The sequence below is a fragment of the Haliotis asinina genome, chromosome 1 (assembly GCF_037392515.1).
Source record: "Haliotis asinina isolate JCU_RB_2024 chromosome 1, JCU_Hal_asi_v2, whole genome shotgun sequence".
NCBI classification, from domain to species: domain Eukaryota; kingdom Metazoa; phylum Mollusca; class Gastropoda; order Lepetellida; family Haliotidae; genus Haliotis; species Haliotis asinina.
The window spans coordinates 79,056,244-79,628,291 of record NC_090280.1 but is presented as its reverse complement, the minus strand read 5'-3'; the positions used below and the strand labels follow the sequence as shown (position 1 = coordinate 79,628,291).

General features: G+C 39.0%; 17 protein-coding genes, 1 non-coding gene and 1 pseudogene across 27 annotated transcripts; 7 read left to right on the top strand and 12 right to left on the bottom strand.

Moving 5' to 3' along the window:
• Window positions 1–20,391: 20,391 nt before the first annotated feature.
• On the bottom strand, window positions 20,392–45,955 carry LOC137272937 (BRCA1-associated protein-like). Its single transcript, XM_067805401.1, has 16 exons — window positions 45,840–45,955; window positions 44,561–44,690; window positions 42,490–42,687; window positions 40,860–41,154; window positions 40,135–40,245; window positions 39,668–39,752; window positions 39,247–39,360; window positions 38,686–38,751; window positions 37,881–37,963; window positions 36,297–36,372; window positions 35,211–35,278; window positions 34,467–34,647; window positions 33,668–33,757; window positions 33,185–33,298; window positions 28,424–28,570; window positions 20,392–27,841 (listed from the first exon to the last, which is right to left on the bottom strand). Exons 2-16 carry the CDS (start codon window positions 44,637–44,639, stop codon window positions 27,662–27,664), a joined length of 1,887 nt encoding a protein of 628 aa, XP_067661502.1. The 5' UTR covers window positions 44,640–44,690; window positions 45,840–45,955; the 3' UTR covers window positions 20,392–27,661.
• A 4,647-nt stretch (window positions 45,956–50,602) lies between these two features.
• LOC137273639 (protein pelota-like) lies at window positions 50,603–65,977 on the bottom strand. The gene is made up of 12 exons (XM_067806447.1): window positions 65,810–65,977; window positions 61,989–62,081; window positions 60,782–60,932; window positions 60,349–60,439; window positions 59,710–59,873; window positions 58,957–59,017; window positions 58,722–58,762; window positions 57,908–58,028; window positions 57,218–57,338; window positions 55,486–55,557; window positions 54,873–54,979; window positions 50,603–54,109 (listed from the first exon to the last, which is right to left on the bottom strand). The coding sequence occupies exons 1-12, from the start codon at window positions 65,848–65,850 to the stop codon at window positions 54,030–54,032; spliced, it is 1,143 nt and encodes a 380-aa protein (XP_067662548.1). The 5' UTR covers window positions 65,851–65,977; the 3' UTR covers window positions 50,603–54,029.
• Window positions 65,978–70,242: 4,265 nt separating this feature from the next.
• Window positions 70,243–85,131, bottom strand: LOC137273790 (histone-lysine N-methyltransferase PRDM9-like). Its single transcript, XM_067806687.1, has 9 exons — window positions 84,981–85,131; window positions 80,024–80,055; window positions 79,170–79,350; window positions 77,953–78,111; window positions 74,213–74,304; window positions 73,339–73,441; window positions 71,694–72,165; window positions 71,254–71,538; window positions 70,243–71,175 (listed from the first exon to the last, which is right to left on the bottom strand). The coding sequence occupies exons 2-8, from the start codon at window positions 80,036–80,038 to the stop codon at window positions 71,523–71,525; spliced, it is 1,038 nt and encodes a 345-aa protein (XP_067662788.1). The 5' UTR covers window positions 80,039–80,055; window positions 84,981–85,131; the 3' UTR covers window positions 70,243–71,175; window positions 71,254–71,522.
• LOC137275841 (zinc finger protein 239-like) lies at window positions 70,367–71,322 on the bottom strand. Its single transcript, XM_067808194.1, has 2 exons — window positions 71,304–71,322; window positions 70,367–71,151 (listed from the first exon to the last, which is right to left on the bottom strand). Exons 1-2 carry the CDS (start codon window positions 71,320–71,322, stop codon window positions 70,367–70,369), a joined length of 804 nt encoding a protein of 267 aa, XP_067664295.1.
• A 2,797-nt stretch (window positions 85,132–87,928) lies between the features above and the next one.
• On the top strand, window positions 87,929–108,091 carry LOC137274084 (protein phosphatase PTC7 homolog). Its single transcript, XM_067807116.1, has 6 exons — window positions 87,929–88,287; window positions 98,220–98,399; window positions 100,140–100,338; window positions 101,239–101,362; window positions 105,033–105,162; window positions 106,560–108,091. The coding sequence occupies exons 1-6, from the start codon at window positions 88,065–88,067 to the stop codon at window positions 106,619–106,621; spliced, it is 918 nt and encodes a 305-aa protein (XP_067663217.1). The 5' UTR covers window positions 87,929–88,064; the 3' UTR covers window positions 106,622–108,091.
• Window positions 108,092–117,445: 9,354 nt separating this feature from the next.
• On the bottom strand, window positions 117,446–133,164 carry LOC137297901 (cell cycle checkpoint control protein RAD9A-like). Its single transcript, XM_067829887.1, has 13 exons — window positions 132,969–133,164; window positions 130,586–130,656; window positions 129,595–129,744; window positions 128,416–128,530; window positions 125,870–125,969; window positions 125,485–125,591; window positions 124,510–124,616; window positions 123,711–123,775; window positions 122,275–122,412; window positions 121,252–121,359; window positions 119,619–119,838; window positions 118,766–118,870; window positions 117,446–117,689 (listed from the first exon to the last, which is right to left on the bottom strand). The coding sequence occupies exons 1-13, from the start codon at window positions 133,000–133,002 to the stop codon at window positions 117,591–117,593; spliced, it is 1,419 nt and encodes a 472-aa protein (XP_067685988.1). The 5' UTR covers window positions 133,003–133,164; the 3' UTR covers window positions 117,446–117,590.
• A 16-nt stretch (window positions 133,165–133,180) lies between these two features.
• Window positions 133,181–141,887, top strand: LOC137297894 (vacuolar protein sorting-associated protein 29). Its single transcript, XM_067829873.1, has 4 exons — window positions 133,181–133,281; window positions 134,880–135,071; window positions 137,378–137,613; window positions 139,448–141,887. Exons 1-4 carry the CDS (start codon window positions 133,279–133,281, stop codon window positions 139,563–139,565), a joined length of 549 nt encoding a protein of 182 aa, XP_067685974.1. The 5' UTR covers window positions 133,181–133,278; the 3' UTR covers window positions 139,566–141,887.
• Window positions 141,888–155,208: 13,321 nt separating this feature from the next.
• LOC137275825 (vacuolar protein sorting-associated protein 29-like) lies at window positions 155,209–168,100 on the top strand (annotated as a pseudogene).
• A 2,755-nt stretch (window positions 168,101–170,855) lies between these two features.
• On the bottom strand, window positions 170,856–215,920 carry LOC137297879 (dentin sialophosphoprotein-like). 2 transcript variants are annotated; one of them, XM_067829854.1, is made up of 11 exons: window positions 207,026–207,104; window positions 206,746–206,888; window positions 188,077–188,185; window positions 186,879–186,914; window positions 183,276–183,322; window positions 182,541–182,569; window positions 181,722–181,850; window positions 179,176–179,439; window positions 177,751–177,955; window positions 176,221–176,744; window positions 173,517–175,208 (listed from the first exon to the last, which is right to left on the bottom strand). In XM_067829854.1, exons 2-11 carry the CDS (start codon window positions 206,853–206,855, stop codon window positions 174,364–174,366), a joined length of 2,298 nt encoding a protein of 765 aa, XP_067685955.1. In that variant the 5' UTR covers window positions 206,856–206,888; window positions 207,026–207,104; the 3' UTR covers window positions 173,517–174,363. The 2 variants fall into 2 exon arrangements, with proteins under 2 accessions (XP_067685963.1, XP_067685955.1); XM_067829862.1 differs by lacking the exons at window positions 186,879–186,914; window positions 207,026–207,104 and adding an exon at window positions 215,857–215,920 and having other exon boundaries at window positions 170,856–175,208.
• A 19,860-nt stretch (window positions 215,921–235,780) lies between these two features.
• Window positions 235,781–347,917, top strand: LOC137297848 (sodium-dependent dopamine transporter-like). 5 transcript variants are annotated; one of them, XM_067829813.1, is made up of 16 exons: window positions 235,781–235,947; window positions 297,346–297,395; window positions 298,761–298,810; window positions 311,976–312,182; window positions 312,899–313,033; window positions 318,972–319,296; window positions 332,926–333,064; window positions 333,332–333,466; window positions 334,137–334,240; window positions 337,040–337,164; window positions 337,985–338,097; window positions 341,319–341,447; window positions 342,356–342,455; window positions 342,885–342,985; window positions 343,758–343,925; window positions 344,847–347,917. In XM_067829813.1, the coding sequence occupies exons 3-16, from the start codon at window positions 298,777–298,779 to the stop codon at window positions 344,949–344,951; spliced, it is 1,920 nt and encodes a 639-aa protein (XP_067685914.1). In that variant the 5' UTR covers window positions 235,781–235,947; window positions 297,346–297,395; window positions 298,761–298,776; the 3' UTR covers window positions 344,952–347,917. The 5 variants fall into 5 exon arrangements, with proteins under 5 accessions (XP_067685914.1, XP_067685935.1, XP_067685928.1 ...); XM_067829820.1 differs by lacking the exon at window positions 235,781–235,947 and adding an exon at window positions 280,135–280,220 and having other exon boundaries at window positions 344,847–347,905; XM_067829834.1 differs by lacking the exon at window positions 298,761–298,810 and having other exon boundaries at window positions 235,867–235,947; window positions 344,847–347,905.
• Window positions 347,918–351,162: 3,245 nt separating this feature from the next.
• LOC137297832 (prolyl 4-hydroxylase subunit alpha-2-like) lies at window positions 351,163–368,747 on the bottom strand. The gene is made up of 14 exons (XM_067829794.1): window positions 368,496–368,747; window positions 365,886–365,945; window positions 362,409–362,560; window positions 361,358–361,683; window positions 360,799–360,850; window positions 359,791–359,930; window positions 359,027–359,188; window positions 358,725–358,765; window positions 356,317–356,434; window positions 355,545–355,598; window positions 355,334–355,387; window positions 354,703–354,771; window positions 354,104–354,200; window positions 351,163–352,007 (listed from the first exon to the last, which is right to left on the bottom strand). Exons 1-14 carry the CDS (start codon window positions 368,705–368,707, stop codon window positions 351,886–351,888), a joined length of 1,659 nt encoding a protein of 552 aa, XP_067685895.1. The 5' UTR covers window positions 368,708–368,747; the 3' UTR covers window positions 351,163–351,885.
• A 674-nt stretch (window positions 368,748–369,421) lies between these two features.
• Window positions 369,422–439,060, top strand: LOC137297823 (ubiquitin carboxyl-terminal hydrolase 32-like). Its single transcript, XM_067829783.1, has 34 exons — window positions 369,422–369,586; window positions 391,739–391,866; window positions 394,690–394,795; window positions 395,471–395,589; window positions 396,525–396,684; window positions 398,082–398,213; window positions 398,836–398,943; window positions 399,474–399,589; window positions 401,771–401,845; window positions 403,370–403,453; window positions 404,421–404,482; window positions 405,028–405,133; window positions 405,935–406,312; window positions 406,576–406,716; window positions 407,118–407,262; window positions 407,362–407,519; window positions 407,941–408,022; window positions 408,410–408,484; window positions 409,731–409,869; window positions 411,318–411,423; window positions 412,241–412,344; window positions 412,939–413,008; window positions 413,742–413,916; window positions 415,313–415,464; window positions 428,254–428,452; window positions 429,019–429,233; window positions 430,156–430,346; window positions 431,309–431,395; window positions 431,851–431,971; window positions 433,537–433,728; window positions 434,216–434,447; window positions 435,016–435,149; window positions 435,812–435,904; window positions 436,504–439,060. Exons 1-34 carry the CDS (start codon window positions 369,529–369,531, stop codon window positions 436,672–436,674), a joined length of 4,614 nt encoding a protein of 1,537 aa, XP_067685884.1. The 5' UTR covers window positions 369,422–369,528; the 3' UTR covers window positions 436,675–439,060.
• LOC137297839 (cholecystokinin receptor type A-like) lies at window positions 420,235–424,187 on the bottom strand. Its single transcript, XM_067829803.1, has 3 exons — window positions 424,104–424,187; window positions 423,843–423,929; window positions 420,235–422,221 (listed from the first exon to the last, which is right to left on the bottom strand). Exon 3 carries the CDS (start codon window positions 422,097–422,099, stop codon window positions 420,780–420,782), a length of 1,320 nt encoding a protein of 439 aa, XP_067685904.1. The 5' UTR covers window positions 422,100–422,221; window positions 423,843–423,929; window positions 424,104–424,187; the 3' UTR covers window positions 420,235–420,779.
• A 14,268-nt stretch (window positions 439,061–453,328) lies between the features above and the next one.
• On the bottom strand, window positions 453,329–457,919 carry LOC137271544 (uncharacterized). Its single transcript, XM_067804035.1, has 3 exons — window positions 457,757–457,919; window positions 454,978–455,997; window positions 453,329–453,930 (listed from the first exon to the last, which is right to left on the bottom strand). The coding sequence occupies exons 1-3, from the start codon at window positions 457,793–457,795 to the stop codon at window positions 453,388–453,390; spliced, it is 1,602 nt and encodes a 533-aa protein (XP_067660136.1). The 5' UTR covers window positions 457,796–457,919; the 3' UTR covers window positions 453,329–453,387.
• Window positions 457,920–461,439: 3,520 nt separating this feature from the next.
• LOC137297808 (leucine-rich repeat-containing protein 14-like) lies at window positions 461,440–484,894 on the top strand. 2 transcript variants are annotated; one of them, XM_067829772.1, is made up of 7 exons: window positions 461,440–461,503; window positions 475,457–475,644; window positions 477,147–477,490; window positions 478,232–478,333; window positions 480,704–480,796; window positions 481,678–481,847; window positions 483,177–484,894. In XM_067829772.1, exons 2-7 carry the CDS (start codon window positions 475,460–475,462, stop codon window positions 483,912–483,914), a joined length of 1,632 nt encoding a protein of 543 aa, XP_067685873.1. In that variant the 5' UTR covers window positions 461,440–461,503; window positions 475,457–475,459; the 3' UTR covers window positions 483,915–484,894. The 2 variants fall into 2 exon arrangements, with proteins under 2 accessions (XP_067685873.1, XP_067685865.1); XM_067829764.1 differs by lacking the exon at window positions 461,440–461,503 and having other exon boundaries at window positions 475,448–475,644.
• LOC137275809 (hyaluronan mediated motility receptor-like) lies at window positions 462,283–463,162 on the bottom strand. The gene is made up of 2 exons (XM_067808192.1): window positions 463,013–463,162; window positions 462,283–462,768 (listed from the first exon to the last, which is right to left on the bottom strand). Exons 1-2 carry the CDS (start codon window positions 463,160–463,162, stop codon window positions 462,283–462,285), a joined length of 636 nt encoding a protein of 211 aa, XP_067664293.1.
• Window positions 484,895–489,953: 5,059 nt separating the features above from the next.
• Window positions 489,954–490,026, bottom strand: Trnar-ucu (transfer RNA arginine (anticodon UCU)). The gene has a single exon. It is a non-coding gene; the product is annotated as a tRNA-Arg (tRNA).
• A 4,428-nt stretch (window positions 490,027–494,454) lies between these two features.
• Window positions 494,455–516,598, bottom strand: LOC137297802 (A-kinase anchor protein 1, mitochondrial-like). The gene is made up of 9 exons (XM_067829755.1): window positions 516,421–516,598; window positions 512,967–514,210; window positions 511,323–511,548; window positions 510,538–510,674; window positions 507,587–507,767; window positions 506,907–507,054; window positions 506,535–506,602; window positions 505,344–505,480; window positions 494,455–505,145 (listed from the first exon to the last, which is right to left on the bottom strand). The coding sequence occupies exons 2-9, from the start codon at window positions 514,182–514,184 to the stop codon at window positions 505,080–505,082; spliced, it is 2,181 nt and encodes a 726-aa protein (XP_067685856.1). The 5' UTR covers window positions 514,185–514,210; window positions 516,421–516,598; the 3' UTR covers window positions 494,455–505,079.
• Window positions 516,599–516,842: 244 nt separating this feature from the next.
• Window positions 516,843–563,232, top strand: LOC137297776 (serine/threonine-protein kinase unc-51-like). Of its 4 annotated transcripts, none has more exons than XM_067829737.1 (28): window positions 516,843–517,264; window positions 521,536–521,628; window positions 529,647–529,697; window positions 540,520–540,552; window positions 541,025–541,061; window positions 541,346–541,396; window positions 541,892–542,017; window positions 542,255–542,328; window positions 542,870–543,030; window positions 543,201–543,283; window positions 543,473–543,529; window positions 544,146–544,264; window positions 544,790–544,900; window positions 545,347–545,380; window positions 545,609–545,663; window positions 546,377–546,620; window positions 548,149–548,242; window positions 550,806–550,868; window positions 552,230–552,427; window positions 553,337–553,462; window positions 554,672–554,913; window positions 555,324–555,449; window positions 556,414–556,463; window positions 557,026–557,144; window positions 557,514–557,665; window positions 557,895–557,939; window positions 558,276–558,366; window positions 559,502–563,232. In XM_067829737.1, the coding sequence occupies exons 1-28, from the start codon at window positions 517,175–517,177 to the stop codon at window positions 559,576–559,578; spliced, it is 2,802 nt and encodes a 933-aa protein (XP_067685838.1). In that variant the 5' UTR covers window positions 516,843–517,174; the 3' UTR covers window positions 559,579–563,232. The 4 variants fall into 4 exon arrangements, with proteins under 4 accessions (XP_067685838.1, XP_067685830.1, XP_067685823.1 ...); XM_067829729.1 differs by having other exon boundaries at window positions 550,806–550,922; window positions 554,675–554,913; XM_067829722.1 differs by having other exon boundaries at window positions 550,806–550,922.
• The last annotated feature ends 8,816 nt before the right edge of the window (window positions 563,233–572,048 follow it).

Below are 572,048 nucleotides of genomic sequence, written 5' to 3'. Positions count from 1 at the left end.
CTGGAAAGTTTCCGAACTCACAGCAACTGGAAACGGATCCATAGAATGTAAATGTTAAAAATCTAACGTCATTCTGAACTAATCACAAACAAGCGGATGCCTGCCCTGTGGTCGAGATGATCTTGCACCACCCTGAACACGATGACAATCAGCGACTGTCTAAATACCCCAATAGGCTGTAAACTGTAACGCTTCATTCCTGCTATAAATCACTTGTGGTTTGTAATAACTGGAACTGTAGCGTGTATGCTTGATCGGGCTGTGTACTGACAAATAAACTTCACTTCAGTATAATGCGATCCACCTATCAATTTGGCAATACGTACAGCAATATATTGGGAATTTAAGTGGTCGGATTCTGTTTTGTCACTGGAAGCTTGGGGTTATGCTTGATTGTGATCCATCATATAACATAGCCCCTACTTTTAAAACAAAAATGCAGCAAACAACAATCTGAACAAACAAAACCAGGTTTACTGACAAAATAACAACCAAATGGAAAAAAATAACAGGTGTTGTTTGTGACTAAATTGCCACAACTATCCCACAAAATGTCACTTTAAAGGTCGTTTTTGTTGGAGGTGAAGACTCTCTTAACCAGACGAATGAAACGGGACAGCAAGGCCCTCAGGAAGGACTGGGGTGAGAGGGGTAGTGTGTCTGCCTCAGTTCCGAGATCTATCTCCACAAAGTCAGTGTCAGGCACAATAACTTGGCCGGTGATGTTGACAGAAACAGAGGCGGGAACTGGGTCGGGGACAGAGATGTGGGTGGTGGGAAGGTTGGACAGGGGTTCAGGGTGGAACACACAAGGACGCTGGTGGGGAGGGAAGTGGAATGAGAGAAATAATCAGACATGGCTGACACGAAGGTTGTGTTGCATACTGGGACTGATCTAACACCTTATGGAACATGAACACTTGAACACAGGGCATATTTGTGTGAAAACAAATGCTGAGTAACTTACATGTTAGATCCCGACAGGAGCTGATACAACTTTCTCTTTCATTATGTTACTTTTACACTGTTTGTTTCTAAAACCCAAGAAAACCTACTCGACGTTGGACGGGAGTGACAGCAGGGGTGAGCGACAGGTGAAACATGGTGTCTGTGCAGTAGAGATGTGATGAGAATTCTTGAAATAAAAAAACACACTGTTTACCATAGTTATGTATAAGTAGGCATTGGAGACGTACTATTATGTATTTGTATCAATGTTTGTTTGATGCAATAGAATCTCCTGCATTTAGGCGATGAACGAATGTTAGTTACACATCAGCCCCTGATCAGGATTCGACATCATAAGTAAACCTCTAAACTCAGATGTTATAAACATTAGGAACACGTTTACTGTATCAAAGAAGACGTTTAAGTATATTGATCAACGTAGTACTGTCACGGGTCTTTCCAAACATGAACAACAAAAATGCTAACATCGTTAGTAAAGATACCACATCGGCTGGGCGCCAGATTTAACAAGACACTGAAACAAACTCATTAAAGTGTGATTCATTTGGTACCTTGAACGTAACTGCTGGACAGTATGGAGAAAAGCTCAAGTGATCGTCAAACTACAAGGTAGAAACTGACCAACAATGGCGTGATATGGCAGAGATGTACAAGCAACAACAATGGCGTCGTTTTGCAGGGATCGGTAGCTACGCGACGACCGGCACAATCGGAAGGGAGATAACTCTCAGTTTCCTTGGGTTTCTTGTACCACTAGTGATCGGTTCAACTGGTGTCACTGGTGTAGCGCTACCGCTATTTGGTCAATAGACTTGTAAGAAAAAGGGTGAAATGTATATTACATGTGGTTGAGGGGGCGTATCGCTGACAACGAGTGTAAATAATCATTTCTTCAACAGCCCAAATTTACCAGGCATTGGTGCTGATGAAATTGTACAAGATAGCATTGTGCGGACACGGAATGAAATTATTCTTGTTTCGAAACGTTTTCAAACAAATATGGATTGAGTGGAGTGGGGATGGGGGTTGTTATATCTTAACAGTCCTTTTATTTCAAACCCCAAACTCCTTGATTTCGGGGATGATTTACACCTTAACTCCAATAGAAAATCAAAGTTTAGAGGTATTAAAGATTCGTAAAAAATTCTGAGAGTCAAAGTTGCATTTTCTCTAGTGTAAGAGATGAAACAAATCTTAAGGTCGGGTCGACTGTGTGGGTCGGCCTGTAATTAGAAACAAGACTAGTTTTACATGTGGCCTAACTGACATTCAGTGGTCGGGGAGAGGCCTATGGTCCCAGTTTAGAGAGTATTATGTGTCCGATGTTCGTCCATGACAAGTTCTATCCCAATATCCGGACTTTCGATATAAACTGGACTGTTAACCAACGGCGTTTAATGGTAACATGCTTTTCCAGAAATCAAAATACAAACTTCACTCTATGCATGTGCGTACATGCTTGCTGATATGTGTGTGGTCTGACCAATAAAGCAGAAATGTGTTTCCTTCTACCCCGTGGTGCCATGATCAAGCTGACAGCTGCTTAAAATCATAAAATGGAGGCGTACTGTGCTGGGCAGTCTTCTTATATCACTCTTCATTCTCCTGTCATCCCAGTATTACAACGAAACACAGTGTACAGAATGTTGGAAAACAGCAATTTGTCCTTTTATTCGAAGAGACCAAGGAATTACTTCTTTCACAGAAAATGCATGTTTCGAAGACACAATCGGACACGTGTCTTGCCTTGACAAATGTGCTTCACATCATATCACTAGCACAATCTACTGCAATGGCTGACCCTTAAATGAACGTTTAAATGGTTCGAAAAAATATCCAGAATTGAATGACACTCTGTGTATATTGTTATGGAACAGCCAAAGACTGGTCGAAAATTACAAGGAAGCAAAAATCGAACAAAATAAAGGGATACTGCCACCGGTCACAGAATGTCGATGGTGTTACTTTACATGAACAACTTCAAATATTTAATCTCAAAATATCAAATATCAAGTCAATGTCTGCCTTGGCCATAAAGTATTGAGTGTTTCTCATAAGTTTACATATGGGATTCCTGGGGTGAGGGTAAACCAGAAATCAATCAGAACTACACTAAATGCCAAAAGAAACTTTCCCCTCTTTATTCAATGACAAAGGTACCTATCTTCCGCTGGCGTTGCGATGCGTGGACGTCCACCTTTTAGTCTGCCTACGGCGACCACAACATAACACGGACCTTACAAATAACGAATGTCCAAACAAACGAAATACAGAAGGATCACACAAAGAGATAAGTTCAATAACGAGTTTATTAATCATTCTCTGAAACAAACAGAAAAATAAATCAATAACACATCGTGTACAGGATCTCGACATTGGAGACGCGATACCGGCTGTCAACTGTGCTGAATACGTCAGTCGCTGGATATTGTCCGTCACACTGTGGATTTAGAACATGGTATGTATCTGCATCTCTCCCTCCAATGATATTTCTGTACTGTAAACAAATAAACTGGACATTAAACTTTGAAACTGGAAAGTTTCCGAACTCACAGCAACTGGAAACGGATCCATAGAATGTAAATGTTAAAAATCTAACGTCATTCTGAACTAATCACAAACAAGCGGATGCCTGCCCTGTGGTCGAGATGATCTTGCACCACCCTGAACACGATGACAATCAGCGACTGTCTAAATACCCCAATAGGCTGTAAACTGTAACGCTTCATTCCTGCTATAAATCACTTGTGGTTTGTAATAACTGGAACTGTAGCGTGTATGCTTGATCGGGCTGTGTACTGACAAATAAACTTCACTTCAGTATAATGCGATCCACCTATCAATTTGGCAATACGTACAGCAATATATTGGGAATTTAAGTGGTCGGATTCTGTTTTGTCACTGGAAGCTTGGGGTTATGCTTGATTGTGATCCATCATATAACATAGCCCCTACTTTTAAAACAAAAATGCAGCAAACAACAATCTGAACAAACAAAACCAGGTTTACTGACAAAATAACAACCAAATGGAAAAAAATAACAGGTGTTGTTTGTGACTAAATTGCCACAACTATCCCACAAAATGTCACTTTAAAGGTCGTTTTTGTTGGAGGTGAAGACTCTCTTAACCAGACGAATGAAACGGGACAGCAAGGCCCTCAGGAAGGACTGGGGTGAGAGGGGTAGTGTGTCTGCCTCAGTTCCGAGATCTATCTCCACAAAGTCAGTGTCAGGCACAATAACATGGCCGGTGATGTTGACAGAAACAGAGGCGGGAACTGGGTCGGGGACAGAGATGTGGGTGGTAGGAAGGTTGGACAGGGGTTCAGGGTGGAACACACAAGGACGCTGGTGGGGAGGGAAGTGGAATGAGAGAAATAATCAGACATGGCTGACACGAAGGTTGTGTTGCATACTGGGACTGATCTAACACCTTATGGAACATGAACACTTGAACACAGGGCATATTTGTGTGAAAAATGCTGAGTAACTTACATGTTAGATCCCGACAGGAGCTGATACAACTTTCTCTTTCATGATTTTACTTTTACACTGTTTGTTTCTAAAACCCAAGAAAACCTACTCGACGTTGGACGGGAGTGACAGCAGGGGTGAGCGACAGGTGAAACATGGTGTCTGTGCAGTAGAGATGTGATGAGAATTCTTGAAATAAAAAAACACACTGTTTACCATAGTTATGTATAAGTAGGCATTGGAGACGTACTATTATGTATTTGTATCCATGTTTGTTTGATGCAATAGAATCTCCTGCATTTAGGCGATGAACGAATGTTAGTTACACATCAGCCCCTGATCAGGATTCGACATCATAAGTAAACCTCTAAACTCAGATGTTATAAACATTAGGAACACGTTTACTGTATCAAAGAAGACGTTTAAGTATATTGATCAACGTAGTACTGTCACGGGTCTTTCCAAACATGAACAACAAAAATGCTAACATCGTTAGTAAAGATACCACATCGGCTGGGCGCCAAATTTAACAAGACACTGAAACAAACTCATTAAAGTGTGATTCATTTGGTACCTTGAACGTAACTGCTGGACAGTATGGAGAAAAGCTCAAGTGATCGTCAAACTACAAGGTAGAAACTGACCAACAATGGCGTGATATGGCAGAGATGTACAAGCAACAACAATGGCGTCGTTTTGCAGAGATCGGTAGCTATGCGACGACCGGCACAATCGGAAGGGAGATAACTCTCAGTTTCCTTGGGTTTCTTGTACCACTAGTGATCGGTTCAACTGGTGTCACTGGTGTAGCGCTACCGCTATTTGGTCAATAGACTTGTAAGAAAAAGGGTGAAATGTATATTACATGTGGTTGAGGGGGCGTATCGCTGACAACGAGTGTAAATAATCATTTCTTCAACAGCCCAAATTTACCAGGCATTGGTGCTGATGAAATTGTACAAGATAGCATTGTGCGGACACGAAATGAAATTATTCTTGTTTCGAAACGTTTTCAAACAAATATGGATTGAGCGGGGTGGGGATGGGGGTTGTTATATCTTAACAGTCCTTTTATTTCAAACCCCAAACTCCTTGATTTCGGGGATGATTTACACCTTAACTCCAATAGAAAATCAAAGTTTAGAGGTATTAAAGATTCGTAAAAAATTCTGAGAGTCAAAGATGCATTTTCTCTAGTGTAAGAGATGAAACAAATCTTAAGGTCGGGTCGACTGTGTGGGTCGGCCTGTAATTAGAAACAAGACTAGTTTTACATGTGGCCTAACTGACATTCAGTGGTCGGGGAGAGGCCTATGGTCCCAGTTTAGAGAGTATTATGTGTCCGATGTTCGTCCATGACAAGTTCTATCCCAATATCCGGACTTTCGATATAAACTGGACTGTTAACCAACGGCGTGTAACGGTAACATGCTTTTCCAGAAATCAAAATACAAACTTCACTCTATGCATGTGCGTACATGCTTGCTGATATGTGTGTGGTCTGACCAATAAAGCAGAAATGTGTTTCCTTCTACCCCGTGGTGCCATGATCAAGCTGACAGCTGCTTAAAATCATAAAATAGAGGCGTACTGTGCTGGGCAGTCTTCTTATATCACTCTTCATTCTCCTGTCATCCCAGTATTACAACGAAACACAGTGTACAGAATGTTGGAAAACAGCAATTTGTCCTTTTATTCGAAGAGACCAAGGAATTACTTCTTTCACAGAAAATGCATGTTTCGAAGACACAATCGGACACGTGTCTTGCCTTGACAAATGTGCTTCACATCATATCACTAGCACAATCTACTGCAATGGCTGACCCTTAAATGAACGTTTAAATGGTTCGAAAAAATATCCAGAATTGAATGACACTCTGTGTATATTGTTATGGAACAGCCAAAGACTGGTCGAAAATTGCAAGGAAGCAAAAATCGAACAAAATAAAGGGATACTGCCACCGGTCACAGAATGTCGATGGTGTTACTTTACATGAACAACTTCAAATATTTAATCTCAAAATATCAAATATCAAGTCAATGTCTGCCTTGGCCATAAAGTATTGAGTGTTTCTCATAAGTTTACATATGGGATTCCTGGGGTGAGGGTAAACCAGAAATGAATCAGAACTACACTAAATGCCAAAAGAAACTTTCCCCTCTTTATTCAATGACAAAGGTACCTATCTTCCGCTGGCGTTGCGATGCGTGGACGTCCACCTTTTAGTCTGCCTACGGCGACCACAATATAACACGGACCTTACAAATAACGAATGTCCAAACAAACGAAATACAGAAGGATCACACAAAGAGATAAGTTCAATAACGAGTTTATTAATCATTCTCTGAAACAAACAGAAAAATAAATCAATAACACATCGTGTACAGGATCTCGACATTGGAGACGCGATACCGGCTGTCAACTGTGCTGAATACGTCAGTCGCTGGATATTGTCCGTCACACTGTGGATTTAGAACATGGTATGTATCTGCATCTCTCCCTCCAATGATATTTCTGTACTGTAAACAAATAAACTGGACATTAAACTTTGAAACTGGAAAGTTTCCGAACTCACAGCAACTGGAAACGGATCCATAGAATGTAAATGTTAAAAATCTAACGTCATTCTGAACTAATCACAAACAAGCGGATGCCTGCCCTGTGGTCGAGATGATCTTGCACCACCCTGAACACGATGACAATCAGCGACTGTCTAAATACCCCAATAGGCTGTAAACTGTAACGCTTCATTCCTGCTATAAATCACTTGTGGTTTGTAATAACTGGAACTGTAGCGTGTATGCTTGATCGGGCTGTGTACTGACAAATAAACTTCACTTCAGTATAATGCGATCCACCTATCAATTTGGCAATACGTACAGCAATATATTGGGAATTTAAGTGGTCGGATTCTGTTTTGTCACTGGAAGCTTGGGGTTATGCTTGATTGTGATCCATCATATAACATAGCGCCTACTTTTAAAACAAAAATGCAGCAAACAACAATCTGAACAAACAAAACCAGGTTTACTGACAAAATAACAACCAAATGGAAAAAAATAACAGGTGTTGTTTGTGACTAAATTGCCACAACTATCCCACAAAATGTCACTTTAAAGGTCGTTTTTGTTGGAGGTGAAGACTCTCTTAACCAGACGAATGAAACGGGACAGCAAGGCCCTCAGGAAGGACTGGGGTGAGAGGGGTAGTGTGTCTGCCTCAGTTCCGAGATCTATCTCCACAAAGTCAGTGTCAGGCACAATAACTTGGCCGGTGATGTTGACAGAAACAGAGGCGGGAACTGGGTCGGGGACAGAGATGTGGGTGGTAGGAAGGTTGGACAGGGGTTCAGGGTGGAACACACAAGGACGCTGGTGGGGAGGGAAGTGGAATGAGAGAAATAATCAGACATGGCTGACACGAAGGTTGTGTTGCATACTGGGACTGATCTAACACCTTATGGAACATGAACACTTGAACACAGGGCATATTTGTGTGAAAAATGCTGAGTAACTTACATGTTAGATCCCGACAGGAGCTGATACAACTTTCTCTTTCATGATTTTACTTTTACACTGTTTGTTTCTAAAACCCAAGAAAACCTACTCGACGTTGGACGGGAGTGACAGCAGGGGTGAGCGACAGGTGAAACATGGTGTCTGTGCAGTAGAGATGTGATGAGAATTCTTGAAATAAAAAAACACACTGTTTACCATAGTTATGTATAAGTAGGCATTGGAGACGTACTATTATGTATTTGTATCCATGTTTGTTTGATGCAATAGAATCTCCTGCATTTAGGCGATGAACGAATGTTAGTTACACATCAGCCCCTGATCAGGATTCGACATCATAAGTAAACCTCTAAACTCAGATGTTATAAACATTAGGAACACGTTTACTGTATCAAAGAAGACGTTTAAGTATATTGATCAACGTAGTACTGTCACGGGTCTTTCCAAACATGAACAACAAAAATGCTAACATCGTTAGTAAAGATACCACATCGGCTGGGCGCCAGATTTAACAAGACACTGAAACAAACTCATTAAAGTGTGATTCATTTGGTACCTTGAACGTAACTGCTGGACAGTATGGAGAAAAGCTCAAGTGATCGTCAAACTACAAGGTAGAAACTGACCAACAATGGCGTGATATGGCAGAGATGTACAAGCAACAACAATGGCGTCGTTTTGCAGAGATCGGTAGCTACGCGACGACCGGCACAATCGGAAGGGAGATAACTCTCAGTTTCCTTGGGTTTCTTGTACCACTAGTGATCGGTTCAACTGGTGTCACTGGTGTAGCGCTACCGCTATTTGGTCAATAGACTTGTAAGAAAAAGGGTGAAATGTATATTACATGTGGTTGAGGGGGCGTATCGCTGACAACGAGTGTAAATAATCATTTCTTCAACAGCCCAAATTTACCAGGCATTGGTGCTGATGAAATTGTACAAGATAGCATTGTGCGGACACGGAATGAAATTATTCTTGTTTCGAAACGTTTTCAAACAAATATGGATTGAGCGGGGTGGGGGTGGGGGTTGTTATATCTTAACAGTCCTTTTATTTCAAACCCCAAACTCCTTGATTTCGGGGATGATTTACACCTTAACTCCAATAGAAAATCAAAGTTTAGAGGTATTAAAGATTCGTAAAAAATTCTGAGAGTCAAAGTTGCATTTTCTCTAGTGTAAGAGATGAAACAAATCTTAAGGTCGGGTCGACTGTGTGGGTCGGCCTGTAATTAGAAACAAGACTAGTTTTACATGTGGCCTAACTGACATTCAGTGGTCGGGGAGAGGCCTATGGTCCCAGTTTAGAGAGTGTTATGTGTCCGATGTTCGTCCATGACAAGTTCTATCCCAATATCCGGACTTTCGATATAAACTGGACTGTTAACCAACGGCGTGTAACGGTAACATGCTTTTCCAGAAATCAAAATACAAACTTCACTCTATGCATGTGCGTACATGCTTGCTGATATGTGTGTGGTCTGACCAATAAAGCAGAAATGTGTTTCCTTCTACCCCGTGGTGCCATGATCAAGCTGACAGCTGCTTAAAATCATAAAATGGAGGCGTACTGTGCTGGGCAGTCTTCTTATATCACTCTTCATTCTCCTGTCATCCCAGTATTACAACGAAACACAGTGTACAGAATGTTGGAAAACAGCAATTTGTCCTTTTATTCGAAGAGACCAAGGAATTACTTCTTTCACAGAAAATGCATGTTTCGAAGACACAATCGGACACGTGTCTTGCCTTGACAAATGTGCTTCACATCATATCACTAGCACAATCTACTGCAATGGCTGACCCTTAAATGAACGTTTAAATGGTTCGAAAAAATATCCAGAATTGAATGACACTCTGTGTATATTGTTATGGAACAGCCAAAGACTGGTCGAAAATTGCAAGGAAGCAAAAATCGAACAAAATAAAGGGATACTGCCACCGGTCACAGAATGTCGATGGTGTTACTTTACATGAACAACTTCAAATATTTAATCTCAAAATATCAAATATCAAGTCAATGTCTGCCTTGGCCATAAAGTATTGAGCGTTTCTCATAAGTGTACATATGGGATTCCTGGGGTGAGGGTAAACCAGAAATCAATCAGAACTACACTTAACGCCAAAAGAAACTTTCCCCTCTTTATTCAATGACAAAGGTACCTATCTTCCGCTGGCGTTGCGATGCGTGGACGTCCACCTTTTAGTCTGCCTACGGCGACCACAATATAACACGGACCTTACAAATAACGAATGTCCAAACAAACGAAATACAGAAGGATCACACAAAGAGATAAGTTCAATAACGAGTTTATTAATCATTCTCTGAAACAAACAGAAAAATAAATCAATAACACATCGTGTACAGGATCTCGACATTGGAGACGCGATACCGGCTGTCAACTGTGCTGAATACGTCAGTCGCTGGATATTGTCCGTCACACTGTGGATTTAGAACATGGTATGTATCTGCATCTCTCCCTCCAATGATATTTCTGTACTGTAAACAAATAAACTGGACATTAAACTTTGAAACTGGAAAGTTTCCGAACTCACAGCAACTGGAAACGGATCCATAGAATGTAAATGTTAAAAATCTAACGTCATTCTGAACTAATCACAAACAAGCGGATGCCTGCCCTGTGGTCGAGATGATCTTGCACCACCCTGAACACGATGACAATCAGCGACTGTCTAAATACCCCAATAGGCTGTAAACTGTAACGCTTCATTCCTGCTATAAATCACTTGTGGTTTGTAATAACTGGAACTGTAGCGTGTATGCTTGATCGGGCTGTGTACTGACAAATAAACTTCACTTCAGTATAATGCGATCCACCTATCAATTTGGCAATACGTACAGCAATATATTGGGAATTTAAGTGGTCGGATTCTGTTTTGTCACTGGAAGCTTGGGGTTATGCTTGATTGTGATCCATCATATAACATAGCCCCTACTTTTAAAACAAAAATGCAGCAAACAACAATCTGAACAAACAAAACCAGGTTTACTGACAAAATAACAACCAAATGGAAAAAAATAACAGGTGTTGTTTGTGACTAAATTGCCACAACTATCCCACAAAATGTCACTTTAAAGGTCGTTTTTGTTGGAGGTGAAGACTCTCTTAACCAGACGAATGAAACGGGACAGCAAGGCCCTCAGGAAGGACTGGGGTGAGAGGGGTAGTGTGTCTGCCTCAGTTCCGAGATCTATCTCCACAAAGTCAGTGTCAGGCACAATAACATGGCCGGTGATGTTGACAGAAACAGAGGCGGGAACTGGGTCGGGGACAGAGATGTGGGTGGTAGGAAGGTTGGACAGGGGTTCAGGGTGGAACACACAAGGACGCTGGTGGGGAGGGAAGTGGAATGAGAGAAATAATCAGACATGGCTGACACGAAGGTTGTGTTGCATACTGGGACTGATCTAACACCTTATGGAACATGAACACTTGAACACAGGGCATATTTGTGTGAAAAATGCTGAGTAACTTACATGTTAGATCCCGACAGGAGCTGATACAACTTTCTCTTTCATTATTTTACTTTTACACTGTTTGTTTCTAAAACCCAAGAAAACCTACTCGACGTTGGACGGGAGTGACAGCAGGGGTGAGCGACAGGTGAAACATGGTGTCTGTGCAGTAGAGATGTGATGAGAATTCTTGAAATAAAAAAACACACTGTTTACCATAGTTATGTATAAGTAGGCATTGGAGACGTACTATTATGTATTTGTATCCATGTTTGTTTGATGCAATAGAATCTCCTGCATTTAGGCGATGAACGAATGTTAGTTACACATCAGCCCCTGATCAGGATTCGACATCATAAGTAAACCTCTAAACTCAGATGTTATAAACATTAGGAACACGTTTACTGTATCAAAGAAGACGTTTAAGTATATTGATCAACGTAGTACTGTCACGGGTCTTTCCAAACATGAACAACAAAAATGCTAACATCGTTAGTAAAGATACCACATCGGCTGGGCGCCAGATTTAACAAGACACTGAAACAAACTCATTAAAGTGTGATTCATTTGGTACCTTGAACGTAACTGCTGGACAGTATGGAGAAAAGCTCAAGTGATCGTCAAACTACAAGGTAGAAACTGACCAACAATGGCGTGATATGGCAGAGATGTACAAGCAACAACAATGGCGTCGTTTTGCAGAGATCGGTAGCTATGCGACGACCGGCACAATCGGAAGGGAGATAACTCTCAGTTTCCTTGGGTTTCTTGTACCACTAGTGATCGGTTCAACTGGTGTCACTGGTGTAGCGCTACCGCTATTTGGTCAATAGACTTGTAAGAAAAAGGGTGAAATGTATATTACATGTGGTTGAGGGGGCGTATCGCTGACAACGAGTGTAAATAATCATTTCTTCAACAGCCCAAATTTACCAGGCATTGGTGCTGATGAAATTGTACAAGATAGCATTGTGCGGACACGAAATGAAATTATTCTTGTTTCGAAACGTTTTCAAACAAATATGGATTTAGCGGGGTGGGGATGGGGGTTGTTATATCTTAACAGTCCTTTTATTTCAAACCCCAAACTCCTTGATTTCGGGGATGATTTACACCTTAACTCCAATAGAAAATCAAAGTTTAGAGGTATTAAAGATTCGTAAAAAATTCTGAGAGTCAAAGATGCATTTTCTCTAGTGTAAGAGATGAAACAAATCTTAAGGTCGGGTCGACTGTGTGGGTCGGCCTGTAATTAGAAACAAGACTAGTTTTACATGTGGCCTAACTGACATTCAGTGGTCGGGGAGAGGCCTATGGTCCCAGTTTAGAGAGTATTATGTGTCCGATGTTCGTCCATGACAAGTTCTATCCCAATATCCGGACTTTCGATATAAACTGGACTGTTAACCAACGGCGTGTAACGGTAACATGCTTTTCCAGAAATCAAAATACAAACTTCACTCTATGCATGTGCGTACATGCTTGCTGATATGTGTGTGGTCTGACCAATAAAGCAGAAATGTGTTTCCTTCTACCCCGTGGTGCCATGATCAAGCTGACAGCTGCTTAAAATCATAAAATAGAGGCGTACTGTGCTGGGCAGTCTTCTTATATCACTCTTCATTCTCCTGTCATCCCAGTATTACAACGAAACACAGTGTACAGAATGTTGGAAAACAGCAATTTGTCCTTTTATTCGAAGAGACCAAGGAATTACTTCTTTCACAGAAAATGCATGTTTCGAAGACACAATCGGACACGTGTCTTGCCTTGACAAATGTGCTTCACATCATATCACTAGCACAATCTACTGCAATGGCTGACCCTTAAATGAACGTTTAAATGGTTCGAAAAAATATCCAGAATTGAATGACACTCTGTGTATATTGTTATGGAACAGCCAAAGACTGGTCGAAAATTGCAAGGAAGCAAAAATCGAACAAAATAAAGGGATACTGCCACCGGTCACAGAATGTCGATGGTGTTACTTTACATGAACAACTTCAAATATTTAATCTCAAAATATCAAATATCAAGTCAATGTCTGCCTTGGCCATAAAGTATTGAGTGTTTCTCATAAGTTTACATATGGGATTCCTGGGGTGAGGGTAAACCAGAAATGAATCAGAACTACACTAAATGCCAAAAGAAACTTTCCCCTCTTTATTCAATGACAAAGGTACCTATCTTCCGCTGGCGTTGCGATGCGTGGACGTCCACTTTTTAGTCTGCCTACGGCGACCACAATATAACACGGACCTTACAAATAACGAATGTCCAAACAAACGAAATACAGAAGGATCACACAAAGAGATAAGTTCAATAACGAGTTTATTAATCATTCTCTGAAACAAACAGAAAAATAAATCAATAACACATCGTGTACAGGATCTCGACATTGGAGACGCGATACCGGCTGTCAACTGTGCTGAATACGTCAGTCGCTGGATATTGTCCGTCACACTGTGGATTTAGAACATGGTATGTATCTGCATCTCTCCCTCCAATGATATTTCTGTACTGTAAACAAATAAACTGGACATTAAACTTTGAAACTGGAAAGTTTCCGAACTCACAGCAACTGGAAACGGATCCATAGAATGTAAATGTTAAAAATCTAACGTCATTCTGAACTAATCACAAACAAGCGGATGCCTGCCCTGTGGTCGAGATGATCTTGCACCACCCTGAACACGATGACAATCAGCGACTGTCTAAATACCCCAATAGGCTGTAAACTGTAACGCTTCATTCCTGCTATAAATCACTTGTGGTTTGTAATAACTGGAACTGTAGCGTGTATGCTTGATCGGGCTGTGTACTGACAAATAAACTTCACTTCAGTATAATGCGATCCACCTATCAATTTGGCAATACGTACAGCAATATATTGGGAATTTAAGTGGTCGGATTCTGTTTTGTCACTGGAAGCTTGGGGTTATGCTTGATTGTGATCCATCATATAACATAGCGCCTACTTTTAAAACAAAAATGCAGCAAACAACAATCTGAACAAACAAAACCAGGTTTACTGACAAAATAACAACCAAATGGAAAAAAATAACAGGTGTTGTTTGTGACTAAATTGCCACAACTATCCCACAAAATGTCACTTTAAAGGTCGTTTTTGTTGGAGGTGAAGACTCTCTTAACCAGACGAATGAAACGGGACAGCAAGGCCCTCAGGAAGGACTGGGGTGAGAGGGGTAGTGTGTCTGCCTCAGTTCCGAGATCTATCTCCACAAAGTCAGTGTCAGGCACAATAACTTGGCCGGTGATGTTGACAGAAACAGAGGCGGGAACTGGGTCGGGGACAGAGATGTGGGTGGTAGGAAGGTTGGACAGGGGTTCAGGGTGGAACACACAAGGACGCTGGTGGGGAGGGAAGTGGAATGAGAGAAATAATCAGACATGGCTGACACGAAGGTTGTGTTGCATACTGGGACTGATCTAACACCTTATGGAACATGAACACTTGAACACAGGGCATATTTGTGTGAAAAATGCTGAGTAACTTACATGTTAGATCCCGACAGGAGCTGATACAACTTTCTCTTTCATGATTTTACTTTTACACTGTTTGTTTCTAAAACCCAAGAAAACCTACTCGACGTTGGACGGGAGTGACAGCAGGGGTGAGCGACAGGTGAAACATGGTGTCTGTGCAGTAGAGATGTGATGAGAATTCTTGAAATAAAAAAACACACTGTTTACCATAGTTATGTATAAGTAGGCATTGGAGACGTACTATTATGTATTTGTATCCATGTTTGTTTGATGCAATAGAATCTCCTGCATTTAGGCGATGAACGAATGTTAGTTACACATCAGCCCCTGATCAGGATTCGACATCATAAGTAAACCTCTAAACTCAGATGTTATAAACATTAGGAACACGTTTACTGTATCAAAGAAGACGTTTAAGTATATTGATCAACGTAGTACTGTCACGGGTCTTTCCAAACATGAACAACAAAAATGCTAACATCGTTAGTAAAGATACCACATCGGCTGGGCGCCAGATTTAACAAGACACTGAAACAAACTCATTAAAGTGTGATTCATTTGGTACCTTGAACGTAACTGCTGGACAGTATGGAGAAAAGCTCAAGTGATCGTCAAACTACAAGGTAGAAACTGACCAACAATGGCGTGATATGGCAGAGATGTACAAGCAACAACAATGGCGTCGTTTTGCAGAGATCGGTAGCTATGCGACGACCGGCACAATCGGAAGGGAGATAACTCTCAGTTTCCTTGGGTTTCTTGTACCACTAGTGATCGGTTCAACTGGTGTCACTGGTGTAGCGCTACCGCTATTTGGTCAATAGACTTGTAAGAAAAAGGGTGAAATGTATATTACATGTGGTTGAGGGGGCGTATCGCTGACAACGAGTGTAAATAATCATTTCTTCAACAGCCCAAATTTACCAGGCATTGGTGCTGATGAAATTGTACAAGATAGCATTGTGCGGACACGGAATGAAATTATTCTTGTTTCGAAACGTTTTCAAACAAATATGGATTGAGCGGGGTGGGGGTGGGGGTTGTTATATCTTAACAGTCCTTTTATTTCAAACCCCAAACTCCTTGATTTCGGGGATGATTTACACCTTAACTCCAATAGAAAATCAAAGTTTAGAGGTATTAAAGATTCGTAAAAAATTCTGAGAGTCAAAGTTGCATTTTCTCTAGTGTAAGAGATGAAACAAATCTTAAGGTCGGGTCGACTGTGTGGGTCGGCCTGTAATTAGAAACAAGACTAGTTTTACATGTGGCCTAACTGACATTCAGTGGTCGGGGAGAGGCCTATGGTCCCAGTTTAGAGAGTATTATGTGTCCGATGTTCGTCCATGACAAGTTCTATCCCAATATCCGGACTTTCGATATAAACTGGACTGTTAACCAACGGCGTGTAACGGTAACATGCTTTTCCAGAAATCAAAATACAAACTTCACTCTATGCATGTGCGTACATGCTTGCTGATATGTGTGTGGTCTGACCAATAAAGCAGAAATGTGTTTCCTTCTACCCCGTGGTGCCATGATCAAGCTGACAGCTGCTTAAAATCATAAAATGGAGGCGTACTGTGCTGGGCAGTCTTCTTATATCACTCTTCATTCTCCTGTCATCCCAGTATTACAACGAAACACAGTGTACAGAATGTTGGAAAACAGCAATTTGTCCTTTTATTCGAAGAGACCAAGGAATTACTTCTTTCACAGAAAATGCATGTTTCGAAGACACAATCGGACACGTGTCTTGCCTTGACAAATGTGCTTCACATCATATCACTAGCACAATCTACTGCAATGGCTGACCCTTAAATGAACGTTTAAATGGTTCGAAAAAATATCCAGAATTGAATGACACTCTGTGTATATTGTTATGGAACAGCCAAAGACTGGTCGAAAATTGCAAGGAAGCAAAAATCGAACAAAATAAAGGGATACTGCCACCGGTCACAGAATGTCGATGGTGTTACTTTACATGAACAACTTCAAATATTTAATCTCAAAATATCAAATATCAAGTCAATGTCTGCCTTGGCCATAAAGTATTGAGCGTTTCTCATAAGTGTACATATGGGATTCCTGGGGTGAGGGTAAACCAGAAATCAATCAGAACTACACTTAACGCCAAAAGAAACTTTCCCCTCTTTATTCAATGACAAAGGTACCTATCTTCCGCTGGCGTTGCGATGCGTGGACGTCCACTTTTTAGTCTGCCTACGGCGACCACAATATAACACGGACCTTACAAATAACGAATGTCCAAACAAACGAAATACAGAAGGATCACACAAGGAGATAAGTTCAATAACGAGTTTATTAATCATTCTCTGAAACAAACAGAAAAATAAATCAATAACACATCGTGTACAGGATCTCGACATTGGAGACGCGATACCGGCTGTCAACTGTGCTGAATACGTCAGTCGCTGGATATTGTCCGTCACACTGTGGATTTAGAACATGGTATGTATCTGCATCTCTCCCTCCAATGATATTTCTGTACTGTAAACAAATAAACTGGGCATTAAACTTTGAAACTGGAAAGTTTCCGAACTCACAGCAACTGGAAACGGATCCATAGAATGTAAATGTTAAAAATCTAACGTCATTCTGAGCTTATCACAAACAAGCGGATGCCTGCCCTGTGGTCGAGATGATCTTGCACCACCCTGAACACGATGACAATCAGCGACTGTCTAAATACCCCAATAGGCTGTAAACTGTAACGCTTCATTCCTGCTATAAATCACTTGTGGTTTGTAATAACTGGAACTGTAGCGTGTATGCTTGATCGGGCTGTGTACTGACAAATAAACTTCACTTCAGTATAATGCGATCCACCTATCAATTTGGCAATACGTACAGCAATATATTGGGAATTTAAGTGGTCGGATTCTGTTTTGTCACTGGAAGCTTGGGGTTATGCTTGATTGTGATCCATCATATAACATAGCCCCTACTTTTAAAACAAAAATGCAGCAAACAACAATCTGAACAAACAAAACCAGGTTTACTGACAAAATAACAACCAAATGGAAAAAAATAACAGGTGTTGTTTGTGACTAAATTGCCACAACTATCCCACAAAATGTCACTTTAAAGGTCGTTTTTGTTGGAGGTGAAGACTCTCTTCACCAGACGAATGAAACGGGACAGCAAGGCCCTCAGGAAGGACTGGGGTGTGAGGGGTAGTGTGTCTGCCTCAGTTCCGAGATCTATCTCCACAAAGTCAGTGTCAGGCACAATAACTTGGCCGGTGATGTTGACAGAAACAGAGGCGGGAACTGGGTCGGGGACAGAGATGTGGGTGGTGGGAAGGTTGGACAGGGGTTCAGGGTGGAACACACAAGGACGCTGGTGGGGAGGGAAGTGGAATGAGAGAAATAATCAGACATGGCTGACACGAAGGTTGTGTTGCATACTGGGACTGATCTAACACCTTATGGAACATGAACACTTGAACACAGGGCATATTTGTGTGAAAACAAATGCTGAGTAACTTACATGTTAGATCCCGACAGGAGCTGATACAACTTTCTCTTTCATTATTTTACTTTTACACTGTTTGTTTCTAAAACCCAAGAAAACCTACTCGACGTTGGACGGGAGTGACAGCAGGGGTGAGCGACAGGTGAAACATGGTGTCTGTGCAGTAGAGATGTGATGAGAATTCTTGAAATAAAAAAACACACTGTTTACCATAGTTATGTATAAGTAGGCATTGGAGACGTACTATTATGTATTTGTATCCATGTTTGTTTGATGCAATAGAATCTCCTGCATTTAGGCGATGAACGAATGTTAGTTACACATCAGCCCCTGATCAGGATTCGACATCATAAGTAAACCTCTAAACTCAGATGTTATAAACATTAGGAACACGTTTACTGTATCAAAGAAGACGTTTAAGTATATTGATCAACGTAGTACTGTCACGGGTCTTTCCAAACATGAACAACAAAAATGCTAACATCGTTAGTAAAGATACCACATCGGCTGGGCGCCAGATTTAACAAGACACTGAAACAAACTCATTAAAGTGTGATTCATTTGGTACCTTGAACGTAACTGCTGGACAGTATGGAGAAAAGCTCAAGTGATCGTCAAACTACAAGGTAGAAACTGACCAACAATGGCGTGATATGGCAGAGATGTACAAGCAACAACAATGGCGTCGTTTTGCAGAGATCGGTAGCTACGCGACGACCGGCACAATCGGAAGGGAGATAACTCTCAGTTTCCTTGGGTTTTTTGTACACCACAACTGACCGGGTTAACTGGCGTCACTTGTGCGGTGGGCAATAGGGAGGACTAGTAAGGTTGAGCGGGATATCAAAATATAGTCGACCTCACCGGGGCATAATATAAATACACTTACAAGTGTAAGCTTGCAATATATTGCAAACATTTCCAGAAACAACCCAAACCTTTGGCTGTGGATTGTGACCTGGACCCAATTTCTCGAAACAAACTGAGTCTAAGTTTTGACTTAAGTTGGAGTTTTTACTCAAATTTGAGAAAATACATTTCCCTGAATGTACTGAAATTGATACTAACCTCAAAATAGTAGACAGTTCGATTTTTGTGAATTTATTGCTCAAGGTGTTTGAGCATTAAGTATTTTAAAAATGCATTTGAGTTACAAATAAATCAGTTTCAAATTGTCAAACTCATTTTGAAATTTGAGTAAAAACTTAAGTTTGTTTCCAGAAATTGGGACCTGAATTCATCCAAAACCATTCTGAACATATTTTATCTGATATTATCTGAGGACATACCATTATCCAAGAGGTACCAAATGACATATCATTTTCATTTTCTGCAATTATTTTACAAATATTATAACCTGAAAGGATTTTGACGATCTCGTGAACCATATTACCTACCCACAGATGTGAAAGTTTGGACATGGCCTTGGTTATGATCCCTCCAGAATAAAATGGAAACTTTACAAACACTGGACATTGAGAATATAGTTAGACTCACTACTTTTTGTTTTCTCCTCGTATACCGCAACTGTTATTTAGTCAATAGTCTTGTAGCCAAAGAGGGTGAAATGTACACTACATGTGGTTGCGAAACGCTTCACTAGTATTCATAATATCGAGTGTAAATGATATTTTGAAATCCTGTCACTCATTCACACTCCCAGTCACCAACAATTACATGTGACACAGTGAAATGATATTTTGAAATCCTGTCACTCATTCACACTCCCAGTCACCAACAATTACATGTGACACAGTGAAATGATATTTTGAAATCCTGTCACTCATTCACACTCCCAGTCACCAACAATTACATGTGACACAGTGAAATGATATTTTGAAATCCTGTCACTCATTCACACTCCCAGTCACCAACAATTACATGTGACACAGTGAAATGATATTTTGACATACTGTCTTCAGAACAAGTAAAAAGCAACACAGAAGTAATGTTTTCTCATAATTTATTGAGAAATGTACACAACAAACAACAAAATTGATCCACAAGATACATCTGGCTATGTGTATATACATTCATATATAAAATATCTCACTGAGAAACAAATATACACTGAAAATGTGCAACAGTGAGCATAACTTACTATTGGTGGACTCTATGTCTGACTCAGGTGGACATACAGAAAAAGCAGGGTTTAGGTCTGCTCTCCACAAACATCCACCCAAGACTAACACAGGAGACACTTAAAACAATTTGTCAGTTGTTAATGTCACAATCTACATGACAGTCTGAACCTGATAATCAAGTGACTGATTTTATCGACATTGTTGACTAATAACCAACCAAATCACAGTGTCGAATCATCCAGTGCAGTAAATCGCAACAAGCATGGGTTGCAGGGTACCTGTTTCAATTTAGAATCCAAGAAATTAACTGTATCTGCACATACAACTCAAAAAAGAGTTAAGCACCATCCGATTCTACCATATTACGAAAAGTTTACATGGATCACATTTGTGAAGTCCATATTCACAGTATGACAAACCAAATTTCATTATCAGTTCCAAATCCAGCAGATCCTGGTACAGTTAAGGAAGGTAATAACCTAATGTGGTAGTGAGTAATGGTGTTGTTTTATTGTATATCACACACAAAAAAATAGGCACCATGAATATTTCAGAGGATAAATTTTAAAAGTGAAAACAACACAATTTAATAAAATAAAACATTCCTAAACACAATCATGGCCCATCACTTTTTTTACTTCAGTATATCTTAATTTTGTTCTGTATACCCACTGTCAAGTTTTGTTTAAGGCATCTTTGAAATCTAATTCTTAAGCTGACATTTACAAACAAGTGAATGTGTATTTCTTTTGGTACAGGTCAACATCACATAATAATCATCATAAAAGACTAACAATAACCACAAAAACACTGAGAATGTTGAAGATATATTTCAACATGTAATACTGATTGCACGATGCAGTACAGATTATGCTACAGGTTACAATAAATGGCATGATCTTGGATAACTATTTTATTGTGCTACTAACTCGTGTTGTGCCTCTCTGTGACCTATAGGGATTGTTTAATTTCCAGTCTGGGAAATATTAACATTTGAAACCTCTAGATTAGATACTGGCTAATAACATACAGTAGTTCTGCTCATGCCATTGTTGTCTCCAGGCCCTGAATTGTTTCAGTTTACTTATAAGATAAGGCATATAATAACCTCTTTCACTCCTATATTCTTTCAATATACTTTCTTTTCTGGGTTACATTCATATTTGAAACCTCTGACTGAGAGCTCCCTTTGTACAGTATTGGTACTCATTCTTCCTGTCTCATTCTAACATTATTTTAGTATACTTCTTGTCTGGGCCATATTCATATTTGACACCCTTTGATGATACTTCCAATTGTGCAGTACTAGTACTACTTCTTGCTGTCTCATTCTAGGTCCTTCATTGTTTCAGTGCACTTTCTGTCTGAACAGTATTAACATTTGACAACTCTGGTTCATGGCTCCAGCTTTCTAAATGAAATCTCCTATTGTACTTGCCAGTACTCATTCTTCCTGTCTCATACATATTGTCTTTGGTATATTATCATTTGATACCTCTGGCCTAGCCAAATACTCTGCTTCATCTTACATCAGATAATGAAGACAATAGAGTCAAGCTAACAGCCAAGAGATAAACACATTGGATAACAGGTAGATAACACAGCGATAACAGTACATCATAAACCAAAAACAAAACTACATCTACATTCCTGTGTACAAAATCAGATTTCAATTTTTTTTAACTATGTTCAAACATATTACAAACTATCCTGTTGTAAAAACAATACCCAAACAGTACATGCTTACAAAAAAAAAGCTTGTTTACTAAAATAAAAAAAAGAATATCTTGATAAAAGTAAAATAAGCCTAGTTTCAAAGTAAACCACACTATGTTTTTTGTGACTGTAGAAAATAAGAGCAAATAAACGTTTGAAATACAGATTCCAGTCCTCACTGAAGACAAAGTGTTACCCTGCTCCCAGCATTGCTTCAGCTAAATGATGACAGGGCACACCTACTGCAATGAAGTGGGGGAATCACATCCAATAATTCATGGATTTGATGTGTTGAATCAAACTTGAACCACTGGGCTACTGCACTGGCCCATAAGTATTAGGACAAAAACAAATTCTGACCTTCCACCTCTAACATGTACTAACATGATTGAACACTACATCACAGGACAATGTCATCATTTATCTTTCTTTGGAATGTTGATTGTTTACAAATTTATTGGAAGTATTACAAACAATTGTGCAGAAAAGATTGGAAACACAAAGAAAATATACATCATTTGAGGATTATTGGTAAAGCAACGTGGTGACGGCAGACCTCCTTCTTCTCTGTTCAAAATATGGCAATCTACACAGATAAACCAGCACTGGTCATGTTGCTTACACAATGATTTCTAGATTTCCTGTCTTAAAACTGTTTTTGAATTTTAAAAAAACTGATAATTTCACACACTGTGGTAGATTTCTGGTGGGTTTGTATGATTGTGTATTGGATTTGGCCTCACAATAATAATTTACTAGAGTACAGAGTAAAGACACGGAAACAAAATTGTTGCATATTTGGTGAGCAAGGCATTCACACCATGCTCCCCCAAACAAAAAACATTGTTTGTACATCCCTGTTTTTCATCTGTGTATCTGTAACATAATATTGTTTATTTGTTTGTTGCCTATTCCAGCAATGTCAGCAGCCTGTAATTATGGAGTCTCGATCAGACCGACCAGGGGTTGATATAATGAGCAACAATCCACACAATCAGTGAATTAGTCATGTGACCATCCAATCTGTGAAGATCTGGGTTAGCACTGGTCTGCAGTAAAACATGATTGTCGTAAGTGGCAACAAACAGCTTTAGATAGTCAGACTGGCTGACTTGCTTCACATATCATCGTATCTCAGTCGCGTAGATTGATGATCATGCTGTTGATCCCTGGGTTGTTTGGTGCAGACTCAAGTATTTACAGAACACCACCATATAGCTGGAATAACACTATGTGGCAATAAAGACTGACCAAACAAAACCTATCAACCACCTAATCTTTTCTAACAGCAAGCACAGGTACCTGGGGACTAATTTTAAACCCGACTCACAACTGAGAAAAATAGAAAAACACATGATGAAAAACTAATAACAAAAAACAACAGTAAAATATGTCCTGCTATAACATGCACCCTGTGGTGAGTGAGTGAGTGAGGGAACGAGGGAGTTTAGTTTTACACTGCTCTAAGCAATATTCCAGCTATATGGTGGCAGTCTGTAAATAATCGAGTCTGGACCAGACAATCCAGTGATCAACAACATGAGCATCAATCTGCGCAATTGGGAACCGATGACATGTGTCAACCAAGTCAGTGAAAAAAAGCCTCTGAAATTTAGGTACTTGAAAGTTCATTTTTACCAATGTTTATATACTAAACTTCACACATAACTCATGTATGACTATAACTACAACAGTATGTTATATGCAGGGGTTGCGGGGTGTACACTCTTGACAAGAGGAGGGTGATCATTCCATTTCATGAGAGTTTCAAAGAGTCACTTAATAAACTTAAAGGAATAAGTACACCTTAGTCTTGTCTCACAGTCCCTGAACAAAATGGCATGCATGGAATTTGTCGTTGTTTAATGCTGCGCTCAGCAATATTCAAGCTATATGGATCAGTCTGTAAATAATCGAGTGATCAACAACATGAGCATCGATCTGCGCAATTGGGAACCGATGGCACATATCAACCAAGTCAGCGACCCTGACCACCCGATCCCGTTAGTCGCCTCTTACGACGATGTATCCTGTGGTACATTTGAGATCCTTAACTAACATACTGACACATATTTGAGTAGTGATGAAAATTGTGATACTAATTTGTACTGTGATTTGCATGAAATGACAAGATTGACACTGTTCGAACAAATTTAATTATTTGCCTCGCTTACGCAAACTTGTAAGCATTGTGTTTTGTTGAGTTCAGTTTCTGCTTGAATAATTACCAGTCCAGGTTATAGCAGAATATAGCGAATACCATCTTTTGAAAACAAATCATACATTCTAACACACTGTATACTGATACATCTGTGAATCTTGAAGTCCGTGTGTGCTATAAGTGAACAGTATTAGAGTCATAACAGTTCCACAATCCATCCCACAAGTAACAACAGACCGCAGATGACAATATTTGAAGCGTTTGTATACATTACATTCCTCCATCAATGTGGCTGGTTGGTTCCACCTATATGGCAGCAGTCTGTAAATGATGAAGTCTGGACCATAAGTGCGTTTCACAAAGCCTAAGAACTCGTAACTTTTCTCCTAGCATTTGCACCTCCTAGTCCTATCTTACAGTATACTAGGTACAAATGCTACAAGAAAAGTCACGAGATCTAAGGCTTTGTGAAACAGGCCCCAGGCAATCAAGTGATCAACAGCATGAGCGTCACTGTACACAATTGCGATACAATGATGTGTTAGCGATACTGAACACCTGATCTTATAAGCTGACAAGCATGTTTTGCTGAAGACCAATTCTAAACCATATCATCATCAGGTACCCATTACTGTGAATACAACCTGTTAATGTGTTGCATGAACATATCTAGTTTTAGTCAGCCAGTACGATGAGGCATCACAAAGGTCAAATGAACTAGAACTTGTGAAGGGTTAGAAATGGTCGTCAGCAACACATGCTTGTCATAAGACGGCACTTACAGGATCTGGTGTTCAAGCTCTCTGACTTGATTGACAGATGTCATTGTATACTAATCAATTAGATTGCAATTTGCAAGAAACATCAGGGGATACCAAAAATGGGCTTCACCCACTGTACCTATATGGGGAATCGAAACTGGTTTTTCACTGTGACTATAGGATACTTTAATCACTAGGCTACTTGACAGCCACTCTAGAGTTCAGGGTTAAATGGGTTCCCAGATGTAAAAACATAACAGTGAGAGGGTGAATGATTCCTGTTTATCACTGTTTCAGCAATCTTGCAGCAATTCATTGCATGTGTGATGTGATGAAACCAGAGTATTCTTAACACAGATTACAAGGTGGATTCAATGTTCCAAGGCTGAATGCCCAAGCCATGGCTTCATCAGTTGGTGATAAATAGTAACCACACCTCAGAGCAGCCAATGTATTTCTGGGTGAAGGCAAAACAAAGATACACAAACCCATCAAATATAAACAAAACATGATTTCCTTCTCTGGTCCAATATCTGCATGACCATGAATATAGATCAATTCCATAAAACATATCACAGAAACAACACGCTACCATGTCTAAATCCTCTTAACATCAACATTACGTAAGGGACATCACCTAAACAACAGAACCACTTGTTACTTTCTCCCCACTGAGTTAAAGTCAAGGGTTTTCCATAAAGAACAGATCCACATGTGGTCTAGTTCATGCTCCCCCAATGAAGTGGATAATGACCATGGATAAAGTCTGATCAACAGCCATTACTTCCAAAAGGTTTTATCTGTGATTTTAATGCCCATATATTAACCCTTAGGACTTAATACAAAAAAACAAAAAACAAATTATTTTCTGGTTCCAATCTGGGCATTTTTGCTGATATTGTATGTAGAACTGGGCATGTATATGCTCAGTCAATCCAAGTTCATGATAGAAACATGATCTGATGTAACAATGACTGACATTCTGACTAGAACCTCTCACCCTGTGAATCCATGATACTTCTCTCTTCTTTCCTATGATCAGTCTCTTTGAGATATCAGTGTTTATCTCATTCTGTTGCTCTGACATTTTGGCTGGAATACAGTTGTCTTGCCAGCCACAGCGAATTGTTCTGAAATATTAGTGACAAGCCTTTGCTGTCACTATGCATCACATCACATAAACACTGAAAGTTGATTCATTACACTTCAAGAATGATGTCTTTACCATGTTTCAGTCTATCATTTATCACATGCATTTATGGAAGTACAGAAAGAAGCCGATCTATTTGCTCATTTAAGATGCTCTGATGTTGTTCCTGCAAAGTTTCACTCATAACACTGACGTGCCATTTGAGCTAGGTGGTGAGTTTGAGGTTGGTTGTGCACAATCAAATCAGATGAGGGTGAAAGGGTAATGGTAGATTACCCCTGTTTGCATTACAACAGATTCACATGTAAGCCTAGCATGTGTACACATGTAATGAAGAGAGAAGTGTTCAGCTGGAAAATCCTCAACTGAGGGCCTTTATTACAGGACACAACAGCACCATGCTTCCTCCATGCTTCAATATTTGGCGAGTTGAATAATGAATATCACAGACTTTGAAACTGCTCTTAGCAGCAGATATCTGCAAGACACATACAATGTTGATAACATATTCTTGGACACACATCTGTCCCACAGCAGATTCTGTAGACACACATCCATGCTACAGGATTCTGTAGACACACATCTGTCCCACAGCAGATTCTGTAGACACACATCTGTCCCACAGCAGATTCTGTAGACACACATCTGTCCCACAGCAGATTCTGTAGACACACATCTGTCTACAGCAGATTCTGTAGACACACATCTGTCCCACAGCAGATTCTGTAGACACACATCTGTCCCACAGCAGATTCTGTAGACACACATCTGTCCCACAGCAGATTCTGTAGACACACATCTGTCCCACAGCAGATTCTGTAGACACACATCTGTCTACAGCAGATTCTGTAGACACACATCTGTCCCACAGCAGATTCTGAAGACACACATCTGTCTACAGAAGATTCTGTAGACACACATCTGTCCCACAGCAGATTCTGTAGACACACATCTGTCTACAGAAGATTCTGCAGACACACATCTGTCCCATAGCAGATTCTGTAGACACACATCTGTCCTACAGCAGGTTCTAAAGACACACATCTGTCACACAACAAATTTGGAAAAGATCTATCTGTCCTCCAGAAGATTCTGAAGACACACATCTGTGCTAGAAGCTGTTGATGAAGACACACATCTGCCCAAAAACACATTGTAAACACACATCTGGAAGCAGATTCTGAAGACACACGTGTGCTACAAAAGATTTTGGTTGAGATGCACCTTTTCTTTAATGCACAATATTCCCAAGACACAAGTGCCACCACTAGTGCACCAGCAGTAGGACATGACACACATCTAGAAGCAGCATCAGCGTCTTCTGTTTGGTGGTGATCTCTTCTGTTACCTCTGCTTCTTCCGTGATCTCTTCCCTGTGGGCGAGGCCTGCGCTGCTGCAGCCCCCACTATGACCTGCCCCTCCTGGATCTCCTCCTGGGAGACCTCAGTGTTGTTGGACAGCTTCTGTTGGGCCTCAAGGTAAAACATGATATCTCTCAGCTGATCCTGAAGGTCCCGCACCTCCTGCAAAAAGAACACACAATGGTCATTTTGGGAAAGTCATTTTACACCTAGTCTGAAAATACTGGTTGTCTTACACATCAGTCTGTGAGTGAAAAGTGGTTTACATCCAATTTATCTGTGAGTGAATAATGTGTTTTAACTTTCACTAGTCTTTCAGCATATGCCATTTTATACCCCAGTGTGTGAAAGTATGCTCTTTTACATCCCAGTCAAATAGAGTATTCTTTTTAAACCCTAAGTCTGTGGGTGAGTGCATATTTGTTAAATCCTTAGTCTGTGAGCATACTCTAGTCAGAGAGAGTGTACTTGTTAAACCCTATGCTGTGAGTGCATGCTATTTAACACCCTTGTCTTTGATTTTTTCCTTGTAAAATCCTTAGTATATGTGTGGACACTGGTTAAACACCCAGCCTATGAGCATATGCTTTTAAAACCCAGTGAGTGTATGTTCGTTACGCTCACTGGGCTTCTCTGTTGTGTATGTTCATTATACCCTCGTAACTATGGACCAATTTCAGACAGTCCACCCACTAAGCATGACATAAGGTGTTTACTGAGGGTCAGACGGCAATTGTGTCATACCTTGTCCTTGATCGCCATACTCTCCTTGAGTTTGTTCTCCAGGGCAGTGACCTTGTTCTGCCACAGCTGCTGGTTCTCCCGCAGACACGTGTTCATTTGCTGTTCCTCCTGCAGCTGGGACAATGACTTGGACAGTCGTTCATGGTACTGCCAATAGATTAACAAATTTCATCCATCCTTTCAGATGAGTTCATTCTGACCTTGCTGAATTGTCAGCCAAGGAATATGAACAAAATTTATTCAATTTTTAAATGAATTATGGCAAAAATGGCAATAACTGCAATACCAGTTGAGGGTAATACTGTAAATAACAAATTTTGTGCGTCAAAATATTTTTGCGACTTGCCTAATTCTCAAAACATAGTTTTATTTGACAGTTTCAAACCTAACTTGTATCTGAAAGTTTTAACTGAAGTAAATCCTATCACATACATATTAAAATTTGCTGCTAATCTTGAACTCAGTTCAGTGGAGTACATCTGTGTGCCTGCAATCAGTGATGTTTTCCTAAAAACAACACACGCTGCAAAGGCCAGATAAGCTTAAAACCGTTCAAAGACAATGTCATCACAAGAGCTGTTGATCTCCGAGTAAGTGTCAAACTTATCCATGCCCACTGCATGGTCTCGGCCTTTCAAACAGTCTCTAAGGACAAAGAATGTGTGTTGTGTGGTTGGCGCCTGTCTGGACTATCAGACATACTGAGTGACTTTTGTTCAAGCATCCATTGTTTGACATGTGACATGTGAGTATGAGTAATGCTAGTAATTATTCTTTCTTCATGTTGTTGTCATTGGTTAGTTTATGTATTGTCTACATCTGTTATTAATTATAAGAACTGGTGAGTAATAAAGCGATGATAGAGCAAGTTGTTTGTTGATTATTTGTTATGTTCTACCAGCAAATTGTGTCAGGATATTTTTGCGAGCTCAAGTCATTTGCAAAAACATCATGCTTGCAAAAATGTCATCATTTACAGTATTCTTACTGACTGAATGTGTATACCACAGTAGGGGTGGGTTTTGTAGAAAATGTTCATACTGCGATGTATATTGCAAGCTTATCATGCTTATCTCCTATATCTATGCGAAGACACTTGAAATCCCTTAAAATTCCCTTCTTTTGAAGCGTACAATACACTCACCCACAGGAAGCTTCCCTGTTTCCTGCTACATTGGTCACATGGCCAGCCCTATTTGTCACTCTCTCCGTAATTTCATAAGCCCAACACGAGAATTACTGGTAGTTCAGTGTGCCTGATAAGGGCGTTTAGAATGCTTGATGTCATGAGTCAAGACAAGTAAAAAATATCTATTTTATTCAGAAATTTACATGTTTTTCCTTATTCTGACTCATGTTTATTATGTTTACAGAATCCAAAGGAAATGGCGGTCGGTCAGGCCACACTGGATTCTGCTGATCGCCAGTACGTCCAGTATTTCTCCCCTTTCAGACACGAGAATGCAAGCCGCATTCTGCGCAGGATGTTGTCCTTTGAAGACCAATCAGATTCCAGATGTGATGTCACCGGTGTTGCAGCCAAATGATCATCGTGAAATCTTGAGATTCCCTCTCTAGTGTTCGGGCTTGTCTCAAAGGTACTTGAGTGAGCACATGAATAAATGACTGACTAGAAGTGCGCAAAACCTTCCGCCTCGTAATACTGACACAGGTATGTTATTTTGCAGTATGACACTTCAGTTACTACTGTGATTGCATCACCAGTGAGGTCAAATGGCGGCATTACACGCACATTGCTAAATTCAGTCATTTTCCAGATTTGTCACTGAACAAAGTTGCTATTTACCCTTTTTCGGCTTCCTTGTGAGTTTGAAATCCTCGTCACCAATGTTATTTTGCAATATGACAATTCAGTTACTACTGCCAGCTTGAAACTTACCACACAACAGTTTTCATTGTTCTGCCACATGCTCCATCTATTACATCCGGGCATTCTTACAAAACATCTACTTGGATACATTCTGCATCTCACAATACACGACACGACAAGGTAGACTGTCTTCACGGTCGTTGTGTTGGTGTTCTTCACCTGAAGATTATACCATCATATTTAAGAGATAAACGCCGTCAGTTCCAAATGCATTCCCGTGCTTCAAGTACTCAATAACACCCAGAAATTGGCCAACATATGATGTTTATCGACATTGTAAACAAAAGAAGTAAACCAAGGGGTTTTACTGTCTGCACTCGTTTACATCGAGTATGAATACAGCCGTGAAGTGTCATCAGCTGGCCATTTCAGCTGGTTCCCATGGTAGCATCTGAAGATGCTCATTTGTGATGTCATTCTGACTTTACGTCATGGTATGATTTGAATGACAATGATGACGACTCGTATCTCAAGCCATAGTGTCCAGATGAAGCATGCAGCAAACTCTTCCTGCTGAAATGCTGAGGGGGAGTTGAGCGCAGTCGCAGAGTTGGTTGTAGAGTAAATCTCCGAGGATGTGCTGATGCTGATACTTTGTCACAGTACGGAAAGTAAGATGTCCTGTATCATAGATATCAGCATAATCGGTGGGCAGGTCAAGATGTCGAGTGATCATAGATCATCTTGTAAGTGAGGGCACTGGACTCCTTCGATGGTGAAGTGAGGTCTAGCCCAGTTGTAATCCAAGATGTAATCGCTGCGTCTGAGAAGATGACTTCTTTTCCCTCTGATGTAAGAAGCCGATTGTGCGATAAGACATCTCTATTATTCTGCGAATGCATTCACAAGTGGTTGGAGAGGGTTCGTTGAACATCATCCCTGCGCCACACATTGTAGTGATGTTCAATCCCTGGCATGGTCTTCATTCCGTGAATGCTTCCACGCAGGCCTGCATGTGGAGACCAGATCCGATGAAGATGACAAACAGTGACGACATCTGTGACAATCAGGGGATGCAGTCAGTGAATCCCTGGAGTGGTCTTCATTCCGTGAATGCTTCCAAGCAGGTCTGCATGAGGAGACCACATCCAATGAAGATGCCAAACGATGGCGACATCTGTGACGATTGGGGGATGCAGTCGGTGAGTCCTTTCAGCTTTCAGATCCTCATGAACGGGAGTGTTAACATGTATCTTCTCCATCTGAGAGAACTGTTGAGGCTGTCGAATCGTTATGCAGGGTGACTGTAGTAGTTGTTGATGACTGACGATGTCCAAATGCTGCAGTGGTTGTAGATTCACAGAAGCATCTGACATGTTGAGTGTAAACATTGTCAATGTCTGCGTTGAAAGTAGACTCAAGGTTGCATCGTAAAAGCAGTAGATGAAAGTCTGATACTGCATGTTGCATTGATTCCCTGAAGCTATGTACCTCAGGCAGTAGGCGTTGAGATTCATTGTAGATGTCTTGTTCGTTGGGAAGGTTGCTATCAATGCTGGAGGATGTAGATGACTTTAGCTTCTTTAGTTGAGATGACACCGGTTCTGACGACGACCTCTTCTGGAACTGGGACCTGTCTCCATGCTATCCTGACAGCGCCACCAGGGTACCTCTGGCAATTGACTACAAACCTGAATATCATCAGTAGTTAGCTCATGGCTATCAGACACAATAAGAATTATATTGCCAGATATGACTTGAGAGAGCCTACATACATTTTTTTTTGCATATATTTGAATAGTAAACAAATGCAAACAAAATTCCTTCACAGTTCACAGTGAACAATGGAACGACAAACAGCCGTGCAAGTAGGACATAATACCACGGAACAGTCGCAGACAGCTGTAACCTACACCAGGAGCACAATTTCATCAGTGAAAACGTATGCTCACCTAATGAATACATGTTCAACAACAAAAAAATCTGGGTATTTACCAACAAATTCACATCGTAATGATGATTACTACAGACAAAGCCGTATAAAGCAAAATTTTGTGTAATGGACCAAACAATAAAAGGATATCAAACACTGAATAGGGACTCAAGGACTCCAACTGTCTCGTGGGCTGGTCATGTGACCAGTGGCGGGAAACGAGGAGGCTTCATGTGGGTGAGTGTACTGTACGTCTGCTTCAAAAGTAGGGAACTTCAAGGGATGTCAATCTCAGTAAACCATTATATTGCGCGGCCCTACCCATCAGTAGATTTTGATGTGAGCTGAAAGGATAGCTTCAGAGTGAGTGAGTGAGTGAGTGAGTGAGTGAGTGAGTGAGTGAGTGAGTGAGTGAGTGAGTGAGTGAGTGAGTGAGAGAGAGTGAATATGCTGCATCAGCAATTTTGCAGCTATTCGTCACTGGTGGTGGCCAGGACATTTGTGTTTGTAATGCAAACTGAAACATGTTCTTCAACTTGAAATGCAGGCTTTGCAAACATCAAAAGTCAAAACCTCCAACAAATGATAAGACGTAATAATACAATAACACAAATCGGTGTTACAAAATTATGGTAAATTAAAAATTAAAGCACAGTGAGGTTTGATGCTTTTGTGTTTGATACCAGGGACCTCAATTATTTCTCCACAAAGAACAGAAGAGCTCTTTATGAAAAGAACACTTTCACCTTCTAGCTTAATTATGACCACAGACAAAGCTAAATGTCTGACAAGCATTCTAGAAATTGGTGATGGACAGCAACTTCTCGTTTATTGCATAGAGCGACATTTCAGTGTCGATTCTTGCACTGTTTTCAAGCTAAAGTGTGTTAAGAAAGCTTAAATGTGTTTAGCTTTATAATTATGTAAGGGTCTACATATTGTCCATACAGTCGCACATTTCATTATTGACAATAAAGCCAACTGTCCCTTAACTCACATGAGAACACTTCTTGTCAAGACTCTGTTTTTCCTTGTTGACATCTGTTAGTTGTCTAGCCAGCATTTCACGCTCAAAGTTCACCTTCTTCCATCTGTCCTTGGCTTCCAGGACCTGGAACATACAACAACCAGTGGGTGTTCGGCTTCTTCACCTTCACACAATCCGTGAGAATTTTGATAGAAACAAACTATTTCCAAAAATACTCATGATGGACCAGAGTGAGTGAGTGAGTTTTGTTTTTTAGCTGCACTCAGCAATATTCCGGCAGTGTGTAAATAATCAAGTCTGGACCAGACATCAAGTGATTAACAGCATCAGCATCAGTCTACACTATGGGGATGCAATGACATGCATGGGTTTCTGAAGATTTATTCCACACCAGATCTCCACGGGTGCTATGACCCAGAAGTATGACAGTGTTGGTAAGTGTTAGTGTAAGAAAATTAAGCAGTCTCTTGAAAATACATGCTGAACACTCACCCTCTCCTCAGCTTCTTTGATTGTCTCCTCCATCTTCTCCTCAAAGTATTGTCTCTGCGATTCCAGTTGGGTTGTCAAAAGGTATGTGTACTGAAATCATGAATACAACATAAGTACCAGACCAGCATTGTGTCTAGCTAGTGTGGCATGTTCGATGAAAGAAAAGTGAAGGATCTTTCCTATGAGTGGTAGAGAACTGCAGTCAGATGAAATTACTACTGTCAAATGTGGACAGATGTTCCATCCATAATTCACCTTGACTATGCAGAGTGCAACAGCATCAAGATCACCTAAATATTGGGTTGACTATCATGGGCATAAAGAGTTTCCTGGATTTCACCTTCTTTAATTCGGATCCAACGTTACCCAACAACAAAAGAAAATAAAATCAAGAAAATTCTTTATGTTCATCAAGTACAATCTTCGAAAATGCCAACCAAGCATCTAAGTATTATGGGTTTTCTTTTCGCTTAATCTTGCCCACACAATTACTACAGCTATATGATTACAGTCTGTAAATACTTGGGTCAAGGTCAGAAATCAGGTGATTTGCTTGATAATGGTGTTAGCATATACACTAACACGACTTATATATTGTTATAAAAAGGTTGTATATCCATAGAACTATTACTTGTTCATCACAGCAACTTCTCAATGCCACTCAAAGAACTAATCCAGTGACTGACAGCCTACGCAACAATTCGTTTGTAGTCAGAATGGTTTGTAAGATGAAAGAAACCAGAGTTCTGGTCAGCTTTAACTGTGCCTTATGTGAACTGACATTCCATTCAAAATTTACCTCCAGTGTAAGGGAATCGAGTTTCTCGTCCTGGACTACGTTTCCACCTTCATCAACTTCCACCAGTTTCCCATCAGACTTGTTCTGTACGAGACGGTGGACATAGTTGTCGCCAGCGTAGTCCCACACACGGTTATTACCAAGCTGCATGGCATAGGTGTGGTTAGTGTCCTGGAAATGTCTGTAGGAAAACAGCTATGTGTCAAAATAGAACTTCTGCTGGATCTTTGGAAAACATAACAGAAACTATCAAAAATCATTCCAACATATAAAACTGTCTCTCAATCATCAAAGTGTTTGTAGTGATACAATATTCCTAAGCCTGTGATTAACTATTGAGTTACGACAGGTCATGAAGTTAAAAACACTTTTAGGATCGGGACCCTGGACCTCTTTATGATTAATGTGCATAGACATGCACCTCTAAATATATGGATAATTCCTCATGAAATTTTTATTATTCCTGTTTTCAAATGTATGTTGTTTTGCATTCAGCAATGCTCTCCCATGTGACAGCAGCCTATAAATAATAAAGTGTGGACCAGACAATCCAGTAACTGACAATGTATACATCGATCAACACCTTCAGTACATGATGACGCTCTATCGACCCAGTCACCAACTCTGATCACCTGATCCATCAATCACCTCTTGCTACAAGCATGGTGTGCTTGGTAACAAACCCTGAATCTCCACAGGCCTTTCCAAACATAAAAGAGACTGACTGACTGCGAGGATTGTTACCTGTAGGCATGAAGTCCGACGTATCTCCCACATCCAACATGGCCACAGATGAGACAGATCCACAGGCTCTGTGGGAAAACAAGAGTGAGTGAACAATTGGGTTGGGTTTTAACACACTTTCAGCAATATTCAATTATCAATATCATGACACCAGAAACTGTACTCATCTAGTGAAATAAACCAAGTTTGGAGGCATGAGTAAATACTTCAAGTACTAGGCTACCTCACCGTTCACCATCCAAGGAAAATTAAGTTAGGAAAGATGTTGGATCCACCACTAGTCAGTGTGTCCATTCTTTTAGTAAGGAGAATATTTTAAGAGGCTTTTCGCAGATTTAAACCATACACACAACACGCAGACTTAATATTTTACCATAACAGGGGAAGTAACTCTGGTGGGTGTTTTAACTTGACTCATGACAAAACAATACTGCAGTTTAACGATATTGCGGTGAAGGAAACAGACAAGCCATTTACAAATGCAACTTAATCACAGGTACATTCACTGTACAGAATGACAGACTGAATAAATCACAAATATCTTTGTTCATAAGGGAACTAGCTTAGTGAATAAAGCTTTTGTTCGTCATGCCTGAAGACCTGGGTTCTATTCCCCACAAAGGTACAATGGTGAAGCCCATTTCTGGGGTCTCCTACCGTGACATTGTTGGAATATTGTTAAAAGAAGCATAAAACTAAACACTAATTCTGACACTCCCAGTACGTAAACAGATACCTATCAGCTTTGTTAATTTCACATCATTTCTTTCATGTTCCCATCACAGGAGACCTTATTTGTTAGCCTTCAATGCAAAGTTAAAATTTTAATTCAAAAGACCCTGGTAAACATCTACATGGAACTTTTAACCGCAAGGTGTTTATTTGGGTGTATACCAATTCAAGTATTTGTTTCCTGACCACAGACACAGTAGCCATGTTTTCTGGAATCCTTAGAATACCCTTTAAGTTGCTAAACAACATCCATACTGTAATACAATTAATACATAATATCATGACACATTCAACTGCATTAACACAGGGATCACCCAAGTATATTCCTGCCAACTGTTCAAGTCAGTGCCTCACCTCGTTTGAACCACACTTCATGCAATGGTTGTCTGCCACCTCCTCTGGGGTCTGACTGTACCGACACACTGGGCAGCTGTAATAAAATTAACACAATTAACACACTGAACAGTTGTAACACAACTAGCAAGGACTGGGATAGCCAACTTTGGTCATGGGCCATTTTCAAGACTATTAGCCATTTTCTGAATTTAGAATATGCCACTGCCCTTGTTTCAACAGCAAACTTCAACACTTTATTGGGCCATTTTTCATTTTAATGGTGCATGGCACCTGCTTTTCCCAATCCCTGTAACTAATGTTTCCCCCGAGGCATTTTTAACAGGGTGCAGCGCCCTGCCCTGTGATGTTTGGTTCCCCCCTTTCATTTTGCACCCTGCACTTTCTCTTTCTAAGTCATCCTATCCTTCTAGTAAAGTTGTTGTCCACAATGAATGTGAGAATCTTTCAGTGTGTTCTTCAAAAGGTTTCTGTACAAAGAATACAATAACTGATATCAAACCATGGATGATACAACCACAGCTGACACATAGGACAGCTGAAATACAATAACACAACAGATGTGCTGAGCAGTTGCAACACAATAACACCTAACTGTAACAGCATGCATGGCAGCTGTAACAAAAAACAGAACTGACTGAAACAACATACTTGGTAACTCCTACACAAGAACACGACTGACTGTACCAACATATTAGTATGATGTAACGCAATAATGTGATTGATTGTACCAACATATTAGGCTAATGAAACACAATAACACAACTGACTGTACCAACATACTAGGCAGGTGTAACAAAATAACACAAATGACTTTGCTAACATACTAGGCAGGTGTAACACAATAACACAACTGACTTTACTAACATACTTGGCAGGTGTAACGCAATAACACAACTGACTTTACTAACATACTAGGCAGTTGTAACACAATAACACAACTGACTTTACTAACATACTAGGCAGGTGTAACGCAAAAACACAACTGACTTTACTAACATACTAGGCAGGTGTAACGCAATAACACAACTGACTTTACTGACATACTAGGCAGATGTAACACAATCACACAACTGACTTTACTAAAACATTAGGCTGATGTAACACAACTAACTGTACCAACATATAAGGCGGATGTAACACAATAACACAACTGACTGTACCAACATATCAGGCGGATGTAACACAATAACACAATTGACTGTACCAACATATCAGGTGGATGTAACACAACAACACAATTGACTGTACCAACATATTAGGTGGATGTAACACAATAACACAACTGACTGTACCAACATATTGGGCTGATGCAACACAATACATGACTGACTGTACCAACTTATTAGGCGGATGTAGCATAATAACACAAGTGGCTGCACTGACAACCTAGGTGGCTGATTGGCTCATCATTCTGTCAGTCTGGGACGTAACACTATACTCAGATATAAGCCAATTCAAACTTCCATAGATATGTCCACAGACTGTAACCAGATAACCTGAAAAGATTTATCGTATCTGACTAAAACTGATTAACAAAGACAGAGTTGTAATGTAGGTTGTTATCATGGTATGACAGCCTACCTTGTGTCTCCCCACTTGGCCAGACATGAGGTGTGGAAGGAGTGGTTACACAGGACAGTCAGCACCCCGTCCACAGATTCATCCTGAGACAAAGGATCAAAGATATAATACACACTACAATCATGTAATGGCATTTACTGGCAAAAAAGGATAACTTGGAACACTGACCCGACCAATGACCCGCATTAAAATGCATGAGTGCTGCCCATTGCTGCTTGCCACTGTGAGCAAAGTAGCCCCTGGTTGTTCGCAAACACCTACATGCAGATTCAATTTCATTTCCATGCACTGCACGTGCACTAGCCTCCATCTCCTCTACCTTTCAAAAACCAAATGGGTTTGCTCACTGCTGTGCACTGCCTACTTTTCGTAAACATGTTTTCTGTGCAATTCAATCTTATCCTTGTTTGCCAGTAGTGACGTCTAAAATCAAGTGAAATGTAACCATGTAGCACGATCTTCAAAACACCAAAATATTGCTTAGTATGAAAAAGATTGTTCATGTGTATTTCATAATCAATGATCTTGACCTTTTTGTCAACACTTATTTACTATTATTTGCTGCTATTATTGTTCTGATCAACCTAGAAATATAGCAAGAAACCCAGCGTAGCAAATCTGCACACTGAACTGTAGTGCCCTTCACAAGTGGGGCCACCTGTGCCCACATTACACATGATGTAAGTTTCAAATCTGGGAACAAAAAGTGGCAGCAAACTACTGGCCATATTCACAAATGTTCAGCAAACAAAAGTCTCCTACAAACAACAACTGCAAAGTGATCTGTGCTCGCCAGGTGACTCACCATTCTCTCCAGACAGACGGGACAGGTGGGCAGTTCCAGCAAACCTGGCACAGGAAGTGTGGCACCCTGAAACATCAAGCTACTCTCTGTACAACTCTCTATATATTTGAACACATCGTCCTGTCTAGACGTGAGTCACTTCTTTGAGTGTCATTTAGAAGTTGGTGTGATGAAAAAAGGGAATAGTATTATGGCCCGTCAACTTCTTTATTACAATATACCCCGGTATGTAACTTTTTGGGATAAATGCTAACACTGTGATCAAGCAAGAACTTGACACTGATAGTAACTGCAGATTCAATGTACAAGATATTATGAAGTTAATATTTCAGTCACCACCATTTTCTATTATGTCCATCTCAGCCATTTTATCCATGAATTTCAAAGGAAAACATCGTTTTTGAATGAATTTTGGTGTAGAAGAATATAATGACACAGAATACAATTGAGCATATTTTTACCAAAATTACAAAAATAGAAGAATGTTGCAATACGCATGAGTTGAAGAGCATATTGCAGTATATGGATAAACCAAGAACACTGTACAGCTCTACAGGTTACCTCAGATTCCTTCATAATCTCCACCTTGGCTACATAAACAAGATGGCAGATGTCGGGCTCAATGGAGTTGAACGGACGGTTGTTGAAGTGGGTGTAAAACTCATCAGCTGATTTCTGTCAACACAGCATGACAAATATGAATAAAGACTATAATTTATCCCACAGTTAGTAATATTGCATGTGAAACAATCCAGTCTGGATCAGGAAAGGCAACGGTGAACAACATTTGCAATAATACATGCACCTGGCTGACTTTATTATATATTTGAATGCCATTTAGAGCTCACGCTGAATGTAAGATAGGGAGTGAATGATTCAGAACACCTGCTGAATGTAAGTTACGGAGAGACTGATTTAGAACACCTGCTGAATGTAAGATAGGGAGAGACTGATTTAGAACACCTGATGAATGTTTCCTCACCTGATCAGTAAACTTGAGCAAGACCATGTACTGGTTTGGGATGGAACACCGAATGATCCTCATGTATTCTATCGTTGATGATGAGCTGAAAATATACATCCTCGTGTACATTTGTAATAATGCATGACTAGCTTCTGCTTAACAAGAACCTCTGCTAGAAAGGTCATATCAGGCTAATTGTTTCCACAGAAAAAACACTGAAATCATAAACCTATAAGTATAATTATGTCAGCAATAAAAGGCACCACTTAGACTAGCTAGAAGTCGTTATGTGAGTTAACATACTATTTTTGAAATAGCAACTACCAGCATGAAATGAATAAATGGTTCCCAATTCATGTTAGTTTTCATAAAAAGTTGACAAACAGTGATTCGCATCACATAATATTTCAGTATAATTCAGGTACATGTTGAGCATTATTCCATGATTTCCAGAACTTGTTCCTGGTGTGTTTGGCATCACTAACCTCATGGGAGCAGCAAACATGAGCAGGTCATGGATGGTGTGCGTTGCCGGGACTCCCAGTATGCATATCATCTCACTCCTAGCAACACCCTCATCAAGGGAGGTACGCTCACTGAAATATCAAAATAGCTGAACAATCTCCAGAGAAAACCGGCATTAATATCTCATTCAGAGATGTATGTATAGAGATATACATGCTCTGCTCATTCAAAGGCCCTTGATTGATTGACAACTTGCCACTTCATATCTCCATCATTACCCAGTGAGTGAGTGAGTGAGTGAGTGAGTGAGTGAAATTCGTTTTTTGCTGCTTATAACAATTTTCTGGCAATATCATGGTGTGGAACAGCAGAAATTGGCTTCACACACTGTACCCATGTGGGGAATCAAACCCAGGTCCTTGGTGTGGCAAATGAACAGTTTAACCATCTGGCTCCCCCACCGCCTCCATCATCCAATGATGATGACAATGTTGATGGGCCATGTCACAAAGAAACATTTAACATCACAAGTATGCAAGGGGAAGGGAAGTGGTGAAGATTAAATGAATGGATCTCTGAAAATTGGTGACAACAGAAGGAGTTTGCAAAAAGTCATGTCCAAGTTAAATTTCAGACAGAGCCTAAACACAAAAATTAAATTGTGTAAAACAAAATATTAGAGAAAGGAAGCCTTACAAAAGCAGGAGAAATTTGACAACAGCACCCTGATAACACAGAGACTTACCTGTCCTTGTATATATGCAGGATGCCCTTAGTGACCTCCACACATGGGTTGCCGCTAAAGAAGTGAATGGCAGAGGGCATGTGTGAGGTCGGACTGTGACTCTTGGGTCTGGCACTTCCTGCCCTCTCAAACACTGCCTTGGTATCACATGAGGGTACAGGTTTATATGGAATCTCGGTGCTGTCATTCAGACATTTGGAAGGTCCAGGACTTGGTTCTGTGTCGGGAGTCTTCTCCTTTTCTTTAGCAGATTTTTGTTTGATGACCTCCATGTCTGCCGCAGCTAACAGTATGTCTGAATTAAAGTAATGGTACATGTGGAAGAGTTTCATCATTATCATTAATATCAATATTAGTGAGTGAATGAAAGTGATCCTTCCTTTGATCAGAGATTGGTTGATTTCTGTTTTTAAATATTTAAATGTAGAAATTTCAAATGAATGTCCGGTCTTCAGCACCACAACCATAACACTGTTACAAGTTCTTATTTTCAGTTTCCCCACATTCTAATTATAAAGCATCAAACAAGGACTAAACGACTCCTTTATTTTCTGACATTGCTTTGCTATACAATCAGGATATCTATACAGTGAAACCTATGTAAACCAGCACCCCATGGGACCAAAACAAAATGGATGTTTCGACAGGGAATGGACTAGACAGTGATGATCCTTTTTCCAATATGGCTGCCATTTAAACTCGTCAATCTCTTTATCTCTAAAACTGATGCCTATTTATTTACTCTCTGACACATAACTCACTCGAGAACAGTTCATGCATTCTGTCAATGTTTATAAAGCATACCCACAGTAATCCTACAAGCATTTGAATCACGGTCACTACGTATCTAGCATCCAAAGAAGAGAGCATTGCATTATGGGTCCTTGATTGGATTGGTCATTTGCTTCACCCTGCAATCACTACTTCCTGCCAAGAGGATTATTTAGTGTATTGGATTACGGGTCCCTGATTGGAGTTCTCAGACCCATGCTGGTTTAGACAGTGTTAATTACAGTTAAATGGTTTGTTCAGAGTGGAAAGTTGTTGAAGACAATGCTTTGGTAATAATATGTGAATAATGATAATAATTTCATTCCAAATTGGCAGAACCAAAATTTTATGCTGGTTTTGACAGTGTGATAGATTAGACAGGTGTTGGTGTTGGTAGGTTTCCCTGTATAGCCTTTTTTCATAGATTTTGGGATGCTCACCCAAAACTGTTCATGTTTTCTTACTAAAAAAAAAAGCAACTATAAAACCTGTCATTTGCCTATCAAATACAATTTCCTTTTACAAACAATCAATCATCAAAGTGTATGCAACGTATGTGTGGCACAACCCTCATTATAGCATGAGAAATTGTTATAATCATGGCAGCGCAAAAAAGTGTGATGCACCAAAACAAAAAACATGCATCATTCAAAAATATAAACAAAACTCAAATATATGTTGAAAAAGTAATTTGATTGACAAGTGCATATAGATTCACAGAAAATAAAGTTGACAATAACATAAACCATAAATGTCTGAAAATGACAATAGACAAGATAGATAAGCATGACATATATAAGGCTTGAACATGTGTTGCTTAATAAGAAAGGCAACATAGATACTGTGTTCAACAGTTCACCTTTGAATTCCAAACTCTCGAGTGTTATATCATCCAGGACCCTGAGACCACGATGTTCTGCCACCTGGGCCTGGATTGGTTCTGTTGTTTTGAACTTGGGGGATTCTTCCTGGGAAGATGTTACAGTAGCTGGGGACAGGACTGAGGCATAGCTCAGCTTGGTCTCTGCTATGTCCTGTCTCTCCTTGTAGCCTGGGGCTGCAACAGTGAGTGAGAGTGAGTCAGTCAGTGTGTGGGTGAGTGAGAGAGTGAGTCAGTCAGTGTGTGGGTGAGTGAGAGAGTGAGTCAGTGTGTGGGTGAGTGAGAGTGTGCGTGTGCGTGAGTTTAGTTTTATGCCGCACTCAGCAATATTCCAGCAATATGGTGGCGAGTCTGGACCAGGCAATCCAGTGATCAACAGCTTGATTCTTCTTAAAAACACAGTTTACTCTACGAGGAAAATCAACCCATAGTTTCTGGTAGCTAGCTGGTTATTCTCTGACCCTTAAAGACTGATTACTGAAACAAAGAATCAGGGGTGACTAAGGAACTATTGTGATATCTGTAGACTAATGCATGTTACTATTGTGATGTTGACACTAATGACAGACTACAGCAAGCTACTATTGTGACAACTATTGCAATAGTTCAGTCAAAATTCAAATTTTAGATGAACTGCCATTTTCTGAAACTTCATTTAAAAATTAAACTACTCAAACCATAATGATAAAATGTGTTCAGTAGTTTATTTGTTTAACTTTCAGGTCAGTACCAGAGATGCCAACCCTGAATCAAATGAAAGCGGAGTTATGTCTTGGCCAAAGCAATTCTGGAGCCCTGAAGGTGCGAGTTGGGGGTGAGCGTGAGAGGGGGATTGGGACCCTTTTGACCTGTCATCAGACCCGTGAAGGTCCCGGGGTAGAATAGGCCATCAGCAACCCATGCTTGCCATAAAAGGCGACTCAGCTTGTCGTAAGAGGTGACTAACGGGATCAGGTGGTCAGGCTCGCTGACTTGGTTGACACATGGCATCGGTTCCCAATTGCGCAGATCGATGCTCATGTTGTTGATCACTGGATTGTCTGGTCCAGACTTGATTATTTACAGACCCCTGCCACCATATAGCTGGAATATTGCTGAGTGCAGTGAAAAACTAAACTCACTCACTCAACTCACTCACCTGTCATCAAATAACTCGGTAACTCAAGTTGAAAAGTAAAACATAATTGGCATATGGCAATATTTCTCATTATGATGAAGTGTGATAAAGGCAGGTAATGATTTTTTAATCATGGTTTCCAAATTCCAACTGTCAACTTCTTCGTTAGAAACAAAAATCTGTCCACATGTGCAGATTTAAGAGTAGCACACTGTTGCAATGATGTCTCTGGAAAAGACTCTCTCAGAAGGCATGAGGCAAGGCTGAATCTGACAATGTGTAACATGGTTTCAAAACACTCAACATGTTCCTAAACCAATCATTTTGGCCAACATTGGATGGTTGCAAATCTTCCACACGTCCAAGAACGGCTGTCAAAATGGCTCTTGTTTGTTTTGACAACCAAAGTAGAGTAGAGTTGTCATTTAGCACAGAGAGTGTTGTTTGTCGTTGGTTGAGTCTAGCGCATTATGACTGCCTCCTATGCACATGATCAGGCACATTTCAACAATACTTCAATATCATCTTACACTTCCAACATGCAACTCGCATCTTGTACACTATATCTGTTTTTACCCGAAGTGTTCCCTTACAGCTGCCATATTATATACTACTTCAAATTTTGCAAAATCCCCACTATCTGTTGCCATTATGGTAAGAGGGGTAACTAGACACCCAATTACATCAACGCACAATGCTGTACCTCACTGCAAATAGAGATTAATCTAAATCGAAGGTTGGACAGAACATGGTTTCAAGTTACCTTTATTTAAAAAACAAATTAAAGCAATAGTATAGAGTGTTGATGTATTGGATCATCAATTCATACACTTAGCAATGAAGTACTATCGGAGGCTCACCTGAGTCACAATCATGATCAATCAATAGTTTGATGCATTGTTACACCCCTACAAACAATGATACATAACTCACCACAGTAGTGTTGAAAGGCCTTGGGAAATTCACAGTCGTCTGAGATCTCCAGACGAAACACAACCATGTAGATTAGCATTGGAATGGAGAGAGAGACACTAGGCCACTTGTCCTTAACAGCATGCTACGGCTGAAACCAAGGAAGAGAACCTAAAAATACCATTCTATACAAAGGGAGAACTCATCAATCATTTACAAATTACACTACCTATTTATCGTGCCTAAACATTCTACAGAGTCTTAATTTACTAACTAAGATTCATTGTTGTCTTTTGCTTAAGGGCACATGTCCACTCAACATTTCTGTAAATGATCAGTGGTGGTAAATGATCAGCCTTGTTGTTAAAGCCTTCACTAATTAGGCCGAAGGTGTCCCTTACCATGATATTGCTGGAATATCAAGAAGATATAATGGAGGATAGGTGGTGTCATATTATTTAGTGAATAACACTTTGACTATTCCTGAGAGATCCTAAGTGAAAGAAAAGAACTTCTTAGCCAAAGACGACATATTTTCATCAGTCACTGACATGTATGCTCTTTCTGCTATGCATATTTCATATTCATAGAAAGATTCCTGACTTGACATGAGAATGATTGACTGACTGAATATATGATCCTGATTTTGCTGGATGTATATGATGTATATGGATATACTTAGACTAAAACTATCAATTCAACTATGTATTCATCATCTAGTTTTCCCATTCTGCTTGTTCACTTAACCAAAAGTACATCTATTAGAGTCTGGAGTCATCGTCTCTAAGACAGTTAACAAGTTGTTAAATACAGCAACCAACTGCAGACTTGCATTGTCATGAGTGTGTGTGTGTGTGTGTGTGAGAGAGAGAGAGAGGGGGGGGGGGGGAGAGAAGTAGGGAGAGAGAGAGAAGCAGTTAGAGAAAGAGAGAGACCACACTTCATAGCACCTCGAACAATGGCTACAGCAATCGGACAAGTTCACTGGCAATAACGCCAACGCAGTAGTTCTTTTGCCTCATTCATCACCCCTATTCACCGGCAATTATTTCCCACGAAACATGCCTCACATCGACTTTGATCATGTTAGTTGTACATTAGTAGATTTAGGTACTATGATTCAGCTGTTTCCTTCGGACGTAGGAGAAGATAGCTGATCACAAACGCCACTATTAAAATATTGTTTCACGTTTCCTCACTCAAATCATAGTCTCGTCACATTATCTTCCTTCCGCATATTTACTGTAAATATAAAGTCCTGTGCCCATCATGACATTATAACACCCGATAATGTACTCACCCACTCCTAAATAACCTCACTTGATAATGATTTACAAATCAAAACATAATTATTCTTCTACGTCTCACGGAACCGGAAGCTGTTCTGAGCGAATTAGGTGAATATAAATGTAGGAACTACAGTCACGAAATAGGAACGGCTTAATTTATACGACCTCAAGAATAGACTACATGGTTACAAATAATTTTTACCAGTAGTAAAAACATATAGTATTAAAAAAATCCAAAATGAACTTTTTTTCAACTGCCAGTGACAAATATTGCGTTTATACAAAGACTATACAGTTTCTTTGAATGACATTTGGTACTTAGTGTTTTAAGAACTTGCTTGACCAACCCAGTTCATGAAAATTCTGTCGCTGCTTTTTCATGAAATAAACATGTTTAAACCACAACGACGAGAAGCTTCACTGAAACGTGAATTATATAACTTCATTCTGTTAAAGAATGAAAATATGATTCACTTGAATAATGGAGTTTGTCTTCATTTTGTGTCCATACAATCGTAGAAACATCGTCTAAAATAACCATGGGAACAATAGGCACCAGTCTTCATTAGCCTGGCATCTGTGCATAGATTCATTCATATTTTATGAGTTTTGCACCTGAATCTTAATTCTTTTTAAACTGCACTATTTTAAACTTCTTACAATGAAAACACAACAAGTATTACAAATATATAATAATATGATAATCAGATTCTGATTAGAGCGTCCAGTGAGCAACTGGTCAGATGGATACTGGGCGCTATATAAGTGAATTATTATCATATATATGAATCCAGAGTGTTACAAGATGCCACTTCACCGCTTGTCCAATTAGCATACAATAAGTGAGTGAGTATAGTCTTATGTCACCTTTAGCACTACCACGGCGTGGGACAACAGAAATGACTTTATCATGTTGTACCCATGAGGGGAATCATACCTTCAACTACACGACTACACCACCGCCCCATATATTTGAATGCAAAGCATCACAAAGAAATATTTAAGAGCTCATGAGTCATGCTCTTGAAGTAAACTGCTCGGCGCATGTTTGATCTATAAACAATTACATTTGATATTTCTTGAATTGCGTTCGCAAAACTAAACACCAGGAACGGCAACCGCGTTAACGACCACTGATTTGAAATTTATAGTGTCTGAAATGGCAAAAATAATTTTTCTTTAGTTAAAGGGAACGATACCAGAGAATGTTTTTATTTTACCTTATGCAGATTTGCCAAACTATTGTTGAATTGGTTCGAACTATTAGTATCGTTCTCTTTCAGAGTTTGGACACTGGTTACCACTAAATCTGCACTGACTACCACTAAAGATGTACTAAATACCACTAAAGCTTTGGGCAAAGGCGTGTTATGAATGAAACATTCAGCAAGAATTTGATAAACTATACACAAGGAGAAAGGAATCGCAACTACCCATATTTTTCATAGCATCAATATTTTACCGTTAACCACAACAAGGGAACCCATACAACCACAATTATATCTCACCATCTGGATAAACTGACACTCAAGGAATAACTAAATGGCGATGAAGACTTGTGACAATGAGAAGGGCTGTATTCTCCCTTGGAGTTGTCACTCGTGGTGGATTCAGGCTAAAACGTCACCACAGCAAAACGGCACATGGTGAAAACGGCACCATTTGGACATAATGGACACCTTGGCGAAAACGCCTACAACTTTTCTGGCGAAAACGGCACCATATAACATTTGACGTGACTTAGTGTTTCGTGAAATAAAAAATATATATTAGGTGAAATAAAAAAATATATTAGGTAAGTATGCCCAACATTCAACTAAGCCGTGTCGCCGTGACAGAACACTCACCACCCGCTAAAGATTATTATTATTATACTGCAAGCGGCTTGCAGTATGTTTAGATAATAAATGCGTCTACTCTGCCGACAGTGATTGGAAAGTGCATCCCATAGCCAAGTGGCTAGCAGTATGTTTAGATAATAAACTCGTGGTGGTCTGTTAAGGAGAGATATACTTTCCTATCAACAACGAAATCAATTATTTTTGTAAATATCGAGGTGTAAGAACAGTTTACTGAACATTCGCTTAATGGCGGGTACACGTATTGCACGTGATATTCACTTTTGAAGGCACCACGTGTTTATCTAAAACATGGGTCAAATTGATATTACAGATAAAACGTCTAGTCAAGATATGGACACAAATGGCTATATGAGTGTTAAAAATGACAGGTGCTGAGATAAATCCCCCTCCCCTCTATACAATTTGCATGCATGTGTGGCAACCCACTGTCCCAGACGATTCAGTGAGATCTGGTCCAGACGATTCAGTGAGATCTGGTCCAGACGATTCAGTAAGATCTGGCCCAGACGATTCAGTGAGATTTGGCCCTAACGATTCAGTGATATCTGGTCCTAACGATTCAGTTTGGTTTACACATTATTTATTCCAAAATAAGGCAATACTCCAGAAAGATGCCAAAGGCCGAACAAAAAGGATTGCAAACAGGCCGAACTATGCCTACATTAATGCATCGCTCGAGAGGAAACAACTTCAACAAATTAAACAAAAGTAAGAGAGTGCAAACAGGATATATATTATTCATTGAAACACATTTCTAAATTAACAAAATGAGTTATCAGTATTGGATAATTTATCTTTGCCATACAATATTTCGTCAACGGTGCGGTAGAAGTACTGGTTATGTCTGACCAGGGAGCCTATATATAGGTGTTGTAGATTATCCCTGGTCTGATATGGGACAGAAGCACGCGCTAAAGTAAAATCCTTTTTGTGTGATTAGTAGGATATAATTTAAATTTAGACGATGATTCTACCGATGTAAAAGATTCCTCGGGATTATTCCAGGCTTGTACGACTAAAGAGAAGAGAAAATGTTTAAAGTGTTGTTCTGGACTTTTTTTTGTCCGAATACTCGTACTTGGCAAAACGAAGGGAGTAGTGAGATCTGTGGCTCATGTTATGTGGAGCTTATCGTGTTAAGTACGTTGGTGTTAAGCCAAGTATCATCTGATGAAATATACACAGCTTATATTTCTCCCCATTTCAAAGAGTGTTATCCTCGTTTCTACGCATACTGTTTATGACTGGTACCCCTGGCGGTATCTCACCCATAGTACGAAGAGCATCAAGGTGTACCTTTTTCTGTAACTAATCAATGCTCTTGGGTGCATTTTATCCCAAATGAAGTCATTGGAGTTAAAGATAGGAAGGATGAATAATTTATACAGTATTTCTATGCAGTTTCTGTTTAGTTTATATTTAAGACTCTGTCAGCAGTTTATCATAGGACTAGGTTTTTCAACAGGATATTTTATTTGCGTATTCCATTCACCATTGCTTCGAAACCATTGCCCTAAATGTTTGACGCTTCAGTATGTTCTGATTTAGATGACCAGAATGTCCTGGAGCAGACGATTCTGTGTTCTGGTTCAGATGATTCGGTATGTTCTGGTGCAGGCAATTCAGTATGTTCTGGTGCAGGCGATTCAGTATGTTCTGGTGCAGACGATTCTGTGTTCTGGTTCAGATGTTAGGTATGTTCTGGAGCAGGCGATTCAGTATGTTCTGGTGCAGACGATTCTGTGTTCTGGTTTAGATGTTCGGTATGTTCTGGGGCAGGCGATGCAGTATGTTCTGAAGCAGGCGATTCAGTGTGTTCTGGTTCAGATGTTCGGTATGGTCTGGTGCAGGTGATGCAGTATGTTCTGGAGCAGGCGATTCAGTGCGTTTTGGAGCAGGCGATTAAGTTTGTTCTGGTACAGGCGATTGTGTGGTCTGGTTCAGATGATTCGTTATGTTCTGGTGCAGACGATTCAGGTTGTTCTGGTGCAGGCGATTCAGTATGTTCTGGTCCAGATGATTCGGTATGTTCTGTTGGAGGCAATTCTGTATGTTCTGATGCCGCCGATTCAGTATGTTCTGGTGCAGACGATTCTGTGTTCTGGTTCAGATGATGTGGTATGTTCTGGAGGAGCTGATTCAGTATGTTCTGGTGCAGACAATTCTGTATGTTCTGGTGCAGACGATTCTGTGTTCTGGTTCAGATGTTCGGTATGTTCTGGTGCAGGCGATTCAGTATGTTGTAGAGCAGTCGATGCAGTATGTTCTGGTGCAGGCGATTCTGTGTTCTGGTTCAGATGATTCGGTATCTTCTGGAGCAGTCGATTAAGTTTGTTCTGGTGCAGGCGATTCAGTATGTTCTGGTGCAGGAGGACTAGTGTATTCTGGAGCAAGCCATTCTGTGTGTTCTTTCGAAGGAGAACAAGCGTGTTCTGGTGCAGACGATTCAGTATGTTCTGGTTCAGACGATTCCTTATGTTCTGGCACTGATGATTAAGTATGTTCCAGTACAGATGAGTCTTTATTTTCTGGTACAGGCGATTCAGTGTGTTCTGCTACAGGCAGGTTCGATTCCCTGCATGGGTTGTATGTGTGATGTTCATCACAGTTATATTGCTGTAATGTCCTGGTTGTTGATGAGGCCAAAAGACAGCAAAGGTTTTCCTCACAACTATTGCTGCTTGTTTCAGACCATGTGACCAGCCATGTAACCGTGCCATGTAAACATCGACCCAATGGTTTCCCTCAGTACTGCCTGTTGTTTCAAACAACATATGTACATGAAACCAGCAATGCCATAATAAAATCTCACCCACAGAGTTCATTTTGTTTCACTATGGGTTACCAGAAGTCTCTGGTATATATTTTTCTAATGGTTTTCCATAAGCATAAACAAATAGCACACTATGAAATATTCTTGTGTTTTTTTAATGATTCTGTTATATAGAACTGATAACAAAGGAAAGATCGCATGTGAAGAAACAATTGTAAGAACAGAAAATTAGTACATCTGAAACGATGAACAATCTTAAATCATGATGTAAATTCAAAGTAAGTGTATAACATTTGCTGCATCTCAAAAATTTATTTAAATGGTCTTCAAGGTCCTGGATGGGACATTATTGTCAACATACCCAAATAACTGTATATCAACATCAGCATAATGTCTGCAATTGTACTGAGAAACATTTCTGGAAGATCAAGCTAATAGACAAGGAACAAATAAGGACCGGATTCTCCTACCAGAAATACTGAGAACATATGTTTATAACAAATCATACAACCGGGTAAGAATCTGTTTTGCCATTGCAGCTTGCTACTTCGCAAGTGCATACATTGACTTGTTATGTCAAAAGTACTCAAGTTTTCAAAAACAATTTCCTACTTATTTCCATCATTTAACCCTTACAATCCTCATCACTCTGTATTCCTGACTTACTGTATGACAGCATCAGTGTGACCTGTCAGCACATGTGAAGGGGATACTGATGTACTACATGTATGATAATAGTAACCCACCCCACATGATGATGAAAATGTGTTCTACAGTATGAGCCCCTAATTCTTGGTCATTGTTTCATGCTATAGTCAGCAATATTCCAGCTACCCAGGAATATATTAATGGAACATATGCCAGACAAACTAGTGGTTGATATTCCATGGTAACATGACACACAATGAACCAATCACAGAGCCAGATACTAAAAACCAAATCAGTCACCTCTTATAAGTGGTGCCCAGGACCAGACTGCTGAAACAAGGGCCCCTGCACTGGGGACCTTCCTCTGGCAGAGGTCCTCTATTCAGGGCAGAATAGTTCACATATTCCAAGTTTAGGCATAATACATTTCTGGGCAATCCAAATTGTGATAATCAGAGGCATGGTGATAACAAACAGAAATAACAAAATCTTTTCACTTAATGAAAAGTGAACTAAACATCTGTAACCCTTCACAGCACGTAACAATTCATGTGTTTTGTAACAATAACATCATCTGTAGTAAAGACACCTTGCCATGGTTCATACAATGTAAATATATGACATCAGCAATAGGCTAGTGGGGAACAAAATATCATCATGACAGTCAGTTTGGGTAAAAAATATATGTTTCCATTTACAGCCAAACCAGACTAAGGTTATTTTCTCTCTCCCTTGGCATTTGAATTCTCTGAAAAACATATTTCCAGCCAGGACTTACAGAGCAGTTTGGGGTCTTTTTTGTGCAAAAAGAGATACTGATTGGTTTATCACTGTACTATGGTCAGAGGAGATATATGAAAGCCACATAATGTTATAGAGGCCTCTCCTGTTTACAGTCAATAGCTGTCTTGAACACAGCAAGTCCATTTTGCACAATGCTAAACCTGTGTTCTGTTATTGCTCACTTCAGTTCAGTGGTGCTGTTAATGACTACCATCGATTACTGATCAATTGTTGAGCTTCGATCATTGATCTCCATATTGTGAGGAATAACTAGTTTGGGGCTTCACTTTAAGGGCTCCAGAATAAGGTCTGTCAAGAACTGGAAACACATACTTTTTATTGGCTAAATGACCTTCACGGCTTATTACTCTAAAAGACTTGTGTGAATTTCTGTCCATCCGATAACAAGCACCGGGCTCTGAGCCATAAAGTGCATGTATAAGTATTTAAAAAGTAGCAACAAGTTATTTTCAGTTGACATGCATGCTCTTGACATCGAAAGAACCAGGAACAAACATAACTTTAAGGTCACCCTTGGTTAACATGTAATAAGGGGATGTAATCCATACCATTCCTTAAACTGTTTTCCCAACCACTCATATTCATCACACACTATAAATTGTCTGGAGGTAAAACACACTCGTTCAGTCACTCAATGGCAATAACTTATAAGCATTCACAAACTCACTAAAGACAGACTTCCAGGCTGGGCTCACCACTCAGTGTCAACATTCAGAGACAGCATTACTTCAAGTCCTGAACACCAACATTTTGGACATCCCCCACCACTGTGATTTGTTTCCAGTGTTTCTTAACACACATCCTTGACATCTCCAGGGTATACATCCTGATAAATCTCCTCTATACCTTGGATGTCACTACAGCTCTATTTATAACCTTCCTTGGCTGGCATTTTATCCAAATGGGTGTCTACACTGGGAAGTTGAATGCTTCTTAGATTATCTGACCAATTAAACTTCTTCTTCGTTCCTATATCTTTTTAAAAGTTGCAGACCTGCCATTTTCCTTTAATGATTTTCCTCATAAATCTGAGTCGCACTCTGAACAAACCTTCCAGCTGTGACTGTTATCTTTGTGGACACTGGCAAGCTAGGTTGCAACGGCGGCTTAACTGATTGGCTACTGTGAGAATGTCAAGCAAATGGAGGTGATAAAATTATCATGCCAAAACATACCAGTAGATGCATCGAGGGTACAGTGGACATTTATTGGAACACATATCCTGGAGATATCAAGAAGACTTAATACAGTAACCTACTTTTATAACACACTGAAAGGTACCACTGATTTGAGTCTTTTGATTACACTGTTGATCATATGCATTTTGACTAAAATATATAGACAGTTTGCTGTCCTTTCAATGTATTATACTGTGGCATGGAGGGGATATGATGATTTAATGTGATCTTTAAGTGGAAATAAAAGTATGATTTCACTATGCCCACTTCAGCTGCTTGTTAGTTTCTAGACAAACAGATTAGGAGCTGTAGAAATCTGCAAGTCTCCTTACCTATAAAAATTAAAGTCTATCGCAAAAACCACATCAACTAAACTGATTTGAAAATGGTTCATAAAAGAAAAAAAGAGAATGAATAGTCAGACAGTTACGTCACGCAACAGAAAAAAGTCTTGACGATTTGTGTAAGACACATGCACTAAAACGTACAAGTGCAGATGGTGTTGATTATACACAAAAGATCCTGAAGTCTCAAAACTGCACCTAGTTTTCCTGTGCTATACCTGATGCAAGTTACATATCCCTTTTAAAGAACACTTAGCTCTGATAGGCATTAAGGACTCTGTTAGTAAACATGTGTCAATGTGTCAGTCTCAACGGCCACTTGGACAATCCAGTCTAGCAGCATCCTGATTCACACTGGCTACAGCCTGAGCCGAACTAGCAGAATCATTAGCCACCCTGAAAACGGCATTGACCACCTTAACAGGATCAAGGGCCTCTGACAACCCCACTGGCCACCCTGACAATGTCAAGAGACTCTCAGACACCACTTGGACAACGCAGGCAGAACCAGGACCTGAGAGCCCAGATGATCCACCCTGGAGAGACATGTCCTCATCACAGATCAGCTTGTATTCACATTCATAACATAAGGTTAGTCCTCCTCAGAATCGTCTTCGTCATCAGGCATGGGGTAGCGCAAGATTGCACACACACCGGACAGCTGGCCAAGCTCTGATGGAGGAAAATGATTAGAAAACTGTTAAAAGAAGTAGGTAAGCTAGTTAGTACGTTTAATGCCACACTCGTTTAATGCCGCAATATTCCAGCTATATGGTGGAGGCCTGTAAATAATTGAGTCTGGACCAGACAATCCAGTCATCAACAGCATGAGCATCAATTGATGCAACTGGGATATGATTACATGTGTCAATCAAGTCAGCAAGACTACCCTTAGTCTCCTCTTATGACAAGCATGTGTTAATGAAAGTCAGTTAAGAAGTATATATAAGATATTAAGATATATTTTCTCTTCTGATTTCAGAATAAGCAGGTTTGTTTTCAAATGAGAAACGTCTGGTCATAGACTCAGGCCTTATAAACAAAGTTAATAGGAATATCAAACATAATTCAATATTTCCTTGCTGAAGTAATAATCGGAGCAAGAACAGAGAATCTCAATACTGGTTAATGTCAAAGTAACCAATATTCAAGCAACAAGGTGTAAGTAGACAAGAGAAAGCAAGGCAAACCAATGCCTTAGATCAGCAATGATCCACGCTGGGCCCCATTTCAGAAAGTTCCTGCAACCCACAACTGTCCTAAGTCAATGTTACAGTATAGGAGGTTCAACACTCGTAGTGCTACAGTAGCTCCTGATGGGGACAACCTGTTCTTCACCTAGTCCCCTCACTTGGGATCACTGAAGACAGAGAGAACAGGAAATATTTGCCTTGGGTGCCCTACAGAATAATAGACAACAAATGCATATACTTACGCTCTCCAGACACATGCAAGCTGGAGAATATCCTGACATCTCCCCCATTGTCACGCACTTTGTCCACCAGATTCACATAGCGTCTCCGCTGTTGTATGTCATTGGACCTGTGGACAAGAAGTTATATGTGGGAATTTGGTTATATAATGGTCAGGATGGGGATCGGGAACCTAATATGTGGGATAGAGGATGACTTGTAGAGTGCTATTTCTTAAGACACAATTTTTGCTGATTACAATGGTCTACCCAAAACACTAGTTTTTTAACCAAAGACCTGGTAACATGAAACAACTGTTTCACTCGTTTCATTGAGATTTGTTAGGTTGTTTCCCTGGTCATGGTCTCATCTACAATATTAGCTGCTACCAACAACATATCTTAGTGAGTGTGAGAGGGAGTGTTTTTTTGTGAATCCTTGGAGAGAAATTCAGCACTGGAGACAGTGGGGTCGCTTAGTGGTTAAAAGTGTTCACTCATCACACCGACGACTCGGCTTGATTCACCACATGGAACAATGCAATGTGTGAAGACCATTTCTGGCTTCTGATAACTTATTGCTGAAATGCAGGTAAAAGCAGTGTAAAACTAAACTCATTTGCTTACTCAATCTTACCTAAAGAGCTCGTCAGACACCATCAACATCTCGATGGCCTGTAAATCTGCAGCCTTCTCCACATGCTTCACTCTAGAATTCAAACAGACAAAAGAGGGCTGTCATTTTTGGTCTTCAGCAACCATGCACGTTGTAAAAGGTGATTAAAGGAATTGGGTGGACAGGCTTACTAACATGATACTAACATGTCATATTTCAGTTGTGTAGATCGAAGCTCATGTTGTTGGTCACTGGATTATCTGGTCCAGACTCAAATTATTTACAGAACACTGCCATTACGGCTGTAATATTGCTGAGGGTGACATAACACAACAAAACACCAACAAAGGGTTATTTAAAATCAAGTGGCACATAAGCAAAATATTGCAACTGCCCTCATCCGTTTACATTCATTACAGGATATTATAGCAAGGTAAAATCCCTCACTGTTTAAGAAGCCACAACTGAATCATTCTGATTCAATACAGGCTGAGTAAGGCAGAGCTTCCAATCCCCACACAGAAAAAAGCTTGAGATGCTGTCCTCTTCGACCTGGTCCTGAGGCCCAGCCCCCACCCCCGAAGGCAACACTTTTTTGCAACTTCCCTCCTCAGAAAAGTACATGAAAACGATAATTTCACATCTATTTGTGTGATTTTTAACAGACTTGTATTTTCAGTTTTAATATGAACACAGTTTGCTGTGGGATTTATCTGTTTTGTTGTAAAAGACGGTAAGAATAATAAATGTGTGAGTCTCAAGCAAAAGGTGTGAGAGTTGCCATGTATTGGTTGAAATGTGTTTACCACTGTTTTGAACCACATCATGTATTTTGGTTCCATCGCAGAGTGGAAGCTTAAAATGACAGATAAACCATGACGAATGTATTAAAGTTGTATATCTTGGGGTGGTGTGACAATGCAGCACTGTAATGGAGCCACAGACTCCAGTAATTTCAGTCCCACTCAAACCCCTTTTTAGTGTTTTGGGGTTCTTAACAGCCAATATTGATCAGTGACTTGGTCGATATCTCGCATCGTACACCAACACAAAGACTTGACGTCACAAGCGGTCTTACCTCTAAGACTGTACCCATTACTCTCACTCTGACTAAGATTGCTTTGTGCAACAACCCATGAGTGGCCAGCCTCGAAGACTTGGTTGATTACTCGCATCTTACACCAACATACAGACTTGTAATTCTATTACTCTAACATAGACAAAAGATGGCCATAGCGCTAAGATCGTTTTGTCAGAGTTGGCGACTTGGCTGACAACTAGCCTACATACAGACACAACATCTAGTCAAGACTTGATTATCTACCTGCTGCTACCATATAATAGCTGGAATATTCCTACGTCAATGAACAAACAAACTAAGCAAGGGGCAAGCAGTTGATGATGTTACTCTCCATCCTATGAGACCTACCCAGAGTACGTTCTGTTGGGATCAGACTGCAGCATCTGATAGAAGGAGACCTACCCATAGTATGCTCTGTTGGGATCAGACTGCAGCATCTGATAGAAGGAGACCTACCCATAGTACACTCTGTTGGGATCAGACTGCAGCATCTGATAGAAGGAGACCTACCCAGAGTACGTTCTGTTGGGATCAGACTGCAGCATCTGATAGAAGGAGACCTACCCATAGTACACTCTGTTGGGATCAGACTGCAGCATCTGATAGAAGGAGACCTACCCAGAGTACGTTCTGTTGGGATCAGACTGCAGCATCTGATAGAAGGAGACCTACCCATAGTATGCTCTGTTGGGATCAGACTGCAGCATTTGATAGAAGTCCTCCAGTGCCTTCACTTCCCCTGCGGCCTTAGTGTCAGCAAGCTTGGAGGTCACTGTTGAGTCTGACAACACCTCTGAAAGAAGCAGAACTAGGTGAATTAAAGAGAAAATTCAGATAAGAATAACTCACTTGACATTCAATTGGAAAAGTCTGTACACAAAACAAAAGGTTCTTGTATACATTTTCTGTACATAATTTGATGAAACTAATATCTGGTAATATTCACTGAGAATAATCGTTTCATATTTTAATAGAAACATCTGAAATATCATAAATCAACAATTATATTAACTTACAATAATCATATTGCATGTCTATAGCAAGGAAGTTAACAGTAGTCCATATTGACCAGTCAATAAGTTGTTAAAGGTGTTACAGGACTTTCAACTGCAACATGGCAAATCCTATATTGCTATTCATAATTCATTATCATGTGATGGGTCATGAGATTGAACAAGCACCTGTTCTGAAACTGAGTTTAAATGAACCTAAAATCCCTTGTGAGAACTCCTTTCCCTTTCTAATAGTAAGCTTTGTCCTTTAAGTTATGAACAATGAAGAATGTGAATAATGAATTTGAATTAAGAGCAACTTTTGATACTTATTTGTCAAGCAAGTAAACAAGTAAAGATTCCTGCTTACCTTTCAGCGAATGTTTGAATCCCGATGATGAGTGTACAAGGACAAACTTGGACTTATTGTCAATCAGCACCTTGTAGTCATTCTTTACAGCTGTAGCTGTCATGTACTCATAGAACTGATCCTGAAGCAAACAAATGAATACATGAATCTCGTGTGTCAATGTTCTTTCAACTTCACAGTAAGCAATATCTGATCTGTATCTCTACAGCATGCGTAACAGCCAAGAATATCAGCAGTATTCCACCTAAATCACCGCAGTGTATACAACCAGTGACGGACAACAACAGTACCAATCAACCTATACTACAATAGTAACATAGCAACTGAAAACAACAGCAATAATTCACTTATGACACAGAAATAAATAGCAACAAGAAGACATGTATATCAATATCCACGTCAAATTGTTTTATTCCTATCTGGTTACTGTTTTTATAACGCCACCACAACATTCATGTCCTGAATACATATCACATTTGGTTTCCCCATCTATCATGGTTACTGAGAGACTCTGTTCAATATGGGGATAATGTGCATGAAGTCAAGTAGCGTATGACAAGGGCCATAACTCTGTAAAGAAAAGAAACAGTTTCTGTTTTTGAACTTCATCAAGGCATTTGTGTTTTGAAAACACATAGCAAATTTGGTTTCCTTATCCATAAAAATTTTCGAGAAAAAATCTGTCCCTCTCATCTCGGACAGACTGAATTCAAACTCATACTCAGTAATGGACTGGACCTACTCCGTAATGGAGTGTCCATTTATCTGTACATGTACTTCATAAGATTTTATGATTTATCTTGTTGACACCAACCTTAACGAAACCAGGACTGGCTATGAGCACACATTTCACAACTGAAAGACAAGAACAAAATCAGTTACTAGAATGTTAATTCAAAAACGTTGCTTATTTCATATTAATTATTTCTTGAGTTTGGGTCCAGGAACAAAAGTTGAAGTCAGAATTCTTTATTATTTGTTAAAAAAAACTCTCAAAAGGTTCTCTCATCATCAGATAACAAATAATATACAAAATGTTTATCACTTACTGTCAAAATTGACGTGTCTCAATATTGCTTGAACAATCTGGTCATAAAACCTGTTAAGACCCTAGAAAAAATATTAAAATAAAAATTATTTCAAGCAAACAATATTTGTTCATCAAATTCTGCAGAATCATGAATAACTTCATTAAAAACATCTGTAATCAAAGTACAGTTGAAGCTGAATTAAGACAAACATAGTCAAGGCCTTTTCTCACTGAAAAGTGCATTATCAGTTTCATAAATGGCTGCATCTGCTCAACAAATAATGGTAAAATAAGACATGAAATGTCCAAAGTGAACCCTTACCAACAGCACGATACATACAAACCTATATCGCAAAACATGATGATCTAAAATACTATTCTGGCTTGCTTAAATATGCACCGTTTTTAAATGTGAGCATGTGTTATCAATATTGTCAATATCCCAAAGGAAAACACAAAGCCTGGACATGCTTGTACCCATTACTTCAACTGTAACCAGATTGCCCAACCGAAAGATGTGAGTTAGTTTTATGCTGCTCTCAGCAATATTACAGTTATATGCAGGTGGTCTGTAAATAATCGAGTCTGACCAGACAATCCAGTGATCAACAGCATGAGCAATGATATACATAATTGTGATACGATGAAATGTGTCAACAAAGTCAGCTAGCCTCATCACCAATCCTGTTAGTCTCCTCTTACTAAAGGTCATGGGTTACTGAAGACCAATTTTAACCCAGATCTTCATGGGTTACACTGAAAGCTGTATTACCTTAGTATGTTGGTCACACATCCCTTTCCTCTTCCTGGGGATGTTGACTTCAATCTTTGCCCTGACCAGTGTCATACTGGATGTAACCAGACACACATGAGCGAGTCCCTCCTGCATCACCACGGCTGCCAGGTCAGCATGCTGAGTCGGGTCACAGGCATTCTCTGTTACAGAGTCGTCAAGATAACACACTGGCAACATCCTATGTTTGTGATAGGTGAATGGTATTTTACATGTTACCGAACTTCATGAAGCTATTACCTTCTGCCACCAATGTTTGTCCCAAGAGGCCACTCATGGGGTGAATTGGTGGGGCTCATGGATTTGGACGGTGGGAGTCATGGTATTCCAATCACGTAGATTGACACTCATGATGTCAGTCACTAGACTGTTTGATCCAGACTTTTACTGACAGATTGCTATGAATGGCTTCAATTTTCTTGAGTGTGACATTAAAAGTCAAAGAAAAATTATAACACAATGGCTTCTCAATAACTGATAGCTGACAACATGTGCATTATTTATTAAAAAATGAAATATATTTGTAACAAACATGTGACATTAAATCTGTCAAAAATGGCATGTAAAATGTATGTCAGTGGGTTATAGAGAAGCATAGTGATCGTGAAGATAAGTTACCTATTCTCTCTATACTGACGCTGTCCCACTCATGTTTGCCCAGAGTAAACTGTCGGTTCTGCTCCAGGTCCAGGGTGTGGTAGGCTCCCATCTGAAAGGAAATCCATAGTTGACAAATGATGTGGAACAGGTTATTTAGTTTCACTGGAGGTTGTTCAATGAATCCATAGTTGACAAATGATATGGAACAGGTTATTTAGTTTCACTGGAGGTTGTTCAATGTTGCATTCAGCATAATTCTGGCTCTTCAACACCAACCTTTATATAATTTGGTCTAGACTAAACAATACAGTGATTCATTCAGCAAAGATGTGTCTAGCTTTTCACAAAACAGCTGCCCACAGTTTGCCAATTTATCAAATGAATTAAACAGCAAAATTACTGCTTAGAATGACATACTTTTCCACACATTTGTTCCTGCCACTACACTCACCCTGACGTACTGGTTCTCAGAGATGTTCCTGCCCTTGACCCGCAACACACAAGCCTGTGTGTCAAAGTCAATAGCCTCCACCTGGATAGTGAGAGTTGTCCGCACCTTGTTGACGCTCACACTTCCAGTTGCAGACTCATTCTGGACTTTCCTAAAACAGTGGAAGGGTATAAGTGTACTGTTCCTTGATATTGATTCAAAGCATCATTTTGACAGGGACTTTAACATCTCAATCTACCTTACCACTAACTTGTCAAAGGTGTAACTGGATTTGACAGCTGTCTTTAGAGTTTGGTAATACAATCATTAGTCTGAATTTTTTTTGCAAATGTGTCTAAGGTATATTTATCCAAATAGCATAGATCAATGTTTATGATGCTAGTGTTCATGATGGTGTTTCAAAGTAACAGGACACCATTGGGTCCTGTAAGTTTCAAATGTCTGTCTGACCCACTGAAATCCAGACGACCCACTGAATAAAGTTAAACAAACATTTCAGATTGGACATTTCTTATAATTGGCATTGAAATTATAAACATTATATGATAACAAACATATGATTTCTAAACAGCAAACACAAGTGTCACATGCCGCAAATAACAACTTCACACAAAGACATTGTGAAATATTCAGTCAGACTCTGGGGCTGGCGGCTTGGTGATTTCTATCTGACCACTGGTACACGTTATGTCTCGGACTGGTGAATCTGCCAGATTTGTCAGAGGGTCAGATGCTATTTGGGAACACTGTGATGCTGGTCACTGGATTGTACGACCAGACTTCATTATTTACAGACTGTGCCATTTAGCTGGAATATTGCTGAGTGTGGTTATAAACAAACAGAGTGAGTGAGTGAGTGAGTTTAGTTTTACGTCGCACTTAGCAATATTCCAGCTATACGGCGACGGTCTGTAAATAATCGAGTCTGGACCAGACAATCCAGTGATCAACAACATGAGCATCGATCTGCGCAATTGGGAACCGATGACATGTGTCAACCAAGTCAGCTAGTCTGACCACCCGATCCCGTTAGTCGCCTCTTACGACAAGCATAGTCACCTTTTATGGCAAGCATGGGTTGCTGAAGGCCTATTCTACCCCGGGACCTTCACGGGTCTATAAACAGACAAATCCAAGGTATACATTATTACTTTCATAAGAGACGGCAATTAGAAACTGCATTTAATGTTAACGAACTATAGATCACCTGATGGTGGTTGCACGCAGTGAGTCAGACACCTGAACCAGGTTATAAGCATGCCACATGTCTTCAGCCTCCTCTGGCATCAGGGTTACAGACCTAAAGGGAAATAACAACAGTAAAGTGTTAACATGCTAGCCACTAATGCTGGTTATTGCTCACAATATGTTGATCATTCAATAATAATTTAGGGGTAAAAAATCCCATTGCCCGGTGCCCAGGACAAGTCAGTTTCTATTTTGTGCAATCAAATTATGGTATGTAACTTGTACATGGGCTACTACATAATTTCCGCTTACGGTTTCAAACTGCAAATAAACTTAGATTTCTTTTCATATCTGCACAAAATGTAGCTATTAAATTTTGCAATGGTAATAACATACAGTTATCTTTCTTCGCTATTTATCACTTCTCGATAAATAGTCCAGTACACATTAACATCAAACATCATGTTGATTTTTACTTTGATAATTAAATCAACATGATCATGTCCTAAAAAACAGGACACTTTACTATCTTAAAGTCACTTGCCCTGAACACTGAACTCCTGTAAGTTGTAATCACAAACCCGGTCACAAAACTTATGAGGCAGTAACACTAACAGTGAGCGAGTGAGTGAGTTTAGATTTACGCCACACTCGGCAATATTCCAGCTATATGGCGCCGGTCTGTAAATAATCGAGTCTGGACCAGACAATCCAGTGATCAAGAACATGAGCATCGATCTGCGCAATTGGGAACCGATGACATTTGCCAACCAAGTCAGCAAGCCTGACCACCTGATCCTGTTAGTCGCCTCTTACAACAAGCATAGTCGCCTTTTATGGCAAGCATGGGTTGCTGAAGGAATATTCTACCCAGGGACCTTCATGGGTAGAGGGCAGTAATAAGACACAATAACAACACTGTACAAACACAGACACACAGATATTGGTCCCACCTTTGGTTTATTAATTTTGTTTTTGTTTAACATTTGTTTTTGTTTAAAATGTTCGTGACCATTTAATTTTCGCGATTTTCGCGTCAGACTTCATGATGCGAGAATAAAAACATGCGATAATATAGATATATCATTCACTTTAATGAGATAAGTCAACAACATAAAAACAATACAAGTGTAAACTGCTCATTCACGTGTCACCACTGGGCTAATCTGGATTAACACGTTTCACTTACTGATACTTTTACTAATAGTTGTCACAAGAGATTAGTCTTTCGCCAACCCCTTATATACAGTTTAACATTTCACTTGGTTTTTTGTCAACATTTAATAAGTAACTAGTTTCTGTAACTTCTGAACCCTTTGATGTTTGAAAAAGACAAACAACATTTACTGTTTTTGGAGATTCATGTTTTCACAATTTACGTAAGCTATCACAACACATGAGAGGGGACAATTATATTTTCATTGCTCTAACACCCGGTCAGGAAGAATTAGGTTTTTAGATCACTACGCAAATCTGTTTATTTTATAACAACTCAATCATCATGCACCTGGGTGTTGTGTTGAAAACATTCAGAGACGCCCTCTGTAACAAATTCACATGCTTGTCACGTGCCCGGTCTTTTTCAAGGCTGAATAAAAGATTTATCGATCAATATTCTGCTTGAAATCCGTAGTCATGTAAAGTACCTATTAGGCCTACATCTCAGGTATTTATACTGTATTGCATTTGTCAATACATTTGTCAACCAACACCTCGCGAAAAAAAGAAGGTGCGAAAAGGTTTAGTGAGCACCACTCGCGAAAATTTAAAGGCGTGGAAATAAGACAGTTTACAGTATTTCTTTTGTAGCTTCTGCTGTGGATATAATAATTTCAAAAATATCTCTTCTAGAATACTGGACACAAGCTCTATTTTTACAACTAAAGCAAATGCTGCCTTAATGGCTTTTAAATATATTCAAAGACACACTAAAGATAAATAGTACATAATCTTTTCTGATTCTCTTTTGTGCATACTGGCTATTAAAATCTTTCTTGTAAACATCCACTATTAATTGAAATTATTGAATTGCATCATGACATTACTACTGGTCAGTGCAACATCATCTTTTGTTGGCTACCCAGCCATCGTGGCATATCTGAGAAAGAAATGGCCGCTCTTGCCACCAAAGCAGCACTCAACAAATCTGTGACACCACATCTCATTCCGCACTCTGATTACAAAGCTGCTATTAGATCCTACATCCATGATTTGAGGCAGAACATGAGACATGCCAGTAGGTACCAATAATTTAAATGAAATAAAACTATGTTGGTTACATGTCTTTGGGCATTAAGTCCAGATTTAAAGACGTCATAATATGACAATGTTGTATTGGCCACGCAATATCTACTTGTGATTAGTTTGCGTGATTACTTATTAATGGGTAAGGATCCTCCATTTTGTATCCCTTGTGATGAAAAAATATGGTTAAGCATGTCAGGCTTGACTGTGTTGAATATTCCATCACAAGTAATAAACTATTTCAAATCATGAACTATGAAGGATCTTTTTTGCTAATATAAGTTCTCATTTAATTAATGCATTTTAACAAGATTTTGATTTGTTAACTGATTTGTAAACAGATAAAAATTTTATAATTGGAAGTTCGTTAGTGGCTGTACCCTCCAGAGGGTTGAAGTATTGTAAAATTATTGTTCTCCTGAGAGAGTACAATAATCCCAACATCAACAACAAGTCAATTTAAACTTAGCAAGACACTTAAAAGTGGTATTTGTTAAATTTTGGCCAATATTTCTTGCAACTGCCAGCAGCTGGAGGGATGGTGTAAATCCAACTAGGGTCCACACTGGTAGCAAAGGTACATTAAGTCCCCATGGTACCTAGATTCGTTGTCTACTTCCTTGTTGGCAATGTATAGCCTGTTTTCATATTGTAATATCCAAATGGTACTATTACTTTTAACTTTCCAGGTTAGCTTTAATTCTCATTGAGAAATGCTAGCTGTCCTTCAAGAAAAGTTTATATACTATCCACATGTTCCAGTTTTAATGTCAAATATGTTCTCGTCACAATATGGCTGAAATATTGCTGATGTGACGTTAAATATTCAACTCACTCACTATGATGTCAAATAGAAAAACATAATGTCTTTCTATGTCTTACATAAGTTTGTAAATATAATCATACACCAATAATCTGGTAAGTATAAGGAGATAATTTTGTAAATGGTGCCTGGAGTGGTTATTACTGCTCTATTATTTTGTTCTGAATGAAGATTTTTTTACTCTAATACTGTAGTTGAAATTTGAAATACATCTGTTACATAATAATTAAATATGGATTATATCCTTGTATTATGGGTTTATGAATGGTGAAGAAACAATCGTCATGAATAACAACTTTGTCTAAACACAAACCATCAACATGCAAGAACTTTCATCTGTGTGACTGAAAAAAATTGGATATTGTGGAAATAAACATTGTCCACAATATCATTTGACAAACCATATTTGATCCATATTTAAGACTATTTAGTAACTTCACTCTTTTGTTTGTGACGCCATCCTAGATTGTATTGAATTGGCAGTGTCTACTGATTCTGTCTGACTTCTATGGCTTCAAATATTAGTTCTGGGAATGAACTCTGCAAATGTTCATTTCTATATTAAAACACACTAGAATATGTAACACTAATTATAAATGAGAAATATAGATATTTTATCGAATTTCAAATTCATTTTGAGGGGACATAAACCATAAACACAAGCATTTCAAATACACGTCTTGCAATGATAAGAGGTAACACAATTACAAGAGACATGAGACAGCAGTTGACACAAGTGACGGTTTTTGTATGTTCATCAGTTTTTAACTCACCCCTCGCCGTTTTTCTCAATATCTCTGTGTATCAGCTTCATGTTGTTACTTTTGTCACACAGTTATTATATTTTCAAATGTTCTACTGAAGGACAGAAGAGCATATATGTAAAATAGCAAAGACTGCGAAATTGCACATTTTGGCGTAAGACCGAATCTGACACGTTCGCTATAAAAGAACCGATTTCATTGGTCAAAAGATATTTTTATCCAATCGAATCAAGCCTAACATTGGTGTTTTCGTCTGCTATATCAAGAAAAGATAACTCTTACAAACACAGTTTATTTAAAAAATGGGACTCACATTCGAACACCGGTGGCCATATATGTTAACACCAAAGTATACACAAAAATGACAGTTCACCGCTTTTGCTTTACGTGGCTATCAGATACTGACCGCAAAGTGAACCGAATTGATGGTTAACGCAACGGTAAATGACAAAATGGTCTGTTCTCTGTAGGGACAGCTGAAAATTATTGATAGGTCACTGCTGATCTGTGCAGCTTTCCCGAGTTTTGTTGAGGGTGCATGCTAATTACATATTGACTGGAGACTGGGGTCTCATCGGATTCTGTTATTTGGAAATCGACTATTTAATGTAAAGATCCCTGTGTATGTTGCGTCGATGAAAAAAGATGACGCACATGGATTCGGATCAGAGGACTGTTTTTCAAAGCCTGACATTTACACCAACGTGTCATTTTATATATATATATTAACCACAGATGTTTCACTTATTTCAGACAATAAAATTAAATCTTCATCACTTTCCGCGCTTACATTTACATTCATCAATCAGGAATGCTTTTGGAGGATTTCTAAATGTTAATAATTATGTGGTCAAATGGGTCTTCTGTGAAATGTGGTCGCGAGTGTGGTGTATTTCAAATGTGAATATGAGCAAGGCTCCCCCACCGGGTTCAGAATCAGGAAGCAGCAAGGTGGGTGCTATTATGGTATTAGTTCAACATCTTTTAGTAGGCTACGTTTTCCATCCAAACGACAAGACCATTAACTATAGGCATTAACCTGTTGTGATGAATGTATAGCGCATCCGAACATTTCCAGAAAGAATATATAAATCAAAACTCTATAATTTAACACATTCCTCTTTTCACTTTATAGTGAGGACATTGATATTGTAATTCAACTCTGAATAAATTATTAGTTAGCGATATAAAGAACTTCGAACTGAGAGTTAGTAATCCATTGGTTTCTTCAAATCTAACTTGAGACAGCGGTGCATGATCTCCCTGGTCTTGGGCAACACAGGACACAAATGAAATGCCATATTACTGCTATATTTGAATTAAAAAACTGATTCTACGATGCTTCTTTCTCTCTTTCCCTATTACATTATCATACTGAGGGAGAACGTATTTGTTCCGTTTTCGAATTCCCCTTTTCGTTACTTGATTCTTAGACGTCCAGCAGAATGTTGCCTAAAGTGCTCTTCAGAAGCCATAAAGGCCCTTTAGCCTTGTCAACGCCATCATCAAACATACGCACGCACCCACGATCGCACGCACTCATACACGTTATGTATGGTTCATCAAGTGAGTGAGTTTGGTTTTACGCCGCACTCGGCAATATTCCAGCTATATGGCGGCGGTCTAAATAATCGAGTCTGGACCAGACAATCCAGTGATTAACAAGATGAGCATTGATCTGCGCAATGAGGAACCGATGACGTGTCAACCAAGTCAGCGAGCCTGGCCACCTGATCTCGTTAGTCGCCTTTTATGGCAAGCATGAGTTGCTGAAGGCCTATTCTACCCCGGACCTACACGGGTGTCCATCAAGTAATATTTCCTTTTTGGACTATAGTTACCAATTGTTGGTAAACAACCCAGCTTGAATATATAGTCGAAGGGATAATCTACAGCACATCTTCTATTCTCCCTGATAGTCCGACGCACGCTTGTGGGCATCACTCCGATTTAACAAGTGCCTCTCTTCCGATTGTGCCGGTCGTCGCGTAGCTACAGATCTCAGCAAAACGACGCCCTTGTGGTTGTTTGTATACAACTGCTGTATCTCGCCATTGTTGGTCAATATCTATCTTCGAATTTGACGATCGTTTGCGTTTTTCAGCATACCGTCCAGCAGTTACGTTCAAGGTACCAACAGATCTCAGTATTGTGACTTTGTTTGGCATATGTTTACTAGATCTAACGATGTTAGCACTTCTGTTCTTCACATTTGAAAAGACCCGTGACAGTGTTTCGTTGATCAAATCAAACCAAACATTTTCTTGGATACAGTAAACGCGTTCCTTCTGTTGAAAACATCATTCTGATTTTAGAGGTTTACTTTAAAAGGCGAATCCTGATATGTGTAACAAACATTCTGTTTTCCCCCGAAATGCACGATATTCTTAACTACATCAAACAAACATTGGAATAAATGCACAACAATATGCCTCCAGTACCTATACAGGGAATTCTTGTACATAACCATTACTTACAGCGTATTCTTTATTTCAAGTATTCTCATCACTTCTATACTGCACAGAGACCATGTTTCACCTGCCACTCCCGTCCCACGTCAAGTAGGCGTCACGGGTTTTAGAAACAAACGGAATAAAACTAAATTATTGAAACTGAAAGTTGTGTCAGCTCCTGTCGGGAAATAAAATCTAAGTTAATCAGTATTTGTTTTGGCCTTTATGGCCAGTGCTTCCAGTATTACACCAGACATCTACCTACCTACCATATTTGATTAGGCCCGTAACCCTAGCCTAAACTAAACCCTGTTAATAATCCTAATAAATATATTGAACGAAGCCTCCTAAATGCCTGACTTGTTCGGAGTAATGCATTCTTACCCTCTTTCCTTTCGCAGTATGCAACACACCCATCATATCACCATTGTCTCGTTATTTCTGTGTTCACTCTTCTCTCTCTATTAGCGTCCTTGTGTGTTCCACCCTGAACCCCTGGCCAACCTTCCCACTACCTACGTCTGTCCCCGACCCAGTTCCCGCCTGTTTCCGTCAACATCACCTGCCAAGTTATTGTGCCTGACACTGACTTTGTGGAGATAGATCTCGGAACTGAGGCAGACACACTACCCCTCTCACCCCTGTCCTTCCCGAGGGCCTTGCTATCCCATTTCATCCGTCTGGTGAGGTCTTCACCTCCAACAAAAACGATCTTTAAAGTGACATTTTGTGGGATAGTTGTGGCAAATTAGTCACAAACAACACCTGTTATAATTTTTATGTGTTTGTTAGTTTATTAGTAAACTTGTTTGTTCAAATTGTTCGCAGCTTTCATTCGTTATTACAATATGTGCCTTGTTTTATATGGATCAAACTCTAGCATACGGTACCCCAAAGCTTCCAGTGACATTACATAATCCTGCAGTCTCATGTTGCCAAGTCAGTGTGTCTAGATCTTCTAGTGGGACAGCTTCGGAACTAAAACTTGTATCTGGTAGCTACACGTGTTTTTTGACTTATCATGAAGAAAGGCATCAGGAAGTTTGTTGTGCTTCATCAATTACCAGCCATTATTAGTTATCAGCTACCCTTTCAGTCATTATAAAGCACACACCTTCATGGATAACGACTCACTGTTCATTGTACAGTTAAGTTTTGGTGTTAATTCTTACACTGTAATCAAGCTAAGGTTATCCAGTCTCATGCTTCATTGTTAACTAACTTGTATTATGCAGAAATAAAGATTGTAATACCTTGGCCTCATTTAGTCTTTTGAGTGAAGTTTCATGCTTTGGTTAATCGAGCCATATCTCTTCATAACGAAGTTCATTGAAATTGAATATTTACAAGTTTGTTTTGAAAGAATGTTTTGTTCTTGAACTCATGGCTAATTAAAGTGAGGTATGCAAAATAGAACATGTACTTATAAAGTTATGCAGTAATATCACTTGTGCCAGTTTGCCAAGGCCCCTCAACCAAAGTGCAATATAATGAGTGACCGAATTTAGTTTTACACCGCTTTTAGCAATATTCTAGCAATATTAATTATTATAAAATTGTTATATCTGAGCATTATCTTCACATTTTCTTCAGCTGCAAGAAATGTCAATGAAATTATCCCCCTCAACAACAAAGTTGCAGGGATATAGAAAGGAGTCCATACGTCCACCAGACTTAATCCGAAGTATATCTCCTAAACTCTCCATGATAGCTTAACCAAACTTGGTACACACGTCATGCATGATCCCTAAAATAAATGGGCCTCTTAGGCGTCAGACCCAGATGTGGAGACATTACTTTGGCTGCGACTTTGAGGATGTCCCAAAACTTCAGCTTCATCAACCTTGGTAGGCATGTTTGCCATGTTCACCATGATCCCTATATATGCCTTTGGGGGTTACACCACTGTGTGAATTTTATGTTCTGCGGTGTCCATGACTTAGAGTATAGTTCTAACTTGAAGCAAAACAAACTAGGCTCACGTCATTCGCAATTTTCGCAAAAATATCAAAAATTTAATGATTTACATCAACATGGGAATGTTCATGATTGTACAATCACAAAAAAACTTAATTTAACAAGTTAACTGTATAAATGAATAATTTATTTAGTTTTAGCAAGGATGAATCTGCAGTGTGTGTTGTTGCAGGTGATCTGCCCTTACAAATGTCTTCCCACACGTACTGCACACATAGGGTTTGATGCCGCTGTGACTCCTTACGTGTCTCATCAGACTACCTGATTGCGTAAATCTTTTGTCACACTGCTTACACTTATATTTTTTGGTTCCATTGTGACGTGCCATATGAGTCTGCAGGTCACATGACTGAGCAAATCTTCTGTTGCACACTCTGCACACAAAAGGCTTGTCACCACTGTGACACCTCATGTGTATAGTGAGAGCCATTGACTGGGAGAATGTTATCCCGCATACGCTGCACAGATGAGGCTTGATGCCGCTATGACCCCGAAGGTGTCTTTGCAGAGAGCCAGATTCCGTGAATGGTCTACCGCACTGGCTACATTTGTAAGGTTTTATTCCACTATGAATTCTTGTGTGGATAATAAGAGAATTTGATCGTGTAAAGGTTTTCCCACACTGTTTACACACATGCCTCTTTGTCTTGTGTTGCTTGGGTTTGCTAGTTACTATGGATCCGCCATCACTTTCTGTATCCTCTTCAACATTATTAATTTCATTCTCCTTGTCTTTCTCGAGACTGTAAGTTACTTGGGATCCTACTCCACATTTTGTATCCTTTGAGGCATTAGCACTTTTACTCTTTTTGTGTTTGTCAGTTGATACAGATTCTCTACATTCTGTGTCGTCTAAAGCTGTATCACTTTTACTGCTTTTGTGTTTCTTGGGATTGCTAGTTACTACAGCCCCTTTGCATTCTGTATCACCCAAAGCCGTATCACCTTTATTCCTTTTGTGTTTCTTGGGATTGCAAGTTACTACAGACCCTTTGCATTCTGTATCACCCAAAGCCGTATCACTTTTACTCCTTTTGTGTTTGTGCTTCTTGGGCTTACTAGTTACTACAGACCCTTTGCATTCTGTATCATCCAAAGCCGTATCACTTTTATTCCTTTTGTGTTTCTTTGGATTGCTAGTTACTACAGACCCTTTGTATTCTGTATCACCCAAAGCCGTATCACTTTTATTCCTTTTGTGTTTCTTGGGATTGCTAGTTACTACAGACCCTTTGTATTCTGTATCACCCAAAGCCGTATCACTTTTATTCCTTTTGTGTTTCTTGGGATTGCTAGTTACTACAGACCCTTTGTATTCTGTATCACCCAAAGCCGTATCACTTTTATTCCTTTTGTGTTTCTTTGGATTGCTAGTTACTACAGACCCTTTGTATTCTGTATCACCCAAAGCCGTATCACTTTTATTCCTTTTGCGTTTCTTGGGATTGCTAGTTACTACAGACCCTTTGCATTTTGTATCATCCAAAGCCGTATCACTTTTATTCCTTTTGTGTTTGTGCTTCTTGGGCTTACTAGCTACTACATATTCCCCACATCCTGGACCTTCCACACCTGTTTCACTTTTACTCTTTTTGTTTTTGTGTTTCTTGGGATTGCTTGCTACTACAGATACTCCACATTCTGCACCATCAAATACAATATCACTTTTAGTCTTTTTGTGTTTGTGTTTGTGTTTCTTGGGATTGTTAGTTACTATATATCCTCTGTCACATTTCTTATCCTTTGAAACAGTATAGCTATTATTCTGTGCCTTGCTTTTAGTTTTCTTAGCAAAAGCATGGAAGTCAAGCTTCTCATTGTCTGCACTTATCCAAGGTTTCAGGTTTTCACCTCCACGTATTCCCTTCAGATTTATCCTTGACAACACAACAGAGGTCGCTGGACTCAGGTCACGGCTGTCATTTGGGTACCTGGCTGGAAAGAAATTTGAAAAATGTCGAAAATCAGTGTTTGATTTAAAAAAGTATGATCAAAATATGATATTACCGACTTAAAAAAATGTTATGTTCGTGACAATTGTGCCACAATCACTCATTTATTTTCATATAAAAAACAGCGTAACTGTTGTTTTTGACTACTGATTGCAAGGAAACGGTCTTAGGACAATGCAAAATATATTGAGCTTTTTCAATCAGGTTCCTCTGGCTTATAAATTAGGAAGAGGTGTCACAACACGTTACTTCGTTTCATTACAACCGCAGCGAAATTATGACTAATTTACATAACAATGACAGTGAAACTGTCACGTGCTCGCATACCCGTGAAGAAAGTGTTTGTATTAAAGGGAGTTATTGCATCAGCACCACTTTAAAGCTATATATAAAGCTATATGATGAGACAGATGAACTTGGTTGTTCTTTATCACCGCACTCGGCAAGGTTCAAGCTATATGGCGGCAGTCTGTAAATAATCAAGTCTGGGAGAGACAATCCAGTGATTGACATCAAAAACATCAATCTATACAACTGTAATCCGATGACATGCATCAAGCAAGTCAGTGACCACCGCATGCCGTTAGTCGCCTCTAAAAACAACCATGGGGTGCCCAAATTCTTACTGGGATCATCAGGTCACAGATGTGAGTTTAGTTTTACGCTGCACTCAGCAATATTCCAGCTATATGGCGGCGGTCTGTAAATTATCACGTCTGTAAATAAACGGGTCTGGACCAGACAATCCAGTGATCAACAGCATGGGCATCGATCTGTGCAAATGGGAACCGATGACATGTGTCAACCAAGTCAGCGAACCTGACCACCCGATCTGTTACTCGCCTCTTATGACAAACATAGTCGCCTTTTACGGAGAGCATGGGTTGCTGAAGGCCTATTCTACCCCAGACCTTCATGGTTGGTCATAGATGTACTTAGCATAACAAAGGGGAGTCCAGACAGGACCTTCATATTGCCAGTAGGGGCCCTTAAAACTGATACTTTGGGGTTCCCAGGACCACATGTTTGTGAGCTGAAGTAAAATCCTGTCCTGTTTTCTCTTTCAGGCTGCGATATGGTATGGCTTGTGTGGCAGCACCAATTGGACAGACGACCAGTCATATAGGTATCTAATGTCTCTTATTCACAAACTTACTATAACAATCACCTGCCAGCACACCAGTGTCTTTGTCTTTAGCCTGGGGTCGCTTACATCTCATCAGAAAAAGATTTTCTTCACATGAGTCTGTTTCAGTCACCTGAAAATGATTCACACAAGCAGCTATCTACTCAAATACACTATATATATTTGATCATACACAACGAATCTCAACTGAACACTTCAGGAATACACTGGATTAGTTCGTTGGCCATTTGTAAATAATCAAGTCTGAACCAAACAATACAGAGATCAACAGCATCAGCATCCACACAATGACCTGTGTCAAGTCTGTGAACCTCGTCACCCAATTGCAATAGTAACTGAAGACCATTTCTAACCCCTAACTACCTGGGTCTATTTGATTAGAAAGGTCATATAAGATTGAAAAAATAAAGCTGTTTACACAAGGAAAGTGTGTGTTACATAAAAACATTAATCAAATCAGCTGTTACATTTCCCCCCTTAATCATGGAGTCTCAGGCAGATTTGCTACGGGTCAAAATAGTCATCATAAGTTTGGTTTCTTAGCAAAATTTCAGTTGTATATACAGGTCTTTCAGTTGAGACTCGCAGATTCAGTCGATAATCCTAGTGAGTGAGTTTAGTTTAGTTTTACGCTGCACTCAGCAGTATTCCAATCTGTAAATAATCGGACCTGACAATCCAGTGGTCAAAGCATGAGCATCAATCTGCACAAATGGGAACCGATGACATGACCACCCGATCCCCGTTAGCCGCCTCTTATGACAAGCATGGGTTGCTGAAGGCCTATTCAATCTCGGAACTTCACCGGTGGATAAGCCTATAATAAAAGGATTCATTTCAAGATACTTCCATAATCATGATACTCAGTTATGTTGGATGTTACCTTGGATACTGAGTGCATTTCATTCTTCTTCAGTCTCAGTCTGGTTGTACAGTTTGATGTTGATGCTTCATATGACTCAGGCGGCTTCGATGCTGAAATACAGCAAACGATTGTGAGTGCATGAGGGAGTGTAGGTTTATGCCGTATCTAGCAATATTCCAGCAATTTTACGGCGGGAGAGACCAGAAATGGCCGTCACACATTGTAGCCATGAGGGGAATCGAACCCGGGTATTCAGCGGGACGAGTGATCGGTTTAACCGTTAAGCTACTCTACCGAGCAGGGATTATGAGTATCACCATTACCACGAGAATACTGTTCACATCAGAACACAGAGTAAGTGAGTGAGTTTAGCTTTAAGCCGCACATAGCAATATTCCAGCTAAAAGGCGGCGGTCGATTTAAACGTGTGTATGAAATAAGGCCCGTCCGACCGTCCGCGAGAGTTCTCACGAATGGTCTAAATTTACAGCTGGCCAGTCCGTTGGTCTGGTAACTGTTTTGGATGTTTAGATGGGTAAATTCACCAGATCTGGTCTGGATAGCACCTTTTTGGACTTTTAACATTTTGAGTTTACTAGCCCTGATGTCTTGCCGGGTTTGGGGCTTCCTTCATACACTGCAGAAACACAGAGTAAGTCGTGTTGTGCTTCCAGAAAGTCATACACTCAGGTTGTTACTGCGGATGGCAGATTCCATGCATCAAGGGAGATTGTATCCATATCCAAGTCAAGATATTCCTTTGATAGCTGATTTGCTTGATTGACGGTTGCGACAGTCAGCATGTCGACTGGTGGTAAAAGAGGTCTTTGTCTGCACAGGTGCTGCATATATGTTCTTCAGGTTTGTTTCTGTGGAGTTACAATACAGAAACCTACCTGGTAACGGAAACGACAGACAATCCATATTCTGCCACCCCAAAACCGCATCCGTATCAACTGATTACATGTAAATGGAAATTTGTCTTTTCTATGGATAGTCAACTTCTTCAAAGCACTGACAGCAACGTTTCAAAAGTGCAAAATTGTATACTTTGGTTCATCTCCCTCGAAACGAAGCAGTCGCGATACCGAACCCAGTCAGAGCCGGTGGGTGTGCATGTGTAACGACGCTTTGTCATTGGCCATTGGTTTATTTGCCGATACGCTGTTTCGCGCTCTCAGAACCTATTCACTGCGCATGCGTCACGAGCGCAGCGCAGTATAGCTGTTGAAACCACTTTTTCCCCAAGCGCTGGGGGAAACTTACTGAATCGTTTGTACTCCAATTTCGCGGGCTTTTTTATCGCGTTTTTATCAATGTCATAGGTTGAACTGGCATTTTGATGATTTGTTTCGTAAGTGCATACCGAAAGGTATCAGAATCTGCATAGTTGGGTTTTACGTTGCACGTGACCTTTAAAGAGGTTGACTATCCATAGAACTTGGTTTTCCTTCTAATATGCCTCTCAAAAAAGTTGAAGTAGTTCCAGTCTCTTTCAATATCTGACAAGAATCTTGAAAACCCAGATCAAGTAAATGCATGAACACAAAGAAGCGGCAAGTCTGCATCCGAACATCCAGTATTTTGCACTGCAGTTTCTGCCCTTTTGACTTTTCCAGGTCTGGTCTGTTCCCTTTATTACAAATTCGGTATCAGCAATTACCATAACGGGTATCTGGGTAGAAATGTGGAATTGTGCCACGTCTCTGTAATCTGATTTTGTCCGGGATACGTTTCTGTTCATACGCACGGCCCTTCAGTCTAAATACAACACATTTTTTTTATACAAAACATTTCCCAAAACAGCGTAAAATAAACAAAACATCAATTCATAATAAATACAAGCATTGTCATTAAAGTGACATAATCCCCAGGTGCAAATTATCAAACTTAAAAAGTAATGAAACTGAAGGTTGTAGTTTAAGATTATGTAAGATTAATGTCAACAAAAACATAATCAGTCAACATGCACCTTCCCAGGATGACGTTTTGGGTCAAATATGAATAAAATACTGTGAATCGTTTGTGAGCATCTCGCTGACAAGGTGAACTTGTAGGCTAACAAACTGAAATATCAATGTGTCGTTGTGACCTTGAACAATAGGTGATAGTCACCAATATCAATTGGGCCCTGTCTCAAATACGAGCAAAAAATCCAGTGAATGGTTCTCGAGATATCTCGCTGACAAGCTTAACATCAAGGTTTACATGCTGAAATCTTCAAAGTGTCATGACCTTTGGAAATAACGTGAAACTGGGCCCTGTGCCTTCCCTAGATGAAACTTCAAGAAACTTAATTGGCCTTGTTTATGAAGAAAATCCAGCGGTGAACGCTTCTTGAGATAGCTCGCTGCCAAGCTTAACATAGGGTTTACATGCTGATATCTTCAAAGTGTCTCCATTACTTGATAACAACGTGAAGGTCACAAAAATATACTTGTCTACTCATACTAAACACATGTCAGTTTTCTAGCCGTATATCACCGTCCTTCGAATTGCTCCGTGTACATAGTGACAGTGTGTGTTTCAGGATTTACTTGATTAGCTCCCCTGGTCCAAACCATGATCTGTAGTTGGGGGTATATGTAAAATGTGAAATTATGAATAATGATCTATCTACTCACTGACACACTCATAAAATATTAATCATAAAAACACCAATATCCCTATCTTATTTGTCCAGTATACATGATCTTGACACTCGATGACCACACGGTTAAATGGCTGGTCGTCCAATAAGACTGCACGCCAAGTTCTATCTTCCATTTGTCATGATGAGAGTAGATGCTACGGCGCTTGATTATATTGTTAGCAATATTCTTTAACTGTCTTTAACTGTTGTCCGTTTTTATAACTGTACATGTTATCACAGGTAACATGTTTCATCGGTCTTGGATGCCATAACCCTACAAGGCTGATGACAAATCTGCTAAATTTTGGTTGTTCTCTCATCGTAGTGAAGACACTGGATTGAAAGAGAGAGTGAGTTGAGTTGAGTTTTACGCTGCACTCAGCAATATTCCAGCTATAAGGCGGAGGTCTGCAAATAAGCGGGTCTGGACCAAACAATCCAGTGATCAACAACATGAGCATCGATCTGCGCAAGTGGGATCCGATGACACGTGTCAATGTCAGCGAGCCTGACCACCCCATCCCGTAGTTCGCCTCTTACGACAAGCATAGTCAGTCGCCTTTTATGGCAAGCATAGGTTGCTGAAAGCCCATTCTACCCCGGACCTTCACGGGTCCTGGATTGAAAGAAATTGTCAAAATTAACTCACTGCTGTTTAAGTTCAGTCATATTCCTCTCTTCTTCTTTTTTTAGGGGGGGGGGGGGGGAGTGTTAAAAAATGTATTTTCAGTGTTTCTAGGTCTGAAATATTTCAATGAATGTGAATAAATATGTTTTGGAAAAACAAGTCAGTTCATATGGATTTTGATGTTATGCTAGTCATGAATGGTCCATGTCAACCGTTGCAACCATGGAAACATAATATTCCGTCCCTCCTATACAAGTCATGTTGCTAAAATAGACACGTACTGAAGCGTTTTGACATTCAGGTAGCATCTCGTCCTTTGAACGGCACGAGTTAAATTCCCTTTGTGACCTTGAAATGAACGTCAAGGTTACCAAATCTGACTGGAACCTCTCACACTATGATGAACCTTGGTACCAAACATGAAAAGAATCAGGTCAACGGTTCCACTTCATACGTCAGGGCGGGAGATAATAAATTGGAAACTCGTCCCTTTCTTACCTCGAACACTCCTTCTAACAGTAGCACGATGTTCCGACACCTCGTCAGCATGAATGGAAACGGAACTAAAATCGTCGTCTTTCATCACTGGCTTCAACGTTTTCCTTTTCTTTTCCACCTTAGGAGTCTTCATGAAATCTGGCTTCATTACTGGCATTCCTTCAAAGAGGAAACATGGCTTATTTCACTCAGTGTCTTAGTTTCCCGGGTATTTAAATATTAGCAGTTGGGTACGCATTTATTAACAAAGGGAGATAACTTTAAAAACATTAAGAACACTTGCAGCCCCCTTGAAAGTAATGTCACTACACCAACTGTCGGGATTTCACTTAATTTGTTCTCTTAACTCTTGAAGATTTTAAGTTTATTCGAATATATTACTGGATACAATGACATGTTCCAGTGAACTGAAGGATACACTGACAATATAATTAGCAGATGTGTGACGATACAGACATTTCATGATATCACGATATGCTGTATATAGTTATTTTCTTTCGGAAAAGCAGTATTTTGATGGATGGTAACTGTAAATCTTTACACAACCGCCAGTTTCTATTGAAAAAAAAGAAGAAAATCAACGAAACATACCGAGATATAAAAAAGTAAACATATATTTATCATCAGATAAAGTATCGCCATTATCTACACGCCACAGCTCTATGAATTCGTCCACAAGGCTTAAACTGGGCTCACTTACACAGTGCGACCGCAACTCGAAAACGACCCTGACTCATTTTCAACATTGACTTTCGATGTTCACTGGTATTACTACTTTAAGAATTGACGCCCATGAACTTACAACTTCCCTAATTATTATTATTACACTAACATTTGCATGTAACGCTCATATATAGTTTTACTGCTCAAAGGGTCTTTTTTTTTCCCTCGATCATTCGATGTCCATCTCAACGGCACATCGTATTTCACTGGGGATCATGCAACTCTTGCAGCCTACTACACGCACCGAGTTCATATGGCTTTGACACCTTTACAATATACTCATTCACAGCTGGGTGTACTGGGACTCAAAGTACTTTGTCCATGCCTACTGCACGTTGGTGTAACCGGAACTAGGTGTATGCACGTATTCAGGTGGCCACCATCTGGTCATCTATCAACCGATTCGTGGGTTCTTTTAAGCGCACAGGGTTGTGTACTGTACACTAGGGGTTGTGACAAATCTGTGACAAATCTGTACCAACTCCGCGACTTACCTAGAAGGGCCATCATTTCGTAGTTCTTTCTCATGTTTCTCAACCTCAGCTTCTCATACTCAGACAATGATGCCATTTCAGGTTTAGTGAAGAACTTGTCAATGTCTCCGCACACTCTGTTTTCCATTTCTCTGAAACTAGCCACCAGCTCACAAGACCCGACATTCAAAGTGGGTTTTTTCTGAAAAGTATAAGAGCCGTATACAATAACAACGTAACTAGCTGTAAGGTTTTTAGTGTTGTCCTTTTTATATTTAGCTTGACTACAAAGCTAGAGGCATAAAATACTGACGTTTTCTCTATAGGTTACAATCTTGCCTGATGTAACGTACATTCAGAGAAAATGCTTAAACATTTTTTTAAATAATCAAATACATGTAGGGCCTGGACAGGTAGACATGCCACCGTCACTCATCAAGATCGAGTACCTGTGTTCAATTCCCCACGTGGGTACAATGTGTGAAGCTGATTTCTGGTGTCATCCGCCGTAATATTGCTGGAATATTGCTAACAGTGTCATAAACCTAAACTCACTCACAAAGCTCCAGGCCTTTTAGACCTAACAGCAAAACTTTACACGATGCTATCATGCAATGAAAAAACCCAAAACATTGATATGGTGGTGCATTTGCCTGGTCACCTTGTCGTGTACACGGAGAGGACAGAAACTAACTAAACTATAACAAAATACGCACGCAGGCAGACACTACTGACTATTCCCACACCACCAAGACTGACACAATAATTTGAGTAATAACCGTGACATTCATTTAAAGTTTCATTGAATCCCTCACTATTACATGCGTGATCGGTTGCCGTAACCCCAACAACATTAGGAAAATCTTACTACTTACTGGAGTAGCAGCCATCGTGGTTCGGGCCAGTTCTGAAACAAAAACAAAAACAAAAAGAAATAGGTAAGAAGTACAAAAGTGATAATTATATAGATGTCTTGAACTGTTTCATCAACAATCTAACCCACTCAGCCACTTGAGGAGCTTCCGAGAAAATGTCAGATGGGACAACCACCACCTTGTGTACTCCTCTGGCAAGCGCAAGGGGCGGTGGGGTAGCCTCATGGTTAAAGCGTCCGCTCGTGACGTCGAAGGCCCGCGTTCGAATACTCGTATGGGTACAATGTGTGAATCCCATTTCCGATGTCCTTGGTTGTGATATTGCTAGAATGTTGCTAAAGCGGCGTAAAACTAAACTCACCCTGACGAGTTAAATCGGCATGGCTCACTGGCTCCCATTGTGGCTGAGTGGGTTAGATGGCTGACTTTGTGTGGTGTCGACTGGGGGGCCACGCTCTGGGAACCTGGGTTCAGCATAGGACTCAAACCCAGAAAGTACTAGAACTTATGTTCTGAGCATGTTATCGCACATAATTTTGAAACTATAAAGAAGGCATTGATTTTTCAAGCGTAGATGCATGCTTTTGGCAGTCACAGAACTATTCATTTCCGCAGAAGTCCATCGTTTGCAGATCGTTTTCACGTATACTACCCATCAAAAGTTTAGACGCCCTAGTGTAAATGAAACCGCAGTTCTAAGCTAGATTTTGTAAACTGTTCCATACTTTTTAAGTGTAATGTTTACATATGAACTGATGTATAAGTTGATTGTATAAGTATTGAATCATCACACAAAATTGAAATCGTCCTTGCTGGACAATATTTCCATCTTCATTTGTATGTCTACAGTTCTGATGGGTGGTATAGATGCAATATTGCTAAATGTGGCATTTAAAAAAATAAGCAATTAGAGAGAAGCAGCGCTTTTATTCAGATATGGTTGAGCTTGTACTTATGTTCTTTCCACATGCAGCTCATAATTAATTGGCGATTTAGTTTGTGGTCTTTACGCAAATACGCAGCTTATCTCCAGCGGTTTGTGTTTTTATACTTTACAGAATTCTTAACTGAAATACTCTGTTTCAATAACACATTAACGTGGATTTACAGCTCGCAAATTCCTGAGTCCTATTCGTATAAAAACTGGCATTAATTAAGGCTCTTTCTTTTCATTACATCACAGCACACTATAAATTTAAGGTATTACTTTTCTTCACGTCAGACATAACAGCATTGGTGAGAAGCTTATATTTCCTAGATTTAGGAGTTAACGTAGGAAGCCTATTATGCAATGCTCAAGTAGACGTACATTACCCTGTGACCCAATGACCCGTATATCATACAAGGTTTGACCCCCTACCAAGCCTGATCGGTGCTTGTCCCTGCGGGTGGTTCTCAGCTTTCGCTAGACTAACATATTTATAAACTAAACTAAGCATAACGAGGGCTACAGGCCTATTGAACAACGCGCTTCAAAGGCCATCACACTACATACATTGCAGGAGAGACAAGGTGTATAGATACTGGACAAAATAAGTTAGGTATATATTGTTATTTTGACGACTTACATTTTATCAATATGTCAATGAAAAAATACATTTTTCATAATTTCAAAATTTACAAATATCCCTAACTATTTTTGTCCTGTATATAAATGTGTTTTACTTTTTACGTTATACTCATTCTCTTGGTAAAGAGGTTACTCGTGTCAACTCTTCCCACAACTTGAGTCAGCTATGTGCTTGTAGTCATGGTACAAAGTCAGCAGGACTGCACGGTATTACCGGTATATCGATATATCGCAACACGCCTTCCACACAATACGTATTGCACGTTTATTTCTTCGGAGAATAGGCATGCAGGGTGACAATAATATATGAAGTTTTGTGATTAAATCTATTGTTTAAGTTAATATCTACACAGATTTCCATTGTAATTAATTGACGAACAGCTTACTTCACACGGAATCTCTCAAAGTCACATATAAATTTGGGATTTCTTTTACCGCAGTCATAACATTTATTTGTAAGGGTCTCTTAAGAATAGGTTCTGCACAAGCAATCAATGTCACTCACTGTCCAGCATTGATGTTCCCAGTATATCGCAGTAGGTATATATATCCTTTTATTCCTCCGCAGGAGATTACAGGAGCGACAAGGAGAACAATTAAACTAGGTTATGGACAGTTTGTTCCTCGCGTGATTTAAGAGTCCTTAAATTGGCAGAGACTGTAAAGCCCCTCGATTAGTGCACACTGGTTAAGCGCACCTTTAAGCCAAGACCTCAAAGACAAACAACCCGTTAAGGTCCCGGGGTAGAAAAGGCCTTCAGCAACCCATGCTTGTCATAAAAGGTGACTATGCTCGTCGTAAGCGGCGACCAACGGGACGTGGTTGACATGTCATCGGTTCCCAAATGCATTTTCCCAATATGGGGGATATTTAACTTGATCGAGCATCCACTAAAACAAGGCAAGTCGTTGATCACAGTGCCCATATTCTTGCAAAGTACAGGATGCATTGGTTGCTGGGGAACGATTCTTACCTGAAATCCCTACACAACATAATGGACCAAATTAAAGAGAACAAAGTACTCCCTTCTGCTATGTTCGTACAGGCATGTCATTGTCAAATCTTCATAAATACAGATCCATACTCCAGCGTGCGTTTGTCACTGAGAGTGAGTGAGTGAGTGAATTTTACGCCGCTTCAGCAATATTCCAGCAACATCACGGCGGGGGACAGTGGTCGGCAGCAATTGGTTCGCACATTATACCCATGTGGGAACAGTCATTGACTGATTTTTCGCCAGTAATCGATGTTCCATTATTATGATACTTCATCATGATCTCGTGCCTGTTACAGAATCCCTCGTAATCGATAGTAATCAGTTAGACAAGCATGGGTCCCTAACTGTCATCACTTAACAAGCTCACATCCCATGAGTGAGTGAATTTAATTTTACGCCTCTTTTTAGCAATATTCCAGCAATATCACGGAGAAGATGGGCTTCACACATTGTAGCCATGTGGGGAAGCGAACCCGGGTCTTCGGCGTGACGAGCGAACGCTTTAACCTAGGATACTCTACAACAGGGATAGGTTACTCGCTTGCTTTATCATTTGTACTAATTAACGTGTGCCTCGTCATGCTCCAGCGCACACAGTGACTCGGCTCCTTCCTAGTGCAACTTCAGTTGTGTTTAACCAGGGAGACTATATAGAGTATATACGTTGTAGATTATCCCAGGTTTAACAGAACTTCAGCCAGTTTAATGTATCAGTCGGAATTTTACAATGAATGAATGAATGAATGAATGAATTATAGTAAGAATTAAGAGCAAGAACTATGTGAATGAATGAAGTAAAGAAAAAGAATAAAAGAAGTACGTATGTGAATGAATGAAAGAATAAATGATACACCGCGGCCTTCCCTCCCAAAACATGTTAAAGAACAACGCAAAAGTATCGCGAGAACACGTGTTAACATCAGCTGTCCTTTCAAAAAATCTACTTCGAAACATTTTTGTTTACATTAATAATTAATTCAGATATCTTATTGCATGTGGGGAATGGAATGGACATTAACAAAATGTTAACTGACATTGTCACACTGCCCTCAAAAATAAAGTGTAAAACTCCCACAAAGTGTTCTAAACACCTTTCCATCTAAACACCTTTCCATCTAAACACCTTTCCATCTAAACACCTTTCCAGTTTTATCAAATAATAAGATCAACAAGAAAGAAAGAAGTTATGGGACTATAACCCTTAAGCATCAATGGCGAATCAGATCAGATCGGCAACATGTCATTTTTCACACACCTCAAATACACCCTAATTTTTTCTTTTAGATTATGGAACTATCACTATTACTTGCAAACACATTTCACCTGATAGTATATTCCCCTCATATGAATTAAAGGTGTATGGAAAAGATGTTTTTGAGGAAGTAAATAGGAATACTAAAACAACGGCGTATAGTATTTCAGTGGCGAAATGTCATATTTTTCACACACCTCAATTACACCCTAACAATTTTTTAAGTCATAAAACTGTCACTATTACTTGTAAATACCTTTCAACTAAAGGTATGTTCTCCTTCTAAAAACTAAACGAATGTGTGAAAGAAGTTTTTTATCTGCACAATTTAGTCTATCTTTGCGTTGAATCGAGAATAGAAGCCAGTGAGCTATAACATACTTTACTACAAATCTACTGTCCTAATACGGACACAATACCAATTATTTGACTTAAACTGAAGTGACAAAATAGTTAACCTATCTTCTACATGTTGGATTTCAGTTGTTACAACACTCAGCGAACTTAATCAACTGTTGAAAATAAACCGGGCTCAATCTTAAATACTACGCTGCCACCATACTGGCTACACTGGTTACATAACGACCCGAGACATACGTTCAGCGGCTTTTCGAGGAGTTTCTTCTCCCGTTCTGTATAGGCTCCCTGCTTTAACCACTAGGCTACCCCACCGTCCTCACATCCCATGACGCCCTGATGAGGGAAAGACTTTAGCCCGTATCCCTACTTAAATTTGATGCTAATCAAATCATATCAACTGAATATATATTCCTCACCTGATAAGGATATTTTAACATATTTCCCTACTTTTATCTGAACACAACTAAAGATATGTCCAACTTTTTAAACTGCCACGCAAAGATACTGTTTCCATCGTTAAAATTTAGGTGGGATACGGGAGCAAGTGTTACCATATTCCTAAATTAATAAATACTGGAATTATTAACAAAACGTAACACAGCACAACAATCACTAGAGGACTCACAAAAATAACTAAAACCCCAAAAATTAAGGACAATATCGGGTCGAACTACATAGAGTTACCTGCAGATGATCTGCGGAGGAAAGAAAACGGAAGGGGGAAACGGAAGGAACTCTTTCCTCAGAAGGCTATGTTAAAAGTCAGAAACATTTTACCTTGCCTATATGCCCTGTGTTCTGTAGTTGCTACGGCATCAAAGAAACGTGAGATAGGGTAGATCTACATAATGCCGATTATCTGTGAAACCTGCATGGTGTCGAATTAATTCAAGACTGACAGTTGCGGATCCCAAGAACACCAGCAAGTGATCACGCACGTGGAGTTCATGAAAATCGTGAAAAACACAGAAAACAGACGACACACTTTATGTGACTGTGATGGATGTGCTCCGTGGTGTATTTCGCACTGAGATGAGTGCTCTGAAATGAGCATATTTTACAGAAAAAGACTGCTCTTAAATAGTAGTAATACAATACAATACAATAAAATGAATCCCAGAGATGTTTTAAACTGAGGTAAATCTGCACGTGCCATATATTCTAGACTTGCACGGGCTATGTTGGGTATATTTGTTTCTTTGGCTTGGTTGATTGGGTTGTTGTTTGACGCCGCGCTCTTTTTCCTCTGTTCCAGTACCCATCTCATGTTTAGGTCAGACTGTTTGTTGTTTGACGCCGCACTCAGCTATATTTTGCTGTTTGGCGGCGGTCTGGACCAGACAGTCCAGTGTTTAACATCATGAGCATCGCTTTAACGCCGTTGGGATGAGATAACATTAGCCAAACAAGTCAGCGAGTCTGACATTGCCGAGTGCGGCGTAAAACTAAACTCACTCGCTCACTACAAGAGTCCCGTACTATAAACCTTAGGTTTCTGTTTTGTGCTCATCTCAATAGTGCAGAGATCTCTCAATCGCTCACCAACATACTCTACTGTTTACGAGGGGTGCGTCGATATCCTAGCCAGCATACCTAATATTCCCCTGGTTCGAAACGGGATGGCGTCGGTGGAACCCCTACGGGTCTGCAGAGCAACACTCAACCCTATAGTGAGTGAGATTATATTTTTAAGCTGCTTATGCAATATTCCAGCAATATGAAGGCGGGTTGCTCAAGAAACGGGCCTCACACACTAACGCCATGTGGGGAATCGAACCTGGGTCTTCAGCAGGACAAGCGTACGCTTTAACCATTGAGCTACAGCTGTCAGCTCGAGGTTAAAGGTCACGTACATTGATGTAATAGATGCTACAGTTGGCTTTGTAACTTTTGAATGCTCCAGATTCGTCATCGTTTGTCGCCACGGTGCTCGTGGTCGTCAGTGGTGTAAGTCCTTATCCCGCCATCGCTCCGGGCTTTCCTCCGAGTAGGATTTATGTGTGAAGTAGATCCACGATATTATTCTCCGGCCAGGAGAACTCATGTCTACACGTCATTTGACGTCACTGGCGAGCTGTAATACGCCCCCAGGCGTGTCATGTCCCGGCAATTATGCACAACACATACAGGTTTATTTACATGCATGAGAGACATAAATAATGCTTCAAAATATTATTCAAAACTGGCGTATTAGCATATTTTGCACGAAGATGTATGGTTAGTTTGCTTACTCAACCGTGACAACATCCGATCATTCTTGTGGACGCATTATGCCTGGGTTGAAATTTCATGTAGTATTGTTCGGTTTGTTTTCTTTCAGAGCATCTAAGGTTATTAGTTCAACGCATTGGTTGTTAACATATCGTTATTAGCCGCTAAACTGCAGCTCGACAAAGGTCTGTTCCCCTTACAAAGCCGACACTTATTGCGTGGCTATTGAATGGCGGATTGTTAACAACGGAACAGTGTGTCATGGCCATATTGTCACCTATTTGCTGAATCCTTTTATGTACGACACTGAACCTCTTTGAGATATCCGTGTGAGCAATCAGCAAACAAGTACCTTGTGGTGCTAAGAAGGGTTGTTAAAAACGTATAATGAGTAAATGAGGTTTTAAGTCGCTTTTAGCAATATTGTGGGGGGGGGACGCCAGAAATGGCCTTCACCTTGTACCCACATAGAGAATCGAACTTTGACCTTCAGCATGACAGGAACGTGATCATCATATGGCCCAGTGGTTACGAGTCCGTTCGTCACACCTAAGACCCGCGTTCGGTTATCCATATGGGTACAGTGTGTGAAACCCATTTGTGGTGTCCCCAGCCGTCATATCGCTGGAATATTGCTAAGAGGTTGAAAAGCGGCGTAAAACTAAACTCACACAGTGTACCTACAGTACATATGTTGGCAATCGAACCCAGCCGCTTCAATAGGTGTGTATGGTATGATCAGAGACCATATAATAGATCTGATATATGGTCTCTGGTATAATATATAGCTAAAATATATTAGTATGGTCTAATAAAACTACTAAATATCGCCCACCAGTGATCGTTCGTGTTTTCCCTGCATAATGTAACCTTGTGGAATGAAGAGTATGTTACACTGACATGTGTTTTTCAGTGTTTCAAAGTTTTGAATCAATTAAATAATATTTTTTCATTATATGTGTGGGGGTTTTCAGTTTTCATGCCATCTGTGTGTGGAAATATTATCAATTTGACTAGAATACTGAGTATATCGATTTTACATTTGTATTTACTGAGTTGTGTACATGCATAAGTAACAAATATGTGATCAAGCATTAGCAAAACTGTCAACACGCTGTTCATCTATGTCTTTTTAAGCGACTACATTCGTTTGAACATAGCTGAATATAAGCAAGAAAACAAGCATGACGTAACACGTGATGGTATAAAAATATCGGTTCCATCACTCATGCTTTCTCCTACGAACATATAAACTTTATTTAGTCTCTTACAAAGGAAAATAGAAAATATCATAATTGTTGCCTTTCCTGTGACTGAATATTCAAAGATAACGACGATATGTATGGGCAAATGACAGCTTGTCCTGTGTGATGTATGACATCGTGGAGGTACAAACTATTTTATTTAGGTGTAATCAAACCTTATTCTTTATTTTAAAGCACCCAAATAGAGTAATCAACCGTAGGAAAGTCTACTTGGCACTATTTACCTCCCTTTGGATCCAAAGGTCATGTGACGTCACGAAGGAGACAAAGATGGCGGCGACCAGCTGAGATAGGACATATACGCATGCGGTTAGATACAGAGATAATCTTGTCTAAGGAGGATGTGACAGACGAACTTTTCAAAGTGATGTGAAGACAGCTTGTCATGCACTCAGTAGCGCTGTATGGCAGGCTTCTAGCCCGAGCGATTGCAACAGGAATTCACAGTGAACTTCAGATTCAGAGAGAAAGAGCAAGGGAACCTCTACAATTGGTAACTGGATCCTCGGGATTTTCGAAGACAATAACCAAATCCACGAACACTAGGAAATGGGCATTCGGGGATGATGCTTATTTCATTTCAAAGAACAAAACAGTGGATGTCATAGGTAGGTTCTGAACATCTCGCACAGCCGGCTCTTTGTTCGCGTCATTATTGATAGACGTCAACTTGTTTATTTCTTGTCCCACGTGCTCTTTGTTTTGGTTTGCAAGCTTTTGCAACGTATATATTTCATTACACAGGCTTGTCATTCACTTGCGTAATAGTGATTTTAAGCATCCTGGCACGTCGTCAGTTACATTTGGGTAAGAGAAACAATGGTGTAGTAGGTGGTTTGTTACCAATGTGTTGTTACGCATAAAAGTTAAAGCAGCATTTCTTTAAAAGAAGCCTAAACGTGTCTTATGTTACCATAATGACAGTTTTGTGCTTGTTGTACATGAATCAATGGCAAAATCTACCTTGATCAAAATCCCACCCCACCCCCCACCCCCACTCCAAATTGCAACCTAGAACAAAATCCACCTGGACAAAATCCACCCCTAATAAATTCCACCTAAAGAATAAATACAACAATGCTTGTAAAAAACATATTGATCAAAGATCAGGACACACTAAAACTTTTAACTACAGCAGTTTGGTAAGAGTGGATTTTTGTCTGTTTTTCTGTGAAGAAGAGGTGGATGTTTTCCAGGGTGGCAATCCTCTATGTGTAAGGTATGCTTCAGTCTCTTTTACCAGTGATTCAGTTACTTACCTTCAGTCTGTTCGGAAGTAGTGTCATCAGAATCTGACCAGTGACTGTTGGCATCTTTAGGGTGGTAATCTGATCAATGTGACATGAGTTAACATATTGACTGTGGAGTTTGATTAAACTGACATGGCAAATTCTAATGAGTTTAAGATTTATAACACACTACTTATGGCTGAAAACACAATCATAATTATGTTGGTGATGGTTGAATGCCAAATATCATGAATATCAAAAAGAAAGATAAGTAAAGAAAAAAATATCATGGTTATGCTACAGTGATTAAACCATTCTCTAAATATGTAAATATGTTGGTAGCTTGTATGCAGTTGCCATTCTTGTAAAAGCAGCTGGTCAATGAACATGATGAAGGTGATGTCAGAATGTTATTTATGATGTCAGAAAGTTTAACGTACAGAATTAACAGGGAATAACATTTTCAATATTGTACGAGTTGTGAATAAATCCTGGTAAGTTTGTTGTGTTTATTTAAAATATTTTAAAAGTCAATCAGCGATAATATGCTACTTTTGTTTCAAGCTGTTGTGTTTGAGAATATTCTTCTCAAGCATTTTCAAGAAACAACCTGAATATGCTGAACAAGCTTATGACCTTGTTTTCTTTCAAAGGATTGTGAAAATCATGTTTAGAGTTACTCTCCCTTGTCAGTCATAATGAATTGGAGTGATTAGGTAGAATGAAGTTACTTTTTTATTTTTGAATAAACATTATTCCTATAAATTAACTAAGACAATGATCTGATGAGAATTTAAACAGTGAAAGGATTGTAATGATCTGTTTAGCCTGTATTTCTGTAGGTCTGTGCCATGTTCAAGAGGCTGTCTCTTATCATGTTCGTGGAGGCTATGTCCTCAGTTCACCCAAGGGCGGTGGGATAAGGAAGGGTAATACATGTACTTGAGCTCGTGCATTTCACCAAAGTTGTAAACATCTAGGACCTGCCTCACCTTGGGCGTTCTTCCAGCATTCAGCTGATAACATGATATGAATGGAATTCTGTTAAGAGCAGAAATTTGCCTAAACTCACCTATTTTCTATATTTTTTGTATCAGTGTTATAAAATGGTAAGTCTTTGTTCATTGAATTTTGTGATCTCCAGAGATAACTGGGATAATTACTAAATTAGCTGTTGATTTTGTATCTAATCACTAATGTCAATACCAAGGCCCTGTACTCAGATTAAGTGAAGATTAAGTTGGTTCTGAAGAATGAGAAATATAATAGTACTATCTGTTTCATAGGAGCACATCTTGCATTTATCATGTATATTCTCTACAGTTTGATTGACTTCAGATCCCACAAGTGGTTGTCAGTCCCTTATGTGTTTATGTGTGCAGTGTTGGATATTGTCCATGGAAAAAGGGATTTCTTTGGCATTTTGGGTTTTATTTGGGAATTTGCATCTGTTTTGTTAATATATATTCCCTAAATCAAGAACTTTGAATATTCCAACATGGATACCTTGACTTTCAGTGCATTTCATAACAAAGTGTGTAGTATTTGGGGTTACACATTCTCAGACAATGGGAAATTGGCATGGACTCAATGGCCGAAGCTATGAATACACAAATCCTTTCAGAAAGTGGTCCAATACACACAAATGGCTACACAAAGAACATGATCCAGACAACCAGTTATCAAACTTCCATCTTGTTGAAGCTGTGGTGGCTTAGTGGGTTAGATCCAGTGCTTTGTGTGCTGGTAACTAGGTGAGTTATCCAGAAAGTGGGTTTGAATCCTGTATCGGACTCAACCACCAAACGTACTAGGATCAGTATTTGCTAAGTGTAATCCCTGTTATGAAGTGTTGCATGATAAGATTTGTTGGGTCAATACAATGTTGTAACCTTACTGCCCCGACAATGTTGACAATGACATTGCTTAAACAAAAAGCCTGATCAGGAGGGGTATCTGAGTGAACACACAATGTAAGTGCAGAAGACACACTCTACATCTGCATGTCAGCATATGAATATACAAACAGATCCTCACTGACTAGTAATTGACATGAGCTTTACCTTGCTCACATTCTGTCAGGTTACCACACACAAGTCACTGAGTCTATTAGACCTGTCCACTTGGTATCATTGTGCAACAGGCACTGGCTGCAGGAGACTCTTCAGGCAGTGGGGTAGCCTTATGAGTAGATCAACTGCGTGCCACGCTGAAGGACCTGTGAGTGTGAAGATCTGGCTTACAGTTACAGTTGGTTTTCAGTGACCCATGCTTGGTGTAAGAGGCACCTAGCAGGATTGGGTGGCTAGTCAAGATGTATCCCAGTTAGGTAGATCAGTGCTTATGCTGTTCTGTTGATCACTGGATTGTCTAAAACTAGACTCACTCACTCCTGCTCATAATGAAGGTTCTGTTCCCAACACTGGTACAATGTGTGAAGTGTGTTTCTGGTGTCTCTTGGAATATTGCTAAATTATTGGTAAAGGCGGTGTTAAACTATACTTACTCACTGAAGACCATAGGTAACACAACAGGAGCCCCAACAGGATCGTAGAGTGAGTGAGTGTGATGGTTTAATGCTGACCTAGGCAGTTCCAGACTAATCAATGTCACCTATAAGTCAGCAGTGATAAGCTTTTGGAAGGTTATACTTCAACTATACCACTAAGTGTTTGGATGGACTCGCACACTTTTGAATTTACATGTGGTATATACTGTTTTTCATTCTAGGTATCATCCAGTTATACCAAATGTAATTATGATGATTAGTAGCAAAAATCATTATTGTGATCAAGAACTCTGTCAGCACTGACAGCACTGGTCATTTGCTTGAAACGATGAACTATAATTAGAAAAATAATCTGGTAACCATGGTTGCATACATGTAATTACAAAGTTGATATAGTGGAAGTTCTGTTAAGGCATATTTATTTTTATTGTCCATTTGTTGAGGCTATGAAAACCATGGATGATATTTATGTAATGAATGTTTTTGATGGTGAAATTATATAGCCAAGGATATAAATATTAGGACTGTATATTGGCAAGAAATGTATTACAATGTATTGGCACCGGTATGGCAACAAATATTGCGATCTGTTTTCTAATTTCTGCATGTATACTAAGGGCCTAACAAATATTATGGTTCCGAGAACAGTAAATAAATGATGATTTAGGTTAGGTAGTTAATGATTCCCATCTCCTTTTTCATACGCTTTGTAGTGTGTAAAATATGCTGTTTTTTTATTATAAAACTACAAATTACACAATATACCACTACCAGTTCTAAAAAATATTGCAGAACTTATTGTTTGAAACACGTATAATGGTATATCAATATACTCATAGTACCGTCCAATCTAAATACTAGTAGATATGATATTGATAATGTACCTAATTGTTTTGATCAGACTCACAGAGATATCACACAGTCTGGTTGGTTAACAATTATACATCGGTCACTTTTCATTTAAGTTACAAGTGCATCAAATCTTGAATCTTGTAAACGTTTATTCTAATGTATTTATTTCAGTAGAATGGCCCATTTTTCATTAAATTTGTCCTGTATGGGTTGAAATTGATCCCAAGCATCCTATGTTTTTCACGAGAGGCAAGGATTGGAAGGTCAGACTCACTTATTTGGTCATCATATTCCACTTGTATAGATCGATGCTCATATTGTCAGTCACTGGATTGTGTGATCTAGATTCTTTCATACACAGACCGCCATCTTATCTGTACAGATAAACAACAAACAAACATGGGTCAGGATATGACCCCACTTCAGATCTAAGCCCTCCAAGTGTTGGTGGGGTAGCCCAGTGGTTAAAGCATTTGCTAGAACCTGGCTGCAGGCCCACGTTCGATTCCCTCATTGGTACATTATGTGAATCCCGTTTGTACTGCCTTCCTCCATGATCCAATGTTGGTAATGGCACTCACTCATTTCCTCCCTCCCTCCCTCCCTCACTCACTCACTCACTGTGCCCCACATGGTGTAAGTGAAAATGAACAAAACGTGGCTGAAACAAGGAAGAAACAACTGAAACCAGACCAGATCACACAGTTGTAACCACATGTAAGGTCAGTATAGTGATACACATAAGGATTAGGAAGAGAGTTTTATGGATGTCAGCATCATTATTATATGGTTTAATTCCCCTCACGGGATCGATGAGTGAAGCCCATTTCTGGTGTCCCCAGCTGTGATATTGCTGAAATGCTGCCAAAAGATAAAGGTGTAAAACCATACTCACCCACTCAGTCACACATACTGTTTCTCTGCCTTATAATACCACTAACAGACGTACACAAGTAAGATTTAAGAAATAATGATAAAAGTAATCGTCTCAAGAAGGCTTGTTTTCTGTATTTTTCACTTCTCCAGACTTGCCTATTATTAAGGAGAAATCTTTTTTGCACATTTATTTACTTTTCATTCAGTACAGGGTGGAGAAAGGTGAAGGTCATATGTGGATACTGTTATTTTAGATGATTTAAGGTTTTTGTATCAGTATAGGATGTCTGCTCAGAAGTATCATAGTATGTTTGATGATAACATGAACTGATTTGTATGTGTATTGATTACAGTGACCCCTATAACCAGCAGGTGCAGTGGTATCAAGTGTTCACAAACTGCTAGCACCACATGCAGGCTCATTCAGTTGTCGTCTTTGCATGTTTTGATCTATATTTAAGAAGTAGGTTATTGTACATTTGGATGAGGAAGTTTCTCTTTCAAGGCATGATCATTAAGTATGTGTCATGGTCAGTGAGTTTAGAAATCATTACGGAAATGAAATTGAGTTCGTAATACTAGTTACTTTTTTGGTAATATGAGACCACTCTTGCCTATTTAGTGTTCAATATGGGCTAGACTGATCCTTTAGATATTTTAACTTGAATTTTCTTCATTCGTATCTTCCAAGGTGATTACTATGATGATCACGATAAGTATTTGGCACTGGATTGTTAAATAAGTATCAATTATAATAAATTTTATATTACCTTCATATAAATAGTCTAATGTCAATGTTGCTGTAACAAGTTCAGTGGATGGCAACTGGAAAAAATATTACGCTGGTGTTGGTAGCTGCCATTAGTGCCAAACTTTCAGCCGAGAAGCTGTACAGCTTACAATCATATGACATAATACTCAGAGTAAGACACACGCAGTGCATGGAATTTGAAAACTGTTTGATTAGCTGTTTCTGTGTACATATTTATTCACTGCTTTATTTAATCTGAACTATTTTCTGCATTGAATCCTTTGCACACTCAACATAATTCACCATTTTTATTAGCAGTTTTAGGTTTTTCAGAATATCTTTCAGAGATTTTAAAAATCCAGTCGAGAGGCAGAAGTCATTTACGTGTCATATTCTTGGTAGCAAGCTAATTGATCTGCAAAATAAACTAAAATGATATTTTGAACATTTGACATGGTGGTGAGATAACGTTGTAAACTTCTCCCACGGCTAATACGGTCTGATGTATGCCTTTTTGTAACAGTGTCACCCAGGCTCGGTATGCTTCAAAGAAGCGTACAGCTGGCAGTATTGATTTAGTATCAACATCACACATTTACTCACATATGAATATTCAGTGACATCACTGTTTTTATGTGAGGAAATGACTTTGTAATTACATTTGCTGGATTATGTTCACAATAAGCTGTATATTTATTTGCATCTAATCTGGAAGAAAAGTCGCCATTAATCAATAACTTTTATGTTGATTGTCAAATACCCTCAAGAAAGAATGGTTGGATGGTTGTTTAATACCAGACTGAGCGGTATTACAGCCATATGGTCTATAAGTAACCAAGTCTGGACTGGACAATCCAGTGATCAACAGCATGAGCATCAATCTATGCTTTTGGGATACAATGACATGTGTCAATCAAGTTAGCAAGCCTGACCACCCTATCCTCTATGTCACCTCTTACAAGCATGGGTTGCCAAAGATCAATTCACAGCTGGATCTTCATTGGTGCTCCAGTAATGAATCTTTTTCAAAAATATACTCACCAAAAGATTTTTGGGATTGTACCTTGTTATCATGATGAGTATATATGCAAAGTCTCTAATATATAAGGAGCAGTGTTCATATCTATAACACTCAAAAGTGAAGGCCCATTGGTAAAATAAGGACAATATGTTGTGCCATAATATTTTTCGTGAGTTGTGTATCATTAGGTTATGTTAACACGCCATAACATTCTTGTGATTAGGTTTATTGATTGCAAAGGGTTGATCGTCAAGGTCTGCTAACTAGGCTAACATTATTTATTTATTTCATATGTAAGTAAACAAGTTGAAAAAGAAAAAGCAATTATTTCCATTAAACATGTGATTTTATTCAGGCTATTGATAACACAGATCATGGAGACTATGAATATTTAAATACCTTCCGATAAATTAATGAAATATTTTAAAAGTATGTTGGTGCCAAAATTGAAAAAAGTGAAAAAATTCAACATAATTCCTGTCGCTGGTATTGGTAAGTGGTGAAAGATTAATATATGGATAAAGTTTAGAAGCAAGATAATGAATAACAAGATACCTTTATTTATTTTGTGTACAAACTTTATTTTGTTACTGAGCTGAGTTCAAACGACACAATTTTCGCATTGATATTCAATATGATACTGAGGGAAACAAAAAAGGGAACACCACCTCATGGCAGTTGTAATTTGTTTATTCTGAGATTTCCGCCAACAGCACGATGCAAAGCTGGTAATGAAAACAAAAAATATTAAAGGAATGCTTGAATTTTCTTGTGTTCCTTTATTTGTTTCTTTCAGTATATTTCTTTCCATCAATGACAGCATCAATTATCTTTATAGCCAGCCATATCTTTTATCAAATTGAATGAAATTGTTCATCAAAGTAACATCACCTGCTACATCAAAATTACGCCATGTTTGTCGAAGGCTAAGTGTAATTAACAAGTTATCTGACAGTTATTTAAACACACGTCAGTGATCAATACAAATAAAACTGACGAGTCATTGTGATATTGACGCTGTAACTGATTAGCTATCTCATCATATCAACCCGCCTAGTGTGACATTAACATCATTATAGAATGGATAGTGAAAACCACAAGTAATTCACTTCAGATCAGCATCTTTACTCTTATCAGTTTGTATCTGATCAGAGTGGCGTCAGACATAATGAAGCCAAAAGTGCTTATAGCTAACACAATACTTGACTTGTAATGATATTTTTAACTGAGCCATCTACGGGTATTACATTTTATGTGTGCATACTTTTCTGAGTACTGAACCTGTTTCACAAAGGTATCGTAATATGACAAGCGCTTCTACTGACATCATACCACTATACTGTAACATAGACAGTCGTAGGGCAAGGATAACATTGTGAAACTAGGCTAAGGAAGCTGAACTGACCAACCCTAGGTCCGCACAAAATGTCAGTCTCTTGAAAATGTCAGTGGTCACATTCAGTAATCATATTAAAAAAAAGACAGCAGTGAATATTTAAAAATATGTTCAGTTTAGTTACTGAATGGATGTACATTTAAAACGCTCCAGTTTTGCACAAAATCACCAGTCACAGCTGTCAGGTGATTAAATCTGCACTGAAGAATCCCTGCAAAAAGGGCTTACAGAATCTGATTTGATGTTGTACAACCTATAACATGTTTAGTGGTGCTACAGGCATGCAACATTTTATTGCTTGATGTAGCTCTAAAAATGAAAAATGTGGACTATGTATGAGGAGACTCACATTTGGTGTGAGACATATAGTTGACTTTTGTAAGAAAACGTATCCTCAAAATGAAAATATAAATGCAAATGGGGCCCAGGAAAATACCCTGCTTCAAAGACTGAGGAAATCATGGCTTGCCATTAATCTAGACATAGTTGGATTCTGTGTTTATTTACTGTAAATTTTGAAACTGATACATCTTCAAAGCAATCCAAGTGCTGGCCCTTAGTCTAAAGTGTCACTCAAAGTGAATGTGTCTTCACTCTAGCCATACGGTTATAAGTGATTCTGTGAACATTTAATTTACTCTAACATTCATTTCAGCATTTACAGTATTTTCTGTGACACAGACAAGAGTTGGAACTACTTTGATTTCTAGACGTACGAAACAGTATTTAGGTGGACAAAAACCTTTGAATTTCTGTTTAATATGTGCATTATTCCAGCAGCATGTCTGCCAGTAAATAAGTATTAATATTTACCTGGGCCTCCTTTCACAAAGCTTTAAGGTGATCAATCGTAAGTCACTAAGGTAAACTTAGTGCGAGGCTAGTAAGTGGGTTAACCTTAGTAATGATTGCTTTGTGAAACGAGCCCAACACTAGCTATTCTTGAATAACCCTACAAATTAATTTAGCTCATTCTTAGGTAAGTTAAGAATTATTCGAAAACAACCTTAGTGCTAAGACTGCCATAAGCCTATATTATGCTATGGAAATTAGTGCTAAGATTTCTTTGAACAATGGCACCCTGATATAATCGTCTCTTTTAACCAAGTTCCTGGGGCCTAATTCTATCCTGGATCATTACAAAAACAATTGGAACATACAAACTTAAATGAACTGTCTGCTAATTTAGCAGCTTGTCCAAACCTTTTATGCTAGGTTATAACAGCCCATATTACAGTAACATGTACTGAAAATTGTGAGTGAGTGAGTGAGTTGGGTTTCTGCTGACCTCCTTCTGAAAATATACCTTAACGTACTGGTCCTCAGTACGACAGTTTTTTTTAGTGTTATGGAGGTGGTAGGATAGCCTAGTTTTTAAAGCGTTTGCTCATCATGTCAAAGATCCTGGTTGGATTCCCTACATGGGTACAATGTGTGAAGAACATCGAATACTGCTAAAAGGGGGGTAAAACCGATCTCTCTCTCTTTCTTTCTCACTCACTCACTCACTCACACTCACTCACTCACTCGCTCAGTTGTTGATGTTATAAGTGTATCCACTATATGTGTAGTGCAAAGGTTAACATGGCATTTTTTCAGTACAGGTGATACATGGAAGTTTCTGAATGCTTGTTGTTTATTGTTGAAATGCTTCCCTGCCTGACATATGTTGCTGTGGTAATTGAATTGCACTATGTGAAAGCAGGCAGTTATGGTTTGGTTCTGAAATTATCCAATCAAGTGGAAATATATATGGCATATTGGCCTCCTAAGTGAAGATCTTGATGTTGGATCCTAATATACTTAATAAGCGTAATTCATTATAAAACATCCCTTTGGAGATGATGGTTCAGATGCAGACTTTATTAGCACATCAAGTGATGCGTATTGCTCTTTCTGTCCCTAGGGGTAGCCGATGGTGTTGGTGGGTGGCGAAGTTATGGCATCGATCCCTCAGCATTCCCGCGCATCCTCATGGCAACATGCGAACGTATGGTCCAGGAGGGTTGCTTCCGTCCACAGGCTCCAGCCACAGTCATCGCTGCCAGCTACCAGGAACTCATGGAGCAGAAAGTACCACTTATAGGTGGGTTGTCAGCTCAACTGGGTTTTATAATACGAGCTGTTCATGGGACAGATAGTAAATGTTATTAGTGGATTGTTAACTGGTTCTCATCCTGGAATACATGGAACAGAAAGTATCTACTATAGAAAGGTTATTAGCTCGGTTGGTTTTGAACCAGGTACAGAACTGATGGTATAGAGGTGACCACTAAAATGCTTCAACTGAGGGTTAGTTTATATTAATTAATTAAATAATACAGGGATGTCAAAATGGCAGGGGAATACAATTTTAATTAACTTTGCAAGGGAAGACATTTCAAATTAGTGACTTCTGATTGCAAAATGTTGAAGGATTTCAGTGTGGGAGTTAAGTGCAACACAATAGTTCTTTTGGAATTTTTTTTGACTGAATTAGTGAATGTGTCTCAAGGACCTCAGTTCAGTTGTTATCTGTTATCCTGTATGTTGACTGATAACTAAGATAACAGTTCAGCACAGTCCTTCCTGTGGAAAGTAACACCTTCATTCAGTGTATGAAATAAACCAAAAACCCAGCCCGACATCAGGGCAGGTAACCAGACCAGACAATCCAAAGAAAGTAACTAAAGTTTTCAGTTACTATGAATAGTAATGAATGCAGTGAGTTTGCAGAAATCTGCGAATCATTAGGTGTCACTGTTAAAGATAATGTATATTTGAAAGTCCAAACTATTATTGTCAAGTCTAAACGTAATGCTTAATTTGAAAAAATATTTTTTTTTGTAAGATATGGTGAATTTACTCAGATGTATGGAACATGTTACATTGCACTCTAATACAGACATGCTTGGGACCAAGTTAAAACTAATATCAAAAAGTCTGAAGTAGACAGCAGCCCGAGTTACATAGAAAATGCTTACACTGATGCCTGATCAGCTGAATTGTATGATCATCTCAATTACAGTTTACAAATTAGTGTTAATCGCATCAAAAATTCACTGCATTCACTGCATTCACTGCTAGGCAAAATGCACAAACCAATCAGTGGTTGTATGTTCAAGGTTTTTCGGCCATGCAGACTTACTGCTCAGTAAATAAGACAAAATACCCAAACCAATCCACGGTTGTTTAAGGTTTATTTGCCAAGCACACTTCCTGCTCAGTCTAGATAATTAAGCAGTGTTTTTTCCTTTTCGAGTTGACACTGGTCCAAAATCCGAAATAGTGATAATAGTCCACTTATAAGGCGCCCTTCCATGCAAAATGCCTGATCAAAAAAGTAATGAGAGTCTGTGATACAGAGCTTTTTCATGATGACAACAAAGAAGAATTATGTTGGGACTGTAAGTTACATCAGGTGTATACAGCAATCTGAGAAAGACAGAGTGCGCTGTATCTAAATTTTTTACCAGACCATCAAGGCTGGCCAGCTGTAAGTTAAGACCGTCCATCAAAGATTTAGCCAGTTTTGGGAGGTTGGATGGGCCTTATTTCATACCCTGTTTCATTGTGTACTGCAATGATAACAGTGGTTGATTCCTATGGCCAAGTTGTACCAATGTGAAATCATGACACTACTTGTTGCCTTGCCTGGTGTAGGGCATTAGAGGGATGGAACGAGGACCGCTTTGCTTAGAGTCTGTATGATGTAACTTTATGTTGGATACCCAAATGCAAGCTCATGACTATATCAGAGAAATAAACACAGTGACAACCCAATTTCCCCTGATTGTTGTTGATAAGTATCTAAGTTGTCATTAGAAACATTTTTTGCTTGATGCAGGTAGTAGTACTGCATGTCTGGTTGCACTCCATCGAGAGGAGAGGACGATATACTCTGCCAACCTTGGGGACAGCGGCTTCCTTGTCATCCGTGAAGGCGAGGTTGTGCATCGGTCTCAGGAGCAACAGCACTACTTCAACACCCCCTTCCAGCTCGCTGTTGCCCCACCTAACCAGCAAGGACTTGTACTCAGTGATAGGTAGGTATGAGATGGAAGAAGCTGCAGCGATTCTATATTTTTTCAACAAACTGGGAGTGAAAGTTGCTTGGGAAAATCTTCAATGGATAAAAAGATAACTATCTAAGTAAAGTATACTGAACAGAAACGTAAATTTAAAAAAAGTGAAATCTCATAAAAGTAAGCTTTCATGTTTATGTCTTCTTTTTAAATTGATGTCGCCATAGAAAGAACTAACATCTTGCTCTTTAAACAGAACAAACATCCATTGTTTATCTTTATTAACTGGTCAAACCACTTAGAGCTAAATAAATAATAGCTTAGCGGTACTAGTGTGTTTTCAGTTTGTTTTATGTTTACCTAACCTTAACATCACTCATGTAAAGATCAAACACTGACAAAAATTATCTCGACAGTCAATCAAAAATTAGTTTTTAACAGCAGTGACAAATGCTTTAATGTTTGAAAGCTGCTTGGGAAAATCTTTGATGGAAATGAAAGATAACTATCTAAATAAAGTAGTTAGTCAAAGTAGCATATATTTTCTCTTTTCACACTGCAAACCTCTTCCTTATGGAATAAGCTTTGTCAGGGTTCAAAAAGTGAATATGAATGTGGCCACAGAAAGAATTAATGTTTTGCACTTAAAACAGAATACACATCCATTGCTTTTCTTTATTGACTGGCCATCCACTTTGAATTGAATAAATAATAGATTACCTGCACTAAGCGTTTCCAATTTCTTTTATGTTCATCTAACCTTAAACTTGACCCATCATGTATGTAAAGGTGAAGCTTTGACTAATGTTATCTCAGAATTGTTGATTAACATCCAGTACTTAAAAAGTGCAAACTTCTGTTTCTTGGCTGCTTTTTTGTAAATTCATTTATTGTAAGTGAAGAAAGTGTTTCCTGTTTCAGCCCTGAGGTTGCAGAGAGTACGTCATTCGGAGTTGAAGAAGGAGACATAATCTTGTTAGGAACAGATGGTCTTTTCGACAACATGCAGGAGGACATGTTGCTGGAATATATCTCCAAAGTCAAGGTGAGTGAGTGAGTGAGTGATTTAGTTACGATGCTTTCAGCAGTATTCCAGCAATATCAAGGCGAGGTGAGTTTTTAAGATGTCTCTCTCACTGATGACACATTACAGTTGTAATTTGATCTCCAAGGTGAAGGTAGAAGTCATAGATCAGTTATCTCCCTTGTGACATTTTGTCAGTGTATCTCTCAAATGTCCAGGGGAGATGAAAGGATGGGGATCACAGCGATGACCTGTTACAGGAAGGGGGATACTTCCACGGTTAAGGTAACTGGCCAGACATGACATCCAAAGAATAGAGAAGCTTAAATCCATAAAATATCTTGGACATCTATAACAACTTCTAAAAGACATCAGACGCGTAAGTGAAGATCATCACCGGGTTCGTGGTGAATTCAAGATCTCAAAAATGACATGTAACAAGAGGGATTAGATCTGTAAGGTCAAGGGTGAGGTCAGAGGCCTGTGATCTCACTTTTGATATGTTAATGGGGGACATCACCGTGGTCAGGGTGAGATCAAAGGCTGGGATCTTAATACTGAGTTTTATATACATTTTGGTGAAGTGAAAGGTCTGTGATCTTACTGTGGTCTCTGATTTTGGTCATTAACAAGAAATACGAGGCTTTGATGCTGATTGGCAGATCCAAGAGTTCATCTCACATGACCCTCCAATGGAGATCCTCAGATCCTAAAGTAGGATACAAAAATTATAGATCAAATATGGTTGAGACTGGAGTAATCTTTGATTACTTGAATGATATGCCCATAGAATATGAGTTTATAAAGGAACAGTGAGGATTTATATTTATCTGAATGAATGCCACGGGCCCTTCAGGATCACAAGTGTTATTAAGTTACTTGTGTGTCATCAGTTCATATGCTTGTGCTATCATCCACCAGTTTGATTGTTAATGATTATGATGGTTCTATTTGGTTGTTTAGTTTTTGACTCATCAGTCAGTGGTTGATTGAGTTGGGTTGTATCTCAGACAGGGACACCAGAAATGGGCTTCACACATTGTACTCATGTGAGAATCAAACCCAAGATTTTGGGGTGATGAGCAAAAGCTTCAACTGCAAAACTTCCTCACTGCCCTGATGCTTGGCAGTATTCCAACTGTGATAGTTGCCTCAAAAGTTATGATGTCTTGACCAGACTATCAAGTGATTGATACTCTGGGCATTGCACATCCAAATCAAGTCTGACCAGCCTATATATTACTTGACTTATGAACAGCACTGGTTGCTGAGAATCTATTGAGACCAAATGTCCCAGTGTGGAACTGTACCTTTGCTATTTCCTACACTTTACTGTTAATGAACAACTGAACCCAACACTTTCTCTGTTATTTAAGAGATTACTATGTGCACAGTTGGAAATGCTATTAATCAAAGTTGGTATTTTGCCAAGAAGTTTTTCAAAGTTCTTTTGCACATAAATTGAATGGCAATGCCAAAATGAGATATTTGAAACTGCAGCTGTGATTGGCAACAACATGTTCAAGTGACTCATGCATGTTACACTGTGATGTTAGATAGTCGTGTTCTGAACAGCTTTGACTGTTAATGCCTTAATGTCATTGTTCTGCTCTTTCTTCTGCTCATAATACACTGTAATGCCAGACTGATTCCATCATGCATAGCTGTTGGCTTATGTGACAAGGCACAGGAAATAAACTGAGTAATTAATGTTCCGAACTCAGACACCAGCATTGAAGTTACAGTCTGTAACTTAGTGTAAGTTCTGCTGTGAGTGAATGGTGTTTTGATAATAGATGATGCAAGGCAATGTCTGAATGATTCGCTATGCAGATCTATTAGTTTATGTGGCAAGGCACTGGAAATACTGTGTGTAATTAATCTAATCTGAACCAGACAATCCAGTGATCAACATCAAGAGCATTATTCTAAGCAGTCGGGATACAATGACATCTGTCAACCGAGTCAGCAAGTCTGACCACTTGATCCCTTTCATCACCTCTTGTGATGTGCATGGGTTACTGAAGATCAGTTCCATCCCAGATCTTCACAGGTAAGTGTAAGTAGTAATGAGATGATTGTGTGTAAAGCATTTGCTTGTCAAACAGTTTGATTCGCCACATGGGTACACATACTGCCCCTTCCTGATGTCCCTGCCTGTGATAAGGTTGGATTAACATTAAGAGTTATTTGAGAACACACTGACTGTCTTGTTAACATACTGCAGATATCATACATGTTTTAGTGGGCTAGGAATGGCTAGATAACCAACCCACATGGTGGACTGTGAAGCTTTCTACACTATGTTTAAAGTACACAGTGTTAGTAACAGCTCTTCATGTTGGTATCTACACTACCTTGTAACAAGGATGTCAGGAGCGATGTTGATATTTGTAGTAGATCCACCTACTAAATGTGTACCCTTCAAGCTGATATCAGGCTAAGAAATATTACATCAGCACTCTTTCTGTATGTGCCGATGATATGTCAAGCCAGAAGTGTTGAATCAGCATATTTAAAAACTTGAGTGGCTCTTGAAATCTAAACATTTTCAAGGTTGTGTTACATGTTGTTTTTATCTTATGTCACTTGTCTGTCACTTAGTATATCAGTAGTCTTAGACCTAGTACATTAGATGTTAAAGAATGTGTGAGATCCATTATTACCCTTTAGATACATTTGTCGAATTCTGATTGGTTTGGGTGCTTAAAAAAAATTAAATGTTTCTCACTCACATGTTTTTCAAGAGTGACCAAGGCAGTAGGACTTTTTAAAATACAAATTTGATAGAAAAAGAGACAAAGGATTAACACATTTTTCATTTTTTTTCTCAGAAAATACAGCTTGGAAAGTTTAGCTCGTGTTAATGAGTTGTAGATTCAGTCACACTTGTACTTACGGACACTCATTCCTATAGTGGACGGATGATGGATGATGGGGATGTGGCAAAATCAAAATTATTTTTTTAATTGGCTATAAAAAATTGTTATGCACACAAATAAAAGTGACTCATCAATGACGAAGGAACATTTCATTATGCACCCCGTCAAATTTGTCATGTGACACACTACACATGTTGTACAAATGACTTTTACCTTAGGAAAATCACATTGTTCCTGTTAAAATTTCTGTGCTGTAAACACCAGTTCAACCTTGGCTCTTTTTGTTCAGGTTTCATGATTGGTTATGGAATTCCTTGACTTTTCTGCCAACCCATTTCATGCAGTTCATTGTCTCCTTACAGACAGCCACAATTCTTCTGTCATTCATATCCAGCCTTAAGTTTTCCAAACTCCTTCGTTTGCTGTTAGAAACAAGAATACCAATCTGCCTCATTTTTCTTAGCCTTCCTGCACCTCCCTGGTGCTCAATGCCATGTCCATTTGCAGTATTTTTGTCAAAACAAGATAATTAGTGGACAAAGGGATGTATGTTCTCCTTGAAATCACTCTAGCTAATCTAATGTCCAAGTTATAATACTCTAAAATAAAAGCTGACTCTGTGTCCTTCACTCTGTCAGGCACTGGTTTCGGCTCAGACTTGAGCAACTGCATCATGGCATTACTTGAATATCGCAAACAGCAGCATAAAACAAAAAAAAAAAGAATGAGAAGAACTGAAAGTGTTATTTTTTCTAGCCGTTGCTTTTAATATGACAACTGAATTATCTCCCGTGTATGTATTTTTCCAGGATCACAAGGAAGAAACGGTACAGACCACTGCCAGTAATATCGCCGAGAAGGCTTACCAGCTGTCCTTCGACCCTGAGTACATGTCACCGTTTGCTATGTCAGCGATGGATGCTGGGATAGATTTCAGAGGTATTTCTTTTGTTCCAACTCCTGGTTCAGTTTCCAAATGCCTCAATGCACGGGCATGTCCATTAAAGGGTTCCATTCCTTTAAGGGTAAGGCAAGTTTGCAACCATCAAGGCTATGCTTGGTGAGACTAGTAGGTAAGATATGTTCATACTAACTAAAGTAAGATGTTTTAGATATTGGATTAAGCTGCTGCAAACAAATCTAAACCGTTATCCATATCAATGTTATTTATTTATAACTCACATTATTTGATACACTACTGTAAGCTGAAAGCAGTTGTGGAGCCTGAATGCTATGTTTTACAACTGAATGATAAGTCTCTTCTAACAGTAATTTGTAAAATTAGAATATCCCTACATAACTTTAGTATTGTTAAATGCAGGAGAAATAGAGAAAAGTGTATAACTAGCTGTATATTATAATGGAGAGTGTTCTCGATGCAATAAACCCATCTAATAAACTTGGTATCCAAATCTAATAAATATGCAAATTAAAAAATGAGAAAATACAATTTTTGTCGCTAATAATATGATATTAATGATACAGAAACACACTCGGTCAATAATTTCTATGTATCTGTTTAAACTGTAATTCTTGAGTGAATATTTTTATGCAGTGTACATAATACAATGAAATTCAGCACAAGTATTTGCCACAGTTAAATGCCATGCCTCAATGTGACCAAACCATAATAAATGTATTACGGTATAAAGATCCAAATGTTATTACATCAGTTGCTCTATTTCTTGAACACCTGTTAGAACATTATATATGAAATTATCATCTGTCATTGTAAAACATCATATCTGTCAGTTGTATATTATTGGCAGTTAGGCCCACAATACTGAATAAATCTGTCTGTCTGTCTGTCTGTCTGTCTGTCTGTCTGTCTGTCTGTCTGTCTGTCTGTCCTTTCCACAGAGCAATCTTAGCTCTAGGGTAGTCATGTACTATAACACGGATTTCAGTTGTCAATGTGCTGACATCTCATCATCAAATGAGGTCTGAATGCACAGTGCTATTTAGAATGTGGTCAAATGTAACATGTTACATATTTGGAATTACACTTTTTCAGTCGAGTGCAGATTCTAGTTCTTTTTTCTGTTGAGCGCATTCAGGCTTCATTGAGCTGCTTACTTGGCTATTAGGTTGTAGAAAAAACTGATTATGGGTTAAAAAGTATCAGTAAAAAGTCCTGATTTGTTTGACAAAATTGATAAAAACAAGACACAAAAAAGAAATCTCATATAATGACAGATTAAATTTTTAAATTGTTGTTTGATCTTTTCAACAACATCGAAATAAACATGATATGCTCACAGAATAGAATAAATATCTGAAGAAACCTTTTTATTATTAGGTTATTAGTATATTGACAATGTTTTTTATTTTTTCAGGGGGAAAACCCGACGATATCACAGTGATAGTAGCGAGGGTGACAAGTCTTGGCGAAACCTAGCCGAGAGCTCCTTACACTATCAGTTACATCAGGAGTTTGTGTGGTGTGTGTTTGTAGTTGAGAGATAGAGCAGAGTGAGCCAATAGCATTCCATGTAACAATATAGCATGTATACCCTGATTGGCTACTATAGATCTGACCGTGACCTTTTTGGGTCATGACCTGTTTACCTTCAGTTTCCCAAGGTTGAGATTCTGTGCCAAAAACAAAGTGAAAATACCAAGCAAGTACAAGATAGGCTTGACTAATGTTGAAATGTTTGAAATATGGTCCTTTTGATTTCATATCACCATATTGGAGTAAATGCACAAATAAACAGCACAGCAGCATTTTGTACTTAATGGTAATCAGTTGTTTCATGTGTGTGTGTTTTTGTTTAGTTCCCTCTCAGTATTCAGGATGTTGCTTCAGTTTCACAATCACAGTTACCAGATTTAATGTATTAAATCTTGTCCATGGAACATTAATCGTTTATAAGGGGAGTTGCTAAATATTGCCATTATATCTGTAAAATTTTCAGTGTACCACTCACTGTTTGACAGGGAAATTCTGCATATCATGTTACAGAAGCAGCTGATATGTAATACCTTTTTCTTTATTTCTTTAGTATTAATTAATGTTAAGGATTGCTTGACAGAGTAATATGAAAGAATCATCCACATTTCAAAGCAAGTAAACATTTCCTGGCAACTTAACTTAATGATTAGTTTGATTTTCCTGTTCCTGGACAAAATGGTCATTGTTACATGAAAATGTCCAGGTCTAACCTTAGTAAACATCAGCTGAATATTCATATTTTGAGGTGACCTTGCAGGCGATGAGTAAATGCATTGAATACAGTAATATTGTGAGGGTGCATTCATAATTTAGGACCCAGGGTTGTGATGATTTTTACTGAGAAACATGTAACATGTGAATTGTTCCCCCGTGCATGTTATGTACAAAATCAGTGAACTCCTTCCCTTAATTTTTAAGTATATCTGTTCAATTAGCTAATATACAAAATTGCTACCCAGGTCCCCAGTACGTATACAAACAAAATTGATGACCCTGCTACTTCCAAAACAAAATGGGTGACCCCACCCTCCCCGAAAATCAAGATCACAACAAAACCCAGCCCCATCCCTCATACCCCCCATACATTATGAACAGTCACTTATTTTGCTCCATATGATTTACAGCTGTACAAGACAAGCATATCAGTTCCCTACATCTTTCTGAGTTTTTTAAAAATTTAGTTTGAAATTGGCAATTATATGAAAAATGTTTATGTCAAGTGGCCCAGGTATGAGTGCTGCTGTCTGAAGTCTGGGTTTGATTCCCCATAAGGAGAACAGTAGTGAATGTTAGGTGCTACTAGTTATTCCCAAAGGAGATTACATGTTTGAAATTCATGGATAAATATGCAATTCATTGAGATCTCTGCATAATCTTATATCTGGTTTCAAAGGTAAAATATATGATTTCGTATTTTCTGTGTTTAGGGGATTTATTAATGTTGAACTGAGGTTATATAAAATCAACACCCAAGTTCTAAAACAAAATTTCTACCTGCATGCGATGTTGATGGTTTTTTAAAGTTATTTCCATAGATTACTTTTGCATCAGTTGTTAATATTATGTGAAAGTTATTTCCTATGATTAAATATTCATAAAACATAAAAGTTAATGTTAATATATATTGTATATTTTGCTTAACTCATATGAAAAACTGCCATTACGGTTGAAGCTGTCTAAACCGGCACTCATTGGGAGTGAAAAAATAATCCAGTTTAGACATTGTATGGGATTGTAGAGCTGATGATAAATGTACAAGTCACAGACTCGACTGAGATTTTATGCTGGAGTTGACAACTTGCCACGTTGGACAGATGCCGGTTTTGACAGCTTCCACTGGATATTGTTTGAATTGTGCTGAGTCAGCATAAGATATATATAACTTATAAGCATGAATTTAATCCTTGTACACAGTTCTTAATTTTCTGGAGTAATCACGTGAAACATGGTAAAGGGATTAGTTTTTTAACATTTTAATGCTTGTGTCGATATTTTCAGAACAATCACTAGCACTTATCAAGAGTTATGTATCAAGATTACTTGAATATATATAACTTTGTTTCACATTGTAAATATTATTTAAAACTTTCTAAAATAAATGAAAGAATTTGCACAGTATCACGTCTAAGCAAGGACTACATAACCTTTGATATTATACACATACTATCACAACATAATGCTATCTCCACATATTCGTGACATTCATTCATCATTTTTATTTTGCTCAAAATGCTCAGACATGCTTGGAGATATGTCTTACCACAATGTAACTTGTCAATATTTTTAAGAATTTCAAGTAGAGCTTTATTATGCATGGACCTGCTTCACAAAACCATTTAGCAGAAAGACCCCCTTTTTATGGGTGAATAATTTGGAAATATGGTGCTCAGAGGCAACTAATGAGAACTTACAATAGATTTAAGAAATATGTAACCTTGCATAATCAATATTCATGCATCTACCACATTTTGGCACAGAATGCAGAATTAGCAAAGCACATGAAAATCAACAATTCTTGCAAACCTTCATTGATATAAAATGTTTATAAAAAAATAAGTTTCAACCTTTGCCTCATTGCTATTGTAGCGAGATGAAGCCATCATTCACACAACTATATCAAGGTCAGTTGCACGTAACATCATCAATGTTCATGATAGCTAAAATCTGGACTAATAGTATGGGTGAACAGTTTATGTCAACAGCTGATAACAATGTAATATTGAAGTCTCGCAATGCAAAGAAGGTTTTTGTCAGGAAACGGTCAGAATTTGCCTACTTTATTCTTTTCATAAAAAAATGACGCAGTTAAACAAGTAAAAGTTCCAATAATCTAGTATGAAAGTTTAAGAAATATCCTACACCACATTGGAGAATTTTACTGAATACACACAAGCATATTTTAGTTATTCATTAATCAAAACTATTTGATTTGATCATACAAAGTCATTATAATGGCCTTTACTTACTTTTTCTTCAAAATATGTTGTAAAGTTATGTGGATTATGTCTGAAATGGGCTTCCACATTTATTTTTCCTGGACAACACCATTTGGCGTTACCATTTACTAATGCAGACAACCGGTAAATCGGTGCTGTCATGAATGAAAACAATTTTTCGGCTCAGTTTCATCTCGATGTTTTTCAGCATTAGTGCAAAAGCTGAAAAATATATTTGCTAGAAGTATATATATAAAAAATATTTTTTCCTTTGAAGATGATGATTTCCAAATCGTGACCACATGTGTAGCAGCCGTTTAAAGTGTTAGGTGGGTTAAAACAGATGACTGTGAATTTACATTACGCCAGGATATTATGTTTCCACTTAAGTGAGTTAACATTTAACAGCACATCAGCTATATTGCAGCCATATTGTAACGGTCTTTCCACTTGAAGATGCCATGATAGAGCGGAAGTATTGTTGAAGACAGAATTAAACCCACTCTCACCCACTTTGTACTCTCGGTTCTTAGCATATGTTTAGACATTTATATTTGTTGCTCGAAGATGATTTTGAGGAACTGGCTGTGAATACTAGAACTTGGATTAGACCTTGGTTAAGATACTTTTCTCAGTCTTGCCTGGTAAATTTTGGCAGTAAGATGATCCGTAGTCTTTTCTGATTGTTTTTAGCTCTGTTCCACTTTGAATGCACGGCATCAGTTATGGCCATACACTGTGTCATGCGTCATGAACATATGTCATGTTATCTTTATGTGTCATGGGTCATGTCCACATGTCAAAGGTCATACCAACAGGTCAAGGATGATGTTCTGGGTCACCCCTATGCCTGCATGTGTCATTCAGTGGCTACTTCATCTGTCAGTTACGTTGATGTCTGCACACATTGTAACTAATTATGACTTCTCACTATGCCATTTTGTTTTAAAAAAATATATTCTGTGCAAAGATAAACTCTAGTTTTATTTTTCAAGATACTTTTCAACTGGCAGGAATCAACCAGTTAATTTTCTGTTATAATTATTCATTCACTTTTCAAAGAGAATCTCATTGCACAGTTTTAGTCTAATTCAGAAAAATGGAAGTTGTAACAGGTGTCTGTCTGATCCCCAGTTTCCATGGTTACATATTGAAAACACCTGATAGGAATGCAGTAATTAGTGTATCTCATTACCCCATATACAGGATACTCTTCTTAAAAAATCATGCGCACCTGATGTGACAGATCAGGAAAGTAAGTATTCGGACGAAATGCTGTGAAGTGCTCTACTAATGTTTTGCACCGACAAGGTTTGAATTTAGTGTTTGTCCATAGTGAGGCCATAACATCAGCAACCAGAGAAATATTATCTGTAATTTTTTGTCTTGACAAATTGGTCGATTATGCCTCAATCTTGAGGTGACCCATGTTCCCTTTATTTTAGTGAATCCCTGACCAATGCCATGTGCTTGTGGGTTCAAATCCCAGACTTTCCCTGGTAAAACTGTTAAGTTTGTTAGCAACACATCTGTGTACAAGGGTTTCACCAAATGTTACACATCTAATCCTGCAACATTTCCAGCCAAAATGAGGTGGGACAGAGCACTGTGAAACCAAACTCTTATAATTTCTACCTTGTGACTCCTTGAAATGTATCCATACTTTTGTTTATCAGGAAAACTATGTTGTGTCTGTTTATGTTGTTAAAGGCAGCAGTGACGTCTCGAGACTCGGGAACGACATGCACAACATGACCTCAGCACGTGATCACCATGTGCACTTGGTTCTGGAGTTGTCATGTTAGCACAAGGGGTGAAATGATACATCAAGGGCATGGGGTGTTACCTATTGTGATATGCAAGTTTACAACAAATAGTGTCGAAATACCTTGAAAATACACACATCTGAGGAGGTTTCAGTGGAAAAGCTAGTCGCAGATTCTTGTTTGTACTCACTGGTAGGAAATTTGGTTACATTGAGAATGGAGTCTTTTGGATTTTTGTGACGTCACAATCTTTGTGATTTTAGTATCAGCAAGGGAGTGTGAGTGAGTGAGTGAGTGAATTTAGTTTTACGTCGCACTTAGCAATATTCCAGCTATATGGCGACGGTCTGTAAATAATCGAGTCTGGACCAGACAATCCAGTGATCAACAACATGAGCATCGATCTGCGCAATGGGGAACTGATGACATGTGTCAACCAAGTCAGCTAGTCTGACCACCCGATCCCGTTAGTCGCCTCTTACGACAAGCATAGTCACCTTTTATGGCAAGCATGGGTTGCTGAAGGCCTATTCTACCCCGGGACCTTCACGGGTCATCAGCAAGGGAAGGGTAAGGTAATATTTGGCTTGCACAGCATAAATCCAGAAAATCCATATTACAAGTGAGCTGAAATGAAATTTACTTACATTAGGTCCAAATCTGATTCATTGACCAGATTGGACGAATCATACCCCGTCAGCTGTATTTTGGGATTGAGGATTATCTGTGACAATGAATGAATTTTCCATTACATCAATTTTGTAATCACAAAGTTTTGTGGCATGTGACCAATTCTTGGAAATTGATACGTATGGTTCTTTTCACAGATAAGACAACACATGCTTTATAATGAAAAAGGATGAACCCTCACTGGAACACTTTGTATTATTTTTACACTTTTTATGGGATCAATTGTCACAATAAACAACTATTTATCACAGACTCTGACATATTGCAAAGTTCCTGTAACAAAAACCACAAAGTCGCCACTCTCACTCTAACCAAGTTCCCTACCAATGATAGTGGGTATTTTTTAGTTGTGAACTTGAAATGCTGATAGTGACATCTGAACAAAATAGAGAAAAGATAAACATAATGATGTGAGCTTATGGATTTAACAAAGGCGACTATGCTTGTCGTAAGAGGCGACTAACGGGATCGGGTGGTCAGGCTCGCTGACTTGGTTGACACATGTCATCGGTTCCCAATTGCGCAGATCGATGCTCATGTTGTTGATCACTGGATTGTCTGGTCCAGACTCGATTATTTACAGACCGCCGCCATATAGCTGTAATATTGCTGAGTGCGGCGTAAAACTAAACTCACTCACTCACTATGGATTTAACCTTCTTCATTATGAGGAAAACAATGTTTTGGAGTATATTCTTACTCTTTCATCATTCACAAGAATATCCTGTGGAATGTCATGTTCCTAAACATTTAGACATTGACATCTGTAAATTCTTGCTCTTCAGTAGGATTCGTTTCCATATTTGACTTACAAAATTGCAGGGTGGTCTTGAGAGAGTAGCAATTAACATATTTTATATTTTTTATTGACTTGTATCAGTACCGAAAGTAGGTCGGTGGGGTAGCTAAGTGGTTCTTTAAAGCATTTGCTTGTCAAGCTTAAGACCTGGGTTCGACTCCCCACATGGGTACAGTGTGTGAAGCCCATTTTTGGAGTTCCCTGCCATGATATTTCTGGAATATTGCTAAAAGCGGCATATGTCACTCACTCGGTGCAGAAAGTTTGTGTATTGCTTCATGGGAATATTCAGGGTGCACGGTTGTATTATTTCACCCCTAATTAGCATTCTATTTTCACACCTCATATACAGTCATACATAGACAAGTTCATTTCAGATACATGCGTTTAATTGTGTAGTGTGTCATGTATATCGTTGTCTTTCAAAATGTTTATTTTCGTTACTGATGTAGCCAGGACACCATCCTCTAGAGCAATCTTAGCGTTATGTCTGTTGCACTGCGATTGCTTTGTAGGCCATGTTTCTTTATTGTTAGCATGTTTGTAGTCATTACAATATTCACAGATTCTTATTCGCTGAAGTACCAATGTGCATGTGGAAATTCTGTTATATTTGGAAAGGAGAATGAGGTGAAATAATGGCCCTTCATTGCAAACTATTAATTTCAAATTATAAAATTACTGATGGTTTTGTAATCTTAGACAAAGATATGATATAATGGCCAACAAAAAGTACTTGCAATATTTGCCATAATCAACACAGAGGTCCTGTAATTGTCCCAAGGCAAACTTCTAAATGTTTGAGTCTTTTTAGTAAGCAATACCGATGCCTGCCGTAAGAGGCTACAAATGAGATGAGGTGATCAGGATCGCTGATGTGGTTGACTCAACATCATATCAAAATTGTCAATGCTTATTATGGCCATTAAACAATATGAGTACTATCTAGTAAGACTTTTGAAAATTTACATCACAGTCTATGGACATGTTTGACTTGTTTGTGGCATGCTAGAATTTGCTGGTGTAGAGATGAGACAGCTTTGTGGATGATCAAGTTCTTTATTTTAACAATTGGACATATTTACAGAAACTTAACCGTTGAAATCTGTTTCATACAAACAACAAATAACGTTTTAAACAACTTCTAAAGGATTTGTAAAGTTGTGAAATTATGCAGATTGTGGGCCCTTAATAAACCATGTCCTTACCCATGTCAAAGAGTATTTTTAGTGACCAATCAGTACTCTTAAGGTTTGTGTATCGTGAGAAAGCTTTTGTTAGTGTGATTGATGTTTAGTATACATTTTGTATTTACTCTCATGTGATATTTGTTTTTCAGTCAAAAAGATTGATAGTGCTTACTTATTTTTCCAATAAACTTGATCAATCTGTTTCCTTTAAACATGCATTCAACATGCATATGGTCCCTAAAGGCAAATGTTTTGTTAGTTTCCTATTTCAATGAAATTAGGGAAAAACCCATTAGTTCTGTCTCATTTCAGTTCAGTATTTCAAAGTATATCCTGACCAACATTTTTGTATAATTATGAAACCACCATGGGCTAAAGTTAAAAAGAGATACGCTTCATTTAAACATGAATTTCTACTAAAATTTATCAAATTTATATTTGAAGAGGCATTCTTAGGAATGAACCTCTGCTTAACCCAACCATTTTTATAAGATTGTTTGATATCTGGCACACTGACTAGAACAGTCCTTTATAAATGTTAGTGAATAATTCAGTAAGTATATTGTCAGAAATATTTTCAGATAGTTTGAAAGACTTGGATGAATCAGATTCTGAATGCATGTCTCTTTTTCTATGCAGTCCAATGCAATTAAGATGTCTGATAATCCTGTTGTTGAGGATTGAGTGTCGTGTTGTACACATGTATTGCTGTAGTAAAGCTCATCAGTGGATGTGTTATCATAGAAACTGTTGAGTTACCATAGAAACTGATGTCATCATGACATGTTCCAGTTTCACTATCCAGGATGAGAGGATGTAAACATTGAAGTGTAAATTTAAATTCTGATGTTAAGGAAAAACAGGGATGGCAACAGGTTGAAGTGATTTCAGCTGAAAATCATCTGGGGATCGCAACAATGTACCTGAAGAAGTAACTGTGAAATTCTAACATTTGACAGCCAAAGAGGCACAGATGTGGATACTTAACGTTGATAAGCAAGACCACACCCCCTAAATATTTTCTCCCCAAATTTAGATGTATCTCAAGATCAACTGATTTGCATTTAAATCTGCGGATTTTTTGAAAATTGCCATACCTGAAAGGAGTCCTTATTTCTGTATTTGAGAATCAAAAGTTTGAAACCTTGGCCCTGGTCTACAAAACAATCTTAGTGCTAAGATTATTACTTTAACATAGGCAAGGGGTAGTTGTACTGAGGTCACTTTTGTGTTATGGAGCCAGGAGCCCAGTTTCATGAAGCAGGTCTAAGCACAAGGGCATGAAGATTGCTTAGTGCTTTCTGTTGAGGAAAATGTTCACTATCTGCCTCTTGCATCAAGGTGCAGAAGGGCCATTCTTGTAAACAGAATATCTGCAAATCATTAAAATAGTTTTTCTATTTTGACCAAACTGTTATGACAGGCTGTATGGTCTGTGAAAATCTGCAAACCATATTTTAGAAATGTGTAGCCTAAGTCACTGCCCCAGTCATGTCGATGCCATGTTATTATCCTTGACGATTCCATCCTTTCAAATAGTGAATATTTGTGATTTGGAGCAACAGGTGTGAGAACCAATAAGCATGGCTACATTCACAGAACAAGTCGAGCATTTCAGCCTGTAAATAGCAATGGACATGAATGTATTCATCATCTTGTGACCTATCATGCCTTGTGTAAATATGCGAGATACATTTTTGTGTTCATGAATTCATTATGAGTCACAGACCGAGTGGGTTAGCTGAACTTGGACTGTCAGTATCTTTTTGAGACTTTGTGAATACTACCCTGTACTTTATTTACATCAGTTTGGTGTGCTTGGATTGTTTAGGTGAATGTTGATATCAAATAAACCAGATTTTTCAATCATGGATATCATTGTCATTGTTTTTAAATGCTGGAGTCAGTGAATGAGTGGTTTTATGCTGCTTTTAGCAATATAACAGGATCATCACAGCGGCAACACCAGAGATAGGCTTCACACTAGTACCCATGTGGGGAATCGCACCTGTGCTTTAAATGCTGAACTATCAGGAATTATGCCTATGCAGGGCACTATGTAAAAGAGTTTTATATCAGTACTCTGTTTGGTCCAGATTTGATTATTTATAGACTGCTGCCACGTAGTTGGAATATTCCTGAAAGCGGCACTACACAAAATGTTTCAGTTAAAGTAATATAAATATAGTCTGCTCTCCTTCAGTCGAAGCAGGTGTGAAATCTGCCATCTTCACAGGTCTGTCAAGTGTTCCCTCTTCTGTCGTCCAGACAAACAGGTGCTGCGGAGTCAGTAGTGTTTGCTAATGAATCAAGTAAAAGCCTTGTGGCGGTTACTGGGATGTAGTAACTAAGCTCAAATCACACAAACGGACAGGTTTTCAGCTTAAATATGTGTGCTGCATGTAGTACAACCTTGTGACTGGTCAGGCTAAACATCGCTTGAGTACCAGATAGTGGAAGGTTTTACCTGAAGCCAGAGATGTCGTCGCCAAATTGGTGCAGATAGGAATGTGAGCTCCCTAAGATAGAAAAATTTTGGAATTTTCCCAAATTACGGATCACTATTTATTGCGGCTCTCAAGGAACGAATGCCATTACACATAGCGATCCTTATACAACAGTTTTACAACCTTATACAGCGGTTTGCAGTACTCACCAGCAGCTTTTGTGAATGTTAAGTGAATAAAATGAACAGTGCATGGAATGAGTGAGTGAGTGAGTGAGTGAGTGAGTTAAGTTTTAGTCCGCACTCACCAATACTCCAGCTGTATGGTGGTGGTCTGTACATAATCAAGTCGGGGCCAGACAATCCAGCGATCAACAGCATGAGCACTGATCTGTGACATTAGGAACCGATGAAGTGTAAACCAAGTCAGCGACCCTGACCACCGATCCTGATAGTCACCTTTCGTAACAAGCATAGTCACCTTTTATGGTGAGCATGGGTTGCTGAAGGCCTGTTCTACCCCAGACCTTCATGGGTCTCAGTGCATGGAATTTATCAAGCAGACAACTCAACCTCTGGAATACTTTCTTGTGTAAACATTTTGAGGACTTCTGTACATATAGTCTTATATTTATCTAATTATCATTTTTTATAGTTAAAAATGATCCCATCCCTCCAGTAAGTAAGAATATCTACAACTTTGTTAGACTTTGGAAAAAAAAAAAATCAGAATGAATTTGGCTTTGTTGGAATGGCAGGGTCGACATTTATTTTTCGTGATGATTCCAATAAACTTGTTATGGTTGGCATCTCTGTAAACCTCCAAGATCCATACCAACAGGTTACAATGAAACATGATTTAGTCATCTAAACATTGCCCTAGGCTGCCATGACAACTGGCATGGACAAAGGTGATCGTACTGTCTAATTAAAACCATACTTTGTTGTTTGACATGGTTTAATGAATCTGTACAACATGACATTGATATATTAACAGTGACTTTGTACAATATGTACAAATGGTAAAACTGTCATTAATTTCATGTATGATAACAAGTCTGGGGTAAAAACTGTTGCCGGACATTCTAATCCTCTTCATCTGTGTCTGCTGCCAGAACGTTGGTGGGCTGAGCTTGACTCTGTGTGGTCTGGGATTGAGATAGGCCAAAGAACAGTGAGCGGAACTGAGGAAATAAGGTGGACTGTTAAACCAGGGAACACCTGTACAAATGTAACAGTTAAACAAATATGGACAAACACACACAGCATTGCTCCAACGTTAGTGAGTGAGTGAGTGGGTGACTTTAGTTACTAGTATATGCTGCTGTTAGTATTATTCCAGCACTATCACAGGAGGACACCAGAAATAAGCTTCACACATTGTACCTATCCCGAGAACCAAGGTCTTCAGTTTGAAGAGCGAACCAGACTACTGAAGGTAGGCTGCAAGTTAGGGCTGGCTACATTGGTTGATAATTAGAAACATTGTCGATAGGAAAAGATATAAAAGATACATAAATAAAGCCTCAATTTACTCACACAATACACAAAGTTCTTTATTCATGAGCTGCTTCTAAATTATTTTCGGGATGCTGTTTTGTTTCTAACCTATGAATTAACATTTCACTGCTCACCAGCTAGGGCTGGGACTGGTAGGAGAAAATGGAATTGAGTACCAGCATCTACTTATCCAAATTGGAATCAAGTATCCAGAAAAACAGTGTTTCAGCCAATCACAGCTTGACAGAGATATATCATAGAAAACTTGAAAAGGTCGCAATCAGGCTATTTAATTTACATCTGTTTAACTAATATAGAGTAAAACCAATATTTACATTTCTTGTTAAAACACTTTTGGTGCCTGCTGTTGCTGTAACTTGACTACTCACATCTCATGTGCAGATAAATTACAGCCGTGAATAATGACTTCCATTAATCAGACAATACCAATGATATAAATGTATGTTACCTCAATACTGAAAAAGATAAATTATTATCAGCCCTTGTCCTTACAGAGCTCTCTCCCTTTCCAGGCTAATCGATTCATAGAAACAAGACTCAATTATAGCTGTACACGACTCAGGATTCAAGTACTGGAGTACCTGCCCCAGCCCTATCACCAGCAATGTGAACGTTTTATGGCATTTCTGCTCCAGGTTATCAATAACTGATTGATAGTCAGTTAACAGTTATTGATCTCTGTGATCTATATTGATAAATAGCCCTACCTAAAGTCAGATATTTCAGAACCACTGCCTACCTTTTTGCTTGGTGGAGTACCAGGAACCAGCTCCTCATCATCATCCTCGTCTTCTTCCTCCTCCACATTTTGAAGTACTGATTCTTCTGCTGGGACCCTTGCATCCTGCAACAACATCATCATCTTGCAATGGAAGATGTCATAACGAAGTTTTTGAAGAATAACAATGACTGAAACAAGTAACATAAAGTACCTAGGTGGTAAAACATTTGATAACTCACATGATCTGTGAGTGAGTTTAGTTTTACTCCACACTCAGCAATATTCTAGCTATATGGTTTGTAAATAATCGAGTCTGGACCAGACAATCCAGTGATCAACAACATGAGCATTGATCTGTGCAATTGGGAACTGATGACATGCGTCAACCAAGTCAGCGCGCCTGACCACCCGATCCCACTAGTCGCCTTTTATGGCAAGCATGTTTTGCTAGAGGCCTAATTCTACCCCGGGACTTTCATGGGTCTCACATGATCTGTCTTTGAGGGAGGAAAAACTGCACAGATCTTTAATAAGTCAAAATCCTATACCTGTGTTGTTAAATTTTGAAGTCATAACATGGACTGAAATATTAATTTTCAATGCTGCTTTCAGTAATATTACAGGAGAGGACTTCAGAAATCGGCTTCACACATTATGCCCATGTGGGGAATAGAACCTTGATCTTCAGTCAACCCTTTAACCAATGCTCAACCTCACCGCCCCACATGTGGAAAGTCTTTTTATGCAGTCATTCTATCCTGGGTAATATCTTTCAAGAATTGATGTAGATATTTTTGAAAACAACAGGGATGCATACTAACTGAAATCTTACAATTCAAATGAGTCAAGGACAGAAAGGGCAATAACTCACTGCTGGCCTTTCGCTCTGCACTGGAATTACAGGACTAGGGTCACTCACAGTTGACCCTGATGGTTTAGGTGACCTTGACCCCAGCTGCTGACCATCTGTGATTGGTTGTTCTGTCTCCATGGCATTGGTATGATGGATAGTTGCTTCATTAATTTCTACCTCAGCATCCATTGTATTGTCAAAGTCAGCTTCTGCTTGTCTGTCTGAGCTGGTGTTTGGTCTGAATATGAGAGAAGTTTTACACGACTTCCAGTGATATATCACAGTCGGGGGAAACACTCTTTACACATTATCAGTGTCCAAAATAGTTCCCAACTTTTGCAAGCCAGCCAGGCTAGCTATGCTTGAAAGTTACCATTCTCTTCCCACAGAGGTTACTTGTCATATCTTCCTATGAACCTCTGTTCTAATACGGCCATATATCGCAGTTCTCATAAAATCCCCTAGTGGCAAAAAATGGCAGCAGATTTATCTTTTTTCTGTACAATCAGAACATGTGTTACATCAACCTAGATTCAACTTGACAAATGCAAGCAATGTGGAGAAACAAATATGACATGACTGAGTTCTGTCTAGAAGAAACATTTGAGTATCGCGCTTGGGAAGTGGTTCTAGTTTTCGTGTTGAATCCAGAAATTACCGAGATCTTGCGTACAATCACTTTTGAAAGAAGGTCGCTGATTGCACTACTAAATCTGATTGCCTCCAATCACGAGTCTTGAACACTCGCACCATGAAAAGGTCTTATTAGAAAAGAGGTTACGTAGGAAGGTATGACAAGTAACCACTGTGGGAAGAGAATGAAAAGCTACTAGTTCACAAAATAATTCACTAGATTAAAATGTGAATGTAGATATGGGTTTCATCATTAAACTGCTAATATAATAAACATTTTTATCATGACTGGATCATTTATAAGTGTATTAAAACTTAACAAGTCAGAGAGAGTCATATATTTAAAAAATGACCCCCTGAAAATTCACAAGCCAGTCGGGCCAGTTGCTCTGGAGATTTGGATTATTGTATACTTGGCATAATTTTCACAAGTATCAAACTTGACCATAAAAATGATAACACACCCTATCTGAGATGTGACATGAAATTGGTCAGCCTGGAGCATCAAACTTGACCGTCAGTATCACAACACATCCTACCTGAGAATTGGTCAGCCTGGAGTATCAATCTTGACCATCAGTGTAACAATACAACCTACCTGTGATGTGGCACACCATTGGTCAGCCTGGAGTATCAAACTTGACCATCAGTATGACAACACATCCTACCTGAGATGTGACATGCCATTGGTCAGCCTGGAGTATCAAACTTGACCGTCAATATGACAACACATCCTACCTGAGATGTGACATGCCATTGGTCAGCCAGGAGTATCAAACTTGACCGTCAATATGACAACACATCCTACCTGAGATGTGACATGCCATTGGTCAGCCTGGAGTATCAAACTTGACCATCAGTATGACAACACATCCTACCTGTGATGTGACATGCCATTTGGCAGCCTGGAGTATCAAACTTGACCGTCAATATGACAACACAGCCTCCCTGTGATGTGACATGCCATTTGGCAGCCTGGAGTATCAATCTTGACCATCAATGTGACAACACAACATACCTGTGATGTGGCATGCCATTGGTCAGTCTGGACACAGACGAGGTACTCTGTGTCAGCCTGCTCCGACTTCCTCTCTGGGTTTGACTCTGGCTGGCATATGACCTTTTGCTACAACGAGAAAAATCAAAGTTTAAATTTCTTGCTCCCATGTCCTCACACATGTGAAATATGTTCAGTGATTCTCGAAATTACAAACATGTGGACTGTCTCTGTTTCACACAGGTTTTAAGCTGTAAGAAAGTAAGATACTTTGTCAATATTCTAGCCTGGAGTGGGTTCACAATTATTCAAGCATTACCCTCAAAAATGGCATACAAACCTAGCAAAAAATTCTTTAATATCTCATAATTTCACAGGCAGTTTTATTTATTTAACATAAAAATCTCTGGGTGTGGCTTAATTCTTTCAAAATTGGTAACTACGTGTTATGTATTAACAAATCACAATACTGCTCTATTTTTTATCGATTTTAAGAATTTGCCAAAGCGTTTTGGACTCAAGGACACTGGTATTCAGTCCCAGGACTATCTCGTTCAGTCTAAAGCACGCTATAGTCTCTCAATCAACAACTTCCTACAGCCTTGTCACACAAATCAGCTGCAGTCTGATGCACTGAACATAATATTTAGATATCCTGATAGTAGAATTTTCAACTTTGGGGAGTAAATACCCTAACATTCAGTAACAGGATTTCAACCGGTCACGGTCTTGTCTGCAGAGTACGATATCCAGAGTTACCTCCCCTTCTCTGTGTCCTGATGGTATCACTTGCAGTCATGAAACATTTTGAAACATCTTGCCACAATCTAGTCAGTGCATGCAAGTCACAGCTTGCATTCATCATCTAAAAAATAAATGACTAATAATAGTTGTGCCAACGTTATCAAATGGGTTTGAATTTTTGAATATTTTGACGCCAAAAATGGACTACACACATTGCACCCTTGAGGGGAATTGAAAACATGTCTTCTGTCTGATGTGGCTACTCTGTTGACCTTATTGTGAAGAACTCTGTGTTCCCACCTGTTATTCTGTTTCGTCTGCTTCTTCCCACGCACATGAGATGGCTGCTGTGATGCTCCGAGTTCTGATTCTGCTAACGTCGCCAGTACAAAGCTGGCCTCGAATGTCTGATCACTGTCGACTGTGAACACTACTGGTCTGTGAAGTAGCATGAAGAAATAGGTCAGAGATTATCAGAGATTAAGTTTTTGAGTGTGTGAGTGATTTCATGTCTGCCTTCCATCTATGTCGGAGGCCATATTTGAATGCCACAAGCCAACTGAAGCTTCAAGCAGCAGCAATACTGCTCAAAATTGACTGTATTATTAAAACAACAAAAAGAACCCCTTGATGCTGCCTTACTGATTAGAATTTTGATAGACATCATGTGTAGATAGGTTATTAGATATGTGACTTCAACAGATCTCAGAGAGTTCAGTCTAAGATCTTACTGCACTGTGATTGAAGTGTCCTGTGAACTATCTTACATAGAACTGTATCGTGAACTTTCTCCATTCAACCATTGAAATTAGATATTTAACCCTTTTCTTGGTATTTCAAATAATTACAGGAAAATTTGTCCAGTACAATGATGATCAGACATACAACAGACATAGTGTCAGTATTGCTGTGAGCTGGTGGACACTGGATCAAACCCACAGGTCACATTATCAAAGTGATACATTCAAAATGGAATATATCCAAGCATGGCAGAATTACACATATTCTTACACCAGTATACTTAATTTGACATTGATATATTTCTGAGGTAAACTAACACTGTCATCAGGGTAAAAACATGTCAAATATTAAATATCATAAACATTAGAACTGCTGCTGACTTGTTATTGCATTCAATTCCTAAAGTACTGTAGGAAACAGGAAATAATCTTTGTTTGGTCATGCCACCTGTATACTTTGAGACATTTAATACGATGTGTTTCTATGGATATCAGGTACTATACTCTTTTACACATATTAACATAAATTTCATGAAAGAAAGATACGTATGATGTTGATAAAAAGATGAGACATATTCACCACACATGAAAAAGCACAAAATATCTTTGAAATGATCCCTTGTGCCAGTAGGCTGCGCCTTTATTTCATGCCAGGTGAGTCAACCTGGCTGAGCGACCTAACTGCCATTTATAGGCAGATGTATTGTTTTCAACAGCTGTTGGCACTTTTTTAAAGTTTACCAAATTCTACAAGTAAACATGATTTTCTGGATATCCTCTTATGCATCCCACTGAATGTTCAGTTGGACCGAAGTGAGTTACCTTGACATATTCTATATGGAGTTGTGTAAATTTGAGGGATACAGAGGAACAGCCTGAAAACAAGTTTTTTTGGGTTTTTTTCTGACAGTAGTTTTATAATCATATTCCTTATGCAATACTTGTGATTTGTGTTATATTTGTTTCAAAGAGGATTTTTGACATGTATGCACCTACCTCCCTGGCGTCTCAAAATGGATGTTTAAAGGTAAGTTTGTCACCTCTGTAAATGCCAGGATTGCCTGGGAAGAAAAGGGAATATCAATTAAAATATGACACTTTTCTTTTTATGCAAACCCAAGAAAGAACAAACTTGAAGAAACAATGAGATGATAATTGCTAAAATTTATGCCCATCCTCATGATAAAATATTTAACCACCTGCTTGATTGTGTCTCATCAAATGCATTGCTGCTCATGATATCAGCCACAGGTTTGAATATTTATTTGAGTATTACTGCCTGGCATATATTTCTGAACATTTCACTTCAAGAAATGTTGGTTTGTGTCTGCAATATTCAAACTCTGTGACGTCGGTCTCTAAATAAAGTCCTGTAAGTCGCCATTTACAACAATCATGGATTACCAAAGACAAATTCTGACAAGGATTTGCTTCACTTCCCAAATACACAATGTCCTTTCAGAAAGTGGTCAAAAGTATTGTATATAATGTTTTGGATAACATTTTCTCAGAAAATAACTCTGAAAACTTGAAGTTAACACATCAGTCTCTAATCCTCTTGTTTCTTGTTGATAGTACATTTGATATACTTTGAGGCTGAGTTCCATCGAGGATTCAAAACCACCCCTTCAAGGTCAGAAAGCTACAGAGTGCTAACCTTGCGTGGTGGTAGTTAGGTACCTGACAGAAAGTGTCCAGTTAGGACTTTACAAGAGAACATAATACTGGTTCTGCTCCAGGGAGAAAGCATAATCCCAAATTTAAGATAGGGTTAAATTGACTTCGCCCAACTCACCCGGAGTTCCTTGAGGCAAAATGTGATCTCCGTATCCACTCCAACCTGACAGTTGTCAAATTCCTCTGGGGTCAAGGTCAGCTCTGTGTGTACGACCTTGGTCTGGTCTAAGGACAGATGTACCAGTGTAAGGGAGGTTACAGTTACGAGACAGTACAAGCTTAAGTTTATTCCATTCCATTCCAGTTGAACAAAAGTGACTAAACTACAATGGCCAGTATGAAGTCTTGTATTATATCTTTCCAATGAAGTCACTTGATAATAAAATAATAGCCAGTACAAACTGTAGCTTCACTTCCAAAGAAACGGAAGATGACATACATATATTTTGGGAATGCAACAAAGTTAGCTCCATATGGCGAGACAAAATATATGTCGCATGAAATGCATTGCCCATGTTATTGTATGCAGCTGTGAAATAACAACATAAATCCAATATGATTAAGTAAGCATGTTGGTAAAGATTGTTTCATTGCACTATACCATTGAGATTTCGCCTGAATTCCTATATGATATTTAATATCGGTAACTAAGAAAGCCAACAACCTGTTCAGCATAACTACTATTAACCATTCTGTTCTAAGTTATAATGACTTCATGTAGTCTGAATGTTTTACAACAATTAGGAACACAGGAACCTAAAGGAATGCCAGCTTAATGAAGGAGGAAAGTACACCATAGTGACTGTCTAAAGCATTTCCTCATATGGTACAAGCATGATGAAGACAACCTAAAACAATTTGGAATCAGGGTGAATCAGGACACAGGTTCCAGTTCAAGGGAGAAAACTCTATACAGCCATCAGAAAAGATATTTTGAGGACATGTAGTCAGACCATTTCACAAGAATCAGACCATTACATAGATTTTCAAAGCTCTATAAGCACTAAGACAGTCGTGCCATACATCAACATTAACTTAGGACTATCTTAACGCTGAGACAGCTTCGAAAATCTAGGCCTGAACTGTAACATACCATGTTCATCATCAGTGTAATTCTTTAAAGCTACTTTGTTTGGATTCACAATCAGAGTTATCTCCTCCTGATTGTGTTGAAAATTCACAACCACATCACAAAGTAATCTGAAAAGAAACATTAATATTTGAAACAAAGCACGTAAAACTGCAAAAATTCAGTAAAATCTGTTATTAAACATCTCTTGGTCTGTTTACAGCAACCAAAGCTTGAAATCAGTGAATTTTACATGCATATATTTACACGATAATTTTCTACGTTACAAAACTTCAAAATTATGGGCTGACTGAAACATAGGAGGCACTCAGAAAGTTCCTTACAATTTGTATAAAAATGATTATATCTAATGATTCCATGTAAATAACACATAACAAAAGTTGCTTACTTTGAAGGAGCTGTAAGCCTGTTTGGACACAGGTCTTTAGAGAACACGGCTTGCAACTGCTCACATTCTATGAAAGCTAAATTATGAGTCTTTACAATTCCTGAAATGAAACCAAATCAAGTATCAAGAGTTTTATATCTCTCTAACTAAGACCCACCATGTCAACAGTCCAACTAAGACCCACCCTGTCGACATTTCAACTAAGACCCATCATGTTGATAGTTCAACTAAGATCCACCGTGTCGACAGTTCAACTAAGACCCACCATGTTGACAGTCCAACTAAGATCCACCATGTCGACAGTTCAACTAAGATCCACTGTGTCGACAGTTCAACTAAGACCCACCATGCTGACAGTCCAACTAAGATCCACAATGTCGACAGTTCAACTAAGATCCACCATGTCAACAGTCCTACTAAGATCCACAATGCTGACAGTTCAACTATGATCCATCGTGTTGACAGTTCAACTGAGACCCACTCAGTTTGTTGACAGTTCAGTTAAGACCCACTGTGTTGACAGTTCAACTAAGACCCAGTCAGTTTGTTGACAGTTCAACTAAGACCCACTGTGTTGACAGTTCAACTAAGACTCAAGGTGTCAACAGTTCCACTAAGACCCATCATGTCGACAGTTCAACTAAGACCCATGATGTTGACAGTTCAACTAAGACCCACTCAGTTTGTTGACAGTTCAACTGAGACCCACTGTGTTGATAGTTCAACTAAGACCCACCGTGTTGACAGTTCCACTAAGACCCATTGTGTTGACAGTTCCACTAAGACCCTCTGTGTTGACAGTTCCACTAAGACCCACCGTGTTGACAGTTCCACTAAGACCCACTGTGTTGACAGTTCAACTAAGACCCACCGTGTTGACAGTTCATGTTGACTTTGAAGGAGCTGTAAGCCTGTTTGGACACAGGTCTTTAGAGAACACGGCTTGCAACTGCTCACATTCTATGAAAGCTAAATTATGAGTCTTTACAATTCCTGAAATGAAACCAAATCAAGTATCAAGAGTTTTATATCTCTCTAACTAAGACCCACCATGTCAACAGTCCAACTAAGACCCACCCTGTCGACATTTCAACTAAGACCCATCATGTTGATAGTTCAACTAAGATCCACCGTGTCGACAGTTCAACTAAGACCCACCATGTTGACAGTCCAACTAAGATCCACCATGTCGACAGTTCAACTAAGATCCACTGTGTCGACAGTTCAACTAAGACCCACCATGCTGACAGTCCAACTAAGATCCACAATGTCGACAGTTCAACTAAGATCCACCATGTCAACAGTCCTACTAAGATCCACAATGCTGACAGTTCAACTATGATCCATCGTGTTGACAGTTCAACTGAGACCCACTCAGTTTGTTGACAGTTCAGTTAAGACCCACTGTGTTGACAGTTCAACTAAGACCCAGTCAGTTTGTTGACAGTTCAACTAAGACCCACTGTGTTGACAGTTCAACTAAGACTCAAGGTGTCAACAGTTCCACTAAGACCCATCATGTCGACAGTTCAACTAAGACCCATGATGTTGACAGTTCAACTAAGACCCACTCAGTTTGTTGACAGTTCAACTGAGACCCACTGTGTTGATAGTTCAACTAAGACCCACCGTGTTGACAGTTCCACTAAGACCCATTGTGTTGACAGTTCCACTAAGACCCTCTGTGTTGACAGTTCCACTAAGACCCACCGTGTTGACAGTTCCACTAAGACCCACTGTGTTGACAGTTCAACTAAGACCCACCGTGTTGACAGTTCATCTAAGACGCACCGTGTTGACAGTTCAACTAAGACCCACCATGTTGACAGTTCAACTAAGACCTACTGTGTTGACAGTTCCACTAAGACCCACTCAGTTTGTTGGCAGTTCAACTAAGACCCACTATGTCGACAGTTCCACTAAGACCCACCATGTTGACAGTTCAGCTAACACCCATGGTGTCAACAGTTCAACTAAGACCCACTCAGTTTGTTGACAGTTCAATTAAGACCCACTCAGTTTGTTGGCAGTTCAACTAAGACCCACTATGTCAACCGTTCCACTAAGACCCACCATGTTGACAGTTCAACTAACACTCATGGTGTCAACAGTTCAACTAACACCCACTCAGTTTGTTGACAGTTCAATTAACACCCACTCATTTTGTTTACAGTTCAACTAAGACCCACCATGTTGACAGTTCAGCTAAGACCCACCATACTGACATTTCAAATGAGCTCCACCATATTGACAGTTGATCTAAGATCCACTGTGTTGACAGTTCAACTATGACCCACTCACTTTGTTGACAGTCCAACTGAGACCCACTCACTTTGTTAATGGTTCAACTAAGACTCACTGTGTTGACAGTTCAATTTAGAATCAATAAGCCAAACTACATCAACAGTTCAATTAAGGCCCACCACACTGACAGTTCACCTAAGACCCACCACATCAACAATTTGGCTAAGACCCATTCAAATAACATTCGCCGTGTCGACAGTTCAACTAAGACCCACCATATTGACAGCTTAAGTAACACTCACCGTGTCGACAGTGCAGCTGAAACACCAGACGTGACTCATCACTGTCCAGATGGATCTTACACCTCTCAACCGTCTTCTCTATTGTATAGAGGGAACGGAACACTGTCAGTATAGACTGGAATATCAGAAAGGAAGCAATGACGGAAATACATTGAACTGTTTAGATTGATTATGGTTATTTTCACCTTAGAGCACAATTCTTTCATGAGTAGATACAAGACACTAGGTGCTGCCCATTATTTAAAAGCCAACAGATCTTGTGTTTCTTACAAGGTCATGTAAAATTTACATTTTAAACATATCTATACATTTTAGTCAAATTGCTAAACCAAAGTGATAAATAAGATGGGTATTACAGAAAGTAGAGTAATGAATTTACCAGAATTGAGTGGGTATGGTTTTTATGACAGTTTTAGCAATTGACCACCAGTTTGACAGTAGGGTCACCAGAAATAGACCTTAACAGTTAAGAAAGGATTCAACCTGGATATCTGGTTTCTGTATTAACTTCAGGGTCTATATGACAGACAAGTGGGACACATGCAAATAACAGTAAACTCCTGGTAGTGTCAGAAATGGGGGGGTGTTTTACCATGCCTCTGTCATTATAAATAAGTGTGCCTTCTACATTTTCATTGAGAAAATCAACATCCGACTTAATTTCTTAATCCTGAAATATATCTTATGAAACATCAGATTTGCATGAATGTCTGAACATGAATAACGTTTGCAACAGAAAATTTATCACTGATTTCATGTAATGCAATTGAGCAAGAAATAGAAAGTGTCCTTTTTCAGGCCCTATTGAGTATATGATAACTGTGACTTTATGATTTTAAGCATTGGCACTAAATTACTAGCAATGTTGAAACCTTCAGGACTGGTTTGTCTGTTCTTTAATATGGCACCCTGCAATAGTCAAGCTTTATGGCAGCAGTCTGTACATATTTGAGTCTGGACAAGACAATTCCGAGATCAACAGTAAAAGCATTGATTATCGCAATTGGTATACGACGTGTCAACCAAATCAGAAAGCCTGACCACCTGATCCCATTAGTCACCTCCTACAACAAGCATGGATTGCTGAAGACCAGTTCTAACCTGGATGGAAAATACTAGTAAAGCTAAGGTTAGATCTACATCCTGTGTGAAGAGTATTCTGTAGATGTTTGTACACACCTTCATGCCCAGCTTACAGCGGAATCCATCCTCATCACTGTCCTCCGAGCTGGAGAGGCCAGAGCCATCATCATAATGCTGAAAGAAGCTGGGTGAAAACAGGAAACATGCATATGCTGACCGTGAGGAGTTGACTGTGCGGAGAGCCAGCTAAAACAGAATGAACATTCAACGTTCGTACACATTGTAGGATGTGTGAATTAAAGCCAAAACTGACTCCTTGAAAGATTTCACATCATATCTATGTTAATTATCATATATTCATTATAATGTACTTATCTTTTATCACACTTAAACATTACTTTGGCACACAGAATAGCAATCTGGATTTATAACTTTTTTATTACTGATATGCAATATACAAATAAAATGTGATTAATAAAATGATTGATGTTCAGAACAAATGATGGAAGAGGAGTGACAAAGTATTGTAATACTAAAATCGAACCTGGAGACAATATTACTTTGAAACAAAGTGTTCCTGGAATTGGATCAAATATAGATCTTATTTTCTAAAGAATGTAACTTCTTCTTGCTTCTTCTCATGAATGGGCAATTTCATGTACATGTCTCAGAATGGTTCCATCAAAGCCACAATTTTCCTTCAAATGGTTAAAAACATCATGCTAATCCCAGGTGCCTTACCATTAACCTGGTTTAAAGACAAAGATTGGGATGGGTAGGCTACTAGCAAGAATGACTGCCAGTTGAGCATGTAGAACAATGCACACTAGACTCATCCGCTATTTGATGGCATACATAAACAACTTTGGGCCAGACAATCTTGTGATCAGGATGACAATACCAGTCAATATGGTCAATACAGTAATACCACAGGTACAAACAAGAATGAACACTGTGACAAGAAACAAAAGAAGTGACTGACAAACTTGACAGTCAACTGTATCCCTCCAGAAGTTATTTACTGATGGATAACTGTATAAGTCCATTTCACAACAAACCACTTTATAATTTTATTCATAAAACCTACTCCTTCTTCCATGGGTTCAATGTACAGTTCATCTCCAATCTTGGACAAGGAGTGGATAGCTCTTCCAAATACTGTGGAAAAGGAAAACATCATATATATTGCGAATTGACAACTTTGAATGCTCACATGAATATATATACTGAATTAATTTTCTACAGATAATAGACTTTCAAATCCACAAAGACTAATACCAAATGAAAAAGAAATCTTTCAAGGCAGTTTAGAAGTGCAATGCATTAGAAAGGCAAGATTTATGGATGTCAACACTTCTATTGTGAAAACAGTTCTCATCAGATTCAGACTGGTTTTACTATTATATTGGTCTTGCTTTTTTATGTAACTTGCAACAAATACCATGAAATGTATGTGTGTCATTCAGGCAGACCTTATTTTAACCATGCCATTACCATTTAAACTATGCCATCAAACCCTATATTCATTTTCGAATACACCCAAACCAGCCCCTGGATAAATAACTCAAACCGGTCCCTGGATATTTAACCCAAACCCCGAACAGGCCCCTTGGTAACAGTAACGATGGTTATGGTAATTATCTTTAATGGATATAGATTACAATATATTTCCCTTTGTTTAAAAAAACCCCGAATCAACTGACAACACAGACATATAAAGATTTCAATTTATTTTTCACATACAAAACATATACGTTTGAGAGGGGGGATTAAACAATATTTATTTTCCTTTGATGGCAGATCTATATAATTTTACAAAGGACAAGGTTTTGGAAGATTGGAAAACAGGCAAAACTGCCTATATTAAAGCCTCTCCCCACATAATATTGAACACACACACACTCTGACGTCCCACCTTAATTATGGAATACGGAACCCATCCAGATTGATGATGATGGCTACCAAGTGAAGTTTTTGGACTTAGACTGATAATAATAGTACAGTCTTAATAAGGTTGTTAAATGGCCACAAGAGCAGGAGGGGTTTTCAGCGAAAACATAGACATAATTGTCAATTCAGACAGATAAAGATTTCAATTAATTTATTATATATATACACAGTCATAAAGATTTCAATTAATTCATTATATACCTTATATTTCAATTAATTCATTGTATATGTAAGGAGAAAAAGATTTAAAATAATTTATGTCTTTTCTAAGAATATACGCAAGGTACAGTTGACAATGAGTGAACACAATCAGTGTCAAGTAAGAGCATATGCTTAAGACAACATTAATTCGCTCATGATAATCCATTCAAAGAAATATAGTATAAAATCAACACATTCACTTTCAATGCTCAGCAAGATGTGCGTAAAAGAACTGTTTAATTTTGGAGCTGAAGAATGTTTTACTTTTCATAACGTTAGCATAATTCATGCTGTGATTAAGGTGTGTTGAAGATATAGACAAATGTTCCACACATGGAAACATGAGAAAATATGAAGGACGACATAATCTGTGAATTTGTTCCTGGAAACTTTGGCAGAACAAAGGTGAAACGTGAATTCATGATGTGGGAATTATGTACTATTCTTATATTGCATAAATATGTAAATTCTGTGGATACGATACAACTAAGTGTAAGTACATGTGTTCTTAGAGTTTAACATAGTATCCTTTTGCAGTCAATCGTTTAGATTCTTGCAAGGATTACATAAAATGTACTCTACCACGCCATCTCTGTGATCAGTGGCACTTCCATTTTCACTCCCCTCTCACTGACACTAATAATCGCAAACATATTTTCAAACATCGATATGATGTGTAAAGACATATGAATAATATATATTTCAATATTTATCTTAAAGGAACTTTAATTTATATGTCAGTGTAGAAGTATTTACTTCTTGGGGGCAGTTCGAGTTAAGTATCAGGGGCCGGTTCAGTTTGGGGATGGTTGGGGGGTAACCATATATTCAATTTGGGCAACGTGGGGTACGAGTTCCGCTATCAATAAAAACACAGCCCTTGCCAGCTCCAGTGTTTGAATGAATCAAGTTGGAGAATGACAAATAACTCAAATGACAAATGGAGGTTCTTTGTTGTGTATTCTTCCCTGCAACAAGTATCAAGAACTCGACTCTGTGTGAAACGGAAGAAATCGACGCGAACTTGCAGGGAAGTGAGTTCTTATCTGCACCCTCCTTTCGGACATGATACTTATCGTTATTTCACGACAGTGGACATTTGTCTCGTATAAACATTCTTCCTAGCAGTATCTGTTAAGTAATATACAGGCCCCAATATATCAGATACTCCTAAATTCTGACTCGCGGGAGAAGTGTTGTTTCAGTAAGGTAGTTAGTATCACTTCATCATTCTTATGTTGGATTTAGCAAGTTCGCGTAAAACATACGTCAACAATATCCACTAACAATTAAAACTCTCGAGAAATCATAGCTGTTACCTTTTAAGTTTAGTCCAGGTATCACACATTTCATGCTGCAGCGTTTTTTGTTTAGTTAAGTAAATAATAAATTGAAAGTGAACCAGTTAGTGATTTTATAAATTTGCAAATTCCCGCAAAAACCATTTTGTCCTCCATGTTGATTGTACGGACTGCATTTGTTACGGGTCATTCTATTGGCTAGTCAACACCAATCAACAGTAGGTTTACAGAAAGAGCACTTGTCACATGAGAGGGAAGTTGTGTTTCTGTGTAGCCAGAAGGAGATAACCGGTGTGAAAACGATCGAAAGACATATTCACATAGCAAAATGGTAACGTATGCTTATTTTGAAAACGATTGCTTGAACAACACAGCCAGGTAAATGTTATAATTATCATGGGCATGCCTCTGTCAAGTCATCTGTGCAGCAAAGAGGGTAGGTTAGATATTGTCTGAAAATTAAAGGGGGGAGTGTCCTGTTGTTAACAATTGACGAGCAGTTTTGTGTTGCGATGTTATCATAACATTACATGTTATGATATCATAGCATTTATCATTGTTTTATAGCTAGAGGGTATATATCTATTATTAAAACCCCTGCATGCTATCAGAAATGACCAGCCAGTGTAACTTCACAATGGCCCCAACATAGCCTGATGAGGTACCAGTAGCCTGTTGCCTGTGTTGTCAGGTGATGTCATAAGGGTGAGCTCAGCTTTTGATGTTCATTCATCCATGACCCCATGTTCCACTTTACCAACACCTTGACTTCTCCAAAGGCTCTTTGAACTTAGGTTCAATATTGGCAATTTTGTGCAATGATAAAATTTGCAATTCATCGGTCTGTTTCTGACTCAAACGGACTGTAGCAGTAAATCATACTAAATGCTTACAAACTGATGCCAATGTTAGTTTTTATGTCAGAGCTACAGATAAGCTGCATGTCTGCATAAAGTATGCAAATATTTATGTGAAAATGAAATTCCTATGAAGTTATTGCTTTCAAGTATGCTTGAATTTTTGTGAATTCAGAAAATTGTGTCTTACATGTGTACACACAAAAATAAATAAAATAACAGAGGTATATATATTGACAGGTTATATTTCAGCACATAAACTTGGCAACTCTCAGTCATCTTTATCATTTCTCATGTTACAGATCAAACATAAATAAGAAACAAGCCAACATTGTAACTGCATTACAGTAAATAGAAAATGGGAAAATACCCAAATGGGTGCAAGTTATTTGGTTACTCAAAGGAAAATTAGGTTACCCAATTGAGATGAACACAACTGAGTACATAACTCATGGACTCCAATAGTTATCTGTAGCCCTGTATCTTGTTAAAAATTACAACCATTTTAGCTGAAATAGTCTGTTTTTCAGAGCATTATCATTTGCATAAGCCTGAGGTCTTTCATTATCTGCCCGATGAAGGAATGACAAAGTTTAAAAAGGCTTCGGGCTTCTGCAAATGATACTGCCCTGAAAAATAGCATTGCTTTTACATCAGCTGTTAACAGATCAGTGTAGTGGGTAGCGATGCAGTTTAACTGACACAGCTTGCAGCAGTGACAATTTATTGGTTCAGACAGCTGACAGCGAACCCAGCTTCACATACTTCTCATATCTCTCAATCCATGCAATTAATTGTATAGTGAGGGTTAGCTCAAACTCTTAGCCAATGAGTAAGGGTACACCTTTCCAGTCGAACAGTCCTGTAGACATGATCCTCAGCATGCTCAGGGTAGAAAATGTGCAGCCAAGTTTCAGCCTTGCAACATGAGTTTGATCCTCCAGACTGTATTGCAATCCAGAAACGTGTGTCTAGGACAGTGCACTGCTTCCGTCATGGTAATAAGTGTATTCCAAGGTGATTTGCTGTCGAGCATCATCACAATCACATGATATTTTTTCTCTTGTTTCAGTTGGTTCTTGTGTTAGGTGACCTACACATTCCTCACAGATGTAACAATCTGCCTGCTCGTTTCAAGAAACTTCTTGTGCCAGGAAAGATACAGCACATCTTATGTACAGGGAATCTCTGCACTAAGGAATCTTTTGATTACTTGAAGACGCTAGCCAGTGATGTGCATGTTGTCAAAGGAGATTTTGATGAGGTGAATATGTCCTTTAAAATATTAAATTAAAGACAAAGTTAGATGAAAGATTTATGTCTACAGTGTATATTGCAGGAATAGTTTTCATTAAAACACCAATACTGTAACAGCCGCTGTGGCTGTTGGAACTGATCTCATGTTGAAGCCATAGATTGCAACACATTTTATGATGTACAATGGGTGTATTACAGAGACCTGTCATCGTTGGCAGTGTTTATCTCATTGCAAGGATTCATGTTGAACATCGTACATCGTACATCAAACTGAATCACAATCACAACTGTAATTATACATGATGGCACCGCATCACATCTTTCACATGAGCTTTTATTCTTCTGATCAAGGGACATAACTCATTCTCACATGCCACTAATGATCAAATACACATTGTGATATAGCAACACTATAACGCAAAACAGTCATTAATTCTACCAACATTACATATATCTTGTTAACATGTATGAAAGTGTCTCTTGTGTTCTTTGGATGTGTCTGTGTAGCAAAAACTGAAAACAGAGAGATAATCCACAGATGCTAAGTGAATTCATATAGATAAATAGATCGCAAATATTTAACAATTACTGACAATAAAAAACAAGTTGCAATATTTGAAGTGTCAATAGACAAGTACTGACAATACATAACAAGTTGCAATATCTGAAGTGTTAATGGACATTAAGACACTCTCAGAACTAACAGTCTGTTTCAGGAACAGTCATCATCATCATCATCGTCATCATCATCATCACTGATCCATTGATGTCAGTCAGTTGATACAGGCACAAAGTCCCACCAACCATCATCTATTCATCAGTAGAAATGTGGAATATCAACAATGACCATACATGCCATCTTCCTTAGAGTTAACCCACAAAACACCACTGACATGAAGGTTAAACATTGTACATAAAGCTGAATCACAATCACAATCACAATTGCATAATGGCACCATATCACATCTTTCACATGCTTTTTTCTTCTGATCAAGGGACATAACTCGTCCCTGCTCACCACTAACTCATCATCATTGATCCATCTAAATCCATCCGTCTATCATTGATCCATCCAATGATGTCAGGTGCTGCTATAGTAGCATGTCACAGAGGCTTGAATTCCCACCCACCATCTATTCATGACCATTATTATTTTAGGTTATTTATATAGCTCACATATGCAACTAGTGCATGCTCAGTGCGCTGGTATTTGTTTCCCTTGATCATTAGATGTCCATCTTAACTCCCTGGGGATAATACAACTCTTGCTGCCACTAGGTGCTACAAGTTGATTGTGGCTCTCTTATCCTAATGAGGAACCCAGTTCACAGCCGTGTCACTCACAACACTATTGACATAGAGGTTGACATCTCATGTCATCACTGCAAGATAGGTCAGGGAGATTGTCTTTGGTACACTGCTCATTCATTTTGTGATCTCACCAACAAAATACATACATGTGTATTAACTCATCAAATACATCATCCATGAGGTCAACATGTATATCCCATTTAAAAAAGAAATGAATGAATAGATAAAACCTGGCAAGAACTGAAAGAATTTGGACATCTTTGACAACACGTCTTCAAAAGTTTTACCTTCTATCATCCCCTTGTCAAGTGTGAACTTGACAACCAGTGAATGTATGTTTAGTGTATGTCTAAGTGCGATATATTCTTCATGTAACCTAAATGTTGCGAGTGCATTGTTTTTTTATTCAGGAGGTAGTTTTTGTTCTTTGTCATTTTAAAGACAAAATTCTACAAAGCAAGTGCAAATTTGAATTTGATTTAACAGGCCCTTAGGAGGACCAATAGCAGTGAGGACCAGTGATTTTTAATAGTTCCTGATCCTGTGGTTTTGTTCGGGAAGTGAATGTTAAGCCCTGCTTTTCTTGTTACCAGAGATCTTTTGACCTAAGTATGTCATGTCCCATAAAGAAATTGCACGCAGGCATTATGTTTAAGTGTAACGTTACAAAGTGAACATGTTTAATGTTACGTTTGTTGTCTAACACCTTGAAAAGCAATATTCCAGCTACTTGATGGTGGTTTATAAATAATTGAGACTGGACCAGACAATCCAGTGATCAGCATCATGAGCAATTGGGATACAACATGTGAATTCAGCGAAACAATCACCTGATGCTGTTAGTCACCTCTCCCGACAAGCATGGGTTGCTGAAGGCCAGTTCTAACCGGGATCTTCACAGGACTGATGTTAAGTAGATATGCGGAACATGCTGATATTGAATCCATTATGCATTCTGTTATATGGTGATCTGAAAGTTTCTATTTCGCTTTTTTTTTTCAGAATTTGAATTATCCTGAGCAAAAAGTTGTAACAGTTGGGCAGTTCCGAATAGGTTTGTGCCATGGGCACCAGGTGGTGCCATGGGGTGACATCGAAGCACTGGCAATGGTCCAGCGACAACTGGATGTTGACATCCTCATCTCAGGTCATACACACAAGTTTGAGGCATTTGAACACGAGGGAAAGTTCTACATTAACCCAGGATCAGCTACAGGGGCTTACTGTCCACTAGACAGGTGAGTGTTGCAAGACCCATAGAGGTATATATGTACCTCCACAATAATAATAATTGGCCACTTACTTAGCGCTGAATTCTATGTAGCAGGGACATACTCTATGTGCATACAACATGATGGACATCATTACCTCAGATAACCCAAGCTGTCTGTGAGGTGCCCTGCGTTTCTGGACCGGGATAGAGCATTACCCCAGATAACCCAAGCTGTCTGTGAGGTGCCCTGCGTTTCTGGACTGGGACAGAGCATTACCCCAGATAACCCAAGCTGTCTGTGAGGTGCCCTGCGTTTCTGGACTGGGACAGTGCATTACCCCAGATAACCCAAGCTGTCTGTGAGGTGCCCTGCGTTTCTGGACTGGGACAGTGCATTACCCCAGATAACCCAAGCTGTCTGTGAGGTGCCCTGCGTTTCTGGACTGGGACAGTGCATTACCCCAGATAACCCAAGCTGTCTGTGAGGTGCCCTGCGTTTCTGGACTGGGACAGTGCATTACCCCAGATAACCCAAGCTGTCTGTGAGGTGCCCTGCGTTTCTGGACTGGGACAGTGCATTACCCCAGATAACCCAAGCTGTCTGTGAGGTGCCCTGCGTTTCTGGACTGGGACAGAGCATTACCCCAGATAACCCAAGCTGTCTGTGAGGTGCCCTGCGTTTCTGGACTGGGACAGAGCATTACCCCAGATAACCCAAGCTGTCTGTGAGGTGCCCTGCGTTTCTGGACTGGGACAGTGCATTACCCCAGATAACCCAAGCTGTCTGTGAGGTGCCCTGCGTTTCTGGACCGGGATAGAGCATTTTCAATCCATTCCCATAGATTTCCATTGGAAAATGATCCTGTTATCGAGATGGACACATCTGTGCACATGTGCATGTGTATGTGTCACGTCAGTACTCTTTCCTTGTGACTAAGAGTATTCATTATTACTTGATTAATTACAAATCAAAACACATGTCTCTTCAGTGAGTGAGCGTTTAGTTTTACGCCACACTCAGCAATATTACAGCGGTCTGTAAATAATCGAGTCTGGACCAGACAATCCAGTGATCAACAACATGAGCATCGATCTGCACAATTGGGAACCGATGACATGTGTCCACCAAGTCAGCGAGTCTGAGCACCCGATCCCGTTAGTCGCCTCTCCAACAAGCATAATTGCCTTTTATGGCAAGCATGGGTTGCTGAAGGCCTAGTCTACCCCAGGACCTTCACGGGTCCATAGGTTGCTGAAGGCCTAGTCTACCCCGGGACCTTCACGGGTAGTCTCTTCAGTAACGAAAACACATATAAAGTAGGATTATGGTTATCTACATTGTAATTGTGCAGTATATAACACTCATAAATCAGCCCCTACTATCGTCATCATGCAAGTTAAAAATAGCCTGCCACGTGATCTTGACTGGAAGTTTACTTTCAACAGACATCATAACTTCAACGCGATGTCAGATGTTTTCAAGGCAGGAAATGCAGCTTTAAAATTGAAAAAGAATATGCATTTGGCAAAACAGTGACTTTTTATTGTGGATTTACATTTTTTTATTTACTGTACGACCTGAAGCTTCACACACCATATGATTGTACCTCCGAGACAACCTGACAACTTGTAACCTGCGTTCCACCTTCCATGTATTGTCGTCATTGATGTAGATACATGAATAAATTTTTGGTATTTGCTTTCACTTAATTTTCACGTTTTGCTTGTTTGATCCAGTTAACCGGATGTCTCACTATCCGAACAATTTCCAAGTATAACCAAAACATGTAAAAAACGTATAAATGGGTTTTGACTGTATATAGCCACCGTCATATATGTAATGTAATTGTGTTTTTCAGTGAAGTAATTCCATCTTTCGTTATCCTGGACATCCAACAGTCTAATGTGGTGGCGTACGTCTACAAACTCATAAACGACGATGTCAAGGTGGAGAGGATAGAGTACAAGAAGTCATAAAAAGACATTAGTAACAGCATATTATGTTTTGCGTCTTTGATATTTCAAAATATAAAACCTGGAAGTGGTGCCCCTGAGGTCAGGCTGATTGTCAGATGTAAATAAAAACTTTTCCACAGTTGCTGTTGTGGTAGTATGTTTGGACAAATTCATCGTTGTAAATTATGGATACTCTTCTTTAACAGATAATGTATAATGTCCACAGTAGTTTTACCGCTGAAACTTGTATGTTTTGTTGCAGCACTTGATATCCACTAGACTAGCAACAAATCACCCATACCACGATTCAATTTGATTATTATTTTTTTTTCAATTTTTTTTACGAATAAAATCACAAGATTATGAGTCCCACTTTTGGCTTTTTAGCATGAAATCCATCATTAATTTGGCAATGCCCACTAACAACAAGTCTCACTGCATAATTAGCACGGCATTAACCAATATCTTTTTGATGTTGGATTTGAATGCTAAGAGAAGCTTTGATCTTCTTGTGCTGATTGTACGTAAATCTCTTAAGCTGAATAGCCTAGCACTTAAAAGGTATAGTTCCCTTTTTGTCATACCTCTTAACATAGACTTAAGACAGTCACACCAGAATGAATGGCTGACCTTTCACTCATGAATTTTATTCTAGCTTATTTTGGTAACAGTGTAGCTTAAGGCCCTTGATGCCTTGTAACTTCAGAGTTTGGTTTTCCATGGAAGTAGGAATGTTTTTTAAAGCATTGTTTTGTAAGCTGAAGATGATGGCATGTATGAGATGTAAGTAAAACCTTATGTCTGATAACTGAGTGCTACAGCAGTAGTTGATGGTTTAATTTACATTAAAATTCAAGGAATAAGGAACTGTACTGTTTTCCTTTGAACACACCAGTGTCAGTCCTTGAGTTTCCAGTGTAATAAGGGCAATGGGGTAGCCTAGTGGTTAATGTGTATGTTTTTATAATGCTTTTAGCAATATTCCAGGAGTTTCACTGAAGGGGACCCCAGAAAGAAATTTCACACACTGTAGAATGGGGAGCATCTTCAGACTTAATTTCTAAACACACCTTTGAATCCTCATTCTAAACTGTTTTCAGTAAAAATTATTTTTCACAGTTTTCTTTTCCTTCTTTTCTACATAAATCAAGGTCCTCTGAGGTTGCACTTTTACATGTGCATGATCTTGTTGATTTTAAGCTATTGAGCTAGCTGCAGTTTTAATGTGGATATGTGCTGCACGATTTTTTTATATTTTTAAGCAGTTAAGAGAGTGAATTCTAGTGCTTTGTAACAAATGGAGGAAGTGATTTTGCAAATCAAAATAAAGAATCACAGGTGGCTCTGTTAACTGAGACTGCAGTTTGCTGTGTGAAGTTACTGCCCTTCAGCACAGCAGGAACCAAAATCATGGGTTCCCTCCATTTGTGTCAGTAAGTTGTATTGTCAGCACAGTGCAATACTTCTTGGTTCCACGACAGTGGTAAATGTCTGTGACCTGCATCACCTTGTGAATTGTAGTACCACGCTGTAGTATAACATACTGAGGGGAAAAAATAAGGGATCACATGAAAGTGTTCTATTATTTTTTTTCAGGTTTCTTTATATACTATACGATACACTGCATGTGAAGAAACCCAGGAAAAAAATTAACACTTTGCTTTCATGTAATCCCTTATTTTTTCCCACAGCATATATATATTATGTATCAAGTGGCATTAAACCAAGTCCACTCATTCACTACCAAGAGGTAGCCATGGTGGGTAAGTCTTTGGTAACAGAATGGAGATAATATGGATAATCAAGGATATGAGTCCACTCATTTGTGCACACAATTGTTAATTAATTTTTTTGTAATGTTTGTGCTACATATTCATACTGTTTTACCAATTCATACTGTCACGTGTTGTAAGTATCAGCTCATCAATGGTTGTTTGTGTTTGGCAAGTCTTGAACAAAGGTGTACATACTTTTCTGGCAATTCAAAGAGCGTGGCAGAGTTGCATCCCTAAGGAACAACAGGATGAGATCCTTGACAGAACCATATGTGTGGGTTTCACCAAGACTTGTATCACTTGCATTTCTGAATATCAAGCCGACAAGACGTATAACTGTAATACAGACCAAAGTAAGGGTTAAACACAGCTCATTCTTTTTTCAAGAGGTCTCTGCTGGTAAAACTCAGTTTTATGTGGTGAACTGTTTCGACCTGAACCTTTTACTAAATGGCGAGCCTAAGGTCCATCTGTTGAATACATGTTGTGTACATTTGGAATGTAAAGTATTGTGATTATTCTTTGTTGTTATATCAGCTGAGTCAGTAAAAATATATAAGAACTTAAACACTTGTTATTGTTTTTTCATCATGAAAGTGATAACTGATTTTTATCACCCATAGAGGCGAAGAGATCCCGTGTAATATCTCTTTGATATTTGCAGTGTGTGGATTCTTGGTGCTGATTGGTCAGCGATGTAGAGAAGAAACTTGCTTGGTTGACAAAACTAGTTTCCATGAATCAAGTTCATGGACAACTTTTTTTTGTTTCATTGATAATTAGGAAGTGCTTTACTCATTCATTCTGAGACATTCTTCTAACCAGAGTTCCATGTGGGGAGCCAGCATACTTATGCCAAGTCATTGCTGCGCTGGAGTGTGATTCTGAGATTATATAAGAAAATATAAAGGTTGAAGAATGTGAATACTCTTTTTATCAGGCATTATTTTGCAATAAAATTGTGGTCTAATTACAAATAGCGGTCTTTTTAAAATAAATAACCTCACCGAAAAATGAAAAAAAATGAGAACCTTTTCCATGTTGTTTGTAAGCAATTATGGCCACCATTTGGCTAACCTCGATCCCAATCTGCCCACTCATCCTCTGCCTTGAGTCACAGGCAAACTGTAGCGCAAATACGGTTGCGCAGCGAAGAGAATATGACAAGTCTTGTTATATGCGAGCGAAGAGAGAAGACTGGTCATTTTCTCTATGCTGCGCAACCCATTTGCGCCACATTTTGCCTGTGCTTGAGCAGACTGCCACCAGACGTCACAGTCTTTGTTGCAAGCCGTAAATCTTTATTCCGTAGGTACAATATTCTCAGGTCCAATATATGGTGGTGTATTCCACTTCAGCATCTCGAATGACTCTTCTATCAGTCGACCTCCTGCTCCAAAGAGCGTATTCTTCCCAGTGGAAGACTAGAGTTATCCTTCTTGGAATGAGGTGACTGTAAAATGCTTACCACAGAGCGAAATGTTTAATCTTCTTACTCACTGAGTGTCTTGATAGCACACTTTTTCAAGATGTATTCGTGGGATGGTTGTCTTGTAACTTTCCCAACATTTAACCGTTGACTCTGCCCAAAACTGACAGGCTCTTGCCAAAGTGTGTTTCAACACCGCTGTCACGCGTCACTAGACACACGCCAGTCGTGAATGAATGGACTGTTTTAGTTGTTATTAAGTTAAATGATATTGCATTTAAAAGATGTTAACATTTTAAAGCTATTATACGAGGTACTATTTGCCATAGCGTAGTTATGTTTTTACCGCTGAAGACGTTAGGTTTAATACGCGCAGAATCAGCTGTTTGAGGTCTTAAGTCGTGTTTCCGGGTGGTTTTAATTTTGTGGTTTTTCATTTTAAATTACAATATGAGTAATAACTAGAATACCAACTCGGTACGAGTGATTACAGGAAATATGCCCTCGTTAATATATCGCCAAGGCTCGGCTCTTTGAACATTATTAAATTTCAACTCTACATATTTCCCATAATCACTCGTACCTCGTTGGTTATTCTCTTAATATCACTTGCATCATTGTTTCTGATTGGTAACTGGCAATACTGTATGGGCATTTTCTTTCTTTGTTCCCAGCTACACATCCTCTTCATCTCCTTTGGAATTGACCATGGCCCTCGGATCCATTCTTCTCAAACTACCCGAAATTGATTTGAATTTGCTTATCTGATTGGCTTTGTTGCTAGGTCTAACATATCAATCAGAAAGAATTCCAATCAGTGTTGGGTTGGTACTGTGAACAACATGGCATCAATCTCAAGGAAAACATGGGAATAGATGCAGGGTTTAATAAAAAGGAGGCCGGGAGTTTTACAGAATGACTGCTATGGGATAAGGTACAGTTATAATCATAGTTCTCATTGGGTGAGTGAGTATGATTTTATGCCGCATTTGGTAGTATGTCAGCAATATGGGATCCACACAATGTACCCATATGGGGAATCGAACCCAGGTTTACGTCGTGACAAGCGAATGTTTTAACCACTAGGCTACCCCATCGCTGGTATTCTGACTGAGAAAAGTGAATACAGAAATGCCAGTATGTTGTGTTACTTTGCTGCCGGTCTCTGTAACCAAACACACCCTCCGGGGTTTTGCTAAATGGCACTCTACAGTGGCACAAGGGCGCTGCACAGAGCCATTTTCATATTGTTATGAGTATGTAGTGAGAATAGCTTATATATGTTATACTATACATATATCTGTAAATATGTTTATAAAATTTGAAGTTAATCTAAAATACTTTAACTACCTGTTCACCATGAAGCTAAGAAGCTCTGCTTACCACTGACCACTTTCCATTGTATGTAAGTAAGCTGGGGTAAGGAAAAGACAATAGGATTATATAACTACAGCTTGGGTTTGACTTGGTTAAGCAGGGTAACACAAAGAGAGGTGATCAGTTCCCAGGTCGGGAGTGAAGACGTTGGCCAGGTCGGCGGTCTTCATTTTGTCAAGTTGAGAGTGCCATGTCGGCATAGTTTATGACAATTATTTGGATTTATGTGATCATATTCAGTGGAAGGAGATGGAACAAAAATAATTGGAACTGTTATGTGCTTAACAAAGTAAGACTTTTAACCATTCACTGTGATACTTGTTTTGCCAGCATTAAAACTATTATTAAAATTGATGTGTGATCTCTCCACTCGTAACAATATGCGATACAAGGTCAAGGTCATTCATTATGCAGACTCGTCGCATCCTGTTTAGTTTGCTACAGAAAAAAGGACACATAGAGTGAAGTAAGCATCATCAAGGGCTTCCATGCAGAAAATGATTATTGTTTGGAATTTAGTTTGGAGTTCACAGACAGTAGATAATTAAGCAGGAAATCTTTATAACATTGTTCAGACTACTCGGTCTTTTCAAAACCCCGTAGTTTACATTTACATCGCGAGTGCACTGCTCTGTAGCACGGCTTTTTATTTCCAAGTTGCACTTGATTGGCAATGTGTTTTCCCAGACTGGATTTTAAGCCAGAGTGAGTGAATGTGGTGTTATGCTGATTTTAGCAACATTTCTGCAATATCACAACGGGGACCCCAGAAATGGACTTCAAACATTGTGCCCATGGAGGGAATCGAACCTGTATTTTCAGCATTACAGGCAAACACTTTAACCACTCGTCTTTTTCAAACCAGGCCCCGATTTCTCGAAACAGTCTGAGGTTTGACTTAAGTTTGAGTTTTTACTCAAATATGAGAAAACGAGTAACACAGAACGAACTGAAATTGGTAACTCAAACTATAGCGAACAGTTTGCGCCTGGAGGACAGGTATTGCTTATGTTGTTTGGGTTTTTATATTTAAAACACAGTTGAGTTAAAAAATCAGCTGTATAGAATTGTGAAACTCAGTTTGCGATTTGAGTAAAAACTTAAGTTTGTTTCGAGAAATCGGGGCCTGAAGTGTCAATGTTGTTGGGGTGGAAAAATGCTAACATGTGAAATCCTGATAAAAACGGTGTGACAAGCGAACACTTGAACCACTAGACTACCCCACCGCCCCTTTTTAAACCCGGCATGTTAACGTCGTTGTTGAGGTAGGACAATACTTATGTGAAGATCTGTCCTTCAGCAACCAGTGATTTGTCATAAGAGGCGACTAACAGAATTGTTTCATCAGGCTCACTGTCTTTGTTGATGTATATCAATGCATCTAAAATATATTGATCAATACCGATCACTGGATTGTCTGGTCCAGACCCGAACATATATAGACCACTGTCATATAGCTGAAAAAAATGTTGGGTGTGGCGTTTAACAAACAAAATCCCCAAACAACAAAAAACCAACAAAAAACCGAACCAACCAAAGAAAGAAAGTAAAGTAAAAACACCTTTGCTTTCAGATACAAGGGAAATGTTCATGTCTTGAAAAAATATTTACTACCAGAAACAGACTGCAACTCACTTTGGGATTAGCTATCAAACCTTACTCAAAATACAAACGTCAATGCAATACATATGAATAACTGATCCACGTAAGTTTGAAGACGGACTAATTAAGCCCCGTTCACAAGCACAACACTTGCTGATGTGTAAATTTACATTTGTATGTGCTCCAGGCCAAATGCCAATTGCCTCTTGTGTAAATGTACACATTTAAGTACAAACTGCAATAGCATGACATGTATGCACATAAAGGACCAACTGAATTCGGTATTCCAAACGAGTAACATAGAACATGTTCAACCAATCAGAAAACGGCATTTCTGTGTGAGGTATTTATTAATGGAGCTTTAGCCCATACAAGATCAGTTAGATCAAGGCACCATCTGCTCTAGTTTTGGGCTGGTCTTTTTATGTAAACCTGTTACAGTTTAAATACCTTGAGATTTATGTGTGTCATTCAGGCAGTTAGAACGTACTTTAGCCATGCCATTAACCATTTAAACTACAAGTGTGTCGTCAAACCCTGTATTCAATTTGGGCAACATGGGGTACGAGTTCGCAATTAATAAAATCACAGCCCTTGCCAACCCCGGTGTTTAAATCGTCAAGTTCAATTACAAATGGGACTTCTCCCACGAAACACTGCCTAGTCGAACCCACCAAGAACGTTCCGGAAAATATGGAGGCTCCCCAACACTGCAGCCTTCTGCATTACCCAGATTGTCAGAAGGGCTGTGCTCCCAGTGGAGAACCCGAGCACTCTCCTGATCTGCGCCAAGAGATCAGGAGGTACCAAACCAAGGGCTCCGAGAACAATGGGGAGCCTGACGACAGTGTACTTGGGATGCAAACGAGACATTTCAGAGGCGAGGTCCGCATATTTATCATGCTTTTCCTGAACCTTGCCAATCACACTACAGTCAAAAGGGACAGAAAATTCAATGATATAAATAATTTCATTGGTTTTATCAAAAAGGACAAGATCAGGTGTGTTGACTGGTATTCGTCTCAGGCTGTATATTGGCCTATTCCAAAGAAGTTTAAAAGCATCATTTTCCAGGAAGCCCTGCACATGTTCAGGGTCGTTCCACGGATGGATCTCGGGGTCAAAGCCACAGGCATGTTGGAGACGATAGTAAAAACAACGAGCCATGCCATCATGTCTTTTAAGGTATGCTGTTTGTGCCAAGGAAGGGCATCCACTGGCAAGGTCAGTCTAAGTAAACTTAGTCTCAGTGTATTTCGTTACACTCCACCACTGAGTCTAACAAAACCTAGTAGAGGGTCGCGTCAGGTAACCTTTGAGCTACTTATAACCGTCCAATCAAACGCGAGACGGTTAAATAAATTGAACCAATCAAACAACGGCTACTGTTTAGGGATCGGTGGGACTTTCAAAATATTCAGGTTACCGACACAGATCTCCCCACAAACAAAAATCTGTATATAACCCAGTTATTTGACCAGCTGTATATACGCTTTGGGGGTTCTGTTGACATGGTTACCATTAGCCAATATTTCCGCAAGATGACATCCTTGAATATTGCCAAAAACACTATTTTCAGGGACTGTTTACTCACCGTTGTCATGGTTGTAACGTGCGCCGTGTGCATCACCCGGAAGGGATCGTACACTAAATAGCATTCGGAATCGTTCGGGTACGAACCTTTTCGAGATAAAAAGTTCAAAAGGTACGTGCGAATGTCCACTTTCGCGATTTGGTAAGCTGTGTTCTCATTGGTCAATCTCAAAGGTTACCTGACGCGACCTCCCATAAGGTTTTGTTAAACTCAGTGGTGGAGTGTAACGAAAAGTACTGAGGATAAGTTTACTTAGACTGCTGGCAAGGTGTTGGACAGTCTCTGTAAATTCATTGCAAAGATCACATTTCATGTTAACATTTTGATTAAGAAGCTCATTCTGGCGATTGCGAGCGGGAAGTGACTGGTCCTGAGCAGCAAAAGGAAGCCTTCAGTTTCACATTTGAGACCAGCCGACTTCATCCAAGCGAAGGAGTCAGTTGGATTGCTGTTCTGTTCCACACACTGCATGTACACACGATGCAATGGCTTCTCAGACAGTTTCTCTACAAAGGACCGACTCTGGGCAGATTTGGTAAATGACTTCACCTGGTTTACTCCCATCGCTGTACCGTCCAGCAGTACATCGCCATGGAGAAAATCAACTTCAAATTTCAGATTGTGTCCAACAACCTTGGCACGCTTAAAGTAGCTGTGGAATCCCTTGCTTTCATCGTGAGTCTTCACATGGATCATCAGAGGATCATCCGATAAATAAATATGTGCAAAAGTGCACAGTAAAATTCTATCATGAAGAGCCTCCACATTAATCAAACCGCGAACTCCAGAATTGATTGGCATGTATAAACGATTAAGAGACGAAAGAGGGTGGTGTGCTCTGTTATCACACAAAGTCATGATCCTTCTGGTCAGGCGGTCAAGACTCTGGATGTCTTGTTTTGTCCAATCAACTACTCCAAAGGAATAGGAGAGGACTGGCACAGCAAAAGTATTGGTGGCTTTGACCTTGTTTCGAGCATTTAGCTCGGAGCTCCAGATTTTCTTTAAACGAGATATATACTCGGCCCGAAGTTTATCTTGAATCTGGGCATTCCGCATCCTCGATATCTCCAGGGCATACTTTCCGATAAGTCTTCACTATACCCTGGATGCATCTACAGCTAAGCCCGATAAATTTAGTACCTCCCTTGGCTGGCTTTTTATCCAATCAGGTGTATACGCTGGGAAATTAAGCGAACCAATCAAAACCCACTTCGCTTAAAATTATCTTACCGATTAAACTTTTCAACACGAACCATGCACAGGTTCTCTGAAAGAGGCAGAAGGATTTCTTGCACATATATTTTTTTCAAATTGTCGGACCTATCAATGTGTCTGTATGGTTTCCCTCAAATCTGAGTTGCACTGCGAACAAACCTTCGCAGCTGCGACCGCTATCATTGTTGACACTGGCAAATTCAGTTGTAACGGCGGCTTAGCCGATTGGCTACTGTGAGAATGCGAAGCCAGCCGTAGATGCATCCAGGGTATAGTGGAGATTCATCGGAACGTATACGCTGGAGATATCGAGGATGGGCATTCCGGAGCTTGTCTCGAACTTGCATTCCAAGATTGGTGTAGGCCTGATTCTATTTTACAGGTTAGGATATTCAGCAGAGAGGGCTCGGGTGATTATTCTTTCCTGCAACAAGTACCAAGAGCTCGACTGAGCGTGGAGTGAGTTCTTACCTGCGTCTTCCTTTATGGCATGATCGTTATGTTATGACAATCGACATTTGTCTGACATAAGCACTCTTTCTCGCAGTATTTGTTATGTAATATATCGGCTCCAGTGTATCAGATACTCCCTAATCCTGACTGGCGGAAGAAGTGTTGTTTCAGGAGGTTCATATCATTCCATCATTCTTATGTTGGGTTTAGCCAGTTCACGTACATACGTCAACAATGTTCCAAAGCCAGTCTAAGTAAACTTAGCCCCAGTGTTAATTAGGAGATAAACATCATGTGTTGGCCATTTTCCGGATGTTATTGAGTATTTGAAGCACGGGAATGCATTTGGAACCGACGGTGTCAAAATGGCCAACACATGATGTTTATCGACATTGTAAAACACAAAAGTAAACCAAAGGGTTTTACTGTCTGCACTCGTTTACATCGAGTATGGGTTCAGGAGTGAAGTGTTATCAGCTGGCCGTTCCAGCTGGTTACCATGGTAGCATCTGTAGTTGCTCATTTGTGACGTCATTCGACTTTACGTCACAATATGATTTGAATTACGTCACCACTGTTGACACAACAAAACAATTGTTAGCGATGTTTCTACGTGTTAATACGCAGTGAATAGTCTTGCAGTTTCCGGGAATCTAATACCATTTGATCATGTTTTTCAACCAATCAGATTACAGAACACAGTGACTTTTGGTTTACAATCGTTATTATTGAGGATACTGAACGACCTTCCGTGTAATACCATTTTTATAAAGGAATTAATGGTTTTATACTAAATCTATAACGAATTAAATAAAAATGGTATTTCAAGGAAGCGAGTTTAGTATTCTGCTTATTGCTAGCCAACATAAATTGACGGAAACTGCGGCGAAATTGCCTACAGTGTGAGGCAAGCAATATGCGTCAGTGACGTCACAACTTTGAAACATTTTGACGTCATACGTCAAGCGGTATTACCCTAGTGCAATATTTCCGCAAAAATATTACACTGCAGTATCTTCAACGGGCGAATAAATATACTCCTACACTGGGTCTAACAAAACCTAGTAGGAGGTTACGTCAGGTAAGTTTGGAGCGACCTATGACCGCCTAATCAATGCGAGACGGCAAAACGGATTTAACCAGACAATTGGCTCTGTGTGGGGTTGAGTGGGACTTACAGAATACACCGGTCGCTGACTATGATCTCTCAACAAACAGAACTCCGCATATAACACTGATTTTTGCGTTTCTGCTTTTCGGTTTCTGTTGACAAGGTTTCCACTAACTAACATTTCCGCAAGGTGACATCCTTGAATATTGCTACAAAAGGGAAAAACAAACCGTTATTTTCAGCGATTGTTTATTTATTGTGGCATGCTCCATGTGCATCACCGGAAGTGATCGTAGGGAAAATATCATTCTGAATCGTTCGGTTAAAACCTTAGCATGGGTAAAAGTTCAAAATGTATGTGCGAATGTCCACTTTCGCGATTTGGTAAGCGGTGCCCTGACTGGTCAATTTAAAAACTAGGTTTTGTTAGACCCAGTGTAGGAGTGTAACGTATAACACTGGGGCTAAGTTTATTTGACTGACCCCAAGAGCGAGCTGAATTTCATGGCAGTCTTCTGGCACTCCAAGCCTGGATCCTCCATGATGGAAAACTGACAAAATTTTTGAAGAAGTCGGCGTCGTCTGCAGACCAGGTTGACATCTTTGTTGCTTGGCGATTGTACAAAGAGACAGCTCAGCCCAGCTGCGCTTTGACAATGTGTTCCAGAGGCTTAGCCCCAAGTGTTTTGGAATGAAAATCCTGAACGTGTGTAAATTATGAACGAAGAAACGTTCAGCCAGTTTATTGTATCAGTCGGAATTTTACAGTGAATGAATGAATTATAGTAAGAATTAAGAGCAAGAATTATGTGAATGAATGAACGAAATAAAGAAAAAGAATAAAATAAAGAAGTACGTATGTGAATGAATGAAAGAATAAATGATACACCGCTGTCTTCCCTCCCAAAACATTTTAAAGAACGCAAAAGTATCGCGAGAACACGTGTTAACATGAGCTGTCGTTTTAAAGAATCTACTTTGAAACATTTTTGTTTAAATTAATACTTAATTCAGATATCTTATTGCATGTGGGGAATGGAATGGACATAAACAAAATGTTTACTGACACTGTCACACTGCCCTAAAAAATATCGTGTAAAACTCTCACAAAGCGTTCTAAACACCTTTCTAGTTTTGTCAAATAATAAGATCCACAAGAAAGAAAGAAGTTATGGAACTATAACCCTCAAGCATCAATGGTGAAGCAGATCAGATCGGAAATATGTCATATTTTTCACACACCTCAAATACACCCTAACATTATGTTTTGGATTATGGAACTATCACTATTACTTGCAAACACATTTCACCTGATAGTATATTCCCCTCATAAGAATTAAAGGTGTATGTGAAAGATGTTTTGACGTAATAATTGGAAACACTCAAACAAAAGCATATAGTATTTCAATGGCGGATCAGAGCAGATCGGCGATATGTCACATTTTTCACACACCTCAAATACACCCTAACATTCTTTTTTAGATTTTGAAACTATCACTGTTACTTGCAAACACATCTCACCTGATAGTATATTCCCCTCATATGAATTAAAGGTGTATGCGAAAGGTGTTTTTGAGGAACTAGCTAGGAATACTCAAACAACGGCGTATAGCATTTCAATGGCGAAATGTCATATTTTTCACACACCTCAATTACACCCTAACAATTTTTAAGTCATAAAACTGTCACTATTACTTGTAAATACCTTTCAACTAAAGGTATGTTCACCTTCTAAAAATTAAACGAATGTGTGAAAGAAGTTTTTATCGCCACAGTCTATCTTCTCTGTGAATAGAATAGAAGCCAGTGAGCTATAACTTACCGACCTGAAACTTTACTACAAACATACTGGCCTAATACGGACACTACTACCAATTATTTGACTTAAACTGCAATGACGACATGGTTAACCTATCCTCTACATTTAGGATTTCAGTTGTTACAACACTCAGCGAACTTAATCAGCTGTTGGAAATAAACCGGGTTCAATCTTAAATACTACGTTGCCACCATATTGGCTACACTGGTTACGTAACGACCCGGGACATACGTTCAGCGGCTTTTCGAGGAGTTTCTTCTCCCTTTCTGTATAGGCTCCCTGGTCTAATGTCACAGAGACTTTGTGATTTCGAAACTGATGCAACGGAAAATTCATTCATTGTCACAGATAGTTCCAAATCCCAAAATATAGCTGACGGGGTATGATTCGTCCAATCTGGCCAGTGAATCTGATTTAGACCTAATGTTAGTAAATTCTAATTCAGTTCTCTAGTAATATTGATTTTCTAGGTATACAGGCCAATTATTACCATACCCTTCCCTTGCTGATGCTAAAACCAAGAAGATCTTGTGACATATCGCAAAGTTTCTGTTGCAAAAATCACAAAGACTCCACTCTCACTGTAACCAAGTTCCCAGTGTGCCAGTGTGTCTGGAGTCGAAATTTGGGGATTCGAAAGAAGGTCAACAATTGAACAATTCCATGTTAAGTTCTGTAAAGTTTTGACTTTGCACTTCTCGGCCCTTTTCAAGGCTTTTGTCCATCGGCCCTTTTGACTACTTCCCACATCAGTCCCTTGTTTACGTTTTGGAAACCAGCAGGATGTATCGAATCTTCCTCAGGATTATCCAGCAGAAATATTAATCTTAAACTCTGGAATGTTTTGGAATCTGTCTTACCCCTATCCATGAAATACCTGCTATAATATTTACGTGAACCTTCCCACTCGATCTGAACTAGGTCGTCTGCATCTTATTGTTGCCATATATGGGAGCGGAAGTTTCGTCATGAGATTTATTATATATCTCTCGGTGAACACCAAAAGTTGTAATTAAATTAAGAACATAAGCAGTAAAAATAATCCTAGTGACACTAAAAACGATTTTGCACTCTCTAACAAAATAGAAATTTAGAAAGGATTCAATTTTACTGTTGTACGCATAATTCTTCATTCTTATTATGACATTATTTCAAATGGTTAAAATGTCTAAAATATAAAATATCAAACAATATTAAAAAATGGTGACAAAAATCATGATGAAAATGGTATATTTTTGAAGTTTAATTTGCTTATATCCTTAAATAAAAATTCATAATGGATACAGTTTTTTGCACCTTGGATTACAAAAAAATATCTCAACTGATTTCACAGTGCGGTGAGTTGACGGAACTTTATGCAACTTCGACTTGCAATCCAAGAATTAGTGGTTACCGTGATACGATGGAGCTCGGCGGTCCTTTGGTAAATATTTACTGGCATTGTTTTTGTTTAATGTCCTTCGCTGAAACACTATCAAAGTTTACATATTTTTTTCACAAATGTGTTGACTAAATGTCATGTTAATCGGATGTCACTATAAAGTGAGCCTCATAAGTTTACAATTATATTTACGATTATTGACGTGTCAAGCCCCATGATACAAAAAGGTCGCAGGCTACCCGAGATAGTTTAGTTATAATACCATTTAAGATGCAAAATCAGTTGCCTGTACAACAAAAACAGCGAGCAAAATTCAGCAAGACCAGTCGTCTGCTAGTGATAGGCAAAATATAAAAAAATAGGAAGCCACGTGATCATAACACTCTCTTGCAGTGCTTGAGGGATAAGTATGACGCATTGTCAAAAACACGTTCAAAATACCCGGATGTTGCAAGCAGCTCTACAGTTTCGCAGGTACGATGTCATCGACGCTGTTTTTGTAGGAAACACTTGATATGTTTGTGTGAAATAGATTAATATATCCTTTATCATTCAAGGTTAATTATGAAGATAAAAACTTTAAATGATATTAAAGATAAATATTACGTTTTGTGTTACATCGTCGAAAATCCCAAACATCGGGATACCCACGATTAAAACTCTCTGGAAGCGACAAGCAGTTAAAGGGGCACTGACGAGGAGCGAATAATGTTTCTCACCAACGGTCTAATTATGAAACCAAGCAGCAAATTGGTCAGCACTCGCTCCCTCGACCGTGACGGACAAAGGGACTGGGCTCCTGTCCACATTAGCAGAATTTCATCACCCTAAAATGTGAGGAGGCCGGATGCCCATCACAATCACATGAAGTTATTTAAAAATATCCATGGTATTCCTTATCTGATTGTAACAAAATATCCCAGCAGTGCAGTATTTTTCTGATGCTTGGATGGTATAGTGATTGATCTGATTTTATCCTGTTTCTGTCTTTTTTACCACAATATTTAATCATGTCATGTGAAAATATGATGTCTACATACACGTAGCAAGCCATTTGTTTCATATAAGTCCGAAAGATTGGAAAGCTTTATATTTAGATAGTTTTGTGGATTTGCCCAGCTGTCATAGCAAACATCATGAGTAAAGATTGGTACCTACGACCCTGGTTTATTTTCTATGATAATAAAAAACACACAATTGATTTATCTGAAATCGTAAATTAATAACAATGACTTTGCCATTGGTAGAGAAATTTGTAAATATTGGTTCGTGAAAAAAAAGGATTATACCTATTTACCCAAGTACACAGCAAATATCTATGTGCATTTCTCATGTAACAAAGAAGTTCTGTTGGGATCCTCAAAACAGTTTCAGCCCATAAGTGTTTTCAGGCTGCATTCGACACAGATATTACATCTTCCTTGCTGTAACTCGCGTTTGATGGTATAAACCTACACGTGTTATTTGTCATCATTCACTTGATGGTCAATTTATGAATTTATAACAGGTATAATTAGTGGTAACACCACAATAATTACTCGACATAGGTTCCCATTTGCCATTTCTCCTGTCTGGAGTAAATACTCAACATTATAAATTAAGGTCTGTAGTGGCAAATGTATTGCATGTTATGTAATGTGTGCGTGTAAGTGATGCAAGAGGGTTAATCAGCTGAGTTACAAAAACAAACATCGATCAAAGGATTAACCGATAACACACTGATTGATTAATTACTTCCACAGCGGATTTGTCAAAAAGGCAGTGTTTATGAGTGTAGGTTTATGTAATCTATACTGAATACACCCTGTCGTAAAGTATGAGTGTAAAAACAACACCCTTCCTTCAAAGAATTAACCACCACTACTTTGATTGATTGATTGATTGTTGCTCATTATTGGATAACTAATGGCGGACATCATTCTATTGGCCAATACCAGTAATCACCAATCAACAGTAGGTTTACAGAATGAGCACTTGTCACATAAGAAATTGAACTGTTTCTGTGTAGCCTGAAGGAGATAATAGTGTGAAAATGATCAAAAGAAATAGTCACATAGAAAAATGGTAATGTATGCTTATTTTGAAAACGATTGCTTGAACAACACAGCCAGGTAAATGTTATAATTATCATGGGCATGCCTCTGTCAAGTCATCTGTGCAGCAAAGAGGGTAGGTTAGATATTGTCTGAAAATTAAAGGGGGGAGTGTCCTGTTGTTAACAACTGACGTGCAGCTTTGTGTTATGATGCTATCATAACATCACATGTATATGATATCACTGCATTTATCATTGTTTTAAGACTAAAATGGATAGATCTATTATTAACCCCCCACACACACACATGTTATCAGAAATGACCAGCCAGTGTAACTTCATAATGCTCACAACATAGCTTGACAGGGACTATTTACCTGTTGCTAGGTGATGTCATGTCATAAGGAGCTCAGCTTTTGATGTTCAGTCACCCATGACAACATGTAACAACTTCACCATTACCATTGCATGCCCTAAGGCTCTTTGAACTTGGGTTCAGTGCTGACGATATTTCAGATTCGCAATCGTCACATTTACCCTGGCACCATTTAGGCGCCATTTAAGTTCTGGTAGTATGGGCAAATACCAAGGTAGAATGTTGTCATGCTGAATAGTGATGTCATCTGTTTTGTTCTGTGACATTTCCATATTTATGAAAAGTAGGACAGTGACCTCCATTGTTAATCAATTTAGCAGTAAATGCCTAAAAACCGGATTTGTTTTTTATCTTGTTAAAAAATGTCCATCCATTTTAGCTATAATAATAGTAGCACTAGTTTTCAGATCATTATCATATGCAGAAGCTCAAGGTCTTTCATTAGCTGCCTGACGCTGAGCTTCAGCCTCGCAACATGAGATTGATATTCCAAACTGCATGACAAGTTCAGAAAAGTGTGTTTAGAAAAGTACACTTCTCCATCATGCCCTTGAGGTACTTAATGCATTCCAAGATGATTCGTTGCCAAGCATCATTGCAATCAAATGATATCTTTTCTCTTTTTCAGTTGGTTCTTGTATTAGGAGACCTATACATTCCTGAAAGATGTACCGATCTGCCTGCTCGTTTCAAGAAACTAGTTGAGCCAGGAAAGATACAGCACATCTTATGTACAGGGAATCTCTGCACTAAGAATTCTTTTCATTACCTCAAGTCACTAGCCAGTGATGTGCATGTTGTCAAAGGGGATTGTGATAAGGTGAATATGTCCTTTAAAATATCAAATTAAAGGCAATGTAGGTAGATGAAAGATTTGTTTACAGTTTATATTGCAGGAATAGTTTTCATTAAAGCACCAATACTGTAACAGCCTCTGTGGCTGTTGGAACTGATCCAATGTTGACGCTGTGGATTGCAACACATTTTATGATGTACAATGAATTGTATTGAGGAGACCTGTCATTGTTGGTCTCATAAAAGCATTGCAGGCATTCATGTTAAACATTGCACATTGTACATTGTACACCAATTGCAGCTGCACATGATGGCACTATTTCACATCTTTCACATGTTTTTTCTTCTGATCAAGGGACATAACACGTCCCTGCTTACCGCTAATGATAAAATGCTCACTGTGATACATTAACACTAAAACATAAATTGGCCATTATTTCTACCAACAGTGACAAATATCAACAAATCCATTTATGAAAGTGTCTCTTGTGTGTTAGACTATGAAAGTGTCTGTATAAAATAAATGAAAACAGGGAGATAACTCAAAGATACCATGTGAATTCATATGGATTAGATAGATGCCGAATATTTAACAATTACTGACTATGAAACAGTTTCAACATTTGAAGTTTCAAAAGACATTAAGACTGACCCTCAGAACTAACACTGTCAGGAGTGTCTGTTGCATCTGGAATAGATTTCGTCGCCATCATCATCATCATCATCATCATCATCATCATCAATCCATCTATATCCATCTATATCATCTATATCCATCCATCTATCAATTCACCATCCAATGATGTCGGGTAATGCTATGCTAGCAGCTTGAATAATGAATTCCCACCAACCATCATCTATTCATGACCATTATTATTTTAGGTTATTTATATAGCTCACATATGCAACTAGTGCATGCTCAGTGCACTGGTATTTGTTTCCCTTGATCATTAGATGTCCATCTCAACTCCCTGAGGATGATACAACTCTTGCTGCCACTAGGTGCTACAAGTTTATTGTGGCTCTCTTATCCTAATGAGGTACCCAGTTCACAACCAACCTTATAGTTAACTCATAGGACATGTCACTCACAACACTATTGACGTAGAGGTTGACATCTAATGTCATCATTGCAAGATAGGTAAGGGAGAACGTCTTTGGTACACTGCTCATTCATGTTGTGATCTCGCCAACAAAATACATACATGTGTATTAACTCATCAAATACATCATCCATGAGGTCGACATGTAACCATGTTTCCCATATATATATACCATGTTTGCCATATATATACCATGTTTGCCATATATATACCATGTTTCCCATATATATATACCATGTTTGCCATATATATACCATGTTTGCTATATATATACCATGTTTGCCATATTTATACCATTTTTGCCATGTATATATGCCATGTTTCCCATATATATACCATGTTTCCCATAACCTGGCAAGAACTGAAAGAATTTGGACATCCTTGACAACACCTCTTCAAAAGTTTTACCTTCTATCATCCCCTTAATGCTCTCTAGTATCATGACCAGAACAGTACAGTCTAGTGCTAGTGTTGTTAAGAAAAGTTTCTGGAATCAACCCACCTTTTTAGGGCTTGACATTCAGGCTATCCCCCAGGTCCAGTTCTAGTAAAATGTTCACAGGACCAGTGCAACTTTCACAAGTGCCATCCCAATGGTTAGGTAGATATTTAAGGCTGTCAGTATAACTGTACAGGTTTTGAGCTTTCAAAAAAAGGTCCAGGATAGAATAGGCTGTCAGCAACTCATGCTTGCCATATAAGGCGACTGTTTTTGTTGTAAGAGGCAACTAAAGGGATTGGATGGTCAGGCTGACTGACTTGGTTGGCACATGTCATCGGTTCCCACTTGCACAGATCGATGCTGCAGATCTTTGGATTGTCTGGTCCAGACATGATTATTTACAGACTGCTGTCATATAAGCTGGAATATTGCTGAGTGCGGCATAAAACTAAACTCACTCACTCACTCACTCACTCACTCACTCACTCACTCACTCACTCACTCACTCACTCACTCACTCACTCACTCACTCACTCACTCACTCACTTCAGGCTATCCCCCTGGCCTGGGTCTAACAAAATGTTGACAGGACCAGTGCAACTTTCACAAGTTCCATCCCAACAGTCTAGTAGATATGTAAGGCTGTCAGTATAATTGTACAGGTTTTATGATTTCCAAAAAATAAAACAAAGGAAGGAATGAGTAAAAAGAAAGTGTAAAAGCGACAACCTGTGAATGTACATTTAGTGTATGTCTAAATATGTTCTGAATGTTAATCTTTGAAGGGCATTTGGAAGCGGAATGTGAAAGAAAAGTGGGATTTATGGATGTCAACTTCTTTATTGTGAATAACAACGTTTCGGAACATGTGCTTGTTGTTTACACCGAAGCAGTTGATATCTGTTAATCTTGTTTTTCTTGTCCAGAGTATGCCAAAAATGTTCAGAGTGCTTCGGTTTTAAAATGCATCGTTTCTTGATTCTGATTGAACAAAGTCTTGTTAAGAGGGAGTTTTAGCCCTTAGTCATTTTTAAGATTAAATGGTACAAAGCAAGTGCAAATTTGAATTTGACATTAAGAGTCCCTTAGCAGGACCAGGAAGAATCTGCAAGGACCATTGATTTTTAATAGTTCCAGGTCCTGTGGCTTTGTTTGGGGATTTAAGGAGTGTTAGGCCCTGCCTGTTACCAGAGATGTAACCTCTGTTGACCCAAGTATCTCAAAGCCAAATATGAAATGTTGCAAACAGGCCTTATGTTTTAGTGTAATGTTACAGACTGAACATGTTTAATGTTAAGTTTGTTGTTCAACATCACACACAGCAATATTCCAGCCACATGGCGGTGGTTTATGGATAATCAAATCTGGACAATACAATACAGTGATCAAGATCTTGAGCATCGATGAATGCAATTGGTATACAATAACATGCCAAATCAGCAGGACTGATCACCTGATGCTGTTAGTCACCTCTTGTGACAAACTAACCGGGATCTTCACAGGGCTGATGATAAGTAGATATGCTAAACATGCTGATATTGAATCCATTATGCAATCTGTCATATGGTGATCTGAAATTTTCTCTCTTTTTTTTTGCCAGAATTTGAATTTCCCAGAGCAAAAAGTTGTCACAGTTGGGCAGTTCCGAATTGGTTTGTACCATGGGCACCAAGTGGTCCCGGCAAATGACATCGAAGCACTGGCAAAGGTCCGGCGGCAACTGGATGTTGACATCCTCATTTGGTCATACACACAAGTTTGAAGCATTTCAATATGGGAGAAAGTTCTACCTTAACCCAGGATCAGCTACAGGGGCTTATGGTCCACAACACAGGTGAGTGTTGCTAGACCCATAGAGAAATATATGGACCTCCACAATAATAATAATTGGCCACTTACTTAGCGCTGAATTCTATGTAGCAGGGACATACTCTATGTGCATACAACATGATGGACATCATTACCCCAGATAACCCAAGCTGTCTGTGAGGTGCCCTGCGTTTCTGGACTGGGACAGAGCATTACCCCAGATAACCCAAGCTGTCTGTGAGGTGCCCTGCGTTTCTGGACTGGGATAGAGCATTACCCCAGATAACCCAAGCTGTCTGTGAGGTGCCCTGCGTTTCTGGACTGGGATAGAGCATTACCCCAGATAACCCAAGCTGTCTGTGAGGTGCCCTGCGTTTCTGGACTGGGACAGAGCATTACCCCAGATAACCCAAGCTGTCTGTGAGGTGCCCTGCGTTTCTGGACTGGGATAGAGCATTACCTCAGATAACCCAAGCTGTCTGTGAGGTGCCCTGCGTTTCTGGACTGGGACAGAGCATTACCCCAGATAACCCAAGCTGTCTGTGAGGTGCCCTGCGTTTCTGGACTGGGATAGAGCATTACCCCAGATAACCCAAGCTGTCTGTGAGGTGCCCTGCGTTTCTGGACCGGGATAGAGCATTACCCCAGATAACCCAAGCTGTCTGTGAGGTGCTAGAAGGTTAAGTGTCATATCACTTATCCCACTGGGTACCCAATTTCAACTTGGTGAACAGAGACAGTTTTGAACAAAGTCACTTGCCTAAGGTGTGGGGCAGGACTGGAATCCTTGAATCTCCAACGAGTCAAGCTGTGAAACGTATTTACCCATCCATGGATTCTCCATTAACAATGTTGCTTAACTCAAACTTATTTATGATCTCTGTAGACAAGACCTCACACCCATACAACAGAGGCTTCGTCAGCAGCCTCGGTCATCACAGCAGACAGCTCTACGCAGCCGTTCAACGCAGGTGCCCATGCACTTGATGAGCTTGATTGAGCGGTGTTTTGAAGAAGAACAAAGACTGCAATCTTCAACTACGTTGACTGCTGCGCTGAGTGAGCTCTCCCACCAGAGGATGAAGAGGAGGTGTATGCATGCACCCACTCGAAAAGATCGTCACCGTTGTCCTTGTCATCCCATCGCAGTCCGGAGAGAGATCCACCCACGTCGAGTATGTGCACCCACACAGGTGAGTGCGCTCACATGAGTGACTACGCTTGCATGAGTGAGGACGCTTGCTTGGGTGAGTGCACTCACAGATCTTCATCAGTCTCCCCAGCTCGTCGAAGGCGCCATTAGCACTCACCATCCCCTTCAGACCTGGACTCACATAAGAGGGATCATCTGCATACATCGAATGCGACGCACTCACGTAAGGATGAAGACAGATACTACCAATCATCATCTGTGGAGGAAGCCCTCTTCTCGGACCCTGAAGTCACATTGTGGATCACGAATGGTCTTGACTTAGTATCGCCGTCCAAGGACTCCAACGAAGCCAACACTTGTAGGATGAAGAATGAGGACATCAACACATTAACGTTTGTGCCGATAGCTCCGATATCTACAATCCTTGAGACGGTATCTATGGCATTCAAGTCAGCAGCCAAGTTTCAACAACAACATATTCCACCGTTCAACGCTCGTCGTTTCCTTTTTCACCATATGGAGATCTTCATCAGAGCACCAAATGTTGATGAAGCATAGACAACAAGCGATAGAACAATAGATAGACAACAAGTGGCTTGCTCGGTTGGACACCACTACAAGATGCACTTTCTTTGGACTAGCTCGATCTAGAGCTATCAACGAGAGTCTCATCTCAAAGTTCAGCAATTCTGCCAACGACGAAGAGAGAACGATCCTGTCATCACTTGTCACACAGAACAAGGATCAGCAGTTTATGTCTGAACACCTCGCCTCAACTACTGAATTTACTTCGTTGACCGGGTCTCTTGTCCTCATCATCATGAAGTGAGAATTTTACAAGGCCCATATGTCAAGGTAGCAAGGACAAGGTGGAGGACGGTTGCCCAAGACTCCAGAGAAGTCATGATGATCAAGTCCATCGACACCTTCACAACGGTGCTCAAGCATACACCTCTGGATGTGACAAGACAAAGATGCCTACAACTACCTCTATGACAGCGGTTTCACCAGGAGCTCGCAACATCATGGCAGACGCTTTATCTTGGCCTCACCAATAGAGTGGATGCTTCATCGGGAGGCGTTACAACTATTCAGCCAGACAGATTTATTTGCAACAAGGTTTAACAAACAGACAACAACCTTCGTGTCACCGGTACCAGATTCATTAGTTTGGGCAACAGACGCTCTCAGAATCCTGTGGGATTAAAGGCTTTTGCATTTCCCCCTCCAGTGCTGCTACTGAAGGTCATTGAGAAAATCAATCAGACGAAGCTGTTACAACTGATTTTGGTCGCGCCTTACTGGCCAATGAGATACTGGTTCCCAATACTTACAGAAGAATTGGGACAGCCAGCGCTACAACTACCAGATTGGAAGAATCTTCTGGTCCATCCGCACACCAGATAAGTGCACGGCAATCCATCGGCGTTCCGACTTCACCTAGAGGTCTGATAGGCTCGATATCATGTTCATACTTAGCTGCCCTCAGCTTGGTTATCACCATGAAAACCGGGATCAAGCTGACTAAAGTATCTGAGCTACTTGCTTATTATGCTCCTTAATTCAAGTTGGAAGATCAACAACGCAAGTTTAGAGTTCCAGCTTGGGATCTAAACATCATACTCCAACATCTCACAAGTGATGTGTACTGGCTGCTCGACTGGACCTCATTTGAACTATTAACTCAGAAGACGCTGGTTTTACTTGCCTTGGCTACAGCGTCACGAATGTCAGAAATGTCAAGCGGATAGACAATTCACGTACCGGCATTATCTTCAACCCTAGGACCTCATGATACTCAAGACCTATCATTATGTCCAGTCAGAGCACTGAAGATGTTTCTCACATGTACCAAGTCTAGAAGACAATGTTTCAAACGCCTATTTATCCCTATATCTACTGAGACAACTACAGAAGTATCCTGCAACGCTATCTCAGAGTGGATCAGAGCGGTTATATTGAGAGCCTATAAAGCAGCAGGATTGGAACCTCCGCAAGCCTCCAACCCACATGAAGTCAGAGCCTTGGCCTCTACACTAGCTCCACACGGAAATTGATCGCTATCAACTATAATGGATGTGTTTGCCAATCATTATCTACGAGACATAGCCACGGAGGATGTCACTAGCATTCATCCGTTTAAGCTTCTTGTCGTTGCACAGCAACTAATGGTTCCTCGAAGGCACTGAGTTTACTCACCCATTTATCACGTGGAGGCCAGACACTATGCGGAGTATAATGGTTGAAAGTCTATGTGTACGTCTTGAACAGACTAGCATGAGTAATTATTACCCTGTACTCGTAATGAAGATGCTTGTACATGAAGAAAGGTCGCAACTAGTCTTGATTCGAATATCTTGACATTCAGTTGCATCAGATTCTAACAGGATGCAAGTTATTTTGGATATGTTCACGTTCCAGTCAACGAAGCCTTCTTCAGAAGACAAGTTCGACTGGATGTGATTCCCCCGGAATTTACAGATGAATATTGGAAGAACATGACCAAATTATAGCTGTTACAAGTTCCCGTTACAGGGGAAATATTGGATGTAATTTTGACAGCCATCAGAATCCTGCATGGCCTGACCCAACACCGTCGGATTCTGTAAGCAATTAAGCATGAGTCATGATAAGGAAAATTATGTAATTTTCTGAATAAAAATATTATTATTATGAATATTTTATACTTATCCTGACTCATGACAAAAACACTCCCAATTGCCCCTCACAGGCACGCTGAATTCCAAAATTCCCATGTCGGGCGATTTTATAAGGAGAGAGTGACAAGCATGGTTAGTCATGTGACCAGTTTGGAGGGAAAAGGGAGGCTACTGGTGGGTGAGTGTATTTACCTCTGCTTCTTTTAGAAGGGAACTTCAAGGGATTTCAGGTGTTCCACTACCTTCGCCAGGGAGGAGGAGCTAAGCAATTAAGCATGAGTCAAGATAAGGATAAAATATCAATTTTATGTAGAAAATTACATTTATCACATGCTTAATATGTACACTTGCCAAACACCATCAAAATGTTTCTGTAATTCCAAGATAATTGCAAAGAGAAGATGTTTGTTCACAGTTACCTCCCTTGTGCATATGTGCTTTCCTATGAAGTGGTTTAGTTCTATTTTAGAACAAAATGTTTGCAATCATCAATGAAGGATTATGGTTGCCATTATTATCAACAGATTCCTAGTTAGTCCTATTTATGAACTTCATCTCTTGCAATCATGATCCTGAATTCAAAATTTGGAATTATTCAATATATTATGATACAGCCTTGTATATGACAATATGTATCCACTGCCATATACAGTATGGTTCAAAATTATTGAGAATAGCTAAAGCATTTCATATTATTAAACGAGAACAAATCAGATAAAATTGAATGTATTGTGAAAGTGAACTGACCTTTTCATGTTGTGTAGGTAACAATTTAATATTTTATCAAGTCTCCTTGAGCTTCACGGCACAGTCTAAGACGGGTAGGCATACTTCCTATCAGAGAGGTTAGTGTCTCGTGAGTTATGCTGTCCCAGTATCGGACCACTTCTCTCTTCATGTCTTCAATTTTTGTCAACCCCTTTTGATTCACACATTCCTTCATCATCCCCCAAATGTTCTCAATGGGATTTAAGTCAGGACTATATGCAGGAAATGGTAATGCAGTCACATTTTTCTCCTGAAACCACTGCTTGGCATGTTTTGCGGTGTGTTTAGGATCATTATCTTGCTGCAAAATCCAGTCATTTCCATAAAACACATGTGCACTTGGAAGCAGAAAATTATCTAATATGTTAGTGTAGCGTTGACTTGTCAGATTTCCCTCAAACACACACAGCGGGGTCGTTCCTAGTAAGGATATCCCTCCCCATACATGAAACTTTGGGCTGTATTTAGGTCGTCGATACAACGGTGCTGACGCAGACTTTGTCAATATTTTCACATTATTGGGATATACCCATATTGAGCTTTCATCAGTAAAAATCACATTTTCCCAGTCAAAGTTTTCATGTGCCAAACACCACTCAACACGCCTGTCTTTATGTTCTTGTTTCATGAGAGGAGAAAGAATTCCAGTCTTTTTCTCCCATCCAAGATCAATCAAATTTCTTCTAACTGTAGATTTTGATACAACTGTTGATCCCCTTTCTATCATTTCATACCTGATGTTGGAGATGCTTGCCCTTTGCTTTTTAGACGCTAAAATTCCCAGCCGGACGCGATCTGAGAAGTCCAATTTTCTGGGTCTCCCTGCTCCTTTCTGATGCCCAAAATCCTTTCCCTCTTTAAAATTCTTCCTAATCCTATACACAGTAGAAAGAGGAGTTCCTGTTCTCTCTGCCAGTGTATTTACATCATCAATTCCTTGATTACACAACTCAAAAATCAACCTTCTTTTATCTTCATTGTTGACAGTGCTGAGGAAAATGACGTCTGCTACAAATTCAGGGGAGGTAACTCTAATTGTACTATACTCAGTAGGCCAAGATGAGTTACCTCCCTTATACCATTACTTAGTTTTAAGTATCAGTGAATCAGTTGAGGTGTTAGGATAGCTCAAAGTAAGAAGAAAAATTCTCAATAATTATGAACCAGACTATATATGATGTAATTGTGTTTTTCAGTGAAGTAATTCCTTCGTTTGTTATCCTGGACATCCAACAGTCTAATGTGGTGGCATACATCTACAAACTTGTAAACAACGATGTCAAGGTGGAGAGGATTGAGTACAGGAAGTCATAAAAAGACATGTTAGTGAAAATAGTGTCTTAAGACAGTCACACCATATCAAATGCTTAACCTCCTAACATTATTACTAAGACTTCAGACAGTCACTCCACAATGAAGTCTAACCTCCTAACACAGACTTCAGTCACACCACAATGAATGCCTAACATCCTAACACAGACGTAAGACAGTCACAACACTATGAATGTCTAACCTCCTAACACAGACTTCAGACAGTCACACCACAATGAGTGTCTAACCTCCTAACACAGACTTCACATAGTCACACCACAATGAATGTCTAACCTCCTAACAGACTGAAGACAGTCACACCACAATGAATATCTAACCTCCTAACAGACTGAAGACAGTCACACCACATTGAATATCTAGCCTCCTAACAGACTTAAGACAGTCGCACCACAATGAATATCTAACCTCCTAACAAAGGCAGTTGCAGCAGCATTTATTCCAGCTATTTTGAAGTAAGTGTAGATGGAGGCCCTCAATGCCATGTAAATTTTTGTTTTCCATAGAAGTGGGAATGTTTTTTAGGTATTGTTTTGTAAGCAGAAGATGAAATGTACAAGATGTAGAGAGAACATTATGTCTAACCCGATAACTGACTGCTACAGCAGTAGCTGGTGGGTTAATTTACATTAAAATTCAGGGAGCAAAGATCAGTACTGTTTTTCTTTGAACATACTATTGTCACATCCTTGAATTTCCAGTGTAATAAGGGCGATGGGGTAGCTTAGTGGTTAAAGTGTATGTTTTTATAATGCTTTTAGCAATATTCCAGGAGTTTCACAGCAAGGGACCCCAGAGATAGGTTTCACACATGGTAGAATTGGGAACATCTTCAGACTTGATTTCTAAACACACCCTGTTTGAATCCTCATGCCAAACTTTTTTCAGGAAAAGATTCTTTTTAACTGTTTTCATTCTCTTCTTTTTTTATACAAATCAGGGTCTTTGGAGGTTGTGGTTTTAAATGTGCACTATCTTATTGATTTTTCAGTGAATTGAGTGAACTGCAATTTTAATGTGGATATGTGCTAGTGAGTGAAATCCAGTGACAAATGGAGGTAGTGGTGTCAAACTGATAAGAAAAATGGTGGCCCAGTTATCTGAGACTGCAACTTGCTGAATGGAGTTGCCTCCCTTTGGCACGTGAGGAACCAATGGTCATGGGTTCACTCCATTTTTGTGTTTATAGTCACACCATACCAATACTTGTTAGTCCCATGAAGTTGTTAAATGTCTTAGACCTCGATCACTTCCGGCTCTTCTGGTTTGTAAAGGTGACGCTCTATGGTTTAGCTTAGATATGTATGAAGTGGCATTAAACAAGATTCACTCATTCACTACCGGTGGGAAATAATTTTGAAGAATTTGTGGGGAAAATCTGGTAACAGGAGAGAGATAAGATGGATAATCAAGGATGTGACCCCACTTGTTTGTGCTATGTATTCACAAGTTTTTACCATTTCATTACCCTTACATTTGTTGCAAATATCACCTGAAGCTGACACGCTGTAGTATAATATACTGAGGGAAAAAAATAAGGGATCACATGAAAGTGTTCTATTATTTTTTTCCATGTTTCTTTGTATACTACACAAGAAACTGCTTGTGAAGAAACCGGGGAAAAAATAAACGCTTGTGCTTTCAGGTAATCTGGTATTTTTTCCCACAGCATATATATATATATATATATATAATGTATCAAGTGGTATTAAACCAAGTCCACTCATTCACTACCAAGAGGTAGCCATGGTGGGTAAGTCTTTGGTAACAGAATGGAGATAATATGGATAATCAAGGATATGAGTCTACTCATTTGTGCACACAATTGTGAATTAATTCTTTTTTAATGTTTGTGCTACATATTCATACTGTTTTACCATTTCATTACTCTCACGTGTTGTAAGTATCAGCCCATCAATGGTTGGTTGTGTTTGGCAAGTCTTGAACAAATGTATACATACTTTTCTGGCAATTCAAAGTGCTTGGCAAAGTTATATCCCTTAGGAGCGGCAGGAACAGATCCTTGTCAGAATCATATGTGTGGGTTTCACCAAGCTGGTAAAGACTTGTATTACTGAATATCAAGCTGACAAGATGCGGTAATACTATCCAAAGTGTTAGACACAGCTCACTCATGTTTCAAGAGGTCTCCACTGGTGAAACTCAGTTTTGCACAAGTCTAAATCTGAACTCTTTTGACATGAACCTTTAACTCAATGGCGAGAGTAAAGTCCATCTGTTGAAAACATGTTATGCACATGTAAAGTACAAGTATTGTTATTCTTCTTTGTTGCTATAGCAGCTGAGTAAATAAATATATATAAGAACCTAAAGACTTGCTATTGTTTGTTCGTTGTGAAAGTGATAACTGATTTATATTACCTTGCATCTTTGTTTCTGACTGGTTACTGACAGCGGGCGTTTTCTTTCTTTGTTCACATCTGAACATCCTCTTTACCTCTCTGGACAAGTTTTTAATCTTGTCCTGCCATTGACCCTTGGATCCATTCCTCTGGTTCATCAGACTCAAACTAGCCACCCTTAATTTGGCAATTTAATTGGCTGTGCTGCTAAGTCTAACATCAGTCAGAAATCAACACTTGGTTGGCACTCAACAACAGTTAGTGTTAGGTACTTTCAAGAACATGGCATCAATCTCAAGAAACACATGGAATGGGTGCATGGGTCCTATAGGTTAATCCAAAATGGAGGCCAGGATTTTACAGAATGCCTTCTGATGGATTGTGTACAAATATTACATTCTCACGGGGTGAGTCAGTATTGTTTTACGTCAGTCTTAGCAATATTCCAGCAGTATCACTGCGGGGGACGCCAGAAATGGGCTTCACACATTGTACCCATGTGAGAAATTGAATCTGGGTCCACAGCTTGACGACCCAAAGCTTTAGCTACTTGTTCCTCACCACCCCATTTCTCACTGAGAAAAGCAAGCGTACATTGATTTCAATATATATCGAGGATACTAAACAACCTGTGTGATACTGTTTCTGCTGAACAAGGAAATGATTAGGTATCAAACGCACAAAAGCAAGATGTCAATATATATAGAGGATACTAAACGACCTGTGTAATACTGTTTCTGCTGAATGAGGAAATGCTCTGGTATCAAACGCACAAAAGCAAGATGTCAATAGATACAGAGGATACTAAACGACCTGTGTAATAATGTTTCTGCTGAACGAGGAAATGATTTGGTATCAAACGTACAAAAGCAAGTTTAAAAAAAATGGTATTTCACATAATCAAGTTTGCTATTCTGTTATTACTCCAGAAAAAAAATTGATAGAAACTATGTCAAAATTGCAGTAAGAGAACGGTGCCATTGCAACAGCGACATTAGCATTGTGATGTCAAAACTCTGAACCAGTATGACGTCATATGCCCAGCGGTATCACACTAGTGTAATATTGCCATAAAAATATTATACTGCAGGATCTTCCACGGGTGAGTAATAATATCTTAGTACTTTGCTACCAATCTGTGTGACCAAACTCTCCCTCAAGGTTCATGCTTGCTTAGTGGCACTTCACAGTGGCACAAGGGAGCTTCCCTTCTTCTGTAGCCATAGGGGCATTCGCTATCCCCCACAACTTGTTTTGTGTGTGGGGTATTATATGAGTCATACTATGTTTACGACAAGTATGCCTTAACGTAGGTATTTCCCGGGTGAGTGCGAGGGATATACCAATATTCAAGCACAAGTGTAATAATTTTTGTTGTTGCATTTCCTTGGCAATAAATTTGACTTCTACTGAAATTGGTGGTAATGCACTTTCCCAGAGGAGAACTTAAAAACCATTTAACATTTCTTCACCAAACATGGCACAATACTCTCCTTCCAACTTGTTATATTCACACCAAAACATTTGACATAATTATAACTAGTAGACATATTCATGAAGAGCATATTTCCACTGTAGGAGATATTTATGACCTTGTCTTCTTTACAGATGATTGTGGATCAACATCATCCAGTATGTTACAAAGTCGTATCTTGTTTACAAGAGACCAAAGGTCATACAGAGTAAACTTATTAAAGCATCTCAAAGGGCTTCCATGCGGAATATCTTTATCACTGGAATATTTATGAGTTAGAGTAAGGTTAGTTTTACACCAAATTCGACATTATTCCAGCTATATGTTGTGGGTAAATATTCAAGGATTGACCAGACAATGCAATGATCAACATTCTGAGCATGGATCTATGCAAATGGGATACAGTGACATGTCAATCCAGTCAGTCTGACCGCCCCTCAGTCACCTACGACAAGCATGGGATAATGAAGTTCTAACCCACATCTTCACGAGTGGAATGTTAATGAGTTGATGGCACAGACTGTAGGTAATTAAACAGGAAATCATTATAACTATGTTCAGATGCTTCCATGGTTTTATCATTAAAGCTGTGAGAGCATTGCTCCATTATAAGGCTTTCCTGTTTACACGTTGTACTGTATTGGTCATGTTTTCCCTGACTGGAAGTGATTTTTTTTCTTAAACCAGAGTGAGTGAGTGAGTGAGTGACTCAGTATGATTTTATGTGGATTATAGCAATATTTCAGCATTACCCCAGCAGGGGAACACCAGAAATTGGCATCAAAATTACTGAGTGTGGCATCTGACTAAAAAACCCAACCAATTAGACAAAGAAAGGAAAATACAAACATCTTTGCTTTCAATTACAAGAGAAATTTCCATGTATTGAAAAAATATTTATTATCAAAGTGCATTTTCTGAGACGGACTGGATCCCCCTTTGGGTCTAGCTATTAAGCCGTATTCAAAATACAAACATCACTGTAATACGTAAGAATAACTGATCCAAGTAAACTATTGAGACAAACTAAAGCCCCATTTACAAGCACAACATATTTGCTTGTGTGTAAATTTACATGTGCATCTGCTCAAGACCACATGGAAATATACACATTTTAGTTATAACTGCGTTCATAAGACATGTATAGAACATGAAGTACCAGATGAGTTCAGCATTCCAAGCAAGAAACCGAAAATGTTACATGCTTGTAAGTGGGGCACATTGAAAATAACAAAAGAGCACTCAACCAATCAGAAAATAGCATTTATGAGTGTTGTAAGATTACTGCTTGTTAATGGAGCTTAGACCTGCACAAATTAAGGGACACAACTCTTCACAGCATCTGCAGATCCTACCTCAAGGGGCACAACTCTCCACAGCATCTGCTTTAGTAAAATATAAGCTGATCTAAGAACATATTCTAAAACAGGGCTGCATGACTACCTTGAGAAATATATTTTATAAGTTTTTTTTGTGCAGCTGAACACTGAAAACAACTAAACAATTTAGACCCAAAAGAGTCTCTAATACCCCCCAATAAAGAAACACACAAAACACAATATTAATTCTATCCTATATTGTTCCAAATGTATTAGAAACCATTTTAATTTGATAGTTTGAAGTCTATTGATTAATGAAGTTATTTGTTTAATTACAGGAGTTGTTAAAGAGGCCAACACACAGGTGCACATTTATAGTCAATATCATATGTACATTGTAAACTTTATATACAATTTATCACAGTCAAAGTCATAAGTCAACATGCATAGAAAACAGGTCAAATAACAACAGGTCAGTATGAGACATGACATCTTGAAAAACAATATAAATGTACATGCAATAACAATGACATTATTACGCTGATCATTTTATCATATGTTCAGCTGTATTTGCTACATGTATTCATTTTGGTTTGTTTAAAGTATTGTAACATGTTTCTAAAAATTTCTTACATTAATCAAACATAATTCTAAGCTTGCTAGACTCGTCAGGAGTTGAATAGGCCTTCAGCAAACCCAAGCATGTAATAAAGCCGACTCTGCATGTCATAAGATGCAACTAAAGGGATCAGGTGGTCAGGCTCACTGACTTGGTTGACACAACATTGGTTCCCAGTTGCGCAGATCTATGCTCATGCTGTTGGTCACTGGTTTGTCTGGTCCAGACTCAATTTATAGACCCCACCCTAGCTGGAATATTGCTGAGTGCGGCGTAAAATTTAACTTACTCGCTCACTCTTAGTTTGAAAACACAGCAGTCAGCAATATTACAGCTACATGGTAGTGGTTTGTACATAATCAAGTCTGGACCGAACAATCCAGTGATCAACATCATAAGCAATGATCTACAGCATTGGAATACAATAATGTGTTAATCAAGCCAGAGCCTGACCACCCGATACCCTTAGTCCCCTCTTATGTGAAACATGGCTTGCTGAAGACCAATTGTAACTGAGAGGTGTCATATGTATTGATGATATGTTCAAGGAACATAAGAAAGTGGTTCCTCTCCTGTAATCTCTTGTCCCATATTAGTGAGTGAGTTGGGTTTTATCCCCAGTTCCAGTTATATATTAGCATGTGTGAGAATACTGAGACATGGTTATGCCACTTGAACCATGTGAACCCAAAGAACTACATGATTCTGCTGAAAAAACTATCATGATCACCCAGTCTAAGTGAACTTAGTCTCGGTATTATTCATTACACTCGTATACTGAATCTAACAAACCCTAATAGGAGGTCATGTCAGGTAACCTTTGAGCGACCTATGACCATCCAATCAAACGCGAGATGGCCCTATGGATTTCTCCAATCAGACAATGGCTACTGTTCAGGGTTTGGCCGGACTTAATTCCCCAGTCACTGACACTCATCTCTCACAAACAAAAATCCACATAAAACAGAGATATTTGACCTGCAGTATATACGATTAGGGCTTTCTGATGACATAGTTACCATTAGCTAATATTTTGCAGGCTGTCATCCTTCAATATTAACAAAAACGCTATTTTCAGCAACTATTTACTCACTGTCCACAGTGTTGCGGTGTGCTCCATGTGCATCACCCAGAAATGATTCTAAAGAAAATAGCATTTGGAGTCTGTCAGGTACAATCCTTTTCGAGGTAAAAGTTCAAAAGGTACTTGTGAATGTCCATTTTAACAATTTGTTAAGCTGTGTTCTGTAGGCAAAATAATGTGGTTCTGGAACTGTGAGACATACTAACAAAGAAAACATTGGGACTGTCACAACTCCAGATCCTACCCCAAGGGACTCAACCCTCCACAGCATCTGCCGATCCTATCTCAAGGGACACAACTCTCCACAGCATCTGCCGATCCTACCCCAAGGGACACAACCCTCCACAGCATCTGCCGATCCTATCTCATGGGACACAACTCTCCACAGCATCTGCCGATCCTATCTCAAGGGACACAACTCTCCACAGCGTCTGCCGATCCTATCTCAAGGGACACAACTCTCCACAGCGTCTGCCGATCCTATCTCAAGGGACACAACTCTCCACAGCGTCTGCCGATCCTATCTCAAGGGACACAACTCTCCACAGCGTCTGCCGATCCTATCTCAAGGGACACAACTCTCCACAGCGTCTGCCGATCCTATCTCAAGGGACACAACTCTCCACACCGTCTGCCGATCCTATCTCAAGGGACACAACTCTCCACAGCGTCTGCCGATCCTATCTCAAGGGACACAACTCTCCACAGCGTCTGCCGATCCTATCTCAAGTGACACAACTCTCCACAGCATCTGCCGATCCTATCTCAAGGGACACAACTCTCCACAGCGTCTACATAACTAATTGTTTAGATAACACTAACTATTTCATGAATGTAATCAGCTGGGCATTAATTCTCCTGCTGTACCTCTCATACCACATTCATTTTGTGTACAAAGGATTTTGAACCATCAAGTTGAGATGATGTTTGGAAGCAACAAAATTTTAATACCTGACATACCATTTGGTTTAGAAGACTGTCATGTATACAGTCATGTCATGTATAGGCTCAGAACATATGCATGCAGGAATATATATGTACAGAATTGAACAAATATACTACTCAACACTCTGTAGAACATTCTGAGTTGCTGTCAATATTCTGATTACATGTACTTCTCATATACATATTCATGAGCTTCTTTTCAACATCAGGTCACATTACCCAAAAGATGTTGAAGTACACCCATCTATGACTATGAAAAATATCACATTCCCATGTTTTGAGTAGTATATTATATTAAACATTTGTATAACACTGATATCCAGTTTGCCGATATCCAGTTCAACAGCTCAAAGTTGCACATCATATTTTCAATCTCAATTCATTGGGATCATTCAACTGCTGCAGCCTCCTACGTGCACGTAGTTAATGGGACTTTCCCATCTTTATACATGCAGAATTACAGCATCAAACTGACTTGATGTTAGCGAAGTTTAAAGGTAAAGATATTTCCAGGCATTTCACTGTTTCCAAAAGAGTCAGAACATTTAATCAAAGTAAATGAAATACGTTTTTCCCCTACTGCACCATCTTTGAGGGAAATTAAAAACTAAACAGATGCAACTAGAATGATATCATTCATAATAACATGCACGAATCATAAATTCCAGTTATTTTAATACTCATAATTTTCTGTGCTGACCTGCCTGTGCTGTGCAGCACATTTAGAAACCTGTCCTGGTACTTTCTAGGATATTCATAGATCACAAACAGAGTCATTATCATTCATCAGTATTCAATTTTATCCCAGTCTTTTACTCGTCCTTCTCGATCCATATCAATGGAGTCTTTTCTTTCTCGTTGGTAAGGTTTGTCTTCATGTGGAGATGCTTCTCCTGTATCTTTATCCTGTCCTGTTGGGTCATTTGAACTGCTGTGGATTTCCTCTTTGGACTTGACCTCTGACCTTTCTTCCTTGACCTCTGGTGACTTTTCACTTTTCATCTGGTCAACACTTTGACTTTTGGATGTAGATTCAGTGAAATCATCAGAGTATGAGCCATCCCTGACCTTGGAGTCATCCTGACTGACCTTGACCTTTGGAACTGATGTAGATGTTGAAGTGTTATCTGATGTGGCTGTGGGTGTGTCTGAAGGTGTCTTTGTCTGTTGGTTGGTTGGTTTAACTGAAGAGCTTGTGTCTGTTGATGACTGGCCTTCAGATTCAGACACAGGGGCAGGTTTTACTTGGTTTTTCTCAGATGTCTTTTCACTAGTGTCACTGGTTGAACTATCCGACTTTCTTTTGTTGTCATCTGATTTATTAGCATGGGACAGACTCACACTCTTGGAAGTTTCAGAGAAGTCTTCTGAATATGAGGCATCATGGTCACCATCCTTCGGGGAAGAATCTTCTGTCTTGGTGGTTTCTGACCTTGGTGGAGAACCTGTCACCACCTCAGGTTTGACTGAGCCAGTTTTCTGGGAAGAATTTGATGTCTTTGATGGTTCCGATCTTGTTTGAGACTCAGTTGGTTCTGATTTTGATAAAGACTTGCTGGTGTCAGCTCCGGACTCATCACTGCTGCTGCTGTCACTCTCGCTGTCAGAGCTGTAGTCATCGTCACTGTTGTCTGTGGGAAAACATATCAATGGTTAATCTTGAATACTGATGTCCCAGTCCTGAACAAAATAGTATGGTTCATGAGGTGACATGGCATTTCAAGTCCTGTTCAAGATTATGAACAAAATAGTGAGTGACGTAGACCTGTTGGTGTTTATTGTGACACTACATAAATATAGATTATTACACATGCCAGTGTGTCATACAAGCATGCTGTAAAGGGTGACTAACAGGATCAGGTGGTCAGGCTTGCCTACTTGGTTGACACATGTCATCATATCTCACTGACATGGATCGATGCTCATGCTGTTGATCATGGGATTGTCTGGTCCAGAGTCAATTATTTACAGACCACAGCAACATTGCTGGAACATTGCTGAGTGTGGTGTAAAACTCACTCCATGACCCAAGTAGCTGTATGCATTCCCTTTCTTCTTCAGTATCACTTTGTATAACTAATGGAATTGATTGAAGCATCCCTAAAATCTTCTACCGCATACTTTTAGATACTACAGCTCCTCCTTGTAATTGTATATGTATATCTGTACTTGAGAATCCTAGTTAAAGAATTGTCACATTCTTTGCCAAGCAAAAATGTTCTTTGCAGAATTCTTGAACAATTAAAACTGTGTGATCAGTAACTAAATTTTACCGCTTCAATAAATACATACATCTAACTCTCATTACAAATCTGGTACTTCCTGTATTTGGCATTGTGCATTTTTCAACTGAAGGCAAGAACTAAACTATAGATAGTCACACATACTATCAATGATCAACAGTTTTTCATGTCTACAATCGATCAAAATAAAGCTATCAGAGTCTCAACAGCTGCAATCCATCGATAGTTTGATGCACTGTTACAGCCCTACATGTTACTCTTTGGCACCTTAAGTCATTTATTAGAATTTCTTTTTCACAATAACTGACCCAAACATGCATAACCTGAACTAGGAATGTTGTTTTTAGACTAACGCTCAATAATCTGAAAGTCATGAAACAAAATAAGGAATCAAACCTACCCTTAGCACGTGGACGTTCACCAAGTCGAGATTTAGGCCTGTCTACACCCTCTTTACGGCTGTTCCCTTTGTTTTGGGATGCCATTCGATCCTCAGTATCTTCAGTGTCCTTGACCTTGTCTTCCTCACCTCTGACCTGAGCCTCCTCATCATCTGGCTCCTCATCCTGTTGTTCTTCTACCTGGACAATGGTTACCTTCTGGTCAGTATTTTCTGTTTCCTCCATTTTGGAATTGTCGCGATCGGAAGAATTTGTTGTAGACTTCTCTGGTGTGGATTTGTTTTTCTGGGTTTCATCTGAAGATATTTTGCCATTATCTGTGGGTTTATCATCTGATGCTTTTGATGGCTTGGTGCCTGAAGACTTTTTGCTTGTGGGAGTGGCCCCATCATTTGCCTGTTTAGATGACTTGGCACCAGATTTGGACTTTGCTGCTGCTGGAGTTTCCCTTGCTTTCTTGTGGGATTTATTTGAAGCAAGTGATGCCCTTGACATCGGGCGTGAGGTCGATCTAGATTTTGATCTGTAAAATCAATTTAGAGAACATATTTTTATGTATTTTTAAAAAATATTGTACTAATAAGCATCACAAATAAACCAAGTTCCTACTTCTATATATTGGCAATGTGAACATCAAAGAACATTCTTCAAGATAACCCTACAGGCTGGCAATGACTGCCTGCAACCTATGCAAGCTGGAAGAGGTTACCAAACATATTGGGCATTCAGGCTCTTTCATTTGGCTCTTTGAAAGTCATTGTACCCAGAAGGCATGGACTGATGGTCATAAAATCATTGAATTGTGTGGCTTGATCTTTTACAGGCTGCCCTTTCTATAGATGCCAACATTTCACACATACACACGATAGCTTCCAGAATATCACTTCATACATTGTGGCGTGATGGGGTTTGGCAGATTAGAGCCTTGGCTCATCATGCCAAAGATCCAGGTTCAATTCCTCACATGGGTACAATGTGTGAAACCAATATCTGATGTCTCCTGCCATGATAATGCTGGAATATTGCTGAAAGCACTGTAAAACTAAACTCACTCATACACTGAGTCAATGTACATGCAAGATAGAGGCAAGTGGCACATTAGAATCAAATTTAAGTTGTAGTTTTGTAGCCTACTAAAACAGAATTGAGCTCTGACTTATGGAGAAACTATAGAGTGAGCATGGTTTTATGGTACTTTTAGCAATATTTCAGCAATATTATGACAGGGGACACCAAAAATCAGCTTCACACAATGTTCACACCTACGTGGGAAATTGAACCTAAGTGTTTAGTGTGAGGATACAGACATTAGCAGACTTTTGAGCAGAATTTGTTGACTACATTATATAGGCATCATAGCTGGGATCATATTCACCATTTTCAGTTTTAGGAAACTCAATAAGAAAAACAACATGTTGCTAGATGACTTGACTTCAATGTAAGGAACCGAAATATGACCACCCATTATAATGATAGACATGAAAGATTAATCAGCCCTTACACACTTTTCTTTCTGTGCCTAGACTTACTTTGAGGATGCTGGTCTTGGCTGTGCATGTTCTGATGGTGTCGTGGCATTGGGTGATGATTCTCTTTTGTATGTCTGTGAGTCCCGGTTTGTTGGTGCAGAGCGGATACGTCGTCGTTGGTACGTGTCACATGTACCCTGCTGAGTCTTCCTCTGGCTGCTCAGGTACTTCAGGTAGCGTCTGTACTCCTCATCTGAATACCCGCCTGCAACATAGACAGTGGGTGAGTGAGTGAGTGAGTGCATGAGGAAATGAGTGAGTGATTGCGTGAGGAAATGAGTGAGTAAGTGCGTGAGGAAATGTGTGAGTGATTGCGTGAGGAAATGAGTGAGTGAGTGCGTGAGGAAATGTGAGGAAGTGAGTGCGTGTGTGAGGAAATGTGTGAGTGAGGAAGTGAGTGAGTGCGTGAGGAAATGAGTGAGGAAGTGAGTGAGTGAGTGAGTGCGTGCGTGAGGAAATGTGTGAGTGAGAGTGCGTGTGTGAGGAAATGTGTGAGTGAGGAAGTGAGTGAGTGCGTGAGGAAATGAGTGAGGAAGTGAGTGAGTCAGTGCGTGCGTGAGGAAATGTGTGAGTGAGAGTGCGTGCGTGAGGAAATGTGAGTGCGTGAGGAAATGAGTGAGTGAGTGAGAAAGTGAGTGAATGAGTGAGTGAGTGGAGTTAGTGGTATTTTATGCTGCATGTAGCAAAATCAAAACATGGCACTTGATATCTGCTTCACTCTTGGAATGGAAGTGGCCACTAGACTGTTGCAAAAGTGTTGCATTCATTAATGACGGGTGCCTGGCAGGAACCAGCAAGTACCATATTTTAAGGTCTTTTGGTATGATGAGGCCGGAGATTGAACAAGCGACCTTCTGATCTTTGTGAACTGACACTCTTACCACTATACCAAGGAGGTGGTTGTCTCGAGAGGGGTTCTGAGGTAAACTCCAGTGGGAAGATAAAGGTTGTAATTACTGTTTGTTTTTGTTGTTCTTTTTAAGGCTTTACTCATTTTAAAATCAGGTGCATGCTCTGACTGAGTTGGGTTGGACACCACTTTTAGCAATATTCCAGTAATATCATTGCAAGGGATGCACATGTGGGGAACTGAACACAGGCTTTAGGCATGACAAGCAAAAACTTTAAACACTGGGCTATCCTACTGCACCAATGGAAGGGTAAGATTGGGTTTATGGAAGTCTGACTACAAAATATATATCTCCAGGAAATCTGTCACAACGAAGGGAAGATATGATAATTGAGGTAACTGTGTAAATGACTAGTGGACATCTCACGACAGGACACAAATCTCCAGGAAACCAGTGGAAATATGACATGGGGACATGAGTGAGTAAATGACCAGTGGACGTCTGACTACAGACATAAATATCCATGATAGCAGTGAAGATATGATGAGGGGAGATAACTGTGTAAACGACTGACCTCTCTGGCCTTCTTTCAGCAGGAGCTGACAGTACTGGTTCTGTTTGAGTCTTCGCATACTGTCGACACTGTACACCTTGGCAATACTGTACAGGTACAGTCGCTCCCCTGGGTTGAGATCATCCAGCAAGGGGTTCTTGCACTTCTGGGACTCCCGGATAATGGAGGCGGTGTAGGATCGGCGGGGTCGCTGCCAGTTCATTACACGCAAATCATCTGATGTCATACACGCTGTGTGTCGCTTGTAGTTGACACTAGAGCCATCTGAAATGATTTTATGAGTGAGTGAGTGAGTTTAATTTTACACCACATTTAGCAATATCCCAGCAATATTATGGGACAATAACAATGGGCTTCACACAGAGTACCCATTTGGGGAATCAAACTGTACGTGCATTAATATTCTGTCTATATGGCAATGCATTTTGGGTTGTTTAGTGCACTTTTGGCGCTACAACTTACCTGGTATTGTTTTGAAAGAATGTGGACAGCAACTGTGTGTCATATTTCAGAAGATGTTACAATGGTCAGTTAGTTCAACTGTAATACCCACCCTCTGGAAACCTTCTAATATCATACCTGGTCTGAAAATCAATAATCCCTCTATAAATAATGACTATTGCCCAGCTGATTTGACGATGAAGTGTTTAGAACAGATCATCAAAAAATTGTCATGGATAATGTAAGTCATGTGCGAGATCCTGTACAGTTTCCCCCTTACTCTTCATTCCATACACCAATGACTGTTACTTGTCATAAAAGGATGTGTTTACTGTGACATTCTCAGAAGATGTTGCTGTTACTGGCTTAATTTCTGATTCTGAACATGCTTATTGTCAAGAAATTTTGCTACATTTCAGCTCTATCAAGTTTTATTTGTTGTTACTGCTGAATCCGCAGTAATGTTCTTTAATTTTGTTGTTTTATGCACTGTACTCAGCATAGCAATACTCAAACAACAGTTCTATAGCTAAATATTCTAGCTGTATATAGGTAGCAATACTCCGTAAATGTTCCATGTCAACATTCTGTAATATTCTAGCTGTATAGCACTGCCCAAAAATGTTTTGTTTGTTGTTTAGCTATATGACAGCAGCTTTCAGCAGGACCAAACTGCAGGATCAGTATGATCATACGTTCCATGGACTCACTCATTTTAACAAGCATAGGCCCCTAGTGACCAACTGGATGCCAAGATACACTTAATTGGCATGCTCGATGCCATGAATTAAAGAGAATTTATGAAAACCCATTTACTGTTAGCTGAAATGAATTATGAGAGGAGAATAACTTCAAGGGAGGTAACTCATGCCCCTAAACTTCCACACCCTGATAAGACATAACAACTCCATCTATATTTCATTCCAAAAACAAAAATGTTTCACTGTCTCCATACGAGATAATACTTTGTCACTAAATTTGCTTAAGAAAGAAGTCGGTTTAGACGTTAATCTTGTCAGGTCACAAACGGTCAAACAGCATTGTGTCAAACTCTTCCGGACCAAGGGAAAAGTTTGACTTCAGCATAGAAATGACTAAGTACCAACAAAACCAGAGTTCTTAAAACATTTTTATCTACAGTAGTTTATACGTATGAACAATACATCTTTGCAATAAATGTTTACTGCAGTGATTGTTGAACCCATTAATCTTCACTATTGATCGTTTGGCAGCAAGTTAATGAGCATGACTTTTGATTGCAAGAATGAAGTTTTTAGTTGTAAGAACCATCTTTTGACAGTGAGGGACAAAAGGATAAATTTGTACTTAATAGGGCTTTTGAGAGACCTTAAAATGGGTTCGACACAACTGGAAATTCGACACATCTAGTTTGAGACATCAGGGTAAATAGAGTTGAAGTGTCGAAATTGGCACTCACTGGAACTGGATAAATAATCCAGTTTAGACAATGCGCCGGATTATAAAGCTGATGATAAATGTGCAAGCAGCGGACAGGACTGAGATTTTGTGGCGGTGTTGACAACTTGTCAGATTGGACAGATGCCGGTTTTTCCACTTTATAATGATAAATATACTACCCCTCAAAAGTTTAGCCTCACTTAAAGCACTCACTAATGCAATGTGTATATATGGTTATATAGAAAATAAATTTCTCCACTAGCTTTGGGAAACTAACTGCAAACCTCAGTAGGCAGATGAATTGCATGAGGATCATGCATCAGACTGGTAAAAAGCATGTGCAAATATCATGTACGTGAACAGCTGTGTTTTGAAGTAAAGTTTTGTTAAGAATTTGCCAATTTTCACTGAATTTCATCATTTACTGAACACATGACAATAATCTTTTCAACGTTATGAATTTGTTTCACAATACATCAGTTCATGTGTAAAGAGTACCTTTAAACGGAATGGAGCTAGAGCTTTTGACTGAAGTAAGTGGCTACATTTACATTAGTGAGTCTAAACTTTTGATTCATAGTATATAAGAAAATTGTCAGGAACTGAAATAAATGAGAATTCGTCTAAACTGAGTTCGCGACATTAGGGTTCGACTGTATATGTTTAAAAATTGTTATAAAACTGACCATCAAATTTGAGTGGTGGTCTCTGTGTCTTGTTGGCCCACTTGAGGCCGGTCTTCACCTCTGGCTGGAAAACGGGCGTCGCGGAAGTCAGACAATCCACGTGACTCTTGCGATTCACATATGGGGAATCTGAAGAGAACAGTACATTGCTCAGTGACTCATTCTGTTGAGGATGACATTCTCATATCAACACTTAGTAAATCTCCACAGTCACTGGTCAGACTGGCTAGTGAATTTTCATGGGGTGTCCAAGGTTGGTGGGTGGTAGTTATCATTAGTATAACACTAGTCTTTGTTTGTTTGTTTGTTTGTTTGTTTGTTTGTTTGTTGTTTAACGTTGGCTGACTGTGAATGATCAACTCATGAACTGTAAACATTGCCTCTTTCAGTAAGTGGGTGAGTGAGTGAGTTTTGTTTTACATCGCACTTAGCAATATTCAAGCTATATGGCAGCAGTCCGACTTTGCATCAGACTATCCAGTAATCAACAGCATGAGTATTGATCTTTGCAAATGGGATACGATTACATGTGCCATCCAAGTCTGACAACCTGATCCCATTATTCGCCTCTCACAACAAGTAGTCATATGTTGGTGAAGAACCGTAACCAGTTCTAACCTGGATCTTCATGGGTACATGGTCATGGACATAGAACACCAGTACAACCCACTGACCGACCAACCGACCCACCCACCCACCGACCAACCCACCAATTGATCGATCCATCAAAGAACCAACCGACCGACCAACCAACCAACCAAACAACCAACCAAACAACCAATAAGTTAGATAGGACTAATTACTCTTTTATTTTATTACCTCCAGAGTGTCTGGATGGGTCTGGAGCTCTGAAAATAAAAGAAAAATGAAAGTATGAGCACTGTATTGTGAAAAGGTTAGACCTGAATTCAAAATCAAAAGATAAACAATTGCAAAATTTCATCATCAGTATTTACAGAAGCAAATCGTATCAGGAATACAGAAACTGGATTAAAAGGAGAACTTTTTTGTATTCTTTTGCCAACTGATACTTACAGCTTGAGGCTACACTATATTAGGTAGTTGCAGTGCATGAAATAATGCCTATCTGACTAGATTTGAGGTATGGTCTAAATATGCAGCCCAATGGTCTGATAACATGTTTCATACAAATACTGACTAAATTCAACAATCATAAAATCTATTTTTCAAATTACTGTTTGAATATTGAACTACTGTATCTCAAGCTCAAAGCACTGCATTGACATATATACTGTTGAAAAAAATCAAGGGGTCACATGAAAGCACAAGTGTTCACTTATTTTTTCCCATTTTTTCACAAAATATGCGATACAAAGCTTATGTAGAAACCTGGAAAAAACAAAGGAACACTTGTCCTTTCATGTGATCCCTTATTTTTTCCCTCAGTATATTATCAGTGAAACAGTGACACCTATTGGTGCACAGAGTGGTCAAGAATTCTAATGGGATTGATCAGTTTATTTACAAATAGTTTGTTTTAGTAGACAAAGGTTCCATTCTGTTTGTGGTTGTCTGCTGTGGGTAGTGACATACCTTATATCTCCATCATTCAACGTCTGTCCCCTCAGTCGGCATCCCTTCTGCATCAGAAACATGATGGTAATATTATACATCTGTTTCAATATATCTGAATACAGTCATTAGCTCATGGATTGAAACACCTATTTCACAAGGACTTCACTTTTCATTTGCCCCAAGGTTATGTCACAGGGGGTAAATGCTGTCTATGCTCAACCAAAGTTGGCCGTCTTCAACTACCATTTACCCAAAAGAGAGGAGAGGAGAGTGAGTCCAAAACTTTTTGAACTTTTTATATTTTCAAATGTTTTAAAACTGACTTGTCTGATAAGCTGAATGGTCATGAAGGATAACCCCTATGTCATTTGCTCAAGCCACGTTATATTTTATTGACATCTGAAGCATTACTTGACATGTCTGTTGGCACAAATCAGAAAAGCTGAGAAATCGGCCACTTTTGACATATATACACCAATATCAATTGAAATCCTTTCACATACTGTGCTTTTTTAGGCTAAATGAGGATATGTAGCCATTGTGTCAAGATAATTAGCTTCTTTCAATACAAACTGAGATATTCGCAAAAAAATATAGCTGTACAGGTTGTTGGTTTCTTCTCATACAAAACTGTCTTGGTAGGTGCAGCTATTGAATTTTTATTCATTCCCGTTTCCTCTATTGTAGGTCGCTACTACATATATTACAACCAGGGGATATACTGCGCTGATTTGTTCTGTTGCTGCCAGTCATGGATACACGTTTTCATTGTTATTTAACTGCGCAGAAAAAAATCAGACTTCTGGACCATTATTAAACATTTGTGTAAGCACCATCCACAGAATGTCATTTACCCCCTGTGGGAACCTGTATACTAAGCTGAGAGATGTTTGTTTGTTGTAAATGGCTGGGGACTTTAAATAATCAAGTCAGGACCAGGCAATCCAATGATCAACAGCATGAACACTGATCTACAAGATACAAGGACATGTACATCCACCAATTCACTGACTATTAGAAGCATGTGTTACTGAAGACAACTTGGGCTTAGCTTTTTTAAGCTCTCTTAGCGCTAAGATAGTCATAACATTAACACTACCCCGACTATCTTAGCACCAAGAGATCTTTGAAAATCCAGGCCCTGGATCACAATGGGGTGCTGCTGACAATAGTACTTTAAACATGTCAAAAGAGAACAGATCCATTTAACACACAACATTTTTACCGTCTTGTGGTATGCTTCTATATTCAGGATGAAAGGAAAGATCGTACCCATGTCTAGGTCACATCTACAGGAATATTAATCATAAGGTTGTTATAGGGGTCAATGCTATTGGCGAGTCAGTAGTACTGAAAGGTGATCTGGACAGAAAATGACAGTCGTAAGTCTACGTTAAAGTATGGAAGTCACGATCATAGCACTACGATCACTTTGAGGGTTGGGGTCCTGATACTTTGTAAATTATTTATTCAAGCTAAAATACACTGGTACAATATGACTATGTGCCCATCAGTTTTCAAGTAATGTTGTCAATGATAACATTTCTTAGAATTCCACCTCTAACATTTGAAATTTGTTTCTGATCCACAAGTTCAACTTCAATAAATACTTTTAGAAACCATTGTCTTTTTTCATAGTGGTCTTCCCAAGCACTAAACAATGGGGTTATCTCCCCCTGATGTGCGAGTAAATGGAACCTCTGTGATTCCAAAGGAAAAATAGGCTGGCCTCTACCCCAAATGTAGAAATTAGTATTCGAAGAATCATTATCAACGTTGACAATACCACAGAATTCTTTTGAATATGTCATTCTAACAACAGATTGCTCAATCTTACATAAGTTTGATTGATCCAAACTACCTTGCACTAGATTATGAAGACAATCACTGAGCTCATGTTTACTGATACAACAAACAGACCTGTATTTGGTTGTTGTGTTAACACACAAGAACGTCTCTGCAATCTGTATCTTTTATGGACTATGATGTAATTTCTGGTTAGTGGTTCCTCTAATGGTGTCACTGATTTTGAGCACTTATGATGACGTCAGTTAACAGCACATCTGATGACATCATATGAAGTTAACAACTCGTCAACTCAATAAAGGCGAGTCATATTCATGACTGGATATAAACCTGATTTAAATGTAGCAATAAAGAAACATCATTATACATGGATGGATATTAGGCCTCAAGAACTGTTCAAATATGACTCTGTGTTCATTACTCTTCTCGAAAGTCTGTGAGGCATTTTAATGGAGGTTTCCTGAGGTGATTCTGTTGCAGTAGCAACTTCATACACATTGTTGTTTTGGAAAAAAAATACAAATGGATGGACAGATGCTCATTACCAACACACAATGACAAGTTTCAATTAAACAGTCCAAGACCATGCATCAAACACATTACTATACATAATGCAACAGCACATAGCTGTGAGTGAAGACGGGAATGAGTGAGTGTGTTTTATGCTAACTTCAGCAATATTTAAGCAGGGTCACTAAATTTGTACCCATTTAAGGAATCAAACCTGGTCTTTGGTATGATGAGTGAACACTTTAACCACTAGGCTACCCCAACACTATTTAAATGTTAGCCTAAATTCACACAAAGACACAAATCTGAAGATTTATGATCTGTTAGAGATTATAAAAACAGATACACTGACACAAATATATAATATAAACAAAATGTTATGTGAGAATTGTGGAAACAATGACAGCAAACCTATTGTGAGGTTATGGGAAGGTTGTGGAAACTATGACAGCAAACCTATTGTGAGGTTATGGGAAGGTTGTGGAAACAATGACAGCAAATCTATCGTGAGGTTATGGGAAGGTCGTGGAAACAATGACAGCAAACCTATTGTGAGGTTATGGGAAGGTTGTGGAAACAATGACAGCAAACCTATAGTGAAGTTATGGGAAGGTTGTGGAAACAATGACAGCAAACATACTGCTATAGAATAACTGTAGAATCACAATAAAGTAACAAAAGGCAGAACAAGTTATTCCAATGTTTTCATATTAATAATATTTCAGTATTCACAGGATTTTCTAAAATACCTTGACTACTAAAGGCCAAACTGTTCCGACTATTGAGATATCCTGACATCCTGATTTATCATTTTCAGGAAAAAACACAATTTATTTGTTTAATGACACACTCAGGAATATTACAACTATATGGCAGTAGTCAGTGAATAATCAAGTCTGGACCAGATACTCCAGTGATCAACAGCATGAACATCACAACTGGGATACGACAACACATGTCACCCAAGTCAGTGAGCACGACCACTTAATCCTGTTGGTTGCCTCTTACGACAAACATGTTAGTAAAGATAATTCTAAACCAGATCTTCACAGGTGACAACACACAGACTCAAACACATGACGACTGTATTCTGGACTTTGATGAACACATGAATTTATAGAGAAATGAAAGGTACATTTCACACAAATATATTTAATTATTATTACATTTTGTAAACAAAGATTCATGTGCATAAGCATTTGAAGAAAGTGCATTGTAAGTGTGTGCTATCACACGTATGGTTACATCTAAAAAAACTTCACACAAGACAACGAAGAAGTATTTCTTCTAAGTATATATCCCTACCACATAAACATGATTGCCTGCCCTTTGACCACTCTTCTGAAAATACAGTTTGAAGGTGACGTACAGATGACAGAGGTAAAAAAAACCAGTTTGTTTACATGCATGCACAAAGAATGACAGTTATTTGTGAAATGATAAATACAGAGATTGAGCTATGCCCAAAGCCATTTTTAACTGTAGTCTAGTTATATCATGGCTTGTCAGCTCAATATTTCAGTTATATCACGGTCTGTCAGCTCAATATTTCAGTCATAACATGAGTTGTAAGATCAAAGCCTGAAGTGATACAGGTCCCTGATGTTGCCTACTTTTGTGCTGACAGCCTAGACACCATTCTCTTCCCACAGAGGTTAATCCTGTCATATCTTCTTACGTAACCTCTGTTCTAATACGGCTATATTTCCCGGTCATCAAGAAATTCCCTTGCGGCAAATAGTCGCAACAAGAATTATCTCCCTTATTTTTTCCAATCAGAACATGCGTTAAATAGACTTAGCTCCAATATGGCTGTCCCCATTGGTTGGTTGGTTCATCAACGTGCGAAGGAAAGATTCGGTATTTCATGTTTAACTGAAAATCAGAAACTGGCAATAGAGAGTGCAGGGATCAATCGTCATGATGTGTTTGTAGAAACAAAAACTGGCAGTGGCAAGTTTTCCCAATCAGCATTCGGAAATTACCGAGATCTTGTGAATGATCACACTTGAAACAACGTCTCTGATAGCACAACTAAATCTGAACGCCTCCAATCGCGAGCCTTGAACACTTGCACCATGAAAGGGCCATATTAGAACAGAGGTTACGTAGGAAGATATGACAGGGGTAACCTCTGTGGGAAGAGAATGCCTAGACACCTAATCAAGGTGAATTGTCAAGGTGAACTGGGATTCAAACCATGATGAAAGATTCCTGGTGTACCAAAGGGAGGCAACTCTAAACAGCAAATAGTGGAACACCTTGTGTATCCAGATTCTCAAAATTGAGTGAGTGAGGGATTGAGAAAGCTGTTTAACATCAGTTCAAACAGTATTTTGATTATACACTTGACATGAAAGAACACCCAAAGGTCTTAGACATCTTGGCACTAACAACCTTGGTAACAGACACAGCTGAAGTGAATCTGCATCTTGGGACAGCCAATGAAGACAACTCCTCAGTTAAGTAGAGTACATTTACATCTATTATTATTGTATCTCACCTTGGAATATTTGTTATTGAGAAGGATCATCTTGGTGCTTGAGTTGCGGACATCGTACACGCGGGATACAGGGCTCTGCTTGGGCCAGGGGATGCCATTGAATGGAACCCTGCAATGAAAAGTCAATGCACATTTCAGAGCAGTGAACAATCATTGTGTCAGTGCCTTAAACTTGGAAAATACTGCAGTGACAGGTCAATCAAATGTTTGACTGAAAAAACGTTATGTTACCTTCATGTAAAATACTTTTACTTCTTTGGTCAATAACGCTTTAACAAGTTTCTATGTCACCCCTCCCAGTAGGGTGACAACTGGAAAAAATATTATCCCTGCGACAGTAACCACCAAATTCTCTGCTGAGAAGCTGTATCACTAACAACTGTATCACATCATAACTTGACACATGCAGTGTAAGCATGCAGAGTTGGAAAACCGTTCAATTAGCTGTTTTTGAGATCACTTTGAAGACATTTATTTCACCAACTTTCACCACTTTATTGAAAGTATTTCATACATTGCATCATTCGCAATTAAATAGATTTACGCAGTTTTAAGCTTGGTAAAATATGTTTCACTGATTTAAAAAATCCTGTCAAGAGGCAGACGCTATTTTGTCAGTCTAAGTAAACTTACAAAATACACCAGTCACTGACAATGATCTCTCAACAAATGAAAATCAGCATATAACACTTATATTTGACCTGCAGTATATACCCTTTTAGGTTTCTGTTGACATGGTTACCATTAGATAATATTTCCGCAAGCCGACATAACTGAATATTGCCCAAAACACTATTTTCAGCGACTGTTTATTCACTGTTGTGGTGTGCTCCATGTGCATCACCTGGAAGCAATCGTAAGGAAAATAGCATTCAGAATCGTTCGGGCACACACCTTTGTGTGGATAAAAGTTCAAAAGGAATGTGTGAATGTTCACTTTTGTGATTTGGTAAGCTGTGCTCTGATTGGTCAATTTCAAAGGTTACCTGACCCATCCTCCTTTACCCAGTGTAGGAGTGTAACGAATAACACTGGGGCTAATTTTACTTAGACTGCCATTTTGTTTACATGTCATCATGCAGTTTGTAGTGACATTATTGATCTTCAAAATAAAGCCAAATTACAGCTTTTGTACCTTTAACATGGTGGAAAGATAAATACACTGTATACTTCTCTCGAGGGTAATACAGTCTGACTGACTCCTTTTTGTACCAGTGTTATCCCCCACCTACTGTCTCAGGTAACACTGCTACAAAAGGTGACTTCAGACTATATCATTTGGTGTGAAACTGGGTTTGATGTGTTCCACTTCCTGTGCTTGGAAATTTAGCCATCAAGTTGTAGTTTATAGGCCTGACTGTACTCTTGTGTTCATAGAATACGTGTTGATAGCCTGGATATATTTTTTAACATATAAGATTACTGTAGAAGTCTACGGGAAAGCTTTTGGTGCTGTGTAACTTCAGATGAGAAGTACCGTTCTGGATAACAGATCTACACCCCCAACATGTTTGGAAGTATCAACTTCACTTCATGTCCAAGAAGATCAAACAATACCATATGGGTGATTATTTCCCAATCATGTTTATCCTGCCAATTTATTGAACAAAACTACTTTAATTTTCTAAGATATAATAAAAACAAACAAGCAAAAATTTAAAAAAACATCTTTCCAATTGACTGAATTTTTTCTCCAATAAAACACTTCCGAAAGGTTGTGTGAACATGTTTCCCCACTCAGTGGTCCGATGCCTCTGAAGATGCACCATGAACACTGGTTCATAGCTTTCCTCAATGAGTGCATGTATATTTCACATTGATCCATGTAACACTGCTTACATCAATAGGCTGATTGATTGTTGATCTCATCAAACACTCTCACTAATGTGTCCTGACAACTTATGTCAATCGATACCAAAAATCAATGTCACGAGTCGAAAGTCACCGAAATGAAACAAAATCCTTCAGATGAAAATGTCATTCAATCAATTTTGGGTTTTCAAAGGAAAGAAAATATTGTTGGGATGCGGTGTGTTTATACTTGAAGAACTTTCATGAGGTTGTTTCCTCATTATTATGGATAAATTATGGATTACACCATTACACTTCGCTCGTTCATTCTTTCATTCGTTCGTTCATTCTATGCCAATTTTAGCAATATTCCTGCAATATCATGGCCAGATAATATTTGTTCGTTCGTTCATTTTATGCCAATTTTAGCAATATTCCTGCAATATCATGGCCAGATCATCATGGCACCCATGTGGGGAATCAAAATCAGACCTCAGGCTTGATGAGGGAACACTTTGACCACTAGGCCACCCCACCATCTCATGACCAACTTTAAGTATTTCCTTGTATACAAGACACCTCTTTACCATATTAATACACTATATTGTACATCCAATGAATGTCATGGTGAGTGAGTTCAGTTTTATGCCACTTTTAGTAATATTCCAGCAATAACACGTCAGTAATATCACAGGCTTTAGTTCCCCGATGAAAAATTGCAACGGGCAAGTTAACACTGGAAATAGTGAAAGAAAAGTAAAACAATAGCACCATGGAATCAGTTTTGCCATGGTCTCAATTATCTGGCACAACTGATTCCATCCACTGTGAGGGCAACTAGCAGTGAAAACTAACTTATTCAACTCACTTGTAGCTAATTCCTAGTTACTTTTAGAATAAAATTGTTCATTCAATGCATAGCTTTTTATTAGTTGGTTTTACACCTATATTTTTTCCGATTCCTGGACAGTTAGGAAAGAACAGGTAACATTACCATAATTCTATTAAGACTGAAAATCCCACTTATTAACTGGAAAAGGAAATGTTTTAGTTTCTTCTATGCCTGAACTAAGTTTATTTTCTTCTGCGTAATCTCTCATGTCACCTATGTGTTTCAAAAAGCACCATTATCTACCTCCTAAGTGACCAGGGCATTCAGTACATTTGATAGGGTACTCACTGAGCAGTTCTGTCTTAAATAAAAAAATATATATTGCGATAAAACTAAAGAAAGATGGCAAAATAATCAATGATAACATTTTGTACATAAACATAAATTACTTGGGTAATCAATAGGTTTTGTTGACACCTCTGTCAAACATGGCTGTATATCTATTACTGCACTGCCAGCAATAATCATGTCATGTCTTAACAATCAAATCTTGGCTAAGGTACTGTTGTACACAGAGATCTGAGTCTCTCTCACAATGTTTGTCCAAAATTCTCTCAGAGTCTGTCTCAGAAGCCAGAGCCTTGTTCCTCAGTGATCATAGTGCTACAACTATCGTAAGTCTAAGTCAGCGTATGGAAGTTATGATCATCTTAGGGTTACGATCACTGTGACATGAAGCCGCAACCAGGGGATATTATCCATGTTACAGTTTCCAGGAAAAAATGTGTCATACTGGACCAAGCTCCATGTACAGCACAAAGATCTGTGAATGTACCGTGGATTTATATCTAGAAGCATTTTCTCTTGAGTCTACCTTGACAATAACTGCCTGTTTGTTTGTTAGGTTTGACAGTTTTGATAATGAATCAATAGCGTATAACAACAAACAAAATATAGGTCAGGTGGAATATTGTCCTAAAATGAACAAACACGAGAAGAGCAATCACTATCTTTCCCATCATAAAGATGTTTGTTTTGTGCTTGTCCATCAAATGATCAATGTTTCCACAGCATTGCAAACTGAGGCAGATGGTCTGTTATTGAAGTTGCCACGACAACCATCCTATGATTCGTAAATCTAAACCTCTACACTTAACCATTCTTCTACAGTGTGAGTTTATCCTGACTTTCAATTTGTTTTAGATGAATTTTAGCAAATTATAGAATAATCCAACATCATTTACCAGACAGCCTACAACAATGAATACAACAATGAATACAGTGCTGTCAACCTCCTTTCATTTATGACAGAAAAACCAACACCGACATTATGTTAGATCATCATTTGGGTATTGACTCCAAGCTGGAAACAACAAGGAACATTCTTTCTTGCATGGGGCGATTAGGTAGCCTAGTGGTTAAAGTGTTTGCTTGCTAGGCTGGGGACCCAGGTTCGATTCCCCAAGTGGGTACTAAGTGTGAAGCCCATTCCTGGTGTCCACTGCCACGATATTGCTTGAATATTGCCAAAACAGTGTTAAACTAAACATACTTACTCTTTAGATAATAAAGATATATCTAATTGATAGACTCCTTTAATCTTTTACTGTTCACTCTTGAGTCTCATGAAGGTCCGGGTAGAATAGGCGTACAGCAACCCATCCTTGCCACAAAAGGCGACTTTGCTTGTCGTAAGAAGCGAATATTGGGATCGGGTAGTCAGTCTCACTGACTTGGTTGACACATGTCATCGGTTCCCAACTGTGCAGATTGATGCTCTCGATCACTGGATTGTCTGGTCCAAACTCAATTATTTACAGACCACAACCATATAACTGGAATATTGCTGAGTGCAGTGTAAACCTACTCACTTGAGTATCATGACAATCTTCAACAAAAACTTGGTCTAGATGTATTTTGATACATATATATATATATATATATCATTAAATTTGCATATACACATGATAAATTTCATATTAACACAATATCTTGAACTTAGATTTGAGTATCTTGTGAGTAAAATTCTATATTCTGTATTATCTTGGACCAAAATTAAAATATGAAATGTTTCCAGTGGATGCACTTTACCAAAACTCACTTAAACACTACACCAAGAGCAATTATTGAAGTATCTCAAAGACATGTTCTAGTTCAACCATTTTCAGAAGCCTTCTGTAACAATGATATCATTTTCAAATACATGTATTTCAGCTAAATTATTTTAATGAATTATCAGTTAATTATTACCAAATAAAGCTACCTGAATCAATACCAAATGCCAAAACTTTCACTAACATGTCATTAGAGTGTTTATTTTACTTATCAAAGACACATGAAATATACAAAACCCTAATAGATATGAAAAAATAGGTGCAAAAGTTTTTTTGCTTTTTTTAATACCCGTGCTTGAAATGTAATCTTTTTCTAAAATATTTGTTTTATTTACACTCTCATGGAAACCAAAGTCTTCTATAATAGCGGTCATTACAAAATGACATATACACATACATGAACATAATCAGAAATCCAACATACCATGATGTGCATAGCATTGTACCAGATATAGCATATTGTATATGGGATCATATCCCACATGTTATATATAGCGGAACGTCCGAAATAGGTGTAAAAGTTGTTTTGATATCAGCTAAAACATTATGGATTTCCTTTCATTATATTTCTGGCATTACATGCTGATGATATCACCAGATTGAGGGAAAAACATTAAAATCCGTTATGGTATGAATTATGTTCAATCCCTCCACAAAAATATATTAGAAAATAAAATTGACTGAAGTAAAAAAGATGTGACATAAGGACTAAGCTAATTAGAAAATATTTGTTTCTTTTTCCAACATGTGTGGTTCATGAATTGAGAGTTGTGCACAACATGTTAGGGATATATAATTTGTAATGCAGATCTGTAGCGCTGAAGACATACTGTAAACAATTACAGTATTAGAGGAATTTTGTAACTTTGACTACTTAGGACTGAGGGGGACACTACTTACCAACATATATATTACCTTAATGTGGCATGAGAGCATTTACTCTTATGAACACTATTGAAGCATCAGCTGTGAAGCCAACCTTATGTTATCTTTTTTGAAGAAGAAATGTACCTACTTTTCTGAATATACTTTCATCACTGATTGTGAAGCCAACATGTATAACCTTACCAGGTAGCCATAAAATATCTCTTTGTTTAATGAATATACCTATTTATGTGCAATACAACTCACACTATGGAATAAGCTGCCATATCTTCACAAGACGTGTAACCTGTTCTATCACTCTTTAAATGAATGTACCTACTCTTGTGAATAAAAGATATGAAAAAAAAATACTTTGCAGCCTTGAACTATGTAATTACTGAAATCTTTTACCTGTATGGTGATAATCTTTTGGATCGTCTGTTCTCCATTTCCTATACTGGTACGTCCATTTCACAAAGCATGACTCGTATATTGCTTGTCAAAACATTATTGATTGATTTACGAAGACTTCCTTGCCTGACTGATTGCATTATCCATCATCTAAATGATTGGAAACTGGGATGGAATTGGTAGTGTACTCCCTGGAAATAGGTAACCAGGGGAAGGGTCCATTCAGAGTTCAGGGGTATCAGTATGGCATCTCGAAATGCACTGGTATATAATTTTGATAGAAACAAACAACTTCAAATTGAAAATGAGCCTCAGTGAGATTGAATGATTGATTGATGAAGCACTCGGCAGTATTCCAGCTATATAGATGCCAATAAATAATTGAATCTGGACCAGATAATCCAGTGATCAGTATGATTAAATGTCGACATATGAAGTCAACCTGGCAACCACATTAAACAAGCCTGGTGCTCAGATAAAACAAGACTGGTAGTCCGCATGCTGTGCCTCCATTGGATATTGAGTGAGTTTGGTTTTACACCATTCTCAGCAGTATTCCAGCTACATTATGGGAATCTATTGACCAGACAATCTAGTGTTTAAAAGATGAGAATTGGTCTACGCAACTGGGATATGATGACATGTATCAGCCCAGTCAGCGACCCTACCATTTAAGTCTCCTCTTATGACAAGCATAGGTTGCTGAGGACCAATTCTAACCCAGTTTCACATGCTCCTATCAATTAACACACACATCCAACACTACAGCCAACAGTCATCAAACAGAATCTTTCCCTCCTGATCAGGGCCAGATATTGATGAGGATGGACGGAGCTTGCAATAGTCAACATTGACCATATTTGTAGATATGAACTTCCTGGCTAGTTCGTGAGAAACTATCAGAACAGGAGAGTACAGGGACGCATTGATCTGCATGTTCAGTGATCGCCAAGATACTCCACATCTATATCATCGCACTTAATCCATTAATCCATTCAGAGATCCTATCCCATTAGCAGATTTTTTACTCTGATGTGAAACCTCCCAGCAGTGAAGACCTGGGACCAGTTCCATTGCAGGCTGTGTCAGCTGAACTAAATTCTAAGTCTATTATCCATTATTTAAACTTAAAAATACCTAAATTCTACAAACAAGCAAGTTTTGCATTCAGGCAAACATGGCCAATTTCTAGGAATCAAAACTGAATATTATCAGCAAGTTTGGAATGAAACAAAAAATAAATGTATAAGAGTAATGAGATTTTTGTGGATATTTTATACATTCCCCAGGTGAAGGTTTACACCATGTTCACTATTTCAGAGGGTTTGCTCAGATCATCACACAGAGAATGAGCAAAATTGATAAGGCATCTTTCAGCATATTTAGGAATGAGTGAATGATTGAGTATAGTTTTAGTTGCTTTTAGCAATAATCCAAATATATCATGGTGGGAGACACAAAAATGGGCTTCACACATTGCACTACCCATGTGGGGAATCAAACCCAGGTCTTCAGTGTGATTTATCAACCAGCTTTAAAAACGTACTGAGCAGCTACTAATACCACACAGTAATCAATGGAGGCTGCGAATGCCTATTTGAGGAAACATTTGGGGAAACATTTTTAATATCAATGGAAATATTTTGGGACACAATGATAAGCAAAAAACATTTTGCAAGTAAGTACCATTATTTTTTAAATGTTCCTGTGTTAATAAGTGTGCCACAAGGATGGGGAAAAAATGGATTGTTGTGCAAGAAGAATCAATTTAAGACTGTGATCACAGCACATGACAAGGACCTATGTAATTCTTCCAACTCTTCAGTTCCAGTTCTATTTTGTATGAACATTTCTAAAGACTTTACAATTTCTGTAGTTTTTCTCACTTCTCAAATTACGTAGATCCCGCAAAACAGACCATTATCTCATGTTATTTCATGGAAGGATAAGCAGGTATCTTAACATTGAGAATAACTCATAAACACATACTCCAAGGTCAAGGCCTGTGTACCAGTCGTTTTCAGAACTAGTAAATTGTTTAAAGTTCAAACGTCATCATTTTCCGTCTGCCTATTCATTTCACTCCCAGTTCATACAAAATCAAACACATCAGTCCTCATGTCCTTTTGTAGGACGTCCTACACCCCAAGCTCTATCAAAGCAACTGTACATAGATCATGCAATAGTAAATAGCTTCAATGACATACAGTTGTATACATAGCTAAGACTTCTTGACATTTTATTTGTTGAGAATACAGCTTTAGAACTGCTCTGAACAGACTGTCTGTACAGGGCTCTCCAAATGTTGCTTACACCGTCATGAAATAACTATCAAGTTTAATCGATTGTATAAACATTCAGGATGTGTCTTGGATCTTTTCAAAGTGGAACCCTATGGACATAAGGATCATGTTACTTCCAAAACTTAATAGAAAGCTCCAGAACATGGCATGAAACCTGCAATTATCATCGCCATGGTAACAAGAATTGTTTTGATAATTGATAATCATTTGTACGTCACTTGAAATAATTCCGGTAACTTGCCTTTCCATCGATCAGATTGGACATGGAAGTTGTCTAGAGATTTGCCACCATTAATGGATGGGAATAGATTATTGGTTTATTTATCAGTGTGCTTGTTTTTGCAGAATTTAAGTGGCTTGTCTCCTTATTCTATCAACTTACAGTCTCCAAAGTTGCTTCTTGGACAAACATGAACTGAAAAAGTGTTTACTGATAGATATAAAGAATACAAAAATAATCAAAAGAAACACTGGAATATGAAATTGATTCTAGTTTCAGCACATTCAGGAAAATTGAAAAAAAATGGTTTGAATCAGTTTATTGTTTTTGTGTTTAACTAAATATCTGATTCTTAAATTCTCATGGTGAGAAAGTGAAGATGGTTTTACCAGGATTTGTCACTGATGCACATGCTGATCGAATGTGGGGAATCAAAATTGGATCTGACATTACTGCACAGTACATTAACCATTGAACTACCCTTCTTCTCAACATATGCAAACAACATAAAGAGAGAGCTACATGTGAGTTCATATGAATTGTCAGAGAAATGATTATAAAACAGGGGCTATTACAAGCTATCATAAGTATATCATAGGTGTATGAACACTTTGTGGACGAGGCCCCAGGTTGTCAAAACATGTAGAGACCATAACCATACTGAGGGAGTTGACTGTAACACGAACACTTCAACATGAAGCTATGTATTCTACGTAGACATAATAATCTTCCATAACTCATAACACCAAACTGTTATTCATGACCATTCACTTTTTGATAAGTTTAAAGTTTTTATTATGAAGCAGAAGTCAACAATTATCCACCTATATGATGGTAGTCTGTAAATAATCGAGTCTGTGACTAAAAAGGAGTTTAAAACAAGAAAATATCATTCATGATTGACTGTAGCAGCACAGAGCAAGAGAGTATGGCTTTGTACACCAGAAATGGGCTTCAAGCTTTGTGCCCTAGTGGGGAATCAAACCTGGGTCTTTGGCGTGATGATTGAACACTCTAACGTCTCAGCTAACCCACTGCCCTCACATATCCTGTGTATTGATGGATGTTTCACAACATAATAAACAAGAAAGTTCTTAGAAAAAATTAAACTCTCTCCAAAGATATTACTACCCAAGTGCAAATATTTGCCATGAGATACGAGATCAGTTTATAATTCATGCTCAGGGCAGAAGCTCTTAACTCCTGTCAATACTGTAATGAATACACACACAGTCATCGACAGCCTTTTGAAAAGTGAAATCTAGCATGGTACTGGTCATCGCCATGGGAACTATCAACCAGCACCAGCACACTAGGTAGGGAGTTGATTTAGAAGTACCTTAATATACACAGTGACATTACTATATCACAAAAATCCTTATTGACTTTTAAACTGTCAGCAGAGAGGCCTGGACTAAGTCTGATTAGAACAAACAAAAAATGCCCTGTGACCTCAGCAGTTGGTAGTAAATAGAAGGACAAAAACAAAATCTGTACTTACCTATTAAACTGCCTTGCTGCAAAGCTGCACTGAATGCTAAACCCATGGATGTAGAGTGAGTGAGTGAGTGAGTGTGTGCGTGCCTGCGTGAGTGAGTGAGTGAGTGAGTGGGTGAGTGAGTGCATGAGTGAGTGAGTTTAGTCTTTTGCCACTTTTAGCAATATTCCTGCAATATCACAGCAGGGGACACCAGAAATGGACTTCGCAGATTGTACCCATGTTTGGAATCAAACCTAACTCTGCTGGGTGACAAGCTATAACCACTAAGCTACCCAGCCATCCCTGTCTTCAATACACACAACTAACAGGATTGTTCAGCAATGACTTAGAACGTTATTTACAACTTTTGTCGTTACAGTCTGCCAGTTCAATACACCATCTAAATAGCGGCTGCTCTAAGATAACTGACAAAGTGGGTTGCTTATTCAAACCATACACAAGTTAAATTTGACTTTGGAGATCAAGCAGACGTAACAAAACTTAGTTCAAACATCTATGAAACTCACAAAGTCACAGTAGTTACTGAACAACAATATGCCATTGTCAGGCATCATTTATGAAGATTGTTTGAAGGCAGAAATCATTTTGTATGAACTAAATTGTGAAGTCACAAGAGCACATAAGATCAATGATTGATCAACACATTATATAAACATGGAGCTTTGAGGTTTACCATCAAAAAGTTACTACAATGGAGCAAGTAAGTCTGCAGAAAGTAACATGCGCCAAACTGCACTCAGAAATAGCTGGACTTTTTAATTCTTGTTTACCTTAAAACAGTGAGTGACTACATAGTTTTATGTTTTAGCAACATTCCAGCAAGATCATGGCAGGAGACACCAGAAGTGGGCTTCATACATGAAACTCATTTGGGTAATCAAACTTCTGTCTTGGGTGTGACAATCGGACGCCATTCAATGCAAGGAATCCTTCGAATTCTACCTCTTTCAGTATCTCTGCATCATTTGTGTTGCTAAGTTTAATCTGTTAGATAATTTGAAAAGGGAAAGTGAGTTGTGATTGATATGAGTGTATAAAAAGCCAACCCTTTCTTTGGTGTGACAACCGGACACTTATGTGCTGGTTTATTCCAGTGCATTTTCCTAAAACAGGCCTGTGATCCAGTTCTTTAATTCAAAACTGCATTGAAAGGTGGCAAGAATTCTTGTTTTCAGAGAGAGATTCCTGCTGTTCTCGACAACATGCAATAAAAGGGATATCATCCTCCTCTTTTTTTACACACATTCAAGAAACTGTCTTGTCTTATGAGGTGACTAACGTGATCACGTGGTCAGAAATGTTGACTTAGTAACACGCCATTGTATCCCAACTGTGTAGAACGATGTTCATGATGTTGATCACTGCATTCTCTGGTCCAGACTTGATTATTCACAGACCGCTGCCATATAGTTGGAATACTGCGAGACTTCTGCTGAGTGTGGCATAAAACTAAATTCACTCATTCCTGCACTGCTCTTCTAGAAACCGTCACATTGTGGACGATCCAATCAGGTGGGTAAACAACCTGGACCCCAATTTAACATAGGCTTACAATCATTGTAGAATCATTGAAAATTTTGTGGAAAGAATTGTAAGTCTGTTTACATCACACTTCTGTTGCTGTGTGATCTCAGTACAAAGTGATCTCAGCCCTAAGGTCACTGCATACTTTACAAGGACTTATGATCCTAGATGCTAAGATGTTTTTGCACCAGTTGCCACTTAACACATTTGACATTTGACTTCCTGTCTAATCATTTGCTGTCAGACAATCACTACAAACATACTCAAGCAATCACCACTGACACATGTTATCAGCATTGAGTAATGCTTGATTAAATATGAAGATTAATCTTTTGTTAAACCTCCGAGTTGGTGGATAACACTCCAGATAATGCTTCAATCATTAAGTATTATCACGTTAGCATTACATCCACTGCTGGTAGTATAAAAATATCGAACAATCCCTGTTTATAAAGCAAAGATGAAACATCACAAAAAAAACCTATTTCCACGCCATTTAACATCCAAGAAGAATATGTGCGTGAGGGTTTGTGTCAGTGACAAAAAAATGCAAAAGAAAAAAATCATGGGTGGATCTAGATGGCGGGTGCTCCCCTCCGTCCTCATTTTGCCCTGAAGGTTTTATGCTGCTTTTAGCAACATTCCCACAATATCAAGCTGGGGGAAACCAGAAATGGGCTTCACACATTGTACTTATGTGGGGAATCAAATCCTGGTCTTTGGTGCTATGAGCAAATGCTTGCATCACTATGCTACCCCATTGCCCTAATTTACTAGTGCTGTTGAACGATGCATTGAAATATCAATGGATTGCAATTGCTGTGTTTCGAAAAGCAATTAATCAAAGGTAGAAATGAAAACATATTGATGCATCGGTCGTATGTGTGACCATTGATAGTTCAGTAATTGACTTCCTTTCGTAAATTTGCAGAGCAAAATACTTGAAGTACCAGATTTGTTCACTTTGATTTAGTGTTATCTGCCTCTGTTTTCTCCTAACAAACATAAAGGCGCACACGACATGCGACACAGAGTCTGAAATTTTGAATAACAATAGTTTTATGTTTTTGATCTGAGTTTCAAGTTTCTTGTCAATCAAGAAAAGAGATAAACTACTTCAACTTGTTTTTCTTTCATATAAACTATACATTCTTTAGGGAAATTACGTCAAATGAGACAATTCATGGAGAAAAAAAACTATCGCTACCGAAATAGCTGTTTCCCCTGCAATAGTTACCTTAGTCATTACACACTCTGATATGTTACACTTTGGTGAGTCATAAAGTGTCTTCTAGCACATTGTTTTGTGTTGTTTGTTTGTTTGTTGTATACTGCCCCATCTGCAATAATCCAGCTATACCACTGTGGTCTGCAAATAAGCAAGTCTAGATCAAACAATCTAGTGATCAACAGCATGAACATCGACCTACACAATGACGTGTGAAAAAGTCTGACCACTCAATTGCTGAGGACTAACTCTACCCTGGATCTTCAGAGGTTGCATATAATGTAACCAAACAACTTTAGATTTAGTTTACAAGTTTTACATAGATGCGCTAATTATCTAGAGCTCCAAGCCCTAGCATGAATGAAAACTGATTATGTCAATGAATGTAAGTTTGTGATCACTAAGCCACCTTGAACAATATTGGTCAGAGCAACACCTCAATCATAGACAGAACTTTTATGATCTTTTAATTTTCTATAAATAAGTTCACAATAATCACAAATAAATGCTCAATACCTTTCAACATTATATCCTTTCTCTGTTTATTACTAAGATTACAAATTATATCAAATTTCAAAGATCATATAGAATTATCATGAAATTGTCAATGAACAAAACAGACTAACAAATATTGACCATTTGCTAAAGGATCCCTTACAGCATTGTAAAAAACTCGAAACTTAATGTACAGATGATCGCTGATATGCTTCAAGTTAAAGTGTCTTTAAACAAGTACAGCTACCCACACCATGATCAATCATTGTGAAGTGATTGATATCGACAAGGTGAAATTGACGCTAGGAAATTGGAAGTGATGGCATATTTTGCTGGCAAATAATTTTCTACTATTTTCCCACCAAGGCTGATTGATTGTATAATTGCATGAAATCGAACAGGGGCAATAACTTTGTTTGACATGGATATCGATCAATTTGCCAGAGAAATTACACAGTGACCATAATTATCGACAGATTCCTTCGTTTCCGCAATCAAACCAATTCTCCCGCTACCAATCCCTTTGTTGAGTACTTGACTGCCAGCAGAATAACCTGGTTCACTTTTCATTGTTTTTGAGCACAAAAAGCATAAATGGCAATCTATTGATAGAGTCCATTCCAGTGTTTTATTAATTGAAACACTACGCCGCCTCAATTTGACTATTAACAAAAAATAATTTCCTGTGGATTGTATTCATTTACTCATGCATCCCTTGGGCTCATACTCTTAACTAAGTTTTACTTCAAAGAATGAATTTACCTGATATCTTTATCAACTCTGTTCAATAGCTGGCCAATAAATGAAATCAGAAGCAAAAGTGGAAAAGATTTGTTCCAACAGTTTTTTGATCAATTCAGTGAATGAATTAACCCATTTTTTATAAACTGTATTCAATAGCTGATTAATACATTAAATCAGATGCAAACAGTGTACGTGTAAATGATTTGTCCTAATGGTTGTGAATTCCATGAATGAATTAATGTGATTTTATTTGCTTTTCCAGTTAGGTCAAAAGGATGGATTTTTCCAAATAGTTTCCATTCAATGAATGAATGAACCATGACATTTTAAACAACTAAATACAAAGTTGGATGAACGAATGAAATGTGATACCAACCAGTTTTAATTCAACTCACAATTCATCGTGAATCTGATAATTCTGCCAACAAAGTAAACTGATTTCACGGACTCCATTAATGTTTAATAGTGAATGGAATAAGATTAGATGAAAACATTGTCTGATCCAAATTGTCTAACAGTTCAGTATCTTCTGATCAAAGTTTTTTAGTTCAACAATATCCCAGAAGAATTTATGTACCCAAGTAACCATTACATTTATAACTGCTCATCAAAAGAAACCTGTATTCAGTAAAAACACCTGACTTGTTTTTATCATGCAATTTTAAGCTAAAATTTGATTCACTTTCTATTTTGAAGACAAACTTGGTGGAAAGAACCCCATATTTGGAAAAAGGTGTCATTTTTGGAAAATATCATTTTTTATTACACACAAGGGCAAAAATATTGACATTCATAGTTTTTATACGATGCCCAAGGGCAATATATCACCTTCTCATGGTGACAATATGTCGATCATGAACAATGCTATGACATCACTTTTCTTTCATGACGTCATGTTTTTCAGCAATTGTAGGTAGCCAGTCTATATTTTAAAGTAGATTTCGGTATATTTTTGTCAATTGGATGATTGTGGTAATAATGACCCCTTGCAAACTGTGACTTCCCCTTTAGCACAGCTTGAGTTATCTTGGGAAGCCATTTACAGCCAGTTTAATGAGTCCTCTTATCAAATATCACACATTCCGACAACCCTGTTTATTGATTGGAATGTGATAATCGTGTAGAGATTAGCCTTGTTAATCCAGAGGTCACCCAACCATGTCGCTGGACTGGATACCATTTGAGTCAGTTCCAACAACCATCATGGTGTACTCCAGCAAGCAGCTAGGTGTACTGAACACCATCTCAGTCTACTTGTACAACCAGCTAGGTGTACTGAACACCACCTCAGTTTACTTGTACAACCAGCAAAGTGTACTGAACACCACCTTAGTCTACTTGTACAACCAGCAAGATGTACTGAACACCACCTTAGTCTGCTCCTACAACAAGCTAGGTGTACTGAACACCACCCTAGTCTGCTCCTACAACCAGCTAGGTGTACTGAACACCACCTTAGTCTGCTCCTACAACCACCTAGGTGTACTGAACACCACCTCAGTCTACTTGTACAACCAGCAAAGTGTACTGAACACCACCTCAGTCTACTTGTACAACCAGCAAGGTGTACTGAACACCACCTCAGTCTCCTTGTACAACCAACAAGGTGTACTGAACACCATCTCAGTCTCCTTGTACAACCAACAAGGTGTTCTGAACACCAACTCAGTCTACTTACACAACCAACAAGGTGTCCTGAACACCAGTTCAGTCTACTTGTACAACCAACAAGGTGTCCTGAACACCATCTCAGTCTGCTAGACAACCAGCAAGGTGTACTGAACACCATCTCAGTCTGCTAGACAACCAGCAAGGTGTACTGAACACCATCTCAGTCTGCTAGACAACCAGCAAGGTGTACTGAACACCATCTCAGTCTGCTAGACAACCAGCAAGGTGTACTGAACACCATCTCTGTCTGCTAGACAACCAGCAAGGTGTACTGAACACCATATCAGTCTGCTAGACAACCAGCAAGGTGTACTGAACACCATCTCTGTCTGCTAGACAACCAGCAAGGTGTACTGAACACCATCTCTGTCTGCTAGACAACCAGCAAGGTGTACTGAACACCATCTCAGTCTGCTAGACAACCAGCAAGGTGTACTGAACACCATCTCAGTCTGCTAGACTAGCCTCCACATGACATGATGTGGAGTATTGTGCAGATTTATCTGACAAAATCGTCACTGTTCAAACTACAATTTTCACCATGGGATAAACAAAACACAGACTAAGTATTTGGGTTCTGAGGTCACTGAAGTATTTTGTGGCAATTCATTTAAATGTAAGGACCACCATGTTGGTTTTGACTATCACAACATCTTCCTGTTACCTTCCAAAAGGCAAAAGACATTAGGGCAGTAGAGGAGGTTAAAGCGTTTACTCATCATGGTGATGACCCAGGTTCGATTCCCCCAAATCACTTACTCATTCCTAACTCCAGTCATGAGAAGACTTCCTTCAAATACTGGATTCATGTAAGTCTATTTCAAACATTGTATGTAGGTTATCTGAGTTCCCAGACCATTCACCAAACGAACATTTACATTACCTAATCTATCAACTTTGAATGTTTCTAGGGGGAGAGCCAGCTGACACAATAGAGGTCGTGGTGGGGATAAGTGCCCTCCTACGTTGTTGGGTACAGCAGAGCCATGAGTACTATGCTACCAAGGAGACGGATTAGAATATATACCAAGTACTCTGCTGATTGTCGTACGAGACAAAAACTTGTTGTATTGGCATCATTACTTAGCTGACACTGTTGCATCGTAATCGGTCAGCACAAGCAGCTATTTGTAATAAACCAGTGGATTGTCTGATCAGACTCGGTGACTTATAGGTTGCCATGATATGTAGGAATATTGACAAAAAATCCTAAATGACAATGTACCTACATGGGTAACCCATAGCTTCAGGCCTGTGAAGATCCCTTGATAGAATTGGTCTTCAAGCAACTCATCTTAAGAGGCAACTAAAGGAATCAGTTGACCTGGTTGGCACATGTCACTGTATCCTAATTGCATAGATTGATGTTCATGATGTTGATCACTGGATTGTCTGGTCCAGGCTCAATTATTTAAAGACTGCAGCCATATAATTGAATGTTGCTGAGTACTGCATTTTAATGCAACCAATCTTGTAGCTTCTCATCACAATATTGCTGCAATATTGCTCACTCATTCTCTTGTAGCCAAGATAAACCATAATATTATACAATCATTGACTGGTAATGAGGTCAATACCTGTTTTTATGTACCCCTGAAAAGCAATATTTGTTCTCAGTCACAATATTATGTAAGCATATTTTTCCGGCTACCTATTGGACCTGGGTTGGAGTCAATAATAGCTCTTCTGTTGACGGTCACATGACCGCCTCTAGACCAATCAGGTAGCCAGAAAAATATGCCTACATCACAATGTGTGTTGTTATGCAAGTTAATCTTTACCCATTTTAAAATATGAACACACAATGCTGCTTAGAAACTGGTCAGATGTAATATGTTTTTTGGGGGGGATTACACTTTCCCAGTAAAGTACAGATATTAGTCCTTTTAGGTTTAGTCCCATCCATGATTCGAACCCATGCTAACAAGCACCTAATCCCTAGCACATAGAACACACAAGCATATGTTACCTCTTAAAATATACATCACAGTGTATTAGCATAATTAACCAACTGCCAGTAGATCCTCATCAAACCAAGGGAAGCAACTCATCTCAGTAAATTGTCACTCAAACGAAGGACTGTGAGTTCTCAGTATGACTAGACATCCATGTTGCAGACAAGCTCATCAATCACATCAGTTTATAGATAAAATCATACAAGATAAAAAAAATAAAATTCTTGCTCCCGTTACCCATGTCACACTGAAAGAAATGAAATATGACTCATCATGTTTCTGTTTAATTTGATACTATTAAACCTAAATATTTGACAGGACAGACATGCACTATGTAAAGTCAATAATACCGAAAGAAGCACTAAGTTCAGTGAATGGAAGTGACAGTCACATACCAATATTCAAGGCATACATTATTAACGACCAACCTGTGTCTAACATTTATCTATAGGGAAGGAAAAAACTCCAAAATGCCAAGTGAATATCATGGAAACCATTATCAAGTAAGGCATTCTCACACAAAACACCACATATTTTATCAAAATGGCAGAAAGTTATCTGGGATAATGTATTTCAGTCATAATGATGTATGTTGTACATAAATATATTTTTATATAATGATGGTTCACAGTATATTTCACTGTTAGTAATGCAACTCTCCATCTTGGGGATGGAGTACTTTGGGGATAGTTTTTTCTTCATCAATAGCTACATGATATCCTTTATGAGGAAGGTTTTTTAATTGGTTTTTCCTGTGTCAATGGTCACAGTAATATCCCTCAATCTGAACTAAAAATCATCAAAACTAGTTTTAGTGTTTATTATTCGTACTCAATTTGACATTTTTTGAAACATGTACTGTCATAAAAAAAATACACTACTGACAATAATTCAAGCCTACCTTTTATCGCTGTATCTTGTATTCTGTACAAGAAAGTCCTGCAATATCTGTTTTAAGAAGAAAATGATTATAAGGAGTTAAGTCATATTTTTGCAAAGTATAAGATATTTCCTACCGGGTAAAGCGCTTGTCTATATCTGAGGGGGTGGAGGTACGTGAGCTGGGGGTGGAGTACTGGTTGAGCCCCGGGGTGGTGAACAACGGGCCTGGGCACAGACTGGTCATCTTGGTGGTCACGGGTCACAGCATGTATGGCAACTGTAAACAAAAGAGACATCGTGAGACACTGTATTTTTGTAACATGAGACATGGCTGATTCTCCTGGAATATCAGTTTCTTAGAGAGTGAACATGGTTTTACACAGCTTTCAGCAACATTCCAGCGATAGAAATTACCAGAAATGGGCTTCACACATTGCACCCCTGTGATGAATCGAACCCAGGGCTTTGAGTCGTGACCAGCGAATGATTTAGCCACTAGGCTACCAGACACCCCTTCGGTAAATAAAATCCAAACATCCATGCTGCACTTGATTCACATCTGTCAGTATTTACACAGATGCCAAGAACAGTTTCTTTTGAAACATTAATCCCTGTCACTCAGCTGTCACACAGAGCATGTGACACAGGACGCATGATTTGCATGACGAAACAATAATTCCAGTGTACCAGTGATTGAACCAGGATAACATGACACCCACATTACAATCCATTATTCTGTGTGATTGTCATGATGTCGCGTCGGGAGACAAGGTATAGTTACAGTGCAGGAACTACAGAAGTCACGCTAGACTTGTCCTGTCTAGGTCACTGACTTCATCAATAAACATGGAGGACGATGAGAGCTTTGTTTTCTGTGTCACCGGGGCATGCCGAGCAGATCCTGATCATGTACTGTTTACATCACAAGGTCAGATCACATGGCTATATATACGATACAATGACAAGATTCCTGACATGGCACCACAAGACACACAGCATCAAAAGACACATCTAACACTGCACCAAAGGACACAGCTACTTTGTGGAGGTCTGTAAATAACTGAGTCACAACCAGAGAATCCAGTGAAGCTTGCAGGTTTCATACCCGGCCGCATCATACCAAAAGAGGTTAAAATATGGTACTAAGTGTTGGTCCTTGACAGGCACATGGCATTAATGGGTACAACAAGGACTGGTCGACTGTGAGTCAGCATAATGTGTGTGAGTGGGGTATTCATGCTTAACTGTGGCATGGTATCTCTGGCACTATAAAACCAGATGAAGTCTGGACTAGAACCAACAGCTACACACACACCCACATGCACGTCATCATATGTGCAAAATATTATTAAGTGCGACGCTAAACCCCACTTCACCTCACTTCAAGTTACTCAAGATGCATGTCAAATACCAACACAACTTCCTAAGAAGCTGGCATGAACAAGAACACTTATTATGGATAAACAATTTCCTTCTTGCAGTGAAAGTAACATTTCGGTGGAGATCTATTCAGTGTTAGGATCTACACTGAAACGCTGCATCTACTGAAAGGAAGAAGTTGCACATCCATAAAAAGAGTTATTCTTCACCAACACATTTCACCTCTGGAGAAACACCATAAGGCGGGATACATGACATCCAAATTCATCACTGATGCAGCGTGATGTCATATGATCACACGGATCCATTCTCAAGACATGCACAAGGCAGACAGCCAACAAGACGTTGGTGACAGTTTCACATTTGCTACAAAGGTAGACTCAAAACATACCTTTCTAATGGCGACAATAAACAATTTCTAGTACATTTTGGAGTCTATTTAGCTATTGGATAAAACGATAAAAACATATTTATCTTATTAATCATCAACAGAATACTTTCATGACATTTTGTATCTTCCATCGTCCTTTACAAATGTTTCATTTATAAATGCTTGACATAAGATAATGCTTTTAAACTCTGAATGTTTCAGAAGACAACTTCATATACGGTATCAAATAGAACAACATTCTAACAAGGTTTAAAATAAACCAGCAGATTTCCCATTTTGAATGACCTTTCATAAATTTAATATTTATTTCTACAACATAAATTGCTCAGGGGAGGAGGGTACTAGTATGATGTTTAAGCATGATGATGTGTTTGCTTTTGAATAAGGAATGAATGTGTTTATATGGATAAGTATTTCTTATTACTTTATATATCCTAATCTCTATCACTTTATACTTTGTGATCAGAAATCATTGGGGGTGTCATTTGTACAGCATCCCTCACACACTTGTTGAAGTTCTTTTTTTCTGTGAGATGAAAATAAATTCTACTGCATTGCATTGCATTAAATATTTGAAGTACTTGGTGTTTTCATGTGTGCAGTTGCATTATTGTGAGTGAATGAGGGTGTGTATGTGTTCAGTTATACACAAAAACATTTACCTTTCTGCTCACTTAAACATACTTGATACTCCAAGTTCTTCACTCTTCTGAGTGTGGTTCCATTCTTTTTACAGTGTTTCAGGAAAATGATGTATCAATTAAAAAAATATTGAACAAAAAACGTAACAAGTAAACACTCAATTCTTTCTAATCATATGTTACAGAATTTTACAATTGATGATTGTTTTCACTAAAAATATCATCAACTCTGTATATGGTGTAACTGCAAGCTGATATGAATATGTTGACAATCAATTATGCATTGGACACAATGTGCATTTAATAACTGGCAGCAGGAAGCAATTTTCAGTTGACAAAACAATCACACCATGCAATCAATGACGAAGTCAATCTGCAACTGACTTGAGAATTAACGATGATAAGGGTCAGTCATAGTGGATGACAATTTATGACCTGATCTTAATTAAAGGACAGACCTGATTAATCAAAATACACAATTTTAATGACTGTCACAGTTCTCAAATTAGGTCAGACCAATTTTATTTCTTGTTTCATGGACCCTCTAGAAATTTCAATAATAAGATGAACTATGAGAACTAATTTTCCCTCCTCAACAAATAATATCCAGTTGGTTATTGGCCAAGAAATGTTAAAGGTCACATGCAACGTAAAACACAACTTTGCAGATTCTGGTACCTTTAGGTATGCACTTACCGAAACAAATCATAAAAAATGCCAATTCAACCTATAAAGTTGGAAAAAACGTGATGAAAAAATAGCCCGCGAAATCGGAGTTCAAACGTTTCACTAAATTCCCCCCAGCGCTGGGGGGAAAACTGGTTTCAACAGCTGTGCTGCGCTGCGTCCATGACGCATGCGCAGTGAATAGGTTCGCGGAGCTTGAAACAGTATGCATGCCCAGCGTCTGTGGTCGTGAGCAGTAGTCTAATCTTGGTTGTGTACACAAAGAAGTAAATAATCTACTCGTTACGCAAAACAACTTGTTGATTGTAGTAAGCAGTTTCTGTCACAGAGAAAGCTGAGTGTCTGGTTTATTCACACCCATATGTCAACATGCAATACACAGCTTCAATCATTGACCACGTGCAATTTGAACTTAACACCTATCAGACTATACGACGTAAAGAAAATAAGTTGATTTATGACTCGTGCACCCGAGTCCCATGTCTGCCACATTATGTAATTAGGCACGTGTGATACATACGACATGTTTTTATGTCTGTGGGTTGCAAACAAACTACACTCATTTTTTTCGGATGACTGAATCTGACAGAAACTGGTGCAAACTCTTGTCACATTCAAGTCCTGCTTTGTTAACTTGGACAGATGACAGATTCCAGTCACGCAGTAGTTTACTATCTCTACTGACATGATTTTTTATTGGATCGAGTGCAAATTCAGAGGACATGTATTTTCCAAACCCAGCATCTCTATATACATTCTTCATGGATAATGACTTCTTTTAGTGTATATGATTTTGTTTGACAACAGTCTATGAATCCATACTGAAACGACGCATCAAATACACAAAAAGAAGTTGTTATCCATAAAGAATCTTACTTTCTTGTGACTGGCTATACTTCTAAAATGCCCACCAAACAGATCATCTGTCTGTACACACAATGAACCCTCAGCATATCAGCAAATGAAACAGCCAATCAGAAGCCGTCGTTACACTTGTGTGCACATCCACCCGCTATGACTGGGTTCGGTCTCCCGAGCGCTTCGTTTCAGGGTAAGTAAGCCCAAGTACAAAATATTGCTCTTTTGAATCGCGATTGTACGCTTAGAATTTTGTTTATTTGTTTATTTAAAAGCATCAATGTATATTATATGTCATGAATAAGTGATAAATGTGTTTTAATTATGTTTGATTTTTTGGTTGCATGTGACCTTTAACTTACATCAAAACTGTTTTTTGCCCTGTATACACTTTACAAACTGCCAAAAGTAAAATACTGTCAGTATTTAAAAGGAATATTACTCTGGTGATTTTTTTCATATCTTTTTCCTTCCTGTGTTTGGTTTTCTAAAGACAAAAATCTGTAAAACAAGAAATAAAATTGGTCTGGCTCTAAGGAAAGATGGAATGGAAGAAAAAATTATAAAGAATGTTAGTCTTGTAAAAACTTCTCAAGAATTCAGTAACACTGACAATGCCCATCCCTCATGAGACAACAACGTTAATAACCGACTGTCATTGAGAAATTCAATGTCTGACAAACTGGTTATAGGAAAGCATCAGCTGAAAGAGACCAGATCGATGGCAGATTCAATCTCAAGTCACAGAGATGACAAACAATCAAGGTAATTTTTATAGATGAGTGTAAGAAACTGCCCAGCAACCACAACAGAAATATTGAACACAGCCATTTACTGACACGCATCCATTCAGTCACAAGAAATGTAGAAGCATACACAGAATCAATAACACAAACAAAAGTGACTGACAAAGAAGACACACGGACAACCACAATGCAATGGCTGTGAATCGGCAGTCTGATATAGAGTTGAGGCCACGCTGTGTATTTCATGGTTTCCGTTTAATGAGTGAGAATGGTTTTATGCCACTTTCAGCAATATTCTAGCAACATCTCAACAGAGGACATCAGAAATGGGCTTCACACATGGTGCACATGTGTGGAATCAAACATGGGTGCTCAACATGATGAGCCATCACCTTAACCACTATGCTACTCCACAGCCTCCATAGTTTATAGATACACGCTAGTTACACTAACTTTAGTACTATGAAGGAATCTTGGATCTTCTTGAAGGTCACATGCAACCAAAGAGACAAACATAATTAAAAAACAATTATCACTTATTCATGACACATAATACACATTGCCGACTGTGAAAAAACAAATAAACAAAATTATTAGCATACAATATCAAATTAAAATTGCAATATTTTGTACTTGGGTTTACTTCCCTTGGAACAAGGCACCCAGAAGACAGTGAACCCAGTCAGAGTGGGTGGGAGTTCAAGAAGTGTAGTGAAGACTTTTCATTGACTGGTTCATTTGCCGATAGACAAAACGCTCATTGTGTGTGTGTATGGAGATGATCTGTTTAATTGTCGTTTCGAAAGTATGGTGAGTAATAAGAAAGTAAGATTTTTTATGGATACCAACTTCTTTTATTGTATATGATGCGACACTTTGATATGGATTCATATACCGTTGTCAAGCAAGAGTGATAGCAGTAAAAGAACCGATACAGAAATGTTGTATCATATACAATAGAAGAAGTTGTTATCCATAAAAAATGTATATAGGGATGTTGGGTTTTGAAAATACATGCTCTCTGCTCTCTGAGATGTTGAACTACTGCATGGCTGGAAACCGTTGTTCATCCAAGTACAAAGCAGACAATGTGAGCTGGCACCAGTTTCCGTCTGATCTAGTCATCCAGGAATATTGGATGCAGTTTGTTTGCAACCCACATGTCATGTGTACAAGTATCACACCTACCTGTCTGTGAAATTACATAATGTCACAGAGACAGAACCCAGGTGTACGGGCCATAAATCAATGTATTCTGTTTATGGTGTACAGCTTGTTCATAAGTTCAACTTGCAGGTGGTCAATGAATGAAGTTGTGTATTGCATATTGTCATGAACAGACAGGCAGGCATACACATCCGTGACAATAAAACAGACATTGAGTTTTTTCAGTGACAGAGACAGCTTGTGACAATCAACATATGTTTCTATGCTTCCACAGACATGTATTAAAACATTTCATTTTTCTAGCTGACGTGCAGCACAGCATATCTGTTGAAACCACTTTTTCCTCCAACGCTGGGGGAAAATTAGTGAATCATTTGAACTGCGATTTCGCAGGCTCTTTTTCATTGCATTATTTTTCAACTTTATAAGCTGAATTTGCATTTTTGGTAATTAGTTTCTGTAAGTCCATACCGAAAGTATCAGAATCTGCAAAGTTGTGTTTTGTGCATTGCATGTGACCTTTAACTTCTTTGTGTAATAAACTAATACATTGCTTGTGTTGTATTATTGTGTTGAGTGAGTCAGTGAAGTTTAGAATTTTGAGAAGTTTAGAAGTTAGAATTGTCAGCTAGGTTGACACATGTCGTATTCTAATTATCTAGATACATGTTCATGCTGTTGGTAACTGGACTGTTTGGTCTAGACTCCATTATTTACAGACTGTCCCCAAACACAGATGGGATACTGTTAAGAGTGGCATAAAACTAAAGTCATTCACTTAACTGAAGGTAGTAAAATTAAATATGTATAAAACATAGACTTCCCTTCTGAAATGTAAAGTTCTAACATTTTAACATGCATTTCCTCACAAATGTCTGGTTTCACACCTTTTAGCAACATTCCAGCAATATCATAGCAGGATTGGAGGGAAACTGCTGAGGCTTCTTCACCTATGTGGAGAATCAAACCAAGACCTTTGTCATGACAGGCAATCGCTTTAACTGCTAGACTATCCCAACAGTCTGGGACTATGTGAATGGATAGTTATGTACATAGGTGGCAGTAACTATGATATTTTTTAACTGTGTCAGAATATATTTCAACTTACAAGATAATTACAGGAAATTGAAAGTAAATAAGAACATAAAATGGGGTACAAAACAACATCTACCTGCACTTCAGGACAAGCTGGGTTGCAGACAATTGCAAGATATTAAAATAATTTGATTCAAACTGAACAGTATATCAGTAATTTGTTCATACACTACTCAACTAACGTTTGGACAATATTTGCTATTGAAACATGTTTAGCAAACCATCAAGTTGTAAACCTAATAATATTATAGAAATTTCATCCTATCAATAGCTATTTCATAGTTCTCTCCTGAGAAAACTATAATTCTTACCAAACTGTCTAGGAATATGCTAACAATGGAATTATCTACAAGATCGATATTTCTTTCACTTTTAAAAATCATTTGTTCTGAATAAGATAATCTTCCATGATGATGCGTTGCCTAGGAACCATTATGCTGTACACGGATAATGTCAATAGATGGGCAATAAAAGCTATTACAACATCACCTACCGCCATACCACGGCGACTGGTGTTTAGCTGATAGAGCCTGATGATTGTTCAGTTTATTAATAATGCACCAAGCTTGGTGGGGCTTCTTTACAAAACTGTACGCATTCTGAAAGTGTGAATATTAAATTGCAATTTAATTAAATTGAATAGAGTTTGATTACACATTTCACTGCAACCACGTGAGATCACCAAGAGCTGGTGAGGTTCAGTCACTGCCAGTTGCAATATTGCCATCATTATTAGATTTTATTACACGTTTAACTGCAACCACGTGAGATCACCAAGAGCTGGTGAGGTTCAGTCACTGCCAGTTGCAATATTGCCATCATTATTGGATTTTATTACACGTTTAACTGCAACCACGAGCGACTGCAGTTGCTGCTTGTTGCAATGTCATTAAGACCATGATAGGGTTTCACTACACATTTTATTGCAACCAGTGAGCTGGTTCAGTTGTTTGCTGTTGCAATATTGTCTGAATAAGACATGACAGGATATGATTACAAGTTTTGATGCAACCACAAGAGACTGCAGAGAGGTTGTGAGGTTCAATTACTGCTGTTTAAAATGTTTTATTCACAAAGAAAAGGACTGGGAACAAGTTCTACAACACAGAACCTTAAGAGGTAATATTCTAGCAATATGGTTGCAGTCTGTAAATGAGTCTAGACCAGACAACCCAGTGATTAACAGCATGAGCATCAATACGCGCAATTGGGAACCACTGACATGTGTCAACCAAGTCAGCAAGCCTGACCACCTGATCCCATTAGTCGCCTCTTACACCCGATCCCATTAGTCGCCTTTTATAGAAAGCATGGGTTGCTGAAGACCCATTCTACCCTTTGCAAACTGGTGTGAGTATGTGTGAGTGAGTGAGTGAGTGAGTGAGTGAGTGAGAATAGTTTAATGAAGCCTCTAGCAATATTCATACAATATCATGGCAGAGGACACAAGAAATGGGCTTCAAACTCTGTAATCATGAACGCTTTAACCACTTGGCTACCCACCACCCTGCAGTAGTTAAGAGGATGGGTTAGATGGCTACCCTTTACAAAATTTAGAAAACTGTATCAAAATCTTACAGGTGCTAGTAACAGTTTGCTACAGTTTGCTAACCAGTTTGAAAAAGGTTTGGGTCTTGCAGCAACATGATACAAATTAGTGGAGATCGAGTCTGTACACCCATACTGGTAACTACTGAATATTTCTGCTAATAGCCCTCCAGCAACAGGAAAACAACAAACTAACAACCAAAACAACAACAACAACGGATCATTCATTGTAAGAAAAACTATTGATTGTTGCCACTTAATAATACAACAGTTTAGGAACATGGTAAAATATTTTGTATATTGACAAACTATTTATACCATTTAAACGACCTATTTGTTCAGAATACTTATCAGCAGTGAAACGATTCATGACACTGAACTTGACTGTACCCGAGCCAATGCATTTTTTCTTTTACAAAACCCAGTATATGGCTGTCATTCGTGTGAATAAATAAAAACCAACGAGCACATGAGAAATATTAATTATCACGATACTGGTGAGGTTAGTTGATGATTTAGCAAACCTCTTAGACCTAATCGAGGAAACACGTACCTTCTTCATGACCTGAACGTTGAATGCTTGATTGGTCATGTCGGTAAGACAATAAACACAGAAACTCACTAAACGTTCTATCGATTGCTATAGCAACAAAACGACTACTTCGTTTATACTTGTGAAGACATTACATACACAGTGTACGCCAGCGTCAAATATACAACACATACACTCACCTGTATCGACGGCGCTGATCACTTTTAAACTTTGCCGATTGCCACAGGTATCACAAACCGGTGTAAGGTGAATTAGTTCCCCGGGACATTCGTTTCTTCTATAACGAAAGTGGAATGCTCAGAATTGAATTTATTACCACGTTTTCCAATTATTTCGATCAACAGTTAGCTAATAGTTAATTTCTTGTCTCACACAATATCGTTATTGCAATTTTATAGTTTAAGTTTCTATATCGCATGCGTGGAAGGGCCGATACTTCAGAACGAATTGTGTTAGACAACATCCATGCATATGTACTTAGCCAGAAGGATTTGCAGTTTTATCCATATTGTATTTGCGCGTTGGATTGTAAAGAGCAAGAACAAGAGATCGATACACTGAGCATCCATGCATAATGTCAGGATGCCGTGACACGTCATTGCCTAAGCCACTCACTGCCCTTTTACCACCAGTATGGGTTGTTCATAATTGTAACCATAAATGAATATCCGGCTAATAAATACATTACTATATTTCATTAAGCATGCTCCTGTTTAACGTTATGAAGTATTGTGAACATGTATAATTAACAGATATATCCAAAGATAGATGATAAGGTGTATCAGGGGCAACGCATCTCGGCTCTAATATTAATACAGGCTTATTACTGATATCTCAGTCTAAGCATAGCCAACGTTTGTAAAGTGCGGTTTGGTAGTTATATTTCACAGGGAGGTACATGACCCTACACCGGCATACCCCTCACCATGGCAGCAAACCTCGCGTCAAGTCGAAATCCCTTAGACACCTGCCAGGTTGAAAAGTCAGCGCCGCGGTGCGAGTCGGCTGAGCAATATCATATATTATTTAACTCACTCTGCACATTTAACTAGGCGTTTTGGAGAATGATTCACGACCTAAGTTCCATTAATAATACAGGTGTCTGTGGCCAATCTCCCTAACAACTCGTAACTTAGCAAAGCCGATAAGATAAAAGTTGAGCGTTAAAAATATACAAAGACTTCCATAATGTGTTTTTTGGTTTGTTTGTTTACTGTTGCCAACCCTGTAGATATTACTTACAGTCACAACAAGATTGGGTATTTCTGATTAAAATTAGTCCCATTCCTACCTTTTTAATTAATTAATTGCAGTCTTTACAAAACCTCACTAATTGCGCATGTGACCGTTGTTGATGGCAACGCGCATCAATGCCGACGATTTTCCAGTGGGATTTAATGTCGTCCGTGATTGTATTGGACGACTGTAATATGACAAATATATATTTTCTTGTATATTGAAGCCTTTACAGAGACTACAAGCGACGCCTATGGCACAGTGTTTCATTGATTGTAATCTGACTGTGGAATGTGTATCACAAAGGTTTATAGGTGGTAATTGTCTTTTTGTATAATCTTCATGTATTTCTTACACGTCAATGAAATAAGGCATTTGGAAATAAAGAATCAAATATATTAATTCTACAGTCTTTAATGCGTAATCAGTTTTAATAGATAGTTGATTGTTGAATGACGTCACGATTACGTCATGGACAAAACGAAAGCAGAGTTGGGTGGATATTTGTGTGGTTTTGTCAAAGAAATGTAAATAACCTGAACACGTGATCATATTTATACTCTTCGAAAAAGTAGGGAAGTGTAAACGTTAACAAACGTTTCAAGGACAGGCATCTTACGAACGCACCACCAAATTTCCCTCTATTACCATCCCTAAACACAACGCAACACAAACATGCAAATTACATGCCATACGCCAATCATCTTTCAAAATCGACTACATTCCAAATAACTATGGTTGTAAGGAAGTGCAAATGGTGATGCACTCTCAAAACGTTCAATAATATCAAATCAACATTGATTGACTCCGATAAATTTCTTAAATATTTTTAATCGTAAATAAAAAAAAATGAAGATCCCCTACTTTTTTGAAGAGCATATATCAGATGCATGATAAAGTACTCAGTACATGCTACTTCGAAAGAGGGGTGGCGGGGTAAGCTTAGTGGTTTGACGGTCGCATGTCAGGCCAAAGACACAAGTTCAAATCCCCACATGGGTACTGTGTGCGAAGCCCGTTTCTGGTGTCCCAAGCCGTGATATTGCAGGAATATCGCTAAAACGGCGTAAAACTAACCTCACTCACTATTTCGAAAAGTACTCTTTATGTCTCTCTGTTGCGTAAGCCCTTCATCAAAGATAGCGGTCGCAGCAGCGAAGGTTTATCCGCTGGATATCGGTAGGATCATTCGTAACTACTCGTCTCTTTGTGTGACCTACAGGCTTGCAGGACTGACATGAGTGGCAGTCTGTCGTACAGACCCTGAAGTATATATATCCAAGAAAGCCCACGCAAGTCTAGAAAATGTGGCAAGTCTAGATTTCCTTAGCTTCAGAGCTTCTGAAAATGAAGAAAGTCTCAGGGCTCCATTTCATTATATTATTTTTTTTCACTAAGAACGTTTTTTCAGTAAAATGTGTTTATTTCAGAGACTAGCTGTTAGTCTAACACGAGTAGTTACGAGTCGTACACTCGTGTCACCACAAGGGAGATCAATCTCAACACTTCATCCACTTGATCACTGCTTGGCACTAGTGGTTTCCTTCGTGCATGTGACTGCGAATTTAAAATAAAAAAACCCCAGTGAATCATATTTGATTTCTGCTTGTTTCGTCTGTCAGTAAATGTTAAAGCTTGCCCCCAAATCATCCACGTTCACTCATTCGCAAAGAATTGATCGGCCACATGAGATGGTTGCCTGAAGTTATCTCCCTGCCCAATGGCCTGTGACGACTCAGTACACAGACATGAACTGAATGGCGTTGCTCGGAATCGTATGGGTATGTGAACGAGAAGTTACAGTTAGTGAATCCATAAATCAATGGAGACTATATATATAGATAGACGCATCGCTTGTGGTATGGATCGCTTGATTGAGACACAGTGACAAGCGAGTACATTACCATGGTTAATGGTTTGTCTTGAGAACTGAACTTCCGGCGACGCGAATCGACTACAGTGACCATGGTGATTGCGTGAATGTTGTTTCGTGAAATGGTCAGCAATCATCCAGCAATACATCAGCGGCCTGTATGTAATCGATCGTCGTGACCGACAATCCAGTGATTGACATTATGAGCAACAAGACAAAGTGTTGGGGTAGATGGCACGCATATATCTACACCGTATGGTTGTTTGTTGTATAACGCCGCACCCAGCAAACATTCTAGATATATTGCGGTGGTCTGTAAACGACGAAGTCTGGACCAGACAATCCAGTGATCATCATGACTATCGATCTATTGGGGTACGAGGACACGCATGAACCAAGTCAGCGAGTCTGGTTAGCGAGCCTGACCACCCGATTCCGTTAGTCGCCTTATACGACAAGCATGGTTTGCTGAAGGCCAGCTCTAACCCAGATATTCACAGGTATTACACATCGAGTGGAAGGTTGACCAAACACAGCTAACTACGTAAAACTCCACGCAGAATTTGAAATTCAGAGTTTCCATGTTTACGAAAAGAACACCAAACGACCTATCCCATTGTATCCTGTTGGAGAAATTCTATTCAAAAATTTAAAAGTTAATTTAAAGTTTACCCCGCTCACGCAAGCAATTTGAACCCGATGAACTTTACCGTGAAATGGGCAGGTCTCACGCGATCACAACAGGAGAAGGGTATATTATAAGCATATATTACCCACGCATTTCACTACGTGCTGACATAAGCTGGAGACTAATGGCTCTGACTCACACCACGCGTGGCTCCGTTGTCCCCAACAGTCTTTAATTACAACACTTAGAACCTGGTCTTTAAAAATACCCACTAAAACAAACAAAACACCCAAGAAACACACACACACACTTCAAACAAAAAAAATACCCTGTAAGTTGAAAATTCAGGATTATTGAAACGTTCAAATGATAATGATGGGCGTTCGTTGTTGTTATGTTTATAGCGAATAGTTTTAAGCACGCTGGATGATTGCCGTTGAATAAATCATTTAAAAACTGTATGTCAGTAGTAGGTCCCGTCTGCACGGGAATCTCGCTCGACGATTGGTTTCAGTGTAGAAATCTCGCTCGATGGACGAGCGCCGAAAACACACCCTATAATGTTAATTCGGCTATCTGTTACTGCTACCAGTTGGTTACGTCTATACATTTGAAATATTTATTCCAGAAAGGTAGTACTCTTTATTTTGTCGTCCTTATTTACGGTGCTTCCTGAAACGAATTGAATTCATTGTATCGAAGAGTCGCAAATCCGTCGAATTTAAGTGGTAACCGATAAACGATCTTAATTCCGAAAGGGATTAAGATTGAGTGAGTGAGTAGTGTTTTACACATCTTTTAGCAATATCCCAGCTATTTCAGGAGACACCATATTGTGACGAACGAACACTTTTAACCACTAGCCTACCTCTCTGACTCGGAGCGGATTACAGATGTTTTAGTGTGGACGCATAAAATGTTAATTACTGGAAATAGATTATCGATCATTTACTTAGAAACGATAATTAACGAAAATGTTCTGTTACTGGATGAACGATAACTGATTGAAGATGCTGTACCAGACTGATTCGTCACAAGTGTGTGTAGTCATACATTTTAACACTGGGGGTGGGTGGTTGGTGGTAGTGTGGGGAGGGGTATTATTCGTTGGTATTGCAGTGTAACGAATTCAAGTCGCTCGGCGCCACTCAGATTTCCTACATATCTGAATATAAATTTACTTAATATGGCACTTCAAAGTGGTTTGGGGTGCACTTATAAAGACCACATTTTCAACTAACGTTAAGTGTTGAATTGACTTTAGAACAATAGCATGCAGCATGAATTTCTCTAGGACAAGGGTTTTTGAACATTCAGTGTGTCTTGTTAGATCATGGAAAACCTGTTGACATGTCACAATATAAATTCAGTATGTGACCCAGCTTATAGTATTATTTGATAATCATGTCATACTGGCAAAACGTCAAAAGATTGAATACTAAATGAAACTTTGAAAAAACTGTATCAGGTAATTTGAATTTTGGAACTTGTGTTGAACTGACTCATCCAGGCGGACACAGAAAGAACAATGCATCAGGTTTTCATCTTGTTTTATGAATTAAACTCATATGGATAAACTTGTGGTTTTTCTTCTCTTTTCAGAGCTTCTTTTAGTATCAGCTTGTTTTAGATAGTAGAAACTGTATTTAACGTAAACGGACCACTGCCGGGAAACTATACAAGGCAGCCGTCACGGCTGTGTACTGGGCCATATACTTCGTTGCCTGTACTGGACCAATTCAACGCCAGTGTGCAAAACAGTACAGGCCAAGTTCCTAAATGCCTTAAATGGGCCTGATTTTCTGACTTTACTGGGCCAGTACTGGCCCAGTACTGGCCCAGTTAGTTTCATGATGTTAGCTGGGTCCCTCATCTCCGATTGGGCAGTTTAAGCTGTCTGTTTTCTTCTTCTTCTTAATTTGTTTACCATGTGCAATGGCATGAGAAAGGCACCTCACTCACTCACCTCGGGTGTCGGATTTATGCTATTTTTCGTCTACAACTTCAATCTGTTCAAGATGGGACTTGCTGTTTGAGCATTGTCTACGATGCAGTATCACTTGAGTACCATATATTTGGATGAAATTTTTTTTACATATTTTGTGCAAATATACTTGTGACGTACGTCACCGTTCACCGGATCAGTGTTGGTGAATCAAGCAAATGAGTCTGTGAAAAAAATACATAAATACAAGACCGCGGCCGTCAATCCTGCCTAAACTGACCACATGGACACAATGTGTGAAGCCCATCTCTGAAATTCACACACTGGTGTAACTCCTAGTCTGTCGTACAGACCCTGAAGTATATATATCCAAGAAAGCCTGCGCAAGTCTAAAAAATGTGGCAAGTCTAGATTTCCTTAGCTTCAGGAAAAAAGTCTCAGGGCTCCATTTCATTGTATTATTTTTTTTCACTATGAACGTTTTTCAGTAAAATATGTTTATTTCAGGGACTAGCTGTTAGTCTAGTGTAACTCCCAAAAGGCACATCTAGGGATCATGGGAAACATGGCAAATATGTGCACCAAGTTTGATAAAATTAAAGTTTGAGAGATCTAATCCGGACAAGATGACATCCGCATCATCAGTCATAGTCACAGCCTAACTCATGTTTCCATGGAAACCGCAAAAAATAATGAAAAAATATAAATAAATGAAATAAAATAAAATAAAAAATAAAAAATAAAAAATAAAAATAAAATTAATATCTGGGTCTAACCCCAAAAGGCATATCTAGGGACATGTCACGCTTGACATGTGTACCAAGTCAGGTTAAACTATCATGAATAATTTAGGAAATATACTTCGGACAAAGTATGTAATAATGATATAGTTTATATAGTAGAAAACTCCACACCGGGTATGCTCATAGCGCTAACGATGAATAGCACAGCACATTATTACCCAGGATAACCCTTCTATCCGAGGTCTAAACCCCCTCTCACTGAAAACAATGGTGCAAATACATGTAGCATTTTCGAATATCACTCATATCTTTGAGACAGACACGACCACACGTTCCATTTACAGCATACTCTGCGCTAGGATTTCTGTTATATTGAATCTGGTGTCTTGCAGAGTGTGAGTAAGTGAGTGTTAGTTTTACGCCGCACTCAGCAATATTCCAGCTATATGGCGCCGGTCTGTAAATAATCGAGCCTGGACCAGACAATCCAGTGATCGACAACATGATCGAACTCACTCACTCACCCACCTATAACACATGTTATGATGGACATAATGTGGTATAAGAGTGAGTCAGTATTTGATATGGCACTGGCAATTCAGCAGTCTGTCATTGTGTATTTGCTAACTAAATGCAGCCATTGCAAGCAATATTCATTTGCCATGTTGTCACAGGCTTATGTGGAGCCACGAAACAGAATGCACAAGTGTCAGGTAATTGACTGTATGTGTTATGTTGGTAATCACATGTACGATTAACGAGTATCACATATATTCTTAACTGTTGTGAGGACGAAACACTCCTACATACTCGGTCGGTTTTACGATGTTCTCATAAAAATATTTAAGATCTATTGATTCTAAGCATTGCTCAGAGAGCAGATATATCTCTATTGATTGATATATCTTGTGATATATTTGTTTGTCGTTGAAAACCGCAAAATTGCAGCTATATAATTCATGTTGAGTCTTGATTCAGTCAAACTAATGATCAACATCATGAGCATCCAGATATTGGTACGATGACATGTTTCCACCAAGGCAAGAGAGCCCGATTCCGTAAAACATGGGTTGCTACAGGCCACGACGTTCACGCGTCGCTACTGATATACCAATCGGTTTTTAACATGCACTGCCATTCTGGATGTATAGTTTGCTACGATATGCAACAGTTCCAAACAATATATATTCGCCAGATATACTAGATATACAGACGGACCAATAAATCAAACTTCAGTTACGCTTGAGTTTGATCCATGTGCTTGATCCATATTATATGAAAACTGGAAGGAAGAAACCAACAATCTGAACCAAAGACAAACTTTACTAACGAACGAACAACTGGTTTCCCATTTAAATCCCATTCTTTAACATTGCGCTAAGGTTACCTTAGTGACTTACGGTCACCTTAATGCTTTGTGAAAAGAGGCCCGATCGGCAACGAGCGACACTAACGGAAGGGAGATAACTCTCAGTTTCCTACTACTTCCTTACTCGTTAGTAATGTGTTAACTGGGTCAGCTGGCTCCTTAAGCAGCGAGACTCGATTATCGACAGACCGCCGCCATACAGCTGGCATATTGCTGATTGGGACCTTAACAAGTAGAACCCCAAACAAAATAGTCATCGAATGATAGCGTTTAATAATTCTTCGATATTTGCACATTTGCATTGTAGCATTTCTAAGTGATGGTTAGTCAACTGAAGATATGAGTGTTCCAGCAATATGACATGATATCCATCCTATGAAGATGCGTATTAGCATTGTTCTTCATTCAGCAGGCCACGCCTGTCGTAACCAGGGCCCCTATTCTCGAAACGCACGTAGCGCTCAGAATTCGTAACTTTGATCGTAACCAGTGTGTTAAGAATGGGCTTAAGAGGTTCGTAGGGCTACGTTTCGAGAATAGCTAGCCAGATCGGGTGGTCACGTTCTCAGACTTGATTGATGCATGTCATCGTATTTCAATTCATAGATTCACTGATGTTCATGATGTCAGTCACTGGATTGTATGACGCTATTTACAGACATCCCCATATCGCTGGATAATTCAAGTAACTGGTTTGGGTGGCGATACAATACTAAGAAATTGTGGGATATACATATGCATGACGTCACAAACGTTTCATTACATGTCTTTGTACGAGACGTATGTAATGACGTAAGTCTGGCTTCAGTGACGCTTCCCTGTAGGGTTGTTTCGTACATTTTCTTTCTGTTCCATCTTTAGTGTCAGACAATGTTCAGAATAACCCAAAGGAAATTCGGGGCGATGCGAGTAGCCTAGTGGTTAAGGCGTTCGCTCGTCACGCTGAAGACCAGGGTTCGATTCCCCACATACGTGAAGCCCATTTATGGTGTCCCCAGCCGTGATACTATTGTAATATTGCTAAAAGCGGAGTAAAACTCAGCTTACTCACTGGAAATTCCCAACTACTGCTTGTCCCACGTTAAAGGCTCGATACTTATGTCACGTGTTCGCTCTGGAAAATAATCCGTAATTCCCCCAAGCTTGACATACTCTAATCTCGGGCTTGTAGCATTCACACATACCAGTTCATTCCTTACTAGGATCACGTATCGAACGCTGGGTGATTTATGTATAGTTAAATGTAGGTATCGGGCTATTTATAGTGTCATATCCAGAAACGCCTTCAGTTATCGATACTGTTTGTTCACCGCATGGGACTTCCTGCACCAAGCGTTCGTCAGTTTTTGCAGATTATATCTCGTGCTTGTGTTGACTTTCCGAAGCGATAATATAGAAATATTCGTTGTCAAATAACATGACGAACATTTACACTATGTACACGTGCTGGTAAATGTGAGATGTGAGATTAGTAAAAGAACGACATTTTTTTTGTTTTGTTGATATGTACACGAGTATTTCTTGTGTTCTGTTAAGTGAACAGCACAGTAATACCCAGTATACCAGGACCAAATATATCCGGAAACCTCACCTTCCGGTCACTTTTCATAAAAACCCATTTTTCATTATAACGGATATACGGTTTCAGTTTCTGTACGGTATACTTTACTTTACAACCGGTATGACCCCAGGGTGTTCAGATTAATTATACAATGTGCAATTTGAGACTAACATCGCCTTTTAGCTTCTGGGCTGGGCTGGGCTGGGCTGGGCTGGGCTGGATAATGGGTGAGTGAGTGAGTTTTAGTTTTACGCCGCACTCAGCAATATTACAGCTATATGGCGGCGGTCTGTAAATAATCGAGTTTGGACCAGACAATCCAGTGATCAACAACAAGAGCATCGATCTGCGTAATTGGGAACCGATGACGTGGGTCAACCAAGTCAGCGAGCCTGACCACCCGATCCCGTTAGTCGCCTCTTACAACAAGCTGAGTCGCCTTTTATGGCAAGCATGGGTTGCTGAAGGCCTATTCTACCCCGGGACCTTCACGGGATGGCTGGATAATGGCGCTATACAAAAAACATATACAAGAAAGAGAAAAGAGATTTTTTTATTTAGGTGTCACATGTTATAAATATATACAATATAGATACATAATTTAAAACACTGATAAAATATAACATCCGGCCATATGACCTACGAGACACAAGACTCAAGACACTACAGAACGTATAGTAGTGCATGAACTGAATAATCTATCACAGTAAAACACCTGTGGGAGAAAAAAAAACATATTAAATAAAAATTAACACAAAACTGACTCGCTTATACGCACGAACGTTTGATCGCCCGCTGACCGAGTGGAGTGAAGCACGAGAGTCCCACATGAATTGAAACACGACAAGACCTGCTAATACGGATGGGTCTGGATAACCGGGATTTGACTTCGTATGGAAGAAGTTTATCAGAGTTCGGGCCAAAGACACCATGAATCCACGTTTGATGTTGGCTACAATGGTGCAACGACATGTAGTTTTGGGAAGGTAACAGATATCATAGCCCGACCTCAAGCTTGCAGTCGGTGACTATTTACAACCTTGTAATGTTTTGGTAACGTTTCTAATTTCTACTCAAATCTAAGATACAAAACGAGATCATTACCCTCAATGAGAAAAAGATCACTTACCTGGCGTGTCCATTAGTATCGAAGTTTTGGAGAAACTAAAAACTTATGGAGAACCATATTCGGATTGCAGTTTGAATGTAGATTTGTTCAAACCTATTCTGTCAATTCAATCATCATGTGATGTTTCAGGGACTGAAAACTGTTACTCTACAGACTTTATCTGCAGGATGTATTAATTGTGAAGCTCTTACGGGAAAGACTGGCAATAAAATTTCACCAGCTTCACGAAAAAGATATTTCTGAACCCATATGTTTATCAAGCTTAGAACCTAAGCGGAAAATATAGAAAATGACATTACTTTTCAATACAGAACATGCTTTATAGATAGCAACTTCTATTGGTGAGTGCGACGTGTCGATACAGGTTTTGGTACCGATGTCAAGCTGACTGCTTGAAGTTGTTATCCATTAAGCTTGTTCTGTATTGAACGAGTGTGACTTACTCTACAACTCGTTAACACGCGCTAAACTTCCCAAGCTGTATTTGTGAAAGAAAAAAAATGAAAATGTGTTCCTCCCTCGTCACATTGTTTCCAATCAAAATTTAAAAATAAAGTCTTACCCCACTATTGGAAAAAATTATAAATTACGTTCCCGAGAAACATTTAATTTTTTCATGCAGTCTAACCTGTAAAGATTCTATTATGTACGGGATAGTCCGTTAGCTTAGTGGTTAAAGCGTTCACTCGTCTCGCCGGAGACCCAGGTTCGATTCCCTACATGGATGCAAAGTGTATATCTGGTTTTCCGTGATATTACTGGAATGTTGCTACAGGCGGCTTAAAAACTAAAACCACTCACTCGCTTGTTTGCAGACTCCAAAAACGACGCTGAGTCCTTAGTGCAACAACAAAAGCAGAAAATGTTAACAACATAAAATCAAACATATCGCGTATTGTCTATTTTCGAACACCTCCTGGGTATCATGCCGTTCCACAGTCCTGCAGCCCTTAAGGATAGCCGAATAGGCCATGTTATTTTGCTCATTCTATCTGTAACACTATCATATTACATATCAACTGGATAGTACACAAACATTAGCCCCAGCTGGGGATCTACCCTGATTAGCTATTAAATATAAATTATAAAGCTTGAGAAACCCAAGGCCGTAACATGGGGATCCCAGGCTGGAGGCACGTTGCATGCTCCACTTGATATGCAAGGTCTCCTGTCATACCACTACACAGAAGGTTTAACCGTTATATGTGCCAATGTTAAACTGTTACCCTGGGTTTGCGTGTATTTCTTACACTACAAGATATGACATGCAACCTACAATTTTACAAGAATTAATGATTCAAACAGCCAACATTTTTGCGTCTCACGGGATTCACTATGTAAATTATTCAAGTCAGAAATGGATTAGGTTTAGTGTATAAAATGCTTCCTCCCACGAAACCCGGAGTCGGCTGCACGGCTATCTACAGTACAAGTAGATCTGAGTAAGAATTGGTTTTATGTAACCAATGCATCGGGTGGTAAGGCTCGCCGATCTGTTTCACACGTTTATGCGTATACTGCTTTTATCACGCAAACGCCTATGGCGTCAAGATGAGGGAGACAGTTGAAGTTCATGTCTCGTCCCAGACAAGTATCTTATTTTTTAAAATTCTCTACAGGGGTATTTCAACGTTTAAAACAGACAAATCTGAAACAAATAGGCTGTAGGTTGCCTGGTTGGTAAATTGTTCACTCGTCACGTGCAGACCAAGGCTTGGTTTACGACATCAGAAAGATGTGAATCCCACTACTGGTCTCACCTGCTAACGCCTACTGTGGCGTTAAATCTCACCACAGGCAAACTGTAGCGCAAATGGAGTTGCGCAGCATAGAGAATATGACCAGTCTTCTTATATGCTTCGCGCGCATATACGAAGACTGGTCATTTTCTCTACGCTGTGCAACCCCATTTGCGCTACAGTTTGCCTGTGATCTCAGACACTGCAGTTTAAGTAGACTTAGTCTCAGAGTATTTCGTTACACTCCACCACTCAGTAGTGGAGTGTAACGAAAAGTACTGAGACTACGTTTACTTGACTGCAGACACTGAAAACAGTGTTGCTAAACAATTTTACCACTTACAAGTATCATACTGACCATGGCTGTTACGACGAGGACACACTCTTACACACTTAAGTACGTTTTACGAGGTACTCAGTTAAGGGTTTCAGATCTGTTGATTTTAAACATTTGAATAAAAAGGAATGATGTAATGCATATATTTGCTGATGTATTTGTTTATTTGAAGTTTGATGCTGCGTCAAAGTCTCTCAGATGCATTTTGATCTCGTTTCCCAAGGAAACGCGAAACACGTGTTTGTTAAAAACAATAAGGTTTCATAATCTTATACGATGCTACTTAAAGTTCTTGTCAGACAGGCGCAAGTTCCTCATTGAGACTTATTGCTGGGTAAACATCACCACCCATTATGGACGCTACAAAACAATGACAATGCAATGCATTTGTAGTCGCTGTTTCATCAATGTTAAGCCGCTTCCCACATAGTACAATGCAAATAAAAAAGCTTGTAGCATTTTTCAAGAGTATCTAGTTTATTTCGAGGAGTAAATGCAACGTAAGCGGCGACGAATTGTTGTTATTGTTGCCAAATGTCCAGCTCGTCCCGATGTAGACAATCTGAAGACTATCAGACTTGTGGTTTGCCTCCGAACACAACATCTAAGATTCAGCCGATGGGCAAAGTTATCATTAACAACTTAAAGGTCCACTACAGAAAGCTGAATACAGTATTTGATGACATGCAATATCTACCACAGGCTTGGGACTGCTTCCAAACCCGGACAATCAACAAGTACTACTGACATGCAGGCTTAAAGATCTAGGACCAGACTAACACCCAAGACGAGGATGACAGTGGCCCTGAAGATGATGTGCCCCTTGCCACCCTAGTTGTGAAACAACATCACTCAGCTGCCCTGCCAGTCTTACACCAGCCAGCTGCCCTGCCAGTGAAGAAGACATAGTCCAGAACATTATTGATTCCAGGACCAGGACCCAGCTGCACAAGAAACCCAGTGTTCAACAGCATGAGCATTGACCCACGGAATACGATGATGTGTGTCAAGCAAGTCAGCGAGTCTGACAGCCCGATCTGTTAGCTGTCTCTCACAACAAGCTTGGGTTGCTGAAGACCAATTGTAACTGGTTTCAGTGTACCGGTATTTAACCTCCACTGCCAAAGATTCAGCTGCCATTCTCAAACAAACTAACAAACAAACATAGTGCAGACCACATTTAGTCGTCAGACGTAAGTAGATCTACAGGTGGGACGGTAAACCCATGAATCAGACTTTAGGTGGTGGTTCAGTTTGATCCCTATGTAACGAGGCACGGGCATTTATTGAAAACAAACAATACTTCGAACAAAGCCAAAATTTACTTTTGAAAAATGTACAATCAAATGGAAATCTTAAAAAGGTAATTTTGTAGATTAGGTTTCTATAATGTTCCAACAAATAAGAAATGCGGCGGTGTGTCACTTCAAAGGTCGTTTTTGTTGGAGGTGAAGACTCTGTCTTGAAACGGGATAGCAAGGCCCTCAGGAAGGACAGGGGTGGGAGGGGTAGTGTGTCTGCCTCAGTTCCGAGATCTATCTCCACAAAGTCAGTGTCAGGCACAATATCTTGGCCGGCGATGTTGAAAGAAACAGAGGTGGGAACTGGGTCGGGGACAGAGATGTAGGTGTTGGGAAGGTTGGATAGGGGTTCAGGGTGCAACACACAAGGATGCAAATAGGGAGAGAAGAGTGAACACAGAAATAATGAGACATGGTTCATATGAAGGGCGTGTTGTATACAGGATTGGGAAAGAATGGTTATACAGGATATTGGTAATAAGGAATACCAAGTCACCGTGACAAATAACCATGACAAAGATATGTAAAAACGAAAGTGTAGTTGAAATGAAAAAATAAATTGCTGAGTGAAAATTCATGCTAAATTTGAGTGGTCAGTTTAAAAATTTGGTATTCTTTTCATACAGGGGATTATAGAATGTAAACGCTGGATATATAAAATTTGGTATTCTTTTCATACAGTGGGTTATGGAATATCAATGCTGAGACTCAGGTAAACACATTTAGTTTTCTTTTGTTTTGGTTTCGTGGGACAGGGGTGACAACAGGGGTGAGCGACTGGTGAAACTGGTCTCTGTGTGGGAGAAAACATACAAACTCTGAAATAAGATGTTCTATGTAGAACAAAAAAGATGTGTATTATATCAAAGGACTCAGAGAAACAAAGTCATCATGAAAAGGTGGTACCTTGAACACAACTGCTTGACTATATATATATATGAACAAATCACTCGATGGTCAAATTCGTCGGTAGATGTCGACAAACAATGGCGAGATACAACAACAACAATGGCGTCTTTTTGCTGAGATCGGTAACTACGCAACAGCCGGCACTAACGGAAGGGAGATAACTCTCAGCAGTATATTTCTTAACCCTGGATGAAGTGTCAACCGGTTCCATTGTTGGTATGCGTAGCAAGTGTTTAGCCATCACCCGGTGGCAAAAATTCAGCTTTAAAATCATGTGTATCCTGCATAGTTGACGTAGCTTGGTAACTACGCAACAACCGGCACTAACGGAAGGGAGATAACTCTCAGCAGTATTTATGGTTGACGTAGATCTAAACATGGCTTAGCTGAAGATACAGCATGGTAATTAACATTCAGTCGAAAAGAGACAACGTGACTAACACGAATAACATCATGAGGGATGTTGTATCCTGTGAAAAATACTGACAGTGTTAAGTTTCTGAACCTCAGCGTCATTTCCAGCCATAGGGCTTGGCTGCAAAATAGTTTCCCAGTTTCGCTATGCCCACAAAACGTTACTAGCCCACAATGCAATTCGCTAGCCCAACATTTGAATGTAGAAACTAAGCAACATATTTAAAATTTAGATGTTGCTAAGATATTTTTCGGCATGAGATGGGTTTCATCATTAACTTGATGAACATGTTTATCAGGTCATAATCTTGCATGATTTAAAAGCGTATTAACTTAACAAGTGAGAGAGAGTGATGTATTCACAGAAATGACCCTATGAAAATTCACTAGCCAGTGGAGATTTACTGGCCCGATTGGATTTTTACTAGCCAGGGGCTAGCGGGCCAGTGGCTACTAAGCACAACGGCCTGGTCTTTTCACTACCTTGGACGTTTAGCCATGTACGTCGGTTGGGGAGGTCAGGAGGTCAGGGATCGTTGATTTGCTTGATGCAGGTGTTATTTCTGTATACTGAGTCTCGGGAGTTCCAGACTAATGGGTGACGTCATCGGGTGTTTTGTTGTGAACAAGAGTTAAAGTCAGCACTGCTTTGTTATCATACTCATAAAGACAGAATGAAAGTGCGAAGTGCATTTTAACCATTTCCATTGGTGACGCCACAACAGTGTAGACCGATATACATGACGTCAGCCACACTGGTCTGGTGTATTTTACTGACTTGTGCATATAGCTGCCGATTCATATTTTATAAGTTTAAATCGCCGAGTATAGTTGTCGTTTAAACATACCAACACGTTACCAACACACCCCGACGCAAATACGCATACATCACGTGTGCATTTTGAAATATTTTACGAGCACTTCGTTGAACTTTACACCAGATGCTCAGTTTTAGAAGTTAAGAAATAATCCACTTATGTAACCTGTAAGTAGTTATCATAAGTCCAGTGATTGATATACTGAGCAACGGCTCATTCCTTCGGGATACGATCACACGCTATCAACCAACCAAATAGCTAGAGGTCCATTTAGTCCTATCTTACTACCAGAAGGGTTGCTGCGAAACAACTTTAATCCGTATTTCTAGAGTCTCCTGTCGTTTTGAGGGAGAATACATCCACGCGCGTACTGTGGCGACTCTTTTACTAATGGCGTCATTCCTCTAAACACGTTCCAAATTAAACCAGTTGACAGAGCGTTTGTCCAGGGAAGGTTGGTGGTTGGATCTTCTGGGCGCGGACCACGACACGGCGCTCTGATGAAACAAAACCGATAAGCCCAGGAAGTCTACAGAATGTGGCAAGTCTAGATTCCCTTAGCTTTAGGCTGAAAATGAAGGAAGTCTCAGGGCTCCATTTCATTATAGTATATTTTTTTTCACTATGAACTTTTTTCATTAAAATATGTTCATTTCATAGACTAGATGTAAGACTCCGCATGATATGAATCAGTAAGGTAATGGGCGAGTTTAGCTTTACGTCGCGTTTAGCTTTATTATAGTGGTGTGTAAATAATCTAATCAACAAGCATGGGTTGCTGAAGACAAGGACTTCTAGTCCTGATCTTCACGTGTCTCGGCTGGGTGTGGTATAGTAGTTCGGCAGCACAAAATACTGCATTGTCCGGACTGGTTCAGGCTCAGTCGCGCGCGCAAGCACGTTCACATACATAAGTTGGCAGTTTAAGTAGAATGTCTCACAGTCCCTGAACAACATTTCCCCTCTGCCCAATCCTTCAATGCCAAAGCCCTAAACGTATCAAGTCTAGATTTCCTCAGGTTCTCAATCTCAGGACCAGTATGGCTAACATTCATTAGATTGCCACGACGTGATGTGTTTGTAACTCTAATTCTAAATGAAGCATTGTAAAATGATTTCAGTTCGATTGTCCCCTTTCATTTTAAATGTTTTGAGACAAAAATTATATACTTTCAGAGATTAAGTGTCTAAGATTGAAGTAAATCGGTCTGCACGTACTGTATGTCCGTGAACCATTAAACGAGCCTTGAGTTGTGTTTTTTACCAAACGCTTGATCTTCAGTAACCTATATCTGTCGTGAAAGGCGATTAACAGGACCGGGTAGTCAGGTTCGCTGACTTGGTTGACACGTCATCGCATTCCAGGTGCGTAGATCAACAACAACAAAATGAAAGACTGTGTAACGTCATACAGAGATGCATTGACTGCTGACAATACGATTGATGCTCCTCACACGTCATCAGTAGTTACTGAGGTAGGTAGGTAAGGTTTTAGGGCGACCTTGGGCCTTAAAAGGCCTACATGCGCCCAACACTTAACAAACAGTTATATTCTTGTCCAGTTAAATTACGTCGTACTTATCCGTTTTGACGAGGAAATCTAATACAGCTCTCTGTATGCAACCATACATTAAATTATCGCCAAGAATTGAGCGTAAAATTAGTTTTGGTTTTATTAAGCGCAATGTCTCCAGTAGTCACTGATATTCCTAAAAGAGTTACCCCCCTTTACACGTTTTCACATCAGCTCTACTTTCCCGTCTGGTGTTTTATATTGCTCTTAACTCTCGTATAGGAAAATTCTGCCCCCGTCCCTGGAAATTGGGCGGCACCAACGTTAGGTTTATACATTAAAAGATATTTTGTTCAGGTCAAGGCTAATTCTTAAACATAAGCATTATGCTAAGATATTAATTCTACGCAGACACGTAAATATGGACTAAATATTTTACCTTACCAGGTTTATAAAGTTTCACAAAAGTAAGTCATCGATGTGTTAATGGAATTAATGGCGATTACGTCTGGGTTTCTCCCGTACGCAATTTTGGAAAGAATAAAAACAACCATCATCATCATCATTCTAAGTAAACGCATCGTTGAAAATATTTCTTGACGCATTCATCTAATTCTTTCACGTTTTGACGTTGATGCACACCCTTTGATCAGGTTGCCAGCTTCACCTGATGCTGCTGGCGTTGATGCCTTTGCCTGATGTTGATACAACCGTCGGCAGTTACACCCCTCTTTCCAGGGGTGACGTAAATGTACGCGTCTACATCTACAACGAGGTGTTACCGGCAACTGAATTCTTCCCAAAGGACCTAAAACCTCATCAGTGTAAAATGTTGCAAGTTGCCCGTGAGATACACCGCGAGAAACACAGGCTTAAATCAACAGTGGCACAGAAACCGACATACTCCCCAGTGTGTATCGTATATCCCCTGCGTATATCACATATGTATCCCCTCCAGCCCCGTGGCAGTCGGTGCAGTATTCGGTGAACTGGTTTCATGGTGTACTGTGTCCTGTGTATTACTTAATGAGAGAAGTCAAGCTGTTCGAAAGAATTAATACATCGGTCTTGATTGATCGGCAGCGATGTGAATTATTAGGCATGAAATTAGGGTTAGTATCTTGGCAGTTTTCGTATACCGTGGAATCCAGGACTGGCAGGATGTTTCCTCCGTGGCTTCGGGAATTACACAGAATATGATCAGTTATTATTGTTGCAGACCGACTGTACAATCTAGACCTTGACGGTCCTTTCAGTGAGTAAACACTACATGCATTCAACAAGCTGGAGGCAAATACTCTACCCTTTATGTATCTCTAAACAATCTAACACGTCCACCTTTATGATCCAGCATGTCCACCTGTATGATCTGACATGTTCACCTGTATCTGACACGCACACTTGTACGATCAGACACGCCCACCTGTATGGTCAGACACGCCCACCTGCATGAGTTGACACTTCCAACTATATGATCTGACATGTCCACCTGTATGATCTGACACGCCCACCTGTATGATCTGACATGTCCACCTGTATGATCTGACACGTGCACCTGTATGATCTGGCAAGGTCGCCTGTATGATCTGACACGTGCCCCTGTATGGCCTGACAGTTTGATTTAAATTTATTCACAGACGTGAAAGAGATTGAGGACAACATGCATTTTCAGTGATATACATCTTATGAAGGAGTAGAGAGAATGTATAGCAAAGTTAAAGAGAGAAAGAGTCTACCTGACAAGTCCACCTGTATAATTTGAGTGGGACACCTATATGATCTGAGTGGGACACTTATATGATCTACGCCTACTTTCAGTCTCGCTACCACCACAACAACCATAGCTGCTGCTGCTGCTCCTACTACTACTACTACTACAGCAACAACTACTAGTACTGCTACTACTCCTACCACCACAGCTACCAAACAACTAATACTACAACTACTGCTGCTAATATTACTGCCACTGCTACTACTACAGCAACTACTACTGCTGCTGCTGCTGCTGCTACTACTACTACAGCAACAACTACTACTACTACCACCACAGCTACCAAACAACTAATACTACAACTACTGCTGCTAATATTACTGCCACTGCTACTACTACAGCAACTACTGCTGCTGCTGCTGCTACTACTACTACTACTACTCCTACTACCAGTCTCGGTACCACCATCACTACTACTGCTGCTGCTGCTGCTGCTGCTACTACTACTACTACTACAGCAACAACTACTACTACTGCTACTACTACTACCACCACAGCTACCAAACAACTAATACTACAACTACTTCTGCTAATATCACTGCTACTTCTACAGCAACTACTAACACTGCTGCTACTACTGCTACTTCTACAGCAACTACTAACACTGCTACTACTACTGCTACTGATGCTACTGCTACTACTACTACTACTACTTCTACTACTACTACTACTACTACTACTACTACTACAACTAGGCCTACTTTCAGTCCCGCAACCATCACCACATCAGTTTTTTCGCCCCGAGAAGACACGTCTCCAGCAGTTGGTACAGTATATAGACTGCCGTCACCGTGAGGTCGGGCGGTAACAGAGCTGTACATACCGTCGGCTTACACTCACACCTCACATAATCCTCGGGGGTGTCTGCGGGAGACGCGCCCTTAAGTCACAGTTCATGGAATGCACCCCAAGAGAAACACGGAACTTATTCCTGATTAAAGATTCTTGGACATCATACTATGTTTCCACGGACAAGACGGCACAGTAAGTTTTTAAAGTTTTCGTATCAATTGAGCTTACTGTTATGTCATGCATCAATAGACACTCACACACGTGTGTTTAATTTATGCCATGTTTCTATCTGCCGATACTGCTGCCTAAAGTCATTAACAATTACCTCTGCGTTAGACATGCCGTGATCAGGCAAGCCTCGTTCAGGATGGTCCAGTGTTTGAGTTTGTCTGATTGGCTATCAGATTTGTCTGATTGATGGTACGACAAAGCTTTATAGATGATCAGCTTCTTTACATTCACAATAGCGGTAATGTGTGTGTGCGTGTGTGTGTGCGCGTGCGTACGTGCGTACGTGCGTGTGTGTATGGGTGCGTGCGTGCGAGCTTGCTTGCGTGTGTGTATTCTCCTTGAATGATTCAATTCTATCTAAGAGAAGTATATTCTTCAAGAGAATTCTTTCGTTTGCATTTGCGTGTGTGTCTATCGGTGTGTTTGTCTGAAACAAATAGAATGTACAAGGTTGCACATACAAGCTAAAATAATCTGTTCTTTAAGAATAACTATTCGGAGTCCCTCCTGAAGAAAGATATAATTCAATTATGCCGTAATTTCTAGCAGCACGTTAACAAACTCCTAATGCTTAATTCATCTGTTACGCACCGCGCAATGCACGTGACCCATGAATAACAGCGCTCGTGCGAAGCTAGTCTATTACGCGAACACGAGGCTCTCTGTGTGCACGTGGAATCCTAGACTAGTTTCAGTGTTTTGGTGATCTCGTTGAGTTTTATGACGTATGTAAAACGTCTGGACCAGCAATTCCAGTGAATAAAAATACCGAATGACGATCACAAGTCCTGACGAATATACGACGCTGTGCTGTCAACAAAGCCACTGTGTTGCCAGGTAACAAACGCACAGGTTGCTAGGAGTCTATATTTCAGAATCCCTCTCGATTCATGACTTTGGTTCAGGAGAGGCTAGGTGTTACATGGCAGGTATATCATGGACAGTTTAGCAATAGTTCAGCAATATCACGGTGGGGTACATTAGAAATGGGCTTCTCACATTGTACCCATGTGAAGAATCGAACCCAGGTCTTAGGCATGACGAGCGAACGCTTTCACCACTAGGCTAACTGCTTTGTTGTTTTGCGCTGCGTCAGCTCAACAAGAGTTGATAAAATTACAAACATCCGAGGCTTACCGGGGCTTTTACCTTTATCAACGAGTGTTGATATAATTGGTATCAGTAGACACCAGGGTGAGATTCTGTTTATCATCAAAAATCATTCTTCATCAATTTTCAATGAGAAGTGTACATCTCTCAACACTGTACTGCTAATAAACGTGTCATAGCATTGTGACGTCATCAAGATCACGACGTCATAGCATTGTCAGGTCATTGTACAAAACGATACACCAAGCAGATACTGTAATATCGTATCATTTAATAATATCGTGTAAAAAAGAAAATCGTTTGTACATAGTAATATAGTAATATCGCATAATATAGCAATAGTGTATGTCTTGAACAGTAATATGGAAGTTTGCTCAATTTCATGCTGAATCGAACACATAGATGATAACTCACACCTTCATATAAGAACCGGTGACGATCCGAGTTAGAACCTGTCTCCAACAACTCAGGATCGGGTTGTATGGCTTGCTGACGTGATTGACATCCGTCATCGTATCCCCATTGCGTAGACAGATATTTGTGCCGTTGATCACTAGATTGTGTGGTCCAGACTGGATTATTTCCAGACCGCGCTTAATGTTAACCATGGAGCTGGAGTGTTTCTGAGTGTAGCGTTGAACAAGCAAACAAACAAAGAGAAAACAAACATTCAAATAAGACGCAACATATGTCTATATCTCCTAATTAGCAAATATTGAAACTTCATCCCGAAAAACTGCTTTTACATGGTAACGCAGGTGTGCCTTCCTTACCCCAGCCAGGATTACACGTTAAGACGAAATGTTGCCCTTATTATACAATTATTCCTTCTTTGTCAGAACTAAAGGTATGTTTGTTGTTCTCACGTGGCGAATATCTATCACCTAGGTACCTTTGAGACCTCGTTCACAGTTAGCCCTGAAATAACTGACAAAATGTGGTATAACTAACAAAAACTATTCATTAAAAAAACATTGTGAGTGAAAACCTCGTTTATGCATACGTCCATCGTGGTTTAATGGGTGGTGATGTTTACCCAGCAACAAGTCTTAATGAGGGACTCGCGCCTGTCGGTCTGAAAGGAACTGTAACCAACATCGCGGAAAATTATGATCGCCTATTTTTGTTTTTACAAACATAACGTGTTTCGCGTTTCCTTAGGAAACACGAGCTCTGTAAAATGCATATGGATGACTTTAATTAGGAAGAGCCAGATACAAGTTTATATTTGTCAGCATTTTGAATGGCGCCAGCAGGACTGGCAAGGATCATGGGCTGAAACTGCATTAACACTTGTTTGAAACGTGTCTTTTTCAATATTATTAAAGGCACACTCTCACGTCACCCTTCTCCAAAAATCAACAGTGCATGTCCCTCATAAATACTAACATTCGGCACCCGGAGAAGGTACCATATAATTTATTCCGAAGAAAATTACGTGTTAAAATTACAATGTGAAATTAAACAGTTTGAATGAATTGATGCAACGTTGCATTAAATCGACTCTCGCGCCCTCCACCGACCGAAGTTTATTTCAAGCAAACATCATAGACTTATGTCCCTTGGAACGCTCTTTACGAATATCCTATAACGCAGTTTGTTATTGAGCCCAGTCAGGCAAACATCGACAAAACTGCATTTTCGATGTACTGATCAAGTGTTTACATTCCACATATCGCAAGTGTTCTCTGTTTGGAAGCTGTTCGCCTCAAAGTTTCAATTATCGATTTCAGTCACGACGAAAGGGATAATAAGTCTTTTATTGTATCAAAAGGAAGCTAATGTGAGTCCTATGCTCCAGTGTATATATTATAGACAAAACTGTTGTCGAAAAAGTGTGACATTGTGCCGTTAAAAATGTTAACCGTGGAAATCAACTCACGTGAAAATCAACTCATCTGGTATAAAGTAACCCACGCTACAACCCAGGACCAAGGTAACTAGACATCATTAGTCAGCCAGAATGATTTATACAATCAGTCAATAGGGGAAATATACCAGCGCCTTGAGCATGCACTAGTGCGTGGATATATGCCCTATATAAATATCCTATATCTATCTAAATATTGACAATCAATTATAAGAGCATGGTTACAGAAGTACCTACCCTATATATACAGATACATAGATTCATTGCACAAGACAGATAGTACATAAGTCACTATACATATCCCAAGGTGTGCAGCGTTATGCAACAGTTTACATATGGTTGAATATTGTATAGTGAAACGTTTGAGTTTGAAACTAGTCTAGGTAGTTGTTAAAGTTGGAGGTATATGTCAATATTTACGAGACTGTCGTCGTGATCAAGCTTCCCTAGATATTTATTTACGAAGTGATTCTATCCCCACACATTAATCCTCGCACGCTCATTCTATTTGCAGAACATACACACTCACATTCGTACGCAGGACCGATTGAATGCCGAAACTATATTTTTTTAGTGAAGAAAAACAAACATTTGTTTTCGAGTCGTATCGTTTTGTGAGTTGACATGCCATGGTGTAACTGAAATATGGTTCAAAGCGTACAACCCAGTCTGCTCGCTCCTCCCTAACATTTGTCGTGATGTAGTGGTCAGAGCGTCTGTCCGGAGAGCAGAAGGTCTCGGGTTCGATCCCAGGCCGCTTCATACCAAGGACGTAAATATATGATACTTGTAGGTCCTAACCTGACGCTCGACATTAATGGGTACAACATTTACTGGTCGGCTCGGAGTCAGTATAGCGTATTCATGTGGTATTCATGCTTAACTGCGGCATGGTGTTTTAGTGAGTGAGTTTTTACGCCATACTCAACAATATTCCAGTTATATGGCAGCGGTCTGTAAATAATCGATACTGGACCAGACAATTCAATGATCAACAGAATGACCTTCGATCTGCGCAATTGGGAACCGGTGACGTGTCAACCAAGTCAGCGAGCCTGACCCTCCGATCCCGTAAGTCGCCTCTTACGACAAGTATAGTCACCTTTTATGGCAGGCATGGGTTGCTGAAGGCCTATTCTACCTCTAGCTCTAGTGAGCTAGCGCTAAAGATTCAGCTTAAGTCTGGGCTAGTACAAGCAGACGCACGTACACACGCATGCATGTCTTCGATTGGGCGAAATATTCTCAAGTACGACCTTATACTCCTTTTCACCTCTCGTAACGCTTGTCCATCTGACACCCGTCAAGGTCCAGGATGGAAGAGGCCTTTAGAAATCCATTCTTGCCATAGAAGGCGACTATACTTGCCCTGAGGCGACTAACGGGGTCTGGTGGTCAAGCTCACTGACATAGTTGACACATGTCATTGGTTCACTGGATTGTCTCATGGACTGGTAATAGTATTTTGTTTGTTTCCTGCCAAATCTTCCAGCTACATGTTGGCGGTGCCAATTGCGCAGATCGATGCTCATGTTGTTGATCACTGGATTGTCTCATCCAGACTCGATTATTTACAGACCGCCGCCATATAGGTGGAATATTGCTGAGTGCGGTGTAAAACTAAACTCACTCACTTGTCCATCTGACTTTATGTGTAATCGCAACAAGCATCAATATTGTCAACATAATGTGCACCAATCTCTTCACTTGTATAAACTCAAATATCATTTATGTAATTACTCTCCTTGTGCATAATGTTGTGTATCACGTGCTTGATAACAGTGTTAACATCTACACCGAAAAGTTTCGTCCATTGCAATCAAAAGTCTATCTATCCATAAACGTGTTCTTCTTAATCACACCAGCTTCTACATGTCACTAGAAGAAGCGATTCTGCTCACTCTGTTCAAAAACGTTTGATATACTGACTAAATGTCACGTCTGACAAACAAAAACTATAGATGAGGGAATTACTTGGCCGCAGATATACACAGTAGAAAAAGTAGTGCCTGCTTGAAACATAATACCATTCCTCGAAATAAGGTATTATCACACCTCGGTGAATGTTCAGCTGTTGGAAGTCTAATTTAAAAAAAAGAAAGCTGACAGCACCCAACTCTTAACTCAGTCCAACAGGAGTGCAGATATTTCACAACTTATTAATATTATTATTCCCAACTTATTGCTGGAATAAAACCGCGTCAATCCATACTCACACAGTCACTCGTGACTTAGAGACCCTTGGAGATCCGGAATTAGAACAGGTTTTCAACTTCAGTAACCCATGCTTGTCGTAAGAGGAGGCGAACGAGATCGGGCGTTCAGACTCGCTGACGTCATGGACTTGGTCGACACGTCATCGTATGCCGCGTGCGTAGAGCGAAGATCCTGCTGTTGATCACTGAATTATCTGGTCCAGTATCGATTATCTACAGACCAGTGTCATTAAGCTGGAATATGGCTGGAGTGCGGCGTAAAACTAAACTCACTCACTCACACAGGACTTATCCATTTAGACTTTCTAATTTCCTCTAGATTTATGCTGGACTCCAAATTTATTCATTCGCGAAGTTCTAGGAGACTGACTTGTCTTTAATAATATTTAAGTTGGATTCGTCTTAAACGTGAGCGTGACTTTGACTGCTAGTCTTACAGCTGACAAGGCATTTAACACCTAGACTCATTTCGGAGTGAGTAAGTGAGTTTAGTTTTACGTCGCACTCAGCAATATTCCAGCTCTACAGCGGCGGTCTGTAAATAATCGAGTCTGGACCAGACAATCCAGTGATCAACAACATGGGCATCGGTTTATGCCGTCGGGAACCAATGACATGTGTCAACCAAGTCAGCGAGTCTGACCACCCGATCCCCTTGGTCGCCTCGTACGACAAGCATAGTCGCCTTTTATGGCAAGCGTGGGTTGCTGAAGGCATATTCTACCCCGGGACCTTCACGGGTCAGACTCATTTTGGAAGACATGCACGTCAATAAACGTGTAAGTAAACAAACTTCACCAGCCATACGTCTCAAGTCACGCACCACAAGCCATGTGACCGGGACGAGAATGAATGAATATATATAGAAGCCTATAGGTTCAGTGCTCAAAGGTTAGCTGGTTCCACTGATGGTAGGAGTAGTTCGGTATGTAAAGAATTTAGCGGTGTGTCATAGACGGGATCCCAGTCTAGTGATTAGATGATTTCCTTCAGAGACTATATGAATGAGCGACCGAACGGGTTTAGGTTTAGCCGCACTCACCAATATTCCAGCTATATGGCGGCGGTCTGTAAATAATCAAGTCCGGAACAGACAACCCAGTGATCAACATCATGAGAATTCATCTATGCAGCTGGGATACGATGACATGTGTCAACCAAGCGAGCGAGCCTGACCACCATATCCTGTTAGTCGCTTCTTACCATAAGCATGGGTTACTGAAGATCAATTCTATCCTCGGATCTTCACGGATAGAAAATGAATGAGCGAATGATTAGAGATGAGTTTCAGGGTGGGCAGCGTGCTGAAAATGTTGGCCATTGTAGTAGGTAGCAATTGTCCCGATTCAATTGTGTAAATGGCAACTGAAGTAGGTGGCAATTGTTCTGATGGCAGTTGTTGTAAATGGCAACTGAAATTGGTAGCAATTGTCCCGATTTAATTGTGTAAATGGCAACTGAAGTAGGTGGTAATTGTTCAGATGGCAGGTGTCGTAAATGGAAACTGAAGTAGGTGGCAATTGTTCTGATGGCAGTTGTCGTAAATGGAAACTGAAGTAGATGGCAATTGTTCTAATGGCAGTTGTCGTAAATGGCAACTGAAGTAGGTGGCAATTGTTCTGATGGCAGTTGTCGTAAATGGCAACTGAAGAAGGTGGCAATTGTTCAGATGACAGTTGTCGTAAATGGAAACTGAAGTAGACGGCAATTGTTCAGATGACAGTTGTCGTAAATGGCAACTGAAGTAGGTGGCAATTGTTCAGATGGCAGTTGTCGTAAATGGCAACTGAAGTAGGTGGCAATTGTTCAGATGACAGTTGTCGTAAATGGAAACTGAAGTATGTAGCAATTGTTCAGATGGCAGGTGTCGTAAATGGAAACTGAAGTAGGTGGCAATTGTTCTGATGGCAGTTGTTGTAAATGGCAACTGAAGTTGGTCGCAATTGTTCTGATGGCAGTTGTCGTAAATGGAAACTGAAGTAGGTGGCAATTGTTCTGATGACAGTTGTTGTAAATGGCAACTGAAGAAGGTGGCAATTGTTCAGATGACAGTTGTCGTAAATGGCAACTGAAGTAGGTGGCAATTGTTCTAATGGCAGTTGTCGTAAATGGAAACTGAAGTAGGTGGCAATTGTTCTAATGGCAGTTGTCGTAAATGGCAACTGAAGTAGGTGGCAATTGTTCTGATGGCAGTTGTCGTAAATGGCAACTGAAGAAGGTGGCAATTGTTCAGATGACAGTTGTCGTAAATGGAAACTGAAGTAGACGGCAATTGTTCAGATGACAGTTGTCGTAAATGGCAACTGAAGTAGGTGGCAATTGTTCAGATGGCAGTTGTCGTAAATGGAAACTGAAGTAGGTGGCAATTGTTCAGATGACAGTTGTCGTAAATGGAAACTGAAGTATGTAGCAATTGTTCAGATGGCAGGTGTCGTAAATGGAAACTGAAGTAGGTGGCAATTGTTCTGATGGCAGTTGTTGTAAATGGCAACTGAAGTTGGTCGCAATTGTTCTGATGACAGTTGTGGTAAATGGCAACTGAAGTAGGTGGCAATTGTTCAGATGACAGTTGTTGTAAATGGCAACTGAAGTAGGTGGCAATTGTTCAGATGACAGTTGTGGTAAATGGCAATTGTAGTGGGTGGCAATTGCCTGGATGAAGTTTGTCGTAAAAGGTAACTGTAGCAGGTGACAAATGTAGATGACAACTGATGCAATTGTAAGAGGCAATTGTAGTGGATGACAATTGTAGTAGGTGGCACTTGTCTGGGTGGCTGCTGAACGCTGGGGGTTGCCTGGGTGGCAGTTATCGTACGTGGGAGATAATAGACCGTTGGGAAATATGAGTAACAAGTGTGATAACTGAGAATGAAGATTTTTATGGATATCAACTTCTTTATATGAGAACACAACGTTTCGGAGTTAACGCTTACTCCTTCATCAGGTGAGGAGTAAGCATTAACTCCGAAACGTTGTGTTCTCATATAAAGAAATTGATATCCATAAAAATCTTCATTCTTATGTATTTCACTTCTAACTGTCCTTCAAAGAAGTGTGATAACTGGTTGGAAAGAAAATAAACTACCCTGTTACTAAACTAAACTGCTCTGTTACCAAACTGAACTGCCCTGTTACCGAACGATACAACTCCGGGTTCCAGCCCCTCATGAGTACAACGTGTGAAGCCCATTTCTGATGTCCGCCGACGTGATGTTTCTGGAATATTGCTAAAAGCGGCGAAAAACTCCCTCCATCACTCACTCAGTCCTAAGTTTTAAGGCTGTAAATAAGAAAATATAAAAGCAAGTTTATAAAAAACGAGAAGCATCGTTCGTCTTCAGCCTAGTAACGTTTTGACAGCGTTCACAGGTAAAATATAATGTTTAAATTACGATTTTCACTTTTTAATTAGAAGCAAGAGACTTATTGGAGAGATGTCTTTGGCTGCAGAGCCTAATGTTTTCACAGTCGTACTTCCTATGATAAAATATTATAAATAAAAGACTATTAACAAGCGCCCTGTTACTGCCACTTAATAGTTGAACAAACAAATATGATAGAAGGAGAGTCTGTTTGTAAATTGCCAGTCAAAGATCTATTTGTGGGTTTGTACAAGAGATAGACCTATTGATTTCATTCTCGTACGGGTGTTTATTTTCTGTAGCATCTGAACCTATGATGTTGTAGGACGGCCGTGGGAGCCGTGCCCTGTGTTTATTGATGCTGACTCGACAGAACTATGTTTTGTTTGACGAGAATAGATTATATTCTCACCTGGATATATTACCGTGAAAGATGATCTTGTTAAAGCAATGGGTGAGGGAATTCTCGGTTTCAACGGCGCTATATTCGTATTTGTGTTATTTATTTAAGAGCACCTGTATAATAGATTTTGTTTGCTGAATGATGTTCCGAAATGGAAGAAAAAAGGTAAGGTATTAGTACACCTTCGTCCTTGTCCGAAACAGATAAATGAATGTAAATCCTTTTAATTAAACCGTGTCAGTATAATAATAATAGTTTGATTTCCAAAATATGTCAGCATTCCGTTTTGATCTAAAGCAAGACTTTCAGCTATCAAAAGTTCACTTAGACATTGATGCCATTCTTTACAGCAACCTTGCTCTGTCAAATAGTATTAATGAAAATATCTTAAGTCATGTGCATAAATACAATGTCCGAAGCGCTTTGATTAATCAATAATATGTATTAATATTATATCCATTCATTATTGAGTGAGTGAGTGAGTGAGTTTAGTTTTACGCTGCTTTTAGCAATATTCCAGCAATATCACGGCGGGAGACATCAGACATGGGCTTCATCATTCATTATTGTCCATGTTTCAGAGGGGAGCAGGGGGTAATAAGTTACACAACTTGTGCCCAATTCCTTTCAACATTGAACAAAATATGATCAAACAAGCAATATGAGTTTGATCAAAGAGTAAAGACGTCAAAACGATAACCGACTGAACACAGTCGTCCCCAAAGTATGGTTTTACATAGTTTTTAGCGTGGCGGGGGACACCCGTGTAGATCCGGGTTACCATTGATCTTCAACAAACCATGCTTGTATATGAGGCGACTAAAGGGATCGGGCTGTCAGACCTGCTGACATTGTGGACATAAATCGTATCCCAATTGCATAGATTGATTCTCATGCTGTTGACCCGGGTCCGGGGTAGAATAGGCCTTCAGCAACCCATGCTTGCCATAAAAGGTGACTCCTCTTCTCGTAAAAGGCGACTAACGGAATCGGGCGGTCAGACTCGCTGACTTGGTTGACACATGTCATCTGTTCGCAGTTGCGCACATCGATGCTCATGCTGCTCATCTCTGGATTGTCTGGTCCAGATTCGATCGTGCTGTCTTATAGCTGGAATAGAGTTGAGTGCCGTGTTAAACAACAAACGAAAACACAAATCAGTAAAGAAATCATATGCCTGGTATCGTCTTCCATGTTGCCGCCCGTAACCGTCAAAGGCCTATTCAGCTTATTAACTGATACACTATTATTAATGGCTGGGGACACCAAAACAAGGCTTCACACGCTGTACCAATGTGGGGAATGGAACCCAGATTTTCGGCGTAACCAGCGGATACTTGGCTATCGTGCCACAAAAATTGGTTGACACGTCATCGGTTCCCAATTGCGCAAATCGATGCTCATGCTGTTGATCATTGGATTGTCTCATCCAGACTCGATTATTTACAGACCACCGCCTTATAGCTGGAATATAGCTGAGAGTGGCGTAAAACAAATTCACACACTCACTCACTTACTTTGCTATTGACCGCTTTGTGATTTCGAATGGGCATACTCCCCAGTGACCCGAGAATGAAAATAGAGTGTACATGTATTTAATGATAAAATGTAGATATAATACCCCGGACACTCGATGGCGGAATTTCAGGAATATTTTCATCAGGGTAAGTGAGTTAGTTTTACGCCGCTTTTCGCAATATTGCAGCAATCTCTCATCAGGGGACACCAGAAAGGGGAATCGAACCCGGGTTCTCGGCGTGACGACCGAACGCTTTTACGACATGAGTGGCCCACCGCTCATCTGCATCAGAAACCCCGAATAAGTCTCCTCACAAATGCATCTTGTACTGCATGCACTCCTCACATTGACGTTAACACATGCATGCATCACTCATATTGAATGATTCATAAATATGATAAAAATTATTATTATTGACAGAAATGGTAAAAACCGTTACAAATATCTGCCTTTGCTGTCAACGCGAGATAAAAAAGAGCCATAATTTCTTCACATACTGATTTTATGTCGTTTAATGAAAATTTATATCTCTTCCGTATAGTTATCATCAGAAACGTCAATACAGTTCTGTGCGAATTTACCATTATCAAACTATTCCTCGTAATCATGGAAACCAGAAACAGGAAAGAAATCAAAGAATGCCTTATTTCCAATGACAGACGCACAGACGTTATCTGATTTTTATCGTTTCCGAAGGATAAAAATTAACAATGCAAAATACTCATTTAGAAAGGATATTGATCAAAACGTGTTAGTTATTTGGAATTGTCGTGTATTGTGACTTTATCGCGTGGAATGACAGTGAGACACGCAAAGACAGAGGCGACGAGGGAATAACAGGAACACGAGCTGCACGTGGGAACACGAGCTGCACGTGGAAGTAGCGGTTCGATCAACGTTCGGGGTGCTGCAGCTGTTTGGGGAATATGCAACGGTAAGTCTAGTTCAGGGGTGGTCTGGTAGCTCAGGTACTACATTCTCATCGGTCCTATTTTTTACTGATTTTTTAAACGGTTATTTATTTTCATGATTGTATCGCTATGTAATTATCTCTGTCGCAATGCTCCGTTTGAAATTACAAAGGTATTGACATTTAACGATCGACGAGGGGAATTCCTGGCTTTGTTTAGGAAAATAGGTTTCTGAATTTGGCTCAAGGTAGTTACAAGTAGATATTTCAGAATTAATTCGCGATTCCCAATCAGATTTAATTTGTCTTTGGGTTCGATTCTCCCACAAAGGATACGATGCCTACCCATATCCACCCGCTCCAGGCTAGAGCTTTTAACATTATCTTTTGATACCTGTCACGTTTTGATACAGGTGTCGATAGTAAGGAATCGATGCTTAACAGCTCGGCGGGGCGGTTGGATAGCCTAATGGTTAAAGCGTTCGTTCGTCACGCCGAATACCTGTGTTCGATTCCCCACGTGGGTAGAATATGTGAAGCCCATTCGTGGTCTTCCCCACCGTCATATTACTTGACAGCGCGGCGCTTTTCTCTTGGCCAGAACTGTTCCAGTGTCAACGGATAGTGTTATATATATATATATATATATATATATATATATATATATATATATATATATATATATATATATATATATATTTTCCATTTAGCCATCTCATTTAGTGCATATGAGAAAACGTAATATATATCCATACAGATAAAACATTTCCAAAGGATTGGAATACATAGTCACAAATTTACCTACATCATCTGTTTCTTTCTTAGCTTTATCAGTTTTTTAAATCCAGTGTGGACTACGTTTTATTTAATATGATAACATTAATGTTATTGTCCCGCAAGGGGAATTTGTCTTGATTTCAAAGAGCCAATACAAAGCATATTGTATAAAGAATATATACGCACAATGTCAAGCTACTCAGAATGTAGTGATGAATCGTAACATAATGAAAATACATGATATAATAATCACTCGTGCCTCATCATAGATTTCTCTAATACAGTTTTGAAGGAAGATCATGAAGCTTTAAGCTGAGTGGAACAGATGATTTTGAAGTTCTATTAGTTTTGTAACACATGGTTCGGAAACGGCTGCAAGAAGGTAGAACTTCATAACATCCATTTAAAAAGTGTTATGGATTCGACTGAAAGACCAGAGCTTAACGTTTGAGACCCCTGAAGGTCCCGGGGTAGAACAGGTCTTCAGCAACCCATGCTTGCCATAAAAGGTGACAATGCTTATCGTAAGAGGCGACTAACGGGATCGGGAGGTCAGGCTCTGTGGTCAGGCTCTGTCATTGGTTCCCAATTGCGGTGGTCGATGCTCATACTGTTGGTCACTGGATTGTCTGGTCCAGACTCGATTATTTGCATACTTCGCCATATAGCTGGAATTTTGCTGAGTGCGGCGTAAAACTAAACTCACTCACTGACTCTTAACTTTTGACTTATACTGAAAAGGTAGAGGTTCGAAACTAAGCCGCAAATTTTACTGGATATGTTCACAGTTTTGTCAAGTTTGTTTTTCTGTGTAAGAGGAAGATTTCCATACCAGACATGAAAGCAGATATGTAAGAATATTATTAATAAATGTTTGGTAGACTTTTTAAGATGATCAGTGTCTACATTAAATGATCGCCTCTGTTGTGTACACGATGTGAATTTGATTTCCATGATTTCAATGATAGTACCCAGGTATTTATGCTCTTCTACTGTTTGAACTTACTGTCCCTCAATACAAACAGGTTCCGATTTGGTTTTGCAGCTTCGGAAGTCAGTTATTTCCTTTTTTTTGTCTATGTTCAGGGAGAGGAAATTTTCTTTGCACCGTGAAGTAAACGCATCAATATTTTTCCTATATTCTAATTCCGACTGACGAATAAACCCAACCAAAATGGTATCATCATTCGAAATTCAAACAGGTGGATGGCTGAATGTAAATATTTCGACTTATCCCATGTTCGACACAAACGAAAATCATTAGTGTATAAGAAAATACGCTGACCAAGTCTTTAATTCGAGATCGCCACAAGTCGACACATTGGATATCAGTAGAAATAATTTAGCCAATGTTCCGATTGTGTTTCCAGGATTGTTAGCAAGATAACTGTGAGTTTCAATTTTCAATCGAGTTTCGACCAGACAATCCGATGATTAACATCACGAGTATTGTTCTACGAAATGTGAATACGATGAAATGTATGAACCAAGTCACCATTGGTTGCTCCTGTCCTCTATTAAACAAAAATCGTGCTGTTCGCCCAACGTGCTTCCGATGGAAGGGGGTCGTACCCTAAAGACAATTCCTTTACGGTTATTCCCCAGCTGTTTGAGTAGGAAACTTAGAATTAGAACATACAACATTTTAAAGGGTCTCAACGCCACAGTCAACAGAGCCGAAAGAGCCAAGATTCGACACCTTGCGCACCCGTGAAGACCCGGGTTAGAACTGATCTTCAAGAACCCATGCTTGTCGAAGGGGGCGAGTAACTGGGTCGGGTGGTCAGCCTTGCTGAGTTGGCTGTCAAGTGTTATCGTGCCCCGAGTGTGTAGACGAATGCTCATGATGTCAATCACTTGATTATCTGGTATGTAGCTGGAAAACTGCTGAGAGACGTTAACAACTAACAGACGTCACTCGTTATTTTCCTCATATGAAGAGCAAACGCGGCCTCGTCAATGAACACTTGTGGCGTAAAACCAAACATGAACTCACTCACTCAGAACCAGTGCATACTTAAATCATGTACAACCTCATATCATGTATCTGTGCGATCCATCAATCTCAGCACAGACACATCCAAACCTCAACCCCAGTCCAGAGACTCTCATTCTGAAGTTCCTTTCCTTCCCTTATAAATCAGCCGGTATATAGTCTATCGCTGTCGCTCTTAACGCAACGAATACAAAAGAAACATTTCAACATATTTCACAAACATTGCCCTTAAAGCCGCATTTCGCTACTTTCCGTTGCTGTAGGTGACGTCCTATAACTCTCCCACACCCTTTTAGTCCTTGTTTCCTAAGGACTGATGTGGTCGTATCTCTTCTGATGTAACGAATACACCTTCGCCATATATCTTAAGAGTGATCCTTGCGGACAACACAGAAGGTACAGATTGCTTCCACTAATAAACACCGCGTCTTTTATAATGTCATTAAAAGAAATCAATCCAACCCGAGCTTTCAAACGACGCAAGAAAGCCATATATTACACAAAAACCTTAACGGTATCGAAGCCTGGTTTCAAAGACGGACATGTCTGGTTGTGTTGGAACCAGCGTCTATCCAACCAGGAAAAGATTCCCGTGAAAGACTCGACTGAAGGTAACGGCCTGGTAAAACGAATATCGTGTTTTGTTGCCGGTGTGTTGTCTAACGACTAATTAGCGATAAATTGAGCTTTCCACTTGAGCGGACCAGATCGACATCGGAACCAGTGCCGCCCTATGATGGTAATCAATTTTTCTACTTGTCACCAGTTATCGTCCACTTATCGACAGTCGCTTAGCGGCAGCTCGGCTGGGTATTGAACGTTGGGTAATGCATTTCCTCTGGGGTAGGCTACACATGAATAATGCTTGTCTTGGTTGGAAAAGTTGACTCACATTGTGTTGGGGTAACGCTCGGACAGTGTTTGCATTTCGTGACCATTCGTGTCGTTCCGGATAAAGTTGAAGAACGCTCCAGACGTGCGAACGATGACGCTTATCCCCGGATCTCATGGTCTGGTCGTTCCGATTGTATTCGGATACTTCCCTTCTCTCCGTTTTTGCCTTTCGGAACATGTCGTGTCTTTTCGAGTTAAGTCGAATGGCTGTTGCAGTTAAAACGAAGAGACCAGCGGTTATGTTTCAACTATTTCAGTTGTGTTGTCCATCTTGTCCTGTTTGAATATATATACGACAAAGCAGTGAGTGAATGACTTTGGTTTAAGTCCAGTTTAAGAGTGAATGAGTAATAGCATAGGTTTACAACGCTTTTTAGAAATATTCAAGGAATGTCATGTCATGTACCCATGTCGGGAATCGAACACGGGTCTTTGGCTTGACGAGCGGACGCTTTAACCACTGGACTACCCCACCGCCCCGCTATTTCCGGAACAGTATTTCATTTAGATTACGCCGTGTCAGCTTAAATGCCAAAGTAAGACTTAATCAGAGATAACCAAGATCCGAACCCATATGCTTTAATTCCAATCTCATTCCGTTAGAACTGTGAAACAATACCTAAACTGAACGTTGATATCGTCAGAAAGACATCACTGTAAAGTCAGTGGGTGTGTCCATGTTAGCAGGACCCTCACTAATGAGGGTTCATGTAATTTTCCCTTCAGAGGTGATTGCCCGATGTAATCAAATTGAATAACTGAGTGTCATGTCGTGTTGCTTGATTGACTAAGTGGGTTCGAATCCTGTATTGTGGATTCATTTACGTGAAATTGCCAGCTATTATAGCCTATGACTATCTCGTGTTTCCGAACAGTGGACAACATTTACCGCCGATCTCACACTTCCTCTGCTAAAGGGTGTAGATTGGTGGGCAGATAGTGGTACTGTTGTTCTGTTGTCGTAACTGACATCGTCCTTTATGATTTGGCGAAGATCCAAATGAATATTACTTTTAAAATTGAAAAAAATATATTAGAAAATATACGAGTGCGAGTAAGCACGTCCTACTGTATCAGCACAACAGTATGTTACTATTACATATTACTGGACATCAGTGATGGGATCGGGTGGTACCAGCACAACGGTACATTACTATTATATATTACTGGACATCAGTGATGGCACCAGGTGGTACCAGCACAACGGTACATTACTATTACATATTACTGGACATCAGTGGTGGGATCAGGTGGTACCAGCACAACGGTACATTACTATTACATATTACTGGACATCAGTGATGGGATCAGGTGGTACCAGCACAACGGTACATTACTATTATATATTACTGGACATCAGTGATGGGATCAGGTGGTACCAGCACAACGGTACATTACTATTATATATTACTGGACACCAGGTGCTCGCGAAACGGGTAAGCGTGTCCTATCGTACAGCACAACGGTGTATTACTATTATATATTACTCTTAAAAATACAAAAGAACACAACAAAAAAAACCCCCAAAAGTCTGAAAGACAATTCCAGAAAATAATCAGCACGGATAGTCTGAGACGTAGCCCATTGGATGTAAAATATTTGTCAATGGATTCCTGATGACACCAGGCGAGCAGAATAATTACTATACTTCTATACTATTATTATCAATCCTTAAATCCTTAAATCCTGAAGGTATATCAGTGGGTGCAGTATGCACGATAAGCCTACACTGAAAATATGTGGATAGAAACAAGGTGGGTCGTCAAAACATAAGTGGTGAGTGTATTCGACGTTTAAGGGCATGCAGCGTGTGCAGCAGGGGGTATTCTTGTCGAATCCTACGAGGGGATGTTAAAATGTAGAGAGCCTAACTATATTCTCGATGCCCAATGGTTGTAAAGTTGGGTATTGTGGTTCACGAGATATGAGTCATCACAACACTCTTGGGATGTAATATTTGTAAAATAATTGCAGAAAATGAGAACAATATAGCATTTGGTACCTCTTGGGTAATGATAGATCTGTGTCCTCAAAGAGTATAACGAAAAATATTTGCAGAATGGTCTTGGATGAATTTCACGTCATAATTCAAAGTCAAAGGTTTGGATTACTTGAGTTGGATTTAGACAGTTGCATTTTTCTAAGGACACACCTATTTTGATCTGTTAAAAACATTGTATCCCGATATTCAAGCTGGCACTGTTTACAATATATTGGGTGCTGACACTTGTGTGACCATTCACTATTTAGCCCAAACCCTAGGCATTATGTATGAACAGTGAAAACAGAATCAATCATGTCCTTGTGATTACGTCAACTGGAAGGTAGTGTCTCCAAAACAATTTCTTACAGTAAACATGAAGTAGAGAGTCACTTTCACAAGCGATTGTAGTTTCATATTGCTTTTGCATGCAATTTAATACTTAAGTTTGATTCCAGAGAACGTCTACCAATCGAAAACACACAAAACGTTTTTTGCATGTTTTGTTTCCGGAAGTTTTGTTTTTTGGGGGGTACCAAGATAAAAAATGTCAAAGAACATGAGAATCGTGAGGCTGGAACATAACAAGAGAGTTTCACAGATAATATGTAGAAAATTAAACTTCAAAAATACAGCTGCTCCTTGATATCTCCTGTACATGGTGGTAGGACCTATATATCTCCCCTTGCTTGCGCCAACTTGCAATATGCGATACGGGGCCCAGTCTACTTCCGGTACCAGATTTCCGACGACAGGCCACTCTCCTACCTAGAGTTGACAATAATAGCTGGCTTATTTGGGGATGGTTATGATTAAAACGGCATTCTGTTATTCCTGCAAGTATTTTCGGTCAACTGACAACTACAGCTGACTACCATGAGACCAGTCGGAAATGTATGAAACGTTGTTTGACACTGGACACCAGTGAGATGGGATAACCTGAAAAGGAGAAAATCTATACTTGCTTCATTTAGGGCTTTATCATCCCAGGAAGAACTTGGTAGGGGGGGGGGGATAGTTAGTTTCATTGGCTGTGAGACAGGCAAGGGTCAGGGTAATGTTCTGTAAAAGGATGACCTCCAAATAGTTGTTCAATACACCACCAGCAGTACAGTCTTGGACGTCCAAGAGTTACTTCCATAGCGCAGCACAGTTGCACGGACTGCAACACCTTCGGGACTGTTTCCCATCAGCTACCGCTACAGTCGCACTTTTACTCGTTGCTGGAACTATATTTAAATGTTTATTTTTCAAGTAACTGGAAAATTAATTAGCTTAATCAAAAGGAAACGTTAACGTGTAATTGGAAGCAGCTGGGAAACTGTTTATCATATCGTGTGGTAATCTTGATAGAACAGTTCGATAACTTAGTATCAGGATCCGATAAACATGCAAATGAGATAACGTTTATATAAGCTGCATATATCGATATAATGTATACTCCCTCATAAGCTATTTCCTAACGACCCCATTAACTTCATATGGGTGTGGTTGGGTGTGAGGATGTTTCTAAACACTAACGTGGCTCCAAATCATCAATATGATAATTAAGGCTGTTCACACACTGAATGTGAATTAATTTGTAGTTTCTAAATTTATTTCAGGAAGTGAAGCAGCATCTTGAATATCCACTTTCTGAAGAATGGCGTCATACGATAAAGAGATTATTAGTCTTACGCGTAGTAATGTCGTACACAAGGACGAAAAATTATATGCTACTCGGGTTAGCCCAGTGGTTAAAGCGGTCGCTCGTGGCGCCAAATGCCCGGATTCGATTCCCTACATAGTTGCAATGCGTGAAGCCCATTTCTTGTGCCCTTGGTGTGATGTTACTTGAATTTTTCTATAAGTGGCGTAAAACTCACTCATTCTGTATACTCGCATAATACAGATTCATTCCTAATATATGATCCTCATTCGGGTGATAATTTTTATGAATGAAAATGTGTTTATCAAAGTTTTTTAATGGCTGAGCAAATATATTTAGATTTCAAACGGGAGGACGTATGCATTGTCTCAAGTATACATTGTGGGAAGGCCATGGTTACAATGGCGTCCCAATAGAATTTTTCAAGTATGCTCCTATGCAGTGTTTGGACATGTTAAGAGTACTTTATAATATAATTTTGTGAACTGGTGTTTATACTTCTCAGTGGACACTTGGTGTCTTCATCCCTAACCACAAAAGGATCCGAGTAATAATCCAGCAAATTTTAGGCCTATCACTTATGCTTGATGTTTCAGTTAAAAACTTTTCTAAAATTTTATGCAACAAACTTTTGAAATTGTTTGATAGTCACAATTTTATTATTCCTGAACAGGCAGGTTTAAGGAAAGACTTTCAAACGGTTGATAATATTTTTTTTTTTGTAATTGACACCCTCATTAATAAGTGAGTAGAGTTTACTGCGCTTTCATTGACCTGAAAGCAGCTTTTGATTCTATTCACAGACCGTCCCTACTTTACAAACTCTGGGTTGGTAAAGTAAAGGGGAAAATGTTTAGACTTATCAAGAATATGTATGAAAATATGAAATCGTGTGTTGGTTAACAATAGTTGTAGCCCATTCTTTGACTGCCTCTGTGGTGTACGTCAAGGATGACAATTGTCACTTTCTTATTTGTCTTACTTTGTAAATGATATAGCAGATTTTTCTGAGTGTAGATAAGCAATATTGTGTTAATTTAGACTAGATGGATCTGTTCATACTCTGTTCAATATGATCTCTACAAAATGGTATATAAATCTCCAAAGATTGTGCTTCAACAAGCTTGGAAGGTAATATTTTTGCTTCAGTCAAATGTGTATAATTCTCATAAACTCACTTAGAAAATGTTACTTCTTATCTTTGATGTTAAAGTACTGCCTATACTATATGGCTCAGAAATATACGGATTCCATCCTTTTGGAGATATTTTGAATGTTCAGGATAAATTCTGTAAACGCATGTTAAGATCTGTCAAAGCCAGAGCTGAACTGGGAAGATGCTCAATAAAAGTAAACCGACATTTGAAAATGATTTTAAGTATCGGTTACGTTTATTATCCCAGAATGAAAACAGTATATTACACTACACATCTGTATATAGGTACAACCGTGCTGAAAAGGGTCTGGGTTGTTATGCACTTAGACTTAGAAATGTATGTTCCTATGAATTTTGGGAAATTTGGAACCGGCAGTCTCTTTTCTGCATTCAATCATATGTATCAACTTTGAGAGCCCAGTGTACTGATATTGATAATCAGTTTCTCCTTGAATAGATTGACAAATTATTTTCACTGTATTTTTATAAAACAATTAAACAAAATAAATATGAAAACCACTCAAATGTTGTTAATACACACCCATTTAGGGTTACCTTTCTCAGTTCCGTACATCCAGCAGTGATATTGTGATATCACGGACTAGTAAAATATGCATGCCTAAAAGTGAAAGACTTTTCCAATTTAGTATCATCCTAAATGTACAAACAGAATGCCACATCTGACTAGTGTATCTATTCTATAATGACTTTGGAAGAAGTTTCCTGCCAAGTTATTATTACAGGTTTCCATCAGAGTGTAAATGTAAAGCTTTTTCACCACCAGAAATACGTTTATGATTAATAATCTTGCCATGTTTACCTTTTTTGCTCTTAACATGAGGAGCAAGCAAGTGTCCATTACATAACCTACACATTATATATTCACATGTGTATTGTATCACACACAACTTGTGTTTACACATTGCTACATGTACAGTTTGTTAATACATCGTGAGCATGGTTTTTCGTCGCTTTTAGCAATATTCAAGCAATATCACATCACTTATCAACGATAAACGGACACACCATTTAAAGAATATTCCAGTTAAAAAACAAACGTTTAACCATTTGTTTTTAGGTACCATATAATAAATAAATAAATAATTAATTAAATGTGCCAATCCGACCTTACATGGTCACTCCATAAAAAGAGGGCACATTCCGATCCGTCGAGGAAGCGAAAGCGAGACCCCGCGAGATCATGACGTAACCGACAGATTTCAGGGCACACCAAAATGGAAGTTAAACGCCATTTGCAAATACGTCGTAGCTAATGTAATGGGGACACCGTTTATGAAGGATACCTTGACGGTAAATTATGGGGTACGACGCCTTGTGATTAGTTTATTAAGTTCACCAGAAATATTTTTTCTTGTTTTACGTTTCATTATGTGGATAAAGAAGTTAATATTGAATGAAAATACTATTTATTCCCTGTGCGTTTATTTTTTAAGGAAGTTAATTAGAGAATCAATGTATACCCATTTCGTCATCCCGTGACATCCCACAATGTTCTAAACATTTTTCTTAACCATGAAATTGCATTCATTACATAAATGAACAAGCCTACAGTGAACAGCATATACACTGTACCACAATTATTCTGTGGAGTGATAATATTTTGTTTGTTTCCTGTCAAATCGTCCAGCTATATGTTGACTGTCCTAACTGCGCAGATCGATGCTTATGCTGTTGATCACTGGATTGTCTGGTCCAGGGTCGATTATATACAGACCGCCGCCATATAGATGGAATATTGCTGATAGCGACGTAAAACTAAGCTCACTCAGTCCATGTCAGTTATACACACATATGTCAGTTATACACACGTCTCTGCCAAGTTAAAATGGGTCTGAAAGAGTTTAATATTTCCACGACTGCCAAACACATCACCATTTTGCACGATGTTAGTTACAATTCGTTTCACAGAATCAGACCCACTTTCCTCCTTGAGCCTTGCTGCTGGGCGAATAGTATCACCCATTATTCGAATTCGCACACGTGCAGCAATGGTATTTTCGAATGTAAGAGCGAGCGAGTCCAGTTTTACGCCACACTCAGCAATATTCCCGCTATATGGCGGCGGTCGAATGTGAGAAGGCCTCCTCAGGTAATAATCGCACCTAGGAGTTAACGTGGTGGTGGGTAGATCTTAAGGGTAAAATAGTTTCAGGGAGTATCTTACATCTCGTGCATTATACAAGACCCGTGAAGGTCCCGGGGTAGAATAGGCCTTCAGCAACCCATGCTTGCCATAAAAGGTGACTATGCTTGTCGTAAGAGGCTACTAACGGGATCGGGAGGTCAGGCTCGCTGACTTAGTTGACATATGTCATCAGTTCCCAATTGCGGTGGTCGATGCTCATGTTGTTGGTCACTGGATTGTCTGGTCCAGACTCGATTATTCACAGACCATATAGCTGGAATATTGCTGAGTGCGACGTAAAACTAAACTCACTCATTATACAAATATGTTTTTCCCATTTTTAATTTACATGGTAAGAACGAGATGGGTTCTGAGTTTTGTTTATGACTGCCACAGAATTAAATGTATATTTTTTGAACATTGGTTTATTAAGTGAAATAACTTAATATTTGCTCACAGCTCCTAATGTCCCCGACATACTAAGTTAGTGCATTAATAGATATGATAGATAATAATAATCATAATCATAAGAACAGTAATGGATATTCATATAACGCCTGTTTCCAGGCACATGTGCGTGCTCCAACACATTATTGCCCCGGATAACCCCGGTTCCTGTGAGGTGTTAGAAGGTTAACAGACATAAAGCTTATAATACCGAGTATACGGTATAATACCATTTTCTACTGGTGAATAACACTGACCATTTAAACGAACAATGATATTTATTAACTGACTTTATAAACACCAACGCTTCGAAAGAATTTATTCAACGTTTGTACACACTAACAACCGCAAAATCGAAGTGTTTTTCTTACAGAAATTAAAAAAAAATGTTACCGTAAAAGTAACGCGTCACCTTCTCAACATCTATTTTCTACGATCTTTCATGTCAGTGGGTAGTACTCCAAGGTCCAGATCGATCCTAATTGGTATCTGCTGATCAATAGCCAATAAGATAATTGTACACCTGACGCATGAGCATAAACCGGCACTGGACGCCAATATCAATATATTTATCAGCTAACTGATTACATAATGATCACGTGGTATGGCGAGCGTTATGATTGACATCTATGTACACCGTCACCTGATTCTAAGGTTGATTACCGTGGGAATATTTTCTTTTCGTCGTTGCCTGGCCAGGGTGCTGTTTCATATACTGGTGTACGACTGTGGGTCATTAACTCGTCCGTGGCGTTATTGACCCGGGGACTCGGTGTTTCGGATATCAATAATATACTGGAATATTATGAATACTGTAAATATTTGGCGTACATGTATTTGCGTAAAAGAGATATATGTGTATTTGGATTCTGGGAGAAAATATGATTTCACGTTATTAAAGCAGTTTTGATTACTTCCTTTTGTTAGGTCGCTATATTTTTTTAACTTTCATTTTGTTTTTGATTTTTGTAATGGCTATCTATGTGCGCCTCAGTCCGCCATAATTATATCGGTTTGTACCCGTTATGTGCATTTTGTCCGTTATGTGCATTTTGTTTGCTCCAGAGAAGAAAAACTATTACAAGAAATTAACAACGCGCCGAACGGCATTTTGGGGTTATAATGGTGTGGGCACTGGTAGCTTAGTGGTTAAAGAGTTCCTTCGTCACATCGGAGACCCAGGTTCGATGCCCAACATCGGTACAATGTGTGAGGCCTATTTCTAGTGTTCCCCGCCGTGTTTTTGCTGGAATATTACCGTTTGTCAGTTTATTTGTGAGTGAGTGAGTTGAGGTGAACGCTACTGTAAACAAAGTATAGCATAGTGCTAAAGCGGTCGTAAAGTCGACCTCTCACTCACTCACTCACTCACTCAGTATATTTGGGGAGGTGGAGTAGCCCAGTGGTTAAAGTGGTCGCTCGTCACGCCGAATAGACGCGTTTGCTTCCCCACGTGGTGCAGTTCGTGAGGCCCATTTCTGGAATATTGCTAAAAGCGGCGTAAACCTCAGTCAGTCAGTTAGTCAGTCTGTGTTCTGGTACCCTTAAAGTGCAGCCTGACGCTCGTGATATAGATCTTCAAGTTTCTGATGTAATAGAAGGTACTGCTGAACAATCGCATGCTTCTGTAGAAAATGTTCAGTTATAATAAAACTGTTCCTTTGAAGACATCATGAACTTTAAAGGCTTTGTTGACATAATGGGCTCCTGACCCAGATCTCTGAGAATAAAGCTGACGACGAGCAGACGACACTGCTGCGCAGACGACAGCATGCAATGGCGGTATAACCAGTTAATACCAACCTTGTAGGGGTGCAGACTGCGTCTTTGTCAGTTTTAATCGACTGAAACTCGATCCTCTGAGAACTACTTTTTCAAAGTCACGTGATCCTGAGTCAATTCCTGTACATTGCCTACCCGCCGTACCGCCACTCCTGAGAGATCGATCCCTGTCGGTCTAGAGTGCGGTCTTCTAAAGAATGGATTAAGTACCCGGAAAGGGTGACGACTGGCCACAGAAAGCCGCAAAGTCGCCGTTAAATGAAATGATTAATTACCCTAGAAGAGCGGAAATAAAGCATGAAGGCAAATTCCATTAGTGAAATACGCATTTGAGGGGCCTTCGCTTGCTAAGTGTTTAGGCGCCGTGCTCAAGGTACACGTTGGTTTTGTGTAGTAGTAGCGGTGTCGCCGTCGGCCCCGGCGTAGCCGAAGGACAATGGGTGGACGAGGGGCTGACCTTCGCATCTGCCTGATCGTAGACGCTCTCCATCAACTTCCAGTCTCGACTAACTCGACGATTTATTTAGAACGGCAAAAGTGACGACTTGGAACTATTTAGGTGTCTGAGAAGATTCAGTTTACCCATGTCGCAGACATATTGTACGCATGCTCAATACGTGTGTTTCACTTAGTGGATCTATATATGAAGTAACAATCGAAATATCAAATGTTTTTCTTGGCTTACCTGTTTTGTGAAATATGTCAATGTAATGTCAATTAGTTCACATTGTTTATTTGTTTATCCATACACATATATCATCAAATGACATTTAAAGTGTCAGCCAAAAATCACTTCCTTCGTTTTATGTGAACCCCTAGTTGTCTCTATAGCTGCTGATGCCATCCATTGACTTGTTACCAAAAGAGTGTCTACCCTTATGGCAACAAGTCTTACGGTAACAAGTCAATGTGGTGCGTTTTTCAATCGCGATATATTTAAGTGAGTGACTTTGGTTTTACGATGTTATTTAGAAATATTCCAGTAATATCATGAGGGGCGTTGGAGTGATACCAGACATGGGCTTTACTCGTGGGGAATCGAACCCGGGTCTTCAGCATGAGGAGCGAATGCTTGAACTGCTGAGCTACCCAAGACGATAAGTCCTTTAGTTATAGATGTAAGTGCCGACTACAACGATATGTTGAATTCTCTGTGGGACCAGCTGATTGTCCTTTATCGTTCACGATAGTGTTCATGCTATTATCCTCTGGATTGATCCAGCCAATCAAGGACTCGCATTGTCTGACAACCCGATCCTGAGATAGATCTGTCTGTCGAAATTAATTGCCTATCCCACAGATTGGATAAGATGTGGACTTCATGTTCTGGGCTTCTCGATGACATTTTAACTCAAGTATTCCAGAATAGTAAATAGCTTTGTCAAACCTGATGGCCTAATGTGGACTTCATATTGGCCAATCAAGTGTGTCGATGGTATTCCAAAATAGTGAGTGACCTGTGAGTTCTTGCTTTATTATCCACGAAGTCAGGACCAACGACCAGGAAGCCATGCTGATCTTGGTACTTTTTGATGAATATGAACTGTAATGTAGTTATGTATGCAATTCAATAAAGCACATCCCTATAACATAGCCAGTGCCCTGCCACACTGATGGACCATCTTGAATGTTGTATCCAACCAAGACTGCATTTGCACTTGGTTGCACACGACACGTGTAGAACCGCCTACTGCAGGCCACAGAAACAGACTTTCATGAGGAAATGGATATGGCGCACCATGCAGGTTAGATCAAACCAAACAAGCCGCCGCATGGGCATACATTACCAAGGGACGTTTAATTGGTCTGTCAGGTCTATATCCAGCTGTTTTCAGACGATGTCTGATGATTCTTGTTGAAATGGCTCTACCTGGTAACCACTGTGACCTTAGAACTGCGTTCATGGCTACTGAAGGTCGTCAAGAGGCCAAGGTTGTGATGTATCTTCTCTCCTGGATGTCTCGCGAGACTTGGGCAAAGCGTGCCCGTGACTTCGATCGTAGTTCGGCATTTCATCATGGTGACCAGTTGATGTCCAGTTTCCTTCTGATACATTCCTCATTTTTCATTTTAATAATCAACGTCATCTTGACGTCCCCGGCAGTAACGAACATGTTACCTGGTTCTCTGCATGCCGTCTTCAACAATTACATGGAACATTTTTTGGTCCAGGTCACGTGGTGAAGAGACTATAATTTTAAAAGCGTGTAACAGACCACGGTTAAACGAACTGAACGAACACAAGTGGCCCCTTTAGTTCGTCATAGCTGTATTTATTTCTGTTATTTCTAACACCCGGTGTCCTACTCATGCCTTCTGTAAAAACTAAGTCAGGCTCAAACATCATCAATAGCCATCAGAGGGGTGTCTTGTGAAATAACTTTTGCGACCAACTATTGCAATATCTTTTTCTCCTTCAAGTGACTCAGTTGAAGTGAATGTAAAGTTTATGTGAAATAAAAACAAGTTGAAGTAGTTTCAGTCTCGCAAACTAACTGACAAGAAACTTGAAACTCAGATCAAGTAAACAGCTAAAACAATAATATCAAACTCCAAGTCGCAGTTTGCCGTCATGTCTGTTTATGGGGTACCGCTGCCGTATATAACGAATCTGGTACTTCCTGTATTTTGCGCTGCGCACTTATCACCTGTACTCAATTACTAAACTATCGATTCATCGATTGTGTGTCGTTTCCACCATCGATTATTGGCTATAGGGTACTCAGCAGGTGCAATCCATCGATAGTTCGATGCATCGAATACAGGAATACAGGACCAATCAAGCGTTCATCGACAGCGCCGACAGCTAACTGATGAAAACAATGGATTCTAATGCTGTACGATATCATCAATATCACTTGCAGTGTACAAAGATATTTTGGGGCTATTGCACTTCTTCTACATGTGTTCAACATCAGACACGATGACTGTGTAATTGGACATGGATTAGAAAGGTTTAAATTCAATTTATGGACTTTTTCTTCTGAAAAACTAATCATTTTGTGTCAGTTTCATCTTAAGTGATTTCCAAGTACATACATGTCTTCCATCTAAACTTCAAAACTTCATCTACGTGCTCAAAGAATGCTTCGACTTGTTAACACTGTCACAGCACCAGGTCTCTGGTTATGCAGATTAGCTGAAGCAGACGATTTCTAATCGTCTGGCCGGTTATGTCAAATCCGGTAACCTGGCGCACGTGAACAGCGATTTGATTGATTGTCAACGCTCGAATCAAAAAGCGCCTGTTTTTTAAATGTTCGATCCTGGCCGTTTATTAACATTTCGTATTGGCAGAAAGCTGTTCCAAAGTCTGCAAATCACAAACTGAGGCACCTAGAAAATACTGACTAGTTCTACCTGGGCTCTACCTGCTGAAACTAGCTAACTTTCCTAGGTGATCATCGTGTTGCTCACGACACATTTCCAGTCTGATTACGACCACTACATAAAGTAGTAGAGAGCTAACCCGTAAATGTGGACACTGGAAAACCAAACAGAGCGATTTGATGACTTGCCACTGAAGTATCAAAACTTGAAGAATGAGCCCCAACCGTCACCATCACCAGCACATCACCAAGACCAACGCCAACAGCAATACCACCTCCCCTCTTTTGGACGTGCACGGGTGAAATGCTGGGCCCATGTGCAATGTTCCGGGTGATTGGCAGGCTTAGTAGTTCTTTCCGAGATCGATCTATGTCTGACAGCCGCCTTTCAAAGTTGGTCTTTCTTCTGAAGACCAGTCATGACCTATATATTTGATAAAGATTTTGGGAGAATTTATGTACATAAAACAAACATTACATTTAGGCTATTTATTTGCCCTTTTCCAACTACTCAATATATGACAGCTGCAGGTTATTTTTTTGGTGGATTTCCTGTTAACCGATTTCTGATCGATTATTGGTTTCCAGATTGGTTTCAGTCATATATGCCACTGGGCCTAGATTTTCAAGGCTGTCTAAGCGCTAAGCGAGTGAGTTTAGTTTTACGCCGGTCAATAGCAAAGTAAGTGAGTGAGTGTGTGAATTTGTTTTACGCCACACTCAGCAATATTCCATCTATCTGGCGGCGGTCTGTAAATAATCGAGTCTGGACCAGACAAGCCAGTGACCAACAACATGAGCATCGATCTGCGCAATTGGGAACCGATGACATGTGTCAACCAAGTCAGCGAGCCTGACCACCTGATCCTGTTAGTCACCTCTTACGACAAGCATAGTCACCTTTTATGGCAAGCCTGGGTTGCTGAAGGCCTGTTCTACTCCGGGACCTTCACGGGTCCTAAGCGCTAGGACAGTCACATTAACTTACGACTATCTTAGCGCTAAGAGAGAATTGAAATTCTAGGCCCTGGTCAATGTTTCCGAAAAGTACATTCCAGATATTTTTCGTCTATGTATGCACCTTCTCACGAAAACCCATTCTGAAACAACCCAATCGCATTATTGATGTGCTCCCGAACAATACAATTTCTATACTAATGTATGGACGATGACTTAGATGAAAACAGTGCCGGTTTTACGTTTTCTATTACACCATGAGATTGTATTTATGAATCACTTAATTATTGTGATGATGTCCGGTGACATCGTGGTGCCGACATCGTGCCAAGATCATGCTTACTGGTGTCACTCCTACAAACATGTGAAGATGCTAGTCGACTGTTTACCCAGATAAACATATCGTTCAAGTAAATAAGAACGGAATCTCACCCGACATGTCATTTTCGTCACTAATGCCTCAAACCATATCAGTTTCGACCACGAGTCAAAAGACACTCTTTGAAGACTTTGCAGAAAGTGCATGATTCCTTCAAAATAAGAACAATGCAGATACCCTGAAAGAGCTGCATGAATAATGGTCGTCACAAAGGGGCGGTATGGTAGCCCCGAAGACCCGAGTTTGATTACCGACAACGTGTGAAGCCGACGTCTGGTATGATATTGACAGAATAATGAACAGATACTGATGAAAGTGGCATAAATCGTCACTGACTCGCATGACACAAAGTTTAGGTTAACCAATTGTCACATGAGACAACAAAGGGTATCGGTTGGTCAGACTCGGTGTCGTGTGTGTCATTACTACTGCACTGATGGCTGTTCTATTATCAGCCGCTGTTTTGCAAGTATATGCAGGTCATTGCTCTTAATCCTACATGTTGCTGATGTCGCATTATGACATATATATTCACTCAGACGTTCATCTTAAAACATGACGGGTGGTGTGGTAGCCTAGTGGTAAAAACGTTCGTTCGTCACCCCGAAGGTCCGGGTTCGATTCCCCACATGGGTACAATGTGTGAAGCCCATTTCTGATGTCCCCCGCGGTGATGCTGCTTGAATATTGCTAAAAGCGGCGTAAAACCAAACTCGCTCACTCATTACACGTGTAATTCTTGAAGTTGTGGACGATATCTAAACTTGCATCGTGCCAGGGACTAAATGTAATACACAGCGTTTCATTTAGGAACAAGGAGCGTTTCAGACTCTAACTTGGTAATAAATCTGTTTTTGTTTGGTAGCTGTTTTGACGCTGCGATACTCCAGGCAAAGTTCTGTAAATAATCGAGACTGGATCAGACAATCCTGTGATTATCGATGAGCATCGATCTACGCATGACTGCATCGCTGACCGTGATTACCCGATCCCGTTTGTCGCCCCTTACGACAAGCATGGGTTGCTGAAGACAAATTTGCCACGGATGGTTATCAATTTGAATTCATTGAATCATCGAGACTGGGTATTCTCTTTTGTTCTTAGTTAAGACACAAAATACCAGCAACTGGAAATCAGAACAAATTCAATTTCAATACGCATCCCAGTCCAATCTGCATTACTGAAAGCTATTTTTAGCCACAGGAAACGTTTCCAATGTTAATCCGCCTGACTATCCCTGAACCATATGTTTTCCCCTCGCTCAAGCCTTTCTGGGAAGCAAAATAGATAAATGAAGTAAGTCTATATTCCCACCCACCACCACCACCATCACCACCACACAATGGATTGTTTTAAATTTAAATCGAAAACTTTGATTCCATCAAAATTATATATTTTTATTGACTACGGTCGAGTCTATTCAAAGCACTGCAGTAGGACATGATCGCGGAAGCCGACATCTAACACTCACAGAACCCGTTGCTTTTCCGATGAACTTGAAGATTATTTTGAGGACATGGCCTATGATCCATTAATCCAATTTTCCAGTCCGCAGCGTAATCCAAAAGACCGTTTAAGCTAAATCTCAGAAAATCGAACAGCAACCTTTATACAATAATTAGTATTATTTAGCTTGACTTTGAACGTATGGTGACATTGGAGACAGTACGGCGAAGGCAGCAGAAAATGTTCCACTTTGTATAGCACATTGAAAAGGTCCATCTTAATTTCCGGCAATATTTCAATAAACACTGCCACATGGTGAATTGCGATCCGTCAAGGGGAAAATCTGATGTCGGGGTTGGAATATCATCGGCCCGTGAAGTGAGAAGGAATGACTTATACATTTAAGTCGATCATTGCCCTTCAGGGGGTCTTAAAGACCACCAATTCACGGGCGATGGGGAGATTATTGGCTTTGGGTGCTGGAGAACTATTTTATGGATCATTATTTTTAGAGTTTTTTTCTTTGAGGCCTACTGAGGACTACGGCAGCTACTACGGTAATTGTGTCTCACACGTATACCTTTCCCAGGAAGCGGGTCTAACTTTGGTCACTAGTGCTAAAGCTGAGTTTTAATTTCTTCGAAATAATATTCTGAGAAAGTAACATTTTTCTTATTGAGCTGGTTTGTCTTAAACCTAAACTTAACAGGCTGTTTTACTGTTCTTTGTCGACAGACATTTAACTGTTTTAAACGTGTTCTCATGGTTGTAGCCCATTAGTCCTAATTAATGGGGCCATCGTTCTCATCGCGATATGGCTGTGATATTGCCTATGCGATGTAAACTTTTAACTCACACATGTCTTTAATTGAGAGATTTCAGATGGTCTTTTTAAGAAAAAAAGACCAGTCTGGATTATCCAACGAAACAGGCTCCATGATGACAGTTTCTAAAAGAGAAATAATTAAAACGGAAAAAATATGTCGCTGTGATGACACCAGGTGCTCTGAAATGTGGAAGCATGTGTTTCCCTCTTAGTAGAAGCTGATTTCGTGGTTGTCGTTTTCGAACGTAAATGGTGTCTTATATCAGAGTCAGCTGTCGAAGCACTCTTAAATGCTTTAGAGAAGGTTATTGTCCAATACGAGATCACGAGATCAATATGGAGATTATTACTTAGGAGTCAACCTACTGTAGATAATACGCTAGAACGAAAAATGCTTTATATTCCCGTAATATTATCAGTTACATCTTTTTTATGAAACCGAAATAATGAAACACAAAGATGAAGCGCGAACTATTTAATTTAGATATTCTTTGAGGAAATGTTTGACGTGAAGATCAAGGTTCGTGAATCGCCTAATTCGCAAGCAGTTTAAAAATGCATGGTATGTATTTTCGACACGCGCATTTTAGAACCTTATAGCCTTGTTTGTGAGCCAGATAATGAAGAGTTATAAATAAATTGCCTTACTTATATTGACATCAACCTTGCTGCTTTGCTAGGTCTTTCTTGTCAACACAGGTTGCAGAGGATTGCCCTACATCCACATCAGAATTTACTGATTTACGTACATAATTTCGGTAATGTCCCCAAATCACCTAAAACCGGTTTGGAGTTATGTTTCATATTTCTTTGGAGTTGGGCGCTCCAGGAATGGAGTCTGGGATTCGGGTCCATGAATCCTCTTAGACTGTTCCTTGGAAAACCGCACACAACCCTACTGTACTTCAAGTCGCCACATTGCTATATAACAGGAAATCAGACTTCGTGACAGACGTTTTCTGCATCAGAAAGTGTAATACTAAATATGAATGTGTTACATTTGACAACTTTATAATTGGCACCGCATAATCACTGCTTACGGCCGTGGAGTACACGAAGTCCGTGGTCATGACTACTAGTTGCCCGATTTCCATCTTTTGTGGAAGCCAGGATGGCTAAGGCAGACACTGTGTGTGTGGCTGTGAGAGTGCGGGTTCGAATTCTGTATGTTACTCGTAGGGGATCCAAAGAAGGATCCCTTCCTCCCTTGTCCTGTACATTAATTAACTGACCGCTGAAACTTTCGTGAAAGTGAAGTGCACACCTCCTCTTTCTGAAGAATGTGCACGTCCCTTACACACACACACACACTCTCTCTCTCTCTCTCTCTCTCTCTCTCTCTCTCTCTCTCTCTCTCTCTCTCTCTCTCTCTCTCTCTCTCTCTCTCTCTCTCTCTCTCTCTCTCTCTCTCTCTCTCTCACACACACACACACACACCATAGCAAGAGTACTTTGGTAAAAATCATCGTGTCCCAATACTGTAATTCGATCATGTTGATCACTGGGTTGTGTGATTCTGACTCGATAACGTACAGAGTGAAGCCACATAGCTGTAACAGTGCGGCGCTAAAGAACAAACAAAACACAAAATATTCCCGGTTTGGCGTTACTGCAAGACAGGACGTACATAACAAGGATACCGTCTGTGATAATGAAAGTAATTATTAGGGGTTAGTACTGTCGTTGTTGGGGTGTACACTTCGGGAGTCACTTCTATCTCAACTTGTTGTATTTCCAGTATCATGCGTGAAGACATATTTCTTTCTTTAATGGTTTGGTGATGTGATTAACTCAATAGACGCTAAAATCAAATTATCATTTACAAATACCACTTGGAGGAAACATATTAACCTTATTTGAACGCCATTCAACGCCATATTGTGATCTTGCTGTTGCTAAAAGCGGGGTAAAATCATACTCACTCACTCCCTTGCTCAAATGTACTCAAAATAAACCTGCACACTGTAAGCAAGAATCCTTGAAATGAATCCATGAATGAAATTAATATGTATATAAACATAGTGAGTGCGTATGGTTTTACGCTGGTTTTAGCAATGTTTCGGCAATATCAAGAAAGGGGAATCCGGAATTGAGCATTGCATCAACTTAGGGAATCGAACCCGAATCTTCGGTGCTGCGAGCGATAAACATACATCGACTGAGAATGAGGAATTAATACAATATGCTCTAACGATATCAACAGGTCAACATAGTACCGAAAACATTCACCAGCTTCAATTGACACAACATTAGTTCCACTAGCACCTGGGCTAGCATCAACTAGAGAAGGTGACAATTCTTAATTTCTTATCATGATAATGATTTGGAGTACATTACAGCTTGTCATAGTTTGACACACTACATGTCATAAACAGCAGATTCACCTACATCACCTATTTGTTGCGTTTATGTTTAGCACAAAAGTACAGATGCATAGCCTCGCAAGATCAAAATGCCCAAATTAAAAGTCGGGGGCCAACGTAAAGTTGCTACCGCCACATCACGTTAGACATCACCAGCATCACGAGCATCACCGGTAATGTGACCTTCCAAGGTCATCCGTGAAACCTGGCTTTCCGTTCAATGGATGGTCGTTGAAATGTGGAACAACAACCCAGTCTAGGATTCCAGCGACGTATCGCTGTTCAGTGCTAGTCACTCTAATCGTCGCAAGGTCAAATTTACGATAATGTGAGGGGCGGCTCTAAACAGTCAATCGCTAAACGGTACTTGCTTCTAAATATTCCTTTGTGCACGTACAGGGTCTGCGGTGACAAGCACCAGCTCGACCACCGGTCATTAACGAAAGAAATCGACTTTTGTCCTTTAAGCGGAGCCTTCTCCATGATCTCAAATTCCCTCAAATTCCACCTCTAGGGACAACAACGGCTGTCTGTTAAGTCGTTTATAAAATCCAATCACATCCCAAATCCAAATCCCATGTCCTTTGCAGAATAAAAAATAATTCAAATAAATTAAATATAATTAAATAAAAATATAGATCAACATCTCCAATATGTAACGCCTTTCTGTGCGTGCTGTAACATAATGTCTTATCCACCACCGACTTCGCTTTGTGAGAAGATGCTAGATGTCCCCCGTATCTCTCCGTACATAAACCACTGCTTCTGTTATTGGACACTAACATTCTGCTGCTCGTCACATTACCGCACTCACAATTACCAAAGTCCCCATCATGTTCCCTTGGCGTCTTGAACCTAGTTGCATTAAGCTGATATGATTCTTGGAATGTCCCTAACACTTTTCCATAGAGTGACGTTCCCTCTTATTGATCCTGGGACATCAAAGGCAGCGCTGTGTACATTGGGAGCCATTAGAAAGTAACCATATACCTGGTCCTGAGACGACTCAACTCGCTTCTATCATAGTTCCTGCCCGAGACGAGAATATCCACCTGGATATGCTTGTGTTTTGTTCATTATCTAATTGTCCACATTTGTTTTGATGTTCGTTTATTCTATTTTTTTGTAGGTGATATTTTTGTGTTAGTTAGTTAGTTAGTTAGTTAGTTAGTTAGTTAGTTAGTTAACAATTTCTTTTTGTTTTATTTTGTGGGGTTTTTTGTTTTGTTTTGTTTTTGGGTTTTTTTTCTGTTTGTTTTAATTTTTGTGGGGTGGGGTGGGGGTGGATGTGGTGGCGATGGTACTACTGGCGGTGTACCCACAGGCACTGTGCATTTGAATTATAAGCTGGACAGGACTGAACTCCAATATCACCTTGCATACCGTGTGGATTAGGGGCTCCTTTCACTAAGCAACATTTTCTAAGGTTAACCTTAACTCCCATTCTTTAACATTGCACTAAGGTTACCTTAGGGACTTACGATCACCTTTGTGCTTTGAGAAAGGCGGTCTTGGTGGTCAGACTCTGTGACTCAACAGATTATGTGTCGTCGTTCCCCGTGTCGTTGTTCATGCTTCAGTCACTGGCTTGTCTGATCTCACCTTTGTTTGTCTCATACACAGAACTGAATGTCCAGGTCCGATCTCGTATTCGTGTCATTATGTCAAATTCAGCGTCGTTGCTCTTGCGTTCAATCATGGGTTTGTGTCATCCTGATTGCATACAGGATACGGTACACAGGATTACAACACTTACAAAACCATGTTCTCTCTATGCAGATTATTTGGTTCTCTGACTTTACTGTCATCGTGTCATACCCTCATATTAGCCTGGTGGCTACTGTGTGAAGCCCAGGTTTGAGTGTCCCAGATGTGATATTGCTGGAATATTGCTAAAGGCAAACTCGCTTAAAAACTCACTCTATCTGTTTTGCAACCGTATGTTCCTGCCTATGTAATGTATCCTTTGCATTTATGCCTGTATGTATCTTCCCAGGTTAATAAACTCCATGCAGAAACATAATGTCTATTAAGTGTGACCTACAGCTGAAGATAAAAACGTAAATACATTTATTTTATTGAGCGCCTTTTACGGAACAGCTTACCTTTCTTCTCCCGCTGAAACACAGAAGTACTTCCAGGAAAAGGTCTTGTCTAGTTTTACAAATCCTTCACAGCAATTAAAACAAAAGACACCTTCCTAAGGATTTCAATAGTCTCTCCAGTACAAGGCATGTTACAACACATAGGCCATTTGATGTGAGTCACGGCACTTCGACGTTTAAGCAGGGTATATCTATCACCAGATATATGGCTGGAAACCTACTTATATTAAATCCTATAAAAGCGTTGAGTAGCTTCACCGTTGTTTATGTGTTTGCTAGTCACTGTCGAGGATGCTGGCTAATAGACAGAGAAAGGTTGCAAGCTTATCAGTTGCTGGGATGATTGTGACTTTCACAGCAGGGTGTTTCTTGATTGAGTTGGGGGACAGGCGAGGGTTCACCTGAGGTGCGGAAAGACGGGATGAGCCATAGACAAACTCGCCGACTTAGATGTATTACTTTCATTTGGTCTGGGAAAATAAGCCAAAATATTATTGTTCGCCGGGAATGCAGGACGTCTGGAATTTTCATGAATTGTTTTGTTTTTGTTTGTTTCTTTGTTTGTTTGTGTTTCTGTTCTTGTGGTGTTGTTGTGATTCTTCTTTCTTTCTTTGTCGCATTGTCTTTGATTTGCTTTTGTTGTTGCTTCTCGTTACTTATTTTTTGTTGTTTAATGCTTCGTTCTGGATTTTTTTTTCTTATTCCTTTTTTTTTGTTTTTGGTGGGCTTTGGGGTTGTTGGGGTATTTTGTGTGTGTGTGATGTGTGTTTTGGTAGGGGTGGGAAGAGAGGGGGTGTAGGGGAGGTTCCAGATCAACAAAAATTGTTCGGCTTTTTCGGAATAAAGAACTGTGTCTCGAAAACATTATTCATATTGTGTTATATGATATTGTGTAAAACCATACTCACTCACTAACTCGCTCTAGAGTTTATTCAGGGCGTTTCTGCAACGTGAATTTTCATGTTCATACAGTATACGACTGTGCAAAAACCAGATCGCATGTAAGACGAACACATTACTGACAAGATACATTTGCGTTTTCTATATGAACCGTTACCTTTGTAAAGCAATTGCATGTCAATAGATGATCCGAGGATATCACAGCAAGGCTCAGCTAAAGGTACACAACGGTACTTTGTGCAGGGCATGACCTGAACTTAATAGCTTTACGATGTCCGTGCTCATCAGTCGGGCTATATTCCCCACTGCCCCAGTAGCTCTCCACTGTTTGTGTTAACCTTCGGCATGCTCCATAGATACTTAGTTCGCAGATTAAACAAACTCCGCGTTCTGATATTTTAATAACCTGGTGGAACATACCTAATTTTACCTGCTAGTATTGATCGGAGCGTTTATAGTTCTCCTTAATGGGAAATCGGTGACCAGTGATGGCTGGCTGCTTAAATCTTATTTATTCGTTTACGCCCTGTTTGGGGATTACACGTCTACTTAAACTTTATCAGATTTCATTTGGACCGTGGCTTCAAATGGTAGCCGATATAATATGGAGTTTGTGTAAAACAATGTTACAGACGGTATTGTCCTGGAAGATGGGAATTTAGTAATTGAGTGAAGTTAAATGTGGTTTGTAGTTGCTGTCAGGATCGCGTACCGTGTATCCATGTGTGTGTGCGTGCGTGCGTGTGCGGGTCTACTATTTAGGACCAATGCTTGTTTTTGTTAACGCCAGTCAGTACCTTCGTTAAACGTCGTTTGATATGACAAGACTGGGACAACTGATAACCCACTTTCCGTACAGTACGGAATAAAAATGGTTTTGTAAATATCTTGTTTTGTCCGAAAATATTTTATGGTTTATTTATGCTTCTTCCTGTCAAATTATCATTTTCCTTAAAGAAAGAAGGCGATATCAAGGCGTGTGACACTACTTGAAATGGACGTCACACATCAAGTCGATGTAGGGAGTCGAACCCAGCGAACGCTTTAACCACTAGGTTACCCCACCGTCGGAATATGCATAGAAAAACTGGAACATCATTTCTCTTAATCGGTGATATATTAAAGCTCTTTTGTGAGATTCTAACCCCCCAAAATGTTGAGCCTTCAGCGCCGTATTAAATAAGCCGATATACAAATTTTCAAATGATTGATTACTTGATTAATCAGTGTGCACACTCAGTGTGTTCGAAGTAACTGCCCGCCCGCTAGCAAAATGCTAGTTGACCTTTGCTCAGGCCTCTCAAAGTTACTGAAGCTGTTCCGCCTGGCTAGTGATAATTTAGGAGCTGATCATGTTTCCTGAATCCTGACTTGCTAATTTTAACGGCAGCATCATCCCAAAAAACATTAAACAAATAGGCAAATGCACAAAAACTATCTAAATAGTAAGCAATAGCATCAACAGTCACTTCTGAGGGGCATGAGTATTAGCCGAGTGATTCACCGCTGGCTGAAAGCAAAACCCAGACGGCTAAAGAAGGTTCTCCAACCCCAAGAATCGGGGGAAGTAAGACATGATGAGCAGATAGATTTACATGAACATGAGGCAGAGGGTGGTGAAGCTCAACAGTTGAAGATTCTGATTGTGACAGCTGCTATGACAGTGATGGCAGCATCTCTGATGCAGTCTCTGCCAAGTTAAAATGGGTCTGGAAGAGTTTAATATTCCCAAGACTGCCAAACGCATCACCATTTTGCACGATGTTAGTTACTGTTCTTTTCACAGAATCAGGTCCACCTTCCTCCTTGAGCCTTGCTGCTGGGCGAATAGAATCACCCATTATTCGAATGGTATTTTCGAATGTTAGAGTGAGTGAGTTTAGCTTTACACAGCACTCAGCACTATTCCAGCTCTATGGCCGCGGTCTGTAAATAATCGAGTCTGGATCAGACAATCAAGTGATCAACAAGATGAGCATCGATCTGCGCAATTGGGAACCGATGACATGTGTCAACCAAGTCAGCGAACCTGACCACCCGATCCCGTTAGTCACCTCTTACGACAAGCATGGTCGCCTTTTATGGCAAGCATGGGTTGCTGAAGGCCTATTCTACCCCGGGACCTTCACGGGTCCAGACAATTATGATGTGGAGGATTCTTACAGTGATTATGGCTGAAGTCCTTAAGATAACATAATTTAATATGAAGATAATTTGAAAAGGTATGGGTATTCTTAGAGTGTGTCCCATCAATGTCGGAGACTTAGAGCTAATAGTCTGAAACAATTAATTTGTGAAATGATATTTTCTCATATGCGTTGTTTTATTGTCTATAAATTATCATGAATTATACTTACCAGTAAAGTGTCTGAAGGGCCAGTGAAATTTCTGGGTAATTAGCCCCACGAGCTAGTGACAGTGTGTCGGAATCTATTTGTAACGCTGTGCCGCCTTTGTCTGTGAGTGAGTATGATTTTTAGTCAGTGTGAGCAATATTCCAGCAATTTCACGGCTGGAAACTCCAGAAATGAACCTCATACACTGTATGATTTGGGGAATCGAATCCATGTCCTCGGTGAGACAGGCGAACACCTTAACCACTACCCCACTATCTCCATAATTTCACAAATCTAGGCGAATCCAATGAGCGACGTCGACTTATCATACGTATGTGCAACAGATTATGTTTGCAATGAACACGGTTATAACGAGCTAACGGATAAAAAAACTATATTAGTTTAGCCCTCGTGTACATTTTAGTCAAAATGCGTAAAACGAACAACCGTTATAAACGAACTAACGGATACAAAACTCTGTTTAGCCCTCGCATTGTAAATTTTCGTCGAAACGCGTTTAACGAACTCCGGTTATAATCAGCTAACGGATACAAGAGATTGTGTTTAGTCCTCGTATAGTACATTTTAGTCGAAATTCATATAACGAACACTGGTTATAACGAACTGAAATTAGTGTTCCTTTTAGTTCGTTATAAGCGTGGTCTACTGTAGATACGATTCACCATCAAGTAGTGATGATGGCAAGTGTTCTCGAAAAAATATCGATGCTCGCATCCATTTGACAGTTGGAAAGCTGCAGCTGGAGTCATCCTTCGCCGCCATATTGCAGAAATATTGCTGAGTGCGGCGTAAAAGAAAACTCGACACACGGTTGGCGGGTTCGATTCCCCACGTGGATACGGTATGAAGCCCATTTCTGGTGTCCCCCGGCGTCATGTTGCTGGAATATTGCTATAGGCGACTAAATCACTCACTCATTCACTGAATCATATGCAGGAATCAAATAATTTGGTCTTATAAATAGCTCCGGGTCAGACAGCGTATGCGGTTATGGATAAAAATCAACGCTCATCATATTATGGGATGTTAGTGTGACATTTGGAATAGTAGATAGCTTCGAGAAATTCAGATGGATGCTGTATGATATGAGCATACACAGACATCATATGGCCCCAAAATAGCTTTGACAAATTCGGATGGATGTCGTATACCATGAACACATATAGGCACCTTATGGCCCTACAAACAGCTTCGAGAAATTCAGCTGGATGTCGTATGATATGACCATATATACAGGCAACTTATGGTCCAATAAATAGTTTCGAGGAATTCAGATGGATGAAGGGTGATAAGACCATATGTACAGGCACTTTGTGGCGCAATTGAAAGCCATAACAATTCCAGATTTGTGTTGTGTAATACGAACATATACAGACACCTTACGGCCCAGTAAATCAGAGAGGAGGGACGTCTTGTGATGGGAATACGTATAGGCACTGCTTGACTTATAATCGAGGCCGTCAGAGGATTATTATGTAATATAAGAACAAGCACTAATGATCAGTAACGATTACTTTACTCCTTTGATGTAAGCAAGGATTACAATTTTCTCTCAGACATGAATATATTTTTGCGGAAAGGATGGCTCCTAAATTCTCCCTATATAACATAATAAAAAGGCGCCCAAAGATTTTCTTCATTTTCAGAACTGCTTTAATCTAGACATGGCACATATTCTACACCTACATGGCGTATACTGGGTATATTTGTTACAGGGTCTGTTTGGCAGACTAATGTAAGCCTGGAATTTGACATTAATGATCTTCGTGTATCAGTTGAGTTTTTTCTTTTGCACTAATTCGAAGAAGTGTGTTTAATGTTGATTTTATACTTACTATTTATCCTCAATGTATTTTAATGTCACTTACAGAGCGATTGGATCAATAAACTTTACCTCAATCAAACCACACTGGTCTGTTTCTCGACCCTGAACGTGGACGAACTACACAATAGCGAACTAAGCACTGTTTATGCTCGAGTGGAGTCGATAGGTTTGATTCATACGGCTTGGTGGAAGATAACAGCTGTTCTAAGTCGGTGGTATTTCCTTTCCCTCTTTATCTTGTTACTATTATTTGAAATCAGAACGAATGTACGTAAGCTGTTGTTGACAGCTGGTGATTTTATATTACTTCGTCAAAATAGTGAATCAGTTCTTACACTGGATACGTGTTTTTCGGTTACGGCAAGGTTTGGTTTGACGACACATTCAGCAGTATTACGACAAGGTAGAGATGTGAGTTACATCGCGTGATGAGTGATTTGGTTCTTTTTCTTTTTTTTTTTCTTGCACTCAGCAATGTTCCATCTGTAAATAATCAAGTCTGGACCAGACAACCCAGTGATCGACATAATGAGCATCGATTTACTCATGTGGGATACGATGACATGAGTCAACCAACACAGCGAGTCCGACCACTCGATCCCTTTAGTCGCCTCTTACACCATGCATGGGTTACTGAAGATCAATTCTAACATGGATTTTCATGGGGTTGTCATGACAATCATAAATATGGCATAAAGGTTAGACATATATATCATGTCACTTTTTTCCGTTTTTCACCTTCTTTGTATTTAGGGGGAGGTTTTTGGTTTTTTGGTGTGTGTTTTTCAGTTTTTGTTGCAATAAGCAAATCATAGCTGTTCAGCAATAGACAGCCAAAGGTCGTTGAAGACCAACTAAAACCCGGCGGGATACAAGATTACGTTGCTGAACACCAATCCTATTTCGGATACTCCTTCAGAGAGACAGCTACGGGTTGCCAGAGATCAATTCTAACTCGGATCTTCACGGTGGGAGACAAGCATGGGTTGACCAATTCTAATGCGGATCCTCACGGCAGAAGCCAGCCATGGGGGTGGTGAAGACTAGGTCTATCTCGGACCTTCATGGCGGGAGATAAGCGTGGGTTGCTGAAGGTCAATCATAAAACCTGGATCTTCACAAGAGATAAGCATGGGTTGCTGAAGACCAGACCAATTCTTACTGAGATCTTCATGACGAGAGAGAAGCATGGGTTGCTGAAGGTCAGTTATAACCCAGATCATCACGGAAGGAGATGGAGTGCTGAAGGCCAATTCTAACCCTGATCTTCACAGTGGGAGACAAGCACGGGTTGCTGAAGAATAATTCTTTTTTTGATCTTCAAGGGGATCACTATGGGAGGGTAATAACAGACAGCATTAGAAAGGGCAGCTATATCAGTAAGACTACTGTTGTTTGAAGGCCGTGGTTCTACCATTTGTAATCATGCCACACATTACCAGTCGTATCTTTCTGAGGAACGATAGAAAATGTGTCGATTTCCTGATCCCATGTTTCAGTCATGTTGTCAGTAAAATGTAGTCAGTGGTGGTAGTAGCAGCAGCAGAGGTCATCAGCATGACGAGCGAACGCTTTAACCACTAGACTCCCTCGCCGTCCTTATAGCAATGGGTGAGTGAGTGAGCTATTGTCACATCGGCAGTATTTCATCCATATGTTGGCGTTAGCATTTAATTGTAGCAACTAATGGTAAATCATAGAAACCCGTGAACGAAGGACGGTAAAATAACTCAATTATTTCCCTTGTAGTAAGCAGTAGTAGTAGTAGTAGTTGTTGTTGTTGTTGTTGTTGTAGAAGCAGTAGTAACAGCAGTGAATGAGTATGTTTTTACGCCGTTTTTAGTGTGGCATTAAGTTGTAGTAGTAGTAGCAGTAGAGACAGCAGCAGTAGAGGCAGTAGTAGTAGTCGCAATAGGTAGCAGCAGCAGCAGTAGTAGTAGTAGTAGTAGTAGTAGTAGTAGACGAAGAAGAAGAAGCAACAGTAACCACGTAGTATTAAATGTGCGACTACTACTACTACTACGACCAATGCGACTGCAGATAGAAATAGTGGAAGAGGCGAGATGTTTCCGATACATACAGACACACTCCAGCTGTTTACAGGTATAGACAGCATGGCCATGTTAAATATAGTCTGTAGGTCTTCAGTTTTGTAACCAAACTCCCTGGTTCAAATTGTTTGCCGACTGAAAAAAATCCGACTAAACGTCTCGGGATCCGTTACTGTTTAAAGTAGATTGATACCACTGCGATCCTCGTGTTTTCGCAATAAACACTCATCGTTTACCAAACCCTTCATTCAAGGAGAGCTATTCTCGACCCAATGAGCTAGTCATACTTTGCCTGACATCAGATGTCTGTCTTTCTGTACAGCTGGGAACTACAATGAACGTTGGTGCTCCTTTACGGCGGGTGTTCAGACTTAAATACAGGTGGCCGAGCGGCGGCTTTGAATGCTATGGAATTTGTCCGCGTTACCAATTTCACTCGCAGTGACAGTGACCGTCCACATTACTATACCGTTATCCATAATCGATTGCTCTCGTTTGCTCCAATCTCAAGTCAAACTTCTGGTCATATTTATGAACGCTGGAGGGTCAGTGGTTTGTGGACATTATATCATAACATCCCCAGTGGCCGAGTTCGACCCCCAGGAGGTCACTGGCGTCAGCAGCAGTCGACCAGTCTCCAATCATAAACCGTCTCTAAGTTCGATCACTGATCAGTCTGCGAATCAACGCGGAGACGAGAAGGGTGGGATTTCCTGATACCTGGGAGACCAATATCGTGCCTGACTTTCCATGAAACGTGATCAGAGCCAGATTCGCGGCAGTAAAGCTAATATTTGATCGTGTATTGTGGTGACAGGGTTATGCTGAGGAGGAATACAGCACTAAGTTGAGAAAGCTAGACTTCGGAGTTTGAAGTCGTTCGTTCTACAAGTTGAGAGTTTTACCTCTGGGGTTTCCCGCCTCTAAGTAACAGGCTCTGGCGAAGCCACGTGACTTGCCTCTCGCAGCAGACGTCGCCCAAGTGAGGCAGACGACAATTCCTAGAGGGACGTGAGTGCTTGAAGAAGGTCGGCTCAGGCTTACTTGGATGGGCTTTCAAAGAAAAAGTAGCCGGGCCAAAATCTTTCTTCAAAAAGTTATGAAGTGTGTGGTCTCAAAGTTTCTGGATGTTTAATTGAGGACGTCTGGACAATTGTAGCGGCACAAATAGGATTAAAGGTGAGTTTAGCTCTAAAACTTGGTGCTTTGTGATTAGGACCTGTACCTTTGAAGACTTGCAGAAACAGGGTGCATGGGATTCGAGCCGTCTCATTCTTGATTCTGTGTCAACAAAAATGATTACACAACCCTTTTCATTTACCCAAGTAGGTCAGACACGCAATTGGAGTCATTTGTTGCGATCATACGAAACAGAACCATCACAAGCAGACGACGCGCAGAAAGGCGCACACCGCTTCATTCGCCGTTTCCTTTATGTAAAAATAGTTTGGATCACGGGAACAGAACTCTCCAAATCAGGTATGTTAAAGTTCTGTATAATATCAAAATAAGAAATATTGCGTACCTTTGTAGTGCATTTAGGTCACTGATAATGTCCCTAAAAGAGTTTTACACTAGTACTTGGCGGCACCGCTAATTTGGGGGTCCATTCATATTTTTTTTCCTTTCTAATTTTGTCTTCCACACCAAATGGAATCTGTTCCAGAAAATAAGAACAATTCTTTGGTGTTAATTTTTTTTTTGTGGGGCGATTCTGTAACTTTGGGAAAGGATCAATGCATAAAACCTAAAGTAAGTATCCTGTATAGTACTAGCGTTCTCTCATAGCGTTTTCGTTGTCGTCGACGTCACCGCTGTGGCCGTCGTTACTTAAAGTTTCTGTCCCCTGTTTACCCTGGCGGTAAAATGAATTACTTTCAAATACTTTGTGCAGGTCGAATCAGTTCACTGTTCCATTAAGCGTATTTGTAATACATTAAGCTAATTGCAAGCGCTGCAATGTGACCGGCATCGATGCAGGTGTTACCTTTATGTTTCATGACGACTGTTTCAGCGTCGATTAAGACGTGATGGCGAAGTTCATAGCTCTTGTTTTACTGTTCATAGAATATCATGCATTACTCGAGTAATCAACAACTGGAAGTAGGAGGCAGTTTGTAAAGATGAAACCGAAATTTAGAGTTAGTCAAAGTTATTTTCATTTTTGAACATGATTATTTAACTAGAAAATTTACGATTACGTAAAAATCATAATTATGCATCTATGTTAGAAAGGATTTTTACTTATCGTTTCATATAAAATTTAGCTGCAGAAATAATAATTATAAATACGTCTGTGCCCTGTGTCAGGAGTACTACGATTCTCTTGCCTGTATCAATCGTAATCGTATGATGATGTGACGACACGATTTGCAGTGAAAAGAACCCTTAATCTGCTTGTCGCCGATCCCTTTAAAATGGAGTAGTCGGCGTTCTAATTGCGCTATTGATTGTCCAATCCCTACCACAAACATTCAAAACATTTCTGAATAAGATGAAAAATCGACTTCTACTCTTCTCACGAACACGTTTCTAAAGTGTTAACATATTCGCTGTTTCGGTTGTAACAGACTGGTAACAGCGAGTATCAGCCTGCAGCCATGTTTATTAGTAAACAATATCCATTTATTTGCGCAATGGGACGTGATAAAATCACGTTTGGAATCAACTGTTATGATTTATTCTTCAGTGCTGAATAATGAAGAGCAACAATTTAGAAAACGAAGTCATTTCATTTTTCGCCTAATGATACGGCACGAAATAGGGTATAATACAGTGTAAATATTGGTGAAGCTGCTCCCCAAATTACTAGTGTTCTGGCTTGCCGATACAAGCACGCAATAATACTATGACCCCTTTTAGACAAAGGATGCTTTGCCAGTTGTGGTAGATTTACTCGATGGCGAATGCAAAGTAGAGTCACACGAAACATTATTGAGAATCGTTAAATTACTCATCCAAAAAGTTGGTTCAATTAATCACGGAGGGAGGTTCATTGTAACATGCGTCGTGAAGGAGAGACAATATCAGTTGATTTAGTTTGATGTTGCCATCGCCATGTTTTTGGGGTTTTTTTCAGTGAAAACTAGAGTAGCTTGTCTCGATGATTTGGTATGGTTTTGATGGGTTGTATTTGATTTCTAATTTGATTACCGTGTATTACTAATGCACGAACCTGCATCTTTGGTCGTTGTCCGAAGACCTAGATTTGGGTCATTGTACGATGGACGACATCAAAGAGAGATTTAAACTCTCGCTCAATAGTTACATAAATCCACTTCCGGTTTGACTGGGGTTTGTTTCGTGGAGTAAAGTGTCCGTGCGCTCGACAAGCATACACCTTATGAGATAATCTTGGATGAATGGATTGAATGAACAACTTCAAAGGGACTATATTCACACCATGTGGTCTGTTTTTAAGGGAACTAAGTAGCGGTGTTTTTGGAACAAGAATCACGTAAAACATTTCCAAATTTGATTCAAATTTGACAATAATTAGGTCAGATGCCATTAACCATTCTCACTTTTTATAAATGATGGTTCGACGAGCATAGTAAAATTTAGGTTCTTTAAGTTCGATTGTTTTTTAGTGATCAAATGACTTGGCTTTGAGTGTATTTGTGACAGATGCCACCAGGGGCAGGATACTTTTATGTTTTCGTGACCTCTAGCATCACGTGATCCAGTCGGAATCGTACAGCCAGCTCCTCTTCAGGAATGTGTTTTTGTCAATTCTATTTACTTCGATACAAACTTTCATATGAGATCTGACAAAGCCCTCCACGGGTGACCTCGTCTTTCGAACACTCCAATCAACCAATCAGCGTCGAGTCTTCAACATTCCAGTCAACCAGCATTCACCATTTTGGGTACTAATGATCTAGTAAAAGCATATTTGAAAAACGTTTCCATAGAAGGTGCTATTTGTATTCTGAAGACAGTTTTTCTTTGGATTATTTGGTTTGTTTACAGAACGACGTCTTGTTTCGTGACGTCAGACACGTTTTATGCAAATTAGGTATGTGACAATCAACGAATGTATGCAGGTCCTTCATCCATATTTCGCCCAATAGAAGTTCGTGATCTGGACATATTTCTTCCGCTACCAGTTTTCCATTCACGCTCAAATGCTTTGGTATATCAAGCACCGGACGCTTTACACCTACACACTCTCGTTTCTGAGAGCTATGGTCTTACCATCACACAGAGATTAGTATCGAGGACCTATATATTACCTGTAGAGTGTCTCGCCTTAAAGTCGAGATCTCTGAGGACATTGCAGTTGACGCTGAAAACTGTCATCAAAGGACGGAGCCACGAAGGAGCACTGATACATTCCTGGATTTTTATGAATTATTCAAACTGTGAATGTTTCTTTAGCAGTATTTGAATTAAACTGGACACTTTTTAAAACTATTTGAATCAACGCGATCCGTTATAGCACGCATTTGAATTAAACGGGTCACTTTTTGGAAGTATTTGAATCGAAACGGCTCTTCATAGCAAGTATTTGAATTACATCTGTCACTTTTAAAAAGTTTTATTTAAAGATTTTGTTTGAATAAAAAAGGGCACTTTTATGCAACACTTGAATCAAGACAGTCTGCAGGCCAGAAGCACTATCACTCAGAATGTGGATGTCGACGCTTTGTTGAAACCAAGGCTCCGTCACGCTCATTGCAAAACGATGGATTACACAGGGCCTCACAGTTAGTGAGGCGACAATCCTGGAGGTATATGTAAACTCACTACTGTGTGGTTTGATATATTCATAGTAACGTTGATCTGTATTGAAACAAGTGACCGTGAAATATGGATGAGGAAAAACGTATTTTCATTGACAAATGTTTAAATGCTTATTCATCGCAGTGCACGTCCTGCTTGTCCTCTTTGACCGGCCCCATTAACTTGAGTACTTTGATCAAAGGGATAGTCCTGTGCAGAATAGTCCACGTGTGACAAGGGTGGGTATAATACCGGATCCTCGTCATTGGAGACTAAAGAGAATCGGGTGGTCAAAATGTTCTATTTGTCTGATCGTATAACAGTTCCTGGCATTCATAACTGTTTTTCATCCAACAATGAATGCGAGAAAGGGTATGGTTTTAGCAATATTCCAGCAATATCACGGCGGATGTCACCAGAAATGGGCTTCACACATTATATCCATGTCGGAATCAAACTCGGCGTTTCGGCGTGAAGAGCGAACGCTTTAACTACTAGCCTTCCCCACCGCCCCTTCATTCAGCAATCATGCACGACCATATTAACATGTACAGGTCGCTGTGATGATACTGAAATATACAAATAACCCAACTGTGTTCGAGGATAGTAAACTTTTATCCTTTGCTTGACTTGTTACTCTTTCAGTCGAGCAAAACCACCAAAACCATATTTATCGGCACCAAAGCCCTTCCCGATCGTGAAATGACTTCATTCAATCGACTGAAGTTATTTAAATACAGCACATTGTGTCTATGCTACACTTGTAAGACCAACGAACACCTGATTGCTAAGCCCTGAGCAACCCGTGCTTGAGTATCATTGGCTGTTTTATTGACATGGCGCTCAGAAACAACAGGAGCTGCTCTCATGAACCGGCAATATTGATCGTCAACGATATTCCCATTTCCCCAATTTTCATTGTCCTAGGGCACTACCGTTTGGAGTTAAAGTAGATATGGCACCTACGGCAATGTAACAGGGATAGTAAGCTCTGGCAATCCTGCTCCGTAACAGGCCATTGACGTCCGTACGTACAGGTTAATTGTTGTACGATACAGACCAACCCACCGACGTACAGTATCAATGAAACTTTTCACTTTTATTGAGAACGACAATCAACATTGATTTGGCTTTACTGGTCGAAAAGCGTCATTGTGATTGTTCTCGTGGATTTGTCGCCACCTTCTCGCAGGGAACACAGATATTTTCAGTTCATATCAATAGTTGGTACAGTTTTCTCTGACTGTGCATTATCTATTGTTGCCGTCTTGTCACGTGATGTATTGATGTGTAATGATCAGTCAAGGGTATCAAGGCAAACTAAAGCACTCATAAAGCATATTTACAAATAAAGATTTAAAGAACTTAAATTTTACTATGTTGGTCAAACCACCATCTGTTCCTTTATCAGTGTAAAAAGTAACCTGTGGCAAGGTAATTATCAATTGTAATATTAAATCAAGTCTATAGAGTATGAGTATGAAATTAATTTGACACCATCCTACCATGTTAGAAATATGGATTTATGTTGATAATACAAAATGAGTTTGAATGATACATATTGTGTATTTTGTGGCACATTTAAAAAAAAATCACATATTTAAGAAGAATTGAAACGACTGAAACTGTCGGGGTTTGTTTTAAATACTGCAAAAGATACACTCATATTTGGATTAATTTGAAACATGTGGAAATGCTTAAATTCTTCAGAGTTTCAATAATAGCTGTTAATAGTTGTGTATTTAGCGATTTGGGGTACTTTAGTGAAACTTATATTATTTAAAATGAGCGATTTAAGAACGATTGGAACGATCGTTTTCTTTCAATACTGCTAAAGAGACATGTTTTCATTAATTTGAAAACTACATGTTAAATGCCGTTTCGTGGCCCGTCATTTTTAACCTCCCCATTTGGTAATTTCGATTATTACGAAAGAAACCGTACAGTGAGTATGTATTTCCTCCTTAATAAACTTTTTGGGTTGGTAATGTCTTAGTTCTCTGAAACGACATGTGCTTGTTCGGTTTATATGTTAGTTTCTCTTACTCCCGAAATCTTACTTGAAATCAGACATTATAAAATAAACTAAGCTGCCCATTTGGTCTTCGTTTGCGTGATTCAGTTAAATAGTAATAGAATTAGTATTAATAGTCTCTATACTGTCCATATTTACGTCATATATAACGAACTGAGAAGCTATCATTTGTTGGAAAGTTGACCACAACTTTTGTGTTGACAACTGTTGCTTTGATATACACCTTCCTGGGAAAAGAACGTGTGTTGCTGAAGGACAACAAGTTAGATATTTATCATTATTATTTTTATTAAAAATCCAGGTCACGAATAACTATGTAATTTATAACAAACATATTACAAAACTGTTAATCTATAAAGTAGAGTTTACTTGTGAATATATGTCTCTCAACAATTCAGTTGAAATATCGTGATAAGAACATATTTGTGTCCTCTAATAAAGTATATATCTGATATCGTCTACGTCCATTGCTACCATGAAACCACTGCCGTTAATGTCACGTCAGCTGAACGATTCACACGTTATGATCCGCCATTTTGAAAATGGCGTTACGTTGAGCAGTGTTAGCCTTGGAATACTGTCACTCGTTTTCAGAAACACATTTACGTTCAACAACAACTCCACGTGAGTACATCCACATATGATGATCACTTTTAGTCCTGATACTTTTGTGTTGTTTCGACAGTTATTCACGCCTTAACTCAGAGTAGACATATATTACAATATTACAGAGATGACAACAGCATTAGTGGAACGCAGACGGAACCAGAAATAGAAATCACAGTGAAATGTAGATTAATGTTTCATGAGAATATTTGTGTCCAGATTATGTGAGTGATTTGTCACGTCACAGCTTCTTGTCGGCTTAAAGTGAAAGGAAGGCAATTTGTGCTCAGGTCGAGGACACTGTTAACTTACGATATCGGGTAACTGTGCCTGAATGTAATATTATAGACTGGTATGTGACAACACTGACAGAGTACCGTTTTATTACGGAGCCACATATAACAAGAGACATAAGCCTATTTGCCTTATACATGTACGTGTTTGTGTGTGTGTGTGTGTGTGTGTGTGTGTGTGTGTGTGTGTGTGTGTGTGTGTGTGTGTGTGTGCGTGTGTGTATGGAGAGTATGATGGTATGTCTTTGGGCGTGTGTGTGTATGTGCGTATGTGGGGATACTGCGTATGGACGATGTGGATGTATAATGTCGTGGGGGTATGTGAAATGATGTGTGAAATTGTGTGTGATGGTGTCTGTGTGTATGGGTGTGATAGCTAATTTGTATTTGTGTATTGGCGTTTGTATGTTTGATGATTTGTGTGTGACTGTTTTGCGTGTAATGGTGCGTTTGTGACAGTAAGTGTACTGTGTGTTTTTAGATGAAACAGATTATGTTGGAAATATGTGTGTGATTGTATGTGTGGGTAATGGTGTGTGTGTGTGTGTGTGTGTGTGTGTGTAATGGTGTATGTAATTGTATGTGTGTGTAAGTGTGTGTGTCCGTGCGTGTGTGTGTAATGGTGTGTGTGATTGTACGTGTGTTATCTGTAAGTAAATTTTATGATGACCTGCATAATAACCTTTGCCTTTACTTTTACAATGCACAGGAGCCTACAGGTCTTTTATCAACTTGTTAACTGAAAATAACCGAACAGATATGTAAAGTATTTGTACTGTAGTTAGAACCGTGTATTATAGGCGTCAGTTATATCTGTGATTTTATGATAGTGTCACATAAGCCGATAATTTGAGATATTTTACTTTAACCATAATTTTACTTTGGATTCTTAACTGTCTGTCTGTCTGTCTGTCTGTCTGTCTGTGATGGCGCACATACGAGATGGTGTCTATGTAAATTATGTCTGTGTCTCCATGTTTGTGTGTATCCAGCTATGTTACGTCTACCTGTAGACGATCCATTCTAGACCAGGCAATGTAGTGATTGATGTTAGGAGCATCACTCCATTACTGGCTGAGTAAATTGACACCCATTAACCAAGACATAGAGTCCGACCACAACAACCTCAGGTTACCCAGAGTCTTTCTGGTATTATCTCATGTAATTATATCAGTTTTTCCTCTAATGGTCCTCTTTCATACTTGGGTTGTACATACATTTTAAGAGCCGTGAAGATCTAGAACTGGTCTTCAGCAACCCATGCTTGTCGTAACGGGATCAGATTGTCAAGATCGCTGACATGGTTGACACATATCCCAATTGCGAAGATCGATGTTCACGCTGTTGAACGATCCCACTTGTAACTAATAATATTGTTTTTAGTAACTAAGAGTGTAATTTACGTAATTTCTATATTTTGAAACCCATCATCAATAGTCAATCTATCACTGGATTGTCTGGATCCAGAGGCCTCTACATTCTCGATACGAATGGCCGAAGCATTATGAATTATTATTTGAATTTTTATCGCAAAAACGACAATAATCGATGAGTTCCACATGGAAATTATAATGGCCGTGCGATGCAAATGTTATAGAAAGATCTTGTAATTATTTAATTCGCGTGTTGTTTTTAAGCCACTGTTGTATGAGAAGAGTACGACTTTGCAGCGTCAGGCAACAAACACTCTTGTTTACAAATTGTGTGAATGGTGTATGGTTGCGGGTACATCTCGACATAGTTTAAGTTACAAAGTTACAATTGTAAGTTACAATATCCACGTCCTATGCAATGGAGAAGACGCTTTACGTAAATATTGTCTGGTAGACGAGGTTAGTCAGAGATCCGAAGTATGTAAAACGCGTGCAAATAATGGCCATCGATAAATCAGATCACAATTATACTTAGTGTGTGAGACTGATTAGACGGCGCTTTTAGCAATATTCCAGTAATATTACTGGGGACACCAGAAATGGGCTTCACAAATTATACTCACGTGGGAGGCGAATCCGAACCTTCGGCGTGACGAGCGAACGCTTTAACCACTAGGCTACCCCACCGCCTCACTTAGTGTGTAGTTAAGCGCATGACTTACTGACTTTCGATGAACACCTGTTGTCAGCATAGATGTTCTGTGATCCATTCAAATAGTTTTTACTACCATTTTACCTCTCAGTAAGATCTGTTTCGGCGGTGGAGTCTCTTAGTGGTTTAAGAGTAAGCTCATCAGGCCGAAAACCTGGGTTCGATTCCCCACATAGGTGCAATGTGTGAAGCCCATTTCTGGTGTCCCGCGCTGTGATATTCCTGGAATATTGCTAAAGGCGGCGTAAAACTACATTCACTCACTCAGTTTTTAGGGGATAATCGAGAATGATACACTCTCTGGCGATGACATTTTATAAAGTAACTACATGCACGATCCATCGAGGGTACAAATCTCACAGGACATACGTCTTAGTGCAATCACGCTTGTCTGGGCAGCATATGATCCCTAAAAGCAGAATAAATTTTTTTACAAAGACTAAATTTGCAATTTAAATGTAATATTGACTTTATGAAAGGAACCTTCACACGAAATCCAACGCATATAAATATTCTATGAATGTAAATATGACAATAAGAAAAAAATGACTTTAAATATTGCTATTGATTGTTAAAGGTTCCGTACCAATTTCCATTGGGAGGCTTAATAGTCAAATATGAACAACAATCCCATCGTGGTAAAGGGTTCAAACAGTGCCTAGTGGACATAGTTTGACAATTATCTCCAATTATTAAGCACAACAGATTGTTCGATTTATTTTCAAGCACCAAGGGCGCCGTGTGCTTGGGCCAATATATCGACATGCTGTATGCGTTGATCGTGCAAACGGTACAGCATCTGGAACGACGGTTCTGTGTAACAACTGTGACTGTAGGTACGATCGAGATCAATAAAAATCAGGTAATGCATGTTGTGAAATTTGACAACTTGGTTGCCATGGTAACGTCATGACTAGTGGCATCTATGGAAACAACAGAACATGTCAGATGAAGATACGGATCCAGTGGCAGTTTTCTGGAATCTGGCGCCAGAGAATTTGGTCGGATGCATTTGTAAATGAACTGAGCTCTTTGGAATCTAAATTTACATTCTTCTGTTGTGTCACCGTTTCAAGACAAATAATGCATGTGTACCTATGGATTATGGCTTGAGTTTTGTAGTCATATGATATCAATAATCCTTTGTGTGGTAGATGAACATTTAATCCTTCTACTATGGAGGGAGTGACCAGAAACGTCATGGGCTATTTGAATTGAGATTCATATCAAATATTAGTTCAAATATTGTTTAGCGTCAGACAAATCCACAATATTCTGTTTGAATGCATAACAATCGATATTGTTTTATGTCATTTACATGAGAATTAGTCAACGTAATACAATTATCGATACATCGATTACTATACGTTATATTGCATATTAATGATACATTGCGCGTTTTGAGAGATTTTGTCGATAAACGTTTGAGGTCTAACTCATGATTGAAAGATACTTGGCGTTTCTGCGCATAAATATTCGATAAAAAAGCACTGATTAATCTGAAATGTTCGTACATTCGACTGACGGTTCCATTCGAGGAAAAAGAGGAAAAGAAATCGTTTCCGAAAACAATATTGTGTTATTACAAAAAGAAAAATTTAGCTCAGAACAAAGTGAAATATCAACAGAAGAATCTTCTAAGAGTACACCCTTGCAGTACAAAATAGGGAATCATAATACTAATCAGTCCTACAGTCCTGTTTTAACGATTTCAGTGCCTCAAAATGCCGTGTGCGTCGATTTAACGTGATTGTCCTAGCGGGATGCCTGTCTCACTAGCTCTTTTGGTTCCGTTTGTCTCGAACTACAAACAATTCAGCATCAAAGCTATTATTGAACAATCGCAAAGAAATTGTTCACTCCAATTCCCAACACTATCAGAAATAATCTGTAGTTTAAAAATGAGTTCGGTTATTTTTTGTCCCAAAATACCGTGTATGACTGTGAATTAACCTGATGATCCCAGCAGGACGTATATCTTGATGGCTGTTTTGGTTCCTTTTGTCTCGAACTGAAGACAATTCAATATCAGCACTATACACCTATTTACGGAATAATCGGTGTTGGAGTCTTGTAGATTTCTCACGGTTAAAACAGATTATCTGTAGTTTAAAATGAAGAGGTCGAATGATCCTTAACTCCTTTTGAGTAGTATATTTTCGATGTTCTTTGGGACATCGACCAGGCATCGGGAAAGTGAGGGGCCATTGTGCACATTTGAATAAAAATAGTCCATTACAATTTTGACGTTTACTGTTGATACAAGGGCAGTGGCCCATTCTGAATTGAGAAAAACGGCTAATAATCCTGAAAAAGACCCATTGTCAAAGTTCTCTGTCCCAATCCCTGATCGCCATGACGTTGTTGTGTACCATGGTTTATGTACCGTTATGAAAGATTTCACATTTTCACATGGCAGCGTTGAAGGGCACATTAACACTTCCCCATGTGGTCTAACTGATCAGCATGCTCGCACGGTCTTAAGACATCAGCACATTTGCTTTTATCCTTACAAACCCTTCGAAGTGGATGGTTATCTTTGCTTGAAATGACATTAACGATGACTCGGTAGGTGATCGACTTCAAAGGATTTGATCACCCGACCAACATTGACAGAACCATGGAATCATAGGATATCTCAAAATGTCACATGTGCGCCGAATTTGAATGCAAAGGAGCGAGTGAGTATGCTTTCACGCCGGCTTGTGAAACCTATTCCTGGTGTTCCCCACGGTGGTATTGCTGGAATATTACCCAAAGCGGCGTAAAACCTCACTCACCCGTCACTTTGCAATTTGGGGATGTTCTAATTTGCCTCTTCACTAAAGGTACCCTCGAAGACCAGAATTGGTGTCCAGCATGCTTGAAGGATTTGACAAACGGGATCGGCTGAGATTTCACATTTCATCGTATTCCACTTGTGTTGTTGATCTTTTGATTGTTTGGTCCGGTGACGATTATTTGCACACAGCCGCCATGCAGCTTGAACATCGCTGATTGTGGCTTTAAACAAGCAAACGTACTTGACAACGGGGGATGTAAGGTATGGCCCTGTTTGGGAAATTTTCTGTTCAAAAGAGCAAACTTGAAAATTACCAAACAAGTTCATATTGATAAGAAGTCTCCTCTACTTTACTTTGCCAGTTCTGGAACTTAAGCGTGGCTCGACATCAATATATGCTTTACGGAAGTAAACAGGGACCTGACACAAAATAAATGTCTCAACACTGGGCGAAAACCTGCTTGAAAAACTGAAGTAGAAGGCTCTAGGAAATCTTCCAAAATATTCTGTTTTCTAAAATAGCACACATTGCGTTAGTGCCTATTTGTTCAGTGCTGCTCTTTGACCTGAATCTGAAAAGGAAAATCTTTGGTTCTCGTTTGTTTATAGAAAACATTTGGTAAGTTTCATAATGATTTCTAAAAGTTTTGTTCTATTCTAAAAGTATGCTCAGCCTGTGAACGAAAAAGGTTCCCTATCCAACCTTGTCCTTTGAACGCTTTTAATGCAATTCCAATTGCATATTGATTACATATTGGAAATAGCGATCAATGGTGATTCATAAAAACCTGCTTCTAATATAGCCTGAGTCGTACAATCGACTCTATTGTTAGCAGATATCATTTGTGATTATGGAAATGTCTGGTGTCGCTTTTCTCTACGTTTGTTTTCTAATTACAGCATCGGCAGTTGAGCGAAAGGTTTGTTTACTATTACAACCTCTTCATCTGAATCAAATGGCTACCTGATGTTTACTGTTACAGAATATCACTATCAGTAGTACATGTTTTTTGTTAATCTGAATCAGAGCGTTACTTTTACAGAATAGCCATCTCAAAGTTATGTTTGTTTACTATTGCGGAATAGCCATCTAAACGTTACGCGTGTTTGCTGTAACATAATAGCCATTGCTTGTTTAGCATTGTAGAATGTCCATCTGATCGTTACGTTTGTTTGCTAATCTAGAATGTCCATTTCAAAGTCATGCTTGTTTACTATCACACTATATCCATCTCAACGTTACATCTGTTAACTGTTACAGAATAGCCATCTGAGTGTTACCGTGTCTACTATTCTAGAATAGTAATCTCAGCGTTACACTTGTTTACTGTTACAGCATAGCCATCTCAGTGTTACCGTGTCTACTGTTCTAGAATAGTAATCTCAGCGTTACACTTGTTTACTGTTACAGCATAGCTATCTCAGTGTTACCGTGTCTACTGTTCTAGAATAGTAATCTCAGCGTTACACTTGTTTACTGTTACAGAATAGCCATCTCAGTGTTACCGTGTCTACTATTCTAGAATAGTAATCTCAGCGTTACACTTGTTTACTGTTACAGAATAGCCATCTCAGTGTTACCGTGTCTACTATTCTAGAATAGTAATCTCAGCGTTACACTTGTTTACTGTTACAGAATAGCCATCTCAGTGTTACCGTGTCTACTGTTCTAGAATAGTAATCTCAGCGTTACACTTGTTTACTGTTACAGCATAGCCATCTCAGTGTTACCGTGTCTACCGTTCTAGAATAGTAATCTCAGCGTTACACTTGTTTACTGTTACAGAATAGTCATGTCAGTGTTACCGTGTCTACTATTCTAGAATAGTAATCTCAGCGTTACACTTGTTTACTGTTACAGAATAGCCATCTCAGTGTTACCGTGTCTACTATTCTAGAATAGTAATCTCAGCGTTACACTTGTTTACTGTTACAGCATAGCTATCTCAGTGTTACCGTGTCTACTGTTCTAGAATAGTAATCTCAACGTTACACTTGTTTACTGTTACAGAATAGCCATCTCAGTGTTACCGTGTCTACTATTCTAGAATAGTAATCTCAGCGTTACACTTGTTTACTGTTACAGAATAGTCATCTCAGTGTTACCGTGTCTACTATTCTAGAATAGTAATCTCAGCGTTACACTTGTTTACTGTTACAGAATAGTCATCTCAGTGTTACCGTGTCTACTATTCTAGAATAGTAATCTCAGCGTTACACTTGTTTACTGTTACAGAATAGCCATCTCAGTGTTACCGTGTCTACTATTCTAGAATAGTAATCTCAGCGTTACACTTGTTTACTGATACAGAATAGCCATGTCAACGTTACACTAGTTTCCTAATTACAGAATAGTAATTTCAACATGATTACATGATTACATTGCCACTATTCTTTTGTCCTTTCATTCCCAGTGTAGTCTGTTTCGACAGAAACTGAAAACCGGGTTTGAGTGTGAGCATGTGTTAAGACAGTAAAACAGATGGCTCAACACACAGAGTATTGTAGCATTTACCTATATGGTGATGGGTATATGGTATGACGAACGTTGGGTGTAAGACGCTCCCGCAGGTGTGCCTCTCGCGACCCAAATTGTGACAATGGTAATTCTAATATAGCATCTCATCAGCTGAGCTTCCTTAGTATCCATGAAGTCACGTATCGTGGGACATCTGAATTGCATTTTACGTCAGTGCAAAGAAAAACCCTGTCTTAACTGTCCTTAGAAACAAATCTCCCTTGGTATTAAAGGGGAAAATATCTTTGAAAATGACAGGAATGGGTCACTGATAGTCGGCAAGGACTCTGGGTATTCGCGACGTCATACGTTTAACCAAACTATAGGTCTCATGCAATACCATGGACCTTTGTACATAACACATATATAATGCTGCGTTTGTGAGGAGAGTCGGTTTACAGATAAATTTCTTGATATCATCAATGATTTGAAGGGGTTTCAATCTCAGTCGCTGTTTTAGCAGCTGTTTTTAAAGTCCAATGGAATTGACTTTTCCTCTGTATCTGACATGCAGCATATGTCTGAACAACAATAGAGTTCATACAGAGCAATATTCCTAAAACTCCAGCCTTGGTGTTTATATTTCACAACCTTTGATTACAATCAAGCGTGCTCCTTTTATCAGAATGGCACTTATGCTCAGAAGTTGTTTGATCAGGGTTACAACGTTTAAGGTCTCAGTAAAGTTTTCAAAGGGTTTTTATGCAGACATCTGGAGGAAATTTCCAAATTTGAGTGAAAAATGATATCTGATGCCATTCCCTTTTTTGACTCATACCAGAGGGGTTTTTGTTTAAAAAAATATGTTGGAAATTATAAGGTAACATCAGTGATCCTTTTCTAGTTAGTGGTCCAGAAATTACTTACTTCACTTTATTCAATTTTCTGGTAGTTGATCCTAAACACGAAGGGTTGCACTGCCCGACAGAATCAAGAAGAGATAAAATCTGTTTATGGTGAAGATAGCCATTCTTATGATACTTTTGGGACATGGAAAAGGAATTTTCAAACCGATCGTATTATGTCCCTGACAGGGGAGCCAAGATTTGAACTCCATTTCGACGGTACCACTCGGGCAATGGAAGAGGTTGAGGGTTCGTTTTCAATGAAATTAGGGGTCTGTTTAATCCGCCTGCAGAAGGTCAAGAAATGTTGGGAGAAATATGTCACTCTGGATGGTGGCTATGTAAACAAGTCTTAAGGACAAGAAATAAATAAAGCTTCTACACAGAAAAGACATCCATCCCAAACACACGCAAGGGAAGATGAAGTGTAGTACAGATATACACGAAAAGATGTGGTTCAAGTAAAATTGAGTATTGTATCGGATATTTTGATCACTGGTTATAATAAAACCATTTGAAAGTTTTACTGAGGCCTTGATTAAAGTCTGCATGTTTGTGGTAGACTGCGTGTCGTGCGTTAAACTGGTTTTGTCGGCCTGAAACGCTAGTGCAAACCTCCTACAGATTGCATGATAAAATGAGAGTATTGACTGTCATTTTCGAGAATGTGGTATCATACACATCTTCACTTGACAAACACAATTTATCCACAGGACCAGAATATTTCGATTCGATTTCGATATTTTGATTAGAGATTTTGATTGGATGTTAACGATCTCATTTACTTCCAATATGAGTGGGTTTGCCTCAGAGACTCTCAAAATCCCATCTTCGAATGGTACATGAGACAGTCATTATGTTGAATGTCTATTTTGGTCGTATCTAAAAATATCTATGTACAGTTTCATGAAACTGACCCCGTCTCCATTAAAACAATTTAATATGACGTCATATGACGTTGCGTAACCAAGAACGGTGGATATTACGGTGTAGCAATGATTGGCCGCAAGATGCATAGTAAAATATACCATCATCTTATGCGATTGCAAATAAGAATATAACAAACCATAACGCCTAATTCTCAACTTTCACGCTACTTACAATTAATGTTGTATGTATTTGTCTGTCTGTGTAAAATATTTTAATTGTTTACAAAAGACGTACAATTTGGTGATTGCCACTGTGAATGAAGAGATTGTTCTGTCTTTCCGACCCGTGAAGATCAGGGTTAGAATTGATGCTCATGCTGTCGATCACTGAATTGGATGGTCTCGATTATTTACAGACCGCCGCCATGACTGAGATATTGTTAACTGCCGCGTAAAAGGTTTAGCTCAAAACCATCCACACAGTTGTAAGATGATCTTACACTTGTTCCAGAAGACAAATAAACATCTACTGAAACCATCGTCTACGTGAACAAATAGCGCATTGTATTAGGCTCTGTCACCGTCATTCGCTCCCACCAACAAGAATGCTCCACCAGCTGCTAAACTATGATAGTAAGTCTATGCTGTATTCTAGTGGCAGACACATGCAAAAGATCGCACGATACCCGGAATTCATGATAGTATCGATGTGAACATGTAAAGTTTAACACAAACAAACAAAGTGCATAAGTTATGCTAATGGTTACGATGTTTTATCATTCTTATCATGAGTATTAATATTAGTATTCTCTTTAGATATATTACAGAGTATCCTATGAACAATCATTAACGCTTCAAGCATCATTTTCGACGTGTTTGTACATATTTAATGGAAAACGCATAAGCTTGATTACAAAAGTTAAGAGCTTATTAATATTAATTTGTTCATGGGATAATATCATCTAGACACAAAGGCTAACTAAGGACAAGTTGATGTATATAGCTTTTATGTGGTATGTAGCCTTCAGCATAACTTACCATTCCCCACATGTGTACAAAGTGGGGAGCCGATTTCTCGTGTCCCCGCCGTGATATTGCTGGAATGTTGCTAAAAGCGGCGTAAAACTAAACCCACTCAGTATAACGAAGAAACACCCAGTTCAAATTACCACCAAACAAAACAATAGTTGACTCGCCTTCGCGTGTGTTTATGACGTAAGCCGCTGGTTAGGGCCTCAGCTTTTCGTGAACACCTGATATGATCATTATGAAATTATGATCCATAAACTCATGCTCACGACTCAGTTGGAATCGTATTAGCAATGTTTGGGCAAATGAACATTACCCCATGTAATCTGGAGGTAGTTGTAATATTCAACACGGAGCTGTCTTAGTCTAATGGTGCCACTAAGGAAACCAGCGTATTGTTTTAACAGGAACTGATCTCTAACTCAATTATTTGTTTATGTCCACCTTCAGAAGGCCTTTTCGTTACTTTCTCGAAATATTTTTTTCTACCACACAAACGTATTTTGAACTGAGGAAAAAATGTTTGAAATTGTGAGAAAATATATGAAATAATTTTCGGGAAACTCGAATGTTAGTGACTATACCTGAAATAAAGAGAGGAAAAATGAAAGTAAAGAATAATATTTCGAGCTTTCCAGATAATGTTGACATACTGAGAGAGATAGGGTTAAATTACGAATATATATTTGAAGTAAATGAGAAAAAAACTCGAAAAAAATTCGAAATAGATGAAAGAAGATAACTTTCGATTTGAAAACGGTATAGCACAAATGTGCCACAACTCACAACACCAGTAACTGGACTGTTGGTGTTTCAGGTGAATGAGGTGAAGGATGGGCAGCTTGGGAGAAGATATACCACAGCAGGGTAAGTAGCACCGCTGTGAGTGAGTGAGTGAGTTTGGCATAAGCCGCTTTTAGCAATATTCCATCATTATCACGGGTTCGGACATTAGAAATGGGCCTCGCACATTGTACCCAGATAAGGAATCGAACCCTATCTTCGGCGAGACAAGCGAATATTACAACCACTAGGCTACACCTACTCATCGTAACATGTCTAGTTGGTCCACGCCGGGATAGGCCGTGTTTATGACGGTCGTGGTGTGTTGTTTCTTGGTGTGCGTGCGTGTGTGTGTGTGTGTGTGTGTGTGTGTGTGTGTGTGTGTGTGTGTGCATTGTGCAGCATAGTTGTGTGTATACTAAACGCCAAAAGAAACGTTACCATCCTGCCCCCTCTCTCTGTCTCAGTCTCCCTCTCTCTCTCTCTCTCTCTCTCTCCCTCTCTCTCTCTCCCTCTCTCTCTCTCTCCCTTCACGTCAAATGGATGCAAATACTGCTTGTATGTTACTACGTTTTGGCGATTGATATTCCAATGTGTAAGCAGAAAATGGAAAGATGCAAGCAAAAATATTAACAAAGATAATTTTCCATGTTCATAAACACTTTTAAACAATATCGAAGACACGTTTTACTTCACTGATGCAAATCAGAAGAAAATGGTGTGAAAAACTGAAATCATAGAAATGATTGTTTTTACAATTTCACACACTCTCCAACAGATTTTCTTGTTTAAAAGTTGTTAGTAAATGGTGACTTTAAATGGTTTGCTTTTGTCTCAAAACAGAATTTATTTCAACCTTTCTTTTTGGTCATCTAAGTGACTGTTATTTTTTTATTTCATCATGGCCGAAATAGGACAATTTAACTCTTCAGAAAAAGATGCATTTCTTCTAAATATGAATGCAATGAGAAATGTGTTTCGTGATTTACACAGAGCTGAGTTGTACAGCTTCTTGTTAACTAAGGTCTTCCAAGATATCTTTTAGAGTTTTTAGTTATTCATAAAGATGCGATGGTAACGTTTCTTTTAAAGAAAGTGTTCGTGTGTATAGTATGTTTGCTCCGTGTGTGTGTGTGTGTGTGCGTGCGTATGCGTGTGCGCGGGTGTTGTTTTCGTGTGGCATGTTTGTGTGAGTGTGCGTGCGTGCTTACTGTTGTGTTTGTGGTGTGTTTAGCGTCTATGGTGTGTGTGAATGTTGTGCAAGTGTTGTTTCTGAACCTATTTATGTTCTGTGTGATGTGATGAAGTAAGGTGCCAGAAGATGAACTTGACTGAAGCTTTGTTCAATAACATAGGAGATACGTTTCGATATCACTGTGGTCTGCGACAGATGTGTCACCATTAGGTTTTCGTAACACAACACCAGTAACTGGACTGTTGGTGTTTCAGGTGAATGAGGTGAAGGATGGGCAGCTTGGGAGAAGACATACCCCTCCAGGGTGAGTAACACATCCAGCTGATCCACTTTGGGGTAGGAGATTTGTGTTTATGGTGGCCTCTAGTGTGTGCGGGTGTGTGTGCGTGTGCGTGTGCGTGTGCGTGTTTTCATGCGTGCGTGCGTGCGTTTGTGTGTGACCAGTAAACGTAAAATATGTTTCACAAAACAGTTTATGGGTCATTCTACCGCGCTTTGCGTGGTTGAAAACACCAAGCTAGCTGTCTAACTTTAATCATTATGTATTGTATACAAACCGTTAAGAAATGGTAGTTCTCTTTACATGTAATCTTCGTTACAAAGAACACTGGGCAGTCCCTTCGTGTTCGTGCGTGGAGTGTGTACTATCTGTGTGTATAGTTTATGTAGTAGCGGTGTATTGTTGCGTGTGTATCATGTGTTGTGTGTTAAGAAATTGTATGTGTGTGTGTTTGTGGTATGTGATCTGTGTGTCCGATTCGTAGGGTCTATGCAGTCTGTGCATTGGGTTTTGTGTATTTCGTGCTGTATGTGGTGAAGATTGCTGCAGTATTGGTGTGCTGTGGTGTTATCTTTTTGTGCGGTCTGTTTTGGTGTGTGTGTCTGTGTGTTTTGTTTTGTTTTTGTGTGCGTTTCTTTGTTTTTGGTTTGTATTTATTGTGTGTGTTTTTGTTTTGTTTGTGTGTTTACGAGAGATGTATGAAAGCGTGTGTGTGTGTGAGTGGGTGTATGTGTGTGTGTGTGTTTGTTTGTTGTAATAGTGGTATTCAAGATTATACTATTTGTGTGTAGAGTGTGTCGGTGATTAGATCAGTTTATTGCTCACACACTATGGCAGTCTGTGCATTATAACGTCACAGACTGTGCACATGTCAAGACAAATCAGTGTAGCTAAATATCATTTGCTGCATATTTCGGTGTTCAAGATGGTAACATTTTTGTTCCCCATTAATTGTAAAAACGAATTTCACTGAACTATATTGTTCATATTTGATTAGATTCAAACTAAATTTTGAATAGCAGAAAATCTTCAGATGCATGTAAAAAAAAGTGTTCAGTTCATTTCACGCTTCTGAAACCCTTCAATATGATGAGGGGCGGTTGGGTAGCTTAGTGGTTAAAGCGTTCGCTCGTCACGCCGAAGACCCTAGTTCAGTTCCCTAAATGAAGCCCATCCCTGGTGTCGCCCGCCGTGATGTCGCTGCAATATTGAAAAAAACCCAAATTCTCTCACTCACTTCAATATTACTATACTGTGTGGTTGGGTATGTTTTGACCTTAGTGTCGATACCTTTGCAAACAGATCCTCAGAACCCTATACCTTGTGATGTTATGTGGCTGCGCGCCAAAACGACCCACAGGCCCTGTCATGCCTCATTATATCAACCACTGGTTTGGTTGGTGCTGGCTCGAACTTCTACAGACCATCATGATGCAGTCGGAACATTCCGCGTAACGCAACACCAATATGCTCACCTAACACCTGAAATGTGGCACGATTGATGTATCCATACTTTGTGTTCATTGTATGTATTCCTTATATCCACTGGAGCAGGATAAGCTGATCTTGCGGGAACACCGCGCTACAATACAGTTTGAATGTGGTTCGTTGTAACAAGCTCATGATATGATGGCCTCTGTTATTTACAATCTGATAATGGTTGGGGTTTTCTCTGATATTTAAGGGTGACGATAAGGTAGGCTATACCCGAATTCCCGGGTTCGATTCCCTGCATGGTTTCAATGTGTGAAGAGGATTAATGGTGCCCCCCACCCCCACCCCCAACTTACCTCCGTTTTATTACTAGAATGATGCTAAATGCAGTAAAAAGCGTAAAAAATTCACTCGCTCGCTCATACTTTATTTTCTGAACTATGTCACAAAATATATGCTTCCCGTCTGTGTATGCTTAAAGCGCATAAAAGTTGTATACCAATATCAAGCAATTCAATAAGTTTTAAACTTTAGAAAAAAACATTTTCGTTGCATGGTTTTGTATTGATACATTTCCGAATCTGTCATAACGACGTGTTTATGAATCACAATCAAACCACACTGTTTCGTTAACTAGAGAATGTGTTAGTCTAACATACAGCGAGAGTAGGAAGACTTGTGTATAGAAATAAACTGGCTGGCAAAATACAGAAGTTATCAAAACAGTCGCCGAAATACTGATGACTGATCAACGGAAGCACGACTGTGAAACATGTATGGTTTGACTGGTTTCTTTCTGTCGCCGCACTCAGTCTGTATATAATCGAATCTGGACCGAACAATGCAGTGATCAGCATCATGGAAATCGTTCAGTGCAATTGGTTACGAAGACGTGTCAACCAAGTCAGCGACCCTGACCACCTGACACTGTTGGTCACCTCTTCCGACAAGCATGCATTACTGAAGACCACCCAGATCTTCACGGGTGGCATACCGTTATGATGTACACTACCAGCCATTGTTTCTGTATGTAACACCATCAGTCAAATGGTATACTTTCTTTTGCCCAGTAGTGTAGTAACAGATCATTTCAACACATTACGTTTTACAACCCTAGTTCTTGCTGCTGGCGATTGCTGACGACTGACGACGAAAATAGATATGAAAACAGCATAAGAATTACAATATAATACAAAATGAAAAGGTCCAATATACTCTGAATGATACCATCACTGTATGACTGGACTGGGGTCAAGGACGCTAATCATGAACTTGTAGCCTTAAAAGGGCAGCGCCTATGTTACGATGATCGATATGCTTGTGGTGTCAAGCAGTGGAGTTAATTTTGCAATTGAAAGTTGTCTACATTTGCCTGTTTCAAATCAATAGAACCAACATCGAAGTTATTCTTTGCAGACAGTGGTTTATTTTCTAAACACAAAGGACGTATTCAGGCCTCTATGAAAGGTCAAGGTCACGTTAATCCCGATGTGAATCTAAAAATGACATGATTATAGAACTGCACTTCGTGGTTGTAGTGAATTTTGCATTGTGGAGAATATTCTATATATTGATTCAGTAAAGCTGATTACAAACGAAGAAATCGATGTTTTTAACTGCCGCATTCACGTTAAATCGGTTTGCAGAGGTCACAGATTTCATTCTGAAAATAAAATTGCAAGAGTTTTAAAACAAAACTATATTTCTAAGGGTTAAACATTTCTCGTAACTTTAGCAAAAGCATAGATGTTGAGGAAATATTTGAAAAGCCTGACCCGTGTAGGTCCCGAACTAGAACACGCCTTCATGAACCCATGCTTGCCATAAAAGGTGACTACGTTTGTCGTAAGAAGCGACTAACGGGATCGGGTGGTCAGGCTCGCTGACTTGGTTGACACATGTCATCGGTTCCCAATTGTGCAAATCGATGCTCATGTTGTTGATCACTGGATTATCTGGACCAGACTCGATTATTTACAGACCGCCGCCATATAGTTGGAATATACTCACTCACTCATTTGAAAAACTTGCCTCTGATAGATTGCAGTGGTTACAAGATAAGTCATTTCGTTAAATATGAAAGACAGAAACGTTTCAATGTACGGTAAACTACATTTATACTGACGCTCGTAACAATTACTGTCTGTGTAGCCGATCTAAGAATGCATATAAAATATTAAAATACGAAGCACACATGCGGTGTCTTCTTTGACAAGGGAGTAAATGGGTACCTGGTGGGATGCGTCACATGGGTATCATCCTTCTACAGCCTCTCAGGTACCCGGGATAATAGCAAGCATCACTTCCTTATTATTTCTATAAAATATCATAACTAAACAAATGTGCATCATTTTAAGTGTCTAAATTTAAATAAATAGTTATCGAATGAATTCATGTTTATAAATTGATTTTTCATCATTTTTAAGGCTACCCCATATCAGTTAATTATAAAGTAACATAGTCCAATATCAATTTGCAAATAATATTTCCTCACTAGACTGAGTTCATATGGCTGATTTAGAAGGAATTAAGTTTAATTGCTTTTTCACGAATGTATTTTGAAATTCTCATTTAAATTATTTTAGGAATTTTGAAATAAACTCAGAATCGTGTAACATGTAATTTAATTCAGATTGTGTCTGGTACAATTTGATTTTGAGGAAACCAAATCCCTCAAATGCTGCCAGACCCGAGCGTTTTCCTGAAGGCATCGGCGAAAGCAAACAGCTAAATCTCCAAGTAGCATGTTCCACTTTTCTCTGTTTACCAAACTACCCAACTGAGCGACGTCTAACGCCTTGAGAAAGCAGGGGGTGAAATAACGGCACAGGGCATCGCAGGGATCTTTATATGTGAATACACCGGCTCAATCGCATTTTTCTTCGATCTCTTTATTTCTGGCCATTGGACATTGATCCATCGAATAGCAGATTGGCAAACCATGTTCGTCGTTTCTGGTTGCCTGTATACATCTAGTTAATAGCACTCAGTGCCAATATAATGGATTATCGTCAAACACAATTAATAAGCTAGAAAAGCATCGTTAAGTCATTACGTGCCGTGGTTATAGACGGCTTGATCCCTTTCATCAAGCGATAGCCTTTTCTTTAGCTTCAGTGATTGCTGGCTTCAAGGAGTAGTTCGTCTCCTTTTGTGCCGAAGGCCAGCGTGATAAAGCATTATCGTGCTCTGATGTCTGCTTTGCTACTGTGTTCTGCTTATGTTGTGGCTATATAAAATTTAATTTAATGTCTTGAAACATTTGTTGGCAGTGATTAAAATTCTGGAAATATACTGAACAGCAAAAGAAACGCACATGTTCATGTTTAGGTCTTCTAATCAACCTCGACAAAAGGCCAGAGTTGCGTTTCTTCTACTGTTCAGTGTATGTACCAATCCAAGTTATGTTTATATTCCGGGAAGAGGGTATCTGCTTTCCTTGGGTATAATCTGCTTATGTTATGGCGAAAAATATTTACTTTAATGTTTTGATGTATGTGTTTACCTTTACCGAAAATGTACCAATCTATACCAATCCAGTGTGCAGTTATGTCTTTATTCCAGGAAAAGGATATTTGCTTTGTTTAGAAATCTTCAGTTTATGTTATAGTAATACAATGCTTGCTTTGATGAATGTATTACCAAGGATCGAAACAACTGGAAATATGTACCAGTCCACCTTACACAGAACATGCTTGTGTTGCTTTGCTTTGCTTTGCTTTGCTTTGCTTTGCTTTGCTTTGCTTTGCTTTGGGTAATACAACGATTGCTTTCATGTCTGAATTAAAGCTGAATTAAACATCTGGAAAGTATCATTCCGTTTTCCAATGAAGAGTTATATTTCATTCCGTGGCTATGGTATCTGCTTAGCTTAGTTTAGGTATTCTCTACTCATATTTTAATTAAAAGGGCACATTTGCATTAATAGCTTATGGAAGTAAAAAGTACTGAAGAACAGGAAACGACATGAAGCATTTATCAGGCAATGTCAGTATCATATTTGCCATGTGTGATGGTGTTTTTCCTAGTCTGCTGAAAATGTAAATTAAATTTGTAATTCAACTGACGGCACATTTCATATCGCCATCAATAAGTGCATTTTTAGATATACATGTAAATACATGATGTGACCTCACATACAGATAGGTTGTGAAGTCTTTTAAAAAGTTGTTCGTTAAAACTTGACTTGTGTTTGCACGTGTTTGTGACCAGTATCTCATCCGTGGGGCAGGACACGATCACCTTTCGACGAACACCTCGTGCCATTTGATAGTGACTCAGGCATGTGACAGTGTTGTTATTCTACAACAGATTCTATATGTATCTATCTGGAGTGTAGTGAAAAGTTTCCTCTCTTTTTCAAGTTGTTCCTCCAGAGTTCAGAGAGGAAGTAAGTGTATTTTCAGGTAGCGTAAAGCGATATTCCAGGGGGATCTCTGGCGTTAAAGTTTGTTTTCTATAAATCACTATCAAAAAGCGACGGTGTCATGTGTTTGTAAACAACGGAGCCCACCTGTGGTACTCGGTGTTTAAACCGTCGCTCAATTTGTCATTCAGTTATTCATAACCGCCTCTTCGCAACATTTTATTACATAGTACTGAACGAGTATAGTGTTACGCCGCTTTTATCAATGATCCAGCAATATCACGACGGAGTCACCTGAAATGAGCTTCACACATTGAACCCATGTGGGAATCGTACCCGGACCTTCGACGTCATCAACGAACGCTTTAACCACTAGGCTACCCCACCGCTCCTGTTACATAATAGCTTCTCTCTACTACATGTACATGCAAACCTTATTCTGCGAGTCCAATTATATCATGAAAGCCGTAATAAGTGCAATTTACATAGTCAAGAAGACAAATAATACTAACGTGTTGAGAGACTGACCATGGCCATGCAGGTGTGTTGACAGGTGCGTGTGCATGTTCAAACGTATGATTTCCTGTTCTTAGCATGTGATGTGCAATCGTATTTTTATTGTCCATACACTTGTACAGTCATGCCGAATTTGTTTAGTCCCATATGTGTTTTAATGGCTGCGTGAGTGAACTGGATTTGAACAGTATCCCATGTGTATATGTATATATATATTTAGCACGCGTTGGCAAATCCACTAGATGGGGAGGATCATGAGGGGGTTCGATCCCCAAGCACAGCGCCACCCACCCACAACTTTTGAAAATAACAACAATGAAGATAAAAAGATAATGTTTTACATTAGAGGAGCCCAACCCCAACCCCCTTTGATAATTCCTGGATCCGCCCATGGTGTGTCATCTTAAGTCTGGGAGCGAAAAGTAAAGTGATGCGGCTGCTAAATATAGACACAAAGTCAGATCAGTTTGAGGCCTGATCTTGAGCCTGCCCATTCTTGTCGGTCGTTTAATAGGACTGGGCGAGGTGACATCGTATCTTAATATCTAAACTGCGTAAATCGATGTTAACCGATCACTGATATCAGTCACTGGATTGTTCGGTCCATGCTCCATTATTTACATATCGTAGTCATGTAATTGTGCTGCTGTTGCATCCTACCTCAAAGAGGAAACAAACAAAAACACCCGTGTAACCAAGTTGAGAATAGTAGTAACCAAACACTAACAATTTTTGAATTAACTCTGGCCCAGACAAGTGATCAGCATCATGAGCATTGCTCTATGCACTGATCTGGGATACGATGACTTGTGTCAACCAGTTCACTGCTCCTGATCACCCGATCCCGTTAGTCGCCTCTTACAACAATCATGGGTTACTGAAGATCAATTCTAACCCTGATCTTCACCGGTACTCAATTCCAATATAAAATATATAAGATACGAGAGTTTAATCTACGTTAGTCGCGAGAGTTTAATCTACGTTAGTCGCCTATTACGACATTCATGGGTTACTGAAGATCAATTCTAACCCTGATCTTCACCGGTACTCAATTCCAATATAAAATATATAAGATACGAGAGTTTAATCTACGTTAGTCGCGAGAGTTTAATCTACGTTAGTCGCCTCTTACGACATTCATGGGTTACTGAAGATCAATTCTAACCCTGATTTTCACCGGTACTCAATTTCAGCATAAAACAAGTAGGATTCGAGGTAGCCAGGTGACTATAGCGTTCGCTCGTCACACTGATGACTAGGGTACGTTCCCCCATGTTTGTCCCCCAATGTTTGAAGCCCATTTCGGGTGTAACCATCCGTGATATTGCAAGAATTTTGTTATAAGCGTCAATAAACTATTCTCACTCATACGAACAAACAGAACACGTGTACTTTTAAATTTTAAAAAAATATATGGTGAAAAATGAAATTGATGTCCTATAATACCCTGTAAAAAAATGAAATTGATGTCCTATAATACCCTGTAAAAACTAACCACTTATCTTTCACACAACTTTTAAACTGATATATTCAATCTGACACATGTACCGATCGACATAACCCGGAGTCTCCACGTTTGACACAGAATGTGCTAAAACCGGCTAGCCTCTCTGTAAGACCGGTGCGCTCTGATCGCAGTAGCACAGCTGTGTGGTGAATTAGCCGTGCTATTATCATAGATAGCCTCTGTGATACTCGCTCTCGAAAGGCCACCTGACAATTTAGAATACATTTATAATATCCACCATGAGAACGATAGCGCAGTCAACTGTGATGGGTTTTTATTTCCACTCGTAAGGTATGTTGTATTTGACAGTCAACGATATTGATGTTGTTTGGATCATATACTTAACTTGTGCTATACACGTTATTCTATAAAATCCAATGAGTATCTAAATCCCTAAATAAAAATATTTGTAAATTTTTTTCGGTCAGTATATCGCATGCGAAGGCAATATCGGATTGGTTTCGTTTCGTTTTTTTATACATGTTTTATATTTTGAACAAACAGAAATCATTTCCGTGTTTTGATATGCATAGCACACATTTAACCTGTAATCTTAAGAATACATTTCTGTAAATTTCTCATATATAGAAATATATTTATTTCACTGTTGAATACTGTTTAGGTTTTCGTTCTTTACCCGTGGTTTACATCAAACGATAAAGAAATGAAATAATGATTATTTAATATGAAGCGTTGAAAACTTTCATTCACCTGTAATATTCCTATTGTCTCACACTTGCTATTGGTGGTTCTAAACATTAGTGATTAGCATATCAGTTTTCGGGTTTGTATGTGTGATTTATGTCAAACTTAATGAAAAGAAATGTTATTGATTATATTATATTAAGCACTGTGCACTTTCATACACCTGTAACATTTCTTTTAACGTCTCACATTTAATTATGGGTGTTTCTAAACACTATTGGTGAGAGTTTTGGGTTTAAGGGGCTTTGAAGTTTTTTTTTGTAACACGTTAAGAAAAATAATAATAATGATAATAACTGATAATTATCTATCAAATATCTGCATTTCTACAACATATTTAGGTTTTCTTATACACGAAATCATTTGTTTCTAACAGTGTAGAAATCATTTGTTTCTAACAGTGTAAAGAGGGCTTTTGTTGACAGCTAATTGACAGTTAATACATTATGTGAATACATATTTTCAAAAGCCTTGAAAATATATCATTCGTTATGTGTTAAAGTATTTTAATAACAATATTACCCCCATAATGAAATAAGTTATATTACAGATGATTCTGTCTTTGGGCAGGCTGAGTGAATGCTTGCCATTGTGGCTTGATACTGGTTCCTGAACACTTGCTTATGTAATATCCTTGTCGAGTAATTCAGTATGCTTTGGTGGATATTTCTTTAAATATTTTTTATTTACTTTTGTAAATACCAGTTTCAGTTACAACTCACCAAATAGATTATATACTGCCTTTTCTGCATAAATAATACACGAGTTTTCTTTACTTAATCATAACAATAGAGTAAGGTTTTTAATAAGATACAAAACTTTTTCCCCATTCATGTTGACAGTCATCTTGCATCACGCACTTGTTAGTGTTTATTTCTAGCCGGGTTTTTTTTTACTTTGTTTGAAAATGAAAATTTCACATCATACACCAATCATCTTTCAAGAGCGATTATTGTACAAACACCTAAGGTCATAGGAAAGTGCGAGTGACAATACGTTCTGAAAACATTCATTATTATCATAAAAACTCCGATATTTTGCCATTTTCTCCAAACGTAACTTAAAACTGAAGTTCCACTACGTTTTTAAGAGTATATATAACGCCAGTGCAAAATATACATTACCCAGTCTTGACCAGCTGAGATGTAGGATCCAGTGAGTTGAAATGCCGGAATAGCTATGAAAATCAGAGTGATTGAGTGTTGTTTTTGTAATATCACGGCTAAAAATCAGAAATGGCCCTCAGTAAAATATTCTGCTCGTAGGGGCTATCAGATTCTATGGTTGGTTGAGTGGTTATCATGCAAGACAGTATGTGTCGATGTTCATAATATCAGCCACTGGTTTGTCCGGTTGAGGCTCAGTGTAGAACCCTTTAAGTTATTAATCCTAACTGTAATATAGTCCAGTCGAGTCTAGGAAAGTCAAATAGTTTTTAACAGTGGAAGCTGTCTAAACCGGCACTCAATGGGACTGAATAATCCGGTTTAGACAAGGTGCTGGATTGTGGAGCTGATGGTAAGTGTACAAGCCATGGATGGAGCTGCGATTGTATGCCGGTGACAACTTGCCGGGTTGGACAGATGCCGGTTTGGACAGCTTCCACTGTATATACAAACTCAGCACCGTGCAACTTAAACCATTCAACGGGCGCCAGTTGTTACAGTAGTCTTCTTCAGGGCATGACAAGAAATCCTAAGCACATTGTGCCCCATTTGTCAGTTTGGAACGAACAGCAAAATTGTTAAACACAACAAACAGATGGGTGGTGTTTCCCATAAGGAACAAATTTGGTCAGACTATATTTCAGATTCAATATACAATTACAACACATGCACGCACATACATTCCTCCTTCCAAACATATACCAGCAACACCAACAAATATGAAACAGAGCTGAAGGACCGTTGGCTTCCAGAAGACAATTGTTTGGAGCGTTTCCATATTAACAAATGGATCTTTCACTATTCTCGTAGTGAGTTAATCCGGAAGCTACTTACACCGGACGATTAAACCACGACGTTCCAGCCGGATTAACGGGGCTTAATGACGCGCTCGGCTTATTGCTTGGGGTGGTGTCGGTAAATTGAGGGCAATATTTCTGATTGCTATCTCACATACATGTACAGGGGCGGTGGGGGAGGCTATTTGTTAAAACTGAAGACCCGGGTTCGATTCCCCACATGGGTACAATGTGTGAAATCCATTTCTGGTGTCTCCCGCCGTGATTTTGCTGGAATATTGCTAAATGCGGCATAAAACTAAACTCACTCACTTAACCGATAGAGGTTACAACCAGCAAAAGTGCACACATGCATACTCCCTTGTCTCTCACACATCTAGCACATGCAGTTAAACACCATCGCATCGACGCTTAAAGAGTCCTACGTACACGACTATCTTCTAAATGTACATCGCACAGTCAGCACACATATATTTACAACAAAAAGCGCATGCACGCATGAACGTGCACAAGCCCACAGGCGTACACAAATAAACAAATAAACAAATACATACACTTTTGTGAAATACCTAGCACAAACTGTCAAACGCCGCTAGGTCGATGTGAGGAACCAAAGGTACCGAGTAGTAGGTGATTCGACACAAACGCGAAAGGAGTACGCACAATTGGTGGGAAAGGATGGTCAAACAGACATACCACGCGAATCGTGTGACCATAAAATTTTTCTCTTTATTGTATCTTTACAGTAATTAGTCAGTATTTAGTAATTAATTCTCAACCCTCCTGAGCCTTTTAGTAAGATTTGACACCCAGCAACCGGTGCAGCGGATTAGTGGATCAGATGGTCATCCTCGGTGATCAGGTGGGGATTGATTGTCAGCCTACCCCAAGGGTCTATGTTCACGATATCAGTCACTAGATTGTCTGTTTCCACATGACTGCCGCTAAGGTAGTGTCGTATTTAGTTATGATGTATATACTCTGTTCTTCACATTTTAACGCTGCACTTGCAGCTTTGCGACGAGACGATGCAGTGATTGACATCTATAGCATTGATCGATGACAAACAGTCAACCAATTCACCTGACCACCCGATCAATTTTGTAGCTTCTTGTCATACGTATAGGTTGCTGCAGACCTCTTTTCTCACCCGGATATACATATTAATAGCTTCGACAAATCGATTAATGCATTGCCGACTGGCTATGGGAAGCAATGCATATGGAGCCATGTTGCCAGAGTTTTCTAAACTCTTTTCTGCGTCTTTTTGCTCAGTTTTACCTGGGAGGCCATAATGTACTGTTTTGAATAATATGTTTCGTAGGTAGAGTTGTGTCGTAACTCGAATTCTGGTGTGTCGAAGTATCAGTTGTTTCGAACTGATTGCCCGGTTTGTCGAATTCCTGTAGTTTTACCTTCAATTATCATTTGAACTCAGATAAACTGAATCACTTATGTCGAAGTACCGGTTGATTGAGATAGTGTAGCCGTTAAACCCAGTACGTTTATTAAGAGCTTTGCGTTTAAGGGATATATGTGTATATTTTAAACATAGTTGTGAGCCTTGCCATATTGGTGACAGGAAATGTTTTAAAGCTGAACCACATGTTTTCTAAAGCGTGCCGAAGCAAAAAAAGGAACATTCTGTAAAAGACAGATACGAAACTCAGGGATGTTCTGAAAATGTGAAAAAGAATCACCAAAGAAAATGTGCTCCTTGAACAGTTAATGTTATCATCCGTCCTTTTGTCCAACCTGACGTCGCAGGTGGAAATGCAGTGACGTCATCACTTTCTGTGCTCCTGGCTTCACAACAAAGTAATGAACACGTGCCTCCGTCCAGACCAATGATCAATAACGCATCGCTAGGAAATGTGCCCTTAATGAAGCTGTCAGGTCAATTCAAATCCTGTTTTTGGTTATTTATTTGGTTTTATGTCGGCTTCACTGCATCTGTTCACGAATCAAGAGGAGTAACGTGATGAGTATTGCTTTGAACAAACTAGATCAAATGTATGTATTTACATTAAACATCATAAACCTTTCGTATATATGGTAAACAAAATTGTCAATATCTTAAAAGACGGATTCTCACTGGTGGTCATCAATATTTCAGCTGTGTCAGGGACATCAGAAATAGGTTTCACACATTTTGCCCATGTAGGAAATACGGCCCCGGCTTTCGGCGTGACGTGCAACGTGTGTTGTAAAACGCATACCTCGTTCGCTTCCTTTACGAGCAAAGAAAATGCAGACAGGCTAAAATTACTGAGTCTCATAGTCCCTAAAAACTGCTATTTTCACATCTCTCCATTGTAATGCAGCAAATGCGTTTGGTTTCAGCAAGTCTATATTTTCCTAAAGTGTGCTATCTCTTTTGGGTTTCTTTACATTTTCAGTGGAATAGTTGGTGCCAATGCTGCGCACATTCAGGAACTAAACTGTCGTTTAACAGACTCGAGGTCGAGGTTAGAAATGGTCTTTAGCATCACATGTAAGAGACGACTAAACGGATCTGACTTGTATTCCAATTGCGAAAGCTAAATCGATGGATCACTGGACTGTTTGGTCCAGACTCCACTATCTACCGACCACCCCCAAGGAGCTGGAATATTGTTGAGTACAAACAACAACAATCAGTCAGAAGTAATGTTTGACGTTAAACCATGACTCACGGGGTTCCGTTTTCTATATACAGGTAAAAACCTGGAGAACTGCACGACGACAGAGAACACGTATATGATGCAACCTCAAGGAGTGCCGGTGAAGGGGGAGGTTGAGGTTGAGGACGAGGAGAGGGAAACGTGGTCCAAAAAAATTGACTTCTTGTTATCTGTGGTGGGCTTCGCCGTCGACCTGGCTAATGTCTGGAGATTTCCGTATCTATGTTACAAAAATGGCGGAGGTAAGGGAGATAACTCTTTTACTCACCTAAGGGAGATAAGCATGTAAAATGTAACATGTGGATTCCTTGACCTCTGACAGGTCAGACTCGTCGAACTTTATTTAAAATCGACACTGTTGTGTAATAAACTGAAATAAGTATTTGACCAACAGGTTAAATAGTTATCATAAGATTAACAAGTTAACCTACATTGGGATACTATTTGATGTGATGCATAGTATATCGCATGACATACATTATGCAATGTACATCACCATCGGCTGACCACTTGTTGTCTGTCTCAAGCTCATCCACCATAAAATATGGGTGTATATGTCACTTTTGTCCGACAGTTCTTGATGCACCAATACTAATTACAAGCTCAAAAGCGAAAAACAAAATCTGTGCTTGTCAAAACGTGTAATATATAGCATATCTTGTCCTGACGGGGACAAATAGTTTATATTATTCTCATAGATCGTAGGTCGTTCTTAAAGCATTGATTCATCCATGAATCCATTCATCCATTCATTGCATCCACCTCTTTCATTCATCCATTCACTTTCATACATTCATTCAATCATTTATCCACCACATTCATTCGTTCATTTATTCATTCACCATCCATTCACCATTCATTGTTTCCGTCCATTGTTTCTTTCTTTCGTCTATTTACTTTTTATTGAATATTAAATATATTATTAATAATATTATTCACTTTAACGTCTTCTTTTCAGGAGCCTTCTTAATACCCTATCTTCTTATGTTGATTCTTGGAGGGATACCTTTGTTCTACATGGAACTGGCCTTGGGTCAGTTCAACCGGACAGGAGCCATCACATGCTGGGGGAGAATCTGTCCACTGTTTAAAGGTAATATTGAGACGTACTTTTATATTATCAAGTGGGATTCGATGTTTTTCATGTCGCCGTAAATGTATATAAGGTCAATTATTATGCTATATAAAACAGCACGTCCAAAGTTTGACCCATTGTCAACAGTATATTTTCCCATTAGCATTCTGCTTGCGATGCACGCCTGTTCTTATCGTTCGGCTTAAACATTAATTGAGGGGGAAAAATAAGGTATCACATGAAAGGACAAGCGTCCCTTTATTTTATCCAAGGTTTCCGAGTTTTTTCACAATCTGTGCGATACAAAGCTTGTGAAGAAACATGGAAACACTCAGCATATATCAGCATATATCAGTATATGTATCTATCTATCTAGTTAAAGCGGAATGATCTGTTTTCTGCTATCCTCTCCTGAGGAATTATCCTCTCCAAAATCACTGCTGTGTCCAGCGTTATACCTCATGGATATAGTGCTGACAAGAACAAAACAAAACAGATGAAATAGGTATCTCAACTGGAAAGTATGCTCTTCAACGACATATACATTTCTAAGGAACACGTGCACTGACATATAATTTTGGCTGCTTTGTTGGTTAACGCTGCACTCAGCAATATTCCAGTTATATGGCGGCGGTCGAGTCTGGACCAGATAGTGCAGTGGTCAACAGCATGAGCTTTGATCTACACAGGTGGAATATGATGACCATCAACTGATAGCATAGGTTGCTCAGCTAGAACATAAGACCGAGTACAATAAACTAGCTTTATAACGAACTCGTGAACTGACATATATAATGAATTGTCTTGCTATATATTTAAGTCGAAATGCATGGAATGAATCACTGTTAATACGAACATAAAATAGAGGTTCTTTTACGTTCGTTGTACGTCAATGTGGATGTCAGGGGCTTATCCAGAGGGATCCCCTTTTCCAGCCACAAAATAGACCCTGAGGGCTATTTCCCACTAACCTTTGGACGTCATGATTTATGTGGGTGTATCCGCCCCTGGGGGTAGAAGTGTTCTCTGAATTGCCAACTATGTTGCACGATTTGCTACTCAGAAAAGTACACAGACGCACTCTGAGTCTAAGCAAATTGTCCCAGAAAGTAAACCTTATCAATTTCTTAACCAATAAATCTTAAGGCACGTCACTGTCTCTATCGAAGCTTTTTTTATGGATGTGATCAAGTTCGTTCAAAGGTGAGTTTAAAATGCGTTTTCAAATCAGGTTCTTGCTCTCTGGGCACAATAGAACAAACTGGGCAAAGTATTTGGACATCGAACTTCTTCGGCGATATCGAAAAAATAATACCCACATGAAAAAAGGGGAATTGACGTAAATTCTGGTGTATTAGGATTTACGAATAACTCCTTTTTTTCTCAATGTGACTGCTTCTAAACATCAAGATAAGGTTGTATTGGAATCGATGCAGACTTGAATTACTCCCATCAAGAAATGAACACTGTAGCTGAAAAGCGTGCAAAAACCTTATTTTAACGACCATGAGTTTTACGTAACTTTCTTTTTACCCATAAAGTGCTAATCGAAAAGAAATTGGATCTCGTTAGAGTTAGCTCCCTTTGAATAAACACCACATTCAGACGTTAAGGGAGGGTTTATTGTAATGATTCGAGTCAGCCGTCGACTGACAATGGCCGTTAACGATCGTTCGGGTATATTAATGGAACTTTGACGTCACTTCCGCTGTGGTATTTGCTCCGATGGCGGACTGACACGGTGCGGAGCGTCATTAGAGAGAGCACACATAGTCCGCCGATTGCTTAACTGAATGCGAAAATGGAGTGTTTTAGATTTCAATTGGGGACGTGTTAATTTGATAGGTTGATTTCCGGAGAATTAACCCCGAAGGTTGTGAATTCCTCAAGATATGCATTTCAATAAAGAGAGGCAGTGTTCACACTTTCAACGACAAGATACCAATCTTGTAATGGGGTCCTAACGAAGAGAACTTCTAAAATTAGCTGTCTTGAACCTGGCCAACAGGTCGTCCAGTCTCAGTGGTTGTGATAGAGTTGATCTAAGATAACCTTACGTTCATTTAGTAAATAAAATTAGGTCTAGTTTGTAATACAATTATCAAGCTTGGCTGAATGGCAAAATATGCTGCTATTCTCAAATATACAACGTCCAAAGGTTGGCGCTACGAAATTGTTTTGGGAGTGTTCTAGGAACCCGGGTCTTCAGTGTGACGAGTGAAAATTTTACCCCCTAGGCTATCTCACCCCATTGTTTTGTAAAATTAAATAAATAATCTTAATTCATGTCACGATCAATGATTCTATTTTTATAGTCTTTTTTATAGTCTTGTGTTTGTGTGTGTAAATGTGTTTAATTGTAATACTAGAAAAATTAATTCATATTGTAGTCACACGCACAATCAGACTGGGGAAAAGTCTATGCTTTGATATTTACAACTTTTGCTAGGACCCTTTTATGATCAGCATAACCTGGCACATGGCGTTGCTGCTGTTCAGCCTGTAAGCGTCGTATTGTGCAAGCATCAATCGTGTTAAGAGTACATGTTCAATAACTAAATACAAAGTCGATAATGCAAATTCTCACCTTCAAGATCTCTTCACATTTGTTATATCTCAGTACAAAAACAGCCTAGGTCAAACCATTGATTATGTTGAAATATGTCAGATATAAAACATTTCAACATTGCCGTCGTCTTTTTGCATATAAAATCATAACACCCCCACTGAAACTGTGGAATGTCCAACTCTCCTTAGAGGATACACACTTGGCGGTCAAAAATATGCAGTGTATCTTTCAATTACATTCAGAACGCAATAGCTATAAAACTGATATTTCTAGTTGGTCAGAATGACAGTAGCGTGAATGTTGTAAAGTTTATTATAAAAATATATAATTTATAAAAATGCTCTTATTAAATGTTTGACAAGTTCAGCTGTAACGATGCATCGAACTATCGATGGATTGCAACTGTTGAGTCTCCGGTGGCAAGTAATCGATGGTAGAAAGGAAAAGCTATCGATGCATCGACAGCACGTGCAACGATCGATAATTTAGTACTTGACTTCCGGTGATAAATGCGCAGCGCAAAATACAGGAAGTATAAGATTCGTTAACTTAAGATTAGAGTTATCCGCTCCTGTTACCCCCAAAACAAACTTGAAGTGGACATCAATTGTCGTGCTAGTTATTGGAAGAGCTGAAACTATTTCAGGTTGTTTATATGTTATATATACCATACATTCATTTAGGAAATGACTTCAAATGAGTCATTGCAAGGAGAAAAAAACTATTGCAACAGTATATGTGTGAATGGATGGTATAGTATTTATCGCAATAGTTGCTTCCCCTCACTAGTCACCCCTATAAACATATATACATATACATACACATATACATATACATATACATATTAATGGTGTCATTATCAAAGTATAATGACGTCACTTGGAAAGTGTGACGTAGATGGGTTTGAACGGGTTGTAAAACGTTTGTGCAGTGTTGTGTACCTTGATTATATAATTTACTGTTTGGAAGGCATTCAAGAAGTTGTAAGTAATGGGAATGACACGTCATTATGGGCGAGCAACTTCTATATTGTGACTTAGCGACGTTTCGGTGTAGATGCTAATGTTTGAAAACATGTTCGATATCAGTCTATACCGAAACGTAGATATAAAGAACTTGATCGTCAATAAAGACTTGTCATTCCGGTAGCAGAATTTGCCATTTTTTATGCTGGTATAAAAACCCAGATTCACACCAGTTCTTGCCCTTGCTCGGTCAACATCTCCCCTCGTCCCAGCTTCCTTAAAACGCTCCACGTATATGACCTGAATTGCATGACCTATGACCTGTCTTAGATGACCTGTCGAAGCAACTGAAATACAACCCAAACCGGAGTAATCTTCATTTTAGCGCAGCATTTAAACACTTTTAATCTGGACAGTTAGGTCCATCCTGTTTTACCACCGTGTTCTTGTACACTGAAACCACTGAATCCACACTGTACCGGAAAGTATGACTTTTTGGAGTTAACGGTATCCGTGAACTTTACGAAACGAGTCAACACTGAGAAATGCAAACATTTTACGCTTTTTAATCTGTCACGTTTTAAACAAGAATGTGAAAAAGTATGATTTTACATGTTTCGAGGAAGATTTTTTTTTCACAAAAGGTTTGGGGACTCAACCCCTGTTGCCTCCAGTATGTCTCATGTTTACGTACTGAGGTTATCGTGATCTTTCGTTCGTTACAACCGTAGTTTGATGTATATTAGTTCAGTTAAACTATAGCTGTCATTGGAATGCGTTCTTGAAAAAATATCCTTCAGCCCCTTACGTCGTCATACAATAAAGTGCCTTGACGATTTAGCTTGAGTCGCATAAGTGATAAAAAAATTTTTTAAATAAACTACTGTGGAAGCTGTCTAATCCGGCACTCATCGGAGCTGAATAACTTGTCCGGTTTAGACAGCATATCGGATTGTACAGCTGATAGTGGTACCTACGATTAGAACTGAACCAGTTTTGTCACTCTCGTATACAGTGTTGCACCACCACCTCGCAATTATTGCACACATTGACTCAACAAGTACAAGTATACCCATACTGAACTAGGATTAACGTTGTCGGCTACCATGTAGCTTAAACACAGGATTAAGACTCCTGCCAGGCGCCGGATTAGACAGCGCTAATTAGTGTAATTACACATACTCGGGCGGCTCATTCCATCTGTAGATCCGGACTTGACAGCTGAGGGATTGCAGAGGTTTAAAATGATAAAAAATGTACGAGTCATGGACGGAGCTGAGAATACATGACGGTGTTGGCAACTTGTCGGATTGCACAGCTGCCGTTTTTGACAGCTTCCACTTGCATGAAGGAGTGATACAGTAAACTCGGTCAGTGCAGAGGGTCGCCACCGAAGTCCTCCGGGTCAGCAAAATTCCTCAAAGAGGGTTTGAGGGCTTTGGGGATATGTGTCCACGATGAAAATCTAAACATCAGCGATTTGACCTTATAACTATTCAACATACAATGAGCCACAAACACAGAACTTAACTTGGATTGACCTTTGGTATTTTAGATATTGGATCAATGTTATGCATGCATATGCAGAAAAAAGGTACACAATTCCAAACTGTATTTGATCTCAACGTTATAGAATGCACAAGGTCATAATCTTGCATTATTTCGAAGTGTGTTATAATTTAACAAGTCTTAGAGAGTGATATATATACAAATGGCCCCATGAAAATTCACTAGCCAGTGACTGTAGAGGTTTACAGACCCGACTGGATTTTTACATGTCACGGGCTAGAGGGCCAGTGATTATTTCGCTGTCTGCTTACAAGACCTAAACCAGTCACTGCAACACTGCAAACCTACATGCAAGACACAACTTGGTAAATGCGAATCACAAAACTTTTCATGCTTGTTTTCATGTTTCGCTACCATCAGACATGGTGCATACTTTTTTTACCGGCCAGTATATTTGATGCTCTTGAAACCTGCTTCATCCAGAATGTCATCTCACTAATGTCCTTTTCACTAACTTTCTTAATTTACTCAGGAGCACCCAACGTTTCCTTTTTAAAGACCTTTCTACTATATGGAGCACAATGTTTCGCAGTATATTCTTACTCTATCATTAGGTGATGAAGGAGTAAGAAACTCACTCCATCATTAGGTGATGAAGGAGTAAGTAACTCTATCATTAGGTGATGAAGGAGTAAGTAACTCTATCATTAGGTGATGAAGGAGTAAGTAACTCACTCCATCATTAGGTGATGAAGGAGTAAGTAACTCACTCCATCATTAGGTGATGAAGGAGTAAGTATATACACTGAAACTAGGTGATTGATCTTAACTTTAGACCTTAAACATGGATCTTAATTTACACGGGTGTTCAATCTGACCACGATGTTAACCCACTTTCCTCTCTATATTTCAGGTATAGGCTGGGCAGTTGTCCTGATTGCCTTCTACACAGACTTTTACTACAACGTAGTCATAGCGTGGTGTTTGCACTTTTTCATTGCTTCATTTACTTGGGAACTACCCTGGGTTCACTGCAACAACCAATGGAACACGCCTTTGTGTTACGACGGTAGTGAGAGAAGGAATGTTAGTGTCTCAAATATCACGGACCCCCTGTGGGCCAACTCGAGTGAGTTCACCGAGTACAGTATTCTGACTGACACCAGCACCCACAGCTACAACAACACCATCAACATCACCGAAACACCCGGGCGATCACCAGCGCACGAGTACTTCGAGTAAGTAGATTCTGTTCTAATGAGACAAGAGGGTCGGCGGGATAGCCTAGAGCTTAAAGCGTTTGCACGTCACGTCGGAGACCTGGGTTCGATTCTCCGCGTGGGCATAATGTATGAAACACATTTCTGGTGTGATATTGCTGGACTATTGCCAAAAAGCGGCGTAAACCATACTCACTCACTCGTTAAACCATTGCGATAAGGGTAACTGGTAGCTGTGTGGTTAAAACGTTCTCTCGTCATGCTTGCATGGTACTCTATGTGGATTAAAACAATACTCACTCACTCTCAAAACTGTTTTTGGACTCTTAGAGGTAGTCATCAATCATACTGAAAGGCTGAAGACCGAACGCAATGCGAGGTAAGACGTTGCAACTAAATTTTCCTTCAATACAGTTACTAGTATTTCTTACACTCCATGCAGGATTCGCTCACACAGGTGCAAAAATATTGATTTCACCAAATTAAAACTACAAACCTTCCCAATACTTTTATAGTATGAAAACCTTCGTCGAATGCATTGCTGGTCTAGACTAGACTAGACTGTTTATGGTGGTCAGGCAGTGCTCCATTGCGTATCCTGGAGACGGCGCTCATAATGTCAACCACTCGTATACTTAGACTACAGTCTCTACAATGCCGTGGACTACTACTGACTCCGGCAAGCAAACACGAAGTTTGAGGAAGTGTAGGTGAATGGAATCGGACCTGTTCTATTACACGGTTGAAATGTTTTGGGTTTTTTCTTCAGAAATTCCCATTCGAATCAGTTTCGTCCCGTTTGTCCAAACAACATAGATCTGATTGTGTGACATTACAGTACAGTTGTGTTGACATTGTAAGGATCTATACAAATCTAAAACATTTTGGCATTATATTTCACTTCGCTACAGTACTCCGGCGACACATCATTGATCATTCAACTTGATTGCTTTCTGTCTCAATCCCTTAGTCTCCGGGGACGACTCTCATTAATACACCAACAACAGCGCCGATACCTTGTCTGGGTCATACCCACATCTTGCCACTTTTGGGGTCGAGGTGGCCTGGTGGTTAAAGCGTTCGCTCGTCACGCTGAAGACCCGGGTTCGATTCCTCACATAGGTACAATGTGTGAAAACTATTTCTGGTGTTCCATGCCGTCATCTAGCCGAAAAATTGTTAACACTGCTGTCCCTTTAAGGAGCCAGTCGGATGAAAAGGGGTGAAAGGTAGGGAGTGATGGGGCTGGTCGCGCCGGCCATTTTCTCCCAGTCAGGGCCGTGTCCACATCCTGGCATTTTAATGAGCCGGCCGTTTAATATTTGTGTAATATTTATGTTATATTTGTAGTTGTTTGATGAAGGTGAGTGAGTAAGTTTAGTTTTACCTCGCACTCAGCAATATTCCAGCTATATGGCGGTTGTCTGTAAATAATTGAGTTTGCACCAGACAATCCAATGATCAATAGCGTGAGCATCGATCTGCACATTTCTGCACAAAGTCAGCGAGCCTGACCACCCGATCCCGATAGTCGTCTTTTGTGGCGGTTTGAGAAAGGGGGGTAAGGTATGAAATGGCGGTGTGGTCTCACTTTTTCGGAGTTCATTTTCAATGCTCGTATTTCGGTATTGAGGTAGGGATGTAAGCTAAGCAATGATCGTTCCTCCGTCGTCATAGCACCTGATCTTGACGTATCACCTTGGTCCTTACTTAAGGACATTAGGGTGTAGAAGTATAAATTCGGACATCACTAAAATATATCTGATTATATACTGAACTTAAAAACGGTTTTCATAACAAGATTAAGAATAGACACTGGCTGGAGATTAGTTTGTTCTTGGTGGAAGGGTATCACCAGATGCATCGACAGGCATGACATCACTGCAAGATGAAGTTAAACTTCAAATTGTGTTCATTTGTTATCTTAATAATGAATATGGATATGCTAGTGAGTAGAAAAGATTACATCTTTGCTCATCAATGTAAGGATATACGCATTACTATCATACTAGCAGTTCTGCTAGCGGGTAGCGCAGCAGACATCGCAACTCAGTCAAGAATTCTGGGATATTATCCGGATATTCGCGGGTGAAAAACAATAAGAAAAGCAACAACCAGTCCCGGAGAATTGCTCAGGATCGGTGTCCCTTTAGTTTTGTGAACTCTTGTGAAATGCGTATTTTTTGTATTGTATCAATATTATGAATTCTGTAATAACTATACTATATATCATCAAGCCTTTAAACGCCAGAAATACTGCCAATGTAAAATATTTCGCTCTGTCACGCCTACAAAGTGACATACGCTGCTATGGCAAGCCGTTTTCATATTTGTTAAAAAATTACAGATATCTTCAATTGTTTTAAAGATATCTGTACTACATGTATATTTAAAGATATCAATAATGCATTAAAGATATCTGTAAATAATTTAAGATGTTTTTAATATTAATAGTATTCACATATCCAAAATGAATTTGCATTTTGGAATCTCAAAATGCGTTAAAGATGTCTAAAATAATTACGATCATAGTGCACATAATTGTATTAGAAATAGATTCACGACATCGTGAATTCAAGATTTAGGGATATCTTGAAATGAATTAAAGATATCTTGAATGGTAACGATGTCAAATACTTCCGGCTACATATCTGGCAAATACTTCCGGTTAGAAAATGGCGGGTGACCATGCATGTATAGCTCGTACAAGCCGAGAGCCGAGATACAGGCAAGTCATGATCCTGCATCGCTTGTATAAATTCTGTCCAGATTCTCGTGTTTTTTTTAACTCTCGTATTTTCTTAATTCCGTTCTTGTATCAATGGTAGCTGACACGTGTGGAAATGTGCCACATTCGTATAGTCTGTTTCTGAAAGTGATCTGCATTGGCGGCGCACAGTCTTCTCTCGAGCCTCCATTTTCGCCGCTTTTTCATTTTAAAAGAACGAATAAACTTTTGGCTTTTTTGTACTCTTTAACCACTACATATGAAAGGCTTGTGGTTAGCCTTAAGCGGAACACCAAATTCATTCTTTAAAAAAACTTTCGGATAATTAACACCGAGCGATTAAAAGTTGCCAAACAGGCATCTACTTCACTCTCGCCCTCCAAGGAAACCACAAACAGCTTACGTACATATGTCCCCAGAGTACTGCAGCGGTGTTGGTGTCGCTACGTACAAATTTCCATCGGACCCTGCAGTTCCTGCTTAATGGGTTGTTTGTGAAGCGAGCTTTGAGGAAGCCTGTGGTATGTTTTAAATCGGATGGCTGGACCCTCCCTCGCTTCTAAGATAAAAATGCTTTTTAAGATTTGTTTTGATCACGGTAAAAAAAACTACGTTCAAGTTGTAGTAAATGATTAGTGACCAAAAGGATTTCTTCCTCGGAAACGAGGTTGTGGTCCAAGTAAAAATAATATTGTAGATACAAATATATTGGCACTCACCTCGCTTCCAAGAGTGAACTTGTTATTTATAATCAATGTCAATCAACATCCTATTGTACATCAATCAAATACATATTTAATTCCCGGTAGAAAGTAGTCTACATATTGTAACTCGGTGAAAACAATCCTTAATAGTATATATTCTCAGACTGGCGGAGCGTCACGGGTTATAGTCAATTAGATTATGGACGACAGGTTTGTTTTCATCAAGTTAGAATATCAAAACTAATTCCTACACGTGGTTAGATATGTTTTGAATCATTGCCAAAATGATTTTAGATGACAGAGTTGTAACATAACGACTTATAACCATTATGACAACAAGCGACTTTGAAATAATCGTCTATGAAAACAAGTTATAACTCGGAAGCTATGCAAGGCAGGTGACAAGATTAAACGACAGTACAAGGGCAAACGGGTGGGGGTTGGAATGGGGGGTTAGTTTTAGACAAACCCGTAAACAAGATAATTTACCCTCGGAAATGTACAGTGCCCCACATCGGCATACCCTCTGATGCCCCCCTATGATTGGTTGAACCGCGCGAGAGAATTGTGCACTGTTGCCAAAAAGGTCGATTCAGGGCATTTGAATGTCGAAATGAATAGTTTAATGACGAGTTTCATTTGTAACGGTGCCAAAAATGCGTTATGTATTTGTACCCCTCTATAAAGTAAATCTGATATGCATCACACTGAATGTACATGTATAACTTTGTTATCTGCTTTCATGTCATAATTTACAGATTTCCTTGCAGAGAGGATATCACACATGTCATTACAAAATGATGTGTTAATGGGTCACTCTATGCACAGGACACTAAACCTCCTTGATACCGAGGGTCTTTCTGACGCACATTTTCACAAGATCTTTGTATATGAATGTTGATTAGTATACATCTCACCTGATTCCCGTTCAAGGTATAAACCTATCGGTATTAAGGATAAGGCTAATGGATTCCTAGGTTCTAATTGTCTAAACAGGTTTGGTTTAAATGAAGTACAAATAATGTCTCACAAACACAGTTGTTTAGAAAATTGTCTTGTGATTTGGCACACAGGGGTCAGCGATTCTGTAATGTAAACGCCCTGCGAGCCTGTCAGAGAGTCTCTGGTCGTTCATGCTTGTGTACATGATCCCGTACTGTATGTTAACAGGATGCTGACAACAAATGCAATATAATATACGTGTTCAAATATAATCGTCCATAATAATATGAATAGTTTTGTCCTGGGAAATGTACTATATGACTGTAATAACATTTACTAATGAATTGCTTATCATGAATTTAAGTTTGCTTGGATTTTGAAATCTAAATTTGGGGAATATTTGTGAGCACTCCGTGCCGCCAATGCAGAACATCTTCAGAAACGAACAATAGAAATTTGGCGATCGCGCCATGTCAACATGCCAGCTACCGTTGATACAAGAATTGTACGGTTTACCGGTCTATTATTATCTAAATTCATGGTCATACAAATATGACAGTTACATATATATATATATATATATATATATATATATATATATATATATATATATATATATATATATATATATATATATATATATATATATATATATATATATATATACCGGGAAATTATCTGCGAGTACTTGAATATGAACTTTTCAGTCAAAACCCCACGTGAATTATTTCTAGAACGTCTCGAGAAAATACGTGTGGTTATCGGCCACGAGACTTTGATCTGGGTTGTTGTGATTTTTACGTCGCATCAGAATTGTTTCAGCCATATAACGACGAACCTGAGAAGGATTTATTAAGGCGGTGCTCTCGGACGCGATACAGGATCACGTCTTGACAGTATAGGAATCCTTCTCTGATCTCGGCATGTACGAACTGTACATGCATGGTCAACCGCCATTTTCCGAACCGGAAGTGTTTACGGATATGTAGCCTCAAGTATTTGAAGATATCTTGGAATTGTTTCTATTCAAGATATCTTTAATCCATTTCAAGATATGTCTAATTCAATTCAAGATATCTTCAATTCGATTTAAGGTATCTTTAAAACAAATTTTTGATATTAGTAGTCCCTTAATACATTTTCTCTATTTGAGATATCTTTAATATCTTCAATTCAATTCAATTCAAGATATCTTTGAAACAATTCAAGATATCTTTAATTTCTTAACAAAAGTGAAAACGGTTTGCCATACGGTTATACGAGGTAAACACTGCCTGGTATGTTCCAACACCGAAGTTCGCCATAACTCTACTGATAGCTAGTTGAACCTTCGTGATCTATCACATATTGGATTCTTCTAATGGAGTAGCTATTAGTGAGAGTAGCTACCTACTTCACTGCAGTTAACTTGGCTGTTCTCAACCCAGTGCCATTTCACCTTGTAATGCATTATCCTGTACTGTCCATTGTCAACAACGAATACACGAATGTAATGAATATGGCACCTTAATGGCAATTCTCGAGCTATTTAAGAAATAAGCCATAGATTATTTCTAATAAAAGCGTGCCGCTAATATTTGAATATCCATGTCCATATTTGTTTTGGTAAATTGTAGGTTGTGAAAGTACAATTGTGGAGGTCATATAACGGAAGGAAAAATAGAATGTAGAGGTCATGTAAGCAAAGGCACTAGTTCATAGATAGAATTTCCAAACATGTTTTCAAAATACACTGACTACTGATTGCGCTTGTATATTTTCCATTGTAAACAATTCCTAAAATAGTTATTAATGTGATGTCATTCTGCTTGTGGAGGCCATGTCGGCCGAGATGTTTACTTGGGCTGACTATTGAGAAGGGAACATCTATGGCGATGCCAGATAGTCTGTTTCGACAAATACAATTCTCCTTGAATTGTCTCATTTGAAGTCATTTCACAAATGCATGCATTGTTTATATGAAAGAAAATCAAACTGAAGCGTATTCGGTCTCTTTTAATAAATGACAAGAAACTTGAAACCCAGATCAAGTTTGTTTAAGGGGTAACAGGGGCGGATAGCTCAAAGTGAACGAATCTGATACTTCCTGTATTTTGCGCTTGACTTAATTAATCAACAGATATCAATTACTCAACTATCGACATGCACTCATGCTATCGATGCATCGATAGTTTTTCGTTTCTACCATCGATTAATTGAAATCGGAGTCTCAACAATTGCAATCCATCGATAGTTCGATGCATCGTTGCGGCTCTAATTAAGACCTTACGGATTGTGACCATCACTGGTCAGTGGCGTGTTCTGTTCTTGACAACAAAGATTGGTTTACATGGCCGAGTCCTTATATCCTCAGGAATGTGATACTACTGCAGACATGCGTAAAGCAGCTTCACTTCATTCTGTCACGTCAACCCGTGTTACAATCGATCTTCAGCATCCAGTTAGGAGATAAACATCATGCGTTGGCCACTTTCCGGGTGTTATTGAGCATTTGAAGCACGGGAATACATTTGGAACCGACGGTGTCATCTAGAGCTGCTCATTTGTGATGTCATTCTGACCTTACGTCACAATATGATTTGAATGACGTCACCACTGCTGATGACACAACAAAACAATTGTTTGCTTTGTTTCTACGTGTCAGTACGCAGCGAACAGTCTTGCAGTTTCCGGGAATCAAATCCCATTTGATCATCTTTTTCAGCCAGTCAGATTACAGAGCACGGTGACTTTTGGTTTACAATGATTGTTATTACGGAATCGTGTGGTCAGGTTCGGTGAATACATTGATGCATGCCCCCATCTGAGCACATCAACATTCATAATGCCAGTCACTGGATTGTATGAACCAAGTGTCGACTGTTTACAGACCATTGTCATGCACATGTAATACTGCTGTGTGAGGCGTTAACCAACCAACCAACCAACCAAACAAACAAACACATGTTCATAATATAGTCGGGATTGTACACCATACTCTGCTTTTACTTGAGAGTGAGTGAGTTGGGTTTAGCAATATTCCAGTAATATCATGGCGAGGGACACCAGAAATGGGCTTCACACATTGTACTGTGGGTTTTAGCTGAGACTTATGGATGTGGAAAAGGTTTTGTCGCATTTATTTACTTAAATTCAAACAGTCACAGTACCGGAATACAGGTTGTTCGATAGCGTCGGTTATATATCTACCTATCTGCTGGACTGCGGGGCACAGGTGACTTATTTGATGACTCTTTGTAAGTCCGGAAAAGTCCTCGATTCATATGGAGGGTGTATGTTTCTGATCCAATCGTGTTGTACTATATCGGTGTTGTTTTGGGTTTTTTGTTTTTTGTTTTTTCAGGCTAGCAACATTTTGATAACTTTTGTAAACATTTGTCACATTTTCAAGCTTGAACGTATCTTTGACCTCAGTTTTGTGTACATTTTATATACGATATTATTATAGTCCCCACTCCAAACAAAGACGTATCACCAAAACAATGCAACTCCATGCCTTCAACCGAATGTCATTAACAGATAATGACTCATTCTCAACGAACTAATACGAGTTTCAGATTTTACAACAGAATTCCCGCGAACCTTTTTTTATGTCCGTACAAAAAGATAACCCAGTTTGATCATAAGTAAAACACAATAAAAACAATTGAACAAATGAGGCTTGGTATTATTTGTTTCCTATGACGTCAATGATCCATACCAGCACTACTTCCGGTTTTTTAAGTCTTGCACCAACAAAGACCTTCAGTATCTACTCTCATATAACCATCAGCTCACATTGAACATTTTATGATTGCATTGTGCATTTTACGATTATCCTGCTTGTTTTTTTTCACTCGATTCACCCTGTGATACTAATAAACTAAAATGAACTCTTCGACATACACTCTTTAGTTTCAGACAATATATACTCAAAGGAGCTTTTTCACCTCTGATAGGGTGGTATGCTGCACGAACTTGCGCATCTCCCTGCTAATGCACAGTGTGAAGAATTATGCACTCATGCTGTAGTACGCTAGCAGCATCGATTTTGTGTCACGAAAATTCTTTACTTAGCAGAGGACGTATTTAGCTTAATTACATCACGAACTAAAATGATATGTTATTGTGACATGTGTTTGCTCGTGCAAAATCTCACTGATGTTAGGCTTTGATATACTTAGTGATACATTGTCATCACTGTTTGTTGTAAGGGTTGTCTGTCTTGACGCCGCCGTGGTGTCTTTGACTGTCGCATAAATTCACTCTGCAGAATAGTGTCCCTTGTTTATGTCAGGATCCGCCGGTGTTAGGCCGTTATATATTTGTCGATGCATCATCATTGTTTGCTGTTGTGCATTGACTGTTTTGGGGTGTCGTTCTTTGTGGTCTACATAAATTCAGTATGAAGTGTTGTGTCCCTTATTCGTGCCAGGATGGAGTTAGGCCTTGACACTTTTGCGTAACGTCGTCACAGGTTGCAGTAGTGTGAGTTGTGTCCCCTTAGTAGAACCAGGAGCCACAGATTTTTATTTCGAATGCATCTTTAGTTGGTTTTACAACATTATATCGAAAGGTCTCATTCGGTATCTGAACTGCATGCTGATGACGACCTGAACCAGTGTGCTCAAAATCATTATTATACGTGCTGAAGTACATGATAGCTACAAAACCCTTTCCATTTACACTCTATGGTGCAAATAAGGCATATGTTTGCAACGTCAGCAGTTCAAAATACATTAGTGTAATAGCATTCAGCAAGTCGCCTTTATCTCAACTCATTTACATTTTCAGGTTAACTACTTGCTTGTATTTACTGGTATTTACTTGAAAATTGTCCAGTGAAATTAGTAGAGGTAGCCTATTGGTCAAAGTGCTCGTACGTAATGCCGAAGACCCGTGTATAACTCCTCACATGAGCACAATTTGCAAAGCCCCCCATTTTTGTGTCCTCCGCCGTGATATTGCTGGAATATTGCTAAAAGCGGCGGAAAAACAAACTCGCTCACTCACTCACTCACTAGTACATGTTCTGAATCGTACAGTGGACTCTTCGTTTAGTGGAGAGTTTTTATCATTATGTATTTTTTCGTTGCTTTTATTTAAAAAATGTCTTTATACATATGAATTACTCTTGGATCAACTTACCCGTGACGGTCCGGTTTAGAACACTGGCCGTCAGTAACCCTTGCTTGTAAGAGGCGATTAACGGGATTAGGTGGTCAGAATCGCTGACTTGGTTGACACATGTCATCGGTTCCCATTTGCGCAAATCGATGCTCATGCTGTTGATTACTGGATTGTCTGGTCCAAACACGATTGTTTACAGACCTCCGTCATATAGCTGGAATACTGCTGAACTAAACTCACTCATTTGGATTAAATCCACGTTCATCACGCTAGAATATTGCTAAGAGTGACGTTAAACGAACGTCACTCACTCATCGACCACATGCCCATTACTTTTTAACCTATCCAAGTACAAACCAGCTGGCTATTCTCGAAACGTTCGTAGCCCTTCGAACTTCTTACGCCTACTATCAGAGTTAAGCATTTTTAGGGCTACCAACGTTTCAAGAATAAAGGCACTAGTGGTCACGGGGCTGATGTTGTAGTTTCCACGGGCCTTGCCGTGTCAGTTACAAGAACTGTCAATTGAAATACAAATCATGATCGACTATATCATAATCTCACGCTGGTGGTATTGTATTGTTAGACGGCTAGCATACCCTGTCCAAACACATAGCCGTCACGAACACATGCGAAGGCAAGTCAAGAAAACCTGAGATGGCAATATCATATAAATGAAAATGAGGGATTGCTTTGGTCAGCATTTTGGTCAATGATGCCTCGTATTTGGGAATGCCCTCCTTTTTTCAACCAAAACCATTATATATTCCCTGCACTACTGCAAAGCCGCTCCAACAACTTGGGAGCAAGAGAAGCATGGCGCTTTTTCAAATCTGTATAGAATGAGCAATTTCCCTTGTACCACAAAAGTTGTGAAATGTGGACACCAACATTCTTCAAGACAAATAGAAATTGGCTTTGGAAAAGATAACGTCCTTCGTGCTGTCAGACATGTTTTTTTGTCACTCTGGGTCTTTGTGCATAGGTGAAACACATTTCCGCAAAACAGAAGTTCTTACTTTACCACTTTCGATAACCCCTTTTGCTTGAAAAACGTTCCCACAAAAAGCAAATAAATAGAACAAATATTATTATTGGAAAAGTCTTATTTCTTACGGTGCTGATGGGAAAATCCATTTAATCAGAATTAAACATTTCGCAATGGCAGCAAAATCCGGCAATAAAAAATAACTAGAGGAAATTATTTCGCATGCATGTTTATTCTGATATTAGCATCAAGAAACGTTTTAAAGCAGCAATGGTATGTATACAAACAGACTTATTGCGAACATAGCTCGTTAATCTAAAATAGAAATGCTGAGTTCCGTTGTGTAGTTTGTGAATAAATGGATACATTCATGGATCATCATCATAATCATCTCTTTTGTTGTGATCATTATCAACTATGAATGTTGCACAATAAAAGGTGTACACTGGACGTTTTGAAATATAAAAGAGTCACAAATGTTGATCTATTTAGGGTCTTATTAGTGGTATCAGTCTTGTGGTTCTGACAGAAAGAAAATCTTTGAACTGACAGAGTTGTTGAGAAGGCTCCGTTAGCTGTTGATGTTTCCCTACGCTCGATTCAGTGTGTGACTGGTGGATTATACGCAGTTTGCACATATTTCTCTGTCTAGGTTTGCTTCTTATTTAATGCCATACTCAACAATAGTACAGCTATATGTAGGCGATACGTGTGCCATGGGAAGTTTATAAATACCTGCCGTTATTAATAATGCCTTAACGTTGGCTTGTGTATATCATTTATAGCCTATAGCTAACAACATGAATGTGTATGTGTTATGGCTGAAGATGAGTGAGCCAATGAGTCAGGATGACGCATCTGAGAGCAGTATTCCAGTCATCACGGTGTGACAGAGGAAAGAGAGAGTACGTTTTGGATGTTTACCGCTTGGATGAGCAAGACGCCTAAAAACCTACAAAAGATATTCAGGCCAAACAGGGATTCGAACCCACGACCATAGTCTGGCTTGTCCATAGGAACAACTGGAACTGCCGAACCTCAGAAGATGGTCACTTAGTAGCACAGCACATAATCATTCCCAAAACATCTACAGAAATACAATATTAGCATTATTTCAGCACTATCACGGACACCGGCAATTGACATTATAACATTGTACCCACATGGGCATCGAATCCGAGTCTTAGGCGTGACGAGCGAACGCTTTATCCACTGGGCTTCCCCACCGCCCTTCTATTCTTGGCCATAAGACTAAGCTTGTGTGTTGTGAACTTTGATGACCAATACCATTTCCCACATCAGTCGATAGGAGCCCCACTAACAAACAATCAAACAGCGCTACACGCCTGAAATAATGCCCATGACTTTAACATGTTAGAATGAACTTACTGACATGGAAAGCACTGTACAATCAAGATCGAAAATGGGGTGTGTTAGGGCGCCATTGTTTCACCGGCAGGAAGAGGTTAAAGAGTACACTTTCAATGAACTCATCTCAAAGAGAAACATACTCAATTGATTTTCTCTTGTATCAGTTTACCAGCCATTGATCTTGCAGGCTCTTATATATTGCTTTATTGGTATTTTTCATCTCAGAGTGTGACTGTGATTATTAAGAATCGTGAAAAATTGATATTCCATCTCATGGTTTATAGTGTGAATCTTTAGGCGGCCATGACTGATTGGGGTTCTACGTTGGCTGTATGATAAATGTATTTTATTATGCGTTAAAAATCATTCTCTTGCAGTAAGTATACATTTTTGTTTGGGTAATGACAGGATAATGACCACAGAGCACATCAAGGTTGTGAGAGTGTGCTCTATAAAGGCATGGATTATTATTAATGATATCGTAGCTTGTTGGCTTCATGCTGGTGCCATCCATAACAATACTATACCAATGAATTTTTATTGATATAAGGTCGCTGGAACTCTGTAATAAGTTGAGCCATGATCGTCAAATGTTACCCCGTCAAATGTAGTCACTGTTGTACACTCGGATGTAATCGACTTACAAATCGGCATTTTCGAGGGCAACATTCTAAGCTGTTCTGTTGAGTAATTTTTGTCTTGGGCCGCTTTTACCAATATTTCAGCAATATCATGGCGGGGTACAACATAAATGGGTTCACACATTGTATCCATGTGGGGACTCGAACCGGGGTCTTCGGCGTGACGAGCGAGCGCTTTAACCTCAAGGCTACCCCGCAACCCGGTAATGTATGCATGCAAACGATGTCGCATTGCGGTCGTTTGAAAAAAGTTGTTATCTGCAGACAAACAATTATCTTCACATACTTATTGAAATATACAATAGAACAGAGTGAGTGAGTGAGTGAGTTTAGTTTTACTCCGCACTCAGCAATATTCCAGCTATATGGCGGCGGTCTGTAAATAATCGAGTCTGGACCAGACAATCCAGTGATCAACAACATGAGCATCGGTCTGCGCAATTGGGAACCGATGACATGTGTCAACCAAGTCAGCGATTCTGACCACCCGATCCCGTTAGTCGCCTCTTACGACAAGCTGAGTCGCCTTTTATGGCAAGCATGGGTTGCTGAAGGCCTATTCTACCCCGGAACCTACACGGGTCCAATAGAACAGAAGCAGTGTGAGCACTTATATAACAATCACGACTTTCATCAGTACTGACTTAAATATACAATAGAACAGAAGCAATATGAACACTTATATAATAATCACGACTTTCATCAGTTTGTTTTGATATGTCACGTGTTAGTCAGGTGCACGAAACTATGTCCAAAATGGCGTCTGTCAGAGTGAGTCGCAGGGCTATTGGACTAAGGAGAGCAGAGTGGTGACATTTTCTCTGAAAAAAAAACCCTCATTAAGTCACATACTATAGACACCGTTTTCATGTCTACGTCTAATTTAGATTGGTTCTTAGAATTCGGGGTTATAAAATATATGTATTGGCTGTTTTGACTTAATACACCTACGGAAGTGGGGTAAAGGCGACTATGCTAGTGATCTTCACAGGCTATAATGTTAGTAGTCTCCACTTTTATTGGATGTAAATGTGTTTGCTTCGGAAGCGAATGGTCGAATTTACCTTCTTCAGCCATTAGCGGTCAAAGCAGTCCATATTTCGGTGTTCTGGTCGTGTTCCGGGGGAACCTGAGCGTCTCCTTTATCTCTACATTAACTTGCAGGCGCGGCTTCCTGGAGCTGCACGAGAGCGAGGGCCTGTTTGCCGTCGGGGGTCTAAAGTGGCAGCTCGTCCTGTGTCTCCTGGGAGTCTATGTTATCTGCTACTTCAGTTTGTGGAAAGGGATCCACACTTCAGGGAAGGTAACTCTGTTATTACGTCCTTAAAGGGATGTAACTGTTTCAAACCTGAAGGAAGCCGTTATAATAATAAGCCTTAAATAATGGGAGTTCTTGGGTGCACACTGGACCCTTTTCAAACACTGTACATGTGAATTGCCTCTTTGATTTAGATATACACGTTTTTTCTTGTATTAATTTAATGGTACACAAATGATTTTTTTAAATATGTGAATGTCCAAGTCATATCCAGCACTGCAAAAGGGGGGTAACTCTAAATGTGTGTTGCAGGTGGTGTGGTTCACAGCCTTGTTCCCCTATGCCGTGCTTCTGATCCTGATGGGGAGGGGCGCAACGCTCCCGGGGGCTGCAGAGGGGATCAAGTATTACCTGAACCCCAACTTCACTCGCCTCGCTTCGCCTGATGTGAGTTGTGTGATATAGATGGAGAGACACCTGACATCTCAACTACATTCACACTTACCAAGTTGTGCAATTGTACAGAGAATAAGTACACATATAAATAATGCCACAGAATGGAAATCAAACTTCTTTGAGGGGCCCTTAGAGGCATAAACATTTATTCTTTCTTTCATACACATGTCTCAGTAGCTCATTCTTTTCCAGTACATACAACCCGTCCGGTCCGGACAGAATAAGCCTTCAGCAACCCATGCTTGTTGTATGAGGCGACATACGAGATCGGGTGGTCAGGCTCGCTATCTTGGTTGACACATGTCATCGGTTTCCCAGTGTGCTTAGATCGATGCTCATGCTGTTGATCGCTAGACTGTCTGGTCCAGACTCGTATATTTGCAGACCGCCGCTATATAGCTGGAATATTGCTGAATGCGGCGTAAAACCAAACTCACTCACTCTCTCCAATACATGCTGTACAAACATAAGTCTGCGACCTCGAGCTCAGCTGAAGAGCAGAGAACTGGTGTTCAAGGACACATAGGACGAGCTGTACAGTGTATCCAGTATGTTGCAAAGCAGCAAACATGTAATCATTCCCTCTAAACTATGGTCAGTCACTATATTTACTGATATTATTAGTCACAACAACTGAAATGATTCTCTCCCTTTGTACCAGGTGTGGGTTGACGCCGCTACACAGGTATTCTTCTCCCTGGGGCCGGGCTTTGGGGTCTTGTTGGCCTTCGCCAGCTATAACCCGATCACCAACAACGTGTACAGGTGAGAAGAGTTTGGATGGTTATCTGCTATCAAGTTGGCTAGAGGTTACCAAAACCACGTGGAAGGTCACATTTGTCTGCCTGTCTGTCTGTTTGTCCGTGTCTTTCTGCGTGAATCTTACTAATGTCAGCCATTCTGGGAATGGCAAATGCGTGACTGTCTGTCCATTACGTTCGCGACGACACTGTTTCCACCCTTTTACCATATATATTCAGTACCTTGACAGAAAGGATTTCAGAACTAGGCACGAGTCATGGAGCTTGCAGACAAGGGCAGGAGGACATTTAATTTTAGAACGTACTTAGCCCACGAATCCACGGAGTACATGCGTGTTTGATCTGACGATAACATGCTGATCGACCCACAGCATTCTGTTCAAATAGCGCTCTTCATGACCCGTCAAATGTTTCAGCTACAAATGGCGAAATCTTGTCTTGTGGGTTCATTACACAAGCCAGCCTTTGGAAAGCGAGAATTATTGGCGCAAATTCGTCCTTCAAGAAGCAGACGACAAAAGGACAATGCAGCCATATTGGACGACGAGATGTCATCGATTATGCCAATATGGCTCTCATGCCTGAGTTTCTGGAAATGGAAGAGAAAAAATACAGGAAAAATTTCCCGCCAAATTTCATTAACTTTTGACAGTAGGCAATGGGGCGGTTTCCTTGAGCACTTGAGAAAGGCTGGTTAGAGATTAGAGCTGCTGAGGAATGGCGGGAATTGATGTGGGGTCACGCGCTCATCTTTGGATACCCTCGAGCCAGAACATTATGCAGAGGGCGATATTTCTGAAGGGAACGGAAACCGTTTCTAGACTGTGATTGGCAATACTGTCAACCTAAGTTAAAATTACTCAAAGCCGCGAGTCTTGGACCTGAGACTGGGCAATACAAACGTCATAATTGGCCATCACTCTTATAGTATGGTTAATTGCTACACCGGAAGTCGCCTGCCCCGCAAAGGTCACTTCCACTTTGTCCTCCGTGAAAGGTGTAAAACTTGAAAGGAGTGATATTTTGCCAATAAATTGGCGAGGATTGTCTGTTTAGATGGAGAAATGTTGTGGTGCAGGAGTCGTTGTACCTTGCTGCCACGTCGATGTGTTTGATCATTTCTTATGCAAATGTTCGTTGTGTAAACGGACAGATATAAGTTCTGACATCAGAACCGCAGTCTCTATTTTCAACCGCCCGTAACGTTTATTTGAATTCTTGAGTCATTGAGTAAGTTTTTACTCCACTTTACCAATATTCCAACAATAGCACGACGGAGGACACCAGGATTTGGCTTCACACATTGTACCCATGCTGTGAATCGAACACTGGCCTTCGGCGTGACGAGCGAACATAAGACTGTCACACCATCCCTATCACCCATAGAATGGATTTTCAACTATATAGTATACTGATGTCGCTGCACTGTTTGTATTGCTTTTTAAACTTCTATTACACATTTTTGTGTGTCTTGCCTTCATGTTACCTTGTTTTAGCCAAGTTCTTCTGTAAACATGTACTTATTCATAAAAGGAGTTATCGCATCCACTATCTCTCATGGCGGTGGGATGGATGCTTTCGCTCATGACTCCCATTCCACGGCTTCGAGTCCCAACGTTGAATTGTAGTATCCCCCTACTGTGATATTGCTTGAACCCAGACTCACTGACTTATCCACTCGTCAATCCATACTTTATTTATTCCTTCCTCGACAAACTAGACAAAGTTTGAGCTTCTGTAATTTGTATATAATTCCACGGGGCAGCCATGTATAACGCTCAGATCGTATGATCCTAAAGTAAAGTTTGTAGAGTTACGTTGCTTAACCATGACAGGATCCTAGGCTTCTAGCCGGTCAACCATTCGTCTATCAGCACCTTGGACTTCAGAAAAACAGAACATATCCAGTTTCTGCGTTATTGGCGAACAAATGTTTGTGTGACAGTATACAGTTCACATTTTCTGACATACATCATATCTTTTTTACTTCACGGTGATTCATAAACACCTGCACAGACACAGAACTTGAATCCCACAATAAACTATCTGTTTAGCTAGATTTCTTATGAATTTGGAGAAGGTTCTGTTGTTTTTTAAGACACTTGGTTCCACGGATACACCATTATATTATCAAGCCATTATTATTATTGAAAGGTATGTGGGAGACACCATCAGTAATACAAAGTATTTGTCTTGGATTCACAGTATCTTATGAGCATAAATCACTAGAGACAGTACATAATTCATTTTCTTTGTTCGTGTCTGAGTGGCTGACGTTTGACGCATGTCGGTTCACCTGAGGATATATCCGTTAAAGGGACAATGTTTTCATACGTAATGCCCGGTAATAACAAGCTATTGAACCCTCCACAGTAAGGATATATAGTATTTTTGGTCGGTTCGTTTAAGCACATCACCATTGCCGTCCACGTACACACATTTGCGCTTCACACATAAAATACCAGTTTAGAATATCAACATGGTGCTGTTATTTGTGAATTATTTAACGCTGTACGCAGCAGTTATCTGGCTATATGGCGGTAGTTTGCAGATGATCGGGCCATGGACCAGACAATGTAATGATTGATAGCATGAGCAATTTGGAACCGATGACATGTGTCAACCAAGTTTGCGAGCCTGACCACACGATCCTGTTACGGCATGTATGGGTTGCTCAAGACCAATTCTAACCCGGATCTTCTCGGGTGTGATTTTTTTCTGCAGTAGGCACTATCAGATTATATTCATTTTCGATGAAAAAAACATTTGGATGTGTGTATCATTCCTGTTTCGTGTTTTCCAGGGACGCACTCATCACCAGTACCATCAACTGCCTGACCAGCTTCTTTTCAGGCTTCGTCATCTTCATGATCCTGGGCTACATGTCCGTCAGATCTAACCAACCTATTGATAAGGTTGCCACCGACGGTAAGATTGCGTACCAGAATAAGTGAACCTACTGCTTGACAAGTATTAGATGAGCCACGACCCGACGAATGACTCCAATTTGCATATATTGGAACGCCGTCCAGAACATTCCATTTTAAACAAGTGGGAAACGGGTCTATATATTGAAAAGTTCAGTTTTGCCCTTCGAATCGTGTCGTGATGGTGTTTTGTTGAACTAAATCGCTCTGAACACGTGTCAAACAGTGACTGTATTGATTTCACGCCACGGTCAGCATGTATTGTACGTGCTGAATCGCCAATCTACCGGTAGCAACCAAGTGCATTCGTTCAGATTACTTACCCCGCCTGTTAGTCACAACTGCGCTGGGTCGTCAAATACTTGTCAAGCAGTAGTGTTGCACCGCATCTTGCAAGATTCCAGCAATATCACGGCGGGGTTCTCCAGAAATATGCTTCAGTGTACTAATATGGAGAATCGAACCCGAGTCTTTTGCATGACGGGCGAACGCTTCAACCTCTAGGCTACTCATACCGGCCATCGACATGTTTGACAGCATCCTCGACTGAAAGCTACAGAGACGCTTTGGAGCCGCCGCTTCCGTATTCAGTGCTTAATCTGGACAGGCACCACAAATGAAACGCTCCCCACAATTACACATGATGGTTGCTTAAAGGTTTTGGCAAGTCCTCAGTACCATCTAGAAATAAAACTTCGCAGCCTGTCGGACTGAAACGAAAATAATGGCTTGCTACGCGCCTGCTCGCTTGTCTTGTTTGTGACTGATTCAGAATAGGCCCTTTGTGTCGTACGTTGTCATCATGCGAATATTTCTTGCAGGACCTGGCCTCGTTTTCATCGTCTACCCGGAAGCCATTGCCACACTACCTTGGTCATCGTTTTGGGCCGTCATATTTTTCCTCATGTTGCTAACTCTGGGCCTAGACAGTTCGGTGAGTAACAACCACTTGTCATCAACAACAATAACAACAACAACAACAATATCAGCAACAACAACAAGAAGATATCACAGAAATTGCTTGTGTACAACGACTTAAACATTTTTCAAACCACACAGAATGTCAAGGAAACGAGTGAAACCTGAAGAAAAGACTTTCGGACACAGAGCATATGTCACGTGATAGCCCACTAACAAACACACACACGCACACATCCACACACGCACACACCTTCCCCTTTACCAAATATAGTAAAATATGCACTACTTTGTTGAACAATATTTCACGCTGACAAAAAGTAACAGTAATCATAAAAAACAAAAACGCTGGCCGATGACTAGCTTAAACGTCGTTCACAGATTTGTGTAATGTCCGTAAAGCAGTTTAATGCTATTTGCTCATTTTTTGCGACAACACCATGTCAAGAACAACATTTTGTAGAACCTTTACTACCTTCACGGCCTAAGTCTTAATACGTCGTTGTCAGTGACATTTCTGAGAAGGGAATCTGCAATTATGCTTTGTAGTCCCCAAACCCTGAAGCCCCAAATAGGTTCCACCCTACACCCCATCGGGGCCTCTGGCCCCTGGACCTCAGCATCGCAAGCTTTTCTGTCTTGGGACAGGAAGCTCTGAGTCGACTTCGAGCACAGATTTATCAGCCTTGCTTCTGGACTAACGCTTAGTCCCTGAATATGTATTATATAATTCTCAGAGTAACAAATAAACCCATGTAAGCTGAAAAGGAGCCTCAATGAGATCGGAGATTCAAGACTCAGGGAAATCTAGACATTTAGAACTTTAGTATTGCTGAGAGGACAAGGGAGCAGGGAAATTTCATATGGTGCAGGGGCTGTGCGTCAGATTACCTTACTATGACCAACTTCACAGCGCAGAATATTGAATAGGGAAACAGTTCGCATGCCTCTATTTTTATGAACTGACAGGCAAAAGAAAATACCTAAGCTTCTTTAAGGAGCTTTAATATGGAAACAAAAGTATTTGCTATTACTTATGTTGTTCCTGGTCGGAGTATCACATTAAAATATTTATTTTATATGCCTAGAATCTTCGTGTAAAAGTCAAATATTATGGATGACAACTCCGTCTTTATTGCATGTCACAAAATTTGTAGGCTATTCCTTGCACCTTCTTCTGGTGAAATAATTATCAAGAACCTAAGTCTTTCACTGTTTCGTTGAACGGTGTTCAGTTTCGGAACATTTTGGTCTAATCTGTGCATAATACATGACAATTTATAATGAGAAATCTTATTATGCCCTAATCTCATCGCAACAAAACATGCTCAAAGCGCTAACACACTGACTGTTAAGACCCCGGATAACAATAGGTGCCTGTTAGGCGCAAAAGTTGACATGACATGTCACATCACTTATCCAACCGGCTACCCATTTTCTGTTGGGAGAACAGAGGCAATTTTGAACAAGCTCATTTGCCTAAGGTGAAAACACATGTGTCGCATGTGCTTCGTTATGGGGCAGGACCGTAGTCCTAGAAACTCTCAGGAGTCAAGCTGCCAAATACGGTCACCCATCCAAGGACAGTCCTACCTCGACACTGTATGACATTCTTTGTTGTTCTGACCCGGCAATTTATTGGCATTGGTACAACTTCCGTAAGGTTAGCTTAAGTACACATCCGAACATTTTGTCATCTGGTAAAGTTAAGCGCCAGCTTGTTTTCACAAGAAAATATCGATACATTTAAAGTCAAAACATCACGCGTTAGCTTGTCGGTCTTAGCGATATGTACAAAATCGAATATCTGTCATATCTGACATGTTCGAGTAAAACTAATATTGAACCAGCAACAACCATCACCATTTATGCAATTAAACGACAATTGTCTAGTAGAAGTATAAGTACCAATGTGTGTGGCTAATTGACCAGGCAATTCTGAATTGATTTGTCACGAATCTGGCACAATTACAGCCTTGCTGTATTCATTAGGGAGGTTAAGAGTGCCCAATTGATCGTTGACGATATGGTAAATAACTTCATGACTATTACCAAACAAGCAATAGACCACCCAAGGCACACTCACTGATGCAGATCTTTCCAATATTTATTCAGAGCCAAGTATCTTATCATTACCAACAAGATGCATAAGTAGTACATGTGTTGATACAGCACTCTCTAGCCACCTAGCGAAGTGTCCGAACAACCGGAAGTCCAAACCTTCTTGAAGATGGCCGACATCGAAGCAGGAGATTCTTGGTCGATTTTACCACTAGATTCTGCTCTAAAACCAGATTGTCCGTTTACTTCATTGGAGGCAGGCATTTTCCCATTCATTTGCTATTAACGCCGGTCGATCGTGCCACTACTCAACTTCCGGTATGGCATGAACAAAGAGAAGGGTCTTTCAGAAGGCAAATATGACGTCGTTGACACGGACAATTAAGAGGTACCCGGAGCTTGTATGTGATCAATATCAGAGTCACTACTAAAAACGGGCTTTAAAGTGTGGTCCACGACCATAAACATCGAACAGGGTTGATGTTGAGGATTATAGAAGTCATGGATACTTGTGTCGTCAGTGAAAACATTGTCCTGTTGTCCTGTTGACGAAAATAGCAGCAAATACAATCGCTGCTTTGTTGGACAGGTAAAAACGATAAAAGTCCTTCAGTGTGATTAGGATCTGCCATATTCTTACTGTAAGCGTGAAGTGTTGGTATGTTTTCTCGGGGCGTGTTCTGAAGTAGATTTAATTGATGAAAGATAATCAATATAGAACATAAAATGAACAGGGCAATAACTAGAGTGTGCATTTCAAAGTTTTTCATGTCAGGACGCAATATATCATATTGTCACGCTGTGCTGTTTTCTATACACCATATTGACAAACGACCGTGTATAATAGGATATAGTAAAATATCACATTACAGAGCATTGCATTGTTTAACTTTACATGGCTTTGCATGGCATTGCATTACATTGCATTACATTTACACTACATTAATTTACTTCACATTGCATTGAATTACTTTGCGTTTACACCAGATAGTTCCATTGCAAAAAGCATTTTGCAATATCTATCTGTTCATTATAAACATTTTTGCTACCTCCGTATCAAACGTTTTTGAAAGTTACGACATGTGTAATTAATCTGTAATAACAGTTACAACGGGTTTTGCACGTTGATGTTGATGTTGTATTGTGAATGTGCTCACTGGGACCTGTCTTCCGCAGTTTGGTGGATCTGAGGCTATACTAACGGCTGTTGGCGACGAGTTCCCAATTCTCAAAAGACACCGCGAACTGTTTGTGGCTGGGTTGTTTATTCTCTACTTCTTCGTGGGTCTTGCAAGCTGTGCTAAGGTAAATAATAACAGTGATGGCCGTTTATAAAACGCCTATTGCTACACAGTTGTGGTTGCTTAAAACGCGAACACATTATTAACCCGGATAACTCAAGCTGCCAAATAACCCACCGGGTACCCATTTTTTTGCTGGTTGAAAAGAGGCAGTTTTGAAGAAGGTATTTTGAACAAGTGCTTAAAGTGAGACTACGTGCGTCACATTTGTTCCCTTGTGGGGAAGAGCTAGAGCTTCTCAGGAGTCAAGGACTCTCCACGCCCAACGTCGCTTAGCTTGTGACCTGGGCTCTATGCACCTGTCACTACCTTATATGACAGTAGATAACTTTACGAGACGAGTCCCGGTCGGGGACGGGAACGGGGTGGTGACGTGAGACTGGTTACATTGCTGGTTTGCGCAGCTGATTTTGCGTTAATCCCAAACTGTGATACCAGATACGGTTATATAATAAATGTGTGACCTCTAATTCGAATTTCAAACATGTATCCAGCAACCTGTGTTGGCCGTAACAAGCGTATTAGGAGATCCAGTGCTCAGGTTTGGTGACGTATATGTCCCAAGATCCCAAACTGTGATCGATGTTAAAGCACCCATCACTGACCCCCGAAAGGAACTTGATTATTCAAAGGCCTCCGTGTCTTTGGATACAGTGGCAAGCAACAAACAAGTATAAGATTATACTGACAGTTTAGCAAATGAATATAAACTAACGAGTAAAAGAAACGATACCAAGTCGAAATCACTGATATTATAAACACGACAAACCACCACTGTGGAAATGAAAGTGAATTTGTGTAACAGGTGTATGGACAATATCAATGGTCAATGTCCTTACTCACAATGCTGGTTTGTCGTTTGGTAATATCAGTGATTTCTACGTGTGTTTGAATTTAAATCTGGTGTTTCAGGGTGGAGTTTATGTCGTCACCCTGTTTGACAAGTTTGCAGCTGGGTATTCTATTCTGTTCGCCGTATTCTTCGAAACTCTTGCCGTCTCGTGGGCCTACGGTAAGTATTAGAATTGTGCCAACAGTTTGAACCAGGCGAGAAATGAAAAGATGTACTTTCTCTTAATATTGAGCGAGTACGTTTCAAACAAAGGGGAAACAATGAAGGGTCGACTTATGTCAACTTTTATTCAGCTCCCAGGGTTGTGATAAAACAACCAAGAACTGTTAATCGTTAAGTTGGCCGACATCATTCCATGCATGTCTTTTAGAGCCTACTAAAATGATCGGGTGGTCAGGCTCGCTGACACGGTTGACACAAGCCTTCGTACCCTAGTTGTCCATATCAATGATCATGCTGTCGATCACCGGATTGCCTGGTCAAGACAGATTATTCACAGACCGCCGTCATATAGCTGGAATATTACTGTGTTTGACGTTAAACAACAAACAAATATACAAACAACAATTGAAATTTGTGTGTATTCAGGAGTGGATCGATTCTCCGAGGACATATGTGTGATGGTTGGATACCGGCCGGGGCCCTATTGGTGGATTGTGTGGAAGTACATCGCACCCGTGTTTCTAGTGGTATGGTTACTGCTCTCCTTAATAGCTTACATATCACCCGTAACTTTCCCGGGTTTATAAATACAGTGGAAGCTGTGCAAACCGGTACTCCTCTGGAGTGAAGAATTAATCCGGTTGTGACAATGTGCTGGATTCTAGAGCTGATGATAAATGAACAAGCCACACATGGGACTGAGATTTTATGCCAATGTTGACAATTTGCCGGATTGAACAGATGCCGGTTTGGGCAGCTTCCACTGTAGTGTTACAATCGGATCTCTGCGAATCCTTAACTATATATACATATATGAATGAATAAGAAAGAAGCAATGAATGAATGAATAATTATATAAATAATAAAAAATGTATGTATTACATATTTATGTATTATTTATTCATACATATGTGTGAGTCTATGTAAACATATCTGTGTGCATACATGTGTGTGTACATGTGTAGATACATACGCACACATGTATATGTATATATGCATTTATGTCAGAAAGCACATATTAACTGTTATTCCAGCATCAGTAGCTTAGTGGAGGAGTATTAACATACCCCATGCATTATGCTCCATGAAGTAGAGATCAATAAATGTTAACTTTTTATGTGTATCACTTCCAAATGGCGCCCAAGTACTTCATCGTTATAGTGATACTTTAGGTGTTCATATCCTATACTGCTTAAACATGATATTGATTGATAATTAAATATGTTTTATTTCCTTTGATATGTTATTGTTTTGAAACTGATGGGTTATTACATGTTGTATTTCTGTTATTCATTTCAGTTCATTATGGTGTTCGGTCTGATTGGACACAAGCCGTTGACCTATGACACCTATGTGTACCCATGGCCGGCCTCCATAATTGGCTGGGGAATCGCTCTGTCGTCCATATTGTGTATACCCGGATTTGCCATCTACAGAATCATCACGACAGAGGGAACGCTCATGGAGGTAAGTCGTGGAGTAGATGTACATGTTCACTGACATCCCATTAGTAAAAAAAAACGTTACTCGGGAAACCATTTTTGTTGGAAACCACACTTGTCCAGAGACCACATCAGTACAGAAACAGCGTTAGTCCAGAAACCACCTGAATCTAGAAACCACGTTGGTCCATAAGCCACTTTAGTCCAGAAACCACATCAGTACAGAAACAGCGTTAGTCCAGAAACCACCTGAATCTAGAAACCACGTTGATCCATAAGCCACTTTAGTCCAGAAACCACATCAGTACAGAAACAACATAAGTCCAGAAACCACCTTAGTCCTAAACGACCTTAGCCCGGAAATCTCTTCTGTCCCCAAACTTTGTTCATGCGGAAACTTCAATAGTCCAGGAACCTCATTTGTTTTGTCCGGAAAACAAAGTCAGTTATTCTTCTCTGAATACTTCGCTCAGTAGAACACCTAAACTAGAAGCCCCGAGGCTGATTGCCTGACCCAGACCCATGGAAGTTACGATGAGGGCAATGGGTCCCGATCCGCGAAGCATTCGTAACGTTAAGAAGGCTAACGAAGCTGTGCCGGAAAGCAATCTTGTTGATCGCTGATCAACTCCCGTACTCTATTACGGGCTTACGATGATCGAAGTACTTTGTGAATCACTTTGGAGAATTGGCTCCTAATTGTATTGAGGTTTGCATACAGCCTGAATATTTCTGAATGCGTCGTTAAACAAATTAACCATAGTGTATACCTGTTTGAAGGGTTACTGTCCTAGTTACAACACTTGAATGACATTATGGAGTAAATAATACGTCATGAATTCTATAATTCTGTCTACGAGCATAATATTTGACCATAATGACTATTTTCTATAATCACTAATGCTCTCTGTGAATAACATTAATCACATCTCTCATTTCTTAACAGCGACTCCAATATCTCCTCACTCCACAAAACAACCGTGACAAAAGGAGGGCAGAAGCTCTGAACATGATCAGTATAAACGGAGGCAATGTTGGGGAGCCTGTTTGAATCTTGCCGCCATCTTAGTCTCAGCGTGGACCGGAAGTCAAGTCACGACATCAGTCCCGGAGTGAATGAAAAGGAAGAAACTGACTAGTTAAAACTATCTCGGACCTAGTTGATATTACTGTTGGGTATGTAGTCTCAGTTGTCTATGTTCTGCAGATACCCATGCAGAAATGTGGGATAACATGGACTCCTAGTTATGCAAGTCAAGATTGGTTGTTTTGTTTTTTTCCACGTCCGCCCCTAATATGTTGTGTGTTAAGTGCCTTAGTTTCAGCAATAGTTATTCACAAGAAAGTAGTCCGATAGCGCCTTTTGTGATATTTTAGCAACAGACATTTGGGAATCGGAGATGAATTTTTATTCATCTTTGACATTTTCTATTGTCTCACTGACCTTGTCGGTTTTGCATGTTTCACAGACTCGGTCATATACAAAGGTCAGTTGACTTTTGTAGGAGCCATTAATGAGGGTGTTTCAGTGCTAATTTTAGACACCAAGAAACATCTACTGAAATATACATACGCAATGAATGTACCACTGAGGTCAAAGGTGTTGTCTTCAGCAAATGCTGAGTGGCATATTCCTTACATACACGGTTATACATCTGTTTTTGTATTACATGCTGTGGTAACATCAGAATAGTCCAAATAGTCGATATATCTTCGTTAAACCATCCTATGACGTATATAATAACGTCATAAACAGACGTCAGAGCATCGTTAAAATGTTAAAAACATCGCACCATGTTGTTATAACCTTTGTTTTATACGATGTTACAGGTGGATAGTTATCGTGATATTTTCATCGTTTTTTCTACTATTCACATGTGAATAGACATTGTGTGTGATGAAGACACGCTTGTGATAAATAGCCTTGGTGGTGGAAACAGTGGGACAGTGTTAATCCGGACATCGTCAGTTTGGAACCATTCAGAATCTTGGGATTCATTCACGTACTCACTGACGCACGGCGTCACGAACGCACGCACGCGCACACACATACTGAAATACACATACCTGCATACACACTGTGTTCGGTGAAAGCCTGTTAATACAGATATGTTAATATTGAAACACTCTAAATTCTTGTGACTAACGCAAGCACGCACACGCGCACACACACATATTTATATCATTACATTACGTACCAGCATTCGTTTATCCAGACACGTGTTGAACCTACTATTTCTCAATGGACAAATACCGTCCGGATCAAAGAGTCTCACTGAATGTCCTATCACATTAGATAATTTGTTGAATTTCACGCCCATGTTGCTTCATGCTAAGAATCTGACCGCAATGTCTTGTATATTTCTCTGTCTTAGATGACCAAGTACTGACCAACAGGCTGGGATTCTGTGGTGTCCAAAGCAATACAACCCTTCCATGGAAGGTCTTTAATACAATGTATATACTGACCTCGTATAGTATGTGTGTCACTTGTTTCTATTCATATTAACAGGTATCAGGTATTGGGTATTATAGTGTTTGTACTTTATATGTTGTATTGATGGGGACGGTATTAAACTCCTGCCACAGGCTGCGTGTAATTTGTACCTTCTGAAATGGTATGACATGGCCAAGATACAGTTTTCGCGTAGTGTCGTTTTTGTTTTGATCAATGCTAATGCTGTATTGCACTAGATGGCCAGGATCTGATACAAGGCGATTAAAGCGTGTCCTAAATGAATTGACTAGTGACAGACCAAGCATCTCCTAGCACCTCTTAAAGGGGGTCTCCTCTTGACGACCGCATGCCATTTACCTGCCCTGTTTTAGAAAATTAAACCTCACTGTGAAACTGGGACGCAGACTCAGTTAGCACACTATTAATGGTCAGACAATCGCGGTACTTTTGAGGGTACGTTATTCACATTTCACGGGGCAGCCAAACAGCCTGCACGAATCCACCTTTATACATCATTAGGTATCGTCATTATACCACTCAACTTTTGATAGGGAAATGAGATGAAGATATCCCAGTCACGAGTGTTGTGGTATATAGCTTTGAAAGCGTATCAGCAAATGACCACGGCAAAAGGCAAAGAACCACACCGGCGATAAACTTCTAAAACACATTCTACACAACTAGACCTGTCGTGTATGAGTGTATGATATGCCTCTGGGGAATTAAACAGGGTAGTATATGTAACTAGCGACATTTGGACACTTGTATTCATTAGGAAACCTATATTTAATAAGACATGAATACAGCAAAATTTCTTCTACATGAAATTAAGGTCAAGGTTAAGGTCATTCTGTTTAAAAACTTATTTCTTCGAGACCTATTCTTATACTGTCGAAATTTTAGAGACATTATCTGAATAAAAGTAATCGTCAGTACATTTAATTTTGGTAATTCTTTATACGTTTTCAGTTACTAAACGAATGTTCACTAAAACAGAAATTGTGAAAAAATTACTAATTCCCGAAAAAAGGAATCAGGAAGTCGCCGTGGTGTTAATGATGATATTGCAGATACTATTTCCCCTAAACAACGGAATTACTATAGTTAATAATGCTATCATGTTACATTGACCCGTCGCTGTCAGAAAGCATATGATAAAAATACGTCAGAGTTAATCATTAGGTTGTGTGTTATTAATCAGGTTGTTCTTTTATATCACTTGTTGATAACATGTTTGTTGTTTCGTTATAGACTGGTTATTAATACAATATATACCGTGTTATATATATACGTAAATATATATACAGTTAGTTATTGTCTACATATAAACAGGTGTGTTTAGATGTTAAATGTTGTACATTTCGTTTTACAGACATTTTGTGAATTAGCGGTAGATTTTTTACATTTAGACAGTTTTTTTAAAGATTGTTATATCAATTTTGTGACTAGGCGTTAGCATGAGACGAGTCATATGCATTTCCCTGTATATACTCCATAGATGGGTACGTGTGAGTGTCGTTGGTATAGAGGTGAAATAAACAGATAGAGTGCACTGCCTTTCTGTTTGTTTTTTTGTTTGTTTGTTTAGTAGGGGAGAAAGAGTTATGTTTTACGCCGCTTTTAGCAACTTTCCTGCAGTATCACGTCGGGGGACGCACGAAATGGACTTCAGACATTGTTTGCTTTTAGTGAGGAATTAGATCGATGCTCATGATGTCAGTCACTGGATTGCCTTCCTCAGACTAAGCGTTTTATAAATGGCTGTCCTGTAGCTAGGATGTTGCTGAGTGAGGTTCCCAGTCAAAGGGAATGTATGGGGTATTGCGAGAATATCAGGCCTGAATAATCTCTCGGCATGTGCACACGACGTACAATGTACACAGCGAGTATAGTTTCACGGCGCATTATCACGTTGGGGGACACTAGAAAAGGGCTTCACACATTCTAAACGTGTGGGGAATCGAACCCGGATCTTCAGCGTTACGAGCGGAGAAGAACTACTTGGCTACACCACTGTCAATGATGATGATGATTTAATTTATTCTTCAAGATGATTCGATCTTGCCCGCATTTGTAATTTGTTTCGTTGTTCAGACCAAACTTGAACGTATAGAGGTCATGGTCACGCTACAGTGACATGGTAAAGTCTCAGCGGTGGGTGTTTAAATTCATATTGCATTGTTATGATGGTGAGGGAAAGTTATTTACTGCCATACAGCTGTTTACATTTGTGTGATGTTACACGCCAAGAAGGGACAGTGGGGTAGCCCAGTGGTTAAAGTGTTCGCTCGTCACGCTGAAGGCCTGGGTTCGATTCCCCACATGAGTACAATATGTGACGTCCATTTCTGGCGTGCCCCTCCGTGATATTGCTGGAATATTGCTAAAGGCGACGTAAAACTATATTCAGTCACAGACTATGAACTACATATAACAACAACTACGGCATCCTTATATATCTATAACATCAAACCAGCACATCTACAGCGACAGTTTTTTACCTCAAATCCCAATTTGAACGCAGGTTGTGTTGAGAGAGTGAATAGGTTTAACATGGCACTGAGCATCATATCATTCATGTGACTGTCTGTATAGTTGAGGAGGAAGGCCCGGAGTAATACACATCTTTGAGTACAAGTTGTAGCTGTTTTCTTACATATGTTTTACGATCATTAATAATTTCTAACTAAATTTAACGAGGGATCGATTGTCTATCGATCGTATACGCAGTATACACAGAGTGAGTGAGTGACTATGAATTTACGCCGCTTTTAGCAATGTTCCAGCGATGTCACAACAGGGGACACCGGAAAAGGGCTTCCCGTGGTAAACTGAGGAATCGAATGCGGAACATAGGCGTGACGAGCAAACACTGTAACTACTGGGCTACCCCACAACCTGTAGCTCATAGAACTTCGACTGGACATTGGAGTGAGTGAGTTTAGTTTTACGCCGCTTTTAGCAGTATTCCAGCAATAGCACGGCGGGGGACTCCAGAAAATGGGCTTCACCCATTGTTCCCATGTGGGGAATCGAACGTGCGTCTTCGGCGCGAACGCTTTAACCACTAGGCTATCCACTGGACATTGGAGAGGGTCTGCTTGCATGGTCGCCATTTGGCCACAATTAGAACTGTCGTCCAATTAACTGTGCTATTTGACGTGTGAAATGAGTTATGATCAACACTCCATGCGGTTTATAAGATCAATCACTCTATTAATGAACTGATTGGAAGTGGAAGTTTATCAAAGGAATCAATACTGCGAACATGTGAAGGAACTAAACTGAATTATTCCCCAATGTTGATACGTGTAGCAAATGTGGGAAATAATTAGGCGAAAAAAGAAAACGAGTCTCGTCCATCGACGCGTCACGTTAAATCTTGCGACTCACCTTTATTGCCAATATAAAGTTTTTTGCTAATTTTGCCGCGACCTTTGTCAATCTCACGTGACAACTGACATTGTTTTAATGAACCGATTTCTTTATATTTTTGTCTTTTCTTGATGTTAAGAAGAAAAAATGAGAATTAGGAAGTGTTTGAATCACAGCTTTGTACCTGAAAAGGAAATGAACAATCCCTACCATTCCTGCTACCTTTTAGAGAGGCGATGTGGTAGCCTTGTGGTTATATTGTTCGCTTTACACTCTGAACACCCCGGTTCCATATCCAAACGAGTACAAATTTGTGAAGTCCATTCCTGTTATCCCCCGCCATGATATTGCAGGAATATGGATGAAAATGGAATGAAACCACTCTTGGCACTTTAGGGAGTCAGTCATATAATATTTGTGTCACTCACTCATTCAGAGCGACGAGCGAGCTCTTCACCCGGCCACTCCACAAACGATGTAAGGATCTGTAGGTCAAGCTCGGTGGTTGTGACCAGATGGATCTGCTGACCAGGCTCGGTGGTTGTGCCTAACAACCTATGTTGGTCGTAAGAGGCAGCTCAGTGGATCTGCTGACCAGGCTCGGCGGTTGTGCCTAACAACCTATGTTGGTCGTAAGAGACAGCTCAGTGGATCTGCTGACCAGGCTCGGTGGTTGTACCTAACAACCTATGTTGGTCGTAAGAAACAGCTCAGTGGATCTGCAGGCCAAGTTCGGTGGTTGTGACCAAAAATCTATGCTGACAGAGACAGATCAATGGATCTGATGGACAGGCTCGGCGGCCTCAATGGCCTCGACGGTCACAACGGTATTAGCCATCGTACAGGAACGGCCTTCACTCTTACATCAAGCTGACAGTCCGTGGTAAAACTGAATTATTGTTTGATGCGGCATGAAACCGAATTCACTCACTGACAAACATATTTAAACACCTGTACATACGTATAACTAACGCTAAAGTATTCGGCTGCCCCCAAAGACATCCAGCAGCCTTGATGATGCATGGTGGTGTTTCGACGATTTTGATGAAGGCTTTTTGTTGGTGTCGTGCAGTGACGACCTTGATGAAGTGATCATATTAAGGAACGACCTTCTTCCATTTGGTTTCAATGAATTACAGGTTTAGTTTACACTTTGCTCCTCAAACACACGTGAATACATACGGTGAAGAATATTGGTTAAAGCGCTCGCGGGTTCGATTCCCCATAATAGTTCAGTGTATGAAGGCCATATCTGATGTCCCCCGCCGTGATATTGCTGGAATATTGCCACAAGTGGTGCATAGGTGTATAGCAGGACTGACGTGTGTTTCCTGTCACCTTGTGACATGAGGCCTGTCAACATAAACTCAGCTCTAACTGGATAAACAGGTTCTTTCTTCGTACTTAATTGCAAAAATAGCGAGAATAGTGTTATGAGATTATTTTATTATAAACCTCAGAGATGATCACTTGTACATAGGTGAAATGGCGTTTAAGTAGAGCCGGTGACACATGTAAAATTACATTTATGACACATGAGTATCGGTCACTAAGTAGTAAAGTTTTTTAAGTACGTTTGCTACATGTGTATGATAAAATATTAAACTGGCTGGGAATCGTCTACGTTTAAAGGGGGAGTTCCTCTATCGTCTCTGCCAAACTATCGTCTCTGCTTTCATCGTGTGTACCTGCCCCTGTTATTTTGCAATCCTAATTGTTATCGATGAACATTACATACATGAGTGTGAGGTCATGACTCGAGACCTCGTTATATAAGCGACAATGTAAATGTGAGTCGGGGATGCTGTGAAGATTATCTATACACCAGCCAAATATTTGTATCCTTCTACAGATAATACTGTCAATATTATATTGATAATAAAGGAGCTAACCGAGTCTGAATCTAATCAATAATAGTATCTGAACCTACATCTAGCACTGCCTGAATGTAGAGCAAACAGTGTCTGAACCTGTCTCAGAAGTGTCTAAACCCACATCCAGCAATGCCTGAACCTAGATCTAGCAGTATCTGAACCTAGATGTCGCAGTGTCTGAACCTAGATTCATCTGTGTATGGACCTAGAGCCAGAAGTCTGAACACAGATCCAGTAATGTCTGAACCTACAGCCAACGAATATGGAAGAGTCTGAACCTAGAGCCGGCAGTGTCTGAATCTGTGGACGGCTCTGTCCAGGCCGATCTGGTTACCCTTGACCTTCAGGGCGCAGGGTCTGGCAGCCTGGTTCATGTGGAAGTGTATATCCTTCTCAACAACTGAAACACAACATGCACAAAGGTCACACACAAGAAGTCATCGCTTAAAGAACTCTCGTTCTTACAACTGAAACACAACATGCACAAAGGTCACACACAAGAAGTCATCGCTTAAAGAACTCTCGTTCTTACAACGGAAACACAACATGCACAAAGGTAACACACAAGAAGTCATCGCTTAAAGAACTCTCGTTCTTACAACTGAAACACAACATGCATCAAGGTCACACACAAGAAGTCATCGCTTAAAGAACTCTCGGTCTTACAACTGAAACACAACATGCACCAAGGTCACACACAAGAAGTCATCGCTTAAAGAACTCTCGTTCTTACAACTGAAACACAACATGCATCAAGGTCACACACAAGAAGTCATCGCTTAAAGAACTCTCTGTCTTATAACTTACAATTCACCTGTGAAATGTTAGTTTGAAAGGTAACAGCCTTGAATTTACTTTTGATGAATATGCACACAAAAACATCACTTAAAGGTCACATGCAACAAAAAAATGAAACATAATTAAAACACATTTATCACTTATTCATGACATATAATATACATTGCTGCTTTTAAAAAAACAAATAAACAAAATTATAAGCGTACAATCGCGATTCAAAAGTGCAATATTTTGTACTTGGGCTTACTTCCCCAGAAACGAAGCCCTCGGGAGACCGAACCCAGTCATAGCGGGTGGATGTGCACTCAAATGTAACGACGGTTTCTGATTGGCTGTTTCATTTGCTGATATGCTGAGGGTTCATTGTGTGTACAGACAGATGATCTGTTTGATGGGCATTTTAGAAGCATAGCCAGTCACAAGAAAGTAAGACTCTTTATGGATAACAACTTCTTTTTGTGTACTTGATGCGTTGTTTCAGTATGGATTCATATACTGTTGTCAAACAAAATCATATACACTAAAAGAAGTCGTTATCCATAAAGAATGTATATAGAGATGTTGGGTTTTGAAAATACATGTTCTCTGAATTTGCGCTCGATCCAATCAAAAATCATGTTAGTAGAGACAAACTACTGCTTGGCTGGAATCACGTCCAAGTACAAAGCAGGACTTGAAAGTGACAAGAGTTTGCACCAGTTTCCGTCAGATCCAGTCATCCGAAAAACAATTAATGTAATTTGTTTGCAACCCACAGACATAAAAGCATGCCATGTGCATCACACGTGCCTGATTACATAACGTGGCAGAGACGGGACTCGGGTGCACGAGTCATAAATCAACTTATTTTCTTTATGTCGTATACTCTGATAGGTGTTAAGTTCAAATTGCACGTGGTCAATGATTTAAGCTGTGTACTGCATGTTGTCTTTAGCAGTCAGGCAGGCAGACATATATAGGTGTGAATAAACCAGACACTGAGCTTTCTCTGTGACAGAGACTGCTTACCACAATCAACAAGTTTTTTACGTAACGAGTAGATTATTTACTTGTTTGTGTACACAGCCAAGATTAGACTACTGCTCACGACCTCAGACGATGGGCATGCATACCGTTTCAAGCTCCGGGAACCTATTCACTGCGCATGCGTTATGGACGCAGCGCAGCACACCTGTTGAAACCAGTTTTTCCCCCAGCGCTGGGGGGAATTTAGTGAAACGTTTGAACTCCGATTTTGTGGGCTTTCTTTTTCATCGCGTTTTTTTCAACTTTATAGGTTGAATTGGCATTTTTATGATTTGTTTCCGTAAGTGCATACCGAAAGGTATCAGAATCTGCAAAGTTGTGTTTTACGTTGCATGTGACCTTTAAATGACAGTTTGTTTTAGGTTATCTAATCGTTAATGGTATTTTTGTTAAAAAAGAGGTCGACATTCCGTTTTTACCTCGACGACCACAATAGCGTGAGGTCACATTTCAACTTGAACGCAACAGTTCTACCACACACGTTCTAGGCGTAGTTCAGATGAACTAATGAACAGGGGCGTGGTGACGTTTTTTAAATGCTCTTCAAACTGCCTGGCATTCCACGACCGCCTTAAGCTTCAAAAGCGTTTCATCTTTGAGTTGCGTCCATCGTGGATGGTAATTGAAGTCGATAAACATGTCCCCTCTCCGCCTCCATACTAATGTACTTACTCCACTTGTCGCCAACAGCCATGGGACATTCAGCTTTGTTCAGTCTCAAGTCGTCATCTCCGTTGGGCTGGACCACGAACCATAGCAACGCTGAACCCTGGGGGAATCAAGGAATGAGTGAGTGTTTAACTCTGCACTCTGTAATATTCCATCTCTATGACGGCGGTCTATAAACAGTCGAGTCTGGACCAGACAATCAAGTTGTCAGCACCATGAGCATCGCCCTGGAACTTCTCGGGTTTGTCTTAGACGACACAGCTAACCGGAAATACACAAAAATTCCATCAGATGTGATAACTATGGTATGCCCCCTCTCTGGCCTTTTGCGAGTGCACGTTCCGCTGTAGCACAAGCAAGGAGTATTGGGTGCTCATGGGGAGGTGGGGTAGTCTAATGGCTTCAGCGTCCGCTCGTCTCGCTGAAGATCCTGATTCGATTCCCTACGTTTGTACGATGTGTGAAGCCCATTTGAGATGTCCCCCATCAAACCATACTTACTCACTCGCTGGGTGCTCAGGGCATACAAACGGCACCAAACACTTTTGTGGTGACGTCAAAATATCAACGACATTTCAGAATCGAGATTATAGTGTATGTACCTTCTTGGGCTGGTATCTCAGTCCGATGTCCAGAAAGACTGTGGCTCCTCCGCTCTCAACGTCCGACAACTGCAACCACATACACACAACATTACATCAACATCACACAGAGTTTCCATGGTTACCATTCATGTTAAACTACAACAAACTGTCCTCACCAAAGTTGGCACGCTTTGCTGTAAGAATTCTTTTCGTTTTATTGATGTAAAACCCCTAAATGAAGTGGACCCTAAATTCATAAAAGGTTTATAAATCCTTCATCTTGACCTTCTGAAAAGAGCGCTTACAAAGGCTGGTTGGTTAGTTGTTAAACGCCGCACTCAGCAATATTCCAGCTATATACCGGACGTCTGTAAACAATCGAGTCTGGACCAGATAATCCAGTGATCAACAGCATGAGCATCGATATACGCAACTGGGATGAGATGACATGTGTCAACCAAGTCAACGAGCCTGACAACCCGATCGCATTTAGTCGTCTCTTAAAAGCATGGGTTACTGAAGACCAACTGTTCGCGGATTGTAACCCGGATCTTCACAAGTCGAAAGAATGGTGTTTTATGCTGCCTTTACAAATAATTATGCAGCCGTATGGAGATGATTAAAAAGTTCAGTTATTTCATTTACTCACATAAAACGTAACGAATCCAACTTTATCTCCAGACAGAAACATTCTCTCGTCGTACTGTGGAGAAAATAAACGTAAGATATTACAATCATTTTAATCAAAATATTTAGGAAAAAGGTCCAATGGGTACAATTTCTGACGTCATTAAGGTTGCGTTTTGCGTCATTATGGTTACAGATTCCAATGTTGCTATGCAACAAGTATGATCACCCACCATGGACGTGTGGTTGTGAGGCTTCCCCATACCGCAAGGGCCGAAGTTGAGAACCTGCAATGTATAATACGCAAGACTGAAGAACAAGTCGAGTTCCCGGATGACTCTCGTCATCTCTCGGGGATGTCCGTTACTATTCTGGTTTGTTAATTACAAGGTAGCTCCCGAAACAAAAGGGCTGCTGGGCTGCTGGGCTGCTGGGCTGCTGTTAAATGCTACACTCAATATTCCAGCCATATGGCGGTGGTAAATAATCAGGTTTGGGCCGGACAATCCAATGATCAACAGTATATGTATTAAACTACGCAATTAGGATATGATGACATGTGTGAACAAAGTCAACGAGCCTGACGACCCGATTCCACTCTTTTGACAAGCATGGGTTGCTGAAGGTAAATTCTGACCGGATTTTCTGGGTCTATACATCCATAACGGCTGCGAGGCAAAATAATACTGGCATAACTAGCTTCATTTCTCACTTGTAACGGTGGGTGGCCTGGTGGTTAAAGTGTTGGCTAGTTGCGCCGAAGACCCAGGTTCGATTCCCAACATGGGTACAATGTGTAAACCCATTTCTGGTGTCCCTCACCGTGATACTGCTGAAATATTGCTAAACGTGGTGTGAAACTACGCTCACTTTTTTTTTATTTCCATTTGCATATAATGGGATCCCAGGCTGTGATATCGCTGACATATGTCTGATTGATAGTAAACTTTACACTCACTTACGAACTCACACAGACTGAGGTCAAATGTTGACCCACCACCTTACCCTGAGGGTACCACCGCTGGACACCTCTCCTGGGGTGTATGAGGCGTTGAGTCCACTAATATCACCGGCAATCTTCGTCAACACTCGGGCAGAGGTGTGGTTCTCAAGGATCTCAGTGCTGAGAAACATTTTAATTACGACATTTATAGATGACAGAGATGTTCTACAAGTCTGAAAACGTGGAACCAGTTTATTGTGAAATAAATATTCCAAACCGAACAATGTTGATTATAGAATATGTTCACCGTGCACGGCATGTTTGTTGAATTAAACGCGAGAATTAAAAAACACCATAATCGCAAGGGTATAAAAGTCATACCGGGTGTATGAATGAAAATGAATGAAACAAGAACACGAAAGAAATGCCTCGACTGACTGCAGAACGATGCGAAAGAGTCCTTTGTATGATACAGATGGGAACCAACCATGTCCACGTTGCAAGAACGTTTGGTTGTTGGCGTGTCGCTGTTTCCAACCTCAACGTTACAGACAGACAGGGCAGACATCAGACAGACCAAGAACAGGAAGTCCGAGGTCAATAACGCCCCATGAAGGTCGGTATCTACGCGTCCTGCTCCTCCGTAACCGCTTCCTGACAGTGACGTCATCAACGAGGACTGCCTTGGAGCACGTGGTCAGGCAACAGACACGGAGATACCAGACGACTGTGGGCTCAAGGAATCAGAGCATAGAGGCCGTACAGGAGACAGCCACTGACAGCGTAACATCGCCTTGCTACCTTCAAGAGGTCGTTCCTATGGTAGTAATGGTCCGTGTTTTCGAACTTAACGGATTTCCCTTGTGCTCCAGCTCTTGTGCACTTTTTGGACTTTCGATTTTGACACACCATCTCAATCTGAGTTGCTCTGATATCATAATTAGACGTTGTATGATTGTTATTTCCGGTGAAATAGTATTTTATGCGTCCATCTTATGTAGTTTTTACTCCAGGTCGATTTCAGTCTATTGTAAAGTCTTCTTTGGACGTCAGTTTAGTTACGAGGGAAAATGTACATTACTCAATGTCAACACAACGGCGAAACTTTATTACAATCAGCATATTGTTCAAATGACGTGCTGTTGTTAATTGTGACGTCAAGGACGTCAGTGATCATACCGTTCCAGCGAAACAAAGATTGTTGTAAAATGGGGATATTTGAATTGTTTGGTGGTTTTTTTTTTCAAAAATAGGAACCGAGGTAGTAAATACTGTGAGTTTTTCAAAGTGTACGGAGACCTCTTGATGAGAACACGTTTTTTCTCAACATGAAATTTATGTTGCCAAAATCCTCATGAATCAGATGTATATTTCTTCATTTTTTATCGCCCAGACAGAGCAACCTTGGTTTGGACCTTAGGTGCTACACTCAACTGAACAATCACCATACCTAAGCTTTATTCCACTTGTACAAACAGAGCGGTGTTCTGGTGATCGAAATATGAACGAATGAACCTAGCGAAAGTAGTCCGGTAAATATCGGGATAACAGTATAATGCCTAGAATGACTGAAAAAGAAACATCAGCAGACACTGCAAACATTGGAAATGTCTACAGCGATGCGTTTCATCCCCTGGGTAGTAAACGACGTGATTTTAAATGAAACTTCGAATACGATCAGCTCTGAAAACACATAATGTTTATCCCTTATCTGAGAGTTGTTAAAAGGCACGTCTGCAGACATCGGACAGTTATCCCGTTATGTCTTTTAACCCTTTAACAAATAACTTATAAATCGTACGTCGAGACAATTGATAACTCTAGACAACACGTACTAAATATTCAGGTTTCTGTGGGTTACGCTTTACTTCAAATACCTTTCCAGTGTTTGTTTAGGTGTAGGCTTATATTTCAGATATAAAAAAGGAACAGAGAAATGACATTCTCCATGTATATTTCTTCAAACCATGATCGAAGACGGAAAATGATCGTTTGATGGGGATGAATGTAACAAGGGTATCGTGGGTTTGTTTTTAACCTAACTTTTTAGCATTTATTTTACTCAGCAGTTTACGTCGTACGGGTGATCAAGGATGCAGTCAGTGGGATAGTCTAGTGGTTAAAGCGCTCGGTCGCGACGCTGAACACCTGGGTTCGATTCCCCACATGGGTACAATGTGTGAAGCACATTTCCGGTGCCCCCCGTCTTGATGCTGCTGATATATTGCTAAAAGCGGCGTAAAAGCATTCTCACTCACTCCCTTACGCTTGCTTGTGGTGACTATTTTTTGCGTCGTGCTATCCAAAACAGGCTCAAAGGCCATGGTAGTGAAGAGGTGCGGAATGCATGGAAATGTTCTCGTAGTTATAGACTTTTGAGGATCATTACTACCAATATTGATCAGAAATGAATGGGTTGATCAATATTTCGACTCTATGACTGCAGACGTTCGAAATAACTTAATCTTACCCTTCAAGCTTGGTGTAATAGTAATTCGTAGCTTTCGTCAGCTGAAAAAAGAACAGAATAAAAACGTTAAATATAGCATCCGGTGGATAAGGTACATATAATATCAGTATAAACATAATCAAAACGGAATTGCGGATTTAAGTGAAACACCACAGTCTAATTTCACGTTGCCATGGTAACGAAAAGAAAGAATGATGCCAAGTTAAGAACAATGCGACAGAATTTAGACTCGGCAGAAATCTGCATACATTCACTTTTACAAAAGACATTGATATGCATTATGTATGTTAAAGAATGCTTACATTTTTAGCTGTTTTCGTTTTGATGTCATTGATGAGGTCATCACTGATGACGTTATGAAACACCGATACGTAAGGGGACAAGCTGAGGATCTCCTCCCGGTAACGCTTGAATGGAATAGGTGAGCAGCGGTAACGGCATCGGTGGAACCACTTCTGCGGCGGCTGGGAACACGGGGAGGGGTCAGCAATAGTATATTGTAGTGGTGTGAGGTAGAAACCATTTTGTCTTTTTGAAATCATTCACATAGCTACGTGGCTGTGCTCTTAACACTGGTAAATAGGGTAAATGAGTTGAGTTTGAGACGGCTTTTATTAATATTTCAGCAATATTTCAGCAATATTTCAGCAATATTTCAGCGGGGTCGCAAGAAATTGGCTAACCACTACAGGCTACCCCAGCGCCCTCATTTAAAAGACAGAGTTCGGTGTTTATAACTTCAAACAAAATCAGCTTCAGAAAATATACAAATGTATTAATGGAACTCGGGTATTCGGCGTGGCGAGCGAACAATCTGACCACTAGGCTACTGCACCACCATGGACCATCACCACTCACTCACTCACTCACTCACTCACTCACTCACTCACTCACTCACTCACTCACTCACTCACTCACTCACTCACTCACTCACTCACTCACTCACTCACTCACTCACTCACTTGCATATACATTTTATGTATGCTTGCTGTTGCTATTGACTTACTAGTGTTCCTTAGAACAAACAAACAACAATAACAGCATGTACAAAGCAAGTCCAGTTTACCTTGAAGGTGACATTTGCCTGGCATAATGTTGTGAAGTTCGTCCAGTAAACGGGAGTCCTGTCCTCAAAGTTGCTATAGCGGGGGACATTTTCAGTGGTTACTCGCGCATAGCGTTTGAACACCACATCGTCCGTGTCATCTGTAAACAGAAGAACATACCTCAAGAGAGGTCCTCACGGCGATTACTGAGGTGCAGGGGTTGTTGTGGGTGTCGGGTGTTGGGGCAGGGGAGGGGCAGTAAAGGGGAGCGGTAGTGGGATAAGGAAAGCAGTGGGTGTTGGCTATGGGTGTTGGGTGTGAGATTGGATATGGGGTTGAGGTCAGGGTATGGGTATGGGTGTGGTTGTGTGGTATGAGTGTATTGTGTGGGAGTGTGACTGTGGGTGTGGGGTGGTCGGTATACTTGTGACTGAAGGAGTACAGATTTGGGGTATGTGCGGATATGGGTAGAGGGTGTAGGGAGTGAAGTTGGTGGTTGTTAACCCAGGTTATCCGTCAGTTTTTAAGGTTTTACACTAACAGGTTTCATAACCACGTACAAATAATTCCCGAACGAGCAAACTGTTACAGATTTGCAAAGGGACAGTCCGATGTCATGATCGTTACAACTTTCTTTCTTGAGGAGGTGAGAGTTTCGTGGCATCACACTTCGTAGCAGTTTGTGAAAATTATATTCTTTATCGATTGCGATTGGCTTTTCTTTAACGTAATTTATCGCAGGTGTCGCGCCATCAGCTACAAGACAATAACATGCTTGTACGATCAATCCGCGACATTTTATTGCTATGAAATTGTCAATAAACTACCTTAATGTCATTCGACTGTCTGTAACCTCATTCATCTGACAGTAACATCATTCGAAAACCTATAACCTCATTCGACTGGCGGTAACGTCATTTGACTACCTGTAACGTCATTTGACTACCTGTAACGTCATTCGACTACCTGTAACGTCATTTGACCTGTTGTGATGTCATTCGATTATCTTCTCACACATAAATACTTACTCAAAGCAAAGGCTTCCTCTACTAGTGGGGTGGCTTTATCCCAGTCGTCGAACTGTAAACGCAATTTAGGCGATCGAAGTACACAAACTACAGGTAAATAACAAATAAATAACAAGTAAAAATTAATCATGTAAGATGGTCGTAATGAGGTTGTAAATACTTTGTAGTCATTTACCACCAGGTATCTTAGAAAAGAGGGCATGTTTGTTTTGCACTATGTTTTGGCCATAACTGTTCATCCTGTGTGAGATAACTGAAGATGGAGTCTGGAACACACAATCCGGTAAATGACATCATATTAATCCGCCTAAACAAGAAAAATATAACTAAAAAAAGGTTTACGAATCTGACACCCAATTCATTTGATCGCTTCTGTCTGTGGGGACCTATCTGCTTACAAATGAACATTAAATACAAGAAATAACTTGACAGCAGAAAGTAACGGAAACTTCCGACTGGTAACGAGTGAATGAATTCGTCACCACCCGCTCCTTTCCGTAACCTCTAAAAAGTCGCCATTTTTCTTTCTTTCTGTGCGAACAGTTAACACTAAGCTCACCTGGCCATGTAAAAGGGCAATTTCTGTCAGCAAAATCGGTATGTTTATGTCGGTCTTGTTACCAATCTTCTTGGACTGTTCCAGTGTCACCTGGAACCACTGCAGGGCTAGTCTAGGCTTGTCAGTTTCTTTGGCGAATTGGGCAAGGTCATAAGCGTCCATCACAGTCAAGGGGGAACCTTTCTGACCCAAGATGTCACCGTCGAAGATGTCGCTAGCAGACAGGTTGTAAAACAGGTGGATGTAGATGAGGTTGCCCAAGTGGTTGGCCAGGTCAGTTTGGTCCGGAATGTCCTTCATAGTCACGTTCAAAAACTCCAATAATCCTAAAACATAATTCAGATTCGGTTAATTCAACTTCTAAGAGTGATTCTATCACTTTGGGATAAGTAGTATTAGTTTGTATGTTTACGCGGCTCTCAGCAACATTCCAGTTATAAAGCGGCTTTCGAGTAGTAGTAGTAGTAGTAGTAGTAGTAGTAGTAGTAGTAGTAGTAGTAGTAGTAGAAGTAGAAGTAGAAGTAGTTGAAGTAGCAGCAGCAGCAGCAGTAGTAGTAGTAGTAGTACTAGTAGTAGTAGTAGAAGTACAAGTACAAGTACAAGTAGAAGTAGTTGAAGTAGCAGCAGCAGCAGTAGTAGTAGTAGTAGTAGTAGTAGTAGTAGTAGTAGTAGAAGTACAAGTAGAAGTAGTTGAAGTAGCAGCAGCAGCAGCAGTAGTAGTAGTAGTAGTAGTAGTAGTAGTAGTAGAAGTAGAAGTACAAGTACAAGTAGAAGTAGTTGAAGTAGCAGCAGCAGCAGTAGTAGTGCTAGTGATAGTAGTACATGTAATAGTAGTAGTAATAGTTGTACATGTAGTGGTGGTGGTAGTAGTAGTAGTAGTAGTAGTAGCAGCAGCAGCAGCAGCAGCAGCAGCAGTAGTAGTAGTAGTAGTAGCAGCAGCAGCAGCAGCAGCAGCAGCAGCAGTAGCAGCGGCGGCAGCAGCAGCAGTAGTAGTAGTAGTAGTAGTTTCATGGTACATCGGAGCACAAAAGTTGACCCAAACAACACTTACTAAATCCATATAGAGTCTCATTGTGTAGAAACGGGGTCCAGTTGGTGACGAAGTTCTTAAAGCCCACAAGTGTAGATGTTGGATGTTGTATACGAAGGTTCCGGATGTCGTCACTGACAGCGCTGGCGTTCGCCTTGGCTTGTTTGTAAAAACTGAAACAGATAAGACATTTTGGCTCACGAGAAAAGATCATTTTTTTGGGGGGGTGGGGGGGTGGTGGGGTTGAGGGCGTTTATTCCAAAATCTTGAAGGACATGGGGGTGTAAAAGATGAAGCAGATAAGACATTTTGGCTTATGAAAACAGGTATTTTGCATTTTGTGAAATAGTTTTGATTACAAAATCTTGGAGGATATAGTGTGATGTTTATCGAAGACAAATCATATAAAACCATGGTTTGTATGTTGGTGTCATTTCAAAGGATAAAGAGTTTCTGAATTAAAATGTGTAATTTATAAATTTCTTTGACTGAACTGTAATACAAGAAAGAACCAGTATCTTTCGTCCTTCAGCAACGTTCGCATGAGGGAGGTAAGTGGTGCGCTCAGCTAATATAACTGATGCGGACGTATAATACGTAATACAGGACCCGAAAAGATAGCCCGACCTGATATCGATGGACATTTTACACACTTTCTTTTACATAAATAATACAAAGAAACATAACTGGGCAGACACTAAACCCGTGTTTTCACACAGTGTCCAGTAAACCATGGACAACAGAATCGGCTTGTACCCGGCCAATGTGAAAAATATGGTAGTAAAACTGACAACGTGTAAAGATCCTCATCGGTGCCCGGGAAACACCATAAACATTTACCCCTAACAGACGTGCATGCCGAATGGACTGTTATTTATTAAAGTGGAAAGTGAGACCAATGTCCTTCGCGCTGCTTGTTATAATAGATGACCTCTTTGAGTGGCATATAGAGGTTAGTGTCATGACCAAGGGGGACTGTTCTACAGATATACAAATCTTCATTGCAGTGTATGCGATGTTCCGGTCCAGATGCTATCACTGTTATCAAGCAAGTGTACGATAATCATGCATGCGTGGCATGTACGCTAGACCTATCTTTGAATGTACTTCTGGGGTCTGGGATAATTGTCCGGTAGACATTTGTGATAAACTTAAAATGGCTCAGCAGCTTAATGGAGCAAAACATTTAACCAATCTGCCAAAATTCGCTGCAAGAGCTAGTTTGTACAGTGAAACTGGTTGAAACTTTTAAAGTAAAACGTACGTTTTATAAAATTGTTAACATGCAAGCTCCTGACTATCTGATAGACTTACTTCCAATATCTACTGAATTTTCTCAATAAAATTTGCGCATCGAGTCAAATGTTTCTATTCCAAAGCTTCGAATGACAGTTCTTCAAAAGCCATTTATCATTTATCTTAATTATTTATGTTCATGTTTGTATATGGAGTAATCTTTCTTCCGGGATAAAATTTACCAGTTTACTACCATCTTTAAAACATAATAAACGGACAAAATTCCTAAATATGTCCTATTTGATGAAAGGAGGATAAATATTCTACACACTAAGTTAAGACATTCAGATAGTTCTGTAAATATTGATAGTTTTCTTGTCAATTTATCTTAAAAGTAAAGCTTGCCTTTTGTACTGGGGTGAAAGATGCCAATCATTTCTTTCAAAATTCCGAAGTATGTCAGCTGTTAATCCTCAATATTTGTATTCACCTTATCATGTTTCCATCCTGTATACTATTTCACAACACTGTTTTTTTTTAGCCCTCATCCTTTCCGTTCATCATATCTTGCCCCTCGCCCGTTTTTGTACTTTTATCTATGTATCTGTTTACTATATCAGTGTTTACTGAAATGTGAGATCTTGTTTTGTTTTGTCTCGTGTTCCACGATGTTACCAAAATTATTTCCTTCGAGATGATAAGGTATTATCTCATCTTATCTTATTTCATCTTGTAGGTCTGATTTGATATAAGGCTTTGAAATCCTAAAAGTGAATTTAGATATTAACATCATTCTACACGACAGCCTCAGCCTGCCTCAAACTACATGTATAAATGAAGATATTTTTAAATTCATTGTACGTGGTCAGTGTTTCCATTAACGCGTAATATCTCATTACATGAATTTTGTACAAGACATTTTCGGGAGCGGTCTTTTATAAGTTGCATAACTTGTGGGTAATCCCTTTAATAGTGAATGGAAAATGTTTAAACAAACAAACAAACACGTGAGTAAAGATTCGTTACACAGCTGACGTACAGCTTCACATATTGTCGATGATGCACATATTACAGACTAGGTTGATGTACAAACTGTAATGGTTGTTTACACACTAAGAATGATGTTTACACAGTGTAAAATTCACTTAAATGTCTCTCTTGTTAATTAACTCATGTATATACATGTTTTAAATGCAGTATTATGCCGTGTGCGAAGTACACGCTATGTCGGAAAACACAACTTAAATTTCCAAATCATCATCATTATCATCATCATCAGTATAAGTGGGTGAGTTTAGTTTTACGCCAGACTCAGCAATATTGCAGCTATATGGCGGCGATCTGTAAACAGTCGAGTCTGGACCAGACTATCAAGTGATCAACAGCATTAGCATCCATTGGCGCAATTGTGATACGATGACATGTGTCAACAAAGTCTGCGAGCCTGACCATCTGATTGCGTTAGTCGCCTCTTACAAGCATGGGTTGCTGAAGATCAATTCTAACCAAGGTCTTCAGAGGCCCCATCAGTATTATGCATTACTTGCTTGACAACGGTGTTAGCATCTGCACCGAAACGTCGCATATTTTGTAATAAAGAGTGAGTGAGTTAATATTTTAAGTCACATAAGCAATAGTTCGGCCATCGCGTGTCTATTGTAGTATATAAATTGTATATTGATTGAACTATCACACCTTTGTTATAACAGGGTGGTGTTTATGGATGCACGGCTCGCCTTCACACAACCACAAACATATTTCTGGGTTGTGACACATCCGGTCTTAGACAAACATGTAATCAATGAAATACTTACCTGCACAATACATTTATCTCCTCGACAAAATCGATAGGATTTAATAGGGTTGGCTATATTTGAATTTGTATTTTTTCCCCATAAATACATATATGAGACGACCCCTCTTATGAATGATGTCATTCATGTTGCAGTCGTCTTGTGGCGTGATTGTGCTGTTCCTCATACTGTTGTGCCCCCCTCCGTTAAAGCTGTCAACTTGTAAACACAACAACATGGCGGTCTCTAAAACAACTTTTTCAATTGATAAATATGAAATAACATACAGCAGATGTTGTTGGGTACTGGGTATTCATTGCCGTGTACCGTGGTAACGCTTAACAGACCTTTCCCGAATGGCGATTTCAAGATATTTCGCAATTTGCCTTTCCCATTTGGTAATAAAGGGCTGTAGTAAACGGGAATAGTGAAGAATCGGGTCAAAGGTCGATATGATGATAGTACATACCTAGTCAGTGTCTCGATCCGCTGTTCTACGAAGGGAATTTCATCCTCATAACCAGACGACCTGAAATGTACAACACGGTGACTTCCAGCTTAACATAGAGTTGGGGTTGGGTCAGTAATTCTTCAAAATGTAAACATGTATGTGAACGGCATCGGTTAAATATATTATTCGTTACATTAGATTTGTTTTTATGATGGCACATGGGCTGTTTGTGGGGAAAAAACATGCACGCGCTCTATACAGACAGACAAATGTTCGTTCCTCACGCTGAAGACCCGGGTTCGATTCCCCACATGGGTACAATGTGTGAAGCACATTTCTGGTGTCCCCCGCCGTGATATTGCTGGAATATTGCTAAAAGCGGCGTAAATCAAACCTCATTTACTAGAGAGACAGGTGCATGCGCACACAGGCAGACAGAAGGGTGACTAACAGATAAGCCGTGGGGTGGACACACACAGAGCCTAGCAGAGACACAAACAAACATGTAGATTTGTAGACACCAAGTCACACTTGTAGACAGAACAAAAAAAACACTTAAACAGACAGGCACAACTGCAGACAGGCAGAATGATGACTGACAGGCAAATGAACACATATTGTTGACGTTTACTACACAGGGAATCTGACCCGTGAAGGTCCCGGGGTAGAATAGGCCTTCAGTAACCCATGCTAGCCATAAAAGGCGACTCAGCTTGTCGTAAGAGGCAACTAACGGGATCGGGTGGTCAGGCTCGCTGACTTGGTTGACACATGCCATCGGTTCCCAATTACGCAGATCGATGCTCATGTTGTTGATCACTGGATTGTCTGGTCCAGGCCCGATTATTTGCAGACCGCCGCCATATAGCTGTAATATTGCTGAGTGCGGCGTAAAACTAAATTCACTCACTCACTCGGTACAGGGAATCTGTGTTGGTAGTAACATGTTATCAATAAAAGTTTCATGATACTTATATTCAGTGACTGTCTCAGCTGGTTCATCATTGACGAACTAAGTGGTACTGTTGAGGAGTTAGTTCTGAAATCAGTGCAGTTCCTTTGTCTTTTTCACATTTAAAAATATTAAACGAGTGTCTGTACACCAGGATGTGAAGCTCTTTACAGTATCTTTGCATCGTCACTTTCATTCGGAACCACACATTTGACCAACACTGGCTGGATCAAGAGCTAACTTCACACTGATGCGGTTAGGCCACTGCCCTGGTGCAGTCATTGGTGTATAGAGTGAACAGGACTGGGGACAGTGCACAACCTTGCAGCACTCCTGTATTGATAACTTTCATGTCAGATACACTGTCGTCAACTTTCACACACTGAATTCTTGCATGAAGGAAATTTGCAATCCATTTAATCTGTTCTGAATATGCGTTTTTCTAACATTTTATAAACATTATAATTTGTGTGTAAGAGGTAATGATAATAGGTCTTGTATTTGTAAAACATCGATATTACGTCATGAGAAAAATAGAGTTTAACTTCACGTATTGCACATGCATTCAAATAGCTGTGTTCCTAAACCAAAACGATTGTTCGCTTTCACACGATTAGAGTGTCTGTAAAATTTCACCTCAGTAAAATACAACGGTGTCGTAATTTCCCACGTGTTTAATACCGTAGAAACGTATGACGTGGTTTTCAGTTGATTAATCCAGATGACGCAACACATAATCAGATGGCGTCATTATCGAATGATATATTCAGATTAGGCACAAATTTTGTCTCTGAAAGTATCTTTTTAGATACAAATTACCTTTTAACCGAAATGGAGTCCCTTTGTGATGGAAAATCCACAGAAATTCTAGATATGGAAACACTTTGCGGCCACGTGATTCATCTGATCTATCCGATTTTGATCGATACGAGGAGTGAAATAGAGACAGGCTGACAAGAGTCGACTGAGAGACGATTTTATCCGATTTTATCCGATTGTGGTTAATAGCTGTAGTTAAAGAGAATGGGGCTGACAAAAAGGGACTTTCAGACAGGCTAGTATTGAGATCCACAACAACATAGCAAAGTATTCTCTACTACTTACAATAATATGTCTATTTATGACACAGACTGTATTGACACAAAAACGACTGAAGGTGGTTTTGTGACACGAAGCGGCATTTCTACATTTCGTCAAAGAGAAAGGTGAACACAGCTTCAAAGAAATATAGTTATATAACTTCCTTCAGTGGCATTTTAGAAGCTGAGAAGTAGAATTCTAGCACATTTTATGGATAACTCCTTAATTTGGTAAGTTCGTCGTTTAGAGACAGGCTCTTCTGCCATTGTCAAGCACTCATGAAATAAAAAAGTTGTTATTCACAACATATTATAGGCATATAGGATAGATAAGACCTCGCGATTGTAAAAGCAGTAAGTTACACGGAAATGTCCAGCCCTGGTGTTTCGTTAGGTAAACGCGTTGAGGTCATTCTAACCCCAAATCGATGGCATGGATGTTATGCATGTCATATTTCGGTGTGAAAGTACTTTAAACAGATAAAATATCGTGACAAAACGTGTATAATTCCCAATTACAAACATGAATAATTCCCAATTACAAACATGAATAATTCCCAATTACAAACATATAATGTTTGCGTAGGAGGTACTCACTTTTTGATGATTTCCAAACGTTCAGTTTCATGGCGAATGTATCTGTCAAGCCCCTCAACAATTCGATGTTCGGAGTTGAAAAACGTCTCATATCGGGCAGTGGATGGTTGGAAACCAACAGATATATTATGTGTGGTTATAATGTAGAATAAAAAGAGGTTTATCAGGCATATTTTCGGAGACATGTCTCGTTCTGACGCCATGTAGTCCATCCACGCAAGGCTTACTCCGTGGCACAAATGTCGCCCTGCATCAAACAAGGCCTGAAAGAAGAATTGTTTGTTTCTCACTGTCACAGATGTGCATGCAGCTGTTCAAGACCAAATTATTGATTAAAATATCATTATCATAACACTTATTTGCAAAACATGTGCAAAAATAATAAAATGAACACGTGTGATTTAATGGTGAAAACATTATAACTTGATATATATGTATATATTTGTATCATATAACAGACATTAAAAAGTATTGAATTTTACTTTTGACGATTAGATTAGAAAGTTTATCAAACACTTTAAACATTTACGCACTGTTCTTTGTGCTAAGTTAAAGTAAAATCTTCCGTGCTACTGATATTTTTGTTCTGTTAGAAAATGTACGTTTAACATAAAAATTATTCAGTTGGCTTTTTGGTCAATATGCCAGTTCAACTCTTCCTTCACATTATGGTCATGCAGTGGCAACAGTTGGTGTATGTATTGATTTTCACGTATGCATAAATTTTAGCTTGATAAAGATTGAAGGAAATAATGATTCAAAGAAACGTGAAAGGTTGTTTGAAAATTTATTCTGTGATCAACATGAATTTAGTGTTTTAATAAGAAAACTATCGATTTCAGAGTCAGCGCAGAAAATGCATAATTATGGTCAAAGGGAGGTAATCCATTTTCATAAATCTATTTTGCTAGATCTCGTAGATTCTCGGATAATCGTCGCGTGATCTAATATGGCGGATAGGGAAGCGAACCGAGTGTAGCAAATGTATGAAATAATGTTTTTCCTGACGTAAATCTTACTATATGCATTTAGCATGGGAGGTAAAGACTCAAAGTTAGCTTTCATAACCTGTGAGGAGGCCGTTAAAAGAGGTAAGTCGTTCATGTTGGGACACAATTATGCCCTGACGGCTGTCAATCGAGGATAAGCGATCTTCATTTCCTAGCTGACGACAAAATTATTTCTGTCAAAAAATTGCGATCGATTGGAAGAGAAAAACAACAGTTTAGCAAATATGTTTTAGATGGCAGTGATGGATATAATCTAATATACCCATGTTATGATAAAAATACATGACTAGAGAATGTAATAATTAACCTTTAAGTTATGATGTTTATGATCGTGGTGTATTTGTGTTTGTTGTAGTGTCATTCACAAATTGCGCAATGAAACTTTCCCGTAATGAGACTACAGGCACAAACAGGATCTTTTCATCTTATGTTTATCTATTGGAAATGTGTGGTATAACAACCGTTTCCATTCTCACGTAACGTGACAGAAGTCTGCCTGACAACATTGTGACATATCATTCATCCCTTATTCCTGCTTCTGTCATTGACAGCTGTGTGGAACATCTTAGAAAATTAATGTTTTTCTTGCCAGAAAATGTTGATATTCATGTGTTTTGAACATCAAACTCATTCAATTTTACCATGCTTACCATTAATACTATAAACTTATTTATTTTGCAGCTGATCATATCATATATAGATAGCTCTAGAAACATAATATGACATTTACTTTGGGTATCATTTTTGTGACAAGTCAGTTGATTTGTTGAAGAAATTTCAACATCATCTGATAACCAAGGTTTATGTATTTATGGGATATTAAATATTCTGAGGAAACGTATCTCCAAGTGTGTATCTGATTTTAAAAACAGCCTGCATAACACCTGTTAACATCTGCTGAATACCTGTGTTTTTATGTTGTGCTATATATGATAGCTTTGACGATGTTATTTCATAATATTTGCCGGCACCATACAAGTGGTCATGTGTTTCATAATTCACCACAGTGGTAATCATCTGAGACATGTCATTTCACACTCGCTTCATACAGCTGGAATATGGCTGAGAGGGGCAATGAACAAAACTAACTATCTTGACCATTTTAACTTGTGAAAGGGTTTTGACAAGTGACAAATTCCCTAACTGGAATGTCATTGTTGGGCTACACATTTCTTATATACTTGCTTTACAGATCTGCTCTCAGTTTTATTATTTGGTTGAAATAATACAAGGTCTGAAGATGCTCTTTCTAAAATTATATTCCTGCTGATAGAATATATCACTTCAAATATTTTGTAAACAAGGACTCCCAGTGAATACTTTCAACAGTGTTTATAAAAGCAATAACATTTTTATCTCCAAGCATAAAGAAGCCCTGTGTGTTTGCAGCTATTTTTAAGGTAGTGGTCTGATATAATAATCAATACTTTGACATTTCCTGGTCAAGTAATGGAATATCTGTGTGAGGGAAGGGAAGTTTGTTCAGTTCACTGTGTCAGTCCTTCTTTCTGTGCCTCTTCTGACCCTTGTCGTAAGAGGCAACTAACAGGATCCCGTGGTCAGGCTCACTGACTTGGTTGACACATCATTGGTTCCCAGTTGTGCCGTTCTATGCTGTTGCTGTTGATCACTGGATTGTCTGGTCCAGACGTGATTACTTACAGACCACCACCATGTAGCACGAATATTGACTGACTCTTCTGACCGCCCTGCATTTCCAGGTTGAGGTGACCTGTTTTTCAAACTAGAATGAGAATTTGAAAGTCCAGGAAGGTGGAGGCACTTGATTCTTCAGTTGGTAAATTTAACAGTAGCCTTTCGATTGCCTGTGACATTAACAGTGTTCAAATTTAAGACATTTTGGTTTGCAAGATATATGTGGCTTTCACAGTAACACAGTTTCTCATGAATCACGAAAAACAATGTATTTGTGATTCTATAAAAAGTTTGTTGTTGTTAATTATGACATATTGATACTATGCATGTACGCAACATTATTCTTGATGGGTTTGCATTGTTTAAAGCAACAGCTGTGATGTAGGCTGCTCTTCCACGCTAGACCATGTACATTGTTATAGACCATCCAACCTGTAGCGGAGGTGGAAAGTAATTGTTAGGGATTGTTTTTTCAATTTGTCTGGTGTTTCCCTTTTAGAAAATCTGTATCTGGTATGTGTTTTGAAACTCAAGTTTCATCTTCCTAAATGTTTTAAATTTTTAACAAAGTGGAAAGGTAACTTCTGTGGAATTTGTAATAATTTTGAATATAACATAAAAACAACTTATGATGAACATAACAATTGTTTTCTTTGGAAGAACCTTTATAGAGTCATGCATCTTAAAGATCACATATATTCTAGGGGGTACAGATGCTTAAATCACTCATTGACATCGTTATAAATGAAACCCCTTCACTAAAACTGCTCATTTTGATCTTTAATTACCTTAAATTGACCTTTGTAACAACAGTGGACAATTCTCAGGTGCAAAAGAAATTTCAACCAATCAGAGCTGCTCGTCTCCATGGCATAATACTATTAATAGTAGGTATAGATATGAGGGTCTATGCAGAATTCATCTACATCTGAGGAGATAAACTATTTTGTTTACAGGTTTGTACAAACCTGAAATCGCGACAGCTGTTTTGAAAAATGAAAGCTATATGTTCTCACAATCTACTGTCATTAAGTTTTGTCTCCTGCTTTGCCTAGTTTCCGAGTTACAACCTTTGTTTTGGTTGTAATCCATGTTAGGTGGTATAAACCTACATGTTATTTGTCATCATTCACTGGATGCTCAGTTAATGAATTTATAACAGGTATAATTAGTGGTGACGCAACTTAGATTACCCATCAAGGGTCCCCATTTGGCATTTCTTGTGTCTGGATTGATCAAAGGATTAACGGATAACATGCTGATTGATTAATTACTTTTATGCAGATGTAAATGGGGATTTGTCAAAAGGTAGTGTTTATGTATGTACATTTACTAATCTATACTGAATACACTCTGTCGTGTCTCTGTCTATATAAAAACAACATCCTTCTTTCAAAGGATTATCCGCTAATACATTGATTGATTGCTCATTATTGGCTAACTAAATTACTTTTTTAAAAGAATGATGCACATTATGCAATTAGTTGCCAGGTATGCTATCATGGGTGACCAATGAGACTATTAAGGCAAGACAGGGAGAATCTGAGTTATCTGAAAGATTCTTGTCCTCCTGATTTGTACTAGTCTTGGACTAGACTAATGCATAGTCTCTGAACATTGATAATTCTAATGGTAACAAATAACCCCATGTAAATTAAACAGAAGCTGCAATGAGTTAGGAGTTTCTGAACCCTGAGATGGGAGACTCAGAGCCTGAAGAAATCTTGATTTATTAAGGGCTTTAGCATTGCAGAAAGGGTTTGGCAGAAGGGAAAATAATGTGCTTCAGGAACTGAGACATACTAGTCTTGCTGTACTTGTGTTAATTTCTATGCCTGCCTATTTTCTTCTGTAGCATGTTGTGTGGTGGACTTGTGAATAAATGCATAATCCATATCAGTCTCCAGCAGAATGTTAGTAAGTCATAAGTCCTAGATTCATGATAGTGGGCAACAGATGGCAGATAGAATCTGATCAGTTCATAGATATAATTTCAGACCATGAGTGATAGTAAGAATGATAATTAATTTATATCGAACCTGACTTAGGAAATCTTAAACTTTGTGAGGAGTCTGTGTCTGGTAGGTTTCTCTGAAGACAAAAGTTTTCTGAGATGACCAAAAAATGTCAAAGTTTGGAATGAGAGATGAAAAAGATCTTCCTTCAATTTTATCTGGTAGAGAAACATATAGTTTATGTCAATAAATGTGGAAACACACAGCTTCAATTAAATGGAAAAGGAGTGTGTGAAATAGGAGATTGTGATCCTTTTGAAAGTCTAATTTTCTTTATATACAAATATAGTGTCACTCTGACATTATTAAGGGCTGGATGGAACCCTGATTGACTGCTGGACTAATGCTTAGTCTCTGAAGATACCTACCTTGATACAAAAAAAATAATTGTTTTAGATTAAAAAGGAACTCCTGTGATATGGTTGATTCAGAACCTGGGAAAACCTGGACCTGCTCATTAAGGACTTAAATATTGTAGAAAGGGCTTGGCAGAGGGAAATATATTATAATGTGGTCCAGGGACTATGAGACTCAGGGAAACTGCGACACTGACCCAGGTGTGCCCTACTTCAGTGTTCAGGGTAGGTGGCCTTTGTTGAAGACAATGGTCAGTTGTCCGCCTGTCATGTCCATCATGTTTATGTAACCTTTGGTAACAAATACAAATGGCAGACATGCATGACCTACATGTTACATCACAGGTTTCTAGGGAACCTTGACAAGTAATGACTCTCGATGTCGAATCTATTTGCCATGTCAATGTGACTGAGTTTATACATGCATTTTCATAAGGTGTGTTTAACATGATTGGGTGGTCAGGCTCACTTACTTTCTGGTCATATCCCATGTTCAATGCTCATGATGTTAATCACTGGATTATCTGTCGGAGATTCAGTTATTTACTGAATCTGCTATATAGCTGGAATATTGCTGAGTGTGGTATAAAAGAAAGACACAACATTTTTTTTTTATTTTATTCTGAATGGTCTTCTCCATAAGTGGAACAGTGCCAGGTGTTTTCTTTGTGTTCTATTATGCATGTAGGTAACGAAGATGGATAACAACTTAATGGATAACAACTTCTTGTTGTTATGTAGGGCTATCTTTCGGTGAAGTTTCTCACACCATTGTCAAACCAAAAGTGAATAATGAAAACAAAAGCTACTAATGTGGGGTTTTCATTTCCAAATTCAGTCTTTAAACGCTGGACATTTTGTTCTGTATTGGCAATGTTCGGCAGATGGGCATGGGTTTGGCTTTGAAAATTTGAAAATGATTTTAATAACATCCGTGAGATTGCAAAATGTAATGCCTACATTTTGAGCAGATATGAAAGGAAATACAAGCTTATTTGCAGTTTGAAACTGTAAGCAGAAATTATCCAGTAGCCCATGGAGAGCAAAGATACCATTATTTGATTGCCCGAAATGAAAACTGACTTGTATTTGGTGTCTGGCGATGGGATTTTTTTAACCTATGTGTTGTTGAGATTTGAATTGATACTGATAAGGTTAAGTGGATAGGCTGTACACATACTGGTCATGATTGACGAAGTGATAAAGTTACATCCTGATCCAGTCCAATTGAGGGGTAGAGTAGCCTAGTGGTTAAGGTGGTTCCTCGTCACACTGAAGACCTAGGTTTGATTTCCCAACATGCGTACAATGTGTGAAGCCTCTTTCTGTTGTCCCCTGCGATAATATTGTTGGAATAGTGCTAAAGGCAGTGTATAACTAAACTCATTCAGTGACTCCTGTCTAGTGTATATACTTCAATACCATCAACCTCAAAATTCAAAGTACTGCCAAAGGGTACAGTGTGTGAAGCCCATTTCTGGTGTCCCTTGCTGGTATATTTCTAAAAAGGATTTATAATGTCTCTTTTTCTCCCTCTTGTGTAAAACAATATTCCAGGGCAGTGGGTCATATTGATGAATCATATTCACAATGTTTTATTTGTTATTGGGCCATTACACTCATTTTCAGTGTATGGAACCATATCCTTTCATGAATTCAGTTCAATGTTCACTATCATTAGAATCAAATATTGATTAATTTTATTTGAAAGGGGTGGGTTTTTTTGTTTGAATTTAGGTGTTACCTATCAAAGCAAGATATGTATGAAAATAATTAACACTTGTACGTTTCATTTGATAGTATGGTATCTGGTTATTGTTGTCATAGATGAAAAAACAGGGTCAACACAGTTTCAAAAAGTATTGCATGTTGCTATTTGATGATGAATAATACATCTACTGCTGATTTCTTATTTTACTCGTTACCCTATATGTATCATATTCACCTTATATATGTTGAAAAAAAACCTGAACTTTCAATTTGGATAGGGAGTATACAAACTTTTCACAGGGAGACATTTTTGTCACCACCCCTAAACACAATGCATGGGATGCGTCATTCTTGATTTTTACAGTTTTCAAGGTCAATAAATCACTGTAGACTGTTAATTTTGACAATCATCATTCATCACACAGTACCATGAGTTTGTTCCTAGTCAGGATTTTTGTTTGAAAATGAAACTTATGCACATGCAAATTTCACATCATGCACCAAACATCTTTCAAGAGCGATTCCTGTACAAGCAACTATGGTGGAAGCAACCATAAGGAAGTGCACATGGTGATGCACTCTTCAAACATTCATTATTATCTTATCAACATTGAGTTACTCCCATATATCTCCCAATTTTTCAATTGTAAATTAAAATGAAGTTTCCCCCAATGTTGTTAAGAGTATTCTGCCTGCATGTTGACTGTGTTTGATAATAGCTCCGATGTGTTTTTTATTTTAAGGTGTATATGTGTGCTTCAACATATTTAAGGGGTGCATACAAATTTCAAATTGTAAATGTTGCACACAAACTTTGTGAGATGTATACAAATTTCAAACAGAAGAACTTATAGTCAAATCTACTAAGGTTCATACAAATTTCTAGAGTGTACTGAAAACATCTCAACAAATCTATTGATGTCACCCCTTCAGTAAGCTTATGTTAGTCTATATTGAATATACTTATTTCAGACAACAAACCCAAATAGCTGTATAGGTTGTTCTTTGTGTCAACAATCCGTAGCTTGTTTATTCTTAAAAAGTAATGTTTTAGTACAGTATAGATCACTGGTAACATTGATGTGTAATTCGAAGGTCATCATTGTTGTGACAGACCCTAATTGTACATATCTGAAGAGCAACTGCAAATAATATGTCTGAAGTACCTGTAGTTGGGTTATTTGAGTGCACTGGATGAGTCAGGTCGATTATCTGAAGTGTAAATATGTCCTGCAGTGCTTACTGTAGTCTACAGTTAAGGAACTATGTCATTGCTGACATGCCACAGTATGGAAAGCTATAGAAATAACATAAGACAGTCATGCTTCATAGATGATAACATTTTCTTACATTATCATGTGCTGTTGCAGTATTGATTATTATACCATTAAACCATTGTCCTGCTTGACAAGGGGCGGTGGGGTAGCCTAGTTGTTGAACCTTTCGCTCGTCACGCCAAAGACCAACGTTAGATTCCCCACATGGGTACAGGTCTTTCTTTTGCATAGACACAAGTAAATACAGCCCCATTTAATGTAGTTTGAGATTTCAGGGTAAAAAACTCTATACATGTGGTTAAGGAAATGAAAATATATCAAGATGGTTTGTGTTTGAAAAATTGGGATATGATTTCAGGCTGGCTCGCCCATGTTAAATCAAAATGTTTTGTTTTTGTTCATGTAACATCCTGTTTGAATGGGCGCATCTGGTTTAAGCTACTTTTAGCAATATCACGGTCAGGGACAGCAGAAATTGGGTTTACACATTTCAGCAGTGAGGAATCGAACCCAGGTCTTCAGTGTGACAAGTGAAAGCTTTAAACCCAAGGTTACCTCACCAACCCCTCTAGTACTTTGTGAGGCAGTGGGGTAGCTTAGTGCTTAAAATGTTTGCCTATATTTGATTCCCCAAATACAATGTATTTCTGGTGTCCCCTGCTATGATATTTGCTGGAATGTTCCTGATAGTAAACCCATCTCTCTCTCTCTCTCTCTCTCTCTCTCTCTCTCTCTCTCTCTCTCTCTCTCTCTTTCTCTCTCTCTCTCTCTCTCTCTCTCGATCGATCGAGCCAAACATGATTCATATTATGAAGCTTGGGTAACAAACATGAATACTGGGAAATTAAAACAATAACACACAGCTGTGAGGTGATAACAAAATATATTCTGTAACATGCTTTGACTGCAGTGTTACTTTAGCGTGACAATGACCAAGATAGAATTATTATCAACTTATATGAGTGCTGACTGTTATTTTTTATATATTTTTGCCTGATTTTTATATATTCCATTTTGCTTTGATGACTAGTACCCAAACTGATTTAAAGCAGTCCTTTCTGACAAGTAAGGGTATTCATTTGATGATGAATGATAAATTGAATTCATGGCACTACTGAATCATAACAGCCCTATTGTGCCCCTATTTTGACATTCTGTAAAAAATCAAGTTTGGGGCTGAAACCCTGTGATTGATATCATGAACATAAGTTGTCTGGATGTAGTCACATCAACCAAATCTCGGAACTTTGTGGTAGGATTGATTAGCCTAGTTGTTAAAGTATTTTCTCGTCATGCCAAAGACCTGGATCCAAATCCCTGATGAGTACAGTTGTGTGAAACCAAACTCTCACTCACTCACTCACTCACTCACTCACTCACTCACTCACTCACTCACTCACTCACTCACTCACTCACTCACTCACTCACTCACTCACTCACTCAACTTTGTGTCATCTCCAACTTTAGTGACTTTATTCTAAGACAACTTTGCCAATATTTGTTCAACTGTCAGATCTCAGCATGATTGCATTTGTTCAAGTGATCGGCTACAGCAGTGTACAGAGAAGTGTGTCAGCTATATTAATACAGGCTATTTATGTCCCCGAGACCTCTATCTACCTCAATAATTTGATTGTATTTGGCATGTGGTTAGTGTGCAGAGGGTTTCCTCACAGTGTCTTATTTCAGTACTACATTGTGTCCTCCTGATTGGTTGGAAAGAAATAATTTGATTTGTTCTTGAAGCTACAAGACTCAGTTTACCTCACATTGCAAAATAGATTGTTTATAAGCGGACCGAAAAAATATGTTGTGAGTGTGAAAACAATTGTTTGTCTTCTTATTTAAGCTGAAGGTTGTTCATTTAGAAGCAACAACCCCAAAAATATCTTGTCTCCTAAAAGATCTAATGTCCAAAGATTTTATCAGCATATTAGTTTTTTGCTAAAGTCAATACATAAGGTTGCTCTATCCATTAAACAAGGAATTTTTTATGCATAAGGTTCTATGACTTACCTAATGACAACCCTTTGTCTGAATCCAAAATATGAATAACAAATTGATGAGGAAAGTATTGGAACCTTGGCATTCGAACCATAGTCAAAGTGGCACAGTCATCGGCAGCATTGTGATTCTCTCTGCAGAATTCCAAAATGTGCAGAATTCCAAAATGGCATAGTATTGATCTCCATGACATACTCACTATTAACACCACGACATATTCACTATTGACACCATGACATACTCACTATTGACACCACGACATACTCACTATTGACACGGAGATAAATGTATTAGCAATGTTGTCATGGTGGTAGCTATAATGTTAGTATCAAGAACTAAAGATATGGCATCCAAGTGACTGTAACTCATTTAATAATGAACTGCGTGTGTACAGATATGCATTGTAAGTTTGAAGGCCCAACAGTACAACTAGATGTCACTGAATACATGACCCTTCTAACGGATAACAAGTTTGTTATTGTCACAGTGATTCAGAACTACATCTTGCAACTTCTTAATGCCTATCCACAACAACTCTTAGGACTGCATGGTATTACTGATATACTGATATATGGCAATATGCTTTTCAAATGAGATGTATTGCTATATGTTTTCTGAGAACCTGTATATTATAAGTTGTTCACTAGTCACAATGGCGGGGGGGCATGTGTTGAGGTACCCTCAATGTTTATTTAACCCACGGTCCCAGATCGACCCATGAACAACATATTTATGTTACCGAACACCTCAATTTTAATTTTCGAATCGTTTGACACATGAGTATCAGATCATACACTTCAGCTAATGTGTGTGAATCAAACGATTCGAATCTAGCATCTTGCTGTTTTTTTCCCGTAGGTATATTATCTAAGTTAAGTCGCCACAATGTAATTCCCTTCCTTAATATTCACAGGGACTACATTTGAACGTTTTTTCAAAATTTATTTATTGGAATGTGAGGCAAATTTTTTTCGTAGCCATTGTTAGATATGGCGGACGACACAAGAAAAACGGATTTAGAGTTATCTGCCTTCCATTGATTTGCTTTCATAAAACATCTGTAGTTTCCATGCATCATGTGTGAAGCAATGTTATTCGAGACAACTACCAAGAAGTACCGAATGAGTTGCTATTGGCAGCGGAGTATGTTGCAATAGTCCTTGCTTGTACACAGGGTGCATTGAAAATAATAGTAGAGCACTCAGCCAATCAGACAGCGACATTGATGTGTGAGGTAAGATAATGGGAAAAGAACATATATCAAGATTTTGTAATTATGTTTATGGTTTAATTTAATGCCTACAGAGACTTTCATTCACAACAAATGTTTTCGTTCATTATTCAGTTACTTACTCTACTGTATCACTATTAATTGTATAAAACAGGAAGTAGAATCCCTGACTATGCAATCTAATTTTGACATTGATGTTGTCAGAATCATAGCATTAACAAATACAGTTACATCTACCACCATGTATAATGTGATAAAGCACACTTTTGCCCTGAACTATTATATTGTTAAAGCACTCAGACGCAGCGTCCTCGTCCTAGTTCATCTAAGATGCCATATTTAATCATTTCTATGCCTAATTTCGATTAATCTATTGCAGAAAACAAACCATGGTGTCTGTGACCTAAATTAAGAATCCTCCCACAGGGCTAACTGACGTGCTGTATTTTTATGTGTTAGCCCCCTACGTTACTAGAAAAACAAATGATGAACAGTTTGGTGACGGTTTGTGTTCGGGTTAAATATCTTCTCTAGATAATTTTAATTACATCTGTGATTCTTTTAAACCATTCAAGGCTCATTCTTACTACCAACGAAAGTTTAGATCAGTACATTCAGCTGAAGCTGACGAGTCATGCGACATTCCACGATTGCACTGTGGGAATGTAAACATTGCAAACATTACCGTGTCTCCGTAAAATTTTGAGTCGAATTTTGAGACATTTTATCCTTCGGAAAACATAAGCGTAATGTTTCCACCAGTGATGTTAGCTGTGTGATGCAACTGCAAACCAAGAAACAGGATGCGATGAATCAGTTTACTGTGGGAGGCTGTACAAGGCGATGGCAACTGACATCCATTGTGACGTCGGTTATGACGTAATACAAAAAAGTTGGATTATGAGGGGGCAGACTGGAATGGTGCAGTGACATCAACACATTGTGACGTAATGCAAAAAGTGCACATTATCGTCTGATAAAGTATTGTCGGCGCCTTTGATCTTTCAACGAAGCATCTTAGAATATATGTAGAGAGACTAATAATGTAGAAACGAGGACTGACATGCACAATTAGTGTCACTCACTGTCAGACACTAAAGTTCCAGTATATCGTAATACCTGTTGCAGTAGGGGTACCTTAATCCCAATATATAGCAATACAATTTATTTGCCAGTAGCCCTGCAAACTCTGTACATTTGTAATTTGTGTCATTTTCAGCTCGATAACTTTTCTGTCTTAAATCTGACTGACTGAATGAAGATATGAAAACTGGTTGATCAGCTTGCTCAGGCTAAATATAAAAAGTGAAATGTTTCATGTGAGTCATCTAGAGCAGCACACAAACACATGCTAGAAAGAGGTAACCTAAAACATCATAGTAAGCATGTTTCCATAGTCCACTCATCTGATTACAAAGCCAGATAAACTCAGACCCAGTAGGTAAAGCATGCCTAAAGTAAAATACCTAGTACTTGAACAGCATTTAGCAATATAGGAAAAGGTGAATTTGTATCTGCCAACTTCTTTATTATGACGAACACAATGTTTCAGGGTATATTATAAATTTTTAGAGTGACGAAGGAGTAAGAATATACTCCAAAACATTGACATCATTAGCGATGTCTATTAACAACATTTCTCATTGGATAAGTAGCTTGACATCAGCCAATCATGTTTCATCTTGTTTCAGCACTCAAAACTGCTGAGTTGGAGTCAAAAACACTTTCTGTCTGTGTTTATATTTTAAATAGGTATTCAATTATTGAGAGAAAATTGAAAAAGTGACAATGGGTATCGAAAACCAAAACAAAGGTGTTAGGTTCGATTTTCAGTGAATTAAATGGAATCATTGCAGTCCTAATATTTATGATGTTCAGCTTAATTTTCCAGACAGACAGGCTTCACTGATGCAAACCAAAATTGTCTGCAGGTCAAACATATTTTATGTTTGTTGTGTTTGTATAAATTGTAATGTCAAAAGTTTCTGCACTGATGCTATACTTGTGAAGATTCTGGTTAGAATTGATCTTTGGCAACCAGTGCTTGTCATAAGATAAGACAAACTAATCCGATCAGGTGGTCCGACTCAGTGACTTGGTTGACACGTGTCATCAAGTTGCAACCGTGTAGATTCAGGACTGCTGCTGATATCTCTCCATCACTTATTTGCAACAAGATGCTAGTTCTTAATCCACACTCCATTGTACTATGACTGCGAGCCATCCAGAACATACTGTGCAGTTACTTATCTATTTCTGTTCATGACGTACTCCATGTCAAGTGGCCTTGGTGTAGACATGAAAATGAAAAACTTCTCTCCTTAGCCGAGTTACGTTTAGTGAACAGAAGGATGTTCATGTTTTTTAGCTAAGGTCAGCTTGTCTGTCTTTATACTGTATTCACATCTGTTTGAAAATCTCTTCCTTTTTGTGGTCAGTAACTGATGACAGTGTTAAAAGGCTCACCATTATCATCTAAACAGGGCTTGATTTAAGAGGCATTAACCTTCTTGCACCAGGTTCAACCTTTGATAAAAACCTAGCTGCACCAGCCAAATTCCAGTTGCATTGCTCTCATTGCTGTGTGTAGATGCAGTTGTTTAGATGTTTTATTCAGAAGTTTACCCACTCAGAAATTGGCTTGTGCTTGGTGCAAGTTTGACTGATAACTAGGTTGCACTTTGTAATATTTGACTGCACCAGTGCAAATAAAAACACTAAATTGAGCCATTTCATCCATAGAACTCCAGACATTCATTATAGAAGTTTCGGTGAATACTAGTGTGTTACGTTGGCGATTTTTCTTTGGCTTTAAGCCTATTATTTCTGTTTTGGCGTATTAGATATCAGACATAATTATTGTGACTTTTTATTTGTTTTATCATTGCTTAAAGATCACATATAACCAAAAAATCAAACATAATTAAAACACATTTGTCACAATATTTTTACCCTGAGTCAAGGTGGGTGTGCACTTGCGTAACAATGCCTTATCATTGGCCATTGGTTCATTTGCCGATTAGCTTAGCTGGCTCTATGGCTTATAAGCCTGTTAGGTGTTAATTTCAAATTGCAAATTGTCAGTAACTGAAGTTGTGCATTGCATATTGTCATTTGCAGGCAGGCAGGCAGACATATAGGTGTCAATAAACCAGACATTGAGTTTTCTCTGTGTCAGAGTCTGCTTATCACAATCAACATGTTTTTTATGTAATGTTGTATGTTGTTATAGGTTGAATTGGCATTTTTGATGATTTGTTTCAGTAAGTGCATACCTGAAGGTGTAGAATCTGTAAAGTTGTGATATACGTTGCACGTGACCTTTAAGAACTGCCAGATTAACTGCATCAATTTATACAGTTGGGACATGTGAACAAAGTCAGACAATCTGGCCACCCGATTCTATCATACAGTTCATATCATCCATTTCCACACCCTCTACAACATATATATCACATTTAAGACGTGAAACATATCCGTATAACTAAACATTAGAATGGCATAATCAAGGTAGACAGTACTGAACATGCGTTGCATACATGTTACTTTGTGTAGGATTATGTACACATTTCCTCATGTGTTCAGTTCATTGTAGGAAGAACCTGTGGAAAACTGGGTTAAAATTTGTCTTCAGCATCCCATGCTTGTCATAAGAGGCGACTAACAGGATGGTCAGGCTAAGAGACTTGGTTGACATGTCATGGTATCCCCTCTGTGCAGATCAATGCTCATGCTGATGATTAATGGATTGTCTGGTCCAGACTTGATTATTTTTTAACTGCGAACATACAGCTGGTATAGTGCTTAGTGCAGCATAACTAACACTCGCTTGCTCACTCACTCACTCACTCACTCACTCACTCACTCACTCACTCACTCACTCACTCACTCACTCACTCACTCACTCACTCACTCACTCACTCACTCACTCACTCACTCACTCACTCACTCACTCACTCACTCACTCACTCACATTGTTAATGTTTCCGACCATGAATATAAATTGCTAAGTGCAGAATGAATTACAAACTCACCAACTTTCACAAAGGTAGGATTTCCTTACTGGTAACGTGGTGAAGGTTGATGACAGGGGATTGCTAAGGGATTAGAATGATAAACAGGTTTTTATTGCAGCTGCTGAGAATCACAGGGTTCTAGATAATCTGTGGTAATACAAAAGTGATGCACATGCAAATGTAGTTTTGTTGTATTAAGTAATATTGATAGTATATCATTGTATTAACTGTGCTTGTGAACCCTAGTGTAAAACAGACAGGTCTGTCATACAGTTCCACACCTGTTAACAGATCTACAGTGAGGTATTAATCAATGTGTATCACCTATAAACTAAGATATTTTACCACACCCTCCACTGTGTTACATAGTGTCTGTGGTTTCTTAACATCGAGACATTGGCTTAGTATGATAACACTTGAGCCTTGAAACTGTATCTGTTTCTTTTTCTGACTTAAAACCTTTATGCTATGTGTTGTAATACAACTTGTATTTAATGAATAAGGTAGGATCAGAACTTTAATAGGAATGTGAAGAGAAACTGCGCTAAAACATTTACAGTTCTGAAATTAATTTACTGGATCTCTTGTGGCAGAGGGTAGCCTAGTGGTTAAAACATCTGTTCATCATGCCGAACACCTGGGTTCGATTCCCTACATGGGTACAGCTCACCTGTGTGAAGAAAATTTCTGGTGTCACCTGTCCTGATATTGCTGGAATATTGCTGAAAGTGGTGTATAACCATGCTCAGCCACTCACTGGCTCTTGAGACTGACAGCTCTAAAAATACATACTGAATATTTTGTTCTGATATGGTTGAATTTTATTGGTACATTATCTATTGTACAAGGAAACATGGTAGACCATTGATAGGTAACTGAAACTTACATACAAAGTTGAATAAATATGTCAATGGAACCATGAAAATTATCTACAGGTGTCCAAATGGACATCTAGATATCATGTGTTCATGTTTTTCAATTCCTTATTACAGGTTTATGGAACCATAAATTGAAAGACATGGAAGCTGATAGTAAAAGCAATCACACGTAACCGGTACATCCAATCAGAATACAGGAATTACAATGAACAAAACAAAAATTTAATCATGAGCTAAAATATGATACTGATGTGAACAGGTGGAGGTATATCTCATAATGGAATCGAGATTTGGTAGATGGGTAATGAGATTTTGGAGAGACAGTAACAAATTAAAGTAAATGACAAGCTACTGAGTCTTATTTGGTTTTATTAGAGCAACTTATGAAACTTGTCCTGGACTAAATAGTTACAACATAGCTGACATCACTCAATGTAAAACCTGAAACTCTACTAGCCATTACATTAGGCAAGCTGGTCATAGTACAAACTGTGAAGCCACAACCATGGAGCCTTAGTCAAATATGGTTTTCTCTTGAGTCTAGCTAATAAACCCTTACGTGCATGTAGCAATAATATCTACTGAAAATGTCGCCATGAACCAAGTATGGCGCCTTTGTCCAATATGCTGTACCTCGTAAATCGAGCTAATAATCCTAAAATATATTTAGCACTAAAATCCACTGCAAATGGTGCTATCAGCCAAGTACAGGCTAGCAGACTCAGCAACCTTCTGGTCTATGTGTACAACATGTACAAGCAGTGCATAGTGATTAACTCTCAAATGATAATGATCATCTGAATCACAGAAATAAGACAATACAATCTCGTACTTAATTAATTGTTTCTTTCTTTTTTTTCTTTTGTGTGTGAGAGAGAGAGAGTGAGAGAGAGATTTATGTTGTACATGCCTCTCCTTAAAAATCATCATCACACCCCCATAGAGGCAGTCCCTAATGAACAGTCTTAAGTCACATTTTCATGGGTGATGTTATTTTAAGACAATTACTCAATACTTACAGACTGAGCAGAGGTTTTTTAAACTGCGTGCGAAAATCAAAGACTACTATTAATTGAATCTTCATCTAAATGCCCCCTTTTGAACATATTTTTATATTTTTATAACACTGACCAATGTTAGAAGTGGTGATCCACAATGAACAGTCTCTAGTCCCTCTCTAATTATACTAATTTTGAATTAGTTTACACATGTTGATGATAAACCCAGAGTTTATATGTAAGGTATTTCCACTGCTTATGTAACACTTAAGTAGCCTGTTGGTATGCTGACATTGTTGTGTTGTTGATTGAATGTTAATTGTGTGTATGCACTGGCTAAGTGCTCTACACAGACTGCAGTATCCAGCAGTTAGGTGTTGGCTTTGTGTAACTAGATTGATTAGGTAATAACACCCTGTTATTTACTGATCAAAGGTGCCTGGATTAAATGTATCAGTCAGGACACACTGTCAGCAGATCTGATCTTGGCAACTGACAGGAAGCAAATTCAATATTTCCATTTACCAGTTATTTTCTGTGCATGTGTATCAGTGTTTCTAGTGATGATTGAAAGCTTCAGAAAAGAGGATAATGAAAACTGAATAACCAGGTCATTGCCCTCTCAGGAGTTTGTATTGGGATTATTACGGTAAATCCTGTTTGTCTGGTGGGGAATACTACCATTAATATTGTCCCGCTAATAAATGTCTGGATTATTTATGTTGATGATCACTTTGTATACATCATATAGTGTTAGTGTTTTTGTCATTAATTGGTCAGAAGATGGGTTTTTTATTGATGAGTAGGAAATCTGTTACTTGAATTGATTACCATCATTTTGCACCAATTGATGCATATACAAAATAAAAGGAGAGAATATATGTACATATTTTCCCCTTTCTTCAGTCTGTAGAGTGTCAGCTGTAATGTCACCACATACAGCTCATTTATTTTGTTACACTAAAGAACTGGAAACAAAAGTCAGTGACATTGCTCATCAGAATAACACAATCCCATCATTAAACAATAATCAGTAGTTAGTATGGCCCTGTTATATAGCTTTTTTACATGGGAAATGTAAGAGAGTCACTTGCAGCTCATTTATTGAGCAGTAACAGTTTGATTGTATAACAGGATTTGTAATCACTAAGTATTCACACTTTCCTGTGAATTACTTTATTTCAAAGCTGTCATCTGATAATCTTAAAGTTTAACTGCCAGGTAAGATACTAAGTCTAAGCAGCATGGTAAGAGACCAAATATAAACATCATGTTAGGAGACCAAGTCTAAACACCCTGGTAAGAGACGAAGTCTAAACTGCCTTTTAAGAGACCAGTCTAAACAGCCTGGTAAGAGACCAAGTCTAAACTGCTTGGTAAGAGACCAAGTCTAAACATTATGTCAAGAGACCAAGTCTAAAGTGCCTGGTAAGAGACCAAGAGTAAACTGCCTAGTACAAGAGACCAAGTCTGAACTTTTGATCAGAGTCAAAGTTGAGTTGGGAAATTCAGAGTTTGTTGAACATCTGTGCTTTCTTTGTTTATTTAGATATAGCGTCACATTGATGTTATTAAGGAGTAGATGGCACGGAAACTAATCATCCTGAAGGACAGTTAGTGACAGTTAGTCACTGAATAAATGTAATTGTGATAGAAACAAATAATTCCCTTTACATTTAAAAGGAACTCCAGTGAGATCAGAGATTCCGAACCTGAGCAAATCTAGACTGGCTTCATTTGGGGCTTTAGCATAAATGCAGGGAGGGCTAGGCCATTGGGAGAATGTGGTTCAAGGACTGTAAGACCAAGTCTTAACTGCCATGTAAGTCTCAGTGACCTTTGGGTGACATGGAATGTGTTGTTAAGGGACTCCGGATTCACAACAGTTGTGCAGTTATCTTTGAATACCAGCAGATATCTTTATTGCTTAGTTATTGTCATTCACCTGGAAATGTGATCACACATTGTGTCTTGTAACAAATGCATTGGGATTCTGGGTTAAGAAATGAGCTCCTCAGCCATCTATGATTATCTCTCCTTCATATTTTAGGTATGAATAGAGGTCTTCCACAATCTATTCTTGTTCTAGAAGCTACTTATATGACCAGGTGGTCAGACAGGGTATTTTTATTCAAATGTCATGGTCTGTGGTCATAATGTCAATCACTAGAAGGTTGGTCGAGACTTCATTCTCTGTGACTTGCTGCCATGTTGCTGAGTGGAACATTAAACAACAAACAATTAATGAAAAATGGTTGTAAATTTGTATTTCCTGGGTCAACCAACAGACCACTACTCTGGTCATTGACAAACACAATCAGTTATGCAAACATGTCCACAGCTAATTTCTGACAAGCATTGATGTTACATAACCACATAGTTTGGGAAAGCAGATAGTATTCCTCTTTGAGGTTTATCCCTTGTTTGTAGTAACACAAACTAGCAGACTGGCTGCCGAAAACCCCATTCCTGCAGCCAAACAGTCTGTCACACAGTCCCTGAACCTATTTTCCTTCCACACAACCTTTTCTGCAATGCTAACTACCTAAATGAAGCAAGTCTAGATATCGTCAAGCTCGAAATCTCCCTTCTTCCTTTTCATGAATCGGCATATATGACAGGTGGCACATGTACACTGTCCACTTCTCCACAAAATAACACTCTGTTGAATTCAATGAACTTATACATGGGCCTTCTTGGGACTCTAATGGTATGCATCTCGTATTTTGTTCTTGTATTTTATTGGCTTTTTTTTTGTTTTTTTTGTAAGTTTAGAGATATTTGAACTTAGGTACATTTTGCTGAATTTTTCTATGATGATAGTGTAATAGGGGACGAAATTGGGGTGGACGTTATCCACTTCTCCTCAAAAACTGCATTCTGGAATTCATTTAGATTACACCTGTGCTTCATAGGGACTCTAAAGGTGCGCATTTCATCATTTGATTTGTATTTTATATGTTTTTCCAGTTTTAATGCCGTTTGAACTTACATAAATTTTGTAGAATTTCTCTCTGAATATAGTGTTGTAGGGGATGAAGTCTATCCACTTCTCCTTTGTAGCTGCTCAACAAAATTGATTGCACTTCTGCATGTGTTTCAGTGGGACTTTAAAGGTGTGCATCTCATATCTTGTTCATCCAGTTTCTTAATTTTGTCACTTATACATGTGTTGAACAGATGTTTGAACATAGCTGAATTTGCTTCACTTGGTAGAGAGCACTTCCTACAGCAGCAGGGGCATTTGTGTCCCAGGACACAATTTTGTCTGGTTAATTTTAAAGGAATTATGTGTTTCTGTCCAAATTATATACATTCAGAGACTAAGCATTAACCTACCAAACTTGTTGGAGAGAGTTCCTCCATAAATGAACAAGATAACCGCAATGTACCTAATGACCTGGCCATATTTTATCCAGCATATTTCAGTGGTTTCAAAGAAAGTACAGTATTTGGACATGATCACTTTCATGTTGGTTGTAATCAGTTCCTGACGTCAATACAGACTTAATCACAGTTATTTACAGAATGGTCTTAAAGCACAACAGTCACAGAATAGGCCCATTCAGATTGATTATCAGTGTACAGAAATATGATCACGAATTACTGATATGTTTTTTTTCTGCCCTTAATGATGTTGACGTTTCTATTCTTCCTCACAGAAAACAGGCAGCCATGTTTGTGTTAAATTAGATCACTTCAGCTTCATGGCAATTTATTAATCTTCTTTGAAACATCCCCAGGTGCAATTAACCAGAAGTATTATTCACTATGTGAGAACAATGATGGACATTGCATGCTATAATCCACGTACTATAAAAAAATAGTGCATGCTCAAGCTCACAGGGGGAGAGGGAAAGAGTCGGTTATATACTTATATACAGAGAAGAAAAGATAAGTCTTCAGTTGTGATTTGAAAGCTGTCAGAGAATCAAAGTCTTTTATGTGGACTGGCAGTGAATTCCATAGTGTTGGACCTGTAAGAAAGAATGATCGGTTACCAATGGGGAAAGTTGGTGCAGTAAGTAGGACCTGGTTCTGAGATGGAAGAGTTCTGGCTGGTGTGTCTGCAGTGATCAGGTCAGTGAGGTAGGAATGGGCTTTGTTTTGGAGGAATTTGTAGACAATTCAGAGAACTTTCGAGAACGTTTATACTTGATTCAGTGGAGAACCAATGAAGTGATTTGAGGACTGGAGTATTGTGATATGATGTGACTCTAACAAAATGATGTGGGATGACATGTTCTATATTTTTGGCAGTATTTTAAGCTGAACCCTTTTAAAACCTACAAGCTGTCTGTTGCAGTAATCTAGTCTCGGGGAAATTAGACACCTGACTAGGATCTTCACACTTTCTTTTGTGACGAAATTCAGGATGTTCCCAATCCTTCTCAATAGCATGTTTTACACATACTGTCCATTGATTTATACAACCATGGAGAGATTGACTCTCGTCATATGCCAAGACCCTTACAAAGGAGAAATAGCAACATGTGAGGAACCTGTTGTTTCCACTAGTGATTATCTTCAATTGTTGTGATTCTGTATTGAATGTTTTCATGTACTCACCAAGTTCAAGAATAGGAAATGTTACAGCCAACATTGAATGTTTCAATACAGCTATTTTTCTTTAAAAATCAACACTGCGAACATTGGTCACCTGGCCCAACACTTGTCAGTTGGTATTGTCTGTGTTCCATGTGGGGATCCATTAGTAGTTCAGTTAGTACTAGTATAATACTCAGAATGTTTAAGGATAAATTGGAACTTTCATATAACTATCTGCAGTGGCAACCAATATTTATCTTGTCATTGTAGATACTTTCGTATTAGTTTACCATAGTTCATGTGTCTAGGCATGACTAACTGATACTTCATTAATTTACTATAGTTCATGTGTCTAGGCATGACTAACCGATACTTCATTAGTTTACTATAGTTCATGTGTCTAGGCATGATTAACCGATACTTCATTAGTTTACTATAGTTCATGTGTCTAGGCATGACTAACCGATGCTATATTAATTTACTATAGTTTCCTGTCATGGCATGACTGATGAACAATAGAAATATAAAAGAATCCAATATTTAGAAGTTGTCCTATCTGAGGGTTAGTACTATCTCTGTCATGACTTGACAGCTGAGTGGAAACGAAGTGCAGGGAAAGTTTGGGGCCTCTTGTACTATTCGCCTGCTTCCATTGTGGTCATTCACATGACGCCATTGTCTGATCAGACTATTGTGTACCATGATCAACTGGAAAGCATGCTGCATGTTTCACAGATTCTTAGGCTATTATAAGAGAGTACACTACTTAGCAGGATCATTCTTGTGCATATTACAAAATCTGTCTAAATTGGGTAATTTTGAATTTTGTAATTGTTTAATGCTGTTCATTTGCCAAACATCTGTTAAACATGGATACAATGTGTGAAGCCCATTTTCAGTATTCAACCATGATATTGCTGGAATATTGGTCAAAGTGGTGTAAAACCATGTTCACTCACTCACTACCTTTGACATTTTGACATTTGGTAAGTTTTGCTGATATCCATTGATCAGATTAGAGTAAGTGAGACACCATGTCGGGTGACCTGATTATCACAGCAGGAGATCAATATACTAGAGTGGTATTGTTATGAATCATTAATAATGGTGGCTGATCAGTTGATCAGATCATGAGAAAGATACACTGAAATAGACTAGGACAAGTGACAATGTTTTGTTGACTGCCTAGCGACAATTTGATGATATGATATACAGTATATTATGAACTGCAATGAAGATTGTTGATTTGTTTTAAGGCATTGCAAACTAACTCACTTATCCACCCAACCTCAAGAGACATCCATCCAACCAACCAACCAGTCAATCAGTCATCACTCACTCACTCACTCACTCACTCACTCACTCACTCACTCACTCACTCACTCAAATGATTTCATGAGATAACAAGGCATTCCCCCCCCCCCCCCACAATTACATGAACAGTGTGATTTAATTAGCCCAGTAGCTGAACTGACACAAATACTGGCTGAGTTTGAATATTCCTGAGCCTCAACTAAACGTAACTGCTTTTCTTCCTATTTCAGTAAATGAAAATGAGACGAAGAGGCTCAAAGAGGCTTTCAAGCGAGCCTCCACCCTGGGGGGCTACATGACAGAGAACCTGTTTATCAGGGAGGTCTTATGGGATGGCGTTCCTCCGAAGTTGGCTCAGGTAAACTATACTTCTGATTTCTGGTTTGTGCCATCCTCATGGCTTACATCTGCCAAATTATGTTGCCATTTAAGTGCACTCGTTTAACCTCTAAGTCTAACAAATGTGTAGTGGTCAGAGCATCCACCCATAAAACAGAAGGTCACAGGTTCAGTCCCTGGCTGCTTCATTTCAAATATGTTATAATATGGTACTTGCTGGTTCCTGCCTGGTGCTCGGCATTATGAGTACCATAAGGCAATAGTGGGTACATCAAGAGCTCCCCACTGAAGGTCTGGGGTAGAATAGGCCTTCAGCATCCCATGCTTGCCATAAAAGGTGACTGTGCTTGTCATAAGAGGCGACTAAAGGGATCTGGTGGTCAAGCTTGTTGACTTGGTTGACACATGTCATCGGTTTCCATTTGCACAGATTGATGTTCGTGCTGTTGATCACTGGATTGTCTGGTCCAGTGAGCGAGCACTTTAAGACCAGCTTAAGTCTGAGGTAGTACTAGCAGCCACACATACTCGTGCATGCACATCGCTATATGTCACCTCACCTCTAACAAACGTGAAGGATGCAGATGACCCCTGTGGTTGTGGGATCGAAATCCTATTTCAACCAGATACGTGTTTGTGGCTTTCAACACAGTGGTATTTTCAATTATTTCAATTAATCAGAACACCACTAGCCATGACATAACAGCAACATGAATAAAGAATGCACAAATCCCTACTCACTTTCTTTTTATACATGTATTCCACAAACATTTCTTGAAATGCAGTCTGAGACAGTTTGTGAAATAGCCCGTGGCCTGCTAGCCTATGGCTAGTGAAAATCCAGTCAGGCCGGTAAATCTCCACAGTCACTGTACCAACTGGCAGAGGAATTTTCAGGGGGACATATTGTAAATATATCATGACTTGTTAAGTTATATCACACTTTAAAGTCATGCAAGATTATGGTCTTAATGTTTATCATATTATCAGCCTAATGGGGAAACCTGTGTGAACATTCAGATGTCGAGCTTGTGGAATATTTTGTGGTCTAGTAACTTTCAGTGATATCTAGGCTGACTGACTAGCAAAATGTTGAAACTATTTCTTACACTGGTCTGAGGTCATTTTTCCAGAGATTGAAGACAAACAAAGGCATTTTAAATGATAGGACAATTTTATTTGAGCATGTGTGAATGTTTTATTACTATTTTTTACCTATTGTACTTTCATTCAGCTGTTCGTGCCTCTCTTGTTGCTATGGTAACTGCCTCATGCCATCTGTATCAGGTAGCAGTGTATAAAATGCCATATTTGTATTTAACAAATTTGATATTTGTGTTGTCTTTTTTGTAATATAAAAAGTAGGGCTGAAATGAATATCCTAGGAGACACATATAGTGTTTCATGAACATGAATATTTATTCATGAAAATGCCAATTATGCTACTGTATGGCTTGTACATTGTCTATTTTGCATGTCACACTTTGATCATATCAGACTAGCTCCAAATGAAAAGTCTTACTTCAACTTTTCCAAGGATGATTGTCATTAGCCTTTCTTTATACCTAATGTTACCATAGTTATTGGACAATTGATAGTCGTTTATGTAATATTTTTTACACGAGTTTATTCATGATTATGGTTATAATTGTGCCAGTAATACAAAGTCACTGTTGAACAGTGCGTTTTGTTTATGACTTAATTTTCTCATTAACAAATGCGTTCCCTGTTTTCATGATTATTACTAACAGACCTTATACTGCAAAGGTGCATACATTAATAGTTTTACCAGTAGTATATTCAAATGAAATAAATCACTATTTCACATGCGCTGAACTGTTTTTGTGTGATTTGCATATGTAAACTGCCGACCCAGGGCGTGGTGTTTCTGCTTTTCATGTGCCGCAAGAGATCCAGTATACATCAACCTAGCATAATTTTGTAATATTTTGTCAGACAAAAGATCGATCGATCAAGTGATCAAACTGATGTTAGGCAGAAATAATCAACTTTACAACTTGCAGAATACAAGGTTCATCCATGCTAATCTATTCATAGCAAATGAAAGTCTGAAATACGAGACTGAGATGCCTGTTTATTCACTACTGTGAAGTAACCATCACACTTGGGGATTTTATGTGACGCTTCAATTACCCTGCGTTGTGTTTGCACCCGGTGGAGTCGGTGACTGAATTAATTAGGGTGAAGCGCATCAGTTAGTACTGCAGAGTGCACCGTCTCACGAACAAGAGATGATAGGCCGCCTTGCATACATGTTACATCTCAGACTGATGGATGCTACAATTTTACAATTGTCTTCATTAGACAGCTCACTGTAACCCACGTGTGCATCATGGAAAAGGTCCAACATGGAGACTCACAGTTGAACCACACTTTTATTATATAATCTTGTGCAAATGCCAACAGTTAGGCTGCATAAAAAATATGAAATGTTTCTCGGGAACAGTTTTTCAAAAGTGACAAAGACAGTAAGACTTTATTCTTAATTTTTGATAGAAAAGAAGTGATGATGGAGTCACACATTTTTATTTATTATGTCAGATATACAGCTATATAAGTTTAGCATGTGTTAATGAGTAACAGATTCAGTCACACTCAGTCTTACAGACACTTATTCTTATAGTGGACAAGTGGATGATCTGAATGTGACCAAGTCAAAATATTTTTTTTAAATGGCAAAAAAGATTTGTTACAAATGAAAGTAATGTGCCAGTGTCCAAGAAACATTTCACTTTTTTATTTAGCTTTACCTTTCCATGTTGAGAGTAGCAATTACCGCCTGTTGTTCAAACTTCATCAGTTATCTCCCTTTGTTTTTCAGCTAATCTACAAGGGCATAGGTGGCAGCAGCAAGGGTCTGTCATATAAGGATCTACTATGTGGTCTAGTTGTTCTCACCAAGGGGATTCGCGAGGAGAAGATCAAATGTGAGTACTTTTCATCCAAGATGGTTGAAATGGCCATTTGGCACACTTTTCAGTACAGTGTTACTACAATTTAAATACCTTTGAAACCACAAGACTCAGGGAGCTGTAATTCTGTATGAAAGAAATCTTGATATGGTGCCTCTAAATATTTTTGTCTGATTTTGACATGACTCCCAACTGTGGAAAATTAGAATGTCATATGCACTGGTAATCATTTCTCATCCGTTCAGAATGTATCTTTATGAGATCTGACATGTTTAATGTATGTTCTACATGATATAACATGCAAATTTTTTTAATCAAACCATAACATATACCCTTGTATTATCACTACACATTTGATGTCTGCTCTGAAACAGAGCTTGCAAAGCTAACTGCATGATTCCAGGGTTTAAATTTGACCTCAAAATTCCGATCTGAATTCAAAACCAAGTCCCGCTGCACCGCAACTATTTTAGGCTAATGTTAAAGCCCAAGAGTCACCTTCGCACAAATATAACTTTGTTGAACAGGGCCCCGGCAATGTTTGTATCTTCATGTGTCAGTGATTCACACATTTTGGTTTACCAGTGATCTTCGGTGTGTAGGCCAGTATTAATAAACATGATAGTTGCAATCACCTTAACACTAAGATCATTAGTTGATAAGTTAAGAGTCCTACTTTTTATGTTTCAGTGATCTTTGGTATGTATGCTGATGAGAGCTACAGTTATGTGCAGAAGGATGAGATGGACAGACGGATCCTGGAAACAGAAGGACAAGTCTCCACTGCTCTCTCATCACTGTTTAGAGAGGTAACATTTCTGTAGAGATCATTAGTCACACTCTATTCGTCTCTTTCTCTGACCTAAAAGAAGACTCATACCCCTCTTGTTAGCCATTATTGCCAAGAATTGTGGCAAACCAATCAAATCATGTGCAGTAAAACACATTTCAAAACATAAAAGTGGCGGAAGCAAAGTACTTTGAAACTTTACTAAACTATTCCAAGCACAATTTAGACATGAACTTTGAGCTAAGGATTAACAACTTTCAACAGTAAAACATATTTGCAAAGGGAATGGCAGTATTGCTGTTTTGCCCACAGAATGTATGATATTCTTAGAGTCTTATTTGGAAATTCAGAGTTTTCTTTCCTTGATAAAGGTACTAGACTGATTTCATCTCCATGCCCATTTGCCCTTAGACAGGACCCAGTTGTAAACATGGCCATGAGAAGGGTACAAGACACCATCTGGCTTGCCGGAATGACATGAGTAGTTACGAATGCATTAGTCAGTGACTTTGTCTAGGATTTTGAAGTGCCCCTCACAGGATAATTGGGAAAAAATTCAAATCTTTTGTTTTTGATTGGACATTTCTTGAGTTAACATTTGCTGTATATTTTAGGTATTTTGACATGACATCAAGTGAAAGGAATTAAGGCTTTGACCTTTTTGCCTGTTTTACCAGTAAAATAAAAACCTGTCTACAAATCCATAGTGTTACTGTGTTAGCATAATTATATTGATATCCAATATTGATTTGCTGCAACACTGAACCAAATATAGAGCCATAAGTTGATCTTGATAAACTTATGTTACTGTGTCTGTTGTGTTACATCTGCTCACATAATACAAAGATTTAATACACTCATTAAAGACTTGTTACATATGCCACACTGGTAAAACTTTAAGTCATGAATTAATTAGTGCATGTTTTGAGGCTGTTATTGAATTTTGTCCTTCAGAGTGATCAAGTTGGGTTTGATGCTTTCTACAACTGGGTGCGGGCACATCCGGATGCAACAATTATCACCACATGGCTTTTGATGGAGCCCAGCACCATCTCACTGTCCAATGACATGGACACACCCACTTTCTACCAGACGCTGGCTGGTGTCACACACTGTAAGTCATGTTCACTTTCTACCAGAAACTTCTTGATATCATATAACGTAAATGTCCTCTTTCTACCAGGCATTTGCTGATGTGAAAGTCATGTCCACTTTCTACTGGACACTTACAGGTGTCATCCACTGTAAGACAAACTCACTTTTTATCAGACATTTTCTGGTGTCACACCCTTTGATTCACACCCACTTTTAACCAGATGCTAGCAGATTTTACACTCAATAAGCCACACCCATTTTCTACCAGACACTTGCAGGTTTTATGCTCCGTGAATCACACCCACTTTGTACCAGACACCTGCAGGTTTTCACATGCTGTAAGACACACCCACTTTGTACCAGACACCTGCAGGTTTCCTAACACTGTAAGCCACAACCACTTTGTACCAGACACTGCAAGGTTTTCCCACTCTGTAAACCACTTACCTCTTTGTATTTGACGCTAGCAGGTATTTCCACTGTGTAAGCCACACCCACTTTGTACCAGACACTGGCAGGTTTTCCCACTCTGTAACCCTCACCCTCTTTGTACCAGACACTAGCAGGTATTCCCACGGTGTAAGTCACACCCACTGTGTAACAGACACTGACACGTTTTCCCAGTTTGTAAGCCACACCCACACTGTACTTCACACCTGCAGGTTTTCCCATGCTGTAAGCCACAACCACTTTGTACACACACACTAGCAGGTATTGCCGCAGTGTAAGCCACACCCACTGTGTAACAGACACTGACACGTCTTCCCAGTTTGTAAGCCACACCTACTTTGTACCAAACACTGGCAGGTTTTCCCCATGCTGTAGGCCACACCCACTTTGTACCAGACACAGTGTAAGCCACACCCACTGTGTAACAGACACTGACACGTTTTCCCAGTTTGTAAGCCATACCCACTTTGTACCAAACACTGGCAGGTTTTCCCCACACTGTAAGCCACACCCACTTTGTACCAGGCACTAGCAGGTTTTCCCTCTTAGTAAGCCACACCCACTGTGTAACAGACACTGACACATTTTCCCACTTCGTAAGCCACGCCCACTTTGTACCAAACACTGGCAGGTTTTCCCCATGCTGTAAGCCACACCCACTTTGTACCAGGCACTAGCAGGTTTTCCCACTTTGTACCAGGCACTAGCAAGTTTTCCCACTTCGTAAGCCACACCCACTTTGTACCAGGCACTAGCAGGTTTTCCCACTTTGTAAGCCACACTTTGTACCAGGCACTAGCAGGTTTTCCCACTTTGTACCAGGCACTAGCAGGTTTTCCCACTTCGTAAGCCACACCCACTTTGTACCAGGCACTAGCAGGTTTTCCCACGGTGTAAGTCACACACACTTTGTATGAGACACTTGGAGGTTTTCTGACTACAGAATAATTATTCCTGTTTTGACAGTGGAGGAGACCGACATCAGTGAGCTTGAAAAGCGCTACTGGGTTCTGAAGGCGCAGTCCAAGAGTGGCCGATTTGATCTCGACACATTTAAGTTGTTTGTGTGTCCCCCACTGCCAGAAATACTGTGTGAAGGTATTGTTTCAACAATGAAGATGTAATTTGCTGCTAAAATGTATCGATTTTCCCACAGTGTTTATTTTGGTAGGTAGACTGCTTATTGGAAAGACCAGTTCTTTTTGCGGAACTAAATGGCTGTTTGTTCAGCCATTTGTAGTACATCCTCAAACGTCAAGTATTATTTATCTCTAGTCCATGATGAATACCCTGGAACCATTTCTGTTTGTTGTATGTTTTATTCGGGTTAGACAACACTCAAAACATGAGATGACATGAAATTCTTTGACATGTGGAGTTCCTGTTTAGAGTTGGTCTTCAGCAACAAATGCTTGTCATAAGAGGTGACTAATGGGATCAGGTGGTCAGGTTTGTTGACTTGGCTGACACATGTTATCGTACCCCAGTTGCGTAGGTCCATGGTCATGATCTTGCTCACGGGATTGTCTCGTCCAGACTCAATTATTTACAGAGCACCGCTGTGTAACTGGATTATTGTGCTGAATCTGTGCTGAATTGCTGATAACAAGGACAGAATTGTGCAATCCTTTCAAAGCATTTTTGTGTATGTTTCCAGAGTTCTTTACAACAAAAGGGATGTACAATATTGACAACTTTTGGATTCATTGGTTTCTTTCAGGTTTATTTCTGGCATTTGATGAAAACCGAGACAATCATATTGACTTCAAGGAGATGGCGTGTGGCATCTCCGCCTGCTGTAGAGGTCCCTCCACAGAAAGGCAGAAGTGTAAGTCAGCAGCAAAAGCTCACAGTTGCTAGGCAATATACTTTTGTTTTTCAGTTAATACAGGCAGAAGACACAGTCAGTACTCACATGCTTCCCACTTTATTGGTTCACTGATTTCAGTTATCATGTAAATGTTTATCATCCAACATTGAGCAGATGATGCTGTAACGTTATCAGTAATGGTTAAATGCCCCTTTTGTGCTGCTATTTTCTGTTTAAAAGATCTTTAATATATCTCTGTATATCTCTCTTGTCAATTTTGGTCAGTGGGTCCTTATTGTAAATGAATTTAATGATTGTATCAGATTCTTTTTGGAGTGTGTTGAATAATCCTTTTCATTAACCTCACTATGAAAGTGAAATCAACGTCTTGATAGCATTTTGTGGTGAATTAAGAATTTTTGTTTCAGTAACTTATTACCAGATATTCACCACTTTACATTTCAAGTAGGACCTTGATTGTGCATTTTATGTTGAAGATGGTATTCTGGTAAAGTTGAGAACATGATGACATCTCTGTTTTGTTTTAGTCTGTTTCAAGGTGTTTGACAAGGACCATGATGGCAAGTTGTCAGCAGAGGATGTCAAGTCAATGCTGTTCGCGCTGGATGTTGTCCGTAGAGAGTACAAGTCCCCAGCTGCCCTGGTCAGTTGCTTGTCACTACAGCCATAGACGTCCCATCAGTCTATGCTTATAGAGTTTCAGGCTCATTGCACAAAGTTGACAGGACTCACAAGAGATATTAAAACATTTTCAACATTTTATTTATTTTTTTATTTCAATTTCACTGTGGGTTTAAGCTTAATGTTAGGTTTTGAAATATATCTGAATTCTGTTTTGATATTGATCACTAGTGTTGATGGTATGTGATTAACTTTTCTTGATCTGATTTTAAAAATATTTTAATGCATCTTTATAAAAACTATTCAGAGAGTATAGACTTTATACAAGTAGAAAGAAGTTGTTATCTTAATCGATGGGATCATCAGCTTTGTGCGACGATGCCTGGATTGTAGAATCTAGGACCTTCTGCCCTTCCTGCCCTCTGAGAATCTGCATGTCACTCCTGAAAGAAATATTCTTTCATATATAATTACAATGTTCTTCCTTCAAACTATCTTCAGTTGTTTGATAAGTCAACTGATTAAAGCATTCACTCTTTGCCTGAAATACCCAGGTATGAGAGCTGTAGTTTGAGACCATCCATTGTGGCCACCACATATCTTAACATTACCAAAGGATATTTTTCAGAAGTGATATTGCAACATTTTGACTCCCTTGTATTCAGTTGGGTTACTCAAGACAGTCAGTGTCAATGTCCTTTGATGAAACAAGGGTATGAGGTAAACAATCTGTTAGCTTTGTCAGCTTCCACTTGTTAGCCAGAGCTCCAGATAAGGTTTAGCTCATGCGGGTACCCACTGTATTTTTTGGAGTGGTTATTATGAACGTTGAGTGGGTATTTCATTTTCTGTTACCCACTGCTTTCAAATATGTTGGTATTTCAGTGATATTACTCAGCTCTGTATATGTCATTGAATATGTTTGCTATAAGGCATGTACTGCCTTATGTCGTACCTTATCAAACTAACTTGAATATAATAGAAATGATTTCATAACAAATCACTCACCCTATACTGACAGAACAACTCAAGTCCTATACTAACAGCACAGCTTGTTAGCAATCAATGTCTTTTTCATTACACAAGCGATTTTTATAAATTCATTCCGTACGCATATGTTTTAAGTTCTTGGCATATCTAACATTTTAAATGCGGTTTTTGCAACAAATATTTTTCCATGTGTAATTGGAAATTTTCCCTAAATGTTTTACCCAGACATACATCTTATCTGGGCCTCTGGTTAGCCTTTGTCTGCAATGTTCCAAAAGTCATGTTGCTGTTCACAAGAACAGATTAAGCTAGTTACCATATCTGATTGTCTGCGAGGACTTTGGCACTTACTGTTGGGGCAAGGCTGGCACTTGGAAATGTCACTGGGTTATATGACATTCATGTTCTATTTCTATGCCTGAAATAAGGTTTTCATATTTTACCTTGAAAAATTATGTTAACATGCTGATGTTTTGAATTTATGCAATCTTGATGTTGAAGGCTTTCATTTCATGTAAAATGGAATGTTAGATGACTTTTGAATACTCACCACATATTTTGCATTGAAGATATTGTTTTACTTGAAATTTTCTTTGAAGCACTGATTTTAAAAAAAAATTGACAGCAAGCATTATTGTAACAATTTGCACAATTTTTTGAGCACTAAGCCTACAGTTTCACTGAATTTGCAATTTTAATAAATTTTCACGTCTATGTTTTTAAATCATACTTTGTATATGTAATGTCTCTGTGTAGGCTCCCCTCCCTCTCATACCAACCCAAATTTGGTCATGGTGATTTGATCTCCAGATTGTCAGCCATTTTGTCTTTAGCAGTACAAATCACAGAGAGCATTAAAATGTCTGATCAGTTCTTAATCTTACAATTTGGTATAAGTCCTAAACATTTAAGACTGTTCTTCATTAAATTTTTTACTTAGAGACATTTTCACTAATCTTTGTCAAATCACAGTATTTGTTGTTTTTTTTTTGAAAGAGTTAAGTTTAAAAATGGTAATGTTAAAAACTGTTCAATATATTCTTTCAGTTAACGTCTGGAAAACTGGTTTCAGTTTCTTCTGTTAAAAGTGTGTTGCTGAACAAATGAAATCAATATTCTGGCTATTTTGAAAACAAAAGGCTGAAACTCTGTTGATTATTTGACCATTGCATCATCTGGACTTTCTCTTAACTCTTCTCTGTACCTCTTACAGGAAGCAGAAGATATGCCTGTCCTTGACCCTGAGGTCGTTTCCAATGAGATTATGTCAAGTTTAGACACTGATAAGGTAGTGCTTCACCTTTTGCATGGCCATATAAATTAGTGATGTTAGTCTGTCTATTAGAAATCTGTCTTCTGTAGTCAATCAGATTTGAAATATTTGTATTGAATAAGGCCAATCTTTACTATAATTGGCCTTTGTGTTCTAGATAAAAGTCTGGTCAGAGTTGCTTCCCCTGAGTTTTCAGCCATGTTGGATGAGTGCATTGGCATTGAAGGGGTGTTTAGAGACCTTGCATGTATGGAAACACTGCATCATGTGCATGTCAAAGTCCTTGTAAAGCAAAGTTTTATATCTTCATGTGATCATAAGTTGTGATTCTTATTACTAAAAGGCTGCATTGTTTAAATGAGGTTCTCATGACCCATTCTCCCTTTTTAGACAAGGATTGTACTTAAATCTGAATGGGTTGTGGAGTAAGCGTCTGATTAATGGTGTTCTGAAATAAAGTTATATAGTACTTTTGCACCAAGCCTATTTATCAATGTTAAAGACTGTTGGAAATGGTTTTCTTCGCTTTAATTGGCAAGAAATAGATCTATATTTGGAACAAACTGAGTCAGGAGATTAATCATCACAATTCCAAGGATAACACATTGATAACTGTTTACTGATAATTCTAACGTTGGCTGACAGAAACTCATAAATCTGGCCCGTTGACATGTAATGAAGACCAGAAGGCAAAGCTAATCATTTATTTTATCAAGATAGTATTTTGTTTTCACCTTGACATGCTTTAAATGTTCTGTGCTGAACATTGTATATTTAGTTGGTGGTTTATTTATTGGTCACGCATTGTCTAGTGCTTATGTTAATGTTGTATTAGTCATTAGTTCTATGTGTTATGTTGGTGTTATTGCTAAGCTTTCTTCCCTTGTTGGTGCCTTATGGAAAGATAGTAAACATATTTTTTTTTCAGTCTGGAATATTATATTTCAGTGTTATGATATTTCAGCATTGTGTGAGAAAACTAGTTGCAAAATGTTCACCTGGTGCATAGGCTGCAGATCACTTGTTGAAGTTGTTGCAATTTCCTATGCAGAATTGTGTCCCTTTGAGTCCAGGATCTTAGTCTTGTTGCTATTGGATACCAGATAGCTGTGAACATTGGTTCAAATCCCATGTTGTCTTGATAATTTTCATTGTTGGCCAAACAGGACCCCATTCCTCAAAGTGATCATAACCCTAACATGATCATGACTCTCGTACTTTATGTATTACATAGACTTACTACAGTCCTGGCACTACGATCACTTTGGGGAACGAGGCCCACATCTGTCTTATTGTCTGTAGAGAAATTGTTATGTGACTGCATTGTTAGACAGCCTAAACTTGAGAACAGATGCCATTTGCTGTATGAACTAAGGAATTCCAACTCCATCAATTCGATTTATCATGTTTATCATGGTTGGTGGAAATAATCAATAGCTGTATTAAAATAATTATTGAAATATATGCCAACTGACCAACCATATGAGCTGACCATTGAACAAGTGTTGGTATGGCAGCTGATCTTCTTGTGTGTTGTAGGATGGCTTTATCACAATGGAGGAGTACCTGGTGTGGACAGTCAACAATACACTCACTGACGACTTCCTGGATCTGCTCAGTCAGGTATTTTGTCAGTATTGAAAGATGTAATGCTTGCAAATCTCACATGGTCTCTAGGACCCGTGAAGGTCCCAGAGTGGAATAGCCCTTCAGCAACCCATGCTTGCCACAAAAGGTGACTGTGCTTGTCGTAAGAGGAGACTGACGTGATTGGGTGGACAGGCTCTCTGACTTGGTTGACAAATGTCATCGGTTCCCAACTGCGCAGATCGATGCTCATGTTGTTGATCACTGGATTGTCTGGTCCAGACAATTATTTACAGACCGCCACCATATAGCTGAAATATTGCTGAGTGCAGCATAAAAGTAAACTCACTCACTCACTCACTCACTCACTCACTCACTCACTCACTCACTCACTCACTCACTCACATGGTCTCTAGTATTCAGATACACATATGTTGTGAAAATATGACTGGTGATGTGAAGTTGGATGATGATGATGATGATGATGATGATGATGATGATGATGATAGCTTGGATTTGGATGGTGGAGATGGTGGCCATAGTGATTGTTTGGATGATGAGGTGGAGAAGGATGTCTGATGATGGTGGCAGTATTCATGATCAAGACGTCGGTCATAGCTTTTATCATGTTGATGATATCTACTTGGAAAATGGTTTGTGATATTTGTGATGGTTTGATGGTGATGATGACGTTTTGGACGATGATGATCATAATGACAGTGAAGATGATGTTGATGACTTGGATGAAGGTGGTTGTGGTGGTGATGATGATGATGATGATGATGATGATGATGATGATATGATGATGGTGGTGGTGGTGGTGGTGGTGATGTAGATGGTGGCTTGGATGATGATGATGATGATGATGATGATGATGATGATGATGATGATGATGATAGTGCTTGTTATTATACAAAAGACTAGTGATATACATTCTCTATTCTATACTATCTATGATGATGTGGTTTTAAGGTGACATTGTTATTACTTATTACTTGTGCAGATATGCCATGTGGTGCTTGGCCTTAAGCCTCAAAGGCGAGATGAAGAAGGCAAAATAATTCAGTGAGTATCCTCTATATAGATCTTGTCATGTGTTTCTCAAATTCAGATTGTTTCTTTCATCAACAGAGGTAATCCTCAGGTGTGTTTCTTAAGGTACATAACTTAAAACTCAAAAGAGGATTTAAAAGCTTTTGTGTCTTCATCAGGTAATGAGCTTGTAGCAGCCTTTCCAAGGCAGCCATCTTGTCAAGACTGGCAGTTACCACTAATTTGTTGTAATAAATAAATGCTGCTATTTAATCATTCACTGAAAACAATCTGAAGTCTGTGACACCATAATGTATCCAATTCTGTGGTCAGACATTCAAGAATGTACTCAGTTTGAAGAAATATACTGCCCTTTGGACTCAGGGAACATAAACAAACATCAAGGGTACATCAACCAATGTACCCCTCATCACCAGTGAACAACTTTTTTTTTTTTTTTAACAAAGACAGTACTCAGTTTGCCAGTCGCACACACAGCAGGCACAGCAAGTCTCTTGTTGTTTTTTCATTGGAACATATGTCTTGAAATAGTTAACACAATAATGTTTTTCTCCTAGGTCATGGTTAGAGCGAGAGAGTCGCAAGCCATTACAAGTGGGCCAGGTGTGTTACCTCATTAGTATGCAATGGTGGAACACCTGGCTGGAGTACGTCAATGGAGATGTGAGTACAGAAAGTGTTCTTTAATCAGAGCTCTAGATATATCTGCATGACATATGCAAATGTGTTTACTATGCTGAACAGCAAAAGACACGTAAGTTTTGAAAAACATATGTCTCATAAAAGTAAACATTCATGTGTATGTCTTCTATTTCAGTACCTAAATTTAAAAAAGAAAGAAAGGGTTGCATTTCTTTTGCTGTTCAGTATATTATCCAGCTGACCACAGCCAAAATGTGGAAAAATGATTGCAGCTTCTCACTGTTAGATTTCACGTCAAATACATCACATCTCATGTAGCATATAATATCGGGATGATGGGGTAGCCAAGTGGTTAAGGTGTGCACTGGTCATGCCACAGGCCCAGTTTTGTTCCCCCTCAGAGGGATAATGTGTAGAGCCCATTTCCAGTGTCCCTGCCATCGTGTTGCTGGAGTACTGCGACTCACATTTCCTTACTTACTCAGAACTGCCTCCATGGGGTAGCATCCACAAGGGGAGCGGAAGGTGGACGTTACATTATGGTACTTGTTGTTCCCTGCTTGGCACTTGCCTAAAAAGGACTGGTTGGCTTGGAATCAGTAAAATGTGTCTGATTGTACTTAACTGCGGCATGGTATCTGAGTTAGCTGGCACTATAAAACCTGCTTAAGTCTGCACACATACACAGGTATGCGTGTCTTTGTACGAGTGAAATATTCTGAAGTACATTACACCCCATTTCACCTCTCCTCATTCACGTAACATAACTTTACACCAATTACAGAAAATTAAGTTTATTTCATTGCCTGCCTCCGTTTCCAGCTGAATGAAAATCACAGTGCGACTGGCACACCTGTATCCAAGCATAAATTTGCTAAAGGGAAGGGAGGAGTCAACAGCACGCTTGCCTGGGAAGATGACAACGTCATAATGGTAAACTGTAAGACAAGCAGTGCAGAACAGGTCACCTTGAACAGCCATGCTGCCCACCCCACATATAACAGCCTGCCCAGATCAAACCACGGCTCTCGTAGCCCCAGGAAAAATAGTCTCAACCCAGTGGACAATGCCGCTGCCATGAACCGTAGTCCCAGTCCATCACCCAAGATGAAGCGGAAACAACATGCGGTGTCATCTGGTCCCCCACAGAGGCCGGTCGCCATTGATAACAACCCTCTCATTGTCACCAACTCACATAAGGTAGGGTCGCCATTGATAAGAATCCTGTCATTGTCACTAACTCACATAAGGTCGGGATGCCATTGCTAACAACCCTCTCCTTGTCACCAACTACTTAACGTAGGGTTGTCATCGATAACAACCTTTTCATTGTCACAAACTCTACATTGATAACAACTGTCCTGTGTCACAACTCACATGAGGTAGTACAGTCAATTGTGATGTACAAGTTCATCAAACTGTCTTCTCTGCAGCTGTGGTATATATTTGCTTGTCTTCCCTAGGCGTCAACTCTCACAAATGAGGGTGGTCGGTTAAAGCGTGACACAGTACTAGTGAGGGGGAAGGACTTCGAGCTGGTGCCGGAGCCCATCTGGAGAGCCCTGTCCAGCTGGTACGGAGGGGCACCTGCTTTGCCTAGAACTGTAAGCACACTGTTTTCCCTAAACCTAGGATTAGATTGGTTTGTTTGTTCTTTGTTCAGCCCCACACTCAGCAATATTCCAACTATATGGCAGTATGAAAATGTGTAAGCTTAACATCATATCAAAGACGAGATTGTACAATGAACCCCTGACTACAGAGAATCACCTCTGGATGTACACATTGTTGATACAGAGATGAGAGTATTGGGACAAAATCTGTCGAGTAGCCAAGTAGTTAAAGTATTCGCTCATCACGCCGAAGCCTTGGGTTTGATTGCCTATGTTGGTACAATGTATGAAGCTCATTTGTGGTGACTCCCACCATGATATTGCTGGAATGTTGCTGAAAACGATGTAAAACCATGCTCACTCACTCACACATTGTGAAATCCATATTTTAGGTGATAACAACGGCATCCAATGACCCTGAGCTAGAGCTGTACCCCGTGACTGTCCGACTCCAACGACACCAGGTGCCAAGCCAGAGGCCCCCACCTCCCACCACTTTTACAGGCATGATGGCTGGATTTGGTGGCATGGCATGGAGTAAGTCAGACATTTTCTTTTCTTATTTGGCCAGGGATTATACACAAATCTGTTTTCATGTCTACACAATGGGTCATCACATATTTGCTTGTGGTTTAGGTTTTGCAGCCAACCCCCAGACCCCCCGTCGCTATCTGGCGTATACAGCAGCCTTCAGCAGGAAACACACCATGCAGCAAATATATGAGTTTTTATGCAACAAACTCCGGTTTTGTCGAGAAGACATCCGACTTTGGAAAGTCAGTCCCAAGGATGATGTGAGTCATTATGTTATACATCTATGCAATGCACTCAAGAACTTGTCATGGTACTAGTATCTGCTCTCATGTAAGAGGTGAGGGAAGGTAGCCTAGTGATTAAAGTGTTTGCACATCATGCTGAACACATGGGTTTGATTTCTCACATGGATACAATGTGTGCATGGTGTTCTCTCCCATGATAAAAGCACCACTCACTCACTCAAATGTAAGAAAATTCTCAACACCTCGGGGAGTATACAACCCAGGTTGCCAACAGGTTCTGTCTGCGCAGCTTATGTGCTGTCACCAAAATATACTATCATCATTGTCAGAAACGTCTAAGATACTTTGGATTGTCCTCCAGCATTAAGCTCATTCACTGTGAAGTAAGTATGATATCTTTGAAAGTAGTGTTACGCCTAACTCACTGTATTTTCAGCAAAACATCACTTTGCTAGATGATGAAAATATGACTGTGGAGGATGCAAACATAGAAGAGAACCAGCAGATGCTTATTGAAGGTGAGAGTAAAAGGAACTATTGGGAAGCAGCACTCCTTATACACAGTCAGTGCTTCAAAAACTTCTAAAAGTTGACAGTCCAGACCAAAAGTTACCAGGGTTGTCGGAAGGACCTTATTTCATTTATTGGTACTGATTCTTGAATTTTTTAGCCCTGTCAGTGATTTCTTTGAAGCAGACGGTCACTTTTGGAATCTGTGATTAGAGGGTAGTTTGTGCTTTACATTTAGAATTGTATCTTTATTTTGTAAGGAATGGTTGTTCCAAGAATTTTGTAAGAATTGCAGCAAATAAGGCAGTGCAGTACTGAAAACCAAAAGACCAGAATCATAATACATTATTTGCCAAATTGTTTTTTTCTGTAATATGCATTGGATTGATTTTCAGTGAGAAACAAGGACTTGACATGGCCAGAGGAGATGTCCCAACTTGCCAAAAACAAAACACTAAAGAAAGAAGATGGTGAGATCTTATTGAGTAGAGTTGTATGTTTTAAATCTAAACATCAACCCATGTACTGATGCACTATGGTTACTTCCTGGAATACAATGAACTAACTTTCAAAATGATTTCTAATACTGTAAACTGTCTTATTTCCTCGCCATTAAATTTTCGCAAGTGATGGTCACTAAATCTTTTCACGCCTTTTTATTTTCGCAAGGTGATCTTGTTACAGGGGAGTCTGTGAATGTTTTTACATGATAGAACGTGATTGAGCCGTGTTAATCCAGATTAGCCCAGCGGTGACACGTGATTGAGCAATGACACCTGTATTGTTTTTGTGTTGTTGATTTACCTGAATAGAGTGTATGATATATCTATATTATCACGTTTTTATTCTCGTGTCATGAAGTCTCATAAGAAGTTCGCAAAAATTTAACAGTCGCGATAATTTGGCTGTTTACAGTATATGATGATTGTTGGATTAATAACCAATCACATCACTTCTGTTCCTGTACATTTGTTGAAACATGAGGTAGCCATTCTAGACAATGGCAAATCAATGACTGTGTGATCTCTTTTAAGGATTACATTTAGAAAGTCCTTCCTACTAAATTCTGTGTCAAGTGTTGTCATATTTATACAAGATGATTTAAAAACTGTATGAGTTTCAAACTGTATGACAAGTTTATTGTTCTTGGTAGTCTTATAATATAATCTTATAATGTTTTAAAACAAGCAAATGTCTGCTCAACCAGTAACTGCTCAATTATTTTCAGAGTATCATGAACCTGTGCAATCTATAGCTGTAATCAGTTGAAAATGTGTTATTTAGAAAGGCTATCTTTTGATTTTGTAGAAGTTATGTCAGATGTGAAGCAGCTAAAATTAAGTGTACGAAGATATATCAGTAAACATACAACGTTAGAGATAACAGTTTCTTGCTTTTAGCATAGAGTGATGTTATCCATAAAATTGCATACATCATTATTGACTCATCGGTGTCTGGAATATAAATCAAACAATTCACAATAAGATAGCTGCTTGGAATACACAGTTAAACAGCTATCACCCTGTTCTGTATCTCAGGGTGTTATGGAAGATTAGGCCTGCAGATCAGAGGCAAGACTGTTCACAATATTTTCATGAGATATTTTAGGCCAGTGGTGAATTTTCACATTGCTATTTTAAGTTTGGTGATTCTTGATTCTCTTGATTTATCGTCTTTCTTTACTTTTCTAACATTGTCAATTGTGTGTTTTTCCAGTGCCAACAGAGCGAGGTGCTACGGGTCTGAATAATCTTGGCAACACGTGCTTCATGAACGCTGCTGTGCAGTGTGTGTCCAATACTTACACTCTAACACAGTACTTCAATGGTGGGCTGCATCTGTTTGAACTCAATAGGTGAGGGAATGACAGGTCCCATGTGCTTCCTATATTGTCAGTGCTAGTGGTAGTCTTGATTAGAATTGTTCCTCGAGGCCATATACTGGACCATCAGTGCTAGTGGTAGTCTTGGTTAGGAGTGGTCCTCGTGTCCATATACTGGACCATCAGTGCTAGTGGGAGTGTTGGTTGGAATTGGTCCTCAAGTCCATATACTGGACCATCAGTGCTAGTGGGAGTCTTGGTTAGGAGTGGTCCTCGTGTCCATATACTGGACCATCAGTGCTAGTGGTAGTCTTGGTTAGAATTGTTCCTCAAGTCCATATACTGGACCATCAGTGCTAGTGGGAGTCTTGGTTAGGAGTGGTCCTCGTGTCCATATACTAGACCATCAGTGCTAGTGGTAGTCTTGGTTAGAATTGTTCCTCAAGTCCATATACTAGACCATCATTGCTAGTGGGAGGGTTGGTTGGAATTGTTCCTCAAGTCCATATACTGGACCATCAGTGCTAGTGGTAGTCTTGGTTAGAATTGTTCCTCAAGTCCATATACTAGACCATCAGTGCTAGTGGGAGGGTTGGTTGGAATTGTTCCTCAAGTCCATATACTAGACCATCAGTGCTAGTGGTAGTCTTGGTTAGAATTGTTCCTCAAGTCCATATACTAGACCATCAGTGCTAGTGGGAGTGTTGGTTGGAATTGGTCCTGGAGTCCATATACTGGACCATCATTGCTAGTGGTAGTCTTGGTTAGAATTGTTCCTCAAGTCCATATACTAGACCATCAGTGCTAGTGGGAGTGTTGGTTAGAATTGTTCCTCAAGTCCATATACTGGACCATCAGTGCTAGTGGTAGTCTTGGTTAGAATTGTTCCTCAACACCTATACAGGTTATTTCCATACATGACCATGTCTTGGGGATACTTCCTATGAATTATTTTGATTTTAACTTATTTAAGTTATTAGTTTTATGCTACACAGAACTATGAGTTGTGAAAAGTGAAAATATGCAAGGTTGTCAATGATACAAAGCTGCCAAGTAAAAGTATAGGGTTACAAACACTGCCATTTGCTATATTTGCTGAATTTTGCAAGTGTTACTTGCTTTGTCTTATCAAAATACAAATGTTAGGGCTCTTTCATGGTTTACAGTACTTGACAACATCATGATTTACAACAAACTTTATTTGAATAAAGGCAGTATGATAAATATGTGAGTATACTTGCCTCATAGTAGGAGTACTAGTGGGTTTGATAGTCAAGCTCTCTGACTGATTACACATGTCATCATGTCCCAGATGTGTAGATCGATGCTCATGATGTTGATCACTAGATTGTATGGCCCTGACTTGACAAATTACAGAATACCACCGTACGGCTGCAATATTGCTGAGTGCAGCATTAAACAACAACTACACATACATCCATGACATTTACTAAACAATACATATTTTATTGTTACCACAGAAAAAATCCGCTAGGTATGAAAGGCCACATAGCCCAGCGGTATGGAGATCTTGTGAAGGAGCTGTGGAGCGGGACAACACGAACTATTGCCCCCCTCAAACTAAGGGTAAGTGGTTCTGTTGATCTGTCGTATGGTGGTATTCATATGATCAGAGTTACGTCCCTTCCTTGGTCTGACTGCAAGGTTCACATCACTTTGTTATGTATGTGACGAGCATACTGCATTTTCATTATCTGATACATGTTGCAGTTGATACAAAGTGCCACTGTAAATTTATACATTACCACATTTAGTTCTCCAGATCCACAAGAAACAGACTCCATACATCAACCAGTGTGTGCTTAACTCATAGGTCATTTTAAATTAGTTTTTGTTCAGTATTCAATATTTTTAAACAACTTTCAAGTTTATAATGGGTATCCTTTTTCTAATTCATGGTAGGGGGTTTGTCTGTGAAATGCCTGTATCCTGGTAACAGGTTTAGGACCCTCGTACAATTTCCCGGATATATTTGCATTTGTTTGGTTTGGTTTCAAGATGCAGTCCTGAGAAAAGCACTGAAAACTTCCAGCATGTATTTTATCATGCAGATATGTAGTGGTTAAAGAGAAATAGAAATTCAAATTGTCCGACAAAACAGCTTAGGTGGAGAAGAGTGTTGGGCATAACAATGGCCTTCACCTACCTGCAAGTTCAACTACATGCAGGTCTGTAGGCTGCTAAAAGCAGTACTGACCAGTGGCAGGGATAGTGAAAGATATGAACTTTGAAAATGATTCTTAGTCTGTGAACGGCATATCAGTGCTCACATTTTTTGCCTAAGTTGACTTTTCATCAGGTATGACTGATAACACTTTGTGGTGGGACTGATGTTCTTTCTAAAAGGGTACAACTGTTGAATAGGCATTTGTGTCTGTTTCAGTGGACAATTGGGAAGTATGCACCAAGGTTTAACGGGTTTCAGCAGCACGATTCTCAGGAACTCCTTAGCTTCCTATTGGATGGTCTGCATGAAGATCTCAACAGGTTTGTCAGTTTCTATTATGTCTCACACTGCAGTATTCCAGCTATGAAGGTCTAGTTTAAAATTGATCTTCTTTAGCCCATGCTTGTTGCAAGTGGCAACTAACAGGATTAGGTGGTCAGGCTTGCTGACTTGGTTAACACACGTCATCATTTTCCAATTTTGTAGATCGATGCTAATGATAGGATATTCTGGTGCAGACTTAATTATTTACAGGCTGCCTCCATATAGCTGTAATATTGCTAAGTGTAGCTTTAAACTAACCTCACTCAGTCATTGATGTATCCCATATATGTCTGTATATATTCGGAGCAGTGGATGTAATCTTCCTTAATGACATCAATAAATATTATGAATGAAGTGTAAATTTGAAGTCACAGTGATGTTTCAACTACAATGGAGGCTGACTAAACCGGTACTCATTGGGACTGAAGAAATAATCCGGTTTAGACAGTGTGGCGCATTGTAGAGCTGATGATAAATATACAAGCCACGGACGGGACTGAGATTTTATTCCAGTGTTGACAACTTGCCGGATTGGACAGATGCTGGTTTTGACAGCTTCCACTGTTCTTTATTTGCTGTGTTGATTCCAGGGTCCATGACAAGCCATATGTTGAGCTGAAGGACAGCGATGGGAGGCCGGATGAAGAAGTGGCTCTAGAGGTGAGGAGAAGCTCAGTACATGTCAACTTCAACATATGTCATATTTGGGATTTCACTTTCTTAGTAAAGTACAAATTCTAGTACTTTATTGCTTGAGTCCCATCCGGGATTCGAACCCTCACCCTCAGAGTCAGGCACCTAATCGCCAGCACACAAAGTCAGCCGCCTAGTCCGCTCAGTCACTGTGACTTGTGGACCATGGGAAGTGAGAAAAGTGTGTATCATCAAGCCTTTAGTAATGTGCGCTGCATTGAGGTCAGCTGGTGTCAACTTAGCTACAAGGAAACGTTTTGCCGCCACAACAACTGAAGATGAAATTGAAGCAAAATGTTTTAACATTCGGATAGATGAATGTGTGTCGAGGAAAATGCAGGGTTTTACTAGTCCCTTGTAATGTTGTACTCTTTACAACCTTACTCGGGACTGATTAAACCCTGTATTTGTATATTTACAGGCATGGGATAAATACTTGTGTATATTTACAGGCATGGGATAACTACTTGTGTATACTTACAGGCATGGGATAACTACTTGTGTATATTTTCAGGCATGGGATAACTACTTGTCTATATTTTCAGGCATGGGATAACTACTTGTGTATATTTTCAGGCATGGGATAACTACTTGTCTATATTTTCAGGCATGGGATAACTACTTGTGTATATTTACAGGCATGGAATAACTACCTGTGTATATTTACAGGCATGGGATAACTACTTGTCTATATTTACAGGCATGGGATAACCACTTATTACGGAACCAGTCAATCATTGTGGACCTCTTTCATGGCCAGCTGCGTTCCCAGGTGCGATGTCAGGAGTGTGGTCACGTCAGCGTCCGCTTTGATCCTTTCACCTACCTCTCTCTACCTCTACCCATGGACAGCTGTATACACCTGGAGATCATAGGTTAGTACAACCAAACAGACTTCAACACATATTAGAGATACCACTATACAGTGACTGAGGACAAAAAGAAAGGTGTAAATTTAGTTGAGTGCAGCGTTAGAGATATACTGTTAGTTGAATAAATCATAAAAAGTGGTGAACAACATGAGCGATTTATAGTTACTAGGTACAATATTAGAAATTTACAGTTAGTAGAGTACAACTCAGAGATTTTTGAAAAGTTGAGTACATCATCAGATAGGGAAGTGTAGAGAACAGCAGTATAGATATACTTTAGTGGAGAACATCATTGTAGATGTACAGACTGTGGAGTGTAACGTTAGAGATGTGCAGATAATACAGTACAACACTAGAGGGGTACAATAAGTTGTGTACATCATGTGTATACTTTTAATGGAGTACAACAAAAGTCTAAATTACTATCCAGTCAGTAGATTGCTATCCCCCGCAACGCATTCTGTGGGGGTTATTAAAATGGACGCGTTCCATCTGTGCACATTTGTCTTTTCTGGAGCATACTTTTCAAAATGTTCGATATTTCTTCACCAAACTTGTCACATAGATAGATCTGGTGGTCTGGTGGATTTTGGTAATTTTGGATTTTTGAATAAGATATTTTTTGTGTTTCCATGGCAACAAGTTGGACAGACTTACGTTGGTGTTAGTACCTTCTTGCAGAGCACATCTCTAAAACCAATGTTTCTTCACCAAACGGCGCATAGATAGATCATGTGGCGTACTGGAGCCTTTTGGTAGTTTTAGAATTCCGAATAGAAGTTTTGTTGCATTTCCATGGCAACAAGTTGGACTTTGACTGAAATTGGTGGTAGTGTTCTTTCCCGGGGAAGAACTTTAAAACCATGCAATATTTCTTCACCAGTCTTAGAACAGTGATAGATCCAGTGGTCTGCTGATGCTATTTGGTAGTTTTGGATTTCTTATTAAAATATTTTTGGCGTTTCCATAGCAACAACTTTTACCTAGACTGAAATTGGTGGTAGTACTCTTTTCTGGAGCAGAACTTAAAAAATGTTCCCCGTTTCGTCACCAAATTTCATACAGAGGTAGATTTAGTGGTAAACTGGTGCCTTTTGATAGTTTTGGATTTCTGAATTAGATGGTTTTCTTTGTGTTTCCATAGCAACAATTTTGGCTTCACCTGAATCTGGTGGTAGTGTTCCTTTCTGCAGCGGAACTTTGAAACCGTTCAGTTCTCTCCTTCCACTTTGCTATGTACACACCAAAACATTTGACATAATCATACCTCATATTCATATTCATGAAGACTATTTTGCCATTGCAGGGGATATTGATGACTTTCTCTTCTTGTTGGTTTGTTTTTAGAGTTGTGTATACTGAACAGAGATCCATTAATTTGCCCTTACCTTTCCTTCAGTGAATCGACTGGACGGGTCCGTACCAGTCAAGTATGGCCTGAGACTAAACATGGATGAGAAGTACAAAACCTTGAAGAAGGAGCTGAGTTCCTTGGCAACCATTCCTCCAGAGCAGATCCTTTTTGTGGAGGTCTTAGGACCCATTGTCAAGGTAAGTCAGCTACCTGTCCATGTCCAAGGCATTATTGACAAGTGTTGACCTCTGTCTGTGGAGGTCCTTGGTATTATTGTTAACATATATCCCCTGTCTGTAGAGGTTCTGAGCATTATTGTTAAGATATATCCCCTGTCTATGGAGGTAATAGGTCTTTTTGTTCACTTATATTTCCAGTCTGTGGAGTTCTATGCCCTACTGTTAAAATATATCCAGTTTTGGGGGTTCTTGGCCCTATTGTGAAGATATGTCTCATCTGTGGAGCTCAAGGCCTTTTGTCAAGGTATATCCCCTGCCTGTGGAGGTCCTAGGTCTAATTGTTAAGGTATTTTTCCAGTCTGTGGAGTTCTAGGCCCTATTGTTAAGCTCTATCCCATCTGTAGAGCTCAAGGCCAGTTGTCAAGGTATATCCCCAGTCTGTGGAGTTGAAGGCATTATTGTTTAAGGCATTAAGGGTTTATCCCCTTTCTTTGGAGATTTAATCCCAGTTGTTAAGATATATTTCCAGTCTGTGGAGGTCTAGGCCCTATTGTCAAGATATATCTGCTGTCTGTGGAGAACAACAAACAAAACACAATGCATAACGGTTATCTCTGACCATTGTTCCTTTTCACACCACACCACGGTCATGTTGCCAAGACCATACCAATGTTTAAACAATCACACCAGCTCCTCACAAACACTTCAACTCACTCATTGACGTCACACTTGAAGCAGGTGGCCAGATTGGCGGAAATTGACAATTTCCTGTCCTGACTCCGAATGATGAAAGGCTGTTTGGCCAATCTGTCAGACATATCTCCTGATAACATAATGAGGCTTTTGCAGGTTTAGAGAAGTTCTTGGAATTATTTAGCAATTAAATGCATTTTTGTTAGGTTGCCGTGGGTTAGCAGGCAGATGAATCAGATGTGTTTTTGTGAAAATATCTGTGCCCATACCTTTTGTAAACTTGAGAGCTGGATTTTCTAAACTTTATCAAAACAGCCTATTTCATATTTCCTTGACCCATATACAAACCCACACACTATGTTATCATCCAAAATGAGATTTCCTGTTTCATAATGGCCATGCCCGTGTGAAGCTGTGAGATAGAGTGCCACTGATAAACAATTTGATAGGATGCCAAAATAGATTTTGGATCACATTTGATTTGGTCAAATATATCTCATTTTCTTTAAATTGATTATAGCATTATTTTTATAGATTTCGTCGAGCCACCATGGCACACAGAAAATATTTCATATAAAGATTAATTTTTGACCCATGTGGGTTCTCAAACAAAATTTATCCTTCATGTCCATACTCAGATTACTAGGAGAAAGTACCCTTGAAGATCCGGTTTAGAATTTGTATTTAATAACCAGACCCGTGAAGGTCCCGGGGTAGAATAGGCCTTCAGCAACCCATGCTTGCCATAAAAGGTGACTATGCTTGTTGTAAGAGGCGACTAACGGGATCGGGTGGTCAGACTAGCTGACTTGGTTGACACATGTCATCGGTTCCCCATTGCGCAGATCGATGCTCATGTTGTTGATCACTGGATTGTCTGGTCCAGACTCGATTATTTACAGACCGTCGCCATATAGCTGGAATATTGCTAAGTGCGACGTAAAACTAAACTCACTCACTCACTCACTTTAATAACCATGATAACCCATGCTTGTCTTAAGAGGCGACTAACAGGACCAGGCAGTCAGGCTTGCTGATTTGGTTGAGACATGGCATTGTATCCCAAGATATGATGTGCAGCTTGATGCTCATGCTGTTGATCATGCACTGGATTGTCTGGTCCAGACTCAGTTTACAGACTGCTGCCATATAGGTGGAATATTGCAGCATTAAACAACAGCCAAACCAGAATTGTCGCTATTATTTTGATCCATGTTCTGCATTCTCAAACAGAATTTATTGATCATGTCAATGGTCCAATTACTAGGGGAAAGTAACTCAATTATTTGTTGAAAGACAAGTGTTTGAAGCATCAATGTTGGTGTTTTCAAATTTATTATGCTATAGCATCTGACCACATCCACGTTCAATATTGTTCACACGAGATGTTATTCAGATTAAAAGTTTGAAGCAAGATGTTCCAATTGTGAATGTGTGTTGTTCATGACAGTTGAGAAGGTATCACAGTTTCTTTCTGCATATTTTGGTAAACTTACGTCATTGACAAATTACAATTGGAAATTAAAACACCAATGTCATTCTTGTTTCAAATGAATGCCTCTATGTTCACAATCCAATGCTATGTACTACCATACATAAACATACAGAATCAGGCCCATTCTCATACAGTAATAAATGAACAGGTGTAATTCAAATTTATTAAACATTTAGCACCAGACAAGAACAACTTGTCAACCTTCGTTGACTAGAGATTCCCTTCAGGGGAAGTGGGGTAACTCTACGTAATCTGCCTGACTACAGATATGAACAGATGTTAGTTCAAGATTTGCCTTTCAAACACATTGGTCTTACTCTGGTCCTCTACCCTGACCTTTGATTCTTGACTCTGGCCATGATCTGTGACCTCATACCTGATGTTCTAAACCTGACCCCTTATACCCAAACCACCTAACCTGCAGCCTTTTACCAAACCCACTAATACGTGCCCTCACCCTCATCTATCACCCCACCCTTCTACCTAATCACTAATACTTGCCATCATTCATAACTCTCCCCCACCTCTCATCTCCTGTCGTCAACCTGATCTCTGACTTCTTCCTGTCCCACCATCATCTATCACCCCACCCCTCAGTATCTAACCCCCACCCTTCTACTTCTAATACCTGCCATCATTCATAACTCTTCTCCACTCCTCATCTGCTCTCAACATCATCCCAGACCCCTTTATCTCCTGCTGCCACCCTTATCTCTCACCCCACCCCTCACTATCTACCTAACCCAGTATTCCCTGCCCTAAACCTCATCTCTGACCCAGAGTGGTAGGATAGCCAAACAGTTACGCTCAAAATGCTGAAAACAGAGTTTGATTCCCTCCACTCACTATCTCTGACCCTGCCTCTCATCTCCCTACCCTCCTTAAGCTTGTCGCAAGAGACAGCTAACAGGATCAGGTGGTCAGGTTCGCTGACTTGGTTGACACATATCATTGGCTTCCAATGGCGCAGATCAGTGCTCATGCTGTTGATCACTGGATTGACTGGTCCAAACTCGATTATTTACAGGCTGCCACCATACAGCTGGAATATTGCTGAGAGCAGCATAAAACTAAACTCACTCACTCACTCACTCACTCCCTACCCCCGCCCTAACTTTAATCCTCATCCACTATCACCATCACTCATTGAACGTGATCATATCAAAGTGATCTTGTACACAGCACACATACAGTTCAACATGTTTTTGTGTCTGAGACTGCACCTTACTTAAAGCTAATCATTGATTAGCCAAGATCCTCCAGGTATTGGTTGGTGCAAGCTCCACACTTCAGGCGTACTCGACAGCAACACAGTGATTGTAAATACTGCTACCATTTCATGAAATACTGGATGAGTGTGTGTTTGGTACACAGGAATTACGATGCGGTTGTCAACACTCATTAAACGTTGGCTCAGCACCTGTCCTTGTTTTGACACTGGTTTATTGTTAGCAGTCAAGTGTTGACATCATCAATCACCTCCACATCCGACATCTTGGAAAGGTTTTCCAGATTTAGTCTGAGTGATAATGGTAATTATAAACTAGGGATCAGTGTGTGACAAGTGTAGTTAGTAGATCGTTTTGAATTTCCATCTCACAATATGGTGTAAGTTGATGTGGACAACAATGCTTTTAAAAGAAATCTGTTTTAATGATCAAATTTAGGATATATCCAGGAGCCATGTGTTAGGATGTAGTAATGTGTATGTGAAATGTTATAATAGTAAATCATGGAGCATGAAGTTGCTAAGTGGTTAAGTAGTTCATTTGTTGTGTGAAAAATAAGCGTTCAGATCTGTTAAATGTTAACATTTGGTGTTCTGTTTTGTAATATTTGCTGGTGTAAAACCTTGCCCTCTCACACACGTCTTCATTAATGTTTGACTCTATTACTTTTGGGGGTTGTGGGGTAGCCTAGCAGTTGAGCATTCACTCATCCCACTGAAGACCTAGGTATGATTCACCACATGTCATGCTCTTTTCTGGTGTCCCCCGCTATGATATTGCTGAAATACTGCTGAAAGCAGCATAAACCTGTGAAGGTCTAGGTTAGAATATTGGTCTTCAGTGACCCTCTTGTTGTAAGAGGCAACTAATGGAATTGGGTGGTCAGTCTCCCTGACATGGTTAACATGTCATCAGTTCCCAATTGCACAGATCGATGCTCATGCTGTTGATCACTGAGATATTGCTGAGTGCAGCAAAAAACTAACATTACTCACTGGCTAAAAGTTACATTAAACTAAACTGACTCAGTGACTCTAGTGCTTTTGGAAGACATTAATTTCCCTGGCACATTTCCAGTCAGCAACATACAGTGGTTGTAAGACACAACTTAAAGGATCTGGTCAGTTTTTGTGACTAGCTTGATTGTCAGCAGACCCACATTGATAGTTGCTCTCACTATTGATCACTTGATGGTGTAGTTCAGACATAGTTATTTACAGGCTGCTGTCACATAGCTGGATTATTGCTTAGGGCACAAAGAAACAATAAACAGTCTCGGGGGAACGATATTGTCAGGATGTACAGGATTCATTGGTCATGCCATTCAGTAGGAACAGCTACAGGTACAAGTAAACATGATGTGCCAACTTGTTTCTTCTATGTACATGTTTTATTCATTGTTGTTTATAACTTAGACTTGTGTGTATGTGCTCAAGGTTTTTGAGGTGTAAGTTGCAGTTATAATGCAGTGAAAATATTCAACATGCCAAGGTTCGATTGCCTAGATGGGTTCTTCTTGTCAATCTGACATCTGGTGTCCCCTCTGTTACATTGCTTGAATACTGCTAAACGTGATGGGGAAACAATATTCACACCAGGAGAGGTTGTGTTTATGACAAAAGGAAGTTCACATTTTAACTTAAATGAACACAAATATAGGATCACCATTCAGTGTTTTGGCTGGAAAACTGCTCAGACATGTCCATCTGTGCAAGAAGACTTTTGGTCAACAATGTCTGCATTACACATACGCTGAAAGCTTGTGACATGCACTGAATGAGTTTCCTGACTTATGACATTCCACTAGAGAACTGTTACAAAATATGTCCGCACATGTATAGGATCGTCATTGAATGTTATGGTGTTGAAGTTGGATCAAGGGCATATAGTTTCAGACTGTGCAGGAACAGTATTGATTACCATCGTCTCCTTTTGGACTTGCACTGAACGAGTTTCCTAGCTTCTGCCCGGAACTTTTTGTTCATGAATGAGTAAATGATGGGGTTGGCGACGCTGTGGATGAAGTACGAGTAGAAGAGAAGGTAGTGCAGGTTCGGAATCAGATCAGGGATGAGGTCAGCTGAGATGAGCAATGGAGGGCAGTAAGAGATAAAGTACACCACTGAAACGATCATCAGGACCTTGGCTGTTTTGATGTGAGCTGTACGCTGACGTCCGTATGTCAGCTGTCTGTTGGGTACGTTGTCAGAGCTGTTTCGGAGCTTGTTGGTCTCATTTGAAGATGTGCTACGACTGACGCGACAATTTTCGGTTGACCCAAGACCGGAGTCCCCCTGGCCTGGTCCATCACTGTCAGGGATGGAAAGGTTTGAAGGCAGTTCTTGAGGTGGTTGGACATGATGGGAACGGACTCGTACAATAAAAATATTCCCAGTTTCATTTTGGACAGGGATGATTCGAGCAATGTGGCAAAGTCGTGTCCACCATTTCCTTCTAATGATGTGATTTTGACTTGCTTTCTGTGTGTCTTCTTGCACAGGGTGAACCTTATTCTTTTTAACACTGTTCCATTTTCGGTTCTGTTTGAAGACTTTAAAGAAAATGGAAAAATATGTGATGGTCATTACGATGAACACTGTACAGATGATGGTAACAATGGCTTTCCAGTAACTCTGAAGTGACTCTTCAGTTATCAGAATCACGTTTGGCATACAGAGTCCAAGATATTGGACTTGACCAGGATTATCACCCTTTTGGTACACTCCAACTCCAAGGGTAGGTGGCAGTCCAAGAATTATTCCAATTAATGTTATGGCAACAATGGTAATCTTTGCCACAGACGTTGACAGTGGACCTTCAGATGCCATACAAATGAGATAGTACCTGTCAAATCCAATGGCCATGAGAGTCAGAGCAGAAACTGGAACAGATCCCATCCGAATGAACTCCCAAATTTTGCACACAGCGTCAAGTTTGAAGGGGTAGGACCAGTTCTTCACGAGGACTCCAGGCAGGACAACTACACAGATGACAAGGTCAACAATGGCCAGAAACAGGATGAAGTAGGTGGATGTATGTTTGATGAAGCTCCGGGAGAAAACACAGATGACGACGATATTGCCAACAGTGCCGATAACAAATAGAAGGGAGAGAACTGCTGTAAGGATGTATATAGCGGGCACATCATTTTGTCGCATCAAAGCATATAGGTCGTCTAAAGTGCCATCGTCTGAAACATCAGATGAATCATCACTGAAGTTCATCTGAGCCTCCATCACATATCCTTTGCTAAGCTTCTTTAGACAGGAAGTTTTTTGTTCTTCTTGAAATTTCTGTCATAAGTTATAGCTTGGGCATGTTTGACACCACTTCAACGTTGTATTGTGAATGAAGAGATCTAAAATTAAAAACATCTATTTTTATTTTTATATTCAGATCTGTTGTTTTTACACCAGCAGGTCCAAAAAGCATGAGGGCAGAGATGATCCCAAAGCCCATTCCATGTCTCAGCAATATGATTATTATAAACCCAAGTCAAGGAGCTAAAGTGAAACACTGCCCTTGTTGTCTGTCACGTAACTTACCTCCGGTGGAGGCTTAGTGTATTTCATCATATCAGAATGACATGGATCTTTGCTCAGTGTATATGTCTTGGGATTTTATGCCAGAATAATGAAGTGCCATTCTCCAGTATCTGTTATACCTCATTCTCATTTTTGTTATGTGAATAGGGGTGTGGGGCAGTGTTTGCTATACTTTAATTTGCCAGGTGGCCATCTGGGCCTGCTCTCACCTGCAGACTTAAAAATCTACAGGCCCATAAATGAAAATCTGCAGGCCAATTTGGAGAAACCAATAAAAACAAAATAGACTATGCTGTACATTTTTCCACTGTTTCTACAAAATCAAATAGCAAACCCTATGGTGCAGAGAGACATATTTATTTGCTAAAAACTGATTAAAGATATTCCTATGCACAAAGCATTGAAAAGCCAAGAAGTGAAACTGAATTATTGTAACATCGTGGAGCGTGGATGATTCTTGAACATTAATAAAGGGGAAAAAAACAGATGAAATATTCCAGTTGCGAAAAAAAGACAGATAATTGGCCTGCAGATATTTGAAACTGACGACTCAATACAATAACAACTGGCACTGGACCTTCTGGCCAGCGATTATTTCAAATGCTGGTTTTGAATTAGCCTAGTGGTTAAAGAGTTCACTCATCATGCTGAAGGCCCAGGTTCACTTCTCCACATGGATACACCTTTTCAGGTGTCCACTGTTGTGATATTGTTGGAATGTTGCTAAAAGTGGGGTAAAACCCAACTCACTCACTCACTCACTGTTATGAAAGTGTTCAAGTGATCATGAGCATTAATCTAAACAATTGGGATAGGATGTTATGTATCAGTCATATCAGGGAACATCACGTCTTACAGTGAGTGAGTTTAGTTTTACGCCACACTTACAAATATTTCAGCTATATAGCACCTCTTCCAACAAGCATGGCTTGCTGAAGACCAGTTCTAACCTGGATCTTCATGGGTCAGAACGGAGATCATGTAAAACCTAGTTAACCAGGGGTGATATGTGGTTTTGTTATTACACCCAGATGGTGTTGATTATGTTATCAACCACATAACTTACATCATACACCAACATGTTAGCAACAAATAACCATATAGTATTGGAAATGTATGACCAGTGTGGTCTCTATAAAATGTATCACATAAATTGTCTGTGTATCACACAAGGTTAAATAAGTGAAATGTACTATGAATTTACAATAAATGAAATATCAGATCATAAATTTACAAAGAATGAAATTTTGTATCATAAATTAAGTAAATTCTTAAATTCATAAATTAAGTAAAATTTACTTTTTGTCCAGAAACATTTTAAATCAAATTTTGTGAACTATTGCTAAATATAGTTTATTTTCTTCAACCCATGCCAGTTTGAAAACCTGCATTTCTAGAAGCGATATGAGGGTAAAAACAATTCTCATGACTCACCTTCCTTTTGCCATCTTCCATCGGATACTGAGCATGACGCCAATGGTACAGCTCTGTACTGACGACTCTGTCAATATGGCTCTGTTGCTGTATTGACAGGAGATTTGTCCAGTATGAGAAACGCATGTAATTTCCACCATTATTACTAAGGCAGTGAGACAGATTCATTGGAGGAGGGATTGAGCCAGGCAGAAAACAAACAACCCTGATTAATCTTCATGGTTCTCTTATAAACTGTAACCTAATGAAATGCTAACGTACCTCGGCAACCTGGAGAGCTCCTTGACGGCAGATTGAAGCGTACTCCATTTTCAAAGATGGTGTCTACGTCACAGAGGCCAAGATGATAAACACAGGGATTGTCTGAGTTTTTGGAAGGTGGTTTAGGGAGCAGTTCAAAGGTTTGTCAATTGTGAAAATGCTGACACACTCTCATGACTTTTTGATATGAAGAAAGCACACCAGTGTTATTATAGTATTATTGCTGAACATAAGGAAAACACTTACAACAAACAGACAGAAATGATTGAAGTTTGGTTGACAATCCACACTGGGTATTTAAATCTGCTTGATCTCTAAATCTAAGGTTGATGGATTTTGGTTGTAGTTTGATTGTTTTTTCATAATGGTCGTTCAGTTTTCAGATGGAAGATGACCTGTGAAGGTCAGGTCTAGTTTAGGCCTTCAGCAACCCATGCTTGCCATAAGAGACTACTGTGCTTGTTGTAAGAGGCAACTCATAGGATCGGGTGGTCAGACTCGCTGACTTGGTTGACACGTCATTGGTTCACAATTGCCCAGATTAATGCTCATGCTGCTGATCACTGGATTGTCTGGTCCAGACTCGTATGTTTACAGACTGCTGCCATATAGCTGGAATATTGCTGAGTGAGGCATGAAACTAAACTCACTCACTCACTCACTCACTCAGATGGAAGATAGAAGGATTAAGGTTTTATGAACTTAAACTATAGGCACATACAAACATTACAGTAGGAGAGATAACTTAATTAATTAATATACAATGTTTTCTTCCACTATTAAACTCTTGAACTGCTCCCATTGTGGTATAATTAGGCTGTTATGTATGGAGTACAGTTAAGATTGATAAGAGCAGTCGGGAAATGTTTTATCAGTACTTTGAGAATAGAGTTGGCCATATGTACCTGTTATCATTTCAATATGTGTCATTTGTACCGGGATTTGGTGGGGTAGCCTTGTGGTTTAAGCGTTCACTTGTTACGCCAAAAACACGGATCTGATTCACAATGGGTGAAGCCCATTTATGGTGTTCCCTGCCATGATACTGCTGGAATATTGTGAAGTGCAGCATAAAACTAAACTCACTCACTCAGTCATTTGTACAGATTGTTTTCATCAACAGTTATTATGGTAGATCTATCAAAACTCGAAGTTTAGAACACAAATCATCATCAAATATCAAGAGTTTAAAATGAATTTAATTTGCTTGACCATTCTGTGTGAATTAATAAAACAAATGTAAGACTAATCTATCTAAATCATTAAAATTGGAGTTACTTTTAACTTTCTAGATAATTGTTGTTAAGATTTATTTCTATAATCTCAGCTCCATCTTCAGCGAAATTGTCATAACTGTTAAAAGTAACGAACAGTGTGGCACTGTTTCTTCCTAATTTAGTCGATGTTGACACAACTCCTTTGCAAAGAAAACAATATTTTGTCCAGGGTAAATGTATCCAATTGTAAAGTAGTTTAAACTAATTCCTTAGCAAGATTCTGTAACCACTTTAAAAACACGATAATGAGTGAGCGATGTGGTTTCACGCCACTTTTAGCAATATTCTAGCAACGTTATGACACCAGAAAAAAATGAGCTTCACACATTGTGGAGAATCAAACCCAAGTCTTTGGCAGACTAGCGAATGCATTAATCTCTATCCCTACCGCCTCTCTTTTAATGACAGAAAAAAAGCACTTATTGCAGTCCCGTGGGTACAAAGCCATAACTCAGTGGGCCATCTGGCGTTCTTGTGAAGATAGCAGTCTATCAATACAGGTTTTAGAGCCTTACACTTGCACACAAGGGCATTAAGTAGGCTCTATCGCGGATTAGTTTTGTCTGGTGATACAGGTGTTTTCTGCAATGGAAATGATACAAATAATGTGTTTTTCTGCCTCTGTAATCCTGTTATTGAAATGCCAATCCCTCTTTATTTTGTTACTGATTAGAAATACTTTATGGAGAATATGAAAGATGTGTATAAGGTAGCCGTGCTAATTTACATTTTTCAGAATTACACGAATAATGTCATCTGGACATCAATTTTGTACTCCTGTACTAGGGGTAGGGGGGTAGGCATAAATTTTACACATAAAAATGTTTCTCTATAAAAATCATCATTACCTCACTAGCCATAAATCATGAATGGTTCCTAACAATTATATCACACAAAGCACAAAGGATATTTTTTTGGGAGCATGCTGTTAATGACATAACATGGCTGCAAGTCTTTCTTTCTTTGTTCTTCAACAAATCATTGAACACTATTCTGGTTATACGACTGTCATAAATCAACACTTGACTACAGCCGTACAAGTACCTCCTTTAGTGAATGTTGTAAACAATTCAGAGAGCTGTAAAACTTGTGGCTCCAATTTCTCTTGGATGTTGTTAAACCATTATCAAAGCTAATATATTTGTAAAATTCTCTTATTGTCTAACAATCTACTTAGCAGCAACTACCAACATGTACATAAGATAACAGTCAGTAACATGGCAACAAATGAACATTTTGACTGGCCGTATTTTCATTGTAATGCAGCATTTGTGATTACAGTTATTTCCTCGTGAACAGCCAAAAAATCTCACAGTTCCCTACACCCTTACTGATGAATAATATTAAGAACAAGCAATGTGTGTCTTAAATTTTTCGGTTAATAACAAGACATAAACATTTCCATAAAATTTGTCCTGTAAGACGTAAACATTTTCCCAATTCTTTGTGCATGCAGTGAGTGAGTTTAGTTTTATGCCAGATGCAGCAATAATCCAGCTATGTAGTGGTCGTCTATAAATAACTGGGTCTGGACCAGACTGTCCAGTGAACAACAGCATGACCATCAATCTACAAAATTGGGATATGATGATATTTGTCAACAAAGTCAGCAAACCTGGCCATCTGACCCAGTTAATTGCCTCTTGCAACAATCATTGGTTTCTGAAGATCAATTATAAACTGAATCTTCATGGGACTCATACAAAATAGATGTGTCCATATATTTGGCTTTTGAGGAAAAAGTTTCAAGGTTCTTGTGTAACACTTGCTATGTTTTAGGGTTACACCTTTTCTGTGAAGCACAGATTCTAGTACAGTCAAGTCTCGTTAATCAAACTTCTGTTTATCTGACAATCAGCTTTTTTTGCTTTTGTCAGTAACAACTTCAATAAACTTAACGTAGTCTCATTTATGTAGTCCAACATCCTCATTAATCTGACTATTTGCTGTACAACGGATGCTGTTGGATTAATGAGATTTGACTGTGCTTTTGTTGGATCCCATGTGTGATTCGAAGCCAACTCTCAGTGAGGCACCTAATCGCCAGTGCACAAAGTCAGCCATCTAACCCACTCTGCCACCATGGCTTCACAAAAAAATGGACATCTAGTAGTCAAGACCATAGACAGACCATTGGCACAGATCTCCAAGCAGAAAGCCATGAATACACAATGTGATTTAGAAAGTGGTCAAATGTAACATGTGATATATTTGGGATTACACTGTCTTGTAGCGGTCATGATGCCAGGAGGTTAAAACAGGTTTCAAGAGCTTGGAAATAGATTAATAGCTCTAGCATAACTATATCCATGGATCCCTTCGATGGTCATGTACTGGGCTGAAGACAAATTGATAACTTGTTAGTATGCAGTAATTCCAATTTTGCTTACTGGCAACATCAACACAATCATTCATCTATCTCTTGCTTTAGTGGGGTTAACATTCAAAATGGAAAAGACTCAACCACAGCCCATTGGAATGACTGCCATTTACAATCTCAGCTATGCTTTTATTTTTTCAGAGTTTTCCTTTGTTCAGATTTCACTTTGTGTTAAATAATAATAATAATAATTCTTAGCCTAGAATGTAAGTTGCAGTTGGAAGCTAGTACCATAATTCTAGAAATCTGCACTCTAACTGATTAATGTCAACTTCTTATTAGTCTTCTCATTTGTAGGGGCAGTTTGGTAGCCAAGTGGTTAAAGTTTTCACTTGTCACGCCGAAGACCCATGTTCGATTACCCACATGGGTACAATATGTAACGTCCATATTTGGTCTACACCATTGTGATATTGCTGGAATATTGCTAAAAGCAACATAAAACCATGCTCATTGAATCACTCACTCACTTTGCAAACATTCTTCTTTGTAGACATTACCACAGGACAATCAGAAAATCCGGACATTACTTGGAGGAACGCTGTATGCCTACGAGTTACCACCGACACCTGAGATAGAGCCTCTGTCAGCAGAGGAGGAACACGCTCTTTCCAAATCCACAAACACCACCACCATCAGCACAACCAAAGAGAGCATCGGACTCAGTGAAATACAGAGAGGATTAACATCAAGTAGGTCACCGGTCTGACTGATACCTCTAGATTCAGAGTTGTAATGTTGTAATTTTTCTCGGTTCAGTCTGTATTTCATGTTATTGATATGGTGTTTTCCCTGTTTTAGAGAATTTGTTTTTATGGCCCAAGAGGTCTGTGTAATTTAAGAAACATTTGCCAAAAAATAGAAATTTGTGAAACAGTAGGTAGATGGGTTCTTGCAAGGTCAGTATGGAAAACAGTCTTTGTTTATTGAGCGATTACAGGTTTCGACTTCGTTAACACCTACTGTATATTTAATGTATAGGTTATGCTTTTCTAACTCTGCTTTGTATTACATTTTTATAGTTTATCTGTCTTGTCACTAAAAAGAGGTTTTTCAAATATACTTTTTTAAACTATTTTTCTATTTAGATCATTGTAATTTGTCTTCTGATTTTGATGTTTGAACCCAATGGTCCCACCAGAACCTGAAAAATTAAAGAAGTGTAACCCGAGAAAGTCCATTTTCTCCTTATAGAACATTCTTAGTTGTTCTGTTCCATCACGGTGATCAAATAAGGATGTAAATATTCACCTTGTAGAACGCCAGCCACAGAACTCTTCATCTGTCAATGGCAATCTGCCAAATGGTCAACCACCGCAGCTTGAAGTGTCACCAGCCCACCGAACAGAAACTGACTCACCAGGTGCTCACTCCCGCAGTCCAAGCAGCACCAGCAACATCGCCGACAGCATGATTAAGTCAGGGGTTGACACCCTCTTCAATGGCTTTGTTATTGGAGTACACAGGAAAATGGTAGGTGGAATAGAAACACTTAGTCTGTTGAGTGGCTTTCGCATCTAAATTTTTTAGTGTTTTTCTAGAAGTTGGTGGTATGGAGATGACAAAGGATAACAAATGGTATAAGAATTTATACCAAAACATCGCCATTGTCAAAATATAGAAGTCATCCATAAACGTCTGGTCATCTCTTCTTGTCATAGAGTTATAAATATACTGGACATATAAATATGCCAAAATAGTTAGGGATATATGTGAATTTTTAAATCATGAATAATGATGTAATTATTCATTGGCATGCTGATGAAATATCAGTCATAAAAATACCAATATCCCTAACTTATTTTGTTCAGTATATCTGGCCTGAGATTTTAGATTTCACATGTTTCGACTCGCCCTAGGGTCAAAGTTAACTTTATTGCCTTTGTCAATGAGGAGATCCATGTGTAAGAATATGCCAGTGGATCCCCATCAAAATAAGCTTATCATTTGAGGCAACTAGATGAAAGGATTTGTCAGATTTCATAGCATATCATTGTGGTCTCAATGAATGGATTGACGCTCATGTCATTCACTGGATTCACTGGTCTAGGGTCAGGGTTTTACTGAACAGCTTCTTACAACTTGAAATATTACTAAATGAGGTATTGAAAAAAACCAGAAAACAACTGCCCAGATTTGGGTTCAAATCCCAAATTATGTTTCTTGTTTTGTCAGCACCATGCCTATGCTCTTCAGTTACACCATGTTAGTAAAAGTATGTCCTGCTTCACTGAGCTCTTTCCTCCAACATTCATCAAGCTCACCATGCATTCTGTCAGTGAAATGAAAAACTATAACCATATATTTGATGTTATGCATTCTATAAAATCCATCAGATTTGTTAGCACTATCACTGAAGTGAATAGCGAGTCTAAATACTTTTGTCATTTTTCAGATATTGATGGATGTATATTTCTTATCTTCTCAAAAAACTCGACCAAGTTTGTTTGGGACACCAATAATTATTCCGTGTGTTGAGAAAACAACAAACCAGGATCTCTACAAGTTTGTATGGACACAGGTAGCTCGATTGGTCAGTCCGCTTCCTCCTTCAGAGACCAAAGCAGCCAATCATGCGCAAGATTGGTAAGTCACTTTTGTCATGCATACCCATGTGAAACTTTACCATACTATACTTTATACTGTATACTCTACACCTTATTGCCATTAAGGTATTGGGTCATCACTGGTTAATATGTTTTATATCTTCAACAAAAGTCATGATACTGTCATCTACCCATAATCAATTGTACCTATAATAGTCTCTTATACCCCAGTGCACCTGAAACAAAATCCGGAGTATTTGTGTTGGAATCTTTTGTTGTGAAACTTGGTAGTAACTGTAAAGTATGAACATTTAGAACTGAATTATACTGGGAATTGCACGTTTTTTCACGCAGTTTAGTTTCTGTAATTCTTGTCTAAGGGTTTCATTACATACCAGCAGACTTCCTCTCTTAATCATCTCATTTCTGATAATCTCAGGGCTTTCCAATATTCCATACTCACAATCTGGCCTAGTACCCAGAAATCCACAGTGCCAGTTTAGTAAACTTAGGCTCAGTAATATTCATTTTACTGCTATACTGAGTCTTACAAACCCAAGTAGAAGGTCATGTCAGCTAACCTTTTCAATTGACCACTCAGAACCCATCTTACCAAATCACAAAAGTGGACATTCGCACATAACTTGTCCTCAGTCCCAACTATTCACTGAAAATTTTCAAAGTTCTGTATTTTGTAGACAGAGAAATGCCATGTCTACAAGCTAACTATTTTTGCATTAGTACACCCCTTTCAAAATCATATTGAACCAGCTTTCTTTTCTCATCTGCGACCAACCATCTGCTACATCAGGGGAGATAACTCTTGATGTAGTAAGGTTCATAATTTAGTCTACAAGAGTTATCTCCCATATTGAGCTCCTTACAATATCATGTAACGTCTGTTAAAATTCTGTTATCAGTATTAGGAAACAAAGACTTTCTCACTTGTGAAACAGCCAGTATTTGTCAAAATGTAATTTGTACTTTATGTTCCTTTGACAGTGATGACAGTCTTTGTTATGAATACCCCTTCACACTGAAGGTCGTTCAGAAGGACGGGTTTACATGTGCCAAATGCCCATGGTATAGGTAAGTACCTCCTGTTAAGATACTAGATGATGATGATGATACTACTTACTTCACATTAGTACTACATGTTCAGATCTCTAATGCTATTCTCAGGATCGGTCAAGAACTTACATTAAATATGACAAAAACTGTTGTGAGTCCCATTACAGGGATGGTGGGGTAGCCCAGTTGTTAAAGCATTTGCTTGTGTTTTGCTGAGGAGCCAGGTTCGATTGCCCATGGGTACAACGCCTGAAGCCCCTTTCTAGTGCCCCCTATGTGATATTGCTGAAGTATTGCTAAAAGCAACATGAAACTAAACTCACTCAAGATACCCATTACAGCTGAGTTCTACAAGACCTCATGCTATAGTTCCAGTTTGCTAATATCTGAACAACTACTTTTCCTTTTTCTTAATTAAGAGACGCTGTTTGAAAGATTCTAATGCCAAGAATGTTTATGTATTTTTGTTCCAGATTCTGCCGAGGTTGCAAGGTGGAATGTAATGCTAATTTATTTAACTTTGGTGGATCATTCCTGGCAATAGACTGGGAACCCACAGCACTTCATCTCCGCTACCAGACAACTCAGGAAAGGGTGAGTACAGGACCTGTAGGCATTCAAATGGGCTAAATGGGATTGGGTGGTCAGGTTTCCATACATGATTGACACATCATCATATCCCAACTGTGTAGATCAATGCTCATGCTGTTAGTCACTCTGTTGTCTGGTCCATACTCAATTATTTACAGACCGCCATATAACAGGAATATTGTTTAGTGTGGTGTTAGACAACAAAGTAAACTAGCGGAGAACAATTTGTCCTGATTTTCCACTATGTCATGTCCCCATTGTATTGCAGTAGATACACTGTAAACATGGGAGACACGGTAGCAAAATAACCATCAAGTCAGTTTGCTCCATTCTTTCATGATTGAAACAAGAGATATTATCCCTGGTGGACAGTAATGGAGTTTGTACATTCCAACAGCAATAGGTTGAAAAAGATTTCCCTTAAGGTCAAAGTATTCGGGACCATTGTGTGGCAGTGAAGTGGGTAAAGCATGTGCTCATTGCACCAAAGGTTACGTTATCGCTCTACAAAGGCAGTATGTGTGAAACACATTTGTGATATCCCCTGTGTGAGAATACTTGGATATGGTGCTAGGATCAAGCCTACCTGTGGCCAGGCGTTAAAAGCTTGGAGTCAGCTTTATGTGGAGACTCTTTCATTGTTGTCACAACCCCTAGTGTACAGTTCACAACCCTGTATTCTTAAAAGAACCCGCAAATCCGTTGGTTTATCACCAGATGGTGGGTACATGAATACATGCAAATACCTAGTTTCAGGTTGGTTCAGTAACATACAGTAAAGTTAAGCAAAGTACTATGACTATGCGTCCCAGTCCACATAGCTGTGAATGAGTGCCTTGTAATGGTGTGAAAGTCGAATTGTGTGTGCCTAGGGGCTGCAAGAGTTGGGAGTTGAGATTGATTATACAATGAGCCATTGTGATGTCATCCATTGATCGAGGGAAAAAACTACCAGCACCTTGAGCATGTAGTTGCATGGATATATGCGCTATATAAATATCCTGTAATAGTAATTAATATCATTACTGAAAACAGCATTGTAATACAAAGGTCTGTGTTCTGTAATCTGATTGGTTGAAAAACATGATCAAATGGTATTACCGGAAACTGCAAGACTATTCACTGCGTATTGACACGTAGAAACATTGCAAACAACTCTTTTGTTGTGTCATCAACAGTGGTGACGTCATTCAAATCATAATGTGATGTAAAGTTAGAATGACATCACAAATGAGCAACTCCAGATGCTACCATGGGAACCAGCTGAAAAGGCCAGCTGATGACACTTCACTGCTGTACCGGTACTCAATGTAAACAAGTAAAACCCTTGGTTTACTTTTTGTTTACAGTGTCGATAAACATCATGTGTTAGCCAATTTCCGTGCTTCAAATACTCAATAACACCTGGAAATTGGCCAATACATGATGTTTATCTCCGAATTAATATACACTCAGTCACCAGCCTAGACACCCACCCACCTAAAAAAACTTGAAGAATCTGATATCTGAGGAGTTACTGATCAGGATGACATTTTGTTTACATTTCATATTGTCATCTTGATTTTCAGTTTTTTGAAGAACATGCAAGTGTTGAAGATAGTCGCCGGAAGCAGACGGAACCGATTGACCTTGACACTTGTCTGCAGGCCTTCACCAAAGAGGAAGATCTCGGGGAGGAGGAACTATACTATTGTTCCAAGTGCAAGAAACACTGTCTGGCTTCCAAGAAGCTTGATATCTGGAGGCTGCCTCCTATACTGGTAGGTAGCGAGACAACACATACTGTGTGTTCATGGGTTAGGGTTTGGTTGGAGGTTGAAATATGAATTGCTGTATGGGGCTGCTTCCGATGACTCATGCTGACTGTCTTATCTTTGTCCATTAATGGTCCTATAAATTGTGTGTTACCTGTGAAGATCCAGGTTAGAATAGGTGTTCAGCAAACCATACCCTTGTCAAAAGGGGCAACAAACAGGATTTAGTCATAAGACTCACTGACTTGGTTGATACATGTCATCATGTTGGACTGGGCTTAGAGTCAGCTTCCTGGTGACATTCATACCTTGTCAACTTACTGACAGACTGACAACAGATCAGAGAATCTGAGGTTACATTCCTAGGACAGGGCTGGGAACTTTTGTGTCTGCTGCAGTAGCTAGTAAACATCCATATTACATGTTCTGTTGGTTTGATACCCACTATATCTTTAGGGGATGGAACTTATGAAATACATTTGTCTGTTTACAGATCATAAACCTGAAAAGATTCCAGTTTCTGAACGGACGGTGGGTGAAATCACACAAAATTGTGAAGTTCCCATCTCAGAACTTTGACCCTAGTCACTACCTTGCACCGAGAACTCCAAAGGGAGCCAACATTAAGGAACTGGAGGAGGGTACAAACACCACAAAGGAAAGCAGCGAGTCCAGCGTAACACAACATTCCAAAACACCAAACGGTTCCGCTGGACATCCAACAGGTACACCTTCCGCTCTGTTCTCTTATCATACTCTCTACTGCCACTGGAGCGTTCGTGACATGTCCTAGTGGGTAAAGTGTTTGCTTGTCATGTCAGAGACCCAGGTTTGATTCCTTATATGGTTGTGCAATATGTGAAGCCCATTTCTGTGATATTGTCCTTTTCTGTGATATTGTTGGAGTATAGCTAAAAGCAGTGCTAAACTGTGCTCACTATTAGGATGGATGGGCAGAGGTTTTAGCATAGTGTTCATTCATCACACAAATGACATGAGTTCAATTCCCTACCTGGTTACAATATGTGAAGCCCATTTCGGGGGTCCCTCACCATGATGTGATTATTTTAGCTTCAAATGCTTCTTTTGTAAAGACTGTAAGTCAGCAACATTAACAATTGTTCCTCAGCATCTTAAACTAGTGGTAAGAGGCTACCAGATGGATCAGGCTGTAATTTACCCCGCGATCTTAGTGCAGAGGTGACAATCACTCCCATAACTCAGCTGGATTTAGCACTAAGGCATTTCCCTCAGCATTGGTGGTCTGATGTATCCAACTGTTGTTGTGTTCAGATTGTGGTGACACGGTTGTGGATGGCGGAGAGAAGAAGTGCACAGCTCTAGCTCGGTGTGGCTCCCCAGGAGCAACCACAGACTACACCGAGGAAGACTACTCCGATGTCAAATATGATCTCTGCTCCATGTCTGTAAGTGTAATAATTTCAGTCACACCCAACTCAATCACATGGGTTCCAGTTTAACTTGAGAAATATCAATTATTTTAGGCACTTTCACTGGTTATGTTTAATTTTGAAGTACAAAGCCAGGGTCAGATCCATAGGGTGTGTATCCACAGGTAGGCATGTGAGCACAAACACATATGTACGCACAGACACATTTCCAGCTACCTTTAGGACTTTCAGACATATGTGCACAATGTGATATATATATTGTATGTGATTCACCTTATAAGACTTTAGTTTTCCTGCCAAAATTATGTCTCAGAACAAGCATCTGGTTGAAAGATGAGGATATTAACCTGTCACAATACCAGTAGAGATGATTTCTAGTTATCACATATTGGAGTATTATATACAAAACCAGAAACAAATATATCAAATACAGTCTAGATTACTGCAGATTGATGCAAAAGAGGAAAATGTTTTATTCAGTAAATTAACATTTCTGTGTAAAATAAATTATATTCATTTCAGAAACATGTTAGTCTGTATAGGAGTAAAAGGTCTAATTAGGTCTGATTGTGACGTGATGACTGACATAGATCAGAGAAGTGTAAACTCTTCATGTAAATTGTGGTTTGACTGTTAACTTGTGTCAAGGTGACCATCACACTCTGTGTTTCTTCCAGTGTCACACGGGGATACTGGGTGGAGGACATTATGTAGCATACGCCAAGAACCCAAACAATCGTTGGTACTGTTACAATGACAGTAGCTGTAAGGTAAGTAGTAGAGAAGGACAGACTGTAGGAATATATTTTGAATTGCTTGCCTTGTCTGTTTTTGTAATTTTTGTAGAAGTCATTTATTTTCTGTCATTTCTTAATATCTATGCTTGAAGAAAACAGTAATGATAGACTCAGCTAAAGTCACAAACTGACAGGGACATTATTCAAGACACACTGGATGAAATATACATTTGGTATGTGGTATGGTCACTGTGTGGAGTTGTGTCCCTTGGGATATATGGCTAAGTTTGTTAGTACGATACCTGCTTGTTGATGTTTGTTTGTTTAACACCATGCTTAGCAATATTACAGCTATATGGTGGGTATAAAGTGATCAAGTCTGCACCGAACAATCAACAACATGAGCATTGATCTAAGCATTTTGAATACAATGACATGTGTCAAACAAGTCAGTGAGCCTGACCACTAGATCCTGTTAGTCAGATCTCACGACAAGTTAAGGGGGTTCCATTTGATTTTCACCAAGGTTGTTAATGTGCATCAGTTTGGGAGTTATTCGCAAGTCAAACTGTGTCATGACTAAATTACTTTTTGAATCTCTCAAATTACTATTTTTTGTCTTTTCTTTCCAGGAAATCCCTGAGACCCAGCTTGACACAAACTCTGCGTATATTCTATTCTATGAACGGAGGCAACTTAACCCAAGCAAATTCATGCCAGACGTAACAGGGAAGGAACCCGATATGTCAGAAATTGATGACGAGTGCGAGTCTGATCTCAAGAAAATGTGTGTCATACAGTGATGACAATGTGTGTGTCACAGTCGTGACAATATGTGTGTCACAGTCTTGACAGTGTGTGTCGTGATGACAAAATGTGATATGTTGTGGGGGGTAGGGATTGTTATCATGACTTGTCGTGCAAGCCATCATGCCATCATGCTGTACATATACATTGGCAAGGCATGAGTTGAAGGCTGTTGGTTGTTTACACTGTTATGTAGTATTTAAGAGAGAAAAGACAGTTGCTGCAGAAGCCACAGAATACCAAAGCAGTTAAACAAGAACTGCTTGTGGATGGAAAAAGTCGGATACTCCACAGTCCAAGACAGTTATGTTAGTTATAGGTGGATATTAAGCTGCAAAAGGTTTTCTTAAAAATAAGTGCACAGTGTTGAGCTTGTATGTTTAAAACATCAACTTTTATGTGAGACACCGATACCAGTTAGTGAGATCATGTTTCATTTAGTCTCATAATATAATTTGTTACTTTTTTATGCCGTCTGCTTCAAAATCTGATGACACTTCAATGGAAGCTTGTGTCTGATGACCCTGACCTTGCTGTTGTCCTTGAGACCTTCCGATGTCTCATTTTTGTAACGATTTGTCTTCAATTGTTTTACCATACTTTAGGAAGCTTGAAAAGAAAGTCACAGATATCCACTAAATCATGTGTAGATGACCCAGCTCCCTGAAATGGTATAACGTTTAAAATAGTGCAAATTTTTGCCCTTTAATGTGTACGAATTAAGATACAGGAATCCAAATGTCTGACTTGATGTTCAATGGTTAGTTAGAGAGTTCGTCTGATGTGACCTCTGCCCAGATGGTGTTGTCAGATCTTAATACAGGGAGGTATCATCACAAACCCATATATGACTCATTTATTTTCCTTTTTCATGCTTTTTCCTGCTCAGTGTTTGTCACATCACAGAATTTTTGAATCCATGAATATGCAGAAACTTCACACAAACTTCCTGTATTCAAATGTCATTTTAGAAAAATGATGCAAGGACAGTGTTGGTTTGAGGATGATTCTCAGTTTCCTTTACTTGATGTGAAAGTTTTCTTTCTAAAAGTACATGTACAGGCAATGTTTCATTTTCGTATTTAATTGTTTTTGTTTGAATTTGGGTAGGTAGTTTCATCCATAACATTAGACAGTAAATTGGTCTGGTCTTTCATAATAATTGGTTTCATGAAAATGTTGACTTGTACTGACCTTGTGGAAATTTAATATTAGTTAATACAGAAGTTGATTGCATTTCAAATGGTATTAGATTGATAACTTTCGAATAGTAAAGGAACTGCAAATTGAAATTACTTGTTTATGATTACAACAGGCTCAATCTTCTATATGCTGGCCAGTATTTAGTGGTATCTACATACCTGTGTGAGGATCTGAATATAAAATCTAGAGTTTTAATCCTCAGTGCTAAAGTAGACCAGCAAATTTGAGTCCCATTTAAAACTGAACTTAAATGGACAGTTCCAGATGTAAAGGAAAAACCTACATTGTTTAAACACCAATATTTCTGAAAATTATAGCATGTACACCATGAAGTAAGTACAATAACAGCATTATTTGTGTTCTGCAATTTTCTTTTGTTAAAATAACCATAAGTCAATCAAGATCATCAAGAAGTAAACTGCCATCCTGTGGGCAGTCAAGAGTTTGGTCAGGTTTCACCAAACACAACCTTCCATTGATCAACATGCAGAGATTGGGGAGGTGGGGTAGCCTAGTGGTTAAAGCATTAGCTTGTCACACCAAAGACCCGGGTTCGATTCCCCACATGGGTAGAATGTATGAAGCCTATTTTTGTGTCTCCAGACACAATAATGCTGGCATGTTGCGAAAAGTGGTGTAAAACTAAAATCTCTCATGCAGACAAACTGCATCAGAGTGAGATATCTGATGTCACGATATTGAGTAGAGTCAGTTTTTAGGGATGAAATGATACACAGTCATAATACGACAAGTATCACGATACAATGGTAATGATACAATGCTATACAGATATTCACATCAAATCAGGTGTATTTTTCAGGACTTAATATGCCATAGAAAGTTCCAAATGAAAAGCTGTCTGTAGCATGTTTGTCTGAGCTATTTCTGGGGGTAAATTTGAAACACTAATTACAGTTCATTTTAAGACAAAATTTTGTTGTAAATTTGAAATTCCAATTAAAGTTCATTTAAAGATACCTGATAAACCAAATTTTAGTGAATTTTACAAGCCAACTACAGTTCATTTAAAGGTACTTGACAGACAAAATTTTAGTAGTAAATTTGAAACGCTAATTACAGTTCATCTCAAGATACGCAACTGACAGAATTTAGATGGGGAGTATTGTTAAACAATAGTAAGCATTTTAGCAAAGATGTCATTTGATGAAGAAAAAAAAATCATATCGGGTATCCTATGGTTACATGAAAGCTCACAATGTATACATAAAGGTACAACGTTGTAGCATTTCTTTCCTAAAAATTGTCGTCCTAGTTAATTGATAATCTTCATATTAGCACTGAAAGTACATATAATCCTCTGACTCGTTCATAACTACAAAACTCATTTGATTACATTCATCTCCAGTGTTATAATTGATATGTTTTCGTGTGTAGGAGACCTGTACATCAATAGTTTGTTCCTCAATTTCATGAAGAGTAGGGTTAAAACTGGTCTCCCGTAACCCATGCTTGTTTGAGAGGCAACTAACATGATCAGATGGTCAGAGTTACTAACTTGATTGACACGTGTCACCGTATGTATCCCAATTATGTATGTCAGTGCTCATGATGTCAATCACTGAATTGCCAGGTCCAAATTTGATTATATACAGACTGCCTCCATATAGCTGGAATATTGCTGTCTGGCGTTAAACAGACAGTTACTCGAAGGCCTTTGTTTGGATGACGTAACAATGCTGAGATATTTGGTAAACAGTAAATATTGTTTGGACAGACATTCACTACATCCTTCAGTTATAGTCTTTTAGTTTTTAGTCCTTAGAGTACAGATCCTGTAACCCTGAATCTTCAAAAGGTGTTTTAAAAAATCATTTTGAAATATTTTTTTTTTATCACAGTGTCGCATGACAGCATAAATCTTTTGCCTTCCCTTACACGGGCTTGCTCTCATTTACACACTATTCACATTTAACGTTCTTGCCACTGAACTACTGTAAATTCGAGAATTGAAATTATTTTTATCTCTGCTTTTTTTTCTCAAATTGAAAAATTTGAGTAAAGGGTCTGATAATTATTTATTTTAGTTTTGACCACTGACCAAAGATGTTGAGTCACAAGGGATCATATGCTAATATATACTAAGGTAACAAAATAAGGGATTATATGTGTTTCCTTATTTTTTTTCAAGGTTTCTTAACTAGCATTGTATTGCATAGTTTGTGGAGAAACCTGGAAAAAATTAGGGAGTACTTGTCTTTTCATGTGATCCTTTATTTTTTTCTTCTTTATTATTGCTGATGGTGGTTCTTTGTTCTGTACTGTTGAATTGAAGGATTTGGTTTAAAATTTAAGTGATTATGATTTTTTCAATCTATCTAATGCCACTGCATCATTAATGTAGAAGTCACGTTTTATATTCTCAAATGTTGTGGTTCACATGCTACTCCCTGTCTCAGTGACACTTTAGTCTGTAACGGAAAATACACTTGTTATTTATTGTGGTTACTTGAAGAAATCAGTGCTTTACCAGATGTTACCACGGTTACTGAATAGTTGTTCTTTCTTGATGACTGGCAGTGGTTGAAGTCCGTACTTTACTAGATGTTACCATGGATACTGAACTGTTAGTGTTTCTTATGACTGGAAGTGGTTGAAATCAGTGCTTTACCAGATATTACTATGGTTACTGAATAGTTGGTCTTTCTCGATTACAGGCAGTGGTTGAAATCAGTGATTTAGCAAGTGAAACCTGGTGTGTCTTAAGACTGGAAGTTATTCAAGATTAAGTATTTATTCTCTCAGGTGGGCGATTTTGAAATTGATATGACATTATAAAGTATAGCCAGCATGTGTATGTAGTGATGTTATTGTTTAATGGCTAGTGTGAATATGGTGGCCTTAACCATCTGTTGCGTTACAAGTCAAGATGTAGCTTATCATTGATTGGCCATTCCTGAAAAAGTTTTTTTACAAAGCAGAAGAGTTGCAAGGTGTCTTATGAAATGAAACAAACATGGCCTTTGTGTCAAAGGTGTGCTTTAATCATGATAAATTAGAGATACATGTCAAAGGATAAGCATTCATGTATCAGTCAACAAACTTAATGAGTCCTGCAATGCAGACATGGAAGAAGTGTTGCAGATTTCATTTTGGAAATCATTCATCTGTTAAAAGTATGTCAATACATTCCTCTTTCTGGATTTAACTTTGGAGATTTTCCTATTTTTGTCAGTTTTTCCTTTTAACTTGGATTCCTGTGTAAAATATGAAATTATTTTCTTTCGTATTCGCCAAATATTGGTGTCTGAAATAGGGGAAATCCCAACATGGTTGTTGGCTAAAAATAGACTAATTGGCATAAAGAAGTCAATCATCTCATGATTGCACATGATGGAAGTGATACAATGGAAACATATTAATTACAAGTAGGTTCATTCGCTGTTGAGGGCAGGTCCATTTGAATTTAATTGAGCATACATTATATTGTCATAAACTGAACTAAAGGAGATCATGTAAAATGTCCATAGGCCCTAGGCAGAATAAATATTGCGATCTTTTCTTGTCCTGACAACTGAATCATCTGTCATGTGCCCCCGGTAGGTAAACATATGGCCTTGAAAAGAAGGAAAATTAGATACCACGCATGTAACAAAAGAAAAATGTTCTTAAATATTTAAAAGTTGAAAATTGGTAATATAGCTGAGCTGTTACCTCAGTGTAATAACAGGTGGCCTAGCGTTCAGAGTGTTTGCTTGTCATGTAATAGAGCTGGGTTCAATAGCCCAGTTGGACACAAGAGTTATGCTAGCTCCTCATGTATTCTGCCCTGACTCTGGAATATTCCTAAAAGTAGCTTAACACCATTCTCACTGACCTACTTCTGAGACCTTCATACCTTCAGGATTGTGTATTGGTATTCACCATCCTATTGTATTGTCCTCATCTGATTAGCAGCTGTGTTCCACAGATAAAAGTATTACATTCAGCATAATATGTTCTTAAATCTAAAATTCACACAGCAGTGGGGTAGCCTAGTGGTTTAAGCATTCGCTCATCTTGCTGAAGTCCTGGGTTCAATTCCCCCCATGGGTAAAACTTGTGAAGCCCTTTACTGGTGTCCCCTGCCATGACATTGCTGGAATATTGCGAAAAAGCTGGCATGAAACCATACTCACTCGCTCACTACAATTTACAAACCAAACATGTGGTAGATGAGTGTTGTAAAAATTTAATGCCAAAAAATTTTACACGATTGTAAGTTGAATAAATTTTTTTTCTAAAGTATTGGTCATTCAAAATTTTGAATTTTTCATATTCAACAGCTAGTAAGTCGTTAGGTTTGCAGGACAGAAAATTGTAAAATTGTACCTGTTTTTTGTCGTGATAGAAATCAAATTTATTATGTTTTAGTGTATAACTTACATCAAATGAAAGGGATGTCGTTTCCTCTTTCATGCATCTTTGTATGTTGTGAAGAGAAAGTTGGGGATCACTAATACTTTCATGTGACAGTTGCAAATTCGTCATGCTATGTTAGATTAACTCTTCTAACATGAAAGAACAAATGGTTATTGACTTAGTAGGATACAGTTTGTTACTTCAGTTTGAACTTTAGATGCGACATGCCTATAGTCAGTACTTTTGAGGCTGGCTTCTCTTTTAACACGGCCTGAAGCCAAAGATGTCCTGGCATTGTTAATTGTTATTGTGCTGTTAAAAAAACCATTGTATATTTCACCCCTGTACATTTTTTACATCATGTGGATCAGTCATGTTTGAACAAATGCAAACCGACACTCCTCAAATGTGGAGTACATTACTCGAGTGTACATAGACGACAATTGTAATCGGTTTGACTAACTTACTAATCCATTTCACCTGTTAATTGACATCACTTATTGTTGATTGACAGGTGAAACCCATACCACTGCTGTTGATGTCCTGTTGTGTTTGATAGTGACGAGATGTGTTTCATTGTAGTCTGGTATATTATAACAATGAGTTTTCATGTTGACGGTACACACCCTTCATTCTCTGGCAAGAACCCACGAAGATCTGGGTTAGAATTGATCTTCAGCCACCCATGCTTGTCATAAGCGGCGACAAACGGGATCGAGTAGTCAGGTTTGCTGGCCTAGTTAACACATGTCATTATATATACAATAATTGTTTAGATCGATGCCTGTGCTGTTGATCACTGGATTGTCTGGTCCAGACCCAATTATTCTCACACCGTCACCACATCCCTGGGATATTGCCGAGTGCAGTTTAAAACTAAACTCACTCACTCAATCTCTTGCAAGAAGTACATTTTGTGTATATATTCAGCGCCATCAAGTGTACTTAACAGATAGAGACTTTGTTTTAGCATCTATGTTTTGTTTCGTGTTATATTATGGCTGTGCTATATCTGATTTTTTACCAATTATTCTGATGTGATTTTTTCTTCTTTTATAATCAGTGTGTCAGTGAAGCCTGTAAGTTTATTGTGCGAAATGCAAGAATGGTTTGTTTTGTGTGAAACTTTTAGTAGCAATGAATTTTGGTAAGTGTCAGCTTTTTTAATGTTTGAAAAACTATTAATGTAGATTTCAAGGTTTTTTGGATTGGTAGGGGCTGTTTGAGTCCTGTTCCTGCATAGAATCCAGTGCTATTTATGGTTGAATGTGTGTCATACAGACGAATCTTGAAAGATCACATGCAAGTCTAGTTTGGCAAGTTTAGATATCTTCAGTTTGAGGTATTTGTACAAAGTTGAACCAGGTTAATGAAATTTAGGTAAAGGGTATATATGCAAATGAAACTCAACAGAACTTACGGACCTCTCAATTCTTTGATAGAGAATATAAAAATGGATTGGCCCTTAAGTTTTGAGTGTTGTTCAAGAGCAAATCTGAAAATGATAGTTCCAGATAAAAGTTGTAAGAACTAACAAAAGTTTGTATTTTAAAGAAAAATGACTTCTTTAATATTTTCATTTAGGAGACTAAATGTTAGTGCTGTGTTTGCGTACACACGTGTTTCTGTGCTGAAGGAATAATAAGCTTGAAAGTACTAAAAGTTGGGTCAAGATTTCATGTACTGTAAAAACTGCACCTTTAAGATAATTCAACTTGAGGCCTTTCTGTGAAGTATACTAGCCTTTTAACTGCAGATAATTCAAGCCATTCAACTTAAAGGGTACTAAAGGTCCTACATAGCTTATGCTGCTCAAGGATGCAACTAAGAGAATTAGGTGGTCAAATTTGAGCGGGACACCCAATCATGTTAGTCAGCACTCATTACAGACGTGTGTTGCTAAGAACGCATTCGAAACTGAATCTTTACTGGGGCTTCATAAATGCATTCATCAAAATATAAGCTTATAATCTGTTCTCTTAGTAGGATGAATGATGAGGTTGGACAAAGGATAAGGGATGAGAGAGCTGAGTATATAAACTTACATGTAAGCGTCTATACTCATTATAGATGAATTTATGTCTCCACTTCATCTTCACAGGAGAGAGGAAAATTGGGGTTTACTCTTTTGCTATCTCTGATGTATCCCTGCTAGATATGGGGACTGTGGTTTTAGGCTGATTATGGTGAGGCTGTATGATTGGTTGTGACACATGTTTTGGTGACAGTCTTGAACCTTTAGTTGGTTTTGTATTTCCTAGAATGTGGTTTACTCAGAGACTTCTGCTGTTAGGAATAGTCGACCTGGGAACAGCAGGATAGAGTACAAAGTAGGAGTATAACAGAGGGGACAGAATATCAGATAAATCATGCTTATCTGTTGAGCGCAGGGCCTAGATTTTCGACGCTTTCTTAGCGCTGAGATAGTCGTAAGTTAATGATATTGTATGACGCTTACAACGAACTAAGCACTAAGAGAGCTTCAAAAATCTAGGCCCTGACTTTTAGGGATGCAGGTTGTTGATAGGCAATGGACTGACAAACCATTTTTTCTGGATCAGGTTGTGGTTACTGATCTTGGCCTGGCTAAGGGAGGTAACCTCACATATGCTGTTACATGCATGACGTCACTGGGCAAACTTTTTCCCATAGTACTTTACGAATTGTTATCAACCTGTAAAGTGATGGGTCTAAAAACTGAATAAAAGAAAATAAAACATTTACATGATTAAACAATTGCAAAGGCACTGTTCTTGCTCTAATGCAGCATAACAATAAAAACAATAAATTGTTTTTTAGGGTCTGTCGGGTAGCACTAGTGATACAAACATTTGACCCAGGTTCAATTCCCTACATCGGTACAATATCTGAAACCCATTTCTGGTGTCCCTTTTGTAAACCCATACTCACTATTTGTTCTAAAGTTAACACATCCATCAATGCGAATTTGCTTTGAAGGCAGTCTTTGAACCTCATCAACAATCATTCCACAAACTTATGAATTAATCAGTAACACAAAAGACAAGACAATACAAAATATGTTACATTACTTAGATTAGTTTAGCAACACAGTGCATGTCTACTTACTAACAACCAACTTCAAAGCAGCAGACAACCATGGAGTGTGACCTTGTCTTTGTGTTTCATGGGAGCTATTCATAAAAATACATGTTAAGGCATTCAGTGTCTATGAACCAACTTTCAAGGTATGTTTTTCATTATCGTTTACCTGGAATAAGAATATTTCATGATTAGTAAAAATACATGTTAAAAATACATGCATTGGAAAAGGAAAACACTCTTATGAGATGCACAGAAAATAGTCCTGAAAAAGTCCTATAAATAGCAAGCCTTTGTCAATGAATCTCTCCATGTCATTTGACACTTTAAGTACTCTCCCCAAAACACAGAGTGTTAAAGCACGATGTATTTTATCATAAGTTCATTTTTTATGACACACTCCAAATGTTTTTTTATGTATTATGGCTCCACTTATCCTATAATAACCGTTGGTCCCTAACTGCTGGTTAATCATGGAGTTCCCTCAAATGTTGGATGTGTTTAAAAAAAAATTAAAGAAATTCCTTATTCTGTCACATATTTTGTCAGTCAGTAATAATTTTGAGTGTCAAGATTTATGAATAAATGACTTACTCAAGGAGTTTCTCCACATGACACATTGAAGAATCTTGGAGAGTTGTCTCCCCATTGTGTCAGTGTTGCCATAGTTGTGTGTTTATCTGGACCAATAGCAGCCTGGTCTGTTGCAGGCTGTCAACATGTATGTATGAATGTATGTTTTCTCAGGAAGATACCCAGTGTGTGACCATATTAACATACAAGGACATGCTTAGGTTTGTGTTTGCAAAGTTTGGCTGTTCCTAATTTTATTGATAATATTTTGAAAAACCTTCAGCATGTCTTGACACTTTGTTATTTAAAAAACAAATCTGGCTGGAAACATATGTAAATTTTATTTCCAAATATATTCCGGTGCATTGTAAATGTGAGTTTTTCTGATGCTGAAATGCCAAATCCCATGGACGAAAATGGTGATTCTAGTCGATGTGGATGAAATAACATAACACCACATAGTGTTTTCTAATTGTGTTTAAATTTAATCCATGTATATTTTGAATATACCAACTGTTATTAGTAAATGTACCATAGTCTAGAGGATGTTGTCTTTGCCAGAATATTAATCAAGGACAAATAACCATGTTGGATTTTGTCTGAGAACTATTTTGTTATGAAAATTATGATAAAAAATTGAGTTTTGTTGACACTGGTAATGTTTCATCGTTACTGAACCGGTTGGTGTTTTTAGCTTTCAGATACATGTACCCTTTCATCGTGCGGAACTAAATATTCGTTAATGGTGATTTACCTTTGAAACAGTGAAACTTTGTGATTGTAATATTCTGTGTGTTTTTGTAATCAAAATAATGTAGTCATTGGTGTGGAATTTCATATTGGATAATAATGTATTGATAATTTTTTAAAAACATCCAGACTAATTTTTTCTATTTGTGCATCATCAATAGATATTTTAGAGACGTAGAGCAAATGTTGTTTTTTTCCCTCAACATTTTGCATGTTAATCAAGCGCATAGTTGGAAAATACAGGAAATGATTTACAGTAATTAAAGCAGAAATCCAATTATCTCCATCAAAGGTTCATTTTCTTATCAATAAGTGTGTTATATAAAGATGTGTCTCTTGTTTTGAAGTCAAAGTTATGAGTCATATGTACAGAAATATTGTTACATGCGAATGAATAAGTAGAGAATAGTTTTATTTTGATAATTGTGTTAGAAATTTATTTGATGCTGAACCTTAGTGTCCATTTTATTATGTCACAAATTCTAAATGGCAGATAGATATTGTTGACCTGGAGTTCTAATGCCTTTGTTTGACATATAATTGTAGATACTGTTATTTGTAGAGAAGAGTAGTATTTATCATTTGAATATTCTTAGCATGCTGTTAACAGCCCCACACCTTTATTTTCGTTTTGAGTAAATAGTCGTCTATTTTGCAGATGATTCACCTATATGAGCGAGACAACAAGGCTATTTTGCTATTTTTCTTGTAAGCTTTAAGGCAATACAATGGTATTTTTTTAACTATTTTATTATCACTTCATCCTCAAGATCACTATTTGCTGAGATGCTGGATTAGTTAATAGGGGAAGCATACCCTTTCTAAATTTTCAGGATCTGAAAGAAGATCTTTTGGCCAAAATGGCTACTATCTATGGAAATGCCTAGAAATCCAGGATTTCCCCTTCAAAAATGATCTCAGCACTGAGACGGGTGTGAAATAGTATGGTAAGTTATTTCCTCCTAAATAGAGTATTCAGAATTCCCAAATATGCACTTAACAAAGACTAGATTGCTTTTGTTTAAGTGCTGAGAGACCACTTTGAGCGTGTTTTGGAGTTGAGAAGTGAGAGTATCTTAATGCCCAAAACATGTTGTGATCCAAACCCACTCTTAGCACTCTCAGCACTTAACTGACAGACTTATGTTGAAGTATAGAAACAGTACTGGTACAGTCAATACATCTTTCTAGATGTTGACAGCCTATCACTAGTATACTTGTAGTATCAATCCTGGTCAAATTTGCCATTAGGAGTTATCTCGTAGTGGCAACACTGGTATTATAAACCAAGTTTTACATGTTAGCAAAACATATACAAGAAACAAATGGCTCCTGGAGTTCTTTGTTGCTGCAAGGAGACAGTTGCTTCTTGTGCCTGTTTGCCAACATGTGAAACTTGTTTTAAAATACCACTGATTTAGCTATGAGGTATCTCATAGTGGCAAACTGGACCAGACATTGACTCCATGAGTATGCCTGTGGTGGCACTCAGTTTGTTAAAGAGCCACTGATCTGCTCTTGGCCATGCTGGACTGATCCTCTTTAAGCCAAAGTATTATACGTCCAGTACATAGAGCAAATACCCTGGACCAGTTCTAAAACACAGCTTCAGTACAGACCTGGTGTCTTCAACTCAGATTCTCATTTCACTAAACAGGAATTTCTCTCCACTTGATAGGATTGCTATTTGAATTACTGTACTTGTTGAATCGAGCTGAAAAAACAGATGTCCATGGACTCTTCCCACAAGCCTTCATAGCTCAATGCCATGATGTAGTATAGAGTTAAGATAGGTCATAATGTTAATCGGCTTTGTGGATCAGAATCCAGGATATTTATTTATTTACCCTTAGATTAGCAACGATGTGTTTAACCTGCCAAACCCCATGGTAGAAAACTTCCAAAGCATTTCATGATGGCAAACTTTTTCTATAGTGATGGTGCATTGTCTACTTTATTGAAATTAGACTTGGCATGTAGACATTGTGTGTTCCTCAAAATCACTGCTTCACCTCACTAGACATCAGTACAAATGTTTCAAAATGTGTTATAATCTGCCTTATCATATGCATGACATGAAAGAAATGCCATTTTGTAGGGTTGAGTGATTTGCCCAAAACAGGGGCTCTTATTCTTTTTAAAGTGAACCCACTCCCAGGCATGCTGTTAAACTGTTAAGTGTTGAGTGTAACTACACTGCTCAACATTTGCTATGAACACAATCACTCTTTAATCATAGTCATCCTTAATAAATGTTGGGCAGTATAATTCAGTACAAGCAATTTAGGGTTATGAATCATGGTCATGGTGTATAGACTTCTTGGACCATATCCTGTTATCAAGTAAAGTTTTTCTCGACTTTGTCATTCTACCAGTTTAGGCTAGTGTGGGTTGAAAGACGCTCTTCGAATGATCAGTCACGCCATCTCAGTCAAACGTCAAAGTGTGTTGAAATGAAATTCGATTGAAATCTGTTCCAAATGCAGTGTACATAGTCAGAGATTTCTTCAGCTGTTATACATTGTAGTCGGTCTTAACTGTTTGTGATACTTAGTAGACACTTGATTTGTCCATATCCACTCCAACCATGTCATGTTGTACATTGCCTCTGAGCTGTAGCTTGTCAATTGCATGTGGATTTCAGGCAGTGTATACGACCCGTATCTCTGTGATTGTATATTTATTCCATTGCATCTGTAAAGTTTTAACCAGCTCATAAATTATGTAGACTTTCTGACCCAGTCGGCATGTATCTTTCAGTACGGATTTCTCTTTGAATACTTTTTTACCAGACAAGCCCTGTGCTCTATTTCTGTGTAACACATGCAGATGTAGACGTCTGGGTGATGGTGAAGTTGTACCCAGTCTGGTGACTAGCAGTGACACAGCAGTCTGTACAGTGTAGATGGAAGATCCTGTGTACATTGATTACTTCTGCCAAACAGATATATTCATAGCCTCACTGTGATTTTTACTTGAATAAATCTGAACAAGATGGTACATGTTGAGTTTGTTTTTTCTTACCAGACAGGTTTTATGTACAGTATGGGAATAATCGTGGACAAGGGTTTTATGTACAGCATTGGGGAGGGGTCATGATAAGGGAGAGCTTGGTCCAAAGTGATCCTGGTGGACAGACCCAGATGGCATTGATATGTTGGGCCATTTTTACTGGTTTGGTTGGCCCACGGTTGTCAAACTGATGATTTGCCCATTTGGATATGCTCACAGGCAACAGTGACCTATCATGTTGGATCATTGTTGGACAAATGAATGGAAACTCAATTCACCAATGGAGTGATTTTGTTGGCCGTGTTCGCACCACCCTATCAACCAGATACTTGGTCCAACCAGACAGTGGTAATGTTACTAGGCACCATCATCATGTCTTGTACTTGAAACATGTTTTTCTCATACATAGTTCCTGTCATCCTCTATCTCCAACCACAGGTCACAGGGTAGAATAGCCTTCATCAACCCATGCTTGCCATAAAAGGCGACTATGCTTGTAGTAAGAGGCGACTAATGGGGTCGTTTGGTCAGGCTTGCTGACTTGGTTGACACGTCATCGGTTCCCAATTGCGCAGGTCGATGCTCATGCTGTTAATCATTGTATTGTCTGGTCCAGACTCAAAATCTATGCTAGTGTCTGTGAGAGTGTTTTCTCTTTGCAGATTTTAGCAATATCATGATATGGGGGTGGGATGGGGGTGGAAAGGAGGGTGAGGGGGAGAGAGTGTGTGTGAGAGACAGCATGAATCCCGAGTTGTTATGGCTGGGAACAGGAATGGTGAAGTTAAGAGTGGATGTCGGAAGTCAACCAACAGATGGGAACTTGGGATATGCTGCCCAGTGGTCTTGCAGGGAGCCTGTTGTAGAGTATCCCTGTTGCAAGGTAACAGAAGCACACAGGAAAGAAAACATGTTTGGAATAAATTTAATCATTGCTTTATTATTTTCGTCACGTACTGAAACTGTAACGTAACTCGTGTAACAAAGCAGTCTAAGTAAACTTTGCCCCAGTACTTTCGTTACACTCCACTACTGAGTCTAATAAAACCTTATGGGAGGTCGCGTCAGGTAACCTTTGAGATTGACCAATCAGAACACAGCTTACAAAATCGCGAAGGTGCACATTCGCACATATCTTTTGAACCTTTTATATCGGAAAGGTTCGTACCCGAAAGATTCCGAATGCCATTTAGCGTACGCTCGCTTCCGGGTGATGCACACGGCGTACGTACAACCATGACAACGGTGAGCAAACAGTCGCTGAAAATAGTGTTTTGGGCAATATTCAAGGATGTCAGGCTTGCGAAAATGTCAGGTAACGGTAACCATGTCAACAGAAACCCCAAAGCGTACATACTGCAGGTCAAATAACTGTTGTATGCGGATTTTTGTTTGTGGAGAGATCTGTGTCGGTGACCTGAATATTTTGAAAGTCCCTCCGATCCCTAAATAGTAGCCGTTGTCCGATTGGTTAAATCTATTTAACCGTCTCGCATTTGATTGGACTGTCATTGGTTGCTCAAAGGTTACCTGACGCGACTTTCTACTAGGTTTCGTTAGACTCAGTGGTGGAGTGTAACGAAATACACTGAGACGATGTTTAGACTGAGGATTCAGTCTCTCTTGAATATTCTATATGATTATGCAAAGAGGTGGCATCTTAAGTTCAATGCAAACAAAAGTGCTATTGTTTTTAACAACATATGCAATGGAGCTTTTCCAGATGTCTACATTGGCAATAACATCCCTGTGAAAACAAGTATTGTTTATGCCGGTGTGAACATCTGTACAGCAAGATCATCCTCTGCTCCCACCCTCCAGATATGTGAAAAACTGGGACTCACTGTAAATGTCAATTATAATCATGGATCATATTTTGGTGACCTTAAGCCCTTACATGCTGTAAGCATTTGGCAAAATGTAATCCTACCATGTGTGTTGTATGGTTGTAATGTCTGGTGAGAGTTACCTTCCAAGGAATATGATGCTGGAATTAGTACAAAAATATTTCTGCTAAAAGGTCCAAGGTCTGTCTAAACTGTCCAGTTCAGTTACTGCCTGAAGCTGTTTGGGACTCATTACTATACAGTCATACATAGAGCAGCAAACCCTCATATTCGTGGGGAGATTAATACGTACCGACATCGGTTTTGTTTTTAAGAAAATGTTCTGTCATATTCACACAGGAACTGTGTGATGACGCTCCTTCAATATGTCTAAAGAGTAAGACCTCACCCATCTTTCATATGTCAGCTTCGGTGGGAAAATATGACATGTACCTGGAAACATCTGTACCTCCCAGTAAACAACTATGGTCACGCCTGGTTAAAACTGCTGTTCATGAACTAAACAAATACATTTCAGAACTATCTGCGAGAGCAATTTTAGGATGGTATCACGTTATTTATGAAAACTGTCCGAGCAAATTATGGTGTCTCGAATTAGAAGACCAGCTATGCTTCTTTGATATTGCAATGCAGTTACACATCGGCACTTACGTAATTCAATCTCATGAATTTCTTTGTGGTACGTTTGCCTATGACATCGTTAAACATGTTTTTCATTATTGTAATGAAACGCAGTATGAAAAAGACTAATTGAAGACATAATTGACATTCTTGATGTAGAAACGTTTAGTAGCCTATGGAACAATGATCAATGATGACGATATATCACCGTTTTATACTCGGGGGGGGGGGGGGGGGGGGGTCTTCCTACACAGAGCACAAAGACCCTTGAGTATAAACATGGGCAATGTGCAGAACTGTTAAGTTGTAGAAACGATATTTGCATCAATGTATATAATTTCTGACACTTGTATATGCCATACTTGTTACTGTTTATCCATATAATTCCATATTGATTTACTTGCCTTAATGCACACGTGAACCCTGTACTTATCTTCATATGATATGGAGGAAATAAAGTATATCTAGCGATGAAGTGGCAACTTGAATTTGTTACATGTGGTACTTATTATAGGCGTCGTGTAAGCCAGAGTACATAATGTACGTAATTCACAAAGTGGTTTCGTGTTTGACAGGGTAATGGTGTAAACATTTGCTTGTTACGACACAACTATCGTGGCCAAGTTTGTGTTCTGAGCAATTTTTTTCGGCTTTTTAAACCTTCGTTTCAAAGAAATGCTCAGGCGATGAGTTAGACCAGCATCCGGGTTCCCAAAGCCGTCTTACTAGGATAATTTTTCGTAGGCTTACTTTCGGCGATGCGTTTGGAACTTTTGTGTCGGAACTGTAACGGGATGAATTTGTTTTACGCTGCAATCTAGTATTCCAGCTATATGACTATGTAATAGTTTAGATAAGTCGCCCAACAACTGCATTAACACTGGTCTGGCTAAATGTGATACTAAGATGCGTCAACCAAACTAACGAATCCGACCTCTGGATCCCGTTTGTCGCCTCTTAGGGAATAACTTTAGTTTTCCGCAGCACTCGGCAATATTCCATGGCATATAATATGGCGAGGGTTTGTAAATAATCTCGTCTGGAGCAGACATTCTACTGAACAACATGGGCATCGATGGCAAGTGTCAACCAAGTCGGCGAGTCCGACCACCCGATCTCGTTAGTGATCTCTTACGACAAGCATAGTCGCCTTTCACGGCAAGCATGGGATGCCTCGTACTGCATAACTAACCAGATGTTTATTTAAAAACAACTAAAAGTAGAGTCAAACCAATCACCATCTGTATTTGCTAAAACAGCTGTAACGATCAAGTACAACAGGTATTACAGCAAGGTTATTGGGTCCGACTCGGTCATAAGAAAGTCTGAAAAATATACGTCCGATTCACGTCGCCGCCGGCCAGCTATTGCACACGAGCTACCGTCACAATTGCTCGTGCACATTGTGAAATTACATTCGAATCTAATCTTAGGATCGTTGTGCATCGCAAATGCCTTGAAGTAGGGACTCGTGCTGTTCAGACCGGCCGTCATGAAACCTTGGTTTTTAGCAAACACCAGACCGTCTCCACAACCGGCTCGTACGATAGCGAACCTTTTATTAGTCGTCGCGCCAATAGCATCGCAGCCAACAGCCCGCACGCCAACTTCACTACCTTGACCGTTTGACCACGCACGGATCTGGACCATTCGGCCAAGGGGCAGTGCGTACACCTGGCGGCCAAGGACGTCTATCAGATGAAGCTTGACGTAAGATCTTGCTCCTGAACCAGCAAATGACTCTACAATCTGCGGCGCCAGGATATTACCCTCGATACGTTGGGTAGGGGACTGGTCGCTTCCTTTAGCACCAAAGGTACACGACAACTGAAACCAGAGGACGTCTTTCACAGGGAATTCATGACATTTGGCAAATGTAACAATGCCAGTTTAAGTGAGTGAGTTTTAGTTTTACGCCGCACTCAGCAACATTCCAGCTATATGGCGGCGGTCTGTAAATTATCGAGTCTGGACCAGACAATCCAGTGATCAACAACATGATCATCGATCTGAGTAATTGGGAACCGATGACATGTGTCAACCAAGTCGGCGAGTCTGACCACCCGATCCCGTTAGTCGCCTCTTACAAGCTGAGTCGCCTTCTATGGCAAGCATGGGTTGCTGAAGGCCTATTTTACCCCGGGACCTTCACGGGTCATGCCAGTTTAATAATAGCACAGGCTGTTTTACACCGACCTTGACTGCGGTCTGTAAATCATGTGAACAAGACAATTCCGTGTTCAGTATGAGCATAACAAGTCAACTTGGACTAGACATGTATACACGAATCTACATTTTAGAAAATGTTTATAATTTTAACGTTTCAGATATAGTTTAGTCTCTTCCGTACATCCTGTAATAATGCTGCCGTGTTGTACAAGTTGTCCACTTTATGGAAAGAAACTACGTTAATTATCCACTCTTGAACTGAGAAAAGTACTTTCTTTTTGTACAGTTTTGTATTCAAGAGGAACTGTAAAATACTTCTTTAAAAATACAGCTAAAGAGATTAATGGAGTAAATGCTGATAATGAATGTTTTGAGTGCATAGCTACTTGTACTTCCATATGATTGTTGCTTGTACAAAAAAAATACAGATCTCAAGATTGGTGTACGACATGAAATTTGCATGACAAGGGTTTCCATTTTCAGGCTTTATTTTTAAGGAATGGAGTGTTACTGATACTACTCTATGTAAATCGCGAATGATTTCATGCACGTGTATAGGGCAACTGCGTTATATGGCACGTGCATCCTATGGGATAAAAAATGGCTGCGTCATGATACGTGTTCGAAAAATGCAAGTGTTATCCTTTCTATGCAAATTGAAAGTTATTAAAAACCCATGTTCAGTTGTGTTTTTTTAAATCTCACCTGGTATTCTTTGTTGTGCTTGTGGACCACAGCACCCCGCCTACCCCAAGAGATCTGGACAGTGATGACGTAAACTTGAGAGTTCTGTCTTCTGTTGAAGACGCATCCCGTGTTGACGTTACCGCTGTACTTCACCGGCAGCTTGTAGTTCACCTTGTCATTGTTGGTGTTTGTGAACACGTATTTCCTCCCAGACTTGCATATGGCCCGGAAGTCTGCATCAACGTCGGTCGTTCCAGTCACATAGGCAGGAGAACTTATAGATTTACCACAATGAGGCACGACCTTCAAAATGTAATCGTCCGTGATGGGTGGGCAGTAGTTGATGGTTCCGCTTCCAATATATTCAAAAGTGCTGTACTTGAAGAAATGAATGACGACTGATTTAACTGGAGGTGGGGGTGGAGGCGCAGCACCCCTCTTTGCTCGGGCTGAAGGAATGTTGTACACGCATTTCTCGTTCACCTTACCAGCAAGGAATATCTGCACCTCCAGAGGAGTGTTTGGTTTAATGATGTATGTGTAGCGGACATTACTGCAGTCAATGGCTGCCACGATCTTAACGGGCTGAGGAATAAATTCAACATCATTGGAGGCAACCCCGCAGCGTATCCACACGTAATCCTTGACGTCAGAGACGGCCTTTACTGGGTACGACGGCATGGGCGCGGTCAGCCGAGGGGTTGGTCTGAGAGGCTTGGGGCATTTCAGGAGCAGTTTACCTATAGAGTATTTGCCATAGGCAATGACATCCACTTTAATGTAATACGCAGAGGTCGTACTCTTTAAGACGCACTTTGAGTTCACCAAGCCGCTGTACCAGACGCTCATGTGGAAAGGGAGGGGGTACATGCCCTTGAATCTGTCCTTCCCTCCCTTGCAGATTGGACTGAGGACAATGGCTCCATGAAGGGGGTGGAGCTTGTCGGATATGACGAGAGTGTTAGGTATAGGTGTCTTGCCTGAACAGGTCAGGTGGGCAGCGTTTACATTCAGGGTGATCGCACTGCACAAGTACACCTGAAAAACACAAATATCCACGTTTGACCAAATTATGAAATAAAAATGTGAGCATTCTCATTCCCGTAGAAATTCAGGAATGAATTCAGTGGCGAGTCTAAATGACAAATTCTGTACAACTGACAAGATCCAGTTTTGTTCCAAATTAGTACATACACATCAGTTCCAAATAGAGGGAAAATGTAGATAGTCTTAAATGAACAGTTTTAGGAAATTATGGTCAATATAGTTTATGATTTTGAAAAAAGTACAAAACAGTTAATTCCAAGCTAATACTGCTAGATTAGCATCTCTGGCTGCATCGGGTGTTCCAGGGTTTGTATGTACCGAAAGACCAATATAAGAGGTTGATATTTTTATAAATGAAGCGCTTCTAAAAATCGAAACTAAGTGCTAGAATTGTTATATGTTTCAATATTACCCACGTTTTACTTGCATTAAACATGACAAAGCGTATGTTACTTTTAATAAGTCAACCTTGGTAAAGGATTGAATTTAGGTCAGACATTAAATTTCTGACACTTACCGCAATTAACCTTAATAAATTTAGCATCTTAGACATGCAGTTCTCTCTACCACCAAGTAGAGTAAATAAAATACACCTTAACTGTTAAAGTTAATACATGGATTTCTTAACATATATACTCTTTTAAAAAAGAAAAGTAGGGGACCTTTTGTATTTACGATTAAAAATCGTTATCGGAGTGAATGTTGATATTATTGAATGTTTTGAGAGTGCATCATTTGCACTTCCTTACAGTGAGTGAGTTTAGTGTTACGCCGCACTCAGCAATATTCCAGCTGTATGGCAGCGGTCTGTAAATAATCGAGTCTGGACCAGACAATCCAGTGATCAACAACATGAGCATCGATCTGCTCAGTTGGGAGCGGATGACTTGTGTCGGCCAAGTCAGCGAGCCTGACCACCCGATCCCGATAGTCGCCTTTTATGGCAAGCATAGGTTACTGAAGACCTATTCTATCCCGGGACCTTCACGAGTGTGAAACGTTTACATTTCCAATCCAAATTGACAGTTCAGGTTCTACTTTTGAGTAGGTATTATTGATAACAATCTTTCTATTTTAAAAAGGCGTTCGTAGGAAGATATGACAAGTAACCTCTGTGGGAAGAGAAAGCTAGCACTGTGCCTGTGCTAAGGCTAGGCTAAAGTATAGCGTTGCAACGTTTTATAGACCCAGGACCAAGGTTTTCGAATCTCTCACCGCAAAGATAATCGTAACTGCCAATACTTTACTTTAACTTACGACTATCTTGGTTCTAAGACAGCTTCGAAACTTTTGGCCCAGGTTATTGTATTTCCGTTTTGTCGTATTTGGCATGTCATATGGTCTCACCATGGCACATTTACCGCCAATTTTCACCGAGTTCATTTAGCATACTCATGACAATCGTTTCAACGTTACGAATTTGTTTCACAATACATCAGTTCATGTGTAAACATTACTAACTGTATAGGATATTTTCCAAAATCTACCATATAACAGCTGCTTGAAGTAAGGGGCAACATTTTCACTTGTTAAATGTTTGAAGAGTAGTATCCTTAATACACTTATAATCTGTTATTTAATTCTTTATAATTTTCGATGTTTGATGTGTAAAGCGAGTTGAGGCTACATATGGCGGATATTGTAAACTCATTGGTCCCGTGTGTTCTATGCCGACGTTAAAGTTCATAATCCTAGTTTATTGTAATATTTGTAAACAAGTGTAAACGATGTGACAAAGTGGACGGCTTACCTGGGCAAGAACCAGCAACGCAACAGCAAGCAGTGCCATGACAGATGACTTCGTTAGTATCTACAAGGATTCGCTCCGAGCCACTGTCTCCCTGACCCAACATTTACTTTTATATCCCTGTGATGCACGTGCGCTAAAACCACGTGCAATTTTACATCAACAACGGGAAAGTTGCGTTTAGGCGCGCCAACCACGTCTGCAATTGGCGGTTCTTGGATCATACTGTGATAAAGCTTAAAGGATGAGTAGCGAGGCAAAGTTAAAGGATGAGTAGCGAGGCAAAGTTAAAGGATGAGTAGCGAGGCAAAGTTAAAGGATGAGTAGCGAGGCAAAGTTAAAGGATGAGTAGGTAAACGTTCATTAACTTGTCTCATTGATGTTTTCTTAACTTTTTTTGCAAACGGAAGATATGTATCCTAAAGTTTTAAAGTAACCCTTTCCTGCAAATCGTATAGCGCGTCCTTATACAGCATTCGGGACTCATATTTTCAGAGAAGTGACTGGGTGAGTTCAGTTTTAGGCCGCACTCAGCAGTATTGCAGCTAAATGGCGGGGGTTTGTAAATAATCGAGCATGGATCAGGCAATCAAGTAATCAACATCATGAGCACCAATCTACTCAATTGGGATACGATAACATGTGTAAGCGAGCTTGACCACACGATCCCGGAAGTCGCATGTATTACAACGGGAAAATTGGACAAAGTTTTACCAATATTTTATAACGGTATTCGTTACTGAAAACTGGAAATTTACAGACCAACTGACCGGGGCTGTCTAGTAAATGTTATCTGTTGTATTACGTTGTGAATACTGTACTGTTTTGTAACTGTGAAAGTTTAGATTGTGTAAACGCCCTCAGTGTAGTGAATTTAACAGTTACATTACATTGTATACTTTTGAATGTGTGTCGCGATTAATACAGTATGTGTAACAAATCTACATGTCATGTTTATATACTTTAACAACTGATTGCAATGTCACCGTGTTCTAATAAGTAACTGTATATCATTCAATTATTGACTGATTATGTAAGAAACCATCCTGTGACTGCTGTGCATTAAACCCCTTTTTTTTTACTCAGGTGTTGTGTTGTGTCGGGGTTAGTAGTCATACGTCTAGCCAAGCGAGCTAATTCCCCGAACTCGCGATTTAACACGTGGGTTAATGAAGATCAGTTCTAACCTGGATCTTCACGGGTCTATTTTCAGAGAAACAACGATAGGTCTGACACGATGCTCGACGAGTAAGCTTCAAGTCGATATAGAAATGAAGTAGACGTTATCCACTCTGATGAAACTCACATTTGCGGGCAAGGGGCTGCCATACAAAAGACGTAAGATCCTTGCATGCTTAAGGGACATAACTCTTTTGCATCAACTGAGATACTCTCCCTACACACTACCCGTGGCTGTCATGGCTAGATTTCATTCTTAAACAGTTACCCGTGTCAGACTTAACACGTTTGGACCACTTTCTGGTGAAGTAAACAACATTTACCTGGAGAGCAAGTCGGATGTTGGGTATTCCGTGTGAATAGCGCTATAAAACCAGTATTTGCCGGCACGAGAATCAACTCGTAACGCTCGCATGCACACGTGTGTGTGGTTCATTTTCAAAGATGGATTATCAGTGTAATCAGTCTGAAGGGAGCTCGTTGTTTTTTACACCGCTTTTAAGAATACACAAAAAATAGACTTCACACATTGTGCTCGTGTGAGAAATCGAACCCGTGCCTTCGGTCTGACGAGCGAACGCTTTAACCACTAGGCTACCCCGCCGACCCTAATGAGCCAGGAATACAAATGTAGAACAGTATATGAATTGCACTTAGCATTGTCAATAAGGGTGGAAATTTGTGTGTACACACACACACACACACACACACACACAGAGAGAGAGAGAGAGGAAATGATAAACTCAATTTCATCTCAGTTTATTCATCTGATGAAGTACACAATACTCTCAAACTCATGAAAGATAAGAGTAACATTTTTTTAACTCGTGTTTTTTAATTAACCCGTTGTTGATGCGCGCTTACAATTTCAAAAAGGTTAACAAACGTCTGCAGTTCAAACATTAATTAAAATTATGTCTACTGATCAAAATCCATCTAAATTTAGCTGCCTATACGACTCAAGTGGACAGACACGTATAAATACTAGCATTATTTTATTAGCCGAGCACTTCGTGACATTCCTAGCAGGTAGCGCCTTGGACTTCAAAACATCAACTCGTGAAGATCAAAACATCAGCTCGTGAAGATCAAAACATCAACTCGTGAAGATCAAAACATCAAAACATCAACTCGTGAAGATCAAAACATCAACTCGTGAAGATCCGGGTTAGAATTGGTTTCGGTTGGTCAGTCTCCCTGATTTGGTTGACACATGTCATCGTATCCCAGTTACGTAAGTCAATGCTGATGCTGTTGATCACTGGATTGTCTGGTCTAGACTTGATTATGTACAGACCGCCGCCATATAGCAGGAATATTGCAGAGTGTGGCTTTGAACAGCAACTACAACCAACCAGCCTTGCTTTTCATACGAATTCAAACTTCAGCGGTTTAATGAAGCTGTTTTCTTGGTTGTCCAACATCATGTCGATACCATTACGTTGTACACCTTCGAGACTATAATTCCCCTGTTTTCATATATTGTCCAAACCGTTACTTGAAGATCCGGTGCGATGATCCGATCGATCTATTCGTAATCTCGGTCTATTCATGTGTATCTTTTCCATCACAACCGGAGGACAGACAAATAAATATCGTATCTCTGCTGATGCTATTAATTTTTTTTTTGTTTAACATAGCAATCATATCATTTGTTATTGGTCAGTATTTTATGCATGTCTCGAGTGAGTGAGTGAATGAGTTTGGTTTTACGCCGCTTTTAGCAATATTGCAGCGATATCACGGCGGGGGACATCAGAAAATGGGCCTCACAAATTGTACCCATGTGGGGAATCGAACCCGGGTCTTCGGCGTGACGAGCGAACGCTTTGACCACTAGGCTACCCCACTGCCCCTGCATATCTCGAGGCAGTAGGAACTCACTCTCATGAGTCGAGTCGAGTGAGTACGTTAAAACGTAAACGTCACGTCGGCAATATCTGAGCCATAGTGTGCAAATCGAATGTAGAAGATGCCCACGCAAATCTTTCAATACCCGTGAAAATCAGGGTTAGAACTGGTCTTCCGTAACACATACCTGTAAGAGGCAACGTATTGTATCCGGAGATAAGGCTCGCTAACTTGTTTGACACGTGTCATTGTACCCCAATTGCGATCATGCGGTTGATCTCTGGATTGTCGAGTCCAGACCTGAATATTGACAGACCCCCGATATTTAATGACCAGAATATTGACGAGTGCGGTGCTAAACAACCAACCAACCAACCGATTTTTCAAATACATTAATGTTGTTTCTGTTGGCTTAACATGCGTTCAAGTAAAATTTTACACTCATCTGTCATGGCTATATCTCCTTTCAAAGTAATACCACCAATCGCAGATCCTGAATGTTTGGAAGTTCTGGGAATGATCAAGGGAAGAAACTCTGCTTGAATTCCTGAAGATGAGAAGGGTGGTGTGAACCCAGTAAGCATCATGTGATGGTATATGCGCCGTACTGTCGGCGCGCTGACATGTTCCTGCTTTGTTGTCCCGTCCATTTTTCTGATACACGCGAGTTGACTGGAAGGTTCTTCCAGAGTGCAGCAAATAGCTTTGTCAAAGAACACGGTAAGTCAGACTTTTGAATTCTAATCGGTTTCACTTGTCAGGTTAGTGAGTTAATGGCTACGATTGTTCCAAGCCCGTGTTTGGAGCTGACATAATCTATTTATAGATTTCTGTATATATTTCCATTGTCGTTTGGCGTCTATTTCAGTTAAATTAATTACTTTAAAAAGTTTAATGCTTTAAAAAAATCAAATTACAACGGTTTGTGTTATGAACACTTGTTCTGTTACAACCCTGTTGACAGAGTACGACTTTCCTTATGTTGAGGTTCAATGTTCTCTATATATAATCGCGTGAAGTGACTTCGGCTAAAGCACAATATATACTGTACTTTCATTGAGGATATATATACTGGTACTTTTTTACTTGTCATTATGATTCCAGCATGCACAGAACAATCAGGAAGGTTGACTGTTGCTTGCATCATTCCTCAATGTACACTGACAGCAAACTGTTTACAGTTTGAATCTGTAAATTCAAAGCCTGACAGATAATACTTCATATATTTGAGCTTGGTGTGTTTGATTTATTAACATCTAAAAGTAAATCAGATCCTCTAGGAATACATCTAGGAATGCAGGGGCTTATAAGTAGGAGCTCCTGGCTGATGTCTAGGATCTCCTGGCTGATGTCTAGGATCTCCTGGCTGATATCTAGGAACTCCTGGCTGATGTCTAGGAACTCCTGGCTGATGTCTAGGATCTCCTGGCTGATGTCTAGGATCTCCTGGCTGATGTCTAGGATCTCCTGGCTGATGTCTAGGAACTCCTGGCTGATGTCTAGGATCTCCTGGCTGATGGCTGATGTCTAGGAACTCCTGGCTGATGTCTAGGATCTCCTGGCTGATGTCTAGGATCTCCTGGCTGATGTCTAGGATCTCCTGGCTGATGTCTAGGAACTCCTGGCTGATGTCTAGGATCTCCTGGCTGATGGCTGATGTCTAGGAACTCCTGGCTGATGTCTAGGAACTCCTGGCTGATGTCTAGGATCTCCTGGCTGATGTCTAGGATCTCCTGGCTGATGTCTAGGATCTCCTGGCTGATGTCTAGGAACTCCTGGCTGATGTCTAGGATCTCCTGGCTGATGTCTAGGATCTCCTGGCTGATGTCTAGGAACTCCTGGCTGATGTCTAGGATCTCCTGGCTGATGTCTAGGATCTCCTGGCTGATGTCTAGGAACTCCTGGCTGATGTCTAGGAACTCCTGGCTGATGTCTAGGATCTCCTGGCTGATGTCTAGGATCTCCTGGCTGATGTCAAGGATCTCCTAGGCAGATATCTAGGTAATCCCAGGCTGATAACTGGGAGCTCCAGGCTGCTACTTAGGAGCTCCAAGTCTGATAACTAGGAACTCCCAGACTGATAACTAAGAGCTCCCCGGCTGATAACTAGGAACATGCAGACATGATATCTAGGAACCCCAAGGCTGATATCTATGATCTCCAGGGCTTATAACTAGGAGGCTTATATTTAGAATCTACTGACGTCTATCAAGGCTGTCCTGATCTTACTTCTAGGATCTTCTGATCTTCAATCTCAGAACCACTGTACTTCAGTCTAGGATCTGGATCTAGGATCCTGTAGATTCTTCTGGACTTATATCTGGGATTTAATGGGCATGTATGTAGGTTTCTGTTATGTTCAGGATTGCCCAGAGACATGGAAGCATGAAATCATAAAGTTAAGGAATTGTGTGTATTTTGCATCTTGTTGAAGTCTTTTAGTGTTTCTGATCTTCACTGGGATGAATTCTCAGTTCAGGTTGTGGAAAGTCTCAAATTATTCCCAGTAGTTCAGGATTCTGGTTTTTCAGATCTAGACAAATCGCACTGCAAGTCTTTGTTTCTTCACAGGTGGTAAAGTCATCAAAGACAAAGAAGTCCAGTAAAGTCTGATCATGGATTCAAACCCTAAAACTAATTAGGTTTTGAGAAAGTTTGAGTTTTATAGCATTTTGCACCCCTTCACCAAGCTCACAAGGCTTGGGGTCAATTTCACAAACGGTGCAGTGTGTGGATCACACTTTGGATGTCCTGCCTTGAATTTCTTTAAATATTGCACACATCAGTATGTTATGATATATGTTGGTTTGGACTGAAACTCATGTCAACAATTTGTTGTTTGGATGGGTGGTTTAGTGGATTGCCCTTGTCACCATGAAGATGAAGGTCTGATTCTTCACATAAGTACAAAGTGGCATACAAATATACTCATTCACTCATACATTAGGTTATATCAAAAATATGAAATTATTTAAAGAAAATCTTGTCGATGAGCGAGTCAGACAGTGAGTTCAGTTTCACATTGCTTATAGCACTAAATTAGCAGTATTCAAGCAATGGTTTGGTTTGGTTAACACTGCACTCAGCATTGCTGTCATCCTTGATAATAACTATGGTGTAAGCTAAATCCCCAATATACCCTGGAGGTTATCAAGGAGAATAGGCAGTCTTCAGATGATCCAGTGACTTATATTAAGGACATCAATCTACGCAGTAGGGATGCGAAAACATCCATCATTAGTCTTCAAGCTTGACCATCTGATCCCATTAGTCACCTGTAATGATAAGCATGGATAGCTGAAGGCCAGTTCTAACCTGGGTCCCCTTTCACAAAACTCTCGTAAGCCTGAGATCTCATAACCTTTCTCGTGGCAATCCTACTTCCTATGTTACAGTATGGGAGGTACGAATGTTACGAGAAAAGTTACAAGATCTAAGGTTTAAGAGAGCTTCAGGTGTCCTTATGGAACTACACACCATATGAACTGCAGCTTAAAACAACGCGTTATGGTCCAGTGCACAGATTAAATTCACGCTGTCACCTGCATCTGGATTTGCCCAGCAGAAAACAAATAACTTTCATTTATTTGTCACGCATTAATATACATCTTTCACACACACATTACATCCAGATATAAACTTATATGGATAATATGTATCCAAATACAAAATTATATGCATAATATATAGACACATATATGTAATGTATGTGTGTGTATATAGTTCTTCAATAGATGTGTGATAAAAAATATGAAATATACAACTTTAAGGATTACAAATTCTTGTCCATGGCAGTATGCAACATTTCGATGTAGTTTCTTACATTGTTATCAGGCTTTTAGTTGTAGGCTTCATTTTTGACTCACGATCTTTATATAACTTAGTGTCACTTTCATCCTCAGTGTTCAATCTGACCCATGTAAAACTAGTTTGATGGGGTATTCCTCAGTTAATCACCAACTATAGTGCACTTGCCACGGCATCTCTTAGTAACACTTCCAGTGGACTAATTCACCTCTAGGGACATTCTTCTAGTAACTGGAACTGTCAAGAAAACACCCAAGGTTTACCTACTGACTATGGAGAAAGTTAACAGTCATGTCGGTAGTATGCTTTATATATTAGAGACAGACATTTCTATTTTAACTTAATAACTCATTCATTTATATTTTACTTGTAGGTCAGACCAATTTTGTCTCTTGTTTTGCAGATTTTGGCCCTCAGAAAACCTAAAGGCTGAGGAAAAGACAAAATATAAATATAAAACATAATTGGTCTGGCCTTAGTCCAATAAACTCTACTAAAGTGTAAAAAGGTTGGCTAGTTTTTTCTCTCCATCATATGAATGAAAGAACATGCACGAACAACAACGCACAGTCAAGTCTCGTTAATCTGACATCATCCACTGAACAACAAATTGTCTGACATTGTCCATTGAACAACAAATTGTCGGATTAAGGAGGATGTCGGACTAAATAATTGAGATTAAACGTGTATTGAATTTGTTACCAACTAAAGCATCATATAAAACCATATGTCAGATGAATGGAAGTCGGATTAACAGGACTTGCCTGTACACTTTCCTCTGTAGTCCTTGACTTTTTGGTTATTAGATTGTCTTCACAACAAAATAAGATACCAAAGCTGTCAAACATGGTCATCCGTCCAAGGATATTGCTATCCAATATTCATGATGTGCATTTGGTTCCCAATATTCATGATGTGCATGTGGTTCCCAATATTCATGATGTGCATGTGGTTCCCAATATTCATGATGTGCATGTGGTTCCCAATATTCATGATGTGCATGTGGTTCCCAATATTCATGATGTGTATACATATTCAAATATTTTCGACTTATCGAGGTAAATTTGAACTTACATTTAACTTTATGGACTATAAAATGATTCTGAGACAAGTAAGTATGGTTCTCAAAGGGATGAAAATGGTGATGACAGTTTGCACGACAAGATAGACTGTCCATAGTAACCAGGTATCAATCAGCCAGTTACTTGATGGAAACACTCAATAAGTGGGTACCAAAGTTATAAACCCTGTTAAGATGGGTTTACTCCCATAAAAACTACTTCTCATTTGAACTACATCCCAAATTAACTACAGGGATTAATTAGTGATTAATTGGCATATATGAGCACAGCCCATCAGGTCTCACAGAAGAACTCTATGTTTAAAATTACAATTATTAGAAATTAGAGTAGCTTGATAAACACCCTGCCATGAAATACATATATTGTAATCCACAAAAGCTGCAACACCATTTGCTTCAAGACATAAGGGTTGCTATGATAGCCTTGTTCTCACCATAAACCATGTACATATTGACTTGTGTGACTATACAGGACAAAGGCATGTTCCCTATTTTTCAGTGATTTGCTTGCTGAAATGATAAGGATAGCTATGGCAACTATACCTTGTGCTGCCAAATAATCCATTTTGATTCTGACCTGTTTCTATAGGATGGCTTCCTAACAGAATCCTAATTCAGAACACATCCTATCAACCCTGCAGGGCTCTGCTGAGGCATGAAGAGCAATGTTGATTGGAGATCTATCACAAACACACTATGGAAGAGGGCACAGGTCAGTGTAGAGACGAGGCAATATCAAAATCATAGGAGCAGTACAAACACAGCAACTGCTGCTGGATAAATAGTTTCTCTCACAGTGCCTGAGCCACATTATATTCTCTACTGCCACACCCTTCCTGCAGTGCTAAGCATGGAATGAAGCAAGTCTAGATATCTTCAGGTTCTCAGTGTCCCAATACAGTACAGAATTTGGTTACTGTAGCTCCCCTTATTTCAGGGACCGAGTCATGTTTGTGGATGTCAATTTTTGGACATCAGTGAGGTTAGTGAGGTGTGTCAGATGTCTGTTAGGAAAAGGTCATGGAACAGCTCTTTCTTCTGTATAGTGACAAGTCAGTATATAAATGGTGTATAGAGGGCAGGGATATATGCTTTCTGTTAGCCAGGACAAAGATTTATAAGGTCAGTTTCGATGTATATTGCGTTTGTTTTATTGGGGATTAATTTTTCTGAGTAAAATACAGATTCTAACTTTTGACGGGTTGACTCCATCCAGAATTTAAACTGACAAAGCCAAGCACTTAATCACTGACACTCAAAGCCATCTAACCCACTCAGCCACTCAGGTTGTCTGTAAATATGTGATGGTTGTTTTGAATTTTGATGGATACGGGAGCCATTGAGAATTAACTGACACTTAGTCACTTCCCAGTATTGAGTGGATGGTGGGGTAGTCTAGTGGTGAAAGTGTTTGCTCGTCATGCCAAGACCTGGATTCAGCAGTCTAAGCAAACTTATCCTCAGTACTTTTCGTTACGCTCCACCACTGAGTCTAACAAAACCTTATGGGAGGTTGCGTCAGGTAACCTTATAGATTGACCAATCAGAACACAGCTTGCCAAATTGCGAAAGTGCACATCCGCACATCCCTTATGAACTTTTTATCTTGAAAAGGTTCGTACCCGAACGATTCCGAATGCTAGTTAGCGTACGATCGCTTCCAGGGGATGCACACGGCGTACGTACTGCCATGACAACGGTGAGTATACAGTCACTGAAAATAGTGTTTTTGACAATATTCAAGGATGTTAATTTGTGGAAATATTAGCTGATGGTAACCATGTCAACAGAAACCCTAAAGCGTATATACTGCAGGTCAAATAACTGTGTTATATGCGGATTTTTGTTTGTGGAGAGATCTGTGTCAGTGACCTGAATATTTTGAAAGTCCCTCCAATCCCTAAATAGTAGCCGTTGTCTGATTGGTTAAATGTATTTAACCGTCTCATGTTTGATTGGACGGTCACTGGTTGCTCAAAGGTTACCTGACGTGACCTTCTACTAGGTTTTGTTAGACTCAGTGGTGGAGTGTAACGAAATACACCGAGACGAAGTTTACTTAGACTGAGGATTCAGTTTCTGACATGGGTACAATGTGTGAAGTGCATTTCAGGTGATTCTCAGTGCACTCACTCACTCACTCACTCACTCACTCACTCACTCACCCACCCACCGACCCACTCACTCACTCACGTATATCTTTCCTTGTGTATTCAGTGTATTTGTATTCATTTTTAGGTCATATTTTGGGGTATTTTTAGATCTGATTTTATCTAAGAAATTCAAATCATGTTTTCAATATGACCGCCTCAGTAGGCAAACTGTTAAAGTATATTTGTTTGTTGTTTAATCCCACACTCAGCAATTTGACAGCTATATGTGGCAGTCTGTAAATAAGTAAGTTGGAAACAGACTGTCCAGTGATCAACATCATGAACATTGATCTACACATTTGGGAAAGAATGACATGTGTTAACCAAGTCACTGAGCCAATCTGTGATCATTAGCATTGTTCTGTGCATATGAGATACGATATGTATCACCCAAGTCAGCAAGCCTGACAAACAGATCCTGTCAGGTGCCTCTCATGACACGTGCCTCTCATGGGTTGGTAATGACCGATTCTAACCCAGATCTTCAGTGTCACCCAGTATAAGATACAACCAACGGTAACAGGAAATATTGAGCATTATCATTCGCTATTGAAACCATTGGCGCCTTTGATCTTGCTCTCCATCTAGTCAGCCATTATCAGTTATGCTCTTTCAAGACACTCCCTCACTCCATCTGCTTGGTGGCCAGTGTACACACTGTAGATGTGGCAGTGGAAGAGAGTATCATGTGACGTGCTGGCATTAAGCAGTATCTCCTCAGCTGGAACTGTAGTCTCACAATCCCTGAACCACATTATTTCCCCTACTGCTTAGCCCTCCCTGAAGTGCTAAAGCTCATGATGAAGCAAGTCTAGCAAGCAAGTCTCTCCTGCCTCTGTGGGACTCCTTTTCAGTTTACATATATTCCAGTCAATTTATGGTAAAAACCACTAAACCTAGAACAAATTGCACTAGAATGTATTTTTTATTGATTCAATTTAATTAAACTATGTATAATTGATTCAAGTTAATTAAACTATGTACAACAACATATAAGAAATGTAGAGGAATTGTATATGGGGAACATTTTGAAATATTGCTTTGAAATTAGGTGGCAGATTCATTCAGCATTGGAAAACCTCCAACTAATTCAAAGTTAATTTCTAGTAAGTCTTAATTAATCATTAGTAAGTATGGTATAGTGTTATTTCTTAGAATCTTGCAATTAAAATTATGTATTCAGAGACTAATCATTAGTCTATTGGAACAGGGTCATGCAGGGATAGGTATTTAGCAGCCATTGTCCAAGACTCTGTCACAGTCCGATTAATGCAAACCTAAGCTAGTCAGATGTTATCTGTTTCTATAAAAATAATTATGGTTAAAGGCTCTGCTCATCACACTGAAGACCCGGGTTTGTTTCCCTAGGTGGGTACAATGTTTGAAGCCCATTTCAGATGTTCCCAGCTATGATACTGCTGGAATATTGCTGAAAGGTGTGTAAAACCAGCCTGGTACCCATTCACAACCTGGTGAATTCAGGCTGTGTATCATATACTGAGTGATGCTCATGCTGTTGGTCACTGGGTTGTCTGGCCCAGACTTAAATATTTACAAACTGTCGCCATATAGCTGGAATATTGGTGAGTGTGGTGTTAAGCAACAAACAAGCAAAACATACAAGCACACTTTCCCATGGACCGCAGGTAAACTTGAATGATTGGGCAAGACTAGAATTCTTCAACCTGCAAGGAAGAACTGTTCTGGTGGTATTTCCCAATATATTATGATTGTTTTGAAATTTTAAGCATGCAAGCATTGTTATTAAGGCATTCTCTTAGTTTTTAACTCAGTTCCTCAATCATATTTTTGTCAGCCAGGCTCGTGCAGTTATGCAAAAGCATGAAACAAAGTTACTCTAGATCTGAATCTGCCATCTATCTGACCATGATTATACTGTAGACAAGAATGTGTAATACGTGTCCATTTAATTTGAAGGGAGTCAAACTCAAGACTAGAATAAATCTGCATGTCTCAAAATGACAAATGGTCGGGGAGGAGTGGAGGGTGTAGTTGGCACTGAATTATTATTTCGTACTTTTGTAGATGAACAATTATAAATAATATACTTTTGTGACTAGACGTCAGTCTAGGAGTCCTGATCCATGAATGGCTGTTCAGCAGATGCTGGCCTTGACTGTTTGCTGTTGGCGGTGCTTCTCACATATTGGCATATGATACGGCTGTAAGTAGTCGGAGGCATCTGATTGTTAGACAGACCTGCAAGATTTAATATTTGGGGCAGATCTTCCCAGCAACTGATGCATGGTGAATGGAAAGGTATGTTTTCACAGCTCAGGCTGAAAGGGAAAATAGTGTCTCAAGGGACCAGTCATTTTCTGGAACTTGGGTGTTTCAGATGTTTTTGACTTACAGAAAACAACGGCCCTCACCATATGCTTGCCAGAGTTTTGTATGACCCTTTACATTGCCCATGCATCATTTTACATACTTTCCATGTCAAAATCCAAAATCTCTTAGTCATAGGGCATTATCAAGTGTTTTCTAGGTTCTTGAGAGGTATTTAGAAGTTGGTATTCTAATATAAGACATAGCATTTCTGTAACATTTTGTCTTATATTAATGTTTTCTAGATCATAAAAATTTGCATGGATTTTTAAGTTAAGGGCTGCGTCTTCAGGACCATGATGATGATAATGATGATGATGATGTTTTTGGTAGTTGTGATGATGGCTATGGATGTGAGGATGCAGATGAGTCATGCTGATGTCATTGGTGATGTTACTAATAATAATGATAATAAAATCCCAGTGTTAGGGGTTTTCGACGGTATAAGACAAAAACGTATTTTTTATCCTTAATATCAATTTAAGTTTTGATTTTGCTAACGTTGAGTGATAAAGGTATATTCATCTATTTCACAAAAAGGTTTCATGTGTTTCCAACAAAAATAGTGTTTTTACATCGTATTGGCGAAACTGCAGTCGCTTGTCACATCCGGGTATTTTTGTATGTGTTTTTGACGGTGAGCCATACTTTTCCCTCCGCACTGCGAGAGAGTGTTTTGATCACGTGGCTTCCTGTTTCATACATAACCTGTCACTTGCAGACGACTGATCTTGTTGAATTTTGCTCGCTATGTTTTGTTATATAGGCAGTTGATTTTGCATCTGAAGTGGGTAAATAATAATGTTGTTAAATTGCTCATTACATAACTTAATTTCTTGATTTCAATTGTCAATCAAACATATCACGACAGGAACTGATCATTCGCCCTACCGATGAAACTGTTTGTGCACTCCGATCGTGCTCGTACTTCCTCGATATAGCGCTAGCAATGGAATCATCGAAATCACCAGAACGTCGAATTCAGCTCGCTTTGGGATATTAGAGATGATGATGATGATGATGATGATGAAGTAGTTTGAAGATTAGTATCTGGCATCCAGGTACAGATATGTTGGAGTTACCTCCCTGGAGTGTCTCACTGGAAGCTCGAGTCAAAGAGGTGAGCCCCAAATAATGCATACAAACAGTCGGGAAGTATTCTTAGAATGTATACTACAGAGGAGCTGATCTTGTTGTAAGGGGGCTATCATAAGCTTGTTTGCTCCTGTGATAGATACCCAGAAAAAAGGGGGGATTTATAGAATGTTTGGAAGCCCTGAAGTTTGTTCAGTAAATGTTTTTAAGTATCTGCAGTGACTCTAAAGCCGGACGATCTGCAGATATGAGTCTTTGTCAGAATACCATCATGACGCAAGTTGTCAATTGTTGTTTTGATGTTTGTGAAAAAAATGTGAATTTAAGGTTACACCTATTTTTTGTTTTCTAACATGGATCATTCAGATTTTTTTATCAAAAATAAAAATTTGATTCTTGTTTCATCTTCATATGCAGTGAGTGAGTGAGTGACTTAGGTTTTGCACTGCTTTTAGCAATATTCCAGCAATATCACAGTGGGGACCAGAAGAAATGGGAATTTTTTGTACTTGTGTAATCAGACACAGGTCCTCGACGTGATGAGAGACCGCTTTAACCACTAGGCTACCCCACCACCCCAAAGAAAAATAGAACATGGACAAGTACAATGTTTTGGAATGAACTGCAGCATGGTGTCTTAGCTGACACTATAAAATTAATGATAGTCTATTATACTATTAATACCACCACACGTCAGTTTTCCTTAGAAGTGTAAATTTGTGTTCATGTTCCTGTTCTGGCACGAGCTGCCATGAAAACAATTTGGCATCAGCTATGGATTCCTCAACGGCAAGGTTCTAAACTCTGTGAACCATGATGTTTACCCATGGATAATGAATTATCTATTAGACACTAGGGTAGTAAGTTAAACGTCACACATTAACAGGTGCTCCACCGTGAGAAAGGTTTGTATGAACCTTATGAAGACAGGGTTTACTGAGGAACCTTTGTTCTTTCAGTGCGACATTTGTGTACTTAAGCACAGCTTTCTAGATTGACATTAACTGCCAGAAATAAAGTTGTCTTATTTAAATCACATACCTACAAAAAGAAATAAACAGATTGAAAAAGTAGCTCAGAACAAATTCCTTAGAGTTGAAACAATCGGGACTTGGCAAATCATTCTTGACTCGGCCTGGACTTCTAAAGTTTGGATTTTTAAAGATATGTCAAGGTTAAACTGGTTTGTAGCAGTTACACATATTTTGAATCTTGTATGCAGGAGGAATTTGTACTCTTAATATCATTGATGGAAGAAAGTGTTTGTGACGGATCATTGAGTGTGGCTTAGGTGACAACTGAAATCAGGAATGGTATAAGTATGACATCACAAAATAAACAGAAATGTGTAACTTCTAGATCTCATAGTGTGTCTTGTCTTTATCATGAAGGAAACTGAAAGATCTACGTCATGTTGGACTTACCTCTCAATTAGCGGTCAGGCAATGAGTGAGTGAGTGAGTGAGTATGTATGGTTTTAAGCCACTTATAGCAATATTCCAGCAATGCCACTGTGAGGGACACAAGAAATGGGCTTCACACATTCCTTCTCTAATCACCAGGCTAACTTTCCACTCCAAGTCATGTAATTACATAGCGAAGTATACTGGTCAACACAGTGTAAAACCCCACTCACTCACTTACTATATTTTGTTTGTTGTTTAGTGATGCACTCAGCAATAGTCTAGCTATGTGGTTTTGATCTGTAAATAATCAGTTCTGAACCATACAATCCAGTGATCAACGTCATGAACATCAATCTATGTAGTTGGGATACAATGGCATGTGTCAACCAAGTCAGTGAACTAGACAGAGCACTGAACCTTCGTTACTGTACCATTATTATAAAGAAATAGTGATTCTTTAAGTTAAAGGTCTAAAAGATTTTTATAGAAACATTTACAGTAAAAATGAGCACAAATGAGATTTGAGATTTGGTCCTGATCTGGGTGAAATCTTGACTTGCATGGTTTAGAGTTACAACATTACAGTATGGGCCAGGCAAAAGGGGAGTTAGAAAGTCTCTAACACACTACCCAAGAGATTATTAATATTTTTTAACTTGGTGCTGTGTACACATCCTGTCTTGTCCTGGGAGACTGCTAAGATAAGTTCGGTCGGTGGTTCTGTCTGACAGATGGCGCCACTGGAGTAATGGTTTATGCAGTAAGTAACAGTTGTCTTCAGTGTCATAGTTGTCGACCTTGTAATCATTTTTGTCATCACTATCAGTCATCATAACTTTAATCATCATCATCATCATCATCATCATCATCATCATCATCATCATCATCATCACCATCATCATCATCATCATCATCATCATTTTTTCAACAGTCAACAGTGCACTCAACCATAATAGACAATCTTATCATCAGTTCAGTAGTTTCAAAAACATGTTATCAGTTATCTCTCCAATATTTAACAGCCCAGCCAGATTCTGGAATAGTGCCCCGCCATGTTTAACCCTGGTTCCCAAGTAACATTACTACTGAGAAAACTATCAGGATCCACAGGTATTTCCTTCCAGACCATACACGTTGGAAGTGATCATGATGCTTCTCTGTTTTCATCAGCTGATTGGCTCCTAGTGTGTGATGAGGTTATCTCCACTGTGGTAAGCCTTTGTTTACAAACTTTTGGCTGTAGTGAATAGCAACTGGCTGGCAGCCATAGGTCCTAACTCACCTTCAGGGCAACTCCTTGTGAGAGGCTCTGTGTGGGTTGGAGGATCTCAACGTTTTGCACTCATGGCCAGTCTTAGCCAGTCTCGTGGCCATTAAGGAAATGATAAATGCGAATGTATTGTAGACCTTTCAGCTGAGAGTCTCAGCAATGAGTTGTTTACTGACATTTTTATTGACTTCTCAACATCCTGACTTGGTATTTTACTAAATATCTTACACAGGTTGTTTTAAAAATAACTACCGTTGCAATTTTGTTGTGTTAGTTCAGCTGGCTAGCAGCCATATTGGCAAATATGAAAGTTCCTTCATAAACCAGTGGTCCAATCAAGCTACCATTTTCATAAATTTCCAAATATTTTTGTTCATAATGTAATGATGTTTGATAATTATGAAGAGCTTGAGATAGTCAGAATGTTTTTCTTTTATGAGGTAACTCATCAACCCTAAAAGGGCCCCAATGGACATTATTCTTTCCACATGTGGGAAGGTAATGACTCTGTATCTACTGTAATGAAGTTGTCTCGCTTCAATTTTGTAGCAAAACCATGTGATCCCATGATAGATAATGAGAACATACAGCCATGGTATAATCAACATAGACAAAGAAAATTACCTTGGTTACTTTGTGGTCTGGCCTTTCATGTAAACAAGGTGTTCATGTGTGTGTTTATTTACTGCATCTTGTCAGCCCAAGGGTTATTTTGGTTGCTGAGGAATCTTTTTCTTTGTGAATAGCTGTGTGGTAAATACTGTGTAGTATTTTGGTACAATTGCTTGTTATCTGAGGAACTGTTTGTAACAGAAGGTTAAACTATCATGCTTTGGATTTTTTTTTGGATAATACTAAGGTTATTCGGAGGATTTGAAATAGATTAACAGATGTTGATTTGTGGATTTGTGGTTTGTTGTTGAAACTGTTTATATGTTTACCTGTGAAACTGTTTGCATGAACAAGGTTAGATTGACCTGATCGGTCACGTTGACCTTACAATTATTAATCATTGTCAAAGCAAGATTTGACTGAATAATTAAATGATAAGATAATAATAATAACAAGATGTCTTTTGTTTTGTAATGGAAGCTCTTCATTTTCACCCTTTATGTTCAAGACAATGTCTGTGGCAGACATAATGGGAGATGCTCATTTTAACTCTCTTTATTCCAGATGATGTCTGTGACAGGTGTAATGGAAGAGGTCTATGTTAGCATTTATGTTCCAACAGGTGTGATGGGAGATGAGCACATTAACCTTTTGTGTTCATGACAGATAGTACATGAATGCTCATATTTACCTTTTATGGTCTAGACGATGTCTCTGACAGATGTGATGGGAAATGAGGACATTAACCCTTCGTGGTTCATGACAGTAAAGGAACGCTCATATTTACCTTTTATGTTCCAGAAGATGTCTCTGACATATGTAATGGGAAATGTGCACATTAACCCTTCCTGTTCATGACAGATGGTAAATCAATGCTCATATTTATCTTTTATGTTCCAGACGATGTCTCTGACAGATGTGATGGAAGATGTTGACTACAAGAGGAAGAACTTCAACCGTGACGATGTTTTGTTTCGCCACCCACTGCACATGACAGAGGCGCACTTTGTGTATCACCTGTCACGTGACCCTGAAGGTCATCTAACCTGCAAGAAGGACAGCAATGGAGAGTTTATCTGTTCTCCCAGGTACTCCCAGACTCCATGGTTACCAAGTAGTAAAATGTTTGCTTGTCAGAGGCCCATGTTTGAATCCCAATATTGAAACAAAGTGTAACACTCATTTCTGGTAGTACTAATAGATAAAATAGTAACAATGGATATTTATACCACGCCTTTTCCACACACTTGTACATGCTCAAAGCGCTGACATTACCCCGGATAACCTAAGCTGCCAAGGTTATTAATCTCTCAACCTATTCCACCGGGTACCCATTTTCTGCTGGGTGAACAGAGGCAATTTTGAACAAACCCACTTGTCTAAGGCGAGGCTGCATGTGTCACTTATGCTTTGTTGTGGGGCAGGACTGAAGTCCTAGAAACTTTTAGGGTCAAGTCAAGCTGCCATTCACCAATCCAAGGACTGTCCCAGCTTGATGTTGGTTAACTTCAACTGAGTTGTGACCTGAGCTCTGTGCACAGGACCACGCATCAGATCTAGTTAACCATACTTGCTCCACTCAAGACTAGCAACTAGTCTCTGAAATGAACATATTTTACTGAAAAAAGTTCATATTGAAAAAATGTAATATAATGAAATGGAGCCCTGAGACTTCCTTCACTTTGGATATATTTGCTTCGTGGTCTGTACGACAGACTAACTCCACTCTCTCAGTGAATTTAACTCTTTGTTGTATGAACAGTACATACGTAGCATTGTTTAAACAGTTATCTTTCATGATGGAAATCATTCATTTTATTGATTTCTATTCCATAGTGGAACTCTTTTCTGTTTATTCTGTTCTTTTGTGGTTTATTTTGTGGTAAATCTTTCTTTTCTTAACACTTTTTAATCTGACATTGATGAATAAGTTAGACACCAATTTTATGGTTAGCATCAAACTTTTAATCTTTACTTGAGGCATAGTCTGTCTCAGTCCCTTGAATCACATTATTTTGCCTATTGTCACGCCTTCTCTGCAATGCTAAAGTCTTAGATGAAGCAAGTCTAGATTTCCTCAGGTTCTGAATCTCTGGTCTCCCATTTGTGTGGGATAGTTTGCTACTGTCAATATTATATATATTGAGAGACTAAGCATTAGTCTACTGGAGTTGCAGGAAGGTTCTGTTTGTTGTTAACACCACACTCAGCAATATTCCTGCTACATGTCTTGAAATGATTTAGTCTTGGCTAGATAATCCAGTGATCAACAGCATGAGCATCGATCTGTGCAATTGGGATACAAAACATGCAAGCCTGCAGCCTGACCACCCAATCCCGTTAGTCTCTTCTTAAGACAAGGATGGTTTATTGAAGACCAATTTCAAGTACTATTCACTTTTAACAGATGATGATGATGATAGACTTCGCCTAATTGTATAATGGACTCAGTTTGAAATAGAGGCTTGATAGAGAGGGTTCTGTCACTATTATTTATTTTAATAGGTGTTTCTGGCACTTCCAGTCGTCTCCCTAAAATTCAGTATGTCTGGTTCAGTCTTATCACCGTCCACTCGTTCACTCTTTACAGACGTCTCAAACAGTTGTGTATGCACAGACTCGTCATCAATCCAGCCAGGATGCAGAAATTTAAATATCACGAACTTCCACATGATATCTACCCAGCACTGCTGAGTGAAGCCATTTTCCAGAGAGAATTACAGGCCATCACATTCTTTGTTTCCACCTGGCCTCACAAGATGCTGGACATTCAGAGCATTGTTCCCCAGGAAGACATTCTGAGGTCAGGCTACTTGACCCGACCTGTTGAAGGTCAAGGTAGCATGTCGCTGGTTGACAGTATTATCATGGGACTCTTGAACATTAAAGCTCATGCCAAGGTACAGACTGTGAATTTCATTGGATTCAAAAATGGTGAGTCCGTCCCTCTTGGTTTTGCTGACAAGACTTAGAGTGAAAAAAGGAATAAAATTACTTTTGATTCCTTTTAATTGTCCACTGTTGACAAAAAACCCAGGGCAATATATTACTATATGATAAGAAATGTTAAAAATAAGTACTGTATTTTTTATTGTAACGAAAACAATCAATAATGGTCTTGTTAAAATCAATGAGGTAATTGTCTTTCCACGAGTGTGACCTGACATGAATAGGTCAGACATATATAGTAATGCCAAGGAATTCCATCCATCCATCCATCCATCCTTCCATCCATCCAATGATATTTTGTTTAACAAATAGCTTGAAAACTATTTAAATTTGTTTTGTTTGTTTTCCACCTTTTTGGCTTGGGTACTTTTCCTTATAATAGCATCATATTTTTTTTCAAATTGTCAAATTTTAGTACTAGTTTTAGTGAAGTAATCAGAAGTCTTACAGACACTACTTCAGAATCATTGCTGACAGACGTTATTGCTGGTATTGTGGCAGTCTAGTCTTGTATTGGTTTGTATCAAGATAAGACCTAACTCAGTTCCACAAGGATACCATTTTCTTTGAATCTGTCACTCACCAGGAACACTGACACTTGAATATCTGTGTTGTCACGATTGATAAGATCACAGCATGGGCTGTTCACATGACATCAAGGTGAGTTGTGTTTAAGATTATTTTGAATGTGTTGAAGGTTATTGTTTTGTTTATGGTTTGGGACAGATCGGAAGCTGTGTCGAGAGTTGGCAAGGCTCCCCATCCTTTGGCTGAATCCCAGTGACAGACAGGCTGGCTACATCCACAGCCTGCTCCGCAGATCCATCAGTGAGTACAGGCTTAGATGGGGTGATGTAGGTCCTACTTAAGGTACTAAGCTGTTTCTTTGCTCTCTTTGCATGTGTCAACTTGCGATATGCATGATGGGGCCCACCTTACTTCCAGTACCAGATTTCCAGTGACTAGGGTATATTCAAGAACCAATTCTGGTTCCAAATTTTGTTGCTGCCAAACATGACTTTACTAGATCAGACCAAATGTACAACTGTGCCCAGCTGTTGACAGTCATAATAGTTGGCTAATTTGGGGATGGTTAAATTGGAATTCCTGCAAGGACTGTCAGTTCATTACAGTCAACTGACAACAATGAGACCATTCAAGAAGGTGTGAAAAGTTGTTTGTCACTGGAAGCAGTAAAGTCTTTAGAAGTGCCGTGACCTACTTATAGGTCCTAAAGATGGAGGTGGTTAGATGGGGTTTGGATGAGGTGAGATAAGGTGAGGTGGTTAAGTGGGGTTTGGATGAGGTGAGATAAGGTGAGGTGGTTAAGTGGGGTTTGGATGAGGTGAGATAAGGTAAGGTGGTTAAGTGGGGTTTGGATGAGGTGAGATAAGGTGAGGTGGGTAAGTGGGGTTTGGATGAGGTGAGATAAGGTGAGGTGGGTAAGTGGGGTTTGGATGAGGTGAGATAAGGTGAGGTGGTTCAGTGGGGTTTGGATGAGGTGAGATAAGGTGAGGTGGTTCAGTGGGGTTTGGATGAGGTGAGATAAGGTGAGGTGGTTCAGTGGGGTTTGGATGAGGTGAGATAAGGTGAGGTGGTTAAGTGTGGTTTGGATGAGGTGAGATAAGGTGAGGTGGTTCAGTGTGGTTTGGATGAGGTGAGATAAGGCGAGGTGGTTAAGTGGGGTTTGGATGAGGTGAGATAAGGTGAGGTGGTTAAGTGGGGTTTGGATGAGGTGAGATAAGGTGAGGTGGGTAAGTGGGGTTTGGATGAGATGAGATAAGGTGAGGTAGTTTAGTGGGGTTTGGATGAGGTGAGATAAGGTGAGGTGGTTCAGTGTGGTTTGGATGAGGTGAGATAAGGTGAGGTGGTTCAGTGGGGTTTGGATGAGGTGAGATAAGGTGAGGTGGGTAAGTGGGGTTTGGATGAGGTGAGATAAGGCGAGGTGGTTTAGTGGGGTTTGGATGAGGTGAGATAAGGTGAGGTGGTTCAGTGGGGTTTGGATGAGGTGAGATAAGGTGAGGTGGGGTTTGGATGAGGTGAGATAAGGCAAGGTGGTTAAGTGGGGTTTGGATGAGGTGAGATAAGGCGAGGTGGTTTAGTGGGGTTTGGATGAGGTGAGATAAGGTGAGGTGGTTCAGTGGGGTTTGGATGAGGTGAGATAAGGTGAGGTGGGGTTTGGATGAGGTGAGATAAGGCGAGGTGGTTAAGTGGGGTTTGGATGAGGTGAGATGAGACGAGGTGGTTAGAATGGGATTATCTTGACCTACGAAATTTAAATAAATGTTGAAAGTATTAGCGAATGGACATGCTACATGATGTGATTTCTGTGTAATTGAGGTTTATGCCTAATCATAGTTTACATGATTAAAGATCACATGCAACCAAACACTCAAAAATAATTAGAACACAGTTATATATCATTTATTCATGATGCATAAAATGCATTGCTGATTAAGAAAAAACCCCAAATAAACAAAATTATAAGCGTATAATCGCAAATCAAAAGTGCAATATTTTGTACTTGGGTTTACCTCCCTCGAACGAAGCAGCCACAACACTGAACCAAGAGCTGGTGGGTGTGCACTCAAGTGTAACGAAGTCTTTTCATTGGTCACTTGTTCATTTGCTGATACACTTAACCGGCTCTTTGTTTATGGCATATAAGCCTGATGAGTGTTAATTTCAAGTTGAATGTGGTCAATGATTGAAGTTGTGCATTGCATATTGTCATTAGCAGACAGGCAGGCAAACATATATGTATAGGTGTCAGTAAACCTGACATTTAGTTTTCTTTGTGACAGAGTCTGTTTATCACAATCAAAATGTTATTTTTTGTGTAACAAGTAGATTTTTTACTTGTTTGTGTATACAACCAAGATTAGACTAGTGCTCACAAACTCATACTGTGGGCATGCATACTGTTTGAAGCTCCTCAAACCTATTCACTGCGCATGCGTTGTGAACGCAGCACATAATAGTTGTTGAAACCACTTTTAGTGAATTGTTTGAACTCTGATTTCGGGGGCTCTTTTCATTGTTTTTTTTTTTCAACTTTATAGGTTGAATTGGCATTTTTGATGATTTGTTTCGGTAACTGCATACCAAAAGGTATCAGAATCTGCAAAGTTGTGTTTTACGTCGTATGTGACCTTTAAGGAGTACATTATCAATATAAGTGTTTGGCCTGAATTTCAGATTTGTCCAAAGACAAAGTACAACGCTACCTCAATAGAATTGGTTGTATCTACTCCTTGCTGGACCCGTGCTTTCGCCATGGCAACAAGATTGGTGAGTAACTCATGTGTTTCAGAGATGGTAATCCTCAAAAATGGATTGTACCAGCTCTATGTCTGAATCACTGTGGAAGGGGTTGGGGTACTGTCTCAAAATCAATACTGAAAAAGATAGGAAACAAATTTGTCAGATTCTTTCCACCCTAAAATGTATTGTACAGGCTGCAGTTCTTGATAGAAAATGTCTAGTGAGAACAGGGACCATACAATAAGTAGGGCAGCTTTCAAGCCATTGCATGGAACAGTCAGTCCAATGACTTGTATTATGCAGTCTGTTTGGACACTAGCGATAATGAGTGTTCATTTCAGTCACTGTATTTGTAGTATTTTTTGTTGCAAACCAAAACACACATGATTCCAAATTGTATATTATGTGGTCTCTGGTGAAAAGAAAAAATAAATGATCTGCAGCAAAAACATAAGCTGCTGCACCTTTCAGGGAAAAGAATTACATAGTTTGAAGACATGACTGAAAAATATCCTGTCTCAGTGAAACATCCCACCAGACACCCCACCAGTCCAGAAAAATGGTGCTGCACTGTCCACAGTCAGAAGCACTCTGCAGTGCCCATTGTTAGCTACTAGAGCAGAATACAGTGAAGTTTATTAGGAAACTGTGTAAGGCCAGATGTGTGTCAATGCACTCTGATGATATGTACTTTGTCCTCTATCACCAGAGAGGAGATACAAACACCTTACTAATTATGTTCTTGTTTAACCAATGAAAGAATCCAGTTTCCAGCAAAGGCAAGCCATTGAGTACTGCCAGTAAGTGCTCATTTTATGTCCCCGAAGTTAATGTAATGCAAAGGGCTCATTCGACAAATACACAGCCTGTTTCATTACTAAAGTTTGATCACTCTCCATCTGCTCCAGGTCCGATAACCATCCTGATTGACTGTAAGATAACGCTGGATGATGTACCGATTGGCCTGGCACTGCAGTATGAGACTCCCTTCCGGTTTGCCTGCAAGAGGTTATGGATGGAGCCCATCCTTGAGGTGGCACTGCCTCCCAACGTCATCAACAGGGTGCTGGATCCACGGGTAAGCATAAGAGTGGTGCCACTTTGTGTTCACTTGATGGATCAAATTTATTAGTTTGAAAATATTTTAATTTTTTAAGGATTTCATTTGGTAAAAAGTCACAAATAGTGTTATTCACCAAATGGCTCAATCCTTGATGACTACAACAATATAAAAAGAATCAACAAGTAAAGTAATATTTAAATAACTAATAATAATGGACGTGTCACTTCCCACTCGCAATCGCCAGAATGTGATTCTTAACCAACATGTTAACATGAGATGTTGACTGTGCAGTGAAACCTTGTCAGTGGATGCCCTTCCTTGGCACAGACAGCATATCTTAAAAAACATGATGGCATGGTTCGCTGCTTTTACTTTCGTCTCCACCATGCCTGTGGCTTTGACCCCGAGGTCCATCCGTGGTACGACCAGGGCTTCCTGGAAAATGATGCTCTTAAACTTCTCTGGAATAGGCCAATATACAGCCTGAGATGAATTCCTGCCAACAAACCTGATCTTGTCCTTTTTGATAAAGTCAATGAAATTATTTATATCATTGAATTTTCTGTCAGCAATGTGATTGGCGAGATTCAGGAAAAGCATGAGAAATATACAGACCTCGCTTTTGAAATGTCTTGCTTGTCAGTACACTGTCGTCAGGCTCCCCATTGTTCTCGGTGCCCTTGGTTTGGTACCTCCTGATGTCTTGGCACAGATCAGGAGAGTGCCGGGGTTTTCCACCGGGAGCACAGCCCTTCTGACAATCTGGGTAATGCAGAAGGCTGCAGTTTTGGGGAGCCTTCATATTTTCCATAAAGTTCTTGGTGGGTTCGACTAGGCAGTGTTTCCTGGGAGAAGTCCCATTTGCTGTCTGGGCTGCGTGTAGAGGGGGTGAGGGCCCTGAGCTGATGATGAGCTTTACCAGCCTGACTGTGCCAGGATCACCCGAACCCTCACTGCTGCATGTCAATATCAATCTGTAAAACATAATAATAACAATAATGTATATATATTGTATAAAGTCTCTGTCCTTCTTAGAGCGGTAGGGTAACTGAGTGGTTAAAGCATTGGCTCGTCATGCTCAATACCAGGGTTTGATTCCCCACATCGGTACATGGCATTACAATTTGTGAAGCCCACATCTTAATTCTTCAACCATGAGATTCCTGGAATATTCTCAAACACAGCGTAAATCCATACTCACTCACCCTGTCCTTCTTTGTTGCTTTTTTAAAAAGGAAATATACAAATACAAATATCAACAAATGGTTATTTATATTTTGACTTGTAAATCTTTACACATTAAGATATGAAGTTTGACCAATATTCATCTGTAATTTGTTCCAGCACATCACCCACTTCGAGCTGACTGATGAGAACCTATGTTCTGACCTGACAAAGTTTGACCTTGTCCTTGAAGGTCTCTTGTTGCTGCCGGGCTTACAAGCCTTGAGCCTCCACAACAGCTTACACACCAATCTCCACGTCAACGCTGCCTACGAGCTGAACCAGACGTTACAGCAGATGAACCAGCTACGTAAACTCAACTTCTCCTCGTGTACTCTTCGGAACAACCTTGACAGCCTCCTGAACAACCTGACCATGCCTCTCATCTACCTGAATCTGCGGGACTGCCGTCTCACCACGATGGACATGCAGTTCCTGTATCAGTGGCAGCCTGTGGAGGGTCTACAGGAACTCAATCTCAGCCGGAACAATCTCAAAGCTGTCGCTCTGCTGACTGTAGGCTTCCTTCAGAAGATGCCAAAAATTACCTGTTTCTCAGTGTCCTATTGCTGTTTCTCACCCATTGCCTTGAAGCAGGTCACACGGAGATCTGTGGACTGTTCTCATTTGAAGATCATTGGACTCCAGGCCTTTACTCCTCCTCCTCTGCCGGATCTTAGGGAGATGCTGGAGGACTGTGCTAACATTCCAACTCTTCAGAGATGCAGTCTGTTGCCGGAGGCATATGCTTTCCCTGGTTGTAATGAAGCAATGAGAACAGCCAATAGGGAGGGAATCTTGAACATCTGCTGTCAGTTGTTGGATGAGATGGGCAGGACTGACATTGAATTGGAATGAGGATATGTTGAGCAATAGGCTGTACTCATCTGGTTGGGATTCAGGTGGTGCTGGAGGTCTTATGAAGATGGTTCACAGACACTTTGGGTCTCTAATATTGGGACATTTTGGGAAAGGGATGTCTGTTCTGGCAGAAGCACCTTGGAGCAAAGTTCGGAATAGGGAGTATGTAGGACATTGTTTAGGGTCTTTGATATCTGTTGTTTGTAGGGGGAGTTATCTGGAGGGTTTTTATACCTTGGGATATTGTTTGGAGTAGGGTCTCTGACATGGAGAACATGGATTAGAGTCTCTGTGTTTTCACGATATTTGTGGGAGTAGGATCTCTGATATAGGGACATTGTTAGGACCAGGATGTCTGATCTGGAGAGCTGAAGAACTTTGGTATATACCTGGAAGTAAGACACTGTAGAGTGTAGGGTCTTTGATACTGGGATGTAGTACAAAGGAGGGTGTCTACGATGGGATACTGTATGGACTAGGTTATTTGATCTGATGGGTTGAGACACCTGGTGGGTTTTTTAGGGGGAGGAGGTCTGGCATTGGTACGTTGATCTGGAGAGCTGAAGAACTTTGTGATATACCTGAGAGTGAGACACTGTAGCAGGGTGTCTTACATTGGGATGCAGTTTGGAGTAGGTTGTTTCATCTGATGGGTTGAGACACTTTGGGATTTTCTTTTTTGAGGAGGTCTGGCAATGGTGCATCGTTGGATGCGGTCTCTATCATACTGGGACATCGGTTTGGACATTGTTTAAAGTATGTTGTTTGGTTCAAACACCTGTTGACAAATTTGGTAGCAGGGTCTCAGACTCTCTGATATCTGGACATTGTGACTAAGATTTCTGATCTGGAAGATTGAAGCACCTTGGTCATAAGGGTTCACTGTGTATTGGGACAAGTTTTGGAGTAGGGTCTGGTCTGGTGCAATGAAGCACCTTGGGAGTAGGGTATTACTGTGTATTGGGACAAGTTTTGGAGTAGGGTCTGGTCTGGTGCAATGAAGCACCTTGGGAGTAAGGGTTTATTGTGTATTGGGACAAGTTTTGGAGTAGGGTCTGGTCTGGTGCAATGAAGCACCTTGGGAGTAAGGGTTTATTGTGTATTGGGACATGTTTTGGAGTAGTGTCTGGTGCAATTAATCACCTTGGGAGTAGGGGTTTATTGTGTATTGGGACATGTTTTGGAGTAGTGTCTGGTGCAATTAATCACTTTGGGAGTAAGGGTTTATTGTGTATTGGGACATGTTTTGGAGTAGGGACTGATCTGGTGGAATGAAGCACCTTTTGACATATGTTTGTTGGTTCTCTAATAAGTGCACATTGAGTTGGGATTAGCTTGTTTGATCAGATGGGTTAGATCACATTGCTACATTGTTAAGAATTTGATTTCTGATGTTGCGGGTTGAACCTCCTTGGCATGCTATATTTGGAGCAAGAATGTTTTGAAGAAGCTCCCTGGCTTCCTGCACAGGCATTGTTGCACTGTATTGAAGTCTGATTCCTGAAGACTGTGTGAAATGAGTTTTGTTGGGTTGTACTCTATAGATGTCCATTGGACCTCAGGAGACTTGTTGGGATGAAGCTTCAAGAGATGCTGTTTGGCTGAAGAATTCCTTCTTGTATGAACATTGTTATGGCGTTCAGTTTGAATGGATCTGTTCTAGGAAAACTAGTTAGAGACATGATGAGGGATGGTCTCGTATGTAGGTGACAAATTTAGTGACTAAACCACTTAACCATTCAGCTAAATTCATGTATATTTATCAATCATACGACCAAAGGGTCATTTGGTCCATAAGCATGCTTGGTTTGGGCTGAAACATGTTGGACTGACCAAGTATCTATGATCCTCATCTTGAAGTAAGAGGAGGACTGTGGGAATTCTCTGTCAGAATAGGTACCTCATGTTTATCGTTAGAGTTGAATAACAGGGTACTCTTGTGGTTGGGTTCAGCCATTTGCAGTGTGTGAATAGCCACTGGCCCACTAGCCCGTGGCTAGTAAAAATCCAGTCAACCAGTAATTAACCACAGTCACTAGCGTGACTGACTTGTGAATTTGTATGTGGGTCATTTTGTAAATATATCTTGTTAAGTAACAAGACTTGTTAAGTAACGATACATTTAAATCATACAAGCTTATGACCAGATAAAATTGTTCATCATATTAGCAGCTTAATGATGAAACCTGTTTTTACATTCAAATTTTGGGTTTGTGGATTATGTTAGAGGCTGTCAGGTATAGCCAAAGTACTGTTCAAATTAGTCATTTTGTAAACATTCATCATTATACACCTGTGAGGCAGATCATGTCTCATCCGTCACATGACTGTCATTACAGGAACGTTGCTGACTGCATTGTGCAGGATCTGCTAATTCACCATTGATACATACGGATGCCAACATCCCATCTACAGTATGTTCGTTTCAGGTTTGACAGACACTGTAGTCACCTTTACATAAGACATCAGGTGATATTAAAATTCAATTTCACATTAAATTTCTCCTAACTTCTCTGAAAGGTTGTGCCTCAAACATGGACACTTTGTAGAAAGGTTATCAGATTGTTTTTGTACTTTTGCAATAATTATTACATATTTTGTCAATAAAATGTGAACATTAACTAAAATATCTGTATATCTGAATTTAGTTCCAAAATATTACATGCATCATCTTTTTATTCTGTTAAATTATTGGTATTAAAACGGGACAGTAAAAGCAGGTCTTTTAAACCTTAGTCATTGAGGAAGATTTAGGTGCATCTGTAATCTGTAAGCATCCCTTAGTTGTTACAGGTACAGTGGTTGTCAGAACACATTGGTAATCACAGTGTGTACAACCAACAGCGCCATCATGATTCTGTGTAAGAACTGACTTCCAGGATCTTATGCTGCTAAGAGGTGACCAAATTATTCAGTGGGTCAGTGACTTTGTTAATTACATGTCATTGTACCTCACAGTGTTTACCACTGGATTGTCTGGTCCAGATTCCATTATTTATGAACTGCAGTCATACAGATGTGTCATCAAAACAACAAACAAACATTTGACTTGACTGTTGATTTCAGAGTTATTTCATTATTGGAAAAAAGAAACATTTAATAGCCAATTGTATGAAAACAAGTTGTTTAAGTGCAAAATGTAGTTAAACATGAAAATTAATTTGTCAGGCCTAATCTTTTATTTAACAAAAATTAAGGAATAAAGAAGCTTTAGAATATTTGTGCACTACAGGAATTATAGTAGTTCCGGAATGAGATTGCCAAACCAGGATTATTGAAAACCTAGAACTCTTATGCAAACTTTCAGTGAAATGTTTATATGGTATTTTGTGCATTTTTATCAGCTCGGATGGTCCATCTACACAACATGTATGTACAGTCGAATTTCTCTGACAGAATAGTGCAATATTTTACATTATTTATTTTTATTATGAAATGGTATTTTTAAATGGTCTGGACTTTGTTTTACAAAGCTCGCATAAGCCTAAGATCTTGCAACTTTTCTCTTAGTATTTGTACCTCATATACTGTAACATAAGATGATACGAAAGCAACAAAAAAAATTACAAGATTTTAGACTTACGAGAGTTTTGTGAAACAGGACCAAGTCTTGTATATAAGATATAAGGGGTTAGTGCAATCAGTATTTTGTGTCCACATCCTCATGTTTTTTTTTCTACTTACGTTTTGTATTTATTATTTATGTACCTGCAATACTGTATGGAATTACCAATTTGCAAGATCACGGTCACACCCATGGTCCCTACAGCATGAAATATTCACAGTACTGAAATACTGAAAATTTGTCTATGTAATGAGTTCCCTGCATGACATGTTTTACTTACACTACAACCAATAAATGCTGTTTGTTTTTCAAAGGTATATGTTAGTCTGTGATTTCGCAATTTACAGCTTGTACGGTGCATGTTCAAAAAGGTTGGTGCAGGTTACCTTCAGTAACAGGTTGCACCCAGTACAGGTAACAGTCAATCCTCCAACATCTTACAGTTGTCATCATGAGTTCAGTTTTACGCCACTTTTTAGCAATATTCCAGCAATATCACGGCGGGGGACACCAGAAACTGTGCTTCACACATTGTACCCATGTGGGGAATCGAACCCAGGTCTTTGGCGTGATGAGTGAATGCTTTAACCTCTAGACTACCCCACTGTGGGAAGTGGGAAGTAAGTGAATGAAAGTAACAAGACTTGTTTCAAGTAGAAAAATTTGTGTACTCATTAATCAGCTATGTAGCAATAATCATAGGACTGAGATTGATGAATAAAACTAAATGTAAAATTCAAATTGATACAAAATCACTCATTATCATGATAGGATCTGACACTGTTGAATGTATCTAATATTGAGAACTGGTAATGAAAATAGCTGAACAAGAATTTACGTTACGTTTTAGAACCATTAACAATATTTTGTGGTTAAACCAATATTTAAAAAGTAGATTCAAACCTATGAGCCAGGTTGCACTTGCTGCAAGCACAGACAGGTAAAAAACAAAATTGGAATATATGTGATGTTCATAAGAGTGAGTGGGCTTAGTCTTTTTCCACCAAATAACAGCTTTGGCAGGGGTGGGGATAGAGAGACTTGATATGGGTTTTACTTGTTGTACACATGGGGAATAGAACCTGGGTCTTCGGTAAGACTAGCGAACGCTTTAATCACTCGGCTATCACACCACCCTTGATATATGTTAAAAGCACACTGGACGACTGTATTGTTTGTGTACATCAGTATGTTTCTCTTGAGTTTTCTTAAAATCGATCATTTGCTAATTTATCACAATAACTTAATTGCAAGTGATTCCATGGCATTTTATTGGCTATCAAAGCAAGTGTTTTGCATTTATTACAAAAATCGCCATACCAATTATTTATTAATTGCTTCAGAAGTTATTGTGGAGAGGATTGCAATGGAGCTGACTTTGCAGTTTCAAACAGTAGTAATATATAACATGTCAAGAGATATATACCTGTTTGTTTAAGAAAACAGCTTTCAGCAATTCTGTTGACCATTTTGTTGTTGCCTTGATTGTATTTCATATAAATTATTTCTTATAGTTTCTGTTTTTGTATTTTGTACTCTTATCCCCTTACATGAAGTATATTTCTACATTTTACCCTGTTCATTTGAATAAAAAATATCACTTTTATTTCTTTGTTATGTTTTCTTGTAAAGATGTGATCACTAATAACCTTTCTGTTTGTTGTTTTTCGCATAAATGTTAAAGTCATATGATGGCTAGGGGAGATCCAGAGAGGGGTGTGTGCATGCATATGTGCATAAATCATAAAGTGCAGAGGTTAGTGGGAAATGCTTTTCAGGGAATTTTTATGGGAAAAGGTGTAAGACAAATGGGGAAATGAAAGTTGGGGAATTGTCCCAGTGGGGAATTGTCTGTACACCCAGGTGCACACCTCTACAGCCCCCCCCCCCCCCCCCTCTCATGAAACATTGAGCATTTTACACTAACATATGAACCTTTGAAGATCTGAGTCTTAATTGGTCTTCAGTAACCCATGCTTGTCATAAAAGGTGATTAATCGGATTCCGTGTGGTCAGGATCACTGAGTTGAGAGACTTGATATATGCCATCAAATATGGGATTGTCATTCAAAAATATGACAAATGTATGAGGTAAAACAATATTTTTGTTATGTCACTGCATCTAAAACCTTGGAGCTCCGTACTGAACATCAAATCTCCTGTTAAGAATTACTCCCAATCTTGACTCCCAATTTGAGAATGTTAAGATGGAGTTATGTAGCAGGAAAACAATAAAGTCATCACCCATATCAAACTTGAATTGTGTATTAATATATTAATTGTACTTGATAAATTGTTTATCATTAATTTTCTGTTGCTATGATGTTAAGTGATAGTGATTCCATTAGGAATCATTTATTAACATTCCTAAGCTGATCATGCAGATTGGATTTAACTGCAAATCTGAACAACCTTGTTTGCTTGTTCTTAACTCTATTTATGATTGTTTTATATTTTCGCAAAAGATACAGCATCCCCGGCGGGATTCGAACCCGCGACCTCTGGATTAGAAGTCCAGCGCGCTATCCCCTGCGCTACGGGGACCATGCCTGTGAGAGGAAGGAATTTTATCAACCAAAATCAAAGTATAGAGCGTTTCAATATTGCGTCGAGTATTTCCAGTGTATTGTTGTTTCTTAATCTAACCTAATCGCATGACAAGACTAAGCTTAACATGCCCAAATGATTGGTAAAAAACGAGCATTGACAGAGCAATACAATTAAGCTGGTTCCCGCCTCTCTTTGCGCTCGCTAACTTACGTTATATTAGACGGGGCCCAGCTTAGCAATACAATAGCCCGGATGTACACTTTGAACGGGTTTTCTCCCTCTTTCACATGACATACATGGTGCGGTTTATTTGACAACATATGGGTGCTTGGATGTTGTTGTAAAGAGCTGAGCTAAGCTGTATCACATGTCGCAATAAGCTTATGTAAGGAGGTTTCCTTGCAAACCACACAGGCGCCAAATGTGTGTCTATTTTCGTAGTTTATTTTCCCGTAGAGAATATATGAGATGTTGGGTATTTTACTAGTGCTTTCGATACTCATCAGATGGAGTTGGGATTGGTTGTTAACCGTACAGTGCAGGTCGAACTTGCCAGCATCAAGGTGATTTCGCAGGAGTTCAGGAGTGTACTGTTCCCTTCATAGACAAATGAATTTTAAACGTTTCAGAATGTTCAGTGACGTGACGTCGTGTCTTGATGTCATAATGGTTATCACAAATTGTGATGTACGTGTCATGACACCATTGACACACAGCTGGTTTCACCTCTGCCTTTGAGTTCGATTACAGGTGACGAGTGTTCGTTTGCTGTTCAACTCCGCATTCGGCATTATTCCACCAATGCGTTGGGGTAGCTTAGGAAAGCGTCGGCTTCTCACGACCTAACAGGCTGGTTCGGTTCCCCACATTGGTACAATACCTGAAGCCCATTTCTGATGTTCCCCGCCGTGGTGTTGATGTAATATTACAAAAGCGGTGTATTACGGTTTCAAAGAACGTACATGATTTGCTAGTTAAGGTTGGTTGGTTGTTTTCAGAAATATTCCAGCTATATGGCACCGGTGTGTAAATAATTGTGCCTGGACAGTGCATACAATTTGGATACAATGACGATTACAACCCGTTTCATCTATTTTTAGGCCCTGACTAAATCTTGATAGTCTAACCACGCATGAGTGATTTCTCCATGGGTCAGTATGAGCCGTTGAGTCATTGACCCATAAAATCTGTTTGGGAGAGGCTATTGGAGATCTTGGAGGTCTCAATTATGATATGCTTACTAATGAGATTAGATAACTTAAAGCCGAGTCTCACCACTTCAACTTGAAATCTGATGTCAGGGATAATCTACAACAGGGATAGGTGACCCTTGCTTTCTTTACCATTTGTACTAACTAACGTTGCCTCGTCATGCGTCAACGCACACAGTAACTTGGCTCGTTTCCAACGCAACTTCAGCTGTGTTTAACAGAACTTCAGCCAGTTTATTGTATCAGTCGGAATTTTACAATGAATTAATGAATTACAGTCAGAATTAAGAACAAGAGTTATAAGTGAATGAATCAAGGAAATAAAGAAAAAAAGAAGTGCATATGTGAACAAATGAAAGAATAAGTGTTACACTATGGCCATCCCTCCCAAAACATGTTTAAGAACGCAAAAGTATCGTTAGAACACGTGTTAACATCAGCTTTCCTTTTGAAAACAAAATCCACTTTGAGACATTTTGTTTACATTAATAATATTTTTTTATATCTTATTGCATGTTGGGAATGGCATGGACACTAACGAAATATTAACTGACACTATCACACGTCACTCAAAAACAGAAAGTGTAAAATTATCACAAAGCGTTATAAACACCTTTACAGTTTTTGTTAAGTAATAAAATCAACAAGAAATATTAGGTTCAACAAGAAAGAAAGAAGTTACATAACTATAACCCTCAAACATCAATGGCGGATCAGGTCAGATCGTAATATGTTTCACACACATTTATACGCCCTACCATTTTTTCTAAAACCGTCACTATTACTTGAAAACATCTTTGACCTGATGGTGTGTGAGAAAGAAGTAGAATAATAACTAGAAACACTCGAACAACGCAGTGTAGTAGTTCAATGACAATCAAATCAGCGATATGTCACATTTTTCACACACATCAAATACACCGTAACCATTTTCTAAGTCATAAAACTCAATATTACTTGCAAATACCTTTCCACTTAAGGTATGTTTCCCTTCTAAAAAATCAACGAATGTGTGAAAGAAGTTTTCATCGACTTAGTTTAGTCTATCTTCGCGGTGAATCGAGAATGGAAGCCAATGGGCTATAACATACCGACCTGAAACTTAACTACAAATCTACTGTCCCAATACTGACATCAATATCAATTATCTGAAGTGACAAAATAGTTAACTCATCTTCTACATATAGGTTTTCAGTTGTCACAACACTCAGGGAATGTAATCAGCTGTTGAAAATACACCTGACTCAATCTTAAATACTAAGCTGCCGCCATATTGTCTACACTGGTCATGTGACGAGGCGAGGCATACGTTCAGTGGCTTTTCGAGGAGTTTCTGCTCCCTCTCCATATAGGCTCCATGCTGATGTGTTCCAGGGCCCCGTTTCACAAAGCTCTCGTAAGCCTGAGGTCTCGTAACTTTTCTCGTAGCATCCGTAGCTCCTGTGTTACAATATAGGAGGTACAATGGCTACGAGAAAACTTACGAGTTCTTAGGCTTACGAGAGTTTTGTGAAACGGGCCCCAGATAGACTTCAAGATGGCAGATGCTAATGCTGCAACTTTCGTGTTTGATGGTGTTCAGATATGCGGATGCTACTTTCACTACGCCCTGGCACTCTGGAGAAAGATTCATGCCTGATATGAAGTGGTGATATGATGTTTATACGTGAAACGTAGTGATAAGATAAATGGGGTGCTATAACTGTAATACAAGTCAGTGTATGACAAAGTATATTTATGTATACTTTTGAATAATGAAATGTATATGGTAACACCCCTTTTAAGTTGGATTGGTCCATATGCCAACTTCGTCTAGCATGCAACGTCACTCAAACCTGACTATGCACGGGTCGTCTAATTGCTGCTGTTACCTGTCTTAAAAAAAAATAATATCAGTGGGAAGTTGATTACTTAGGAATGTTTTTCAAATCACCAAACAACCTACCTGTGTGTATTTAATGGGCTTTTTAATTGTTTTCTCTGTCTCGGAATTTTTTGACTGGTCATAAAAAGAATCAGTCACCCCAACCTTTTTTCTGAGACCTCTCCTGTGAACTTGGGGGCCTTAGCTTTCGGGGATTTTGTTACTGTTTTGCTATCAGGTTGTCTGTTCAAGAAATCTTGATGTTGACCTAAAGGCCCCTTTCCAAAATGTGATTTTATCGCAAAGACATCAACTCTGGCTGAGAGTTGTCCTGGGCCCGATGACGTGACCCTCCGTGATGAGGTCAAGTCTCGACTGTCGACCTCATGACAACTTTCAGCTATACTGACCCGGCCAAATGCGTAAAATTATAATCAACTTTTACAGACTTATGACAGTCATAGGGTTAGTAAGCTATCACTGCAAAGTCTTGGATAGTTCAAGCAGACACACATACACACTGATGCACGGTCGTCGTATGTGCGAAATATTTATAAGTACCACGTTAAACCCCTTTTCACCTCACCTTACCTGAGATACCACGCCGCAGTTGAGCATGAATATCCAACTCAAACAAGTCCTTCTTTCACCCATAAATGCTGTGCCTGATTGGGACCAACAAGTACCAAGTACAAGGGGACTGTTAATTAGCAATTTTGGACCAGACAATCCAATGATTGACATCATGAACATCACTCAACGCAACTGGGACACCATGACAAGTGCCAACCAAGTCAGTGAGGTTCAGAGCCTGACAAGTGACTACCCTATCTGTTAGTGGATTCCTACAAGAATGGGCTGCAGAAGGCGGAATTCGAACCAGGGCGCTTATTCTCGAAGTGATCGTAGCCCTAAGAATTTTTAACTTTGATTGTAGCTAATGTCTTAAGAATGGGCTTAAGAAGTTCGTAGCGCTACGAACGTTTCGAGAATAGCTAGCCTGGATCTTCACATTTCACTTGGCATTTAAAACAGCACCAGTGAGTTTACGCTACTTTAAAAAAGAAAATCCAGCAATATCACAGTGACACCAGAACTGTGACACCACATTGTACCAATGTGGAGAATAGAACCAGCTTTAACACTTTTCAGCACTTGTCGACATGAACATGATCTAAGGCTGTACTATAGTGTGACTACTCAGGTTTGGCTAGGAATAAGAGATGTCATCCATATCAGATGCCCACGACATGAGCTTCATTAGTCGATAGTGTATACTGGAAGAATATATATCCCTATCAAATTCAAGTTTCCAAAGTCCATTACAAACAAAAACCAAAGATTGGATAAAATTTCGAACAGAGTGTTTATTCAACAATTATAGGTCACATCTACACAGCAAAATAGGTGCTACAGGAAGATACTCAACGAAGGCTTTCAACAGGCAAACTGACAAGGTTCTTCTACAAAGATGTGGGTTCTTGCAGAGGTGGGTAAAGGAACTGTTGCAGTTGGAAGGGAGGGTGAAGCTTTAGAAAGGAATTGGACAAGCTCATGATTCTATGGCCCTGTTTTACCACGATGGTTTTGGAAGACCATATGTGGTTCAAGCTTTGTGTAGTTTGTTCATATTCCATTGTTATATACCATATACTAGCATCATAATAGTCTAGCAAGTATGTGTTTGCGAAAATGCCACCATGTTTATTAGATACATGAATACATTTGCTTCTGTTCTTTGCATCCCTGGTACATTGTAATGAAAATATTGTCAATGGTGAGCGAATGTTCAAGGAGGCAATAGATGCAATATTGTTTGTGGTACATGACCACACAGTATCAGTAATAGTTGCACAGTCAAATCAGTACATTATCATGGTGTATTTAGTAACGCACACCATTTAAAACCTGAAGTTAATGTAGAAACAGCAGTCTAAATGGCTGGCCTCCTTTTGCTCTAAGGATTTACAGAAACAATATGTCTTATCATAATAATTATTTTCCAGGGAAATACCATAAATGTCTGTGGTCTAAGTAGGTTTGGACAAAGCAAACCACAAAGGCATAAGTGATGCTTGATGATGACAGTCTGCAACTGGCTGAGCCTGACCATCTCAGCAAACAATTTCTGTGAAAAGGTTTTCTCCTTGGATGTTTGCAGTAGTGACTAGCAAACGCTTTAACCACTAGGCTACACCACTTCCCCTCCTAACCACAATGAGAAAGCCTAAGCCAATTCCATAATCACTGATTTGTAAGGCCATTGGTTGATTGAAGTTAATCTGGTACTGATCGGCAGATTCTGGCAGCTAAGGGACATTACTCTGCCTGTTTGATTACATCCCCTTCTCTCTTGAACTACCCATGCTTGGTATCCTAAGCAAGATTTTGGGTCTGCTTTACACAGCTCTCAGCAATATTCAAGCTATATGGCAGTTGTCTCTAAATATTGAAGTCTGGACCAGACAATCCAGTGATCCACATCATGTTTATCGATCTGCACAACTGGGATACAATGACACCTGTCAACCATGTTGGCAAGCCTGAACACAGGATCGCAGTTGTTGCCTCTATTACAACAAGCATGGGTTACTGGAGACGATGTTCTAACCCAGACCTTCATGGGTACTAGGAAGGTGCAGATGATGCAGAGTGAGTGACTTTAGTTTTACGCTGCACTTACCAATATTCAGCTATATGGCGGCTGTCTGTAACAATCGAGTCTCAACCAGACAATCCAATGACCAACAACATGAGCACTGATCTGCACTATGGGAACCGATGACGTGTTAACCAAGTCAGCGAGCCTGAACTCCCGATCCTGTTATTCAACTCTTACAACAAGCTTAGTTGCCTTTCATGGCAAGCTGATGTAGAAGACATTAGAAATGAACAAGTGGTTATGGTTTGTTACCACTTCAAACTGCACTTCATCAAAGGTCCAGACAGCTCAATATGGGATGATACCACTGCAAGACCTGGCCCCAATCTATCAAAACAAACTTAAGTTTTTACTCAATTTCCAAACTGAGTTTGACAATTTGAAACAGCTGAAATTTTAACTAAACTTTTTAAACAAGAAATCCCAAACAACTTAAGAAATATATTCACAAAACCCAAACCATCTACTATTGTTTAGTTGAATAACAGTTTTAGCACTTTCTGGGAAATGTATTTTCTAAAATTTAAGTAAAAAGTCTAACTTAAGTCAAAACTCAGATTTTAAGAAATCGGGACCTGAGCTCAACACTGTGCTGAAACTCATAACCTGGACAAGTGTGGGATTCAAAAATAATATCACTGGATTTAGGCACAACAAAATGTGGCCTTGAACAGGAAATTGTTGTGGCTCAGTGGAGTGTGTCCATATTCAAAGGAATTCCAGTCCTACGCTCCAAGGAATTAGACGCTGACTTGTTTTAATGTCTCGGCATGTTTCTAAAAAACAAGCACCATGTTAAAGATTCTATTTCTCTTTCACAACACATCTGATTGCAATCTGAATTGTCATCACCAAAAACAATGATTCAAGAGCATGCAAGGGTAAGCATTGCAAAAGGAAGCATTCCTTCAGAAAAAAAAAAAATTCTGTCCCTGGAATCCTGAGTAATTGGGTTTAAAGAACAAAATAATAACATATAAATCCAGATTGTCACAGAAACATGTCTTTACAAATTATAAACAATTATTTCTACTCACAAATTGCTTTACTGATTTATCAAACAACAGTTTAGAATCACATAATTCTCAGAAGAATTCAAGTCAAATGAAATACTGTCAAAATACATCAATACAATACTCTTTAAAAACAAACAAAAACACGTGCAGTTGAAATTCTCCCATCTACCATCTGACATGGATAAAGAGTTTCAAAATGTTGGTGTCATCAAGAACGTGGAAGCACAAATGAAGACATTAATTCATTGCAAACTTGGCAGGTAATAAAACAACATAAATTTGATTTCTACATTGAACATGGAAACACCAAAAACAAATCACCAGAGTATGTGCTATTCGTGTTCTTCACTGGAAAAATAGTTGTTAAATTATAAAAATATGACCTGATTTTGTTGTACTGCGGATTAGTATGTACACGACATATACAGCTGGTATGACATAGCCTTACACAACCTGGGATACCTGTACCTGTGCCTCCACTCTCCTTCCAGAACATGGCCTACACTTACCTCCTGTCACCAGTATCTGTCTCAGCAAAATACATAACACTTGTAAACATACATTTCCCCTAACATGAACTTGTTTTCCCCACAACAAATCACGAAAACTTCTTTTCAGTCCACATAAAACTTTCAAAAAGAGGAAAGTAAAATATTAAGCACTTGTCTAGTCGTTAAAATTTGAAAATATTAAGATATGAATTTTTCAGTTAAATCCTTGATATATGTCCTCCAACTCTAAAATTAGCCATGTAAAACAACTCTTCATTCCCAGCCATGAAATTAATTAGTATTAGTGGACAAAACAAATTCCAAGAAACATCACAGTACATCCTCGATATCTTCAAGGCATATGTTCTGATGAATCTCCACTATACCCTGGATGCATCTATATGTTGGCCGAATAATTTTATTACCTCCCTTTGATGGCACCATATTTTCACAGTAGCTAATTAGCTAAGTCACCTTTACAACCTAACTTGCCAGTGTCATTAAAAACAGTGGTCGCTGCTCCAAAGGTTTGTTCACAGTGCCACTCAGATTTGGGGGAAATCAAACAACTTGACAGGTCCGAAACTTCAAAAAAAACCAAAAAAACCCCAAACAAAACAAAACAAAAAAAACTGTCGCCTGTTCTCTTGGGAAATGAATATTCTTATGAACATTGTCAATTAGATACCTCCAGGTTATATAGGGATGGTCATTCATAGCAAGAAGGCCCACTTTTCGACAACACGTACAAACGACTTTCAATACACAAACACACTGATCAAAACCGAACGGCCTTTACTGAAAAACATCATTAAATATAATTAGTCCACTGGGAAGTACTGCCTCTCTCTTGCTAGACAGAGCGGACTTTCCTACTAACTAAATGCAAACAGGTCTCCCTTGTCTACATATCCTATTGTAAGAGAAATCAGATCGAATCTTTCAATAAATGCATTATGGTCAATGGTAGTGCAAAAATAGTAAAATTTCTATCTAAATATCTGAGAATTCATTCTGAAATAACACTTTGATATAGATCAGACCATCTTTGTCTGAAGAACCCTCAATTTTGCTTAAATATATCTGTTCCCAAAACAGCACAATACTATTTGAGAAATTGGCTCCATAAACATCTTTTGTTCTATAATCGAAAATCACTGAGTGAACCCATATAACCCTCTATGTTATTTTTAAACTCTTGTCACATTTAACAAGGACTCAGCACAACAAATTACACTGGTTTGGTCTTGTTGAAAAATCACAATACCCAACACTAGCAGGGTTTATAAAGAACATTATCATGTTATTTACACCACTGAGTTAAAAATGTCACAGCAATGAAATCTTATTCAATTACAATCGGATGGCATATGCCTATAAAAGAACTCTCAGCATCTAAATGAAGTCATATGCTCATTGAAAAGTGCCTATGCAAAACAATGTGCCTCAACAACGTATTTAATACAAGCATACCCTTGAAATCAAACAGCTTGTTATTCAAATTAAACAAATAAATGGCAAGGTAACCATATCAATGCTGATGGCAAGCATAAAAGAAATACAAAATGAGTTCACAACTAAACCCTCTGGCAGTGGCTAGAATATGGGATGAGTAATCTCCCTTGGGTATTCTGTGCATATGAAATCAGCTATGTATGAACAAATGGTATGAGCCCTTTTATGAAACTATGAATAGTCTTTCCACATTAGACCTGAAGTCAAAGTCTTTGAGTGTTTAACAAGTTACTTAGCTACCTCACCAGTTAGAGCTGTGCCGTAGTATTAATAAGCCTGATACTTTATTTGACGATAAATATATATCAATACTTTTTTTTACAGTTACTTGCTATCAAAATATACATTTTTTAAAGACATTAACTTAAGATATCAAACAATTAACAGCATTAAATCGAATTGTATTGTTCCAAGACATCACAATACACATTGTATGTGAAACTTCTGTATTGTTACGTCTCTATCACCAATATAATGAAACGTCAACGCAGTGTCAGCTTTTAGCAAATCAATGACACCTCCACCAAGGACATGCATTTTCTCATAACCTGAGATGCTTGGAACAACTAAAATATTTAGTACTCATTACCAGTACCTTTGACTCTGACACCTTTTGCTAAACATGACTGTCCAAACCCAAAATCTATGACTTGTAAATTATTATGCTGGTACAGAGTTAAGACGATATTTATTGACATGAATAACTAGTGACGTATCGGAGCGCAAAATTTATGATACATTTTGCATAAATTAGTGTCTAATATCTAGTTGAAAACACAGTAACAGTTATATGAAAATTGTACAGGATGGCACCCAATAAACCAACTTCCAAGAAATCCAAATTTACTTCAAAGTAATCATGCAACATAACTTTTATTACTTTCAGCTTGTCACTTTGGGACCTAAACATATAGCTTTAAAAATATTCAACAATTGATCAAATTTCCCTTACATTTTCTTCAAATGATGACAGGAAAATGACACAGCTTGATAACACAGTGGTTGTATATCACTCTCTGGATCACAGCAGCTATGAACAGCAATGTAACTTCACATAAATTCCAAACAGAGACAACATTTCTTAAACTTAAATTCAAACTCAAGTCACAAAATTTCAAATGGTTTATGAATAAAAAAATAAGGACAAATATTTGTTGCAAATGTGATATATGTCAACAGCCCAATAGAACTGAATGCTAATATCACATTATAGAATGCCAATTGGCTTCAGAAGTTGTACCCAATACCTGAAGTATACTGTTCCTGTGCCTTATATACCGTTGCCAGGGCTCCCCTCCTCAAAGCGATTGTACTTATAAGACTGTTCTAAGTCTATGTTAAATTATACGAGCTATGACCTCTAGGAATATGACTGGGCCCAGGGCTATTAGCTACAAGTTAACAATTAAATTTACAATGGAAGCTGTCGAAACTGGCATCTGTCCAATCCGGCATGTTGTCAACAGCAGCATAAAATCTTAGTCCAGTCCATGATTTGTACATTTACCATAAACTCTACAATCTGGCACGTTGTCTAAACTGGATTATTTCTTCAGTCCCGATGAGTGCCGGTTTAGACAGCTTCCACTGAACTTTAATTGGATCCTTGACATGCAATCTATACTTTATGCAGAAGTAAACAGTCTACCAGATGCAGATATTTAGAGGATATAACTCAAGATGCTTCAATAATCTTCAATTCCCGGGGATAGTTGCTTTGAAGTAAGGTACTCCAAACAAATACATAGGACAGTTCTTATCAGGCACCCTTCACTAGGTGTTTGGTGACTAGGAATCAGTCGCAAAATATAACTTCCTGGGGCAATGTTGAGGATAATTCTGTGGGCAAATGCTACTTCGGATATACAACGCTCTTCTCTATTTGGACCAAATATGAAACAGAACTTATGAGTTAATTTTCACGCCACCTTAGAAATATTCCAATATCACCAAAACTGGGCTTCACACATTGCACCCATGTGTGGACAGGGTCTTCTGTGTGACAAGCAAATGCTTAAATCACTAGGCTACCCCATTACCCATCCAAACACATTAAATCAGATATTGTACTCATTTACATTTCTCTGCATGAAACTCATTCATGCAGGTGTACTTATCAGAGTAAGAGCAATGTTCGAAAATACCTACCTGCCTGGGATGGGTTATTTTCATAATGGACTGCTCGTGCCCTGTTCCTCAAACTGATTGTAGAGCGAAGTTGATTTTAACTACCATACTATAACATAGTCTCACGACTGTCGTAGCCCGACCATCACTTTGAGGAACTGGTTTCAGATTCTCAAAATCACCTGGCCCCGATTTCTCGAAACAAACTTAAGTCTGAGATTTTACTCAAATCTGAGAAAACGTATTTCACAGAATGAACTGAAAACAGCACAAAACTCAAACTATAGGAAACAATTTGAGTTTCGTGGGTAGATTACTTAAGTTGTTTGGGTTTTCATATTTCAAAACTGCAGTTGAATTAAAAATTCAGCTGTTTCAAATTGTGAAAGTCAATTGGAGATTTGAGTAAAAACTTAAGTTTGTTTTGAGAAATCGGGGCCTGGGATGGTTAAATTTTAGACAAGTATTTTGAAGATATTGAAGATATTTTGTGGGCAGGTAAGATTTGGTCAATGCTATTATGTTTTCTGACCTGCCCTGCAGTCTGGCTGAAATAGTTTTATATCCTGGAAATGTATTATTTTGAAAATCCTGAATCACTAAAGGCACAACTAGATCAGCTATGTTCAACAGTTTCAGAATAATTGTGGTGAGTGAATAAATGACCAAGAATCTAGAGATGAGTGAATAAATGACCAAGAATCTAGAGAACGTATTGCTAATGATATATCATGGCTTTAAATTTAATCATATTACATAGCATAATCAAATTTACACCTAAGACTGATCACAAAATGAGCAGGAATCCAAACCAGGGGAAGTAACTCTTGTTGCATGAGAACTTGAAGGAATTTCTGAGACTTTCATGGAAAGATTGCTATCCTCAATTAAGAAGTAGAAAAAAACAATGCTTTTTTTCAGTAGGTGAGAGTCAGTTCTGAGTGAGGGTGAGCTAAGATTTAAAGACTGTCCAGTACAGAATGAACAGAGAGAATTTGGAACGTGAATAGATATGTCCGAGATGGTGAATGTGTTGTAATACTAAACATGGGTGAAGCCAAAAGGCAGGTTGGTTTATTAAATAAAGGAAAAAAACAAAAACACCACCAAAACAAAGGTCATTGAACACAACCGAGATCAGCAACAGGTGGTCATTACAAGATTCAACATTCACCATGTGATGCAATGTGTACCATTCAGTAATAGTTTCACTAAAACAATTGTCAGAAATGCATCGCAGCAGCCAGCAGTTTGAGCAATTTGAGTCCCCCCAAATAGTCACAGTTTCAACAAGACCAGAATTTACTGACTTCGGAATAATATTTGCTTGTTAGTCCCGTCCCGAACCATCCGATTCCTGTGCCATATGAACTCTAGCAGTAACTAATCTTCTTTACTATTTAAATACAATAATTGTTGAGTCATTAATCTAATGATATATTGTTAGTTACATTTTCATTACATTGCCGGGAAACGTGCTCTGCGATTTTCGGCTCTTAACAAGACAAGCAAATTAGAACTGAAAAGTAAATAATCTCGTCTACTTCACTTTAAAAGTCACTTCCTCTTGTTTGTTAACACGAAACAATGCGATGTAGTTTTCTTACAAAAAAGTTTGACAAAAGTGTTACCTGCTCTCATGGTTTTCAAACATTCAGCTTACCTACAGTAATATATGGTAACGCTACTGCTTTGTGGTGCACTGGACTTGTCTCTGCTTACTGAACATTTCAGTATCGCAACATTTTTTACGGAAAACAGCACTGTTCGGATTAACATGGTCTGACTGTACATAATAATCCAATACATTATTTGGGACTGACTGAAACAATCTAGTGGGCAAAGGGTTTGTACTAAACTATTAACTGCTTCAAGACATATTCCTTTTCTAAAAGGAGTAAAAAATATTTCTTCATTAAAGACGTTTGCTAAATGTATGTTTTCAGATTAACATCAAAATAATTCAGCTTGGTACACAAAAACTTACAGCAAAAAGCAGTTACAAAATTCTGAGAGAACTACAATGTCACATACACAATTGCAGTAGTGATTCCTCATTCAAACATTTGAATACAGAATTAGTTCAGATAACAGTATATATTTATATATATTGAAAATTGTTTTTGTGTTAATTTGTGTATTATTTAGGGTCAGATATTCCATAAACAAAAAGGAAGAAAAAACATTTTCATCTTTGACAAAACTTTTTTTTTATATAAAAAAATATTTTCATCAATATTTTAACCAACTGGAATATCAACATGATCAGTCCCTTAATACAATTAACAGATGTGACTAATGAACAAGGTAAACCATTTTTGATCTGGATTAAAAATTCATCAATAGACTGATTATCATTTACAGACAATTGACAACAACATATAAAACACAATCAGTTTGAAAAATACTATCAGCTGAAGTAAATGTGTTCAAATTGCAAAACTTAAACAAAACTAAATGGTGTTACAATTAACATAGCACATTCTGCTGTAAATGGAGTATGTGAGAAAAAAAAACCCAATATAGTTTGTGGACAAAACATACACTGATGAAAACAACCAAAACATACAACAGAGCAGAAGGTTGTTGACATCCATCATGATGACTAAATACATAAATTTGGCAGTCTTCTATACATACAAAGCAAAATATACACCCACACAGTATGATAGGTAGAAATTTGTCACAAATCTAAGTCTTGTATTATAATAAAGACGACTCCAAGCCTTTCATTCATTTTTGACAAATCACAAAAATGACACTTTTTTCTCGCAGTACTTTGTTCCGATCAACATGGCCTATCAGCAGGACCCATTTTTAGTTTCTTTTGGGCTAAGGATCATCCCAGACAAAACAGAGCTGCAAACCTCTGAAGCCTACATGTCAGATAGAATATTTACATGAAATCAACAATTCTTTGTCTGAAAAAAAAAAGAAAGAAAAAAAAAGAAAAAAGAAAAGAAAATATAAATTAAGAAAAAAAGAATGATAACTGTATAAATGCACTTATATGTTGTATTTTCAAAGGAGTATACATCTAAATGACTTTGGGACATTGGCTATAGCAATGAATTTGTCTTCTGAATAAGAGGCCCTGAACAACCTTGATTCTAAAACTGTTCATATATCTTGAATTGTTTATGAAAGAAATCCAGACTTAAACAAAATGTGATGGCATAAGAAACATGAATTAAATTTCAGTTTCATCAGTCTACCAATTCACCATAGAAGATGAAGGAGTTTAGTTTTAGACCACATCCAGCAATATTCCAGTCATATTGGCAGGGTCTGAATACCGTAATATGTCAACCAAGTCAGCATCTTAGAAGATGAAGAGAACAGTGTGCTTTCCAAAGGAATGAAGTAAGTTAGTTTGGTTTTACGTCGCTTGTAGTTATATTCCAGCTAGGTGGGTGGGGGGCACTACAAATTGACTTCAAACATTGTACCTGTGTGGGGAATCAAGTCTGGGTTTTCAAAATAAGGAGTAAACACTTCATACGCTTAGCTACCCCTCTTGCAAAAAAAGGGCATGATGAAAGTGAAAAGGTGAAATCAAGGTTAAACTTTTTGATACCACCAAAGAAAACCAGAACACAACCAAATTCATACATATCAGATATAAAATTACCAATGTTTTTTCAAGATGGACATAATGGCTATGTCATTATGTCAGATTCAAACATCTTTACGAAATTCAAGTGACATGAATGGTGGGAATTAAACCTGCAGGTTCATTATCTTTGGTCCAGGCTATATTTTCCACCACACAAATAAGCTATGGCATAAATTTTCTATTTCAGAGGTGAGCTAAAAATAATGAGGTGTACAAATTACAATTTGATCGTTCTAAGCTAATTAGTTAGCACCAAATCCGTAAACCCCAAAAATATATAAAAAACGAGTATGCCTGGGTAATAAAGTCTCATATCATTCCGCATAGGCCACGGCTCAAACATTTACTACTGTGTCAGCTTTTGTTCACTTCTTCAAGACTAGAAATAGAATACACCTTAAAATGAAAATGTAATCTGATGGATAACTGACAATGTACAGCAGCATGACAGGTTTTTGGTGCACTTGATCGTCAGTTTTTGTGTCATTATGATTGTTTGTTTGGGTGGCTTTGTCTCAACCAAGGCTGTGGTTTGATGGCTGTGGCTACTGCAGGATTTCAATCCAGCGTACTGCTTTCCGGTTGACCATTTCTCTGTTAATAAACAGCACCTGAAATTAATCATCAGTCTGATTACCAAAGATCTTGTCATGGAGTTATGAGTGAGTGAGTGCGTATGGTTTTCATGAGTAGGTAGATATAGGTAGATATAGGCAGATATACTCCCCCTATTTCCACTGAACTGGTAGATATAGAACCAATACTCCCCCTATTTCCACTGATCTGGTAGATATAGAACCAATACTCACCCTATTTCCACTGATCTGGTAGATATGGATGTATGGAATACCATCCTCAGCACGATTAATTACTTGAGCTTGAAGTAGTTTGCCTTGGGTCAGTTCTTCCAATACTGCACTACTTTGGTCACTGAAATATTCCTCCTCTGAAAAGTATACACATGAACTGTAGCGAATGAAATGAAACAAAGCAAACATGAAGGTATGAACAAGTATCTTTTAATGCACTATACCAGCTGGGGACACTAGAAATGGGCATTATACATTGAAACCATGACAAACTGAACCTGGTCAATCAGAGTGATGAGAGAACACTTCAACCACTAGGCTACCTCCCTGACCCTCACTCATCCTGATTCTGTCCGTTTGTTTCTGAGCACATGGTCGTAACATACCAAGTAACATTATGTCAAATCTTTCAGTCAGTTACTGGCATACTGAATAACTGAACCATGTATTAATAATACTAAGGTTCCCACAGAAGCAGGGGTATAGAAAAATCAACAATGGACCAATTATCATATGTATCTACATGGCGTTTCCACAGAATCAACAGTATTACTGGTGTTGGGAATTGTAAACAAAACCTATCCCGATTATCAGGGAACCTGTGGTGAACGTTTACTGATTATAATCAAAATATATACCTTATTAACGTTATCACTAACTTTAAGGAGTTTCCCCTGATTAATTTTAATTAATGTTATGTAATTATTCAGTTCATTTATACAACAAATATTTATCAGTATATCTCATTACATTCACCACAGATTCAAAATATAGTCATTGACAGGTCACACAAATATTTACCGTAGTGATGAATACAAAACAATGAAATAGCTTTACACTTTTAAACACATGATTGTTTGTGAATAGTGTCAAATTTAATGGTCAGATTAGTACATTCAAGCGTGCTATACTAGAAGAACAAATTTCTGATCAATCAAATACATGGTTTTTTTGTTAGGTTTGATAATCATTTTAAGTCGTTTTGATAGATTTTCGATCAGTGGAACACCACCAGGTATCACAACAATTAATGAATCAGTTATACCCCATCTTTCCATAGAGATAATGAACAGCCAACAACCAAGCTAAAGATCAACCAAAAAACACATTTCCTTAGCAATATCAAACAGTCTACCTATGGACAAACTCTAATGTAGGTTGCTACAGCATTAGTCTCCAAAAAGGGCTCACCCTGTAGAGGTGTGACATTCCCCATGTAGCACTCGACAGCTTGGAATGGTAGGGTCATGAAGTCACTCCTGCAACAGAATGTTTCATTTCTTGTAAACGACAGATTATTCCTGAGAAAGCAGAGAATATGTTGGAGATAATCATCAGGGTCAGACAGATTTACTAATAATAGCGCATCCCAATGGTCTACAAAGCATTGGTCAATTTTAATGCAGCAATATGGTCATCAAGTCACTCTGCAACAGAATCATGTTTCATTTCTTTAAATGACATTTTATTCCTTAGAAAGCTGTTGTATTTGCAACAAAAGGAATTTTTCTTTACCACTTCTATATTTCCCTGACATATATAGTCTGCTGTCTGATGACGAACCTGATCTGCTTCAGCATGGCTGCTTGCACCCGCGCATAACCTCCATAGTCCACATATTTGATGTCCACCTCATCTGAATTCTCAGTCACATTCACAACCTGAGCCCGGAACCAACCGTCAACCATGAACGCTGCACAGATCACACCAACTGAAAGGGAATATTGTAACTTTTACATGTGAACTGTACTTCAGTGATTCAGACACCTCATAAATGAGATTTTAGTCTAACGCCACTTTTAGAAACAATACAATACCATATGAAACACCAGAAATGGACTTCGCTCAATGCACCCACATTGGTAATCAAACCATGGTCTTCAGTGTGAGGAGGGGATTCAAATCAAGGTCTTTGGTATGGCAAGTAAACTTCAGCCACTACGTTACCTTACTGCCCTTCATACATCAGTGAGTTCTGCCTTTCGCAACACTTAAGCATGGTCATTTTCTGTTCCAAATTCTTCATTTATGCAGGGGGTGGTGGGGTAGTCTAGAGGCGAAGTGTTTGCTCGTGACAATAAAGACTTGGGTTCTGTTCCCAGGATAGGCACAACATGTGTGATGTCACCTGTTGTGATGCTGGAATATGGGCATAAAACTAAACTCATTCACTCTTTATATTGCATTTCAACTGAGATTTTAATCTTTCAGTAGTAGTGCATTTCTACAGTTCCCCTCCATACCTTCGATTGGTCTGGGTAAAGGGGGTACCATTTGGTCCTGGGTGTAACAGGCCATCATGAAGTGGTTCAGCCGCTCCAGGGACGGGAACGTGGGGTGGGTTGGCTGCTGCACAAAGATGTGGCCAGCATCTACGATGTTGGACACCACAATGTCCACTGACACACCCTCTGGAAGGTTTAGCTGGAATAAAAATAACACATGAACAAACTGAAGATCAGTTCACCTGATGAAGGGATCTGGAATGAACCCAAAATTGTGTGGAATACATTAAACTGTAATTTTCTGAATAAAATTGATATTATATACTTTTCCTGACTCATGCTTATTTGCTTGTCTCCCTGTTCTTCCCAAAGTTTTAGTGAAAACTTGAAATCCCTATTCTTCCCTTCTTCAAAAGAGGACGTAAAATCAAACTCCTCCACAACTACCCTTCCTTTCCTCCACATTGTGGCACCAATATTGGTCACATGCTTGTCAGTCTCTCCATAATTTTCATAGCCCAACACACTGATTTGGAGGGAAATGCAAGTCACATGAAGGGAGGTTGGGAGGGTGGACCTCATGAGTCAGGATAAGTATAAAATATCAATTTTATTCTGAAAATTACATATTTTTCCTTATCCTGGCTTTTTCGCTTTCAGTATCCAACAGGTATGGTGATGGGTCAAGCCACTTCATGCAAAACATCCTGAATATCCCACCCCCGACCCAGGAACTATGATGACACTGTAATTATCTTGTTTCTTTTCCCAAAATCCAACTGGTATCACGGGGTGGGGTGGGGCAGTGGAGAGACACAGACTACTTACTCTGACATCCAAGTGTGGTCACACAACTAATGTCTTGTTAGTTTCATATATATCTCGTAACTTACTGCTAGATGTGTTCATCTACTAAGTTACAACCCATTCATCACATATTATCTAAATATGTACAGGGTTTCTGATCACTGTCTGATGTGCGCATGGACTCTCAACCAACCACCTCGTTAGTGAAGGTATCAACAAGTCACGTGATAAGGGTGAGCTATTTTCAGCGCTTAGAGGAACTGTTAACTGTTGTGTTGCAACAAGAGGCCTGAGTTGGTGAATGTCTGAGACGTCCTCCGTGGCAAATGTCTCTGAGATAGTGATCTGCAAACACTGTAGCAAGAGTAGATGCCAAAGCTCTCACTTCATGTGGACTGTAAGCTCGTGGTGGGCTCCAGTCCTGCTGCTTCATATGCATGTAAAATAACAGTTCTCATCCATACTGACACTATCATTTGTGAGATTTCTGTAGACATCTCTGTAGAAAGTGGAAAAAATAGATGCTTAAATTTCCCTCTTTGTGTCTGTTTTAAATAAATTTTGACAGCTTTAACTATACACAGATAAATCATGCGCATTGTGTGGCCAGACTGTAGCACAAGACGGACACAATCAGTGTGGATCAGATGCTGAAAACTGGTATCTACAACTCAAACAAGTTTTCATCAAAATGTAAACAAAGTATGAACCATGATTACAAGTTGCAAACACACATAAAATACGTAGTTTAAACACAATTTTTTTTCATCATACAATTAAATATACAGACCATATATATCAAAATTTGGATTAAAGACTGAAACAAACAAGAGAAAGGTGACGTATAGGGATCCCAAGTTAGACGAAGGAGGTGAGTGTGACAAATATGGCCGGTCATGAGACCAATATTGGTGCCAAATTATGGAGGAAAGGGGTCGGTGGGTGGTGTTTTACTCATGGGCCAGTGTGACTGTACGTCCTCTTTTGGAGAAGGGAACTCCCAGAGCCCCAAGTTTCAAGAGGAAATGAGTAAAAGATAACTGGTCACGTTTTATGACAAGCACGGGTTACGTATGACCAATTTAAAACAGGATCTCAATGCACACTTTCCTGTAACAGGCATTTCCTCCACGGTAGTCAAATATACAAATGGTTGGGAAGAAGTACTGACTGCGTTTTCATAAGGAAACTGAAATGCTTCACAGAAAATATAGTTCATAAAATGCACAGAAAAAAATGCAAGACATTTCACATTTTATTACATTTTCAGATTTTCAATGTACTGACTACAGAGCAATTAAAATATACTGATTAGATGTTGAGCAAGGCCGAGTAAACTATGTTTTGACATGACCAAAAGGCTAGTCTGACTTGACTTCAGAGTTATCTCCCTTATATGGGTCAATGCATATCTTCATCATTACCAAAGATACAATTTAGTTCTGTGTTATCAAGTAATGTTGCATTTCTTAGTAACAAGAATGCTCAGAAGGTGTAGGGTTAAAGTAGCTCTGGTTCTTGGTAAATGTAAGATATAAGATTAAGACAACATTGAAAATATGTCTTGGCTCTTTTGTTGGTGGAGCATTGTCAGGATTTCACCAGCAATGAATGCACCTATAGATACAACCATTCTGAAAACCTGTCAACATTGCACAACATTCTCTGACTACTGGTAAGTGCTTGAGTCACTTTAGCGATAGATTTGAAATGGGCAAGATTAGAAACTAGGCTTTGATGTTGCTCAGCAGACACTCCTGACTTCTGAAGATTTTCAGGCTGGACTCCCTTCAAGTACAACTTGTCATGTTTCTTTATTGCTGCACTCAGCCGTGTGAATGCAATCTATAAATATCCTAGTCTGGACCAGACCATCTAATGAGTGTTCTCATAAGCACTGACATACATAATGCAATTGCAATTAGATGACATCTGTCAACCAAGTCAGCGAGCCTGACCATCCTATTCAGTTAGTGGCCCTGTATCACTAACTAACTATAAAAACTAAAAAACTAACTATACCGGATAAAATAAGCCAGGGATATTGGTATTTTTATGATTGATATTTCAACAGTGTGTCAATGAATAAATAGACCAGTATTCATAATTTCAAACATACATGTATCCCTCACTACTTTTGTCCAGTACATGCATGAACTCACCTGCATAATGTCCGGCATGAGGATAGGCGTGTCCTGCACCACTTGGGTCAGGGGGGTGAAGTCCACTTGGGGAAACTGGCCGCGAGGGAACTTCTTCCTGATCTGCACCAGGGCCTTATCAATCTCCGACTGCATGCCTGTACAACAATTTACAAGCAAACCACAGTGACCTCACAACCTTCAGTATCATGTTGTGGAAAGTCCTTAATCATTGTCAGAGTGGGCGAGTGAGTCAGTGAGTTTAGAGATACGCCACACTCTGCAATATTCCATCCATATCACAGCAGTAAATAACCAAGTATGGATCAGACAATCCAGTGATCAATCTCATGAGTGAGTGAGTTAGTTTACTTTTACGCCACACTCAGCTATATTCCAGCTATATGGCGGCGATCTGTAAATAACGGAGTCTGGATAAGACAATAAAGTGACCAACATCATGAGCATCAATCTGCACAATTGGGAACCGATGACATGTGTCAACCAAGTCAGCGAGCCTGACCACCTGATCCTGTTAATCGCCTCTGAAGACAAGCAGAGTCAAATTTTCTGGCCAGCATGTGTTGCTGAAGGCCTATTCTACCCCGAACCTTCACGAGTCTCACTAGCATGAGCATCAATCTATGCAACTGGGATACAATCGCGTGTCAACCAAGTCAGTGAGCCTCCCAATCAGATCCCTTCTGGATCATTGGACCATGGTTCAACACTGACTTTGGCGATAAACCAGCAAGATGACACAAGACCTAGATCATTACATAAACAAAACAAAAATGAAGTCCTACCCTCTATGACACAAATCTGGAAGTTTGGTGTACATGGGTTGTTTTTCAGTGCGATGTTTGCCCCGGACCTTTCCTTTACCAGGTTGATGTTGCGACCATTTTTGCCGATCAGACGACCACATAACTCAGAGGGAAAGTTGAACTCATATCTTACAGTGTCTGATGTCATCATCGGGGGTGGCATTGGTTCCGATACACTTCCTCCTCTGCCACTGTCATTGGAAGCCTGGAAACAGTACACCATGATCAACGGTTCAACACTTTTGGCAACACTCCGGCAATTTCACCTGCGTATTCAACGAGAATTGAGCCTTTCATAAATACAAAATGTTTTCTCAAAGCAAACACATGTGCAGGAAAGTAGGCATTTTTTGGACAGTCTGACCAGCCAATCAAATTATTTGATGTTATTTCTTAAAATAATATACAGTGTTATCAATTGGATTTTTATCAACTGATTATCCAAGTTTGACTGTCAAATGATCAATAAACCAATTATTTGATTGACTGGTGTACCACTACATATCATGTTTATTGATTCATGCAAACAGTGCAACCACTGAACTGAGATACCGACAGTAGTGAGTGATTTAGTTTTACGCCATACTCTGCAATATTCCATCTATATGGCAGTGGTCTGTAAATGAGTTGGAACTAGACAATCTAGTGATCAACAGCATATGTATTGATCTGCACATTTGGGAACTGATGACATTGGAAGCCTGGAAACACAACACATAGATCAGATGATCCAGTTTCATAACACTTTTAGCAATATTCCAGCAATATCACTGCAGGGGACAAAAGAAATGGTGTTTCTCACACAGTACCCACTGGGGGATTCGTAGCTGGGCATTCAGTGTGTATTTACCTGATGAAGGAGTAAGAATATACTTCGAAATGTGCCCATCACAATAAAGAAGTTGACATCCATAAAATGATTGCCTTTATGTGCATCACATCTAGATGCCATTCAGACATCAAGACATTCAAGACAATGAAAAGGAGTCCTGAGCCTTTCTTAATTTCTTCATTGATGCTAGGGGCACCTAGACTTGCATGGGCTACCCTGGGTAAATTTGCTTCAGGGTCCGTACAACAGATCATCTATTTAACTAAGATTCTCAAGTACCAGTCTCCACATATATATGATACAAGTCTAACAGAAGGAGCTAATCAGAAGCCTTTCCTAAATCTTCATTTCTTTTGACAGTTTAAACCTGCTATGCACAACTTTGAAACAAAGTCTTGGCTACCTTACAAAAGAGTCATGTGATCAAGTGAATGCTAATGCAGTGCGTGACCATGTTACAAACGGTTGAGTCTATTATCATGAAGGGGTGCGCCTTTGTCAGTTGACTGCCAACATGTCTATTACAGTCTTAAAACTGCACTCAATTTTCCAGCCGTTTGGCAGTGATTGTAAACAATCAAGACTGGATTAAACAAACAATATGTTCAATATTATGAACAACAAGCCATGGTATCACCATGCTATGACATACCTTGTCATCAGCATCAGAACTTTCAAACACATTAACTCACAAACACATTTAATGTAACTTTGGACCAATTTTCACTCTGTATCCCTGAGGGGATAGATTCACTGCTTTGCAACAATGCAAGCTGAGGCATTCAACTTACCTCACTATTACTATCACAGCTTGGGGACTCTGAACTTCCAGCGATGGCTGCACTACCATTTTGATCAATTAATCGTTCTGCACCTAATGTTGCGTCTGCTCCTGTTGAACTGGCAGCGCTGATGGCAACTTTTTCTTGAGACTGCACTGATGATGCTGTGTCCAAAGATATGGAACGGTCCATTGTTTTGTTCATGTCTGTACTTATGCAAGCGTGATCACTGGACACCTGAACAGAGTCAACACTGACAGTCATAGACAGACAGTCCAATGAACTAGACGGTTCACCAATCACAGATGAGCTGACTTCAATGTGGGAATTACTGGCGGAAACTGGATCACTTTTACTGGTTTGGATATGATCAACTTTGGAAACAGAGATCTGATCAGACACTCTGTCATTAGATAAAATGTCTGATGCCACAGGGACCAAATTGTCATGGTTGAGAGTCTTAGCACCAACTCCTTCCTGAGAGCTTTCACAAGGTGAGGCATCAGTCTTACTAGCACTTACAGTGGGGTAGTCTGAGGTATGTACAGAATCTGAAGATCCTGTTGACGAGACTGGTACATCCTTCTGTGAGACAACATCTGGATAAGGAGACTTATCTGGTGATGACATGGAACTAGAACTAGATGGTGATACTACTTCAGGCAGAGACTCGGGTGTATTCCAAATACTATTATCTTTCGACCCAAGAGTTTGTTCACTCAAATTTACATCCTCTGAGTTTGATGTCTGGCTTGGAAGTTCTTCAATAGCATTTTTGACTAAATGAGAACACTCAAGCTGTTTTTGGACAGATGATATACACACACTGTTTATTTCATCTTTGATGAAATCTTGTTCTCTGCTGACAGGTTTTTGACCATTGGCCGTTTGCTTGTCTCTCTCTCGGTTTTGCAGAATCTGATCAGAGGTTTGATGCGTGGCATCTGGTGTTTGAATTCTTTTGCATTCTTTATCATCACGATAACTGTTCTCTTTCTCTTGGAAAGTGTCTTTGACTTCACGAGACGTCTCTTTGACTTCATGAGACGTGTCTTTGACTTCATGAGACGTGTCTTTGACTTCATGAGCAGTGTCATTGACCTTGTCAAAAGTGATAGCCTTTCTCCCTTTCCCCTTGTCTTTTTTTCGACCGAAGAAATAGAGAAATCCCAGCAGTGCCGTGACTGAAGGCAAAGCTATGGATAAGACAAGTCGTAAATTTGGCATGTTGAAAGACTCCTTTAATCGCCGTACTGAAAAGAAAAAGAAATCGATTAGAAAAACCTTAAATAACATCATGAATAACAATTTTCAAGTGTTAGCTAAACAATACTAACCTTTGCAAATATGGTCAATGAATATATGACATCAAAAGAGCATATACCATTAACTTTGGAAGACAGAATCCTTATGATAAAATTGAACATTGGCAATATCTGAGTAGTTCTCTTTGGACAGAGTGCTAACCAAGGCTGCCACGATTTGGTTTGATTCATCAGAAGTCAAATCTGAGACCTTAGTTGCGACTTTTAACAACCATTATGACTATTTTGATTTGCTATAAAGTTCTCTCTTTAAACATCATATTTTATTGTTTCGAAAAAGGTTATGTCATTTAGACTCTTGAAAACGTTTACAATGCGATATATTTGGCTTAATAAATCCTGATAATCACATGAAACCTGCTGTTTCTAATATATGAAGAATTCAAACAAAAATGATCCCACTGAGGGTCCAATACTGAAAATCAAATTGACGTTTGGGCAAATTGTTTCATTCCTGGTACTTACACAAAGGTGCACAACACCATTTTTGCGCTCCTTTTATGGTGGTTTATGACTCTAAGACTTATATTTATGAATTAAAGTAATTAAATCTGTACTGAGGTGTACGTGTTGTGTCACAGTGATGTCGTTATGGACCAGCTAACCATATTGACTGTTCCATCACTTACAATTCCGGTATTTTTCCCCACAGTATTCGATAACAATAACGGGCAGCAAAACAAAAGTCTTCCCAGTAAGGAGGCATAAGAGAAAAAATTCAGATAAAGCTATGAAAACTACAAATATTTTTCAAAATAGTTAGGGTGATGTCTCATGATCTATATACAGTTGAACCCTGTTTACTCAGACTCCGCATATCTGGAAAACTCGCCTTCTGAATGATTTTTATGTGATTTTTTTGTTTGATCCAGTTAACCAAATATCTTGCTATCAAGACAATAACCAAAACGTCTGAATAAACAGGCTTCGGCTGATAATAATAGCAAGTTCAAGTTATCAAAAGTCATTGTTTCATTCACTGCCAATCTGCTGTTAAAAACTCTAACCTGTCACAGAATCAAATATTCGACAATACTTTGATGTAAATATACTTATTATTTCATGAATGAAATGAGGAATTCTTAAATAACGTACAGTTCATAGCAAGAAAAAGATCTATTTCTACTGCCATGATTCCCTTCTGTTGCCTTACATGAAAACAACAGCAGTAAACGGGCTGAACATATCGATGAAAAGAAAATTAATTATCATAATTGATTCTGATTCAATAATAAAACAAATGATAGAGTAACTTTGTAAAGACCTATAAAAAATGGCAATAACTGTTTGGCAGCAAATTCGGCTCTCAATGGGAATCCAAAAGTTGAGAGCACTCTTTCCTGAAACAACCAGACCTTGAGATGAAGGTCACTGACAAAAAGCCAGTGATGCAGTTGATGAGGACTGTAAAGTCATGCCTTGAAATCGGAGATTAAAAACTAGTTGTTGTCATGCCTGGTTGACTCATGATATGAATTCAAACTGTCCTTGTATGTCTCTGTTTCTCTTGAATTGCAAAGTGAAAGTGACTTCTATTTCCGAGGCACATGACAGAAAGGTCTGCATTTTCGGTTTGATCAAATACAGCGAAACTCCATTCCAGTCAGTGGCAAAATAAGTGATACGATTAAAATGCGACAAAACAAATGTATTTGATTAATCCACCATTTCACTGGTTCCACGGTGTTCATAGAGATCGTCATAACAACACTCACAAATATGTGCACAAGCTTTCGCGTATACCACTCGGTAACCAAACATTTTAAAGAATATAATCTTAATCGCAAAGTCAAAAGTAAAATTTGATGATCAAATGTTTACACTGACATGGTACATTTGTTTACATTTCACAGCAGACGGCAATGAGCTCTCTTGCCCTTGACAAAAATAAAAACATTCCATCATGAGTGTTTATTTTGATATCGTGGGCGGCATTTAATGGATAAATGACAGACACAATTATGAATTTCAACAGCAAATACTGCTACAAATAACAGCAAATAACTGACCGCAATGGCATTTCTCTTCACACACTAACACACACTCATAATTAATCAGAATCCCGATTGGATAGTACGTATGCAAGCGCCATAGTTTTGTTCTAAAATGCAAAGTTGTGCAACATGTGGAGGCCTTACCTCAGCTCAAATTCATCTAAACACCACGAAAATACTGTCCAGAAGATGCGAATTTAAGTAATTATGTTGCGTTTTCGATGACAGTGACAAATATGTATGTATAATGGCATAATTGCTCATCTTAGGCCTGTACCACGTGGTTCTTCTCTATACACAAAAACCACGCACATTTAACTCTCGCGAGATAGCACGGTAATTTGACAAGGTGCGTGCACTACTTTCGAACGCGGCATAATATATTCATAGGACTAATTGAATATATTTCGTGGTTGACCGATTTATGCAGCATTCAATGTCATTTAACTATTTTATATTTTCTAGACATTATTAATATACACATATATAATTTCATACTTTAAATTGAAAAACATAAATCTAACTAGAATGCAGTGCGTCTCACTTCGGCGCCCTATATTTAAGGCGGATGACGGGTGGCGAAACGGTCAAAACCCAAACATAATCAGGTGGTCACTGACATACGAGCGCATTGAGAAGAAAGAATAAATTTGCGTTGTCAAAAGCAACAGATTACGTCGATGTCCGTGAAGATCAGGAAGAGTACTGACAATATTTAACTTCAAAATGGAGTCCTAGATTTTATATGAGTCATGTTGGACCTTTGCGACCATGTAAATCGCCTCTAACCCAGCCATCAATGATGGCCCAGACCAGATTCTGTCAGCTCTGGTCGTTCATCTATTCCAATATCATTTTTAATATCAGTCCGTAGATCTTGGATATATCCAGATACGGTATGGAGAATCTTGGGGAGTACGAATACAACAAGAAAGACCTCATCGGCCATGGGGCATTTGCTGTTGTCTTCAAAGGACGAAGTCGGAAGGTAAGATTTTATTATGGCACCAAATTCTCAGGCTGTCAGATGAACAATGCCTGCCAAATTCCCGTGTCGTCATCCTGACTCAAATTGGTTGTTGTTGTCATTAGGAAATATATTTTAACATCGTGGAAGCTCTCTTGTGAACCTATCCCGTCGTTGTTACGTCAGTATAAACAATGGATAGTGTGGAGAATTGCGTGTGATCCAAAGGCAATGTTTCAAATACATTATTCTGAGGTTTCACATCAAAATAACCATTTATATTGTTGTTATCAAACATTGTACCTAAAGTATAGGAGTCATTCGGTTGAAAACACTGCAAATCCTGGAATTCAATTTCCCATGTCCTTTGTTGTGAGAAATGTTTCCTGGTCCACCTCATGGTCACTTTATATGGAAAAGTCATAGGCCTGGTAAATACTTCATTTGAACCAACAACAATATTGCCACAATATTTGTTATCAATGATTAGATATGTAACAGTTTAGAAAAAGCAATGACGCACCTTGATATGACATAGGTATAACCACATAGTAGGTCATATATGTCTATAAATAGATCCACACAATAATAAACACACCATGGTAGACATGGTGAGATTACTGAAAGTTGCATCACATTGTAACATCCATGCCTGGTTCATGTGAAATATTTTTATGTTGCCAGAATGACATCAAATGCTGACGTGGTCTTTTAAAACCATTGCCAGCAAAATGTTACCTTTGAGTGCTCTTGTATCAAGAATGTTTTTTTATTAGTTATGTACCTACATAGCTTATTTCCTTTGTTCTAGTGTTGGTAAGCTTTTCTCTGTGCTCTTTGCATGTTACAGTTGGACAATGGGCATATTTAGTTCATTTGATGGTAGTATCACTTCTTGGCAATAATGAAATATACGTATTTGTAGATTAACATTTAGTTGTATATATATATGTATATATATAATATAAATAAATAAATAAAATGTGAATTAAATTGAGCCCAGAACTCTGCATGATAACTGTCCATGTGCTCTAATGGATCTAGGTTCCCTTTCTCTAAGATCTGGGACTCAGTTCACATATCTTTATACTCTACTTATTGAGAGCTGAGCATGCATACATGCATAAGTTTTTGTATAGGATATGAGTTGGTCAGTCATGATTATAATTATGATTATGGTTATTGATTATTTTTGTTTAAAGAATGTTAATCCCTTTGCTAATAATTGTGGCCATAAACCTATATTTTCCCAAGGTCATAGTTGATCTACTTTGTATATGTACAGTCTTCTAAAACAAATAGTGGAACTTAAGTTTTAATTTATGATTTAAAAAAACTGGGAGCTATATCACAGTCAATCAGTGTTGATGTGATAATAATGAATGTTTTGAGATTGCATCACCACTTGCACTTTCGTATAACTATAATCGTTTATGCAGTAACCAGTCTTCAAAGATGATTGATGTGTGAAGTGAAATTTGCATGTGTGTGACTTTCAGTTTCCAAAGAAAAGCCTACAAACTAACAGTAACAACTGTGTGATGCAAGATGATTGTCAAAAGTATTGGTCTACAGTGATTTATCGACCTTCTTGAAAACCATCAAAATTAAGTATGGCACCCATGCACATGTATGTATCTGCTGTGTTATGCATGTGCATTCCAAGCATAGTGATTAAAAGTAAAATGGTGGTGCGTTCATAGGATGACTATCATTGAAAAGTTTGTTATACTTCATATCCAGTTTGAAAGTTAGGTTCTCCTACTTCTTTGGAGATAATATTTCACCATTGATCACAGTAATAGAAAGATACATCAACACAATTTGTATACTGTGTGTTGTTTTGGGGATGAGGGTTTTGTGTTCAGCTGTTTACCTTGATTAAAAGTTGTTTTCATATTCCGAGTTGTTGTAACCTCAATGCATAAACAAATGCCTATATTGTGATATACAGTAGCATCATAGAGTGTAACTGTATGTTTATTGCTCCAGGCTGAAGGCATATGTCAGTAATTGCTGCTGGTAGTTAATTAGTGCACTGAGTGTTATAACACCTGGTCTAATTACCCTTGACCCTTTAATCAGGGTATTCATGTTCTAAATGCTTATAAATAACTTCAGTTTCATCAATTTGATAATTAAATGTGTTGTGATATGTACCTGATTTTGTTAGTTAAGGATAAATTTTCCTAGTGTATTTTACTTTTAGCAGTCAAAAGAGATTGTTTATGCATGAAATTGAAATTGTGAAATTGTGGGATTAACGGGAAGCTGAAAGTTTTATATTGATTAAATGTCTGTGTTTTGAAGTATATTTCCTTGAATCTGAAGATTACTTATTCAGTTTGAAGATATTTAAAAAACATTCACATATAAGAATAATTTCTGATCAAGCAAATATAAGATAATCCAGTGTACATGCTTAAGTGTTCATGCATTTAGTTTCAATCATCCTAATATCCGTATTAGTTTTCCATCCAAATGTGACCATATGTGTTAGATATTGATCTTTAGCAACACATTTTTGTCATAAGAGATGACCATTGCAATCAGGTGGTGGCTTTGTTGATATTTGCCATTGTATTCCAGTTTTTATAGATAAATAGTCAGGGTGTCATCACTGAATTGTCAGGTCCAGATTACTTACAGAGTGCCATGATAAAGCTGAAATGTTGCTGAATACAGTGTCAAACATCAAACAGTTCTTTGTGATTCCCAGTGTATTTTACAAGAGTACATTCTGTACTATTCGTTATCTGATGACACCCTTATCAGTAAATTCACAGGTTTATGTTGTAACCTTGTAGACCCATGAAGATCATTGTGTAGAATAGGTCTTCAGCAACCCATGCTTGCCATGAAAGGTGACAATGCTTGTCATAACAGGATCGACTCCCTGACTTGCTTGAAACATTTCATCAGTTTCCAGTTGTGCAGATCAGTGCTCCTGCTGTTGATCACTGGACTGTCTGGTCTAGACAATATTATTTACAGATCATTTCCATATAGCTGGAATATTGCTCAGTGCGTCGCTCACTCACTCACTCAATCACTCAATCACTCACTTACTCTCTCACTCACTGTAACCTGGTAATAATGATTTTTCCCCAACTTAGAGATTTGAATTAGGTTTGTCTTAGAACTTAAAATGAAAAGATCTTGTGAGTGCTCTTGTTGTCATGCTTGAATGGTCAGTGGTCAGTTGGATAGCTTGACAAGGTGGTTGTTGACTGGGTTCACGAAAGGAGTAAGGAATAGTAAAGAGACTCATTAGTAGGCAGTAATTGCCAGGTGAGTTCAAGGTAAAAGAGACCACTTAATGAACATTGTGTTTCACAGCCCTGTGAGGGCATATCCTGCTTGAAGCACACGTAGCCTACTGAAGATGATTTATGTTTTCTGCATGTTCTGTAATGATTAGAATATGTGACAATTCAGTTTCAAGAGCATGTTGTTATTTGTTGTTTAGGCCAGATTAATGTTATTTCTTGTTTTACTGATTTTTGTCCTCAGAAAACCCAAAGGGAGACAGGAAAAAATTAGAAAGAAAATAACCAATGAAAGTTATATTCCATCTAAGTACTTACAGTATTTTACTTTTGACAGTTTATGAAGTGTAAATGGATGAAAAAACAATCTAAAAATAGGATTTTCATGTCAGTTTGCATTTTTGGTCAATGGAAACATTAGGATTTTATTTTATGCGAGGGAAAAATTCACTTTTATTTCTTTTCCAATTCTTGAAAAAATACATGAGGCAGATCTGTAAAACAAGAAATAAAATTGGTCTGGCCTTATCTTATTTATTCCTTTGTTCATATTTTCTACACTAGTGTCTAGGGTCGAAGTGTTAAGATTATTTTATTTACTTAAGACAATTATCCTGGCGTTTCTTTGAAGAATGCACATGCATGTTCATGATGTTCAGTTAAAACTCAAGATTTATACTGAACAATTCATCGACTGATGCAAGCACTGAGCATGTATTCTGACATTACGATTTATGATAGTGCTATTCAGATTAAGTATGAGACGTGACATATGCTTTATCTTTAGCTAGATCAGCTATTGATCCAATAAGCAGTTAAGTACTGAACAGTCTGTCTAAATATCAATCTCTAAATATATATGATTTTGATAAAAACAAACAATTCCTTTTAAATTGAAATGGACCCAAATGTGTTAGCATTGCAGAATGGAAGGTGGGAAATAATGCAGTTCTAGGACACTGAGACAGACTAACTGGCATTTTGCTATGAGCATAACAGTAAAGTTTTTACATTATTTTACAGAGACCTGACAAGGCCGTCGCCATCAAGAGTATAACCAAAAAGAACATTGCCAAATCTCAGCAGCTCCTCAGCAAGGAAATCAAGATTCTCAAGGTGAGGTCACTTATGACTAATCAATTGTCTTCATCTAGAGATTCCACTATGTCAGACCTGTAAGGTTTAGGTGTGTCTGACCAGTGGGCAGTGGTCTATCAAATAAACATGCTGAATCATAATGGAGCAAGGGACGATTCCCTCATTATGTAGCCTGGAGGTATTAATACTTGTTAGGAGACTAGCTAATATGTGAGCAATGTACAGGCTAAGTTCAGTGTTGGTGAGATGTTGGTGACTGTTGGCAGAGGTGTTTCTGTCAATATGTGAGTGACAGTCATCTGATTCAGGATATTGATGGTTCATGCATAGCCTGTGGTGTTACTAACATCACAATGAATAATATCAGCAAAGGGTGATTACATGCTTTGAAGCAGAAAGGTATTCTGACATCTTATTACCAGTAAAAGCTTCCAATATAACAATCTGGATTAACAGATTTACTGTGGATATTTTGTACCTGGCTTTCTATATGTGTAGACATTATCTGCTGTATCTGTCACAGATGGTGAAGATTTTCAGGCTTTGACAAGTTTTGGGTGTTGGACACATTATTTTCAATATTTTTTGCACAGAGATAAGTCTCAGTTATCAAATCGGAGGCCTCTGTGTTTATTTTCTTTTGAGCATTTGCAAGAGACATTGTTAATTCATATGTCCTTTTGTGTTGATTTGTTGCGAAATATTTTAGTCAAATCATTGCGGAATTGTGCTTATTCTAAATTCTTGAACTTGTCAGTGTTAATGTGCTGATTTATCAACTCAGTTCACTGTTATTGAAGGGTGGTGGGGTAACCTAGTGGTTTAAGCATTTGCTTGTCACACTGAAGGCCCTGGTTCGATTCCCCACTTGGGTACTATGTGTGAATCTCATTTCTGGTGTCCCCCGCCATGATATTGCTGGAATATTGCTGAAAGCAGTGTAGAACCTAACTCACTCGCTCATTATGACTGATTGGAGCGTCATCAGGCACAAGCCTTTGAATAATGACAAAATGTAGAGGAATTGAAATGTGATCTGTTCATGTTAATGTAACATGCAGTAAAGATTGTTTTAAAGAGAAGTTTAAAATTGATCTGTTCCCCCGTTTACAGCCTCCGTTAGTTTTCTAGCTTGATTCCTGAGGAGTTTCTGGTGCAAGGATCAAAATAGTGTTTGGTATGTGTGTGTGCCAAATGGTATGGATGAAATATTTTGAATATGCCCCCAAATTATTAAAATAATACTCAACAAAAATTCGATAAACTGGACCAAGTCAAATGATTCCAAACTTGTTTTGGCACCCCATGAAACTGTTGAATGGTGACACTATAAATCTCACAGCTCAGGGTGTGGTCGTGAATGCCAGTGAGCATAACAGGAAATGAAGGTTTGGATGATAACATGGTTTGTGGGGTTAGTTCATGGGTCCAGAACAGATGAAAGTGAATTATTTTTTAAGTAATGATAGAGTTTCAGAAATCCTGCCCCTACTTTTACAGGTTTACATGATATTTTCTTCTTTATCAAACAATAAATTTAAATTATTTGTGGCTCTTCTTTGTGTTTAAGTCATGAAAAGGTAGTGGCACTCATATTTTCACAAAGGCACACTTAAATTATCTTTCTGATTCCCAGTGGCAAAATACAAACAATTCATTTCTGTCCTTTAGTTCAAAAGATCTTCACTAGGTGTGCAGTGATACAGATACAAGATTCCTATCCTGGTACACTAGACACAATACTACACATATGTTAATAATTACAACAGCTGAACAGCAGCAACCCAGTGGCCATGAACTGGAATTCTCATATATTTCAGATGTATGGGAAAATTTGTGGCATATTGGTTATGCATTGATCATCATAAAAATAACAGGTAAGGGAAATTGATCTTGCCCATCATGAAAGAAACAAGCAAGGGAAATTGATCCTTCCTCATATGTGGATGGTAGAACAGAGGTGGATTTTCAAAGTTCATTTGTCCCTTTTTATGCTCAATCATTATTTCCTTAAGAAAAAATTGAGTATGTATTTGTATAGTCATGAATTGTGAATGAGTATGGTTTTACCCCACTTCTAGCAATATTCCACCAATATCATGGCAGGGAACACCACAAATAAGCTCACACATTGTACCCATTTAGAGAATTAAACTCAGGTTGTCAATGTGAAGAGCGAATGCTTTAACCACAAGGCTACCCAGGTACAGGTTTATATGTATCATGTATGCATTTGAACTAAATTGAAGCCATGTATTTCTACGCATCTGCCCTTTTATGTGTATTTTCTCCTTTAGTACATAGTGATATAAAAAACAATGTTTACAGTGATATAGTTAGTAGTGCAGATATACAAATGTCTCGATTAAGAAAATGTTGAAATGTTGTTAGCGCACTAACACCACATAGACGCTAGCAACAACCATCATGTGAGCACTCTCTGATTAATGGAGTCAGTACTAGGAAGGTTTCATTTAGGAGATAATCATCATGTGTTGGTTACTTTCCGGGTGTTATTGAGTATTTGAAGCCCAGGAATACATTTGGAACCAACGGCATCAGGAGGGGGGTTCAAATGAAATATTCCCGGGCTTCAAATACTCAGTAACACCCGGAAAGTGGCCAACACATGATGTCAACATTGGAAACATAAAGGTAAACCAGAGGGTTTTACTGTCTGCACTCGTTTACATCGAGTATGAGTACAGCAGTGAAGTGTCATCAGCTGGCCGTTTGAGCTGGTACCCTTTGCAGCGTCTTGAGTTGCTCATTTGTGACGCCATTCTAATTTTACGTCACAATACGATTTGAATGACGTCACCAATGTTGATGACACAACAAAACAATTGTTTGTGATGTTTCTACGTGTCAATACGCAGGGAACAGTCATGCAGTTTCCGGGAATCAAATACCATTTGGTCATGTTTATTACAACCAATCAGATTACAGAACACAGTGACTTTTGGTTTACAATGTATATATATACTGGTTTGATTGACAGTCTCCTCTACTCCATGGGATAAGAGCACAACTTAAAAGAATCTGGTTCAGACTGAAGAAGAACTTGTATTTGACATGTTAATTCCCCTGGAATTCTACGAAGAATATTCAAATTATTTATGGTAGTTACATAATAATTTAGGGCTGCAGCGAATACACATTTGGCGCATATGATATGTATCACAAATATTGGGTAACGAATGCAATAATTATTCATGAAAACAATATTGTAGTTAAGTAATTGATACACAATATGGATCTCCCATGTTAACTGTAATTTGTTACAGTAATCACTAGTGATCTGATATGACACTCAAATTTGGTATGTAATAGACTATTAGTTATAGTCCACCGTACCACATCTGGCCTTTGCAAACTACCATGACTTGCACTATTGCAAGACTAGTATATGTTCCATTCTTGTATATCTCACTTTCTGAAAGGCCATGAGGGCTCAAGTAAAACATGCTCTATTAAAAAATGGTAAATATTTATTCTTTTTCTTTGCTGGTGACCAAGAATAACAAATTGAAGTCATGAAAGCCTACAGTTTGATTCACAGAATATGTGAGTGTATCATAACAGGCTTACGCAATATATTATGTCAGAAGTTCCTAACATCGTTCCTCTTGTACAATGATACTTCCCTGTTACTGTCAATCTTCCTCTGTCTGTTTCTAATAGCTTCTTGTGATGTAAGGTGTTATTGAAATATTCTTGGACAGAGTTTTTATTAGTTCTGAGAACTTGTCACCAGTCTTTTTCATTTTGTGAATAAAATAATTTTGCTTGAACCCAATGAATCAGTCAGCCTAACGGAAGTGTCAGTATATTATGTATTCTGGTATGTCAGGAGGGCAATAATTCAATGCAGAGGGAAAACAGTTAAGTGAAACCTCTATTGTGTCAAGTAATACATCAGTCCAAGTAAACTTTTGCAAAGTGTTACTCATTACTCTGATGGTCACATTCACAGGAGCAATGTCCAATCAAATAAGAGACTGTCACACAGATTTAACCAATCCCAGAACAGGTACTATTTAGGGTTTAGCAGGACTTACAAAATGGATTTTATCTTTCCTGCTTACACTGATCTGTCAACAAACAAATTTTCACATGAAACAGATATTTGACTGCAGTATGTATACTTAGGGTTTTCTGATGACATGGTTACTATTAGCTTATATTTTTGCAAGATGACATCCTGTAATATTGGCAAAAACACTTTTTTCAATGACTATTTACTCACTGTTGTGAATACATTTTACTCAGAAGCAATCGTGCACAAAATGGTATTTGGAATCATTCAAACAAACATTTTCAAGGTAAAAGTTCAAACTGTATGTACAATGTTAACTTTTGCAATTTGGTAAGCTGTATTAGAAAGATTAGCTAACGCGACCTTCCACTAGGGCTTGTTAGACTCAGTATAGCAGTGCCACGAATAATAACGAATAACTAAGTTTACTTAGACTGAATAATGTGTCGAATATTTATCAACTTCTGCCAATCTCTGTACAAAGGAAGTTTTCATCAAAGAACAGAGGAAACCTGGTTATTCAGTCTGAGTAAACTTAGCCTCAGCACTTTTCGTTACACTCCACTACTGAGTCTAACAAAACCTTATGGGAGGTTGCGTCAGGTAACCTTATAGATTGACCAATCAGAACACAGCTTACCAAATTGCGAAAGTGCACATTCGCACATACCTTTTGAACTTTTTATGTTGAAAAGGTTCGTACCCAAACAATTCCGAATGCTGTTAGCGTACGCTCGCTTACTGGTGATGAACATGGTGCACGTACAATCATGACAACGGTGAGTGAACAATCACTGAAAATAGTGTTTTGGGCAATATTCAAGGATGTTATTTTGCAGAAATATTAGCTAATGGTGACCATGTCAACAGAAACACCAAAGCGTATATACTGCAGGTCAAATAACGGTGTAATATGCAGATTTTTGTTCGTGGAGAGATCCGTGTCAGTGACCTGAACATTTTGAAAAGTCCCTCCGATCCCTAGATAGTAGCCGTTGTCTGATTGGTTAAATCTATTTAACCGTCTCACGTTTGATTGGACGGTCATATGCCACTCAAAGGTTACCTAAGATGACCTTCTACTAGGTTTTGTTAGACTCAGTGATGGGGTATAACGAAATACACTGAGACTAGGTTTACTTAGACTGCCTGGTTATTTGTCATGAAATATGTTTACTGAAATGCATCACAAGTACAGTTACTGAGATTCATCTAAACTTTCTCAGAGGCCAAGTGGTAGTCAAAATTCCCAATTTGATTTAAAATCAAATTCTCCAGAATTTACAAAAAATGAATCACTGTTGATTTATTTGAAATTTTCTCTTGATTTGCCATCAAAAGACTGTGAGTCAGTTTGAAATCATGACTGAGTTACGTACATGATGTCTGTTTATTCACCTTGTGTTTCTCAAGTGTTTTTTGTTTTTTGTTTTTAATTGTTGTATTGCTGTCAATAAATAATGAATAGCAAATTTTGTTTTTGAAATATTTTAGAAAGCAAAAATGTAGTTTGCTGACAGTCAATGCAATTTCTGTATGGGAGATCTATCTTGCGAATGCTATGTACTATTCACATGTCTTTTTGGCTATATTGACTGTCCCACTTTGCTCAGGCCATGATATTCATAGTGTGTCAGCTGTGTCGGAACCAGGCTGCATTCACAGTCAACTCTCAGAAGGTTCAATATACTGGTGACATATATTATGTCAAAAGAGGTCACATGGTATTGTCGATATAACTTACTTTTATAAATCCAAAGACTGTTAGTGAAATCAAAGGAGAAATATGTTACTTGTCCTTACACAGTCAGTTTCAAAGATACCATAAGAGCAAGTGTAATGTTTGGAATTGACTGGACCTCTGTCATTTCTGCTTGTCACGTGCCACAGAACCAGCAGTTAAGATGGCATTTTTCACACAGTGGGAGCCAGAGCAAAGAAACCTTTCACTTTCAGTAGATGGTAGATCTGTGAACTAGCTATTCTGAAATAGATCTACAATTAACAACAAACAACTTAAGTAAATATACCCTCTCAAGCTTTAATGGCTGTTTGGATGTTGAAAGCTTTTCTCCTCTTTCACAGGTAAGGCAGTACAGTAATTATTGGAAATAAGCCAACAGTTCACTGGCCAGCATGAATAATTAACTCACTTGCCCTTTATCTTCAGTAGAGCCTTACATATGTTTGTAAGCTGACAGTATCTTTTGAACTGAGTTTATGACTTGAATGAGATGTGTTGTTTCCTGTACTGACTCTAGTGTCAATCCCGATAGATGACATATGCACAGGTTAACAGTAGCAGAATTCAGCAGTTTGCCGTTTTGTTGGTTTTGCTGTACATTATCATTATAAGGACTGGTGTATAAAACGTTCTGTATTCATTGCTGGGTTTTACTATCAGTTGTATTTGACCTGTATAGAAATTACCTATTTTCAGTATTTATACCTCAAGTCCAGTCTGTTTAAAATGTTTTTCATGTCTTCTTTCCTTAACTTGTCTGTATATGTGGGATATTATGAGCTAATCCTACTGAAATCAAACAGAAGGAAAGTCCAAAACAGTGAATTTAACATATTTCATTGATTGAATGCTAGGAAAACAACAATTCTGTTTGTTACTACCTCTCTTTGCATGTGCTTGTACTGCAAACCTGTCTGAATATATCACTGGCTTCATACAATAGGCAGTATATTTCCGACTTTTTTTTAAAGAAAGTCTGATTGCAGGTTTACATTTAAGGTAATTATTTGGATGTGTGATTTCAACTTCAGCAGCATCATTAAACCTGGCCTTTCCTAAATGTTATCAGAAAAAGCTCTGGTCTCATACAATAGGCAGTCTCGTGTCTGCAAATGATGTAGCTTGAAAGTTTAAGAAAAACAACAGCCCTTATCATGGCACCAGCATTTTTGAATGTGCTACTTCTATTTTAGTTGTCACTGAGAATCTGATGCTAGAACTGCTGAATTGAACGTTCCCTACATGATACAGTAAAGCAACGCTCAAATATGAAACCAAGTTAATAAAAACTATGCCCCTTATTACGGATCTAACATTCAAATGATGCCCAAGTCCAATGGAAGTCCAGTGGATACAGATATCAATAATTTGTGTTGGATAACCAGTATTGATTGAAGAAAGCAGCAATGCTTGCTAACTCGTGTTGTGAGAACACTTGGGAGTTACATCATCAGGGCTATTCCCCACATGGTCAAACTCAGAATATTTTGGCTGCATTGAGTTCCAGCCATTGCCAGCCAATGAGTTTACTTGAATTATAGATGGTTTCTTGCTGTGGTCATTTTGACAGCAGGATGCACGTAATGTGAGGCATACAAATGGTCGTTTGCTGGTCCTTGGTTGTAATTCTCAACGATGAATTAGTCATTGCAGTTTAGGTCTTGGCTGCATGTCAAAATTCCAGCTTTAATCTAATTGGAATTCAGTGTTTGAAATGGGAATGGCTTCGTTAGTATGAGTGTATCTGGAAGCAAGAGAGGATTCTGATTTTCATGGTGAAGTAATTGAAATTAGGCGCAAGACATGCTGTGTTGTTTTGGGATGGGTAAACGTTTTCTCTGGATAATTTTCATATCCACCAATATAGGATTACGCATAGTCTGTCAGACAGATCCTGAAGCCAATATTCCCATATAAGCCTAGAATCTGTGGCAAGTCTAAATAATGACAATTTTCTGAAAATGAAAGAGTCACTAATTCTTCCTATAGTTCATGAATATAATTTAAGACAAGATTTAAGACTAGATTTTGGTTACTCTGGGCAATGTCATACCTGCTAGATAACATTCTCTAGGGCTCTATTCATATCTGCCAATTTAGAGTTATATTATATCATACTTACTGTGTATATATGCATTCTGCCAGTGTCTACCAGAATATATATATATATATGTTTTCATGATGTCGAGTTTCTCGTATCAGTATCGGCTCCATATGTTTATGTTTTTCACCAAGTATACTTCTTCATTTCAGGAGCTGTCTGATCTCCATCATGAAAATGTCGTTGGTCTCATGGATTGCAAGGTAATTGTCGTGTTGATATGTATGTTGATAACTCCAAGGTGAATTGGTGAATATCCGAATTAGAATTGGTCTTCAGTAACCCATGCTTGTAAGAGGCAAAGAGGCAGCTGAAGGGATCGTGTGGTCAGACTCGCTGACTTTGTCGACACGTCTTCTTATCCCAACTTTCATAGGTTGATGTTCATGCTGTTGATCACTGGATTGTCAGGTCCAAACCACTGCCATATAGCTGCAGTATTGTTGAGTGCGGTGTTAAACAACATACATGCAAACTCTCCCAACTGACGCTTGGCTTATGCACTGTTAAGTGTCGGGAGACGGTTGTCATGATCACGTGTATCTGTAATTACAGGATTTGAGTTGTCTGTCAAGTACATCTTGAATCAACATGCATCTTAATTAGAAACTTTGAGTGCTCTCATCACTATTCCAGCTGTGAGGTCAAACTGAAAATGTTTTTGACTGGACTAGGCAATCAATTGATTAACATCATAGCATCAATGTAAACAACAAAGATATGATGACATGCATCAAAAGTATCAGCAGGTCTGACTACCAAATATTTATAGTATTATCTGATGGCAGTCATGAGTTGATCTACATGGGGAGCTTTTCAGGGAAAATCTCTCATGAAACGGTACTTCAAATTTACACCTTTACTGAAGTATTGACTGTGATCCACTGCCAGAATTTGAAGTTTACCTAATAATATATGTACCAAGGAATCCTTTGCTCATCTTGTTTAACTGGAAACTCACAGGAAAACCTTGTTAAACTGGAACCCTTTTGACTTAAACATGATTTTATTTCTGAAAGAGGTGTAATATACTTAAACATTAATAAATTACAAGAAGAAAAAGGATCATCCAACTCATTTAACAGATGATATTGGGAATTTGTGTTTCCTTTTAGTGTATTAACATGTCAGGACTTGACATGAGACTCATACAGTATTTACTCAAGATTAAACATTGAAATGTAGTTTCTGTTTGTAGCACAGTTTTTAGCTGGAGAAGTTTACAATACATATAACTGCTGGAAAGTATGAAAACAAATTATATTGTGTGCTTAAAATAATGATGACCCTGTATGTATTCTGTATATGCACCCATGTCCAACCTCCCATGTGGAGAATCCTGGTGTATGCACACGTACTACATGAGTGGAGAGGAGATGGATCAGTCTGGGTGTTAATTGTTGGGTCATTCAGGGTGTAGTAGTGTTTACCAAGTTCACAGACTAGTGACTCATCAGTGTTGAGCCAACCCACACAGCACGCAGATAAGAAAGATCTCCTCACATACCTGTATTTGTGATCAGCTGATGTAAACATCATGTGTCATTGTTTGTTGATAATAGTTGAAAATACTGTGTTTCAAATCAATATCTTATTGACCAGTGTCAGGTTTCATAGTTTCATTCCTGATTTCAGTGTTTATGATGGTGTTTCATAATAACAGGACATTGGGTCCTGTAAGTTTCAGATGTCTGTCTGACCCACTGAAAGTTCACAGGACTCACAGAAAAGAAACACACATTTCAGATTTAACATTTCTCATGAATGGCATTGAAATTATTAATGTTATATAATGACAAACATTATTAAACATAAATTTGTAAACAGTGAACAAGTGTCACATGCCACAAATAACAACTCCAGACAAAGTCATTGTAATACATTCAGTCAGACACTGGGGCCAGCAGGTTTGGGACTTCTGTCTGACCATGGGCAAATCTGCCACATTTGTCAGAGGATCAGACACTATTCGTGATCAGTGTGATTTGAAAGTTTTTTGAAAAGTTACCAGGTTGTTGTTGTTTTGATCAAAGGTTAGTGGTTAGTTTGTTTTGATGTTCAGTAAATACAGTGCTCTAACATAACAATTAATAATGATTGATATATATTTACACAAAAGTTCATAATTCACTATTCTCTGTGATGACTCCACTTGATAATTACAAGCAGCCTATATTGAAACAGTGAAAGTTGAATTTTGAAAGGCATATTTTGAAAAAAAATGTGATAGGTCCACTTGTTTGATTGAGGTGTGCAGTATCCAAAACTAATGACAGGTTAACATATATGGTGTATGATAAGAGGTGAACTATATATATACAGTTATGAATTAAATAAAATACAAATAAATGAAGTGTTTGGTTCATTTGTTGGGTCAGCAGTGTCAGAAGTTTTAAAAGGTCCTGAAGACTGGCTAGTTGTATAATTTCTGATGTTTCATCTTAAATGTTTATTCTTTTAGATTTGTTATAAAGATCTTTAAATGTTCATGATGAAATTTTAAAAGTGGTCAGTAATGAATAAGCCTTGCTAGTGATTTAAGTTTTATACCACACTCAGCAATATTCCAGCTATGGCAATGGTATGTAAATAATCAGGTCAAAACACAATTATCCAGTGATCAACAGCATGAGCAATTGGATGAATAACCTATAAAATATAGCCATTATTAAATGGTATGTAATAATCAGGTCTAAACCCAATTATCCAGTGATCAACAGCATGAGCAACTGGATGAATAACTTATAAAATATAGCCAGTATTAAATTGTAACTGACTTGAAAGACCATTGAACAGCCTAAAAGTCCACAGTGGTAGCTCCAAAGTGCAGGGCACTGGAAAATATATGAGAAACTTCCCAGATCAGATGGAAGGCTTGAATGATACCATTCTCCCTCAATTATACTTGCCAACACCATGTTCAAATGTTTGTTATTTCGGGATGATGATGCAGGAACTTGTTGTTAATAAATAGACTTAAGGCGTAAGCATCAGGAAATGATCAGATAGTTTATGTATGATGTACAATATATGCAGTCTATCCTTAGCATTGTGAACAAGCAGCCTCCAGGATTTCACTAGCAAATGTTCAAATTATTCGCAATTGTGCATGATTAATCAAAAGGATATGTGTTTTATCATGCAGTCATCTGTGAAATTAACCGCAAAATTTATTCCAAATATCCCACTCAAAACAAGGTAATAAATACCTAATTTTCATTACTGCAGTAAATGTTTCATGCCATTGTTGATTAGCTATTTTAAATTGATAGAATAAGTGTTCTTTATCTTCTTTTGAGCAGTGTATAATTACTTTTATACTTATGTGAAACAAAAATTTCCATGGTGCAGTAAAGTAGGGACATTCTTGATCAGCTGGAAATTCAAATTGCTCCAGGATTCCTTTATGGTGTTAAAAGGTGAAGAAATGAGTTTAGTTTTATGCCGCTGTCAGCAGTAATCCAGCTAAATTTTGAACACTTGTTGACTTTTTGAACATTGGACTGTCTGAATTGGACTTGGTAAGTGCCATGTTGCATCCCAGTTTTAATTGTAAACTTTGATTAGTGAAGACAGTTTGAAATGGTGAAATGAATTATTATTTTTCTGGGGATGAGATAAAAAATTGACATAACTTTATGAAAAGGACTCCTTGACATTCATGCTTTGATTTCAACACTGCATCAAGGTATTTAGCATTAATAGTCAGTTTGACTCGGGCTGGTGGGCAAGTGGCAGTTTGTATCCCAGCTTTAACTTGTTAACTATAATGAGTGAATGCAGGAAGAATGTGAGACAGTGACGTATTCATGGCACACTACACAGCCAGTGTTGGAGCATTACCTGGCTGTACTTATCATGTTTACAGATGCAAGGGCAAGGTCATGCATCCTCCTTGCCAGGAAGAAAATGAGTTACTGTTCCTAAGGATATATCCTCTGGAGGGTCTAGATGGGTGAAGTCTGATAAACATTTCATCACATGGAAATAGATTTTAGAAAACAACCCTTTTAGAGAATGTCATTGCTAAATCAATGCAGTTTGATCTGTTAAAGCTGTTTGTCAAATGCATAGTATTATATAAAATGTAGCATGATTCCCTAAGCTGGCCTCACACTTGAAACAGAGACTAAGAATCAGCAGAAGTATAGCTGTTGGTTTTTGTGCTTACTGTCCGTTCAACCTACAAGGTCCCTCAACAGTAACCTTCAGATCATCCATGTGAGAGAAGGTAATGCTTTCTGCATGGTTCACAACCGATTATTCCCATTCTCAAAAGCTTAGCTATCAAGCCCTGATGTTCATTATTTTGCATACATAATGCAGATTAACAACAGTCCTGTTTAACCTACTGAAATGTGCTGTGTGTGCAGAAATCTGGCATCAGCTTTCATGACAGTGGTCAAGCAACTTTTAGCTACTGACCACTGTAGGTCAGTCACTAGTGGTGATCAGCTGATCTAGGCATGCTCACAGGCTGATGGAATACTTTAGTCTTTGTTGCCCCATGGACTTGCCGTATCAACACTAGACTGTGAGATTAGACAGTCAGTCTGGTTTAACCAAGCTTGACACTAATGACCTCAAGATTGTGTAAGAAAATGTTGAGAATGTATTTTGGCGTTTGTGAGTTTTTTGTATTGTGTGGCTATCTTTGTTTGAGCTGTCATCTGTAGAATTAAGCATAGAACAGTCTGCTAGTGGTAAAAATAACAAATCTACATATAAGCTTGCTTAAGTTGTGAGCAATTGTTGATATTTTATTTTAAAATTTAAAAAATTCATTGTTGTGTTTGAAATTTCACACAAGTAATTTAAAGGAACTCTTAGCATAATTTTTCTTACTGGGTGCTTTGTGCTCTTTTAAGTAGATATATTAAGGTTGTGATGTTATTGTTAACTTGTTTTCCCAGTAAGTGACTTACTGTAATGGATGTTATGTATTTACATAGAAACTGGAGTAAGCATTTTGGTATTTTGGCAACCAAGATTAAAACAATAATGACTGATGTATATTTTCACAATGTTTGTTGTTTTTAGATGCTTTGTGAATATGAATCAAAGATTGTGCTTTTCTCCTGTTTAATATTAGGACCTTGACTGGGGCCATCTGACTTTCTGAATTTTCATTTCAAACTCTTACTTCATATATTTTTCTTATTTTGTTTGGTGTGACACCTAAATTTAGGGCTTTTTTGTGATCAAGTGGTTGGCAAGATCAAGGGTTTTCGAGAAGTAAACCTCGTAAATTTATAACACGACCTTGTTTATTTTCTTGTCTATTTTTGAACACTTGCAGTCAAATGGGGAGTGTGAACTATTGATTGAATAGCCGTTTTATCTTTCTGGAGAGAAACACATGTTTGCAGAAGGAATGTTGATTGTACCCCCTGTAACTATTGTGAACATAAAACATCTGTTGCTGACGCATAGACTTTAAAATAGGCTGCATACACATGCACTGATAGCATCAGCATGGCAGGTGGTCAGCACTGTTTTGGGATATTCCAACAACTGGTCTTACTCCCTACAGTTTTATGTCAACTTACATGACTTGGAGAATGCAAGGATTTTGTATGTTTATATGCATGTATAGTTGTTCCAATTGTTAAATAGAGATTTTGTACGTTTCACAAATTTTGGTCCACTTTGAAGGAAGTAACTGAAGAAAATCCCTTGTAAGTTCCCTGACAACAAGTACATTAGGGTCAGATAGTCTTTGTTGTGAACTGACTGTCAATATGTAAACACTGATATAGGTGTGGTATGTTTTGACGATTTAAACCTAGTGCGATGCTGATAGTGTTTGTGACGTGCAGCTTACATTCTATTTCTAGAGGCAGATAAGCATGTAGGATCCGGTGTCCTACTTTTTTACCTGTCTTACACAAGTTTGTTTTCATTGGTTGGGTTTTTCCAAGGTGAGTCCATTGAGGGGACTCGAGTGACTGGTGTGTGACCAGGTGCTGGTGTTTGTGTGGCTTTAGGTTGTTACCTGAGCCACTGTTCGTGTGTGTGATGCTGTGTAGTGTTGGGAATTGGTTGAAATCTCACAAATGATGTTTACTTCATTACCAATGAACAATCATCAAAAAAAGTTGGATAGCTTAAGTTTTCAGATTTTCCAGTCCAGGTTGTTATTACAGATATGTATAACATTATGCAACTTGGTACTTTATAGTGATGACTAATATTTCATGAACATACACTTCCTTGACATATTCAGTAATGACATTTCAGTTAGTAAAGTGAATTTTTAAAGAATTTAACAAGTTTGCAGGCCCTGACAACTTTGGAGATATCTTCCATCGTCCAGTGTTTCAAAGTGTGTAACAGTAGTTCCGAAATCATTTGCTTTTGATTGTGAGAAAATGCAGTCGATTGCTTGGTCATTTGATCACTGCGACCAGTCCTCAATTATTTTAGTTAACTGGAACACCATTAATACAATGTAGTTAATGCTAGCTATGAGGGAGAAAAGTGACCATGGCTTCATAGATCTGAACTGAAACTAAACACATTTTGAAATGCAAGGGTATTGTACACCAGTTTCATTATTATTATTATTATTATTATTATTATTGTGAATGCTCATTGCCATAGTTTCTGTTTTGTGGTTATATTGCTGTAATAAGGTGAATTAGAAACATGAAAAACTTTCCAGAGTTTCAATGTACACTCAATGTACAGTAACTGGAATAGATAGGATAAATGTTTTTTGAAGCGTCATGTCACTTAGTAGATGCATATTATACAGAACATATCAAGTGTAAGAAGATATGAGCCACCCATTCAGGGTTATGAGAGACTATAAAAACATTATAAAACACCCTTTTTAAGTAAACTATATAAAATATAATGGTGTAAAAATACAGAGATACTTTTATATTTTAAAACTACAAGCATGTAAAATGCTCTTTCTTCTTTTGTACTATATGACTGCTGGTTTTTGCACAAACATGCATCACATCCCTAAAAAGAATAAAACACGATTTTGTATGTATGATGCAAATGGCCATTTCTACACTGCTGTTTTGGATGTGGGAAGATTTCTCTTCTGTACTCAGAATAAAGTAACTGAATAAATCAATTAACTAATAACTTTTGCAGATTAGATAATTGTTAATTGGTGAGGCATATTTTAAGGCTTGCTGACTTGGTTGACACATGTAATCGTTTACCAATTGCACAGATCGATGCTCGTGTTGTTGATCACTGGATTGTCTGGTCCAGACTTGATTATTTACAGACCGCCACCATATGGCTGGAATATTGCTGAGTGCAGCGTAAAACGTAACTCGCTCACTCACTCCATGTTACATCAGGCTAGTATTTACAGTAAAAGTATCTCTGTAGCTCACAGTAATATATCTTATCAGCATTTTGCAAGGTTCTTATTTGAAGTGAATCTATAGTTATGTGTTTATATGTGTTAATGTTGCAATATGAATGTTGTATACATGTTATGGGCTGGAATATTGCTCAGAGAGACTTAATATATTGCTAATTTGCCTGTATAATATGAACACAGCATTGTGTTATATCAACATATATCTAAGCTGGTGTTGAACTTCCTGATTTATGTAAACAGCTAACTGTGAAGTATAAATATTATTGTTTTGACAGTGAGAGTGCTAACTGAGTAGGCCTGTACTGACTGAAAACTAGGACAGATTGTGTCTATTTTCAACCCTGAACCTGATATAGGTCACTGGAATAGGCAGAGTGACCTGACCTAGTTTCTGTGTCTTTATGTAAGCAGTGAAACTAACAATGTGTCCTTGGTGAAATGGATGGCCATTAAATGGAGATTTTTGGAGTGTCAACTCTGGTATTGTGGGTGTAGTATCACAAAAGTTACTGTCTAATGTCTGTTGGTCCACATTGCTAATGTAAACAAGGCAATATGTTCATTCGGTTGGTGTTATTAATGCTGCACAAAGCAATATTCCTTCTTTGTGATTGTGGTCTGAAAATGATCATGTCTAGATAATTGCTTTCCACGGCTCCACTACTAACGTGTCAACCAGCCTGACCGTCTGATCTTACTGGACACCTCATACAAGAAGCATGGCTTTATAAAGGAGTCAATTCTTATCCTGATTTTCAATGAGGAAGTAGATTTTCCTAAACTCTGAAGTTTCAAATTTTTGTTTCACTCAACTTGTTCTCTGGTGCCTTCACAAAAATGGGGAGCACAAAGTCAGACTCTTTCCTGGCTTGTCACTCAACAACTTCACTTATTCATTCAGAGAATGCTTCATCTGTATTCTCTGTACCACATAATCTGTACAGAGGCATTTCTATAATGGAGTAAAAATACACAGATACTTTTACATTTTAAAACTACGAGCATGTAAAATGCTCTTTTTTCTTTTGTAATAAAACTCAAAGTTATTGTTGTTGGAGTCAGAATTATTAACAACGGTTTAAGCATTTCAGCTTGTTCACATATCTGCTTTGGGAGGGTGATAGGGTAAGTTAGTGGTTAAAGCATTTGCTCATGCTGAACACCCGGGTTCCATTCCCCACATCGGTACGTGTGAAGCTCATTTCTGGTGTTCCTTGTGGTGATATTATTCTAGTATTACTAAAAGCAGCATGAAACTTAACTCCCTCTTCTTCGGGAAAGCATCCACAAACATATTTATGAGAGTGTACCTAACTTCACATGTCAAGTATGATGAGCTCTTATGGAATGTAACATGAGGTGATGAAACAATGTTAAAACTACTGGAATAGTTAATAGTTAAACTAAACCCAAGAAGTTGCTGTCCATAAAATTTGTCCTGTATTACTGGAATACAGTTTTGAATTTTGTAGATAAGCTTGATGTGAGGGGAAGTATTTTGTTGTTTACTTCAGGAAAAAGTGATCAGTCAGAAAACTATAACAGGTTTGTTTTCGGGCAAGGTGGAAAGGTCAATGTCCGCATTTACAAAGATAACAGTGTTGTAGTATATTCACCCTGGGGCATAATTTGTGGTCACCTGCAAAAATGTGTATATCTTTCTCCCTGGATTTTGGGGCCGAAGGCTGAGAAATATGATTAAATGATCTTAGATCTGTAAGGTTTATTTTTAAATAGCGTTATGTCACTGATTGTCCAAAGGACTGAATAAATACCACTATAATGTACCTGATTGCTGCTTTTAGCAACAAGCAAATGTACTGTTAGATATACAATGTAAATATGAATATTTGACTTTGGTAGTCTCTAGTACTAAACCGAGATAGAGTCTGCTCAGACAGGAAGCACAGCTAAAAATAAAGTGAGCTCAGCTAAAAATAGTCTACATAATATGACTAAATGATAAATAATAAGAGCCAGGGATATTATAGTGGTATGGTGATGGTAACGCTCATACTTTAGCATAGGCTAACAATAACTGTAGCTCTGAGGTGTCTTTGTGGAACACGGCTAGGATTGGGCTATTTATCTCATATGTCTGAAAAGCTTTTCATTCAGCTTGATATTTGTGTGTAAATATACCTAAAGCATATGTAAATTTTTTTCTTACAAAAGCTAAATCACTCAATTGACCTCACAGGCAAGGTTGACATTCAAAACATGCAGATATTCGTTAATTCAGACAGCATCTGTTAGGAGGGAGGCAGGTGTTCATCCCAGTTTGCTATAAGCACTGTTCAGGCAACCAGCCCCAAGATATTTGTTGCCTATATCAGTCAGTTACTGGCCGATCAATCATCATTATTCATTTCTGGGAACACCCAAAGCAACACCTACATGAGTGCCTTATTGCAGTTTCAGCCGTCGAGTTATATGTCTGGCAGTCCTATCGATAAATGGGTTTCTATTGATTTCCCAGCCCTGTCAATATGGCTACATAATTTAAAAAGCTTTTAATATCTGCACCAACGGCTGTAGCCTTTTTAGCACATTTATTAACAGTCAGTAATGCATCTATGACAACTGTTGGGCAGTAACATCTTGGTGTATAAGTCATATCCGTGTTTTATTTGTTACGCCCCTTCTTGATATTGCCAGCAAAGTGGAATAATTCAAGTAGAGGGCGAATGGCTGCTCATGTTTCCTCTGTGTATTATATGTTCAGGGTGGATTATGAGTGCAGCATTAGTTATCAGGCATTCTGTATTGAGGTGAGAGTGAGGAAACATTGAAGCACTGAAACTTTATCATTTTTACAATAATCAGAATTGACTGAAGGAATATTCACAGTTGACTAATCTGTAACAGGTGCTTGATGATCTTTAGCTGGGAATATTTATAAAACTGTTGGCATTCACAGGCCATAACAATTTTCTTTTGTCCTTAATACACATGTAAAGAAATATCATAAACACAAAATTTCCATTTGTCCAGATAATACTTTGATCCTTAGTGGATGGTGTTGTGTCTAATCTAATTTTCCCCCTGCATTTGTGTAAGCTTAGCTCTTGAGTTTGGATTCTGAAAACAGTATCCATGTCAGGAAATGAGCATATTAGAATCCTGGGTAAAGTTAAAGGTATTCATCAACCTGTGCCTTTCATGAAAGTTAGAGGGGTTATCAGTCTTCATGACTTTGATGATTCATATGATTGTATGCCACTTGTATAAGTCGATGCTCATGATGTCAGTCATGACATTGTCTTATTCCTTCTGTAATTTACAGACCTCAATCTTATATAATATTACAACAAATGTTACATTCTTTTAAGCAGGGACCCGGAAAGGCAGAGGGGCATTTTGCACATTAGAATGAAAAGTGGCCTATAAAAATTTTGAAGTTTGCTATTGTTACAAGGGCACTGGCCTAAAAATGGCCCATTGTCAAGTTCTCTTTCCTAATCCCAGTTTATAGTACATAACATCCGAATGCCATTAATAAATAACATTAAATGACATTAATTAAGTAAATGCGATTCTTTGAGTCACCTCCTTGCATTGAATAACAGCATGGTTTATGTGACAATACAATAAAATGTTTTATGTAACTATGCAGTAAAGTATGAACTGGTGATATATCAAAAGATACATTTCTATAAATGTTATCATTTCAGGAAACAACAAATCATGTTTATTTGGTCATGGAGGTAAGATCTTTTGTCATTTTAGTCATCTGAATCATTTTAGAATGTGATACTTAGAGTAGAAACAAGCGCCAATTCATGCTTAGTGTATGAAGAACCAGGAGTCATATCGCCCCTTTCAGTTCTTGATGTGTGGTAGGGTAGCCAAGTGGTTAATGTGTTTGCTTGTCATGCAGAAGACCCAGGTTCAAGTGGTACATGAATACAATATGTGAAGCCCTTTTCTGGTGTTCCCTGCCTTTATATTGGTGGAATACTCCTTCAAGTAGAGTAAAAACAAACTCATTCACTTTCAGTTCTTGGCAGGCTGTAGAAATTTAATTTTGGTATTAAAATTAAAAATTTCAAGTTGTGTCTTTGTCCCCACTAAAGGCTTGCAGCAGTAGCACACATATCGTCCTAAACATGTTTCAACATGCATACTAACTTTTCAATTTATGTGCTTTAGTAAGATGTTTCCAATTATTTTTTTCAGTATTGCAATGGAGGAGATCTTGCAGACTATCTGCAAGGTAAGTAGATGGAGAAATTTCATTGGATGGTTTCATTACTCATAGGGACTGTCAATTTCAGTTAGTCCTCTAAATGTACTGGAAGCAGATGATTATTATACTACTAATACAGATCTGTTTAGTGAAATATCTAATTTGTGTGGACACTTATTGGACAGCCCACCCCCCAGGGCGTATGCATTATATATTAGAATTATTGCTTTGTGGCATATGTTAACAGTGATTGTATTCAGGGAAATATCAAATATACTGATATTTTATCTTTCATATCTAACTATTTTCAGCCAAGGGTACACTCAGTGAGGATACGATATCGCTGTTCCTGCGACAGATAGGTGAGACACTACAATTGTAAATCTATTGCACAGTCTGCTCAGTTAAATAGATTTGCTGTTAACACAAATTCCTGTAGTGAGTTCCGTTTTGTCTGGTCTATTGTTAATAGAGTTGGTTACAGATGCTATTGTAAGTACAACTGGTCATTACAACTATTGTAAGTATAACTGTTATTACAAGTCTTGCATGAGTTGTTATTGGTTCTGTCTTAACTACCACTTGTTAAAAATACTGTTAAAGTACAACTGGTTATTGGTACTGTTGTATGTACAGCTTGTTATTATAACTATTGTCAGTACAAACATTATTGATGCTATTATTGTTATAACTGGTTATTGGTACTGTTGTATGTACAACTTGTTATTTGCTACTATTGTTAGTACAATTGGTTATTGATACTGTTGAAAGTACAACTGGTTATTGTTACTGTAGTATGAACAACTTATTGGATGTATTGTAAGTACAACTGGTTTATGGTTGTTATTGTGTTTCAGCTGCTGCAATGAAGGCTCTGAATGCGAAGGGTATTGTTCATCGAGACTTGAAGCCACAAAACATTCTCCTCTGTTACCCAGGGAGGGCTAGCCAGTCAACAACAAAAGACATTAAGCTTAAAATTGGTGAGACAAGTAAACATCTGAACAAGTATTTTGAAAATTGTTTTGAAAATATTCAGTAGATTTTTTTATCCAGCCACAACCTTCCGTCTGGTTGTAGTCAAAATTAGATTCAGCGGAAAAAATGTAACATAAAATTAATCACGGTTTCTGGTGAAATGGGTAAGGGTAAGTACAGTCAAGATTATCAGGAATCATAGCAATTACTTCACTTATATTATTGTACATGGCTTGTTTCAGCTGACTTTGGGTTTGCTCGCTTCTTGCAAGATGGTGTGATGGCAGCAACTCTGTGTGGGTCTCCCATGTACATGGTATGTAGACATTTATACCATTTGTTTGTTTTCTGGGTGGCACCATGTGACCAAGCCCATGGCGCACGGGTTTCAGATCAGGTGAAGTTGGTCACAGAGAATGGTTGGTCTTGCCTTGCTCCACAGACTGACCTGATCTGCAAGGACAGGGCGTGTTAATTATCTCAGTCATGAAGCAAAACTTTCCTGTCGTGTGATGTAGCTAAAAGTTATTTCCCACTGATAGTCCGTCCCACATTTGACATAGTGTATTCAACTAATTATTTGTTATAAGTGTTTCCATAGTTTCTTCGAATTGTTGATAGTTCCTTGAAAAGCCTCTAAAATGGACTCAAACTTGATGTCTTGTAATCTGTAAAAGCTCTTCTTTACTTGAACTACACATGTATAATAGTGTATGTATAAGCTTGTTCTTGTCACTATATAGCTGAAGCAAGGTACATATACTGATAAATCTTAACTCACTCACTGGGTTTGGACAAAGTGGTAAATGCAGCTTTATAGCCCTTGTTTGCATAGGACATTGTCTGTGATGTTGCAGGCACCAGAGGTGATCATGTCACTCCAGTATGATGCCAAGGCTGACCTGTGGAGCATCGGCACTATCGTCTTCCAGTGTCTCACAGGCAAAGCTCCCTTCCAGGCACAAACTCCACAGCAGCTCAAGCAGTTCTATGAGAAACACAGTGACCTCATGCCCAAGTATGTGCTAGTGATGTTCAGTACGTCTGTCCCAGTGGTCACATAGAAGAAATGTTTACCAGGGAGCAGAAGATAGTTTATTCTCCATCTTGTTTGTTTGTTGTTTAACACAGTACTCAGCAATATTCTGTATACATGTATTTATGTAGTCATGTGTTCTTGTCTTCTAGTATACCAAGTGGGACATCTCCTGAACTCAGAGACCTGCTCTTGAAACTGCTGAAAAGAAATTCCAAAGACAGGATAGAGTTTGGTAAGATTTTCTTAACCAACATTAAGTTACTTGGTAGTGATGTTAAAAATTCTTTTCTCAATGTCTCCATTTTAGAGATATTTAATAGTTACTCAGTCTGTACAAACAGTATAGAAATTATTGATTTATTTATTGTTTCTTGAAAGTGAAGGGATACGTCCTGATTCTTGGCTCTCTTTTCATTTTCAGAAAATTTCTTCAAGCATGCGTTCCTACAGCGATCTGCCCCGAAACCACCCAGCAAGTGTAAGTGTCTGTTCTGTGTTAATTATGTCTCCTTGTTCTTCAATGAATCTGCAATGGAAACAGTAATGAAAACACTGAAATAGTATGGAACCTTGTGATCTTGGAGGTGAAATTGCACTTTCCAAAACCAATAATACTGGTGCAAGCAATTTATCAAAACTATTCATGATATAAGCACCGAAATTAAATGCCTTTAACATTATGCAGATGATCATAGGTGGTGGTGGTTGTCATCCGCAATAATCAGAATGGAGTAAATGTTTAATAATCAATTGTAACCATAAACCAAAACACAAAACTCTTGTAGGCAATAAGGAGACACTATCACAGCATTGTGCAAACAACATAGGCACCCATGATCCCATTAACCTCGTGATCAAAACGATCGAGGATACTTCCTGTTGAGAGATACACATGACTGCGTTGTTTACATTGCAGTTTAACAAGTCAGGAAACTCTATCAATTGTTTAAAAAGTCCTGATTTAACAATTTAAATGATACTAGCAAGGTCAAACAATTGACCTTTTATTCAGTGGCATCACTGTAGGTGAGTTGTATTGCACCTGTTAAATATGTCTGTTTTGTTTGTTATATATGTCACTTTGTGTAATCTAGCTGCCCCAGTGCCAGTGCCCAATAGGAGTGCAAGCTTCTCCTCAGAGGGGTCAACCCCAGGGAAACATGCCACATCCGCCACGCCCCCAGCAGCCCAAATGGAATACACACCCCCTCATGTGAGTCTAGGAGATCTCACTCTGTTCTAACTAAACCATAATTTTCACTGGCCAGTTGGTTATCAAAATTGTAAAAGCAGTTCCAAACTGGCACATATATTACTTTAACTTGGATGTATTTTGTCACAATAAGAATTTAAACTTCTGTTTAGTTGTTTTAGATCACGAGCAACATAACTATCCTGGTTCAACCATAACACTTCTCCATCTTCTTATAAAACAGAACCAGGTTAAACATGGTGTTACTATAATATTTAGAACAGTTTAACATGCAGAAAATCCATTCTGAAAACAGTTATGCTAACCCCAGGGAAATTTGGGAAATTGCAACAAATTCAGATGACAATTACGAGAACCGAAGTCCACTTTTATTGGTTTCCTCATAGCGCTGCAACATTGTGAAAGTGGTCAGTGTGTAAGTGACTCTCAAACTCTCACAACTTCCAGGGATTGTACAAACTTTAATTCTACAAACACAGAATTTTTTATCTCCTAACTGAATGGAGACATATCCTGTGATTTCAGTCTCACGGTGCTGTGAAACCCGATATCCTGCCCCAGCCGTCCCCACCAGACGATGCTGGCTTCCTGAAGGTGGACAAGGAAGAGATGGACGTACGCAAGAGTCCTACTGAGGCAAGTATCCATTGCTGTCCATTGCTTCTCTGTTGTCTAACACTGCACCCATCATTATTCTAGCTATATGGAGGAGGTCTGAACCAGACAGTATAGTGACTGATGTCATGATCATTGATCTAAGCATTTGGGATACAGTGCCATGTTAACCAAGTCTGACATTCTGTTTGTCTCCTTTTATGACAAGCATAGGTTGCTGAAAAGCAGTTCAAACCCAGGCTAGCTATTCTTGAAATGTTCGTAGCCTTACGAACATTTCGAGAATAAGGGCCCAGATCTAAAGACTGCTGTTATGGTGACAACTGGGGAACATTTTCTGTCATGTCCATTTGTTCAGTTATGAGCGTGCCCATAGAATTCAGCCTAATTGTCCAGTTGATAAAAATTTGTGTTTCAAATATGGCACATTTTACATGAATATAACTGTTCTGTTTTTATGTCCACAGGACTTTGTGTTGGTTCCTGAAGGAGATCATATTGGTAAGTGTTGTCAGGTTATGTGTGGAATCAATTAGAAGAAATATAAAATACAGTGATGTAAGGATGCTAAATATGACATGTTTGAACAACAATTCTGAAAATTTAAAACGATGTACTTTTCAAGAGGCCTTTGAAAGCTGTATGCATTCTCTTACAAATTAGAAAGAAAAGAAAAGTTAATAAACACTGTCAAATTTAACAATTATGGACCTTTCCTCTGTTGCACAGATGTTCCTGTGAGTGCTGCCCCTATTGCATCTGAAGAGGATATGGACACTCTAGGGTAAGCTTCATCACTAGTTGGGATTCTGGGGCCAGACAGGTTTCCTGTCTACAGTTTATCACGGTAATCAGGTGCTTATACAGTGTGAACTCTACAGTCTGGCATGCTGTCTAAACAGGAAAGTTTTTTCACTCTCGATGAGCGTCCATTTAGACAGCTTCCACTGTAGTTAGTGACTGGCTGGTTGTGTGTCATGATGGATAACATGGGTTTTGCTCATGCTGTCAATCACTAGTTCGTCTGATGCAGACACAGTTATAGGTAGCTGTGTTGTAGTTGGTACTGTGTCTCACTATTGCTCTCAAAGTTTATTCAAGGTCACGAATTCATTCCCCATTCTGAACACGCAGTTACACATATAAAACTGATACATACATATAATAGTTGTTTTTGTATGACTCAGCAATATTCTAGCTATATGGTGTCAGTCTGTAAATAGTCTGGATCAGGCATTCAAGTGGTCGACAGCAAGAGCATCATTATGCGTGATTGGGATACGATGATACGTTTAAACCAAGTCAGTGATCCTGACCTTGTTATCCCATTTGTCATCTCTCCCGACAAACATGGGTTGCAGTAGACCATTTCTAACTTGGCTCTTCATGGGTCACAGCTTGAGGTCATTAATGCCAAATTAGTGCAAAACTCATCTTGCACTTATTCAGATTATTCATTTATATAGACAAACTGACTATTTCATGATTTTATTTTAGTGACGCCCCTCCCTCTATGAAAGCGGTAGCGGTCCATGCCCAGGTTGGCACAGCCACCTACAAGAAGGAATCCCAGACCAGTCCTAGTCGACCCAGTACCTTGCCAGTCAACAGCCCCCCCTCACCACCTTCCTCCAACCCCATCCCCGTCCCCACTCAGGCCCGTGCATATCAGAAGATGCAGCAGACATCACCATCAAGTCCCCTTGCTCGGAGGGTACCATCTTCTGCGGAAATGAGAGAGGTAGGGAAAAGATAATTATTGTATTTTAAGAAATAGTACAGTGTTTTGGTATGAAACTGGATATGGGGCTAATGAGGTCAGTCATTTTTTCTCTCCTTATGTTGTCATTTGAAGTTATTTTCTCAAATGAAAGTATGGTTTATATAGAATATAAACAAAACCACACTTATTACAAAAGCAGGCACTTATGTTGTCATTTGAAGTTATTTTCTCAAATGAAAGTATGGTTTATATAGAATATAAACAAAACCACACTTGTTACAAAAGCAGGCACTGGCATGACTGATTGTTAGAACTCTTCAGACAGTATTCAGAATGTTCAGTACTGGTTATAAGAATACTGAGACTGAATGTATACATCCCATGGTGAAATTAATACACAAATGGTGAATCCGGATGTTAGTTAGGAACCATGAGGGACAACCACAGCTAATGAATCATGTAACACAGGACAGTTTATTGATTCCTTCCACCGAGGGGATTGAAAGTCTAAATAAATAGCCCAAGCCCAGGGCCAGCCAAGCAATTATGAATTAGGATCAGGTGCCAATGTCTACTTCCATTTTTGATAGCTCTGAGTTGTGAGACTCCCAGTTGTGAGACAGTGGAGTAGGGAATTAACAAAGAAACACACTATACTCCCCTATCTGATAGAATGGATTAACCATAGCTGATTAGGGTTTTGCTATGCTACTGAATGGTGTGAGCAAACATTAATTCTCAATGTCAGACAGTGACATAGAGAACATACGACATATTGATGCATATTAGAAAATTGAACACAACCTGGGTTTGATAAGTTTTTGAGTTAAGTGGTCAATGACACTTCATTAAACACATTCAATATTATGATGTTTTCAGAAATACTGGGAAAGAAATTGATGTCTTTGGGCATTTATTGCTGGAGTGTAGAATAATTAAAACTTTTGGTGCATCTTTAAAAGTTGTAACAATGTCTTGTTGCAGTGGGCAGCAAGTGGTTTAAAGTTCTAAATTTAGTTAACCAGATTTTAAGTAGTAAGGCAAATGTAACAAATAAGTTTCAAAGAAGTTGATTTCTGTTCCCACTTTCATAGTAGGGATGTGGAAGTACCACCAATTTGCACTCAGCCATTAATTAATGTTTCACAACTGTGAGTTCTCACAAATGGGAGGACCCCAATGTGGATCTTACATGACTGATTGACCTTGTAGCGTGGCCATGTTTATTCATTATTTATGGATATTTTTCAGCATTTTGATGGTGATCTCTCTGACTTTAGCCACTTGTTAGAATGAATCCTGAGTCACATAAAATTCTGTTTAGTCTGATCTGTTAGTAAGATCTGTTGATAATAGTTCATATGATAACACATTATTGAAGTTTGTTTCAATCAAACCAGCGTCACAACGAAGATAAGGTGGTGGTGTTCTCTTGAAATTTATAAAAAATGTATTAAAGCAGCTTTGAAAGTAAACTTAAGCCCAGTCGAACCATATCATATCATTAGAACTTTCTTGTAATGTTTGGTGTCCTGTCACATTTCAGGAGTGCTCAGAGAAGGAAGTAGTGTTGTCTCGGCAGACTTCTGAAACTAAGCTTTGTACTGGACCTACCATTATCTCCCTGTCTCCCCCGAGTGGTAGGTGCTCACTTTCACACCAATATCCATGAACAATACTGCCTCTTCCTTTTTTGCCTTATCATATTCACAACCTTTTGTTTTTCATTTCAAGAATTATTTAGAGATACTATAGTACTTTTTCTATCCTTTTGGCAGCCAGTTTTCATCAATTTAGTAGCCAGATTGTTTGTTGTGAGTGCATGTAGCATGTTTCATACACATTCTGTCTGTATTTGGCAGACATTTGATCATGTGTTTTTGCTCCCAATGATGGGACGCAACCCCTCATGGAAAAACATAATGATGAATGAAAAATCATTGTTTGGGGTCCCAAACCCATAACAGATTTTCTCATTTAGATCAAAGGAAACAAACAGAATATGTCTAATTTCATCATGTGCAAACTTACTAAGGTTTAAATGAACAACTTTAAAACAGATTTGGGGGTTATTTCCATGCATATAAATAGTATATGTCCAATTTCATCATCATACTCAAGATCGAGCTGCTAAGAAAGGGGTGCCAGAAGCTTGGCGGATGGACTACAGTATTTCTTTGTGCCATTCCTCACGCATCACCTTCACTAGTCCCTTTAAGATGTAATGTACATTGATGTTATGTGAAAACATCAGTAGATTGGCTTCTCAGTCGAGAGTTATTTAATTCACCACAATTTATAAATTTACGCTTACAAGCATTACCTCCCAGCATACCTCATATCCATCTGTCTGCTACTGTTTATGGAGTATAAGCACATCATAACTTGCTCTTCAAATCAGCTTAGAGATGAAATGGTGCCTTTTGATGATTTAGAATGCTGAAAAATACTAAAGAGCACTTTCATTTCCTTCACTAAACTGAAAACACCCATTGGCAGTGAGCAACAAATGGGGTGTACATATCCAATAGCCAATTCCAAATGGTACCAGACCTGGGGGATATATTGTCTCTTGGTGACTATTCTTGAATTCATTCTTTAATGTTTGAATTCTAGTTCATTGGATACAGTATTGGCAGCAGGACATTCTTTAGTAAGTGCCTGCAGATCTCATTATATGGTTTGTATTGGCGATCTGTACCAGCTTGTTGATTTTATATACAAAATTTAGAGACATTGAATTATGCCTTTCTCAGATTGCCTTACTTGCTGGAAGTTTTGGGTTCTCAGTTAGCTGTCTTCAATTTTCAAAGTATTTTAGAAAGAGCTGAACATAAACAGTCAGCAGGATTGTATTATCCACAGTGGATAATGTCTTGATATGGTTGGTTATCATTAAGAAAAGCTGTGAGTGATTCTCTGAAAGACAAGAAGCACTTTTGAGATGTTATTGCAAATAAATCCAAATTTGTTTTCACATATAGTTGCAGTCTTCCTCCAACTTAATGCTGCCTTGCTATAACAGGAATACTGATTCACAACAGTATTAGACCTATTCATTCCTACTTAATGATGTTGTAAATACTATTTGAAAAAATAGGCGATGTTGGATTTACAAGATTGATAAAACCCAATTGATGAAGCCAAAGAGGAAACAGACGGTGAAGAGAAATGAAGGGAAAATGTGACAATGTATTCTATTCTTTGGAAATGTTTCGTCTGAATGGATATATGATACTTTTTCTCACATGTATTGGCATTGGCTAGTGGTATCCTTGCAAAATGTTATACCCCTACTTTTTTTAAATATTTAACTGGAAACGTGTTCAAAGCAGTGTAAAGCTGATTGTCTCTTCTTGATGATGATGATTATTAGGGGTGATTGTGACCAAAACATATCTTACAGACCTAACGATTGTCAGAAACTAGATACATCATGACATAAGTTACCATATTAGAATTAAAATTCCTAAATGTATGGGTGTTGATTGGGGTATGACAAACTAGCAACACCTGTTCACTAGCTCATGTTTTCCGAGGCTTCAGGCAGTGTAGCTGAGCTTCAATCAGTGTATGAACAGGCATGAGTAAAATCCCCAGGCCATTGTCCACAACTGTACTATATGTTACTGACAGTTACTTAATGCCTTGATAGACCCTCATTGTCTGCAGCTGTAAGTATTGAAACCAGCATATATCAATAGGTAGAGATTGTCCTGAAATGGGGCTACTGTTTCTTTGTCAGTTAATCTCCACTTTGTTTCCTTTTGTTTGATAATGAGTAAAAACACATCCACAATGACAACACTAACACCAGTGAGGCAGTCTTGCATCACCGACTTCCAGACTCTGATGAATCCCATAAAGCATTGCTCACTGAATGTGTTGTGATAAGAGGTCGGATCTAGAACCCATATTTTCCAGAATCCATCTAGTGACAAAGTCTTGTAATTTGAGTGTCTGTACAAATGGAATTCTTGTTGTTTAGTGTTTATTTAGTGTATGACTGGTTTCAGCGTGAGCCCACCTTAGCATATATAGGTGCATACATTTTGCAGTTAGTGTAATAATTCAGAGTTACTATCGCTTTGCTTGATCACCAGGCCAACTGAGTATATGTAACTTCTCAGTATTTTTAACAGCCAATGAGCTTGCTGACCCTTCACTCATCCTCTACTTATGCTTATGCTTAACCCCTTTCAGTCCAGTTCAGCATCGGCACTCCCCCCACTACAGGGTCGTGGAAGAGGAGCAACACTCCCCCTAGTAAGACTGGCAACACCCCGCCTAGTGTTACTGGCTCACCCCACAGAAAAGCTAGTGAGAACACCACTTTTACTAACATAAAGCAATTATTTTTTAAAGACAAGAGTTTTTATGGATGACAACTTCTTTATTGTGAAGAGTCACAGTGTTTCTAAGTGAGTTCTTACTTCTTCATTCACCTGATGAAGAAGGAAGAACATACTTCGAAACGTCACGACTCTTCACAATAAAGAAGTTGTCATCCATAAAAACTCTTGTCTTTATGTGTATCACTTCTAAATACCCTTCAAAGACTCAATTTTTTTTGTATTACATGGGTTTTTGTTTCCATCTAACAAATTTTACCAGTGAACCAATTGTACAATTAAACATTACAACCATGTAGATCAGTGTTAGCAACTTGTTTTTTGTTGGGTTTTTTTTCAAAGAAATAGTTATATTCTCCTTGTATTGGAGATGTCTGAGTTTAGACTATTGAAATTTTGTTATGAATACTTGTTTCGTTTCACTGTATGCTTTTATATAAAACCAAGTAGTAGAATACTTTGTGTTCAAATTAACAATAAGCACAGTTTTCTAACTCTTTACTGTGATGTAGTGATCAAAATTAAGCATGAACATCAAGGGTCAAGCATGGCCTGACTAGTAAGGGTTAATGGGAATAGATTTACTGCACCCGTGAAGGTCTGGTGTAGAATAGATCTTCAGTAACCCTTGCTTGCCATAAAAGGCAACTATGCTTGTCATAAGAATGGACTAAAGGGATGGGGTTGTCAGGCTCGCTGACTGGTTGACTTACATGTCACTGGTTACCAGTTGCACAGATCAATCATTATACTGTTGATGACGGGATTGTCTGGTCCACACTTGATTATTTACAGACTGCCGCCTTATAGCTGAAATATTGCTGAGTGCGGTGTAAATCTAAACTCACTCACTCACTCACTATAGATGTACTATTTGCCTGGATTAACAAACCACAAAAGATGGCCACAAGGAACCCAGGGCATCCTTAATTTTGAATACTCGTTTGACTTATAAAATCCCTGCATACTTTGTAGATTGAGAAAAGCTTATTTGAGTGGCATTTTTTTCACTGATTGATTTTAGCTTGATCTTATATTAACATTACTGTTTAAACTGGCTGTTTTTCCTATGCATGTGTTGTACATTTATATTGTATTGTGTATCGTTTTTAAAAAATAATTTGAAAGAACATTATTAAAATGGCATCTAAATTAATGCCTGAAAACATATATTGTGGATAATACTGAGTGATTGAAAATGAAAAGTTTGTCCAAAGTTATCCAGAACAATTTATTTGTTTGTGTCTTCAATGAACCCATGCTTCCATTCCATAGGCCTTTCCTCACCCCGGTTTTCACCCCTGCCATTTGGGGGAGGTCCTGGATCTCTACCCACAATCCTTGGCTCTCCGACTAAACTTGCTGCATTTAACCTGGTACCCAGTCCTGAGATGATGCCGCTTGAACCAGTTCATGCACCGTTTGGAAAGTTCAGACCAAACACTTACCCAGAAAACATTGCTGCTCTTGCAGGTAATTGGATGATGTGTAAATTTTTTTAAAAAAAAGGATCAGTTAATTGCTCTGCTTTTGTCTATATTAGTGTATTGTTTGATCCTCTTGACTCAATTGTTGACTTTCTCGGATTGTCATCAATGTTTTCTAGTTATTCTTTATTAAAACTTCTGTTGACTTCCTTTGTATGAAAGAAAATAATACTGACGTTGTGAACACCTGGACCCCAGTGACGTTCACATCTGGACCCCAGTGACGTTCACACCTGGATCCCAGTGACGTTGTGCACACCTTGAGCCCAGTGACATTGTTCACACCTGGAGCAAGCTGATGACGTGAATGTCTAGTGTGATATCCTGGATTTGATAACTTCCCACATGCTAATGACACTATTGAATTTTGAAAGGCTTGGCACCTCTTATGCTTGTGTCTACATTGAAACATCTCACCCATTGCAATAAAGAAGTTGACCATCCAAAGAACTTGGTTTACCTCACTTGGCAGTTCATAGGGATGCATGTTTAGAACTGGTCTCCAGCAACCTCTACTCTTCATGAAAGGTGACTTATGAGGTCATACTTGTTGATGTCATCGTGACCTGACAGCATGGATTGTCACTCACAATATTCGTCATTCAGTCTGTCTTGTCCACTTGATTATGTGCATACTTCTTAAAGGTGGAATGTGGATGAATGTGGTGTTAAAACCAAACAGCTGTTAAAAAGTACAGGAACATCATGCTGTCCACTATGTCACAGCATTCAAGAGTGATACAATGTCAGTCCCAGAACTCTTAGCATTTGCAAAATTGGCACTGAAAAGATTAAGTAACATATTTTTCACGTTGTTAGTAGTATTTCCTTTTCAGTTTGCTTAATGTATTACTGCTAACTTACTGAGATAACATTTATGTTTCTCATTTTGTAGCTTCTCCACCAGAGGCCCATAGGTTGGAGTACCACCGATCAGATTCCGAACCCTCATCCCTTAGTCGAGGGGGAACCAGCCTGCTCTCACAGCAGCTGCTCAAGGCTGCATTTGGTACACAGACAGGTGAGGAGAACTTGTTAATACATGAATGGATGTGCAGTGTATCCAGATGCTCTAGTATAGTTGTATGTCAGCTAGATGTGTTGGTGTCAGAATAGGTAACTCTGTGTCTGTTAGATAACATATTGTCCCAACAGGGAAATGGCTGTGATATTGGACATGGTGGGATTTATATAGAACTGCTCAAGGACACCAAGGCTGTAGCAAATGACTGAAAAAGTCCAAATTTGAATTTAAAAAATTTCCAGTTTCTCAATTTTTACAAAAATTTGAACATTAAAAATGTTGAATTTATTTTAAAATATGATAGTGTATTTTATCCAGTTTTTCTGCCAAAGATGATTAGTTTTGATACTAGGTACATCTCTTGACCTATGTTCACCATACCTAGTGAGTGTTGATAGTTGATTATGTAACCAATGGCCTGCCTGATAAGTACAGGCTGGTATAATTAACAAAGAAATGTTAGTATTGTTTAGCTCTTCACCTTGAAGCCTCACCTTTGCTGCATTTATTGGTAGAAATATGTACAGGTATACAAAGAGACATAAGTTTGCTATTATGGTTTGTTAATGTTGAAAAATGTTAATGGTGGATGTTATCTGGACAAAAGGGTTTCACTTAGGTAGATATACTGGGGATAACTGACGTTATAAACACAGCCTACTGAGAAATGCAAGATGGTGTAGTATGCATACGTACAATTGAAAAGTGAATTTCATCTTCATTACTAATTCAATTAGCCATTCTGGACCAATGCTTTTACCTTGATGTAGTGCCAAGTTTTGTGTAATGATACAGTAATAATTGAGAGTATTTTTTGACCCTACTGTTTTGACGTACTGATTATATACCTAAAACTGAAATGTGGAATTATTTCTATTTGTACTTAAGTGGAATGTTCTGGTACAGATGCGAGTGCCTTGGTTTTGTCAGCTTTAGTTATTAGTGTAGTGAGAGGTGTTGCCAGTTTATTTATAGACACTATGTTGACTAGCCCAGTGTTTAAAACGTTCACTCATCATATGGAAGATGAAGGTTTGATTTCCCACATGGGTAAAAAGTGTGAAGACCATTTCTGGAGTCTCCCGCTATGATATTGCTGGAATATTGCTAAAAGCAGTGTAAAACCCAACTCATTATTGACACTGTGTATGTCTTAAGCTGGGCTTACAGATCGTGTGCCTATAATTGTGTTTTATTGTGTTCCAGCAGCTGGTCAGATGATCACCTACAGTGGAAGGACAGGAAGCCGTGAGCGCCTCAACTCCGGGGGCAGTGACAAGACAGGATCCTTGGAGAGGGAACGTTCCTCGTCATACTTTAGAAGAAACAGCGCCTACAACATGGAGACATCGCCACCAGCATCAGGCATGTACGCCAAGTCACCACCCAATATGGAAGGGCCAATCACATTCGTTGCTCCAGAACTGTCAGAGGAAACTTTGATGGATGTGAGTAAATATGTTTTTGCCTGCATCTAATGTCATGCGTCATTTCATAGGCAATTTCTCAATAGTTATATGAATCTGTGAGGTCCGATTGCTGCCCCTTGTTTGATCTGATGCTCTTGTCTTTACTGTGGCTGAATTGTGTTTGAATGCTTGCTCATTGAAAAATAATGTGAAATAAGGGAGATAACTTTATTAAAGGGAGATAACCGCCGACCATTGGGAGTAGGGGAAACTACATATTTATGTGTAAATATTTTTTTACTGTTCACCTTTTATATTGCTAGCCTGAACTGTGCTCAGTTTTCAGTAACCTTTATTATTTTTTCTATTAACTGTTATAGTGATTTTTCATTTGTTGATATTGCAAGACCAGCTTTGATAGGTTGAATAACAATGCTGTACTTTTGCAGGAGCAGCACAATGAGATCATGGCCAAGTTAAGCTTTGTCCTGGACTTAGTAGAGTGCATCATGGAGCTAGCCCAGGCTAGAGGAGCTGCTCTCAGCACATTCAATGACTCAGTCTCATGTAAACAGGTAGGTCCTTTCAACCTCAATATCCCTTCTTGTCATCCCTGCTAGACTGTGAGACATAGAGAATACTAAACTATGTCCCGTGTAATACCATATATATAAAACGAGTGAATGGTTTGGTATCTAACTGGCTTTCCCTTGTTAGATACCAATACCATTCACAAGTTTCATAAATATGGTATTACACAGGACATAGTTTATTATATAGTTATTGTTCACCCAACATTAGCAAAATGATATCAAGCAAAAGTCCTTCTTACCTAATAAGTCAATGAGTGTGGTGACACTCAGCTTTACGCGAGTCAAGCAAGGTCTAATACTACTGTGACAGTGGGTAATAACTGTGTAAAATTATTAAACAGTGATATCTTTAATGGGTGAGTAATAAATGATCATATTCTGATAGTGGGATAGTTGTTTAAGATGCAGTGAAGTTTGTATGAAAGCTTTTGCTGGATCTACATCTGAAAAGTATAACTGTGGTAATTCCAGGTTGACTTCTATAGACAGCAACCAATGCAAGTCATAAGAAGCTATTTGTGGATTAGGTACATGTTGATGATTTGTCAATATGCCCAGTAGGGTTGCACTGATGCTCTTAGAAATCACCAGATTCTTTGATCCAGACTTCACAGGCCACATTCTTTTAGCTAATTGCAACATCAACTAACAAAGACACTTGTCACAAGAAACCCTAAAATCACTTATGGTTGTCTGGTATTGTGACTTAAATCGTAGGCCACTGTCGATGTTCATGCAGTCACTGGGACTGATGGACAAGGCTGGTTTGTTTTCATGGACACATGATACAGCGGGAAAATTGTTACTCACTTTCTTATGTTAAACATCAGGACATGACCGGATTTTTCTTAATAAAGCGTTATGGTTGAAAAATATTAAGGTAATGGTAAGTATCGAATAATATTCAATGGCAAATTTACAGTGGCTGTTCTTTTATCTTTATAAGGGTGAGAGTTTGCCAGCAGAACAGCTCCCTAGATTTACAGAAGCTCAGAGGTAAGAATAACTCATGTCATCCACGATAACTGTAGATGTTTTCAGCCCAGTTGTAGATGTACAACATATACACTCAGATTTTGGAACTCAGAGCTAAACGTAAAGTAAATCCTATGTAATACAGCTTGGCCTCAAACTGTCATTTTCAGACTTATGTTGTTATACATGGAAATACAGCAAGAAGTCAATTATGCAACTAAGGTAATAGTGATTCAAGAGATGATTTTGAAAACTGAAATTGCTGAAATAAGCACATAGTCCTCAATATTAAGCACAAGAGTCATGGTGTAACTGACTATTTCAGTTGAAAAAAATTCATTGGATCCTTGGTAGCAGAGTTTAAGAACCCACTCAACATTCAGCACAACATATAGGCAGTCTGCGACAGAATCATTTTATGTCTAGAGGTCCAAACAGCTCTTAGCACATCAGTACTATGTAATGTTATTATATTGACAATTTTGCAGACCTTAGTCGACCAAACCAAATTTTATTAGACATGGGTTTGGGGCTAGATTTTTTAGTCTGAGACTGAGAATCATGATGTGGTATGTGTTTATAGGCGCCTGGAACAGCTGGTGCTGTTTGTGAGATCCCTACACCTGCTGTCTTCAGCGCTACAGTTGTCTCGGAAGGAGATCAAGTCTGGACGTCTGCACTCCTCTAATGCCCTTAAATCAGGTAGGTAGTGTCATAGATGTCAGGTTGGAAGCAGCAAGTAGGGCTGTATAGTACTGTACTCTGTGTTTGTGAAGTTATTTAGATTATATAATCATCTGTTTTCAGGCAAGTGAAATGTTCCATATCATCATCCATGAATGTGAAACAAATATAGATTTCAGAGACATATGGTCTCACCTTGGGCAAGTGGGTTTGTTCAAGAGTGCTTCGTGCAGAAAATGGGTACCCAGTGGGATAAGTCATGGGATTTTTAAATTCCCTAGAATCTTACAGGCAAGTTTGCTTAAGAGGGGAAATGATAATTCTATCCATTTTAGCTATAAAAGAAATTATATGTTTTTAAGACATTATCTGCTAATGCTGTTTCAGTATTGAAGCAGATGAATGATTACTACCACCGGTGTGTTCTGGAGTGTCGACAGCTGCACCAGAGACTGGGGACCACGTGTAAAACCCCCCTCACCCCCCAGCTGGTGGTGGCCACTGCCGACAAACTCATCTACAACTACGCAATTGAGATGGTGAGTAGGATGGACCAAACATCAAGAGATACGAGAGATTATGGAGACTTGGTCGAAGTGCATTGGTGCACTTAAACTATCAGATCGTAGCTTTGTGACAGGTAACTTTGTAACGCAATTGTTTAATGTTTACCAGCAATGGAGCAGAGTACCTATGCTGCATAGTAATCATAAACCATTTAATCTTATGTTGAATGCAACTTGACAATTCATTGATCTGTATTTTCAGTGCCAAGGAGCTGCACTAGATGAACTCTTTGGTAATCCCAAGGAGGTGAGTGATGCTTGCATGAATTGACTGAATTGTGAAAAACAGAATTTACAATAATTATAAGCACTAATGGAGGGAAAGGTCACATTATCAGAATACTGAAACCAAAACTCAAAATGACAAATGGATTTTTTTTTGTAGCACACAAATGGCCTTCCAAGCGCACTTTATGTCTGTTCAGATATTGCTATTCTTACTTTTATTGAAAGTAACAAATTAATATTTTCCATAGCCATTTCTGTTATGGAGGTTTCTGTGTATCATATAAACGGCCATGTATCACAGAGCAACAGGGTTTATGTGTATTATGTCACCTGAGCCCCATGTATGTGCTTGCAGTGTTTCCGTCGTTACACAGTAGCCCAGATCCTTCTTCACAGTCTGGCCCAGCAGGCACCCAACACACGGGACAAGGACCTCCTCAATAAGTGTAAGTAAAGAGCTCTGGCCCCAGTGGTAATATGTGCTTCAAATCTAGCTTCATCAAGGTGTTTCTACTTTGTCTATACTACAGACATGAGAATTTTCTGCAAATCCACGGATTTCCGTGTTTTTTGGTTTCATGTTGACCATTTCTGAGATCGCTGTAAATTTGCAATATAAATGGGAGGGGGTGTAATGTCAAAAGGGAATCGCCATTCGTGAAACACGGAAGTGTTTGCTAAATGTGTGCGGAGTTTATATTTCTGACGCGGAGAGCAAACCAGCAAAACCTATGCAATGTGTTGAGTTTCTGAACCCCAGTGCTTAGTATATGGCACAATCAGTAACCTATTCTAGTGATATTGTATAAGGAGTGAATTGCCATACCTTTGCATCTGTGGTAAACAGAATTCGCGGGAAAATGGCTACCATTATCAAGCGAGGTGAAAATGAAGATCGTCTTTTCAGTGTTTTTTACAATTTGTCATTCTCATGTCTGATACTAGTCCATCATTGATTACATGTAGCCACTTCAGGATATATTAAGAGAATACTAAATGACCTTCCGTGTAATACCATTTTTATTAAACAAGTTCATAATTTAATGATCTAAAGCAAGTTTGCTACTAAATCTTTCACAAGTTTATTAAAAATGGTATTTCATGGAAGCGAGTTTAGTATTCTGTTTATTACTGTCCAACATAAATTGATAGAAATTGTGGCAACATTGATTACAGTGTGATGACTCTCAGATGTCTGTGAGTCAAGCAAGGTCTAACACCATTGTTACAAAGGTATTAGCATTGTGATGTCATAACTGTAAACCAGTATGATGTCGTATGTCTTGCAGTATTACACTACGAAAAATAGTACACTGCAGTATCTTCCACATGCGAGTAATAATCACTATTATTTACCAACCAGTTAAACAAAAGCTTGGCTGCAGAGTGAAGAGAAGTCACAAATTCTCTGACCTGTGAGTGCACAGATTAAATTACACTTAGAGAACACGTTTTAATAATTTATGACTTTGGGTGGAGGGAGGAAGGAAAAAGATGATGATTGTTCACCCATTTTGCGTATTACAGATAAGGTGTCCTCTTTTACTCAGTTGTATACCCTGTATGTATTTCTTCTTGTAGACAAAGAGTCTGTGGAGCGACGTCTGTCTAACCTACAGAGTCAAGGCGTGATGAATCCATACGATGCTTACAGTTGATCTACCGGCTTCTTCCAGGACCTCTGGACGGCTCCTCTACAGCTGACAGACCAGACTACAACCAATCGTTAATACAGAATAGGATAGTTCTTATAACAAACAGGACATAACTTCACAGCTGGAGGCGTTGTTTCAGTAACTATCTTCAGCCTGGGGATCAGTCAGTCATTGGAACATCTTCTGGTCGGTAGTTGGATGTTTGGAATTGATGAACTGATGTCAGGGTTCTCTTACCAACTGGTTATACACCTTCAAGTTACGTATACTGTAATTTCATCAGCCACTGGAAATGTAAACTAACAATTGCTACGGTAAAGTAAGGACTTGTCGAAAGACATCATCATCGCTATTATCGTCATAATCTGGTCTGAAACTTCACCTAGAGCAAACCAATTTGAGATTTTGTCAGTTGATTGACAAGGATTTGCACCTGAAGGCTTATCTCTCAGAAGAACTGTCTCTATCAGTCGTCTTGCCACTGGTTGTTAGGACAGTCAGTCCAGATTGCAGTCATTGATAACGATGTTTGTCCCTGATGTACTCAATGGACTAGAATTAGGTTAGACTTCTTTGGTGACAATGATACCTCATTTCCATTTGAGAATTTTGTTACTGAACCAAATATTTTATGGCGTATCCGATTTGCATTTGATTTACTACTGCCATATTGTTCTGAGTTGACACGGAGGTTGGAAGTGTATGTGCCAAAAACAAAAGGACACCCAGAGTTCATCGTTGGGTCACTGTTTTAGGGGATCTTTGGTGACTCTAATCCTGCAAATTTCAAATTGTATTTCTAACATACAAGACAAGTTTATTCTGAGACACATTTGTTCAAAGTGTTCTAGTCTCGTCGGGGAGCCTAGACTGCTGAAACCTTTGGACAAAAACTGTATTGATATAGTGCTTTTAAGGACCCTTACATGAAATACCTCTGATTCTAACTTTCTGATGTATGGAGATGGATTGGAAATGCATGTACTTTGGATGAATCCAAAATACCATGGAAAAGGACTTGCAACAAATCAATATAGAAGAGCAGCTACATCGTTGACATTGTTGATTTTGTACAAAAGGCGCTGGATATTCCTCTGCGAGGACGTAATGCTATGTGGATTTGTTTCGTGTTGCTTGGCTATGTGATTGACATGTTCGTATTACACCAAGAGGTGATAATACAAGGATGTGTTGTGTTGTACCAGATATGGTAACCTATTATCTGCTTCGATGGGAGTTGGTCAATTGTGATGCATGACCTTGAAATAGGGTCAATTTTGCCTGGGATGTTGCCGACAGCAGCGTTGATGCTGAAGCTGGTCACGTCCCAGTTGAGAAGTGCTGGTGTTGTATGACAGCGATACTGTGTATATGAGACAATCTAATTTAATTAACTTCTAACTGTAATTGAACTATTGGTACTTTGTTTGAGCTCTGTCGGTTCATGTGTTTGAGTTTGGTTCACAGACCTCTTTATGTAGCAAAAACAAAATGTTTTTATATGTGTGGTTATTTTAAAACAAAATTCTGACATTATATGTGCGATTTTATGATTGCCCTTTTGTAGCAAAATTCATTTTATTGTGGGCTAGAATTATTTGTCATGAGAATTTACTCATCAGTTCTTTCAAGTAGGGGCTGTTATTTTCAGTTACGGAAGCTCTTACTAGTGAAAGGAGTTGACTCATGACAAAAACACAGTTCATTTAGTATGTTTAGATATATGTAGAATTAGAAGTAGAATTCATTAGCCAGCTCATGAAGTCATGATCTACGTATGTTATTTTTTAATTTCAGTCAGAAGACAGTTTTGATACACTAGTCAGTGGATGTGCGATTCAATTCACCTAGTCTTATAGTAACGTTTTATATGACAGGACCTTGTATCATGCTTTTATCCTATTTAGATTTGTTCTACATTCAGTAAAGAACAGGCCTGTACCCTATAACCAGCTCTGTAGTTCTTCATCTATAGTGCTATCCATATCATATATATGTATGTTTAGTCATATATCAACCAGGGCCTCTATTGCTTTATAGATTACCTATAACGTGTTTGATAGAAGGGACGTCATTTAGGTTAGCTGAAGAAGTAAATGAACGTAGCATGTCATGGATGCTCATCAGTCCTTGGTTATAACACTCATGTTTATGACAAGGACTTGCATACTTGAGTTTGAATGCTGCCTTAGTTGTATTCCCATATTTGGTGCCATTCCTGACCATTCCTTTCTATAATGTATTCCAGCATTGAATCGGTTCTGATAGAATTATTTCATATTTATATAGTATGCTCACACTCAGTGTGTAAAGGTATTAAAACATAAATAACCATTTGTTTGTACATTTCTTGCAACTTGTGATGTATTTAAGTTGTAATTTATAAAATATGAAAAAAATTAGCTGTTTCTTTTATGTTGACCATGTACTTTGCTTATAGTATATTGTGATAGAAGCTGTTTTTTGTATAGAATTTACCATGCATGTCAATGTAGATAGCATATTCACATAGATTTTTTTGTTTTATTTGTACATAGACCTGTTGAAAGTGCCTGATATCCAAAGGCATCATGTTATATTAGATGTAAATAGCCGAAAGATTTTATTTCCTTTTATTATTTATTACCCCATGCTAAGAAAGCAACATCAAGTCTTGAATGTGATATATGTTGTGACAATGTGATGTGTATTCGTGGTACACATTAAGCCTACAGTTGACGTTATGTTGCATTGGACTGCAGTTTAATTTAAGACGTGCGTGTGAAAGAATGTTTTAATGCATTTAGATTTTTTAGTAAATGTGTATGTCACCCTTGTTGTTGCCACTGTATCTTGTGTCATCCCCTTATGCAATATTCACAGCCTATATATATTACTTCTCTCATGCTGAAACAGGAGAGTTCTTTGATCTTGGAATTACATCTGTATTCTCGCCATGTCTCACTCTAATCATGTCCACAACGTTTTCAAATCACCAAGATCTCTACTGATGGAGTTGTACAAATAGACCTAGCAATTAGACTTCAGGGAAGGTTGTTTGATACCTCATCACATGGATTCTGCTTCTGGGTCCCAGTCCACAAAGCATTTGTAATGTTACTACCTATCATTACTCTATACTGTATCATTGTCTTAATAATAACGTAGTGCTACGAAGTCTTTGTGAGTCAGGTCCCTGGGTCCACTTCCACAAAGAGTTTGAAATGTTATGACCTGTTGTAACCCAATGCTATATCATTGGCTTACGAATGACATAGCACTACAAACTCTATGAATTGGGTCCCAGAGTCCCGAGCCACAAAGAGTTTGTAATGTTATGACCTGGTGTAATTCAGTAGTCTATCAAAGGCTTATGGATGTTGTAGCAGTACGAATTCTTTGTGGATTGGGACCCTGGTACTCCAAGCTCATTGGAGTCTAGAGTCACTTTATCATATTGTTCCGGCAAGAGAGGCGATGCTGGCCATGGAAGCCCGAGTCAAGCATTGTTTCACTTCTTGTCCCCGTTAACTAAGCTTGGTGAACCAGCTGTTTCATTGTCATCTTAACTCTGTTAACTGTTCATATAATCAGTGTCACAATTTGTCATCAAATCAATTTTTCACTAGCATGACTATGAAGCACCATCATAACTTGAATAAATTTATTACAGATATCCTTTCTTGTTTGTATCCTATTTCTTATGAAATTCATCTTCATATATAGGAGAATGTATGGATTTATTTCAATCTCAACTGCTCTGTTAGGGTTAGATGTTGATTGTGTACAAGCTCATTTGCTTTGTAGTTTGAAGTAGAAAGCTCCCTATTGCTTTATCGGTGGTTCGTTGGAAATATGTGTGCACGTGATCATTATCATCATGCTTTATGTTCACTGCCCAAACATTAATCATAGACCACACCAGTTTCTACGTTTTCATCCTATACCAATGTATGGGCATTACTGTCATAGACCTCTGGCTAGGTGACTCTAGTAATAGACCTTGAGATTTCCACAAGTTCAATCCCTACTTTATTCTCAGAATTATGTCTATGTTCTGGGATAAATATCCAAGCGTTTTCTTGCAGCCATAACTTGTAGTTGAAAGTGATGTTGAAATTCCTGTCTCTTCATCTGAAACTCAGCTCAGAATATATCTTGCTCATGGATATTATTTGATTGGATGGCTATTCACAACATTATCCAAGTAGGCCATTCTCAAAATGAATTCTGTTTTGTCCACGAGTTGGCCAGAAAGTAAGTTAGGGATAAACATTATGGGAAGGAAAGATAACTCTTCCTATAAGATCTTGAAATTCATTAACTGAAATTTAAACCAGAATTATTTAACAAAACAAGCCAGAACTAAACTGAAAATGTTACGATGAAGACTGTTTGTGTCAGGGAGTCATACTATTGGAGTATGATAGACATGTCAAACTGAAAGAATTTGTCTATGCTTGCCGTAAGAGGCAACTAAGGGGATGTGGTAGCCAGACTGACTGACTTGGCTGACACATCATCATATCCTGATAGCACAGATAGATGCTCATGCTGTTGATCACTGGATTATCTGGTCCAGGCTCAAGTACTTCCAGACCACTGTAATATAGGTGGAATAATGCTGAGCATGGTGTAAAACTAGAATGTGGAGGAGATATACCCATGAAGTAATGACAATTAAATCTGTTGAGCTATCTTGCTTGTGCTTTTCATCATCATATAACAACTATCATAATCAAACTGATCATTGATTAAATGCTGAAAACTGTTCCCCATGTGAAGTGTTACTCACGACGACATCCTGGAAATGGCAGAATTATAATGATGAAGTGTCCAGCATATCTGACACATTTCATTAAGAAATCAAAAGTTTACATGTTCATTGTCATATTGTTTTGTACTCTTTCAAAGTGTCAGAAAAGTTCACACAATGACCAAAAAGTCTATCATTTCATAGAACTTGTTACATTTTGTTACGAATTTGAATTCAACCAAAACACTACAATTACTATGTCACTGACGGACTGAAATAGTTACATTCTAATCTACAACTAACAGCCACCATAACTGAAATACCACTGAATTTTGAGTTGTAGTTGAGATGCTTGGAGGATATTCAATGTGTTTCATACCGTTGTCAGAAAGAGATCTCAATAAAGTGTTATTTGTATTGAATCATTGATGACAAGTGACTTGTGTTCCTGTACAACCCGGTTCTGTAGATTGTTGGTATTAAGCCCCTTTTGCCTACAAATGCAATATTTGAGACAGGTGTACATGTATATAGATGGACAACTTTAAGTATTTATTTCAATAAACCAGCACTTTGAAAGGACTGAAAATGTGTTTGTTTTTTCTCAAGAAAGAATTTATATTCCAGGTCATGTATAAGCATCCTGATAGCACATTCTATACTGATTCAAAAAAGAAACTTCACAAAACGTAATTTTTAAAAACAATGAACAAATTGTCACTGATGATACATCTATGTATCTGAAATGGGATCCCTATCTTTCGACTCTAGAAAAACGTTAGCAAAACCCACTCAAACCCATCCATATATCGTGCAAATGATGTTAGTTCCAAATCAGGTTTTCTTCGTGTGATTTTCGCATCGAAGTTTTCTTCATTTGCATGTGTTTGCATCGGCCTCAAGAATTGAAAAAACACTTTTAAACCACAGTTCTAACAATGCTTTAAATGCCATGATTGTAAAATGTGCAACGTGAACATGCCGTTGGCATGTTGCAAGTGGGAAGATCAGTTATCGTACTGGGTATGACTTGCAAGGTCGTCTACAACAAACTAGCACCACTTCTGATCTCCCAAGGTCGGGTCCACGTGTGACGTCACAAGTAGAAGACCGTCGAATCGTCCTACGTCACCTATTTGACAGATTTCTGACAGCTACACAAAGATGTTTCGAGGTTGACTGTCCTCACACGACCATTCGAAATCAATTGCGGGCTGCCATCTCCATTCTTGACGCCCATATCGTGAGCCAATATTGACACCATTTCATCAACGTCAGCATCTGCTGTAGGCCCAACGTCACCTCCTATGTACCCAGTGAGACGGGAATCGAGTTGTCTTAAGCGATGAATCCAGGTTTACCCCCAGATTCGTGGACGGCAGGTATAGAGTCTGGAGATGACATCGTGAATGTTGTGTACAGGAAGTCAACAGATTTGGGGACGGAAGTTGCTTGGTGTGGGGTGCTTTCTGTTCCTGCCTTCTGGTCATCCATGGAAACCTCACAGCTGCTGCTTACCACGACCAGGTGCTCACCCTTGAACTCGCTCCTTTCATGGTGGTTCATGGCTCAGGCCTACAGTTCCAGAATGATAATACTTGGCCACATACCGTGATGTTGACACGAAAGTTCCTTCAAAACGTTGGAATCGTCATGGACTGGTCATCGAGGTTCACTGACCTTAATCCAATAGAGCATGTGTGGGATGCACTTGGGAGAAGGCTTCATGGTCTTAGGAACCAACCTCTGAATTTGCAGGAACTTGGCGCTGCCTTGCAAGAGCAATGGCGCAGAATCCCCAACCACATGTTCACAAGCATCAGGCAGTCGATGAGGAGACGGTGTTTGGCAGTGGTGAATGCGCGGGGTGGCCATACACAATATTGAACTGAGAAATTTCAAATTTTTATTCTTGTGACTTGACATTCTGTATACCCATGACTTTGAACGGTGGTGTAGCCTAATGGAACTGATTGTGGCACTGTCAGTGTATCAAGTACATCACACAGATCTCAGCAATGAAATAATAAAAATTCAACCATCTTATCTCTTGTTCCTTTATAGTTCCCTGAAGAAAGTTGCAAAGTTTCTTTTTTGGCTCAGTATATAAGTTCTTCATCTTGACCTGATCACGTGAATACTAATGCACTATGTGACCATGTCACTACTGGTTGGGCCTATTATTGTGTATATTTGTCAGTGATTGTCAATACGTCCAAACAGCAGGGACAAGGTCGCCATTCCAATCTCAGTGTCAAGAAATCGTTTAATGTTTCTGAATGGGACTTTTGGGGAGCGAGTAGCAGCAGCAACTGGTTTCTCCAGTGGCAACTGAGCTGGCTGCAGAGTGATAGGAGAGTGAATCAGATTGTGAAAGTAACTGCCGTCTGTACATTGTAAAGTTAGTAAATCAAAAGTAGATAGCATATGACTGCATAAACAATTCACTAAACACATAAAAGGGTTTTTTTTCTGCAGTGTTGTTTTCCAGGACAAGTTGTTAAATGAAATCATTGTATCCAAATTTCCCACTTTCTTCTCCCCTATATAAGTTAACTTGACCTGACTTCGTATGCGTAGTATGTAGAGTAGCTCAGGTCAAGCTGAACAAGTTTTCAGGGGTTCAGGAGGCCCAGTTGTGTAGGGCACCGTTCATAGTTTTGTTCATGACATGAAGGGGGTCATTTACTTTGAACTTAAATTTTAGGGGGTCCATTCACAATGCACATGCTTTTCCAGAAAATTCATCATCAAGACTCATTAGCCACAAATTATGAAGAGTCCCTTAGGCCCTGCAATTCTCATTGCAGATTTGCTTCTTTGAAGCACATCAGTAAAACCTATGTGGGTTCAAGCCTGCATCACTTCAGACTTTAACTGTAAACTGAGGTTTCTTCATAGAACAGTATGCAAATGTGTGTGCTGAGTACTCGTAATATCACCGCTTGAAGCATCATGAAAGAAGATATGATTGGACAACTGTTGTAGCAGAGGTATTTAAACCAGAGGCAGAAACCCATGGTGATAAAAATGCTTTCAGTATTTTATCAGAATAGACCAGACTATGATAATCTGTTGAACTCATTGAAGAGTAAGTGCCTGTGCTTTGAACAATATTTCAATTACATTTGAAGAGAGAGACACTGCTTTAAACAATATTACAGTTATATTTTAAGAGGGGGTGCTTCGAACAATATTTGAATTGCATAAATTTATTGTGACTGTTACTGTGTGTTAGCTTGGTGTCATCAGAAAGATTGAAATGTTATAGGTGTAGACTGTTGCTAGTTCAGTGAAACCCACATGCACAGGTATAGAGCTTACAACCACATGAACACAGGGAGCTAGAACTCAAGTTCATAGGCTTCTGGCACGCCCAAGGGAGACTCTACAACAAATCGCAGATCCTCAGACAAAGGGGCCATCTTTGTCTCACTCTCCTGCCCGTATCTCAGATATAAAGGCATCAGAACCGAAATACTTCCGTGTGTCAAACAAATTAGTGAGTGACGAGTGAGAATGGCTTTACGCTGTGTTGAGCAACATTCCAGCGGTGTAACACCAGAAATGGGCTTCACTCACTCTATCCATGTGGTGAATAGGGTTGATGGCATGACTAACGAAGGCTTTAACCACTAGGCTACCCCACCCCTAAACAATCAGAGCTGTCACAGACTTCAGAAATGAAGTATTTGTACCACCATTGGATAAAGTTTCATTCCACTATTGATCATAATAAGAAAGATGTGCTTCTGGATAAATGATTTCTCTTCTGATTTAGCAAAACATCTCAATAAGTTCAGCATTGGAACAGCAAGTCACATAGCTGAATATGAATTCAAACACACAAATCCAAGCAATCAGATGTGCTACAATGGTGCTGGTTATCCTCCATGTTTTAGGGCTCATCTCTTCTTCTGGTTTGGAGACGTTGAAAGTTCACAAATGGACAACAGCAAGTTAGTTCAGATTTATTGCTAATTTTGGCAATTATTTCAGCATGTGGGAAATTGAACACGTCTTCAGCGTGAGAAACAAGCAGTTTAAGCACTATGCTACCCTGACGCTCCTAAATGGAAAAATAAGATGTGCCAACTGGAACTTTTGTGATTCTTGAAAATTGAATGAGTAGATCCAGTTTTCTTTTCATCTTAAAAACTTGGAATATACTTTAGGAAGCATGTTATTTGATGTTAGTAAAATAAGGTCTTGGGATGCAATATATACTTCATTATGCATTCTTTGTCATAAAGTGATCATGTATATATATATATATTGTATAAACAAAAATGGTAGACCTTCCTGGAATATTACGGAAGAGTCCATTTTCCAGTCCGTGGAACTCCTTGTGATCATATTTGCTGCCTATCAGCATACTGAAAGCCCAATACCTATTTAAGGTGAGTTAGTGAGTGAATATAGTTTTATGCCGCTTTAAGCAATATTATGGCAATATCACATCAGGGGACAGCAGAAGTGGACTTCACACATTGTACCTATGTAGAAACTGAACCCGGGTCTTTAAGCACTAGCAAACACATTAACCACTTGGCTATTCCATCACCCATTATAAACCTATTGAGTAAATGATAATACATTTTCTGGTAAGACATAACAAATAATAATAATACATAAATAAAACTTATAAACCTCCAGTGACGTCACTCTATTGTTCTCGAAGGGACACTTTTTTTGTAATATCTGTCAAATCTGATACAATTTCATTAACTTGCGCTATTATCTAAATGATGTCCCCCTGCTCCAGAACTCTGTATTATTATCTTAATAATGACCCTCTGCTCTGGAACTTTGAATTAGTACTTGATTGATACGACTTTGTCTTGTCATCACTGAATACGGTCGTGAAATAAGACATTATTGACAATTTTCAACATGTAGTGCCAACAACAGGTTTTGAACCCGTAACCCTTTGCATACTAGCTTGGCAGTTTCACCCACTAGGCTACGGAAAATCACTGTGAAGGATGAGACTGTTTGTCGGTATGAACCGTGTCTCATCCCAGTTGATTTTATCAGTGAATACCAAATCCTGAAATTATGCCTCAAGCATATATCTTCAGTCACTTTATAAGTTGGATATAACATGACCCCTGGGCATTATCGAAACGTAAGTCCTCGGTCCCTGGGCATTTCCCGCGGGAAGCAGGCTTACTTTTCAATAATGCCAAGGTCATGTTATATCCTACACGTAACACTCAATTGATCAAAATAAAAGATATGTCACAAACTCATTATATCATGTAATGAACATGATGAAGTGATTGCTGGAGTATGGTTAACGTCACTTTTAGCAATATTCCAGCAATATCATGACAGGGGTCACCAGAAATGGGCTTCACACTTTGTCCCCTTGCAGGGAATGGAACCCGGGTCTTCAGCATGACAAACAAAAATGCTTTAAACATAAGGCTACTTCACCATCCCTGAACTTGAAATGGATCACCCCATTTTTTTCAGGAATTCGGTTTAATGTTGACTTCAGTTATATTCCAGGAATACGAGAGCACGAGACGCAAGAAATGGGCTTCACACTTTGTACTGATGTAGGGAATAGAGTGAGTGAGTGAGTTTAGTTTTACACCGCTTTTTAGCAATATTCCAGCAATATCACGGCGGGGGACACCAGAAAATGGGTTTCACACATTGTACCCATGTGGGGAATCGAACCCGGGTCTTCGGCATGATGAGCGAATGCTTTAACCACTGGGCTACTCCACCACCCCTGTGGGGAATTGAATCTGAGATTTTGGCATGATGAGAGAACAATTCAACTGTAAGTCTGTTTCATAGCCTCTATTATTAGTGAAAACGAAGATATTCAAATTACTTCATTTTGATATGTATGGACACTTTCACAAACAATAGTGACAACATTCTCCTACCCAGAGTTCCAAGCGGCGAGCCAGCATAGTACCTCTGCCACAGGCAAGAAAGATGTGACAATTCGTCCCATCTTACACAGTGTATTCAATATAATGTATGTATTTCATAACTGTTGATATTTTTGATGAGTCTACAAATCTGATTGAGCATCATTGTTAAAATGGTTCATTTTCACTCAGAAAGTATCCCAAACGCGTAACACTATTTCGATTCGCGTAGTGATCCTTTGTTTACATGTTCTGTACAGCTCCACATGCTGTCATTGAGAGCAAACGAAGCAGCTAGTTTAAAATAAAAATATATATTGTTATAAACCTTACTGACACAGCTGTAGAAGAATATTTATGTAACAATGTTAAACAATATGAAAACCTAGCCGAATTGGTTGCATTATGCCAGTCTCAGCTTATTTGTGAATATGTGCATTTGTTTACAAACAAGAGACAAGTCTGGTCACGTGACATGCAAATTCGCCTGTGGCAGTGATATTATGCTAAGTCATTGCTGCGCCGGAGTGTGTGGTGACAACGGAACAGTTGCCTCAGACTGGCCCGTCAACAGTAAAGAAGTTCACATACTGAACATAACCATACCTATATCTGTGCTCCTGTGCTGAGACATACTGTATCCCCTTAGAATGAACAAGCAAGTGAGCTGGGTTTCACTTTACAAATTGAACTCCCAACTTGCTGTTTCTGTTCATTTCTGATCGGTTAAGGTACAGCCTTTTTCTTCATCCTCTTGAAAACATTTCCATATTCAAGAATGGCCATATATTTTGATGGATTTCATAAAAGAAATGGACAGTAATACTTTTATATACAGTCAACACTCTCATTCAATCTGAAAGGTATGATACAAGCATATATGTCTCCACGTAAATAACAGTAAACACTGTGTATAAAACATATGATATATTAAGTAAATGTTTTGCTACTGTTTTAAACACCAGTAGACAGTGTACATAAAACCTTTAACAGCTTCCACCCGAAGTGTGAGGGATAACAGACCATGTGACTCTTCCATACAACTGTGAATATATACATTAACAACTTCTGTATAAATACCAGTTTTAAACAATATATGCATACATTTTTGTACAACAGAATTGCATGTATTATTCTATTATTTACAATGTTTGTCTATCATTTGAGCAGAATGTTCTCAAGCATACCTTTTCTGATAGCAGTCTTCTGTTAGCAGGTCATTAAAGGTCACATGCAACCAAAAAAATCAAACAATTAAAACACATTTATCACATATTCATGACATATAATATACACTGCTTTTAAAAAAACAAATAAACAAAATTATAAGCGTACAATCGCGATTCAAAAGTGCAATATTTTGTACTTGGGCTTACTTCCCCCGAAACGAAGCCCTCGGGAGACCGAACCCAGTCATAGCGGGTGGATATGCACTCAAGTGAAACGACGGCTTCCGATTGGCTGTTTCGTTTGCTGATATGCTAGGTTTCATTGTGTGTACAGAAAGATGATCTGTGTGATGGGCATTTTAGAAGTATAGCCAGTCACCAGAAAGTAAAATTCTTTATGGATAACAACTTCTTTTAGTGTACTTGATCCGTCGTTTCAGTATGGATTCATATACTGTTGTCAAACAAAATCATATACACTAAAAGAAGTTGTTATCCATGAAGAATGTATATAGAGATGTTGGGTTTGGAAAATACATATTCTCTGAATTTGCGCTCGATCCAATAAAAAAATCATGTCAGTAGAGATAGTAAACTACTGCGCGGCTGGAATCTGTCATTCGTCCAAGTACAAAGCATGACTTGAAACTGACAAGAGTTTGCACCAGTTTCCGTCAG

Coding starts and splice junctions, on each gene's coding strand:
- LOC137272937 (XM_067805401.1), bottom strand. CDS start 44,639: ATGCTAATCTACATGGTTGTGTTTCGTCTGGAGATCTCAGACGACTGT. Junction 37,964..38,685: donor CCGTCTGTCTGGAGAGAATG/GTGAGTCACCTG, acceptor CCTTTGTCTCAG/GATGAATCTGTGGACGGGGT. Junction 27,842..28,423: donor GTATGGCGATCAAGGACAAG/GTATGACACAAT, acceptor TTCTTTTTGCAG/GAGGTGCGGGACCTTCAGGA.
- LOC137297823 (XM_067829783.1), top strand. CDS start 369,529: ATGGGAGGTAAAGACTCAAAGTTAGCTTTCATAACCTGTGAGGAGGCC. Junction 411,424..412,240: donor TTGCCCCCCTCAAACTAAGG/GTAAGTGGTTCT, acceptor TGTCTGTTTCAG/TGGACAATTGGGAAGTATGC. Junction 435,905..436,503: donor ACAATGACAGTAGCTGTAAG/GTAAGTAGTAGA, acceptor TTTTCTTTCCAG/GAAATCCCTGAGACCCAGCT.
- LOC137297848 (XM_067829813.1), top strand. CDS start 298,777: ATGGGCAGCTTGGGAGAAGACATACCCCTCCAGG. Junction 333,467..334,136: donor CTCGCCTCGCTTCGCCTGAT/GTGAGTTGTGTG, acceptor CCTTTGTACCAG/GTGTGGGTTGACGCCGCTAC. Junction 334,241..337,039: donor ATCACCAACAACGTGTACAG/GTGAGAAGAGTT, acceptor CGTGTTTTCCAG/GGACGCACTCATCACCAGTA.
- LOC137275809 (XM_067808192.1), bottom strand. CDS start 463,162: ATGTCTCTGGGCAATCCTGAACATAACAGAAACCTACATACATGCCCA. Junction 462,769..463,012: donor AAGATCAGAAGATCCTAGAA/GTAAGATCAGGA, acceptor ATATCTGCCTAG/GAGATCCTTGACATCAGCCA.
- LOC137271544 (XM_067804035.1), bottom strand. CDS start 457,795: ATGGCACTGCTTGCTGTTGCGTTGCTGGTTCTTGCCCAG. Junction 455,998..457,756: donor CGTTGCTGGTTCTTGCCCAG/GTAAGCCGTCCA, acceptor TGTGTTTTTCAG/GTGTACTTGTGCAGTGCGAT. Junction 453,931..454,977: donor AGCACAACAAAGAATACCAG/GTGAGATTTAAA, acceptor CTCTGGTTTCAG/TTGTCGTGTACCTTTGGTGC.
- LOC137297879 (XM_067829854.1), bottom strand. CDS start 206,855: ATGACCAGTCTGTGCCCAGGCCCGTTGTTCACCACCCCGGGGCTCAAC. Junction 179,440..181,721: donor ACCACCACTCAAATTTGATG/GTCAGTTTTATA, acceptor AAATCATTTCAG/ATGGCTCTAGTGTCAACTAC. Junction 177,956..179,175: donor GCTGAAAGAAGGCCAGAGAG/GTCAGTCGTTTA, acceptor TCTATGTTGCAG/GCGGGTATTCAGATGAGGAG.
- LOC137297808 (XM_067829764.1), top strand. CDS start 475,448: ATGTTCCAGACGATGTCTCTGACAGATGTGATGGAAGATGTTGACTAC. Junction 477,491..478,231: donor TTTCATTGGATTCAAAAATG/GTGAGTCCGTCC, acceptor GGTTTGGGACAG/ATCGGAAGCTGTGTCGAGAG. Junction 478,334..480,703: donor CCTGCTCCGCAGATCCATCA/GTGAGTACAGGC, acceptor CCTGAATTTCAG/ATTTGTCCAAAGACAAAGTA.
- LOC137297832 (XM_067829794.1), bottom strand. CDS start 368,707: ATGGACTACATGGCGTCAGAACGAGACATGTCTCCGAAAATATGCCTG. Junction 365,946..368,495: donor CGTTTGGAAATCATCAAAAA/GTGAGTACCTCC, acceptor TGTACATTTCAG/GTCGTCTGGTTATGAGGATG. Junction 359,189..359,790: donor AGGCAAATGTCACCTTCAAG/GTAAACTGGACT, acceptor CCGTGTTCCCAG/CCGCCGCAGAAGTGGTTCCA.
- LOC137273639 (XM_067806447.1), bottom strand. CDS start 65,850: ATGAAGCTGATACACAGAGATATTGAGAAAAACGGCGAGGG. Junction 60,933..61,988: donor CTGCGTGCAACCACCATCAG/GTGATCTATAGT, acceptor CCACTGTTTTAG/GAAAGTCCAGAATGAGTCTG. Junction 54,110..54,872: donor CTTGCATGTGTCTGGAGAGC/GTAAGTATATGC, acceptor TTCCTCCATCAG/AGCTTGGCCAGCTGTCCGGT.
- LOC137273790 (XM_067806687.1), bottom strand. Junction 78,112..79,169: donor CGAAATGATGGCCCTTCTAG/GTAAGTCGCGGA, acceptor TCCTCTTTGAAG/GAATGCCAGTAATGAAGCCA. Junction 73,442..74,212: donor AAATGCACTCAGTATCCAAG/GTAACATCCAAC, acceptor AATCATTTTCAG/GTGACTGAAACAGACTCATG.
- LOC137297776 (XM_067829722.1), top strand. CDS start 517,175: ATGGAGAATCTTGGGGAGTACGAATACAACAAGAAAGACCTCATCGGC. Junction 540,553..541,024: donor ATGTTTATTTGGTCATGGAG/GTAAGATCTTTT, acceptor TATTTTTTTCAG/TATTGCAATGGAGGAGATCT. Junction 548,243..550,805: donor CTCCCTGTCTCCCCCGAGTG/GTAGGTGCTCAC, acceptor AACCCCTTTCAG/TCCAGTTCAGCATCGGCACT.
- LOC137297802 (XM_067829755.1), bottom strand. CDS start 514,184: ATGCCAAATTTACGACTTGTCTTATCCATAGCTTTGCCTTCAGTCACG. Junction 507,768..510,537: donor TCATGCCGGACATTATGCAG/GTGAGTTCATGC, acceptor TTTTTATTCCAG/CTAAACCTTCCAGAGGGTGT. Junction 505,146..505,343: donor ACCAGATCAGTGGAAATAGG/GTGAGTATTGGT, acceptor GATTAATTTCAG/GTGCTGTTTATTAACAGAGA.
- LOC137297839 (XM_067829803.1), bottom strand. CDS start 422,099: ATGGAGGCTCAGATGAACTTCAGTGATGATTCATCTGATGTTTCAGAC.
- LOC137274084 (XM_067807116.1), top strand. CDS start 88,065: ATGCACTCAGTAGCGCTGTATGGCAGGCTTCTAGCCCGAGCGATTGCA. Junction 98,400..100,139: donor GCAGAAAGTACCACTTATAG/GTGGGTTGTCAG, acceptor TGCTTGATGCAG/GTAGTAGTACTGCATGTCTG. Junction 105,163..106,559: donor TGCTGGGATAGATTTCAGAG/GTATTTCTTTTG, acceptor TTATTTTTTCAG/GGGGAAAACCCGACGATATC.
- LOC137297901 (XM_067829887.1), bottom strand. CDS start 133,002: ATGAAATGTGTGATACCTGGACTAAACTTAAAAG. Junction 130,657..132,968: donor ACCTGGACTAAACTTAAAAG/GTAACAGCTATG, acceptor CCTTTTCCACAG/TATTTGGAAGAGCTATCCAC. Junction 119,839..121,251: donor AATGGCATGCCACATCACAG/GTATGTTGTGTT, acceptor TCTCATATTCAG/ACCAAACACCAGCTCAGACA.
- LOC137297894 (XM_067829873.1), top strand. Junction 135,072..137,377: donor TCAAAGGAGATTTTGATGAG/GTGAATATGTCC, acceptor TTTTTTTTTCAG/AATTTGAATTATCCTGAGCA. Junction 137,614..139,447: donor GCTTACTGTCCACTAGACAG/GTGAGTGTTGCA, acceptor TGTGTTTTTCAG/TGAAGTAATTCCATCTTTCG.